This window comes from Sturnira hondurensis, unplaced genomic scaffold (assembly GCF_014824575.4).
Source record: "Sturnira hondurensis isolate 20B ecotype Veracruz unplaced genomic scaffold, ASM1482457v3 Scaffold0022977, whole genome shotgun sequence".
NCBI lineage: Eukaryota > Metazoa > Chordata > Mammalia > Chiroptera > Phyllostomidae > Sturnira > Sturnira hondurensis.
Genome location: NW_028095608.1, coordinates 2,484,168 through 3,060,883, shown reverse-complemented (window position 1 = coordinate 3,060,883; position 576,716 = coordinate 2,484,168). Strand labels below are relative to the sequence as shown.

General features: G+C 46.4%; 2 protein-coding genes across 2 annotated transcripts; one reads left to right on the top strand and one right to left on the bottom strand.

The window, feature by feature from the left end:
• Positions 1-112,656: 112,656 nt before the first annotated feature.
• Positions 112,657-119,385, top strand: ZP4 (zona pellucida glycoprotein 4). The gene is made up of 12 exons (XM_037037300.1): positions 112,657-112,831; positions 113,089-113,210; positions 113,289-113,391; positions 114,214-114,363; positions 115,006-115,193; positions 115,713-115,810; positions 116,602-116,732; positions 116,921-117,110; positions 117,182-117,329; positions 117,642-117,717; positions 118,972-119,076; positions 119,282-119,385. The coding sequence occupies exons 1-12, from the start codon at positions 112,657-112,659 to the stop codon at positions 119,383-119,385; spliced, it is 1,590 nt and encodes a 529-aa protein (XP_036893195.1).
• Positions 119,386-161,000: 41,615 nt separating this feature from the next.
• RYR2 (ryanodine receptor 2) lies at positions 161,001-550,249 on the bottom strand. The gene is made up of 103 exons (XM_037037343.1): positions 550,238-550,249; positions 549,822-549,941; positions 503,655-503,759; positions 479,660-479,674; positions 472,966-473,040; positions 469,845-469,923; positions 467,691-467,803; positions 462,317-462,416; positions 461,103-461,199; positions 444,349-444,423; positions 436,487-436,643; positions 419,921-420,085; positions 410,408-410,529; positions 407,447-407,630; positions 405,626-405,761; positions 394,564-394,659; positions 392,459-392,577; positions 391,986-392,119; positions 389,383-389,624; positions 385,229-385,421; positions 383,414-383,630; positions 381,656-381,760; positions 375,003-375,106; positions 372,859-372,942; positions 369,049-369,208; positions 365,802-365,949; positions 361,756-361,964; positions 359,576-359,750; positions 354,328-354,536; positions 353,511-353,863; positions 351,847-351,961; positions 350,540-350,700; positions 348,606-348,765; positions 348,143-348,229; positions 344,944-345,170; positions 341,397-342,177; positions 338,250-338,450; positions 331,360-331,465; positions 329,986-330,129; positions 328,031-328,304; positions 324,263-324,377; positions 322,893-323,025; positions 322,595-322,698; positions 313,392-313,527; positions 312,740-312,926; positions 311,439-311,541; positions 309,248-309,368; positions 306,389-306,558; positions 305,006-305,226; positions 303,706-303,796; positions 301,777-301,917; positions 300,159-300,322; positions 297,987-298,065; positions 296,421-296,510; positions 295,302-295,439; positions 293,992-294,069; positions 292,086-292,161; positions 291,544-291,667; positions 290,387-290,502; positions 287,327-287,391; positions 284,759-284,880; positions 280,504-280,553; positions 270,649-270,709; positions 268,619-268,857; positions 267,147-267,228; positions 265,375-265,505; positions 261,770-262,090; positions 258,775-259,015; positions 258,274-258,361; positions 255,357-255,449; positions 251,878-252,048; positions 250,806-250,865; positions 248,045-248,179; positions 244,213-244,325; positions 242,438-242,534; positions 240,620-240,723; positions 239,152-239,203; positions 233,123-233,176; positions 222,695-222,794; positions 221,432-221,511; positions 218,076-218,152; positions 217,217-217,290; positions 209,509-209,589; positions 208,330-208,418; positions 206,297-206,425; positions 202,419-202,523; positions 200,180-200,261; positions 197,015-198,312; positions 196,253-196,320; positions 194,323-194,470; positions 193,120-193,206; positions 192,328-192,570; positions 190,758-190,888; positions 189,245-189,287; positions 185,459-185,592; positions 180,911-180,971; positions 179,593-179,739; positions 178,370-178,504; positions 170,140-170,296; positions 168,861-168,925; positions 166,949-167,049; positions 166,078-166,129; positions 161,001-162,326 (listed from the first exon to the last, which is right to left on the bottom strand). Exons 1-103 carry the CDS (start codon positions 550,247-550,249, stop codon positions 162,231-162,233), a joined length of 14,808 nt encoding a protein of 4,935 aa, XP_036893238.1. The 3' UTR covers positions 161,001-162,230.
• Between the last annotated feature and the right edge of the window lie 26,467 nt (positions 550,250-576,716).

Here is a 576,716-nt window from a genome sequence, read left to right as displayed (position 1 = left end):
CTTGTTTACACCGGCGTCACCACACATACGTGCAGAATGTGTTACGCCGTGATGTCCCGTGACTATGACATCAGTGGGTAATAGGAATTACCCTTCATGTGTAGGTCGTCCAGTTCATGTGTGTGTCATCTAGCCCTGGCTGAAGGGCGGTTCTGTGGCACACGGCTGTGGCATGTAAAGCGTGTCTTAATGTACGTAGACTTATTTAGACTGTTGGAAGCACATGGGAAATACTGAACCGTTTCCCTTGGAGTTTATTCTGTGGAATTTGAAGCTCTACCTGCTGGGGTCATCTTGACCCCTGCTGGGGTCTCTAATAACTCCCCAGAGCAACGCGGACCTGCGGCGGGAGCATGATGTGCTGTTGAGGCAGGCATCTGCTGCTTCCTGCGCTGATGTGGAAGCGGCTTACATCGCTGACGGGTGAGTGAGGACACAAAGCTCCCACCTCAGACTCTAGGCTATTGTACCCTCTTGATTCTCAAGTTAAAGCCGAACAAAGGGATTGAACAAGCTCAAAGGACCTATAATCAAAACAGCCCCTTCTATGAGTTGAAAATGAACCATAATTGCTGTTTAGTTTATGCGTGTACTGAGCAGTGCGTGGAAAGTGTTTGCAGAAATGATAAATAATGCCAATTTTCTCTCTCATCCAATTTCTGTGGTTCCTATTGCATTATTTAAAAGAAATGGTCATGAACTTATGCAGCACTTAAATCTGCTGTGGCTGCAGCTTTCCTTGACCCCCCAACTGTGTTGCTGCAAAGCTTGTGATTGTAACTTAAAAACACAGGTGACAACGCGTCCCCTATGAGTGGGAGGAAAAGACATCATTCTTAATAATTGGCCACTTGGCGATCTATTTCCAGCAGATTCTACACAGTAAAAAAAAGAAAATTCACTCACTTTTATGTCCACTTTGATGTGATCATTCCCCCAAGCAGTTGCTAAGATTGCACAGATCAACATCTTCAGAAGTACGATTCTCTGCCTTCTTCTCCAGCCCCCACAGCCTCCCCACACCCCTACAGTGTGTCACCCTCTCCCAGCCCCATTTTGGGGTAAATAGCATCATTGGTCTACAATTCTTCCCTCCCCGCCCCAGGCCACTGCTGCGCTTTCCTGGAAAGTGATAAATCTCCCGCCCCCAAGCCCATCCCTGAGAAGAGCTTCCCCCACTGGCTGGTGGCACCTGGAGTTAAGTCCAGACAAAACAGAGGCACTCCATGGGCCCCTGGGCATGAAGTAAGTAACTGATGCAATGAACTGCCGAGTAATAAAGTGGTTTGTTACACAGAAAATCTAATCTCTAACAGCATGGGTTCCCAGGAAGGTATGAGCTGTAAGCTTAGCCAAAGGATTTGAGTAGACGATCACTCTGAGCTGTAATTCCAGTGTGTTTGTGTTTCTTCCCCTGGAAAGTTACTCTTTTGAGATGTTGGGTCGGTCACACTCCCCTAAACTCACTTGTCTAACAAGCAAAACCAAATGATGACCTTCTCCTTTCAGGTTCAGATGGGACCCTGTCTAACTCTCACTCAGCTCCTGCACCACACTCATCTCCTAGGAGGGGCAGATGTTTCCCCCCCTCCACCATCCCTTCCCTGGGGAGAGCGACAACCCCCGGCAGCAACCAGCCCCTTCTCTGGCCACACCCTCTGCCCACGCTGCTGGCACCAGGCGCACCACCTGCCAGGCTGGAAACCTTGGCCTCACCCTTCCTCACTCGGACCACGCGTTTGGTCAGCGACAGCATGTGGCTTAATCGACCTCGTGCAGCTGGTGAGCAGAAAGCAGTGAGATTTCTAACATGAACAGTGCTTCTCGTGTGGCTGCTCTATAGCTCATGTACAAAATGAACATCTAGTCCCTGGTGTTTGTGGTTGCAAGCATGTACAAAATCACAAAAGAAATGAGAAAGAATGGACATAAATGGAGGAGGAAAATTCCAATATTTTGGCAAGAGAACCACTGGTTTTATGTAAGTTTATTTATAGAGTGTTCTTTTTTTCTAAAGATCCAGTATGCTGATGGGTAATAAGACAACCGGCCAGGAACAGCTCATGTCCGTGGCCATTCTGACACTGGGACTCTGAAAGCCTGGGCCTGTCAGGTGGCTCCTCTCCCTCACTGCACCTGGGCCCCCGGTCTCCGCACCTGCGTGCCGCATTGCCTCCTGACTCCTTCTCTGGACCGTGCACTCAGGGGCGACATGGGGCCCCTTTCTCAATGCTGCATGTAGGTACAACTCCTGCTCATTGTAGTTGCTGTGACTTGTCTTTCTGTGTCCTTTCTGAATGTCATGTAAATTGTGATATTAATCATATGGTATCATAACTAAAATTTTTTCTTCTTCCTTCATCCTCTGATAAAGTTGTTCTTGCTTATACTAACTGGCCCTTGAAAGGGAGTGTTGAACGAGGGCAGGACCAAAAGGAAAGACTACAAATCAGACAAGTAGGAAACAGCGGAAGCGCGTGATGTTTTAATTCTCTGTGGCCCTTTGCTTCCGTGTTCTGTTCTTCCTTTACTCATGTCCAGATAACCTTGGAGCACTGAATGACACTTAAGTACCTGAGGGAGGAAAAAATGATGAAATGTTGGGAATCAAAGCTACAAGAGAAAAGCTCAGTTGATGCCAAGAGGAAAGAAGGATTATGCAGTCTTCAAATGAGCACAGAGTAAGGTGACGGGCTTGTTGCACAGACTCGATGATTCAGGTAAAGCAGAACACGCATCACTTCAGATGGAGCAGAGGAGAGAGGCAACTGACTAGCTGTCCTGAAGGAAATGCATATAGGAGGTCGTTCTGCGTGGCGTGGGCCCAGCTCTCAGTGGAAAGCAAGGTCCAATGCACAGGGCCCATGCCCACGGATACATTTTCCTATGGGGAATCAGGCCTGCATTGTACCTAGGCCACTTTGAGACTTGCTTTTGCTAAAACCCCCTCACCCTGAATTGAGGCAGAAAACATTTACTGCATATCTTTAAAGTAGCTTCCTAAAATCTATGCTAAACCTTCCAAGGATGAGTATAACCAGTCCAACCACTTTTCCCTTTTCATTTGCAAATATCCTTCTTCTGTGATGTGATTAGCAACATCCTCTCCTTTGCTTTCTGGAAAAGGTAACCACCTAAAGTGAACCTCTGCATAATAAATGAAGACCATCATGTTAGGTGCCCAGAAAAGCAATAAAAGCTTATCAAGGCGAAGGTTGGGGTGCTCTCCCCTTGAGAGAGTGGCCGTGCCATCCCTTTCCCTCCACAGGACTCGGTAGTCTGGGTGAATTTGTCTCATATCTCATGCGCAGTGTCTCAGACCCCACTAGCAGGGTCTGCAACCAGGGTCTGCGTCAAACGCGGCTGGCTGGTCGGGCAATCTCAAAGGAGAGGTGGGTCTGCAGGGGAGGGGCTAGCTCTGTCACAGTTCACAGCCAGGTCTCCCACCAAGTTTGAATGTGAAGAATACGGTAGACCCCAGGCAGGAGTCTTCCTCTCGCCTATAGTGACCCATACGGTGGCGTTGGCAGCTCGGGTGTGTCAGTGAGCATGGCGTCACTTGGACTGACAGTGTGGCCTGGGTGCACTGCCGAAGGAAAACTCATGTGTGTATCCTTGTTCGTATGTAATAAAAGCTGCTCTACTGCGTAAAGGCAAAAGAGTGTAGGTTTTTTAAATCTTATTTATTTTTAGAGCGGGAGAAAGGAAGTAGAAAGAGAGAAAGAGAAACCCCAATGTGTGGTTGCCTCTCCCACGCCCCCTATCAGGGACCCAGCCCACAACCCAGGCATGTGCCCTGACTGGGAATCCAACCGGTAATCCTTTGATTCATAGTCTGGCACCCAGTCCACTGAGTCACACCAGCCAGGGCAGAGTGTAGATCTTTAATAAGCTATGAGAGGGTTTTATATGGTCCCTTTGAGGATGAGAATGGCTGTAACTTTCCATTAGTAGTAATTTTTCAGAAACCATTGGGTAAATGGACACTTTCTGCTCAATTTGAAAAAGACAAAAAAATGCTGCCTGACACAAATCTTACGCTCATAAAGGGAACTTGGACAGCAAGAAAGGTCACAGCAGCAAGCAGTTTTCCTTCCGTCATCCCCCAGGCGACCTCCCCTAGTCTGAAGCAATCAGAGGCGGTTGTTACTAGAGATCTGGAAGAGGGGATCCTAACAGGGGAAAGGGGTCTATGGGGGGCAGGGTTAATTCAAGTTTCAAGGACCTCCAGGTGATCTGTAGATTGACCACAAGGGATCTCTGGATCCCACTGTGTGCATATGTGTGTGAATTTGCACACATAGTGTGCAAATGTCCGTGTTTCAGGGGACAGCAGTAGTCCATTGAAGTTTCCAGAGTCTGAAAGAAGTCTCTGCCCCTCAGAAGTTCAAGAACCCTGGCATAAGACTTCCAAATATGGGTTATACAATTAGGATTTAGGTTATTAGATATCCAATCAATAGGGAAAGAATGAAGAGAGAATAAAAATATCAAAATGTGTCAGAATATACACTGGAAACAGCCCAAGTGGCAGACAGCTGTCCCCCAGCACTAGGCCTGCCCAAGACCAAGCAACTCGGGAGCCCTGGCCAGGTGCGTGGTCTGCCGCAGACTCAGGCGGCAGCGGGGGGTCTGAGGAGGGCCCTCACGAGCAGGCGTCACAGGTACTGTTCCATGCAACTCCTGACGGCTACTCTGGATGGGGGCCATGAGCTGCCAGCTCCCCCAGCGGTGCAGAGGGGGTGAGAGCGCATCACAGGGGACCCGACGAAGGCCAGCTGTCAGTGCACTCGCCTGTGGGAGACAGGAAACCTGCACATCAACATCTTTCCTCTGCAGACAAGGTGACCACGCTGTTAGCTGTGGGCGTGATCCCCACCAATGGCTCACCCTCGAGGGCTACCTAACGCTGGAGCACTGTTGTCCTAATGGCGCTCATACATGTTTCTCATCAGTCTGAGACGGTCACCTGAAGAGATGACTCAGCAGTGTGCCCGAGGCTATTTAAGTGAGGATTCTGCAGGACAGGAGTTTGGCGGTCTGCCTGCTGTGGCCCTCTCAAGCCTGTCACTCCTCTCACAAATGCCAGCCGGGATGATGCAGGGTGGGAGCTCAATTCACGGAGGGGGACTGGGTAGAACACATGGCCTTTCCCTTGTCTCACTTCCTCACTTGCAAGGCCAGGGCCATCACAGTAACTACCNTGATCCCCACCAATGGCTCACCCTCGAGGGCTACCTAACGCTGGAGCACTGTTGTCCTAATGGCGCTCATACATGTTTCTCATCAGTCTGAGACGGTCACCTGAAGAGATGACTCAGCAGTGTGCCCGAGGCTATTTAAGTGAGGATTCTGCAGGACAGGAGTTTGGCGGTCTGCCTGCGGTGGCCCTCTCAAGCCTGTCACTCCTCTCACAAATGCCAGCCAGGATGATGCAGGGTGGGAGCTCGATTCACGGAGGGGGACTGGGTAGAACACACGGCCTTTCCCTTGTCTCACTTCCTCACTTGCAAGGCCAGGGCCATCACAGTAACTACCTCGTAAAACTGTGTGACACACGGTCATCTTCCATAAACACTTGCTTTGTGGACGGGGTGGCGCCGTACTTCTGCAACTGCCAGGGCCACTGCAGCTGCGCCTCCCCCTGACCGCTGTCTGCCTGCAGGCTGAACTGGACCAAGTCAGCTCCCGCAGGGGCGTCCCCAAGGGCACACCAGCAGACGGGTGCCTGCCAGGTCCACAAGCAGATGCTCTGATAGAGTGTCCGCCCCCAGGTCCGGAGAGACACACAGTGAAGGAAGCTGAAGTCAGACTTGGAGCTCGAAGCAGCTGTGACACGCAGGAATCGTTCCTGGCCCGCTGGGTTGTGCCTGAGGGTACAGGTGGCAGGACAGGATGTGGCACTGGGACGAATGACAAAGTGTGAGCAACACTGTGTTCAGAAGAGAATAGTCAATGTCGCTGCCTTTGGGACAACTCCTCTGTCTTTAGGAGGAGTTTTATGGCACTGATTCCATTTTCAAGGGAGGAAAGTGAGACACGGGAGGTGTGAAGTAGCACGCCCAGAGTTACAGAGCTGGTGCATGGTGTGCTGGAGCTAAGTCAGGGACTCAGCCTCTCTCTCTCTGCCTCTGAGAAACCTGACAGAGGTCACCTGCGCACACCTGCCCTCAGAGGATGTCTCTGGAGAATGGTCTGGGGTGTTCCTGGACTTATAAGAACAGCCAGTGACAGTCACAACGGGTACTAGACTTACAAGGTATCACTTGATAAGATAGAAATGTCTAATCACTCTGTTGTAAACCTGAAACTATTATAATCTTCTATGTCAACTATCAATGAAAAATAAAATTTAAAAGATGGTACAACTGAAAAAAAACAATATGGTAGAGAATTCCTAGCATTGTCTTTCCCATCTGCCCCTCGGTGTGGGGTGCTTTAGAGTTACCTGAGCACAGACTCCGGGAGGCACCCACATGCCTCGTCCTGACAGCACAGCGGCTCGGACCAGGCTGAGCCCTCGTCAGGCCTGAGCCCTGCTCCCCGGGGGCTCAGCGCAGCTTCCTGTGGCCCCAGGAGACGCTGGGTCGCTGTGCGAAACCCTTTAAGGCAAACCAGATGCTGAAAACTCCTCCCGGAGGAGAATGCGAACAGGGACTTCTTTTGTTCTGAGCTTGGGCCAGAGGTCTCCACCGCCACCCAGTGTCCACGTGGTACTGGAGAAGAGAAGGGAATGAGACTGGAGTTACTTGGCCATTTGGTCCCCTGCCCTGAAGTTTGGGGAAAAGCAAAATGGCTGCCCTGTAGCTTGCTTCCCTGACACCAGGGGCAGGCAGCTCAGGAGGAGGAGCCTTGACTTGACTGCCTGGGAGGGGGTCTGACTTAGAAATCACGAGTGACTAATTTTCCTCACTTCACAAATCTTCCCTCTACCACATCCCTCCTTCTCTCAATTGTCGGGTAAATGGGATTTTTTTCTCCCCAATACAGGCTGTCCCTGACTCATAAGCTGGCTGCGTTTCCCAAGTTCAACTGCTGGGAACTCAGAAAGCATTGTCTCAAACTAGCAATTAAGATAAGTGTCAATTAAGTCTCAGGGTAGCCAGCAAGACTTCACCCGGAGTGTGACTGTCCAGTCCCTTGTAGCGTTCTGTGCCACAACGCCGCCCCCCACTTGTAACCTCCCCTCGTTTGGGAGATGGATGCTGTTCCCGGGGACACGTTCCTCTTTCTGGCCCGAGGAAGGATCAGACACCCCTGAACACCATCACTCGTTATTGTCCACCTTGGGCAAAAATAAGTTCCTTTCTGTGTCTATGTCAGAAAAAGTTCCTCTCCACTTATGTATGGGTTCACCCAAGAGAGAAAGTCCTGCTTTAGGGCAAGTACCCCCCGGCACTGGTTTCCAGAATGTATCATCCATCTAACTTATTCCTGAAGACTCTGAATGGGTCTGTCTGGAGTGGAGTTTACTGCAAACAAACTCGTCGACGAAACCACTTACTTTAAATGGAGATGCAATCTACACAGAGGAACAGAATGCACGGATAGGAAGTGTGCATCTGACACACACGGTCTGCGATCCGATAGCGGTGTAGCCACCTGCAGACAAGGGACACAATGGTTCCTCCTCTTTGAAGCCCCCGACACCGTCTCCCTTCCCCACAGGAGCGCAGTGGAAGCACGCTCTGATATCCTTCAGTCACGTTAGTGTTCACGGTTTCAGAACTTCACTCGCATAAATGCAGTCATACATCACACTTGCTGTGTGTGTCGCAGTGTTTCTGAGACGTACACGGTAGCCTCCGCTCCGACTATTTCTTTTCTGGCTGAGCAGCGTTTATCACACCAAAGCACAGTAGTGAGTCCTCACTAATCATTGTCGGGGTCTGCGGCTTCAAGTGCAAGGACAGATAGGAACCAACCTCACCGCAGGCAGACAGATGCCAGCCAGGGGTCAGTTCCCATGGCACCTCACCAATGGCAGAACCGAACAGCGCTCTCTGAGGACCTGCTGTCCAGCCAGCGAAGTCGTTTTCACTCGTCTGGGTTTTAATCCCTCTGAGTAGAATTGCCAAGTCATAGGTAGGTGTGTTTCTTTACTTTGTATGGTCAGCAAGTTCCCCAGAGCCGCTGCATGTGATATGTGTAATGACTCCTTATTGTGCTTCAATTTGCATTTCTGATGACTGTGGCTTAGGCATGTTTTTCATGTGCTTATTGGCCATTCTGTTATTTTCTTTCAGAAAATGTCTGTTCAAGGCTTTGCCTGTCCTCTTACTGGCCAGATTGTCTGTGTGTGTAGAGTTCCACGTACATCCTACATTTGGTTCCTGTGGCCTATTCCCAGAATGTGAATGTTTCTTCTCAGCCTGGGACTTGCCTACTGACTTTCTGAATGGAAGCTTGTTGATAGAAACTTCATTTTGATGATGTCTTCTATATACTGTTTTATTATTTGTGCTTTTTGTCTCCTTTCCACTAATTCTTTACTCACAGCAAAGTCAAAGAGACATACTCTTATGTTTTCCTCAAGAATCTTTGGGCTATAATTTTTACATTTAAGTCTCTGATCTAACTTGAATGATGTTTTTGTGTATTGAATGAATTATTGTGGAATGCCCTGTCCCTCAGAGCTCCCACAGCCGTGGTGGGTGAGAATGAGTGTCCCAGACACCATCTGCGGTTCCAGCAGGAAGCAGGGTGGCGATTCCTTCTAGTGGAGAACGCCCCAAGCTTTTCTCAGAAACGGCTTTTATTGGGATCGGTATGCACAGGGGTAGACACCGTGAATGCAACGCTCATCCATCCATGTCTAAAGGCCACAGTTTCAGAAAACAGATATTAGCTATAGACAACAGTTGAAGAAACACAGAGATCTGCCTCAGGTCATGGTCTGCTAGACGTGCTGAAGCCAGAGGGTCATTAAGGTGTGGCTCATGACATTAGGAGTGCACTCCCTTATGCTTTGGGCTTAAACACCCGGTTTATAGCTACAGGGCTGACAAAGCAAAGCAAGCCTCAAAGGATACAGTGTATTCTCCAGGCCTGATTTCCCACAGGAACCCTCAGTGTTAGTGTTGGGTCGTGCCTGCCACTTCCATTCCAGTGGAGACTTACGGGCAAGGCCTTGCTCGCAAGGGGCTACTATCTCTGATACCACACAATGTGGTCCTCATGAATTAGACTTTAATATTCATACTTTCATACGTATGTCCTGTTGTTCTAGTACCATTCATTAAAATATATATACCTTTCTTTTTTGAGTTGACTTAATAGCTTTATTGACATTCAGTTGATAATATAGGTCCACATCTGGCCCCTCCATTCTGTTCTATTAAACTATTTAAATTTCACACCACGTTGATTACTACAGGTTTATGGTAAGTTGGGTAGTTGTAATCTTCCAATTTTTTCTTCTTTTTCAATATATTTGGGCTACTTTAGATCCTTGGCATTTCCATATAAATTTTGGAATTAGCTTGTCACTTTTCTAAAACATTTTTGCTGAGAATTTGATGTTGCATCAAATCTATGATTTGAGCATAGATACCACATATTCATAATATCACATGATACAACTCATGAATATAATGTATCTTTCTATATACTTAGATAACCTTAATTATTCTCAACAACACTTTATAGTTTTCACTGTAAGGATCTTGAATATGTTGTTAGCTTCAATACTAGGTATTGTTTTTATGTTACTGGAAGTGATATTTTTCTTTTGTTTTTGAATTATTTATTGCTAGTATTTGGAAATATTATTAATTTTGTATTTCAGTCTTGTGTCTCATGACCTTACTCAATACTATTACTTGCAGTAGGTGTTCTAGTAGTTGGCTGAATAATGACCCCAAAGATCTCAAATCATAATCCTCAGAATCTGTGGATGGCACTTTAGGTATTTAAGGGGGGAAAAGACATTACAAACGTGATTAAAGGGAGTACCCTGTATTATCCAGTCCGGCACTATATACAATCACAGGTACTCTCATGGAGGAAGGCAGGGGAGAATTACACACACCTGGAGGAGAGGGGATATGAAGATGCAGCAGAAATTAATATGAAGATCCTGGCAACAAAGATGAGAGTGATGCAGCCACAAGCCAAAGAGGCACGGGCTCGACCTCCCTCTATGGGTGTGGACTCGCTGACCCTGACGTCAGCCCAGGCCTCTGCCTGCAGACCAGGGACACAACAGAGTTCTGTTGTCTTGGGCCACCGAAGTATGGCAATTTGTGATAGCAGCCTCAGGACAAATAGAGATTTTTTGTTCGCTTTATTGCTAGGTATTGGGTCTTTTATGCCATTCCAGATGGCATTTTTTATTACATTTTGAAGGTGGTTATTGATAGTACTAAGAAACATAACTGATATTCTGAGCTTGTATTTCATGACTGTGCTAAATACTTCTTACATGAAGTAGTTCGTGTGTTTATACATTCTACAGGGTTGTATAAGTACACAACATCCAATCTGCAAATAAGAGGTTTGGGGTTTTTTTTTTCCTTTTGAAACTCTGTCATTTATTTATTTAGTTATTTAGGCTGCTGCACAGGGCTTCCAGCATAATATTTAATAGAAGTCATGAGGGCAGATGTCTTTGACTGGCTCCTAATATTAGGAGAGAGGAGTTTAATATTTCATCATTCAGTATAATGTTGGTTACTGCTTTTCGGCGGCAACCTTTATTACATTGCAGGAGCTCCTTTCAACCTCTAGTCAGCTGATAGGTTATTTTTCTTTTTCTTATGAATGGACTTGAATTTTGTGAAACTCTCCTTCCACTGTTGATAGAGTCATATACATTTTCTCCATTATTGTGTTTATATGGTGAATCTCACCGTTTGACCTTTGATTGGTAAACAGACACCTCGCACTGTGGGGATAAATTCCACTTGATCATCATGCACTATATATTGCTATTTTTAACTGACTAATTTATTAAGAATTTTGCATATATATTCAGCGAGATGCTGGTCTATCCATTTCTTTTCTTTAACGTCTCTGTCGTGTGCATGGAGATGTATTTCATTTCTTTCTGTTTTCTGGAAGAGTTTATAAAACATTGGTAACATTTGCTCTACCAGTAAAGCCATCCATGTCTGGAGTTTGTTTTAGGAAGGCTTTTTATTATGATTACAATAGATATATAGGGCTATTTATTAGATTTTCTATTTTGTTTCCTGCTCATTTTGCTATGTTGTGATTTTTCAAAGACGTGGTCAGTTTCATCTAATTTGTTGAATTGTTGCATAAAGTTGCTTATGACCTTCTCTTATTGTCCTTCCTGTGTCTACCAGGTGAGCCCCAAAGTCTCTTCAAAGGCTGTGCCTCAGGACTCCTGCCTGTCCCCAGCTCATGGTGTCTATCCATTCCACGAGGGACAGTGGGACACAGAGTGGGTGTGTGCAGGCTCACTTCCACTGGATTTCTTTAGTATTCTGACTTATCAGTCCAAGCATAGTTATTCCAAATGTGTTCAATCATCTACCAGTTTCTCCTGCACCTCCCAACCCTGTCTTTGGTTGACTTCTCCCTCATTCTGCCCAGGTGAGATAATAATGTGTCCTTGCTCCCCGGAAGGACTTGTCCTTCCTAGATTTGAATTTATTTAACTCTATTTCTGTCCTCAGCACTCTGATCGTTTTAATCTGTGATTTTTCAGTTTGCAGCTTATTATTGAGTAAAAGCTACAGTGTCTTTTAACTTCCTCCATCCCAACCAGAAAGGAAGCCCCCCCACCACACACCTGCCTCTACCTTGTCCCATTGATTCTGGTGTAAGTGCTCAGGATTAGCCCCTGGAAAGACTTTTCCTGACTGTTCCCAACAGGGACACAGAGAATCACTGGTCCCAGCTGTAAATTCTTGGCCCCGTGCACATTCATACATCTCATCAGGAAGTGCTTGTTGCTTAGAAAGTTTCAACAAATGCGTGTCGTACTTTCATTGCAAAGTAAAATGGGATACGAGGAAGTTAATTCCAAGTCTTCAAACACCAGACTTGGAAAGAACTGCTTGATGAAAATCTTAAGCCCTCATTTCTTCTTTCCCTTGAGAATGACACTTCAAAGTTAGCACTCTTCCGTCTGACTCCTCAGGCACAAATACCCTTCCGTGCACTCCTCACCAGGACCAGCATCATTCCAGGTGGTAACACCTAAGCTAAGGAAACAGTACTTTTAATGAGTTGTGAAATTAAACCAGAGATGTGCTTTGACAGTTGGAACAGCAGAATGTAATTCTAGATATATACTTTTTTGGAAGTTTTATTACTTTTCTATAACTAGCGTTTACTGTGTCAGACTTTTCTATTTTCTAAAGAGAAAAATAAATGCTTTTCTCTATATTTTTGTGTCTGTGTTGTCTGAATTCTGACAGTCTCTGAAGAGATTCACATATTTAATAACTTCTGAAAGATCTTTAATAGCGTATCCACATTGTATATTACAGCCACTATAGTTTAAATCAAGGGCTCATAATTCACGTCTCCTTTTGAGAGACCCAAATTTATATTTTACTCTCCCTCATGAGGTATCCCTGGCTTGTAAAGAGTCCCAGAGGTAGACGTAAGGTTGCCCCCCATCGAGTGTATGTCGAGGGGGCAGTGTACCCCAGATCTGGTGCCCAGCATGTCAGTTCAGCACACTAGAGTTTCTGAACACATCTGCAGGCTCTTGATAACTAATATCTAAGTACTCACATGAACCAAACACACCCCTAATGGCACCAAAGTAAAAAGCTAACTGATACTGAACTTAGCACCTTTGCACAACCAGAATGCTTCAGTTCCCACGTAAGACACCCTATCCTCATCAAACCAAGGCTCCTAAAACCTGGATGGGCCCTATAACCTGGCTCTGTGACCCTGATACTCTGACATCAGAGGTAAAATGGCACGGAGGGTGTCTCACCTGAGCTCTGGGGAAGCGCGGCCACGTTCGGATCCCAGGTAGGGGATCCGCAGGGGAAGCAGAGGTTGCCCCCTCTGCACACATGTGCTCCCGACTCTACACCACGAATAGGCTGATCGCATTCCTTGGGACTGTTTTTTTCTTTCTCTTAGATGTGTTAGAATCACTAACAAACTACTGTTAAGTTTACTTTCTTGAACCTAGGAAATATTTTGTGCACATCTTTTATGATTCTTTATGGTTAAAATAAAAAGTGCTCAATTAAAATAGGTGAACACAGTGGTTTGAACAGAGAAGTACTGCAGCACTCAGCCAGAGCCTGAGTCTGGCCGGATCCAGTCTCCCACTGTTCATTTTCATGGTCAGTGCCGTTGCTTTGGGGCTTCCTCTGAGGCAGACTCTCCTCTCCTGGTCCTGGAGCAGCTGACTGTTATCCTGGGGGTGAGCATTCCTCGTTCCTATGGGCCATGGGAAGGAAAGGCTCTTGTGATCAATTCCACAGAAAACAAGAGGTGCCTAGTGCGGTGTCTTCAGATCCCACTGGCTCTGAGTGAACCACGTGCCTGTCCCCAGACCAGCTGCTCTGCTTAGAAGATTGGGATATCCCGGTTTGCTGAAGCCCACCAAGTCCCAGCCTAGAGGCTGAAGTGGAGTCAGAGCCTCCAAACCACATGGTCAGTGGGAGTGAACGAGGCCCCCAGGAGAAATCAGGCAGAGGAAGGGGAAATGACCACTCATACCCACTCTGGGCTCCTTGAAAAATGAGTCCACTAGATCACTGAAACCCCACCATTTCTGGCATTTCCATCATAGCAAACCACAAGAATAATCAGAAATTTCCCAGGGGAGGGCAGAGAAGCAGAATAGCGGGCAGAAAGCAGCTCTGAAACAAAGACTGTGCTGGGAAGTGGGCAATGAGTCCCTCCTTTCACATCTCATGAACTTGTGTTGGATCATCAAGATTTCTTCTGTTGAATCAAAGCAGGATGAAAACACAAAATGGTTTTCTACATTAAACAGTGAGTCCTCACTCAACATCATTGGTAGGTTCTGAGACTTCAAGCAAAATGAGGTATAATGAAACCAATGTCACCCCAGGCCAGCTGATGTGAACAAGAGCTAAGGCCCTATATCATCTCATCACTGACATCATTCAAGGGCCTGCTGTGCTCCTAAGTCTTACACAGCAGTCACTATTCCAGAGTCATGACCAAGGTGACCAGACCCACTAAGGAGGTTCTAGCCTCAGGCCACACGGTGATGAGCCAGAGCTCACATATGACAGCCAGGACCCTGGGTCAATGCACATGACAAACACAGCTGTCCCCTCTGCCTACCCTCTCCATCTCAAGTGGAGTTTTTGTCCCAAAGTCCCATTTGTCCTTTCCCAACATACAGGGATGGAGCCGTTTCAGTTAATTCGACATGTTGCAAAACTTCGAGACTCACAGAGTAGAATACCACCTTTCCCAGAAGACCCCTGGCTCCTGCTGCTGATTGCTCACCCTCTCCCCAGGAAGTGCCGGGCCCCATTCACTACCAGGACTGAGGCAGTGTGGCCGCATTCACACTCAGGGCTGATGTGGCCTAGGGACCAAGTCACTCCTGGACACTCACCTGATGGTCAGAACCTTCAGTCACATTTACTCCTATGCAGCTGTCCCAGCTTGTCCAGCGAATAGTGTGTTTCTCCACTTGAAACTTGGACTAGGCCAGGATGCTCCCAGCCCATCGCAGGTGCAGCACTGCAGGTCGGGGTGGGGAACGGGTGGAGGGAAGCGAGGCACAAAGAGACACAATCCTAATCTCAGGTTACCAAGAGGCCAAACTCTCACACCTGCATCAAAACACAAATACAATGAAATCTCAGAAATATAAGACACAGCCTTTGGTCAAGATGGAGGTGCAGGTAAATACGGCTCACCTTCCACAACCACAGCATACGTTACAACTGAAGTACAAAACAACTACCACCCAGGATCACCCTTGGAAGTCCAACAACCAAGGAATCAAAGAAGTCACATTCATCCAGATGGGTAGGAGGGGCAGAGATGCAGAGATGTGCAGAGACACGTGGAAACAAGGAGACACCCCACCCTCACGTGTGGTGGCTAAAAAGCAGGAGGGATGCCTCCAGAGTGAGAGATCCCAGCCCCACACCAGACCACACAGCCCAGGTTCCAATGCCGGGAAGATAAGTCCCCATAACTTCTGGATGTGAAAGCCAATGGGGGTTGGAGTAGCAGAAGAAACTGTGGGATTCCCAGGCATCTTCTCTTAAAGGGCCCACAAGGGACTTAGGACTTACGCAGACTCACTCTCCCTGGCCTCACCCCAGGGCAGCAGCTGGAAGGGCACCAGCGGCACACGGGGAGAATCTAAAGTGTCTGACATCAGGGTGAGTGCCAGGGACCGCTTCTTCCCAGATAAAACTCCAGAGGCCAGGCAGTGGCAGTGGCCCCTTTCTGAGCCCTCCCCCCCACAGAGCCACAGAGCAGCAACCCCATATCAGAAACTCCATCCACCTGGTTCACAAGGGCTGCCCTGCCCTGGTGATTGCATAAGGCTCTACGCCATCCAACTTACCAGTGTACTTTTCTACAATAGGCCATGCTACTAAGACAGAGAGTCAAAGCAGCTCTACCTAACACATAGAAACAAACACAGGGAGGCTGCCAAATGGAAGGGACAAAGAAATATGGCCCATGTGAAAGAACAGAACAAAACTCCAGAAAAAAAGAATTAAACAAAATGGAGATAAGCAATCTATCAGATGCAGAGTTTGAAACACAGGTTAGTAGGATGCTCAAGGAATTCACTGTGTACGTCCATAGCATAAAAAAGGACCCAGGCAGGAATGAAGGTTACACTAAGTGAAACAAAGAAACATTTATAGGGAAACAACAGCAGAGTGGATGAAGCCAAGAATCACATCCATAATTTGGAACATAAGGAAGAAAAAAGCATTCAATCAGAACACCAAGAAGAAAAAAGAATCCAAAAAACAAAGATATGGTAAGGACCCTTCTGGGACAACTTCAAATGTACCAACATTTGAATCATAGGGGTGCCAGGCAGAGATAAGAAAGAGCAAGAAATAAAAAACTTTTTTAAAACAATAAAGAAAGAAGAGTTCCCTAATTTAGTAAAGGAAATAGACATAAAAGTCCAAAAAGCACAGAGAGCCTCAAACGAGATGGACACAAAGAGGACCACACTAAGACACATCGTAATTAAAATGCCAAAGGTTAAAGGTAAAGAGAGAATCTTAAAAGCAACAAGACAAAAGCAGAGAGTTACCTACAAAGGAGTTCCCATAAGACTGTCAGCTGATTTCTCAAAAGAAACATTGCAGGCTAGAAGGGACTGGCAAGAAGTGTTCAAAGTGGTGCAGAACAAGGACCTACGAGCTAGATGACTCTACCCAGCAAAGCTTTCATTTAGAATGGAAGGGCAGATAAAGTGCTCCCCAGATAAGGTCCAATTAAAGGAGTTCATCATCACTAAGCCATTACTGTATGAAATGTTAAAGGGGCTTATTTAAGAAAAAGAAGATCAAAACTATGGACATTAATTAAAATGGCAAAAAATTCACAACTATCAACAATCAAATCTAAAAAACAAACTAAGCACATGTGCTGAAAAGAAACAGAATCATTGATATCAAGATCATTTGGAGGGTTATCAGCTGGGAGGGGATGGGGAGAATGGGAGAAAAGGGACAGGAACTAGGGAGCACAAATTGGTAGGTACAAAATAGACAGGGGTGTTAAGAACAGTATAGGAAATAAAAGAACTTACATGTATGACCCTTGGACATGAACTAAGGGGTGGGGATGGCCAGAGGGAATGGGGGGGTACCAAGAGGAGGGAGACAAAATGAGAAAGATTGGGTCAACTTTAATAGAATAATCAATAAAATATATTTTTAAAAGAAAGCAAGATCTATTAAAATCATAACACATACCACCATGCACACACACACACTATGTGGATATATCAAAACCAAGATAAATGTCTTTGGTTTTACGTATCTAAATGTGATCTGAACAAAAAAAAATAGATGTGATAAAAATTCTCATTGTCTGCAAGTTTCATAACCATGTATCTGTGGAAGCTTCATACTTTGAGACTTCTATTTTCAGAATTCATTACATTTCACCTCCAAGAACTGTTTATGTCAGCCAGTTTAAAACCTTGACAGGCTGCAGGGAGGCACTGAAGAATAAAACAAAGAAACGTCAGGATTTTGACCATACGTCTTTGCCTGTACGGAGAGTCGGGGGATCACAGGGTATAATTCGACCGTGCCAGATACACTGAGAAGGACAACTTCCCTGACAATGGGTCAGTGTTAGGTACCTGGAAGTTGCCCTAATTTCTCCTACATGGTGAAAAATCATTCTAATTTTGAAATTGTGTCAATGTGTAGTTGAAGTTTCTGTGTTAAATTTGCTGTCTCTTTGTGTTTCTGCCCTAGAACATACACGGAGTGGGGTGCTCCGTGGTGACCACGGTGGGCAGGAAGGACCGAGGCCAGCACAGCGCCAGCGCCCCCCACCTGGTCTCTGCCCATCCACGGACCCCTCAGTCTTCTCAGTTTAATGGTGTCAGTAGCTCCAACATCAGCAACTGGGTAATTTAAAAAAAAATCCCAAACTACAGAAAGTAGAAAATAATAAAATAAGCTTTCCTATACCCATCACATAAATTCAACTATTTTTACCATTTTGCAATATTGACTCTCACTTGCTCTCTCCTGATAGAGTATATACTTTTGATAGTATTTGCATATTTTTATTATTATTCTATTACTGTTGTCCCAGTATTTCCCCCTTTGCCCTCCTCCGCGGATTTTTATCTATTAATCACATTTCATTTCACTAAATGACTAAAAATTAAAAAGAATCATATACTTAACCGTAACTCCTCTTTCTCACGATTCGCCCACCAGGACTGGGTGTGCCCCCCCGCTCCCGTGCGGCTACAGGTGCGTTTCTTCCTGCGAAGGGCCTCCGCAGGCCCACACCCCTGGGCTCCTCAGGTATGGGAACCCAGTGTGTCTGCCGCAGGGTCTTCCTGCGCTGGGGTTTCCTTCTCCTACCCTGCCTTCTGTTGGTGGCGCTGTGCTTCCGAGTGAACGCACGATCGCCTCCCTCCCCGAGCGTCCGCAGAATGCAGCCCTTCTTAGACCTCTGGTCACTCGGCTCTCACTGTCCTCCGCGCCCTCCCAGCGGCCGTGGGCCACCTCAGCCCCTTTCAGCCAAGCGGCCCTGCGCTATCCTCCAGGGGACCGTCCACGTCAGAAGCCCTGCCCCTTCGCCCTGTGGATAGACCCTCACGCAGGGTTCAGAATCCTCCTCTGTGAAGTCTCCTCACTGCCAGGCTGCCGATTCCTTCCTGTGTTCCGTAAACGTTCTGACTGACCACGTCCGGGCATTGCAGCCGGAGCTTTTCACGTCTGCCCCTCCATCCGACCCCATTCTTCCATGTTGCCCTACAGGTGCTGGTCATACCTATAAAACGGGGCACTTCGTGGTAACAAGGAAAGTCCAAAAACAAGTGAGATGCCAAACTTAACTAACACGTAATGTCTAATCATTAAATTTCAGCCCCAAGTGAAATGAGTAAAGTTTAAGGAGCAGAAAGCGGAAAGTCTCCACATAGGGCCAGCACTGCGCTGTTGGCCCTGCTTAGCAATCTCTTCTTCCCTGTTCTCTAGCTCACGGCTTTGGCTTCTCTCTCTGTGCTCCTGGGCCATGCATGTGAAGGTCAAGCTGCCCACAACACCCGGGAAGTAATCATGTTAGTATTGCCACACGACAGGGCTCAGAAAATTTCCTGTGAGTAAAAATGTCTACAAGGAGTCCTGGCTGGTGTGGCTCAGTGGATTGAACGCTGGCCTCAGAACGCTGGCCTCAGAACTAGAGGATCATGGTTCAGTTCCCAGTTAGGGCACATTTCTGGATTGCAGGCCAGGTCCCCAGTAGGGGGCATTGGAGAGGCAGCCACATTTTGATGTTTCTCTTCCTCTCTATCTCCCACCCTTCCCCTCTGTCTAAAAATAAATAAATACAATCTGTTACAAAAAAAGTCTAGGAGGAGTACTCTTTGGCCTAGATGCAGCCTTCTCTCCCTATTACTATTCCTCTAGAAACAGCTAATTATTAAACATTTCCCCCTTTCCCGATCACACACACTCATACACACCCTAATTCCACAGAAGACTCACGTAATCGCTGACCATGCTCTGGACTGTTCACTGCACCCACCTCAAGGCCTCAGTCTGCACTCTGGTAGCACAGGAATCACCATGGGCTGTCACACCCTGCCCCGGGCGCTCTGGCCATGGGAAAGTCGGTTCCCACAGCCTGGGTCCCGTGATGGCCCCATGCTTGCCTGGGGCACGTGTGCCTCTCTCTCTCTGGTAGATTGCCCGCAGTGGCTGTGTTGTTCCTTGGCCGTTCTGCACCATGTTGGGAAGCATCATGATGGGTGCGTCTCTTCTCCCAGGGCTTGAATTTGTTGAGAGTCCCAGGACACCTTTCGTCGGGGAGTGAGGGATAGAGCTGGACAGTGGCAGCCGTCACTAGCCAGCCCCCAAACCTCACAAGGAAAATGGCTGTACCCGCTCCCAGATTCAATGAAGGTCACCGCCCCTTGCCTCAAGTCCCAGAAGAGTCTGCAGTGGGCTCACTCAATCTGCCCCACAGTATAACCACAGTGCCCCCTAGTTGTATTGGAATTAAAAACAACAACCACTGAAGATCCCAGCAACCCATCCCACCTTAACCCACACCCTGGAAGTACAGGGCTTAACTGGCATTATCAGCACTAAGATCACGCCCCAAATGGCAAATCAGAACTTTGAAAGGAAAGTTTCACATTTGCATGCAGAAAGGAGAGAGAGAGCTGTCACAGAAGGAAGTCACGCTTGATTCCCACATCAGAAAGCAGTAAGTCCAGCTCCGGGCCCTTCCCTGAGCTATGCACAGCCCACCTGCAGTTATGTCTTCCTCACACGCAAAAGCTTATTGCCCATTTCCCTTTCATCACTGCAGCCATTTGCATTCAGGATGCTGAATTAAGAACTGGGAACACAGCATTTTGGTGTAACTCAATTAGGTTTCACTGGGAAGAAACTGTATCTTGCTAATTGGGTTGAGAGATATTTGGGTTTAATGATTGGTTTCTCTTTAATTTATATTTTATACTGAAAACTTTTAGAGCAAATAACTGGTAGTTTATTGACAGTGTTCAAAGTTTGAAAAATCACCTCTAGGCAAGGAGAGCGACACCTTCCTTATTGTAAGACACCCCCCTGGTCACCCTGACTGCCCAGTGTCACTGACTGCGACCACACCCCCTGTCTATCACCCGACAGCAGGGGCCTATGGGCTTTCCCTGAACAACTGGACCCCTTCACTTCTGACCTCCACACCGGCAACATTTGGTGTGCTGGGCCCACAGAAAATGGTTCTCACTGATTCTGTTGTTAAAGCAAAATGAAACAAGTCCTTATAGAGGCAGTCACTTAAGCAATAAAGTTTGGGCTCTTAAGAATTACAATGAGGAAAAGATAAAACCCACTACTTGCTAGCTCGCACAGAGCCAGAAAACAGGCAGAGCATTATTTAGCTCTAAAACAACAACTGTCCACGACCTCAGTCCGACCCTGAGAAAGACGTGAGACGCATCAGTGTGAGGCACTCTTCCAAGCGTCCAGGTCAGGGAAGGGAAAGGAAGACTGAGAAATTGTCCCAGACTGGAGGAAGCTAAAGAACCAGGGGCAGAAACAGGGCGGAAGTGGAAACAGGAAGGAGTGAAGTTGAGGCTCAGTTGGTGACCCTGCACCGTTGCCAGGTTCTCAGTGTTGGTAAGTGTCCATGGTTACATAAGATGCTCCCCGAGAGGAAGCTGGTGAAGGGCACTTGAGAACACTCTGTACTATCTCTGCAATTCTTTGGTAAATATAATATTATTTTAAAGTACAAGTTTAAGGGGGAAAATGTAACTGTTAGGCCCTGCCAACGTATTCTCCCAGCAGCTGCAATATTTTGCTAAGGCCACTGAGTTTATTGAAGTCGACACCAGAACAGCTGATCCATATTCATGAAGTACTTGTTCCCCCAAGTTAGTCTGCATGCCAACGCACACCCAAGGCAGCGATTTTAATCGCATTATATGTTTCTAATATCCTTTGTGGAGTCCTTACTTAAAACAGCCTGCCCTTTTCAGCCCGCCCCATCCGTTTATCTAATAACACACCATCTCCCAGCCGCGTGTCCATATCAATTTCCTGGCGAGGAGTGTCTCCTCCTTCGTAAAGTGTCCTCTAAAGGTCAATAGGTGCCCCTCTGAGAGTCACTTGGACCTAAATCTTACCCAGACTTCTTGCAAATATTGAGCATGAATGACACCCGGATGAAGCTGTGACAGACAGGTGTCCTTTGCTGCCTCTTCGGAGACCAGCTGCTCTCCCCCTGCTCTGGGTCACTGGGAAGAGGCATGATTGAGAAGTCTCTCCAAAGTCACCTCAAGTCTGTTTCCCTGCCCTCCCGTGGTGCACTGTGTACATGAGGCAAAACAAGCCCGGCCCCTTTCCTTAGCCACGTTTCAACGGCAACCAGGGGCGGCAAAGGAGAAGGCAGTGGAAGCGCAGGAGGAAGCCCATCAGGCGTCTGTCCTGGCTCAGCCAATTTGTTAGCTGCCAGTGAACTGGGCAGGAGGAGTTAGTGTGGGTTTGAGATGCTTACTGTAAGACTGCAGAATGTGGAGCTTGAACTGGGATTGCAAACAGGAGAAACTGAGCAGCAGCGCATCGTGGCCTCTGCGTTTTTTAAGGACATCTCTCTCAATGTCCTTTCGGATGCAAAATGGTCAACACCCAGGCTGCGGGGGTAGGCCCTGCACTCGGCTGACATTGGGTGTCCCTTGGGTTGGAATGCCTGTCATCTAGTCTCCCTCAGCCAAGTCCTGCCATTTCCTTCATTAGCTTGCAAAAATTACCCCAAAGTATTCTCATTATGCTTCAATGCATTCTATCTCTTTCTAAATACCTTGTTTAAAAAAAGGCAAATTTGCTCAACTGTTACTCAAAAGTCTCACTTGATTTTCTTCCAGTGTCTTCATTTCTTTCCCAAAGCCCCTCTTTGCCATCTACTTTTTATTCCCCCCATGACACTCTTCAGGGACTTTAGAGGTACCTTTTCTCAGCAGTGTGGTTAAGCCTCCGCCCTCATCTCTAACCTGGGAGTAATAAAGCTGCCTAATAAAGTTCGTCTGGTACGCAGCCAAACTAAATGCAAGTTAGTGGTTATTGTTGGCGGTGCAAATGGTTTCATTGAATTCCAAGCACTTAATTAAAAGAACTCAAACCTGATTTTCCTCTTCCGATTAAGTAGATGTCAGTCTCCACTTGAGAATATTCAGAGCCCATCATCTACTTTGCTTCCCACCAGAAATCCCATGGCGTGATGGTAAATTTATCTTTTAGAAGAATAAATGCAGGCTAAAAAACAACAAATCTACTCATTAAAGAACAGTAATTTGGCGCAGTTCCTATGATGCAGAAAGCAGAGGAGAGCTGACTGGTGAACACACAGAAGACCCCACAGTCCCAACTGACACAAGAGAAGACTTTGCAGCAAGCCTCGCCCCTGAGAAGCTTCAGCCCAGGTGAGTCATCACAGACGCCGTGGTGGGTCCAGAGACAAAGCCAGGACACCTCTTCATGAGCTGTGTCTGGAGAAGCAACCCAACCTCACTCTGCCTGTCCCAGGTCCTGGATGGCAGGGGCAGCAGTGTCCCCCATACGCGGCCCGACCACCTCCAGAACCACCCTCTAGGAAAACTCCAGTCCAGCTAGAGAGGCCGAGGCCTCAGTGTCGGGACTAGAGGGGGAAGCAAATGAGTCTCCCAAGTGACACGAGATGTAGTAAGAGTCCCTGGAGCGGTGGTCCCACTACGGGGGAGTCACCTGGTGCGTCCTGGGGCCAGAGACTGGATGGAGGCAGGAGACACCCGATAATGCTACCTTGGAGGTCACAGCCTCGGCCTGCTCCTCAACTGAGTACAAGAGGGAGACTCCTGTGATCAGAAACTACACCCAGAGACTAGGACACAGGTCTCTGCCCAGGAGACACAGAAGCCCTCCATCCGGTACACCCAAATATTTCAGAAAAACCAGCATCTGCAAGAGAGGCCCCAGGGCCAATGAAAAGGAGAACTCACACTTAAATAGCCAGAGTGGAGAGAGTGAACAGAAGAAAATATCAAAATGAATTTAATGCCTCCTCAAAGAGAGTCAAGACTATATCTCATTCAAAATCAGAGGAAGCAGCTATAAAAAATAAGTATTTTTGAAAATTAAAAATATGATGATTAAAATTTTTTAAATGCAACACACTGACTGAACAGCAGAACCAACCTAGAGAAAGTTTGAATGGTGAGCTGGAAGATTCTTCTAGAAGGATTGTGAAATCTGGCTAGTGTACACGGGTATTCACATACTCTGTCTTACATATCTGCAGAGGAGAATCAAGAGATGCCAAAATTTCAAACAAAAAAAAAAAGAAAGAAAAAGAAAAGAAAATCACAGAATTTAATTTATTTAATTTTTACAATGTAACAGGGAAAATCTGGAGATTACAAAACACACCACTTTTTTTGGCCCCCGCCCCAAATAATTTAGATTTGTTTTTAGAAAATGGTCTTTCAAGTAGCTTGAGAAAAGCAGACTGTCAAATGGAATCACACCCAGGTTGTAAGCTGTCTTTATGTTGACAATAACACAACACACTCAGCCTTGAAGTGGAATACAAATACAATTAACTAAAGAAAGGAGGCATATGTTAGGCGTGTGTGCCGAGTTGGAGCCTGAGGTCCAAGTTTCATTCTAAATTTGCATTCTATGACACAAGGTAAACAGACATTTTTGGAAATCAAAACTTAAGACTTTATTGTCAGTGGAATTACTCATTATAAGCCCCTATGTCACGGCTCCACACCTCCAACGACAGTGCCGCCTCCTCCCGGCACCTACGAACACCCCACCTGCTCCTCTTCCCACCCCACTCCTGCTCTTCGCCCAGTCTTGTCAAAAGCCAGCCTTCTGCTTCCGTGCTCTTGACTATTCCCTCCATCTTACACTTCCAAGATACCAGCCCGGGTTTTCCTCCACTTTGATGACCACCCTCCACCTTCTCTCAGGCTCTGCCTCTTCTTCTGTCTTTCTTTCCTTAATGGTTAGGAAGTGCCCAGAGTTCATTCCTTAGTTCCCATCTCTCCAACCCAGACACTAACCACATCGACCAACACTCCCAGACATGTGACTGCTACACCTGTGTGAACACAAACATCCAACCCCCAGCGACATCAGGTGGAGACATGTGACCCTATAGGAAACTGCAGTGTTCTGTTTTCTTTAATGATTTATCTGAAAAGATAGCTGTAGCCCAGATGTGACTTATAAAGGGCCAAAGTTCAATAAGGGTTCGATCATCTCATCATCATAGTCCTACTAATAGATAGCAAAGAATTCCTAAAATTCCTGTTGCTGATGCTGTTTTATGAAACCTTGGTGGCTTAGTCAGTTAGCACCTTGTTTTCCAACATCCTACCAAAGTGTGTGAGTCTATTTTGTATTCTACTTGATAATCCGCATTTTATGCTTATTTCAGAAAGCCATCAAAGGTAGATTTGGGATCTTATCATAGACTAACATTTCATCAGTATTAAAGCTCAAGTCACTTGCCTGACGAAAAATCAAGTGGCTGCAACTGTAAGTGCTTTGTTATGTGAAACCTGTCCATTCTGGGTTTCATAAATGAAAATAATAGTTAAGCCCTGGCTGGCGTAGCTCAGTGGATTGAGCGCGGGCCTAAGAACCAGAGGATCTCGGTTCGATTCCCAGTCAGGGCACATGCCTGGGTTGCAGGCCGGTTCCCTGCAGGCCAACTCCCAGCAGGGGACGCACAAAAGGCAGCCATACATTGATGTTTCTCTCCCTCTCCTTCCCCTCTAAAGATAAATAAATAAATAAAATCTTTAAAAAAAAAGAAAAGAATAGTTAAACGTAAGATTAAGCGTAACTCAAAAACACAGACTCCAAACCATGTGACCGTCGGCTGCTACAGCACTCAGCACAAGAGAATCTCCTTCTCAGGTCTGTGCCAGCCTTTGAGCAGTTACTAAATTGTTTCGGAGTCCTGTGTCACTCTTATTTACTCTTTTATAGTAATGGCTGTTCCTTATGCATCTTTCTCCCCTAGCACCTAGAACAGTCATGTAAGTACAATAAATGGCACCTCACATGTCATAGAAACATGTGGGGCAACTTTGCCCAAAAAGTCCCCTGGTCCACCACGGATGAAAGTGAAACTACCAAGACATGATCTGCTTGGGGAGGAGAGGTGGCCAATCCCTCAAAGGAGAAGGGCCAAGAGCCCCTTCCTCAAGGGGCTTTTATTGAGTTTGTCTGCACAAGAATACAGGTAAGGATCAAACAATAGATAGCATTCAAAGAACCATGAGGGCTTATTCTCAGTCAGGGTCAGATAGCTAAAGAACCATAAAACTTTGAGGAACAAACTTCTTGCTTGGACCCTTATCATTTAAATGAGAACATTCTAAACAAAGCAGGTTTCACAGGATTTTTACATATTCTTTCTTAGGCCTGATCACCCCAGATCACGCTGTAGCCGGCAAAGGGCTGCACTGCCCTCTCCATCACAGGTTTTCAGGCTTAAGTGGATTAGAGCCAGGAAGCACTTCTCCCAGGCAGAAACGGGGACTTGGGCTGTGTCAGAATGGCCAGGGGGCAAGGGTCCTTTACTCCCTCTTTGTTGCAGTCCCCCAAGTCCTTCCACGATGGCCTCCCAAGTGATCATGTCTGGCTTAGGTTGCTCCCCCCTCTGTGAGGGGTCATCCTCATCATAGACTAACCGACCAAGCACTGGGGGCAGGGGATGAAGCAGAGACAAGCTTTGTCTCCTAAGTGGCTCACTTTCCGGAGGTCGCTCACTCATCCTTGGCCATGGGAGGCAATTACAATTCCTGAAACCAGGCAGAGCGGTTCCCAACAGAAACATAAATGTTTGTGGGAGAAAACTGACAGGGAAAGGCTCTGAGCACTTTGGAAAGCAAAGCAGTGCAGTCTATGGATTCAGACCTATGTGGGACCCATTCTGCACTTCCCACTTCTGGGAATTGGGCCAAATTCTTGTTTTTCTCAACTAAAAAGCTCATGATGGCAACGTGCACATCCTGGAGTTATCGTGAAGATTAAATAACATGAAATTAGATAGCATAAATCCAAATGCAGTAGCATTTTCATAAACCCAACATTACATGATTTTTCCTCAGGATAAAATGATGGTTAAAACCGTAAGCAATGCTTTTCAATAACAAATGATGAGGGCGATAAGAATCTCCCAATCCTTGAAATGGGGTAGAATGGACACTCTGATAACCTTTCCTGCTACAACACACCAGGATGATGGATGTGTTGTGACAAATATCTTCTTAGAGCATAGTTGAGCTTCTAAGAATCTAAGTAGACAAAACTGGAGTCAAAAGTGGAGAGAGGGTTGAATGAGGGGCAAGTTAGCTCTGTAGCTTCGCTCTCCTGGGACGCAGGACAACGGCAGGGGTGTCAGGTTCAGGCGTTTACTGTCATACGGCCACTTAGAGAGAGGAGACGAAGTGTCAGGCGCTCAGAATGGCAGGGGCTGGGGCGCAGATCTGTATATAAGTCTCAAGCTCCCAGTTTCTAGATCTATGGGGAAAAGTGTGTTACTTGCCAGATGATAAGAAACTGCTTTCAGCATAAGCTCCGGATTGAAGAAATATCTCAAAAACCATCTCCACTGAGAATTTAACTTCCTAGACATAAAACAAGTCTCAACAAATTTTTTAGAATTGTTTTGTCTGATCAAATGCAGGTAATTTAGAAGTTCATAACATGGGGATAAGAACAACAGAAGTTTTTAAAAATCAAAAATTGCATGTGAACAACTTAGGGATCAAAGAAGAAATTAGAATGACAATCAAAATACACCTTTTTTTACTCATATGTACTTTGTAAATTAACCTGCTAATTGTGGTCTCTTTGATCTTATGTTAATATAGAATCTTTAAGATAAAGTTATGATACACATTATAACATACAGCTTTGTTTTGAGTTAAGACTTTACTTGTATGCATGCCATTTGTAGAAGTAGAAATAAAATAAGTCCTTCGTAAACACAGCTCACATCCTTGCAAAACCACACCAAAATTACAATTAAAATATAGAATAAATATCACTCAGATTCATCAGAAATCAAATTTAATGGAAGTCTGACAACTACAGAATTAAGGAAACCACATCCACCCAGACTGGTAGGAGGGGAGGAGACAGCCCGGGCTGGTCCCCATCCACGTGTGGGGGAGAAATGTTTGGGAGGGATATCTCAGGAGCAAGGAAGGAGTCCCAGCCCCACACCAGGCCCCCAGCCCAGGGTTCCAGTGGCAGGAAGATAAGTCCCCACAACTTCTGGCTGCAAAAACCAACGGGGATTGAGTCAGTGGAAAAAACTTCTGGAGTCTCAAGCGGTTCCTCTTAAACAATCCGCACATACACTCAGACTCACTTCCTCTGAGCTCCAGCACCCGGTAGCAGTTTGAAAGTCACCAGTGACATACATGGAGAAGCTGAAGTGCCTGGCATTAAAACAAGAGCTGGGGGACAGAGGGGTGAGCAGAGGCCATTGTCCCTTTTCTGGTCCCTCCCACCACAGAGGCACAGAGTCAGGAGGTTGGTGCCATAACTGAGACTCCAGCACCTTCACTAACACTGTTAGCCCCACCCTGGAGATCCCCTGACACTCTGTCTCACCCAACTTACAGGCCCACATGAGGTGCTTTTCCATATGAATGGACAGTCTTGGTTTCACAGCTCCCTAAATCTTTTCAAACAAGCAAAAGGCAGCATGAGAGACCACCCAGACTCTGAAACACTTGCTAAGTGGCCCCAGGCCCGGCACTAGCATCAGGCAGCCTAGACTCACAGTTCAGCTCCATCTGGGGACCTCCAAGTCCAGTAGAAGTGGCAGCCATCTCAGATTGCTTTATGGTTCATAGAGAGTGGCCCCAGGAAAAATACAGGTCGGGTCTCACCCAGGCCTGCGCCACCTGGCAAACTCCAGAGACTGTGGACGCAGGGGACACCTATACACTATGTCGGAGCACCACCACCCTGCCCCTGCACAGCTGATTCTCCATGAAGGGAAGAGGCTGGGAACCAGTGGTCCACCCAGTCCTTGCAGCTGACAGTCCTGGGTAAATCCCTCCATTGATCTGCCAACAGCAATCGAGGCTCAACTACAAGAGGAGGGTGTACTCATCCAACAAGGAGTGTGCACCTTGAGTACTCAGCTTGGGTGGCAGAGGAGGCTGTGGCACTAGACCCTACAGGACACTGACCACATTAGGCCACACCACCAGCAGGGGTAGTCCTAGACGCTCTACCTAATACGTAGGAACAGACGCAGGGAAGCTGCCAAAATGAGGAGACTAAGAAACATGGCTCAAATGAAAGAAAACATCAAAAACTCCAGAAAAACAACTAAACAAAATGGAGATAAGCAATCTATCAGATTCTGAGTTCAAATCACTGGTTATTAGGATCCTCAAGGAACTTAGTGAGGACCTCAGCAGCATAAAAAAAGATCCACACCAGAAATGAAGGATGCACTAATTTAAATAAAGAACAGCTTACAGGGAAACAATGGTAGAGTGTGTGGTGGATCCTGGCCAAGCAGAGTCCGCCTGTTCTGGCTTAGGGTAAGAATGAATGCACAGGCGACAACAATCCTGTGGAGAAAAGGGGAACAGGCACGACTACTCTCTCAAGGGGAGAGTGCCTATGGGTGCCTCAGCCTCTCCCTCAAGAGGGGAGCACCCCGACCCTTGCCTAGACAGGCTTTTATTATTTTCCTGGGGTCTTACATCAAAGAAAGATTTATTATCTATCACATAGAATATTATTGTCTATATTCTAGGTGCAATCAAGGAAATGAAAATAACATACAGAGGGGGATGGCAATGAGCCAATCAGCTCTGTCTTTGGGAGAGCTCACACAGGCTTTGGAAATTACCTTGAAGATAGACAATATACATCTGTTGCTTTAGACCAGGGTGAGGGAGTTTTAGCAAGAGCAAGCCATAACAATCTGTAAGCATTTCCTAGGCCCGATTCCCATGGGAAAACTTGGTTTGAAGGTCTGGCTCCTGCCCACCACTTCGCATCTGTAGGTTTTCTGTATAGAGCTGAGTCACATTTGCCAGACTTAAACAAACCGGTCCCCTACAAGAGTGGAGGAAGCCAAGAATCAAATCAATGATTTGGAACATAAGGAAGGAAAAACAACCAATCAAAAACCAAACAAACAAGAATAGCATAAGCAGCCTCTGAGACAACTGCAAAAGTACCAACGTTCACATCAGAGGGGTGCTGAAAGGAGGAGAGAAAAAGCAAGACATTAAAAACCTATTTGAAAAAAAATAATGAAAGAAAACATCCCTATTTTGGTGAAGGAAATAGACGCACAAGCCCAGAAAGTAGAGAGTCCCAAACAAGATGGATGCAGAGGGCCACTCTAAGATACATCATAATTAAAATGCTAAAGGTTAAAGATAAAGAGAGACTCTTAAAAGAAACAAGATAAAAGAAGTTAGTTACCTATAGGTGAATTTTCATAAGACTGCCGATTTCTCAGAAGACACTTTTCAGGCTAGAAGGGATTGAAAAGAAAGTCATGAGAAGCAGAGACCTGTAGCCAGGATTGCTCAGCCCAGCAAAGCTACCATTTAGAATCCAAGGGCAGATAAAGAGCTTCCCAGACAAGAAAAAATGAAAGGAATTCATTATCACCAAACCATTATTTTATGAAATGTTAAAGGGACTCATTTAAGGAAAAGAACATTGAAATTATGAACAATGATGTGGCAATAAATACAAATCTATCAACAATGGAATCTAAAAAAACAAACTAAGCAAACAATCACAGAGACAGTATCAGGGACATGGAGGGCGTTTGTATGGTTGCCAGATGGGGAGAGTTATGGGAGTAGAGGTGATGGGATTAAAAAGTACAGATAGGTGGTTACAGAACAGCCACGGGGATGTAAAGAACAGTATAGGGAGTGGAGTAGCCAAAGAACCTACACATGACCCATGGACATGGACAATGGTGTGGGGATGGCCTGAGGGAGTGGGGGGACTGGGCGGAGGAGGCAAAGGGGGAAAATTGAGACAACTGTAATAGCATAATCAATAAAATAAAAAAGAAATAAAACAAGTGAATCTAAAAGATTATCTTTAAAACTCAATACAAATTTCACCTTCCACATTTATAAAGTCCCAATTACAGAGTAGGTATTCCATAATTGTTAAGTATTTTCATAAAAGGTGATGCAATATAATGGTGAAGTAAACTTTACACCTGGCCATTTTTAATCCTTTTCTGAAGAATAATACCTTGAAACTAGCATTCTCCACAGCAACCTAAAAACCACCTTTAATTTTTCCTTTGAAAAGTAACAGAGTCTTTAAGACAAGGAAAAGGAAGGCAGGGTGTTCTGCTCCAGGCCGAGCCCATGGAAGCCTCACCGGTGATGCTGAGCCGTCATGGACCAGTTTGCGCTTCCTTCCGAGAATGAAGTAAGAAACTATGCGGAGCTGCTTGCCTGGAGCTCAGACGCAGCTCCTGCCACCAGGCAAAACAGCACAGCAGTTCCTCAAGAAATTAAAAATAGATCTGTTGTGCGACGAAGAAAGGCCACCCTGGGGATGTGCAGGGGCTCGGCAGACACTTGCACCGCTGCGTTCAGAGCGGCACTATCCAAATGGCCACGGGGTGGGATCAGCCCAAACATCCACCATGTGGTAAACAAGTAAACACAATGTGGTCCATCCATACAATGGAAAGATATTCCGTCTTAACAGGGAAGGAAGTTCTGACACCTGCTATGAAACGCAGGAGCCTTGAAGTCCTTCCGTTCAGTGAAATAGGCCAGCCCAGCGGACAAGGGCTGTGCCCTCCCACGTACCTGAGGCACCTACAGCAGTCACACCCACAGAGACAGCACGTGGGACGGCAGGGGCCAGGGGCCGGAAAGAGAGGAAAATGGGAAATTGCTGTTTCACCAGCAGAGTTTCCACTTTGCCAAACGAAGATGTGCTGGTTGCACAACAGTGTGAATGCACTTAATGCCACTGCGCTGTGCCCTTAAAGTGGTGGAGATGGTGCATTTTACATTATTTATATTTCACTAAAGTGTAAAACAGCTCTTCCCACTTTAAGCCATTCAAGCTGCCCAACCTCGGCTGCTGCCAAGTAATTTTGGCTCCAAGCTGAGGGAAGACGAGGCTACTTACCGTCCTGAGAGCCATTCCCTCCCCAGCACCCCGGGCTCCCTCCATCACTGAGAGCACACTCGCCTCCCACGGACACGTAAGGACCCATGGAATCTGGCAGGAATGCTGGTGAGAAACTCCACAAAACAGGCATGTGTATTCTTTCCCAAATCTACCTTAAAGACAGGCTGGTCTGCCCCAGGAGTAACAGTGAGCCTCTGGACGTCGAGTGTTTACTTCTGCTAAGTGAGGCCTCGTCACATCGCAGTGGCTTTTTGTGTCACCATGGAAGAAGCCTTCCTAATGGGCTGCACATCCCTGCACAGCAAAGTGTGGCTGTTCGATGTGGGTGAGCGTGGTTTCTTAGGAGAAGGGACACTGTGGTATAACTGCCTACAGGATGATGTCGGTGTCAACGTGAATGGAAGGAAATTTTGTTATTCACATATATTTTCTAATGCTGATTCTCATCCTTGAATTTCACAAGATGTGAAAAGGCACTTATGAACATGCGGGGCCTATCCGAGCCTCTCCAACCAGCACACCCCTGGTCGCATTTCCAGCTGGTCTCCGGTAAGCAGGGGTGGATGCTGCTGAGCTGGAGGGGGCAGAGAATGAGAAGGCACCCATCTGCGGGTAAGCCCAGAGCGCAGCAAAAACTGCACCCCTGGACTTATATAAGAAAAAGAAGATGAAAAATATTAACAGTGAAAGGACAGCAAACTCAGTTATTAACAACCACGCCTAAAACAAAAGCAAACCAAGAGGACAGCTAGATCAGGAGTGGAACCATAGAAATGAAGAACACATGGAGGGTTAGCAACAGGGGAGAGGGAGGAAGAGAAGGAGGGAGAAGGTACAGAAAATAGCATAGACAGTAGGTAGAAAATAGATAAGGGAGAGGGCAAGAATAGTAGGGGAAATATAGAATCTAAAGAACTTGAGACACGTGGTTATAAACTAAGGGGGGGAGAATGGTGGGGGAGGGAGTGTGCGGGTGGAGGGGAATGAAGGGGGGGAATAGAACAACTGTAATGGTATAATCAATAAAATATATTTTAAAAAAAGAAAGAACATAAAAAAAAACTGCATCCCTGTCTTAAAGCCACGAGCACACATTTGAAAGATTTTAATTACAGTTTACATTTAATTATTCTGTATCAGCTTCCATTGTACAGCAGAGTGGTCAGACAATCGTATATTTAACAAAGTGGTCCCCCTCGCTGATATGTCAAGTACCCCCGGTCCCATGCACAGTTATTGCAATATTATTGACTGTGTTCCTCGCGCACATTTGTCAAAAGCAATCCACCTTCAATCATTCCAGTTCCAGACAAAGGGACAGCTGCTGCCAGGAGTAAGAACTGTATGTTGCTGAGCACCTCCTTCCCGCACAGCACATAGCGCAGTGCCCACCAGCTGACTCAGGTGCTCAGATACTGATGGGACAATCAGTATGTTCCAGTCACTGTTCCAGGCACTGGAGATCTAAGTGTGAATTAAACAAAGTCTTGTTTTCTTAGAGATTGCATTCTAGTCTTGAATATGACATGTGCTTAATAGACTCAGTTTTATGAAAACAAGAAAATTTAATGGTTCTTTCTTTCTTTCAGAAATCCAGAATCACCTAAGTAGGGGAACTCCAATTTTGAGGTATCCCCTTCTCTACAAAGTATTCTTTTAAAAAATATTTTATTTAGTTTACAAAGAGGAGAAAGGAAGGAGAAAGAAAGGGACAGAAACATCCACTGGCTGCCTCTCCCACGCCCCCAACCAGGGACCTGGTTGACAACCCAGGCAGGTGCCCTGACTGGGGATGGAACCAGTGACCCCTTGCTTCGCAGTCCAGCCTTCAATCCACTGAGCCACACCAGCCAGGGCTCTATAAAGCATTCTTTACATACACCACAGAATGAAAAAACAGGAAGAATTTCTTTAAGTAGGACACTGTGAAAACAAATGCAATCTATGAGTCTCTGTTGACGCATATCTGACGACAGCATTAGGGGTGCTCTCAGCTGCTGTTTGAGCCGTCTGTTGGCTTCCACGAACCCCTCTCACCTGTGAACTATCTCAGCCCGCATTCCCCAGACGCAGCACGAAGTACCTACCTGTCTGCCCAAATGCCCCCAGCTTAGGGCCGCTTCCTGATGAGCCCTCACCAGCTGTCCCCCACTGGGCCCCAGGGACATGGTGTTAGTTACACTCTTTAACAATTTGCATTGTAAGTTTTCCTCAAGGGTTTCCTGTGAGGCAGATGCTCAGGAGAAAGAAAACCATTTTCTGTGGTTTTGAATTCCTAACATGAGGAACAGATTCTGAGTTTTCTAGCGGCCACTCCAGGACTGGTCCTGTATCATTTTACCATTACGATTCCAGGAACATGCTGAAGACGCCTCCCTTTGTAGAGGCCCCTCACTAAACGTGAGTTCCCTGAGTGAGCAAGGCTTTCCCTCTTCAAAGCACCCAACCTTTCCTTCCAGTAACTGGAAAAAGCATTTTTTGAGATTAAAAACAGGAAGAGATTTCCGAGACTCTGTGTGCTTTTGAATTCCATTTAACATAATCATCTCAGTGAGATTTTGTTGTTCAGCTCCCCTACCCTCACGACTAGGGGTCCGCGTGTCTTTAGATGATGCCCTCTCAGTGAGCACGCAGAAAGGTGGGCTCACAATCCCGAGCACTGTCTCCACCACCCTGGCAAGCAGCCCCATCAAGCCCGGGGCATCAGCCCTGTTGCCGAAGCCCCTGTGACTGTCCTCTGCGCCCGAGAGGACACTGTGACCGCAGACGCGGAGCAGTGTTGCACTGGCCAGGGCTCCTTGACATGCTAAAAGGCGGTATTTACACGTAGGGTTCCATTTCCTTTCAAATTGCAAGGACAAATTGATTAATTCTGGACATTAGATCCACAGAACACAGAGGAGACGATCTCCTGGGTTGGAAGGGCCCCACAGGGGTTCTGCCCGAGGAAGTAAGAAGCAGATGGAGCCCTTCCCACAGAGGGTGGGCTGCTGACTGATGACATTCGAATTTCATGAAATGTTTTTAAAAAGTCAGATTCTAGGGCCTTAGTTCAAAACTAAGAACACGAGCCCCAAGCTACTCCCCAAGGCTCAAAATTTCCATAAGCAGCTTCGGGGGATCGCATGCACGCTGAATTTGAGATCCGGATGCACCAGAGACGAGAGATAAGCAAGATGAGAATTAGACCCTGGAATGTAAACGTCCTTGTCCACGTTCCAGCTGATACAAAGTGCCTGCTGCTCAAATTCGCCCAGTCTTCTGGTCTGCTAGCTGTTGGCAGTAACTGTGAGCTAAGAACAGGCAAGTTGGGGGATGGGAGGAAGGTGTCCTCAGGGGAACGGCTCACTGCCCCACACAGGGAAGGACACTGGGTTCACGGCCCTCGTTCTCTGGAGGTTGCTTTTCAACAGAATTAAGACATATCAAATCACTGGAAAGGAAACGTTTACAATTTGACCTTCAAATGAATAACACTGGAATTTCTAATTAATACACACTGAACACCTGATTCTTTAAGGTGCTTCTACCTACATACCAACCCACCAGTGAACCAACCAGCACACCCCACGACCACAGCAGATGGTTAACCCAGACACGCACATGTACTGAGTTAGTGAGCGTAATAAAAGGGACAATGAGTGTACGTTCTGCTAGAAACCGGTTTAGGAGAGCAATTGTAGGCTGCCAGTAACAAGACAGTGTTGTAGGGGCATCAGAAACTCGACAGAGGATTTTCAGCACAAGTGGGATTTTGACAGGCGGAACAGCGTGGAGAGGTGGGCGGACGGGGGCAGGCGGCCGCCTGGGTGCCCTGCAGGTGCAGCTGCCGTCTGCCCCAGGCAGCGGGCGTCAGCTCAGCTTAAAAATGTAACTGGACCGGGTTTCTTACTTCACCTGAAAACAACAATTCTGCAAGATCTCTTCTCAGGAGAAAAATCATTCATTTTCTCCTCTTGCCTTCTTTCTACTTTTCTTGGTTATAGACTCTTTTCTAAAAATTCTAAGTAGTGTACAGATAGATATTGCCATCTGAAACATCGGGGGAAGGATGAATCCCCAGCAGACACAGACGCTGACTTCTCCCAGATGAGTCGATCGCAGAGTTCTCGCTCTGTCCACATGTCCAGACACCCCGCCCCAGGTCCAAAGGACACTTCCAACTCGCCCTTTAGTTCTCAGCTCACTCTGCCTCTTCTGAAACTGCTTTGTGACGCTCCATCAGTGTCAGTTGGAGAAGTGTCACTTCGCATCTGTGCTTCCGCAGCACATTCTTTCACCCCTTTTACAGAGATGAGCACACAGCTTCGTGATGGTTTTTCTGTCCACTTTCTCACTAAAGTCTAATGACTAAGGAATGAACTTTTATGGGGTTGAGGTCTTGACATTAAAAACAACGTGTGCCTAAAATGGCATGTGGTGAGTCCTTAATAAACGCTTGATGAATGAATGAATGAATGAATGAATGAATGAATAACATGGCATGACAGAAGAGAAGCTTTGCTGGGCCCAGCCGAGTGGGACAGCAGGGTGTTGGCCGCATCCTCTGTGACCTCCAATCCCACCCAACTCATGTCTCATCTCTAATTTCAGTCCTAATTCTCTCCCTCTGCCTAAGGCCTCTCAAGTTTCTCTGATGGTTAGGAACTAGAAATAACAAACATTCCCACTGGCACCCTCACTGGACCCATTGCCTGGGCCCCTTCCCACTCGTGATTCTTTCTACCTTCCCATGGAGACTGCACGCCAGTGACATCCTACTTGTCAAATCATCGTGTGAATTTTTTTCTTTACTCCTCTGTTCTAAAGGCAATGTTTTTCCTCTTAAAAATCCCTCCCTACCCACCTGTGACACCCCTCTTACCTTGGGCTTGACTGCGGACATGGTCCCCTCACTGACACCCACTCATCTCCATGACCCTCAGGACTCCAGGACACTTCAGAGCACTCTGCTCTTTGCTGCGCCTGAGTGACCATCTCTGCCCTGATGACGGGTGCTGGTGACACCCAAATAATCACCTGACCCCTCAGGTTTAGATGTGTTTGTGTCTGTGCCTGTCCGTCTGTGTCTCCCCTCCGATCTTATACAAGGGGCCACTGAGGCAGCCAGGAGACTAAGCTTCCTAAGCTATGAGTTGAAGGTGTCTACCAATCACCCAGGTTAGGAGAAAGTTGTGGCATAGCCTCAAGTACATGTTCACATGTAAAATACTGACATGTGCAACCCTAACATGTTATCACCTCATTTTAGTTGGACTCCATTTTGAGTTGAAAGTCTGAACTGGGACAAGAAGATAACTTTGCAAAGAGCTCTGTGGTGAGGTACTTTCGGAAACAGTGAAAAAGACTGTTGTCCTCGGCTTCTCCTGCTCCGCTGCAATCAGGGCCCTGTGTGCCCAGCAGCTCAGGGGGGACAGGGCAGACAGAGAAGGGTCCCTTAGGTTTTCAACAGTCGAAACCCTCATGAGGGACATGGACACAGAAGCTAGATTTAGGAGAGTATCTGAGAGTCGGAGCAGGGCTGCTAGTCCTTCAAGTAGATAGAGTCCCCAGTCAGGGCCAGGAAGGCAAGACGGCTTGGACTCTGGGCTCTGAGAAGGGGCCCTGCAGCTGCCTCTGGAGAGTGGGGTCTCCCAGAGACCCAGAAAGCTCTGAGCCATCCACGAGCTTACTCCAAGTGAAAGGCCGGGAGGAGCCACAGCGTGTGAGGAATGGAGCACAGCCCTCAGAGGTCCCTTGGCCCGTGTGCACATGGGGAGGTGGAGAGAGGTCACCTGGGTGCCTGAAGGGGCCCTGGAGGGACCCTGGAGCAGCAGAGGCTCAGGAAGGAGGGACAACGCAGCTGTGGCCCGGAGAGGGGAGGACTGAGATGTCAGAGGAGGATTGGACAGAAGTGCAGGACCAGGCACCGGGCGCACCCAGGACTGAGGGCTGACGGGCGGGGGGGGGGGGGGGGGGTGGCGCCAAAAAANGGGGGGGGGGGGGCTGCAGCCACAACATGAGAGCGCGATGAAAACTAAACCAATTTTTACCAACAAGGAAGTGCCGCCCTTACGCAGAGGAGGTTGTACACTGAGGTGAGCAACTAGGAGTCCGTCTCGTCCGAAAATGATGCTTGGCCAGGAATAGAGTGTTCTGGTTTTTCACACTGTCCTGGGCTTTGCGCGGTAGCATTGCACCGGGGCGGAGCACAGGTGGCAGTCTGTGTGTGTGTGTGTGTCAGGGTGCATGGGCAAGGGGGTATGTGATAACTGTGTGGGGGTCAGTGTGTGTGTGTGTGTGTGTGTGTGTCAGTGTGCATGGGCAAGGGGGTATGTGATAGCTGTGTGGGGGTCAGTGTGTGTGTGTGTGTGTGACTACAGTGAGTATGTTGCTTGCATGTGTGTCAGATGGTTGGTGTCTGTGACTGGGGGTAGTCTGTGAGCGTGCTGTGAGTGTGTGTGTGCAAGGTGTGTGTACGTGAGTGTGAGTGTGTTGGGCTATGTCATGAGCAAGTACTTTGGGGCACCTTACTCAAAGGAACAGGTTCCAAGCCTTCCCTAAAATGACCTGTCTATAACAACTTTTTTCTGTGGCACTCAGAACTGATTGGGTATTAGTATTAGTGTTAGACACAAATTTGCTTCAGGAACCATTACAATTCAGCAATTTTAAATGAAGCCCAATAGCATTTGAAACACGGGTGTAGGAGAAGCATTCTGCAATGTATTTAGAAAGGACCGATCACTTCATCTTCCCGGGGCAGCCTGCCCTGACTGTCCAGCCTCATTCAGGAAGACTGCAGATCATTCCCCAAGGACCCCAGACCGGCCTGGGCAGGCCCTGTTTCTTCCACCCAGCAGGAAGGCCTGGGCTCCCTGCAGGCCCCACCGGTCACTTTGTCACTTTCTGTGACATTGCAGAGGGCTGCCCCCTGCCTGGGAGATGACAGCTGTGACATTTTATTCTCCTTAACTAAGAACCTGCTCTTCCCTCCCTCCCTCCCTGATGTCAGGAGCACAGGCGGCAACAGAGCGACTTCCAACTGTGCGTGTTCTCTGTGAAAGTACCAGCAGCAAGGTGGGCAAGAACCTGCGTGGAAACAGACAGTCAGGCTTCCACTCACACATGGGAGCCAAGCTGAGGCCAACTGTGGGATCTCCAGTGCCTTATTGGCCCCCCGAGTCCCCCACCCAGCTCCAACATTCCATTCCAGCTAAGTGACAGCCTCTGGTTGGAGCACCTGGGGGGTGGGGGGGCGTGCCCGGGGGCAGGTGCGTCTAGCCTGAACTCTCTGTCCTGGGGACCCAGCCCACACTCTGCTGCTGCTCATCCCACCACCAGCCCCCACTTCAGAAAAGGCTTTCTCGTGCTCCCATCTTAGGAAAAAGCCAGATTTTTTAAATTCTACCTTTTTAAGGATATAGAAGACTTTACTAACACAATCAATCACATTAACCTGACATTTTATAAAACATTATAGCCAACAAGACTATAAATGCACCTCTTTCAAGGAGATATAAAAACATTCTCTAATAAAAAAAACTATATGTTGGACCATAAAACAGTAATTCTGAAAGAACCGAAATCGTATGGAGCACCATTAAGGACATAACAGAACTATTCAAAAGCCTTAACAAAGAGAGATTTGGAAACTCTCCCACTATTTGTACATTACACACACTCCCAGAGCCCCTGTATTCGAGAACACGCCCCTGGATTAAAGAAGAAACCACGAATGTATTACCAGTGTCGTGTGATACCAGGGGAGCCACCAAACATTGTCAGTGATGACACGGATTAACAGCACCACTCCGTGAGCTGACGCCCTCCTCAGTGTATTCTCGTCACAACTGCCTAACATCAGCCATTAGGAAATATCAGGTGAACCCAAACTGAGAGACATCCACAAAATAAGGAACTGGCTAAGGAAGTGCGTAAGAAAGACTCAGAACACAGCCTACTCTCGATACATGTTTCAAAAGCATTTTGGTTGGGTGTGAAACAGATTCTTTTTATAATCTAGATAATGTATGGAGTTCCCTGCCCCGACTGGGTGCCGTACACATCTGAGCTAGAAGGCCGTGCATGGTACTGGGCGATCTCGTGTTTACATTTGGTTTCGAAGTTCGGGAAAGAGAGGTGGATGGAAGCACCCTCCACACAGCCAGAGGGCCATCTCTCCTCTCCTGAGGAGCCTGGAGAAGTCTTAGCGTCTCCTCTTAATCCTCATCAGCCTGCATTCAACGTTCTCTATAAAGAACAGGGCATTGCCCTGGCTGGTGGCTCATTGGTTGGAGCGTCATCCCATACACCTCAAAGTCTGTAGGTTTGGTTCCTGCTCGGGGCACACACCTAGGCAGCAGGTTCGATCCCCGGTCAGAGAATAGCCAGGAAGTGGTCTACTGATTATCTCTCACATCCACCATGTTTCTCTCTCTGTGTGTGTCTCTCAAATAAACGCACATGTCCTCAGGTGAGGATTAAAAAAAATAGAAGACCAGAGTGTTTTTCAGGCAGGTGTCAGTGACACCAGGCTTGTCACACTCCACTCTGGGCTGCAGTCCTCCCACCAGGGTCCCTGGGAGGCAGTCCCTGTCCCTTCCTCATCAGGCCACACTCCTCTGCGGGTCCGAAGCCTGACAGCGAACAGCCTTCGCAAGGCTTCTCCTTCCGACCCGGAGTCGAGGCGAACAGCCATCTCACTTCCACTTTCAGGCAATGTCACCTGGAAAACGTGGTTGGACTTTGTATCATTTACCAGAACACAGCGCATTCAGATCAGATATTTCAACATTAATTTAATCACGGGACTATTTGCAGGGGAGGAAGCCAAGTTTAGGAAAGGCAGCCGAGCAGAGTATGGACAGCCCATGGAGCTTACAAAGGGGAGCCGGTCCCAGCCTGGGCCTGGAGGGAAAACGGGGAGGCATGGCTACCCACCCCAAAGGGGCCTGTTGGGGATGCGCCACCCAAGAGGGATGGCAGCCTTCAGCAGAGGCCCACACCTGGCCTGGCAGTGGGGACAAGGAGAAAAAATGGTTCACTCTCCTCCAAGCCAATTCTATTGGTGCCCCCATGACCTGAATGGAACCAGAAGCCAGAGGGCCCTCCATGCGGGTCAGCCTGCTGACCATGAGGCAGGGTGCAGAGCCATGGAGAGTGGAATGTAGATGCAGATGGAAAGTGACAGACGTGCAGGAAAGGCACAGGCACGCTGGCTTTGCCGAGAGCCTTCGGTTGTGAAATTTTCAGCATCCAAGTTACATCAGCTCTCCTGCCTTTAAATCAGGACGCAGTGTGAGTTTGTTACCTGTTGCTGCATGAAAAATTACACATTCCTCAGCTTCCAACCACACAGTCCCCAGGAATCAGCAACCTGGGAACTTGCAACCTTCGCTGCAAGGCCGCCATCAGGGCGGGGGTCTCACCCCGTGGTGGTGGGGGGGGCGGGGTGTTGGTGGATTTGCTTCTTTGAAGCTGAAAGACCAAGGGCAGTGGTTGACTCACTGCTGGCTGCACTGGGGGTGCTGCAGCTCCCAGAGATGCCCCAGCTCCTGACCACACCAGAACCCAACACAGCCAAGCACTTCATCAAAACCGGAAGGGTGACAGAGTCCCTACGTGAGTCTACCACCCAGGCGAGCTCCCATGCAGCACAACGTTAACCAAAGCGATACCCTCTGCCTTCCCCATAGTCTCTTGGTTGGAAGGCCACGAGCACCAGGAGGCAGAGTTCACTGGGAGTCACTTGAGTCTGTCCACTGCACAAATTCCTTTTGTGACCACATCGTCATGTATATACATGAATGACAGGGTTAGAATTATGTCATAATGAAATGCACCTGCTTTTACTCCTGTACTGGCTTTGGTTCCTTATTTACCTAGGCACTGTTCTGGAATGGGGGGAACCAGGTGTGGCCCGTGACCCAAACCCACTGGTCAGTAAATCGGTCACCTGCACTGCCGTTCTTTAAAATGTGATTCTGGCTCTTCATCTTCCTCTGACCAGAAGAGGGAGGGGATTGCGAAACAGAGATGTAGACACAAGGTGGTGGAAACAAAGGTGAAGGAGCAAGCTGAGCCCTTGGTAAGCCAAATGCACTTCAGGTGGAAGTCGTAAGGAAGTGCAAAGACTGGAGATGAGAATGGAACAGACACACTGAGGGGGACGGACTGCTGCGCGGAAGCAGCTGGCTTCCGGGGCTGCCTCCCGTCCTGAGTGGCCCAGTTCCAGGCCACATGCAGCTTCCCCAGAAGCACTACCCCTCTCCAGTTAATCTGAGTGAGTTTATTTCCTTTTACAAAAAAAATTTCCAGCGTCCCTTCCCTTCCTGGGCTTGATTTTCTTGGTTCTCTCATTTGTCACAACAGTACTCCCTCCCTGCTTGATTTAATTATATCTCTAGGTCTTCAACAACTGAATTGCTACATTTTGCTTTGTACAAAGTGAACTAAAAAGATTCAGTCCCCCAATTATGGCTGTGTCTCGGCCAAAGCAGAAAATCATGTAACATGAGCTCAAATGGATGACTAGCTAAGCGACAGAAACTAGGAAGCAATCACCTCACTTAGTGAAATGCTTTACCAAAACATTCACATCCCTGAGTACTGATTTACTCGTGACCTGTGATGCCTTTCAGTGCCCTCAAGTCAGGTTTAATATTTAGAAGTTCAATGCATCCACCACAGAAGAATTAAACGTAGGTAAATTCATTGATTTCTTTCCTATCTCTCCCATCTATTTGTTAAGCATTCACCGTGAAATCATATTCAGGAGATTGTGAATGTTCATTCTGTTTATTTACTATAAATACCTTTATGTGCTACAACCACCGTCACGCCCTTCATGTGAAAAGATACACGAGTGCAAACTCCATTTCACGCCGCCACAGCCACCCCTCAAAATCAGCCTGCAGGCTCTTGATAGGGAGTGTTTTTTTCTCCCTAATTTTCAAGGCACATGATTCTTTTTGCTATTTATTCTTAGGTTTCATTTACCCATACTACACAGCCCAGGCTGTTTGCCACTCATATTTCTCCTAGGCTCATTTCCTGCTTTTGATGGAAGCGATAAAGGGGCAGGTTCGCACGTCTAATGAATGCCAGTCGAAATCCACTCGAGAGAAATACAAGGGGCGGTTCTGTGTGGTGCCAGATCAGACTGACAAAAGCTCCAGGTAGACTCGTGCTGTCTTAAGGTGGAATGAAATGAATGCAAATGTAACAAAACATGAACAGAGTTGTTTCCAGGAATAAAATGATAGATACTGTTTCGCCTTCTCTCTGCGTCTCCCACATTTTTGTAGTGAGGATGACTTGTGTTTTATTTCAAAAAATAAACTTTATTGAACAAGTGTAACACACTTATGTGGAGCTGATGGAATTATCGCCTCTGCTCATTGGTGTGTGACAGTCACTCTTGGTAACCAGTTGCCATCGAGAGTGCAGGCAATGCACTCTGATGGCGTGGGTGTCCAGGGGACAGCGTCTTTACAGTGACGCAGCTTTGGCGGCATTCAGTTCATCTTTGTCATTGACTGGACTCTATCAGTGTTGTCACAGAAGTTCCAACGTGTGCTGATAACACAGTCATGCATTGTCAGGAGACTTAGTTGATCCAACAGGAGAAGGAATTTTTAACAAATCTTTTATTATGTAAACACAGCCCTCATCTTTGTGAGCTTAACGTAAGAGTTTAGTAATGAAAGCTTAACACCTCCCCTGAGTCCCACAGATGGGGAAGGTGGCACAGGTGGCCATCTAGAGCCACCTGGCGGTGCTCTCTGGCTGGACATGGCCCCACACCAGCCCTGTCCCCAGCCAGCGCAACCTGTTGGGCCAGGCACCCAAGCTCGGGACCAGGAGCAGAGCAGATGGCAGAGCAAACAGGCTGCCCCTCGCTCCATGTTCCGTCTGCCTGACACACACTGAACTTTCATTGACCCGAAAGAAAATCCTGAATCTAGCTTCTGCCAACTCTCTTCAGACATGGCCCTAATGGAACCTCTTCTGTGGTGAGAATCTACTCTATACCTTTTGTAATTAATTGCATACAAATTAGATAATAATTTACTACCACAGGGTTTGAGTCAGCCATTTACATTAAATCATTGCAACATTCATACCATCTCAAGTTAAAGAACATCTTATAAATAATGTCATAATAAGTATCGATACCTGAGTTCAGTGATTCCATCGTATTACAACGGCCACGGTGCATAGCATCCTGGGCTGATTCCGCCCTCATCAGGCTTTTTCCTGGCCGGGCTTTGCTGAATGCAGCATCAATAACCTCAATAAACCCAAGCGCTGAACAGGACTAAATGATATTGAGTGTTTTGGACTTGGATCACCGGGAAGTTATTGAAGCCAAACAGCCAGCCTTAAACCATGAAATTAAATGTACTCTTCCTTTCCCTTCATCATTCAACGCTTCACTCCTTGTGACTAGGCATGGTATGATCATATTAAAGCATTTTAATTGCTCACAGAGAAAGGGCCGTGCAGATTCTCAGTGTGTTTTCTCGTGAGCAAACTTGAGTAGCAGGAAGAGACACGGCACATCACAGCCACTACTGCATGTAAAGTTACCACCTTCCCTTTGCACAATATGTAAATGATAGAAGATTTTTATTGACGAATAAAAATTTAAAATAAAAGGGACGAATCAAATAAAAATGCCTGCTCTGCACTGGCAAATCTGCACTGTGGCAAATGCCTGCACTGTGGCAAATTAATATTTGCCACATAATAAAAGAGGAATAAATAAAATTTCAAGAAGAATATTTCTGGGAGCAAAGCGACATGGATATTTCAGGTATTATGTTCAAAGAAATTCAAATTTAAGACATAAAAATGAACATTATAAAAGTCTAAATAGTTTCTACCTCCAGCAGTTATTTAGTCTCTCTTTGTCCAATGTGTTTTATTCCTTCTCTTCCACATTAGCCCTTAAAACAATTCATGTATGGTATTTACTTGTTTAAGTGTTTTTGTCTGGCTTCTCATGAGAATGTAAACTTCATTAAGCCACAGACATGGTAAGTCTGTTTCACTGCCATTTTTTCAGAACCCAGAACAAATCGTAAGTGCTCAGTATATATTTGTCCTGTCTCCCTCTTGTCAATATACATATGACAACTTCCAAGACACCTGAATCTGCTTGGGTTGTAATAGTATGTGACTCTCTGTTTCTCCGTTGAGATTTGACTATTTCTTAAGACTTACTTCATTCACATAGCAAAATACACCTTGGAATTTCTCTCTGCCCCCTTTTTGCCTGGAAATAAGTCTCTTGTAATCTGTTTCCAGACAAGACGTGAGGTACATGACTGTTTAATTAGGTAGATACATGACTGTTTAATTAGGTAGATACAAGATAATTATCACATTTGAAGATTATGCCCACAAAAGACTGAATAATCATTTACTGTCAACTTGGAGAAGGACTTCTAGAATGATAAGTTCCAAACCTGCCTGCACAGCAGAATTAACTGAGGGAGTTTTATTTAAAAACAAAAACAGTGAGGACAAAAAATAAGTTTTATAAATAACATGTTATATGTTATGTGATCTGATAAAAAGAAATAAAGAAACTAAAAAAGGAAGAAAAGAAGCAGGAAGGATGAATGAGGACAGCTCATTGCTTTTTGTGTAGGCCAGGCCAAACGTGGGAATTTAAATATACTACTAAAGACTTACAAACAAGATAGCAGACAGTTGAATTAAAAACACAGGACCAAGGGCACTAAAAGGAGATAAACATAAAGGTAACTTTTCAAAAAATACAACCCCCCTAAATACCATAAGATTTTTTTAAAGAACTAAAAGATAAAAATACACTATGCAAAAAAAAAGGCACAGCAAATATACCTCGTAACTATAAGAAAATATATGAGAGTATCACTTATAAAGTATCTCTTTAATGACTTTTTTCCATGAAACGCCACCTAAGCAGTATCACGCCAATGGCATGACCTCACCCACACAAATTTGTCTGATGACATCACGCCAAGCATGGACTTTCTTGAATAAATGGCCGACTTCATGACCAATTAGGGCATCTCAGTGAGTCGAAGGGCAGACTTCCAATGCCTCGCCAAAGGGCATAGCGGCTGGCCTGCAGGGGCTTCCCATGGCTGAGACGATAATTAGAATATGAAAAAGAATAGCAGAGAGTGTAACACAGTTAATCCACTGGACATGCATGAGTACATAATAGCACTCACAAAAGCCAGAAAATTCTCATTGTTTTCACCATTCAGAGGCCATTAAACCAATCCCTCAATTTGAAAATTGGAAATTAAAGGGAAAGAAGCAAGCAGTTACTGAGAACTGAATTTCGGGATAACCAGATGCCCTTGTTGGCCAGGAAATGGTATTCAGAAAAAATCTCGTTAATAAATGTTTAAGAAATTATATCTTTTTCCTAAAAACCACACGATTGCAGTTCGATTCCCAGTCAGGGCACATGCCTGGGTTGCAGGCCAGTTTCCAGCTGGAGACTCACAAGAGGCAACCATACATTGATGTTTCTCTCCTTCTCTCCTTCCCTTCCCCTCTAAAGATAAATAAATGAAATCTTTAAAAAAAAGAAATTATATCTTTTTAAAATTCTAATGAAATTAATTTTAAGACAAAAATTGATGTTAAAACCATTAGGTAAATAGATGGAAATAAGCCCAGCACTTCATTCTAAAAGGAGGAAAAGAAGAAAAAAAAGAGAAACTAACTAAATTCAGCTACTATTTTGAAAGTTAGAGCCCTGGCTGGTGTGGCTCAGTGGATTGAGTGCCGGCCTGTGAACCAAAGTGTCGCTGGTTCAGTTCCCAGTCAGGGCATGTGCCTGAGTTGCAGGCCAGGTCCCCAGTAGGGGGCGCACAAGAAGCTACCACACATAGATGTTTCTCTCCCTCTCTTCCTTTCTCCCTTCCTCTCTCTCTAAAAATAAATAAATAAAATCTTAAAAAAAAGAAAGTTAATCCATCTTCAGTCACCAAGATTTTAAATTCTGTGTTATTGAACTTAACATTTACTCCTTATCTTTAACCATATCTAAATCTTTCCCATTTGATCTATAGATTTTCACCAGTCGATTTTACATGTCACTTTGACTAGGCCACATGGGCCGATATTTGGTCAAATGCAGATTTGTCACAGAAAGTCATTGTGAAGGTTTTCCCCACAGAAAGAAAACATTTAAGTCAGTAGACTTTGAGTGAAGCAGGTTACTTTCTGTAGTGTGGGTGGGTCTCATCCAATCAGCGGAAGAGAAAAGACAGGGGCCCTGCTGGGGAGGGGAATCCCAGATGCCTTGGCCTCACTCCAACCTTGGCTCTTCCCTGGCCTCCAGCTCCCCTGCCTGCCCTGCACCTGGCCGACTTGCCAGCCCAGTGGCCATGTGGGCCAGCCCCTTGGAGTTGATCTCGGTCTCTCTCACTCTCTCCCTCCCCCTCTCCCTCTATCTCTGACATTTTATTCAAATTTGGTGTAACTGACCGGTAAGCACGGCAATATTTTTGATACGTGGTCTAAACACAAAGCACATTCAATCCATCAGAACATCATTTATCTCTAATACTGAGCCCATTTCAGTCATAATTTTTGGTAAAATATAGCCCAAAATAGCAAGAAATACAAAGCTTTCAAGAAAATATTAGGAGTATATCAATGACAGTCCACAGTCCAGGTGAAATGTAACTGATACCCTGCATCGCCTGTCATGATTCAAAGTCACCGTAACTCCTTCAACCGTGACAACTGAATGCCTCACTTCACGACATCATAATAATTCTTCACAATCTGATTTGAATCCCTCCCCTGAATAGTGCTTCTCGTAAGCGCAAGAACTCCCATTTGGCCTTTATTCAGTGGCTGGTACTGTCTGCGTCTCCTCAGAGAACACCAGACAGTGTGGAGAGACCACTCGAAGACCCCGTCCTCTCCATTCTCCCTGCTGTCACCATGAGTGAGCCACCGAAGTTCCAGCTGCGGCTCCAGGGGCCTCCGCCCAGCAGCCCATTTTGCCCAGGTCCTGTGCCATGTCTGGGGGAGATATACGAAGACCCAAAGCGCAAACCCTCGGAAAAGCAGCGTGGAGTTTTCGTGGTTTCAGGGGACAAAGATGAGGTGAGTGGCTGGGGGTGGGGAAAGGGGTGAACCAGAAAACCCTCCTGGGCCCCAGAGGCAAACCTCAGAGAACCGGAGTCACTGAAGAGACAGACGCAGCCCAGGTGCCCATCAGCCGTGCGTGACCACTGGTGGGTGAGCCAAGCCAACCTGTGGCTCTGGGGTGAATGTAAACAGGACACTGGTTTAATTTCCCTCTGCAGACCAATAAGCAGCTTCTCCTGCCTCATTAGGCAACTACTGAGAGGAAGAAACAGCCACCCACCGGCACACCCAGGAGCAGACGGCCAGCAAGCTCGCCCTCCTCTCCAAATGTGCGCAGGGCATCTCGCACATGGTCCTGCCCTGCCCGCAAGCACGACACCTGGAACCCACGCAGAGGGACCGGCTTCAGGAAGAGACCTAAGAGAGCCCCTTCAATGTGGCATCCATGACATCGTCATCAGGGAATTGCTGACTGTGGGGGGGAGGGGCTTCTTCACAGTGGGAGTGGAAATAAACTCTTTCCCAAGCCAGGTGCCCCACCTTAAAGATTTAGATCTTCTTCTTTCTTTCAGGTGATGAAATTACATTTTGGAGAGATCAGGAAACATGCATGCGGTCATACAGTGACTGGTAGGTGTGACCATCAAACTTCAGTCTGTCTGGATGGAAATTCGTACTTTTTCTGTTACAAAACACTGCCTCACAAAACTGCCAATATCTAACTCATTATTGTTTCAAGTGTTGGAAAGTGTGAGAATTTTAGTCCTGCCGGCATTCAAAACCCAGGACACAGCCTAGGAAGCAGCAGGACTGATCTAGTGCAGGTGGGGACTGAGGCGCTGACTGAGAGGGTCTCATGCTGAGGATCCTGAGGATCCGGGAGGACACATGGGAGTGGGAGGTGGGGGGGGGGCAGGAGGGCGTGATGTCACAGCGATGTTAGAATAGACTGGGTTATGCTGAGTAACAAATACCCACCCTCCAAACACAGGGCCTTAAAGCCACACAGATTTCTTTCTTTTCCATGGTCACCCTGGGTCAGTCTGGGTCCCACTGGCTTCCCAGGAGGCAGGATGGTCCAGTAGCCATGACCTTGAAGTATTCAGATCACTGAGACCAGGGTTAAAGGCTTGGCTCCCACAGCCTCTTCAGGGTGACTGCCCATACCTTCCAAGCACATTGAATTGACTAGAACAAGTCCTGCAGACACCCCTAACTCCTAGTGTGGGAGGGAGTGGGTGTAGCCCTACTGTGTGCCTGCTGGAAGAAAGAGCCAGAGTCTCTAGAATGTCTGTGAACAGCCCTCATGAGAGTTCATTTGAGTGCTGCTGTTGTTGCCATCAAAGTGACCCAAACCACCGTCCGTAGGACAGAAACAGGAAGAAGGAAAGTTGTCATGTACCGAGCCCCTAAAATGCAGGATGCACACTCCCGAGCCCTTTTTAAATTCTCTATGATTGGCCCCACGATTTCGGAAAGAATCCAGGACTCCGACAGGTTAAGTAAAGGCTCGGACCTTGTGTTAAGAACTTGTATGAAGCTTCTACACTGTCTGGAGTCTTTGAAATGAGGACACAACAAAAGAGAACAAATGTAGAGCAGGGACACAGAAAGCAGTGGGGATAAAGCGGAAGAGAGATTTGTGACTTTCTCAAAGGGAGGTTTAAACAGATAAGAGGGGGTTGGTAGGGTGGGGAGTTCCTGCCCAGTTTGCTCCAGCCCTGAGCCTGGGCACAGGGGTGGGGATGGGGTGGAAGCAGCAGCCGACCGAGGCAGCCCTGCTAACTGATGATGAGTCTATAGAACAGCTTTGTTGTCACGCTGCCCAGAAATCACATCACCTGTGTGTGCCAGCCATCTGCCAAAGGTGACACTCATCGCAGGCAACTCCTGGGAGGGAGGGTTGTGTCCCTGTGCGGGGGTCAGTGCCCCTGTGCTCTCCGCCCGGTGGCTGGTCTGGTGGGGGTCCAGCTGGGCTGCGTGTCACCCGCACACTCTGAGGTGCAGCCTGCACGCCCACCCACACGCACTCCTGCATGAGCAGAATGAGCCTACGAGAGCACTGAAAGTGCGGGAAGTCGGGGCTGGAGTCCTCCTCATCCTCCTCATCCCCACTGTAATAAAACAGGAGCTAAACTCCACCCTGTTTGCAGGCTCTGCCAGTGACACCCTGAGTGCGGAGCCACTTTGGAGACAGACAATGGAGGTGTGCAGACAGAGCGAAACATCAGCTTCATTCACAGAAACCAAGTGGAAAACCTCAGCTGCTCTTCGGGAGCAACGGGATTACAGGAACTCTGCCGACCCATTCCAGCAGGCCACCCCAGGCCTCACCCCCAGGAGCCGGGCCATCTTACCAGAGAGCGAGGCCAGCCCCCAGAAGCCTGGACCAAGCAAGGAAATGAGCTGCTGAGACTGTCCCTCTACCAGACCTCAGAGGTGGGGACCCGGGGTTCAGAGGCCACAGAGAGGAGTGGGTCCCAGGACAACAGGCCAGCAGCACAGACACTCGCCAGGTCCCAGACACGGTGCTGACGCTGTCCCCAGGCAGGGCACCTCGGGTCTCTTGTGCAAGTCTGTTCAGTGTGCACTCCTGCCATGTTCCACTGCGGATGTGAAAGCCTGTCTGAAGTTCGCCGGCAGAACTCGAGTAACGATGTGACTGGTAACAGTTGGGAGGGTAGTCGGCTTTGCGACGTGATCAGCACACAGCGTTTCAGCGGGCACGTGGGCACAGAGACGTGCATGACGCTCTTCCAGGCCCTGGTGGGAAGGAGGACTCAACCAGGACACCGTCCCAAGGGTCATGTCTGTACGTAACACTGGGGCAGGGGCGGCACGAGGGAGACTGCTGCATTGTTACTTCGCAATTTGCTGAAATATTTGGACTTTTCACCACATTCGTAATTGTTTTTATAGTAAGAATATGGTCAAAGATATGTAGCTGGCAACTCCAATTTCACAGAACTCTGAAGTCCACGCTTTGATCGTGTCCCCTGCCGTCTCCACAGCAGAACTGACTTGCAAGTACTTTCTCTGCCACAACCACCAGCCCGTGTGGGACAGAGCCATGCACTCATCGGACATTCCAAGCACAGGGCAAAGAATCGGGGCGGGAGGTGGCCTGGCACCTCAAGGGTAAAATCGTGGGCTTGTTGGTGAGCCACCCTATGAGAGTCAACAACTCAAAGATAAGCACCTGAAGGACAATGGTGGCTGCATAATGCAGCAAGCCCCTGTCAGCACAGGTATCCCCATGAGGGCATGACATCGGAGCTCCTTGTGTGTGACGTGGGCAAGGACAGACAGTGTAGTCGGCAGTGTGGCTGGTGCTGGGGGACCTCCCCAGTCAGGGACAAGGTGACTGACCTGAAGTCACCGTGTAAACCTGCAATGCATCCTCTTCCCTCCTCAGCAAGCACCTGCCATCGTCCACTCCCAACCCCATCATGACAGCCAACACAGCCCCAGCAAAATGNCAGGTGTCCCCATGAGGGCATGACATCGGAGCTCCTTGTGTGTGACGTGGGCAAGGACAGACAGTGTAGTCGGCAGTGTGGCTGGTGCTGGGGGACCTCCCCAGTCAGGGACAAGGTGACCGACCTGAAGTCACTGTGTAAACCTGCAATGCATCCTCTTCCCTCCTCAGCGAGCACCTGCCATCGTCCACTCCCAACCCCATCATGACAGCCAACACAGCCCCAGCAAAATGAACTCAGCTACCCCTCTACTTGCTCAGTTAATTGCCCTCATTTTTTCTCTAAAAGGTAGGGAAATGGAGAAAGCAATGCTTTCAGTCCTATGTAACTTAGTCTCTAGTCCCTTTACCATAGTTCTCAGGAACCGAATTTATGATCCCCCGCCTTCCTCCATCAGCCCAGGTGGGGAGGGGGTCTTTTTGTGGTGAGGTGCTGTTGGCACAACTATGCACATGATTCTTCTAGGAGAGGCCACCAACACTGGGAAGGGAAAGGTTGGTCTCCCTCATGGACTTGTCCCAGAGACCTAAAGATCCCCACTGATCTCATGGGGACATCCTCCAGAGACACCTTGAGGTCAGGAGAGAACCCACTCAAAACCCTAGAGAAGCACCTTCGACCTCCAGAACTCTGTTTTCCTTCTGCTCAGGGAAATTTTCCTCTCTCATTGTGCTCTTTTCTCTTTGGATGAAAATCCCACTCTTCACATTTCTCCCAAAAGATTAGATGGAGAAGTGCTGACTCATTTGAATGGCAAACCAGCTCAGTCCCCTTCGCACTCTGCAACTGAAACAAGGCTACAGAAACTGGGAGGGAGGCTAGAGAAAACCTTACCACAGACTCAGTGTATCCCCCCCAAAATAAAACTGCTCAGGAGTCTTGTACCACTGGAACATTCAGGGCATGAGGCCCGATGACTAACGTAGAACAAATGATGCTATACCTTTCCTTCCCTTCCTGTGGCCACCTCTCTCACCTACTGCAAACACTCACAAGCCCCAGGGACCCTTTGTGACAGTGTCTCCCTGCACACCCTTCCTTCTTCTGGGAGAGTTCTTCCTGCTACCTCCTGTCCATGACAGCCCCCGGGCTCTCGCCAATTCTGACCCTTGGCTGCATTCACTGGGTCATGACCCACATTGGGCCCCTCTAGCACCTTCCTGTCTTGGCTGTTGTTGATTGGTCTAGGGTTGAACCCCTTGCCAAGCTGGACTAATGAAATTGCTCCCCTGGGACCTAGGAATGTAGGGTCCCTTTCTCTGGCGGTGAGAACCACAAGATGTGGGTATCAGAACTCATTATGGCCACACCTCCCACCACAGCCAGGAAATTTGCTCAGTGGATGAGAACTGAGCAAACTGAGAGGAACAGCAGCCCGTACTGGAGACAGGGATGTTCTGGAGGTGTCCAAGCTCCTGATTTGAGATGTGCTGAATAATGTATTGCAACCCCTCATACAAATCTGTGACATAAGCACAGGTGCTTACAGTAAATTCATACTTTTTTTCAAAGCTTGAGTCAAAATCTAGCATTTGTAAGCAAAATGGTTATAACTGTACAAAAACTGAAACATTACTATCCCAGTGGCCTCGCACTACACAATGATCTGTACATTTGTGATAAACTTTTAGTTGACAGCTTCCTTTTATAACTGTTTGACTCTCAACAGGATGGAGGATCATGGAGAAAGAAGTCTCTTCTAGAAAATTGACCCATATAACCTCTTTTCTACATAAGTCCTTCATGAGGTAAAAATGGTATCATCACACGTGTTATTGATGTGACCCTCAGAAACCTGGAAATGGAGATATTCTGAGCCAAATTCTCAAGTTATGCTTTTTTTTTTTACCCCAAAGCCCTTTCTTACCCACTAACTTGTGTATAACATGCACATTTCTGGTTTGAGGAACCCCAACACACACACATATTACAGTCACTGCAAAATTATTCCCAGAAAGTAGTCAATTTTGCAACTAGCTTAGCCCGTGTCAAACCTGGCTAGGGCTTGTTTCATCGCTGAAAATCTTGGGGGAGAGCTTCCTCAAGGATGAAGGTGGCACTGGTCCCCATGAACCGCAGGTCACTTATCAGCCCTGTGTGTCCATCAAGAAAGAGAGGGCCAGACAGCTGGCCCTCCTGGCATCAGCTGCGTGTGTGACAGCCTCAGAGGTACCATCACAGCTGCCCACACAGAGGCTCCTGTCAGGAAGCACGGCCATCACAAAAAATAGGCTTGGCAGCGTTTATAGCTGGGCATCCACACCCTGGGACAGACCACCTGCCCTTCCCCATTCTCCTCACTCTCCATGAGACCAGCTGCCCTAAAAAACAAATGGAAGCAGAAACGGGATCACTGGGGGGAGTAAGACTTAGTGACTTAGACACACATGAAAGGGAACTGGAATTAGCTCACCTGAAGGGAGAGAGAGAACCTAAGCAGTAGAAACGCCCACCACCGACATGGCTTACAGGACCCCCCAAGGTGGGGATCGGGCTCTGGTCGCTCCCACTGGCTCTGGGTTTGGAGTACTGACTGGTCTGAATTGAAGTGGCAGGCACATCCCCGAGGAGCCGGCTCAAAGGCATTTTATTTGAAACAAACCACTGCATTTTTCTAACCTGACAAAAGTTTTTTCAGGGGGAAAGAAAAGCCAAGTTAAATCAGGCACTGACATTAAAATGGATTTGCTCCAAAGCAGTATCTCAAACAATTCGACATGAGGAGGGAGACAAAGTACTTGGCCTTCTGGCTGGTGGCAGGTAGGACCTGCGTGAAACAGGAGGTTAATGACTTGCACTTTATCTCCTTTAGCCAGCAGGGCTGCTCACAATGTTATTGAACGCAAATGAAAATTGGTGCTGTTAGAAATTCCTCAGTAGTAGGGAGTGGAGAGGAGAAAGCATTCTGGTGTGTACTTACACACACACACACACACACATACTTCAATGACAGCTCACAACTCTGAACAAAGATCATGCTGCTCAGGGCACCCTTATCAATCTGTTCACACTGACCATGCATCACAAGTTCCTGTCTCCCGGGGCTGATGGGAGTTTTGTAAATTGAAAGTTTATTTGCTGTCCCCAGTGTAATGAACAAAGCATCTCTCCTAGCCAACTGGCTCAAATAAGGACTTAGGGAGAGAAAACAGTGATTCTAAAAAAAAAAAAATACACGGTCTTCCTACAGCGCTCATCCCAGGTCTGGGTGCCCTCAGTGTTTAAATGGACTGAGGGGCTTTCTCAGTCCTGACTTGGTTCTTCTCCACCTAAAGTACCTCAATCTTATTCTAAGTCCTCCCCCCGTCCCACCCTAGCAGCACACGAACTTCTCCCTTTCCAGTAGCTTCTTTCATTTTCCTTCTAGATACAATCTTGCCCAGTTGACACACACCGTGACCTGCCCTTGACCTGTTTCTCCCCATCCCTGCCTCTCAGACTGCTCACCAGGTCTATCGACACAGAGTTCAGACACTGTATGAGCCCCCTCCCATGCCCTGCTCACATCTACAGCGATGGTTCTCTCCTACCCACCCCACACACACACTTTTCATAAGGTTGTGAGGAAAAGACTCAGATACACAGACATCAAAGTTTAAAAACTCCCACTTATGAAATAAATAACTCACAGGGGTGTAATGCCCAGGACAGGGAATACAGTCAATAATACTGTAATAATCTTGTAGGGTGACAGAGAGTAACTAAACATACTGCAGTGATCGTTTTGTAATGTTTAAAAACACAGAATCGCTATGGTGTGTACTTAAACTATATAATATTGTATGTCAACTACAATTCAATTAGAATACAAAATACTGGAGCAAGAAACAATATCTCATTTGATGCTCCAGCATCTAGAGCCGCATCCTAATTAAAATAAGTGGTCCAATATATGGTGACTTCATCAACGCGTGTCCTGTTCTGGGAATGGTCACATGAAGAAGCTCCCCTGCACAGGTCTTGTTTGCATCTGCTGTCCCACAGGATGTAAGGGGGTGCCCTCTCCCGTGGAGATGAGCAGCGCCCCCTTCAGCTCATTCTGGGCAGTGAGTTTCGTGGCTGCCCTGACTGCTTGTGAGGACATAATATATAGTCCCAAACAGGACTGAAAATCTTCAAGGAGGGGTATATTTTAATTTCCATGGTAACTATTGGAAGTAGAATAAAAGCATGTATAGTTATAAGGCAAATCACAAGGACATGGAATAAATTTAAAATGATTGATTAATCCAAAGGAAGTCAAGAAATAAAAGAAAAAAGAGCAAAGAATAGATAGAACAGAAAAGAATTAGTAATACATTAGGTATAAACTCAAATACATTAGTATTACATTATATGTAAATGCTTTACATACCCCAATTAAAAGACTATTAGAAGTGTTTTAACACTATTTGCTACTTAAAAGAGAGACAGAGAAAGTTTGGAAGTAAAAAAACAAACCAAAGATGTATTGTGTAATCACTAACCCCTGAAACTGACATGGACCTGGTAGAATAAGAGAAGATGCACTGCCAGGCATGGAAGAGAGTGTTTCCTAAAGACAAAGGGTCAGCTCTAAACAAAGACGTACTAGCCTGATATTTACTCACCTAATCCCATGGCCTGGCACACAGACAAATTCAAACAACAAAACTATGCAAAGTAGAAAAATCCACATTTATAGAGATTTTACCATGAGTCTCTTGATAATGAATAGAAAAAAATAAATCAGAAAAGACACAGAAATAACCCATGAATCAAAGGAAATTTAGAAAATACTTTGAACTAAATGCTAATGTAAATGAGTCACACCAACTGTGGGCTGCAGCTAAATCCATGGCAGTGTTGTGACCTTGAGTAAATATATTAGAAAAGAAGAAAGACAAAAAACCCAATGCACTTACAATCCAACTCAAAAAGCTACAAAATGAATAGCAAATAAAAGCAAACAATGTAGAATTAAGAAAAAAAACTTTCAGTCAAGATGGCCCACCTCCTCACAACCACATCAAAATTGCGACGAAAGTATAGAACGATCGTCATTAAGAACTGTCCAAAACTGGGCTGAGTGGAAGTCCTATCACTGCAGAATTAAAGAAGAAACCCCACTGAGACTGATAGAAAGAGTGGATATGCTGGACAAACTGGTCCCACACCCACATGTTGTGGATAAAAATCAGGAAAGATATCTCAGGGCTGAGGGGTCCCAGCCTCATACTAGGCCCTCCAGCCCAGAGTTTCAGGGGCAGGAAGAAAAGTCTCCCAAACTTCAGACTATAAAATCCAGCAGGGTTAGGCTGTGGAAGACAGAAACCCTGGACTCCCTGGCAGTTCCTTTCAAAGAGCCCATGCACAGACTTACTCAGATTCACTCCCTCTGAGCTCCAGTGCCAGGGCAGCAGATTGAAAGTCCTCAGGGACATACAGGGAGGAACCAGATTGTCCAGCATCAGGGAGAGAGCTGGTGGTAGCTTTCTCCCAGATGGAAGTGCTGGAAGAGGCCATTGTTTCTTTTATGGGTCCTCCAGCCATAGAGACAGCAGGCAGGGCCCATATCTGAGATTCCATCAGCCTGGTTCACACTGTTTGCCCCACCCGGTGATTCCCTGGGGCACTACCCCACCCAAAGTTTAAGCCCACCCAAGCTGTTTTCAGTGGCTTGACCATGTGACTCATCTTGGCCCACACTTCAGATTTTCCTAAACTCTCTCAAACAAGCAGCATTTGTCTTCATACCTCTTGCTAAGTTGCCACAGGCCCAGAACTAGCAGCAGATGGCCTTGGTTCACAGCTTGGCCCCTCCTGGGTGTCTCCAAGCCCAGCGGAAGTAGCAGCCATGTACAGATTGCTTTGTAGCTAATGCTGTGTGACCCCAGGCAGAAAACAGGTGATGGTTGACCTTAAATGTGCCAATAGCAACTGAAGCTCAACTATAACAGGAGGCTGTGTTCAGCCCACACAGAGGGCACACCTTGAGCACTGAGCTGGGGCCATAGGGGAGGCTGTGCCACTGGACCCTACAAGACACCAGCCACATTAAGCCACTCTATCAAGCCTAGGGTCATAGCAGCTCTGCCTAATACGTATACACACAGGGAGGCTGCCAAAATGAGGAGACAAAGAAACATGTCCCAAATAAAGAACAGAATGAAAATCCAGAAAATTAAACAAAATAAAGTAAAGCAATCTATCAGACGCAGAGTTCAAAATGCTGGTTATCAGGATGCTCAAGGAACTTAGTGGGGCCCTCAGCAGCACAAAAAAGGTCCAGTCAGAAATGAAGGATATGTTAATGAAATAAAGAACAATTTACAGGGAATCAACAGCAGAGTAGATGAAGCCAAGAATCAAATCAGCAATTGGGAGCATAAGGAAGAAAAAAATAAGGAATCAGAACAGCAAGATAAAAAAGAATCCAAAAAATGAGGATAGTGTAAGGAGCCCTTGGGACAACTTCAAGCATACCAACATATGTGTCACAGGGATGCTGGAAGGAGAAGAGAAAGAGCAAGAAATTGGAAACCTATTTGAAAAAATAATCAAAGAAAACTTCTCTAAGTGAAGGAAATAGATATACAAGTCCAGGAAGCACAAAGAATCTCAAACAACATGGATCCAAAGAGGTCCACACCAGGATACATCATAATCATAATTAAAATGACAAACATTAAATACAAAGAGGGCATCTTAAAAGCAGTGAGAGGAAAGCAGTTAATTACCTACAAGGGACTCCCATAAGACCATCAGTTGATTTCTCAGAAGAAACTTTGCAGGCAAGAATGGACTGGCAAGAAATATTCACAGTGATGAAAAGCAAGAGCCTACAACCAAGATTACTCTACCCAGCAGAACTATCACTTAGAATGGAAGGACAGATAAATAGTTTCCCAGACAAGAAAAGGCTAAAGGAGTCCATCACCACCAGACCAGTATTATGTGAAATGTTAAAGGATTTTTTAAAAAAGAATAAGAAGATCAAAAATATGAACAATAAAATTGCAGAAAATACACATCAATAATTGAATCTATAAAACAAAACAGACAAACAAACAGAACAGAAACAGAATCATAGATGCTGAGAATGTTTTGATGGTTTCCAGGTGGGAGGTGGGCTTGAGAGATGGGTGAAAAAGTGAAGGGATTGAGAAGTACAAATTGGTAGTTACAGAATAGTCATGGGGATGTAAAGTGCAGCATAGGGAATAGAGTAGCCAAGAACGTATTTGCATGACCCATGGACATGGACAATGGTGTGGGGATTGCCTGAGGGAATAAGGGGCTGGGTTAGGGGGGAAAGGGGAAAATTGGGACAACTGTAATGACATAAACAACAAAATATATTGTTTAAAAAAAGAAAAGTAAAAAGAAAAATATACAATAGAGAGAAATGTAAAAGTCATTTTTAAAAAAACTTAAAGTAGTTTCTTTGAAAAGATTTACAAAAATTTATAAACCCAAGCAGGACTAATCAAGAAAAAAAGAGAGAAAACATGAACCATGAATATCAGGGATGAAAATGCTAACTCGCCAGAGACACTTAAGATGTAAGAAGAACATGGCCAACTCTCCTCACAGAAGAATGCCACACACCATACATGACCAGCCCCTGAAGGAGGAGCTTCATTCCCCTGCTCCTGCGTGCAAGCAGGGCTCAGTGGGTAATGGATTCTGTTCCAAAGCACAGGTTATGGAAAGGGAAAAAGATACTGTACAGTGGAGAAGCCCTGCAGGCACCAGTAATTAGTCCAAAATTAAGGAAAAAGATAACAGAAAAAGAAAACACGGGCCTGTTAACGAAGCTGAGATTCAGAAATCAAGGGTGTTTCTCTATGGGAAGCATGCTTTTGTTTTTCAGATGCATTTGCCTTCTACAAAAGAATTTTTTTCTTTGCTTTAATATTTCCACCTCTTTGTTCTTCTTTCTCTTCCATCCCCTCTAAAACCTAGAGAGCTGACTCATACACAAATGTACAACACCCTGATGGGAGATGGCAAGAGGTGCCCCATGTGGGTCCAGGCTGTATGCTCACTTCTTTGCATGTGATTTTTGCAGTCTCACCCATGCAGGGTTGGGCTCCATTCATCTTCCTGTTGAGTCTGGACTTGGCCTTTATATTGCCTTGGCCAATGGGACAAAAAGCAAATGCAAGCACACTGGGAACTTCGAGACTGCCAGGTGAAAAGTGCCCGCTAGCCTGCTCAAAAGTGGGCGGCCACGTGGAGCTATCTCAGCTGAGACTTCCTCTCCCAGACCAACCAGTCTCCCAAACACCAGGCACGTGGGTGATTCTACCGTAGGCCATCCAGCCCTTGTGGCCCCAACCAAGAGAAGCAGACCCATGGGGCAAATCCACAGAATCACAGGAAGTTTGAATGTTTGTAAGCCATGAACTTTTGGCATGGATTGTTATGCAACAAAATCTAACTGATATACTTATCTTTTCTACTAGTCACTCCAAAAAATCATAATTAATCATCAGAAACCCACCATCATCACACATCAAACTCCACAGCAAGAGGTTCTTCACTGCACATCTGCAAGTGGCGTGCACCCCAGACTTGGGTCCCACTGTGACCCTACGTGCTGACATCAGTCCTCCAGCACTTCTGTGCCTGGTTGGCACTGAGCCAGGCTTCCCTTAGTCTCCGCTGCTCCCAGACAGCTGCTTCTTAGCCCCTGGTTCGTGCCTTTGACTCAGTCCATCACTTAATCTAGTTCATTAAATTTTCTAAATATAGCCAGCCCTCCTCCAAGTTCACAGGTTCATATCTGTGGAGTCAACCAACCTCGGATTAAAAATATTTCAGGGAGATGTTACACTTTTGCTTACCTGTACTGTGTCATTAGGCTTCTGATTGCTGTGTCTGTACTGAACATGGGCAGACATTCTTCTTGCTGCTATTCCCTAAACAATACAGTATAACACGTATTCACAATGCTGCATTTACATTGTATTAGGCATTATAAGGAATCTAGAGGTGATCTCAAGTGCAGGAGAGGACGTGCACTGGTTGTGCACAGATACTATACTATTTCATATAAGGGACCTGATTTTACATAATGGTACCAGAGTAGGGCAGCCACGGAGGTCCTGGCACCAATCCCCCATGAATGCTAAGGCGTAGCTGTTACCTACCTGTGCTGAGACCATGCCAAGGGGGAGAGATGCCAAGAGAAATAAGTCACAGATGGTTTCTGAGAAGGTGCAGAAGAGGGGAGACCAGTAAACCGAGGGACAAAATTGAGGACATCATAGACCTCAGGTCCTCATGAACACCATCCACCTGGTTGTCTGAGGCTGTCTGGCACCCCAGACACCAGGCAGCTGTGGCTGTGACACTGCAGTTTTGCTTTCTCATCTGCTGTCTGCCTGCTGACACCTCCACCAGTCACTTGCTCTTTGAGTCATTAGAGCCACAAGCCTCCCTCCATCCCCGTGTGGACAGAGGCCCAGGGTCTGAGTCTGGTCTGGTCTGTAGGCTGAGGTCAATGAGTCCCGCTGCTCTGCTCCTCAGCCTCCCTCGGGAATTCACAGCAGACAACCCGTCCCCAACCCTGCCCCCCCCCTCTGCTGGGGCTGCCCCCACCCAGTGTGACCCATCACCATGCGTCTGCACAGAGACCCAGTTCCCTCTGTCCCTGACAGAGGTCCTGTCCTGTCAGGTGTCCTCTTGGCTCTACCTGCAAACACAGGTCGTGGCCTTTTTGTGACACCCGCTTGGTGCTCACGCTAATTTACTCCTCTTCTCACTGATCTGCAGCCCTTTCCCACTAATTCCCATGCTTCAAACACCCTTGCCTGTCTCATAACTATCTCACTACTGAAAATGTCCAAACTAGAAAATATAACCCCAGGAGGAGTCAGGATAGAATAACCGCACCTGTCTGTATTGATCAAAATCATGCTCTAGCCTGTGTTTGTCAGACAACAAATAATTTTAACCCTCAGGAGAACATTTTGAAGTCTTCTAAGTAGTGAGTGTGTGCGGGAGATTCTCAGCTGAAGACAAGTTCCTCTGGAAACATTTTAAAGGAACTCTGACGGTGAGGGAGACCAGGGACGTGGCCCCCAATTCCCGTGGCCTTGGCCCCTGGGCCAACCCCAGAGTGAGTAGTGTGGGCTCCCAGTCTCAGAACATCCTGCAGAGCCCTCCCCTCCCCTGGCAGCCCAGTTACAACAAAGGCAGGAGACACACCAGGACAACAAACAGTCCCCGACCTGAGCAAGGAAACGGAAACGGAAACGACAGCAACAGAGACCCAGCATCTGATGAAAGCCAGGGTTGAGGATTCATCAGCAAACAACCTCGAGGGACAGTGAATCCCTATGAGAATTCTGCAGCAGATCCTGTGCCCTGCAAACTCCATCATCAATCAGCCTGCCTCTGTACAGCCTGCTGAAACTACAGTGTGTGTAAACACAGCAAAACTGTTGCTGAAGGCAAAGCTAATGGCTGCCTGTTACAATGAGACTGTTTGCCCCAAACAAGCGGAGGACAGGGTGTCCACGATTTTGCATGAGTTACTAGTGAGGGAGCTGGTAAGATCACCATTGGGCCGTATTTAACAACCAAATGTTAAATGCTGTGCAGGCTCCCTGAAACCAATTTACAGTGGCAAAAAAAATAAAAAATAAAAAAAATAAAACATCAGGCACAAATGCCTGATTTGTGCATGTTATGAATAACTTCTGCTGACAGCTGAATACAAATTTTGCCAGGGCTCTGGTACTGACTACACAGGAAGCAGAGAGGGGAAAATGCAACACTGGTTGTGCCCCTGGCAGATATGGGAGCCAGGCTGGTGCAAAGAAGTTGAGTTTGGTGCGTGGCATTTCCCAGACGCGCTGCCTCTGGGAAAACTGCAGAGGGCTGGCCTGAACTCCAAGTTCAGGGTGGTGGCTGTCTGTGGCCCCCGTAGTCCCTAAGTCCCTCGGGCTCAGGTGCACATGCTTCCCTCTGCCTCCTGGGCTGCACACATCTGGTGCCCGTGGAACCTTCTCCGGCTCCACAAGAAACACTTCGGATGAGCTGATGGTGTGGGACTCACGGGGAGGGACAGAACCAGCCACTTCTGTGGCTCTGTGTTCGCCACTTCCTCGACTCTCATCACCCTTCCTTCCTTCCTGAAGCATCTGCAGAGCTTCCTCCCATCATCACGTGCTGATCAACGCCAGACACACCCGGGTGTCCCCTGTCTTTTACCCCAAGGATATCTCAGGGGGATTTTCCTGACACAACACGGTTGACCCACGAACAATGCCGGGGGTCGGGGCACTCACCCCCATGTGGTAGAAGATCTGAGTGTAATTGTTGACTCTCCCAAAACTTAACCAACAACAGCCTACTGCTGACAGGAAGCCTTAACAATAGCATCTAGTTGATTAACATGTATTTGACATGTTAAATGTGTTATATACTGTACTCTTGTGATAAGTAGACTGGAGGAAAAATATTAAGAAAATAGTAGAAAGGAGAAAACACATTGATAATACTGTATTGTATTATCAATGCTGCAAGTTTAGTCTATTGAGTACAATACATGATATTGAATTAAACGCACACTTTTATGAAGATAAATGTGCACTTAACACGTGGGCCTGCGTAGTCCACAGCACATGTTCAAGGGTGAACTGCAGTCCCCTCCCTAGAACGACTGACTACTGGCGAATTTTTTTATTTCATTGAATTATATATAGTTTTCTCTTTTGTGCTGAAATTCCGTTTTTATATTCTGGCTTTTTTTGTCTTCACGATCACTGCTGCTGCTGCTGTGATCGTAGCGATACTGTCACCTGTCCTCCTCAATTAACATCATCACCTGCCATGTAAAGATGGGGCAGATTCAATGCTGATGAGTTTGGATGCATCTGCAAACACCTGTGAAACCGTCAGCTGCCATCCAGGCATGGACACTTCCATCACCCCAAATGTCTCTTGTGTCCCTTCATGTTTGTTTGTCTGTTTTGTGGTAAGAACAGCTACCATGAGATCCATGTTCTTAGCAAATGATCCATGTTCTTAGTAAATGTTTAAGGGCACAACACAGTGGTGTTGACTATGGGCACCATATTGCACGGCAGAAATCTAGAACATGTTAATCCAGCACATGGAAACTCGATACCATTCAATTACAGTCCCCAACTCCCCAGCCCCTGGCAGCCACTGGCAAGTCTCTGCTTCTAACAGCCCAATTACTTCCTCTGTCTCGGAGAAGTGGAATCACATGGTGTCTGTCCTCGTTTCACTTACCATCATGTCCTCAGGTTCACGCTGCTGTCAGGAATGGCAGTGTACCGGGGAAATGCAAATCAGAACTGCAGAGAGGTAGAACTGGAGAGCCTCACTTCCACTCTGGGGCTCGGGGGAGATGGGGACAATGAACGGTCATGCATGCACATGCACACAAACACGAGGTGTTTATATATAATCACATCTATTTAATTTAGAGAATATTAATTGAAGTATTAGGGACTGTTTTTTATGAATCTGTTATGTATGTTGAAAATGTTACAGTGCATGGATTTTAAAGTCATCATTCGCACAACCAAGTCTCCCATGTGTCGTCCATTTACCTTCCTACACCGCACGTGCACCTTCAGTCTGGTGGCCACGTCCACCCTGGACCTCTTTCAATGTCTCATCCCGGAGCACCAGCGAGTGGTGGCCAAAATCCTGCACCTGTTCATCCCACTAAATTCAGTAAGATGATCCGAATAGGCACATGCAAGACACCATCCAGGTGCCATAGAGAAAATTTAAGAACGACCAGCACACTACCCCTGCCCACAGAAATCCTACAGCCTTGTGGGAAAATCAGACAAGTTTGAGAGTAAAGGTCAAAGAGAGGAGGAGAGATGGTTCTGTTCTCCGAGTCCTGGCCCCTTTTCCCAAGACTCTGGCTGTCCCCATGGGGATCGGTGTCCACCTAAGAGCACACAGCCACGCCACACAGAAAGGTGCCCCAGCACAGGGCAGCCAGGGACCTGCCTCTCCGAGAGCAAAGTACAGCATATGAAAGCTATAGCCACCCGGTCTTTTCTATCACAATGAACCACACGAGTTAGAGCTTAAGAATTTGCAAAACGTTGGCAGAAGATGACACAAAGTGACAAAACAAGAGCAGCAGCACAGAACCGGAAAGATGCACATCATTACTCTGTGGTTCTCCCATCTGGAGCGAGCACGGGGAATATTAAGAGAAGGGGGCTGTGCTGAAGCGGAACAGAGGCTTGGAAGTTCAGGGGGCGGGTTCTGGCGACAAGCAGAAGGGCAGGCTTACCTCACAGGCTCAGAGCAGTGGCATGCTCTGCTGCAATAGGTGTCCGTCTGAATATTACATAGATGTAGAAAAGTCCCTCCGCCTCATAGGAGCCCATCTGGTGCAATTACTGATTCCAGGCAGCCTCCCCATGGGGCCGAAATCACTTAACACAAAATTAGTTTCTCTAGCAAGACGCTTCTTATCTGACAACATAGGTACTAGATCCTTTTGGCTAACAGGGAAGATGGAGAGCGACCAGGATGGCTGTTGTTCCAACAGCAGCAGTGACTGTAGCTGCAGGAGAGGCCCCACGGGCATACAAGGCGAGGTCGGCTGTTCACGGTCAGTGCGAATGCCCTACCTGCGGATCGGCCTCACCAGGGAAAATCCTCTTAGACTTTTCAATTTCTTTCTCTTGCCAAATACATAAGTTCTCTCCTTCTCTCAATAAAGACAATGTGTTTTCCCAGATTGCAAAGCATTCTGTTATCTTACGGGGGAAACACCTTGAAAGGAGCATAGCGAGCACACCATGGACCGCGCCATGGACGACGAGAGAGTGCCGGTCCCTGGGCTTTGAGACGCACGCTCCCACAGCCACGGCAGGAAGAAACAGAACAGCGTGTGCTGGTAGAGAAAAGGGCTGAACTAGAAGTAGGAACTCGTGCACCTTTTTTCTGGAGCTCTAAAGTGGACACAGATTCTTGGACTCCCAACGTTCTCTCTTACAGCTTCCTTGGCATGTTCGTTGGCAATAAAACGTGCGCTGTGTGCAGGCCGTGTTACTGTTCCATGCAAGTAGGCCAGTGCAGTGGTGGCAGGAGCATCCTCTTCGAGGGGAGCATTTTCAGGGGAAACATTGATCCTTGGGCTTTTTTCAGAAAGTTATGATAAAATGAGTAAGGCTCTTTTCAATATTGATGATTTCTCTGAGAGCTGCTGAACTCCAAATTCCAGAGGGCTTTTTCTTTCTTTTTAATTTGTTTTGAGATACCAGATGTTTTTGCTTTACCACAATTAAAATTCATACCATCTTCATCAATTTCCTTTGACATTTTAAAGTTCATATTCTTGGGTACAATTCTTGACTGTTTTTACAGTCTTCTCATTTCAAATGCAAGTAATATAAATTGACTTTAACACTTGAAAATGGAAAAATGTTACCCGTGAGTCTCCTTTAAAGAATAAAACTATAGTCCTGGTTGATGTGGCTCAGCTAGTCAGGATGTTGTCTTGTAACTGCGATGCTGCGGGTTCAGGTCTCGGTCGGGCCCCGTGCCCAGGCTGCGGGTTCAGTTCTCGGTCGGGCCACGTGCCCAGGCTGCGGGTTCGGGTCTCGGTCGGGCCATGTGCCCAGGCTGCGGGTTCGGGTCTCGGTCGGGCCACGTGCCCAGGCTGCGGGTTCGGTGGCCAGTCCAGGCACAGACGGCGCCCCATCCAGGTGCTCATGGCAGGCAACCAACTGACACTTCTGTCTCCCGGTGATGTTTCTTTCTCTCGTTCTTTCTGAAAAAACAATGATGTAAGTGTCCTTGGGTGAGGAAACCTAGCAAAAAGGGAAGAGAACTCTATATATGGAACCACCATCTGTGAAAATAACACGCTCTGCTGTCCCTGGAACATATGTGATTTACCTGAACTTAGATGCCGGAAGACACTCACATAGACTAGAGGGAAACATGAAGGCCTACACGGATGTTCTCTCGGTTGGATCCAGATGCTTATCAGCGAGCCAGTTGCACAGAAGCCATGTCTTTCTAAACGGATAGAACGTTTGCGAACCAGAGCCACTAAGGATTATTATTTCCTTCCCTCATTGTTCTCACAGATGTTTGCATTTTTAAGATATTAAGCCACCCCTAAGACAAGATCATGCAAACTCGGCCCTTATGCAGGCCTATAAATGATTAAACTAAACAGTAACGACTTTTGTACCAATTGTCTGGCTATCTGGGGCTCTGTTCGTGGTACCTGCCACAACCCAGCTGCCCCCTCGCCCCAAGCCTTTCAGCCCACACCCTGGGGAGTGGCCAGTGCATTTCCTCCCCCCATGAGAGTGGAAAACTCCCTCGTCCCACCATCTTCAGCTGCAGCTATAGAAACGGAGTGTGGGCCTCACAGAAGAGAAAGGGCTTAGTGTGCAGCTCCAGCTCCGGAACCCGGGGACTGGCCCGCCCGAACCAGGGTCAGTGACGTGGACGTGTCTCCGAGCCACAGTTCCCCTAAGAGCAGAAACCACAACTCACTTTGGTTTTGTGCCTGCCACATGTAAGTACTCCAAGCCTGTTTACAGAACTGAGCAAACGAATGAGTGAATAGACAGATAAACAAATGAATTAATCAGTTGCTTTCCCTGAACATTGGTGAATTGCCCTGAGCCTTTAAAGGGAAAGAGATAACACAGACTAGAAAGCCTGGGAACCTGTTCTGGACTGGACACGAACTGTATGCTCATTCACATATATTGCTTCATAAGCATCAGAGATGTCCCATGGCACTGCCCAAGGTCACAGGACTAGTATATGGTGAGGTGGCATTTTTAGTTGTCTCATGTGAAAGCCCGAGACAATCGCCACCATCCCAAAGCCTCCTGCTCCGCACCCAGCTTACAGTCCAGGGTGATGAGGAGAAAGCAGCTGCCGGATATCACTTCCCTCCATCCAACCCAGGCTTGTCTCTCACCCTGAACTTGGCAGGCGGCATTTAGGAGGACACCGAATTAAAACATTTTTACACAACTTTGAGAAGTCGGCAATCATGGAGGAGGAACGACTGGGTTTGCTGTGTTTTAAGGGGTGTGGGAGAAAGGCTACAATACTCTCTAAGTATTCAGCTCTTCAGAACCATTTGGCACCATTGGGGTTCATGGTGAGGCAACACTGCCTCCATTCAGCAGGTAAGTCAGCAAAGCCAACAGCCAAGGTCTGTGCCAAATTCAGGAAATAACTTGCATTCACCTTGGACCTGGGTCTGGTCGCTGCGTATATTGCTTAGCATGAAAGTCCCACCCTCCTTAGCACCAGAGCCTCATGCCAGGTCGCTGTCTGTGACAAGTGTCCTCCTCATGCCAGTTAATGCTCTGCAAACAAAAGTGTCTTAAGCAAGGTCTTAAGGCATGTCCAATGCCCCTTGATGTGTCCATGCCTGGACTTCAGAGAATCCAAGAAGACCTGAAATTACAGGCACAAATTGTGCATGGGACGGAGTGGAGAGTTGGTTTTGTTGGGTTGTATCGTCTCATGGTTTTGGCAAGAAGCTCTCCAACAATTATTAGTTTCTAAAGTGGCCCAAAACTGAAAAGGTTACAGTTTCCTGGGAGAGAAAAAATATTCCTTGTGGTTTTAAATGTCTACTTTATCTTCTATTTCTCTTTCTCTGATGGTAACGTTTGTATTCCTCTTTATATATTATGGCTGGATAAAGCAGAGTTTTGTTATAAACTCCTGCCTGACAGTGAGAATGTAAGCCAGCAAATCGATATGTGTTCAAGTCGAGGCAGTGGGCACACTGTGGGGGGCGAGACAAAGCCTGCCCGGGGACGCTGGGGCGTCTCTCTGCTGAGCTCACACAGAGGACAAGGGATGCCAACCACTTCTCAGAGGTCAAGTCCACACAAGGCAGGCTGCCCTGAAGATGGAAGCAGTGTCCGTCTTGGTGCAAACACAAGGAGAGCAAAGGTACAGGACAACGGCACAGTGTCAGCACAGCCCTGCAGTCGTGAGGTGGCTGGGGACAACTACAGGTCATCATCCTTCCACATGCACTTCCCTCGAGCACGAGTCTTCAAACACCAACTACTTGCATTCAGCAATGTCCCTGGGAATCATTAGTACTTGGTATCACCCTGCTCAAACGGACTAGTGTGCTACGTGACTCCTATGTGCAAATTGGCAAAATAGACTCTAACTACACCCAGGGAACCAACAGGGCACATTGCATCAGGAGCACAGCCTACAAGATCCCCAGGACAGACACTAAGTCGCAGTCTGAGCACTTCAGCAGGAGCACTAACTTGTATTGTGTCCAACAGCTAAATGTTAATGATGCCCTAGGTAGACAATGACGTGAGAAGAATGGATTAGCCATTGTTTGCCCTGCCAGGCGCCTGAAGCTAATGTTATATATGCTGCATACACAAACTAGAGGGAAAATAGATCAGATTTGCTAAAATTCCATGAGGCCTAGTTTGTGGACCATAACAACCTTGACAAAGCCCTGGTATTCTCAGCTGAGTGGTCCCACTGCACAGCCTTCCCCGATGCTAATTCTAAAGTAAATGAGAATAAAAATTAGTGGCCTGTGCTAGTTTGTACACAGATGTCCCTACTCACTCATAAATCACAGATGAGCTATAAAATCCATTAGTTATACAAGATGCTAATGAGGCAAGAACAAGATTTAACCCCACATGTGACACTTAGTTTTACCTAGGTTTGTGGCTAAAAATAAAATGCCCAACCCTGGGCTGTGCTGGGTGACTTTTCTGCTATGAGCACCAGGAGCTTGGACAGGAAAGAACTAATATCTCACTCTAGTAAGCCAGGTCCCGGTGGGGCAACACCTGTATTTTACAGAATTCACGATCAGTCATATTTAGAACCAGGGCTAAAACTCAGTTCTGCTCACTAAAACTTCCTGCCTTCTCTGTTAAGGGCAGAACAGACACTCCGTCTAGACAATTTGGGTCCCTTTTGTCTACCCCATTGAATGTCACATGGCACTAAGTGCTTGGGACTAGTTTGTGGAGTTAGAGTAGTATGTAAACATCTTTGTTTTTAACAATAAATAGTTTTTCATAGCCTTAGAAATGTTGAGAAAAGAGTTGGAGGTATCACACTACCAGATATCAAACTAAACTACAAAGCTGCAATAGTCAAAACACTATAGTCTTGGCAGAAAAACAGACACATAGATTAATTAAAGACAATAGAAATAAACCCATGTCAATGTAATCAATTAATCTATGACAAAGGAGACAAGAACATACAATAGGGCAAAGACAGTTTATTCAAGAACTGGTCCTGGGAAAACAGGACAGATACATGCAAAAATGACACTAGACCACCTTCTTACACTAGACACAAGAATAAACTCGAAATGGGTTAAAGACTTAAATGTNGTCTTGGCAGAAAAACAGACACATAGATTAATTAAAGACAATAGAAATAAACCCATGTCAATGTAATCAATTAATCTATGACAAAGGAGACAAGAACATACAATAGGGCAAAGACAGTTTATTCAACAACTGGTCCTGGGAAAACTGGACAGATACATGCAAAAATGACACTAGACCACCTTCTTACACTAGACACAAGAATAAACTCGAAATGGGTTAAAGACTTAAATGTAAGACCCAAAACCATAAAACTCCTAGAAAAACACATAGTCAGTAAACTCTCTAGTATTGTTCTTAGTAACATTTTTTCTAATATATTTCTTTGAGCAAGGGAAACAAAAGAAAAAGAAGACAAATGCGGCTACATCAAAGTAAAAAATTTTATAAGCAAAAGAAGCCACCAACAAAATGGAAAGACAACCTACTGATGAGAGATATTCACTGATAATGCATTAAGGGGTTAATATCCAAAAAGAACTCGTGCAACTTAACACCAACCCCCACCCCCAAATCCAATTAAAAAATAGGCAAAGGACCTGAATAGACACTTCTTCAAATAGGACATACAGATGTCAAGTCGACATATGAAAGGATGCTAAACATCTGTAATCACCAGTGAAATGTGAATTAAAACCACAATGACCTATCACCTCACAGCAGTAAGAAGGATTATTATCAATGAATCAGCAAAGACTAACTGTTGAGGATGTGGAGAAACCTTTGTGCACTGTGGGCGGAAATGCAGATTAGTGCAACCTCTGTGAAAAACTGTATGGGGGTGCCTCAAAAAATTAAAAATGGAACTGCCTTAATAAGACCCAGCAGTACCACTTGTGGGTGTCTCCCTGGAGAAACCCAAACCACTACTTTAAAGAAATATGCACCCTTGTGTTCACAGCAGCATTATTTACAATAGCCAAGATACACAAGCAACCCAACTGCCTATCAATAGACTAGTGTGTAAAGAAGATGTTGCACGCACACACACACACACACACACACACACACACAATGGAATATTATTTGGCCATTAACAATGAAATCTTGCCATTTACAACAATAAGGCTGGACCTGGAGGGTGTTATGCTAAGTGGAATAAGTCAAACAGAGAAAGAAAATACCACATGATTTCACTTATGTGTGGAATCTAAAGAACAAAAGTGAACAAACAAAACAGAAAAGCTCTTAGACACAGAGACCAGCCTGATGCTTACCTGATGAGAGGGGGTTATGGGGAGGAGTAAAAAGCATAAAAGGATTGAGAAGTACAAACTGGCAGTGATAAAACAGTAATGGGTTGCAAAGCGCAGAGTGGGAGATGCAGTTAATCATGTTGTAACGACAATGGGTGGGGTCAGACGGGCACTATACTTCTCAGGGGGAGTGTTTTCTGAAGTATGGGGTTGTCTAACCACTATGCTGCATGCCTGAAATTAATATAAAATTATAGTGAATGATAACCAAAATTGAATGAAAACAATAGTTTTATCATTAAACAGTACGGCAAAAAAAATCTACATACCATCACACATACAAATGTATACACACATGTATACCTGTGTATATACACACATGTATATGAAAAACCAAATACTTCATGCATTTATAAACATATATAAACACATGAGGTCTGTCCAGAGGTATTCAGCCACAGAATACAAAAAATTGTGACATGTATTGAAGAAGATTCAAGGTACATGAAACACTGTACATAGGACAGTGATGTCTCACCCCCCCCCTTCAAAGTAGGCACCTCAGCACCTCACACAGTTCTCCCAATCACCATCAGCTGCCCCATCATATTTTTCTGAATCCCCTCAACGGTCTGAAATCTCTTCCCTTTCATTGGTGATTTCAGTTTGGGGAAAAGCCAGAAGTTACAGGACACCAAATCTAAGCTGCAGGAGGGCTGAGTCTCCTGGGTGACTTCATATTTTATCAAAAAACTCTTCATAAGACATGATGCATGAGCAGGTGTGTTGTCATGGCGAAGCCACCAATCGCTGTTCCTCACAGCTGCAACCTTCTGAATCATCTGAACAGTTTCCACAGAGGAATGTTCAAGGTTAACAAAATCGGATGCAGATTCGTTGCTCTACTTGTTCAGTCATTTTGAACGTAACGGACACACAGCCCAGGTACTCACTCAGTGCCTCCACTCACTAAGAAAGTGAAGTCCTCCTTGTTCACACATGCGCACATGTGGAAAACTGAAGTCTGTGGCACGTTCAAAGACGGGCGCTGTGGACCAAGCAAGCACTCCCCCGGTGACTCCCACTCTCCTGCCTTTGATGGCAGGACCCTACTGCCCACCTTTGCTGCCAGCCAGTGGTCGGTTTCAGCTTCTGACCAAGGTGTCTCAAGAACTACGTACCATAAGGATACGTCCTTGAACACCTTCCAGATGGAAGCCTGCGGGCCGCCCAAAGCAGCGTCTTCAGACTGCAGGCCACACCACGGCGCAGGTCGTGAAGTCAGTTTCCATTTCGAATGAACACAGTAGAGGGGAAGGAAATACAGAAGCACCAAGTAAATGCAGGTGTTGGATTATGAAACTCTGCCAGCAGTTATGTGTCTACGTGTTTGCTCAGGTTACAAAGGAAAGTAAATTCAAGTTTAAAAAATTGAGAACAACTGACAGAAAGAGGAGGGTTCAGAAAGGCAGGGTTCCAAAGTTCCCCTGAACCCCCTTGAAGAAGCGGGGAAAAGGAGGAGGAAGAGGAGGAAAAAGAGAAGGAGAAGAGGAGAAGGAGGAAGGAAAGGAAGAGGAAGCGGAAAAAGAAGGAGAACAGAGTTTAGCGCACACACCTCTAGAGTCTGGCGCCCTTCTGACAGCGCAGGGCTTGAAGGAAAGTAACACACTCCTCCCAGCCCACCTGGGGGTCTTGTTACTCCCTGGTTTTTGTTGCCCCCCCCATTAAGAACTATGGCTCTCAATGCCAGAGTTTGGTAAAAAGGAAAGGAACTATGTATTCAAAAGATACACAGGCTTGGACTAATGGCGGAATGTCACCGTTAAATCCCAAAGTCCCATTAAAGACCCACAAACACACACACACAGTCCTGCCTCCCCTTGCCTACCAGGCCAGTTGGGGAACCGTATCTCAGGAAAAGAAACAGAAGGCTGTAGCTCAGCTAGACTCCTGTTCTTAATCCAAAACCACATCCTCGTGGTGGGCAGGGGAATCCTCTGCATCCTTTCAAACTGTGTGGCCGAGAGAGATAGAGACAGAGAGAGAGAGAGAGAGAGAGAGAGGTGAACGGCTGCTACATCCTGCTTTCCTGCTTCTTTCCAAGCTGCGTGGTTAAGAGAGCCCCTCTGTCTGCTCCGACACAGCGTGGTAAACGCCCCAGTGTGGCCACCATACCTGGGTTTAGATCCCTGTGTGGATCTGCCTCCATAACCCCCTTTCCGACTCCTCCCACACTGGGGTACACCTGCCAGTAGTCTGGTTTCTTCTGCCTTCCTCAGCTGCCTTGTAAGTCTGGGCAGGCATGGCCCCCTGATGCTGAAGCCACCTTCAAGCCTCCAAGCCCCTCTCGCTGGCACAGGAGGCCCCTCTGGCTACATCATATCAGGGTTAGAGTCATGCCCCTCTCCCTGGCTCTGCATCCGCAGCTTTAACGTTATTAAAACACCGGCCAAGTCCTTCAGATCTGCAGAGGCCCTCTCAACGGCCCTGCTCCACTTCCCTCATCCCACAAGTGATAGCTATGGGGGTTTTCCCTATCAGGGGGCACCTCCAGCTAAGCACCTCATTACAATAGCTGCCTCCACACTGTTAGAGGAGCAAGCCTGGGACATTCTTCACTGCCTGCTGCTGGATTCTTACAGAAAAACGAAATGTGTGCAGCCTGACTTATTTTAATCATAAAACTAGGGATGTTTCTGGAATAATGAATCTTCTGATTAAAGACTGCAAAGTTGAAAGGCTCATCTTGGCTGCGGGAAAGAAAATGATTTGGAATTAAAGACGACAGGACTGAAGCTGCTGAAACGTGAAATGACAAACTGCTCTGGGACCCGTCTCTCGCCTTCCGAGGAAGCTCAGCCAGAGGCTCGCAGCCGGCACGCTTCGAGTGGGAACCGCCACTCAGCCCTTGCCCCGCGTCCAGAAGTTCAGGACACAGTAAAGTTTCGGTGTGCCTTTCTTTCGACAGTGAACCCCTTCACTGAACGAGGCGCAGTGATGTCCAGAGCCGACTGCACAAGCACTGACTCCACTAACCCACTAACGAGGGCGGGCCTGGGCTGGCCAGGTATGCTGCAGCAAGCCAAAGGGTGGGTTCACTTTGGGAAGGAACGTGAGAGTTCTGAGTATGCGTCCTTCAAAACAGTCCGTTTCTTATGAATATCATGAAAAATTATGTATCTGTCTAACTCAAGATCTACATCTTTTGCAAAGCCTCCCTGACTTTCCTTTCTTTCTGAGAGTAATAACATGTATTCTGAACCACAATGGGCCACGTAAATGTGCATTATGCTGGATTATTCGTTATGAAACACGTGGTGAATTTTTAAACCTGGCTCCTTAGGGGAAAGGACGGTGTTTTGTGCATCATAATCCCCAGATCACAGAGGGCAATATTGAGTGTGATCTGGTCTCTCCACAAAAGTCGATAAAACAGTAAAGCAGAAGGAAACCAGCATGTATCAAATGATACCTATGTGCAGAAACTCGATGTGCACTGTGTCACGGGAGGTCATAGATGCCCTGATGGCGTGGTCAATTATTCCGTTTACAAATGAAGAGACTGCACTCAGGAGTACCCAATGATCCATGAGGCATCCCCCTAGCTCTCCAGAATGTGGCGCTCTCCTCACTGAATTGCGAGGCAGAGGCATGCGGTATCCCAGGCAGATAATCACACTGCACTTTGCTCCTGAGCCAAGACAGAACCTCAGAATCCTCCTCAACACAGGTCTGGGCAGCTTCAACCAACCAATCAGCAGCTGGATCCCAGTTCATTCAGGTGGAGCTGAAAACAAATTGTAATCCACACAGGTCAGCACACAAACTTGCCAAGTCAGATATTATACTTCCTACCACTCCCTTTGAAGGGTCTTAGGATAATAATAATTTTTTAGAATAAAATTTTCAAATAAATTTAAAACAAAGAGTTGTATTATTTTTTACTCTACTAAATTAGAAAAGGCCAAATGTGCAACCGTCTGTGCTCCACTGTGTCTCGTCTGGCTTCACCAGGGAGATGCCCTGTCTGATATGGCGGTGCCAACCGAACGTGGGCCTTGAGCCTGCGGGACTTCGGCCAGTTCAAATGACATGTGTCGAGAGCACAAAGTGCTCTCCAGACTTTGAAGATGTGATACGAAGAGATACGGTGAAGTGTCTCATTAATAATGCTTTTGTTGATCTCCTGTTGACACGTGGTATTTGGACATAATTGAGTTGGATGACACGCAGTATATTGTTAACGTCTGTCTCATCTGTTTTCACTTCTTTGCAGTGTGGCTACTAGAAAACTTAAACACACATGTAGGTCACATTTGAGGCTTGATTATGTATTTCTACCAGATGGCGCTGCAGCTTTGGTTTCTCTGTTGGTCTTGTTCTATGGCTTCCCTTTCCATTTTCAAGGCTGGGTACTCCTCGTCCTCCTTAGCGCTGGCTCTGGCCGCAGCCCTGCCCCCAGCTCCACGGTGGGGCAGCTCTTCCATCCCCCCTCGGTCCAACAAAGTCCCCCTGTGGCAACTCTCTGCTGCTCCCTGTTGTTGCCAGGAAACCACAGAACTCTCTCAGCTGGATTTCAGTTCTAGCCAAACCCATCAAATTCCAGCAGGATTAGTTTCTTAAGACTTCTTTCAGAGAGGTGAGCAAGCGGTCAAATTTGGAGTGGGAGATGGGAAGATAAAGTGTTTCCCCTTTGACTTGGGGTATACCTTCTGTGGCAGGGCATTCAATTGGCGGCTGGTTGACAAAGCCTCAGAGCAGGTCACCCCTGCTGAGGACAGCTCATCAATTGTCACAGTGTGAGCAGGGGCAGCAAAGGTGGAGCAGCCCAGACCACATGAGAAACAGCCAGAGCAGGTCAGATGGCTATCAGGGGTCCACAGGTAAGATTCAGAGTGGGAACTGCACCCTTAGGAGGCAGACAGCGATCACAAGAAGATCAAAGCCAAGAAACTCGCCTACAGAAACTCAGCTACAGCCCACAGAAACAGAGCAAGCCAAGGACAGAGCAAGCCAGGCCCAGGCTCACTAATCTAAGCCCCAACCACCAGGGGACAGCAGGAAAATTGGCACAGGATCTGGGTTCATGTCTTACGCCCTCAGTTGTGTCTCTGAACTTCTGCACTGGAACCCTGTCCGTGCCGTGCCCCGGGGCTGCTCCATTTACACAAAACACACGGGGAGCGGGGAGTGGTGGTAGGAGGGGCAGCGACGTCTCCCTGTGTTCCGGGCTGGGGAATGAAATATGGACCAAAAAGCGCAGGAAAGCATCTGCTAATTTTGTAAACCATGAACCATACTTTACTTTCTTCAAAACAACATATAAAAATGCAACTTTATTTTCTGAAAACTTTTAAGAAGGAAAGGGAAAGCGACCCGCGTGGGACCCAGCCCCTGGGGGCCCCGCACAACCACACTTTCTTCTCTGAAGTCTAGTCACGTGACCAACTAAAATTGGGACATAAGCATTCTTAGCCGTGCAGAAGCTTTTTATTTTGATGAGACCCCATTTGTTTATTCTTTCCTTTGTGTCCCTTGCTTTAGGGGACATATCAGTGAAAATGTTGCTGCGTGAAGCATCCGAGATTTTCTTGCCTATGTTCTCCTCTAGGACTTTAATGGTGTCACAGCTTATATTTTAATCTTTTAACCACCTTGAATTTATTTTTGTGTATGGTGTAAGTTGGTGCTCTAGTTTCATTTTTTTGCACATAGCAGTCCAGTTCTTCCAACACCATTTGTTGAAGAGGCTATCTTTACTCCATTTTATGTTACTGCTCCATTTATCGAATATTAATTGACTGTAGAAACTTGGGTTTATATCTGGGCTCTCTGTTCTGTTCCATTGGTCTATGTGCCTGTTTTTATGCCAGTACCAGGCTGTTTTCATTACAGTGGCCTTGTAATACAGTTTGATATTAGGCATTGTCACCCCTCCTACTTTGCTCTTCTTCCTCAAAATTGCAGCAGCTACTTGGGGTCATTTATGGTTATATGCAGCAGAAAGAAGAAAGGAGCTCCTACCCTTTGCAACAGCATGGATAGAACTGGAAAGCACTATGTTAAGCAAAATAAGCCAGGCGGTGAAAGACAAATACCATATGATCTCACCTTTAACAGGAACCTAATCAACCAAACAAACAAACAAGCAAAATACAACCAAAAACACTGAAATAGAGAAAAGGCTGACAGAGACCAGAGGGGAGAGGGGAGGGAATTTCAAGGGAAAGGGGGAAGGGTTTGCAGGAACTAGTATAAAGGACACATGGACAACAACAAGAGGGGGTGGACATGGGAGAGAGGTGGGGATGGGCTGGGGCGTGGGCTGGGTTGGGAGTAAAAGGCAGAAAATCATACTTGAACAACAATTAAAATTAAAAAATAACGTACTAAAAAAATATTCTTAGGGACTTTTGCCCAGGGCACGGTAGGCTCCTGCTGATCTCTGGTCACACTAAACTTGTTCTCGCCTCTGCATTTGCTGTTCCCTGGAGCCCGAACGCTTCTCCCCGTCTCCCTCCCTCATTCATTCCCCTTCTGCTCACCAGCACCATCCCTATGGCCTTGTCCCCAGCAGACCTTCTGAGGTTATAGTAGACCGTGCAGTTTCAGGAGACAACCACGGGCGACACGGGCCACCGTTTGGCCCCTCTCATTTCCTGAGACGACTTCCTGAGTGGACCAAACCGAGCCCACTCCTGCAGAGGGTGACCTGTAGGGACTCAGATCCATGTCCGGCCCAGAGAGAGCTGCCCCGGCTTACAGCCTCCTGTCCTACAGGAGTCAACACCACTTGCAAAACATTCTTGGGAGTACCTTTCAGAGCCCCAAAACCAACGTGCCAGCTAAGATTCATGGACTCAGAGAAACCCGAAGCACAGCATCTCCACTGGGCACTCAGAGTCTATCTGCAGAACCTACCAGTGCAGATGCAGTTTACCAAGATGATATCATTTGTATCACAAGCAAATTGCTTAGTAACATAGCTGGCGTTTTTACCATGTCAGGTTACTGGAGAAAAAGACCTGGCAGTGAGACAGAAGTGCACATCCTCCTCAAGCAGATGGGTCGGATCCCCTCCAGCGCCTGCATCTTGTGTCCCGGGCTCCAGACTTCCGGCCCCACCCCCGCCTCACCTCTGTGCACAGCACACTCCTCCTTTACTGACTGAGGAGTTCATTGTGCAGTGCCCCCAATGTTATCTCCATCAGAGCAGGGAAGTCGTCTGGTATTTCCCTGCTGTTTCCAGCATCTGGAAGAACGTCTGCACTCGAGAAACATTGGTTAAATGAATACATAATGTCCATACCCACAATTCTGTGCAGAAGTATTATCGGTGGTCTAATTGACAGGGAGCAGGTGTGGAGCGGGCAGCACCCCCTTAGCAGTTAGCAGTCTGCCAGCTCCACTCGCAGGCCCTCGGAGACCTCTTCCCAGAGCACAGGGATCTGCAACAAAGAACCCGGCTTTTCAGAGGACCAGGCAGGAGGCAGGGCATCTGTTAAAGAGCAGAGGGGTTAGTGACCTAGTTTCTAGGATTTCAAACTGGAAACTAGCATCCACACAAGAAAACAAGGTAAAGTGGGACTCTAGCTCCTGGGACCCACACTAGCAGCCTCCGAGGGGCGTGTTCTGGGGCAGCCTCCTCGCAGGACGGTAGGACGGCTGCACCTCCACCAGAGGCCTGGGCACAATCGGCCCACCTCACCCCACCGGCATTTCCCCGGCAGGCCTGGGAGCTGCTCACAGGCCTTATTTAGAAAGGGGCTCCTGTTTGGGAAACCCCAGGCTAAACTCCTTTGTTCACTAAAAGACTTGGCTGAGAATTAGCTTCGTAGATCCAGGAGAGAGAACTCAAAACACAGCACTCTCCATCTAGACTTCTCCAGCGGTAGAACCCGCCCTCACTGAGCATCGCACTGTGCGCTGGAACGATTTCCAGAAACTTAGTTCATACTGTTTGGCAGAAAATCGCCTATTGCATATGCTACTCCCCAAATGAGGAAACAGGAACTAAGAGCGGAGAGCAAAATCAATATATTCAATGTGATTTTGAGGGTGTAACTGAACTATAAAAATATACTATTTTAACTTCGTTATTTTTTCAGACAGACAGTTTCTGTTTTTGAACATCTAACCAGCAGACAACCCATCCCAGCCCTGTTCGTGTCCACAGAAATGGGCCCCTGTAGGCCTTCTCACTCTAAGAAGCACAGACACTCACGACACAGAAGTTCCTCTCGCAGCTTTGAACACTAGCAGCCACCCTAACACCCACCTTTCCTAGTGACAATCTAAGAAATTAGCAATTCTACATTTATTCAGGTACCGAATGGAACCTTCTTTTCCTCAAATGCACGAAAAACAAAGAGAAGAAAAACAAATTTCACAAGCACTCTGCCCTTGTGACCCAGACTGGCACTGGCTGCCTGGAGGAACAGCTGAGTCATCAAAGGCCACTCAGGAGGGCAGGTCCTGGCCGCGGCCCCGCCCCCAGCCCCGCCCCCGCCACCCCGCTCCACCCTGGCCCCGCCCCGCACACCGAGGGGCCATGGGAAACGTGCAGGCTCTTCGGAGTGCTGAAAAATGTGCTCTCACAAAGGAGGGAGAAGCGTGCGAAGATGCCTAGCTGAACCCCAAGTAGTGGCGGCCTATCCCTGAGGCCATGGGTACCTCCGTCTAGCAGCCAGATGATGCCAAAGACCATTTTTCTAAATAGAGAGAAATGACTATTCATCACTTTCCACATAAGCTATGCTAATAGCAAGACAAGAGTCGCACATTTGACTAAACGTGTGAACACAAGGTTGTGCCCAACATTAATATGCATCTCTGCGAAATACTGACATGTTTACGCTTCCTGGAGTTCTGTACTCTCACGACAAGCAATTTATTATGCACAAAAGAATTTTAAATGTGCACCTCTGGCAGAATAATCATCCATTTTTCAGGATGACTGACCAGGGAAGCATCTTAATTCCAATTTTCCTTTCAATGTACTTCACTGCCCGGCCTCTGGCTACAGCCACTGGCACTGACAGCCTCTCCTCCCACCTCTGGGTCTGGGGTGAGGTGGTTGGAGGGCCTTAAGTACATGACTTCCCCCTGCAGCTTCTTGACAGCCAGATTACATTTTAGGCTCAACATGAATCATAAAACATTTTGAATCCTCTCTGTCTCAAAGGGTTTTTTTAAAGATTGTATTTATTTTTGGAGAGTGGAAGGGAGGGAGAAAGAGAGGGAGAGAAACATCAATGTGTGGTTGCCACTTGAGTGCCCCCTACTGGAAACCTGGCCCACAACCCAGCATGTGCTCTGACTGGGAATCGAACTGCCGACCCTTTGGTTCGCAGTCCAGGTCTCAAATACTGAGCCACACCAGCCAGAGCTGTCTCAAAGTTTGTTTGTTGTTGTTTTTTTTTTAATAAATCATGGATGGATTGATAGAAAGCAGAGAACATAGATGAAGTCAGTCTAAAAGCAGAAATGTCTTGCTTCCCTTGTAAGCAGACATGTCATTTTTAAGTTTCCAGAAGGGAGGCCCTCAGGACCCAGAAGCAGTGTTTTCAATGCGCATGTGTGGTAACAACAGGAGAAGCCAAGCACCTGGGGCCAACCAGATCCAGGAGTGTCCCAGGCGCCCAGTCTCCCAAGGGCGCCATCTCTGCACTCTTGCCTGGTTGCCCTGCCCCCCCCCCCGAGTGCGTGCTCTCCCATCTCCAATTCGGTGATTTGTCACCACAAACTATCAGACCCTTCCATCGAGACAACCCCCCACCTAGCAGTCTGTGTTCTGGAAGAAGGTGTGGAATGCTGAGAAACACTCCATATGTGTTGACGGCGCCCGAGACTCTGAGGCTGTAGCGGCGACCTGACACCTGCGGGGAGGGAAGGCATCCTGGGGTGGGTGTGACCTAGAAAAGGTGCCCCGCACCCAGCAGGCTCTGCACACCCGCGGGGCCTGTCACCCACACCAGGTGCTCAGGCGTCTCATTCCAGAACCACAGTATTGTGTGGGGTTTTTGTCAAGACCATTTGGAACTAAGTCAAACCAATCCAAGCTAGCTTAAATGATAATGGTTTTATCTTGAGAAAAGATGGGCATGTCACAGAACTGTCAGGTAGGACAGGTAGTAAGCTAAGCAGGGAGGAGGAGGGAGACGAGTCCCCGTTGGCTCAGCAGCCCAGAGCCCTGTCCGATGAGAGTGCCCCGGGCGTCCACACAGCATGAGCAGGGACTGCGCAGGAGGAGGGGAGTCCTCACGACTCTGCTGGGAAAGGAGCCTCTGTAGCAACTTCACTAAGACAAAGGGCCTTTACCAGCTGAGAAAGCAGGCCTGGGTGGCTGTGCCCTATTCCCAAGGTTTAGAAGGGGAGAAGGAGGGGCACCTAGAGGCTGACTAGCATACAGCCCCTGAACCCCAACGGTTGGTGCACTCGGGTTAGCCGGGTGCCCACCTGTAGCCTCGGCTCGAGTGTGTAGAACATATTCACTAACACACTGACAACTTTCTCCCCTCCACACATGGGGCACTCAGACCAGCCATGCAGCTTCACGCTCATCTGTGCTCATAGATACACCTGCCATCTCGTTCCCACCACGTGTGCTGTCTCCTGCTTGAATTTGTTTCTTATGAACAAGACAAGAACCAAGGTACAGAGTCCCCTGACTCAGGTCTCCCTGGTAACAGAGCCCCAGGGGAGAACTGATGCTGTCCTCAGAAGGTTCTAGGAACAGAACCTGAACCAGCCACACTCTAAGGTCTGTGTCCGTGTTTCTGGCTCATTGCTTTGTTGTCTGTCTTGGTAACAGATTTGCTGCTTCGCTCCAGTCCTCAGGGTGCAGTGGCCACCCCACATCTATAGAAGTGGACTCGATGGCTAGCAGCCCAGGTTCCGAATTCTGAGAAAGAACTGAAGTGACTTACTTTGAACCCAAACAGCATCCAGGCACTTGCGTCAGGAGATGCAGGGAAGCTGCCCGGAGCCAGTCCTGGGGGTCAGGGAAGAGGGGCTCTCTCCCCAGAAGGCAGCCACCCACCAGTTCCGGGCTCCACCAGCCGTCCTGAGATGCAGGGTGCACTACTGCCTCACAGGTACTCTTCCCTTAAACCCAGCTTTGGTTTTAGTTGTATTAACTCAAATGATGTTCAATCACCCTGATAAATACGTCTACTCCAAACCACCATCCCTTCACTTACACGGCTACAGCATATGTCACCGACACAAAGACGAGTTACTATTTGTCTCACTTTCTACAAGAGAAACTCAGTAGGAGGTTGATGTGAACAGGCCCTCCATCACGTGCGCACGCCCCCAAGCACGCCGTCCTCCCCAGGACCCCATGAACTGTACCATGAACTTAGGCAACTGCTCCATGAACTGTTACCTAAGGTTGCCTCCCTGCACTTTGGGCCCCTCACACCAGGGGGCGAGCAGCAGGCAGGGCAGGTATCTGCCGCAGCGCCACCAGACGGAGAACAGACAGGTGGACACAGCATACACTTGGGCTCCTCTAGGTTCTCTCTTGCCCCATTTGGGAGTAAATAGAAAAGATCAAGACCCCAAACCAAGTGCAGTAAAGAGGGCAGCGGCCTGCCCTGCGATCATCCTTCTCCTCGGTTGTCCCCAGAAATGGGGCCCAGGGCCTAGGGAGGGGGGGCTGCCCCCATGTTTACATGGAGAAGCAGTTCAGAGCAGCCTGAGGAGGGCCCTGCTGGACGCCGGCCGTCATTCCGTCCTTCCTGCCTGTTCAGGCCTGACTTGGGCGTTTCCCTCTGCTAGTTTCATTCCATGGCATCTCACATTCCTGAGCACCAACTTCACAATGTTGCAAATCCAGCCGCCTGTCAGAACCTCCTCTGCAAGAACCTGTTCCTTGCCTGGACACCTGCAGTGGCCCTCACTGCCCTTCCCCACTGCGCCCTGCCTGCGGGACCTGGCACACGCAGGGCCCAGGTCTCTCTCCTCATGAAGGAGGACCTCGCTCCCTGGCCGTGGGCAGCTCTGCCCATATGTCCCATGCCAAGATCCTGTCTCCTCCAGTTCTCCCAGTGATGGACGGAGGGTGTGCACACCCAGCCCTCGCCCCAGTGCCCCGAAGCTCTGAGGGGGGGACTGTTGTGGGCCGTGCCTCGAGGCGGAGGCCAAGGCCTTTGTGTGGCCTCTACGGCACCCCTGTGGCTCTTCCCACACCTGCTGTCCCCTCACGTCCACCCCTGACTAATACCATGCCCACCAGTCTCTCTCTGAGTCTGCTGCCCAGGCCCTGGCTACTATAAGTGCACCTGCCCTGCAGGTGACACGTGAGAGCCGAGCACCCCTTACTCCGGTGCACAGTGAGTGGCAGATGAATTTGGGACAACTTTCCCAAATGAAACCATCCGAGCTCCCTGTTCACCTCTCAGGTAGTGACAGGAGGGTCTGGGTTGCAGAGGAAGTAACTGGATGGAGAGGAGAACGGGAAGCATCCTAACGGGGGTGAACACAGACCTGGGCAAAGTTACCTTTCCCTGAGCAGAACCGCTCCCTGGTGGGTGTGGGTGGCGGGTTGTCCGCAGGGCTTTCCAGGCTGAGGGAGCACGCCGGCCTCTCCTGGGCGCCCTGCGGCCTCCAGCCAGACACACTCACGAAGAAGCGGCTGGGCCCTTAGCAGCCTGGCCAGGCCTGCAAGGAGCACCGACGATTCATTCATGCGCCTACCATCCTGGTGCTTCTGTTACCTGACATGTTCTTAGCTGAGGTCAGGTTTGTTTGCTTTTAAAACAGAAAAACTCCAACAAAGAGTGAGCTAAACAAGACAGAAATTTATTTCTCGCTCCCATGGAAAGTGAATGAGTGAGTGAGTGAGTGCAGGGATCCGGGGCCAGGCACCCACCTTCCTTCCCCGCCCAGCAGTCCCATGCACCTCCGCCCGCCATCCTCAGCAGGCTTTGTGGTCCAGGGAGGGAGATGGCACTCCGGCCATCGCGGGCCCTCTGAGCCAACAGGAGGAGGTAATAACACCCATGCACCTGCCCTGCCCCCCCAGAGGTCTGCTCCCACCTCACTGCACAGAACACAGGCAGGGCCACACCCTGCAAACGGAGCCTGGACCCGCCCACGGAAAACCAGGTGTGTGCTGCTCTGCGGGAAGGCGGCAGTGGGCCCTGGGGCAGACAATCACCAATCGCCACCACAGCAACATGCCCAGGACATTTCTCCTCTGGACCCGGCCACAGATGGCTGATGGCCGGCCTCTGCTGCCGCCTGTCACCGGTCCTGACATGAATCAATCCTACATGGCTCTTCCATGTGCAAAGGAAGATTAGACCAGGCCACTCAGCCCCCACCTCCTAGTCTCCTAAATTCCCTCCCCTCCTGAGAACTGATATCCAAAATCCCCCCGCCACTCTCAGCTCTCCGAAGACCCGGCTCACCAGCCACAGGTGCGCCTCCTGGTCCCCACCTTCTCGGCCCCCACCTTGCCCCAAGTCAGGGCTCCAGCTGAGTCCTTCAGGCACTGTCCTCTGAGTGCAGTCAGGGTTTCCACCCCTGAGATCCTCCTCTTCACCACCGCCAAGAACTCATTTGTTCTTATTCCCAGCCCTTCTCCCTCTCTCTGCCATTCTAATCAAACGCTTACATCCTTAAAAAGCCCAGTACAGCCCCATCACATCAGCGATGCACATCCTGGAATTCATTTCCCTGACTAGATGTGATTCATCTGACAGGCACGGCCTTCCTTGTCTCTCCTAGTTATTTAACGCTCATTATTAATCTGCTCAGGTCTCCCCTCTCCTCTAATGCGGTCACACTGGACGTGGTACTTGGCCTTTCTATTCCTTAGGGTTGCCGTGAAGTTTAAAGGGTGTGTTGAAGCCCCTCACCATACCTTCCACATCTCCGCACCCTCCGGAGCGTTCCAGGGCAGGGCCCGTCTTGCTGACCCTCACCATGGCTCCGAGCCACACAGAGCAAACAGCTAATGAGCGCTCTGGCCGGGTGACCTCTACTCAAGTCTTACTCTGCACGTCTTCAAACTTTACTTACAATGTAATTCTCTTCTCCCCCAAATGTTGTGAGGCATGAAAATCTGGTGGTATCCTTTTCTGGGTAACATGGGGTAGCCAGATTTTTAGTATTTTAACTTCTATTTTCATACCATTTCAGTATTTTTCCTGCCAAAGCAGAAAATAGAGTCTCACATGAAGCACATAATGTTTGTGGCTAGAAAAATTGTCAAAGTGCTTTCCTGGACCTTCTGTTGCACATGTATCTCCAGCGTGACACTTAATCCAAAGTGACTCCTGGGGCAAGGAGAGTAGACATGACATGTGATGCTAGCAACTCAGAAAGATACTTCCGTGGAAGAGAGGTTTTTAAACTGATGCTCTTGGCCATGCCCACTGGCAAATCAGAGCGCAGGAGCTGGGGCGCAGGGGACTCTGGGTGCACCTGCGGTGCGTGCTTCCCCCAAGGGGTGAGGCAGCTTCCTCAGTCCTCGCTCACGTGGCCACTGAGGTGGGTGTTGGGGAGCGTGGTCAGGGCTGGACCAGGCACTTCGGGTCTGCAGCCTTCACTCCTAAATTCGCTTCGTGCAGCTCCTGAGAAGTACTATCCAAAGCAGTCCTCTGGCACTTCCTACACCAGTACAGACTGTCTGGACCACAATTCCTTCAAAAGACTCGCCTTTCCTTAGTTTAAGTTACTTATCTAGAAATGGTGGAGCTGATCATAGCTTTTCCTCAGATAGTGGAGAAAAATTCACCAAGCATTTCACCAGTATGATCTTAGTTTAAAATCATAGACATGTGGGCATTTTTTAACTCTCATTGCATGACTCTGAAAATATTTTATTTTCTTCAATCAAGTAGGATGAATATGAAAATAATTTTCTACATATTGTATCCTTCATAACGTGCTTTCAATAAGAAAATGCCAAAGCATTTCAATCAACTGGCTTTAGAAATATTAATAGAATGAGTTGCAGCCCTGACCCCACCCTAATATGTGATCCTGGAGAAACAAGACTTTCTATCAGCTGGAGCAGGGACAGGCATGAAGTCCCTCTCATGTATTGAGAATAAACATCTACGTTACTGAAAAACCCTAACAGTTACTAGGGTTTGCAGAATAGGTGCCCACGGTGGGCAAAACTGCCGTCCCCATCTCCAGGGGAGGACACCAAGGAGCAGGAAGGTTAAGTGATGGCTTGGGATGAGATGCCACATAGGTGTCACAGCAGGACTGAGCCTGTTGGCCGGCTCCTTGCCAGGCTGCTGTCCCTTGAACGACATGGCCCTGAAGATGTCAGGCGAGGACATTTGCCATCTGGTGTCAGGCATCCACCGAGGACACACAACTGCACTCTCAGAAATACACCTGGGCTGGCACCCCGTCTCACCTGCAGGAAGAGACAGAAAAGGAAAACTGCAGGGAAAATGTCGTAGAGAGCTGCAAGACGATTATACTTTTAAACAAACACATGAAAACAGTGTCAGAGCCTGTGGTATGACACTTTATAAAATGAGACGCCTCTAGAAACCAATCCCTCCGGTCCTGCCAGGGTGACTTTAAGTCTAGGAGCCAGCACAGACGTGACGCGCCTTCGCCAGGCTGCGTCCGGACGTTCGGGCTGGTGAGAGCTCTCAGAGCGCCGTCGCGTGGGTTTTGCTGGGGATCCTGCAACGTGGCTGATGATTCAGCGGCACCACACTTGCATTTCCTCACTCACCCGATAAAGGACATACCTGCCATAAAGAAATGGTCTTCTGAGCCAGTATTACTTCTTTGCAAATCTAAAGAAAATAAAGTGCAAATAAAACATTTATAATAGTTTTTAGAATATGTCCATTGGATGTCTGTGAAGATAGCTAAGCCAATGTGAATGCATATGGAACTAAACATATGTAACAACAAAGTAAAAATTCAAGTAGTACCATATGAAGACAAACTTAACCTTAAAAGTGGCGTTACCACGGACTTTTCACGTTTAAAAATGTGTGTGATGGCTCTGCTTGTCTAAGAAAATGTTCCTGCTCTTTTTAAAGAACGAATGTTTAGCACTAAGCTGGCTGCTTTTATTAATATTGAAACCATCCAGCAAGTATGGATTTAGCCGGAGGCCAGGCTTCTACTGTGTCATCTCCCAGAGGCCCCGCTCTGGCGAGTACCGCGGTGGGTTCCACCAACGGGTCCAAGCCTCAGTGTAATGAGCCTCTAGAGATGGCTGGCGACAGCTGCTGCTCCGACAGCTCACATCGTCTAGATGACTTGGCAAATGTCACAGAAAATAACTGGGAAATAGGGGGGCAAACTGATGATCCCTGTCAGATTGGAGCAGAGATCTTTATCAATTTCGAAGGATGTGCTGAGGTTCCCGGAGCTCTAATCATTATAAATAATAGATCCAATTGATTCCTATCTTATTTGACAAAATTAAAGCTTCTTGAAAAGTTCAAAGCGTTTTCTGTTTGAGGAATCTTATTTCAGAGTTTCTAATTTATAAGGGAAAGTTGAAGAGGCCCTTCTTTGGAAATCATTACTGGGGTATTTAACACAGTCAGCGTTAGCATCAGAACTTTAGGGTCCGGGTCAGAAATTGGACTTGGTCCAAACTGTAACTTTTCCCATCAGTGGCTGTGAGGGTGAGGGCATCACTCATTTTCTCCGAGTTTAATCCTGTCATCTGTTCAATGGGCTCAATGCTGCACACTCCCCAAGGCTGCTCCGAGTTGAAGTGTGAGGCCTGGGAAGTGTCCACGCAGCCTGTGGCCAGTGGGGTAGATCTCAGCTATGCTGGATTTAATTAGATAATTGCAGTTAACACATAGGCGTCTCCTACCACCAGCTCCCAACAGTGCAAAGGTGGCTCAGTGAGTTCGGAGACTTCAGGTGGATCACTGCCGTTTCTAGACCCGCGTCCGGCATACTGTGAGTGCTCGACTAAGGGTTGTTTATTGGAGAACTGACTTCAAATGAAAAGCAGGTACCCTCAGGTCTATGCTCTTTTACATCCTGATACGTCTTCTCTTCTACTAAGTACAGAGAGGCCGTCACTACTGGTCCCACGAACATTTCAAAAGTAATAAAGAAACATTAGGAACCATTCTATACTCACAAGTTTGGTAGCTTAGATAAAATGGATCAATTTCTTGAAAGATACAATCTTCCAAAACTCACACAAGGGGAAAGAGATCATGTAAATTTGACTTGTAGTTGTTAACGAAATTGAATTGATAATTAAAAAGCTGCCGAAGAAAAAGCATCCGGCCCAGATGACTCTGGTTCCCTGGTGACTTCTACCCAATATTTTAGGAAACAGCAACAATTCTCTACAATCTTTCAGAAAACAAAAGCAGGAGGAGTGCTTCTTTATATTTATTCTATGAGACCAGCATCACCCTAATGCCAGGTAAGGACATTGCAAGAAAGGAAAAAAAAAACAAATTAGTATCTCTCATAGCATAAACACAAAACCCCTCAACAAAATATTAGCAAAATGAACCCAGTAATGTATAACATGACTTACACACTATGACCAGATGGTAGTTATTCTGGTACATAAGGCTGGTTCAACATGCAAATGTCACTCAATTTTATCACTGGGCTAAAGAACAAAATTTATGTTATCATGACAATAAAGAGAGAAAAAGCACTTGGCAAAAGCCAGGATTATCTATGCTAAAAACTCCCAGAGAACTGAGAGTAGAAGCGAACCTCGTCAACTCGATAAAGCACACATACAGAAACCTCCAGCTGACATCAAACTTCACGGGGAGAAACGAGATGTTTTCTCTTGAGATCGGGAACAGGGCATGGACTCCCCTTCTCATCACCTCTATTCAAATTGTACTGCAGGACCTCGCTAACGGAATAAGAAAATAAATAAAGCACGTGCAAACTAGGAAGAAATAACACCATACTTGTTTTCAGATGATAAAGCTGACTATGTAGAAAAATCCAAAATCGATGACGACAACAACAACAACAAAAATTCCCGAATCCAGTAAGTGATTATAACAAGGTTGCACAATACATTTAAATACAAAAAAAAACACCTTTTATGTACTAGCAATGAAAAATTGGTTTCGAAATTACAACTCAAAATGCCACTTACATCAGCACCAAAGAAATTAAATGTATAAGCATTAGTATAGCAAAATATATATAAGATCTATGTAAAAATCAGAAAACTTAAGTAGGGGAGGGGCCTTTGAAGAACTTTCCTGAATTTTTAGGGGGTATTGCTTTTGCTTGTTTTCCTCACAACTCACTTTTTAGAGCCACATTCATGCAAGAGTCTATACTTTTAAGGCATCACTATCTGTTAATAAAGACACAGTGATTATCTTTGAAGGACAGATCCATGAACACTGATAAGACAGCTTCACACTTCCTGTGGGAAATCCTAGATTATCCACGTATAAAAGATTCTTCTTAGGTAATATCATTGTTCCCTCTGGGGAGGGCCCTCACTCACCCGTCCATTCTTGCCACCACGATCTCCAAGCCGAGGGACCTGAGACAAATTGGTTGACCTCTCTGAGCTTAGCTGCCTTTATTCAGTGGGGATATTGGTCATACCTACTTCACTGATTTATACTGAGACTTAAATAAGATAATCAAGCTAAAGCTCTTAGCTTAGTACCGTGCACATCATAAACATTAGCTGTTCTTTATTTGTTTCCCTACCTAATCTTCAAAGGAAAAAAAAGGAGTAAGGAAAAGGGAAAAGAAAGACAGATCGTCCTCACTCATTTACCCCTGGTCTGCTGTCACATGGACGTCTCTGGTGGAGCTGTCCTTCCGCAGCCGGACAGACACCCATCTATGCCGCTGAAGGCCCACAGCCGAGACGGAGCAAGAAAAAGAAATATTAAAGATGAAAGTAAACAGATGCCGGACAAAGTGCATGGACCCTGTCAAAATTACGTTCACTTGGTTCTTGCCAGGGCAGTTAAACCGAAAGGAGAAGGACAAGAGGAAGAGGAAGAGCAACGAGAAGGAAGGGAACATCCACACTGGAAAGAAAGAAGTAAATGACAATCTTGTGTTGACAATCTTGAACACAGGTAATTCTAAAGAATTCACTTAAAAAAACTATTAGAACTAATGAACAAGTTCAGTAAGAATGCAGAACATAAGAAAAATTGATTTTATTTATATATATAGCATTAAAAGGCCAAAAAGTGAAATTAAGAAAAATTCCACTTACGGTAGTAGTCAAAAGTATAAAATACTTAGAAACAAATTTTAACAGAGATACAAGACTTTTGTACTAGAAGGTACAAAACATCAAAAACAGAATTTAAAGCACACATAAGACCTGGCCGGGTAGCTCCGTTGGTTAGAACACTGTCCCGATACACCAAGGTTTTGGGTTCAATTCCCGGTCAGGTACATAAGCATAAATAAGTGGAGCCCCGGCCAGGTGACTCAGTAGTTAGAGCATTGTCCTATTCACCAAAAGGTGATACAGGTTCAGTTCCCTGTCAGGGCATGTATGGGAGGCAACCAATCGATGTTTCTCTCTCTCTCTCTAAAATCAATAAACATGTCCTCAGGCAAAAATTTTAAAAAAAAAGTGTAACAACAAATCAACACGTGTGTCTTTTTCTTCTCAAATTAATAAATATTTTTTAACTTAAAGAAAGAATTTAAAGTTGGCCTAAATAAGAAAAATTCCATATTCATAGATTGGAAGATTTAATAATTTAAAATCCTCTCCAAACTGATCTATAGATTTAATTCAATCTCCGCCAGAATTTCAGCCTACTTTTTGCATAAATTGACAAACTGAGCCTAAAATCATGTTGATAGGCAAAGAACTTCGGTATTCAAAACAACCTTGAAAAAGAAGAGCGTGTGAAGCCTCACACCTCCTGATCTCGAACCTTCCTAGACGACCACGTGGCTCTGCCTTGGGGTAGATGAATAGATCTATGGAACAGAATGGAGAGACCAAAGATGCCGACCTGGGGTTCAACCCACTTTGGCGGGGAAGCCATGGCTTTTCAACACATGATGAAATTTGCATGCTAAAGAATGAAGTGGCACTCCTGCTGCGAACCATGCAAACATGGTACATTTACATGAAAAAACTGACCCAAAACATGTACATTTACCTGAAAAAGAACTCTAAAACCCTTGGAATAGAGCATAGGCATAAATCTTCTTGACTGTGGATGAAACACTGATTTCCTAGATACAACACCAAAAGCACAAGTGACAAAAAAAGATAAATTGGAAAGTGTCAAAAAAATAATTTTTGCTTCAAATGCTACCACCAGGAAAACAGTGAAAATGCAACTGACAGGATGAGATATTTGCAAATTTTACATCAGATAAGGGACTTGTATCCATGCTTTACCCAAAAAATCACAAAAACGTGTAACTCAGTCATAAAAAACCAAATGACCCAATTTAAAAATGGGCAAACGACTTGAATAGATACTTCCCTAAAGACACACAAGTGTCCAACAAGAAAAGATGTTCAGCGCCCTTGGCCATGAAGGAAATGCAAAGAGAAACTATGTTGAGATAACACTTCACGCCCACAAGGAGAGCCCAAATCAAAAAGACAGACACCACTGATGTTGGGGAGGCCATGGAGGAACTGGAACCCTCACAGGTGCTGTGGGGTTACAGAATTGGACGATTCCTCAGAGCACAGAATTATTCCCTGATCCCGCAATTAGCTCTGTAGTGGCTACTCTGAAGCAGATGATCCAAGACCCCCATGTTTGAGAATATGTCTCAAATCAAAGGAATGATCACGAATTCTGCCATTGAAATGTTACAGGACACTTTTATACAAGTGAGGAAATCACACCTGACAAATTCCAAGTTCTGCAGAGGCGAAGCCTCATGAAGTCCTTATCGATATTACCACTGGCGTCAGTTCCACGCGTTGCTGGGATTCTTTCGCCTGTTCAGCACACGGAAGTGTTTTAGGTCCTCTTATGGAATCAGTGTACCCTCACACTCAGGGAACAAGACTTGATGTTGCATGTGGCATTTTAAATAATCCTAGGTTCACAGTAGTATTGTCTTTGTCCAGCACACGGCTCTCCGACTTTGACGTTGAACCCTTGGACAGGAAAGCAACCTCAGTGAGTCCACTGAAGGAGGTCTGCACAGGATCCTTGAGACCCTGCCACGCCACCCTGCCACCAGTCTAGCGTCTGACATATTTGTTGGACTCCATCCTGGGTAGTTCCCTCCGCCTGTTACCTCCTTCTCTCCCCCTTCCCCTCCCCGCCCCCCCCACTCCTCTCCCCTTCAAGTCCTCTTCCTACTCTAATCCAAATCCCACCCTGATGCTACAGGGATGGCCCCATTTAATCCTCCCAAATTCCCCATGTAATGATGGTTTCATTAATCCCACTTTTACAGAGGAAAACAAAGGCAGAAATGCCAGGAAGATACAAGTGAGAACAGGTAGACCTGGGACTCAAACCCAGGCAGACAGACTGCGGAACCAGCCCTGTACCGGAGCCCATGGGCCAGAATCCTGCCTGTGTCAAGGTCACTGGTTCCTGGACGTGCTCTTCCATCTGACTGGGAATCTGGGAGCAGGGGTGGGGTTGGGGAGGATAGAGCCTCACTTTATTAGTCCTTGTACCTCGACAGCCCTTGGCACAGTGCCTGGGACACAGTGGTGCTCAACTCACAGGTGTAGGATTGAAAGATAATAGTGCCCCTGTGGGAAATTACGACCAGCTTTAGGATAATGCTTCATATTTGTCCAGAAATGTCTCGTGGCAAAAAGACGAGACTGCAACAATGCACTAGTCACCTGTGCCTTGTTATCTGGCCTGGTCTGCCATATGAGCACCCTCACTCGGTGCCTTGCACACCTGGGGAAAGAGGCTAATGCTTTGTCTGATCATCAGATGAGAAGATAATGTGATCGTTACAGTAACCAGTATCATTATCACCGTTAGAAATATCTGCATTCTAAGTGTTTTATACATCATTTCATACATGCAATAAAACTATTAAATATGCACTATTATCTGCATTTTAAATATGTGAGAAAGCAGACTCAGAGAGGCTAGGTGACCTGCCCCAAGTCACAGAGCCTGGAGGAGCACCCAGTCGATCCCAGCTGTCTCACCACAGCCCACAGTCCTGCCACTGGAACAAGGTTTGGCGCTCACCGCCTGTGTTGGGACAGAGGGTGAGCGGGGCCTACGCACACCCCCTTTCTCTCTCCGAGAGATGTCCTCAAGTCTGAGGAAGATTCTCCCAGAGCTCCTCGGCCCCAACAAAGTCCTGAATAAACAGCCATCATTTATCTGTAAACACAAAATGCTTTGTTTTCTTAGTGTTTTTTTCTCTTTTCTGTGGCTCTCTTGGACATGTCTAAAAAATCGCTAGCAGCACACTGATCAGAGTGATTCCACTTCCAAGAACTGCCTCGCAGTTGCTTTGTGTTGTTGCCCCACCGTGCCGGTCACCCGCTGCTCCCAGAGGGGCTTGGGTTTGGCAGTCTGCACGGAAGAAGGAGTTCATTGCATGGTGTGGTGTTGTGCGGCTCTCTTGTCTCGTCTCATGTTACCCAAACAGTAACATGTCTGTTTCCTGGGGATGAGAGATGTCCCTGGGTCATTTCAGAATCCTCTTCAGTAATTCCCCTTCTAACACTGAGGACTGTAAGGTGTCGACGTCAGGGAAAACACAAAAACCTAGTGCATTCTGTCAGGGAAAACAAAACACCCTAGTGCACTTCTTCTTTCTTTCTTCCTTCCCACTTTCCCTCCGCATCTGCCTGCTCAGAAAGGCACAGCTTCATCTCACGCCGACAACATCGCCTGCCAACCTCGCCCACAGCTGGAGGAAAGCAGGGAGGCAGTGGCCCTGTAATGCTGCTTTCCGCATCTCCCCACCCGAGTTGAAACGACAGATTCCACTGATATGAAAGGAAAGCATTTTTGCCAGGATCACCTTATGGATATTTTTATAACGTAGTTCCCAGAATGAACTCTTAGAGGGGGATAGCCACATGCATTACATTTGCAATGTAAATCCTCTGGCCTTTCCATTAATTTCTTTAATAAATAGTCTGGCTTAATTTTTGCTGCTTAATAAATGGGAATAGTTCTGTGCATTCTAAGGTTTGCCTAATCAATGATAACTAATGTTTATGTAAATTTGAAAGTCATATTTAAGCAATTAATATTGTAACAGGATGATACTTAAAGGAAGGAAAAGAGCCCATGAACATGGCTGCGCCCCTGTTGTCAGTTTCTCCGTTTCCTTCAGGATTCTGCAAAGGAGCATCGTTTATGTTTTGGCCCGGTTTCCATTTCCTTGGTAACAAGGATCCTGCACGCAGAGGACTGCCACCTCGTGAAGGCTCGGAGACAGCAGGCAGCTGGCGCCACCCTTGCTGATAAGGAAGCCCAGGAAACAAGAAGTAACCACCAGGAACTGTTTGCTGTTGCTGTCTGTCCTTCTGCATCTTCAGTGTCCGCTTCACTCTGTTCCAATATCTCAGAGTCATCTCTGACCAGAGGCAATGGAAATAAACTGGCGAGTGTGGGGCGTGGCAGAAGCCCAGTAGGAGCCTCTGGTCTGTTTATTGTCAGCCTGAAAACTCGGGCGGGTGGTCTCCTCCAAGGCTAAGCTAAAGCTGGTGGCACAGCCCCTGCCCTGTGCCCGAGTCTCCTCAAGTTGCAGCTCCTGCTCAGTGCCCTGTGCTTGCTACTCTCCGGGTGTGGGACCACCTTCCTCCCTCCCACCAACTGACTGCTGTTCACACCCATCGGGCCTGGTGTTGGCTGAGCTAACTGAGCAGAAGTGTCCAGGCCAAGGTTTTAACAGGTTAGCAGTTACAGTGGAAGGGGGTCTTTAACCTTGGAGCACAAAGCAGTCAATAATATGGGGTGGCAGAGGTGGCCTTCCCCCATGAACAATAACAACTAACATTTACCTGATTTTCAAAGCCATGTGAAATGAGGTCTGTCCAGAAAGTATCCAGCTGTGTGATATGAAAAAGAGACATGTATTGAAGAACATACAAGATACAAGAAACACTATACCTAGGACAATGACACTTCAGTCCCCTTCAAAGTAGGCACCTTCGGACCTCACACAGTTCCCCCAACCACAGCACAATGTTCCTTCTGCTCTGGTAGCAGAAGCCACTGAACAAATTTTTCTACAACACATTTCATGCCAAGACCCTGCATGAAAATCTTGGACACAGCAGTTTTTGGAATCCCCAGATCAGCTCCTGATTCTCACACTGTCTGTCTCTGATCTCTGTTCATTGCAGCCCATACATGTCCAACATTCTCAGGTGTCCTGCTTGTTGCAGGCCTTCAAGAACGTGGATCACTGTCCACAGATTCTCGACCATCTTTGAAGCATATGTGCCACACTTTTATTTGCACTCCCCTCATTGTCTCATCCCCCAAAGCCTTCTGAATCATCCAAATAGTTTCTGTGGAGGAATTTTCCAGCTTAATACAAAATTTGATGGAGATTCATTGCTCTACTTGCTCATTTTGAATGTGACAGCCACACAGTGCACATACTCACTCAGTGGTGTTTATTGCCCCCACTGACTAGTGCAGTGAAGTCCTCATTGTTCAGGCAGGTGCATTCCAGTCCACTCTGCTTGGCTGCCAGGTTTGATGCCATGCAACCCATTCTTGTTATATTAACAATAGCTGGACTTCTCCCAGACTATGTATGTACTCGTGTGGTGTGTACACATAAATATACATATGACCCCATCTCACTGCAGTACAAAATGATGGCGACAGGAAGAGAGTAGCTACAGTCCCATTTTAACTAAGGACAACACCAAGGTTTTCTTGAGGAAGGTCAACAGCGTTTTGCAGGACATGGGACTAATACATTGGCAAATCAGGCCAAGTCAATGGCATCGAGTCAGTGCCGTCCCCATTCCCCCAGCAATGGAGGCACCTGCGCACTCAGTACCTTTCAGACCTCATGTGTTGCGGTGGCTTGGTGTGTTCATTACCCAGAATCCTCAGAGTCTCGCAGCTGGGCACAGGCAGCTCCTGGCGCTGCTGGACCCTCGGGGGAGAGCTGAGAGCCCCCACCTGCAGCGCCCACGCTTCCCAGGGCCCAACACCAGAGGCGGAGCAACTTCCCTGACATTTAATTGACATCCCTCAGTTAAGTCCCCTCTTCTGAACACTTATCAACAAGCTTCTTAAGGAGGTGGATTCTTAAAGATTTAAAACGTTGCATTCTAAACTTGTGCTGAATTCGTTTCATTCTCCAACATTACAGTGAGAAGAGCACTACGGAAAATAAAAGTTACCATCTCTACCAGTCAGTGGAGGGGACAGCAGAGCCAGGAGCAGACCCGGAGTTCACACCCTCACGACCCCACAGGCAAGGGTCACAGAGACGAGGCTTCACAATCGAAGTCCCTAAACCTCCAAGGAAACAAATCTGATGGCAAAACAACTGATAGTAATGTGCAGCCTCCTACCTCTGTGAAGAGAATTACTGGATACAAAACACAAAATAACGCTGTGTGAAAAACAAAATAGAAATGGAAAAATGAGCAAGCAAAAGAGGCTATCAGAAATAAGTAAGTAGATATAAAAAAAACATAACTACTGGAAATACAAAAATACATAACCTTTGAAATTACCCTCAGTGGATGGGCTCAAATGTATGCTAGGCACAACTGAAGAAAGAATTGGGAGCTAGAGGATGAGAAGGTGGACCTGAAATAGCTACTGAAGTTGGAGACCGGAGAGAGAGATGGAAGATGAGCAGTAGATCAGAACAGAGCAGGAACCACTGGTGAAATGCGTGAGTGGGACCAAGGACTGGACAAGCAGTCGGTCTGAAGGAGCAGCAGGTGACTGAAGACGGACGGCGGTGGTTCCATGTGGAAGGTGCCTCGGCCAGAGCACCAGGAAGACTGCAGGAAGCAGTAAGAACCAGTAGAAACGCTACAGGTGAGGAAGAGGACTGAGCGAACTCTGGCAAAGGGATGGAGAAGGAAATGTCCACACCCCCTTGTGAGGGGGGAGAGCGTGGAGTTCCCTGAGTCTTGCATTGGGTGACTCGCTCACCGATCGTTGAACAGATGTCACTTTCTCCTTTGTCCTCCCAGACGCCCAGGGCTGGACGGGCTGTCCTTCTCCCAAGCCATCTGGTGGTCATTCCAGCTTCGCAAGGGTGAAATGCACGTTCATCTTTCGTCTGCCTCACACCCAGGACAGTGCCCAGAATTCAGCAGGCCCCCTGTAAACACTTCCTCGGTGAGTCCAAGCGACCTCACAGCCCCTGCATTCCGGGACAGGGCCCTTCGCACTCAGGTCAGAATTCCAGCGCCACTATTTTCAGCGTCTGTCCAATGCCATCATCTTGTCTGATGTGGTCCAAACCGCAAAGACTGTTGTTACTTGTCCCTCCTCGGTAAGAATAGGCTCCCGGGGCCTGATGGACACAAGTTCACGTCCACGTACAACTGGCAGCCCCTAAGGAAAGCCTGTAAAAGTAGACGTCAGAAGGTTGGAGAAACGGACTCTCAGACCTCAGCCAATGAGCTCAAAGACCGTATGGAACTGCTTTTTTGTTTTATTGGCCAAGGAATCCTGTGTTGATGTGAGTTTGGACAGGGTTGAAAGTGTTTTGGCCCCCTATTCAACTTAGGGCTTTACATTAAGACAAATGTGTAATAAGAGCTTTAAAGTTTTAAAATATATGTATATATATTCTGCATAAATTTCAAATTGTTAAGTGAGAGAAAATATTCTGATGTAATTCCCACTCCATTTAATTCAGGGTCCAAGAAAAATTAACCTTTCTGAGACACTTGATTCTTATTCACTGAGTAGCCCAACCTTCACTTTTCCCTCAAAGACTGGTCTTTGTAATTTCCTTTGCACTTTTAAATGAAAGATATAGTTTAAAGAAAAAAATCTCTAAATGGGTTCTATTTTGCTCACTCATTAACATTCATCACTTATATTCTTAACATCACATATGTCACAGTGAAGTTAATTCACACTCTGGTGGTTTCAGAAAGGAGTCGTGTTGTTGATAATAACTGCTCATCATCTTTAATTGTAGAAATGAGCCCAGACAGACATATTTGGACGATTATTACATTGCATAATGGAAATGACTTTTGAAGTCTAATTATTTAGCTTTGTGATAAAATTAATTACGCTTGAGGGGAACTTCAGCGTTTTTGTATTAGATATATTGCTTGCAGAAACCCGTTATTACAGGCTGAACGTATTGGGCGCAATAAAACACGGTGTCCACATCGTCAAGTTTTCAAAACAAGCACCCCAGTTGCCTGCTCCCTTGAGTTGCGCAGCAGAGGCTCCGCCCCCCCCCCCCCCGCCCGCCCACCCGCCCGCCCGCTGTCCTTCGCTCTGTGGATCGCCCCACCTCCTGCAGCACAAGGACAGGTACCATCAGGATCTCAACTCACTAGTGTCCGACCCACACACTTTCAAGAGGGGAATTGAGTCTGTCGGTCCCCTAACTCAGGAGAAAACCTCCCTTCTGTCCAAGGTCAGATCTGCAGGTACGCGCAGCCTGTGCGCTCGGCCTCCTGGGTTCTCGCTTCCCAACCAGCGACTTCTCCTTTTCCTCTATTTTTCCTTCTGTCTAGTTACTGATTGCACTCCATCAGATTTTAAACATCGCAAGTCTCCTTCATCCCAAAGCAAATTCCCTTCTGTCTTTATCACTTTCTCTTCCAGCTGCTGCCCTGTCTCCTTGAGACAAAAATGTCAGAATCGCTGTGGTGTTGTCTCAACACACTGCCCTCGCGTGCTCGCCTCCCCAGACACACTCCCATCCATCCAGCCCCTGCTCCGTGAGCACTGCTCCACAGAGTTGGCAGTGGCGACCATAAATCCACTGGGAAGTTGCCGGTCTCCGCCTCACTTCCTCTTGCAAGAGTCCTATCTCCCTTCCTTCTCAAAGCATCCTCCTCCACAGGCTCCGAGGTCGCCGTGTGCCCTGCTGTCCTCTGGCTCCTCTCCAGTCTTGCTGGTTGAGTCATGTTTCTCGGCACATCCTTTAAATAAGGGGGCTCCTCAGGAATTGGCCATAGGTGCCCCCCGTCTCACTCTATACTTGTTGTTGAGACAGTTTTGTGGCTTCAGACACCACCGAGGGGTCAGTGAGTTCCGGTTTAAAAATGTGACCCAGACCTTTTCTCTGAGTTCCAGTAGCAGCACATCCAGCTGCCGACTGGACAGCTTGTCCCAAACTGCACTCGGGCTGTCCCCCACACCCGGTCCTACTGGAGTCCTGCGCACCTCCAAGGATGGCACTCACACCATGGGTTCTGCGCCCCAGAAACCTAACAGCAAACCCTGATGCCACCACCCCTCCTTCTCCAGCCGACGCAGCTCATCACCAAGCCCCGATATTTGCCTTATTTCCGTGCCTTCACTTCCCTCTGTACCCACCTGCCTAGACCGAACTACCACCTTCTGTTACCTGGGCTACCGCAGCAGCTCTCTAACTGATCTTGTCCGGCACTGACCCTCAGCCCAGGTTTGTCATGGCCACAGTAAGCACCTCAGAAGGTAAGTCTCTTTACTTAATGCTCTGCCCTGAAGCCTTGTCATGGACTCCAGGCTGTCGTGATGAGGAACACACTGGGTGCGGTTCTGCAGGCTGCGGACGGGCTTCAGTGCCCCTCCTCTGCCTCCCCTCCGGCCACACCGCTCTTTTCTGCCACCCTCAGCCGGGCTCGGGGTGCTTTCTCCACTTTCTTCACTGCATTTCTCACAATGTGAGTGTATCTGTTTTCTGAGTACTTGATTATTTATTTTCTCCAAAAGACTTTTCATAATCAGGGCCAGAACCATGTAGATTTTGTTCAATATTCTGTCCCCAAGCCTTTTGCTCACACATAGTAGGCGTTCTTCACACATCACTGGATGAATGTCTGAACAGGAGAGAGCAGATTTGTGACTCAGCAGGTAAAACGTGGGGAGCAGGGGCTCAGCTGGGATGACGGGAGAGGCGGGTCAGAGCAGCACCTGGGAGAGCTGGCGTTCACGGTCCCAGGGAGAGAGTGCAGGGCTGCTGAGGGCGCAGGAAATTAAACCAATGTGGAATTTCTCAGGCAGCTGGAGAGAGGTGTTTTCTTTTTCCTTTTTTATTGAGTTCACTGGGGTGACATTGGTTAATAAAACTATGTAAATTTCAGTGTACAGTTCTATCCTACATGATCTGTACGTTGGATGTGGGTCCACCACTCCAAGTCTAGTCTCCTTCCATGAGACTATGGACACCGTTTACCCCCTACATCCTCTCCTGTGCAACCCCCCCCCCCATGCCCCTGGCTGCTGGCAATCTTCACCGAAAGGTATTTTCTTAGCATTGATTATTTCCTCCCAAGTTTTCTTGTTTCTTTCTCCTGATATACTGACAGAGCTGAATGTGAAATCTCTCGTGAACGAACCGTTAACCATCCCGTGTGGAGCAGAGGCTTGCTCCATAGTCTGAGGTTAAACAAATACTTGTCTCCACTGACCACCCGTTCTCACTGAGTTTACTCCATGGGTCCCCAAGGCACGGTTCCCTCAGGGGTTGGCACCGCAGGGGTGTCCTACACAAGTCTGCAGGGCACAAAACGTTATGGGCTGAGAGGCTGGGTGGAGGCCGGCAAAGGGCCCGGCTGGGCGGAGAGTCTGTGGCAAGCTTCCTCTGCCTTGTGAAAGGTACACGTCAGTCGCCTGCCTCCCCCACCTCAGAAGGACCGTTTAATGGCCCCAGAACAAGGGAGGGGGATGGTGGAAATCCTCAACTCATCAAAGCAGTGCCAGACCAAACACAGAGCACACATTTAAATGTGAATTTCAGATAAACAAACTTTAGTGTGTGTTTGGGCAATGTTTAGATATATTTACACTAAACATTTTTTGTTGTTTATAGGAAACTTTAAATTACTAGGTGGGCTGTATAGTATCAATCTGCTAAATCTGATAACCCTAACCAAAGTCCATTGATTGATTCATTCATTCATTGATTCATTCATAAATATTTTTTTTAGGACAACCTTTGGGCCAGTCTCTATTCTAGCCATTAGGGCTCAACAGGTAACAAAACAAAACCCTTGCCCAGGATTCAGTCCATATAAAGACCAAACCAAGGTGCCTGTGGACTTAGGCAGCGGCACTGCCTGTGAAGCAGTCCCAACGCACCCTCCACGCACAATGCCCTCTGTCAAATGTGTGGGCGAAAGGGCCCACACTGAGCCCCGACAAACTCAGGGGAGGCCTGTATGACAGCCTTACAAACTCAGAGACCAATGTAACCACATAAGATGGACTGAAATGAGAACTTTCTAACCAAAAGGGAGTCACAGCAGGTAGCTAAATCTTTACCTTAATTAAGCCTGTCTGTTGTCTTTTTGCACCTAAGGTAACATGCATAACTTCCCTTTTTCCAGACCCCTCAGGGCACAGTCACCTCACCACTGGGGAGGGGTGGGAGACAATTCCCCTATTGTTACACTGCTATGTTGTCATGTTAATTATTGACTGTTAACTACCTGTTAACCACTGTTGACATCTGCTTCACAAATGTGGAGCTCAGGTTACCTTTTATCCAGTCCTAGAGGTTTCCCGTCTTTGCTTCCTCCCGCCTCCCAAATCCATCACCAGTAGATTTCATGCAAACCACTTACACCTCTTCTTTCCTTTGTAGTGCATAAAATATGGCGCGAAGCCGCCCTTTTCCAGAGTATTTTCTCAGTCCACTGAGGTTTTGCTTCCCAGCAATTGCTGTTGGGTTGGCCTAAAAAAACTCATAAACATTCTTACAGGTTTGGATGTTTCTTCCTTTAAGGAATGGTGTACAGTTGGCCATCCTTGGAATACTTGCCATCTCCCTGTTAAAATATTATTTTCTTAAGAGAATAGATAGTCACACCAAAATAGTTACCGTGATTGTCATTGGGTTTAGAAGTTTGAATGATTTTTATTTTTTTCTGTTTGTGCATTTTTCACATTTTTTAAATGAGTTGATATTACTTATAAGACAGTATGATTGTTCCATAAATTCAAATTGCCACAATCACTTTTAAAATTAATTTTCAGTGAATGATTCAAGTGTTTAACTGTATCATTAGCGGGAAATCCGTTGTCTACTTCTGAGATGTCCCTCACTTCCAGAATTGTGGCACTTCAGAGTCCCCCCCAGTGTTGGGAACCACCCTGCCTGGTTTCAGGAGCTGTAACCCCCACCCCCCCCCCCATGGCTAAGGCTGAGTGAGCGACCTTTGGACCATAAGCCACTAAGGAGACAAAGCTTACCTCCCTGGCAGGAGCACCGCTTCTGCTACATTTACTTCATCCATAACTGGCCCCCAATACTTGATCGGTTAGCCAATGACAGGTGAGATTCCTCAAGGGAGGGACAACCTAAGACAGGCACGACCATATGGAGGCCCCAGGGAAGGACTTGGGGGGCTATGGAGAAAGAGGGTGATGGACCCTTGCCTCTCAGCTTTGACATAGCCTGAGTCCTCATTTTGTCTGCAAGAAGTCTCCTGGCCACCTTACTTCCTGTGGGGGCGACTTTCCTCACAAGTCCCCCCAGATGCCACAGATGAGAGTAATCATGACTGAGACATGATATGATCTGCTTGGGGAAGAGAAGTGGCCATTTTCCCAGAGGAAAAAGGCTGTGAGCAGTGGCCAGTTTCTTAGGGGAAAAAGGCCAGCAGTGGCCAGTTTCTCCGAGAAAAAAAAGGCCTCAAGCCCCTTCCTCCAGGGCCTTTTATTGGGTTGTAATACACAGGAATGCAGGACGGCAAGGATCAAACAGTAGATAGTCTGAGTCAGAGTCTCTCAGGAACAGAGTTTTAGGGTTTCCTGCTTGAACCCTTAACATATGAATGAAAGCACCCTTAGCAGAGCAGATTTCATAGATTTATCAGGAAGTCTTTGTGGTGCCAGATTTTCCCCCAGGACACGCTCTAGCAAGGCAAGGAGCTGCACCTCTCCCCATCAGGTATTCAGGCTTAAGGGGATTAGAGCCAGGAAGCACTTCTCCCAGAGGACATGGGGACTCAGGCTTTGTCAAAGGTGGCGGGTGGGGTGTGGGGTGGGGGGTGGTGAGAGTCCATTGCTCTTTGTTGCAGCCCCCCCCGCCAAGTCCTTCCATGATGGCCTCCCACATGATCAAGTCTGGCTTAGGTTGCCCCCCACTGTGAGGGGTCTTACCCATCATTGACTTCTGACCAAGCTTTGGGGGCAGGGAGAGGAAACTGAGGCAGCGTTTGCTACCAGAGATAAGTTTTGTCTCCTGTGGCTTGAATTCCAAAGGTTGTCCCTTGCCCTTAGCGCAAAGGGTTGAGATACAATTCCTAGAACCAGGCAGAGTGGTTTATAATGACTTCCCCTGCCTGACTTAAGCCTGAAACAATGAAAAAGGGCGGTGCAGCCCTGTGCTGGAAAGGGCAGGTTCCTTAGGGTGATCAGGCCTAAGAGAGAATATATAAATCCTGTGAAGCCTGCTTTGCTAAGAATGCTCTTAATTAAATGATAAGGGTCCAAGCAGGAAATGAGTTTGTTTTCCAAAGTTTTGCAGCCCCTTAGCTAACAGACCCTGTCTCGGAATAAGCCCTCAGAGTTCTTTGTATGTTATCTATTGTTTGATCCTTACTGCCTGACAATGGTTGATGAGTTTTACCTGCATTCCTGTGCAAAATAAACTCGATAAAAGCCTACTGAGGAACGGGCTCCTGGCCCTTCTCCTTTGAGAGATCAGCCACCTTCCTTCCCCAAGCAGATCATGTCTTGGGAGACTTATTCTCATCTGTGGCAGCTGGGGGGGCCCTTCAGGTGAAGCCTCCCCCCATCCCAGAAGGGGAAGGGCAGGGCGGAGCTCCCACCCCCCAAGCAGGGTAGGCCCCGTGAAGGTTTCTTCACTGCCTCCCAAAGGTTCGTCCCTAGGGTGAGTCCTACGCCTGAACCAAGGGCCGGATCTGAGCTCGTGAAGGGCTGACTGCCAGGCCTTCACCTCCCTCCAGGAGGCCCACCCATTCCTGTAATGTGAAAATAACCTGAAGAACCCGCAAGTCCGCAGAACTTGGGGCTTCCCATTGCCACTCCCAAACACCTCCTGGGGACCATCTCAAGGGCCGTTTGAAATGACCAGGTGTTCCCACCCCCAAGGGGGACCCATCAGGGACTCCTGGGGACCCACACATGGGCTGAGAGCCCAGCGGTTCCCTCCAGAGACCCCAAAGCACCTTCTGGCTCTTCTTTCAGTGGAGAAAAGGCATAAACTTAATTGTTGAGAGAGTATCCCACTTCATCTACAGAGGATACATAATAATAACAAAACAAATGCATCGAACCCACATCCACCACTCGCCAATGGACTTGAGTGGGTTTCTTAAGCCCTGAGTCAAGCAGAGCTTTCCTTTTATTGCCTTTATCTGTTAGGTAACTCATAGAGTGAAATCGGCCATTTGAGCTCACTTTAAAAATTACAAATAAAGCTGGATGAACCAAGGTAATGTGTTCTGACTCATACATTTCACTGAAAACTTCTCATTTGTTAAATAATATTTCATTTCATAAAATATTGGTATTAACATCATCTCTCATGCCTAATTCATAACTATTCAGACGTGATTTTTAAAAAACAGTGATTGCCTTATTCCAAATTTTCTTCGTGAAAAAAACTGGTAAAAAGTTGTTTCAATTCATGTATCACAGGCCACAGCTAACATTTGTATACAAGTGTATCCAAATTATGAAAAAAATAAACTCAACTCCCACAAGGCTTACACCACAGGATTTTAGCAAAGATGATCCACAAGGATGCTGTCATTCCCCAACGGAGAAATGTGAGACCCCGCGAGGCAAACACACACAACCCCATGACCAGCTCGCCCTCCATTCACCCCCACACAGGGTCAGCGTGCCGTGCCGGCCCTGCGTCTAGCACACGACCCACAGCCGGATGCGTTGCACGTGGAGAGTCCCCTGGAGCCAGGACCCAGGTCTCCTTGCTCCCTGGAAGCCAGGCTGGCAGGCTGGACTGGCCCTGCCCCTTAGCGACAGTGAAGTGGGTGCCGTTTCATGTCTGAGAGTGTCACCGGCATGCCAGTAGACTGAGAACCTCTGTTTGGAAATAGAGAAGAGGGAAACGATTTCCGGGGTCGTACAAGTAACTTTCAATCTGACAGAATCATCAAATCCCCACAAGACTTTCAATGCTTTCTCCTTCGTTTCCAGCCACTGCTAAACCCTCTGTGCCTCGGGGCATGAGACTACGGGGCACACATCAAAACCGAGTGAGTTTTCTTCCCGTGTTGTTGCAGAAATACGATGTTGCCGCATCACGTAAAAGCAGAGAACAAAGCTGGCGGCGGGGCAGGGGAATGCGCCTGATCACTTGGGAAAATCTTGGAATTTTCAAGCGACGTGAATTGCTGAGGGTTGCAGGGAACGATGTCAGCATGTAGATACAATGTGAGGCCTGCACTCCCTGGCGGTCTCAGTCTTTATCACATTTGTGTTTACCCCCAGCTCTCTCACTGCCGCAGCCCCCTCCGGGCCTTCCAGCACCGTCGCCGTCGCTGCCTCCTGAATTTTCTTCACGCTGTTATTTTCTCAATTGATTGCCGGTTTCCCACGCTGAGACCCCTTGCCTATCTAGGCAGCTGGAATCCAAAGTTGTTGGCTGCGTGGGGAAAACCCAAACTCACACACCACAGGGCAGGGCAGCAGCTTTGGGAGGCTCTGTGCCCCCAGGGGCAAGTCCCTCAGCTGGGCCTGGCCTCCAAGTCGCCGACCATGTTCGTCTCCCGGCAGAGACCCCTCCTCCACCGGGCGCGAGCCTCTCCTGCCCCCACCTACACACTGTAGGCTCTTATCCTCCGTGTTCATCCACCTCTTCAGCCATTTAAGTTTCATTGGTCATTACTGATCAGTGAGGACCAGCCTCCTTCCAGGCCGTTTTCATCCTCCACCCAGCCACCTGCCACTGGGATGCTGCCCCCACCTCCACACGGGGCTGGCAGAGGTGCCCCAGCCTCCCCTGGACTCCCACCCTTCCCAGGGGCAGCACTTTGGTTTCACTTGGTTACAGGATGTCTCGTATGAGTGCTTTGGAGTTTTTGCTTTTCTCTAGTAATTGCTTCACCGCGTCTCCCTTGGCTCCCAACTCGGTCTCAACCCCTTCTCCGAATAACCAGAGTCCTAGTTTCTTGTCTCAATTCTTAACCACTCTGAGTGAATTGATGGTTTTCCATTTTCTTACCTAAAAATGAGAGATACATAAAATTTCTTCCCAGTTCTAAGAGTCTATAAGTCTAAGTTTTTTACTGGTTAAAAATTCAGATGTGTTCTTTTGCGTTTCATTGTTGCTGACGCCAGATGAGAGAGGCAGTGGGAATGTGGTCAGAAGGTCCACGAGGTCCTCCCCGGCCCACTGTGCAGAAGGGGCCAGACCTGAGGGGTGAAGGAGATGTCATCGGAGCGGTCCCTCAGCTCCCGAGGCCTTTGCTGCTAAGCTGTGAGCCTCGGTGTTTTATTGCCTTCAGCGCTTGGGAGAGAATGATACAAATACAGTCAGTACTTACTGGGAGCAAACGGCTTCCTAAAAATCCATCTTCAGAGCTTGTCACTCTCAAGCAATGAGAAGCAATTCCTTTACCTCCAAAGGGCATCAGTCTCCTGTCTTTTCAAATAAAGGGAAAGCTGCAGCCTGTCACAGGCGAGCCGCCAGCCCGCTGCGACTGAGGAAGAAAAATGAAATGGGCAGCAGTTTCAGTGTGCAGTGTGGAGAGAGAGTAGAGCCGAAAGCCAGGCGTGCTCCTCGTTTTCTGCTTGAGGGAAAACAAAGGGTGTTTACGAGAGCTGTCCTCTGGTGTGACAGCCGGACGGATGATCGCCGCAGCCCCGCCCAAGGCTTTTACAGTGCTAATGTTTCACTCGTGACGGTTCCACACGCTCTGCCGCAAGTCCTTGCCAGCGTCCTGCTCTCACAGCGTCCGTGAGGGGGTGGTCACGGCCTCGACTCCGTCCCTCACCCAGATCAGGGCCATGCTTCACCCCATGCTGAGGCCAGTGGGCATTTTCTATCCATGAGCTATTACCTCACTGTGTCCTCACCACCATGCCCATCTGTTCCAGAGAATTCTGGGGTGTCTAACTGCCAGGATCACCAACGGAGGTGCTTAGGAATGCCGGATGGGGTGGGTGGGGTGGGTGGGGTGGGGAAGGCTGCCTGGTGTCCATCAGAGGGGTCAGCTGAAGCCGTGGGCAGCTCCAGGGGGCTCACAGGGTGGCCCCACGTGGCCTTTGAACCCCTGGCTCCCCCCTCACAGACTCTAGCCCAAACGCTGGTTGTGGGCCGGCCCCTTCTGAATTTGGAGAAACCCTACTCCAAAGCCAGTCAGCAGCAAATGATGGTGATGATGGTGTGAAACAAGGACTTCGGAGGGGGAAAAAAAAAAGCACCCTGCCTGGAGTTCTCTGCCCTGGTTCTGGCCTGCCCCCCTCTGCCACCCTGAGGAGGATGGGGAGGGAGAGCGTGGGGCGGGCCCAGCGGGGTTTCCCTGCAGCACAGCGCCCCGCAGGCGGGAGCCAGGTCACGGGCGCCTCTCCTGTGAAATGCGCACCATCATTTTTAACTAGTTTCCTACAATGCGACACTCTCGCTCACTCATCCACTCACATACCCATTGCCAGTTACTGGCTGAGGCTTGGGAGATATGTGTGGTTAATCACTGCTCCCAGACGCTCCTACCTGTGAACTACACAAGACCAAGCCTCTGCCATTCACCACCAGGTTTCGAGCTCAGCGTACGTGGTGGGGAGTGTCCGGTGGAAGGCGGTCTGGGACAGGGCGAGAGACGCAGACAGCGTGGGCAGGAGGGGATGCGTTCGGTCCCCAGGACCTAGGGAAACAGGGACCAGAGCCTCAGCCCACGGGCATTATTGCTGTTTACTCATGTGGTGGGAATGGCGTGATCCGCTCCCACAGCCTGGACAACCCCGCGTGACAGGGCAGTCTGTGTCCAGGCCAGGCAAAAATATCTTGACACAAAGATTTTACTCTTCCGTTGACATCTGCTTGGAGGGCAGTCCCGGCAGCAGCCGGCCTCCTCCGTGGTGTGTTTCTGTGCGTGAAGCAAGGCTGGGTCCTGTTACATCAGGTGGGGGCGGCATAAAGACCAGCTGCACAGAAGAGAGCCTCTGACACGGGCTCGGTCAGCACCTGGGCCGAGTCGACTCACTGGCCCTGCTGCAAGGAAGGCAGTCTCGCAGGTGAGAAAACTCCGTCCGCCTCAACTCCTAGGAGGGCCCCTGCTCACCAGTGCGGCGAGGGGGACGCTGGGGCCTGCAGTGGGATCCTAAAGGCTATTGAAGCTGAGTTCCCAGAACATTCTCCAAAGGGGTAGGCCCTGCACTTGCAGCCCTGTGGCTGCGAAGGACCCAGGCAGGGAGGGTGACAATGAGCCACACCAGGAGAAGACACGAACGTGCCCAGGGGACGCAGCCCCCACCTGGCCTGAGTGGCTAGTGGCTGAAGGATCCCTGGAGAGGTGGTGCATCAGACAGACTTTTTAAAAGAATAAAATGCAATGAATAAGTAAAAGTAAGCCAAGCAAAAGCAAACAAGCAGAACAGGAGAGGGTGTCCCAGCCACAGCCCTGACGGGAGTGGGTGATGGCAGCGAGGTCAGGGTCTGAGAAAGCTCAGAGGAGGTCCGGAGACCAGCCACGTGGAGGAAGGAAGCCTCACTGAAGCCTCACTGGACCCTCACTGGCAGGGCCCCTGGGCAGGATGAGGCACCGACGCTGGGCAGGCCCTGCAATGCCAGATCCACCCACAGCACAGGTGTCGATGGTTTAAGCAATGAGTTCACTAACCCCAAAATGCTGCCTGGGCACAGGAGCAGGCCATGCGGGCACCGAGGTGAAACCACAGGGCCTTCGGACCCTCCCATCAAGGAGCAAAATCAGAGAACAGAATCATGGCTCTCCCGGGAGGAACCAAAGAAAGAGTGTTGGCAAAGCAAACTGAGCCGATCCTGCAGCCTCGGGGGTTGGGAACCGATTCTGGGGGACAGCCTGGCAAGGTCGGCCCTGAGGCGGCAGTTCCAGGCCTGAGTGTGTCAGACTCACCTGGAAAATGGTTAAGTTGCTGACCCCACACCGAGTTTCTGACTCATGAGGTCAGGGGTGAGGCCCTCAAATTTACCCCTGGAATAAGTCCCAGGTGGCCCACACACTGCTGGCCTGGGGGAACTTTGCCCCTAGGGAAGTAAGGATATGGTCCAACAGAGACAGTGAGGCTGCCTGCACCCCAAGAGGAGGAAACCAGGACGCGTGGTTGAAGGAGAAGGCTATGTCCTGATGGCGTCGAGGGGGGTGGAACACAGACACAGGAATTCAGAGAGCACGCCTCACATGGCCTCCATGAACTATTACCCAGTCCCCTCCAGCGTCGTCACCCAGCTCAAGGCAGAGGCCAGAGGGCATGTGGCTCCCCTGTGGCCTGTACCTTTCTAAATTTTCCATCCTGCCCTGTCCCTGCTCCCCAAACCAAAACAGCCCTGAGGACCAACCAACCAGCCTTCCCCGTAAGCCACAGGTGGCAAATACAAGGCCCACAGGCCGAATCCAGCCCTCCACCTTGTTTTATCTGGCCCGGCGGCACCTTGTTTCTACCCAGCGGCAGCACGGAGCTCTCACTTAACTGTTAAGGAGTAGCTGCATTTACACAGTCCTAAAGTTACATTCAGCCCTTTGAAGGCAACCACAGGGCTGATGTGGCCCCTGGTGAAAATGGGTTGGACACTCCTGGCCTGAACAAAAAGAAATCTAAAACCCCCCTCAGTGGAGCCAAAGCAAGGCTAGGAATTGTCATGAGGAAATAAAATTATAAAAAAAGCAAAGAAACGGAAGCATCCGCAAGCACACAGTTCTCATTTCATCTCAAAATGAAACGGAGAGGCCCAAACAAAGGCGAGCACAACAGAGACGGTGCTGCGTGGTACACAGGTGCTCTCCACTGAGCTGCGTCCCTGCCCCCACACCTCGAAACGTGACCTCGTTTGGAAATAGCCGCAACCAGGTGAAAGTGAGGCCATTCAAGTGGGTCCTGATTCGAGAGGTCCACCGTTAGGTATATGCACATATTTAGGGAGGGGCACACATTCTAACAGACACAGCCTGTAGGGGCCAGAACGCTCGTATCAAGTTTATTGGAAATCCCCACCCAGAAGTCTGTCACTGCAGCCCCTGTGAGGGGGGTGGTCATGGCAGCAAAGGAAGGAGGGCTGGGCAGGAGGGCGGAAATCACGTGAGCAGCCGCTGCAGGGCAGCCAGGGGATGGGGACTGGGACTCGGGCCTTGTGGCCCAGGACGGAGGGGCCTGCTGGTGGGCTCGCTCCCTCACCAGTGACTCAGCTCACGCTCTGTCCTTTCTTGTTGCAAAGGGAAAGCTTAAGTTCTTAAAGGAAATTATGTGGCATCTTCCCTCAGAAGTGTCCTGGTTTTCACCCCACGCCCAGGCAGCTGGGTGCCCCTCACAACTCTCGTCACTGATTAGCGCTTCTCGAGGCCTCAGCATCCCTCCATAGTGGGGCAGCTCTGATTGCTGCCTCTTCACACTGGACGATGGATTCCTGGGCTCGGTTTACCTGACCCTACACTGTGAGGCCAGGAGGACACACCCCAGTCACAGCGTGGGGACCTGCCAACTCTGGGGAACAGGAGCACCCCAGCAACCCCTGCCCCGCCACAGGCAACCCAGCTCCAGAGCAGTGCGGTACGTGTCTGCAGCTGTCGGGCAGGGGTGGGGGGAGCTCCACATAGTCCCCCGTGTAAACGGAAACATTCAAATGCTGCTCGAGAAAGACCCCCAGCCCAGCATTGAGATTGTAGGGGTACGATCGCTTCAAGGCTGGCCCCGGGCTTCTGCAGGCGGATCGCCTGTTATGGGTACATTTTCTCTCCTGAAACTGAACAGTGTAGTTGAGTGGAGGCTGCCACAGGGGACTCAGCACAGGTGTGAGCGTGAAATCGCCTCATCCCAGCCCTGCTGACCTGATCCTGGGATTCATCCTGACCCACTGTGGCACCAGGGTGACAATGGGGCTCCTGCAGGGGACTCCCAGACATCGCAACACAGTTCCCGACTGGTTTGTTTCTTGGCTGTAAAGTAAACTGTGACCCTCACTGGGGCAGCCCCACAGGTGGAGGCTGTTCCGCAGATGCCCCCGCCCCCCGTCTGAGGCATCCACAATGCGCACCTGCGCCTGTCTGCCTCCCTCCTCACCATTATGGCCCAAGCCTGTACACTGGTCTTGGTGTCACTGACAATTTAACCAGTGTGGCTGGTCAGCAAGCTTTGCAAGGAGCACTGTGCATAGGGTATGATCTGCGTCTCACAACAACCAGGCCGTGGTCAGAATGCCTCCCAACTCAGGCTGGCACTGCTGTCTCCACCTCCCAGGCGCATTAAGTGGGGACTCCTTGACTGAGGTCACAGAGCTACTAAGTGACGACTCAGCCCTCGTGCCCAGATGCACCACTTGCCCAAATCCACATAACCTCTGCGCATTCTGCCCCCTCAGCTCCTCGCCGCTTCAGAGAGCAACCCCAGTGGGTCCAGCTGGGAGGCTGGCCTTTCAACACCTGGGACGTCTCCCACAAACCCACCCTCAAACTTTTCCATTATGATCACATGTGCAGTTCCTGACAGGAGTTTAACTTCATCATAAAAAAAAAAAAAGAAAAAGAAAGAAAGAAGACAAACCTGAGGTGCCTGTGAGGTTTTGGGAACCACATTTTCAAGGGGGTGATTAGCCCAGGGACACACCACCAGTAAAAGCATGCCCATGGATTCATTCTCTCCTGAGGCCGCTGAGTTCACACTGTCTTGGGCATCCAGAGTACACACAAGTAAAACTCTGCCCCTGTCCCCCACGGCTTCTCATGGGGATCCCGAGTAGGGATGTGGTCGCCACAGTCTGATGTAGCCAGTCCTCTGAGCAAGGGCATGTGATGGGCCGACAGCCAAGCCCAGGCCCTGTGGAGGAAGTCAGGAAGCCACATCCTGTGCACGAGGGCAGAGTTCACAGTCCCTCTGCACCGTGTTGCCACGAGGTCAATGGGTCATGTAATTTCCTGTGGAGGACACAGGCTCATGTGCTGTCTTTCCTAGTTGACAACTAGAGGTACCTGGTTATAGTTCTCAGTGCCTTGGCTAAGATTTGTGTCCACCTTGGGACGTTTTTTCATGTGATAGGCATTAGGGCCACTATACTCACAAGACCCTCGGGGGACACTGGTGGAGTCCATGCTGTTGCCTCACAGGAGGAGCCAGCCCCTCCGTGCCCGGGCCTCTCAGCATGGCCCTGCCACCAGGCCCGATGCCACAATGGAGCTGACCCGTGGCCTCAGCAAGGAAACCATAGCTCACAAGGAGAACAGAAACATAGGCAGGCAGCGAGGAGACCTCAGCGTGTTTGTGAAAATGCAGCTGCAACACCTGCAAGCGGCAAAGGAAAGCCTTGGGACTTGTTGGGACTCCTTTGGCGGATTGCTTCCCTAGCACCAGTGAATGGTCCCAAGTCAGCTTTTCTCAGGAACCGAGCTTACGTTTTTCTGGGATTGCAGGCCAGGCTCCAACTGTGCAGGAACTTGGGACCTGTGGGCAGGAGGCAGGTCCCAGCGGGCCCCGACCACCTTGGGGAGCGCTGGCCAAGCCTCGGGCCAGCCGCGTGATCTACACTACGTCACTGCATCCTCAAGCACACTCCTGGCCTGGTCACAGGCGAGGACACTGATGCCCCCACATGGTGACTTACCGGGTCCTACAGCTCACAAGTGGCAGAGCCCGGCCTTGCCCAAGCAGGGAAGGTTCCAGAGGAAGGTCTTCTGAGGCCCGAAGCTCATCAATGCTGCCCTGAGCAGCCCTGAGGAAGCCTCCCTGAGCTACAGGCTCCAGGTTTCCCGGCTCTGCAGACCGCCAGAGGGCACTGCCCAAAGCGAGGCAGCTGCAGGCTATGGCCTGAAGTGCAGAGAGCTGGAGAACTCGCCCTCCCGCCAGGAGTCCCCCCACCTGTGGTGGCAGCTGTGCTCCCTACGCAGCCCTCCTCTTGTATATAAGGGACCCTTCATCACACAGCAGCCAGCTCAGAACGGACGTGAAGGATTCACCGCCGGTGCGTTCCTGGTGGTACGATGTGGCTGTGGTCCCTGCTGCTCTGTCTTCCCCTGGCCCTGGCTGTGAGTGGCCTGCATGAGCCCAAGGCACCAGAAGATGCTGGCGAGCTCCACTGTGGGCCCCAGGGTCTTCGGCTCACGGTGCACCCTCTCAGTCCAGACAAAGGGACGCCTCCCACCCTGATGGCGTGGGGTAAGTCTGACGGTATACCTCCTGAGCTGGGCACTGACTCAGCCCCACCACCACCTAAAACCGTCCTGTCCTAACACTGTCTCTGTTGGCAAACTCTGCAGCTTCTTTGCAGACATGCCACTTGTCACCTCACTCCTGAACCGGGCTCCCTCTGGTTCCTCTCTCTCCTTGGCAGTTGCCCTTTGGGGTTGTCCTGCCCCTGCACGGTGGCCATGGTGACTGACCACTCCTGCTCTCTTCCCCTCCCTGCCCCCCAGATAAAGCGGGGCTGCTCCGTAGGGTGCACAATGACTCTGGCTGTGGTGCCTGGGTGACTGAGGGCCCCAGCAGCTCCGTGGTGCTGGAGGCATCCTACAGCGGCTGCTTCGTCACTGACTGGGTGAGTATGACCCAGGCATGGGGAACACCATGCCCCACCTGGTGTCCCTACAAGGCTGATTCGGGCCCCTTTCTCCAGGACTCCTACCACATCATGCTAGTTGGAGTTGAAGGCCCGGTAGTAGCTGGGCGCAGGTTGATGGTGAAGACCAGGCTGCTCAAGTGCCCTGTGGCTTTCCCAGGTGCGTGCGGGTCACCCCCACCTGCTCCACAATGGCACTGCCGCTCGTGATGGATGGTCCTCAGCCCTCCCTTCACACGCATCCTTAGGACAACGTCTACCTGGGCGGGCTCGGCGGGACCCCTCGGCAACCCTCCCAGGGCCCTGAGCACTGTTGCTGCCCCCAGCAGTGAGCCTGGCCACAGGTCCCTCACGGTGGACTCAAACAGGAACTGGCCCAGGACTGGGCCCTCTGGGGCTTGAGAGGGAGGGCACGGAAGTGGTCAGGAGGACTTGGCCTCCGAGGGCCAGCTGAGCACGGCCAGCCCCTCTGGAGGTCCCTTGATCGCCTGGCTGGGGTGTTAGCCGGAACCCCAACTCCCACAGGTCTTGCCCCGTGATGTGGAAGCCCCTCTTAGTCAGGACAGACGTCCACGTGTAACTTGCTCTGCTCACCCCTTTGCTACTCAAATGCACCCTGGGGGGGGTGACGCTGACAAGACATGGTGACCCGGCGGCATCCCAGCCCCGACAGCTGGCCCCAGGTCTCAGAGACCAGCAGGGGTCCCGTGGGCCCCAGCAGAGAGGTGCTCCCAGGCAGAGCCCCTGCTTCTCCTGACCTCCTTAGTGTTTGTTTGTTTTTTCAAAAAAAATACTAACTTCAGGGACTCCTGCCAGGCAACCTAATATTTGCTTAGCACCCGGGGACATAATCTGGTGTGTAATATGGACCTCTCTACCCCCCAGTCTGATGTCCGTGGGAACCCTCACGCTTGGTAACAAAATCTCTTGTGAAGCCCGACCTCTGTCACCTGACCTGAGTGGCTCTCCTCTCCCAACGCAGCCCTGAACGCTCCAGGTGCCGCCCTGTGCGACTCTGTGCCTGGGGGGGACAGACTGCCATGTGCCCCTCCCCCCACCGCCCCGGGAGACTGTCAGAGGCTGGGCTGCTGCTATAACTCCACGGGGAGTTCCTGTTACTATGCCAACACAGGTGCGTGCTTCTTGGAAACCAGCTGAGGAAAGTGCCCATTACCTGCCACCCAACCTGGGGGAGGTTCACCCCCATCCTCTAACCTCAGAAGGCGGGTACTAAAAACGACCAGTGGCTGAGCCCCCGGCCCACTGGCCCTAGAGAGAGAGCTTTCTGGAGCTTCTGTGGTCTGAACTCCTAGGCGACCTCAGGAAGTCACGTCCAGGCGTGGGGTGTGCCTCCCACCGCAGTGGTGTCTGCATGAGCCTTTTTTCAAAGACTGCGTGCTGTCTCTCCAAGTCACTATCAGGTTTCCTAATGCCAACGACCCTTGCGGAGTGAATTCTGGCCACACTCTGTTCTCAGCTCTGAAAATAGTCCATCAGTCCTGTAGAGCAGGCACCACTCTCCTATCTGCAGATGAAGCTGCAGCCAGGAGGTTAAACACTGTTCCTGAGGTCCCACAGCAAGTGATGGAGGCGAGAGTCACACCCAGGTGCTGACCCAGAGACCCAGTCAAGCTCTGGCAGCTGAGCTGGCGTGGAGGTCACAGCCAGGGATGTCCCCTTCTCTAGCGGTGGTCACAACAGCTAAGTCAGACTTCCGTCCAGCTGCCCCATGGCAGAGAAGGCCTGCCTCCAGCCCTGACCCTCTGTGTTCCAGTGACCTCACTCTGCACCCAGGATGGCCACTTCTCCATCGCTGTGGCCCGGAACGTGACCTCGCCGCCCCTGCTCTTGGACTCTGTGCACCTGGCTTTTGGGAATGAGAGTGAATGTAAACCAGTGACAGCAACACCAGCCTTTGCCCTGTTCCGGTTCCCATTTACTTCCTGTGGCACCATGAGGCGGGTGAGGACCGCTGGCCTTTCCCCTTATTCCTAGCCCTGTTAGGCAGGTGGGAAACGCCTGGTGGCTGGGGGAGGGCTGGACACAGAGACACAGGGATACGCCTGGTCCTGCTCCAGGTGTGGGTGGCCTCTAGGACGGGAGGGAGCTCACCACTGGGATCTGGGAAGCCACCCTGGACATGGGGCCCAGCCCATGTCAGCTGTGCTCCATGGGGGCCAGCACGGACCCCAGGGGTAGGAGATCCGGAAACAGACCCTCTTACCACACTGCCTGGGCACCCGGCAGGGTCCATGCCCCAGTGGGGCCCTATGGGAATATGCCACGCCCCTTCCTGTCCTTTGTCCTCAAGCGAGGCCAAGAGGCTGCTCCCAGGTTGGTGGAGGACGCCTGGCCTGCCTCCGCAACCAGCAATGGCAGGGCAGCGTTGCTGAGCACTAGACCCGAGCAGGCCCTGAGGGGAGTGGCTTCGGGCCAGCAGCAGTGACCAGTCTTCTTTTCCGCCCCCACCCACCCACCCAGATCACTGGGGGCCAGGTGGTATATGAGAATGAGTTGGTCGCGGCCAGGGACGTGAGAACGTGGAGCCACGGCTCTATCACCCGAGACAGCACCTTCAGGTAAGGTCTCAGCTCGCCTGCCCTTGCTCCACCAGACACAGCACAGCTCAGAGGCCACCCCCAGAACAGCGGACGCTTCCTCACAGGACAGCCCCCCTGGCAACAGGCTGTGCAGCCTCGTTGGCCGTGCCTACTGGGTCTGCTGGCCCAGCCTGGGTTAAGCCCCAAGCTCAGCCGCATTCTCCTTCGCTCAACACATCTGTGCCTCGTTCTGTCCTTCTCCCTTCTACTGCCCGTGGCCCCTGCTGTAGCAGAAAGGGTCCCTTTGGGTCAGACAGCCTACTTCAAGCTGCAGGAGGACAGTGAGGGCACTTTAACTGGACGTCATGTGTGACCTGCACAACCCTTCTCCAGCCTCATCTCACACAGTCTCAGTCCCACCCTGTCCCTCCACCCGGGATCGCCCTTTTGTGGCCTTCAAAGGGCCTCAGACTTCCTCTGCACACTCTTCCTTGTCAACTGTTCTCTCCCCCCTGTGTCTCAGTCCCGGCGCTTCGTCTTCCTTCTCCTCGAGTCCCCGTGAGATGGTCTCCAACAGCCTCCTCTACCCAATGCACCCGTTTCTCCACAGGCCCGTGTCCATTGTGGGTGTCTCATGCCTTCCACCCTTCCCCACTGACCCCCTTCACAATGGTTTCCCCAACGACAGTAGAGGTCCCCCACGGCCAGGGACCGTGACCGTGGCATTCACACACCTGCCCAACACCTGGCGCCGAGTGGCTCCCTGAGCATCCCAGGGACGGGGGCGTGGCCCGGCCCCTGGAGCTGGCCCGCCGCTCGGTTCTCTGCAGGCTCCGGGTCAGCTGCGCCTACGCCGTGAGCAGCCGCACCCTCCCACTTCACGTCCAGTTGCTCCTCTTCCCAGAGCCTCCGCCTCAGACGCAGCCGGGACCCCTCACCCTGGAACTTCAGATTGCCAAAGGTAAGACCCTCCTGGCCGGAGCACCCGGCCCACAGGGTGCTGAGTCCTGTCACTCTCCTGGGCACGAAGACCCTGCCTTGGTCACAAGCACTTGCTAGAGGAGTTAATGTGGGCGACGGCCTATCCCAAGCGACCCAGAGCGGCCTAGCTCTGTCCCTACTGCTACCCCCCACTTTGGCCCCTTGCAGATAAAAACTACAGCGCCTACTACACTGCTGGTGACTACCCCGTGGTGAAGTTACTGCGGGACCCCATTTACGTGGAGGTCTCCATCCGTCACAGAACCGACCCCGACCTCGGGCTGCTGCTGCGTCAGTGTTGGGCCACACCCAACCCGGACCCCCTGCATCAGCTCCAGTGGGCCCTGCTGGTGAGGGGGTGAGTGCGCTTCCACACACCTGTGGCACGGCCCCTCAGGGAAGCCCACCTGACTGTGGTGTCTCTGCCAGATGCCCCTACACCGGCGACAACTACCAGACCCAGCTGATCCCTGTCCAGGAAGCTGCAAGCCTGCCCTTCCCTTCCCACTACCAGCGCTTCAGCATCTCCACCTTCAGCTTTGTGGACTCGGTGGCCAGGCGGGCACTCAAGGGACCGGTATGATGCCTCCTTCTGTGCTCCCCAGCAGGGCTGGGACCCCTGCTCACTTGTTTCCACATCAGGCCACCCTCAGCTGAGGCTGGCCCTTAATGCTGGCCATTGGTACCACCTCAGAGCAACCTTGATACAGGTGACGTGAGTGACGTTCATGGACGTCACCCTGGCTCTCTGGTGCCACTGTGATACAGGCTTAGGTTACGGAGACTTTCTGACTTGGCTTTCAGTGTTCTCCCTGCCACGGGGGTACTGCAGTCCCAACCTCCCCTCGTGATGGGGCTACAGCGGGACCCCACTTCTCTTGGCTCCCAGGTGTACCTGCACTGCAGCGTGTCCATCTGCCGGCCCTCGGGGGTGCCGTCCTGTGAGGCCTGTCCTGCCGCCAGGAGTGAGTATCTGAGCTGTCGACACTCAGTCCCCAGGGCTAACCTTGCACCCTGTGTGCAGATGACTCAAACTAGGGGCCCTTCTACTGCTGAGGTTTCACGAAGTACTGGTAGGATGAGTGGAACAGAAAGCAGGCTGGCTTCAGAAGCCCAGGCCTTTGAAATACAAGCTGAAAATCCTTCTAACTCTCAGCCTGAGCTTTCCCCATATGAATTTTCATTAGGCCAGAAGTCAGACTGATTCATGGCCTACATCTGGCCCAATTAAAACAAATTCTGTCTGGGTAGCTCACAGATGTAGGTCTCTCCACCTGCTCGAAGGCGGACCTGGGTGCGTGGCCTGAAGATCTACAGGTGGATGTGATTGAAGACTTAAAACATGAGCTCTAGCTGGTCACGCCCAAGCGTGTGCACGCACGTGCGTGTGTGCTTCCACCTGGTCCACTAACATTTACCTGTCTAGCTCCTGAATTAATTAGATTCATGAGCCCTGAAGCTTTAAGTCCCTCCTAGCAAAAAAAAAAAAAAAAAAAAACACACACACACAAAAAAAAACCTTATAGTAATTATAGTTTTGGTGGGGAGGGGGAATACTACATTAAACCCTGACTGGTGTGGCTCAGTGGATTGAGTGCTGGGTTGGGAACCAAAGGTCACCAGTTGGATTCCCAGTCAGCACACATCTGGGTTGCAGGCCAGGTCCCCAGTAGGGGGCGTGTGAGAGGCAAGGACACACTGATGTTTCTCTCCCTCTCTCTCTCTCTCCCTTTCCCTCTAAAAATAAATAAAAAATAAAATCTTAAGAAAAATGCTACATCAAGTATCAGATATTTAACTCCACTGATGCGTACAGTCTACACTCTTTGGGGAATTAAACTTAGGTTAACTTCTCCAAGGGCCAGTAACTGGTGGAAGCCACTGGGCTCCAACAGAGCTCTGCTGCCGAGTCATTTCCAGTTTCCTGTCATCCCGGGAAAGGGGCCTGGTATCGGCCTGCTAGTGTCTAAGGTCCGCTTAAGACAGAGGGGCAGTTCGGAGGCAGCCCAGTGTGGTGACCTGATCCAGATTTCCAAACTGGTGGAACGGAGGTAACGGCCACACAAAACAAACGAGCAAGATTGACTCAAAGTCCTGGTCTGAGGTCCAACACATACATGGGGCTTTTCTCAAGGAGCTGCGCATATTGTGGAGCCTGGCCTTGTACTAGCCCCACGCTTCCTCATTCCCCACTACCCAAGCTCTCTCCTCTCCGACAGGAAGAAGGAGCTCCGACACCCGTTTTCACAACGGTACTGCCAGCATTTCTAGCAGGGGTCCCATGATTCTCCTCCAAGCCACTGAGGACACTTCAGAAAAGCTCCGTGAGTACTCGGGTAAGTAGAAGACCTGACTAGCTACCTGAACCACTGGTCAAAGTGGTTGACGAAGCTCCTTCCTCACCTGTTTCCCCTCCCTTACGTAATCAGTGCGCATCTCCAAAAAGGGGACGAGCTTGTTCTTCGGCTGGCTAAAGACTGCTGGTCTTGGTCAGGACGTAGCTCACTGCACTGACCTCTCATTCAGCAGGCCCTCCTGACGACTCCCGAGCCCTGTGGGTGGCCGGCCTCTCTGGAACCTTAATTGTCGGAGTCTTGTTTGTGTCCTGTCTGGCGATCAAGAAGCAGAGATGAGTCACTCAGACCAAATGCGCCAATAAAACTAGATTCCACTAGCAGTCTGTGCCCGGCTTCTCATTTGAAAGGCTGGTTGCTTCAGATCAGCTCTTTACCTGTCGTCGGCATCTCATCTCTTCAGCTTGGCGGGGTGGGTGTGTGTGTTTTGCCCAAGAATAGAATAAAAGCCACGATACCCTACTTTTGTATACAAGCCTATCTTCTGAACATAACACTTCAGCAGAAGTTCATAGTTGACAACTCAAACAGTATATACAAGAACTAGATATTTCAGACTGAGCAAGAAAGTTTTATAAGCTCAAGAGATGTGTTTAAGAAAAAAACGCTCCCACAAGATCGAACTAAGGCAGAACTAGTCTAGAGCAAGTCCTGGACCTTCGAGACCACTGGCTCTCAAACTTGACGGGCATCGGACTTGAAGGAGGGCGGAAGGAAACCGGTGTCTGGTGTCGGCCCCAGAGTTTCTGATGAAGTGGGTCTGTGCTGAGACTTAAGAACTTGTATTTCCAACCATTTCTCAGGTGATACTGATCTTCCTGTTCCAAAGCCACACTTTGAAAACCAGTGTCTCCACCACGAAGAGGAGCTGCTTGGTGTTGGATTGGTTAACTGGAGGTGGCTTGATAAGAGGCTTAGCTTTGACCCAGAGCCAAGTAACTCCCTGACATAGCCATTCTTCAGACTTAGCAGCATGCAGCAGGGACGCTTCTCACGGCACGTGCCCCACCACAGACTGCCTGGGAGCTACGGCGGTGGGTCAAGTTCTAGGGTAATCTCTACTTCTTCACCCGGAGCTCTGCGAGCAACCCTGGTAAAGGTTTCCCTGCTCACTGCAAGGAGGAACTTTTGCTCACTTGACCTTTCAGCAAAGTAAAGGTTGCTCATCTTGGCTTTTAAACACCTGCCCTGCGGTCGAGCTCTCCCCACTCCAAACTGCTCAGCAGGGACTGAGTGGTGGCTTACTTGACAGGGACACCACACGCTGCTTCGGGGACAAGAACTATCCCAGAGGCTTGAAACACTTGTATCTCATGAAAAGCTGGTAAGGTGGGCACTCATTCCCAACTTCCAGGGTCTGGGGCAGAGAGAGGTCAAATAACTTACCCTCTAAAACAAAGCAAGTGCATGCATCCTTCTAAATAAAGCTAATTTGGTAAACCACTGTCACTTGGTGTAAAAATAGTGGAGCTGGACCACGAACTCCAACTCTAGAACTTGGGCTTCTGATTCATGTTCTGGAGGTACTCAGCTCTCCAGTGGGCCCCATTTCCAGTGGTACAGGTCCAGCTCTCCGGAGGCGTGGGAGCTGTGGCTAAGCTAGACGTCTAGACGCAGAGGGCTGTCACTGCCGACTGCCCCCCACGGTGCTGAAGGCCAAACGTTCCGGAGGGGGAAAGCGGTGGCTTTCAGCTGCAGTGGAGGCAGCGGTTAACTGGGTCGTGTAGCAGCTTAAGTGTTCTGGGAATTCACCTTAGCAGCCCTGAACAGATAGAACGTTTTAATACTTTAGATGTATTAGATTAAATACAATTTCATACAACTAACGTTAGATTTTTTTTATAGCCAGTGTGTATCAATGGCAAATCTCCATTTTCAGGTTCAATAGTAACTAGCAAGAGCACATGTTTAGGTTTTATAAGATTTGCAGTTGAAAAATACTCACACCCAAATTATTCCAAAGTTATTTAGTAGCTGAGTTATATGTTTTAAAATGTAAATGTTTTGTGCTTGCCACGTTTTAAGTGTCTGTTGCTGCATCTGGCTAGAAGTCGCATGACTGAAGTCACTCAGTTCACACACATGCTGGCCGTGGAATGTGACAAGCTCGATACTATGTATGGGTAGCAAAACCCGGGAAAGCTGCCCCAGCCACTGAGGCAGACAGATGTCAGGCAGTGAACAACCGGGGCACCGCCAGGGCACGTCTCCTTCTTGGAAACACCAAGAGATCTATCAGGCCACGAGTTCCTGGCTTGCCCTCCAAACCAAGCAGGAGTGCGGGGCCCTCTCAATGAAACCGACCTGAAAAGCCAGGTCCCTTGGCTTCCCACAGATGACGGCAGCCTGCTGCAGCAGAATGCCTGGCATCTAGGTGACTTATTTGGTGGTACCTTGTCTATTTTGTCCCCATTGGAGGGCGGTAACACCTATACGAAATCTGGATCAAACAAAAAATCCCAGTGCTTCATTCAGCCTGGACCTAGAACCTGCTGGATTCTCTCTGGTGGGGCTCCTCAGACTGATTGTATTCATGCCCTGTGAACTTCCAACGGGACCCAGACTTCTTTCCCAAAGACATTTGACCATGGAACCTCTTTTCAGAGAGTCTTACGGTAGCGGCGTTCTGTGGAACATGCTTCGGTAGATGGAGTGTGTCTGGTTTCTAAGCCTGGACTCCTTGCTGGAACTTGGCCTTCTCAGGTAGCAGAAAGGACCTTTTCAGGGACAAGTGGGAACAATGGGCCTGTGAATGGAAGAGCCCGGCCAGAGCTACCTCGCTGGGGTTGAGTCCCTGCTCTAAAGTGAGGTGTCCGTTGGGGCCACTAACTTGAATGGCTTATTGGGGTCACATTCACTTAACTAGGCTGGAGACCTTGTTGTCTATCACCAGAGGCCCGTTAACTACACTCCTTCTTGGCAAGTGTCTAATTTTAGCCATTCTCTGATAGCTTCTTACACATGACCCGCACCGCCGCCCCAACTCTTCCTCCCTCCACCGTATCCTCCTAACCTAAACTGATTTCTGGTTCACAACTCTCTACCCTCCACCTAAAAGATTGTTTAAATCCACTGGGAATAACACAATTCATTCTTATAGGTATTGGAGTTTTTGTGGATAAAATTGCTGATTTTTAAAAAAATAGTCTCAAGAATTTTTAAAGATTTTATGTATCTTTAGAGAGTGGGCAGAGGGAGGGAGAAAGAGGGAGAGAAACATCAATGTGTGGTTGTCTCTTGCATGCCCCTTACTGGAGGCCTGGCCTGCAACCCAGGCATGTTCCCTGGCTGGGAATCGAACTAGTGACTCTTTGGTTTGCAGGGCTGTACTCAATCCACTGAACAATAAATTTTATTGCCCAGCCAGGGCAATAAAATTGCTGGTTTTATTTCTTTGTGTGCCTGCACTGATTTATCTTGTATTCATGTGATAACATGGCCTCCTACTCTGCTTGAAGTAGAAGAACCCTCTGGGCTTCCTGCTGGCATCTGAGGTTCTCCATCATCTTCCCCTTCTTGGGATGAACCCCAGGTCCCAGGTCCTGCCTCTTGAGTCGCTACCCAGCTTGAGCGGCATGTGCCATTCTCTGTCACTTGGAGAAATAATGCATGTGTCCAGCTTTGAGAACTTGTATGTCTGAGTATCCCCCGCCCTGTTTACCCAGGTCCCAAACTAGAGACGAGGAGAGCCTGCCCTCTGTGGAAGGTATTGCTCTATTGACTGTGGCATTCAATGTTGCAGTTTGTCATTTGACTTCTGGTCCTTTGTCAAGTGTCCTGTCCTTGTATATTTTGTAGGATTTGACTTAGAATATTCTGTCACCATTCTAAGTATTGTCAGGGTTTTCGTTGATATCTGATTGATGGGGGAAAAATCTAGGGAGTCAATGGCTATCCACTTGAGGGAAATTTCTTATTTCTGATTTGCTCTCTTCTATCTTGCTTTCTAGAATTCTTCTTTGGCTATTAAATGACCTAGTTAATGCTTTTATTTTCACCTTTGTATATCTTTGGGTTTCTACTTCTTAAAAGACTTGTTTTTTAAGTAAATATTTCAATCATAAATTTAAAATTTGTTTTTATATACTGTTATTTAGATGCACAGATGGGTGAGAATAACTAGAGTTTTCACTTCTTTATGGGGTTTATGTATGAAAAGCATGAGACAATACACACAAAGTGAAACATAATGAAAAGAACATGTGGCCCTGTCCCCAGCCTAAAAGCCTCGCCAAGACAAGCTCCTCTCGGGCTCTTTGCTGATCCCATCCTCTAACTATTTCCAGGTGAAATCATCTTAAATTGCCTCTTTACTTCCTTCAGTTCTCTTTGGTTTCAGCACATGAGTGACTGAGACTTATAGTAATGTTATATGACTCCTCATTCAAATAGAGATCTTGCTTGTCCTGCATTTCCTCTCAGGCCTTTTTTCTTTATTGTTAGTATTCTTCAAATATCACTCTTGTCCATGCACAAGAGAGGGTAAAAAAGCCACTCGAAAGGAAGTTCTGTGTGGATGTGGAACTCATCAGCTCTAACTTTCTACCACAAATGATCAACACTTTCATTTCTTCCCTATGTCAATGGAGCTATTTGTTCAAAGTAACACAGAAAGGGTATGTTCCTAACGCTAAATTCTGTCTTCTGAGGGGGCATAACACCCCTTACTTCCAAGCATCTCTGGCCCTAGGTCAGCCCGTCCACTGCCAGGATGAAAGGGTAAATCTCCTGGTCATCTGACAAAGCGATCAGGAGTTTCACAACTTCTGATGATGCTTTACTTTCCGACTGAGCATAGAAAGTGTACCAATGCTGTATACACTTGCTGAATGTTTACACATGTAGATATCTGTCCAACCACCTTGACTGAAGAGGGGACACATGCAGCAGCCCCAGAACCGCAGGCAGCAACTCTGAGAGGTAAGGCCCGTTCCAAGTTCTGACACCATAGATTAGATGTACTTGTTCTTGAATATCTTAAATAGAATAAATCATACTCTGCTGTGCTTTGTTGGGAACTGCCCTGCCTGGTTTCAGGAGTTGTAGCTGCCTCCCATGGCTAAGGCTGAGTGAGCCCCTCCCAAATGTGAGCCACAAGGAGACAAAGCTTGTCTCTGCTTCATCCCCTGCCCCCAGTGCTTGGGCGGGTAGTTAGAGCCGGTACAACCCCTCAGAGGGAGGGTGCCCTAAGCCAGACATGATCACTTGGGAGGCCATCATGGAAGGACTTGGGGAGCTGCAAAAAAGAGGAGGTGATGGACCCTCACCCCCCAGCTATTTGACATAGCCCAAGTCCCCATTTCTGTCTGGGAGAAGCACTTCCTGGCTCTAATCCACTTAAGCCTGAAAACCTGTGATGGGGGAGGCGGTGCAGCCCCTTGCCAGCTAGCATGGGATCCAGGGTGATCAGGCCTAAGAAAGAATATGTAAAAATCCTGTGAAACCTGCTTTGTTTAAGAATGGTCTCATTTAAATGACAAGGGTCCAAGCAAGAAGTTTGTTCCTCAAAGTTTTATGGCTCTTTAGCTATCTGACCCTGACTGAGAATAAGCCCTCATAGTTCTTTGAATGCTATCTATTGTTTGATCCTTAACTGTATTCTTGTGCAAACGAACCCAATTAAAGCCCTTTGAGGAAGGGGCTCTTAGCTCTTCCCCTTTGAGGGATTGACCACCTTTCCTCCCCAAGCAGCTCATGTCTTGGTAGTTTCACTTTCATCCATGGAAGACGGGGAGACTTTGAGGCAAAGTTGCCCCCACAGCACTTGGGGTCTTTGATCTAGTGTCTGAGACTTGTTTATATTGCATGTGTCAGTAGTTCTTTCTTTTATGTTCTAAGCTACATTAAAATACATTAAAATATTGATAATATTATCAGTTATCGTAGTGATAGGCATTTGAGTTGTTTCCAGTTTAGGGTTATCAGTAATAAATTTGCTGCAAATACTGGTAGCCTGCCTCCTTGCTAGTATACAACACCTTCATGTGATCTCCTACTCTGAATAAGTCTGGCCCTGGGACAATAGAATATAGCACAAGTGATGATGTGCCTGGGCCTACATTGTACAAGGCTGCACAGCAGCTGCCTGGGCCCTCTGGTCACTTGCTCTGGAGAAGCCAGCTGTGACGCCACAGTAAGAAGCTGAAGCAGCCCTGTGGACATGGCCTGAGGCCCCCAGCCAGCAGCTGTGAGTGAGCATGGAGCATCCTTGGGGGTAGGTTCTCTAGTCCCACTCCATACCTCCCTCCAACCACAGGGAAGACTCTGAACCAGCACCACCCAGCTGAGCCTCCTCTGAATTCCTGCTCTACCAAAACCATGAGGAAAATGGTGACTGTTGTCATAAGCCACTATGTTTGGGGTAAATTTTTAATTAAAAAATGTATTAATATCCTAAATCATGTAGAAAATAAACAGTGGAGTTACAAACCATTGTTACAATAATGCTAGCTTTTATAATGGCCCATGTAATTCACCTTTATTGAGCTCTTTATTTCTCCATACGGCTTTGAGTACTGTCTAAAATCCTTTTATTTCACCCTGCAGAATTGCTTGGAGCACATCTTGCAGATCTAGTGGTAACAAACTCTCTGTTCTTGTTTATCTAGGAATGTCTAAATTTTTCTCACTTTTGAAGGACAGCATTTTGTACTTTGAATGTATCAGGCCACTGCCTCCTGGCCTCTACAGTTTCTGATGAGAAATCTCCTGATCATCTTAAGAATCCTTTCTATGTGATGAGTTGCTTCTCTCTTGCTGCCTTCAAATTTCTCATTGTCTCTGACTTAAAAAAAAAATTTTTAAGATTTTATTATTTTCAGAGACAAGGAAAGGGCAGGAGAAAGAGAGGGAAAAAATCAATGTGTGGTTGCCTCATATGCACCCCCCACTGGGGACCTAGCCTACAACCCGGGCATGTGCCCTGACTGGGAATCCAACTGGCAACCCTTTGGTTCACAGGCCCATACTCAATCCACTGAGCTATGCTAGCCAGGGCTTTGTCTCTGACTTTTGACAGTTTGATTATAGTATGTTGTACTGTATGTTTCTACTATTCATTCTACTTGGAATTCATGGAGCTTCTTGGGTGTTTATACTGATGTCTTCCATCAAATTTGAGAAGTTGTCAGCTAAATATTCTCTGCCCCTTTGTTGAACTCTTCTTCTGGAATTCCTTCAATGAGTATGTTGGTTCATTTGATGATTTTCCATAAATCCCTCAGACTTTGTTTACTTTTCTTCATTCTTTTCTGTTCCTCAGATTCAATAATTATTGTCCCGTCTTTATTTTTGCTAGTTTTGTTCTACCAGATCTAATCTCCCCTAAAATTTATTTTGTAATAAAAAGTGTCAGCCCCTGCTATCCCCACCTTCTCTGGAATATTCAGACCAGGATACTAGCCATGACTATTGGCAAAATATTTAATCTCTACAGACTCAACTTCATCACTTATGAAATAACTAAATTAAATTCATCTTTATGGCTTTAAGTTTTGGGCTCTTATATTCTTCTAGATTTTCTGTCTCTTGATAGTTCTATTTTGTTTGTACAGGTAGTCTTGTGTCCCCTTGTTCACATCTTACAGGCAAGTGGCAAGTCCTGAATTCAGACCCAGGAGGTCTGGTTCAAGCTCAAGGACTTAACCATTGCTACTTGCTGCCCTGGCAATGGATTCTACCATAGTTCACTTCTGTGGTGCACATCACCCTCTGACTTCCTGGTTAGATAGTTACCTAAGAGAATATAAGGGCCACGGGGCAAGAGACTCCCTCAGATGACAGGAGTTAAAGTGAGATTAGGAAACTCACAGACTTCAGATTTCCTATTAAAATACCCATAAATCCTTTTCCCCCTTGGATAGAAGTACTTGGCAAAGGCATAACAATGCCACAAAGAAAAATCATTACCATAATGCATTAAAAACTCATTTGTGTCATAGCAGTATCGATATTTCATCCCTTTTTATGGCTGAATAGTATTCCATTTTTCCATTCTGTGTCTCCATTTATCAGATGATGAGCATCTGAGTCACACACTTCTTTTGGGTATTAAAAGTAAGGTTGCCATGTACATTGGAGTGTATGATCTTCTGTGGACGTGCATTTTTATTTCTCTGGGCACACACCTAGGAGTGGAATTGCTAGGCCATAAAGTAACTCTGTGTTTAACAGTTTGGGAACTTCATAACCATTTGCCAAAGCAACTGCCCCATTTCACAATCCCACCAGCAGTGTCTGAGGGTCCCAGTTTCTCCACACTTTCATGAAAACTTACATAGTATTCTCGTATGGTCCTTTGCATCTCTCTGGTGTCCATCATAACTTCTCCTCTTTCATTTCTGACTTTTTTCAAACATTTTCTTTTTTTCTTAGAGACTCTACTCTGAAGTTGGTCACGTTTATTATTCTTTTCAAAGAACCAGCTCTTTGTCACATTAACTTTTTCTATTGTCTTTTTAATCTCTATTTTGTTTAATTCTGCTGGAGTTTTTATCGCCTCCTTCTACTGACTTTGGACTTCACTTATTCTTCTTTTGCTAGTTATTGGAGGTGAAATGTTAGGTTGTTTCTGATGAGAAATCTGATCATAAGAATCCTTTGTATGTGATGAGTTGCTTGCTTGAGGTTTTTTCTTGTTCCCTGAAGCAAGCTTGTAACACTGTAAACTTTCCTCTTGTTACCACCTCTGCTGCATCCCACAGATTTTGGTAGGTCATATTGTCATTCTCGTTTGTCTCTATCTTTCACTCTTTCCTTTTATTTCTTCTTTCACCCATTCTTTAGTAGCATGTTGTTTAATCTCCACGTATTTGTGGGTTCTCTGCTGTCTTTTTGCAGTTGATTTCCAATTTTAAAGCACTGTAGTCAGAGAATATGCTTGGTATTATTACATTCTTAAATTTGTTGAGGCTAGCTTCATGTCCCAACACATGGACTATACTTGAGAATGTTCCACATGCACTAGAAAATGATGTATGGTCTGGTGTTCTGGGATGAAAGTTTCTGTAAACGACATTACTAAATGTCATTTAGTAATGTCCATTTGGTCTCATGTGTCATGGAAAGCCAATTATTTTCTTATTGACTTTGTGTTGGTGATCTAGCATTGCTGCCAATGGGTATTTATGTCTGCAACTGTAATTGTGTTTCTGTCAGCTTCTCCCTTTAGTTCTGTTAGGAGATACTTTATACATCTTAGTGCACCCTGACTGTATGTGTCCATATCGGTAAGTGTTAGGTTTTCTTGATATTGTCCACTTTATCATGATGAAATATCCATCTTTCTCTTCGTACCCCTTTTATCTTGCAACCCATTTGGTTAGATGCAAATGTGGCTCTGCCCCCCTTTCTCTGGATGTCACTTCCCACTGAGACTCTCAGAGTCACTTGGAGTCTGAGGTTGCACTTACTTTTCGTCTCATATTGCAAAGTACCATTTATAAATGATTTTTACAATTTAGAAAAGTACAAGACAGTAAAAGGATCCATAATTCTACCAATACAAACACTAAAGGGCATGGCCAAATTAGAAATAAACATTCTAACTGCATAGAAAACAACACAAAAGAAAACAGCTCCCATCCTCCATGCCCGACGCTGCTCCTGCAATCCCCGAGTTCAAGGGCGCACTGCCTGCCAGTCCAGACGGAGCCGGCGCACAGGCACCTCTGTTCCCACAGAGGTGAGGCCCTCCCCAGCTCTTCCATGTGCAGCGTTGCCACAGTGTCCCTCCACGTGCACACACCGTCTGTCTCTCAAACGGGAGCCTGCAGCCTCCAAAGGACAAGGACGTGCTGGCTCAGGGTCAGCTCAGGATGGTGAGAATGCCCATCCGGGCCCTGGCTGGTAGGGCTCAGTTGGTTGGGTGTCATTCCACAAGGGAAAACGTCACCGATTTGATGCTGGGTCAGGAAACGTGCCTGGGTGGCAGGTTCCGTCCTCGTTGGGACACGTGTGAGAGGCAACCAATCAATGTTTGTCTCTCAAAAGGATGCTTCTGTCCCTCTCTTTCTTCCCCCACTTCCATCGCACTATAAATAAAGTTTTAAGAATGTTCATCCTTAACATGAAATAAACATTAGAATCAAACTGGCAGTAAATGTCCCTCTTTGTGCCCTCCCACTGGTCTACAGAAGACACTGTTTTTCCAAGGTGACTTTTATTTGACCTTGGCGGGAAAGAGCACCTGTTGTCTCTCTGGCTGAACCCCTGAGGCAGATGCTGGGGTGGGTGGGCTGGGCTGGGCTGGGTCCCTGGTGCTTAATGAGCCTGTGTCATGTCCGCATTCGATCAGGCTCCACGCTCATGATGATGCTCCGACGCCGCGTCCTAGCTCCTTCAGTGGTTTACACACGGAAGTTCAATGTCACCCAGGGAGCTTCAGACAGGTCCACTTGTAATGAAGGCCAGGAGAAGCCCTCTGCCAAAGGCACATTGAAATTCGATGAGTCAACCCTTTTGAAATTGCCATGCAGACAAAATCAATTCGGTCTGTCAGAGTGGCCCGGTCACATGACACCAGAGCCCTGTAACACCACTGGGTGACTCAGGGTCATGGTTCAAGGCCAGTGGGCTCAGTGTCCTGTGCTTCCTGTGACTGAGTCCTCCCCTCCCTCCCCCCTTCTGTTTGTATCATAAGAACCCTCAATTGTGATCTCAGCCGTTGAAAAAGCTCTCTGGTGCCTCAGGAACTATCTTCCTTGGGCCACAAAAGAAAAAATAAATTGGAAATTAATAATTGCAATAGAATGGCACAATGAGAGTATTTGCTCAGTGGCGGTCTGATGAAAAAATATACTAGAATACATGAGTGCAAAAGTGGACAGAGCACCAAGGCAGTGTTATTGAAGTATTATGATTGCAACAAATATTTATTTCATGTTAATAACTCACTGGGTAAAATAAAAATAAAAAAACAATTAGATGCAGAATTTATTACAGTCTATCCTGGTGACCAAGGGAAAAGTTATTCTATGAAACAGGTGGTATTAAAAGGAAAAGATTACTTTATGCATTTTAACCCTGGAAATAGATGTTCAGAAGGCACTGAACAATGGTACCACTCTCAGGCACAGACGACATCCATTCACATGTAAGCCATTTGCATGGGCTGTTGGACTTAATGCTCACAGTAACCTGTAAAGTGGGGAGTATTATTATCTGCATCTTAAAGATTGCTGAGTTGTATGAAGCTGATGTCACGTATCAGAGCATGGTGTGTACAGTAGCTTTTTCATAAATATTTCATGAGAAGAAATGGCCGGTGTGGGAACAGCCACCCGCCGCCCTCCTCTGGTCCTGAGTCTGGGAAGGCAGGAGGAACAGGTCGCACCTGGAGCCCGGAGTCACGCGCTCCGGAGTCATGCCACGCGGAGTCAGAATGAAACCATGTCAACCCATGGATTTATTATGTAAAGAAGGCACAAACAATGATGGATTTCACTTTCCCCTCTGTATATCAGCATATTGTTTGAATTATTCACAACCGCATGCATTATTTATAATGTTTAATGAAAATAGAAATCATTTACAGCCTTCCATAATTATGCGAAAGCAGACATAGGCATTGAACATTTCAGAAAACACTTGAAGATAACAAGCATTAACCTCGAGAATATGCTCTTCCAAACTCCTTAAACATATATTGTTCTTTTTACCAAAATAGAATTATACTTTATGTTCTTGGGTTTCATTTTTTCTTTTTCTTTTTTGGCAATTGTGGTGAGTTAAAAATACGTTTGCAAGATCTCTGACATCCTTCCCTTGAAGAGGGGCCCATTCCTCTCCCTGAATGTGGGTGGAGCTTGGTGACTGGCCTCTGGCCACCTGAGTAAGTTGGAGGTGACAGGATGTCCCAGCCCCAGTCAGTCCCCGAAGAGCATGAGAGAGTGAATGTGCCACAGGGGACGCCAGCCCCGGCCTTGCAGTCTCCTAGGGGACATCCCAGATGTTTGCGGAGCAAAAAGGAGCCCTGTGTCTGAACCCCTCACTCAGAAACTGCGATGGATAATGAATGATTGCTGCTGTTTTAAGTCTTGGAGTGGGTTGTACAGCGATAGGTAGCAAATGCCCCAGTGGATCATGGACATCTTACTGTTAATCTGCGCGAATCTGTATGATCATTAAAGGTGTGGGAAACCGACCTCAGCCAGTTTGGCCGTGTATAAAATTTGGGGTAGATAATGGTAGCCATGGAGAAGTCTGAGGTAATTGAGAGTCGTTCGCACCCTCCAGGAATGAAAGCAGGACTCAGACCAAATTCATACACACACACGTGCTCACACACACACACAATCACACACACACATAAACTCACATTTATACATACACATACACACACCAACATGCTTACAGTTACACATGCACATAATTGCACGCAGACTCACACACATCCACACACATGCACTCACATATACACATGCATAATCACATACACACATAGACACACACAGGCTCACACTCAAACATGCACATAAACTCACAGTTACACATACTCTCCCACACACTCACATGCACTCATACCCCCCCACACTCACACACACGTAACAGGTAAAAACTTTATACTACTCTGACTTACCACGAAACAGGGTAAGATGTCCTAATGAGCCAATAAAAGGGACTCGCACCCTGGCACTTTCTTAGTAAGCGCACTGCAGACACCCACAGGTGTTCCTGCTTGTACAGGAAATGGCCGTGACCACGACTGCAGGAGATGCAGATGGCCCAGCTGCAGGAACGTGGCTGGCAGTGACCAGCACCAGGACGCTGGCATTGAAGATCCACATCGGGACCAGCAGGCACGCTGCCCGCACGCCCACATCCCCTGCCCCCATCTCCTCACTCTCCTTGTCCCTTCCCCTCCTCATAAAAGCCTCGCCTCCACTGACAGGTGGGGTCGGGCTCTGAGACGAGAGGCCCCCATGCTCCTGGCACCTGGAAATAAACCACTTTCCTCTACATCAGCACCTGCCTCTCAGGCATCGCTGTCAAGGCAGCGGGCAACCAGACCTGCTTTTGGTTACACACCCTCACACTCTCTCACACACACACACATGTGAACTCACACTCTCATGCTTGCACTCTCACACACACATAAACCCACCCACACACACTGACACTCGTACACACACATAGGGGAGCACAAAACCAGTCAGGCCATGAGTTCTGTGAGTGAGGTGAAAACCCACCATCTTGCATAAAAGCTTCAGTCAGACAACACAGAACATTCTAGAATCAGTCTGCTTGGACAACCAGGCAACCGGTCAGATCCAGGAAGATGCTGTTTAAAGACCTGCCTAAGTCAGAGTGGCCACTGGATTTGGATGACCAAGCCTCAGGGGTCATCTCTATGGGTGTGGACCACAACCTTTGCTTAATTCTCGTACTTTTCTCAGACTAAGTAAGGGGATATTTCAAATCCTTTATATTCAACCCATGATCTTAACCTCAGTGATTTCGCCAATGGGAAGCCACTTGGACATCGTTAGAGTAATCACAACGTCTGGGTTTAAGAAGAGGAGGGGGAGGGCTGACCAGAGGGAAGACGGGACGGGGGTCCCAGCAGCCCGGGCCCCCTGCAGACGGATCAGCCCCCTGCAGCCCCGACTCTGGGAAGGCCGTGTAGGTCCAGAGAAGGACAATCCAGTCCCAGCTGTTGAACCAAGGTAAAAATCAGACCCTAGCATGCATGACCAACTTAATCTTCTTTACCGGACAGAGACCAATTTACATAAATAGTCCCCACTTTAAAACAAAGAAACAACCGACCAACGTGCACTGCTAAGCAGCAGAGGGTTTGGAAAGCCAGTCGCGTCACCTCAGGCGGATCCGCTGCTGAGAGATGAGTCCGGCCTGGAGCCCCAGCCGAGTTCCGAGTTCCGCCTTCTCATGGAAAAACGTGCTTTGTTCATTGCCCTGTTTTCAATGGCTCCTTGTTTAAATTCATTTCCCCTGAGGACAGGAGAGAGCAAGAAGACCTCGGTCAATGCCAAATGAGTGTTAGCCAGGGTGGATGGACAGACAGACAAGGGCCGGACCACATTCTCTCACTGTCTGGGCCCTCTGGGCTTCGGCCTGACCAGGCCAGGTGATGAGGAGACAGTGAGGGACCGAGTGGTTGAGGCTGCTAAGCCTCCATCACAGCACGCTCCTGTCGTGATCCCCGGTCTTCCCCCCCAAGAACTCCGTCGCCCGGCCTGCCTCCTTCCCGGCACAGCGCTGCCTCACATGGGGGCTCCGTGAGGAACGAGGATGCTCGTCACACTGATCCGGGCCCCCTGAGTCCTAGGCAGCCTTTAATTGAAATTACACATGATGCGTCTCAGCTCTCGTACAAACTGCAAGCCTGTCCCCTCCCCTCAGCACCGGGAAGGGGTGCAGTCTCTCAGCTCCAGTCATCTTCGAAAGCCAGGAGTGGCCTCAACAAGCCTCCGGGACAAATCCAGGCAGGAATGCAGATACATGGACAGATAGACAGCTATAGAAGCTTTATGTTAGTCATGGGTGGGGGGACAATTCTGTCCAAAAGAAGAGCTCATTTGTTTACTGGGAATTCACACTGGGGCTGACTCGTGAAGGTGACCTGTTCCGGGGCAGTCCTGTTTAAAAGTAGGCTTCACTCTGGCTTATGGTTCGAGACTGGGGACCCCCAGGGTCGAAGGCTTTTCTCCAGAACCTTCTGGAAGAGCACAGGAATCAGAAGGGCTGTCTGCCCCTCCTCGCCTTGTCGGTCTGGCTTCAGTGTGGTCTGCGATCCTGCGTGAGCCCTCGGGGGCCTTCAGGGCTGTTTTCCCCCCGAGGATCGTGCTCCATAACCTTTGTAAAACCAGGGTGACGTGAACGCAAGCGCTGGGACGCCAGCAGTCGATCTGGTTGCCACAGGCTACTATCAACTAAGAGGACAGTGTCTAGAGTGTGGGGACAGGGACCAAGGACGGAGCGGCCTTGGCAATGTCGTCACCACTCAGAACTGCTGCGTTTCTGACTTAGGACTTCAGTCTGTTTCCAGAACTTTCCGGTTAATATTTCTGGACTGTGGTTGACCAGATAACTGACACCGGGGAGAGTGGGACCGTAGGTGAGGGGGGACTACTGGACTTGGACGGGAAGGTGACAAAGGAAACATGTGCCCCGCGTTATTCATTTGGGGGCCACCCCCGCAGGCCGGTTTGTAACTGCTGGTGCAGCCCCAGCAAGCGAGTGGTCCTGGAAAAGTTAAATTAGTCTCAGACGGAAACCCATTTGTCCTTACTGTTTTATTTTTGCTCTCATTAAATGTCCACAGTGATGGGGTTTGTTTTGTTGTTTGTTTTTTCAAAAAGTTCCAGAAAGGAAATTAACACATGAAATTTTCTCAGAAACCGGCTGTGTGACTTGCGACAGTGACATCCCATGACTGTTTCCTCCCGTTTAAAATGACGCGGTAGAAGCTGACACTCCCTAAACGTCCTTCCCACTCAGGGACGCCGTAGTGACTTCTAGGGGCACACACCACTTTCCTCTCTAAATGTTTCACAGTTCGTGTCAGAACCATCCAGCGTTGTTCAGAGCGACGAGAGAGCAGGGGACAAGTCCACTCACCGGCTACATCCAGGGCTTTACTATCAGGAACCCAGTGAGGAAACGAATGTCCTCAGGCCCCAGGAACCCGAGCTGAGAGGCAAAATGCAACCAGGCCTCCTCCGGGAAAGGGACCAGACGGGAATCTTCCAGGGGCAGGTGCTCCTTCCTTCCTTCCCTCCCTCCCTCCCCAGGCATGAGTATCCCCAGGACACGTCCACCCCACTCTCACTGTCTCCTCTGTCCAGCAGCGCACACTCCCCGCTAACCCGCCCCAGGACCCCCGCCCCACGGCCCCATCTGCGCGTGGCTCCTAGTGGCCACACAGGCCCTGAGTCTGCTTCGTGAACTTCACGGTCAGCTCCCGTAGCCAACCCCGGGAGAGAAATAAGACCTCTGTCAGGCTCACAAATCACTGGTCACTGGCCTCCCGTGGTTGGCTGTCCTCGGGGCAGGTAACTGCTCCTGGTCCAATCAGCCGTGGGTGAATGGTGAGGTTGTGTGATACAAACCGTGGCCACCTAACCACGGGGGGGTGTTACATTCGAAGAGCGAGTAACCAAATGTCCAGGCACTTAGAGCATTTAGATGTTATTTATTGGCCAAACTTTTAACCTGCGCAGGGGCGAACTTCCCCAACTGTGACCGGAGTCACCGTAGCTCCTCAGAGCTACAATATGGAAGTCGCGCCTGGCTTACAGACTAAAGGGTTTTTATAGAATACTGCAAGCAAGCAATATACAGAAGCAGATGTGGCTGTTAGCGATTGGTGCCATTGAACAATAGCCTCCTTACTCATTGGTGGGACCCTCTTGTTGGCAGGCAGAACATATTTTTCTTTTTTTTTTCCCTCCTACTGGCCTTCCACATTCTCCTTATCTAGCTTCATGCCTGACTGGCCTTGTACACTGACTACATTCTGGGGTGGGGGCCTAACTATATCCTGTTGGAATTTCTACTTGCAGCTGGCTCTTATCGTAGCTGGCTCCTACAGGGGGCAGACGCCCTTAGCAAGGGCCAGCCATTGAGCGTGTGAGCCTGTGTTGTCTGATACAGTAGCCACTAGCCACATGCAGAATGTAAACTCACATTCACTGAGATAAACCAAACCAACAACGCCAGCTCCTCGCTTACACTGGCTGCATTCCAGGGGCTCAGGAGCCACAGGTGACAACTGGCTGCCACATCGGGGGGCACAGACAGAGGACAGCCCCACCACTGTGGGCATTTCCATGGCCAGGTCTGGCCCCCAGATGCCAGGCCTCTCTGGTGATTACTAAACAGAACAGGTGACGGGAGCGATCCTCTCAGCCTTGAAGTTTGTCTGGAGCTTATAGGTAAGGTTCCCAGTGTCTCTGGAGAAATATAATGGGAAAAAGTTCCCCATTGTCAAAGTCACGTCAGAGGCTAGTTCCTGGTCAGAGGTTTTTATCAGTAAAGATTTAAAGACACACAGGGGGAATTAGAATGTGTTTTTAAATTAATTTGTCCCCGTTACAGAATCCACAAGCAGAGTTAAAGCTGGGAGACTTGGTACCTGTCCCCACAGGGGTGCCCTCAAATGCTGTATGAGCGTGACCCTCCAAACGATGTCTTGAAGCACCAGGCACGAGTTAGAAGCACGTGTCTAGTCCTGGAAAAACGGAAGACAAAACAGGTCAGAGCCCAGCATCCTCTCCTGCCTGTCAGCGTAAGATATGTTCAAACCCAGGGATAATTTTCATGAGTTTATTTAGGCAAACTGGTGGCAATTGCTGGGGAGCAAAACTTCAAGTTGAGAAGATACTCGAGAAAACGGCAGTTTCGCACCCTGCTTTGTGCATTATAATCAGGAGAGAAGACTCCAGTGGGTTACCTTAGTGATAGATCAGGAAGGCGGGAGAAAGTGAAGAGGAGACCTCGGGATTGGATAACAGTAAAATGATGGACACACACTCCTTCTAAACAGGTGGGCACAGCAGAGTTAGCAGTCAACAACACGCAGCGTACCAATGAAACAATGAAGGGGTTTGCCGTCCCCCTGTGCCCAGTGCTGGTGCTTTGAGGGCCTGGAAAAGGCAATGTGACCTTCCACAGGCGCGTCATCATAGGTGCAAGAAGACAGCAGACAGGCTTCCCTAGGGAACAGCTGACCTTTGTCGAGGAAGATTCCAGCCCAGACACGACTACCCGTGCGGCCTGCTTTCGGTCAGAAAGTTTTCATTTCAGACCCTCCTGTATGGCTGCTTTAGGTCTCCGAGTTTGTAAGGCCGCCACGCAGGCCTCCCTGGTGCTCCTCAGGGCTGGTGTGTGGACAGTGCTTCTTGGGCATGTCTTTATTCTTATTTTATGGCCCCCAAATAAGCAGAGGTACTATTTACTGACCCCTCTCCAGAGGCAGCAATGGCCAGGGGAGGACCCGGAATGACTCGAAGGTTCCAGGGGAGCGACAGTGGGCCTGTTACCTGCCCCTCAGTCTTGGGGCCCCCTCGGCGCCTGCCAAGGGGTGCTGCGGCCTCACGCCCTCCCCACGTGCTCCCGCAGACCTGCTGGCCCACGGATCTGCTGCTTCAGAGAGAATGAGGCAGCGCCTGCCCTTTGTGGATCAGAGCCGTGGCTGAAACAACTTGATTTCTGTTTTCTCAGCTGCTTTTTTCCTGTGTGTTTGGCTTCTTTTGGACGGTTTGTCACCCACTTTTTCTGCCCCAAGAAATGCTCTCGATCACTCCCCTCTACACAAGCCCCCATCCCTGCCCCCACTGTGCTGGGTACCTGAGGGACACAGATGGGGTGGGGGCCCCATTTGGCTCCACAGGGGCTGCCGTCACTTTTCTGCGGCTGGTACAGGGACACACTGTGTGCAGAAGGACAAGAGTCCCATTAGCCCAGGACTGCTAGAGGCCCTCACCACCGGCCATCACGAGAGCCTGATGAAGGGTTGCATAGCAACTGCAGACAGCAGACCAAGAGGGAGGTGGGCCCGCGGGGGTTGGGGGAATGAGGAGGATGAGGACGGGGGAGGGGACAGGAGGAAGGAAGAGAAGAGGAGAGGGAAGTGCGGAGAGGGGCTCATTAAAGTGCCACCGTCTGGACTTCCGGACTCAGGTGCGCAGAAGCCCCTCCCTGGGCAACAGTCAACACACTTCCTTGTGCTTGAAGGAATCTAATTTAGGTTTATCTCCCTCACAGCCAAAGGAATCTTCATTATCTCCACCTCCTGAACCCAATTAACGGCAGGAGAGAAAATTGGCTGATAATTTACTTCCCACTAATTTGTAAGTTGCTCATGGCTCAGCGTTCCATCTACCCTCTGCAAGGTCAACCCAGGCTTTGAAGGGACGCTGGGGACTGTTTGCCCTCTTCCGGAAACACTGTATCTTGTCTTTTTGTTTTTTTCTTTTCCTCACTCTCTCTTTTTTATGAAGTTTATTCTTACAGCAGCAATGTTACTGCAGGTAGTTAATTAGTTATTCATAAAGGGGAGGCACTGGGACCAGACACGGAGCTTCGTAAAATGGGGAGCAGAGCCCGCTCGCTTCTCCAGGGGGTGCAGCTTCACACTCCAGGGGGTTATCACTGCCCCCCCCCGCCCCCTCTCCCCGCACACCGCCCCCAGCACAAGACTGTTTGAGGGGCACAGCAGGAGGTGCTGGACCATAGAGGCCCGTCCATTTAACCAGGTGATGAACCCATCAAAAGCCTGCCAGAGCTTGGAAAGTTGCTTGGTTATTTTGAAAAATCTCCTGATTATAACTCTCTCTCTCTCTCTCTCTCTCCGCCCCCCCTTCAGTAACGCGTTCGCCCACCGGTTCACACACTCTCTTACCCGGGAGCAGGGCCACGCGGGTCTAGCAGCCGCTGGGGTCTGCAGTGGGTAGCATGCGCAAGCTCTCGTATGAAGCAGAAACTCTGGACACTGGCTTTTGCTTTGACCTGGCTGAGGACACGGCTGGGCCTTTTCCATGGTGGCGAGCCAAAGACAGGGCATTAGAAACCCAGGGGCAGCTTCTGTTCCCCCCAGAATAAACCTTGACACACTGTGAGCTCCATGTGTGGGTCCTCGGAACGCCTGCCTCGCAGTCCCATGGAAGAGTCCGCTTTCCACTGATAGCAGTTTTGTTTTTATAGAAAAATCGGGCAGAAAGTACAGAGTTACCCTGTTACAATTAGTGAGGGGGACCAAAGTTTTATCACCCTAAGACATGACTTTCAGAGTATTGATTTTAAGCTGATTTTTAAGACACAAAATAGAAATAACCTTTCACCCTCGCCTCACCCGCCAAAAGGAACTCAGATAGAAAAACCTGTTGGAAGGAAGGTGGCACCTGTTTGGCGCTGACACACACAGAGCGACACCTGCACTGCTGGGCGGGGCCGAGGGTGAGAACAGGAGGGGCCACAGAGGCGATTGTGAACCACCCAGGCCAGGGCAGGCAGCTCCAGGTCCAGTGGGCGGGGCCATGTTGCCTGGGTGACCAAGCCTGAGCCTTGTGGATGCTTTGCCCCCAGTCTGGGGATCTTGCTCCGGGATACAGATGCCCTCCCCGCCTGCTGAGAGGCCTGAGAGGCCAGGCAAGGTTCCCAGGGTCCCTTTCCTCGGGCTTTTGGTTCGGTCACTCTCTGCCTGTGGGCCCCCAGTGTGGGCAACTCATTTCACATGGGGACAAGGGCATGGGAAGCGAGGAGTTGGTGGAGTGACACGGGGGCCTCCCCGGGAGCCCTGATGGCAGCGGGGGAGGCTCTTGCACTGAGCACACGCAGGCTAGCAAGGTAACTGGGAACACGAGAAAGGCTTCTTTCTACCCCCTTCCAGGACCAGATTAGAGGTGAGACCAGGGGAAGGCAGACACGGGTGCAATAGAAGTCAGAATGATGGCAGCGGGAGGCACTCTGCCAACGAGGCCTGTCCGCCCGGCCTGTCAGCCAGTGCATTCACAGGACCCTGTGGCCCTAGAAGCTTCGTGGCCACTGGCAGCGGTGGCCCCACATGGGGGAACAGGAGGGAGCCGGAAGCTAGACAGCAGCCAGGAACAAGCAAGCCACCTGGGTGACTGCTCAGCAGCTGCCTGCAGCCCCAGAAGGACAGCAGTTTAAATGGCGGCAGACGCTCCACCTGCCGCCTTCTGTTTGGTTGAGGTGAGGACAGCTGGGCTCTGCCCAGGCTTCCCGACGACATGGGTGTTGTTGGGACAAGCGCCTGCCATTCTCCCAGATCACACAGTATCTGAATAAAAAAGCTCTTTCCTTGCTCACCAGCCTCTGGCTCTTGAGTTTGCCTTTTGGTGGCAGGAAGTTGAACCCCCATTTTTGTTAGGTAACAGCATCACACTATAAACGAAATGTTTCAGACCAGGAGGAATCTAGTAACACTGTTTGTTGGATGCCCCTCTTGTGTCCCCTGATTTCTGGGGGGCCATCAATAATCTGTCTGCCACATGCTTACTCTTCCTCACCTACCTGTGAATTGTCTGTTTTCCCTTTGAAGCCCCAGACCCCTGCTCCCAGCCTCTTGGGCCAGAGTGGCATGTAAGACTCCGCTGCCCAGTGCGTCCTGGGGTCCCATTTCACTGAAACTGGAAAAGCCAGCATTCATGCCACCTGTCACATACCAGACCTAATAAGCAGGGCTGGACCAAATATTTACGGGTGCTTTATTCAGATGGCCAGCTGTTGGGAAATGCCCTGCCTGGTTTCAGAAACTATAACCCCTCATGGCTAAGGCTGAGCAAAAAGACCTTGGGATCATAAGCCATTAAGGAGACAAAGCTTATCTTCCTTGTAGGGGCTCCACCTCTGCCCCCTTTTACTTCACCCTGCTTGGCCCCGGGCAGATGACTGGTTAGCCAATAATGGGTAAGATTCCTCAAGAGAGGGACGACCTAAGACAGGCATGGTCATGAAGGGGCCCTTAGGGAAGAACTTGCAGGGGCTATAGAGAAAGGGATGATGGACCCTCACCCTTCAGCTTTGACAGAGCCTGAGTCCTCATTCTGTCTGTGAGAAGTCTCCTAATCTCTTGGCTAAACAGAGCCAAGGAGACATGCATCCCTTGCCTGACTTAAGCCTGAAACAATGCTGGAGATAGGTGCAGCCCTGGGCTGGACAGGGCAGGTTCCCTGGGGTGATCAGGCCTAAGAAAGAATGCATAAAATCCTGTGAGATCTATTTTGCTAATACCCTCAATTTAATTTGTGATAAGCGTCCAAACATGAAATGAGTTTGTTCCCCAGAGTTTTATGGCCCTTTAGCTCTCTGACCCTGACTCAGAATAAGTCCTCCTAGTTCTTTGAATGTTATCTATTGTTTGATCATGACTGCCTGACAATGATTGGTGAGCTTTATGTATATGCCCTGCATTCTTGTGCAAATTGAACCCAATAAAAGCCTATTAATAAACAGGCTCCTGGTCCTTCTCCTTTAAGAGACTGGCCACCTTTCCTCCCCAAGCAGATCATGTCTTGGTAAACTTATCCTCATCCATGGTGGAGAGTGGGCTCTGCAGGCAGAGTCCGCCCACCCACCCCCTCACAGCCAGCAATCTGAAAAGACAGCGGGTTTATACCCTAATGGGCTGTCTTCCACTTCCTTCCAAGTCAGCCTTTTTATAACAGAGAACAAAATGCAGTGAGGGGTTCTGAAATCCAGGGGAAATTAGATTTTAAATAAACCCTGCAGCATTCTCACCGGGGTGGTTAGCTGTCCCTTCCAGAGGGGGCATAGGTCTCTCCCTGGAACACAATGGCTCAGATGCCTCCAGCTGAGCCCCAGGAGGTCGGCTGTCTTTCCCTGGAGTGGTGAGCTGTACTTGCAGTTCCCAAAACAATAGCTTTGTATATGTTTTACCTACTAAGCTTGTTAACTATTTACAAAATCTTCCAACTCTTGAGTCCCCCTACCATTGTGTATCCCCAACATGTATATCCATAATAAATTTTAGATAATTTCTCCTGTTAGCCTCTCTCATGTTAATGTGATCATTAGCCCAGACAGAAGAACTTAGAAAAGTAGGAGGAAAGTTATGTTTCACCCCTAAACCCCTATTATTAACATCTTGTGTTTCTGTGGTACATTTATTACAATTGATGAGTCAAAATATTAGTTCATTCTATGTGTTTTGACAAATGCATGATGTGTCTCCGTCATTACTGTGTCACACAGAATGGTGACATAGCTGGCCCGAAAATTCTGTGCTCTGTGTGTTTTTCCCTCCCACACCCAACTTCTGGTGACAATCTTATTTCCATCTCATAGTTTTGCCTTTTCCAGAACATCGTAGAGTAGGAGTCACATAGTATGCAATCTTTTCAGATTGGCTTTTTTTTCACATAGTAATTAGGGCTCCTCTGTCTTCTCCAGGCTCTGTAACAGAGGGAAGTGCTTGCTTTCTCCGGCAGCCTTCGGGCCGATAGCTCCAGCTAGAGATATTGCTAATTAACTAGAGGGGTTTTGCTGGAGGCTTGAGCTTTTGCAGAGCACCCCCTAGCCAGAGGGTGCTTCCCCTACTGCAAAAAGGTGGGAAACATGCACAAAATAATGACTGTTTATCAAAGGTCTACACTACAGGAATCTCTAGATTTGCAGGGCTCAGGGGTCAAGGGCCCTCCCCCCCCCAAAAGAAAGGGATTTAGAAGTTCTCATCTCTCCTTGGATCCCTTTTCAAGACCTGGGACCCAGCTGTCCGCAGTCCCCACCTGCCTCTTGTCTCACTTCTCCTCACTTCCTTTGACACAGAAGACCCCTGAATTTTGAGCTTAAGGTGGATTTGAGAATTAGTTCTCCTACCTTCTCCAGCTAGACCTGCTCAATCAATAAGCTTTTCTTGCTCTAAACTCTGATGACCTTGAAAAATGACCTTTCTTTTGACGCGTTGGGCCCAGGAACCATGTCCCCATAACAGCTTGATGGCTCATTTCTTTTTAGCGTTAGATAATATTCTATTGTCTGATGTACCAGTTTGTGTATTCATTCACCAGCTGAAGGGCGTCTCGGTGACTTCCCATTATGAGTAAAGCTTCTATAGCTTGTATGACCTCGTCTGCTGTGTCCTTCCTGCCCTGTTTGGAGAGCCGCTGCTCATTTCTCAAAAGCCATTCGGATGTCGCCTGCCTGAGGAAGCCTCCCCAGCTCCCCTAGACCACGTAAACTGCCCTGTGCTTCTCTCGCGGCTTTGCCCCATGTAGGGGCAGCACCTGTGTCTGTCGTATTCCTGGTGAGCTCTTCCAGGATGTCTCTCCCTTTCTACTGAGTTACCTAACCTCCCTTTGCCTCGGTTTCCTTGTCTATAAAATGAAATACTAGGGTTATTGTGAGAATTAAATAAGAATGTACATGTTTCTAAATATTTATATGTAGAACAATCCCTGACACACAGTATATGCATATACATTTTTGCTATTATTTTTATTAATACCAGCGTCTGTGACCAAAGCAACTAGCATGTAAATGCCACATAATAAGTTTAAATCCATAACTTCCTCATGGTGTTGGTAGTATGTGACTGAAAGTGATTTAGAATTTAAAATGATGGTAACTCTGTCAGAATCTTTGCATCTATATTGTAGGCTTTCTCACATGACTGCTCACCCAGTTCAGCGGACCGTGGATACTAGGCTGAGCTTCTGTGAGCAGACCTGACCCGGGAATGGGCGCTGACCCTGGAACAGGTGGGAGAACCTGGGCCTCTGCCCCTTTGTAGAATCTGAAACTTCATTCCTCACTCCTCTGACTCGATTCACCCCTTGGAAACTGACGCAAACTAACCACGCAAACTCACGGATTCCAGGGAGTAATCTAGAAGGTGAACATTTTCCATGAACTCTGATGGCCAAGGGGAGGAGGGTGGTTGAATCCCCCGACCTGTAGGAAGAGGGTCACACGGCCACACCCCAGTTCCCCAACTTGTGAAGCCCACGTTCTGCTTGTGCAGGAATTCGGGGAACATCGGGAGCTCTGTGCATCCCTCCTTTCAGCGGGTCTCACAGGACTTGAGAGTCTGAGACAGATTATTATTATCTGAGACAGAAAATCCAGCTGTCCCTCATTTTCACTTATGAAATGGGGACAGGACACACCTAATTCTAAGGGTGGTTGTGGGGTAAATGAGGAGGCACTTGGCACCAGCAGACAGCCTGCCCCAGCTCCTTGTCCAGCCGCTGGCCCTACAGGCCGGTCCTCAGGGTGCAGACCCGGCTCCACCGCAGAGCGCCCACTGCAGAGTCAGTGTTCGTGGCTTCCATCCACCCAGTCTGTCACTCACAGCCACTCCACCTGGTGCTTACATATAGCCAGGTTTCAAACACTGCACCAAAGATTAAAATAGTTTAAAAAGTTGTGGACCTTTGGGCCACAACAGCACAGAGACAACTACTTTATACATGAGCTTTGGTCCCTCAGTCAGGACGGTCCTTCCACCACCCTCCCCCCAGATCAGAAGACTACGGCTAATTATCTCATCTTGCTAAGTCATTAAATATGCATTTGCTGAAGGCAGTTCCCTTCCCTCTCACCTTTCCTGCAGATTTTATCTTAATTACTGATTTGCTCCCTTCATTAGAGCTCAGGTTACTCTGTGAGCCTTTTGTTTCGCTGGCCTGTGTGGCTGGCCACCCTGCCGTGGATTCTGTGCCTGGCGGCCGGCCACACCCCCTTCCTCTCCCTCCACAGCAGAGCTGGTGCAACGAGGCCCAGGCTGCCCAGTGGGTCCACACAGGCCACCTGGGAGCTGAACAGCCGGTGTCTCACCCCAGGTTCCCTGAGGGGAAGACCCAGATGAAGTCTCTCAGGACGTAGTATGAAGGATGGTGGACACGTCAGCACAAGGACAGGAGTAACGGCCCAAGGGGAGGAACAGGGGAGGAGCGAGAGGCAACACAGAACCTGTCGCCACGCCAGCCACTGCTCCAGTGGACAGGGCTCCACCCACTCAGGTGCTCCACTGCTGCAGGTGCTCCACCCATGGAAGGTACTCCCTCTGCATCAGGTTCTCAACCTGACAGGTGCTCTACTCACATCAGGTGTTCTTCCCACACAGGTGTTCCACCACACAGGTGACCATCCATAGCAGGAGCTCCACCAGCATCAGATGCTCAACCCACAGCAGGTGCTCCTTTTGCCTCCAGTGCCCTACCCACATGGCGCTTTACCCTTGGGGGCTCCCCCTAGGCAGCTGCTCCACCTGTGGCAACTTCTGAGGAACTTCCTCAGAATGTGAGGCTCTGACCTGGTCTCTCCAGGGGACGTCAGAGCAGATTTGGGCAGGAGTGGCCTGTCCAAATCGAGGTGACTGTCCGTCAAGGGCAACCTCACAGGACACACCTCCTCAGTTACAGTTCTGGGTAGCAGGAGTGTGAGCAGCCTCACAGGGGAGGGGAAACCTCAGCATCGCAGGCTGGAGCACGGAGGAGCCCGGGGCAGGAGGTACAAGGTCCACGGCGAAGGCGCTGCTGGGTCTGCAGCCGGAAGCTGGTGGTGGCCAGTGTGGCGCGCAGGGATCCGTGGGGTGCACCAGGTGTAACGTTGGCATAGATGCCCTCAGTCCGTTAATTTTCTACGTCTCATCTAGTTGCACAAATCTCACAACCCTTTCTTAATCCTGTATCTGATGCTACCCATTTCCAACTGAAGGGCAGACGGACAATTACGGTGACGCCCATCACCACTGATGACACTCAGGGTGCTGTCAATCACATCGGCAAACATTGTGAAGCTCCGCAGAGATGTGAACCTACATTTAAAACTCCAGCGAGCACACTGAAGAGGAGTGTGGAGTTGGGGAGGAACGCAGTCATTCCGCGAGGCAGCGATGAGACGCCCTCTGTCATAGGCCTCCTTAGGAGAGTTTGCTGAGAGCACGATACCCACCCCAACGCTGTCCCAGGAGGCAGGGCCAGCCTGGACAGAGTCCACAGTGGCTCTGAGCAGGGAGGCGGCAGGGAGAGGGGCAGGGTGCTGCCCTGCATGGGGCAGAGTGCTTTGGGAAACCGTTTCTTCTGACCGAAGAGAGCATTTGTATATATTTCCAGCATAACTAAAGTAGAGCCAACATGTAATGTGCAGAGTCCCAGAGGGCAGGGAGTTGACTTACACACTTAGCACATTGGGGCCAGTCGCATATTTGAAGAGCAGGAGGAAACGACAATCAGTAGGCGGACAAGGGTGTGAAGGCTGAGTGTCTTCAGAAATCAAGCACTGGACCCTGACAGCGAGGTTGCTAGTCGGGTCTCGGAGAAAACCCGACCTGCACCCACTAAGTCGGGAAGAAAGAGCACTCACTGTGCAGGTTCCTGAGGACGAGCGACCCTCTGGACCGTGGGAACAAGAGCCACTCACCGTGTCCACGACAGGCGCGGGGCTCTAGATTCCACCGTTCAGTAGCTTCTCCTTCCAGGATATTGTCAGAAAGAGGCGCAATGTGGTGGGATGCTCACCTGAAAAGGGTTGGCCGAAAGCCTGGGAAACAAAACTTCAATTTCTGGAGGAGAAAAGGCCTGTGGTACTTCCCTGTGCCATTTCTAACTCAAAACAGCGGAAATTCAGACAAAGATGACATCCCCAGTGACAAGGTAGAGGGGGCCTGAGGAAGAGAATGGCCAGAGGGCATGCCCACGGAGAGAATGTGAGGCCTGCAGGTGGATCGGAGGCAGGGCCTGGAGGTGGGTGGGCAGCCACCAGAGAGGAGCATTGCAGACAGCATGGGACGCAAAGCAAGATAAGGTGTCGAGCGAGCAGCAGGCAAGGCCACGGCACTGAGAAACCGAGGTGCCTGGCTGGGCAGCTCGGTTGGTTAGAGCACCATCTCCACCCAGCAAGGTCATGGGGTCAATCCATGGTCAAGGCGCTTACAGGGGGCAGACAACGAATGCAGGAATACCGCACTTTTTGCCCACGTTTTTTCAGGGAAAAATAAGGATATGCATCATTCATGGGCATAGTGATTACATGCCGTGGGTATAATGATCCTGTGTGTAATGCACACAGAAACATGGGTGTGCATTATACGTGGCAAAGTGTGTAACAGGAAAAATAAACATCTCTCCCCCCTTTGCTCCTTTCTCTTTTCTGTTGCTTTCCTTTCTCTCTCTATCTCTCTAAAATCAATCAATAAATAAAAAATTAGAGAAACAAGGGCAATTTAGAGGCTTCAGCGCCATATTGACAAGAATAAGCCAAAGGCGCTTGTGTAGTAACGAGGGATTTGACAGCAAGCTCTGCATACATCTGGCTGCAGCTCAGTCAAAATGACTAAAGGGAAGAGAAGACAGCCATGACTATACTCTCCTCCATTAGCGACTGAGAAGTTCACTTTTGCAGTTCTGGAATTGAACACACCACAAAAAGTTCAGACTGAGCCTGACAATAATAGAAAAAGTAAGGCTGGGGAGAGGGAGGGGGACAGAGAGGGGACGGATGCTCTGGGCGGTGTCCACACAGCAGCAAGCAGCCTGCCAGCTCAGTGTAAAGCAACACACTCCGTTCTCGAAACTCTCATCAAGAGGATGAAAGCAAATTTACAAGGTATGTAATCGCTTTGTCATTGACTTGGGAACTGGGGCTGGGAGGCGAATGCAAATCACAGCGAAGATACTTTCCAGCTGAGACAAACAAGAAGCTCCAGAAGTTATCAGCTTCCAACAAGCTAATGAAAACTATAAATGAATAGAAAAGACTGTGAACTTGCTCTTCAGTGCCAAAGGGAAGTGCCACCTTGAGACACGATTTATTACAGCCCCATTGGGAAGAATGCTGCCGAGTAATCAGAAATCCTAATCACAATTAGACTTCGCAGCATTTTAAACTGAAACAACTAAAACACCACCGGGTGTCCTGCCTGAAGCTTGGGTACAGACTGTTCTAAGTGGGTAAAGGCTAATGTTTGCTACACATTGTTCAGAAGCACGTTAATGCTGGGGGTGTACCATGCCATTGTCATGACAATGCAGTGGGTTTAGACCCTGGGACCCTCATTTTACAAAGACAAAGCGGATTGTAAAGGGTTAGGGAATGAGCCACACTCAGTCCTGTTCGCCTGGTGTGCACAGTGAAGAGCCCAGCGCTAACCAAGGCATCGAAAGCCGCCTGCTGGATGCACAATGCTGAGCAAGCAAAGAAAGCAATGACTCCCGGATCCGCAGCCAGGACCGCCTAACGCCCTAACTTTAAGGGCTCTGCTCCGTTGCTCGTTAGGAATAGGACTGTGCAATACAGTTTGAGATGAGAGTATCATAGCACGCACCTTCAGCAGCCACTGAGAAAAGTCAGCCGCACACACCAGTCTTTTCATTGGTGCTTTCACACGAATCCCATAGGATGTCTGCCGAGAATCCCAAACACTGGAGAGGGTGGGTGGACTTGCTTTGTAACCCTCCCCTCATTTTCCAAACCAAAAACCAGTCCCTATATTCAAGATAGGCTAAAAAATGATTAGAGGAAATGTACATTAACATATTAGCTGCAAAAAAAAATCCCCTCATCATTACGAATAAATTAAACTCCAAACCATTCAACAACCAGACGGTCATGGCAGTGTTTAAGGGGTGGGGGGGGAAGAAAAATAAGCCATATTTACAGGAGACAAAAACCAAACCTCCTCAGAAAACTTTCAAAATATAAACTGTGAAGAAAAATAAAATCGGCATTTTGCACCACAGGAGATGCCACCACAGCCACCAGCAGGGGGAACCCTCCCCACTTTTCCTGACGCAACTCCTTCCATTAGCGGTCACCTTGGTTACTCTTGGTGTGGTATGACCGCTCTTAACTCTGTCAGGAGCAGGACAAGCTGCTGCAAACTCAAGGCTGAGGCAGGGAACACAATCGGCAGGAGCCAGAGAGATTTTCCTCTACTCTGCACTTACCTCCTCCCTTCTCCCCACCCCCCTCCTGCTCCTCCTCTTCCTCTTCTTCCTCCAGCAGTGATCCCCAGGAGGCGCCTGGCCCCAAGCCCTGGGCTAACAGAAGCTTCACATCCCAGAGAGGTTCACTCCCACGGCTGGAACAATTTCAGTATGACTGACAGTCCCACCAGAAGTTGGCCCAGGGCGCACAGTTGTGCCTTACAATGACAGGCCCCCAAATCCACAGCCTAAATCAGGTTAAACCAGGACCTGTCCGAGACAACCCGTCAACCAAAAAGCACTTCACCGAGCACACGTGTCCTGCACCGCCATCACTTCTGAAAGGATTCCAGGCACTGCCTAGCGAAGGCAGCAGAACAAGGCGCCGGCGCTGCCCTTCAGGATCCCGCCATCCAGTAAAACCAGACACAGAGGTCTGGGTTTGTTAAGGTTCCAGTAAACTGATATTTTAAAATCCATACAAATTACAGTGAGGAGAAACCTCATTTCCGGTGGCATGCAGGGGAGCGCTCCTCACCAGCCTTCCCAGGCAAAAATAAATAAAAGTACTAAATAAAATATGGAAGTCAACTTTCCTTTAAGTCAATATTTTATCAAGGTTCTGAAAACGTGTCAACAATCAAATCATTGAATCAGCACGAAGCGAGCACGCTTGCACGGCAACGGCCCAGGTCAACAAACGCAGGCCACCTCCCACCCATGCCAAGAGCCAGAGGTGCCCCTCAGTCACGCCCGCCTCTTCCCTCAAGTGGACTGGAAACGACAGGCCATTCTCGCCTGACTGGACATGGGCCATGCTTATGGCTCTGGGGCCTGGCTTCTTCCTCTCGGTCACGGGATTCACCCGGGTCATCACCTCGCTTCCATTGTCACATACACTCTGCTGTGTGCCCACGGCCCATAATGTAGAATCGTTCACTGATTTGTCAAAGGACATTTTCCACAATGTTTAACTATTACGGATAATGTTTCTATGACAAATATTATATATACATATATAATATTGTAATATATATGGGGGACCCCCCAAAATGGAATTATGTTCTGGAGAGTGGGCCCCTTGTAGGACAGGCTTCCCCCACTAGGTGAGTGTTCTAGGATCCCATCTGTATCAGTGCACCAGCTGGCGTTGTTGTGAGAGGCTGCGTTTGTCTTCAGTAAATTTTTTTGAAGACCCTTTCAACGTGTTGGCTCGTTTCATGATGGGTGACTTATGAGTGTACCCGCCTACACAGCACTGAGTGCTCAGCAGTTTTTAACAAAAAACAGCATGACCCCTGTGTCCCACCCTCCATAGTCACCTGATCTCACCCCGAGCAACTTTTTTTTCCCTGCATGAAAAATACCCTCAGAGGGAAACATTTTGACCATGTGGAAGAGGTGAAACAAAAAACAGCAGAAGCACTCAAAGGCATCAAAATTGATGAGTTCAAAAACTATTTTGAGCCGTGGAAAACACATCTTGTTAGGTGTGTTGCATCTAATGGAGAGTGCTCACAAGGGGACCATGGGTTAAATGTGTAAGAATAAATACCCAACTTTTAATAAATTCTGTTTTGTGGGTCCGCCCTCCTGTGTGTGTATAAATTTAGGTGCACACATGTACAGTTTAGTATATTCCTAGTAGTGGGATTTCTGGTTCAAAAAGTTTTGCATATAATTGCCTTGAGTAGATATTACCACACAGAAAAATCAAGTTATAAAACACTATTGATGATTTGGCAAGAAATAGAGGAATAGGCGGGGAACAAAGAGGCCTTCCTCCCTCCCCCTCCCTCCCTCCCTCCCTCGCCTGTCACCTTCCTTCATAATTCAGCCTAACACCCAGCAGGCAGGCCCCTGCGTGGGGAGGGGCAGTGGAAGCAGCCCGGGGGGGGTGCAGACCTCCCAGAGGCACGAGGAGGCCGAGCCACGAGAGGGGGGAGTGAACAGGGCGGGGCAGCCCAGAGATGGCTGCTGAGGGGTGAGAAGGTGTCCAAACTGGAGAGAGCAACCAGGCTGGTGGCCGCAGCAACCAGTCACAGAGGGGCTGCATAGGCAGTGGGGACGTGGGTGCTGGAGCAGGGTGGCCGAGTGGAGGAAGCGGTGGCAACCGGAAACTGGTTGCACAGAGGAGGCACTGGCCCAGTGACTGAATGTATTAGAGGGATAGAGGTTAGAGGGATCCAGGACTCTACCTACCGGAGGAAGGGTCACGAACACCAAAGGGAGACAGGAGAATGAACTCTGGTGTTGGATTGGAGTTGAAGATACCAGTGCAAATTCATGGTTTTCTTTTTAAAAAAAAATATTTTATTTTATTTATTTTTAGAGAGAGTGGAAGGTAGTTAGAAAGGGAGAGAAGCATCAATGTGTGACTGCCTCTCACACGCCCCCTACTGGAGACCTGGCCCGCTACCCAGGTATGTGCCCTGACTGGGGATCGAACCCATGACGTTTTGGTTCTCAGGCCAGCACTCAATCCACTGAGCTACCCAAGCCAGGGCTGAATATGGGTTTCAATACATAGAGATAAATATAGTTAAGGGTGAGTGTGTGTGCATCTGTAAACATACATACATTCCCTGGCTTTTCCACTGTGAGCATGTGAATACTTTTACTTCTTCCTTTTCAGGCTGAATGCCTTTTGTTTCGTTTTCCCACTGCGTTTCTCTGAATGAGAGTCTAGTACAGAGTCTAACAGAAATGGAGAGAACAGACATTTTTGGTCTGTTCAAGACATTGGAAAAACCATTCAGTCTTTCACCGCTAATTATGGCTTTAGTGGTGTTTTTCTGTAGAGTTGTTGTCAGGCCGAGAAAATTTCTCTCTGTTTCTTGTTTGTTAGGTGTGTGTGTTTTTTACCACAAAAGGGCATTGGATTTCGTGAACTCCTTTCTCTGATCTGTTGAGATGATCATACATTTGTTGCGCTTTACTTTTTACACAAAGTGCCCCTTGCAGTCTGTTTTTTCTCTGTGATTTATTTCGGTGGCTTTTGTTGCTATTTCTTAAAGTTCACATCTTTCTCATGCAGCCTCTAGGTCTCTCAACCCCATCTCACACACTTGTCAACTCCGACACCATTGTTAGATGAGTGTGTCTCTATGGGCACGCACTTTCTATTGCTACCATAACGAATTATTGCAAGGTTGGCATCTTAAAGCAACAGTCATTTATTACCTCACAGCCCTGCAGTCAGGAGTCTGGGCCCTGTGGCTCAGCTGACTCGGCGCTTTGTGCCTTACAAGGTTGAGCTCAAGGTTGGCAGGGCTGCCGTCCTGTCTGGAGACACTGGGGACAAATACACTCTCAAGCTCATTCCGGCCACTGGCAGAAGTCAGTCCCGCACAGCTGCAGGACGGAGGTCCCCGTGTTGGCTGGCGATCAGCCAGGGTCATTCTCAGCATCCAGAGGCACCTGCATTCTCTGTGCTGTCGTCTTTTCCCCATCTTTAAAGCCAGTCACAGGGGGTGGGTTCCTGTCACAGTTCACGGCCTGAGGAAATTCTTTCAGGTGCTTCTTTTTCTGGACTCAGGTACCTTCCTCAGGGGCTCCTGTCCATCATTACTCAGCTCTGTACTGTAGGGGGGCCCCTCTGAACGTCTGCAGGGCCCTCCTACTCTCTCTCCCTCTATATCTCATCTCTATCTCTATCGCTATCCCTCTGCTTTCCTACCCACAGAATGCTCACCACCTTGACCTCCCTGGGCTCCTAGCAATGTTTGGTAACTTAGACAAGATGGTACTGATGTTGTTTCGAGCAAGAGCAATTACCCAGCACTAACTTGAATAACTGATTTGATATTACTTAAGAATTAAATATTAAAAATTTAAATTCATATAGAGAATTCATTGACACAAAAGATCACATTCTTCAACATCGGTTTGAGAAATACTGATCTACGGGAAGAAGTCCAAAATCATTACTTCAGGACCGAGATGGGGTGAACTGTGTCCCTCCTACAAAAGCTATGTTGGTGCCCTAGCCCCCAGCAGCTGAACGTGGGTCCTAGTTTGGAGACAAGGCCTTCACAGAGGTAATGGGGCTAAAATGAGGTCATTCGGGTCGGTCTTACTTAATCCAATGTAACTGGTGCCCTCCTGGATAGAAAAGAGATGGACGGACACGCACAGGGAAAACGCCACTGGAGCAGGCGTGTCACCGCGCAGGAACACAAGGTAGGGACGGCCATGGGCAGACCCTCCCTCACAGCTCCAAGGGGAGGGGTGATTCCAGACATCTCGCCTCTAGAAACGAAACAACTTCATTCCGTGGTGGCTTGTCACCAAAATAACATGAATAAATCACGCATTCAACATGTTCCTAATTAATAAACCATAAAGATGTCAATTTTCTACAAATTAATCGATAATTTCAAAAAAATTGTAACTAAAACCCCAGTGGGAATTTTGTGGAACTTGAGGCAATGATTTAAAGTGTTATCTGAAAAGATTTAAAGTATTAAAAAAGTTGAGAGGTTGGGGAGGAATAATAAAGAATGATGGCAGGCTTGCTCTATATCAAAATATTTCAAAGTTCAGTGATTAAAATATGGTCCCAGTGTTAGATTTGTTCAAATATTTCTTTTTTTAATTTTTAAAATATTTTAAAAAAATACTTTATCTATTTATTTTTAAAGAGAAAGGAAGGGAAGGAGAAAGAGAGGGAAAGGATCAGTGTGTGGTTGCCTCTCATGCGCCCCCTACTGGGGACCTGGCCCACAACCCAGGCATGTGCCCTGACTGGGAATCAAACCAGCAACCAGCACTCAATCCACTGAGCTATATACCAGCTTCGGTGACAGTCCACCCAGAAGTTCATGATGGCATCATGATGACAGCTCTGCTTCTTGGTGGCTCTCCCTTCTGTCCCACAACTCTGTCAGCACCCTTCTCCCCTGGACTTCTTCCATGGGGGCAAAATGGCTGTCCAAACTGCCAGTGCTTATTTCTTGTCATTCAGATCCAGAGAGACAGGGCATGTTTCACATCCCATCCCATATCCCTCCAAGAAAAGCCCCATGCCTGCTTCTGAGGGACCATCCTGTCCACTGCCTACTCCAGTCCCAATGGCAAGGTCAAGGATACGGCACTTTCATTGGTGACCATCTTTGAGCCACATCAAAGGGCTCTTCCTACACAAGTATAATTGGAACCATAACAAAAGGAACTTGAAATCGTAGGAAAGTGTTTGATAGAATTCACCAGTAAAAACACCTTTAAAGTAACAATTTGTTGGTTTCTATTTTATTGATTTTACCTCGTGTCTTTCTTATTTCCTTGTAACATGGGTTTAATTTCCATTTTTTAAAAAATATTCTAACTTGTAAATTTAAAAACCTACACAATTGATTTTAACCCTTTTCTTTTTACTAATGCAAACATTTTAAGCTATATGTTAGCTTGTATACACTGTTTTAGCTACATCCCATAAATTTTGATGTGTTGACTTTTAATTATCATTTTGAAATATTTTCTATGGTCTTATCTTTTTCCTTTAAAAAATTCTTATTTCAACTGGCAAATGGTGCTGAGGGGCGAGACTAACAATAGTAACAGACATAAGAAAGTGGCGCAGTTCTTACCGTCCCGGTCCCTGGTCTCCGGTCCCTGCCTGGCTCTTGGTCTTTAATTTTTAAGTTGGTGCTGGGAGGAAAGTAGGTCACCCACCCCATCTCCACGCCTTCCTCCCATGCGGACCTTTAACCACAGCCTTGCCACTTCCTCTTGTCATCACAGGCCCTTTATCCAGCCCCACAGCCAAAGGTGAAAGTGAGAGAAAATGGGTGATAGATTATTTGTGAACCTTGAACCTGGATACCTCCATTGCCCCGGCAAGTTGGCGCCCTTCCCCTTCTTCGCACTGTCTCAGAGAAGTCGCGCACAACTTACAATAACCCAGCATGAAGTGCCCAGGGAGTGCAAGCACAAATTCTAAATATTCTCTTTTCCAACCACACACAATAAAGTAGACATAAAATAAACTACCAGATTTACCAAGAAAATTATTTGCTTAATGAGGCAGTAATTCAAAAGTTAAGGCACTGAATTTTACAATCATAAGTACAATGAACTGAAAATGTTTTCCTTTGTCCTAAAATCACTAAGTTTTTAGAGTTATCTCCCATACAATCACGCTTTGTTCCTTTGGGAAAGTTCATACTATAAAATCCCTTACTCTGAATTGGTTTCGAATTCTTAACATTTGCATAAACCTTGCTCCTCAGAATTCTGCCCTTAGGTATCAGATGAAGTAATCCAGTTTGGACCAGATTAAATGCGTTATCGATACAGGTTAAATAAGTTTACCCGAGGTAGACTGTTAGTGTGCACCAGTGTCAGGGCAGAAATCCAGGCCGCCTGAGTCCTGGCTACCATGCACCACCATCGAAGGGCCTAGGCTCTCAGGGGCTCCAGGACCACCGACGTGCCCTTCAGCTGTGGTCTTCAAACCACTTCCCCAAAAACTCTGTGGGTACTGACTTAACACGCAGATTTCCTGGCATTATTGGACTCTCCACAGTGGAATGTGTGGGGTATGGCTGAGGAACCCGAGTTGCTTACTGGTTTCCAGATGATTTTATGCACCTGGGCTGGGAGTGTGATTTCTGGGGACCCCGGAGAGCTGCTGGACCGCCTCCGCTTGGATGCTTCCCAAAGGAAGCTCCTGGCCCGCCAATCGCCCGGCCAACTGTTGGGCAGAAGCTTTAAAAGGCTTTTGGAAACCTGAGCAAAATCCGTCTTTTTATTACTTCTAACAAGAGGTTCTAACTTCTTGGAACAAAGCAGACGTTTTTTTGACATCTTTGGAACTTGTCCAAATTTGATGAGCAGACAATGTATGCTTTCAAGTAATGCATTATACCAGTCTTCTTACTGGAGACAATGAAAGTACTAAGAACATCTTGTTCTCTTCTGTTGCCCTGTTGACAGTGCGCTGTGTCCCCAAGCTCTGGAGCCACTTCTTCATTATCATTCATTTTTGTTACTGAATATTTCAAAGTATAAATAGCAAGCAGGAAATCTGGCGATGACCCGGGCGCCAAACCCAAACCTCAGCGCTCCCTCAGATTTTCTCCATGCGGCCTGCGTCCCAGCATCCAGCACTGGACTCCGTCTTGTCCCCGCTCCGGACGCGCACCCCGCCCTCAGCCCTCCTGGTTCTGCTGCCTGGGGCTGACCAGTCCCTTGGGCTGCCACGTGGGCCCGCCCCTCCTTGGGCAGCCAGGCTGCCTGGCAGCTCCCTAAAGGTCCTGGCTCCTCTCCCTGCTTCCGATGGGATCCCCTGCCCACTGCAGGGTTTGGATCCGTTATGGGGCGGGGTGGGAGTGTCCTGCGGGGATCCAGATGGCTCCATCCAGCAGGCAGAGGGGGACTTGATCTGTCTCAGGGTGAACTGTGACATGGGAAACAGGAGATGGAAAGGAAGTGGCAGACCTTCCCCCATCCCATCTGCCCCCCTGGACGGGTCCCAGGCACCCTTCTCTTCACAGAACGTCTTGGGACGTTTGAGCGCAAAAGGGCACTTGGCACAGAGTGCGTGGCCAGGGCGAGCCTTCCCCCGCATCCCTGCTCCAGGGCTCCTGGGCTGGCTGCCTGGTCTAGCCTCACCTAGGGCTTCGATCCCCAGACCCGGGTAAGGCAGCGCCAGGGAGGCCTGGCCGGGTCCGCAGGAAATGCCTCCTCTGATGCCCAGTGTGGAATGCGAATTACTTGTTTTTGTGTGTGGAGCACTCGCCTGAGCTCATTCTAAACTTCGCCTTCACAACATCTTTATACGCAGTCATTTCAGGCTTTATAGTCTTCAGACAAAATGGCGAGAGTTCCCACCAGTGTCCTCACTGGTGAGTAAAACTACTTAGGTCATCGTTTTTCTTCTACCCATGTATAGATAAACTGACACTCATCTGCTAAGGGTTTTCAAAATATTTCATATTACCTTGCCAAGACTTCTGCTCTATTTAACTTTATTTTTTGTAGGAGGAAGGACTTTAGTTTGGTCATAATGATACAGAGTGCAGCCAAAGGGGGGTGCCCAGGAAAGATTTGGAATGGTGTCCAGAACTCAAAGTGTACAGGAATATTGGAGGAAATATTAAGATATCCTCACCCCACCCCCAAGGTGTGAGTTGGGGGAAGGGACACATAGACCAGGAACATGCAGGGCTGTTTTGTAAAGCCACAGCCCTGCAGCTAATCCATGGCCTGGTCATTTAACATATCTATAGCCTTTGGCGGGTCACTTGGATATGTTAAATGGCTATGGCCATGCTTGGAGCTAGGGGAATGAAGTCATTTCCCCCCAAGATGGGACTGGGGGGAAGATCCCCGGAGTTACAGCACCTGCATGGGGGCTTGGAGGAGATTGGCTCTAGGACATGGGACCATACCTGCCCAGACTAACAATGGCAGCCCAGTAAACTTATAATAATACAGAAATACTGGCAGGTGTAACTGATCGTGGGAGGAGTCGGAAATAGAGGTACAGAGGAAGATGGGCACCGGGGTATTTAAACCCAGACACGGCAGCCATTAGGGAGAGAGACATAAGGTTTCAGCAGAGTGAGGACCCTCTGTAGCCATTAGGAGAGAGAGAGCCACACGGGTCTCAGCAGGGTGCAGACCCCCTCTTGGCCAGGTGAAAGGGAAGACCACGCAGCTTTGCCAGAATGGAGATCCCTGCGGCCAGGTGAAGAAGAAAGATGCGCGTTTTTGGTGGAGTGCGGCTTTGGTAGAAGAGGCCCACGCAGCTTTGGCGTGCTCCCTTTGGCCGAGTGGCCTGGAAAGCGGGAGAGACTTTGACTGGAACTTGGTACAAAGAACTCTTGCCAGTGGAAGGTGCCGCATGACTTTGGATTAATTGGAGATCCTGCCTGGACAGGCAGGCGACACAGCTCACGTGCCAGCGACCTGAAAAACGGACGTGTGCTCTTTTCCTGATTTACAGTACCCGGAGTTGAGACAGTGGGAGAAGGGAGCGCTGTGTGTGTGTGTGTGTGTAGGTGTATACCCTTAAAGACTTTAATATTTTAAGAAAGGCATTAGGCCTGAATAGCATTAAATAAACATTTTGTTTCCTTTTCACAAATCTCTGGCATTGAGAGATGTCTTTCCAATTGGCGGCGGACAGAGAGCCCTATAGATATTAGTGTATCGTCCTTGGGAGGGGCCCCTGTTTTCTGTAGCAGTTTTTGGCATCCCTCGGTGGGCCAAGTATTGCGCCCCCCTCGGACCCTTTGTTCGGTAACAATAATATTAAAAGCTTAAATAGATATCTCTGTTTTTTCTGTCTGCCAATAAAGAGTATGATCATGTTAAGCCCATCTATTATTTTGATTTTTGGCATTACATCTGCCTCTGTCTGTGTCTGTATTTCTAAACGTAGATATACAACATCAGGCCTACCTAACTTTAATGCATTTTGAACACTAAGTTCAAAACTGCAGGTAATGCAAATTGCAGCATGCAGAAACTTCCAGGTTTGGTGCGTGTCAAGTTCACTGACGCTCCATGTCTGTGTGCAAGGCGACACGGCGTTGCTCCTGTCGGGGACTTCACACTTCCTGACGCTCAGGGCTGCTACCCAGGTCTGTGGGACAGAGATTTCTTCTCTGAAAATGAATGCATGAAGGCCACGTGGCGATGCTTAGTGCAAAGGGCACGCACATGGATGAAGGTCACGGCCTTCTGAGAAGAAGAGAAGCAGGTGGTGCGGTGTGTGGACAGGATCGGGATGCATCGCAGGTGTGCGGGAGCCGAGGGACAAGGAAGCAGATGCGACTCTCCTTTGCTGTGCTGACACACAGGATTCCTAGACCCCGAGAGCCTTTCCTTGACTGACGGCACCACTTCTCCAAAGTCTTTGAGAAGAAAACTATGAACCCAGGTCACCCAAATCATGATGACTAACTGCCACGGGTACCCCAGGCTTTCTTAGATGCAATGAAGTAACTTATAAAGAGCTATAAAAACCAGCAAAATGGCCTGTAGAACTCCAGAAAGAAATAAGGCAGGTACTAAAATGAACTGTCACAGTGAAACTCCCCCCCCCCCCCCAGTCTTGGACTAAAACCGGCACTTGGTTTCTTTACTCAGAAACAGCGTGTTTGGTGGTGCATTTCGCAGGCGATAATTAGTTCCAGGGTCAAGCCCGCCCCCCCGCACTCCCCACCCCAATCACAGCAGCAGAATGTTGTGGAGCAATGGTGATGTCCAACAACCCATCTGTAAGCACCTGCTTTCCCGTTTCATTTGTGTGAGGTCATAAAGAACCTCTCGGTTTTTAAGCCATTTGGACCATAATAGGAAAAAGATTTGAAAAGGGATCAGACTTCTCACAGAAAGCTCCAGCTCTCACACGAACTGGAGCTGGAACTTCAGCCCCACGTCCTGCTCGCCCAGACCATGAAGACCTCCACCCCCTCCGGCTCCGACAGCCCAGAGGGCTGGGCCGCTGCTCACACGAGGATGCTGGTGTCAGCGCTTACCGTTTCTGTACCGAGTGCCGTCACTGCAGACACTGGGAGTTCACGGGCACACAGCCCTGAAGATTTGTGTACCCACAATTCAGTTCTCAAACAAACTGCAGACTCGACCACGACAGTTTTAGACAGAACAGTAGGAGCTTGTCCCCTTGAAGAACGCGGGTGCTCAGTATTTATGGCTATTCAATATCCCAGGTGCCATCCATGCACCGTGTGAAGGTCAAGGTGCCCCTTTCCCAGCTTCTGTCATGTCCCAGAGTTCGGGGTACCAGGGAGCTCAGCCTCTTCCCAACATAGCAGATACGGATGAGAGAATTGGGAGTCAGTCCTTCTCATGCCAAGTACACACAAACTCCATGTTTGTGTAAATGTAACAAACACATTTTTTAAGATGTCATTTACTGCATGTCTGGGAGATGAGGCCTTTGCCGCAGTGACAGCCACCCAAAGACCTTTCTGGCAACGAGGGCCATATTGGTAAAGTCACCCCTAAAACTGGAGCTGGTGAAGTCGGAACCTCTCCCCAGGCAAGACAGTGAAAAGTGTGTAATTTTCGTAGCTATGCTTTTACAGTGAAGTAGGAAGTATTCTCATTACAATGTAACTTTTAAGCAAGTTTCTGTGGCACTCAGAACAACTTCCGCTGCACAAGAAAAATAAAGCCAGCCAGTGTGAAAGTGTGTGCCGTTCAGTGCCTTTGCAGACCACCAACTTCAATTCCAATTTCAGTTCATGGAGCAGGATCAGAGATGTTTGGGGTGGGGTGGAGGGATGAAGAACTGCAAGTGAGCGTCTGTGTTGAAATGGGAATACGGAGACATTATAGTGTCTTCTGTGAATGTTTAATGTATACTCCAAAACTTTGAAGAGGTCACACTATTTTTCAGGGTTACTACCTTTCATTTCTTGAGTCTGAGTCACAGTGTTTGAGGTTCTACGTGATTTTGTGGGAGAATGAACACTGCCCGTTAAGAGAAGCCCCGCCTCCCTTCACTTTAGGGCCTTGAAACAGAACCACCAGGTGCCCCCTCAGACTGTCACCAACGCTGGGCACAGTGACTCTAGAGTGACCGCCCTGCCCTGCCCTCCTCCCCTGACACTGATGCCATGTCCAGAGGTGGGGGAGCTCCCTCTCTGTCCCTGGGCACCCTGTCACCTCCCGGGGCTCAAAGCCGGAGCCGGCTGCAGAGCCCAGGGGACAGCTGGGCACCTCTTGCTCACCCCTCAGCTGAGAGGTTGCTCCTGCCAACTCTGACTTCGATGTTATAACGTGAAGACCCAAATCTGTCTGATTTTATGCCCTAAAAAATTATTGATTCCTCGCCACTCTCTGCTTCCTCGGCAGTGTGTCTGGGCAAAGGGCACGTGCTCTTTGATGTGTCATGGAGCCGAGCTGACTTATTTTATTCCAACCCCCCAGAACAGAAGATCACTTCCCTGGGCAGGCTTGGAAATTCCGGGGGCAGCCAGACTGACTCCTTCTGCCCAATAAAAATGACATCAAAAGATAAATGCAAAGTCCAGGCAGTAGCTCTGCTGTCGCGCCGATCAGCTGAAGAATGACAAATGGCACCCAGCACAGTTCTTGGCACCCGGCAAACGGGCCAGCAGCGTTTGAGTGTTTAATGCGCCACTCGCTAGTCATCTCGGAACACGGACCCCGGTTCTTACTGGAGAGGGAATCTGCCCCGCGCTTCCCGAACTAACAGCTGCATCAAAATTGAACAATTGGGGAGATAGTCATTCTTCTGTCATTTGCAGTTTTCAGGAACTCTAGACGACCCCAAACAGGGAAATGACAGGGTGGGGCAGGTGATGTACGATGCTGACAACTGAGGCCCTGAAACCATAAAGGCAGCACACCCGCCCGGGTGCAAGGAAACCTGACCAGGGTGAAGGCCGACAGTCCCAGACAGTCCCGATCCCCCTCACGTTCAGGGCTCAGCATTTTAGGGCCCATCCCAGTTATAAGTGAAACGGAGAAAGAAGAGGGTGAGCAAGTTAGTTAAATAGTTTAATCAGAGCAGTTTTACAATTCTAAAATTAACAAGCAGACTTGTAATAAAAGAGCTCCAATGTTTGCAAAATGACCTTGCTTCCATTCTGAATCTGCCTTTTTATTTGTAAAGATTAGCATTACATTTAAAAGGACTCAAAATGGAGTGACTGATCTTATCATCGTGTTTTTTGATGCAACTGACGAACTCCCTGAATGGATATTGCTTCAGCATTGATAGTAAAAAATGGCTGGACGAGAGGTCCTTACTCCACAGCTGGTCACAGGTGGCGGAATGAAGAGAGTGACTCGGGATGATGTCGGGCCCGCGGGGCCCGGGCGTCGGTGGACAGCCCTGGCTCCGGGCACACGCGGTGCCAGCACCCAGCACTCTGGACTATGGATGGTTAGTTCTCTCGTGGGGATCAGCTTGCTGTGAGGGTTTTCTCTGTTTGCTTAAACTTGCATAATAGACATGCAATGAGTTATTTCTTTTGAAAGAGTGTTTTTTGCAGTCCTTTGTTTCATACGAAGATTTCACGGAGTTGCAGGGTTGCATCGAGGTGTCACCGAAATGAGCACGGGAGCAGGTGGGGGTGGTGCGTGCAAGTTCAGCGGATGAGGAGAGCCCCTTGTCCTGAGACGGGCTGCCTGTCTCTTTAAAAAGTACACAAACTGCTTTTCTTACCCTCCCCCACCAAAGAAAAGGGTAAAGAGGAAAAAAATTCACAGAAATCAACCTAAGAAAAAAAAAGTGGACCTAGAGAAAACGGAGATGTTTCTCATGCACGTGTCGTCTGCACAGCTCAACCCACACACAGTAAGGCACTATTTCCCTTCCAAACGGCACGGCGCCCTGCAGCGGGCACCGCTCTCAGAGTCCCTTCCGGACGGAGCGATGAAGAGGCCGATGGGCGTGGCTGCTCCTCTGGGCCTTCCCGCCTTTGGAGACTCCAGGCATCTCAGAAGGACATCTATCCGTGTAATGACTGAGTGTCCAGAATGGCTTTCCTTCCAGAGTTCCTATGTGGTCTGCGCATGAGTTTAGATTATTCTTCAGTGTTTATTCTCAATGAAAACACACGGGGTGGGGGAAGGCCGGTCAGGTCTTCAGAAGCACAGCTTCGCTGCTCCCAGAAAGCATGGAGGGCCGGCACGCTGTCACGAGACCAGCAGGGTGTTTGTGAAAGACACGGGGTGTCCGAGAGTCGGAGAGGGAGCGCAAGACAGGAGGGGCGAGAGTGCGGCCTTCAGAGGCGATCTGGGTCCGAATTAATTCAGCTGGTCTTCGTACTGTTTCCGGAAACAGTCCCCTGCGGGGAAAAACTCCCAGCATCTTTCTTGATACATCTTCCAGACATAAGACTCCTGTGAAAGTAAAGATAATGTATCGGTATCATGTCTGTCCCCGACATCTTCCTACTCCAACAAATGTAAGACAGGAATGCACATGGGTTGGTACATGTAGCACACAGCCACGCACACGCACATGCACGCACACACGCACTCGGATGTCACTGGAGAGGCTCCAGCTCACTTAGGTCATTCCTAATTGTGCCAGGCCTCACATGCTTCTAGTAATAAACAAATAATTTTCACCCTGTCCATAATGTGATAATGAAAAAACCCATTTGTGGTACATGATTCCAAGGGTTCTTATAAAAATACACGAATCCTTCAAATTCAAATCATTAACAGTCAGAAGTGAATTTTGTAGAGAATTTCACATATGGCCCACATCAAAATTACAAGTGAACTACAGAATAACCGCTGTTCAGGACAGCCTGAAATCTGCTGAAGGGAAGCCCTACGACTAGGGGTCCAGAGACGAAGCCGCGGTGAGACGGGCAGGAGGGGCAGAGGGGCAGAGCAGGCTGGTCCCACACCCACGGAGGGTGGATGAAAATCAGGAGCAGTATCTTGGCCGCAGAGGCACCCCTGAGGAGCCTGGGGTCCCAGCCCCACACCAGGCCCCCCAGTCCGGGGTTCCAGTGTCAGGAAGAGGGGTTCCTATAATTTCTGGCTGTGAAACCCAGGGGCACGGATCCTGGCCCGATGCTCAGCTGGTTAGGGCATCCTGCCGAATCTCCGGACTTGTGGGTCTGTTCCTCAGTCGGGGCACATGCAAGCAGCAACGAATGAATGTGTTAGTGGAACACAAGCGAATGTTTCTCTCTTCCTCTCTCTCTCTCTAAAAATCAATTTTAAAAAAACCCAGTGGGGATTGAGGCTGAGGGAGACGGAGGCACCTGGAGTCCCAGGCAGCCCCTTTTCAAGGGTCGCTGCATGGACCTAGTGCAGTCTCTCTGGGCTCGAGTGCTGGGGGACACAGCTCCAAGGGCACCAGAGACACACAAGGAGGAACCGCACTGTCTGGCACCAGGTTGACGGCAGGGGGAGGGTTTTCTCCCAGACAGAAGGGCTGGCAGGGGCCGCTGTTCCTTTGGCGCTCCCTCCCCCACAGACACAGCAGGGGGTGCCATATCTGCCACTCCTCCTCCCTGGCTCACACTGTTGGCCCCGCCCCCGGTGATTCCCTGAGAACGCACCCCACCCACCTTTCCGTCCCACTCAAGCTGCTTCCAGTGGCTTTTCCATACAAATGGCCTGTTCCAGCTCACACTTCAGATGTTAACTAAAATCTCTCAAACAAGCAGCATCTGGTCTCAGCTTGCCCCGTACCTCTTGCTAAGTGGCCTCAGGCCTGGCATTAGCAGCATCTAGCCTTGGTTCATGGCTTGCTTTCTCCAGAACACCTCCAAGCCCAGGAAAAGTGGCAGCTCTCTGCAGATCACATTGTAGTTCATGCCCAGTGGCCCCAAGCAGGGAACAGGGGAGGCCCCAGAGCCAGCACACCAGCTGAACACCTTCAGACCACATCGAAGCACCACCCAACCGCCTCCACAAGCAACACACTCAAGGGGCAGACTCAGCAGGCCCCAGAGCCCCGCTGAAGGAAGTTCCACTCTGCGAGGTAAGCCCCTGCACAGATGATCCTCCATGGTGCTGAAAGGTCAGTGGTCACAACCAGTCCTTGCAGCTCATCGGCCTCGGGGCAAATCCCTCCGATCCACATGCCAACAGCAGTCAAGGCTAAACTACAAGAGGAGGGTGCGCACGGCCCGCATGGGGGTGCACCTCCAGGGCCCAGCTCGCGTGATCGGGGGGCTGTATTAGTGGACCCTGCAGATCACTCATTACATAAGGCCACTCTACCAAGCCAGGGGACACAGAAACTCCACCAATACACAGAAACAAGCACAGGAGGCTGCCCAAATGAGGAGAAAAAGAAACCTGTCCTGAATGGAAGAACACAACAGAACTACAGAAAAAAAGAAAATGGAGACACCTAAGAGATGCAGAGTTCAACCCACTGGTTATAAGGATGCTTCGTGAACTTAGGGGAAAAGTGGATGAATTTATATGAACTTCAACAAAGAGAAAGGAAACATAAAAACAGAGGTAGATAACATAAAAAAGAACCAGTGAGAAGTGAAGAATGCATGAATTGATATGAAGACTACATTACAGGGAATTAACAGTAGAGTGGATGAAGCGAAGGATCAAATCAGAAATTTGGAAGATAAGGAAGCAGAAAACACCCAATCTTAACAGCAAAAAGAAAAAAGAATCCAAAAGAATGAAAATAACATAAGGAGCCTTTGGGACCACTTCAAGCATACCAACGTTCACATCGTGGAGATGTCAGAAGCAGGAGAGTGAGCAAGAAACTGAAAACCTATTTGAAAAAATAATAACAGAAAACTTCCCTAACTCAGTGAAGGAAATAGGCAAGTCCAGGAAGTGTAAAGTGTCCAAGGAAAATGAGCCCAAACAGGCCCACACCAAGACAGTCTTAAAAATCAAAAGAAGCAAGAGAAAAGCAGTTAGTTACCTACAAGGAAGCTACCATAAAACTGTCAGCTAATTTCTTTTTTTTTAATTTAATTAATTTATTTTTTTAGAGAGAGGGGAAAGGGAAGAGAAGAAGAAAGGAAGGGAGGGAAACATCAATGTGTGGTTGCCTCTCTAGTGCCCCCTACTGGGGACCTGGCCCACAACCCAGACATGTGGCCTGACTGGGAATGGAACCTGCAACTCTGGTTCACAGGCCCGAGCTCCATCCACTGAGCTACAGCAGCCAGGGCTAATTTCTTAACAGAAATATGCAAGCCAGAAGGGACTGGTAAGAAATGTTTAAAATCGTGAAAAGCAGGGACCTACATCCAAGATTGCTCTGCCCAGCAAAGCCATCATTTAGAATGGAAAGGCAGGTAAAGTTCTCCCCAGACAAGAAGAAGCTAAAGGAGTTCATCACTGCCAAACCAGTATTACATGAAATGTTAAAGGGTCTTCTGTTAAAGAAGACGGGACACAAAAAAGATAAAAATAGGAACAATAAAATGGCAATAAATACATATCTATCAACAACTGAATCTAAAAACAAAATGAACAAATGAGCAAAACAGAAACAGACTCATAGGTAAAGAAAACGTTTGGACAGTTGCCAGACGGGAGGGAGGTCGGGGGGGATGGGTGGAAAAGGTGAGGGGTTAAGAAGTACACACTGGTTGTTACAGAGCAGTTACAGGGGTGGGAAGTACAGCACAGGGAGTTCAGTCAGTGACACTCTAACAGCCACGTGTGGGGTCAGGCGGGTGTGAGGTCACGCAGGGACGTCTAAGCCCTGGGGTGCACACCTGAAATTAGTATCATAATGTATGTCGGCGGCAATTGAAAAATTTTTTTAAATTAAATAAACTAAAAAAAGAATTTCAGATAGTTTAAAAACAACACATTTACTATGCAAATACTTAAACTGCCCATTAAACTGTGGGCTGAAGTTCATTTGAAATCATCTTCTATCTGATTAAGAAATCAAGAACATTGTAATGACCGAACCCCAAAGTCGGCATTTTCACTAACAATGGTTTACTTTTATGTGAGCTTTCCTTTGCCACAAGGGTGAGCCTTGCACATTCGTCCAGGAGAACGGCGACTTTGCGTTGAGATGCCGCAATGACAACCTGACAGGAGCCCCGTGTGATGTGCGCGTCTGGTCCACAGCGCAGGACTCCGTTTCCACCCTCCTTTCGGGACACGCCCGCCATGCACCCACCTGTCCTGTGTGCTCCGTCTCGTCCTTGTTTATGAGATACATCAGAAAGAACCTGCGAGACAGAGAGATGAATCAGAAGGGGCTGTGTGGGACTGCACTCCTGAGCCTGCTGTGGGTTAACTGTTCACGTTGGTGTGAGAACAAAGAAATGGGTCCAAAATAAAAATAAATGCCACAAGGACAGAGCTTGGCCTTCTTTAAAAACACATTTTCAAAGGAGCTACACTGTGTGCACACAGACGGCCACCCCTCAGGGGCGGTGGGCAGGCCAGTGGCGGCCCCGCCTGGCCTGCGTGGGCACTCACTCACGGGGCAGGGATCACAGCCCATCTGCAAGGCCGGGAGCTGAAGTGCCAGGTCGCAGGGCTGTGCTCTCCAGGGCCCACTGCTCTGGCTACTCTGCCTCTACTCCGCTTGATGTTAACACTGGGTCAGACACTGACTAAGAGTCATATTCTACCAGACCTCAGTTAGAGCAAGCCCTGAGTAACAGCCAGATTTCCATTTTCTAAAGCAATGTTCAACGTTTCTAATGGCACTTATGAGATCTCTGGGTGCTCAGAGGGAGGGAGGTCCAGTCTCCCAGAAGCAGTTGAGGGTTCCTATGGCAACCGGCAATGGCTGCTGCACTCTTGCAGGGCTGAGCTCCTTTCTTGTGCAGCCTGCCCGCCCTCCAGGCCCCGTGCTAGAAGGAACTGTTCGCCCTGCAGACCGGCTTCCTCTCCTCCGTGCGCCTGCTCCCGAGGGAGAAGGATCCTGCCCAGAGTCCCCCTCTTGGGGCAGGGCGGGGGGGGGGGGCAGGCATGAAGCCTGCATTCTGGGGTGGGGGAGGGGCTCGGGGAGAGGCTGAGAGGCATCCGGGCACACTCACAGGTAATTGGCCAAGTTGTGCTCCTGTAAGGTGTGCGTTTCAAAGCCGTGTGGCACCGTGTCAAAGTAATCATTGCCTATTCCACAGATGAAGCACTTGGTCTAGAAGACAAAAGAAATATTGAAATCTCAGAGTTCAGAAAGCAGGACGAAAGGACACAGCTCACCACTACGGCAGCAGCCGCTTCGTGTACTTAGTATATTTATTCAAAGACCAGCAGGGCAGTCTGCCGGCACCTGCACACGGACCTCTGTGCCACACTGTGCCTGGCTGCGGGCTGACCGTGCAGCTGCGCAGGAGCCAGCAGCGGCAGGGCGGGAAGAGCACAGACTGACGGCTGAGCGGCAGCGCACGTGTTTACTTATTTTCTCCAGCCAAGGCGAGAACACCGGGCTCGCAGGTCATGTCTGCTCGTGACACCGAGTCAGGAGATCTGAGTAAGACTGTATGTGCTCTCCCCTGAATCTGCAAACCTGGTACCCACTGGACCAAGTCTGATGATCAGGGGGAAGGGACAGGAGACCTCCCCAGAGGATGGCGTCACTCACCGACACCAAGAGGGCTGCCATGTGCTAGGCACTGTGCTGGGCACACAGTTCACCAGCGGACGTGCACAGTGACAACGTCCAGGGCCAGGAACGGGGTACCTGTTGCTTCTGCCCCAGCCCCGACCGTGCCCCTCTGCACTCGGCCTGCGGAGCAGTGCCGGCCGGGCCTTCCCCATGGAGCCCCAGGACAGCAGGCCTGGCGTCCAGTGTCAGGGCAGCACAGGTGCTGACTCAGGGCATCCCATGGCTCATCCTCAGGTGGCCACAGGGGCTCAGCCCCCCTGCCCAGCGGACGCCCTCGCACACCCTGGAGGCCTAGTCACCTGAGCCCGGACCCCAGGGCCCAGAGTCGATGACTAAGACAGTTTTCGAAGGTCTCAGTCCCTGGCAGCAGCTGTTGACGCTTGGCTGCCAGGTCTGCACTCCCCGGGACCCACAGAGGAGCTCTCCGGGGCCCTGCTCTCCTCTGTCACCTCAGTCACTCCGGTGTCCGTGATCTGCACCCCTGGGGGCTCACCTGGAACCTGGGGTTCACCCCTCCTTGAGCTGAAGTCTGTCCTCTGTCCCTGGCCAGTTACCAGGTCTCCTCACGCCAACTCCTTAAGGGCTTTTCTTAGCAAAAACCTCACTCTCTCCTGCCTAGAAAATGCTGATGGCCACTGCCCACCCCTGTCTTGCCACTCGCTAGCTGGCCCTCTGTGTTTCAGACCACGGTGACCTGTTACAGTGTCAGTCCGACTGCGGCACTGCCCTGCGTGAACTTCTGCCAAGAGTGGGCCTTCCCCCCCCCCCCGCCCCAGCCCACCACCAGGGTGTAAGAATTCATCCCAAACCACTTAAGCTTCCAAGAAAAATCCCATCCATCCACCTCCCTAACTCCTGAGTCTCCACACACGTAACTCTGAGGGTGACATTCTCACAGAACCCGCCATGGATGGGGCCCCGGTGATGCCCTTGGTGGGACGGCAGGCAGGGAGGCTGCCAGACCAGCCTGCTCCCTCCCTCCGAGCTGGAGCTCTGCGACCTCCAGGACTCAGCCTGGGGTCCCTTCAGGAGGGGCCCCCTGATCACCGGAGGGGAAGGCAGACCCTCGCTCTCACGGCTCCCTCCTGTGAGGGTCCCCGGGCCACTCTGCGGTCACCTGCTCCCTGTCTCCCAAGGACACCACTGTTCTGAACACACGGCTGTCGGCACGGACCCAGGGCCCCCAACTCTCAGCCCAGCACACGGCCCCACTGGGTGTGTGGCCAGGCACAGGCAACCTGAAGGTGCCACACTGCCGTCCCCACACACGCAGAGGTCACGACGGAGGCAGTGGGGCAGGGGTGCTCGCATCTCCAGGTGAGTCAGAAGCAGGGACTGACCTCCATGTCTTCCTTCACTTGTTCCTGCTGGTCTCTCAGTTCTCCAAACGCATCGATAATTAAACCTGGCGTTAAACGAAGACACGATTTAATCTCTATCAACCAGAGAATCACAATGACATTCACAGGCCCCACCAAGGAAGGGAAAAGGGGCAGCTGCACCAGGCAGCGCTCGGCTGTGGGGAGCGCATGTCTGGCGCTCTGGCCAGGGCAGGTGCGCCCCCTCCCGGGGCAGAGATGGCTGTGGTTACACGGCCGGCACTGCCTGGAAGGGGTTAAAAACGAGGTGACAGGAAGGAGAAGCCTTCAGTTAACTTGGCAAATGTTACAACTGAGTTCATGCTGCAAGACAGCAGCTGAGACTTGTGCTGGGAAGCACAGAGAACTCCACTAACATGATTTCCCTGTGGTAATTTGGAAAGCCAGCATGGCCATATTAACTGGGAGGAATTTGCCTCAAATCATTTTTCCCCAAGCTCCTTACAAACAAACTCTACAGACCCCAGCTGCCTCCTTCAGGGAGCGGGCTGCACGCTGCCTCCCCAGTGTTCGTGGCTCTGCCTGCACGGGAAGCAGATTACTGCTGACCCGTGACGCCCAGAAACGGCTTAAAGGATGGATTATGAGTCCTTTGAGCCATTTGTGGACTTCACTTAAAAAAAGCATCACTTCATGCCTGTAGAACTTGGAGATAATATCACATTTACAGACGCATCACACTCAAGCCAGCATGAAGGAGCGAGCAGAAGAAGGTGACGAGTGTTTTCTGAGTGGGAAAGCCACCACACCCCATGGGACCTTGGGTCCAGTGGCACTTGGTCACTCTCAAGGGCTCTGGGTCCTATCGATCAGCCCCTCTCAGCAGTGCCGAGGGCCAGGCACTGACACCCATCAGGGCTCATTTCCCTCAGATGTGAGGGAAATGTGAGTCCCAGAGCCACCCCCCAGGGCTCACCGAATGGGCACCATTTCTTTAAAAAGCTTCCCAATGGCTGCAGCTCAGACACTGTCATGACTTCTGCCTGGCAGAGCCCGCAGAGGTCTGCTGACTCCCCTCCGGAGTTACAGAGCCGTTGGCGTCACGGGGCCCGCCTCCCCCTGGACCCCCAGGGACTCCACACTTATGTTCCCTCCTCTGCAGATGTCAAGGGAGAGATTCTGAGGGAAAAGCTTCATTTGGCTCTCCCAGAAAGCACTTGACACTCTTACCCTCCCTTACGGTTGGGGACACTATGTGGCTCAGATTCTAGCTCTTCTTGTGTCTGTGAGGAGCTGTTACCTTGTATTATGGCCAGGAGGATGACAATGACGAAGAAAAAGAAGGTGATGTCGAAGATGATGCGGTAGATCTCGTACTCATCGCCCGCCGGGTCTTCGATCTCGTCACCGATGCCCCCTCCAGCCCGCACGCCGACGTACATGTGGAACATGTAGCACTGCGGGGGAGAGAGGTCACGTGCTGGGGGGCGGGCCTGACCCCCACACCCACAGTCTCCGGCTCTCAGCACCTGCCCCTCACTCTGGAAGCCGGGGAGGGGGTTGGGGTCTGTGTTCTGGCTCCCTGCTTCTTTCAGTGTGTGCGACAGCGATGCAGACCCTCCACTGTCCAGGGCCCCTGCTCACACCTGCCACACCCCACGGACCTGACACCTCACTAGCATCTGGCAGGAGGCAATCCTTCAAAATCACGTCAAGGAAGACAAAAGTACATGTAATTGCATTGCTCAGTTTTTCTAAGTATAACAGACATAGCAAAGGGCACGTAAGAACCCAGTATGTGACAAGAAAACTTTTAGAAAGAGCTCGAAGAACCAGACTCAGGAACATGAGCCCTCCCTCGTCTGTCTTACATGAATGTGATCCCGGAATATTCTCCTACTCCACCACCTGGAACAGAGAGGGCAGACAGGGGGCAGCAGCGGCTGGCTGGGTGAGCCCTCCCTGGCCCGCGGGGCGGCCCACAGCGAGCAGAGGTGCAGGTGCCCACGGCAGATAAAGGGGCCGCAAGGAGATCTGGGGAGGGCTCCTCAGCCCTTCCCAGGTACTGCTGCTATTTTGAGCTGGACAGTTCCGTGTTGTGGGCTTTGTCTCATGCACTGCAGGGTGTTCCAGAAGGATCTCTGGGTTCTCCCCACCAGAGACCAATAGGACTGCACCCAGCAGACAACTGAAATGGGACGGACGTTGACAAGGGTGCCCTGGGGGCAAAGTCATGCTGGGCTGAGAGCCCCTAGCTCAGCACATCCGATTGTCTCTGCTCAGGACAAGTCGGCCCCTCCGGCTCAGGCTCCCTGGCAGCCGAACGTCTCCCTCCACGCGGCTGTCCCGATCCCAGCGTCGAGGGTCTTGGACTCACACCTCCTCCGGGCCATGTCCCTGACTCTAGGCCCTCACTGGCACGTTCTCCTTCTCATGCAATATCTTTTCGGCCCTTGTCCAACTCCTACTCACCCTTTAGACCCTCCACCAAACACCCTTCCCTGGAGCCGAGACTGTTCTGGACGCTGACCACACAGCACAGCCACCCACCTGCTCTCCCAGGAGCGCCCCCCTTCATGGTGACCAGGGAGCACAGGCCCAAGGCCGATCTTGCTGAGCTGCCCACCCTGCTCTCTTCCCCATCTCTGGCCCTCCCTCCGGAGCCCCCCCGGCCAACCTCCTCCTAAGCTAATCCAGCCCAGGACTGGATTCTCGGGCCTCTCTTCTTCTAGGACCTTCCTTCCACTGGAGAGTTCCTGCTTCAGGCTCAACTCTCATTTCTGTGCCAAGTCCTTAACAAAATTTCTCCTCCACCTTGGGTCTCTTTCCTGCACCCCAGACCTGTGTGCCCTAGCTCTCTGTTCTGCATCTTCCCATCTGTCCTGGGCTACGAGGAACAGCTCTGTTGCCACAGGAATCTCTGTGGTCACCACTGGACCGTCAGAGCCTAAGAGTGCGCAGCACACGAGGAGCCCAGTGGGTCACTGCGGGAACAGTGAGGAGTGAACAGGCCTCCTGGCCTCATGGGCTTGGGTCACCTGAAAGGAGCAGAGTGTGGGCAAACAGCAGGCAGCAAGGCGACAGCAAGACGCTCAGGTTTAACAGCTACCTGCTGACAGATACGGAGAGTCCAAATGCCTGGAATTAATAGGCATGATCAATAAAGATTATGTCACTCGGAAAAGAGGCTTGTCTGCCGGGCATGCAGTGGACAACGAGGGTCGTGGGGCAGCTCAGCCCCTGTGCGCTGCCCCCTGCTCTGAGCTGGATGGGGTCCCGCCCACAGAGGATCTGACTCCAGGCCCAGGCCTCCCGGAGACCTGAACACTCAGATTCCCTGTAACACCAACCGAATCAGACTCTGGAAGTAACACGTGAAGACAGCCACCTTAAAAAGCACTGAGCACTAGTGTGTCAGCGCTGTGCCTGCACTACTACAGCGCTGTCGGTCATTAGCAGTGAGCCTGTGGGGGGTCTCAGTTTCAGGGCACACTCTTGGGTGCTGTTGGGATTGTTCTCACTGTACACATTTCTTATTAAGGAAAATGGCGGTGCTGTGTTTTTCTTCAAACCTGTCTTCAGAGGAATGCAACTGTGGCCAGAGGAAATGGGCAGCACTACCATTGCAGTTGCCAAGTCTTTACTTAAGTCACAGCAGAAGCTACCTGCCTGGCCACCTGCTCGGCTGTACTTGCAGTTCCCTCTTTGGGCGGAAGACAAAGTATGGACCCCTGTGGCTCTGGCCCAGCACTGCCCGAGGCCCCATTACGGGCACCAGGTTGCTGCAGCAACAGCCACAGTGGGCCTGGGGTGTCCTGCCTAGCGTGTATGCAACTAGGACCATCCGGCTGACTCCTCTTGCTAACTTCTAACTTCTTTGGGGTTATAATCTGGCTTCCCACATCCAGTGCTGCTATAGGGAAGAGAACGTGTGGGCGTGTTGCACAGACTCTTAATAAGCAGGGTGTTGGTATTCTGACTCCTGCAACCAACTCTTAGGAGCCTGGTTAATGTGAGTCTGTCCTCAAGAGAAATGAGTCACTTTTAGTTTCTGACGGAAAGTTGAAGAAAAGGCCACGGGGTGAAGCTAAACTGCTCAAGTGAACGTGTCATCTTTGCAGACCTCTGCATGCCACTCGCCTCACCTGGCCACACCCCGTGTCCCTGCGCACCTTCACTCTGTGGCAGCACTAAGGGTTTCGAGGGAGGAATCCCACTGTGTGTCAGACACAGGCTGACGGCTGAGCTGAGCTGAGAGCTGCAGGCTTGTGGACCTGACTATTGAGGTTGGCACAACACCAGTGTTCAGAGAACGAGCACACCGCTCACCAGTGGGGTCTTGGCGCTGACTCCCCAGCCCACCTCCACTGCAGGGTCTCCCAGAGCTCACAGGGAGAAGGCTGCGCAGCTCAGTGGGTGGACAGCCTGCCCACAGTGGGGCTGCTGGCCCGGCCATTGGCTACTATTCCACTTGAAAATGGAAATCTCCCATCCACCTTCCTTTTCCTAGAACCAACTTAAACCTGGTAACAAGGTCTGCAGAAGGGGCCCTGGCTGGTGTGGCTCAGTGGACTGAGCACAGGGCCTTCGAAACATAAGGGTCACTGGTTTAATTCCCAGTCAGGGCATGTGCCTGGGTTGCTGGTCAGGTCCCCAGTAGGGGGCGCATATGAGGCAACCACACACTGATGTTTCTCTCCCTTTCTTTATTTCTCCATTCCCCTGTCTATAAAAGTAAGTAAATAAAAGGAGCTGGAGAACGGGAAGAAGGCTTTGTTCAGAGTCTGGTAACAAGCAAAGGCGGGGACTAGCGCTACACAGGTCCGGAGGGCAGCCATTCACGCCTCCGATTAGGAGGCTGTGGCCTCCCCCGCCCCCTCCTTAGCTGCTCCCCAGCTGCCTTGAGGAAACAGGAAAATGGCCAGTTTCCGATAGGTCGGAGGATTTTTATAGGGTCTTATCTCTGAAAAAGGATGGAAGAGACGCAGAGACTGAGAGTGAGGGGAAGGGGCTGCACAGTCAGACGCTTGCTGGGAGGCAGCGTAACCGAAGAGACTGGGAATGATTATGGGACAGCACCTTCTGTCTCAGCCGCCTGGGAAGCTTCTTCCCAAGACGAAGGCCCTGGGATCTTCCCGGCAGCATCTGGTCCCGGCCCAGGTCGACTGGGGAGCTGCCCTGGTGACTCCTCCGGACAGAAGGAGGGGAGGTGAGAACCCCCTTTGGAGGTGGACGCCCCTTACGTACGCTCAGTCAGTCTCTAAGGCTCTCCAGCCACCATATGCTTTTGTTTGGGGCTTTAGAACTTCAGATTATTTTTCACTTTCTCCTCCTACCATCCCCCAGATGAGCTTTAAATTCTACCTGGATATTGTCGGTTTAATTAGATTCCCAGGCTCAAAACACTCCGACCCTAAACAACTAAGCAAGGAAGGAAAGGAAGAAAAGAAGTCTGTGAAACTGCGGCGACAGCGCCACCTGCTGTAAGGCATGGAAAGCTGCAGGGTGAATCCATTGCTGCAGAAATTTGCAAGGTCCCTTCAGGCCCCATGAAACAGCCTGAAACAAGGACAACTCAACACTCCGGGATGCAAGGTGATGCGAGTGAGGATAGCCCAGCTCAGTGAGTGGACTGGGCTTTGCCTGCGAGAGAGAATCCAAAGGGGACCGGCGTGAAGAGAGGGTACGCTTCTGAGAATTGAATTAAAGAAATGACACCAGCCACTTCTCACGCTTCTGGCCTCTAATTTTGTGAGTACAACGGTAAGTGACCAGTAATAGTTCCAATGTGGTTGACTTTCCAAAACCTACTGCGCAGGCATTAATAAGATGCAAAAATAGGGTGCACTACACCCAGACTACTCCGCCCAGCAAGGCTATCATTTAAAATGGGGGGAGACAAGGAACTTCCCAGACAAGGAGAGCAAAAGGAGTCTCTCACCACCAAACCAGATGTGCAAGGAGTGTCGAATGGGCTTCTTTAAGAAGAAAGAACAAAAAAAGGAGCATAAATATGTGTAATAAAATGGCAAAAACAGCCATCTATTAATAATCACTTTAAATGTGAACACATTAAAGGCTCCAATCAAACAAGATGCAGACACAAGCCTATGAGAAACTCACTTCAGAACAAAAGACAAAGAGACTGAAAGTAAGGAGATGGAGATAAACATTTCGTGCAAATGGAATGAAAAAAAGTGGTGAGTGAAATAAGTCACACAAAGACAAATATCATATAATTTCGCTTATATATGGAATCTACAGAGCAAAATAAAAGAACTAAAACAGAAACGGAGGCACAGATGCAGAGAACAGGGATGGCTGCCAGAGACAGGGGCAGGGAGGCTGGAGGCTGGAGTGAAAGGATGGAGGGATCCAGAAGCACAATTGACAGTTACGGAATAGTCATGGGGACAAAAGTTCAGCACAGGGAGTACAGTCCATAACTTTACAACTAGGTATGCGGCCAGGCGGGTGCTGGAAATATTGGGGAAAACACTCTGTAAAGTACATGATTATCTAACCACTATGCTGTACACCGGAACATAACACAAAGTGATACTGAATACAAACTATAATTGAAAAAAAAACTCTCAAAATGGGGGGTTGTGGGACCTGACACTGTCAAGGTGAACCCAGGCCCTGTGGCTACTGATGCTCTGCTTTGCAGTCAGCTGCGAGTGGCCAGGCCGGTGCGCTGACCTGCCCACCCAGTGCACAGCTGTGAGATGCTGCTGATGTCTCGCACCTGAGTTCTCTTGCTTCTGAGGAACATCTCAGCTGCCCACTGACAGTGCGGCCAGCCCCGCCCTGGCCGATGGCCGGAGGGCACGTTTCTCGTGCCCTGTAGAGACATCAGCGCCCACAAAGCTGGGCAGCGGCAGGTTGCCCCCAAGGACAGACACCCTGCACCAGAACAAACCCCAGGCCCTAGCTCAGTACTGGGCCCGCAGCTGAGGCATCAGTGGCCCCCCTTCTCCTCTCCTCACCGCCCAGGTAATCTGGTAAAGTCAGCCCGGGAGCAGCCATCTTTCTGGCCCACCTCTGCTTCAACAACACATGGTTCCTCAAACGGATGAAATCCGTGGAAACGAAGCACACCACGAGGACAACAGTGAGCTGCGACTCCTGACGAAGGACCAGCCCAGGGCCCAGCAAGTGGCCTCCCATGGTGGGCAGCAGACCACTCCCTACACCTGTCACAGGCCCAGACTTCCACCACCTGAAATCATCCTGACTTCCCTCCAGTCTCAAACAAGTCATTGAGCACCACACCCTCGGGGACAGTGTGGCTTCAGCACAGCCTTCTGATGGAGGCCCAGGGATTGTGACACTTAGAACCACCAGGTTTCTCTCCTGGAAGAGAGAAACCACCTGCAGAGTACGACCTGCCCCTTGTTCATGCCTCGTCACCCCCCCCCCCCGGCCTCCCCTACCCCACCTCCCACTGTGCCCCCACTGTCCTCCACTGGTAGCTGCTGGCTACCCGTCGCTAGGCCACCAGTCACGGGCAGACAGGGCAGTTAAGGCAGTTCACAGAAGAGAGATGAAGGGCCTGTGATGCCTCCTCCCCCTGGGCCTGCAGTGGGTGGGGGGGGGGAGCCAGAGGGGTGGCAGTCAGGGACTCTGGTAGAGGTCGCTGCTAGAGAGACAAGTCCTGGCTCTCCCCGACTGGTGCCCTCATCCCTGTAGGGACCCTTCTTAACAGTTTTTTATGTTTCCTTCCAGAAAACCTGTGAGTACTTTTAGCGTGTCCACCACACACGCTGCCGCACGTGTGCGTGCGTACTGGTCTTCCACAGTCCGCATGCTGTCATGGTGCCATTCTGGGTCTGGCTCCTTCCCCGCTCCACTCAAATATAATGTGATGGTTTGTTTCACTTCAAAATAGCTGCATGCTTTCCCATTCTAGGGATTTGCATGACTGATCCAATCAGGACTCTGTTGATAATCTGTGACGGCTGCTCACACCCTTGAACACAGAGAGGTGTGTGTGACATGCATGTAGGTCAAGTGTGAGCAGTGGAACCTGACAGGTGAACAGGTAAGCATGCTTAAAATCTGACAGACACTATAAGAGTCCTCTAAAATTGTTCATTTAAATTTCCAACAAGTAGTCATGAAACAGCTAGGTTTTCCCGCCAACTCAACAGCCCTAGGTATTATCCAACTTGAATCTTTACAAACCTGACAGGTCAAAGTTTGGATTTTTGTTTCTCTAATTGTAACAGAGGTTGAGCACCTCTGCATAGCCATGAGCTGGCTGATTACTCGCTGTGAGTTGCCTGCTCCTACATTTGTTCCTTTTTCAAAAGGCTTGTTTATTTCTTAGTGGTGCGACAAGGACTCTGTGAACTGAGGCCACCCGCCCTCTGCTAAAGTGTTACCTATATTCTTCCTTGGTTGCCATTTGTCTGAGATGTTACTCACAGCTGTTCCTTCTCAAAGAAATTTTTTATTCTTTCATGGGTCCTAAGGTTTTGTCATGCTCCAAAAAGGCCTTTCCCTGCTTAAAAATTGTTACTATTACTGTAATTATTTCAAAGGTCAAATTCTGTTCTCACTTTTATTGTTTCCTTTTTTCTGCATTAAAGTATTTGTTCCATTCAGAACTTACTTTGATGTAAAGAACTAGGTTGATTCACTTTTATCAATTTTCCGCAAATGGTGTATCTATGGTAGCAATATGATTATTTTTCATTTCATGATCATATTTTTAATTTCCTTGTGCATCTGAATCTATTTCTCGACTCTCTGTTCCGTTCCACTGATCTGGGATTCTCTGGTACAAAAGCTGCCTTAGTGACTGGTGTTTAGAATGTTAGTTCTCATTGCTCCTTTGGGATATTACTTTTTGGTAGAGTAATTTTGGCATGACTGTGTCAGTCTCAGTGCTAACAGCACTGACCCCAATTATGAGGGTGTCACGACCGGCGCTCAGGAAGGAGGTGCCACTGCAGGCACCCTGCCGCTGTGGGCTTGGCCGAGCTTCCCTCCTGCCCTCAGATCTCCTCTGCGGTCAGCTCCAATGGGCCAGCATGGGAGGGGCAGCCTAGACCGCAGTGATGGAGAAACGTGAAAGCTCTGACACCTGTTCATTTGCAGACTGAGACTGGGAAGGTAATCTCGGCCAGGGCACTGAATACAAAAGCAAAAACTAAGAATTCTATTAAAATACGTATTTTTGGACTTTATCAACTCCAGTTAAAGTTGCTCAGATGAACAAGTAACTAAATGTTTGAGCTTCAAAATGTTCTCTTCAGATGTAACTTCACCTGCTGTCCCGGAACACAGGCGCACACGGTTCATGGGGTGTCCCTGCTCAGGCCACAGGCCACGTGCAGGGATCCACCCACCGTCACTGGGCCGCGTGTAGGCAAACGTGCAGAAACGGCCCTTCTTGTTCCTCGAGGAGTGAAACTGGGTCCCTGCTTCCTATCCTGCCCTGCTACTGAGGAACCGCACAAACTGCTCACCTTCAGGGGCAGACGCACTTTCCACTCCTGCGAGGCCACACGGCACGGACTTACCGTGAGCATATCGTCACACTTCATGTCCGGGGTGTCGCCGTCTTCACTTTTATTGTAAAATTTCCGGAAGAAGTTGAATGCCACAACAGTGTAGAGGTACACGACAACAGCTAACAAGCCGACGGTTAACACAAGCTGCAAGGCAGGGTGACATTGGCCTCGCATCAGAAACACGACCTGCATGGCGTCCGTGTGGGAGGGGGTGGCCGGTGCAGCGCGAGCCTGGATGCCCCGCAGGAGGGGGAGGGACCCAGGCAAGGCGGGGCCTGCCCGGCGCCCTGGGGACTTGTTCTCCTCGAGTCCTCAGACCACTTCTCCTCGAGGACCTTCTCCTCGAGGTCCTCAGACCTCGAGTCCCCAACGCGCCTATCTAGTTGGCTGATAAATGCGTACTGTAGCTGGGTAGAACAAACTCTAACTCCCTAGCTAAGCTGATAGGTAATAATATTAATAAGCAGCTTAAAATGTTCACTTCCCATCCCTGTTCTTTTTGTCCAAGTTAAGAGTGGAGAAAAGATCACAGGAGCATCCAGTTCTAATCAACGTAACTGAATTAGGAACACAGCATCCACGTCCCCTCGCCAGCACCCCCACTGCACCAGGGCGCTGCAGTGCACCTGGGTGCCCCGCACTCCCACAGGGAGCAAACCAGCCCCTCCGGAGCGCTTGTCGTGTGCCAGGGCCTGTATTAAAACCTCCACATTGGTGTTTTTATTTAATTTTGAGAAAAGCCCTGTGAGGTAGAACTCTTACTGTGTTCATTTTACACAACGAGGGAGTTGAGATGGAAAAATACTAAATAAATCCTGGCTGGTGTGGCTCAGCAGACTGAGCGCTGGCCTGCGAACCAAAGGGTCACTGGATGGACCTGGGTTGCAGGCCACGTTCCCCATAAGGGCGCTCAAGAGACAACTGCACATTAATGATTCTTTCCCTCTCTTTCTCCCTTTCCCTCTCTCTAAAAATACATAAAATCTTTTAAAAGAAGTTAAATAATTTATAGGGAGTCACATTGCAAGTCAGTCACTGAGACTCAAAGGCAGGTCTAGGTGATGCTCACACTACCAGTCCTCCTGGTTTATAAGAGAAACAATGCAGAGCCTCTGTTCAAAAAAATCTTTAAAAATTAAACAGCATCATTATCATGAGGTCTGGTCTTACTTTTGTTGGCCTATTGTTGCCGTTCAGTTTTGCAAGAGAAAAAAGGTAAGATCACCTCTTACCTGCTTGCCATTGTGAGTTACCGATGACAAGATGGTTCTCAGCGTCTTGAACCCCATAGCAATGTCGAGAAGGTGAGCAGCAAAGAAGAAGTTGTTGTAGTGTCCAAGAACGGACATGGTCATGTACCAGGCGAGGTAGAGGAAGGACTGTGGAGACAAGACACACGTGCGTCAGGACACAGAACCTGGAAGCGCCACGCTGTGGGACTGCGCTCCACTGCGACTGCCCTTCACGCCATCTCCTCGGACTCCACAGGCACAGAATTCCAGTCATGGGGCCGGGTTCCCTTTCTACTCAGGGAGCTGCTTCGGCTGTTAGAGAAGGAATCGGCTGCAGGGCCCCTTACTAACAGGTGGCAGTTCTCTGGGTTTGAGCTCTCAGGACAGTTCTCTAAGATCCTGGGCTAGTGGCTGGGTGGGGTGGAGGGTGGAGGCGGGAAAAACTGGTGTCACCAGTTTCGGGAGAAATGGAACTTGTGTCCACTCTAAAAGTCAATGCTAAAATCAGAGAGAGACTCGAAGACTAAATGTGCTGTGCGCTGTGTGAGGGAGAAGGCAGCAGGCAGAGCAGTAGGAGGTGGGGGCAGGGAGGGCCTTTCTGTTCTGGGAGTGGGAGGCCTGTGAGAGGGAGGCCTGTGAGAGGGCTGAGAGGGGCAGGAGCGGGTGGGCTGACATCTGCAAGGAACATTCCTGGTTGACCTGTTCAGCCAAATCTCATGATTCTCTCCAGTGACTTTCCACAGCCAGCAAACAGGGACAAACAACTGACGGTTACAATTATTCAAACTGAAAATTCTAAGGATCAAAACTAATGATACAGGAGCAGGCCAGGACAGGGGCCGTGACAAGTGGCTTTCTCAGTGTATTGGGTATGAAGCGAAACTACGTCGAGCGCACAGGCTTTGAGGCTCTCAGATAAATGGAAGATCAACACAATAACTTGATTCTTTATTTTGGAAGAAACTAATATCTATTGCAATTAACGTTACGTTCTTTATGTGTTTAGAATGTTCTTTTTAACGTGCAAAGCGAGACATGTGCCATTGCCCACTAAAACCTAAATGAAAATAGGCATGAATTTTCATCTTGGTTCTATTTTTGTGTACAAAAATCCTTGTTTTAATCTTTCAGCTGTTGAGAGAAATGGAAGGAGAGAAGGGCTGATCAGCCATTTATTCCCCTAGGTCTCCCTACCCTGGGTTCCCCACTACATGGGCCAATTTTGAATAGCGTGAGTGAGTAGCTTAGCATCCTCCGGCCTGCAGGCACAGCAGCCTCAGAGGTGAGAGCACAGGGCCTGGCGGAGGGAGGGGCTTACGTTGTCTGTGAAGACCACTCCGAGCTTCCACATCTGATACTTCACGTCAATGGAGTTCAGCCTGCAATGGCAAAGGAGGAGAAGCTGTAGAAATGCCCATGGGGCCAACTCCAGACCTTCCGGGAGAAAACAGTGCCACCCCAGGGCCCGGGCTCTCTCCCAGGGCCCTGGAGGGGAGGGAGCTCCCCAGGCAGTGTGTCCCTGAGTTTGGAGGCTCTGGAGGGCTTTCCGAAAACAAAAAAACAAAACATCACCACCTTCCATTGTCTATTATTTAAGAGAAGTCCTTCCTTTTTCACCTGTTTCCCTGCATTAAATACAAGGTCAACTCACGCGTGGGTGACGGTCACACCAGGAAGCTGCCCAACATCAGCTAACGTGCGCCCCCAGTGTCCACACCGACTGGCACCATACGTTTATACCTACACCCCAATGGGATGGTTTTTACGCTGATTAATCAAAACCTGCACCGACACCCACAGTTACGTTACGGCTACACTCACTTTACCAGTGAAAGGGTTTTTTCATTTTGGTTTTGCTGCCTTTTGTTGTCAGAAGCCTTGGGTGGACACTACCCAGGAAGGAACTGACCTGTCCCCTGTCCCTACAGCACTTTGCAGACGCCCCCCCTTCACTGTGGCCCCAGCAGTTTCCTAGCTTCAGGGGAGTGTGTCTGTGTATTCCTGCCTTCGTTGTTGATCATCTGTGAGCTCCCCAATACCAAGCACATGATTTCCATACTAAAAATCTCAACAAACACATGAAAAGAATAAATCTTAACATAATTATTCATGGTCTTTGCAGAATAAAATACATGCATATTAAAACATACTTTTAAATTTTCATTTTTTTTTTAGAACTTGCCACACTGATTATGGGCAACATTCCTGGTAAAAGATATGATAGATGATACAAGAGACTATAGAATTATATTAGTATTTTTTTCTAAAGGGCTTCTCTGTTTTAGTCTTTAATTACTTCTTTAATCATTTAGTTTAATGAGGCTAATCTTAAATTGTAAGTGCTAGAATAAGCACTCGCTAATCACAGCTGACTCCTTGGGAGACATTTCCCCCAATGGTTAAGGTTTAATTTACTTTAGCCTAGGATTTTCTACTGTAAGAAAAGTTGTCTTTGAACTATAATTGATTGTATTATTAAATAGCATTTTTAAAGTTCCATGAATATGTACAATGGGTTTTACTATATGAATAGCTTTTCTTGGCCCTGGCTGGTGCGACTCAGTGGAGTGAGCACTGGCCTGCGAAGCAAAGGGTCGCTGGTTCGATTCCCAGTCAGGGCACACGCCTGGGTTGTGGGCCAGGAGAGGGTGCATGAGAGGCAACCACACATTGATGTTTCTCTCTCTTGCTTTCTCCTTCCCTTCCTTCTCTCTAAAAATAAATAAACACAATCTTAAAAAAGAATAGCATTTCTTAAGTTAAAAAGGAGGAGACGATAAGACAATAAATAACAGGGCAGTCAGCAAGCCAGCATGCCTGTTCTCCATGAAAACAACCTACAACAAAGAAAGGTTCACACCAGGAAGCCGCAGCTCCCTGTGGCAGATCTGTGCTCCAATCTAAAAATTATTCTTGTGATTAATAACTGTCTGTCCCTACCACACATTAGGGTGACAAGTTTGCTCTCCACATCACCGAGCAGCACATCCTCTCCGAGGTGCATGGTGACACTGTGAGGTGGGTGCGGTGGTGAGGCTGTTTGAGTGGGAATGGGGTGGCCAAGCTGGCCCATCAGAGTGGGGCTTTTCCTGGGCCCCAGGGCAAAGACAGCTATCAGCCAGAAGCTTGGAGCTCTGCTGGGTGGTTCCGGGATATGTGAAGCACACCAGCTCTCTGGCTGCTGCAGCCATTCTGTGCACACGAGACAAGCTGGCCACCTGTTCAGATGTGTACACACCAAGCTCCATCTACTCGGTTCATAACTGAATGATACAAGCAGATATATGGCTCTTCCTGTACCCAACTGCTCCATGGAGATAATATTCATAGGGAGCCGGATAATCTTCTAAAATTTGATCTTTCTAAACATTTTTATAAGAGAACAGTACCTGTAAATATTTTCCTGGCAATGTACATCATTTACTAGATCTTTGTGCTTCTAATTTCATTAGCCATAGGTAAAGGTGTCAATAAATGTTACGTTCATTTCTTGGTACCCTGCTAGAGGTCAAACTTGCAAACATTTACTGTGTAAAAGAGTGGAAAATCCCACCAATTTAGAACTTTTGTTCACAGTAAAAAAAACAATCTAAACTTCCTTTTGATTTTTTTCTAACTTATTTTCTAGAGTCACAAATGTGACTATGAGAAACATGTAATTTAGTAAAATTATTTAATTCTACGTGTTAGCAGGAAGATCTGCCCACTCACGCCGAGTCCTTGTTCCAACGCTGCTGGAAGGCCCCCCCTTCCAGCCCAGGGGCCTCGCTCCTGAGAAGTGCCGCCTTTTACCTATTGTGCCTTTTACCTGTTTGACCCTCTTTTAGGTGCCACATTTGTTTTCTTAAAGGGTCCAAGAAATATTTTGGATCTAAATTCAGTTGTCGGATATGTGCCTATCTCACTACTTTTTAACAGGGTACATGTTATTTTAATGACCCAAGTAGCTCTAACAATTTTCCAGAAAAATAAAAAATATATGACTGATGAGATACGTCGGTCAAAAATTTTTAATGCTTGCTAAAATATTTACCTAAGACAAAATAACTGCTCTATAGAACCTCAAATACCCATCCTTTCAAAATAATCATCACATCGCTATCTGATTGAGACCATAAACACTCAGATAAGAAAGTCTCATGTGGTTTAATTAGGGAAGGTAACTGTTACGATTCTTCCAAATCCTTAAGTGGCTACAATAAGAAGTTACACACACACACACACACACACACACACGATTTTGTTTGTTTGTTTGTTTATTTATTTATTTATTTTTAGAGAGAGGGAAAGTGAAGGAGAAAGAGAAATATCAATGTGCGGTTGCCTCTCAAATGCGCCCCACTGGGGACCTGGCCCACAACCCAGGCATGTGCCCTGACCGGGAATCGAACCGGCGACCCTCAGGTTCGCAGCCCACACTCAATCCACTGAGCCACGTCAGCCAGGGCAGAGCTATATTTTTAAAAGCATGGATGTTTTACATTTATTCCAGATGCTTCAATTTGCTGCACACACACACACCTACACATGCAGTGTCTGTCTGGGAAAAGTCCAGCCATTGTTAACATAAAGAGAACTGTTTATACCACATGGATGGAACCTGGCAGCCAAGGAGAGGGGACCGGAATGCACATGCGTGAACAATGATGACTTCACTGCACTAGTCAGTAGGGACAGTAGACACCATTGAGTGAGCATGTGCCCTGTGTGGCCATCACATTCAAAATGACTGAGAGAGTCCAGCAATGAATCTGCATCAAATTTTGCATTAAGCTTGAACATTCCCCCATGGAAACCATTCGGATGATTCAGAAAACTGCAGCTATGAGCAGCTGGTGATTGGCAGCTTCATTACAACAATGTGCCTGCTCATGCATTATGTTTTGTGCAGAGGTTTTTGAAGAAACATCGAATCATCCAGGTGATTCAGACCCCTACAGCCCAGATTTGGCACCCGGCAACTTGTGGCTTTTCCCAAAAGTAAAATCACCTTTGAAAGGGAAGAGACTTCAGACCATTGATGAGATTCAGGAAAATACGACGGGGCAGCTGATGGAGATTGGGAGAACTGTGTGAGGTCCCAACATGCCTACTCTGAAGGGGACTGAGGCAACATTGTCCTATGTATAATGTTTCTTGTATCTTGTATCTTCTTCAATAAATATCTCTACTTTTCACATTACAGGCCTGGACATCTTCTGGACAGACCTCATTTACATGTGTGCACTCACAATATACGTGTGTGTATGTGTGGATGTGTAAATCAATTTCTCGTGAATTCAATTCAGCTGGTTGACATCTTCATAGCACATTGTAATATATTATTATTTCATGCAAGAATTATATTAAAAGTACTTAATTTTCAAGTGAACTTCCCAAACAATGATACAGTAGAATATTTCTGATATACAAAGTCTTTTCTATTTAAATAAAATACAATAACATAATTAAACAGAATGAACTTTGCACCTTTCTATTGAAAGGGCTACATTGTTCCCTTTTTAAAAACTTATGAAAATTAACTTCTTTTCAAACAAAGAAGTATCAGAAAATAAAGTGGTATATTGTACTTTTGCATGTTTTACTTTGACTTAAGTGGCATTTAAAGACAGTAAAGGCAAATTCAATTAAGAACACTTTTTTGCCTTATGTAAATAACAAAATAGGAATCTTCAAAAATTAATAGAAAAGAAGCCAGTCATTCCACAGCTCAAGATAGCCAGGGGTATAGGGTGGACGCTATGCCCACCCTGCATGTCTCTCTTCCCTGTTCCACTGACCCTGAAGAAGGGACCCGGGGCCCCTGCAAGTCCAGACTGCTCGACTGTTTCTCCTTTCACCGGGGACAGGGCAGGGTGACACTCACACGGCTGAGAGGGAGCTGTCTTTCTTCGGCTTCTTCTTCTCCCGGGCATCGCTGAAGTCCAGAGCCGCTTTGTCCATGCCGAGCAGCTCACTAATTCTGTCCCTGCCATAAAACTCCCCATATTTATCCATAACCTAGGAGACAGGAAGAAAGAAAGCCTCAGCCATCAAGGAGCCACATCTATGTGCCTATCTGCACACAAACATCTAATTACTTTCATGGCTACTATATATTTGTCTTATTTGGAAGTCCACTCAAAAATCTAGTTTATGCGCCCTGGCTGGTGTGGCTCGGTGGATTGAGTGCGGGCCTGCAAACCAAAAGATCACGATTCAATTCCTGGCCAGGGCACATGCCTGGGTTGCAGGCCAGTTCCCAGTGGGGGACGCATGAGAGGCAACCATACATTCATATTTCTCTCCCTCTCTCCTTCTCTTCCCTTCTAAAGATAAATAAATCTTTTTTAAAAATCTAGTTTATGACTGTGGATCTGCAAAAAGAACATACCAGCTAAGAAGAGCTTCCAGTGGAAAACTGAACTCAGGTTTTAAAGCAGAGCCTAGCAGCCATTTCTGCACAGAGGCCTCTCACACAAACCGCGCTTCAGGGAGAAAGGGGGCTGCACCTGCCTCTGCACTGAACTGCCCACCTGCACCCTGTTCCTAGCACCTGAGTCTCCCTTAGGGAGGAGTTCCTGGAATCCTATTTCAACCAACAGAACTGACCTTCCCCATCCCATTGCAGCTGTGCAGCTATATCCCCATCAGCATCTTTATTGACCAATTGCAGAGGCTCCATTCTGACCATTCAAGGCCAGTGCATTTTGGACCAATCAAACTGTGATGATTAGGAGTCCTCATTTGCATGAGGATGGACCCATCAGGGACAGGGACAAGGACTTCTCTCTGTATGTTAGCACCCCTCTCTTAGAGAGCATGCTTTCCCTGTCCACGGAAGACACCAGCTGGAGCTGAAACAGCGAAGATGAAACCCTGAAGGTGTCTCTCCAGAGCAAAGTGGGGCAAAGCTGTTTAGTGGGGTGGAGCCTCGCCCAGGCTGCCTCACCCCAGGGCAACCTGCAGCCTCAGCTGCGCTGCTTCAGGACTGAGCCATGGCCCCACTGAGCTGCCCCATCTCCGTTAAGCCCTCACAATCCTGCTGGGTCCGGACTGAGCCTTCGGCCCTGACAAGATTCCCTCCTTCATGGTGCCCCAGACTGAAGATCCCTGTCAGTGTGGAACTGGTGCCAACAGCCATCCGTCGAGGTGAGATCACCCTGCTCCAGAGCGAAGCAAACTCACAGCCTGTAACTAAGATCTGTCTGAGGAACGAGACTTCTAGTTCAAGAGAGGAAGGCACGGGAGAGGAAGAGCATGGGCCAAAGTAAGTGGGTAAAGAAGTGGGGGGAACTGGACTAAAAGGAACATCTACCAAATTCGTACTTTGTGTCAGGAACTATGCTCAGAACTCAGAGGTGCTTTCCCTCATGGGACTGTCACAGTACGTAAGTTTTGTGTTGTTACTTTGTATTCTGCAGAAAAAGAAATGTATCTTGTAAAATACAAAACACCAAGGACACTGAGTTTGGGATGAGCTGGGGTCAGGAAGCACCGCTGTGCAGCCCCCTGGACAGACCCTGCATTGGCTCCTGGCTCTGGGCCTGCCCCATGCTACCCCCAACTGCAGCAGTTCCTCAGTGATGCTGGTATGGCCCCAGCACCACCCTCTAGCCCTCAATTTAATTCCCATCTAGTGCCGGTTCTGTGTGTGCAGTTAGAACCACTCTGAGCAGCCCCTCGGCCCTCTGTCCTGCTTGCCTGGCTTTACCTGTGCATCAGGTCAGTTCTTAGACGTCCCAAACAACCGCAAAAACGGGAGGGAACAGGAAAAGTAATGAACACAGAGCAGGAGGAGAGTGAACTGGTAGCAAAAGGGGGCAGGGAAGAAGGAACAGAAATACAGAGAAGCACAGCAAATGAGAATGAGGGAAGAGGGGAGGGGAGTTAAGATTAGAAAGGATGAAAGAAAAACACATAGATAAAAAGGAAGGCTTAGCAGAAATAAAAACTGGCCTTTTCTGAATGTGTGCAACCAGGTAAATGAAAAGAAAATGTAAAAGAACAATGGTAGTTGAAAAGCCTATGTTTTTAGGCTTAGATTATTTAGGAGCACAGATTATTTAGGATAACTAAAACAAGGTGTTTTGCATTATCCTTACGGCACAAAACATGGCTGGTCCAAGGGGGTTCTCAGTGGACTGTATTCGCACCCGTTCCCCGGAGACCAGGCTGGGGACCACAGCAGGAATGCCACAGACAGTCTGGGCTGCAGGTACAATCTATCCATTTATTCGACTCTGAATACATAGTTTCCTTCAAAGAAACTCTTGCTTTAATAATGTAGAAAGTTCTAGTCTGTTAACTAATGAAAATAAAATATTCAAATATTCTACCTAAAATTATTTAAGGTTATTCTTTCAAAGCTGTTGCCTAAGAAGTTGCCCAATGTTACTCAAAATGCTAAGTCACAGGAGATAAAAACTTACACCAAAATAAAAATCAACAGACTTACTGCTTCTTTCATCCAGAAAGTCTTGTTATTGAAATAAAAAGCCAACGTGGTTACTGATGTACTTGATTTAAACACCAGATGCAAGCACTGTAAGTGTCCAGAAGTTGGTTACAAAAAGTCTGGGGCTGCCTGTCGCCAACCATGGCGGTGGGAGCAGCACAGACCTTGTGGAGCCGAAGGGGAGCCCCTCTTCCCACGCAGTACCCGGCCACCTTGCCTGACTCGGAGCTCAGCTCCACCCCGCACGGGGGTGGTGCAGTCAGTTTGGCCACTAGAGATGCTCAAGGGGAGGAGAAGCTCCAAGGTAAGGGCTGCTGAGCTTCCCACTGCGCAGGCCCAGTGGCACAGCACCGCACCGGTCTTCGAAAAGGTTATCTACATTAAAGTCCGCGGGTAGGAAGGGCGGAGATGCTCCTGGACCCGAAGATCAGAGCTTTGGGGTTTTGTGCCCCAGTCCACAGCTGAGCTGTCTCAGCATTTTGGGTTTGGTTTTTTTTTTTTGTAATCCTCACCCCAGGATATGTGTATTGATATTAGAAATGAAGGGGTGGGTAGGGGGGGAGAGAAAGAAAGACAGAGAGACATTGACATGAGAGAGAAACATCAGTCAGTTGCCTCCCATACGTGCCCTGACCAGGGATCGAACGGGACACCTTGGTATGCGCCCCGATTGGCGATCGGCCCACAGCCAGGTATAAAGGACTATGCTCCGAACCCCTGAAGCCCCTGCCACAGCCAGCTCAGCGTTCTTCCCACCCGCCCTGGAGCAGTCTGAGTCAGGAGAATAAAACTTCACAAAGATAAGATCTTTAACGTTTGTATTAGGAAATACAATTTGGCTCTTTGCTGCCAGGCAACAACTTCCCCTCTTTAGTGTAAAGGGGATCCCGCCTCTGGTGACTTATCAGCTGTCTCCTTGCAAATGGCCTTGAGCCCTGCGGGTTCCCTGAGCAACCTCAAGGAAAACGCCCACCGGTTCCGGTCCCTGAGTGTACTGCACACGGCTGCACTGCCTGAGTCAGAGCACAGGCGGGAGTCGCGGGACCCTCCGTCGCACGGGGTGAACTTCACGTTCAAACTCTCGGCGCCATGAAATGGTGCTGACCCACACAGTGCGCACCCCGCGCCTCATTCCCTGTATGAGCCACACCAGTTCAAATCTGAGCTCCACTTTGGGGTTAAAATAACAAATTTATTCCTTCTAAGAAGCATTACCTTTCTTTTAACAAATTTGTCCCAGTAGTTGTTGGGAAATGACCTAAAAGATATAAAAGCATATAAGTAAAAGAGTGTCGTTTGAAGAAACAATAACAATGTACTGTTTGAAATATACAAAATACTTAACAATACAAAAACACTTTCTTCCATTCACAAAAATTAGAATAAATTTGTTTCCCATTCATCTTGCCCTATAATTTTTCAACATCACTCGTATATTGAATATCATGTTAAATATTATTAGATAAATACAGGGGTGGGCAAAAGTAGGCTTACAGTTATAATACAAATATATAATATGATAATTAATAATAATACTAGAAAAATCTCTATTTTGTGTTCTTACAACTGTAAACTTACTTTTGCTCACCCTGTATATACACGTAACTCACAAAAAGGCTCTAGGCTAATATTTTACTGGAGAAGAAGGTGAGTATATTCATTAATAAGCCAACTGGTTCTGCTTTTTATTTACTTGCAATGTGTCAATATCAATATACAGACTGCTTTGTCAGGTGCCTATAAAGTATTGAAAAACCTGTCACTGTTTTCCTGTGACGTGGAAAGACCCTCATTGGCACCGGTCATCCCCAGAAAACTGGGGCCGCTGAGCCACGGCCTGATGCTGCCCCGCCCAACACGGAGGCACCGAAAGGGACAGGCTTGGTTTGCTGTCGTGTTGACAGCTGGAGTTGCCAAACATGGCGCAGAGCGTGTAGAGTCAACATTCATGGGAGCATCCACACTTAAATCCTCCCCATTTGAAAACCCAGAACTTAATGGAAAGGATAACTTTTTAAAAATAAGCAGAACTAATCACAATAAAAAGAAGTTATTTCCCTCTGAGGGCCACAGGCTACTGCATCAACAACACTTTCAATGCTGGAAACTCGTACTCTGTGATGGGGTGACACCTGGCACGACAGCCAGGAGCCTGGACCGTGACCTTACACGGCTAAACAACCAGTGCACAGAAAGGCGTGTTTCCTGTCCTCCGTTGCACACACCACAGTGCTCCGCTGGTTTTAGGCCAGGCTGCTTGAGGGCACCGGAAAGTTCACAATGTAGATACATTACAGTGTGGAATTCAATTCCCTTGCCTTTAATGCCACACCTCCTACCCTAATGAGTAGATTTTTCTTCTTCTGTGCCTCTGGAGGAGACAACCCTGCCTGTAGGCTCTGTGCCTCAGCTGCGCCTATCCGCCCAGCCCCGCCCTGTGCTCCTGCTGCGTGCTGCTCTGAATGCTGAGTGATGGAGGCAGAGTTCCACCAGGGCTGTGGGAGCAGACTCAAAGTCCCTTCTGATTAAGGAATTCGGAACACAGATGGCAAACACTGATGGGCTCCATCAAGGAGCTGACAGCACTGAGCCTTTTGATTTTCTTGGCTGAATATATACCCATTAATCACTTGTGCTAAACTTCCAAAGAGCTGCAGGCCACCCCAGCCAAGTGTTTCATGTTCGGAAAGCTGTGAGCACTGAAATGTCTCGTATATTCTTTACTCACTGTGTGTTGATCACGAGTCTATCCCACTGGCCTTTAATATCATCTTCCGAAGGCTGTTCTGTAATATAAAGCCCATCAAACTCCAATTTTCGAGCTACTTCCTTTTCGCGCTTAAAAATAACCAGCGGGACCTACATTTGGAGAGTAAACGTTAAATCAGTTTAGATTTCCTGGCCTGTGGTCACTCTCACTGCAACACAGCCTTTGGGAAGAAACACTTCCCATTTACCTCCAGAGGGGCAGAAACTGAGTGAGAGTAAATCCGCTGTATTTTAGGCAGAAAGGAGCATCTAGAGGTTTTGGAAAAACAGCACGAGAAGAGATACTACACATATGCATGCAATTTCCCGCACACAGTTCATAGGTACTTGTGTTCGTGACGTCACTTCTAAATCACTTCTGCACATATTAAAGAGAAAATGGTCAGGCTGAACTGTGTCTCTTTGGTGTATTATAGATATACACCTCTGACTGCAGCAGAAATGAGTGCAATAACGTGTAAGAATGTTACTAAGGTTCCAGAATGTATGCTTTTAAAAAATGCTGTTTTATTTGAGGACTCTCTTTAACAACCCCTTGCTTGGCGTTCCCACATGCTAATTTGAAATAAATTTCAATTTCAACATCAGAAAAACTTTGTTTTTCAAGATGGCTCCAGAACATACCGACCCCCTTTTCACATGTGCAGACTTCACACAAGAGAGGTGCATACATTCTGGAAGCATCCCTGAATATCCCCCATAAAACAAGAGAAGGAAAGGGGTTGAGAGGAGTTTCTGAAGAAACGTCACAATCTGGTCTTAGACGCTGGGCCCTGGCTTTTCACAAGTTCTAGAAGCTGCTCCGCAGGGGCAGGGGCAGTGAGGAGAAGGCATTACAGTGAAGAAGAGTCTCACTAGGGAAAGATGAAGAGGTTCATAGAGGAAGCAGGCAACCGTGCACCTCAGACACCATTCCGAGTGCCATGCACCAAATGACACTGTTCCCTGGAGGGTCTAGGAGCAGCTGCATGATCCTCTGGGGAAGTGAGACAAACTGGAAAGCACCTCTGCCCAGGATGGCAGCAGGTGCATCCCTAATATCAGAGCAACCAACTGCCTGATGTATTTCTCCGATGTATTTCTCTGATCCCTAATACATGGAGCACTGCCAGCAGGCACAGTGACGGGCCACTTCTGTGGGGTCAAGTTGTGGGGGAACAATTACCAATGTCTGAAAGGAAGCTGCAGTCATACCGCCCAAGGCCACCGCACTTCCCAGGGCAGTCCACAGCCAGAGCCTGTGAGTGTGGAGGCCCCAACGTCTCAGCCCAGGACACCCAGCTGTCAGCGCCACGGCATCAGAGCCGGGCCAGGCCTGCCCTGCACATCTACCCTGCAGCCGGCATTCCCCCAGTGCCTCCTGCAATCTCCTCTTGTCCCACACAGGCTGATTTTTGGAACATTCCCAATGACCTCCATGTGTCTCAGAACCCACTCCCCCAGAAGCCCAGTCTGCAGCAGACCTGTGTGCATGGACAGACCTACGCACGGACAGACAGATGCACAGGGACCTCGTCCCGCTGCCTTACTTTCAAGCAGTAGTAGCCGATGATGCAGAAGAAGGAGATGACGGTGTGCAGCACGGCCAGGATGCGCAGGGCGGGCTCCATGTAGCCGCTGCTCTCCTCCAGCACGTAGTGCACGGCCGCCACGCCTGGTGGGCTGCTGTCCAGGCTGCTGTCGGGGCCGCTGTCCAGGATGCCCACTCTGGTGTTTCCACTTGTGCTGCGAGGGGGGAGCTCCTTTCCTTCAACCACAGAAGAAGTGGACACCTGATTCAAACCATTTAAAGTGCAGTCAGTTCGCTTCCTGTATGGCATCAGCGCGAACAAAAAAAGTGGAAACCCAGCCTTTTCCGGCAGAGCTGGGTGGGCCGCCCGGCACAATAGAGATGGCTCCTCCAGCCCCGTGGCAGATAATGGACACTCCGGGGCCCCCTTCTCGGTAACCAGGAGTCGTGGGGATCAGCGTGAGTGGGGAAATGAGGCGGCTCGGCCACCTTCTCAGTGACAAAGAGAAGTGAATGTAGCACTGAGCCGAGTGAGCCTGGGGACGCTGCAGGTGACCCTCTGCTGACCCTGTAGCACTGAGCGGGCCCAGGGTGCTGCAGGTGACCCTCCGCCAGCCTGAAAACTCACAGGGTCGGTCGGGAGGGACGCACCCACCCCGCCTCACAACCAGGGACATGCTTGAGCTTTCTGCTCCTCCTCCATCGAAGTGTGGTTTAGAACAGGGCTCGGTGTGCCTGCTAGCGGGTCTCTGAACCTGTGCACCAGTTCGGTAGCCTCAGACTGGACGTGAAAGGACCAAGTCACACGTACCTTATAGAAGAGCAGGATGAAATTGATTGCGAAGGCGACAAATAAGGCTAACATTCTCATGTTGTAAAAGTTGCGAGCAAAATAGTTCTGAGGGTGGAAAGAAATAGGTCACTGAATTGACTGACATGAAATTTGCAGACAACCAGAGGAAGCACTCACTCATTCACCCAAAACTACTTCCTGGACAGCTAGTGTGTTGAGCACCATTTACAGTGAATCAGAAAACCCAGGTCCCCACGGAGGAGACAAATGATAAAGAGGAACCCCCACCGGTAAAACATAACTTCAGGGAATGCTAGACGCTATGAGGAGAACAGGTCAGTGCCTAGGTCAGTGCCAATTCCATTGGTCAGTAGCTCTTGTAGGTTTATTCTACACACTCATCCTCCCAAATTTCCTGCTCCAAAAGCCATGTAGAATACAAGGCAGGGCAGAAGTGAGTACACAAAACACAGAGTTTGTTCTTGTATCATTACTTATCAATTATTTACTATCTTGCATACGAACTGCAAACCCACTTTTGCCCCACCCCGTATTTATACATATGCACATACCAATGGCCTTTCACACTAATTTTTATGAATTCCATCTTGAATGAGTGTGAATAGAGATAGAATAGAGAACTACAACTTTTCTCGTTGTTTTCCAAATATAAATGTATTTTATTAACTGGGGAGCATTTCTGAAAATTGTATAGGACACTACAGAAAAACCTATCATCTCCTCTCTTCTTTCATTTTTTTTTTACTTATTCCCATTTAAAGAATAAATTTGAGTAGACCTTCTCATTATCAGTGCAGAGTTGGCTCATTGCATTGATATTTTTATAACTGAACTTTTAATAAAAGGGCGCTATTCCAGAAACCAGAGCAGCCCACTCAGGAACATCAGTCTGCCCACCTGTGCCCTGCGGCCTCATTGTGCTGGACGGTGAGGCAGAGTCCAGGCCACCCTGCAGGGGGCCTGGCAGGGGGCCCAGAAGCGTCCTGGGCCCAGGCTGCGGGCAGTGACCACACCCTGTGGATCCAGGTGACCTGTGTGCAGAGGCCATGGGTGTGGCCACGGGGAGCAGGTCAGTCATACCTGCAGGGCAGACATGGTTCCCTGACTACCCCTCAGTGGGGGAAGGCCCGTGGGTCTCTGCCAAGCCTCAGTCCTCCACCAACAGCGAATCACACCAACACTCATTCCAAAATGGCTTACTAGCAGCTTCTGCTGATACGCTATGATTTTCTTCCAGAACGCAGACTCGGGGGCCTCTGGCTCTCCATATCTGTGTGTGTGGATCGACCGGAGCTTCTGCCTGCCTTTCTCGTCCTTGGCTTTCTCCTCTTTCTCTCCGTCTTCTCCACTGTGGACATACGAATGGACATAAGCCATCCGGGAACAGAAGGAAATACAGGTTTTGTGCCAAAACAGACAAAGAAACAAATATTTAAACCACAGTATCACTTTAAAAACATTCTTTTCCAGTGAAATATAACACTCAGAATTTCAGAATTAGGGGTTGGATTTCTATTATCGTGGCCTCCTGCAGACGAGTAATTCCATGAAGTTCAAATCTAAAGGGCATTTCATAGGCTGGAAGTGCCTTGTATCTTCACATAGCACATTTTCTTCTTTTTTTTTTAAAGATTTTATTTATTTATCTTTGGAGGGGAAGGGAAGGAGAGAGGGAGAGAAATATCAATGTATGGTTGCCTCTCGTGTGTCCTGTGCTGGGAACTGGCCTGCAACCCAGGCATGTGCCCTGACTGGATATTGAACCGTGATACTCTTGTTCGCAGGCTCAATCCACTGAGCTACACCAGCCAGGGCTTGCACATTTCCTTCTGATTGTGCTGCAGAACATTCTACTGAAAAGAGAATAACAAGCAAAACTTCCCACATACCTTATTTTTAAATTATGACTTTAATGGTTAGTCTTTAATGCTGACTAATCCTTAGGACTTAACAGCAAAGACATATGCATTTGGCTGTTTGCATGTATAAAGGTTGTCAGTATACTAATTTTTCAGATAATAATGAAATTAGAAGCACTAAAATTTGATACATAAACCCCTTTAGCTGCAAAATAGCAGTCCTCCCTGAAAGTTATTTATGTCCATGTGTGCTCACACATCCAAACCCACTTATACACCACCCACACACAGCCTGTCCTGTGGGGGCTTTATCTGACAGTGTCTTTAACATTCTGTGACAGGGTGCAGCACACCCTGTCACATGCCTGCACCCTGCAGTGGTCATTTACATGGCCATGGTCACAGCGGGCCCAGCAGTGCTAGCCCATGACAAGGAGCAGTACTGCTGCAGGACATGGACAGAGGGAGCCAAGTGGAGGAGGAAAAAAAAGCACCACACGCAAAAGTGCACAGTCGGGAGGGGCAAGGGCTGCTCACAAGGTCACTGAGGCCCACGTTTGGGGTGTGAGGAAAGAGTTTGCACTGCCCTCCTTCTCTCTCCAGATCCAAGCCAACTATGTCCGAGATTACAAATCGGGTTTCCCCAGTTTTTAAAGCTGTGCATATAAAATTAATTAAATGTGGGGGAAGGTGTCAGTTGCAGCTGGAGCAGCAGCCGCAGCCAGGAGGAATGGACCCCTCTCCCTCACTCCCCTCCAGCTCCCCGGTTCCTCTGGCTGCACTCCCCCCCGCTGTGCCCCCAGCTGCGGGTGGCAGGGATGGTGCTGAGGCCCACACCAGACCTGCTCAGTCGGCACCTCTGGTGGGCCAGGGGATGGGCAGGTTTCTTCAGTGTGGCCCTGGGACCAACTTGGAGGGAAACACTCCCCTAGGACCCTCAGCAACAGCCTTCATAAAGCGTGTCTCCTCTCATCTTTCCTAGCAGCAAGTCACATGCACAGTGAACGATAAACCTGAACAGAGGCCCCAACTGGCCTGCCATCTGTGAGCACCACAGGGCACCACAGGGGCCTGTCTGCTTCAGGACAGACACACAGTCAGATGGGACAGGAGGACGAGGCAGCCTGGCTCCGGGCTGGCAGCACCCGCACTGACTCTCCCAGCACTGGGGTCCTCACACTGAGCCTGCCCCCAGAGACGACAGGTCTCCAATCTGTCCCCACAAGAGAGAATACAAGGGACCAGAGGAAAGTACCGGAAACCACACGTACTCAGCCTTTTCAGGTTCCGATTTGTTTTCTTCCTTTTCTTCCTTGTCCTCCTCTTTCACCTCCTGTTCCTTGAAAGCCGATGGGGAAAAGAAAAGCAGGTTACACGCCACTTTGGGACGCGTTCAGGGAGCCCTCTGTCTAGGTAGCACTAGCACACCCCCTCCCGCCTCCCGCGGCAGGTGATGCGACTCTGTGGACACCTTCCACTCTCCTCTCACTGCGGAGACGTGGCCCTCACCTCACGCACCCTCCAAGGCCAGCCTGAGCCTCACTTCCTAGGTCTCCTCTAGCTGCGCCCGAGCCACACCAACCTTCCACGATCCACGCACGTGGCCTCTCTTGTCTACGGCCTATGACAGTTCACTTAGTAATTTTCTGATTTTGTCGTGTGTGTTTGCTCTGTCTCATAACGCTTTGGGGCTGCCGTTCAAAAGCACTGGACACAGCCTTGGCCTCTCCGAAGCCCCCTGGGTCCCTAGTGTCAGACTCGTGGCAAACACTCAGGAAATGCCTGCGGGTGGGACGCCCACCTCACTTCCCACTGTCATCTGGGGGAGTACCTGCCTTTGCATCTAGCACTCTATGATAATTCAACAATTTGTGGAGAATCTTCAGAGGCTAGCTCTGCTGACCAACCAGATGATTCTCTCTAGAGACTCAGATCTCGTGTTGAATGCACTCTGGCATGAGCCCCAGGTAGGCAAGAGCTGACCACCGGGGCCAACCGGGGTCCAGTGGCGCTGTGGCTCAGAGACACCTTACCTGAAACTTTTCCTGCACCTCGGGAAGGGGCACAGGGTTGCTCATGAGGTCGCTAAGGCCTGCATTCGGGTTGTGAGGGATGAGTTTGTACTGCCCTCCTTCTCTCTTCAGGTCCAAGCCAAATATGTCCGAGAGGAGGTCACTTTCCTCCGCCAGCTCCTTCAGGTCCGTGAGGTCCTCCGAGGGCAGGGCAGCCTCCAGGGGCCTCCTCTCGGCCTCTTCCCCATCGTCCCTCACCTCGTCCTGCGTGGGGTCCGGCATGTTCGCCAGGAGCTCTGCCACTCTCATCTTCTTGGCGCCTTCCACCAGGCTGCCCCCCAAGAGGAGGCTGCCCACCACACGGGAGAAGCCACGGAGGACGCTGGCCACAAAGTGCGCGAGGCTGCTCAGGACTCCCCAGTAGGAGGAGAAGAGCGCCGCAACCATGTCCCTCAGCGTCATCTTCTTCACCTTCTTCATCTGCTTCTTCAGGCTCTTCAGGCTGAGCATGCGCAGGAGGGCCAGGAGGTTGTACCTGAGGGCCAGCAGGGCCGCCTGCACAGTCAGGATGGAGAAGAAGCCCATCCCCGGGCCCTGCTCCTCCGGCCGCTCCTTCTCGCTCTCTTCCTTGCTGGCCGACCTCTCGTTCAGGTCCGACTCTGAGATCTGGGCTGCCAGCTGCATCTCGAATATGGTGTCCTCGCAGAAGTTCACAAAGAGCTCCATCTTCTCCTTCTCGCCGCCCTCGTTGACCACATCAAAGATGAACTGCCTCTTGGACTCCTTGACCTGGGGCTTCTCCCACTGCGTCCGGCTGGACTCGCTGATCTCGAAGTAGACCCTCTCGATGCGCTTGGCACTGCCCATGATCTCAATGCGGCCCAGGAAGGGCTGGAAGTAGTTGAGCACGCTGTCCGCCAGCTCCAGGAAGGTCTGCAGCCGCGTGTCGTTGGGCATGTGCTCCGAGAGGTTGGTCAGAAGGACGGCGACGTTGAAGCTGATGTCCTTCGCAGGTTCGTGGAACCGCTTGACAAATTCCTCGTAGTCCAGGGTCTCATTTTCATCTGTCTCTGCGCAGGACAGAAGGAACTCAGTCTCCGACGGTGTGTAGTGCTTATGGCTTTCCATGGCTTTGTGGAAGTCCCTCTTGGAAATGACCCCCTTGCCATCAGGGTCATATTCCTTAAATGTGTCAGAAGACGTCAAGTCCTTCAGTTTTAAGAACATGTTGAAGAACTTGAGAATCATCTCCACGTTGTTGGAAGACTCCACGAGCATGTCGACCATCTGCTTGCCGATGGTCCCGTTGACAACATTACCTGGTGGCAGAGAGCAGCCCTGGTTCAGAGCGAGCACACCTGGTGAAACCACAGAGAGCAGAGCAGCACCGGGCTATGGGACACCTGAGCTGGCGCCTGTCGGCCCTGCAGTGTGTGGCGTCTCCACGGACTTCATCAGGATGGCAATCACACACACATGCAGACCACATTCACAGAGTCATCAGACGGATACGCCCAGACTGGGAACGAGAGCTGGCTCTCCCCTCCAATTGGCCCAACGCGCTTCATGCTTTAGGGTAAAGAAAATGGGCAAACATGTACATCCTAAGGCCAGAAACTAAAATCCAGTCCCACGTTAATAATAAAAATGAGCATGTACACAGACCTGAGGGCAGAAAAACCACTTGTCACACATGGCATCTGACTGAACGTTCACATGTCTGTAGGGCAGGCGCGTTTATTCGTTCTGATTTTACTGCTGAGGCAACCGAGGCTGAGTGAGGTAAGTTAATGTTCCCAAACGGGCCCCCTGATTGCTGGTCACACGGCCTTTCTGCTGTCAGATGGGAAGCGTCTGCCTGCATTTCTTCACAGCACAGAACTGTCACAGTTGGGAAATGACAGGCTGCCGATACACTGGAGGGAGTCAGGTATCATTTTAAATGACAGGGCCATGGAATGCTTCTTTCCCTTGAACTGAGTGCACAACAGAACACAAAGGGCAACAGGGAAGTCTGCGCAGTGAGAGGTCCGAGTGCCCTGTGGAGCAGGTCCGCCGTGGTCAGAGCCACGCACAGGCAGCATCCAGCCTGGAGCCCACCAGCGGAGCCGCCTGCCCAGAGCTCTCGGCCCCTCTGCCCCGCAGGGCCCTCACGTGATAAAGTGAGGACAATCAGACTCTGACACCTAGTGTCAGGGAGAAATCGATACTTAAGCCAGGAGGTGGCATGTTCTAAGAGGTCCATTTTAAGTTGTCAGGGCTATGGCTATGACTGCCGTTCTAGGTATTGCTCTTACTTGGACTAGCATTTGACTGCAAGTCAGGGAGAAAGACCCTGTGCTGGGGGAGTAAAGTGGGCGCTGCCCACTAGGGTCTGGTGGGAGCACTGCTCTGTGCAGCCGGCCTAGCGCGGCTGCTGCCCTGTTGGAGGGTACACAGGGCAGGGCAGGCCCCAACAGAGAGACCAAAGTGAGGGCATGTCGGGCCACGTCAGCATGAACACCTTTCCAGTCACTGTGGCTGTATTCACAAGACCCCACTGAATCTCCACATCAGTCTCCCATTATTTCCACTTCACAGAGGACATTGAATTTGCATGTGGACTTGTCTGAGGCTTGAACGGCAACTGTGGGAAAGTGGGATGGGAACGCCGATGAGGGGGCCGGGGTCAAGCCCTCAACCACTGCGCTGCCCGCCTTACCCAGAAGAGAAAAGCAATAGTGAAGAAAAAAGGAGAAAAACCGAGAGAGGCCTGAGGAGGGGAGGGTGGGGCTGCCCCCTGCCGGGGGCACACTGAGGACCCTGGGGCTCTTGGCCATCAGCTCAGCTCGCAGCAACCGGAGGCTGGAGTCCGCCCACGTGTCTGTCCTCCCCTGGTGAGAAGCCACACCTTCCCACACCACATTATGGGGCGCGGTCTCTCTAGGGGGGCACGCCAAAAGGAGAAGTGGGGAAGCGCCACAGGTCTCACTCCAGACACGTAAACTGAGATATGCAGCGCTTCTCCTGTTTAAAGACTAACTTGAGAGAAGGCACTAAAGCCCCCTACAGACCCAGGCACCTGTCTCATCTCCGTGTGGAAGCCTCACTCCCTGCAACATGCAGAAACATGGATCCTTAAAGAATAAAGGCCCCATGGACGTGCACAATACAAAGGAATGACTGTGAGAGGGACAGTCACACTACCTTCAAGCATGGACAGCAGCATGACCACCATGTCCTTCTGGAGGTCCATGAGCTCTTTCAACAGCTCGATCTGACTGGAGTCCTGAAAACATTAACACAGTGCGTTGGAGAGAGAACGTGGAAGCCCTGCAGAGTGGCCTCCCCAGGAAGAGCCTGCTCCACTGCAGCGCCCCCTGCAGTGTCACGGACGGAAAGCCAGGTGCAAGCACGCACGCTGCTCATCAAAACCACGCCCCTCAGCACGGAGAGCACCCGCAGTTGGCTCTGACCCCGCCTGCTGATGTGGTCACGTGGACACAGGGCCCAAGAAGGCGGGGTCCAGTGGGGGTGGGGCCAGGGGTGGGGCCAGGGGTGGGGCCAGGGGCGGGGCCTCCACAAGGGCAGGCACAGGCGCCTTTGCACAGTCCACACCTCTGTTACCTGAAAACTCTCTACAGCACTCGTTTTTTCTTCTTTCTAACTTATTATACAAAGATGGTGTATATTTTGTAAACATTAACTTATCTTGGAAAAAACCAAGCATCTAAGTGATACAAGATAAACTTATTTAATGTAAGTCAAACCAAAAATGGACGAGTGTTATCTACACTCACAGCACACAACGTACCTTATTCCTAAGTTTTATTACACTCTCTGATACTTCTCGGTTAAAATTGCCCGGGTTTCTCTGTTTTTACTTTTCACCACCAATACACTATTTTACATGATATACTGCATCTACACACCACCGTGCTTAGATTCAGGGCCTGGAGATGCGAGCGAACTTATGTCCACAATAGAACCCCCTTAGGGTTTGCCACCCAGGAAGTAGAGTTCTCCGTTGCCAGAATAAGATGTTTTCTTTCCAAACAGTTGTGACCTGGACCGAGTCTCCAAACTGGGCGGCAGTGGTGACCTGGCACCAGCTGCTAAGAAAATGCGGAAGTGCGTCACAGTGGAACCTGTCCTATGAGCACACAACTAGGCGGTGACACCATTCTCCCTGACCCAGTGTGAGCCGGGCCTCTGCTCCATGTTGGGCTGAAGAGACAGGGACAAGGGCCACACAGTGCCAACCAGCCAGAGGCCGTGTCCCTGGGGTGACCGAGCCCTGCTCCAAGGGCCTGTCTGGGGAAGCTCGAGACTACCAAAAATCTACATTTGCCCAGCTAACTCCCTCGGTGTCTGTGGGCGGACAGCAGCCTACCTTCAGTGACTGCTGTCTGGGCAGCTCGGCTGGGGGACGGGCCCTGGCTCACTTTGCACTCCCCGATGCTACAGGGTCCCTGATCCCTACCCCCTCACTCTCCCTCTATAAGGCGCAGCCACCACTATACAAATCAAAGTGGAGCTGAGCTCCCTCTGGACTCTCTTCCCTGCTGCAGATGAAGATCTGTGCTGAGCCCTGGCACTTCCCTCCTGCTGCAGGCCGGGCACAGGTGTGAGGGTCTGCACTCAGCACAGGGAAGGGGGCTCAGGGAGGACGGAGTGGACCCACACTCACAGGACAGGTGAGGGCCCATCTTCTGACTTGGAATGTAGCATTTTTCCCTCCACCTGACACCCGGCAGGTACCCAGGCCCTGACAGATACATCAGCGCTCACTGCAAAACTCACCACTGCAAAGAAACTCTTTGCCCAAGACTTAGAGTAACAAGGTTTCTATTCATGTGTCTTAGCTTCAAATGAAATGGACACCACAGTGAGAAAACCATGTTGACATTTTCAACATGCACTCTCAAATTAACATTAAAACATGGTGGACAACCGTATCCTTGTAACTACTTTTTTCTCTTTGACTTTCATGAAGTTAAACTTCTGCCTAGTGGGTGAAAACCAACTATTGAGAACAGCTGCTTGTTTAGAAACTGGAAGAAAACCCAATCCCTTCAACAAGGGACTTGCTGCAGATCTGAAATCCTTCCCCACTGCCCGCAGGGGGTAGGGGCTCCCAGGAGTGGCCACAGAAAAGTGGGGCTATGAAGGGACACAACATGCTCAAGGCAGAGGAACGAACTCCTTTACGTCCCCATATATTCAAGTCTTTAAGATCTTTGGTTCTTAGATTGTGTAACAACTCCCATCTACTCTCAGCTTGCATAAAACTACTTTATTTGTGAAAACATTTTTTAATGTACAATGAAAGATGTGAAGGGAAGTAATCTAAGGAAGGCTGAATTCAAACAAAGGGACGCATGCCCGATCTGCCTGGGACCACTGGCTCATGCTGTCGTGTGGGGTGGTGGGGTGGCTGCCCTACCTGCGACAGCTTCATCTGCATGTGGGCGAACACGTGGAGGAAGCCCACGACGGCGTCCCAGAGCCGGCTGTGGGCCAGGCTCTGCTGGTTGCCGGTGCAGGGGCCCTGCAGGGAAACACAGCGACAGTAAGGGGCAAGTCGGCGTCTCTCACCACATGTCACCTGGGTTCCAGTGTGAGCGAAAGGTGAGCAGAGATGACAGAGAACAGAGGCACACTCTCCTTCAAAAAGCTTAACACAATCAATCCCAAACAGTTCCTCAAGGATTTTCATGTTCTGTTTCTGTATAAGTCATAAAACACTGACAAAAATAGTGAATGATTTCATTTCTGTCTGGCTCTGGGTCCCCTATTTTAGAGCATATCCAGCCACGTCAGTCGGCGTGTGTTTTCTCGTCTGCAAAGAACCTGAGATGCGTGTGGAAGGAGATCGGCACCTCTCGCTGCGGCGAGGCAGCCTGGGCAAAGCACGGCGAGAGGAGTCCTCATCGGTGTGCCCTTCACGGCGCTGCTGCCCTGCCAGCCACGCAGCGTTGGCACCTAAGAAGACTGATCATTAGTGTGGGCGAAAAAGGGTTATGTGATAAAGCTGACACCTTCAGTGTCAGGGAGATCCGATCATAAAGCCCCGACTGGGCAGGTCCCGGCAGGGGTCACGCCCTGGCCTGGGACTTCCTCAGTGTGAGGCTCGTGTCCCCACAGGCCGGCGTCCACTGCTCGCTCTCGGATCTAGGTGAACACACCTCTGCAACGCCAGGAGGGGTCCTCTTTCTCAGACCCCTCTGAGGCTTAGCGACCCTGTAATGCAACCCCTGCCTCTCTTTCTCCCACCTCCACGTACTCTTCCTCAAGTTCCCCCCTTAACTCCAAATGTATAAAAGAACTGCAGATCTTGCTCCTGAGCATGCATCGTCTGTTTGGTGCAAATAAACTCTTAGAAAATTTTTCTACAGGTTTGTATGTTTTTTTGGTCAACATCAATTATTAACTTCACCAGTTATTAGTCATTCACAAGCCCAGAGCCGGAGACAATCCACGTGTCCCTGCTCCACTCTCCAGGCCTCCACCGCAGCCCGAGGCCACGGGCTGTGGAGGCTGTGCTGCCGCAGGCCGAAGATCTGCACGCAGACAATGTCTAGTTTTACTCCCCAGGGAAAAGGATGTAACCTCAAAGTTTTGTGAACACATCCACATCAACTGGAAAAACAAGTAACAGGGATCTTGTTTTTTCTAAAGCAGCTCCTCATTTCCCATTTATTCATCCCTTTATACAAGCAACTCACAGGAAGTCTGCACCGGAGACCGCACTCAGACACCAGATTGCTCTCAGGAGGGTGACTGGAAAAGGGGACAGAACTGCAGACACTGACGTGGGAACCTATCCCGTCTCAGCTCCTGCTGAGGCCTGTGGCTCAGGACAATGTGCTGTGACCAGCAGCTGAGTGGGTCTTCCACCCCGAGGCTAAGAACAGGCTGAGGCTGAGAGGGGCGCAGGTAGGGAGAGTCCTCGGGCAGGCCTGACTCGCCACCCCTGCCCAGTTGGGGCGCGAGCTGCTGCTCCAGACACAGACCAGGGAGAGAGGAGGCTGCAGGAGAGCAAACTCAAGTTGGGTGTCCAAGGTCTGGTATGGGATTATGTGGAAGTCAGAGTGTGACAAAAAAAAAGATCATTCTTTTATGGGCTACTCAGGAGGGGGCCCCCCTGCCCAAACATTGCCCCTGGAGACTGTCCAAAAGAGTGACGTGATTCCAAGGTGGACAGACTGCCAGATGCAGTCTGTGGAATGGTTTGAAACTGGGCAGGAAAACAGGCATTTCCAGGCCCTGGACGCAACCGGGGGCAGGTGCCTGCAGGAAGACACCTCCTCCCACAGGCACCTCCCCAGGGGGCCTAGGGCTGACCCTGGGGAGGGTTGGGGGAGGGCAGAGCATGCCTCCGCCCCCCAGGCCTGTCTACTGGAGGGCGTGAGGTTGGCCGGAGGGTGAGGGCGGGCTCTACGGTGGACAAGAGCGAAGTGATGGTGACACTGCACTGCCACTGCAGTGAGACTCCGCTGGTGACAAAGCGGCCAGGGGAATTTGTCCAGCTGCGAGTGGCCAGTGCACAAGCTCCACTGGGAAACTGGTTAAGCCGCGGCCCACATGGCAGTCGGGAGGGCGAGTGCTGGGAAGGAGTCAGGCCGCGTGGGCCTCGAGGGCAGCACGTTCACCCGTCCGGTGGACCTGGCCTGGTGCCTTCACAGTGATGGCAGCCCTATCAGGCTGTGGGGAGGCTCTGGCGCCACAGCCATGGACCTCTGGGGTTTCCCTGGCAACCGAGTCCAGGCCAGTGCCAGGTCACTGAACGCAGCACAGCGACCTGGTGTGTTCTGGCTCCACAAATGCCCGTCCGTGGTGGGGGGAGCTGCAGGGGTGGTGTATGGGGGCTCTTTGTGACCTCTCTGTATGGCTAAAATTGCTCCAAAATAAATTTTTATTAAAGTATGTACTTCATAAGTGATTAATTTATATAACACACACAAACAAGGAAGAGTCAGTTAAAAATAAGCAAGCCACGCCCCTGTCATCCCTGGCATGTTCATACAGACAAGTTAAAATAAAGAACTTTGCACACAGTGAAAGATTAAGGATGCTTGTAGTTTTATATAAATTCAGGAGTCTGACTTACGTTAGGAATTAAGAGAGCCCAGGCTTAGCTGAACAGGCGTAGAAGTTTCGTTTATCACCTAGAAACCATTTTCCTAACAGTTTCTGTAAAATCCCCTGGCTAATGCCTTCGGCTGATCATAGTAAATCAGAAGAGTTGACACTGAACATGAATAACATCTTTCCAGACACACCCGAGAACACTGAGGCTATAACGCAAGCCGGGGAGATAAGGCAATGGGAACAGGAGCGAACTGAAACGGATTTAAAACCTGCCTCGATGTGATCGGAAGTAAAGTTTGAGAACTATCCTCTGCAGCTCTTCCACTGTGAGACGCTGGACCTGGGTCCCCTCTCCGCCCAGGAGAGGACAGAACAAGTGCGACGCCTCCAGGGCAGAAGCAGAGCCCCCTGGCCCCCACGGAGGCCCTCCTGCACGCGGTCCCCTGCAGCCCGGGACCTACGCTGACTCCGGGGACACAGCTGCTGTGTTTCCATAACTCTCCTCAACAGGATCGTGCTCGTCTAAGGCAGCAAACCACAAGCCCCCGCCCCATCTATGCATATGGCCTCCCCAGCCTGGCAGCTCGCCAATGCGGAGCACAGCCGTCCATGCAGACGGATGGAAGGCGGAAGGACAGAAGGCAGACTGGCCTTCTGGGACACAGCAGAGTTTTGCTGGTTGAAAAAAACCCCAAATTTTATAAAATCATTTCAAAATCTGCAGGTTAAGACAAAGTTAGCCTAAAGAGAAGATAAAACAAACCAGTGTTTAAAATGGAGTTTTAGCTGTCTCCTCATGACTGTATGATCACACACACACTGAAGTGCGGTTGGTAACTACTCATCTCTTTGTCATGAAGTGTCCCTGAAACCCCCTCCTCACTTTTCCTGGAATGTCGTGGAGAACGCCTGCCCACCCTCGATACTCCCTGAGAGCTTAACATGCACCGGGCCCTGGAGAGCCAGCGCCCACGCGGCAGTGCCCTCCGCCGAGGAGCGAGTGGGGCCCCAGCTGCCGAAGGGCAAAGTAGGGTCCTTCCGTGTAAACGCACATCTCGACCCGATCTGTCAATCAGCCTCATCTGGCTAAGCACCTGCAGGCGAGGGCCTTCAGTGATGGGACGAAGGCCAGGACACACGTGTGGGACCTTGCATTGTTCCGTGAAATTCCAGGCTAGCAGTGGACTCTTTCTTTCTTTGCTCAAAGAGCAGTGATGCATAAACGTTTACCTGAATGTACTCCGTGAGTGTGTTGAAGACTTGTTTTGCTACTTGAATGGCCTTGGAGAAGTTCCGCTGCCCTTGCTCGTCAATGACATCTTTCCCGGAGTAGTACCAATAGAAATCACTGATGGATTCCTGCGGAAGAGAGGCGGCGGGGTAAGGCTTGTTCTAAAGCTATTGCGGGCCTGTCCAGTTTGGGAGTCTCTCCTAGGAAATCGTTTCACATGAGATTTGGAAGTGAGTAGAAATACCTGCAAAGTAAATACCATTCCTAGCACTTTTCCTAAGAAGGAACATGGCAGGGTGCTCCCCTAGATAAAAGTAACTACTGGCGAGCAGCAGCAGAAGTCTTAGCTTTACGGCCTTCTGTCTCTGATGATGTGAACTTCACAAACACAAGGATGCATAAGATTAATGCACATTTACCCCTTGATCAGTTAGGTGTTTACTGTGTCAGCACAGAAACTAGGCCAATCGCGGCATGGTGTCTTGGGTTACAGACACCTGGCCTCCTGTTTCTCCAGCAAAGCTGCTAACATTTCCCTGGTGAGAACAATGATGTCCCCGCCTCTGTGACTGCCCCTGGGAACCCTGGCTGGACAGTTGGTAAATACTGACAACTCTGAGCAAACATCTAAATAAGATCAGTCTCTCCAGACAGGGAGTTCTCAACAATCGCTTGCATTCTGAAGGAATTTCAGTCAGCAAAACAAATAACACAGTGTAGCCTCGTGCGCAAACTACTTTGGGGCTTTGAGACAGAATGTAAAAAAAAGTCACACACATTTTCAGCAACTCTTCTTAATGTGCACATACGCTTCAAAAATAGGTGTTTTCCCCCGCTAAGTAAAAAAAGTGTCTGGTTTTACACACTCAGAAATTTAGGGAAAAAAACAAAGTCTGTGCAGTTTGCCCAAGCATGATCCCGGCTCCGCTGCAACGCACAGGCCTTCCTTGTTCAGGGACCTCCGCCTGCAGACGCGGCGGAACAGACATGTGAAAAATCACTATGACAGCAGAGGCTTCTAAACTGATTGAGTGTTAAGCTGAGTTTTGAATTAATTCAAATACTGGGACAGATGGAGAGACCTAGTGCGGAGTTACGGAATTTGAGTATACGAGCAGTTGGAAGCCTTTCTTTCCCACTCCTGGGAGTGTTCTGAATGGTCTTCCCCCATTCACCTATCACCTGCGGGAAAAGCACAGTGTGTAAGTGCTTTACAAAAGGAAAACAAAATTCAAAGTGCCCTCAAGCTAAAACATGTAGGGAAAAAATCTGAACTTAGAGAAAGAAAACAACGAGCGAAGTAGAGCCCAGATCAGGGACAGAGAGACAGAGGCGGTGCCTTCTCCCAAAGGCTGACCAAAGGCGAAACCCCTGGCCAGTCACGAACCGAAACGCATCATGACCCGCCAGCCTGACATATGAACCCGCCATGTCATTCAGCCAAGCAGCGCTTCCTCTTGCCGCTGGTGTGGGTGGCAGGGTACCTGAACCCTCAGCAGGTAGTCCACGGTGGAGATAATGATGTTGACAGTGGTGTTGTTGCCGGTCTGGGTCCTCAGATAGTTCTGAAAATCTACACAAGACCAAAGGACACCATTAAAGCTCATTCCAAAGTTTAAAACAGCTGATTTGAATAACTACAGGCAAATGATGTCTCCAGCAAACCTGTTGTGGCTAAGAACAGTTTTACTATGAAATATTCACACNTCTTCCCCCATTCACCTATCACCTGCGGGAAAAGCACAGTGTATAAGTGCTTTACAAAAGGAAAACAAAATTCAAAGTGCCCTCAAGCTAAAACATGTAGGGAAAAAAATCTGAACTTAGAGAAAGAAAACAACGAGCGAAGTAGAGCCCAGATCAGGGACAGAGAGACAGAGGCGGTGCCTTCTCCCAAAGGCTGACCAAAGGCGAAACCCCTGGCCAGTCACGAACCGAAACGCATCATGACCCGCCAGCCTGACATATGAACCCGCCATGTCATTCAGCCAAGCAGCGCTTCCTCTTGCCGCTGGTGTGGGTGGCAGGGTACCTGAACCCTCAGCAGGTAGTCCACGGTGGAGATAATGATGTTGACAGTGGTGTTGTTGCCAGTCTGGGTCCTCAGATAGTTCTGAAAATCTACACAAGACCAAAGGACACCATTAAAGCTCATTCCAAAGTTTAAAACGGCTAATTTGAATAACTACAGGCAAATGATGTCTCCAGCAAACCTGTTGTGGCTAAGAACAGTTTTACTATGAAATAGTTCACACTGCCCATAAAAAACTGAGTGAACCCCCCCATAAGCCTATCTGGGCGCTCCACAGAACAGAGACGCCCAATTCTGTCCGGGAGGCAGCCAGCGTGATTGCCAAGTCCTTGCTCTAGGGCCCCAGGCAAGGGGCTGGGGAAGGGTCCCACCTTTTAGAGACAGTGATTACATTACTTGGTAGCCCTTTCTCTTTTTTAAAATTATTCTTTTACTTTTTAAAATTGCCGTTCAATTATAGTTGTCCCCATTTCCTCCCCATTACTCTCTCCTGCCCTACGTGCCCCTCCACCTCCCACATTCAGTCCTTCCCCCTCCCCTCCCATTGCCTTTGTCCCTGGGTCCTTTATACACATTCCTTGACTTGGTCCTTCCCATTCTTTCTCCTATTATCCCCCTCTCCCCTCCCCTCTGTCACTGTCAGTTTGTTCTTTATTTCCATGTCTCTGGTCCTGTTTGGCTTGCTTGTTTCTTTTGTTGATTAGGTTCCCCTTATAGGTGAGATCATATGGTATGTCTTTTCTTCCTTAGGACTGTGCTCAGTGAGGGGGAGACGGAAGAAAAACCCCCACCTTGCTCCTGTCCACTGGACACAGCAGCGGGGCAGAGCTGGGTGTGTCAACAGTGGGTGGAAACATTACAGTCCGGGATGCCATGGGCACCTTCCCCAGGTACAGAGAAGGGGCACAAAGGAGCAAAGCTACATATTTCTCCATATCTCTCTCACCTGCTGCCTGTCTCCTCCAACCTAGGAGCAACTCATGAGAACTAGTGAAGTGGCTACAAAGATCTCTGAAGGAGCAACGCAGTGTGTGACGTGTCGCAGGGCCAGTGCCCGCCCACAACCCGATGGTCAGGGCCTGGCTGCGGGCTGCGGGCTGCGGAACTGGCAGCCTCTGTCATTACTGGCTTCCAATACGGATTCCTGGGAACCACCACCCTGCCTCAGGTCTCACACACCTGAGTTGTGTCCCTCGCACAGCAGTTGCAGGAAGCGGAAGAGGTCACAGGTGAACTCGTCATCCTGAAGAACCTTCTCTCCTGCAGAGAAGTCCAGATGTTATCAACTGCCTGAGCAAGTGTGCCCGCCCACCATCCCCACCTGCCCCACACTTGCATGTGGGTCTAGCACGGGTTCTAAAGGGAAGCAGTCACGGGTCCTTGCCCCTCCTCTATCTGAAGCCCATACGGCCATGCGCTTGGCAGATAGATGCACATTTTCTTTGTCAGAAAAGAACATTTGAATAGATTTCTCTCTGTCAAAAGTAGCAGCATGGGTTTGGCAACATTTTAGAAATGACCTGAAGATTTAAGCTTTTTTGTTTCTTTTTTTTATTGATGTGTACAGAAATGATTTCTGCACCTAGCATAAATGTGAAAGTTAAAACTGCGCACTCTGCGTCATTAAAAACTAAGTGTATCAGCTGGGCAAGGATGACGCCACAGAAAAGGCTCAGGTAGTCTACCTAATACTCCAACTTAATGTATCTTTGTCACAAGCTACTCTGAAAGCAAGAACATAAGAAACAAACACACAAAAACCATCACCACACGAATGCAAGTTGATTTTAAAACCAAAAAGTGTCAGTGAAAAGATGCTCAACATATGAGTGTATGCTCTGGAATCTAAATTAGTTTAGAAAGCAAAATGACAAAAAAAATGTTGTTTGGCAAGTGAATGAATGCACTTATGCACTGAAAAATAATAGCCAGCCCTGGGCCTGGGTGCTTTGGGTCAGAAAGAATGCGATGTGATGGTCACGTGTGCACTGGAACGGGAGTGGGGATGGGAGGAATGACGGTGCCGATGGACTTACCAGTCTGCAGTCTGTGACTTTCAAAGTGACAGGCTTCACACAATGGAAGGGTAAGGAGGCAAAACCATTTTGAAAACTAATATAAACATTTAAAAAAGTACATGATATATCACTGTACTGGTGCCCCCGTGAGCCTGTAAGACACGATCTTTGGTGACCAGATTAAAGCCACCCGGTGCACAAATCGGCCCCACGGAAAGTTCGTGAGCTAAATGCACGTTGTTCTCGTTACTTGGCTGATGAGCCCATTCCTCGGTGTTTAGTTCTTGACACTACAGGAAAGGGAAGACATTCTGGGCCGATAAACTGCACTGCTCATTGATAATACTATCATTTCATGAGCTATTTCAATCAGAAGAGTCTTTAAAATGATCCTTAAAATATTAGCTGTTGGCTACATAGAGTTATTGATGCTTGTGAGCACATCTAAAGTGCTTTCCCCCCAGAAAATCAAATCAGTAAATCACATACATACTCTCAGTGTTCACACATTCAATGTGGAATGAGTGACCCTCGACAGAAAGTGCCCAGAAGAGTCGACATGGAAATAAATACCACGTAGTCTACCAGTGGACCTGGAAATGCCCACACTGCACACTGGTTCACAGCGTAAGGTCTGGCCGCTGCCGGCAGGCACGGTGTCTTCTCAGCCGTGCACACACGCCAAACCGGTAACCTCACCCATGCGAGGGCATGCTGCACACAGCAGAGCGATGGAGGGCAGGAGGCTGAGACCTCCGCCCCCCAGCGAACCAGGTACAAAGGGGCACAATGCACACATTTGCATCTGGTTAAAATGCTGCCACGGCCCATGCTGCAGCGGGGAGGGCAGCCGGACGGGGCTGACGGCTTTATGTCTGCAGGAGGCACAGGAGAACAGTTCACATGGTGACAGGGGCAATAGAAAGGGCACCGGACAGTGGACACTGAGGTTAATGACAAGTAATGAGATGGAGTGACCTGGAGTTGGAAGTGCTCTTACCTTTGTACAATGGGATTTGCGATGGCTGCATGGTGCCTGACATAACCCCTGTGAAGGGTTTTCCTTTGCCTTTGTCTAGTTACAGGGGCTTAGAATTTCTAATTCCGTAACAAAGGGGGAGTTACTGCAACGTCACTGCTGATGACAAGTTGGCTCTCTGTGCCCCAGTTTTCTCTTCTATTAAGTGAGGACAATGTGTATGGTCACCTCACTGGCTCTTTGTCGCCCACATGACCATTTTCACATGTGTGGGAAGCTCAGTATTAGGAGCAGTGGCAGAAACACAACAGAAAGGAATGGCCTACCTAGGTGATGTGTAGTTACTTGAACCTACTTAGTGCGTGTGTTTGAATTTTCAGAAAGCCATCTTCATTTTACTGGACCATGATACTCAAAAATATAAATTTTCACTTTGAAATAATGTTAGGTAGACTTTATTTATTCAAGCAGCCACTAAATACTAATTCTTACTTTAGAGATCTAACAAAGTTAATATTCTTGAAGACCAGTGTCCTACTCACAATTGGTTTACCCCATTAAAGTATTTACTTAGAGTAGCCATGGTCACAGATCAAAGTTTGTGGCCTTACATCCAGAGACAAAGCTTGGTTTAATTGTTCTTAACTGTTAAAAATTAATTGTCAGTAGTCATTAATAAAATAAACGGAGTAAGGAAAAAGACTACCTAGTGTGCATACAAAGCAGAATCAGGGCAAACAGAGCTGAGAGGAGGGAGCTCCCACGGCCACAGCCCTGCCCACGGCCAGGTCCACGGTGACATCCACGGTGACGTCCACAGTGCTGCAGAGCTGGGAGGGTGGTCACATCAGGGCCCCTCACGGCTGTGGGGGTGATTCTCATCGCTCATCTGTAGAGGGCTGAACTATCTACTTTGTGTCACGCAACACTGCAGAATTAGGGCCAGCAGGATTTTTAAATAGAGACATGGGTTGTTGGTGGGAGGCTGCAAGGGGCCCCGATCCCCAGCAGCATCTGGGCAGTGACTGTGGTGTGCTAGGCATCGTGCTGAGTACGTTTCCTCATCGCTTCATCTCAGGTGCACAGCGATCCGTGGGATGTGCATCCCACTCACTAAACCACAGTTCAGTGAATGCCTGAGAAACTCAGGAGCTCGACTAATGACCTCCAGCTGTTAGCTAAAGGTCAAGGGTTTGAACCCAGCGAACTTGAACAAACACTCATCAAGTGTCCTTGAGCACCTTGTGAGGTCCTGGGGATTACAGACTAACGGACATGACCTCAAGAGTCCACAGTCTCATGAGGGAGACAAGCGATGACAGATCACGTCAGTATTACAAGGCCTTTCAGATCCCACTAGGCCACGGCCTCCAAACTTCGTGAAGAATCCTGAGTAACAAGCACGGTCTTTGGCCGGCAACCTTTGACCACACACCAGACACTACTTAGCGAGTGAGCTCCTGCTTGTTTTCATCCGTTTTAGAAGCCCAGGAATAGGTTTGCTAGAAGCGTGGCTTTGGAAAAGCTGCTTCACCATTTGAGCCTTTATTTCATCCCATAGGGCTTAGCAGTCCTGACCTCCTCACTCAGGGGGCTGCCGGGGGAGTCGAATTGGTTCCCAAAGCAAAACGGCTTTGAAATGTGCAAAGCACAACAGGAATAAATGTAAAGTTCAAAAAAACTGTATTTCTAAATACAGGACTTCCAGGCTGTGGGTATGATACACAATCTGTAAGTTCTATTGAGAGCAGATATACAAATGAAGGCAACAACCTGACACCAGAGCACGCAGTGAATCCCTTGTTCAAATCCCGAAACGGTGAAAACAAAAGTGGCTACCGCGGTGTGAAACAAACGAGGTGTGCCCCACGGCTGCGAGGAAGTGCACAGCAGCTGTGGAGCGAACACCCCTTTGCCTCCCAATGTGATCTGCGGATGTTTCCCCGTAACCTTCTCTTGCTGCCTCTCCGCACTCGTGACTCTAACTGCAGCCCCGGCTGTCCTCCCTCCATCCCACACACCGACGTCCTGACCGAGCTGCAGCCTTCAGACTCCACGCCTGCCTCATACCAGGCTGCCCCCCACAGCGGGGACCAATCAGGCCGCACTGCCCGGGGGGCCTCGACCAGCAACAGGAAAGTCCGCTCTGGAGAACTCCCTGCGGCCTGTCAGTCAGGATAACCTTGGCCGCCACGGCCCTGAGGAAGCCACCCTGGTCCCTCCTGCTGCAGGGGCCTCGCTGAGAAATGGGAAACAGTCTGCAGGGTGAGTGCATCCCACTAGACGCCTGCTTTGGACACTGGATGCTAGAATTTAATTCCAGGTCCATCCTCACATGATCACACGATCGCAGCTCCCCTCGGACCAGGAGGTCGGAGAGGAGAAAGGCGGCACACTCAGGCTCGCCACGATGTATCGCAGGGACGAGGCTAAATGGCTCTGAGGAAAAACAAGTTAAAAATCCAAAGAGGGGATGAAATTTAAACATCCATACAGGTTTTGTTTTGGGGGTTTTGCTTTGAATGCCATTATATGTTGAAAGAGAACACATATGATTAAAACACAAACAGAGAAGACAACGTGGATCACATCGCAAGTCTCCAAATCTATGGAGCACACTTGCTGAAAAAAATATGAGTGGGTTTGTTCGCTGTTTCTGGTGTTTTAAACACAAGTGGGATGTCCAGGCTTCTGTAGAAATGGGGAATTTAGTTAAGGAGGGGTGGGTACCCAGGGCCGACATGACAGTGACAGCCGTGGGAAGGGACAGACACCGACAGTCTGAAAGCTTCACGTACAGGCCTGCAAGAAGCAGAAGTTTCCTCATGGAGTCTCAGCACCGAGGAGGACACCACTTTCACCACAGAAAGTTCAACGGTGGTTCTAAGACGTCCACAGTCATCGCAACAACTGGCAACCAGCTGGGGTCTTTGAAGGGAGCAACCAACAGGTAGTGGGACAGAAAGTGCCACCCGGACAGTACGCTGGGCGGCGGATGGGCAAGGGCCGTGGCTCATGGGCCTGGGAGTTAAAGCGTGTGAAGCAGGATGCCTGCACTTTTGCCCTCGGTTGGCAGGTCACGGGACAAGCCACGGGACTTGCGTGCCTCAGTCTCCTTCCTCATCAGCAAAGTGGACATCGCCTGCTGGAGGGCTGTGGGGGGACCGGGGCGTTTATGTGTTTAAGTTTGGGCCCTTCTATCATTATCTGGGAGACACGGCCTCGGAAAGCCAGGTCAGACAAGAGGCTTCAGCTCCGGGAGTCCACGTTCTCAGTGCCTCAAACCCAGAAGCAATGCTGTCAGCGCCAGGCTTTGACTCCCCAGGGTTTTCTGCACGTAATTCCAAAGGAAAGATCGATTTCCCTTCTCCTAGGAGGCTACAGATGTTCCTTAACCTCTGTAGAGTCTTAAAAGAATGGCCACGTGACGCATTTTTAAAGTACGCCAAAAGCAGAGTCACTTCAGCTAGTCTCAGTGTGAAAAAAGGTGTCACCTCTTCCCTTCATTATTTCCACTGCACATTTGGTCTTTTAGAGGCTGTTTGAAAGCCCAGTGCCATCTTTGCCACTCTCTGACTTTGGAGAGTCAATATTCCTACTATCCTAGTGTTCTCTGAATTCAGTCTCAAGGCTAAAAATTAGTTTTTATGTGAAGAAGGTTTTTAACAAAGGACTAGAGAAAACCTGTCACTCTCAGTGTGTGGAAGGGAACCGGCAGGGTCCCTGGGCAGCAGCGGGGTCCGGCCCAGCCCACCCACGTGCCCACTGATTTCCGGTGCTCCCACAGGCCAGCCATAAAGCCAGTATGTCCCAGACAGGAACACCACAGGGGGGCGCTGCACACACCCAGGTGCATTCAGTTCCACATCAGTCACAAACACTGGGTCTACCAGCATTTTTTAAATTAAAGAAACAGAACATAACACATCCAAAAACAAAAAATGTAAATGCTTCTTGCCTCTCCATGTCTAATATTTTAATAACTGAGTATCCTCATAGAAAAAAGAAAAAGAAAGAGAACCTTGGTACATACGTTAAAAAAATAACAGGATGCATAATAGTAGATATTAAATAATGTACTTGTTGAAATGGTCTATGAAAGGAAAGATGCACAGACTGTTACTTGCAAGACTATACACAAATCTAGCAAGAAATCAAGGAGCAAAGAAATGAAAGCCAGCTCGTCTTTAATAGTTACCATGCTCATGAGTGATGGCTGAGGAAGGACAGTGCATTTACAGCAGTTGAAAGAAAAGGAAATGGGGGGAAAGAAAAGTTGAGATGTTGGTTTGGTTTTGCTGTTTGTAAGGCAATACAATAGAAAACGTTTTAATCGATCTGGGTGGTTATTTTGGGGTGTGTGTTGAAACAGGACAGACAATGCAAAGTGACCCCACAGGGAGAGATGTAGAAATTCTCACGTCAGAGTGGTCACTCCCACCCAGTTTCTGACTGAGGGTCACAAATGCTACTCCAATCCAGTCTGGCTGACAACAAACAGGACACCCAGGAAAGCAACCTGGGCCACCACCAGTCCCTCGTGGGAGCTGACAGGGACAGTGCTGAGGGTGACGCCTGAGACTGTGTTCCAGCCTACAGAACACAAAGTAGTAACTTTGAGAAAAACTGAAAGATTTCTAATTCCAAAATGAGGAATTCAGACTTTGCACAGAGAATTCATTTTTAGGCACTTTACACTGAAAAGTGCCCCAAATTTGGGTGAGACAAGCAGGCCCACAGGCCAGTGATTGTGACCACTGACACAAACACAAAGAGGTTTTTCCTTGGTATTGAGAAAACCGAAGCACGTTGCTGCTGGTGATTTTTCTTCAAGGAAGAGAACACAGTTAAGTTTCAGTATGACTGTCACTTGGTGTGAACCTGCACATTCAAGTGCCAGGCAGAAAATGAAGTCACACTGGAGCCACAGAGTACCAGCAGCAGCATGAAAATATGTCTAAATGATAATTTTCTAAATATAGCAAGAAATATGCACTCATACTTTTTTCTATTGTGAGAACAAAAACACACGGAAATGGAGAGATTGGTTAATTCTATATTCCTTCAGAAGGCAGGCAGACTACAAATGCAGATGAGAAGAAATTTATTTTTTGCAACAAGACTAATTTTACGGAAGACTCGGTGCTCCTAACCTAATACACTGACAAGGTAACTCCAAACCTGCCCAGAGACAGATAAACACATGGGGCCTCCCTGAAACTAATTTAAAGTAAAACACAAAAGAATAAAAATGAATCAAAACAAAAATATTGATTTTTCTTAATAAATATTAAAATGAATATGCAACAATAGGTCTTTTTGCCTTAACTGTACTGTGCGCTAACTTTTCTAGTTTATATACGTATCTAGTTTTAGAGAGAAAAACTCTTAAGAATATGTGAATCATTTTTGTGCACGGGTGAATTATCTGAACAAATATAACTCTTTAATGTCTTTCAGCAGAGAGTCTAGACCTGCAAAGATGGCTGGATCCGTGAGCTAGAGAACCACCGTGCTAGAAATGGGATGGGGGGCAGGGGGCTAGGGGGGCCGGAAAGCCCCTTTGCCGGTGCCCCATTCTCTCACCAGGATCATCTATGAGCTTCCTCATTTTGTGAATAATTCTCTAATAAGGGTCTTTTTCGACCATGCAACCAGGGGTCAGGCCACGACAGGAGACGAGGAACAGTAAGGAGAGGATGACCTCATGTAAGGCTGAGTTTGGGTTTGACCTATGAGTGCCCAATTAGGGGTTTTTAAATGAGTCACATGAGCATTCTGTCCATTTAAAGAAAACTTGCATCCTTCTGTTCTGACAAGGTGATGGCTAGCTGACCCACGTCAGGAAAGCAGGGGCACAGGTGGCCCTTTTGATTTAAGTAATCAATACCTGATCCTTCCTCGGTCACCATTCCAAGTCCTTCAGCTTTGTTCTGCCGCTCAAATGCATTCAGGTCAAGGACACTGCAACAACAGGAAGAGACACACTCAGCAGCGCCACACCAAATCTTCTTTCCTCACAAGAGCCAATGTCTGAAAACTGCATCTCTCAAAATGTGAGCCAAACGTGAACCAACATACATGGGAAACGCACCGCGGTCCAATGCCTACCATCCATGTCTCCTGGTGGTGGACTGGCCTCTCGCCAGGCCAAGGCTGAAATGACCCTCGGAAGGGTAAGCGCAAGGCACCGGTGGGTCTCAACTCGGGAGTGTGTCAGAGAGGCGGCAGACACACTTAAATGTAATTATAGCGACCATGTTTTTCCAGGTGGGACAGCTTATCACATTAAGTGGATGTCAGGTACCTTCATCAAATGCCTGAATAATTTTAAATGTTGTAAAAATAGAAAGTAATTATCATAAATTAACCAGTTAAGGACCACTTATTTAGGAAAAGTGAGAAATGGTTCACAGGCTCCCAAATAAAACTAAACAGAATTTTCTTTTTTCTCTTTTAAAAATCATACACCACTCATTCGAGTATGCAGAATGCACATTAATTCTTCAAGGTCCCTACTCAAGCACAGGGGAGATCATTCTAACAATTATTAACATTGATTAATTTAGGAATTCAAATGTTACTCACACCTAACAATAAGGCGGAAAGTGAACAGCAACTTTTGCCCCCCTTTAAAGTATTTTAATCATTCAAAGTCCTTCTGTGTATAATGACCGTCCAGAGTGTAAGACAAACCCTTTGAAAGACGCCCGCCCCCCGCGCCGGAATGGAAACAGCTGTACACTCACCTGCAGGACTGCATCAGGCCCGCGAGGCTCTGGAAGAAGCCCACGTCCTTCTTCTCCTTGAGGTAGTCGAGCATTTTCTACAGTAAACACAAACCACAAGGCTGCTGAGTCCAACTCTTGTTACTGGTGAGTAAAACAACAAAAGCATGCCTCCTACTGTGAGATAAAGACGAAATGACATTCAGTGCACACAGGTACTGCCAGTGCCATTTTCCCCATGAAACTGTGGCAGTGCGTCCCAGCCAGAGAGTGGTCCAAGTCTGCGTGCGGCCCGGGGACAGGGCCTGGAGCCGGGCGCTGCTCTACACGAGCCCCAGGAGCATCGGGCAGTAAGCCTTAACCCTTTCCTCATCTCTACTGCAGTATCTGGAGACTCAGACCCTCCGAGTTCATGGGAAGAAGGCCTGCTGGTTGCCAGTCACAGGCCCCATGCAAAAGTGAGGCCCCTGAGCCACTGCCACCGCAGAGCTGCGACCGCCGTGTGCTGGCAGCTTGGATGAAGCCCGGTTCCCACTAGCACGGCCTGCAGCCCAGGCCTGGTGGGGATCGTCTCACTCTTGAATCTTTTTCCTCTGTCCTCAGAATGACGCCTGGACGCTGGGGTTGAATACAGTGTGAAAGAGCTGGCGGAGCAAGCAGCTGTCAGTGTGAGGTCGCCAAGGTGCATCGAAATGGAGCTGCTTTCCAAAGGCGGCAATGCGCACTGGAGGCTTCACACAAGCGAACGCAGGGCGGCAAGAAGACAGGAGGCGCACCAAGGCTCCAGGAACATAAAGTGCTGATCTTCTCCAAATTTCAAAAAGGGAGTAATTCCCATGACTAGTGCTGTTCACACAGGGCTCAGGTAAATGGTCAAAATTTTGGTAGTGATCTTTTTTCAGAAATCAGAGTCAAAGGTAATATAAAATTAAATAGGTCAAAGCTGCATAGAAACACATATATGTGAATACATGTGTATTTCATAGCTATACACAGGTGTGTATACACATGCCTGTAGACACGTGTGCACATGCAACGGTACATGTGCAGCTATACACATATGTCCAAGCATATCTATGTGCCTATGTGTGTGTATAACTACGGGAACATGTGTGCATGCATGGTATGCACACATGTGTATGTGCAAATACATATGTGTGTGCATAGCCCTATGTGTGCACACATATATGTATGTGCCCTCACATATACCTATGTGTGCGCATGTGTGTATGAACATATATATAATATATGCATGCACCTACCCATGCATATTTACACATACCCACATAGCTGTACACACAGAGATGCACAAAACACAGAGCCACTTGGGGTTGGGGAGGGTGTTGATAAGTTATTGGTCTAATCAAACCTAAAGCACTTATTACTCATTGGTCTTTTAAAACAAAACAAATCCAGCTTTGAGGATCAAAGGGAGGTGACAGAATATATATCTAAAGGCTTAGAGAGAAAGGAAAAATCTGTGGAAACAGTAAGGACACACAAGGGTCAACAGAAGTAGCTGTACAATTGTGAGTACATGAAACAGAGTTTATTCTTGTGTTACTCAATTGTTGTAATTTTCCATATGATATTCTTTTGGCTGCAAGAATTTCTCAGTATGTATACTATACCATCAAGTTCTTTTCAAGTACAACACAAAGCAAGAGAAATTATTTGACAAATATTGTGGAGAGATTAGGCAGGTTTTCTTTATTTTTCCTTTTCTTAAAGGCACACAGTCATTCACTACAGAAATCAAAAAAAGGGTATGTAGACATTGGATGGGAAAAAAGATGTCTCCTTTCCCCTACATTCTAACTGAAACGTGGTGTCCCTTCCAACTAGCGGCCCACGCACGACGCCAGAGCGTCGGTGGTCACTGCCGTGCCACTGACAGAGATGCCGGGCACTCCCTGCACACGTCACAGCCGGTACAGCTACTCCAAAATATTCAGACTGATCATATCTTCTCAACGTCTGTTAGACCAAGGACTAGATCTTGTACTTCAAGAATTCACAAAGAAACACATCATTTTATAAAAACTTGTTTTTTGAGCACCGGGTGACCTCATTTCAATGCATCTGGCTTCTCTGGCACACCCATTCCACTTCGTGTGTTTGTACACACCACCCAGAATGGTTGGGGAACCACTGAGCCGCTGGAGGGGTTGACGCAGGCAGATCTGGGAACAGCATTCGATGGCACCTGGGCCTGCCCCCGGCCTTCAAGGGCAGTGATCATATTCACAGAACAAAGTGGGCAACTTGAGAAAAACGTGCAGATGAGTTTCTCTGCTGTACTGCATCGCTGCGTAACCTGGCCCAAACTTCTCCAAATTTTCTAGGCTCCACTTTCCTTAGGCTCCAGGGTCTTACGGCAGTGCATTCAGGGCCTTTCTCAGGGCGGTGGTTCTGAAGCCCACAGCAACCCAAAGTCAAACATTCAAAGGGTTTTATTAGCCTTTCTTTCCTCCTGCCTGGGTAGCCCCTCACTTGCCTCACAGAAAGTCACCTGAGAAAGAATGGTTATCAGTCCCATGCTCATTAGCCATTCTTTCTCCTACAGATGCCAAAATATATAAATGAGAGACTTTAACTTTAAAATAACACAATCTGCTACTTCAACTATGTTGTTTTGCTGTTTTTCATTAGCATAAGAATTTTTTATCCAAATTTAGGACCCCCCCCCCATAGCCCTGTGACGGTGGCCCAAGGTGTGCTGCACACAGCATGTGACAATCTGTTTCTGATGACTGTTTTGAGTCACTCGAGTTCCCTCATTTTAACGAACTCCCAGACTCTGGCCTTCAGAGGGCATCCTTTGTCCCCCTGGTTGAAGTTACTAAAACCTCAGCCCAAACCATGCCTAACTTTTAAACAGAACATGGCTCAAAACTTGGTTGCAAAGTGACTTTTTCCCATTTCTGTGGAGGAGACTAGAAATAATCACTACTAAAATAATTCCTGACAGTGCATTCTGCATGTGTGCTGGCTGAGGAACAAACTTCCTACCCACAGCACAACTAAACCCTGGTAGTCGCCTTCCAGGAGCTGTGACCTGACGCAGCACATCCCCCACCGGGCCTAGGTGAGAATTGACCTTTCACTATGAAAACCTCCAGCCGGCGCTGCAGGGTCCCTGGAGCAAGCATTGCAGGTGACGATGCCACATGTGTGACTTAAGATTCTAAAGAGTTGGTGTCCTAGGAAATATTTGGATGTGGAACAAAGTGACCATAGATGAAGACATATTTCATATAAAAACTAAAACACCCTGCAATTAACGGTGCTTTTAGGATGACCTAAGTAATCCAGCAAGCGACCTCCATGGCCCATTGCTGGAAAGGTGCATGATGGGAGCAGCTTGCAGACATTACCTGCTGTACTGTGGAGTTGCCGCCGTTCAGGATAGCAATGCCGAGTTTCAGAGTAGCGGCCACCATCGGTCCGGTCTCCCCTATAAAATACAAACAACAGCGTCCCTGACATTAGCCTGTTCTACCTCAAAATGTGCCCTTTCAGAATTACTCCCACCCCTACAAATCTCTACGATGGTGAAGGGGAAAGACTGACTTGCATACCCAAAAAGATATTTTAAAAGTAATAATGCATATTTTGCCATCAATGTTTTATCAAATTTTGGATAATACAGATAGAACTAAAACTATATGAGGACAGATTTTAAAAGCTATGAAAAAATTGATTTTGAACTACTGAGACCTATAATTATTAAAATTCAAAACTGCATATTAAAACAACATTGAAATTAATATAAGCCACTTAAAGTTTTCCATAAGGAAAACATCCCCCCTTGCATTCTTGACAATTTTGTGTTTGAGCAACTTTCATCACTTTCACTTAGTGCGTTAGAGCTTTGCTCTGTTAGGATGACTAGTACTGATCTGAAGTTATTCAAATAATAATGGCAAAACTTTAAATCCGATGATAATATACTATCATTTAGTATATTTTATTTCATGTTATTCACCTGTACTTTAATCTTAGATATAATCTCCATATTTAGAGTGTGACACCATTAATTTTCCATTCCATCACAAATATAGTAAAAATGTTTTCAAAAATGAATTATTAATGTAAGAAAAATCATCCTAAAATGGCTAGCTACTAAAAAATATAATATCAGCACTACTTTAATTGTTAAAAAGGTCTCACTTTAAAAGCCAACACTTTTCTATCAAAGATCTGCAAACTGTGGCCTGAAGGCCAAACCTTGCTTGTCACCGGTTTTTGTAAATAAAGTTTTTATTGAACACAGCCACACCATTCACTTCCACAGTGTCTGTAGCTGCTTTCCCACTGTTGTGACAAAGACCACATGGGCATGATGCTGAGAACACCCCTGGCCCTTCCCAGGAAACATCTGCCACCTGGCTAGTATGAGCAGCTCACTAGAGTTGGGTCACAACAGAATTTCCAAAACTTCTTGAGTAGAAATAAAACAAACCTTTAAAAAAGACTCTGAAACAAGAGCCAAGATTGCCCTGAGTAAAGGTGGTCTCATGTCCATTCTGTCACCGACCCGGACACGACCCACAAACTTGGGCACGGGGTGGGTCAGTGGACCTGACCAAGGGAGGGCTCCCTGGAGAAAGGGAGACGCCACGCTGCTGCGGGCTCACCTTTGCTGGCGCTGATCGTCTGCAGTACCATCTCGGCAGCGCCACGCTCGTGCAGCCGGGCCTGCTGGTACAGAAGCTTCTGCTTCTCCATCTCCTTCTCCTGAACACAAATCCCAACCGTTTATGTTGTGGCCATCAGTCAGCAGAGCAGCTTCTACAAACCACACTTTTAGTCATCTCTTCATGTACGGGCTCTATGGCAACATTACAGACCATTTCAACACCAACACTGCTGTTTACACAGATGTTCACACATTCGAGTCTTGGTTTTACGTCAACTGGTTTACCAGGAATGGATTGTCTCAATTTCAATGATTTGATTAGTCCAAAGCCTGTACCATAGTTTGGAAGTAGCTCTACTTTGTCATCAAAACTTGCACTTTCTGAATTACACATTTGTGCATGTTTGTCACATTAGAATATTCTCCCGTGTCATGGCCATAACTTGATACTGCTCAGCAAATGGCTTGAGTTGCAAGGTATCACTGAATGACAGAACAACGCTCACTGAGACGTGTTGGAGTTTAAGCAAAATTGAAAGCTGATATGGGTAAAAAGTAAGCTTCGAGTAAGCAGCAGACTTATGAGAGAGCTCTCCCCAGTGTCCCCCAAAGACTAAAGAAGCCCTGTGCCTTTATATTTTGTATTCTCTGGTGGCAACAAACAATGCTGCATGGTGCTGCTGGGCGATGGCTGGAGTTTGCTCTGTTCCACTCAAGCTACCACTGAAAACATAAAGAAGAAAATAAAGAGAAAATATAAAGGCACAGCAAGTGCAAGACTGGAAGGATCATTCACTTGAGCTGTCCAGTTCGCTGGAGAATTGGGACGGGACTAAGCAGTATAAGTTGCAGAATGAAAGTTGCATAGAGCCCTGTGACAGCGAGTCCATCAATGGCGTGGTAGAGAAGCTTAGTCGATGGACATGAAACGCTCAGTTAGTATCATGTCCGTAAACACAACGGCCAAAACACACGTGACCTCGGAGCAGGAGGAGCTGCAGCAGAGGGGACCGCTTTGCTGCCATAAACTTTCCATCAAAGTACGGCAGAGACACTGGAAGATGGAAGAGGTTTAAAAAATGAAGGCTTGCTGGTTACAGAATATGAAAAATAAATAAACTCAAAGGAGGGGGAAGAAATGGGCTCAAATGAATGAAAAAAAGAAACCTTTAAACCAAAAGCAACCGACACAGACATCAATGCTGTTACCAGAGAGTTCTCGCCGATGCTGGCAAAATTGTTTCTTAAATCTTTGATAATATCGTGCTGCGAAAACAAAATCGATCAGGGTTTTTTTCACACTATAGTTAGAGCGCCTGCGGTTAAATTTTTATTTTTTCTTAAATTATGTGATAGGCCTAAATGGAAGCAGAGAAACAAACAAAAAAAAAAGGCAGCTTTGCTTTGTGGTAGCCATGCTGACACCTAAAAGGTTTGCCTTCATGTTTAAACCTCTTCCTGTGAGGTCAAAAACAGAACAGAAACGAAACCACACAGACACACAAAACCGTATTGTCATCACAACACAGTCTCAGAAAAACAGAAAGAAGACCCTTCGGTCCGCCCTTCAGGTGTTGTTTAACACTGGGGAGCAACATTTGATTCTTCCTTTTAGACCCAACAATCTTTGAGTGTCCTTCCACCGCCAGAGCTATCACGGAGTTTCGCTTTCTTCGCCAACTCCTTTGTGAGTCAGGGTTCCAGTAAGACAGTGATAAGGAACAACTGGTCCAGGAAGGGCCCTACCGCTTCCGTCAATGACAGAGGCAAAGGAGTTGGAAAGACCAATTCTTTCTGGACCCAACAGAACATATCAACATGGTCATCAAGACATCCCAGGAAATGGCAGCACACCGTATATTCTTCAGGGGAAGAGAACGAAAGCCAACGACACCCTTTGCCATTTCTGCTTGCTGCATGGCCAGAGCAGGGTCTGCGCTGCACTCTGAGGCCCCAGTACCGTTCCAAGACTTAAGCTGCCAGGGATGGACGGGAGGCAGGAGAATCAAGAAGTAGCGAGGATGTCAAATCGTCTTCTTTGGACAACAAATTCCCTGGGCAAAGACCCCTCTCAGCTTTCTCCTCTAGCATCCGAATTCCTATAGTAATAACTATTTCAGAAGTGATGAGGACATTCAGTTGAAAAAATGTCGAATGAAAAAGATACAGGGACCTAGAGGCAGTAAGGGCCATGCTTCACAAACAGGGGTCAGCCCGCCTCTCTGGAGGCCTCTTCGGTGGACTGGGTGGTGTGTGCCCCCTCCACAAGCTCTTCCCTGCCCCCCTCCTTTCGGGTGCACTGCCCTGTGAGGACTGCCTCAGTGTGCCATTTAGTCTTGTCTCTGGGAATTCTATCACAACATAAAAATGAAACCTTGACAACAACGCCAGAAGTTTCAGACAATGATGACGGATTAGGTGCAGGAAAAAACAATTCCACTTCAAATTTACCACGGATTTGCTTTTTTAAGCAGATTGGAACAGATCTTTTGAAATTATCTAAGGGAATTCACACTTCCAAATGCCTTTTTAAAGGTAAGGTTCTCTGCCCCAGTTTGTTTACAATCTCCAACTGGTCTTAAATTAAAATTATTCCTTCAACCCTCGGCTTAGTCTTTAAGTTATTCCAAGGTCACAAAGAAAGGTTAAGGAGAGGGAAGAAAAATAGCAGCCCCACAGTCCGAATTTTCCTTCATGCAAACAGTTCTGACTGCCCAGAGCCGCAGAGAAATACCAGCTGTCTCCCAGTAAGATTGTTACGAGTCTTCTCAAGATCAAGAGTGGTCATAAATCAGACCACGATCAAATCACAGAGGTTAAATGAAGTATTCAACAGCATGATTTGTTTTGAGTATAACTGAAGTTTCTCATAAAATTGCAAATAGTCTCCCATGTGTTCTAATGGTGCCCCAGGCTTTTGGCATCTGATGGAGGGGAAAGTTCAAAAGCCTCAAAAAATAATCCATTTTGTTCTTTTACGACTTGCTTCTATGAGAAAAAAATATTGAAACAAAAGGAATAAATTACAGCAGTCCCTGGCTACTTGGTGGAGAAAATAATTTATCCCCAGGATGGAGATGAGCAGGCATTTTCACGAGGGCAGCCGGGTCAGCGGCAGAGTTCTCACCGCTCCTGAAGGCCCACCGCACGCACCTGCGCACTGAGGCCGGGGCAAGTCAGACCCAGGCTTCACGCTGCTGCTTTTTCTTTTGAGATTCCAGTCCTGCAATGACTGATGAGGTTTCCCTCTTAACTGAACGTGGAAGCTAGTTACAATGTGAGTTTCCCAGAGCTGAACTTTTAAAAAAATATTTCCCAATATTTAATGTTATAAGGCAACATTAAATCATCCGGCATTTTCACAACAATCTACAAGGTGAGTTGACCCTCAACATCCTAGGGAGAAAAGGTGGAGACACAGAGGATGCAACTGGGTGACTCTGATGACACACAGGCCAACTGAGACCAAAAGAACACACAAAAGTATAGGTAAGAGGTGCCCCCCCACTTCGTTCCGATTATGGCCTTGGGAACTGTAGGTTGGCCACACTCACAAGGAGTTGGCGCCCAGTGCTAAGGAGACACTTGCAAAAGTACCACTTGATACTTTATTATCGTTTATTATCGTTTGATAATAAGTGGTTCCCTGAGTTTATATATACACTTTACACTTAACTTTTTTAAATTAAGTGAATGTGTGTGAAATGCACTGGATGTGCGGCAGCCGGGGGATGGGCCACCACTGTTTCATGTGACATGTGTTCGCTGTGCCGCAGAAGCACACACACAGGTGTTCCATGTGCTGTGTTCGCTGTGCCGCAGAAGCACACACACACAGGTGTTCCGTGTGCTGTGTTCGCTGTGCCATGCCAGCACACACAGCACATTGGTATAGGTCCTGCACAGAGTAAATGTTCCCGAAGATGTGAGTGGGCAGCAGAACTGCACAATGTGGTATCATGCAGTGTGAACAATTAATCTGAAGTTTCACAAATGTAAAAATGTATCTAGTTTCCTTTCAGTACATGGTCGAAGAGGCCTAGATTTATGTACAAAGACCATGTACAAAGAACAATTTTCAAATTGGAGTTCTTAGCTCATTTCTTTTTTTTTTTGTCTGTACTTTTCATTATTACCTATTCTGTCTGTGGCTGAAATATCAGAGTATCATCTTCCAGAGTCTGTTTCTCAATAGAATGAGCATCATTGCTAATGCATTCTCTTTCATAAAAATAAAATGCATGGTTTTTCACAAAGCAAAAAAAAGCCTATCAAAGTTTTACTGATACAGGCTCAGAGTCGAGAGAAACGCTGAAGCTCAGAAAGAGGGTGCGGTGAATGCGGCGAGTGCTGTGACAGGCCGTGCAGTGAGCTTTCTGGGCTCACACTGTCCTGTGTCGTGTGTGCTTGCATTTTGACTGGATTCCACACATTAAAATCAATCGCTGCTGTGCTGAAGCTTAACACCAGCCGAAAACTGTTACACGGTTTTCTGTTTCAGGGTCCTGATGGCCAAATTCACGGGGCCCCATGGGAAGCACCGTTACCAGACGCCAATGTCAGAGGCTGTCTAGTCAGCGACGGTGAATGGACTAATCGTCAGAGGGAATGGGGTTTCTCCCGAGCACAGTACTGACTTGAAACTGCCTTGGTTTACCTTCTTGTTTGTTTTTAAGCTTCAAGAGCCTTGAACATGGGAAGAAAGGGCTCTACGGTCCCACTCATGTGCCCTAACAAAGAACAGCATTGGGAAGGAAGGAAGGGCCTGACAGCCCTCCCTGAGAGGATGGCCAGGTCATCACGGTGCCAGAATAGCACGTGGGGAAAGGGAGTCAGATAAAGGCCATCACAAATGGATCACAATGACACATTATTTAGGTTCTGAGAGCTCCTGACCCAAGTAGCTCCAGTGTCTAGGATTCTAGTTTTCAGGAAGGATTCTTTTTTTAAAGATTTTATTTATCTTTAGAGGGGAGGGAGAGAGGGAGAGAAATATCAATGTATGGTTGCCTCTCATGCATCCCCTGCTGGGAACTGGCCTGCAACCCAGACGTATCTCCCGGCTGGGAATCAAACCATGATCGATCCTCTGGTTTGCAGGCCCACACTCAATCCACTGAGCTACACCAGCCAGGGCCAGATTCTTAATCCTACCCCAGGTCAACCTGAGACACAGCTGAACTCCAAGCAAGGGACAGGGTCTCAGATTCCCTGCCAGGGCTCCCAGCTCGGCTGAGGGAGGGGCTTTTCCAGGGACTGTCCTAAGGACACCAGTCCTTCCACCCTCAGACACTTGGTGCTCATCCAATGCCAAGCCCTGCTCAGATAAACTTTACTGTGTACGTTCCCAAATCATTACTTTTCCTGAACTGCTAAGGACTTTTTCATTATATCACACATTGTCTCTTCACAAAGGTCTTAAAAAAAAAGCTTCAGGAATTTGTTTCTCCCAAACAAGGAGACTGTCTTTGTTTTGCAAATACACTCAGCTACTCAATGTCTGGGGTTTAAGGCGGCTCCTGGAGAACTTGGGGGCAGCAGTGCACACAGCCGCATGCACTGGCAGGTGACAGCCGGGGGCTCCTCTCATGGCCCTAACCCTCTCCTTCCTCCACAATTTCACCCCTTCGTCTGACTGTACGAGGTGTAATTGTGTGATAATTATAAATCCCAAGGCAGGAAAAGGCAGAGACTGGTATATAGGCACAGAAAATAGACTTCATTTTCCATGAAACATGTTTATTGTGACATTCCTATTCTACAAAAACATAGGGTTTATTTTTCTTCTCACTGCTCCACCAAAGACTAGAAGAAAACTCATGAAAATGTATTTGCTTCTAGCAATATTTATACATTCATAGCTATGAAATTGCTCTGAAAATGAAAAGAACTTACTCTTTAATAGCAAATCACATTTTAAAGGTGATTATGACCTTTGAGAATATCTAATTCAAAGCTTTTCGTTCAGAGTAGAAAAAAGGTGAAACAGAGTAATTCTACGTGACCTGCTGAATGAAGGTCACCAAGTCGGCCCCCAGATGAGAAGGTAGCCCCCCACCTACCTGGGTAGGGTGGTGCCGCCCACACGTAGACGTTTCTCTACGGCTTCTATTCTTGTCCAAAAGTGAAACAGTTATAATAATAGCAAGTATGTGTATAGAGCTAGTTGTACTAGGCCATGTTCTGAGTGCCTCATGGGTGTTGACTAATTAAACCCTCAGTCCAATCCTCTAAGTAGATCCTATAATGAGCTCCATTTCACAGATAGGAAAATCGAGGCCTAAGATCTCACAGGTGGCGGAGCTCAGCGTCAACAACAGGTGGTGCACCCGACTGCCCTCCCTGCGCCCCATTCACTGTGTGCACTGCGGTCAAGCCTAAACTTCCACTGGGCTTACTTTAAAAATGGAAGCACAGTGACTGAAATTGTCACGCACACCAAAAATGCACAACTGCACGTTTACACGCACGTTTAAATGTATTTAGGTCCACAGTACCCACATGCACAACCATCACCTTACAGAGGGCTGTGCTTTCTGGGAATGTGACTCGTGCCGGCACCGACCTCCAGGACTCCCACCCCCTCTGACCTGGCTTTGGCAATACTCCTTGCTCCTGAGCCAGCACGGCCCTGGAAATGACTCAGAGCGCCACCGTGGCTATGGAAGTGGGCTGCCACCACACCACCACTCACTAGGAAGCCCCCGTGCTGAGACATAGGGAGGGATAACAGGTCCCAGACACCCCACAGGCTGATCCAAACCCGGGCTTACCCAGGGGTTGCATGGAAAGGCTGGTTAAGGTCGGCAGGAAGTATAAAGAAATTAACTCCCTGTGACCCATGACAGGTAGGAGGTGGGATGGACTGGCAGATAAAGTGCTCACCCTTTACCCCAAAGAGGCACTGTCCAGGTGCACGTGGCCTCCCCAGGAGCCGACACACCTGAGCAACTGCAGACCGCTAAGCGGCCTTGGTTATCAGCTCAGGTGCGCTGGCTTGGGTCTGCGCTCCGTCCTCCTCATGGCTCTCTCCTCCTCTCACTCACGCTTCTGCAGGATGGCAGCACCCCAGCCCTGTGAAGTGGTAGCACTCGGTGCCCTGCTCTGTTTCTGAGGGAACTGGGGCCATGGCATGAGAGCCTGACTAGAGACTGACAGTTCCATCACACAGTGTAAATGCGCGTCTGTCGGATGGCGGCAGCGAGCGTGAGCATTCCAGAACACTGGCCACCAAAATGCCTTCCCCCGTCCCCACAGAGCTTCTGCATTAGGGACTGAAAAACTGTAGACTGTCTTGAGAAAAGAAATCATTCTTCAGTATTTCATATATATAGCTACACCTGCACTTCATTTATATTCGAGGGCTCCCTTTTTCTAGACTTGGGCAGCCTTCTACTCCAGATTGCTGTGTGCCTCTGAAAGCAACAAAGTAAACCCACTCGAAGGTGATAGCTGTTAAGAGGGTAAGTCTTATAGCCAGTTTGTTCCTGCGGAATTTACAAAAAAACTAAAGATCCTATTCAGAACCAGACAGATCGCTGGAGGGGCCAGGAAGAAGTGCTATCGTCACCAGGCTGGGCTGCAGACCGTCCGTCCATCCATCTGTTGGGCATCTGGACCCACCTCGATTTGTCCACACCTGTCGGGGTGCACGCTGGAACACGAGCTGGGCACCTCAGTAGGAAGGATGTCATTCTCGTTTACGCCTGAGGCCCCCTGGGAGGGCATGTAAGTTAGCCTCCAAGGTTCTTAACACTGAGTGTTAACTCTGCTCCAGACACATTTTGTATTTAAGACACATGACATCTCTCTAACCCACAGTACAGAGTAATAGGCCCACAGGGACTCATCAAAAATTGATCACAAATGAGAAACTGGGCATCCGCCAAAGGACGTGCCACTGGCCATGCATCTGAGCCATGTGTTCTGGAGGGCAAGTTCATGCTCCGCCACTCTGGCTCACACAAGCTCCACTGCCATTACCTTAGGCTCTTTGGTAAGTAACACAACTACCTTAACGTTGCACGAAATGCTTTCCCTGCAGTACGGCTTAATTTCGTCCCCTCACATCTTACAGAAGAGCAGAAGAAGTAACCATCTGAAGAATGTTTCTGTACATCTTGCAAAATCATGGTTTAAAGATGTGTTCTCCTCTGGTATCAAAGCCCTCAGATGATCTCGGAGAGCAGAACCCAACATGCTCAGAAGCATGAAGTTATTTGACTTGAATCATTGTTATTAACGTACTATTATTTGCTTTGGTTTATAAAACACTCCAAGCTAAATAAAGCATTCAATATCAGTAATTAACATTTCTGGTATTTGCCCAAGTGTTTCTTCCCTTTCAAACAATATTGACCTCTTTATAAGATTTAACTGTCTTTTCTAATTATTTTAATATTGAAGTAGACTCAGTTCTAAAAAGGTTACGTACAGTAACAAACTAGGTGTGTGGTGAACGGTCAAATAAGTACTTGTAGGGAAGGTCCTGTTGATGAAGTTGGGATGAGACTGTCAAGTTCAGCTGGACAAGCTGCACAGGGTCACACGAGTGGGCAGCAACACATACAACACGTGTTCGTGGAAGAAAAGAGCTGGCAAATCCTGGCATTCAGTTCCCACGCTGCCTTCCACGTTTCTTGAGCTTTATGCCTCATAGACTTTTCCTTATTATGCCACACCTTTTTAAATCTCAAATTACTTTTGTAATTCTAGTGCAAATGTTTTCTTTTAGCAAATTTTACAAGTGCTGAGCTATCCAGAATATTAAGAGGTAGAAACAATCAAGACCTTCCCGAGAATAAATGCTGAAATCAGCGTTGAAACTGTGAGATACTCATTGCAGGGATCACTAACGCAGCGGAAGGACAGACTTATTTCCAGTGTCACCAGGAATGCCACTTATCACGTTCGTTTTCAAGTGACGAGGCTGGTGTGAGGAAGCCTCAGGAGGCAGAGGCCAGAAGTCCCTGGCAGAGGGCTTGTGCCTGCAGGGCGGGACCCCTCCATGTGGCATGGTGTGCCGCTCAAACCTCAAACCACAAGCCGCTCCAAGTGCAAGAAGACAGCCGGTGCCAAGGATGGGGTACGGGAAAGACCAGTGGCACTGGGGCTACAACTTGTAGAAGGACTGCAAGACCTTATGATACCAAAGAACCTGAGACGTTGGGTCTAACAAAAAGGTCAATGTCACAGAAACCGAAACTGAGACCCAGACAAATACACACACATGTACAGTTTACCTTGCTGCGCTGGGATCCCGTGGCCTTAGGAGGGATGAGGACAGAAGCAAAATAGCAATAAACAGTTGCTCTGGACACCAAAAGTGCTTACACTTAAGAAACTGTCATCTGCGGCTCTCAGCTCATTCTAATTTACCTCAGTTTCTTACCAACGAAGATGGGTTTGAGAATAGAACACACACGCATTAGACATGATTCTAGTGCCATCAGGAAATTACCCTGAGGGCAGCTTTTGCAGCCAGCGATATCACTGGTTTTCTCAAGTTCATGAGTTCTCGCATTTCTCACACAGTGACTTCAGTGCGGCAGTGTCAAGCTGTCCCTGAGACAGGCACTGTGTGTTTGGTCCTCGCCTACCCCTTTCTGCAGGTCCAAGGCAGTTAGTGGCTGCCTGCTGGGTCCTGATGTGCCCCCAGACTTCTGGCTCGAAGTCCCGACAAGTTAATCAATAGTGAAATCAAAAAGAATCTACTCTATTCCCTTCCACTTCATCTCATTTTGAAAATTCTAAAATCAAAAAATATATAAGGAGAGTGGTAGTTAACAACACCTACTTTTTCTCATTAAAAAACAAAAGTATAGTCTAAGAATGGGGGAAAATAACGTTTCCTTTCTTTCTGGCTAGTTAACATTGAGCAGTTCAAATTATGCGGCTATTTAAGGCTGAAAGGTTTGGGAACATGACCATAAGCTAAAAGGTTGTCCTAGGAAGATTGCGCCCCCCACCCCCACCTCATGCAAGCAGACTGGCCGTGTGCACCGGCTGCAGGTGTGCAGGGAATGAGTGACCTATTGGGCAGGAGTCACCAGAGGCTGAATGTTTAAGATTCAATTCAGAAAAAGGTTATCAGGCCAAAGCTTCCATTAAAAACAAGACACTTGATGTGCCTTGCAAATTTGAATCACGGCTTCCCCCAAGATGGGGTGATCAGAAGCCTCTCATTTCTAGGCTCCTCGGGGGCACTCATTCCGAACACATGGGAGCCCTGGCATGTTTAACGAGTCTGGTCCCTGGTGCTGACTGCAACGCATGTCAGGGCGCAGACTGGCCCCCGCTGCTGACATGCAGGTCCCTGACAGTAAGCTGCAATTAAGCCATGAAGCAAGAAACATAAACATCAGTTATGAGCTATGGAACAATGCTTCCAAGGAGAAAAAGGCAAATCTAGAAAGATCCATCTTACTTCAAAACTCTTCACTTCCTCTTCACCATCATCATCTTCTTCATCATGACAACTCTGATGCATGGAAAAATTGAAAAGGTTAGCAGGATTAGAATATGGTGGAGTATGAAGCACAAAAGAATGCAGTGTAGAATGCCAAAGCACTTGCACCAATTTGTCATCAATATTGTTTAAATACATGTAATACAGTAGCTGCAATAACCTTAGGTGATATCATCAATGAGTTTGTGACCTAAAGGAAATTTTACTGGGCTGTCACAAAATCACAACGCTAACTAATCAACTTCATCCATCTCACAGACACATTTATGAGGCCAGCATCACACTGCACACACTGTGTGTCTGCCTTTCCTCACCGAGATGTGTGCTCCACACAGGCATCGTTTTCTCATGGTGATGCTACCACTGTGCACAAGCACTTGCAACAACATGGATTAAAGTGAAGAGAAAGTAGTGCCTACTAATTGAAGTATATCTTGGCATTGCTTTTTAAGTTCCTTCTTTACTGCATTTTGTCCAAAGGGAAAAAGTAAAGTGTAACTGCTAATAACATTCTTTCATACACAAACCATAAAACTGACTTGTGTTATTTTCCCTAGAGGGAGATGGAAGTTCTGCTAACCCGTGCACGTGTTTTTATTTAACTCTAACAGCTGCAGTGAATTTGGGGGCTGAGCGGCAGGGTCAGGAGCAGACTGCAGGACACAGAGCGCCCAGTTCAATTCATGCTGCCCCCGGGCCTTAGCTGTCCAACCCAGGGCATGTTCCTGGGGTCCTTGTATTTAGGGGGGAATGAGAAAAGAACACACAAGCCTTGAGCAGATCATAGGAATTATCATATGTATGTAAATTGTTGCCACTTCAAAGCAAGTGTATGAAAAATAATAAGCTTTTAATAAAGCTCAACCACAATTATTGCTGTGGTTTGGAATTAGAAGGATCGTGTGACCAAAGGAAGCCGGCCATTAACCAAGACCCATGGCCAGAGAACACTGCCAGTTCTTCTGAGTCGATTATTCCAAGCACTCTAAGGGTTTCTGACGGCAATTGCTCAGTGTACCAGTGAAGCATGTGGAGACACGGCAGTGCATCCGAGCTACAAATCAGGGGAAGACCCCAATTCCGTGATCCACAGTGCTTTGTTTGTGGAACAAGGCTGGAACGGAAGGGAAGGCATGGATGTGATCCCTCCACTCCTCAGCGGTAAAATCTGAAGGTCTGTCACGTCCATTCACTCAACCACTGTGCCCTGAGCATCGCCCCATCACGCAGAACAACGTAAAAGTGCACGCAGCCTGCCAAGGAGAGTAAAGGGGCGCAGGCCCGCGACAGCTTCGCTGTGTGAAAAGGTGCCAAACAGCAAGTTCCACCAGAAGGACGACAGTGCTACTCAATCCTTCAGAGGACAGGAAAGTCACCACTACACGTGCATGTCCCCTCGCTCCCAAGTCATTCGTCAGCCATGCATTTTGGAAACAAGGACCCACGAGAGCATCAGCGACACCTATCTGGAAGGCATGTCTGTGGTTCCCCACAAACCCTGTGTACCTGATGTGCAGAGCATCAGCCTTGGGCTCATTTGGTCCCTAACACGGCCTCCGTCTTGCCTCCCTCCACCTTTGCTAGGAAGCAGGAGTGAATACACAGAGGCTCATTTGGGTAGTGGGCGTGTTTACCATTTGAGCAAGTTAGGATATGACCACAGAACGTCTCCTAAGTGTACAAAGTTGTAAATTTCCTCAAACACATTATCTCCTATTTAAATTGTATTACCTTCAGGAACACTGGGGAGGAACAAGGATTGAGATGAACAATATATGCAGGAGGATTGTCATTTGATATTCTTTTCAGCTATAAAATCAGCTATAAAATCCATATATGTTTGCTCCCATATAAGGAAATTTAGAGCTCTAGCTGATAATCTTTTTACAAAGAGTTATTTTGAAATGAAATATCTTAAATTTAAAAATATCTTCCTGAGAAAATTAAGATCTGCTTCTGATAAGGTTAAAATTTGTGGTTTTTAAAAAGCTGGTCAAACTCATCAAACCCACAGAGTAACTTCTTCTGATTGGCAGGAGGGGTGCTAGGGCCGCGGGAAGACAACAGCCGATCTCCAGTGGCGTTCCAGTGAGCCAGGCAGAAGCAGAAGGGCTTGCGGGCAATGCAGAGGCCGCGCTCTCAACAGCGAAGTGCACCCATGTCACATGTATGATAATGCCAGGAGCTCAATGAGGTGGTTCTGACCGCCACATTTATTCATGTGTATGGATAAATACGTACAGCAACAAGAACTTTACCAAAGGAGAGCAAGGGCACCTGTAACCTAAGTTCAGGATGACAGTTCCCTTGCACAGGGACACATGTGCTAATGGGGGGACCATAAGCTCACATGCAAGTCGTTGGCTAGGTGTTTGCTTTTCTTGTGAATAGTGACACTGATGGACCAAGGATGAGAGTGTATCATGAATCCCTGACTCTGGGCTCCTCTATTTAAACCATAAGTGGAACCTAACTAAAACAAACCATGGCTTCGGAAGGTCCTACAGCTGTGAAGACAATGTGGAGACAGAGTCTCTCAAACTGCATTCGAGTTTCAAGATTCAGTGCACAAATCACCACGAGAATACGACACAGCTGTCGGTAAACTCTGAGAAACAACGCAGGCCGCTGGCACCTCAGACTCCTGGGTCTGATTTCCTCAATGAAGACAGGTGTCCAGACACCACATTCTAAGTCTGATGTCAGCCACCAGCCCTGGCACCTAGAGACACACGGGGAAGCATACTCTTCAAGTCTGCGGCTGACATACATGAACAGCAGTATCTGACAATGGATGATGGAACTGAACCTAAAACCATTTTGGCTTTGGGCAATGGTCTGACACTGTCAGAGAAATGGTGTCACACACCTTGTGAAGAAGTACATCAACCGTCAACATAAAGCTGTGCCCAGTGAAATGCAACAGGTGTTCATAAATGACATAGACTGACAGGCAAGCCCAAAAGGAAACAAACTCATGATCTGGCTGACAAAGAAAATGACTGAATCCTTATCATTGTACAGCGGAGTGCAAACGTATGGGATCCCAGGGCCACACAGCGAGGACATGGCCCCCCACACACAATAGGGGAGTCCCTGCCAGTGTTCTTCTGTGTGCGCCCATTTGTGAGTGACACATGCTGATGCATTCATTGGTCATGCGTGCACAGAGTAGACTGGACTGAGGACGAAAGGTTAGCATGCCTGGGACGAATTTAACATGAAAAGGAGAAAGATTATTCAACTATGAAGGGAAACATCATGAGAAAAGAGTGAGCCTCACCACATATCCAACTGCCTAGCAACAGAGATTACATTCAGTTTCAGGACACAGCTGAGCACATGCAGTGACCAGGCAGATGGCATGTCAGCCCACCCCCAGGCCAGGGCTTCTGCCCGTCTGCCCGCTCCCTTGCTGGCTCCCTCGGCAGGACACGTCCAGGACACCTCTGTATTCCCCACAAGGCTCCCTCTTCCCCACCTCCTTGGGTGTTCCAGTTACAGCCTGCGCTCCAGCCCTCCGCCACACCCCTGGGTCCTTGGGCCTGCTCCGCCCAAACCCTCTCCTGAGGGCAACCTCCTGCCTTCTCTGATTTGCATCTGGTCCCCAGAATCTCGGAGAAGATGGCATGGCTGCCTAAATCTGCTTGCTAGATCGCCAGGACCTGTTTCAATACAGGGTCCAGCAGAAGTAAGGCCTACTTGAGTGTGGGTGGTATGGTAATAATACAGGTGTAATAATTTATAGTTTTAATTTGAACAGTTCACCTAAAATGTCACATGGTGTGCTTGAGTGTGATATTGTTGTGTTATAGAATGACATGCTGATGATTATGTAATAAAGGTTTTGTAAGAAAACAGGGGCGTTGTTTGTGCCAGACCCCGTAGCTGCTGGTCAGTGCCCCCATTCCAGCTTCCTCCAAAGGAGGCAGCGTCATCGTCTTAATCTTTTAACTCAGGGTCATTTAAAACTATAGGTTTCAACCCATTAATTGGATGTGCGATCTAGTTAGTGAATCATGATTTCAAACATTTCTAGTAAAGACTGTGTTTATTTTTAGAGATGAGGGAAGGGAGGGAGAAGACAGGGAGAGAAACACGTGTCAGGGAGAGACATCCATCGGTGGTATATCACACACCCCCAACCAGGGGCCAGCCTGTGGCTCAGGCCATGGGCCCTGACCAGGAATCGAACTAGCAACCTTTCGGTCTGCAGAGCAATGCCCAACCAACGGAGCTACACCAGTCAGGGCTCAAACATTTTTACAATTTAAATAGAATAGAAAATATCAGACTGTAGTGCTCAGAGGAACAGTATAATTTCGTGAACATTTTCTTTCAAAGTATCTATTTTTATGTTTCTATAAAAATGCTGGAAAATGTACTTTTTACTGTGGGTTATGGTTTAAATAGCGATTTCTACTGGTGTGCTGCAAGAATGCTTAAAACATGCCACACCTGACTGTTTAGGCAGGGGCACTGACCTCTTTTCCCTTTGTCAAATTTAAAAAAATGACAACAGTCACCACAACAGCTGCCCTGTGTGAAGGATCAAAACTGCATCTAGCCTTTCTGTCGGACTGGCAGAAAACATATCGTCGGTGCGCTGCAGAGCGCTAGCACTCAGTGTGCGTGCACCGGAGACGGAAGGGCTGAGGGCCGCTGCTCTGACGTGAGGCTGGACGGCTGTGCCGGTCCCCTCCTGCTCCGCAACCCGCCTCGCCCGCACACCCACCCTGCCCAGTCTACTGGGGTCTTCCCACCAGGGCAGGAGCTGGTTCTGATCTCTCTCAAAAAAGTGAACAAGGAACAAACAAACAAAACAGTCCTTCACCTGCCATCCTGCCTTTCTCCTCCTCCTCCACTTTCTCGGGAAGGTCCTGTCGAGCTCCTCCCATGGGGCCCCTGCTTTCTTTCCCACGACAGCTGCACCTGTGAACCCCACTCTCCTCCCACCGCAGCTGCACCAGTGTCCACTCCACAGTCCTGCCCACTGAGCTGACACGCTCATGCAGCAAACAGGCACTCGGTCCGCACCCATGGAACCTCAGAATGCGGTCTGCACGCCTGCCTGCACACTGCATTCTCTCTCCTGCTGTTTTACGGGCTCCTTTCCTCTCGCCAACCCGAGTGTCCTCAGGGGCTGGGCCCTAGCTCTTCCCTCTGCTCCTGCCACCCTCTGCCAGTGAGACCACCACACCCACGGCTGCCACTAACCTTGCGACGTGGACGAGCCCAGGTGGGTAGTAGCAGCCTTCCCTGAGACACTCAATGCCTGACGAGAACATCACACCACATTTGTGACATCTCCACTCGGCAGTCGCACATAACTAATGTGTGTACCATAAAACCTGTCATCTGCCCTGTCGCTGTGGGCCTGCAACCTTCTGCCCCTCAGCACATGGCACTGCCAGCGCCCTGGCTGCTCAGACCAGAAGCCTCTCACCCCCCCTTCCAGACCCATCCCCAAATGGTGTATGCAACACGCACATTCAGTGACCACCAGCTGCTCCTGACTCTTCAGGCTCAAGTCCCCCGTCGAGGACTTTCTTAAACCACAGACTAAGCGGAACTCACCACTGGCCTGTGTGACCTGTCCTTCCACCATTAAACGCAGCAGTCTGTGATCACCCGTTTAAGTGTCGTCTTCCCCATTAGACAATAAACTCCAAGGTGGCAGTGACTTTCTCTGGCACCATGTGTCTCCAACACCTCGCTGCCCAGGGAGTGTTTGTTGAATGAATGGATATTTGAAAAGTTAGTGAGGTCCCCATAAATAACAGGTGAGAGGAGGAAACAATGATTACCTGTCCAGGAAGTGAGAACAGAGATTCACGGAACAGGTATAGAGCTGAGATGAACACACCTGAGGTGTCTAAGGTCTAGGGCATTTTATTTCAATCCAGAAATACATACATTCTTATCCTCTGTCAGATAAAGTAATTGTACTTCATTAAACTTTAAAATTAAGACGGGCATTTATTTACCTTTGCCATAATATCTGCATAAGCCATGTATAAAAAATCTTCCTCCAGTTTGCTACAAAAAGAAACAAGAAAAAAAAACATTGTTTTAAGTAGAAGGCTAGTCATTTTCCATCATATAAAACACCACATATCCTTCAAGTATACATTTTTAAATGCAATAAACACAAAACTCAGGCAGAATAAGGGTCTCAGACCCCAAACAGCGGCCGCCTTACCTTCTGGGAGGGACAGTAATGACTCACACACACACGCAACAACTTTCATGGTCAGGAAACTACGAAACTTGGAACAAGCAAGTTCAAAGGAGGCAGGGGCTCTTGACAGAAGTGACATTTGACATTTGATGAAAAGACTCCCCAAATTATTGTGCTATAAAATCATCATAACAATTCTTGGAAATTAAAAAAGTTTAAGTGTTTATTATCCTCTTTTTAAGAAATAGGGAAACCGTTGATTTGTGAAGAAGGTTTCCATCAAAAAAAAAAACTCACTGCAAAGTTACTTTTGCAGTCTTAAACGCCAGCCATCAGCAAGATCCACTTAGGGAAAGAGCTCATTACCTGGCAATGGCAGACACAGTGGCTACACTTAGGGGTAAGATGACTTGTTAGTTAGGCAGTAATGAGGGAGGGAGAAATTGTGCGAGAGGTAGAGGTCCATTCATTCAGAGGGAAAAATGCACGTGACCATGGCCTTGCTGAGGCCGTAAGTCTGCTCAGGACTCTGAGAAGCCTCTGTGTACATGGGTGGGGAGCCAGTCATCTCCCGGCTCCCGCAGAGAGCCAGGGAAGCCTGGGCAGAGTGGGCTGTCTTCCTGGGAGCGGAAGCAGATGCAGGTTTAGTCTAAGAGCCCATCTGGCAGGGACCTGAAGGGACCTGCAGGAGCAGTGTTGGGGCACATTTTGGTTGCCAGCCTCTGAGTGTGTTTCTCATGTAATCCATGGACGTAATCCACAAGCCTTTGTGGCTTTGGAGGAGTCACACGAATGAGACACAGAAGCCAGAAAAATGATAAAGGGCCATCGGCCCTGAAACAGGCCTCACAGAGACCTCCCATTGAGAAGATGGCCCCCCTGCCCTGGGGGGTTCCTAAGACCTCCTGCGCAGTGCCGATGGCCCTTTGCCATTACTGGTCTCTACACAAGTTTGGTACTAAAATTTGCTTTGAGCTCTTTGTTTTGTTTATAAAGGCTGTTTGTGATAAAGAGAAAAATCACTTTGTAAGACGATTCAGAAACAAGTGATCAGCAAATTACAAACTGTTAAGAAAAACCAGAGTGGGTATTAAAGCCTGAAACTGACTGAACACTGGCCCACAGGTGTAACGCGACCGGTCCTATTTCTGGACAAGGCTCTCTCCTAACCAGACCCGATGAAACAGAAACACGAAGACGGGACTGTACAGACTCCCAACATGGCGCCGCGTTCCTCTCCCCGCACGTGGCACGGGCCCTCCTCACCACCATACCATTTCTCCGTTAGGGCCGTGCGACTGAACAGGAGGATCAACTGATGCAGAGGGTCCACTCTCTTCGGGCCTTCGTCTTCCTCTGGAGGCTCTGCTCCAGGTTTCTGCAAGAGAGTCGAATTCACAAAATTCACATTTCAGTGAAATGTCCCATCAAATCCAGGAGAAATACGAAGGCTACAAACAACAAGTGAAAGGAAAGCCCTTCTCTTCTGCTGTGGCAGTGTGTGTGTGAGTGTAAGGACATGTGAGTGTGTATGTGTGCTAGGCTGTGAGTGTGCGAGGTCTGTGTGAGCATGTTTAAACATGTGTACATGTGTGTGCATGTATGTGACTGAGTCTTCATGTGTGTTTGTGAGTGTGCCAGTGTGTGCATGTGTGCGCACATGATTGTGAGTGCATGTGTGTGTGATTATGTGTGTATGTGTGTCAGTACATGTTAGTTATTTTGTTCCCATTTTCAGTTACTTTTAAGACTTAAAAAATAAGTTTGTACTACTGAATAGAATTTTCGTCATGAGGAAAATTATGAAGCATTTTTACTGATGGTAGAATTCATTAATCCTGACTTTTTGTTGAGTGACAATGAATTTAATACATTGATTGACTTATTCATATTATACTGACTGACTCTGTACATAAATTATGCCCTTTCCTGGCTTTAAGGTTCAGTGTTGCAGGAACTGGGTAAATTTCTACCATAAATTCAATATTCTACCATTGGTTTTATTAATTGTTTCTTATTGCATTTTCCCTCTATCATTTATTTCCCTTACACACTCTTCTACCTCCAGCGCGGTCAGCCTCTCCTCCCCAAGTCACCACCACACTACTGTCCGTGTCCACGAGCTCTTTTCCTTTTGCGTTTGACCCCTCCATGCCAACCCCTCCCCCCGAGAGCTGTCAGCCTGCTCTCCATCTATGAGTCTGTCTCTGTTTTGCTTGTTAGTTCAGTTTGTTCTCCAGAGTCCCTTAGGGGTGAAATCACATGGTACACGTCTTCCTCTGACTGGCTCATTTCACTCAGCATGATGTTCCCCAGGTCCCTCCGTGCTGCCACAAAGGGTGAAATGTTCTTTTTTACAGCCAGAGAGTTACTTCGTGGGGATGTCACGGAGCTACTGTACCCACTCATCTACAGACGGACGCTCCAGCTGCTCCCCAACCTCGGGATCGTAAATAAGGTAGCAGTGTACATCAAAGGGCACGGATGATTTAAATGAGCATTTGGGGATTCTTTAGATAAATTCTGAGAAATAGAAGAGCTGAGTCATGGCAGTTTTACTTTCAGCGTTTTGAGGGATCTCCAAACTGCTCTCCCCAGAGGCTGTGCCAGTCTGCATTCCCACCAACAGAGACAAGATTAAGGCAAAGGTCTCCAAGCGCCCGCTCACAGTTGTGCCTGATGAAACCCGCCTTGCTCTCGGTGACATCCATGTGATTCCTGTCCTGCTCGTGCCAGTCCACCATCCCCAGCTCTGCCTAGTTTTACACGGCAGCTACCTTTCATTTGCTTTCATTAACCTTCAACGTATTTTTTGGTGACTAATTTCATTTTGGCTCTGCCATTCTAGTTTTATCCTGGTTCTGAGGTGTTTAAAGGGGCCTTGAGGATGACTTTAAAAGAATAACAAAATCCAAGTTCAATCAATAATTCATCTTAAATTCTAAATTCTCCCCTAAACACTGACTGTATTAACAACTGAGAATAAAGCTTCCTAAAACACTATGTGCAACAGGTTTTCTCAGTGTCACATGGTAACTGCTCACATCATTAGGCCCAAAACGCTTTCATTTTTAAGCCCATTAAAGACATACTGCTAAATCTTCTATTAGCTTATCTTCAAAGTAATGTTCTTCCGTTTCGATCCAGGACTTTTCATATCCCTGAAGGAAGAGATTGACAGCCCGGTGCCTAAAAAATAAGCACAATTTCAAACACAGTGTTGCTTTTTAAATACATTAAAAAGATATTACATAGTGTTTTATCACTAAATTTCTGTGCAGTAAAAAATAGAAATGAACTCTCTGCAGTTAATGGGAGAGGCACTCTTTGGAGGGGACAGGGCAAAGTTTCTGAAAGGACACAATGACTTTGGATTTGAATCCTGGCTTCACCATTTCCAAGCTTCGTAACATCAGTCAAGTTATCTCACTTTGCCAACTTCCATTTTTCTAGTTCATAAACCAAGGATAACCTCATATCTACTTCAGCTTTGCGGGACTCAAAATGAGATAAAAATACAAAGCCCACTGGGTACATGTTCATGAAACGGTAGCTATTACAAAAATAAAGTGGCTCTGGGTAAACAATGTAAGAACTCTGGAGAGAGGAACTCCTCAGTGCGAGAGCTGCTGTCAGGCACCAGGCCCAAGGATCACAGATCGGGTGGGACAGGAGCCTGTCTGTGAGTGCACAGCCGCAGGTTCCGTTCTGGAGCAGCGATGAGAAACAGGCTGGAGAAACAGGCAGCGCAGACTGGAAGATCAGTAGACTCATCACGAAGTTATGAAGAGACACAGACAAGATTCCAATAAAAGAAAGAGGGTAAGAATGGATAAGATAAGGGAATCCCACAAGAATCTCAGAAGTCGAGAACAAGACAGTGCCTCGGCAGGATGGAAAGCGGGGCTTCACCACACGAACGACGGGCTGTGGAGCCCTGAGCCGTGCAGTCACAGTTATGAAGGACCCTGGAAAGGGGGCAGAGGAAACATACCTGGAAACCAGTGTAAACTCTTGTACTTGAGACAGGCCAGCAGAGGGTGGGCCCTACCTCATGGCGTATTGGAACCCCAGCACGGCCTTCAAATAACACCCCGTGGAGCCCTCGCAGAAACCCCGATTCAGTAGCTGAGACCAGGCTACTTCTCACAGGTAGGTCAGCATATTTGCTACAAGCACCGGGTTCGAGAAGCACCGGAATAAGGGACACCATTTGGGAAGTGGCATATTAGAGAGGGCGGGACACCAGACTCTGTGATAGCACGGCTGCTGCCAACCTCAGAGGGTGGCAAGTAGGTGTGTGAGGAGGTGGCCGCAAACGGAAGTGTGAGGTGACCAGTTCAGAGAAACCACGATGAGACCTGGAGAACACCAGAGAGGAATGTCCCATGTGACTAACTGGTGACACCACGGCTGAGGCAGAGGATTTAGAAGCAGCTCACGGCTTTATACTCAGTGTGAAAAGATGGGGAAGAGAAGAGGCCGGTGGTCTTGGTGACAGGAAGCTGTGATGTCATGTTGTTTGTTAAGTCCCTGCCTTATATCATTCATTCACTTACTGAATGTCAGCATTCTGGGTGCTGTGGGTATGAAACTGGACAGAAGTCTGAAGACTCACAAATCTGAGACAGACAGACAAGCAGCTTCTGTAACAGTCACTGAACAATCGCATTAGAGATTATTAGAGACCACAGTTCTCTGAGAATAACCAGCCAAGGAAAACAAAGTCTATCATCACACAGAGGAGCCAGTATGTCCCCTCTGTCGTTCTCTTGCACTGTGGTACTCATAGTAAGGTAGGGGCTAGACCCCACCGCTTTTTTGGAAACATAACTTCAACCTGTTACAAGCATTAAACAGCTCTGACCTGGGCAGGTTGTAGAGAGGGGCCATCCGGAAGCAGGCCACCACCGCTCTCTTCCTCTGCTTGGAGAGCAGCTTGTGCCAGACGGCCTTCTTAGACCTCTGAGGGTGCTCCACCTGCAGGGGGCGGCAGACAGGCATGCAAACCTCAAGCTCGCCGCCACAAAGTGTATCGAACAGCTATGCCTTTTAGCTAAAGACTTTTGCAATTTAAACTCCAAAAGCACCTTAAAATTATGGAAAAGCCCATGTCCTAAAAGTTACCTAATGCTAAATTTGAAAGAGTTTAAAATGTTACACATTTTTCTTAGCAAAAATATATTTTCCCAATAGTGTGTACTAGAAGCAATGTCATCTCTAAGACTGAAGAAATATATAACCATTCTATAAGAAAGTCAGTTTGCATCCTTTTAAGAATTTGGTTATGGTTCTAAAACATATTTTCTGTCTATACAAAAAAGTAACCCAATTTATGTACCCATTTTAACTAATTTTATCCTAAGAGTCACAGCAATTTTATACACAGAAGCACCTAAAGAAGAGTCTAATGAAAATTCTGTTGTTCCTCAATATAATGGGGTGCAGGGAGATGACCGGGCTTCATGAACACATTACTAGGAATAAGTAAAAGCATGTAATTTTGCAAAAATGTTAAAATATACAACTATTTTGTTAGATAGGGACACATGAGAATTTAAAAGCTGTAGTCAATGATGCAAGCAAGCTATTTATTTAGCTAATGGTGTTTGGAACTCCAAGAGAAAAAAGGGATTAATTATAAGTATTAGAGAGAAAAGTCCCCACATGTAATTCTAAATTAATTAGTAATCTCTAGGCAATTTCACACTCTACTTCCCAGACTGTAATATCTCCAACGCATACACGTAGATTTCTGGAAGAAATAAAAATATCATGTTAGCTGAAAAAATAAAACTAAATTTATTATCCTTTGCAGTCAAGGGTCAAAACTTGACTGTAATAATGCTTGAAGAAAACCGTAAGAGTATTTGGGCTCAAGTGGTTTAGAAATTTTAAGAAACAACTTAAGTAATTTGACAACACTTGTTTCTGTGACCCTCTTCCCTCCACAGGATCAGTTAACACTGTTTGACAACTGTCCACTTCAGTTTTCTTCGCAATGACTATGCCAAGTGAAACAGAACATTGTGGAGACAGAAAACAGAACCAAGGGTGGTGTTGTTCAAATAGACCCAACGCACAGCAATTTAAAACTCCATTTTGGGATCCAAGTCTGTAAATGGTAGCTTTTATTGGAATATGGCATTCTACTAGCATAGGTGACAAATAACATGATTCGAAAGCCTAGGCATAGGGGATAAAGTAGTTGCCCTGGCCAGGTAGCTCGGCTGATTAGAACATTGTCCTGACACACCAATATAGTGGGTTCTATCCCCAGTCAGGGCACATACAAGAATCAACCAATGAATCTATCAATGAGTACCACAACAAATTGATGTTTTTCTCTCTCTCTCTAATCAATCAATAAAAATGTTTTTAAAAGATACGAAAACATATTTAAAAAAACAAGATATAATCGTGAACATGGCAGAAAAGGTCTCTGCCATCATGAAATTTATCACTTGGTATAGCATTTTACTGCACAAGAAAAGACCTTACATAGTGAGTTTTCCTATATATCAAATAACTGGGTATCAGTAGAGTCTGCGATCCAAAGACGGACAGAACACCTGGCTGTGCCAATGAGCCTGGTTAGAGATTGAGCATTAGGAAGTTCTGAGGAGACAGTTTACCTTACGAGTAAAACTACCAGGTGTACAATACAAAATACACATTCGCAATGGCTGCTGATATAGGAGATAAATCAAATGAAGTATTCCCTGTGCATCCACTGTTCTTGCACTGAGTTTAGCAAGTGAAAGTATTATTTGCAAACTGAGTTACAAGTTAACATTAGAGATTAAAGGCATAAATTCTCCACACAGATATCTCCCACTCTCTTCTATCCTTTCATAATCGATGATTTCTTTTTACTTCTATCCTTAACGTGTGAATGACACTTGCTGCGGACTAAAACCTGACTGCCTTACCTTTAAGATTTACACAGGGGTCACCTACTCCACAACGAGATCAAGCCAAGGGCGTTGTTCCCTCTTCAGCACATTGTACCCACGCAAGCTATCTCACCACACACGTATCTGCTCAGGGGTCCTCATCCTGCCAGAGCTCCAGCAACTTGAGGACAGGGACTGAGTTCAGTCCCAGCGCCTGGTGAGTGTGATGCCACCATGAAGCTGTGCCCTTGAATGGGGGCTGTGCCCTTGAATGGGGGCTGCACCCTCCAAGGGGGCACATCCAGGGAATGAATGGCGGCTCAATGAAAAGAATGTTACTGCTGCACAGATGGCATTGTTCATTATGATTGCACATATTTACGAAAATATAATATCCAAATAAAATAAAACAATTAGATTTCAATATGCTTCATTTAATGTATCTAAAATTCATTCAAGCAACTCCAGATATGTTCGTGGAAACCAGGAAGAATTAAAAACATATGATAGAACGATGATACCAGAATGGGTCCTCTAGAAGCCATTAAATGAAATTTAACAATCTTCCTAAATATGCACACAACTCAGACTTTATGAATACTTCAAATTCCATTACCTCAGATCCTGTCGTCTGCTGATGGATGATAATTTGTATTTATTTGATGTTCCATGACAATATTATAGAGATAGGGAAATGTGAAATCTCCTATATTTTTGCATTATATTATATTACTCATATTACGGTGTAACTTACATGAAACAGTCGCCATATGGCATCAAGTCCCTGAGCTCCCTCTCACCACGTGCAGTGACACAGGGTATACCGTTGAGCCACTTAACTAGCCAGGGCAGGGACAGGAGGTCATCTGAGGGTGGGTATCAGGAATCAAAGGAAAACGTGCATCACCGCAAAGCTGCTGTGTTCTGCAAAGCACTTGGGCGACATCATTCCTGCGACAACAGGGCATTTTGCTACTTTATAAGCCATGTCAGGCAGGCACTGTCTCGGAGGCTCAATGACAGAGGGCACTGCTGGTTCACTGCGTTGTTTTGTGGAACAGGACTGGTGAGAATTAGAGATTCTCTCTCTATGGCAGATATTTCACTTCTGCCACAGGATCCCTTACACAAAAATATAACCCACTGACTGGTAACATTTCAAATATTATTGGGTTGGGAATTCTTGAGCAAAGATAATGAATGGGAAGCCCTAACACACAGTCAGCTTTATAGTTTAAAATAGGATGCAACTGAAAATTACATAAAAACACTATTCTTACATGGTTTTAAAGACAATGCATTGTTCTTTAAATGTAATTTACTGATCTTAGAAAAATTAGATCAAAAGTATCTCTAATGAAAGAAAAAACTTAACATGAGACAGAAAATTCAAGTGTCAAACCAGTGAAAGATAGTAGGTCAATGTATTTTTGAGTGGTGATAAAGATGATAAAGCACAAAGCATTTGAAATTATGTGGAACTCCTACAATTTCTGGTGGAATGACTTAAAATTAAGTATATAATCCTAATTATCTGCACAATTTTGGAAATATTTTGAATAAAATAATTAAACAAAGGCCTTGATCTACCCAAATACATTGTCCATATACTGCTACAAAAATTGTAAGCTTAGAAATTATATACATTAAATATTAAGTACTCCTGAGTCATATGTTCTTTACAATTAATATACTGAACATGTAATTTTTTGGCCCATGGTTAACAAGTTGACACACATCCTTTTTTTAAAAATGTCCGTGCATGAATTAGGTAAATACAACTGCACGAACACAGACTCTCACCTGTTCGAGGTGGAAGAGCACGTTGGCTATGTCCAGGACTCTCTCCACTGTCTTCTCAGGATCTGAATTGTCTTCAGTCCTATTAGGTAAGTCCTTGTAAAGGGCCATTTGCCACCTAATAGCAGGGTCCTCCAGCTGCAGAGCAAAGGAAAAGGTTCAGCAGCACAAGGCCGCAATGGAAACAAGAAGGTCTACAACTAGGTTTGAGCACCGCACCGCTCTGAGCGCCGTCCGGAGATGGAGACAGGGAAGAAGTTTGTATTCAGGAAATTCGTCTCCAGTGTAAAGACAAACATTAAACAAAGGCTTACAACTGGGATAAGGGTTACTGCAAAGAAATGCAGGGCATCACGAGGCTCAGCCCAGTCTGTTGGTGGCTGGAAGATTTCCCTAAGCAAGTGAAGTTTCAGCTACGATTTAAGGATGACTCGGAGATATTCAGGAAAAGAAAAACCACGAGCTCTTTCTTTTTCTCTTCCTTTCCCAATCAAACCCTGAGAGAGGTTCACATTTACTTTCATAAAAATGCTATAGGATCAAAATTATCTATAAATACAGGGACAAGGGAGCTTAGTCTCACTGAAACAAAAATATCAATTAATGTAATCAATGGAGAGCTATAACACAGTAAAGAAGTCTATACATTCTTCTTCCTAAGACTGTCAAGTTTTCTGAGTGAAAGGTATAACTGAATCCTGTATGTCTCTAACAAAGATTATCATAAATCATAGAACTGATGATAACAAGCGTCTCTACAGGGATGAAGTGCATTGCTCCAAAAAAGTAACATGGAACAACTCCACCCGTAGAACAGCAAAGCAACTCCTAACCCCTCCCTTTAACATCTCCATTAAAAATGGGGGTTGGGGGGCTGGAGCAGAAGTGGTGGACATCGAACCCTCCCCATTCTTCCTAGAAAAGCCTAGTTCGAAATGTCAAAAATAACCTCCATGCGGAGGCAAGTACAGAGATGGAGCTTCATGCCCCAAACGACTTGTAAAAGCCATGTGTCCTCTGTGAAAACCAAGGCTTTGCTTCCACATACTGTCATCATCTGAGAGCTATATTTGGTTCGCCTAGACTTTGGTATGCATCCTTACTTATATGTGGCAAAATAAGTATAATCTTTATTCTAGTATAAAATTACTTCCCCTGTCCCCAGAACGACCATTTGGGTATTTTGTCATTTTTTATTGTTCTTTTTTATCACTTTTTTACTGTTGTTCAGAGCTACTGTTTCTACAGTTTCAAGACAATGTATTCAGGAAGCAGCTAGTGGAAAAAAGCTTCATTTTTTGCAAGCCTGCATGTCCCCCAAATGTGTGCTGACCCCCAGTGTCAAAAAGCATAGAATGAAGTGTCAGGACTAATGTGGATGCCTTGCCTCATCACAGTCAGCTCTCATTCATCTGGAGAACTATTAACAAAAAACATGTTTCCTTTCCTGTTCTCCTTTCTTCCTGACTCCCCAATACACAGCACAGACTGTCTGAAGAGTTCCTACCAGTGACCTACAGAACATAATGGAAGGGCTCCCTTCTGTGCATCCAAACGCAACCTTTGTACGGGACCATGCCCTGAAAGCGGCATATACCCGGGGACACATCCCATCTCCACTCAGCAGTGCTCATCCTAGACCATGGTCCTTGCAGTGTGGCCTCGAGTCCCCAGGAATCCTGAGGACCTTTCGGGGGAACATGATCCCCTCTAACACCTGTGTGTGACAAACTCTTTCCTTGAGGTTCAACTGGAGGCTTCCTGAACATTTTTCAAATGTTTAAACTCTTTTGCCATCTGGAAAGAGAGCATGCTCTGGTGGGAATTAATCTGCTCCAGGAAGGTTCTCACTAAACGTGTGACTCAGCACACACCCAGGTGCACACAGAATTGGCTCCCAATAAGTATTTGTGGTTGTGAATATTGTAATGGTTTGCCTCACCTTTCTCGCGTTATATTCCAAAGTGTTAAGAGCAAAATAATATGACTTGAACCTTTGGAAAGAAATATTTTAATACCCAGAAAGACATACATTATACTGTAGTCACTGCTTTATGACATTTGGCACTTTCGTAATTAGGAGGAGTCCTCAGAAACGACACAAGCATACAAGCAAACAGGCGGACTGAAAAGGATACATCGCTAGACCCCCTACATAACAGGTCCTCTGAACACAGCAATAAGTTATCCACTAGCATCAAAAAATTTCCACGTAACAGTCCATGCTTACTCGAGTACAAAACCCATTCCAGCATTTTTGGTTTTTACCCACGTTAAAAAGCAGGTGCCACTGTGATTTCCATTCGTGTTTTCTTCTAAATGGATACCCCCTTTTCTCAGTAACTCAGTTGCCCCTGTAACAGCAGTTCTCAACACCTTCCGAGCACCACTGGCTCTGAAATACAGTGCACGTACCTAATTTCTGAGCCCTAGATGTGAAATCTCAAATTCTTGTGGACACCCATCTCTGTCTCCAAAAGGTCCTCAAACTCAGGCAGATGAAGGACATTTCCAACCTTTATGTCAACTAACAACATTGTTTTAGTTAACGACAGAGGTTTGGCAATCTCTGATGAGCTTCCTTAAAACACATTTGTTACCTAGAGGGTCTATAATACAAGAGGATTTTCAAGTAGGATAATACTGATTAAAATATTATTTTCACTATCTTAATTGCTAAAGTAACATTAGTTAGAATACTATTGTAAAGAGAGACTAACCATTGGACAGATGCTAAATGCGCTTTAGAATTAATGGGGCTTACCTTGCCTTGTAAATGAATATTACTGCGGATTATATCTCGGACTTCATCCTCAGTGTCTTTCTGTCAAGAAAGAAATGTTACCTGGGAGTCTGATGAAGCATCACCTGTTATAAAATCACGCACACCCCTTTTAAAACAGTGTATGTCTGAACAGTAGCTTCACAGGATCTGAATGCAATCCACGCCACTAATTTGTGGGTCTCTTTCAGATACTTCCCTGTTACTGCTGTGCCTTGAAACAGTCCACTTGAACTCCACAGCAAGTGCATTAAGACTCAATGGAACTGTGTCTCCGGTTTACAACAGGGGTGGGGCAGGGAGAAGCATGCTCCCTGAGCTTCAAACAGAAGCCTGTCCCTCCTTGAAATGTCCACAGAGTAATTTAGCACTTAAAACACAGCCCACCGGCAGTGCCAAGGTGCAGCCCTGCAAACCAGTTGTCAGGCTCCAGCCAGCAGACCACACCTGCACAGACACCTGCTGTCCGGCACTCACTAGCTCGGCTCAGGTACACAGAGGGCGCTGCAGGGTCCCCAGGGCAGGGGAGCATGGCCTCCAATCACCATGAGGATAGCATAGCTGTCCCATGTGTATTTTTGAAAAACTGTATCCTCATAAGCATAGCCATGAAGATAAGAAACAGACCACAGAGAAACCCTGGGAACTTAAATCTCCACACTTGCAAAGAAGAGCGGCCAGTTGGAAGGTCAATGCCGCATCTCAGCACAAGCGGCACAACTGTTCTGCTTCTAACCCTGAAAAATGGCCTTTCCCGAATGTGAATACACCGCTTATCAAAAATTGTATATAGGAGCTCACAGAAATCTGTTTTTTCACAACCAGTGACTTGTAACTTTCCATGTGGTTCCTGAAAGTGCCTGAAGGTGAGTAATATAATTTAGAAATAAAAAGAACCTCCCCCAAAAGTAGGCGATCATTTCCATTATGCCGGAGTCCTAGGGCCCATGCAGAGCACACGTAATAGAACACTGACTGTGTGGGGGGCGGAGCCTGGCTCACAGCCGGGAGACTGAGGTCGGGCGACTGCGCCTTGCACGAATGGGGGACGCACCATACTCAGCCGATTCTTGGCCAGGGCGATGAGCTCCTGGTCTCCGGGAGCACAGATGTTCAGCCCGATGGGCAGCAGCCGCTTCAGGGCGGCCACGATGAGCGAGGTCTGCACAGAGTAGCGGTCGCCCTTCCGCCTCATCTTCTTCCGCTCCTGGTCGGAAACAGCCGCCTGCAGAACAGGGACAGGGGTTGGGGTCTGGGTGCTCTTCCCCCACAGCCATGAACGTTTCAACCAGACTGCTTTCATCTCCACGTTCTCTGCTGCTCCCTGTGCTGGAAAAGCCTACTGAGAATTCCTTTTCTCTCTCCTTCTCAGCAGCTTTGCTAATTTTAAGTCCTACTCTCAGATTCCCAAGTCCCTACAATTCACTGGTGTGCATTTCTATTTTCTTAGAAGGAAAATGCACATTGTAATTCTAGAGAAGCTTATGGATAAATGAAAATTCCATGGTAATCTTAGATATTTGTATGTTTTATAATTTTCAATACTTAAGAAAAATTTAAAGATAAATGGTACATTTTGTTTTAACAAATGCCTGTTTTGCCTACACACCACATTATACATAAAACTATCATAAAATCCTTCTACACAATGTGTTGGCTACGTAGAGCCAACTACATAGCCAACTCTCACCACGTGAGAGACCCTCCTCAGGGCCTTAACCCCAACCTGGTGCAAACAGACACGATACACTAATCGGTGTCAGGTGAACTCTTGGGATTCTCTCTGGGTGACCTCGTTACAACTGCAAAGAGCCATGCCCCCAAGGGGGTCTCTCACACTTGTGTTGCAGATTATGGTCGAACCACAGGGTCACCTCAAATGTCAGGATCTGATTTTCACTGGGTAGTGGTGAGTATTCCTCTCACATAGGGGTGTGTTCCAATGTCAAAATTAAAATAATAGTCCCCTACCCACTTCTGTGTGCACATCAAATGTCTTTGTATAATAAGTCACACATTGAAGATTTCTTCATAGAAATGACATAATAGTTTTGGGCTACTGAGAAAAAAGCAGAAGAGGACATAATACACAAATAGGTTGCTTGCCCAAAAGGAAGGGAAAATACATCACAAGAGGATGTTGACAGTTTTTCCCATAAACAAGAAAACAAGGGAATCATCTTACAGTAATGCAGTTTATCTACTGTGCTGCACTACTTCTATATTACAATACATCATCCCGCATATCATGTATACTCCCTCAGTAAAACCATGCAAGAAATGAGCATCTTTGACTCTTTGTGTGAACTAGAAACATTATTTCTAGGGAAAAAAAGAGGTTATTGCTTATGTAATATAAAATTCAAGAACATATGCTGGAAAAACCAAAAAAATAAAAATAAAAATAAGGAAGCAAAGCATAGCCACCAATTTCTAAAATTTTCATCAATATTATTTGCTTTCTATTTTGTCTTGCAGTGTTAGCAGTCATAGAGTAAAAATGAGAAAATTTAGGGACAAAACATTAAAGTGGAGAGGCTCCTATCCATTACTTTGCTCCCCCCCCCCAAAAAAAACAACAAAGAAAATTTTACCACTGGTCTGTGCTCCAGCGTAGCTCCCAGAGTGGGCTGTCTGGGAGCTACGCTGTGAGCAGAGCTGGACACAAAGGGGGACAGAGACAGAGGGCTCAGGCAGAACCCACCAACGTCCACTCTCAAGACCTGCAATCCGTCTTGAGTGTGATGACACCGTGTCATCCTCCCAAAGGAAATGCTGGCCTCTCCTGCCCTCTCCGCAGGTCGTCGCCATCCCCTCCAGCCTGCACTGACACAGCGGGGGAGCCACTAACAGGTTCCAGCTCAAACACCATGAAATGTGTGCCATCCATGCAGCATCTCCTGGGGTACATCTCCCCGCTTGACACTCAGACTGTTGGCACTGAGGACAGAAAGTCACCCTTTCTCACAGGTGTTTCAGGGCACAGTCACATGAAGCAAGGACAAGTGCCCCACGTGTGCAAAGCTTCAGCATCTGGTTCATGTGTAATTTTGTCAAACACATGGCATTTCTAACTCCAAAGAAGACTACAGGTAGTGAGGGATGCCAGTGTACGGTCCTGGGGGGTCACCCACAAAGCCACCCCGACTGGTCCCTCGGGGTACGGAAAGGTGGCCCTCCCACACAGCTCTTTTCCCATCACATGCAGAGTTGGGGGCACTATTCCTGGGCCAGAGGCCACGTGGCTGCACATCGTAGGCCATGCATGGCGTACTTTCTGTGCCACCTATGCAATACATCCATTTCTCATTTAGTGATAATTCAGTGACAAACACATACATCCTAAAGTGTTTTGATAAGAAGTTCCTCTCTTTCCCAATGCATGTAACATTGGGAAAACACAAATCTAGGAGCCTGCTTCCCACCTTCTAGGTGAGAGCCCAGAACTGATCCATATGCCTCTTCAACACTGCAGCTGCTGCTTCGAGGGCTGTGTATGCGGCACACGTGATGCACACACATCTACTCTTGATGAATGCAGGGCCCACTGCCCCTCCCATCAGTGGTTTGCTTTACACAGTCTCTGTTCCCAGCAGGCAACCGTGCTCTAAAACTATTAAATGGAAAATTCCAGAAATAAACAACTCAAAAGATATTTTGAGAGAGAGGGAGACAATCCTCACATAACTTTTATTACAGTATGTTGTTATAACTATTCTGTTACTGTTGTGGTTAATCTTTTCTGCACCTAATTTATAAATGAAACCTTTTATCATATGTTTGTACAGGGTCGGACACTATCCACGGTTTCAGGCACCCACTGGGCTCTTGGAAGGTTCCCCTGCAGATAAGGGGAGATGACTGTATGTGACATTGACCAGTCACACGTATAGTATGCTGACTGGCTATGGTGCAAGTATGTGTATTAAGTAAGTCTTTCTATTCTGACACTTTGACACTGTGGGGCCTTGCTGACTCTTATCTGCCCTTCCCAGGGCAGTCAGCTCCCAGTGCTAGAAACTTACTGGCCTACAAACACATCTTTTATATATGAACCTACCAATCTGGTGTCCATTTTCCGCAATCACTTCCTCTGCCTGGACCCAATCTACCTGTCCTGATGATCCAGGGCCAGGTGCCACACAGCCAGCCAGCATTGGCGCCTATGACCCAGAGCCCTGAAATGATTCAAACCAACCAATCCTGTACCTGCTCACCCCGCCCCACCCGGGCCTTGCCCCAGACACCACAGGAAAGGCTCTGGCACATGTTTCTCCTCCCTCCCTGGCTCCTGACTGACCCGGGGGCTCCCATGCATGCCCCACCAGACTGTCTGCTTCTAGGGAGCTGTGAGTACAGACTTATTACTGTGTGTGAATACATCAAATCCCTGGCACCCTGAAAACTGTCTGCTCAGTAAACATGACCTAATCTATCAAATTCCATGTACCAACCTTTAAAAAAACCTTAAAAAATCGATGAATTAAAGTTGTATTCAGACATTTTTAGTGCTGTGACACAGTGCATGAATACCTTTGACATCTTTGACTTGGTGTCAGTGATCAGGAAAGACATGTTGTTGATTTCGTTCTGCACAACGAAGTTCTGCTCTTCTCTCTTGAAATTCTGAAAAGTTGCAAAGGAAATTGCAGTTCAAGTCTCACAGATAAGAAGCCTGTGTGATCAGAGGTGGCACAGGACCCACAGTGAATACTGATTTGAAACATAAGACTTATCAAAAAAGGGAACAAGTATCTGTTGAATATCCAATGAAGGCTGGATAACGGCAACAATCCTGAAAACTTAATGTAAATACTACGTTTCAAAGGAAGGAAAACCAAGGTTCAGAAAAGGTACATAACACACTCAGCCAGCACGGGTGGAATGAAAACGCAAGCCGGCCTGGGCTGGGGAAAACGCATGCTGCCCTGCTGGGGGTGGCAAGGCCTCCCGAAGGCAGGTGCAGCTGAGATGGACCCATCTATCCTGTCTGACAGTTTGCCCGCTTTCTCAAATTCCACACCATTCCTTCCTTCCCTGTCAACCTAGGGACACGGGGACACTGGCAACGTGAACTACTGGGTCTGGCACAAATAACGCCCCTTCTTTCCGTCACAAAATCTGTAACACTATCTCACTCAAGCACACTGTATGACATTTTAGGTGAAGTGTTCGGATTAAAACTGTAAGTTATAGCCCTGGCTGGTGTAGCTCAGTGGATTGAGCGCGGGCCTGCGAACCAGAGGATCATAGTTCAATTCCCAGTCAGGGCGCATGCCTGGGTTGCAGGCCAGTTCCCAGCAGGAGACTCATGAGAGGCAACCATACATTGATATTTCTCTCCCTCTCTCCTTCCCTTCCCCTCTAAAGATAAATAAATAAAATCTTAAGAAAAAAAATTTTTAAATGTATATAGAAATTTAAAGGACCTAGGATAATCAAAGTAATTTAAAAACAAAAGAACAATGTTGAAGGGCTAAAAAAAAAAACTGTAAGTTATAACACCCGTATTATTTCCCTCCCAGCCACACTCTAGCAGGCGTTACTTCTGCCAGACCCTGCATTTGAGCAGTGAAGTAGAGAAAACACAAAACGAGAGCAGAAATAATTGCAGAGTTGCAAGGAGAGGTCAACAAGCCAACCAGAGGCCTTTCTTTATTAGATGAGTAAAACCGAAATTAAAAGTTCCATGGCGAGCATTTAAATATGTTAGTGAGTGGTAAGTGATGAACTATTTTTTGTGAACAACAGTGAGAAGAGTAAGTCTTGATTTTCATTCAGTTATATATTCTGGTTTCACTATCAATAAAAACATGGCTGCTCATATGATCTCATATTTAAATATGTGGGTAAGTATATATATGTCACATATTAAGAGGTTTGTGCTTAAATATACCCATAAGATTTAAAAGCACATATTCAGAATGTTTTTCTTAGTCTTGAAAGTATCATTAGACATTCATCTAAAAACCTACTGATCATGGTAAGTGATCAAAACTGTTCCAACATTTTATCTTACGTACAAACTTACAGAAGTTTTGGGGGGTCTTTTGTGATTGATAAAGTTGAAGATTCTCAGTTCTTCCAAGAAAACTATGCAGCTTTCAGTTTTAAGTGATTTCTCCTGGGCCCTGGATTCCCAAACTTCCTTCAGAAGTTCCTGAGTGACCAAATGCCTCCCCTTAACAGTAGTGACTCGGGTAGGAAATCATTCCTCTTTAGAGGAACGTAATTTCTTGTGATGTCACAGAAAATAAATTTCCATGTGAATCTAAAATTCACATGTTAAAAAAGGCCACTATTTCATATATTATTTCTATGTGATGGTATTTTAAATGTACATTTCTACACACATTTTGGTATTAAGCTTAACAGACTCCCCAAGGTAGGCAACAAATAATACTTATATACCAAATATTAAGTATAAAATTTTTTTTCAGAAAATAGTGCATTTTCAAAGTAATCTGATTTATATACCAGTCTGACTAAATACACTAGGGAGACATCCCAGAGGGTAAAACTGGGGGTGTGGCATTTGTCTTCACTGTCTCAGAGACTTCCCTTTAAGAAGTAACATGACATTGTAATTGATACAAAATTGCTCAGATTTTAAAATAATATGAGACAAGAATAAATGCTCACTTACCCATATTCTGCTACTTATTGAAAACTGTAGAATACTACAAAGTTCTTCTCAGGACTAAAATCACTTTCAGATTTAAAAACAGATCATGCTACTCGCAACCTACAAAGTAGCGATGATTCACTAGAGATGCAATTGGTAAATTCTACCATCAAGGTTCCTGGCAGGAGTTTTATTTTATTCTAACACATGAGCAGAACAAACTTCCTAGGGAATCAAAAGGGTGTGATGACAAAGGAAGTTCAAGGCCACGACACACGTGTGTCCCATGCAAACGTGAGTTCATGCCAGCATTTCTTGAACTGAGGCCGGAGCGCTCCCGGGGATGCAGCACAGCACCAACCCCCGTGTCCACATCACCCTGAGACGTAGGGCAAATGTAACCGCGTGTGTGGCGTAATTAAAAATCCCTCTGATTTCGGCCCTGGCTGGTGTAGCTCAGTGGATTGAGCGCGGGCCTGCAAACCACACGATCGCGGTTCGATTCCCAGTCAGGGTACATGCCTGGGTTGCAGGCCAGTTCCCAGCGGGGGATGCACGAAGGCAACCATACATTGATATTTCTCTCCCTCTCTCCTTCCCCTTCCCTCTAAAGATAAATAAATAAAATCTTTAAAAAAAAATCCCTCTGATTTCATGAGGACAAACGACAAAACTCAAAAGAAGGTTTGGCTCAAACTCCCCAGGGAACCGCTTCTCTGTCCTCACTGTTAGGTGACACTCAGTAGAAAATTTGAGAGGCACTAAGGAGCTGGAAAATGGGCGAATCACCCGAGCAGCAGGCACCGCCCGCACTGTCCTACTCACGTGGGACTTCGACCAGTAGATGAACACTTCGGCCACCATGCGGAAAAGGTCCTCGGCCTCCGGGGTAGGCTCTTTGAGCCACTTCGCCCTGGACCACAAAATAAATAAGGTGGCTGCTCGGTTAAACCTACAGTTAAAAATTAGTAACAGTGACCCTCCCAAAGCTGAGTCTGGAGCCCAGGAACTCGGGGCCGCAGCTCCCCTCAGAGGATGAGGGGCCGAAGGCCCCGTCGTCACGTTTAGAGGAACTCAAACCCCGGACTGGCAGACTGCCGACGTTTACCTGACAAACACAGACTGCTCCAGAAGCACTTTCTGGTGGTAATTTTAAGGTGTTCCATGAAAAAAAAACTTATCTAGAAATATTTGGTTACACTGTTGATGGCATCAGGAACAGGCTCAACACTCAGCAGTCAGGGAAGGGAGACATGAATATTCAGGATGCACACACAGCAAGGTTGGGGCAGAATCCAGGAGATGAACCACTTTGGAACACTGTACCTGTTATTGTCCACAAATCGAATCAGGAGGGGGTAGAAGGCATACAGGTCCCTGGCCAGCGTGGTGAACTCGTCCAGGATGAGAAGTTCGGCCTCGGACATGTCCCCCCGGGCCTCGGCTTTCAGATGGTCTTCCTCAGAAACCACCATGGCTGCCTTTTTCTTCAGTTTCTCCATCAGTGGCAAGAAATGAGTTTTCAAGAGCTGCGGCTTCACTTTATTTATTATAGGCTGGGAAAACACTGTTTGAAGAGAGACACCAATGTGGCACTCTGTGTACATGCTGTCACAAGGCCACGGTAATTAGGACTGAAGCTCTACTGAAGCCCCACCCCCAACACACCTGCCTCAGTGGCTGGTCCAAAACCAATTACTGAATTGATGTGAAGCGCTTCCTTGTTTTTAAAAAGCAATTAACGGCTAATGTAGAATACAACAAAAAAAAGATATTCATTTTCTTTGCAAATCAATTTCTGACACAAAAAAGAAAATCTGCCAAATGGAAAGGCTCCTGGGCCCTTCCTTAGAAGCAACGCTTACCTCTCAGCAATCACCCCAGACCATGCGCCGTTCCCTCCCCAGACGCCCCGCCCCATCCCAGTGCAAGAGCTGGGTTACGTGCACCACCCCCTGCTCGTTTATGTAAGGACAGGTGCACCTGTCGGCAATCGCTCTAAACCTGATTACCATATTTTAGAAGGAATTTCTTCCCTGAAGGGAACACATTATATTGCAAAAATGTATAAAGGAGAAATGTTAAAATCAATCATAATCATCCTACCTAAGTTAGTAGAACATTCATGTATTTCTCTGGAGTTTTTATAAATAAATAAATTCACAGATATATACTAAATGCATTTTTAATTCATGTTTTAAGATCTTCTTCTTTCCACCCTCCAGCACACGTGGGCACTTTCCAGGCCATAAATCACCGCTGCAACCTCACTGTTGAAAGGCGGCCTGTGTTCTGCTGTACGCTGTGCCCGCAGTCACGCACCCTCCACTGCTGGGCATTTAGGTTGCTCCCATAAGAGCTTTATAAACTTGGGTCATTCACCCCTTGTCAGATGTATCATCAGTGAGTATCTTCTCCCATTCTGTGGGTTGTCTTTATATTTTGTTGATAGTTTCCTTTGCTGTGCAAAAACTGTTTAGTTTGATGTAGTCCCATTTGTTTACTTTTTCTTTTGCTTCCCTTGCCTGAGGAAATATTTCAGATAAAATATTGCTATGAGCAATGTCCTAGATTTTACTGGCTATGTTTTCTTCTAGGATTTTTATGGCTTTGGGTCTAATATTTATGTATTTAATCCATTTTAAATTTATTCTTGTGTGTGGTGTTAGAACGTGGTCGAGTTTCATTTTTCTACACATATCTGTCTAATTTTCCCAACACCATTTATTGAATAAGCTATCTTTAGCTGATTGTACGTGCTTGTTTCCTCTGTTGAACATCAAAGGTGTAGGTCTATTTCTGGGCGCTCTATTCTGTTCCACTGATTTGTGTGTGTGTGTTTATGCCAGTACCATGCTGTTTTGATTACTATGGCCTTATCCACCAAAAAACAAACAAAAATATCAAATTACGAAAATAAGCAAGGGAAATGAATAAACACACTTCTCCAAAGAGGACAAATGGCCAATAGACATATGAAAAGATGCTCAGCATCACTAATCATCAGAGAAATGCAAATTAAGACTACAATGAGATATCATCTCACACCAGTCAGAATGACTATCATCAATAAATCAAAAAACAACAAATGCTGGTGAGGATGTGGAGAAAGGGGAACGCTGTCCTAAGTGGGAATGCAGACTGGTGCAGCCACTGTGGAAAGCAGTATGGAGATGCCTCAAAAAAATTAAAAATGGAATTGCCTTATGAGCCACAAATCCCATTTCTGGGAAAATAAACAAAGAAACCCAAAACTTTAATACAAAAGAACATAAGCACCTATGTTCACTGCAGCATTATATACAATCACCAAAATATGAAAGCAACCCAAGTGTCAACCAGTGGATGAGTAGATAAAACAACTATGGGACATTTACACAAGAGAAGATTACTCAGCCATAAAAAGGAAGAAAGCTTTACCCTTTGTGAAAGCATAAATGGACCTAGAGAACATTATGCTAACTGAAATAAGCCAGTCAGAGAAAGACAAGTAACCATCTGATTTCACTAATTTGTGCAATCTAATGAACAAAGTGAACTAACAAGCAAAATAGAGACAGGCTCACAGATAGAGAGCAGGATGTCAAATATGGGGATTTAGGGAGTGGAGAGAGCGGGCAAAAAGGAAAAAACTCATCGACACAGACAACAATGTGGTGACTGCAGGGGAGAGTGGGTATTAGGGTGATAAATGGTAATGGAAAAACACAATAAAAAACTCTTAAGAAAAAGAAAAGAATCATGCACACAATGTCAGCACAAAAAAGTAAATAAAACAAATTGCTTCCAATGATTCCACAGAAATGGGCCAATGGGAGATGAACTGAAAGGTGCATGCATCTTGATCACCCTCCTTAGTCCTGGGAAGTGAAAAGTAGCCAGCACACGGAAAGTCACTCAGTGTCTGACACCCACGCTTTTATTTTATTTATTTATTTAATTTTAAAACATAGGTGCAGAACTTTTTAAAAGATTTTATTTTTATTTATATTTAGAGAGAGAGGAAGGGAAGGAGAGAAACATCAATGTGTGGTTGCCTCTTGTGTGCCTTGAAGTGGGGACTTGGCCTGCAACCCAGGCATGTGCCCTGACTGGGAATGGAACCAGCGACACCTTGGTTCGCAGCCCAAGCTCAATCCACTGAGCCACACCAGCCAGGGCTGACACCTGTAGGTGTCACTTCCTGGCACAGATATTTATTTTTGATATTTATCAATATCAATATATTGATAAAGACTAAGACAGGAAAAGTCTCGCCTTCTTTATCTCAAATCTCTTTGGAAATCTGACAACTTTCACTGGGATGCCCCCGACCCCTCACCTGCTAGCCTCTTCATCCAGGCCCCCTCATCAATCCCCAGGTTGTTGTAGATGATCTTCAGTATGTTCCCCAGCAGGGTGTTCATGTGCTCTGAGTCCAGGGCCGTGCAGCAGGCCTCTGCCCGGCCCGGGTGGTTCTCGGGCCCATGCTCCCACCATCGGGACATGTAACTGCACAGCAAAGGCAGAATGACTTCCATCACGTGTGGCATCTGCGTGTAGCGGATACCAGACTCGGCTAGTTCCACAATCTCCTCCATGAGCTTCTCCAAAGATGGTATGTTTGGACAGACATCTTCTACACTCGCTGGCAAATTGAGAGCTAGAGGAACACACATGGAAATAAATGGTGACCACTGAAAGAAGAGACACAACCAACCATTTCATTGGGGCTTCAAGATGCAATATGCCCACACAGCTTCCCTGGGCCCTTCCCCATTCCATAGCATCCATGTCCACCTTTCCTTCTTTTCCATACTCCTACCCTACCCCACCCCACCCCTTCGGATCAGCAAACGACCATTCCTCATAACTCAGAGCAGACAAGAATCTCGATGACTCTGCTCACACGCCCTCTGTCTGCTCCCACATTCGCGTCCACCCTTTTCAGAGGAAGTGGTTTTGGGGTCCCCACTCAGGGACCCAACTGCGCTCCAGAGCCCGAGCCTGCCCTACAGGATGGCCTTGCTAGATGGGCTTCACATGCAGCCCTTCCCTCCATCAGCTCCCTGCACTGGCCAACACGCTTGAGTCTCTCCTGGTCATCTGCTCTCCAGTGCCCGTCTATCACCAGCAGTGTAGGCCCCAGCTTCCCACCACTTGCAGTTTGTAGCTCTGACCAAACCCCCTCTCCCTAAGTCCCCCTCACCTCACTTCCCTGCATTCGTTCTATTGTGACCCTCTTCACTCACTGTCTTCTCTGCAGAACTTTTAGTGTGGTTTTCCTTAGGGACCTGTCTTGAGCTCTCTCCTTTTCGGGCTTGTGTGTGCACCTAGGCAAACCTGGCCATTCCTAGGGGCTCCTGCCGTTAGCTAACAACTCCAAAGCCACAGTTCTTACTTTTTGTGTATCTAACACAGAATATCTCAAAAGCAACTAAACCACCACGAGTCTAAATTTAAACTTGACTTTCTCTCCTCTGACCCACCCCTTGAGCATGCACTCCACTGGTTACATCATCCAATGAGTCGCCCCTGCTGGAGGCCTGGAGAAAGCCAGGCTATGAACTAACTCCACTGCCCCTTGCAGAGCGTGGCCCACCCCAGCACCTCTCCTGCCCAGGTCACTCTGTGCGCCCCACCCAGGTCTCTGCTCTGTCACGGCTGCTGAGTCTGGACCACATGCCTTGGCCTCTGCCCTGAGGATCTCTGAGGGGCACATGACTCTGGCCATGCCCCCTCTGAAAGGCAGAAAGCCCTACTCCTTACCTGACCTAGGAAGCCCACCTCACTTCTGCGGGCTCTCCACTCTTGTCTCACCTCGCATCCCTTTCCCTCCTGAAAGCTAAATCCACCTCGAAGAGCTGGAAGGGTCTCCCGACATGCCCAAGTCCCAGTGCCCCGGTTCCAGGCCTGCCCCACGCCAGCTCTGCAGTGTCTCTCTGGCTGTTCTGCGGACACTGCCCTTGTGTGTCCCCAGGTCCTTTACTCTGAATTCTGTCATGCATATCTATTGGTCTCCCTCCCTCCACTGCCATTGAAAGTCCCCAAGGAAAAGAACCAAGTCTCAGGTATCTTTGTGTCATGTCTCTCCATCTACCACAGTGTAAACCCAAATATCTGTGGAATGACTGAAAAAAGGAATAGAAGGGAATCATTAAATCCAATGCCTCTACTTGTCATGCAAATGCTGTTATCCCTTATCCATAATGAATATACAAATCTGCTTCATTCTTAACTTACAGCTAAACTTTTAATCATAAATAAGACAACTTAAAAAGATGGTCATACAGGTGATTAATAATTCAAACTCAACCATATGTTACTATTTACAAATACATGGTGGAAATTTTGTAGAAAAATATTGCTCAGTCACATTTAATATGATTTCGCTTAACTTCCGAAGTTATATAAAATTAGAATTATAGGCCCTGGCTGGTGTAGCTCAGTGGATTAAGCGCAGGCCTGTGAACCACATGATCGCGGTTCGATTCCCAGTCAGGGCACATGCCTGGGTTGCAGGCCAGTTCCCAAAAGGGGACTCATGACAGGCAACCATACATTGATATTCTCTCCTTCTCTCCTTTCCTTCTCCTCTAAAGATAAATAAATAAAATCTTTAAAAAAAATTAGAATTATAAATAGGCAAATTAAGTAATGAATATTTGTATTTTTAAGAGTCTTTATTTGCTTTGTCAGTGTGGCCAGCAGCGGCCAGAAAACACAAGTCACACAGAGAGACCATCTCAGGAGGGAGTTCTGCACCTGTGAGCAGCAGAAGGCTCTCCTCTCAGAGGGAGCCAACCACCCCAATGAGAAATGACATGCGAGGACACTTCTGTGATGGCCAGGCCTAGAAATGGGGGACATCTGCAATAGTGTCCACAATAAAAACTTTTTCACAAAAAGGCTGATTAAGAAATAATTTGCTTCGCTTTTTTAACTATTTGTTATCCAACTCAATTTAAATCCTAGTAGATAATTCTAATAGGTTCTCAAAGGCCAGTTCTTAAAATCACTGGTAATGGGTCTAGAATTTTTTCAACGGGGACAGTGAAAAAACTGGATGTATCTACCCAGAAAATTATCAGATTCTCCCAAATGTAAAGTGATGTGATGCATAAATACATACCGACAGGTACTATACACACAGACGTAAGAATTGTAAGGATATACATGCTAGGGACAGGTACAAATTAAAGTCAGTGATTAGCTGTTTTAGACTTATGTTTTTAAGTTTTGTAAATGATAAAAATTGGAGAAAACTAACTGGGGAAAACTCACATGGAATAAAAGTGTCCCAATAATGTAGACATATTTGGTGAACAAAGAAAAGTGAAGAGTACAAATGAATAAATGTAATAAATAAGAATGTTTGTTCTTTTTTTTTTCATTTTTTTCACTTTTTACTGAAGGGAAGTTTTTTTTTAATTTCTTATTTTTATTTAATTCTTGTTCAAGTACTGTTTTCTGTCTTATATTCCCAGCCCTGCCCTGCACAGTGCTCCCCACCTCCCTCCCATTTCCGCCCCCCACCTTAGCTATTGTCCATGTGTCCTTTATACTTGTTCAGGTGAGTCCTTCCCCTTTTCCCCTATGATTCTCTCCCCTCTCCCCTCTGGACCCTGTTTATTCTTTACCAGAGAAAATTGAACCAGAAATCCAACTGACCTATTATTCCTATCTGCTGATTATTCTGTCTTACTCTCACAAGTGTTGATTTGTCTGTGACTCAGTAAGTTAGAAGAAAGTGAACTAATCTTTTTTCAGAGACACTAAAGGAAGAGTATACACAGCATTCCAAAAATTCTACATACCAATGCTTAAGAACAAAGCGTACTGGGGACCACACACTGAAATGGCCCATTAAAAAGCACCACAGGAAGACGCACTGTGAGTCATGAAGTTTTAGCTTCGCGCCTCCAACACGGCACACCGCCTGCGTACCTGCTCGCTCTCGGGAAGACCTGGTGTTGTAGATGGAGTAGCTGTTGTGTTTGTCAAGATGAGTTTCGAGAAACGCCACAGGAAAGGCACCGGCGAAGGCTGCCAGACACTCCCCCAGCGAGGAGCGCTGCCTGGAGGGGGAAGATGACTGTGGTTTTCAGGTCTCCCAAAACGTCCAAATTATATTACAATTGGCAAGTTTGACTTTACAGGGACAATAATAATGCAACTAATAGTATCAACCATCAAATGCAATTTCTGTACCATAAACCATCTTATATTTTCAACATCAAAGTCCCTGCCATTCAAAAAAAATAAAAAGGCTAAATCATCTTTTAGCTAAAACAGTACAGACCAAAATAAAAAGAAAAGCCCTGTAAATACTCCACAAGCTTGGACATTTCTTTATTTCCCTTTTTCTTTTTTAACATAATGACTAAGGAAGAATTCTGCAATGTGATAAATAGATTAATACAAATTTTAAAAATACAAACACTAATAACTAATATAACTTAATGAAAATTTTACCATAGGTAAGGAGTATCAGGTTACCTATGAAATGTTACGGCATACAAGTGCCAAAGCTAATTATGACACTTGAAAATCGATGTATCATTTTCAAGGGCAGGAAGGCGTTTGAGGAATCGGCTCACTCTCCCTCAGTCACCAACCGAGCCCAGGGCTCTGCCGGCACGCTGTCTGTCTCCTAAACACCAGCATGTTATGGACTCCCTAGCTGATTTTAGATGAATATATATTTGTAAAGTCGATAGAATGGGTATAGTTAAGGTTACACAATTATCTTGGGCAGCTTTAAATTTCTCACTGAAAAAATTTAATACTTAAAATTAACAATGTCTGATTATCTAATGTTTTAATTCAAAATAACTAGATATTCAGTCAGCTAGGAGAAAATGTTCCTTCATATGATGGCACTGAGTAAAATAGAGTCCAAATCAAACATTTAATAACATTTCATTATTAGAAATGATTTAGGAATCAAGAAATTACACAGATCACAGGTTTTGATTCAGAGAGACCCAAGACCCAGTGTCTTATTCCTAACACTCAAAGCACTGTAGAAAAATTACTTACTCTTTCTAATTTTCTCTTTCCTTAACCAAATGGGGATGCTGAATGGCAGAATGTAGGAATTTAACAGGTTAAGATATTTCATGTGTGACTTCAAGATCAATAATTTAGTCCCTTACACCTGATTGGACTAGTCCATTCATTAACAATTCATGTCAATTATTTAATAATTAACTTTAACTTTTTGATTCAAGTAGTAATTCTCAGACCAGCTACGATCATTTGTGTTGGTACTCTAGAAACAGCAATTTTTCTTTTAGATAACTTGTGCTAAAATTGCTAAAGTTTTATTAGCACAATGTCACTTTTTCATTTTTTAAAAAAATATCTTTTATTCAACTTCAAACATTTTTTTATATTCTCCCCAGGTCATTTTATAATCGCAAGATATGTGTATCTGTGTGTGTGTACACACACACACTACCAGATTCCTTCATAAGTCTCAACACTCAATAGAAAGTTCAAACTTTCTATTATAGTCTTCACCATAATTGCTTCACATTTTTTCCCCATAGCTCAGTGGTCTTTTATTATATCAACTCAAAGTTATCTAAAGATTGCATAACTACTCCCAAAGAATTTAATACATTAATCGGTTTAGTTTATAACTAAGGAAAAAGTTATTAAGTGTTATAACACTTGAAACAGCTATTAAGACACAGTTAAATCTGCAATCTTACCTTTCCACATAAATACTCTTGCTTGTTCCCAAAGCATATAAGCTGGTTAGAATTCTGTAACAGGATACCTGCACATCTTCCACTAAAGGAAAAGAGAATCTTACATGAAAAAAACCACTTGTTATTTGCACCCTGTCCTAAAAAAGTTCAGGCTAAGAACAGAATTCCATCTTAAAGGCACACTAATATTTTCATGCTGGAAAGACACAATATAAGAACAAACAATACATAAAGTGAAGTGTAAAAAGCTTTCCCCAAACAAAATTATTTTCTTTGGGGAGCTTAAAGCATTCTTGCGCTGTGGTTTTCAGAACATTATCAGGAACAGTGGCATTACACTTTTTCTCTAGGTGTAAGAATGACAGATCTCTTCAGGAAGAAGTCACACCCGGAAGTGTCGGGCGGACAGGCAGACTGTGACTCCAGACCGGGAGACACCATCTCCTCTTGGTCTCAAAGGGGAACACGGGGTCTTTCATATCAAGTCTCATGAATAAGCCTGAGGATGCTGCAGCGCAGAGGGTGTCAGTTATTTCTGAAGTGATCTGACATTTACAGTATAAATAAGTCACTTTGGTCATTTTTGAAGCTAGAGAATGGTAGGTGACCTATGACCCAACAAGATGTGATTAAGGGCGAAGAAATCTGAGAATTTTGAACTTCAAACTTCTAATTCCAACCCTGGAACCAGTTCCTGGAGAAAACATGGCAACACGAATGGAGAGCTCATCCTGGCCCTGCAGACCCGCCGCCTGAACCACACTGGCTGCCCTGGGTGAGTGAGCGCCGCAGCCAGCTCTGTGGTGCCATGGAGCGCGTGTTCCCCAGGGCGCACTCACCTGACACCTAGGGTGTGAGTGTCAGGGCCGGGTCTGCAGGCACGGCTGCTGGACAAGGGCTCACACCAGCACAAAGGCAGGATGTCAGGGCAGGTCCTGTGCTATTTTTTTCACATACCTTTGGCCATTCTGTGGATGTTTTTAATAATTATAGCATCCCAGCCCCAGGCAGCTGGCTAGATCCCCAGTGCAAAGAGACTGACACCTATTAATTAGCACAAGCTGCCTGGGCTGCCCCAGTCGGCCAGTGACTGGGACACATGCTGTCTCGGCAGCCTTCACGCCTGTTGGTGGTGAAGCCCATGGGACCAATTTGCATCAACTGGGAACTAAGCTGGACACATCTCATGCCGTCTGTCCCCTGGTCAAAGCACGTTAGAGAGTGGCCTCAGAAAGAGACCACGCAGAAGTAGTCAGCTTTGGACTTTGTACTTGGCCAATGCAGAGGAGATAGTCCAGGGATTCAGTGACCCACCCCTGTAGGAATGGTTTCTGTAACTCACACGTCAACCTAGAACGTTCTAGAAACCAGCCCTCCAGTGTTGGAGCTGCATCTGAGTAACCCAAGAATGGCTTTCACAATGTCAGATTGCACCACCTGGTAACCAGGCTCTAAGAAACAGATTCACGTACATATCAGGTCTTCTCCAAACTGGTGCTGGCCGATGTGCTCAAACAGCGAGGACAGCACGGGCAGCAGGGCCACCGTGGTGTAGTTGATGATCTGGGTGACGCCCCTGGGCTGGTGGCGGGTGTGGGTGAACTGGCCCTGCTTCAGGTTCTCCAGCGTCTGCTCCAGGTCCTCAGCAGCGCTGTCCAGGAATGCCCTGAGCGCACTCTTCACGCTCTCCAGGCCCGTCTTCATGACCGTCCTGGGAGGAAGGGGGGCAGGGATGGCACGCGAGGCCAGTGAGCTCAGGCCATGGCCGCCCATCTTTCTGCACAGCATCTCCTCGCCCACCAGCTTTTAAATCCACTCTGTAACATTCAACACACTGAAGACTCAGCCATCATGCTCTGTAAGTTCAGAACTGTTCCTAAACTCCTTCAGTCGGCTTCATTAGAACCTCAGGGCAAAGGGCAAGGCTAGTGCCTTCTGTCTTCCACCAGCATAAATGTCGCCAATACTTATTTTATAGCCAACCAAACTCAGTTTAGTGACCCCAAAACTGAACGGATCGGGAATGTTTCCGAGGCAATGGCTGTAAAGAAACACTCAATGGCAACTAAACCACATCACCGCATGATGTCACTATTTGTGCTCTGAGGGTGGCGATGGACCTTTGAAGGCTGAACATGCAACACTCTACCACTGCAACTTCTAGCAAAAGCTGAAGATGGGTAATGCCATCTCCTTTCTTCATTTGTTACCCAAAACACCCCAAATAAAATTTTAAACACAAAAACGGAAAATCTAAGAATATCATGGAGCTTGATACTCTTATTCTGAAAACTTTTATCTAGTTTTATCCTCGATAATAAAACTTAGTTTCAAGATGTTCAGAAACTTTTGTTTAGATTTATTCTCAATAGTAACTAATTTACTGTTGCAGCTTGGAGGTTGGACCAGTCGTGCTGAGTGGGTTGACCGTGCCTTCAGTACACACACGTGGGACGTGTGGGNGGCAACTAAACCACATCACCGCATGATGTCACTATTTGTGCTCTGAGGGTGGCGATGGACCTTTGAAGGCTGAACATGCAACACTCTACCACTGCAACTTCTAGCAAAAGCTGAAGATGGGTAATGCCATCTCCTTTCTTCATTTGTTACCCAAAACACCCCAAATAAAATTTTAAACACAAAAACGGAAAATCTAAGAATATCATGGAGCTTGATACTCTTATTCTGAAAACTTTTATCTAGTTTTATCCTCGATAATAAAACTTAGTTTCAAGATGTTCAGAAACTTTTGTTTAGATTTACTCTCAATAGTAACTAATTTACTGTTGCAGCTTGGAGGCTGGACCAGTCATGCTGAGTGGGTTGACCGTGCCTTCAGTACACACACGTGGGATGTGTGGGATGTGTGGGCGTGTGGGGCGTGTGGGATGTGTGGGATGTGTGGGCGTGTGGGGCGTGTGGGACGTGTGGGTGTGTGGGTGTGTGGGGCGTGTGGGATGTGTGGGTGTGGGGGATGTGTGGGTGTGTGGGATGTGTGGGTGTGGGGGATGTGTGGGTGTGTGGGGCGTGTGGGCGTGTAGAGGGCAGGGCAGGGCAGGGCAGGAAGAGCGCAGCCTGGCAGCGGCTCTGCCGCCACCGTCCCTGGGCCCTCTCAAGTTTCACTCGACTCGTCTGCACACTGGGAACGAAACCCTCACGTCTCCTGTAAAACTAACTGTCACTGCAGACGTGGAGCCCCGCCCATGCAGCGACATTGTCATGACCACTAAGGTCGGAAGTGCCATTTTTACCTCACAGGACACATTCTCAGTTCAGTCTCCAGTTAGAGTTGCTACAGAAATTACTTGAAATTTAAGTAACAATTTATATACGATCATAAAAATAAAAATGTCACTGTATTAGTAATTTACAAAAGGTTTTCTTTTCACCTAAAGTGTTCATTATAATCCCAAAGAGTAAAATCAAGACAGTAGGTCCATTTTAATGTTCTCTGATATCATTATTACACTCACTGATTCAGATAAAAATACTCATGTACCTCGCATCCAGCGTCTGGCCCAGAATGTGCAGGCAGTTGACAATTGATGTTGCATCATTTCCTACAGAGGACAAAAAGAATGCTGCGTAAATTGCCCTGAGAATTTGTTGGTGTTCTTCTTTTCTATTACTTGTGTTTCAAAAATTAGTCTACAGAACAACTCAATAATAATAACTCAGTAAAAAATGTTTGCTAATCAAGTTTAAAATCATGCAGTTTTTCTGCTATGAGTGGAAATGCAAACATGTGGGCAAGCGGGGAAGCAGATTGGGTCAAGGAGCTGACATTCTCAGGAAGCGTCGAAAGCAATGCACCGGGCTGCAGAGTGTGACCAAATTCTTCCAGCACACCCTCCCCATACCAGTTCATCTTAGCTTTAAATCACATTGTATGCCAGCTTTTTAAGTCAGCTCATAGCCTTCATGAAATGAGGCAAGCTAAAACTTTAATAAATTTAATTCCATTCTAATTACTCCAAGTGTCTCTGCTTTCTAATTGCATTCAACTGCATTCAGATGAATTAATTTGCCTGAATGTTATTGGTCATCAGTGAAAAAGAAGCACCAAGCTATCACATAAAAAAGCATCAGACACCTGAAAGGTTTAATTCTACCTTCACGAGATATTTGAAATGAGGCTGACTCTTTTTGAAAGTTGAAATTCATTTTGGTTTGCAGAAATATGAATTATATGATTACTTTCTCTCTCTCTCTCTCTCTACACACACACACACACACACACACAGAAAAGCAAGCCCAAAGTCACAGAAAGACTGACTGCTCACAATGTAGTGAGACATCATGGCTTCTTCATTCTACATACCATATACAATGTGTACACATATGTGTGTGTGTGTGTGTGTACACTATGTAACATCATCAGTTCCTAGACATGAGGTTAACAACTCACATTTGAATATAAGTTTTTAATGCATTTGAATACATTATATTCTTTACACAAAAAATCCTAAAATTAATGAAATAAATATACATGGACATTAATGTGCTTTACAGTGCCAGCAAGCCAGTTTTGTGACTGGATCCAGGGAAGAAAAAAAGGCAGGCACTCATCGATGAGACCTTGAGCTCTTTATGAGAAGGCCCATTCATCTTTTGCTTTGTATCTCAGAATTTCTGGGGATAATAAAGGCAAAAGCAGGGGAAGGGCAGGATTTTTATGTCCCAGATACTGGCTGGTGGCAATCACAGGGCTTGTACTATAGTCCCTGAAAGTAGCACTCACTCAATTACTCATTCACTCAATAAACACACGTTAAATACCAGGCATTCTCAAACTTCAAGTAATAAGCAAAACAGTTATTAAACTACTTGCATTTTAACAAGAAATGCAGAAAGTAAACAATCAATAAAATTAATACTTGACATCGGGCCACAGTAAAAACATAGAGCAAGAAGTAGGGATTAGAGCAAGTGGACAGAGTTTCAGGGGAGAGGTCCCGCGGCCGTCCCCAAGACAGTCACAGCAGACGAGCAGAGCTGGGCACGAGGGACCTGACCTCGCACACAGCTGGGGGAGGCCTGGGTGGAGGCGGCACATGGGTAAAGGCTCGTCTGCAGAAGATGAGGCAGGGACGTCAGTGAAGGTGGCTGGTGCTGGACCCCCGGAGGGGCAATGCCTGCTGAGCAGGCGGGAGGCTCCTGAGCCTGGCTACCAGAGCAACAACTCCGGGTGTTTTTTTAAGTTGCAACTGAAAGACATTCTCAGGTTTTGAACAGACTGGAATCTGATTGATAGTGGATGAGGGCCCAACATGCCGAACTGGAGGAGCTGGAAGAGCAGACCTCAGTCAGGAAGCTGCTGTGGTGGAGCCAGGGGAGTCAGTGGGAGAGCTGATGGAGGTGGACTTGGGTCAGAGTTTCAGCAGTGAGGACAGTAAGACCAGAGTTAACTCTTTCCTTATGGATTTAGTGGGAGGCAAGGGAGTTAGAAGAGCAGAATAACTCCAAGATGGTTTTGGTGAGCAGTCGTATGAAGAGTGGGTAGATGGGTATGGGGCCCTGTGACTTACAGAGATGAGAGAGGAGTAGACCAGGAAGGGGAGTGGGGCCCTGGCCTCTGTGGCCCCCAGGTTATCTCCTTGGAGATGCCCAGCAGGAAACCAATGGAAAAATCTGCAGTGCAGAGAAGAGATCCTATGGGAGCTATGAATTTGGGCACCTTACACATAGAGGTAATTTTTAAAGTCCTGGGCCTATATGAAATCAGCCAGCGTGTACATGTATGTATGTGTGTGTATGTATGTGTATGTNAGCTGCTGTGGTGGAGCCAGGGGAGTCAGTGGGAGAGCTGATGGAGGTGGACTTGGGTCAGAGTTTCAGCAGTGAGGACAGTAAGACCAGAGTTAACTCTTTCCTTATGGATTTAGTGGGAGGCAAGGGAGTTAGAAGAGCAGAATAACTCCAAGATGGTTTTGGTGAGCAGTCGTATGAAGAGTGGGTAGATGGGTATGGGGCCCTGTGACTTACAGAGATGAGAGAGGAGCAGACCAGGAAGGGGAGTGGGGCCCTGGCCTCTGTGGCCCCCAGGTTATCTCCTTGGAGATGCCCAGCAGGCAACTGACGGAAAAATCTGCAGTGCAGAGAAGAGATCCTATGGGAGCTATGAATTTGGGCACCTTACACATAGAGGTAATTTTTAAAGTCCTGGGCCTATATGAAATTAGCCAGCGTGTACATGTATGTATGTGTGTGTATGTATATATTTCAGTTATATATATATAACTGAAAAAAGGCCGTAGGGCCTGGGATGCCTGGAGGCTAAAAGGTAAGGGCAGTAGAGCACGGGAGAGGAGGCGGGAAGGCCCGGGAGGAAGGGTTCACAGGCATCAGGGATGAGGCTCGGGCAACTGTCACTGAGCACCAGGCAGGGAGGCCAGGCCCCACTCTCTTCTGACTCACACGGTCCCTCCCCTCTCCCTTCACTCTTTGTATAAAGAGCACAGTGCGTGCAGAGCCAACCAGGCCCTCTCCCACCAGGTGGCTTGTGAGGCAGGATTTCTGTTTGCTTTGGCCCCTGCGGTGGCCCGGCACCTAGGCCAGTGTTTGGCACAGGGCAGGCACTCAGTTAAATCACTGGGGGCAGGCAAGTTCGGTGCGCCGAATGAAAAGGTGTCTGCTGAGCGTCAGACTTATGTGATAGTTAAAGCCCTGAACTGTAAGCTCCGTGCATCCACACATTTCGGCGTCCTCCACATTAGACATGGAAAGACTTTGAGTGCAACCACCTCAATGTGGGAAAACGTCAGACAAGGACCCCAAGGACACAGAAATGGTATTGGCTAAATACTCAACCCTTTATGGTGCAGGCCAAGTGAAAGTATCTATTTCAGAGAGACAGCTAGACAACGGTTATTCTTAAAAAAAACACGGTGCAGAGGAAGGTTTTTAATGCAATGAGAACCATCTAAATAATCCCCTTCGGAAGGCTACCCACACCACCGTTCAGAAATGTCATTTAGTAGCAGCAGGAAGGGTCATGAAGAAGGGTAGCAAATGCTAACATTTTGAAGTGATGATTGTATTTTTATGTATTAACTCTATGTAACGGCTTAACTGCTCTAAATAATGTAAAAAAAAACAAAGTTTGATGTTTTTAATCTCATGCTTTCTCAAGGTCCCAACCATTTCCCTTATCTTCAAACATAGCCCCTAAACACCTAGGGAGAGAGACAGTGATGGACCAAACCCCATTTGTCGTGAAGACTGTGCTGGGCTCTGTGCAAGAGACTGAGTGTGCGGGTGACACTCCCAGCTGGCCCCAGACCTAATCACAGCAGATGACAAGCGCGGCACCAATGCCCATAACACAACACCACTCTCTAAATAAAAGCAACGACGTTAAAGCTGTCCAAAGCTAAATATCTTTTTGCATTTTAATCCCCAGTTGGCTCATGGTTTTCAATGTTTTTTAACTAAGGTTTGCAATACTGAGGACTTTGCGATGTTATCCAGAACTCCACCTGCTCTGTCTGCCCCCGCTCCGTAGGCTGACCTACCGAGGCCCCCAGAGTGCGGCCCTCTCCTCAGGGGGGGGCGGCAGCCACGCTGACCCTTCTTCCTCTGCCCCACCCCTCCTGCATGGCCCCACCCAGTGTTTTGTGACATTCTCTTCTTTGAATAATGATTAACCTATGGATAATGGCAGAACCCTATTAATAGTGTAAACTAAAATCAGGCTAAAATATAATTTGTCTCAAAGTGATGAGTGAATCAAGAGAACCTGAAGAGTGCCAGGGACTTTGTCACCTCTGGGATCTGTGACATTGATAGAAATAAAATGACCAATTCCTTAATCACTGAGAAGTTTTGGTTAAACTAAGAACATACATCTGACAATTACACATTATTCATTGGCCCCACAGTAAGGAAGGTCTCTCACACCAGTATGTTCAAATGGAAGAAACATGTGTGGTGCTCCAACACTATCTTCTGACATTATTTTCATTACAGCATCCGAACCTGATGTTTCTGCCTCTCCCTAGGAAGTGGGTTACTTTCCCTAAAGCTTGTAAAACGAGTCCAGGGAACTCCGGTCTTTGCCCCATGTACTGCCATCAACTGCAGGACGCCTGCGTGAAGGACGCCTTCGCCGTGCCCCAGGGGCAGTCATGTGGTCCCGAGCAGCAGGTGGTCCCGAGCAGCAGGTGGTCCCGAGCAGCAGGTGTGCCCGAAGGAACGTGCCATCCTCCGCACAGGGGAACGCCACCCTCAGGTGTGCCCTGTCCCGAGTGTCACCGCACTTTAATGACTGTCCCCTCAGCCTGTGTGCCCTCCGATAGTGAGCAAGCACAACCTGAACTTTTCAGGGATGACACAAACGTACACAAGTTCTCCGATCTCTCCGGAAGCAAGAGCACAGTGCTCAAGGCAACACACGCTCGGATTTCGGGAGCAGACACAGAAGGAGCAGCGTCAACTGTCCGCTGATTGTTCAAGGAGAGACACCACCTGAGAGGATTCGCTATATTACTTTGCTATTAAAACTCCTGCAAACACGACACTAAGATTCATGCACCGATTAAATGGGACGCACTCACCAGGAGAAAGAAACAAACACTGAACAAGCGCTTCACTTCGACAGCCGACACTCACCTCCTTCAATGTCCCGCAGCTGACACTGAACTGAATTGATGAGGCGACGCGCTGCCGTCTAGAGTCACTCAGGGCCAAACCAAAAGAAATAACGGAGCACCATGCTCATTATGTTACAGAACGCTTGCTTTTTCCAGGCATTCCTAGAAGTCTTTGTTATTAAATTTGGAACTTCTCCAGTAACTCTGAGGAATCTCTGGACAATTTAACCTGTCTCTAATATGATTTAAAAAATTCACCAGAAGATGGAAAAGTAGAAAAGGTCCCCAAATGAAAACTATTTTGGGTGTCAGTCTTCTCACATCGCTCCTCGGACAGAAAGGACCACAGCTGGTGGAGTCCAATCGCCCTGCTGGAACGGTCACTGATCACGCACCATTCTGGGTCAGTGGAAGGACCCTGTGCATTTTCATGGGCTGCTTAAGGAACTTGGGTAACATGAGTCTAAATTGTAAGGGAACTACGTGGATACTACATAACGTAACAAAAAAAAATGTTAAGTTTGGGTTACTCGTGAATGTAAGAAAATTTCAAATTGAGAGCACATTTCTCCTTGCAGACTTCTGATCACTTACTACTAGATAAGTGTAGGCTTCTTGAAGGCAGGCCCTGGATGGGTCATTCTCTCAGTCATCAGAGACTTACAAAAGGCCTACTATGTGTCAGACCCCCTGCTGGCACTGAGGATACAGCAACAAGCCCTCAGAGAGCGGAGTGATTGGTGCCCAAAGGCGATGCTGCTCAGGCCACTGCATCGGAGAGGAGCCGGGCTGGTGCAGGAGCTCCAAGAGCCCAGCAGCAGGAATAACATCCAGGAGGTGGGAGGTGACCCAGAGCAGAGAATTTGGGCTGAACTCTGAAGGAGGCACAGTGGCCTGCAGGTGAGGATGAGGGACTGAAAAGGTGAATGCTAGGGGGACCGTGTGGCCATCAGCAATGCCAGCACTGGCAGGAACCCTGGGCAGGAAGGGAACTAACCCAGTCGAGGAGCAATGAGAGGCCCCTTCAGCTGAAGCACCGTGAGCAAGAGCTTGCTGGGAAATGCGGATGGAGGTCCACAGGGGTCCCCACGAAACACTCCCACAGCCAGATGGAGAATTCTGACCTTCATTCTAAAGAAATGGAAAGTCACCAGCAGGGGTGCAACGGGAGACTGTGCCCTGGGAAAGCCCGGACTGGGAAGAGCCCCATTCAGAAGGCTCTGCAAGGACACAGAGAGAATGGCTGGCCCTGGGCTGGCTGGGTAGGAGTGGAGGCAGCGCTGGCTGACAGGAAAACCTTTTCTGAGTCCCCCCAGCCTTTGAGAACCCTTGCACATGGCAGAGGGCACAGAGGCCTCACTGCACAAACGTGGAAAATGAGGGCCAGTGCGGCCTTAGACTTGGCCTCACAGGCAAACCCATGCTGCCACTGCCCCTGCTCTGTGGGGGCCACCAGACCCCCAGCTGCCACCTCTGACAGCGTCAGAAGGCCTGTGCTAGGCTGTCACACAGGGTCTGTGTGGTCTCTCACTGCCTTGAAGTCGGGAATCAGAACTTCACGTAGCAAAGGTGGGAGCGGGGGTTGGCCACACTAGTTCCTCAGCACGGATTCCGAAACAGGAAACCAGGGTCCTTCCTGCTAGGTCCTGCCTGCACCCTGAGTCCCCAAAAGACAAGATGGCGGGGACTTATGTCACTAGAGGGCATTTCAGAGTTCTGGAGGCAAGCCTATACGTAAGCAAAAGGCCATTTTTCCTACCAAGTATTTTAATGAAACCAGAGAACTACTGTTCTGCGAGGAATACATGGCTTGTCCCCCCCTTTTAAACCTTACCTTTTTCTAGTACCAAATGACTGCATGGAACACCTCAAGAGGACTATCCGAGGCATAAAACACCGAGACAATTAAATCTCTTTAACTCTCAAGTGTGCTTCAAAGGCTAGGAAATATTCAGATTGAAGATACACACAGATGGATTAAGCCCAAGTTTTGGGATTCCTCGTTTAAATCAGAAAAGTCTTTCACCTGCAGATGAAGTTCGGAGATCTCACTATGATCTGGCATCCAACTTGGACAAGTACGCAGACTCGCTCCCCACAGCCACCGCCACCAGGACGAGGGTCTGCCCCTTCCGTGTCAGAAAGCTCCGGTCATCTCAACTGCGCTTCCCTGACACGTTTCGGGTCAATGTGCCTCTCCCCACCTTTCACTCTGCCCACAGACGCCCAGCCTGGGGGCTTCTCTGCCCACCTCCACTCTCACCGTCGAGGAACAGCTGGTGTGTGAGGGCCGCACGGTGGCCACTCACACGGCACTCTGAGTGCGCTACCCAGCACGAGACGGAAACACGCTAGAGCTCTAAGCCTGACACACCTATTATTCTAACCTCGTCCAAAACTTAAAAAAATGGTTCGGAGACGTGAAGTCCCTTGTCTGCATCATCCAATTGGTTGAGTTACACAGGGAGGACTTGGCACCTAGGATCTCCGTTTCAAGGCCACACTGTTCTCTCCGGGACCCCAGGGGAGTGTCTGAAGCCAGATTTCAACTGTATCATCTCTGGTTGACATGTCGTGGACTCAAAGACTCTGATAACTGGACATGTCTGCATTTGAGTATATTTGATTAATAAAGGCCTCTTGAAGTTTGTGTTATTTCACAGGAAAATCCCAAAGCAAATTTGAATAATAGTAACAGAGGCTAGAATAATGTAAAGAATTCACAAAAATACGACGTTGAAGAAAAGGTGCAGGGTCGCTCTCCATTAAGTTCCTATTTAAGATTTTAAAACTAGCATTTACATGCTAAGGGATTTAAAAGGCAACACCTAAAAGGAGTACCAAAATTACAGACACGGATGAACGTTAGCAGTCCAATTCTCTCTTCTGATGGGTATGACGAGCTACATGTTCGAAAGGAAAAAAGAAGGTTAAAGAACAGTCAGAATTAATCCATGGTAACGGAAGTCCACGCAGAGTCCCTTTTTTAAGGGTTTGAGGAAAGGCACAGGGGAGGCTTCAGGGACCCCAGAAACGTTCTCTGTCTCGGCCTGAGCAAGTGGGCATGAGCGCGGGTGACATTTCACCATGCTACAGCATCAGGCTGTCCTTGAGATTTGCATGCTTCACTGCATGTACGGAATACTTCAAAAATTATTAAAAGGAAATCATGGGAGATACAACACAGGAAACCAAGAGTTCCCAGCATGGAAGAAGCCAGAGGCAGCACAGCAGAAGTACTGTGCTCATCAACAAGAGTGCCGGCGTGCAGCTGGGAGACAAGCCCCTGCAGAGTTGCTTGTGAGGCTGCACTCCCGGGGGCAAGCAGCGACGTGGAGCCCGCTGCCGTCCTGAGAGGGCTGGAGCCCTTCACGGGCATTCTGCCCGAACTTTTCCACTGAGGCTTTTATGCTGAAGAGAACTCAAGCAAAAGTCAGTGATCTGGGACTGGAAGTTACTCAGAAGATAATCTCCAGCCCTCACCGGCATGGCTCAGTGGGTTGGGCATCATCCCACAAACCGGAAGGTCACTGGTTCAATTCCAGTCAGGGCACACGCCTGGAGTGCGGGCCAGGTCCCAGTTAGGGGTGTGTGAGAGGCAGCCAATCGACATTTCTCTCCCTCTCTTTTCTTCCCTTCACCTCTAACAACAAATAAATGAAATCTTTAAAAAAAGAAGAAAATAACTTCCACATTGATTTTTGATAACCAACACATTAATTCAAAAACTCACTTTATATGAAATGTAACATTTAATTGCTAAATTTAAGAGCACCAAATATTGAATATAAAATTGGAGACCAAATACAACATCAAGTAATTATATTCACAAACTACCATTTCTCAAAAAATGTAGTTTACAACTTACAGGTGTTGTGTGCACATATATATTTGCATGGATATATATGTGCACATATGTGCATATACACATACAAATTCCTCAGTTTACTCACTATGCCTTTATAGAACTGACTTAACTCTTACTTCTTCCTATAAATGGAATTAAACTTACAACATCTTTTCCATCACACCCAATGTTTTAATGCTGGAATTACCGCAACACTGTCTCACAACCCACAGAGCACAGGGCTAGCACCTGCTGTGTCGGCTTCTGACAGCGGACACAGGACAGTCCCGCATGCTCTGCCTGTGGCCGCAGTGTCCCGCGGCCCCAGCGGGGCTCCTGCGGCTCTTGGAGGTGGTGCTCGGAGCCTGGACTTCAGCTATGTGAATCAGAGACCAAAAACACTGACCACGGGCTGAGCGGTTCTAGAAAACCCCTCCGTAACTGAAGTCTTCAGCCTCCCTGCATCTACCCTGAGGTCCCAGTGTCTGAAATGCAGTCGACAGGCAAACCTGTAGTCAGGGCATTAAACGGTGAGTGCAGTTACATCGCTTCCACGTGTCAGAGCGTATCGTTTAGCCTACCAGTGACAACCAAACGAATCCTAGGCCCCAGTTTCGCTGCACCTTCTGAAATATAAAGCATGGCAGAAGCTGCCATTTCCATTCATTTGCTCTTTAATACTGTAGCGTTTTGATTTTCAAATGTACTTCAGACGAGCACAAAAACTTCCTGTCTTCAGTTTCACGCTGCTTGCACACAAGCGGGCAAACTGCCGGCCTAGGGCGAGCACATGCAACGGCACACGGGTGCTCATGCAGTGGCACACGTGCACTCATGCAGCGGCACACGACACAGTGCAGACAGTAAAGGAAACCAGGTGAGGGCCATGCTGGGGTCCGTTCAAGGGTCTCCTTACCAAACAGTGAAATCCTATGCCTGACAAGAACTCCGAGTTTGCAGAACAGGCTGAAGACAAAAGAAAAACAAAAGAGGAAGGGGAAAGGGGAAGGGGAGGTAGAAAAGACAGGGAAATTAAAATAAAATAAAAAAAGAAAAAGAAAGAAAAATAAACAGCTGATCTATGAGCCAGAAGAAGCGACATGGTGTCACGCAGAAAGAATCAATTCTCTGAGCAGAATGTGAAGTAAAGGTACCAAGAGTCTTTGAGTGCATATCTTTAACAAACATGGTTAAAAAACACATACTATAAGTAAAGAAACAAAAAAAAACTAAAAGCAAAGCTAATTAATATAAAAGCAATCTCTATGAACCCAATAAGAATACATTCAGTAGTTGTAACTACCGAAAAACCACAAGGAAAATATTTGTCCAAATGTACAACTGAAATTCTAGTATTTGTTGTTTTTTATGGACGATATTTAATGGTAGCAGTATGGTGCTTTGGCATGAAATGTCACGTTAGGTTTCAGTGTTTCTTCTTCCCAACCTCCCGCCCCCGACCCCTCCGCCGCAGCGTCCAGGAACTCTGAACACCCTGGAATAGAGACGGGATTCAAGTGCCTGGCAACCGCTCAGAGGAGACTCCCAGAGTGCTCTCAGCACTGAGCATGAGTGGAGCACGTCAACTTCTCACCTCCTAGAGCGCCGTTCCTGGGCCCCGTGTCCTCCCTGGCCATCAGCAGAGGGAGGACATAAACACGGTGACCCCCGTTTGGCGAGAGAGCACTGCAGCACCCTGACTCTCAGGTCAAACCCCAGGACCTGGGCAAGCATCTCATCCTGGCCCCTGGGGCGGTTTGGAGGGTTCCTCGTAGGTCCCTCCTCTCAGGAGTACCCCTCACTCACTTCCATGCTGCACTCCCTCCTCCCCAACACGCCACACTCAGCTCAGGACACGTTCACTGGCAGAAGGCTTCTCTGACATGCTGAGCTCCTCCGTCCCTCCCAAACCAGGCTGAAAGAGACGCCTCCCAGCCTCTGCCTGCACCATTTCTGAGTCTCTGCTATAGCCTTTGACTTCCTGTATCACAACTGAGACTATCTTCACATCTACCAACACCTTACCTCTCTGCAGGAGAACTGTCAGAGAGCATCGGCTCTGCACAGTCAGAACTGACCGAAGCTCTCACCTTGAACGTGGACCTGAACGGCACACCCCCACCTGCCTGACTTCCCCAAGCACCGTGGCAGCTGCAGGCTGACCTCCCCCACCCGGGTCCTCTCTGGCCCCGCACATTACCAGTGATGTGCAGACGTACCCTCCTCCGTACCAGGTACAGACTGTGCCCAGGGAGGCAGCTGCCCACGACAGGATGGCCGAAAGGAGACAGAGGAAACCCTATTTGTGATGCTGACCTCCTCTACAGAAAGTTCTGGCCATCTTATCTCACTTCAGTAGTAATGTGGAAAAATGTACTGATGAAAACTACTTACACAGGGCACAGTGTAACTCTTCCCGGAAAACCTTCACACACAAATGTTTAAGTGAAGGTGAGGTCTTGAGAGATCTCTTCTGTGCTACAAGTTTTTAAAACAATGATCTACTGAAGTAGAAGATCATAATGACATTTGCTCCCAGAGCTGCAGTATCTGAACAAAAAAGACAATAAAACGAGAGCGACTTCCTCCAGGTGCCCTCATCACCCAGCTCCACGCATGCTGCCTCCACAAGGCTCTGCCTCGGGGTACGGGGAGCGGTGACCTCTCAGAAGTGCCCTCACTGGGCTCCCTGAGCTCCAGCCTAACCAAAGTGGTACCTTTACCTCTCACTAATGGGTGCTCCCTGGCATCCCGATGAAACCTGAAATGAAGCTGCCTTTATACCGAAGGCACTGGGTTTCACCCAATTAACCTCAACCTGGGATCTCTTGCCGTGACGTTAACAGAACTGCTCCACACCCTATTCTGTGGGGTCACCTTTAACATCTGACAGTCTGTCAGAAAAACAACTTCTCGGGATATCAGCTGCTCCTTACAGTAACAGATGTGCCATCGGCGAGAAATACCAGTGTAGGGAAAGCTTCATCCTCCTGTGCTGTCTGCCTTCCAGGTGCCAGACTATATGGTTCCAGTGTTTGGAGGTGAGGGCCACAGTTTCTCTAAACACACTTCCATGATGTCCACATCCCCTTACGACTAACACCCTGAGAATTCACAGGCAGGGATCCTCCCGCAGCCCCGATGCCTGCTCCGCACCCACAAACGTTCGCTTCCAAGCGCTCAGGGCCCCCACCAGCAAAACCTGCGCATCCCACCTGGAGACTCTCGCTGTCAGCATCACTGACATCTCAACATTGTGACACTCTGGATTCTGACCCTTCCCACCACTGACTGTCCTCTGCTCTCTTCAGACACCCACTGCTCAGTCCCCCACCCCGTAGTAAACCTCCACGTTTGGGAAGTCAGACCTTTGGGCTTCTCCCCTCACTTCTCTTTACTGTCATCTACTCTCAGAGCCTCGAGCACCTCATGGGTAAAGGCAATCCCCCCAAAAGTCATTTCTCGCCCTGATCTGTCCACCAGCGCAAACGGTAGTCCCAGCCTTCTGCTGACGGCCCCAGCCGATGACCTGTCAACAGCTGCTAAGCACCCAAACCATCCAGCCTCTTCTCCAAACTAGCTCTTCTGAAGTGCCTGGTGGTGCTGGTGCCACAGAGTGACCAACAGCCCGGCCCTGAGCCTGCAGCACCGGGCGCCTCCCTCTCAACTTGCCAGGCCCGGCTGGTCTCTCTCCCTGTCTCCCACCTCAATGGTGTCTTAGTACTAATGAGTGAAGTGAAAAAATAATTAAAAGATTAAAAAGAAGAGAGGAAGAAGAACCTTATTCTGGCAGTCACTGTCAATGGCAAACATCCCACAGTGAACCCACATAGCCTGTCTTTGCCCAGATAACCACAACTGTGAGGCTGCTGTGACTCGTTCCACAAGGGGCCCAGTCAGCGACAGAAGCTGAGCCAGACTGAGAACTGGAGGGAGGCGACAAAACACAGCACAGCAGGTGGGAGAAGTGGAAGGCAGACAGTGCTCTTTGTGCTTTTCCTATGCACTCTGATTGTATTTTCTCTTCATTTATGTCCCTGAGTGGCATACAAGAGACGGATGCCCCCTGGGAACAAACTTCCAGTTTCAAAGGCTGGCAGGCCCTGGGGAATGCAGACACCAGGCGACAGCCCAGGAGTTTGAGGTCAACGGGAACCTGGCACCCTGCTTGTGCTCCCCGCCCTGCCTCTGGGGGGCGCTGGGTCCCGGGCTGGAGGAGGGCCCTTTGAGGTGAGCAGGATACCCTTCGGATGGTTCCCTGCCATCTTTACCACAACCAGGTCTGCCAACTTCACAGGAAGGTCATTTTTTGATGAAGTCTGGGGACATTTTCATCTTATTACAGTCCTGTACCACAGTAAAGAGATGAGCTTAAAACTCCATTCCAGTTCTCATTCCCAACGTTCCATGATACAGAAATCCTGCTTTCCACCCCAGGTGTTCGAGCCCACCTCCTTCTCTCTGACAGGCTGCCACCACCCTGCCTATCAGCAGACCATTAACGTCCAGCCCGAGGGAAGCCTGTGCAGGGGTGACCCCTCTCACGGAACAGCCTGTCAGAGGCCCCCTGCACATACGGCAATGCCGAGGAGGGCTTGCCCGCCACAGACTCTCGTCTGCAGACATTCTGGCAGAATTCTGTGGAGTCGTGCTGGGGACAACCAGAAGAGCCCCAGACACACCTGCGAGGAGCACTGAGACACACGGGACGGAGGGAGCACCACTAGCACGCCCTCCTGAGCAGGGAACGGGGAGCCTTCGCTTCCTTTTCTTCCACGAGTGGGCGTTATTGTTTTAAAATACTTAAAATTATCATCTCTGTAAATGGGATTTCACCCTCCTAAAAAAATAAGGCTCTTGAAAATATGAGATTCGAAGGGAGTTTAGTGAATTAATGTGAGAAGCACCGTCCCTCAGACCTTCTGACACAGGGCACCTCTCCAGCCTCCGCCTGTGACTTCTGTGCTGGGCACTCTACTCCTTCCACTCAGCAGCAAACACAAGGAATCTCAATGTCTACATCACATGGATCAACCTGCGGAAACCATCCCCACGAGAGTCTGGTTCCCAAAGGGCAGGCAGGGCAGGTGCACGGCCCCCTTCGGGTCCCAGGTGCTCCCTCCCCAGTGCAAACACATGCAGACAAGGGTCTTTGCTCTACAGCCATTTACCTTGTCACCATTTCTTTCTCCTTGTTTGAGGCATGTCCCCCAGAGCAGAGTGGTCTGCTCGCTGCAGACAAGAAGTACAAACGGTGGTTTTTGAAATACTGATCAATTAAAGGCAGAACAACCTGCAAGGAAGGAAGAGAAGACAGGTCTACACAGTGGAACTTGGGGGGGAGGGCTGAGCACGGAGGCTTTGGAGCAGGCAGAGTCCTGTCCACATGCAGCAGGCCCCTGGCGCCCATGGACAGCCAGCTCCATGCCAAAGGCTGGCTTGCACACCTCACCCTGCCACTTCCTGTCCCTGTGGAGGGGCGGTAGGTGAGGGGACATAATTATGGGGAAAACACTCAATTGTTAGCTGTCTGAAACTATTTTTAGTATTTTATCAAAGTGAGCCATTCTCTACCATCTCGCACCAGGCTGTGCAGTGTGAGGAAGGCAGCTGGCCCCCACCACACAGCTCACCCTGTGCAGACTCGGTGCAGTGGGGGCCTCGCCCCTTCTCTGTGGGCAGAGCACTGAGATGCACAATGGCTGTGACTTACTCAAAAGTCCACGGCCACTTGCCCAGCTCCACTGTGCTCTCACTGGGCCACCCTCAAAGCCTACCAGGCATTTCCTGCCCCAGCTCTGCGGGCCTTCAGTGACCTCCTCCCCCTTCCCTGCCCACTTGCACCACGAGGCTCTGCGCACCATTCCCTCTGTCAGAATGTACTTCCTGCACGCCTGTCCCAGCTCTTCTCTCTCCTGCCAGCCTGGCTCCAGGGCTCTCCATCAGATAAGCCTTTGCCCACCCCTCTGTGTCAGACAACCTCCACATTCTCTGCTCTGGTAACACCATTTGCAATTTTACATGTTATCTGATTGACAAGCGGTTTTTATCCCCTAAGAGTCCATGTGGCACAAGAAAACAAGAGCCATCTCTGCACTGGTCTCCTGTTACAGCCTTCTCCTGGCCCTTGGGGTGGCCACCACGAATCACCAGGGCCACAGGCTTTCTTGGGCACATAGCAATCAGTAGATGAATACTCACTGAGTAAACGAAAAAAGTAAGAATAACTGGTGTTGCCAGTGGTTCGACTCAAGCCTATCCAAATGCATTCTTCCCACCACGCAGACAGCATATTTACACGTTGAAGGGATATGTAACCCTGGGTGATCTTCCTAGAAAGTTGAGACACTGCCTGAACTTCAGAACTGGCACTCAGTAAATGCATGAATGAATGAGTCACAGACTAGTAGAAATTAAGCCACATTAGGCATCCACAAACAAAGTCATTAGGGTGCTGCATACATCGGCAATGCAATGCCAGAGGTATTTTTAAATATGATTAGAGGCATGAGTTCAGCACTCCTGACAACTGAATCCCAGCAGAAGTGCTGACGAGCAAAGTACAGCTCAGAGTAAATGTGAGCTGCTTCCCACAGACTTCCGAGTGCTACACTGAGTGGAAGGAAAGACCAGAGAAGCCTCCCTTGCCACAAAGGGCACAGTTCTAGAAACATATAGCTCAGGCCAAACACAAGTGAATCAAAATAATAAGCCATTTTGCAAAGGATCTCTAATAACCACCAAACACAAGTACTTTGAAAGGTAACTGGCAGAATCATGAGGTCTTTAAGTTAACTGCGACACACTGCCCACAAGGAAGCACCTGAGGCCCTCTGAGTCAGCGACAGGGACACCCCAAGCCACCATCTGACACCTGGCAGCCCAGGCACTGTGTCCACTTCGAGAAGTCGACACACCGCATGGGAACACTCTACCCTCATTCCCCCCAACTGGCTGAGAGTCTCCCACGCCCCAGGCAGGTCCCAAGCTCTTGTTAGGCTGCATTCACCAGGAGGAATGGTGCCAACGGGACACACTCTGCACCTGAACCACCGGCCATCTCGGAGCCTCAGCTGGCCGGTCGTATGGCAAGGAGACGGAGGTCTCACAATAAAGATTCTTCTGCACAGGCCCCTGTCATGTGTCAGTTCATCCATTAGCTACTGCTTTTCCTCTCCACGAGAGAGATGCTCATCTAAAAATCTTAAACCATTAACAACACTCAAATATCAAGAGGTAGATATTTTTCTTCTGTTACATCACAGGTGGCAAACACAGGTCCTCGGGCCGAATCCAGCCTCCACCTTGTTTTTTCCAGCCCAGCACCTTGTTTCTACCCGGTGGCAGCACCGAGTTCTCACTTAACTGTAAAGGAGTAGTGACATTTACACAGGTCCCCAAATTACATTCTGACCCTTGAAGGCAATGGGGAGGTTGATGTGGCCCCTGGTGAAAATGAGTTTGGCACCCCCCTGTGTTATACGATAAAGTCAAGAAAAAGAGAAGTCTGAATCAGCCTTCATATAGAAGCAATCCATCTGCCAGCTGAGGCAGGGAGGGCAGAGTGAGTTGCTGGGAAAATCGCCCCCAGGGTTCATGCAGCAGTTGGTGCCACGCAACCTCAGCTCGCAGGAGAAGCCACAGCTACAGACAAATGCATTCCGACCTCAGGCAGAGAGCTAACAGTGCGTTTTGTAAGCAAACATTGAAGCAAAAACAAGAAGGACTGTATACTGTACTTTAGCAAAGAACTTGATTTCTTGTTCGTAAGGGAAATGCTGTCCTTTGCATCTGCTGCCGCCATCTGCAGACAGGAGAGAATTTTCAGGAACATGTTGCACTTCAAACATTGCCAGATGTTCACCCCAGACGCAAACTTTAGAACACACGGCTTGATGTGCCGTCCCACTGAACTGAGCATAAAGAGCCAACCAAAAACACAAAGGCTCACGTTGGCAGTGTAATAAATGGAAGAGATTTAAACAAATAGCCAAGTATGAATTAACGGGCTCCTGAGAAAAGCCCAGCTGCATGGCAATGAGCACGCACTCCCTCCCTGGTGCAACTCCAGAGCTCCCAGGCACAGAGGCGCAAACTGGAGCAGAACTCAGGAAAAATGCCTGTCTCGGCGGGACGGCCTGGCAGCTGGGCTGAGAGCAGTGGGTACAAGCTGAGCACCTTCCTTAAGCAAAGCAAAACACCCAAGTTTTCCCTGGGATTCGGAAAACAACTGCAACGTTCAGAGCAGATGGACCTTGGTGCAGCACCTGGCTTAGAAGATGGCCTTTCTTCCCTCCTCCGTACTCACACAGGGAGCTTCACACTCACATGAAGTGGAACGATAAATCCTGAGAACCGTGAGGGTATGCAGGGCATACGGGGGAGCTGAACAATTCAGAATCAAGGTTTCAGTGAAATGTGTGAGCTAGCCTCCAGATTTTTAGGAATCAAGCTAACTTGCTTGAAAAAGTTCTTTTGCAAATAGAAATCAAACAATTTGAGATATACATTATTAAATCTTAGATATATGTTCAGGATCATTTTTAGAGAATTTAGAATATATTTTGAAATATCATAATAATGTTCTTTCCAAGAATAAATTTTTTAAATGGCTTTTAAAACTTGCTAATTTCATTTTTGTTGGCACTTTTGCACTAAATCTCTCTGAAGCATGTCACTCAAAATGGCTAGATCCATATAAGGGGCTTTCTCATACAAAAATCTGTCGAGACAGAATTTTGCACATAGTTAAATATGCTAACATTTCAACAAATTAAATAGGAAACATCTCTCCTTTCATTGTACACTTGAGCAAAGATGTGTATGTACCAATGTGAAAAGATCTGGAAAAAACACGACCGGTGATAAAACCGGAAAATTAGAAGGCGGCACGTGCACACCCCACTGCCGCCAGCGGCCTGGTCTGAGAACAGACTCAGGGCAGACGCACGCGTGGCGAGGACAGCGGACGGGGAGAGGAGCTGTGGGAGCTCCATCTGCAGCAGCAAGGGCGGCAGTGCAGCCTCTGACAGTTCTCTCTTGGACCCAACCTTCCGGGCGCAGCCTCTGGAAAGGCCCATGGACCATCAGCAGCGTGTAAGGCCTGTTTTGTCATCTCTGTGAATCTAGCCTCATCTTCACCCCGTGGAGGGAAAGAAGCGTGCTGAGTGGAGAGACTGCGAACAACCGGCAATCTGCCAAAGGCTCACTCCCCTGGCCTCCACCCCATCACTTGACAAAGAGAAGGCAGCCAGGCTCTCAGGACGGCACTGACATCAGATGCTTTTAAATGTGGAAGAGAATTTTTAATATTTAACTTTGTGCCAAACAGCTTCAAAAATTCACCATGGCCTCATTTTTGTTCTTTGGTTAAATTTCACTAATTCAGACTAATTTGGCTACTAGTCAGAATGACTCATAAACCAAATTTTCAAAATACATCATTGCTTCAATTACAAAAAGATTATATGCTATAAATTGGGTTGCATAAACAGCTTCTTGATCAATGGTTAATAAAACAGAAAAATACAACTTTTAGACTATAGATAGGTTGAAAAGGAGGTTCTTGAATAGCATAATGATCCAAAAAGGCGAAGAGATAAGCATAAATCACCTTTATGCTTATAAATAGTCATAGAACTTTATACATAGTTATAAAAACAGTCATAGGGATGGAAAAGTCCAGCACAGAGAATACGGTCAGTAATACTGTGCATGGTGCCAGGTGGGCACTAGACTCGGTGGGGGGTCACTTCCTAAGTTCTGTAAACCTCTCACCTCTGTGCTGTACACCTGAAACTAATATAATACTGTATGCCAACTGCATTAAAGTTTTTTAATATTTTTTAAAACAATTTTTAAAAAAGAGAATAATGACCAACTAGAAAAATCTTTAATCACACTCAAGATATGGGAGGCCAGAAACAAGAAAACACCAGAGCTGACATTTGTATGAACTTGAACCTGATGCCAGGCCCCTTTGAATAAAGGGCCCAGCACCCTTGGTGAGGAGGGGCAGGCTGACAGTGTGTTTGTTGCTCAGGGATCCAGGACTGTGGGTGCTGAGCTAACATGTGGAAAACGGGACTAGTTAGCATTAAAAAACAAACAAGCCTTAGGAGTGAAAGAAGACAACTTTAAAATCACCGGCATAAAAGTGCCGGTTCTCCAGAGGCAGCCTGGTGGGGGGGTGAGGGACCAACCCTAGGGTTGGAGTCTGACTGTGCCGACGACACAGGAAACAGCAGAAATGAGCAGTAGTAGTGTCAAGAATACATCCCAAGTCTGAGATCTAAAGTGAGGGTTTCTTTTGAACTCAGGTGGCACGAGGCCAGACGGGCAGAAGTCCCGCACTTTATCCGAGAGGACAATAAACTGCCCTGCACTTCAGACACTCGGCCCTGGACAGGCATCCCTGCACGGGCTAAATGCGAGGCCTTTATGTTGCCTAGAAATCTCAGGAATCCATCGCATCTTCAGGCTATTCTAAGGGCAGAGCACTGGATTCCATAAGGAAAGACGTAACTGTACCTTAAATTCTGATGTCAATTCAGCGTATCTTTCAAAGTGAAAAATCAATGCCAATGAACTTTACAAGGACAGAGTTATGTTAGATTTTAAGTTCTCAAAACCCAGCCACCCCTACAACACATCTGCCTACTGAGCATTAGACTGTGGTCAGCACCAAGCTGGTGGGATGTGTGCCACCAGCGCACAGGACACAGGGGGCTGTGCTGCCCTACACCCCGACGCGCAGACGCCGGTGATGGCCAGGCTGCCGGTGGGACCGTCGCACCCACCGAACTCCAGGATGTACTGATGGGCCTCGTCCACGTAGTGGATGAGCTGCTGAAGGAAACTGTAGGCGAACCGCTTCTCGATGGACGGCGTGTCCAAGTCCAGGTCCTTGAAGCCCCTGGAAGAGTGAATGAGCTGTGGAAAGGACCGTCTACGAGGGCTGTTAGAAGGTGTGTATACATACATGTATTCAACACAGTTTCATACTTATTACATATATAAGAGCAGTACAGGAAACAGAGAAGCCAAAGAACTTATACGTGACTCATGGACATGAACTAAGTGGGGCAGATACTGGAGGGTGGGGGCTGTAGAGCAGAATGGGGCTAACAAGGAGAAAAAACTTGGAAAACTGTAATAGCATAATCAATGAGATATACTTACAAATAAAAAAGTAAAAATGGGGAAAAATAAAGTTAAAAATTATCTCATGTTCCATACCTAAAGGAAAAAGTGAAATTTAACTTAGAAGGAACGTGATGAATTCTTTGACATAAAATGATGGCTAATAACTCCATTACTACGCAGTAAAACGCTGCCTTTCGAAAACCAGAGTATCGTTGTTGCCTGGATTTTGCCTAGATGGCGGACGGGGATTTAAGGTAGGCAGCACTTCGACCTGCTCTTGGGACCCGTGGCAAACAGCTGAGGGCACTGGTGTTTCCAAGACACACTGAAGAGTAGCCCCACCAGGGTGTCCAACCTGTGGCCCACAGGCCACATGCGGCTCAGGGTGGCTGTGAATGTGGCCCAACACAAAACTGCAAATTCACTTAAAACACTATGAGATTTGTATGTGTGTATGATTACCTATCACAGTGTACTGAACGTGTGGCCCAGAGACACCAAAAGGTTGGACACCCCTTCAGACTGTGACGACTGCTGGCCTCACTGAACCTATGGGCTGTTTAACACTGAGCCTCACAGGAAGATGCAGCAGGTGTGCTCTCACCTGGACACGGCGTGTGTGTGTGCTCTCACCTGCACACGGCGTGTGTGTGTGATTACCTATCACAGTGTACTGAAGGTATGGCCCAGAGACGCCGAAAGGTTGGACATCCCTTCAGACCGTGACCACTGCCGGACTCACTGAACCTATGGGCTGTTTAACACTGAGTCTCACAGGAAGAATGAGGTCCTGCAGCAGGTGTGCTCTCACCTGGACACAGCATACCCGTTGATCTGCAGGAACTTGAGGATGTCCTGAGCTTTCTCCCTGTCTTTGGCTTTCTCCTTGGCTGTCAGTGTGTCATAAGGCACCAGCAGGGGGTGGTTTCCCCCTCCTAAGAGAATGTCCAGACGAGAACACACAAGAGCAACAGAAACAATGTGAAACACAATGCGGTGGCCTGTATAACAAGACCACACAACAGAACTTCCAGGTCCACACGTTACTCGGGCCCCTTTCCTCTCCGGCCGCTGATGACCCAAGAAGGACTGTGCAGGTGCCAGTGAGGAGGCAGTCACGCCCACGTACATGGGGTCCATGACAGCCAGAGCCCAGCACACCCACAAACACGCAGGCAGGGAGAGGCCGGGCGCTCCACACCAGCCACTGCTGAGCACGTGGGATGCGAACGGACGCCGAGCCCTGCACTGCTGGGCCCGGCAGAGCTGGAGGGCATGCTTCTGAGGACACACTTCCTTCCCACCCCACACAGAAGAGAAAAATGAGTCTTACGTATTTTTAGAGAACATTACCTTTGGACTCCAGCTCCATTTTCTTTTTCTTTGCCCATATATTGTGGTAGTTTTCAGCCATCATTTCTGCCATAGCCTTAAATGAACAAGTTGTTTAGCAATTAAGTTATACTTTAATAAGTACAAAAGTTAGCTTTGTTTCCCAACATGTAGTATAAAAACATGCTTTATATTAATTAATACACCGCAGTGTGTCAGCATGAAGCACAACCAGGATGTGACCGAACACCACCGTGCGCTTGAGCGTCTGGCTGCAGAGAACGCTGATGCCTGTGAACGACCAGCAGGCAGCACAGTGGTGTGATGGGGACGGTCCCTGTCGTTTGTGTTTAATGGCACATGCTTTATTAGCTGAATAATGAAACTTCAAATTAGCTATAGACTTCAACCCCAAAACACACATTTACAAAACTCATTTTAATTTCCAAAGCTTTCAAAGATCCTCTAAACCTTATAAAACACTGACAGCAGAGAAGACCAGTGAGACTTCCAACCATTTTCATGTTGGCACACACAAACTAATTACTAATATTCTGTGGCATACCAAAAATACATTATTTTGCCTATCTGGCTGAAAAATAGGAGTAATTTTAGTTCATTCACAACAGCCCACAACTGCTGTGTTGGCTGTGGTCATTTTCTCATTCAGCAATTGGAGGGAAAGCGGTCCTGACTTCAGAGTCAGGTACTGCAAGTTCGAAACATTCTCGTGGTACACCGGTTACAAACTGTGTGTCTGGAGCACCATCTGTCCCAAACTAGGGGAGACCCTGGACAGGCCACATGAACCTTTTTGTGGACCTTTGGGTTTTAAAAAAGGAACTTCTACAATGCTTTTCACTTTTGATTTTCAAGTTTACTGTGACATTTTAATACATTCAGTGGGAGCAATTTAACAATACGTAGATTTCTTTCTTGGTAAGAAAGATGACTTATATCTCTTGATAGTACTAACAACCCCAATATAATTATTTGATCATAGTATTGGCCTGTTAACTTATGTTGCATGGCAACAAATTCATCTTCACTCAAATCAGCCATTTCACAGCCATCGCTCAGTGACACAGGACAGATTAAAACCATGGGCGGAGCATGAGGCAAATAGATTGTTCATTTTTTGAGGTGTCTCCACACTGTTTTCCACAGGGGCTGCACCAGTCTGCATTCCCACCCACCGTGCACAAAGGTTCCCTTTTCTCCATATCCTCACTTGTTGTTTGTGGATTTACTGATGACAGCCATTCAGACAGGTATGAGGTGGTATCTCCCTGTAGTTTTCATTCACATTTCTCCGCTGATTAGTGACATTGAACATCTTTTCATATGTCTAGTCTATAATATTGTAATAACTGTGTATGGTGCCTGGTGGGTATTGGAAATATTGGGAGAGCATTTTGTAAAGTATGTAATTGTCCAACCACTATGCTGTTTACCTGAAACTAATGCAAAATAATACTGAATATAAATTATGCTTTTTAAATAAAATGTAAGATAATAATTAAAAATATGCTGAAGCAAGCACAATGCCATCATTTTCTGTGGACAAACAACTAAACATTCATATTCTTTAAGGAGCATGAAGGCTTTCCCTGAGCAGAGCATCATTAGGGACTGATTTACCTCCTTCCCACCCCAGACATTTAATGATATGAAAATACTGAAGAGCTTTAATTTAACAGATGTTATCCTCAAAGAAAATATGTTACCTGGAAGAAACATCCTAGAAAAAACCGTATCAGCTTTCACAGCATGAAAAAGTTGGGGTACATATCTACAAGTTCCACGGGCCCAATATATGATGGCCACATGCAAACAATTCACACTGCAAAACACATGCAGGAAGGTGCTATAGTATGCTTTTTAAAAACGAAATTCACGAATACTCTAAAGAGCCACCAGTACTTACATGCAGGTCTCTGGACAGTGTGACGTTGCTCATGTCGATGGCCCGGGGGCTATACCCATGGGCGGCATCTACGGAAACCTAGACAGTGGATGGGAAAAGTGGAATCTCATGAAATGCCCCGTGGAAAGAGACGTGAGATACTGCAGAAATGCAAGGCAAACAAACCTCCCACACACGTTTCCTCAGATAAAACTGGCAAGAATCTACACAAACTGCTTTCACAAACATATCCAGCAAATTACATTGTACTGGGGTGTCTGACAATTGTGTACAACTGCATAACAATTCCCAACATCTTAGGGGTTGCCCACCCCTAAAGCTAAGAATCAGGACTCATCAACTTGCACAATGATTCTAAGATTCTAAAACATTTCCTTAATAAAAAAATCATTGTATTCTTGAGTTTCTTACAAATTATAATTGGCTGCAATGAACTTACTCTTCCTCACATTAACAAAATAATCAAATAAGTCAATTTAATTGACTTAAATTGATTGATTAATCAAAGAAGTTAGTATTTATGTGTCTTTATGGCCTAAATAAATGTTTAAAAATAACCAAATATACTTTTGGTTATTTGACAAATATACTTTTAAAAGTGTAACATATAGTATTTTTTCTAGTGTCCACTCCCATACCTACTTTAGATATCTAACTTATCAACTATTTCTTAATAAACCAGAAGCCAACTGACCTAGCTTAAAGTTTCTCCTGTGTTCTAGACTTAAGTTTTCCGCTGTTCATTACCACCTCTGTCTGGTACCCATTCTATATCTGTGCTACTTTCTTATTATCGCTTTCGGAGGTCACGACAAATCGAGTGCATGTTGACATTTGGCACAGGTCTCTGTGGACTAAAACCAAGGTGTCAGCGGGCTGTGTCCCTTCCAGAGGAAAACCCATGGAACAGGGTTTCCCTCCCTGCCTTCCCCACCTTCGAAAGGTCACCCACACATCTTGATTCTGCCGCTTGACCACTCACTGCTGCCGAGAGCCAACCTTCAGTTCTTCTGGAAAGGAGGAGAAAGTGCTGAGACGTGGACACACTCTACAGCCTTCACCAGAGAATGGTCAAGACCTTGCTCTAGGGTCCCTGTTCACAACCCGGCCAGGAAAAGCCTGGCCTATGAATCACCCTGGACGTCCACCAAGACTTCACTTGAGTTTTTAAAAAAGAAACAAACATGGTTTTCCCCTTGTAATCATATTAATCTTTATCATTTTCAAACTGTTTAAAAAACCCAATAATTCAATAAAAGATTAAAACGATTTTACAGCAACGTAAGCACTGGCCTCCTCCCGGGCCTCACCTGGCTGGTCTGCGAGATGCGCCTTGTCCGGCTGTAGAGCGCCATGCTGTCCCCCTCCCGAGTGCGCTCGATTCTCCAGCCCCATGCCAGCATCGTTTTTAAGGATTCTTTGATTGGCCAGCGATAAATTTCTTTTTCCTGGAGACAAAAAGGAAGAGAAAATAAAGGGGTGGAGAGTACCGGGAATCCAGATGGAAAAAAAAAATACAGGGTCCAGCCAAAGGCCTGCTTGAGTGTGGCTGTCAGGGAAATAATATAGGTGTGATAATTTATAGTTTTAATTTGAACACTTCACCTAAAATGCCACATGGTGTGCTTGAGTGTGATATTGTCGTGTTACAGGATTACAGGCTGATGATCTTATAATAAGAGATTTTGTAAAATAAAGATTTTGTTATTTGTACAATACTCATATTTAATGCTTTGCTCTGAGATAGACTACCTTCATTTTTAAAAAGAAAATTAACTGACATGGTTCATTCAAAAATAAAAAAGGAAAGTAAAAACTCTGAAGAGTGTAAGCCGAGCCCTAGTTTGTCCGATGCTGCTAACAGAGACCCTGGCTCATCTTGGCCTGGAGGTTAGCGACCTGCCGGGGCCCAGCCCCTGGCAGACGGGCACCGGAAGGAGAAACCTGCTTGGGGAAAAGTGCAGATTCCCTGGCACGGCAGTGAAGGCTCTTGTACTGTAGGAATAAAGAGAAATAAAACTTCCCTGCACAAGCACCATGCTTGAAAATCATTTTACTTCATTTCACAAGAGACTGACTTCTCCCCAAAAGTAAAATATAGGAAAACTTACAATAATATTAAAATATTACTTCATTGTGCCTCATTAAGAAACTCTTAAAAATAGTATTTTCTAGAATCCTTAAAAGTACAGGAGAGAAATAAAAAATGAAAAAGAACAGAAAAATATAAAGTAGAGAACAAAATAACTAATTAAATGCTGACAGAAAATGGGAATAGACACAAAAAGACAAAAGATTAAAAAAAAACCCTTTGAATAAAGGTTAAAATAGTATACAAAAAAGTAAAAAAGAGATTTTAATAAGAAATTGCATAACAAAGGAAAACATTTTGAAAAATTTTATAACTATGTAACTTTAAAAATCCTCACCTTTTCAGATAATAGTTTATATGGTTTCATTAATGGTTGAACTTTAGATGAGTCTGAATATGTTTCCCCATAAATCCATCCATTGGCCAACTAAAAACAAAACAAAACAAACATCAAAATTGTTTTGTATGTGTTAATTTCAGAGAGCGTAGGTGTGTACATGTTTAAGTATGTGCTGATAAAACAAATCTGAAATGAACGAAGATAAAGATTAAGGTTTGAACTTCATCCAGCGTTAAGTCAATGTAAAAACTTCCTAGCCAACAGCAGTCTGAGCAATCAGTCACCTGAACAAGTCTTTTCATCCCGAGAGTAGAAGTGCCCAGACTTCCTTAAACACACAGGCCGGGACTGAGCCAGGTGGGGTAAGCCCCAAGTCACAGGCGCCCCCACCCCTCACCCTGCATCTACTCCCTGACCCGTCCTGGGCAGGACCCCACCTGGGGCATGTGTGTGTGGAAGAGGCAGTGGGAGCGGTGTTTCTTTTGGAAGCATCCTGAGTAATACTCCTCATTTTGCCCACTCCTCTAACACCCTTTGACATGTTTATCTCCCCTGATTTTGTCTCTGCAATTTCGTGTCTGCCTGTGGAACCTGGGGACTAGCGGGCACAGCCCAGCACTGCCTTCTGTCAACCTGTCTCCATTCCCCCTCCACCAGTCCACTGCCTAGAAGACTGTATAAAACAGACACCTAGCTCTTACTGCCTTACCTAGTAAATCAATGAAATTACTCAGGAAAGAGCTACAGGTTTATAAAACAGAAAGGAAGCTGTTAGAGGGAGGAGGACTAGGTGGCTGGGGCCAGGCAGGATCTGGGTACTACAGGCACCACTGTGTTGCTGGGTAAGGTCCTCCGGCAGCTTTGCTACTGGTTTTCACCCCCCCATCACTACACCCTCCTCTTGGACTGTGCATGCCCTCAGCCCAGCTTCTCTGACAAATACCTCCTCTCAAGTTTAACAGGCTCAACTTAAATGTGGCTTCTCCACAGTGTTTCCCTCAGAAAACCTCTTAATGTCCTGGATGGCGCCTGCTTGGTCACCTCACTCAGGCTGGCTCTGACAACACGAAGAGACACGTCACCTTGCCAAGTAATCCATTCTCAGTGAACTGATACTGACTTGGCCATAAGAAGTACAGCAGGAGAGTTAAAGGTGTAAACAATCGCTAAATGCCAATTAATAATTTTCAGTATTTTGTCAAATATAAAACTACACATAAGGCTAAAGTTTCTTTAAAAGATTTCTGGACCCAGAGTCACTACTTTTTCCTGAAGCCCCTGATGAGTATTACTGTTTATTCCCACAAACCATGTGTTATGTATATGACTTAATAGATTTTTTGAAATTTAAAACTGTTCTCTTTATGACTATTCCCGTTCATGCATGTATCATGTGTGTACCAGAGGCAGTGCCACGTAAACACCACATTAGCAGGTCACGATTACATGCTCTTTCCTCATCTAAACCAAGCTCTCACCCCAACAGAGAAAACTGCCCGGTCGGAGCCACCGGGCAGTGGGCACCGGCCGCACCCGCAGCTGCCTCGGCGGCCCTGGTGTTACCTTGTCCATGGACCATCTGTCATGGGCGTGCTCGGCGTACTTGTTAATGAAGTATTCCAGCTTCTCAGGAATTGTGATGCTGTGAGAGAAGTAGAGAGAAAAGGCTGGGTTCTCACAGGATTACAGGAACTCACATTAACAATTTACTCACAGCTTCCAACTGCTTAAATCCCATTCAATGCATAGCTGTTAAAAAACAGTTCAAACAAGGAACTACTTTTCCATACGGCAGGAATAATATACAAAGAGTCAAGCAGATAAGCTCTATTTGCTTATCATATGCTAGTTCATACCTTGTCTTAACATGAGTTATATAAAATAAAATTATGCATAGTATAAATAAAAATAATTAAAATGTATTCAAAGATGAGGAAAATCAAGATATGGTTAAATGCACCAAGTTTCAAGACACACTTCTCCCCCACATTCATTTTTTGAAGTTATTTTTCTTTTTTGACTGAAGTCTCTTCCACAACAATACATGGGTGAAAAATGGCTGAAATCTGACCTGTTACATTATTTAAGTGTACTAAAATTTTAACTTCATTTCATACCACTACTGATGTACTAATGATTTTAATTATTAATGGTCAGTGCATCCCATTCTAATTGTTACTAATACAGACTATAGGAAAAAGTAACTAACTCATGCTTCATGATTTTGTAACATTTATTCCTGATTCCTTTTATGTTTAAGTAAATATTTAATCTCCTAACAGGTGCTGAGTGTATGCAACTGATGACCAAGTCAGGTGTTAACTGTAAGGCTTCCAAATATCAAATATATCTATGAATGAAAAATTAATATACAGCATTCCATTCTTTAGCAAGTATGACTTACTAATGCACTTAACCTTGAGACTAGAATTCTGACTGAATCTAGTTGATAAGACAGTTTACTTTTCTTCTCCGGCACGTTATCAGTCAGTAACTGAACCATGGACATGCATGTAAGAAGCAATATAGAAAAATCACAGAAACGAAGAACTTCTTCAGACTACTCTTTAAACCTAATCTGTCAAGAAGTCCCCAAAGGGGAATTCTAGGTAAATTAATACACATGCCTAACACTTATTAACTAATCAGGTTTAATGAATCAAACTATGACATTGTTCTAAAACCCTGGAGTATACTGTATGTTAGCAAACCACAAACTTACCAATGTAGGAATATCAACATGCAGTTTTGGTTTACTTACTTCAGAAGAAATACAAAGGATTAGCCACATAAGCCCAGCACTGGGGTAGAGTCCTTCCTCACAGGACTGTCCTCAAATACCAAACATGCAAATTTAAGGCACTGCCAAGCTAATAAAGATACCATGAAGTTTGAAGTGATCTGGGTGTGGGGGCTAAACCAGCTGGTGGGCTGCCCTGACGCCTGACCTTCAAGCTCCTCAGTCAGCTGTGGTTACTCATCTTGCTGAGTGACCACAGCGTCACTGAGATGAATGGGGCCTGAAGAGGCAGCTTCCTTGACAACAGGAAACCACGGTCCTACTTAAAGACAGTGACAGCAACAACAAAAGTGCTGAACTCCGAACACCTGAGGTGCCCAAACATCCTACTTGTTGGACAATGTTCGCAACTGAGCACTCAGAAGACGCTGCACCATGTTAAATGACATTTTATCAGCAGTGAAGGTGTCACATTGCATTCTAACTGCACACTGACTTTCCCATGGACATTCTCATCTGATATTCTCACCGACCACAGGCTGGGCTTTGCAGGCTGAGCATCAGGAGCAACTCCAGGCCTTGCTGTGGAGACGGGACGCAAAGCGACAGCTCCCAGGGGCTGTGCTGTGCTCCTGCCCGGAGCACCCAGGTCAGAGACACAACACGTAAGTTGGCTGAAATTTTAATGGACACTTTGGGCACATTTTCAGCTTACGATTTAACCGATGTGATTCTCCTCACTCCAGACTGCCCATGTGGTGCCACACGGAGAACCCTGATCCTACTGAGAGTGCCCAAGAAGGTGCACCTCATCTACTTCTGACACTCGGGCAATCGCCATGGTCACCGCTGTTTCATCAGGGAAGGGGCTCCCAGTAAAAGCACACCAGTTCAGAGGGGGTGCGGACAGGAGGAAGCTCACTATGGTCCCTCAGTCAATTTCACACCTCACACATCCTCTAAAGTAAAAAGCTGCTGCAACGGAAAGGCCATACTTCGAGGTTTCAACAGGCTGTGGGTTGAAGTTGCCTTCGGCATCCATGGAGGACTGCTTCTCCATCACACTGACGTGACTGGACTCCATGTAGTCTGGAGGCAAAGCTCCAGCCACGGCACTCAGGCAGGGCAGGGCCAGTTTGAAAAGTTCTTGTTCGTATTTCTGGGAAGAAATGGAAAACCAACAAACAAAAGTATGTCACTGCTTAGCCAAAGCTGCCAACACAATCTCTGCAACTTGCGATGGATAAAATGTTGCAGAAAAAAATCTGAATCTGTTCTGCCATCCCCCCACCCAGGTAACCGAACTCACTAGCAGATTCGGCACCTTGAAAATGGAACGTTTGGCCTGAAATCCCACAAGCATGAGAAGCTGATGGCTACACACTGCAGGTGCAGCCTAAGGAGAAACAAATGTTTGCTTCTCTAAACATTTATTCTTCAATATTTGAGGTGACATAGCCTCAAATAGTTTAAGTGTGTAACAAAATAAGTGTGCGACATGTCTGTACAACACAAACATAATTTCCATCAACGAGGACTGTATTTCTCAGGAAGGGGTTATTTATTGCCACCTCACATCATAAGACCTCATAGAAAACACCTGTGGAAAGACAGCCCCAGGTAAGAGGCTTTGACTGCTCTGGGCTGCATTACGAAGTAGAAAAAAGCCCTGCACTAGGAAGACATGCACCAGCAAATACGCACACTCAGAACTTCTGGGAAGAGGTATTTGTATATTAAGCACATCATTAACTTTGTATTTAGAGAATTTTTTAAATCAAAAATAGTAATCCTCTTAAAGTATTTCACTTTAACCACTCAACTGTAAATTAATGTTGTAAATTCTTCTAAAAATACCTTCTACAAGGACTCTGTTTACAAAAGACAATTCAGCAAGAAAAAGTATCACAAAGTCACTGCTAAATGAAGTCCCAAAGGAACTGTCCCCCCCACCAGGAAGTGACTGGTGGGGGGGACAGTTATGATAATTGGTCACACTGGTCACCCAATGTCTGTTGGGGAAGTCCACAGGCCCGTGACGGGCAGGCTCAGCACAATCGCAGGCAGCGCAGCATCTCGCCGTGTCTGACCTGCCACCGTGCGGTTGCTAGAATCGCCCAGCTCTCCAGGGCAAATGCGGGCACTGTAAGGGCCGCCACACGGAGGCGGCTCTGGGTGCGGGCGGGCTTCCTTCTTCACAGCAGCGAGGCGGGCAAGTCGGTGAACCCCTGGAACAGTGCCCTCGGGGACTTTATGTACTATATGTTCATGTTTGATATGATTTCTTCAGGTTTTATAAAATGGGGGAGGTGACTAGGGGGAGTTTGAGAATAAATAAGCCTAAATAGATCAGAAATGTATCAACTTGTGTGCACAATTTCCTAAAATGCCTAGCGGTCTTAAATTCAGAAAGCGTTATAATCACAAGAAACATGTTACCACAGCAATGATGAAAAGCCAATGTGAACTGCATTCTCAACCTTTGCTATAAATTCAGAAAAAAGAAAAAATATAAAAAAATTAAATTATGGGGATCTTTGAAAGTCTTACCAAGTAGAACCTATGGTTTTAATTATTTTATCATACAAATAAACCCACAAAATATTAGATTACCTTTTGAGACAAGGCATCAAAAATTCCCCAGAACAATTTTCTTGATAAATGAAGTTCTTCTTCTGAGGCCGCTCCGAAGCTTCCCCACCCTCCAGGCAGACAGTAATATTTCCAGCACCGTTCATAATGGTTTGTCAGCAGCTATGTGGGAAAATAATTACAAAAGGAATGAGCTCAAGATGCCTTTGATACTCTTCCAGTTCTTCCCACGTGGCGTTCTACCACCACGTGACAGGATCTGCTGGACGAAACTGCTCGATCCACGTGGATTCTGTGGGAGGAAGTTCTCAGCGTGTAATTCACATCTGAGACCTAACACTGACCGCAGTCCAGAGGTGGAACACCCTGTTTTACAAATGACTCACCCTGCACATTCTTCACGAGTTTGTTTGCTTTTCACTGGCTCTCACTCACTCACAGTTGTACGAGTGGTTTTCCCCTGAACTCCATGTACATGACAGGGGGCTGATGCCAGGGTGACCCGGAGCACAAGCGTTAGGACATGGGACCTAACATGCCTTCTAGGGGAGCTACACCCCTGGACATTTGAGCATCCTCTCTGCCAACCCTAAGTGCCACAATTTATGACATAACATCTCTCAGTAAATTCCCAAAACTGCCCACTTCAATAGTTTCTTTATCTAAGTACATTACTTTGGGGGTTATGGATGCAATTTGTAACCTTACTGAGTGCCTATGCTTCCCTATAAATATTTTATTTGTTCAGAACTGTACTGGAAATTCAAATATAGGTACAGAATCTTTCAATTATTTGGTAGCTCTTTGGATAATTTATTCTTGACCGATAAACTAACATTCACAACTAGTTGCCAAATTAACAAAATGATGTTTATCAATCAACTACAAGTACTTGGATTCTCCTCTCACTAACTTAGGAGGGAATTGAATTGATAAGGAAGGATTACTATTATAAAAGCTAACTAGAAATTTATATCGCTTACAATAGAAATATTTCTTTTAGTTTGGTTTCTCTCTCAGTTACGAAACGCACAAATTTTTTCCAGGGATATTCCAGTTCATTTGTATCAATAAAATTTTGCAGGCAAGGGCTATCCTGGATGAAAAAAAAAAGATTAAAATGGGATTTCAGCAAGGATATAATTAACTTTACATAATTTATCCATCTATCTAAGATGGATAAATTATCTAAGCCATCTATCTGAGGCAGGCTTAGCGTAACAGCAGCTAAAAAAAACAGGCGCATTTGTGTCTCAAAACTTTCCCGGCATGTTGCTGGTGTCCATGAGGAAGAAGGTGCTCACTAGACAGCAGTGCCGTTCTGTGTGGCCACCTGCAAAATGCCCAGACGTGGCCATGATCTCCAAACACAGACCACGCTATTAGCCTGCACCTGGCACCTGAGTCCTGAGCCTGGACCAGCTGCCCGAGGACAGGAAGTAGCACTGGGTCCAGTAGGACAGCGTGGGGTGTGGCCACTCATGAGCAGAGTAGCAGAGCAGAGAGGATGTCCTGGACTTCTCCCCCCATGGCAACTGGAACTGCGTGTACAGAAAGTTAGCTCTGAGCCTTGTTGGGTGGCATTTGAAGACTGTTAGACTGTCAACTCAGAAAATGCCATCGTTAAAGCCTCAAGGTCCCTGTGGCTTGTCATCATGTTCCCCCACCGAGCACTTCTTGGCTCTCGTTTTTCTTGTGGCCCATTTGTTCCCACAGATTTCCATTGTGACCAACTTACAGAAAATCAATCTTAGGATGTATGGTCTGTTATTCTTGTTTATTTCAGGTTGATACACACATATCTACACTTACATGCCCATTTCAACCACTGGAGGAAATTTTTCATCATCTAACATCGAACACGATGTAGCTAAGACACATATAGGCTGTAACGGGAAACGAAGGCAGAGGACACAGTAATCAAGTAACTACGAACGGGTCCTGCCTTACCTTAAGAGGCATCTTTGCGTGTTCATTTAACAGCGGGACATCAAACACTAATCTTCTGAGTAAGTGCTGCATCATGGAAGGTCTCAGTTGGCTGGTGGGACAAAGCTGATGTGAATAATGGAATTAACGTGTCTAAACTAAGAAGACAATTCATTAGACTAAATTAAATATGCCAAGAACTGCACGTACCCCTCTCTTCAGAGAATGTTAATTTCAGGTGGCCCCTACCCCAAAATTAAACAACAGTCACACGATTCTATCAGTGGTTCCACCAGCCCCCCATCTCCACCCCCAGATCTGAAGGCCCATCCTTATTTGCTACAGGACATGCATCTCTTCCGCTCCCTCCCCTCTTAACACACAGGCTGGAGCCCATGGTCTCCAGCAACTTGGCAAAAGCGCCTTCCCTCACTCCCGGGGTGGAAGGGCCCCCAGGGCCCAGACAGGGAGCAGAGCATGAAGGGGAGGATGACCAACACACAGTGCACACTCCATGTCCAGCAACCCTGAAGGCTTCACCCCAGTCAATGTGTAGAAAAAATCTATGAGATTATGTATTTTGATCCCATTTTATCAGATTTTAGGGTCAGAGAAGTGAGAGAACGGAAGTCCTAATCTCTCAGCTCCTTCAGTCCCATTTGGCTTCCACACCCACACTCCGCTGTGGGGGGACACCTTCCCCTCACTGCGCAGCGCCAGGCAGCAAGCCTTCCCTCTCACAGCGCCTGCCCAATCAGAAAGGAGCCCCAGTTTTGCCAGGGGCCCCCGAAAGTGTCCCTTTCACGGTCAGAACTTCAGAGGGAGGAGATGTGTTTCTGGTTTCCACCTGAAGGCATTTGAAGACTTCTACCTACAGAACGTGGTGTTTTCCAAACTGGCGGAAATAGCCGGCCTTCATCACTGCCACACAGAAGTAACTAACACCTTCACACTATACTGTATCGTTACTCGTATTTAATAGGAACTCCTACTCTTCTGTCCTGGAAGAAGAGTTAACACCTTCGTACAGCTGAAAGGGGAGAATCTATTCAATATCTGACATGGAAGTGGCCAGGGTCCCCTCACAGCCTCTTGCCCACCAACTTCCAGAACAGCACAGTGGGTCCAGCACCACAGCCAAGGCCTGGAGGGGCTCTCCTGAACTTGACTCATGCCTCAGGACACAGGGCTTCCTAAAGGAAATTAATTCTTGCACAGAAATTGTTGCCAAAATTCGTAACAATTTTTCAAAGGCCACAGAGCAATTAAATTCTCTTTCTTAAACAGGAGGTGGCTTGGGGGAGAGTTGGCACCTACTCACCCGCAAATGGACAGCAAGCAAACTTCTATGGAGTCCCGCTGGGCCCTGGTCAGCGAGCAGCCCTTCGACAGCCTGTACACAGTGTGGAGCAGTGAGTCGATGAGGGATGCGTGGTGCTCGGTGCCAGCGAAGAGCGGGGCACACCTCCTCAGCAGAGGCAGCACGGCTGTGCAGAGGTACCGGTTGAGGGCCAAGGCCATGTCTGTAGCACTCAAGGCCGCCTAGAAAGCAACCAGAGAATATTGGCAGAAAGTCATCTGCCTTTGGGGAGCAACATGCTGGTGTGTGATTTCACTATCTGGAAAGTGACAAAATGTGAAACACGAAAGTGTGTGCTTCAGTTACACCTTTAAGTGTGGTTCACACAGTCTTTACCACGGAAAGCAGTCAACTTTCAACTGCTTATCAATAATAAAAATAAATAAAGTGATATATCCTCAAAAGCCCAAGAGCCAAGAGGTGCACATCCTACAATCAAATACAAAGAGTAAGAGAAACGAAAGACAAAGACACTGATGACGTCAGGGGAGGGTACTCCACCCAGGAGAGAGAGAGAAGAGTTTGCCCTCCTGACGGAGCTCGCGCCCCCACATTCGTTCTGAATCCACCCATTAGTGCTGTTGATACTCCTGCTCACACCCGCCAGCATCAACACTCAAGGGCTGATTGTCTCACCAGGCTATTATCTGTACTATTCTGGCCCAGAATTTCAGGGGAAGTCACCCAAAGAAAAAAATGTAACTTCATTTTTTATGAGTCTCATCTCGTGACTTTCATTAAAGAGCTGCTGACAACTCAAAATCTATTTCCCCTGAAATCAGGGAGACTCACTGAGCTGAGACTCACACAAGGCAGCACTGAGACCACTGGACAACACGCAGAACCTCAACCCCCTCCCCAGCCTTTGACACAGCGAGCATGTCCACTAACGATGGCCGAGTCTCGGTTTGGGTCACTGGACACTCGGGACAGATTTTAACCCATCTGTATGTTGACAAGTGAAAACACCAGGATAATACTGTAACCACACCTCTCAACAGTGTCCATGAAACCATCTTAGTGCTCCAACTGCATTACTGGGAAGAACAACTGCGTAAATCAACACAGAGGCTGTCAGAAGCCTCTGGGACCCCCCGAGTTGGGGCCATGTGAGTGTCCTCTGGTCTTCCGCTGTGCCTGACCAGAGCTGCTGTCTCCTTCTCAAGCTGCAGTCTCCTCCACTAGTCAATGAATTCCTGGAGTAAATAGTCTATTTTATTTCCTGTTTATCCACTGCTTGCCTAAAAATGTAATAGGTACTCAATAAGCGTTAGGTGACAATAAATACATGAATAAATACATCTATGAAAACAAGTTGAGGAAGCCAGAAGCTCACATCATTACCGTATCTAAAGAAGCAGCAGCCCGGAGATCTGGCAGAAAGCCGACCTCTAGAAGGTGGAGGAGAAAATCTTGAACCTCAATTCCATAGACCCTGTCAAGGAACAAAACCATGGCTGCCTTGTGATCTGGGCAAAACCCCGCAGACATGTCGGGCTCCACCACATTCCCATCTAAAAGAGAGAAGGTGACACGCTGCAGTCAGTGGCCCTGCCCTTCAGGAGACAGCTACAAATGGCTACTTTTCAGCCTCCCCACATTTTCAGTACAGCTATCCGGTTTCCAGTTATTCTAGGGAACAAGCAAATGCTGGGAACTGGCTGAGGACATATGACGGTGCAGCTTAAAGCCAAGGTCACTCCAACACTACGTGCACATTCATTTGTCAGCCATGTGCACTGTGTGATAAGAAAATAGCATTGTGCTAGACACTGAGAAGGAAAGGAAGGGCATTCATACCCTCACAGTGAAGCAAGGAGTCAAATCCATGAAAAGTTAAAATGTAAACTAAGGTGTTCACTCTTTTCAAGAACAGGAGCATCTTTTACACATTAATAAAACTCATTATGCACTATGTGATAAGCATGGCACATTTACATATTTATAGGATAACTACAAAGTGATGAAACAACTCTTTGAAACCAGTTTGACTTTCAAATGAACTATGTTTAATGATCATAATTAGAGGAATTCACAATGTTTAAAACATGTTTGAACGTGGCTGGTATGGATCAGTGGATTGAGTGCCAGCCTTTGAACCAGTTCGATTCCCAGTCAGGGCACATGCCTGGGTTGCAGGCCAGGTTCCCAGTAGGGGGCGTGCAAGAGGCAACCACACATCAATGTCTCCCTCTTTTTCCCTCCCATCCCCTCTAAAAATAAATAAATAAAATCTTTAAAAATAGAACATGTTTGAGAGTTGTACTATTTTCTCTGACAACAACCAGTGTTGATGCCTATATAAATACTAAACCCCTTAATATACGTCCACAGATTCATGGGTTGGGGACCATTAATGTGAGGAATTATGAGATGACTGCGTCAATTTACATATTGAGACAGTGGTGTCCCCCGTTTGGCAGGTGCTAACTATGCTGCTGCTGCTCGTAGCCCCGCGGAGGCCCCGCGAAGCTGACCGCGGAACCTTTAATAGGTTCGCCCTTGGACAAAGAAGGACTGGGGCAAGACGCTACATGACCATAATCATTCCAAAACAATAAGCTTTTTGGTTTTTATTCATAGTCAACGAATGAATTTTATATTTACACCATGAAAATAAACAAATAACAATGTTTTAAAGAAAATCAGATTAAAAAATAAAGACTAAGAATGTACACATACTAATTGGCAAATTTAAATCTAAACCAAGTAAAATTGGATTTAAAACCCAACCGAAACTGATTTAACCTCGTGTTTATTTAACCTCGTGTTTATTTAACCTCGTGTTTATTTAACCTCGTGTTTATCTAACCTAGTGTTAAATCAGTACACTAAAATTTTCTATTCACTGATTTGAGAGGGAGAGAGAGCGCGCAACAACGTTTTGTTGTTCCATGTACTCATCCATCCATTGGTTGATTCTTATGCGTGCCCTGACTCAGGATCAAACCCGCAACTTTGGTGCATCAGGATGACGATGCTCTAACCAACTGAACTACCCAGCCAGGGCCTATAATTTTCAATTAAAAGCCTATATGAAGTTTCAGTTCAAGTCTCCTAAAAATCTATAAAAAATTTAAATTTATCAGATTTTATTATTGGAAAAAATTTAAATTGATACGAAATTAGAATTGATACAAGATTAAAAATAAAAATCTATGCAAAATCTCGATTTTTCAGATTCTATTATTTTAACATATAGTGGAGCCTAAGGAAACGGTGAGCCGCTCGCTGACACCGAGCTGAGCCTGTGTTCTAGATGCTCGCTCTTTTCAGGACAACGGCAGCCACCTGGGCCCCAGAACCCACTGGTGCGCCACAGATGCTGCAGTCTGTTCACCGTCTGCCCAGACCCCCAAAGACAGCAAAGCCCATGGGCAGCCTCCTCTCACACATCTGGTCTGCGAACTGGAGTGAGGAGGGCCAGGGCACTGGCTTCACCCTTGGGGCCTGCAGGCTCCATCTGCCTGAAGTAGCCACCTCAGACTCTGTCCAGCACCCAAAGCTGCGGGAGCAAAGTCTCCTCGTCTCCTTCTGAGGTCCTGTGCTCGCCTCCAAGGTTTCTGAGCCCCTCCCTCTTCCACTGTTACTCTGGGCCACACTCCTATTCTAGAACAAGTGTGACAAACGTGTAACGTCCTCAGCTGATGCCGAGTGGGGGTGCTGATCTGTGGACAGGAGGCTGACTTCACTAAATGTGCATTCCAGTTACAGTTGGAAAACTGATCCCTAGCAGTTTCTACACCAAAAATGGCATGTTGGGTCAAATAGAAAAAGATTATTTTTAAAAATTTTCTCCTTAGTCTTGAAAAGAGCACTTCTTTCAACATTCTGCTAATTTCTAAATCTCTCAGCCCAAAGTTATGATCATCATTTTGGGGGGCAGGAACAATTGAGGAAATGACCATGAAAACCGTCAGAGTGAGTTAAGGAATTATGGTCGAGAACGACAGAGAACACAGGGCCCACAGAACACCAGCAGGGGAATCACACAAGGCAGCTGAGGGGCTTCCTTCCTGATGAGAAACGCAGCTGTTTAAAAGCAGTGGAAATAGAAGACATTTTGTAAAATAATGCACTTTACAGCTCTTTTTTGTTTTAAAGAAACGTAAGGAGTGTCCCTAGGCGGCAGGGAGGGAGATGCTGAGCACTGGTGAGACCTGCCGCGCGGTGCCCCACTGACCTACAGAGAGCGGGCCTCACCCTTGGCGATCGTGGGCATCGGGAAAGCGATGCTGATCACTCCCACCAAGTCTCCCAGCGGAATGAGGGATCTCAGAATGGATCTGATCCTGATGGCTTCTCCCTTGCCGGCATGAATCAACTGCAGGAAGAAAAACAAAGGAACATTAGAATCACTTGGTGAAAACAAAGGAACATTAGAATCACTTGGTGAAATCAATGTCAGAATTCTATAGCTAAGCTGAAGCATGGGTATCTGAGTCTAAAATCATTTTCTGTTAAGAATACATATAAAGTTAGACCTCGCTCAAAAAACTGTTTTAGGCTTATAGACAGATATTTACTTGCCTACACACTTTTCATGAACATCAACATACACTGAGTTATTACTGTGATCTAGACCAGCTGGTCTGTCCACCCAATAAAATAACAATTTCTGTCTTTTTCAAGGTACTGAAAAATACTGAGATTCTCCTACGTCTATTGATGTTTACCTCACCAAAATTACATGCAGATACCTGCCCACAAAATGAACAATGATACAAAGGAATATATGATCTTTAGGCCCTGGACATACACTAATATTCATGACTGATTTCGCTTTTCTTGCTTTGTAATGAAAATGTAATTGCACATCCATCTACATCCCACCCGATTTCTCCCAGGACGGGTTTACAGTATGGAGGTAGGTGGTGACTGTGAATCTAACAGGCCTGTGAGAACCTCACTGGCTAAGGAAGCCCCTGTGAAGACATGGCTCTGAGACAGTCCAGAAGCTCAGCCAGTCCCTGGGACCGAGCGTGGGCCTCAGAGCCAGGCGGGCATCTGCGCCCTTCGGCACAGGGCATGGCACAAGCACAAGTCCTGACACTCAGGGGCCCTCGGCTAATAGTCACTGAAGCAAGCGAGCTGCAGAAGTACCAAGGTTGGTTCCTGGTTAAGTCACTGAGATTTCGCCCCCATAACCGAAGACTTCTGATTGTTGGCATAGTTTCTTTCCTGGTTCCTTTGACCTTTCACTTCCAGGGGTGTCCAACCTTGTGGCACCTCTGGGCCACACTGGAAGAAGAGTGGGCCACACATTAAATACACAAACACTAACAAAAATCGCTGAGCAAATAAAAAGGTTTTAAGTGAATTTACTTGTAAATTAAGTAAATTTACTCAGGCCACAGGTTGGGTACTTCTGCCAGGAAAAGAACAAATACTGAGATCATAAAGGTTTTTCTCCACAGTCACTTCCAGCATGCTGATTTCTGATTAATGTGATTAAAACCTCATCAAGAGCAAGTGAAGTTTTTACAAAAATCAGACAATAGGTTTTCTAATATTCTGACATTTCTCCCTGTGATTCCTCTCTGTTCACAACAACAAATTATACTCAGAAAGCAAGAAAGTTTTAACCAATGGGTGTGAGAGAAAGACACTGCCCCCCAACTCAAAGAAAATACCAGAAAGCAAAGAAAAACCCCACAGATGTCCAGGGTGGGAGAAAGCGTGATCTGCAGGCACTAGCCACCTGCTTGCTGCTCAGACCAGCCTGGAAGTGAGTCCATCTTCCACCCCAGTGTGTTCACACCCTGCCTCGCTTCCCACTAGCAGGAAATGAGGCTAATGGTATGGGGCCTGGCAAGCATTTTTTAAATGAATGTAATAGAATGAAACAGAATAGACTGGAAGAGAAAGAAGAAAATGTCAGGACATACTACAAAGTTAAGTATTGTTCCATGAAACTTTAATTTCATCTTGGTCAACCAGGCCAGAAAGCACTAACTGACCTGGTCCGAACAGTTCTCGCCTCCCCCACCCCCCCGGCTCCGCCACACTTCCCCCAAACCGGGCCCACACGGAGCTGAACACTGTACGACAAGAAAATGACTCTACAGAGCGGCTGCTTTCCACACGTGCTGACACAGGACAGGACGCTGTGTAGAGAAAGCACGTTCTTTTCTTCTTCAAGCATGGTGGCTGGGGAGCTTCCCGGAGCTGTCAATAACCGACTGCTCTCCCGACAGCTCCTACTGAATCTCCGCTGCTGTTTTTTACAGCCAACAAGACGTTTCCAACTAAACAGACCCTCTTTCAGCAATGAGGCTGCAATGTGACTTTTAAAGAGCATGAAGAGCCTTGGTCTGGTGCTGCAGGGACCCCTCCCAGGCACGGTGCCATCCCACAGAGGAGCCAGGTGCTGCTCGGGGGCCCAAGCACTTACATGCATTTCAGGGGCGCAGCGTCCCAGCAGGTCGATCAGAGCAGCGTAGAAGGTCATGATGGCGTTCCCCATGTGCACGGTGTCATCCTCCTCGTCTGCATCACTTTCACGGATCATTCCAAAGAAGCAGAAAGCAAATCAAAACAGGTAACAGAGCGGCGTTTCTGGCTTACTACCTCTTCAGGGGAAGGGACCTATTCTGCCTCTGTTGCTACTTCACACGTGTGTGTGTAATTTACAGCCGGGCATTTTGCAGCAAAATAACAACAGGCTGAAGACCCAATTTGAGATTCTATCCCCAAGAACACACTCATGGGAACCTGAATATTAAGGTCCTTTCAAGGGGGGAAAAAGAAGAATTCCTAATTTGATGATTGGGTGCTCATTTGTAGTGACAGCTTATTAACAAAGAAAGTGACTGATAGAAGCATTTGGCAAGTTTGAAACATTTTTGTGAATAGATACATTTAGAGAAAGGGTGACAAAGATCTGTCATATAAGGTCACCCAGGACAGTGTTTCCCCAAGTGAGTATTTTATAAGCGTGACTTCATTCACTCACTCACCTCCTACCCACCAACCCACCCCCAGGAACCCGCCCAGCCCAGGGCCCTGGACTGGCTCAGCCTGAACGCCTGTCCCCGGGCTGCACAGCAACAGGGCTTGCAGGGGCACCTACATGCTTGGGACTTTGCCTCCAACAGGCCCCATTATTTCTCTACCAGTAACACCAGCAGTGGGGATGAGTGGCCCCCGGCAGGACAGTCACCACCCGTATTTAAAAGGTAGGAGTGACACACCTGAATTGATTTATATCCATGGATGAAACCTAGTCCAAACAACATGCACTGTGGACCGAGGCTTCAAACACCATTTCACTTTCAGCATCAGGCCACCCCCATCTCTGGACTAAGGCCCCCAATTCTCTTGCTAATGGTCTCTTCCTCTTTCACTGTTGTCATAAAAACTCATTCTAGCTGCCTCTCCACTAAACCCGACTCCCATCCCAAAGGCTCGTCTGCCATCACTTGTAATAACTAGACTTTGCAGAGCCCCTGGGAAAAGTCACGGAGTACAATCTCCCACAACCAGAATTCCTCTGCTAAAGCCGGTTGTCCGCAGGTCCCTCTGTCCCTTCAGCCTGTTCCAGCAGCAAGTCCCACCCAGTCTTCCACATCTGACCCATTTGGTTTTCAAGTGGAGATAGAGTTATATTGTAACTAACAGAACGCAAATTCTGTTTTGTACGATTCCAAGACAAGCAGCACAATTTACTCTCAAGAGTGTGTGTATTAGACCTACGGGGTTCTGCTGGACCCGCTGGTTGGTGAGGGACCGTCTCGAGAGGGGTCCTCAGCTATCTTGATGGCCTCTTCCACAGCCGCCAGAAGACCGTTCCCGCCCTCCCCCCGCAGGGCGGGGCCGAAGCACTCGGGCCTCCTGATGAGCAGCCTCACCACTACATTGGCATTCTCCTCCACGCTCTCCCCTAGAACGAAACACAGCGCAGGCCACGCAGGCATTACAACCATCATTTACATTTAAAGAAAGATGACTAAAACCAACCAACAGGGTGGTGAAGCCAAAACTAAACTCAGATTGCTAGTTTTAGATGGACGTGACAGTCATTTTCTATTCTTGCACTTCATATTTTCAAAGCAAAGAAAAGCATTATTCAAAGCCATAGTCCTAGGTCTCATTAAAATCCAATTACAAAAATCTGTCTAAATGTATGTTCCTAAACTTTTCAGTTTAAACATGATGTACAGCATCACTATCAAAACAAATATTATAAAGTGAATTGTTACTGTAAAAATCTGATTATAAAATACTCAGTTTCGTTTCTAATATTGACTTCCTTCATGAAAACGCTGAGGAGTATCAGGATCCTATGTAACTATTTTTGTGCAGTTCTAACGATGACCAGACAGGACCCCACTGCAGTCAGCCCTACCATTACAGAAGACGGCGAACCGCAGAAAGTCGAGGTACCGCTCCCCTTCGACTGGGTTCCAACCGATGTCCGGGTACCCCCTCGACACCAGCATCTGGCAGCTCTGCAGTCCACAGCCGGCCAGATATCGCACGACCTGTGGACAGGACAGGATTGGGGCAGGAGCGTGACCCCCAGGGGACAAGTCAGACACTTGTGCTAGACCTGGCGAACAGTGCTGTCCCGGGTGGTTCGTAACAAACGCAGCTTTGAAAGCTCTTTCTAATCTCATGACACACGGGAAAACCTCAGAATTAGGAAATATCAAAAATCATAGCAAAGTGTTATCATAAAAATATTTATGAGTAAAGTCTATGAAAGAAAAATATTACTAAATTTTGTATCATTTAATTTGTGACTTTTACCTACAAAAACAAATGATAATATTCGATAAATTTTCAAAATTTCAAATGACATGAGGCCCATCTCAGATGCTAGAAGATCCTTCTAACGTACAAAGATACTTTAAAGTGAATGACATCCAAAATGACCTGTTGTTTCATGGGGGGTGGGGAGCGTGTGAGAACAGCCACAAAGAAGCAGAGAACTCGCTACAGTCCCGCGTCCTTGGGTTCACATCCGACCTGTGTTGTTTGCTGCATTGTTTCGAGCAAGTTCCTGAACTTTTTAAGATTGTTTTAGTGTCTATAAAATTGGTGATAATCCTACCTACCTTTTAGTATTGTTGAATTTAACACATCAAAATTTCTGCTTAGCTTTGCCTTTTCAAAAAATTTTATTCTATTTTCTCCTTTACCATTTAGCCACCCTACACCTATAACTCCCTGGCCCCCACAGTCACCACACTGCTGTCCATGCCCATGTGTCGTTTTTCTGTTTGTGCTCAATTTTTATATGAATGTTGGCTCTCAACAATATTTCATAACTGACCTAGTTTTACAATAAACCCCCAAAGTGGGCATTGCCAATGGGAGTAGGTTATTAGAGGATCAACTTACCAAGTTAAATTACATGTGGCTCAAGCTAAATCAATTTTGAAAGGAAATAAGTAGCCACTAAAAATATGTTATATCAATTCCCTCAAGGTATGATTTCTGTACCATAAGCTCATCTATTTGAAGTGTAGTGTCAGTGAGCTCTGAGAGGCTCACACATCCACAAAGACGGATGTCCATCACTGGGCCCCCTGACACGGCGCAGCCTGGACAACCTGCCTCGGTCACAGCTGCTCAGTGGGGACACTACAACACGCAGGCACGCGGTCGCCCCGCAGTCTTGCTGCACCTGGCCGCTCTCACGCCGAACGAGGGCTCTGAGAGCCAGTTGCAACGTGGCCTGTGCCAGCCCTTGGCTCCAGCTCACTGCCTGGCAGCATGGCCCACACGTGCACACAGCCAGGTGTCACCACCCCTGTCAGCTGGCAGACACTGGATTCTCCTCCAGTTTGGGGCTCAGGGCAGCAAGGTTGTTCTCGACCTTCACAGACACACCTGTGTGTGGACACGCACCTCTCCCTCTGTGGAGCAAACATCTGGGAGCGAAAGGGCACCTCTGCCCACCTGCTCCCTGCAGCCGCAGACAACATCCTGGCTGCCCCATGACCTCCTCAGCATTTGCTCCGTCCCCCTTTTTAATATTAGCCATTTTAATTGGAGTGTAGATAAAAGGATTTTAAATCACACAACGGAAAAATCCTACTGAGGTTGATTAGAGTGCAGGTCAGGAGGTCTGGGGAGACTCACCTTCGCATGCCTTTGACAGTGGTGCACTGACGCCCCCCAGGGCCAGCGCTGTCCTCACACTAAGCACCCCCCAAGGCCAACACTGTCCTGGCAGATGGGACAGAGCAGGGACAACACAGAAGGAAAGCCCCACTCACAGCTCACTGAACATACAGGGGTAAATGCGTTTTTTAAACTACATAGATTTTAGGAAAATATATTTATTTTAAAATGTAAATGTAATTTTAAACTATATTGATATAAATGTAAATGAAATGAAGATGTATTTTAGGTATATAATGTACCAACATGTTTCCAACTGTATATCACAAAGCAGTAAAAAGAATAGGAAGAACTTAAGGAAACAGAGAAGAGGTTTCCGTTCACAATAAACCATGTGAACGTGGAAACGCTGGGAGGAAGGGGACTTTGGGCAATGAATGGAAGGCTGTCTGGCAGGTGGAGGGAGCAGCAAGCACCAAGGCCCGGAGTCAGGAGCACACCTGGCCCGGCCCAGGGACAGCAGGGGTCCGGTGGCCGGAGCAGACACAGACCAGCGGGGGGGTAGGGCAAAGTGGGCTGGTGTGCTCAGTCAGCTGGGCGGGGGCGGCTGGGTGCCTTTGGTTGTTGCAGCAGAGTGAGGCAGGAAGTCCGTGAACGGTTCTGGGCAGGGCAGTAACGGGATCCTTTAAAAGTCTGGCTGCCACTATGGGGGCGAAGGAGGGGCCCAGAGGATGACTTAGAATGCCACTAAAATGTGGGGAAATGCACCTACGTTCCGGCAAACACACGTGTGGCTTATTGTGCTTAGAGTGCATGGCCTTGGTATATCTCTGACACCTTGAACTGTAAAATATAAATTTCCATATAAATATATGTATGATGTTAAAATGACATCTTACTTTTGCTTTATATATGTATTCTTAATTTTATTTTTCAATGCTAGTTTGCATGCAACACTCTCGTATGAGTTTCAGGTGTGCAGCACAGCAGCAGACATTCACATAGGTCACCCAGTGTTCCCTCGGATGCCCCCAGGGCCCACCCAGCACCACAGAAAACTACTACAGCATCGTTAACTATGTTCCCTACACTTTACCTCGCAGCCCCTGGACCACTTTCTAACATCAATTAATACTTCTCAATCCACTACCAATTTTCACTCTGTCCCTCAACACCCCTCCCTTCTGTCATCCATCGCTTTGTTCTCTCTATATAAGTCTGTTTCTATTTTGTTTGTTTATTTTTTGTTATTTAGCTTCCACATACAAGTGAAATCACATGGCATTTGCCTTTCTCTAGCTTACTTCACTTAGCTAACACCCTCTAGGACCACCAACATTGTCAAAAATCCTAAGATTTCATTCTATTTATGGCCAAGTAATAGTCCATTGTGTATTACACTGCTTCTCATCCACTCATGTACTGATGGACATTTGGATTGTTTTCATTATTTTGGCTTTGTAAATAATGTTGCAATGAACATGGGGGTGGATATATTTTTTTAATTAGTGTTTTGGGTTTCTTCGAATATACACCCAGCTGTGCAAACATCGGGTCTTAAAGCAGTTCCATTTTTAATTTTTTAAGAACCCTCCATACTGTTCTCCACTTTGGCTGCACCAGTCTGCATTCCAGCCAACAGTACAACAAGGGTTCCCTTTTCTCCACGTCTGCACTAATGCTTATTGTCTGCTGTTTTATCGATGGTAGCCATTCTGACCAGTGTGGGATGATACCTCATTGTGGTTTTGATTTGCATTCCTCTGATGACTAGTGATGTTGAGCACCTTTTCATATGTCTATTGGCTATCTATATGTCCTCTTTGGAGAAGTGTCTATTCAGGTCCTTTGTCCATTTTTTACTGTATTGTTTGTATTTCTGGTGTTGCATTGCCTGAATTCTTCATAAATCTTGGGTATTAGCCCCTCACTGGATGTATCATTGGCAGGTATCTTCTCACAATAAGTAGGCTGCTGTTCTCATTTTTGTTGATGGTTTCCCTTACTGTGAAAAAGGTTTACTTTGATGTAGTCCCATTTGTTTATTTTTTCTTTTGTTTACTTTACCCAAGGAGATATACCAAAAAACACTGTTAACAAGAAATGTCCAAGTAAAATACTGCCTATGTTTTCTTTTAAAAGTTTTGATTTCAGGTCTTACATTTAAGTCTAAATCCATTTTAAGTTTATCCTTGTGTGTGGTCTAAGAAGGTGATCTAGTTTCATTTTTGCATATATCTGTCCAATTTTCCCAACACCATTACTGCATAGAACGTCTTTACCCCATTGTATGTGCTTGTTTCCTTTGTCTTATATTAAGAGATTATGAAGACACAGGTTTATTTCCAGGCTTTCTATTCTATTGCATGGATCTATGTGTCTGTTTTTATGCCAGATCCAAGCTGTCTTGCCTATAACGGCCTCATATAGCATAGTTCAATATCAGTTAGTATTGACACCTCCAACTTTGCTCTTTTTTCTCAAGATTGTTGTGGTTATTTGGAGCTTTTTGTTTCCATGCAAACTTTTGAGTTATTTGTTCTAGTTCTGTGAAAAATGCCATTGGTATTTTGATAGGAATTACACTGGATCTATAAATTGATTTCAACAGTGTGGACATTTTAAGATGTTAGTTCTTCCTATACATGAGCATGGTGGATGATTCAATATGACAGTATCTTCTTTGATTTTTCTTCAATATCTTAATAATTTTCCCCTCAGTTAAATTTATCCCTAGGTATTTTATTTTTAATGCAATTATAAATGGGACTGTTTTCTTAGTTTCCCTTTCTGACAAGTCATTACTGGTAAATGAAATGCAACTGATTTCTGAGTACTGATTTTGTATGCTGCTACATTATTGCACTCATTTATTGGACCTAGTAGTTTTTTAGTGGAGTCTTTACAGTTTTCTCTATGATATCATGTCATCTGCAAATAATGACAGTTTTACCTCTTCCTTTAAAAGTGATGCCTTTTATTCATCTTCTTGTCTGACTGCTGTGGCTACAACTTCCAGTGCTATGCTGAGTAAGAGTGGCAATACTGGATATTCCTGCATTGTTCCTGATCACAGGGGAATCACACTTAGTTTGGTCCTGTTGACAGTGATGTGAAGGTTTGTCATACATGGCCTTTACTGTGTTGTGGTATGTGCCCCCTATTTTCAGTTTGCTGAGAGGTTTTATCGTAAATGGGTGCTGGAGTTTGTCAAATGCTTTATCTGTACCTACTGATATAATCATATGATTTTAATCCTTTATTTTGTTTCTGTGGCATATCACATTAGTTGATTTACAGATATTGTACCAACCTTGCATTCAAGGACTTAGCCCACTTATCATGGTGTAAAATCTTTTAAATGTATTGCCAAATTCGGTTTGCCAATATTTTGCTGAGGATTTTTGACTCCATGTTCACCAGAAATACTGGTCTGTAATTTTCTCTCTTTGTAGTGTCTTTATCTGGTTTTGGAATCAGGATAATGTTGGCCTCATAAAATGAGCTTGGGAGTCCTTCCTCCTCTTGAATATTCTAGAATAGTCTGATAAGGCTAACTATTAGTTCTTTTTTTAATGACTGGTAAAATTCGCCTGTGAAGCCATCCAGTCTTGGACTTCCTTGGTTGAAAGTTTTTTGATAACTACTTTGATTTTCTTGGTTGCAACTGATCTGTACAGATTTTGTTTCCTCTTGATTCAGCCATGGGAGCTTGTATGTTTCCAGAAATTTATCCATTTCTTCCAGATTGTCCAATTTGTTGTATATAATTGTTTGCAGTATTTTCTTATAATCCTTTGTATTTCTGCGGTGTCAGTTGTTACTTATTCCATTTCCCTTCTGATTTTATTTATTTGGGTCCTCTCTCTCTTTTCCTTGGTAAGTATATTTAAAGGTTAAACCATCAGCTCAGTGGATTGAGCGCAGGCCTGCGAACCACACGATCGTGGTTCGATTCCCAGTCAGGGCACATGCCTGGGTTGCAGGCCAGTTCCCAGCAGAGGACACACCAGAAGCAACCATACATTGATATTTCTCTCCTCCTCTCCTTCCCTTCCCCTCTAAAGATAAATAAATAAAATCTTTTAATAAAAAAAAGGTTAAACCATCTTTTTTACCTTTTCAGAGTACCCAGTCTGGGTTTCACTGACCTCTGTATTTTTTTAGACTATTTTGTTTATTTCTGCTCTGATCTTTTTTATTTACTTCATTCTATTCACTTTTGGCTTTGCCCATTGTTCTTTTACTAGTTGCTTTAGATGTAAGGTAAGATTGTTTACTTGAACTTTTTCTCATTTCTTGAGATAGGTCTGTATTGCTATGAATTGCCTTCTTAAAACTGCTTTGCCTGTGTACCATAGATACATGTTTTTGGAGGAAGGATTTTTGTGTTTTTATTTTCATTTGTCTCAAGGTATCTTTTGGTTTCTTCCTTGATCTTGGTTTTGGCCTGTATAATAGTATTATTTAGCCTCCATGTGTTTGAGTATTTTTGTTTTCTTTCCATGATTGATTTCTAGTTTCACACCATTTTGATCAAAGAAGATGACTGAAATTATTTAAATTTACTGAGGCTTGTTTAAAGGCCTAACATGTGGTCTATCCTAGAAAATATTCCATGTGTCCTTAATAAAACTGTATATCCTGCAGTTTTTGCAGTATAAGGCTCTCAAAATATCAATAACTCTATCTAGTCTAATGTGTCACTTAAAGCAACTGTTTCCTTGTTAATTTTTTTCTGGATGGTCTATCCACTGATGTCAATAGGGTGTTAAAGTCCCCTACAGTGAGTGTATTACTGTTGATCTCTCCCTTTATGTCGATCAAGATTTGCTTTATATATTGCATTTAGGTGTTCCTACACTGGGTGCATAAATGTTTACAACGGTTATTTCCTCTTGTTGAATTGATCCCTTTATCATTATGTAGTGTCCTTCTTTGTCTCTTATTATAGCCTTTGTTTTAAAGTCTATATTGTCTGGTACAAGTATTGCAACTCCAGCTCTTTTTTTTTGTTTTGTTTCCATTTACATGAAATATCTCTTCCCACCCCTTAACTTCCAGCCTGTGTGAGTCTTTTGTTCAGAGGTGGGTCTCTTGTAAATGGCATACACACGGGTCTCGTTTTCTTATCTCTTCAGCTACCCTACGTATTTTAACCGGAACATTTATTCATCTACATTTAAAGTGATTATTGATAATTATGCATTTTTTGCTACTTTATTCTTTACAGTGTGTTCCTCTTTTTCTTCTTAAAGAAGTCCATTTCCTATAATACTTGCTTGTTGTTAAAAAACCTCTTTAGCTCTTTGTTGTCTTGGCAGTTCTTATTTCTTCTTTACTTCTCTATGATCGCCTTGCTGGGTAGAGAAGTCTTGGTTGTAGGTCTTTGCTTTTTATCACTTTGAATATTTTGGGTTGAGATATTATGTGACAGTCTTGTGGGACTTCTTCCCTTATAGGTAACTAACCATCTTTTTCTTGCTGCAGTTAAGAGTCTCTCTTTGTCTCCAACCTTCATCATTTTAATTATGATGTGGCTTGGTTTGGGCTCCTTTGGATTCCTCTTATTTGGGAATCTCTGCATTTCCTGGACTTGCCTGTCTTTTTCCTTCACCAGGTTAGGGAAACTTTCTCATACCTACTCAAAGAGTTCTCGATCCCTTGGTCTGTCTCTCTCCTCCTTTTGGTATTCCTATGATGAAGATGTTATTATATAGTTGATATTGTCCCAGAGGTCTGTAAGACTATCCTCATTTTTTTTAATTCTTTTTTTTTTTTTTTTTTTTTTTTGCTGCTCTGCTTGGGTGTAGCAAAAGACATTCTGCTACAAACTGCTGATTCAGTCCTCTGCTTTATCAAACCTGCTGTTCATTCATTCCTTCTAGTGTATTCTCCATTTGCTATAGTCTTCACTTCTGACTGGTCCTTTTTTATGGCTTCTAGATCCTTTTTTATACTTACTATCTCTTTAATTTCTCACTGAGATCATCCTTTCTTCCTCTAAGTTCCTTGAGCATCCTTATGGCCATTGTTTTAAATTCTGTATCTGGTAATTTGCTCATCACTCTTTCATTTAGCTCTTTTTCTGGGGATTTCTCCTGTTCTTTCTTTTGGGGCTTGTTTCTTTGTCTCCCCATTTTGGCTGCCTCTTTGAATTTATTTTTCTGTATTAGCTAGATCTGTTCTCTCTCTCAGTCTTGATGTGGTAGCCTCAAGCAGTAGGCCTCTTGGGGGGCTCAGTGGCACAGTCTTCCCGGTCACCAGAGCCAGGTGCTCCAGGAATGCCCTTCGTATGGGTTATGTAAGCCCTTCTCTTGCAGTTGAGTCTTAATTGTGGTTGTCCTGCCCATGTGTTGGTTTGCCCCTTGTGCTGGCTGACTATGAGGATTGATCCTGACCACAGTGAATGAGCTATTATGTGGGGTCTGACCCCACAAAGCAAAAGCTGCCCCAGCAGGGTCTGGTGCCTTCCAGGACCCTTATTTAGTTGTGCACTTATGGACCTAAATGGGCCGTGCTCTGGTGTAGTATTGAGCCCACCACCAGGTGTGTTGGTTCTAGGGCCTCTGGGGAGGGACCAGTGCACATCAGTGTCAGATGCTGCCTGTAACTGACCATGGGCTACATGTCTGGAGTAACCAAGTGACCCAAAGTCTGTTGCTGCCTCTGCTGGGCCTGGGTGTATACAGGAAAGACCAAGCTACACACCAAGGCCAGTTTCCACCAGCACCAAACCCAGGTACAGGTCAGCAGAAGGCCCAAGGCACACCAAGATCCACCTCCACTTGCTTCCAATTGTCAACTGTCTGTTAGGCTCAGTCACTGAAAAAGCCATTGGCAGGGGGAAAATTACATGAGGTAGTTTCCCAGTGAGTCACCAGGTAGGGACAAGTGGTATTCAGCAGGTTGACAAAGATTCTAACTTGGTGCCAGTGTCGGGTCGGAGGCCGCTCAGCAAGTCTCAGAGTATACCAAGGCCAGCTGCCACCTGCCTAGGACTCATGAATCCGTGGTGGGTCGGAGTCTCAGGGAGTCAGTACTAAGCCAGCAGAGTTAATCAGGCTAAAACAGAACAAGCTTTAGCCGACTAGAGGGTGCGCTCCGTACAGGAAAATGAGTACAGGTGATAAAATACCACCCCCACCCCGCAGCCCCATACCTCAGTCTCTGACATTTCAGAAAACTGAAACTGTGAGACTAAAGCAAGTGTGATGGCAAATATCATGAAAGGAAAAAACACACAGGAATACAGAGAAAGTTGATTCGCTTTTCAGAGAAAAATGCACATGGTTAAGGGAAATAACTCATCTCAAATTCCTTATTCTTTGTAACTTACAATTATAGTATCGTATACAACACTTATATATAATTACAGCAACATGATTATAACTACAGGATAGTTATACTTAAATAATCCTGAAAAACAGGAGGAGCGAGCTTGCCTCACAGCAGCGCAGCGGCAAGGGGGAGGCCTACCTTCTCCAGATCTGGCTCACGCAGCGCCAAGGCCAGCTCGTTGTTATCCATCACCGAGGCTGCGGCCACATCCAGTGGAGTCGACCCCCGCATTGCTGGTGAGGCTGTCAACCCAAACAAACAGGAGACAAAACCTGGATCGTACCGCACCTCTGAGTCCCGTGCAAAGCACATTTTCACTGCAAATTTAATTCCTAGTGCAGCACACACAGCACTACTCTGAGTCAATTCACACTGCACTGCAACGTGTACATTCCTTTTATCCTAAAAATCGGGTGAAAGTCAAACATTTACTCACCTAGACCAACGCTGCTGTTTTCCAATAAATAACTGAGGTGATCAAACATAGCTTTCTGATTCTGCCGACTTATACGACAGAAGTAACAGAGAAAACGGCAACAGTTGGCCACCATCTTGGGAAAAGTGATCTCCTACATAAAGAGCATTGGATTAGCTGTGAAAGCAAATTATCTGTATAGAATGGAGTTCAGAGGTTCAGGTTGCAGTCACACTGTCCACCCACGTGTGGCCATATTCGCAGAGCCGCAGACCCTGAAGGCCTTCACATGTCCAGACTTGGACTCGCCTAGCCTGTGAGCCACAGAAAACCAAGCATGGCATTACCATCCATGGCCGAATTTGGAACCAGTCTACAGCCCGGAGCTGAAGGAGGCGTGACTGGGGCTGGTTCAGGAATGGGGCAGACTCATGGTGATTCCTGAGCACTGTCAGCTGCGTTTCAATGTGACCTCCTGCAATCTCACCGATTCTGTTATGTGAAACCCGAGTAAGCTGGGTGACGATGCCCCCTTTAGGTGAGAAAGGGAGCTGTCAGTGAGACAGTCTGCAATACACACCCAGTGCAGGGTCTGGGACCCTGACTTGGCATCATCAGTGCTGCTGTAGTTGCTTTTGTTGTCCTGTTTCCAGGTGGCCCCGGTCTCCCCCGTGGCCCATCTAAGACATGTCTCCTGAGAGCCAAACCTTGCTCCAGGATCCTCAGACAACACTGGGAGTCCCTCTTCAACACAGTATTTTACAAACGCCTTTATAAGCCTGTCTAACTGGTAGGCTGAACATAAGAATCAGGGACTCATTTCTATATTCTGAAAAACATATTGTAAAATTCCTAAAAAATACTGAAATGCATTTTGCAAATAAGAGGTTATAAAATTATACTGACTTATATGAACTTATTTGTTATGTTACTCTATTTAGTTTTAAAGAACTTCTTTTTAAATGTTAATCTCTTAATAGTTCATAGAGCCTTTCAACAAATACATCAGAGAATCGTCAAGTCTCAGTCGGGATGGAGAATTTAGTGCCACTCCCTGTCATCAAGGGGATGGCTGGGTTTGAAGGACATGTCTGTGTTATGCATGCTTTATTATTCTCAATTTCAAAAAAGCAGCACAGTGTTCATTTTCTACTTTCTAAACACCCCAAACAACAATAGTTTAGGGTATAGCTAAATTGCACAGCAGAGGATAAAAACTGCTACAGATATTAAAGAAAAAACACTAGCGGCATGCTCAACTCTCACTCTGTACAGTGTCATTTGTTTTGCACAAGCTCTCTCTCCGAACAGTCCTCCTGAGGGGTTTAGAAACACATGTCACAGAGACAGCCATGATACACAGTGTGCCAGCAATCAAAGGCTCCCTTTACCTTGGACTCCCCACCGCCCAGGACGTTCACCATGACCTCCATCACCGTTTCGTGCATCCCCAGCGCCCTCATGAGGTTAGGGTGCTGGTAGAACACTTTATTATTCATGATGTCCCTGCAAAGGAACACAGGTATGGAAGGAAGCACAGAGGTCAGAGCAAAACTTCAGTAGCAATTCACCAGATCACCCGGTTAAAAATAAGTGCTGTCACAGACGAAAGAGTTAAGAGCAATCACAGTTAAGCCACAAAAGTAAGTACAACTGAGTTTTTCTCAAAAAGATTGGTAGCCTACTAAAAATAGTATATAAATTGTCTATGTTTTTCATTTACATGAAATGTACTAAATATGTAAACATTCACTAACATGAAATACGATTTTGGACACATCGTTCCTAATTTAATTTCTATTCAAACGATAGAAACAATTAAATCTTCTGATCAACCTTCTTTTGTATAGAAATAAATCAGTTTTCACATTTATAGGAAATTTCCTGTATAGATTATTGATATATAAGTATATTTGCTTTCCATACATGCTATTTTGGTACTGTGTTCAATATTTGCATGTTTAATAATAGCATTATTTCCCGTTACATGTATGTTATTCTGGTGAAATGCTTTTAAAAGATCCACACTCTCTGAAAGAAACTGAATGCACACGAAGTGCAGGTGCAAATAATCGGACTCACTAAACAGACATTCTGCTTAAAGAGCAGCAGCGGGCAGCACCTGAGGTGCTTCTCCTCGGTATCCCTGCCGCGCATAGTATGACCACACGCACGTGAAGGGGTCTGTGGGGACCTTAACGTTTAGTAGTCGCTGGAAATGAGGAGCTCACTTAATTGTTATTTTAACACAAATCGATCCAGTGCAAGAGCTTTTTCTTTCCTGTCAGAACTTCAGCACATAAAGGAGGTGCTGGCTGCAAGGAAACGCAAACTTTGCCTCTGACTCTGGTCCCCTCCGTGGGGGTCCCCCACAGTGTCAGTCCCTCGCTCTTTGTCACTCAGGCTGCAGGGAGGAAACGGGATGGCAGAATTCTCTGATTCTTTTCTTCTTTTGCTTTTTAATTTCAGTTTTTCGCCTAGAATTCGGCTTCTTTTTGTTTTAATAAAGAGAACGTTAAGACAGGCCAACCCAGAAGAATGAGGGCCCAGGCCCAGCACCGTCTGTTTCGGGCGACAACAGACGCAGCCCCCACCGGCCCCTTCCTTCACGCCGCACCCCGCACACCACAGGCCACCCTGCGCTCTCAAGCCCAGGTACAGCTGCGGCGTCTGTTCCCGTGTCAGTTCAAGTCCTCAGTGCGACCAAACTTTGAAAACTACTTATTCGAGACTCTCATTTGCCTGAGTTCTAGGTAAATTGAATGGATTTATAATCCAACCACCCGCACGCAGGCTGTCACTTGTTAAATGTGTCCTTTTAAGGGATATTTCTAATTTCACAAAAAGAAACATTTTATGTTTGAGAGAGTGCTTTCCATTTCCTTGAATTCCTCCTTTTTCATTGGCTAATTAAAGTTGCTTATTAACAGAGCCTCCTCGGGGTAGACTTAAGGCATTAAATAAAATGACTGAAGCTCAATCATAAATTAAGACTGTAAAATTCATCTATGTTGTTCAGGCTTTTCTGTGCTCCCTCTTTGTCCAGTTAGTATATTTATTTTTAGTGTGCAGCCATTATAACCATTTTGGAATACAATCTTCCATTTTATTTTTATGATTTCAAAAATGGGCAATATATAGCATTGCTTTAGGAGAATTTAAAATGTACATAAATGATATCATATTACCTGAATCTTTCCATATTTTCTCTTCCTTGCAAATATTTTTTAGTTTTTCCAAAGAAAAAACTATTCTCTATTTTATTAGTTTTTTCAAAGAACCAACTTGAGGTTTCTTTAATCCTTTTCATTATTTTTTGCATTCTCTTTTATCCATGTCAATAGTCATCTTCATTGTCTCTTTTTATCTGATATGTATAGAGCTAGATTAGCTTTTCTTGTCTAAATATTTGTCTCCAACATCACTTTTCAACATTTTACATCGTGAATTTCTGTTAAAAAATTATTTACTTACTTTTATAGAGAGGATAAGGGAGGGAAAAAGAAAGGGAGAGAAACATCAATTGGTTGTCTCTCACAGGTGCCCCAACTGGGACTGACCCCACAACCCAGGCATGTGCCCAGACCAGGGATCGAACTAGTGACCTTTCGCTTAGTGGGATGACATTGAAACAATTGAGGCACGCCAGTCAGGGCTACATTCCAGATTTCTACATACTTATGCTTAAGTAATTTTCTCATTTTTCTCTGGTATGTTAGTTCCCTCTTGTTTTCATATCTTCAAATTATCAATTGCTCAGATTTCTGTAAGTATGCACTGGTAACATTCTCTCTAAAACTCATGGTCTCCCATTCCTTCTCTCTGAATTCCATTTTTCTTTCTTGACTGTACAGCCTTTAAGAGGGTCTTTCAATGAGGGATGGCAAGTAAGAATTCTGCAATACCTTTGTGTCCCTCACTCCTGAACATGGGGTACACATCTGAATCTCCGAACCCTCACAAAGCGCAAACTCACTGTGTTGACTTAGTTGGGCTGGGTCCTGTTGTCTGGTTCTGCCCTGGAGAATTCTAAACAGTGCTTCTCTGTGAGCACCCTGGCCTTCCCCTCTGTTCTCTTCTACAACGGTCTATTTAGTGCTGGTTTTACACTGTGGATGTGGAACTATCGGTGCTTCAGGAATCTGTGAAGCCCCGTCTTCCATCATTTCTGAAAAACTCAAGCCAATGGCTCTTCCCACACTCCCCTCCTTGGGCTGGAGTGTCATGTCTTCTTTCCCAGTCTCCCATTCGGCACAGGCAGCCCCTCTCCGAGGCCCCTCACTCGGATCTCTTCCCTGCTCTGTTGTATTTTTGTCTCCCGGTACTGCATGACTAATTTCCTCAGAGCTGTGGTCTAATTTACTCACGTTCTCTTCTGAAATTTTTTTATGTCAGTTATATTTTTCATTTCTAGAAGTTCTATTTAGATCCTTTTCAAACATTCCTGGACTTTCTGCACATCTTAATTTTTGTGTACAGCGCCTTTACATTCTCCCTCTGGCAGGCTACCATGGGAAGTTCTTGGGGGAGGTGTTTTAACTCCACAGTTTATCATGTCCACACACCCTTATTTATGGTGGACTCTTTCCTTTGTGCTTTGCAGTTTTTGATTGTGGGTTAATCTTTGGTAGTATTTAGGCTTTTCTTGAACAATTTCAGATAAACTTGAGCTGAGAAAGCATACCACCAGGCTGATTTTTATGTTAATTTCTCCTCTTAGGGATCCTCAAACCCTGCATAAGGTAAAAACATTAACCCACAAATCTACATGGAGCGCAACCTTTGCTGCTGAGTTCTCAGTCCCTCATTCTTCTTAAAGGGCCCAACAGGCCCATTGAAACTTCCTTATTAATTTCTGCTGGTGGGATTTTAATGTGTTTTTATTAACCTGTATTTTTATATATGATTTTACATCACTGAGTAACTAAGAAACAAAGCTCAGGCTGCTGGCTGTGCATTGCAGCTATCTCAGCCTCCAGTTATAAAATCAGATTCCTTATCGAGCGACTTAGGTAGGACAATCTCTAGAAAACAATAATCTAACTTAGCGAGCATGCAGTCTACACACTGTACTTTTATCAATGCACCCACTGTTTGGTGCCGATATGAACTAGGAAGAAAAGACGGACTAGACAAAAGGTTGCAGCGACTGAATTTACCCAAGTCCTCGAATCATGAGCTTCTCCTCTTCTCTGCCCATCCTCACGCTCAGCAGCGAGCGGATCTGCCCGAGCGAGGCCAGCAGGTTGATGGTGTCCTCCACGGACACGGCGCTGATCGTGTAGGTCTTGGGCAGAGCCCGCGCCAGCCCGCCGATGCCATCATACTGCCGATGCAGCAAAACAAACATGGCCCGCACCAGCTCGGGGTCCTCGATGACGGACTCCTGAGCCCACCGGACCATGGTCTCCGAGATCAGCTGCTGCAGGGTGGCTGCGGTGTCACAACCGACGGTTTTCAAAAAGGAAAACAGCAAGAGAAGACAAATGAGCTGGGCATTTCAACTGCCTGTCTCCCAGTCCCAACTCGTATCTATATTTGTACGAGAATGAATAGAAATGTTATGAAGAAAATAAACTTTATTTAAACATTTATAAATAGTGGTATATATCAATAAAGTTATAGTGATGAGAGAATAAAATTACACAAACTAGTCTTACAGCCAAAGAGTTTTCGTTTTTTCAAAATTACGGCCACTTTTTCAAAACTACTGTTGGCAATCCATACAATGACCAATATGAATGATCCTATTTTACTTTTATTTCCTTTGTTCCATTCTCTTCCTCCCAGAAGATCTGACACCACATGTCCTTCTAAAGGTCAGTCATGAGCATTCAAGGAGCTGTTTACCCAACTGTCTCCTCACTGGAGTTGTTTGCCATGGTGACCTCATGTAATTATAGTTACATTTAAATCTGGGTTCTCAATAGTCACTTAAAACGTCATCAAAAGGATGTGATTGTGAAACTGGATTAAAGTGAAGTCATTTCATACACAGAAGATTACTTGCTTGGAATGTGTAACACAGTACACTTCAAAACAAAAGAACTTCCTTCCACACCTGGCACAATGAATGCTATCCCCAAAGTAAGTGGGTTGATACGGCCAATTCATGCGTGGTGGCGTGCTCAGTTCCTATCCTGAGCAATACACTGGCTCGTGTTCAAAACAGAAAGCAGTTTAACCTGCTGTAACCTAATCAAGAAAATAGATTTAAGGAAAAACAAAAGCTACCAAGTCAACCACTTAACAAACTGAAAATAAAATAGCAATATACTTCCATGTTCCTCAAAACCATGCCATCATTTTCACAGCTTAAAATCATAAACTTGATCATAAAAAAGTGATTACAAGAAATGCTAAACTCTGATTTTGAAAAAAACCTGACTCAATTTGGTGTTGACACTATAGAACAAATTTAACAGTAATTGTATAAATAAAAAGTTTTTCTGCTAAGTTAGTGGAAAAGGTCCCACAATTTTGTGAGTTTACTTTCTTTCAGCACAGCACCTGAAACGGGAGTCTCGGTGGTGGTTGGGGGGGGGAGGGGGTAAGCCGAAGGCGCTCTCACAGATGCCGTCCCACCTGCCCTCCCTGTGCAGGAAGACCTGCCAGAGACTCAAAATCCCTGTGCTGCCTTGGTCCCCGGTGTCAGCTGCAACTCTCCAGTTAAACAGACCGTACAGGAGCCAGAAATGTGTAACGCTCCTAAATATCTCAGAACCAAAGTGCACTATGAACAGTATCTGTTTACACTTTAATAAAAGGTTTGACTTCATGTGAGAACACTAGAAAATCAACTGCAGAGTATTTAGACACGAAGACTGCATTCCCCCTTTGGCTTTCTCCTAATAGCCTCCAATGAAATCCCTAAAGCCCTAGTGTGGGGGTGCCCTCCACCCTCCAAAGCTGCCTTCTCTCCAGTCCCTACGAACATCGAATACCGCGGACAGTGCCGCACACTCCTGGCACCACTGGCGTCTGCTCAGGAGCCCGCTTCTTGAAGCCTGCAATCTCAGTTTCTCACTGGCTCATCTAGAGCGATACTAATAGTTCAACAGTGAGGAGGCGCCAGCAGCTGAGTGCCCAGGCAGTGCCCCTTCTTACTGCTTACAGGACTTGCTGAGGTCGCTCGCCACTGGCTTTTCTGCTTGCCTCTTCTTCAGGTATGTCACCTTTTCCACCAGGGACAGCAGGCGGCCTCTGATTGTTAAGTTGCCATTGCTATCTGGAGAGCCATCTTCATCCAGCTCAATTCCTAGTAGGAGAGAAAAAAATACTGAAAAAGTACATGCAGAAGAAACGGTTCTCAGGCTGTGCCACCTTTTGCACTCACAGCACAAAGCAACGCCCTGTCTGAGACTTTGGAGGACAGTGAGCAAGCCGCTCACAGGCACCCTCAGTGAGAGTGAGCCACACACCAGCAGTGCCTGCTCCCTCCTCTGTCCCCATTCCTGTGGGCTGCTGGCCATAGGCAGCCAGCCCGAAATATACACCGAACAGAGGACAGAAACCCTGTCTCAGGAGACAAAGTCCATTCTGCTCCTTGCACCAACGTGAGCCGACGTCTCTAACTTCGGGCACCGTCTGCCTACTCCTACGGCTCTCCCTCCATAAATGTCAGTGGCACGTGTGGAGTTGGGGCACCGGGAGAACAGGCAGACTTAGGTGCCCTGGAGCAGGGGATGGCTGAAGCAACAGTTCTGCCATTTTGCAGTGTCCCCATCCACCCTGTCTACAGTATGGCGTCATGGCAGTCATCAGTGGCTCTTCATTCATAAGCTGAATTAATATGGGGACAGTGCTTTCGTTCTCTGAATGAAAAGAAAAACACTGCTGGTGCTGTATGTACCAGTTAAGAAGCAGTTGGTTCATTTTTCCCACTGGAACACAGATGTTTTACCCACACCTCTGCACACAGAGAGAAGGAACACTCGTCTAGGACACCTAGACAACCCCATTTTTAAAGTTCTACAAATAAAAGGGGGAAGAATTCCCTTAATAGATTTGGGCCACCAACATGTAATCTAATGCAGGATTTCCTTGGGCACTAAGTAAATTCATGAGACATGTGCTGTCTCGTGACAGCATGTCTCAGGACTCAGCCAGTCCTGAAAAAAGGCCCCATAGTCTGTTTCAATACAACTGCTTATGGACGAACTTCTTCAGAGTCAACCAACCTCACACTCAGCAGTCTGCCCAAAGCACCTGGTAACAACTCCTCACCATCAACACCCCCAAGCCCCAACCCTGAGGGAGAGAGGGGGGAGAGAGGGAGAATTTGTCATCCCTGCTCTGTCTGAGAGCCTGTCTGGTCTCTCCACCCCTCCTGACTTCCCGCATGGTGTCAGGGAGCCCTCTCACTGTGGGAGTATCTCAGGCGGCCCCTGACAGACACCGAGCCTGTCCGTGGACCTGTTCCGTCCAGGTTTACTTTTGTGCCAGTGTGTGTGCATTGAGCGTGAGCTGTGTACCACAGAGGCCTCACCGCAATGCGCCATGAGGTCTTCATGAAAGTCCAGGAGCTGGTCGCGGATTTCTGCAGGACATGGACATTCGTTTTTGTCATCCTTGAAGTTGAGAAGCATGTTGATCTGAAAGTTTAGAACCAGGGAGAAGAAGGACATGTATGAGAGAAAAGTGGACTCAGGAGCAACACAGCAAAAACTGTGAAAACCAAAGACATTCAAAACCTGTTTTGGTGTATTTGTAAATTGTTGCCCAACAGATGAAAAATTGTTAACAGATGTATCTCTGTTACATCAGATTAAAAAAATGCCACAAAATAAATCAAATCACTCAGAGCTTAATGTGCTGCAAAACAGTCATATAATTTGCTTCTTCTTGTCACTCCACAATGTCTTAAACCCTTGCATACTGAGAGTTCTTACACCAACTAATATCTGAATGTGATTTAAAGTATTTTATTCGGCTTCACCTAGATTTCCAATTCTTTACCTAACTTCTACACTTTATTGAATATTTACAAGAACTTTTTTTGAAAAAGATACAATAGTAAAGAAGGAAAAATCTAAACATAATAAAAATAATACAACAGATAACTATGCACTTGTTCATAATTCAATTAAACTGTAAGACACTTTCTTCCATTTTTTAAAAGTTTAGAGACAATATTAAATTTATGAATGAAAAAATAAAGGTCTGTGATAGTCTGTAGTTTTCCTTCAGAAAACAATTTTCAGTTTCCTTTTTAGAATTTTTAATGTGAGTTTTCAAAACCTTGTATTCTAAGATAACTGTAGATTCTGATGGTATTGTAAGAAACAATACAAAGAGAACCCATGTACCATCTGCCCAGTGCGCCTCACCGGCACCACCTTGCAAAATAGTATTATGGTGTCACAACCGGGGCATCGCGGTGATACAGACAAAACACAGAGCAAGTCCACCCCCTCCAGGGTCCCTCCTGCTGCCCTGTCACTGACACTCCCACATCCCTCCCGCCTGCTCCTCGCCGGTTCCTGTCAACCACAATCTTCCCTCCATTTCTATTCCGCTGCCGTGTCAAGAATGTTACATAAAGGAACCATACCACCTCCAGACATCTTTGGGGTCTACAGTGATGTCTCATTCCTGATATTGGTAGTTGGTGTTTTCCTTTTTTTTCCTTTGTCAGTCTCTTTAGAGGTTTGTTGATTTTTCATAACATTTTTAATAACCAGCTTTGGGATTCACTGATTTTTTTCAAGTGTCCAGTTTTGAGTTTCACTGATTTCTGCTCTTATCTCTCTCACTGCTTTCCTTATGGCTGCTTCAGGTTTATTTTGCTCTCCTTATAAATTCCTGTGATGGAGGCCTCAGTTTTATACATTTGAGTGTTTTTCTATTTTTAAATGTATTTCCCTCTCAGCACGGCTTTAGTCACTTCCACAAATTTTGTTATGTGGTATTTTATTTTTCTTTTAGTTCACTGTAGTTTTCAATTTCCCCCTTGAACCATGGAAATTGTAAAAATATGTTCTTTAGCTTACATGTTTTTGAAGATTGTTCCTGTTATCTTTGCTACTAATTTCTAATTTGATTTTGTAAACAGGTATAGCCAGGCTCCCCAAAGAGGGATTTGTAATGGTGTCCACAACTCCAGGTCTCCAGGAAATATAAAAATATAGGCTTTCCCCAAACCCACAAGTCTTCACTGGGAAATGGACTCATGAAGCAGAGCCATTGAAAGTTACTTTGCATCACAGCTTCACACCTGGGCCAGCTTCACACCTGATATGCAAAAATGGCTACTTTACATAGACAGCTATAGCAGCTGGCTAACTGCACAAAGAGGCTAAGTAACCATGGCCATGCTTAGAGCCAGGGAGATGGGAGTGACTTCAACCCATGCTGTGACTCAGAGGCAGCTCCTCCAGGTTACAGCGCATGCATGGGAGCTTGGAGATGGCTTGCTACACACCACGGGGCCACACCTGCCCAGACTTACTACGGCAGCCCAGAAAGGCTGAAAACAATACGGGAATGCTGGCAGGTGTAGCCAATTGTGGGAAGAGCCAGAAATTGGACTGCAGAGGCAGATTTGCACTGAGATTTAAACTGAGGGCAGCAGCCATACAGGTTGGAACCAAGTAGTTTTGGGGGTGGAGAGGGGGCTCTTTTAACCACTCAGTTTAGGAAGCCAGAAAGCAAGATGGGGCAGCCATGCAGAGCTCTCTCTTGGCAGTTCAGAAGAATGCAGGAGAGACACTGCAGGAAGGAAAGGGGTGAAAGGACTCTTGCTGGTGGGCCATGAGAAGCTGCCATGTGGGTTTGGATTAAGATCTGGAGATCCTGGCAACACAGCTAATGGTGCTGGGAATCACGGGAGGCCTGCCTGCTGTGCACAGATTACTGGGAAGAACTGGGAATTAGCCAAGCCACAGATTTCATTTCTTTTCCTGAGATACAGTACCCCAGACTGGGCAAAGGGAGAAAGAGAGTAAGGAAGGACTGTGTGTGTTCATGGGTGTTTTAAGGGACTTTGGGACTTTAATGAAGACATTAAGTCATTACTCTAAGTCTGCATAACTTTTGAATAAATAGTTCCTTTCCTTTTCACCAAACTCTGGCATTGAGAGGCACAGTCCCAATTCCCTGGCGCAAAGAATCCAGTGACACAAAGACCCCGCAGCTCCTGCATCCATTCTGTAACAATGTCACTGTAGAAGAAAAAACATTCTGAATGAAAAAGATCCAATTATTTTTAATTTGCTGAGGCTATTTTATAGCCTTAGATATACATGCTATAAAGGTCCATCTTTGTGGGTGTTTCAGGGATGATTGAAAAAAATGTGTACTCTGTTGTTAGATAGAGTATTTCACAATATCCAAAAATCCTGTTAGCTGATGATAGTGCTACATTCTCCAGCTTTTGCTTACTGCTGTCTGGTTTTATCAATTATTGTGAGAGAGCTGTTGAAGTCTCCATGTATTTGTCTCTCCCCTCAGTTCTGTGCTGACCTCACATACTGTGCAGCTCTGTTCATAGCGCATACACCGTCCAGTTTTATCAATTATCGTGAGAAGTGGTGCAGTCTCCAACTGTGTGTCTGTCTGTCTCTCCCCTCAGTTCTGTGCTGACCTCACATAGTGTGCGGCTCTGTCGTTTGGTGTGTGTACACTTCGTCAATACGTAATGTTGTGTCTAACTCATTTTGTTTGCTCTGCTATAGGTAATCTTACTTTCTTTTGACTAATTTTTCATGCTACTATCTTTCTTCATTCTTTTACTTTCAACCTATCTACATCATTGTATTTGAAGTGAGTTTCTTGTAGACAACATAAAGTTAGGTGAAGCTTATCAAATCCACTCTGCCAATCTCTTTTAATTGGTATACTAGATTATTTATATTCATGAATTTATTAGTATCTTATACCTGAGGTCTGCTACTTTACCTCTTTTATGTGTATTCTAATTTATTTTTTTCCAATTCCCTGTGGGTTCCGTGACAAATTTTAGGCTCCCATTTTGAATTATCCATGGTATTTTTTCACGTGTTCCTTTGTAAAACTGTTTTAGCAATGGCTCTGGATACCACAGTCTCTGCTGTCAACATTCCACCAGTTTGTGAAGTGTAGAAACGTATCTCCTTTATGTTCCCTATTTGCCTTCATTTGAAATATAACTGACTGAAATATTCCCTAAATAACTGGCCCCTGAATGACATGGAGGTCAGGGGTGCCAACCCCCTGTGCAGTTGAAAACCCATGTATAACTTAAGTCAGCCCTCCACACGCGTGGGCTCCCCACTGCAGACTGAAAGCACAGGAGACCACAGGGCAACACGGGTTTGAACTGCACAGGCCCACTTACACACAGATGTTTGTTTAGAGAACTCAGAGAAGGAAAGTGTATTATATTTACCTGTATCTTAACACTGTTGTTCTTTTCCTCCTTCCTGACTGTCCAAATTGTATGCTTTTGTCAGATTTGTTCTGTTTCAAAAATACCCTTTTAGACGTTCTTTCAGGGTGGGTCTGATGCAGTCAAATCCTCAGAGTGCTCATGCATCTGAGGAGGTCTGGATTTCCTCCTCCTTCCTAAAGGGAATTTCTCTGAACACAGAAGTCTGGGTTGACAGACTTCTTTTCCTTTTTCTTTCAGCTCTTGAAAAAATGTACCACTTCTTTCTGGCCTCCATGTTTTTTAAGCAGAAATACAATTGCTTTTCCCCTAAAGGTGTCACTTTGATAGGGCACTCAAGAGTTGGAAAATTTTAGCGAATAGTTGACAAGCCCAGTAGGTAATGCATAGGTTAAAGCTATTGTGTCAGGAACTGCAGGTACTGCTCACCTTTCCCTCCTGGGACACAGCTAGTGACAACTGAGCCATTGTGTTCCAGGGAGAGACAGATGACTGCCCACCTGGCCCAGGGACAGCTAACCATTCAGGGTGAGAATGCCGTAGTTTTTTATAATTTAATTTTCCTTGAATTTCAAAACCCCTCACCGCACTTTGTTCTCTGTTATAAAACAGCTGGCTTGTAAGAAAATGTAAGACATTAGGGTACAAATCCGTGTCTTCTCAGATCACCAGCCACCTAAACAAAGAGCCCATGAAGATTCAGGCCCCATCTCTGCTTACAGGGCCTGGTATGTGACAGGCAGCATGAACACCAGCTTTTCCAGTTTCGATTTCTTTCTCACTACTTACAAGATCATTTTATTTGTCTTTAGTTTTCAGAAATTTCACTCTGGTATGCCTCGGTTTAGATTTCTTTGGGTATCCTGTTTGGAGTTTACTCAGCTTCTTGGATCTCTTTCTTTATACATTTTGTCAAATTTGGAAAGTTTTCAACCATTAGTTTTTCAAACAGTTTTTCAGTTCAGCTTTTTCTCCCAACCCTTGGACTTCAGATCATTTTGTTGCATTTGCACTGGTCCTGAGGCTCTTTCGGATCTTCCCCAGGCCGCTTTCTTCTGTTCCAGTTGAGTCATTTCTTCGGTTCTCTCTTCGGCTGAATGAGGCCTTCCTCTGCCCCACTTTTGCTGTGAGGTCCATCTCTGGAGGGTCCATTTTTAAGCTCTGATTATCTTCGTTTCTAAGCTTTCCACTTGGTTCTTTATATCTTCTATTTGCTGAGACTTACTCTCCTCCATTTTGAAGCAATTTATGATGGCTGCTTTAAATGCTTGGTAAGATAATTTTAACAACTTGCCTGTCTCGGAGCTGGTATCTATTCTAGTTTTCATTCAAATCTTTTCTGGTTCTTGGTATGAGAGATTTTTTAATTGAAACCTGGACATTTTGGTATTGTTATGGGACTTCAGGTCTTATTTAAACTTCATGCTTGACCTGAGACTATCTAGCATGGGAACGGCTTTGGGTGCTTCACCACTGTTCCGTGGGAATGAAAGTCCATTTCCCCACCCGGCCTTCCTGGACCTGTGAGGAAGGGGGAGGCTGGGTGACCCAGTGCCCCACTCACCTGTACATGCACAGCCCTAGCTGGTGCCCCTCCCTCCCTGGCCTCTGCTCACACTGTGGGGGCCTTGGGGTGAAATCTCAGCTCCCAGCTGAAGCGCCTTGTCACAGCTGATGAGATGGGACGGCTGGCTCCTCGCTCACCCCTGCTGCTTGGGTGGGGGTCAGGCTCCAGTGTTTGCTGTGGGGTTTGGCTAGATCAGGTGGTTAATACCTAGAAGTTTTCTGTCCTACTTGAAAAAGTTTTCCTCGTCTGACCCAACATAGAAGGCTTTCATGGGGCTTTCTTTGTCTATGGCTGTGGGCATTCTGGCATTCAGGACATTCTGGGTGGCTGGCTTCTTCAACTCCAAATGTGGGACAGGAGCTCATCACCAGGTTGCTCCTCGGGTTCTGAGTTCTGCAGCCAATGCCCTCCCTTCTCTCTGTCACTCAGAGTCCCAGTGTGTTCTCTGCAATTCCCAGGGTGACAGCTGCACTGAGCAGGCAGAGCAGGGAAAGACACACCCACACACCTTCCCAGAGGCAGAAGCCCCTCAGCGACAGCTCAGTAAATGGAACGTACTCGGGGGCAGCTGGACATGTCCTTTGCTCAGTAAATGATGTTTACAGCATTAAACCATGTTCTTTGTCCATTCCCCCAAAGAAATTACATTCTGCTGAGAAACAGTAAATTCTGCAGCAATTCTCTAAACACCTTCACCTTGACTCTGGAGGGAAATGGCAGAAGTAAGATACCAAAGATGATATCTAACTTCTCACACTACGATCTCCCTCCTGAGGACAATTCCAGAAAACTCACATCCCCAGACGCGCTCACTCTCTGGTGCCGGCACACGCCTGTGTTTCTGCCGCACCCTGGGGAGACCTGGGCTTGGAGCTAAATGAGAGGAAAAACCATGGACAGGACCGATCATCCAGTAAGAGTGGAGGCAGTGACGTTTGGTTCTTCTAGGGACAGACTGAATAGGAGGTGTCTTCTTTGTGAATTACATAAATGTCTGACCACTATACTGCACACCTGACACTAACACAAAGTAACACTGAATGCCAATTGTCAATGAAAAGCAAGTAAATAAATAAGAATTTAGAATATGAAAGCACCCTAGCAGTCCAGGGCCCCTGTCAGCGGGCAGGCCTGGGTCCACCGTGACTATCCCGGCCTGTGGTTGCGGAGTGTCCCAGTTTGCAGGCTGTCAGAATACACAGCACACTGGCCTCCTCTATGAGGCCATCAGACACCTCACCACTTTCAGTAAGCCTCTTACTGGTTTAAACTGACCAAGTGGACTGATTGGTGAACCTGCAAATACTGACTACACCGCCTTGGCTGGTTTAAAGAGAACAGGGAGAAATACCCTTGTGACTTTCAATATAATTTTGCAGCACGTGACTCCTGAGTGAGCTGACACCCTGAGTAAAAAGGAGGGACTTTCCACTCACTCTCGCACCTGTTCTTGAGGCGGGGACCTGAACTCCTTTGTCTTCCTGGCCGTGAGTGCGGCTGACATGTTCAAGGCCTGCATGACCTCATTGTAGCGGAAGCGCTGGTTGTCTTGCAGCTTGGCAACGAAGTCGTCTGAAAAGGCCACTATGGCTTCTATCTGGTGTCGGACCTGGCAGTCACAGAGGTACTGAAGGAGCAGGCACATCTAAGAAGGCAATTGAAGAGACACCAAATTTGAATCTTGAAACAGTTCATGGACATCAAGTCAAAGTCAGGGCAGCGATGCCTGGCTCCCGACTCTGCTCCTCTGTGAACAGCACCCTGGGTTTGGGCAGCAGGTCCCAGGGACAAGATGGAATTTGCCGAAGCCAAAATGGCAGAGGCCTGTCCCTTTGGTGGACACTCCCTGTCCTGGCCCCCTGCAGCCACCGGTGCAACGGCCAATGAGGCATGTAAGAAGTGTACCAAGGGTCTCCTGTGAGAGAACTTCCATCGTAATAACAGACTGGACCAGTCTCCTGCCAAAGTGAGAGCTCCTGGGCCATGCCGTGCTCCCCGGAGGGAGAGGAGCTAACCCCTCAGGGTGGAGGCCCCAGACTAAGGGTCACAGGGGAACACTAAGTTCTGGGTTTCGAATGGCACCACTGAGTTCCAGCAGTTCTACCACAGACAGGACCGATCTACCTCCAGACTTTGCACGTAAGTTAACTAAGTGGTTTTATCACATAGTCACTGAATGGCTAACTGAATATTCTCTACAGGAAGCCAAAAGGTTTTTTCACTGTACAGTAAGTCTTTACAAACATGCCTGTCCAGGGACGTTATGCCCAAGTTAAGGAAAACATTTAAAGGCAGTGATACCAATCGTGATTCAATAAAAAACCCTGGGCATCCACAAGAGAGCCATTTCTGTCAATGGCGGCTCTAAAGTAGCCCCAGTGTCCACCCCCTATTATTTGCCCCACCCAACATGAGTGCACCCCTCGGTCTAGGCCCACGTGATGGCCTCCTGGCCCAGTCTTCCCTGACCAGCCTGTCTCTCCCTCATACCTGTTTTACTCACAGCAGCTACATTATGATTTCAGGATAAAATTTTCTTGCTAAAACTCTTCATTGGTTTTAATCACACTTAGGCTAAAATTCATAATCTGTCATATGGCTGGTGGCAGCCAACGGCTCTTATCTGTGTGGCCTCCCCTCGGCCTGCCTCACCCCCTGTCCTGGGCTCACTAGCTGAAGCCGCACGGCCGCTTCCTGCGTCAGAGCCTGCGGAGCCGTGGATCCTGCATGCTCCCAGAATCCTCCTGCTCCTTGTCCACCTGTCCACACACAGTCAGTGGTCTGACCTGAGGCAGAAGCTCAGAAGCCTTCCTCACAGCCTCCTAGTACTCCATTCTACTACGCTCGTCGTCCTCTCTGTTCCTTGCGGTCTAATGCCTTCAGGTCAGTGGTGAGACATTGGGGAAGAAGTGCATCAGCAAGTGCACATTTCCCCCAGGGACCGAGCTGCTGGGAGGCAGGGTGCCCTGTGCCACCCCCAGCACTAGCGCCTGGCTCAGAGAAAGACCTGCCGGCGGAATGGAAGGGAAAGTAGTGCACCAACGATGCACACACCCAGGTAGCCCCAACAGACTTGAAAGGCTGAAGAAAGATCCTCAGACATCATGAGCACAAAAACAGGCCATCCTGCGGTTCCTCCTCAGAAACACACACAGAAAGTGACATCTGGCTGTGGGACATGTGCCCTGAGGTTGGCACGAGTGTGGGCAGGGTAGGAGTAGTTACAAAACCCCTGGATTTCAAGCATTCCAACAAACACGGTGTGTTTGCAGAAACAAAAGGAAAGACACAGGGAATGGCAAAGGACCCAGAGGGAGACGAAGAGCTGGCAGACAGAAGCCCATGCCCTTGGCTTTCAGACAGACACATACACTGACATACACACAACTGTACACACACAAAAATATACATTCACTCATATACACATATATCTCCATAATCACACACGCCTATACACACACTACTCACAAATATGCATATATATACTCACATACTCTACACACAGAAATGTGCATACATACACACACAACTATACATACACACAAACTGACATGCACAAATATACATATGCACACATATGCACAACTACACACACATGCAAATACATATAAGGGGAACTTGGGCCAGCGAGGTCCCTGGGGCCACCACAGATGGAAATAAGGAGTCCTCCCAGCCACAATCTTGTTGCTCTGGTGGGAAACAGGTGGCTATTCCTTCTAGCGGAGAATGCCGCCTGCCTTTCTCCAACACAGCTTTTATTGGGGTTCGGACACGCGGGGGGATACGGGACATGCGGGGGGATACAGCACATGTGCATACCTTATCAATCAACATCCAGCAGGCTATAGTTATAAAAAAACTAACAGTACCTATAGATAACAATTACACAGAAATCTTTTCAGGCTGGGGTCTGCAAGACATGCAGGCGCCAGATGGCTGTAAAAGCCAATGTCATGAAGTAGGAGGTTTCACTCCTGATGCCTTGAATGCAAGCATCTGGGTTATACTCACAGGGCTGATAGCTGAGCAGAGTCAGCTTCAGAAGACAAAAATGTACATTTTGGGCCCGATTCCTGTGGGACCCTCAGTGTTAGAATTGAGTCATGCCTGCCACTTGCGTTATGACCTGGTTTTCCAGGGAGACTTCCCAGTCCCTTTCAGAGCTTGCTGTTGCAGGGCTACAATCTCTGAAACCACACTGAGCGGTCCCCAACATATACACACAACTCTACACACGGGTGCACATATAGACACATAAACACATCCATGCACACACATACACATGTATGCACACACACATTGACAGGCCCAACTTTCAGACATGTATAGCAGATAAACATGTACTTTGCCAAAAAAACCACCTTGATAAAAATACTAAATTTATCTTTTATTAACTACTGTCGATTGACTTAGTGTAAAGTCCATTAAACCCATTCCAAATATAGGAAAATTAGACTTATGGGTCCCAAAACACAACTGGACATCAGTTTTCCAGACAGCCACACTATACAGGAACACACATGCACACGCAAGTCTCAGTGCCTGGGTCTCCCGCAATCCTGAGCTCCCCTCCCCTCCTTCCCTGGCTCACCTGCAGCTTCACGGGCTCAGGAAGCTTCATCTGCAGCAGCCCCTCGGCTGCATCCCCACGTGCACCCTCGGGTCGGGAGTCATCCTTGCGGGGCTCCGAGGGCGGAGCCTGCTGCTGCTCCCCTGGGGCAGCCTCTGTGAACACCCGGGGCTCAATCAGCTGCAGGATGTGCTTCAGGTCCTCACCTTGGAAGACGCCCATGGTGAGCAGCGTGTAGAAGAGCTTGATGAGCGGCACGAAGAGGAACTCAGTGGTGCCCCCTACAGGGTCCCGCGCCCGCAGTCCACCCTCCCGCACGGCCTCAGTCAGCATCTGCATGGTCTTGTTCTTGAGCGTGTCCAGGGGGAACTCCGGGCTGTCCTGGTAGCAGTCGTGGTTGAGGCTCACAAAGCTAGGTGAGGAGAATCGCATGCGTGGGCGCAGGGAGGTGCTGAGGCCGATGCCGGGCAGCCCATGCTCCTTGTGCTCGTCCGGAAAGAGCGTGATGCTCTTGGTCTCGTCCGTCATGGGCACGATGAACTCATTGTTCATCATGAGCCGGGCAGTGGCGTAGGCGCTCAGGTGGATGTCAATGAGCAGGTCATAGTAGCCGGTGCGCAGCAGGCCGGGCATGTACTTGCTCTGGATGGCGTAGAGCAGCTGCGCCTCGTCCACGTGGCTGCAGAGCGCATGCGCCACGCGGTGGTTGCCCAGGGCGCACACGGCCGAGTAGAGCCGCAGGGTGTGCGAGTGGAAGCGCAGCAGCTCCTCCTGCTCGGTCAGCTCCAGGATGTCCACGGACCTGGGGGAGGGGCACCCTAGGTCACAGGAGAGACGGGAGCTCACGCCAGCACACGCCCTCTCCTGCCCCCTGCCCTTTCTTGGGGCGTGTGAACGGCAGCAGAGATTGTTTAAAGATCAGTTCTAGATGTTTTACAAGAGTCCTTCCGCACAGAATTTTATGCTGAAAATTTCCACCCACTCGTGCTTGCACCCTCTTCTTTGTCCATGCTCCCGAGGTTCGGAGCACCTCTCAGATACTCAGGTCTCAGTCTGACCCTGGAGACCCCTCCTTTCAGAACATGAGCACTCCTTGAAAAACCCAAGTCTCATTTCCAACTGGCTGACTGGTTCCCAGAAGCCAGAAAACTCTGCCTCACATTCAGGAGTCTGCACCCTTTTCTCTGACCTGAGCGCTACCCACTAACCAGTCACCGCAGGTAACTGGGCTGATTCCCGGACACGACCTCCCTTCCAGCTGACCTCCCTCACAGAACACAGGGCCCCCTCCCTCCACCAGGGCGTGTGGCTCACGGCTCAGGAAACACACACCACAGAGACACTTCCCACTCAGGAAGGTTTCTGCTGGGAAACCAAGTTTACATGGGCTCCTACTCTAGGTCATTTTGCTTCTGCCCAAACCATGCCCTTTCAACACATAAAACCTCAAAAATAGGCCAGAAGACACCTAACGTCTTTCCTTAGAGAATGGAGGCTACTTTAAGAGTACATAATTGCCTTAGACAAGCCACTGCTCCTTTGGAAAGGGGCCCTTGGCGAGGCTGTCATATAAGTTCATCAGAATAGGGCTGCTACACATTTGTGCATTAACATTAACATATTTCCAGAACCCCGCCCAGGACACAGGAAGGACCGAGGCGTCATGAACTGTTGTTCAGCTTCGTCACATCCCAGCTATTCCATCATCCTGCCCATGCCTAGCCACTGTATGAGGCCTTTCAGGTCACAGGCACTACATGACAAGCCCCCAAGGCTCGATGGTGCAGTCTGTCCAGATGCTACCTCCCACCTCTCAGAAGCAGAAGTTCCCTGCACTACAGTCTCAAAGCAATTACCCATCACACAACTTCAGGCCCCCACTGCCAGCACCCGATTCTTGGGAAGGTATAAGTGAGCGGCCCCTCCCTCAAAGTGTGGTGGACGGCGACCCCCAGGTCTTGGCTGGGCTTCAACCCCCTGGGAAGATGATCTCCTGCCTTGCGGCCAGAAGGAAGGTCAAATGCACAAATATGTGCACTGCAGCCACACAGACCACCTGCACTCCAGGTGCATACTAAAGAACACGGTGCACACGGTGGGGTACAACTGGAGACAACCGCACTTGAACAATAAAAAAAGAACACAGTGCACCCCTCACACCATGTCAGAAACACAGACAGACTCCACTCTCCACTGTTGCTGTCACCCCAACCCACCGCCGCCCATTACTCACTCAGTGATTCCCTTCCAACACCTCTCCCCCTTCCAGACCACTCTCGTACTGGAGGGGCCAGGTCTGCAGCTTTCCCCACTTTGTATCCAGGGCCAGGAACCCCGTGAGCACTGGTGCAGGTTTCGGCAATGAAGGAGAAGATTCTGAAGGGTCTGTAGTCTACATCTCATAATTCCACACTCACATCAGGGCGAGCCAAGGCACACACCTCAACTGATTTAGCTTGTCTTCCCTCGTAGTAATTTCTTTAATAGTTACCATAAAACATTTAAATGCAATGTTTTAAGGTTCACCTCTTTCACGGATTGCATCGGTACTTTGTTCCTGTTATTGCCAAATAACGCTGCACGGAGAGGCCTCCCCCTTTCTACCACCTCACTGCTTGACATGGGGAGAGCCCCACCTTTCGGCTGCTCTGAATAATGCTGCCATGGACATCGATGCACAGCCTCTTGAGGCCGTTATTTTCATTTCTCTTGGGTGTGTGCTTACTAGCTGTGGAATTGATGGGTCGTATGGCAAGTCTGGATTTCATTTTCTGGGGAACTCACAAGCTGTTTTCCAAGGCACATGCTAAATTTTAAAGCTATTCAAATTTCTTTGACATGCCAAGCATGTCTAATTATATCAAACTGAGCCGATCTCCTGCAACCGTTCTAGGGTTAAAGGCGTCAAACACAAGAACACCAAGTGTTCATTGCATTTTTCATGCAATGTTTTCACTCTGTGACCACACTTTCTGATGATATTTTGGGAGGCCAATTTTGGTCCAAAACTTAGAAACAGCTCCTTCTCGCTCGTGAGGCTGCCAAAACAAAGATCTCACAACTTTAGAGGCCACAAAATGGAAAAACTGACGTGCACGAAGCCACCTGTGAGTGCGGACCACACTCCGTGCCGCCAGTCACCACCTGGAGTGCAGGTCTGCTGTTTCCAAGGCTTTCAGCATCTTTTCAGCTTTCTTTCATGTCCGTCACTTACTCTGAGTTTTTCGTGCCTGTCAAACGGAGGGTTAAACTGATTTCTGTGACTCTGTCTCTCACACCTGGCAACTTTATGACACCGTGTCACTCACAAAGCTGGGAGCGAGACCTCAGGGGCGCCTGCCTGAGATTCCACTTGCTGTCTCCGTAAGAAAAGCAAGATAGTGGGAAGAAATAGCACCCCACCTCACCACTTCCCCAATGGCAGCATAATCATTTTGTCTCAGGATTTGAACTTGTAATACATGAAACACCATCTCCATTGGACATGAGACACGAGATACTTTTAAATCTCCATCTGTGCCCCAGTGCCACCCCGGAGCCTCTGGGACGGCGCAGGCGCAGGGCGTACCTGTTCTCCTCGGGGATGTGCAGGGACATGAACTGCAGGGGGTCCGCGCACTGCACCAGCCAGCCCTGGCGCTCGCCGACCCGGGACACGTCCACCTTCAGGAACTGGTTGGGCATCCTGCTCCACAACACATGTGACAGGAACTGCACATGCAGCCGCGGGGGGCACTGAGGCACAGGGTTTCGGTGCTCACTCTTGAAGAGGCCCGCGGAGAGAGGCATCACATTCTAGGACAGGAAGCAGAGAAGGCCCATTACAACACTCCCTGAGGTACCGGTGACAGGAGCCCTGCGGGACAGGTCACAGGGGTAAGGTCTGCTACACGTCGGCCACAGTACAAGAAGTACCAGAAGTGGGGCTGAAGTTCTAGCAAGGAGGCACTATTAGGGGCGGGCATGCCCAGCAGTTCAGGGCAGGCGGCTGCCACAGTCACACTGGCCCACGAAGAAGGCAGGTGCAGCCAAGTGTCCCCACGCCCTTCGGATTGGCTCTCCCAGCTGCTGGCAGTGCCAAACTCCCTGACACCGAGGTCATGTCCACCTGGCTTTCTCCCCAGCGGCCCTATCCCCACCACCGGGTCCTGAGCCCACACCCTGACTCTCCATTAGACTTGCTGGGTTTCAGTCACCGGCAGTGAGCCAGACACAGCACCCCCCCTCGGGAACCGACTCTCCCAGGGGAAGCAGAGTTGAGCAGGCATCAGCCACCATGACGCTGCCCCCCGCCTTCCTCCACAGCACAGATCCCATCAGTCTGGACTAAAGGACAGAGAGCTCTCGACTCTGCCGAGGCCTGCGCATCCATGTGTGACCGTGACACCACCCTGCCTGCCTGTCATGGGCCATGTGAAACCCATCTCATCTTTCTGCATGGCCTTCAGTCTCGCCCTCTCCTGTCAGATGGCCCCGTCCCTGGTTTAGGGACCAAGAACAATGCAGACAAAATGCCCTCACACAGCTCCTGATTTCTCATTGAAGACACAAGCACAACTGATTTTAAGTAAATTAGTGTAGTACATCAGAACAAAACCACAGGGTGGAAGAAGCAGAAGGCAGAGCAGTAATCAACAGGGTAGTCAGAATGGGTGTGGCTGAGCAGGCGACAGCAAAGGAAAGAACCAAAGGACAACCTGTGGATAAGCAGGGAAGAAATTTCCATGTGGCGAGGCAGGAGGTGGCCGGTTCAAAGGCCCCAGGGAGGCAGTGTGCCTAGAAAGCATGAGTAAGCACTGGAGGCAGAGGAGTGGTATGGAGGAGGGCGGGGCAGGGGGAGTCGGAGCCAGAGAGTCCACAGCTTGGGTCCTTTTGGGCCAGGGAACCATTAGGAGACCTCTGAGTTGTACCGCCAGAGAAAGAGAGATTCTAGGGTTTGGAGCACAGGAAGGACATGATCTGATTTGCACTTGAAAACAGCGATGGCTGCGCAGACTGTTTAACGATAAACAGATGGGCAAGGGTGAATTATGGAAAGAAACCCCATGAGGCAGCCACTCGAGAAACAGGCTGAGAGATGACAGTGACGGGGGGCAGGCTGGGGGACAGCGGGGGTCAGCAGGGGTCAGAAGGTGGAGGATATGCTACGAGGAACCGGGACACAGAATGTGAAGGGGAAAGTCAAGGATGACTCCCAGGTGTTGAGCCTAGGCAACCAGAGCTGCTATGAAATGTCGGGAGAGACCAGGTGGTCAGGTCAGGAGTGGCTAGTGATGGGCAGCAGTCCAGTCTTGGACACATTCAATCCACTCTACCCAACCCACGCGCAAGTGCAAATGATGGACAGGCTATGTACGCGTCAGTCAGGGTTCCGAGAAACCACCACTTCTGTTAAATGTAAAAAAATATCATCTAAGTCTGCTGCCTCCTTTCTTACACTTTCCACTGAAATTCACTGTAATATAGATTTTTGTCCATTGTTTTTCAGAAATTCTTCTGGAAAGTACCCTAATGCCCTCCTGATTAACAAATGCCATAATTCCTTTAGTGCGTATTGCATGGGCCTTCCTATGGTGGCCGAGGATCCACTTACGAAGGCAGAAACCAGGCTTGCATAGTTTAAAGACAAGTCCACAGTCACCGAGGCAGCATGGAAACTGTCCAGTCTAGTCACCTGATGTGCAGTTGGCCTCCCCATGTTCACAAGTGCCAGTTCACCTGACTCCACGTCCTGAACGTCAAACCCGCTCTTCTGCTTGTGGCTGCATTAGCATCCCTCCCCCGTGCACACTAAAATTATACACTAATCCTCAATTCTTCATTCTCCTTGAGTGCCTGACCTGCTGGCTCCAAGTCATCAACAAATCTCAATTCAATTCACTGTCAAATTCTATTAAATTCTCCTCTAAAACGCCCTCCATCCATCACCATGCCTGCACACCTTCTCCAGCATCCATGGCATCAAGTCGTTGACGCTGAGCTATTGCTGCCTGCCCTTGTCCTGTGAGCACCGAGGCTTCTCCTCCATTAGCACCAACAGGTTCTCTCCCAACGGCTGGACTACACCCCATCTGCTGCTCCACATTCCCAGCAGGGGGCAAACTATGGGACAGGAGTGGACTTCGCAGCACAGCAACCAAGGCCTTTCAACATGGACTTGGTCCACTTCTACGCACCCTCATCTCCAGCCAAGCCGCAAGGCATCCTCTGTCATAGTCACACTGAATTCTTCAGCTCAGCGCTTTCCAGCTTATGTGTCTCTGTTTTCTGTCGCCCGCCCCCAGTCAATGTCCCTGAGGTCTCCTATTCAACAGTTAAGAGCCAACCGAAAAGTCTCCCCTTCTTATAGCTTTTCCGGGTCCACCCCATGAACCTCGGTGCACTTTCATCGATGTTCCCAGAGAACCTGTGCATGCCGGCGCCCTGCATGACCACAAGGAAGTGTGCGTCAGCTCTGTAAGCCCATCCACTAGCTCGCATGTCAGTTTCGTGATGATCGAGCTCTATGTAATTTGTCATTTTTGTTCTGTATAAGCCAAGTTTTACTGGCAACTATATTTATGATGACTGAAAAGAACGGATTTCTAATTATGTTCTCCTAATGACCAGGAATAGATTATAGAATTTTTAAATATGGCCGTCTTTCTTTTCAAAAATGATTTACAGGGTTAATAGCAACACTAACAAAATACTGAATTCATTTAAGTAAATGTTATTCGCTAACAGAACCTAATCCACATCTAATACCAAGAGTGAGTCCTTCTTACCTTTATTCTTCCCAGCTCAAACTGGAAGACATTGGGACTTGTAGCTTGCGCAAAAACCGCAGGAAACAATTTGGTACTTGGCTCCACCTTAAAGAAACCAATGCACTGAGTAACACTAGGGAAGGAAGGAACAGAAAAAAAAACACTTTCTTCACAGCAACTAAGGAACACTTTATGAAATGGAACCAGAGACTTGTCCTTTCTCTCACAGGGACACTGTCTTCCAACAATTATTAGGAGCCTGCTGTTCCTTTGACTACGCGAACGTTTATGGGGGACTGTACTCTTTACTCTGCAGGGCATAAGGCACAGCTATTATTCAAACAGAAGTGAAAACAATTAATTGGCTTATTTCTGCTTTCATTTCTTCCTAATTTATTTTTTGATCTGACCAAAGGTGTTTTCCCCTAATGGGTAACAACGCCTCCCTCCAGAGAAGCGGGCGCCCAAGGCCGACCGGTACCTGGTAGTATGTGCTCAGCTCCTTGCCGTTGGCCGTGAAGGTGAGCAGCCCACTGGCGGCATCCACCACGCAGCCGATCTCCAGCCCGCTGTTGCTGCGTCCCTGCCCAGGGCTCGTGCTCTCGCCCGCACACACCATGTAGCAGTTGCTGCGTTTGATGCTGAATTTCAAAGAACATTTTTATCTTTGTACAACCACACGTGTAACAGAAAGCATGTGTATCTTGCAAACTAAACCTAAATTATGCTGCGCAAGCAACAAGCTCATGCTGTGATGGGAGAGGTGCACATGGGCCCGAGTCTGCGACTCTGAGCAAAACTTCACTGGCACCAGGGGGCGCTCTGAATCAGGTCTTACACGTCCCTAAGTCCACACCTAATGGAGACAGGTCAACAAGCTGGAACCAGGTAAGAACTGACCTGCACCTTCCCTCCAAAAACTCAAACCAAACTGGACCTTTTTCTGAAGTTCAAAAAAGTTTATTTAATAATCATCCAAATTTGTAATTTTTGTTCTCAACAGTTTTTTTAACCACTGTTCTGAGATGAGAAGCACTAATTTTTAAACACTCTCAGAGTCCTTAGACAAATTCTACATGAGCTATCAGTCCTTCGATGTATTTACAATTTGGTTAAAAAACTGTCCCTTTAGGGACAGTTCCCAGTGACCTCTTATGAGAGAGAGATTTAGCTGGAATACGCACAAAATCATTGGTACTACCCACAAACCCCACCTGAGTTTTGCCTTCGGCAAAACCTTCACCAGAGATGGTAACAAACTTAAGCTGTTTGTGCTTTCTCTGCCACTATACAAATGTTTTCATGAGATCAGCAAAAAATAAAATAAAAAAGGTCAAAGGCAGGCAAAGAACAAGAAGATGAGGTAGTGTCAGTTTCTGAATAATCCAAAGTAAACTGTGTTTCTTTGCACCACTTGCGTAAGAGGCACCCACCCTCCCCTAGACAGTTCCCACACCGGAGTCATCTACTGGGCAGCTCATCACTGGGTTGAGTTATTTCCTTATATTGTTGCCTTCTCTGAATATCAAGTATATCCCCCAGAATATCGCTGGAGACAGGGGTTTGGGTCCCCCACACTGACAAGAAGCACTCTGCACTAGAGGTTTTTGCCAGGCCCACTGTCTTAGGGTCAAAGTTCAAGTGTTTCAAGTGCTGAACCCTGAAGGCAGGAGAGCGAGCTTCCCGTCACCAAAAATGAAGAGCAGGGGTAAAAGAAAAGCAACGTGTGGAGGACTATTTCCACGAGACCTGTCTCAGCAGATCAGAGAGGATGCGCAGGCACAAAAGATAGATGCAAATGGTCGGATCTTCTCTTGTCTAGTTCTGCAAGGAAGATAGCCTTCTTCACTTTTTTGAAGGTTTGGTTTGAGTTTGTTTTACAAATGAGAAAGGATGGCACAGAAAGTGTAACTGACTTACCCAAAGCCACACAGCGAGTCAATGGCCAAGCTGAGGAAAGAACCCACTGCTCCTCAGTCCAAGTTCAAATGTGTCCGCTTGGGCTAAACAATGAGCCCCTCACATCTCCAACTGTCTCCCCACCACAGACCAGCACCCATCCTACGTATCAGACCAGATGCTAACTGCCTCACATTCACCCATCCATAACCCCAGCCCAAAGGCTGAGGGTTGTAACTTGAGTTGTTAGCCTCGCACAAGGTCACCTGAAGGAACACCTGGTTCTTACCCAGAGAGGAGTGCTGCTCTCACTTTAGGATGGGTTGTCCTTTTATTACATTCAGATTCCTGACTAGCTCATATGGGCAACAAAAAGAACACTGATATTAAAGTTTTTATTTATATTGCTCCTCTAAGTAGAAATATTACCCTGGGCACAAAATCCCAGGGAAAATATTCCTAGGTTTACCAACTTTTTCATCAGATGTCATTTGCAGGAAACGGAGAGAAACCAACCTTTCGTGTACTTTTCCTTTTTCATCTCCGAGAGTAACGGTTACTGTGCGAACTCTGTCCAAGTCGAAGCAGGTATCGTACTGATGGAAATCGGATGTGATCCAGCCCACCCAGACATTAGCGGGTTCTTGTCCAGGGAATATTCTCACTGAGTAATAGTACTGTCAACACAGCAAAACCAGGGGTTGGCAAAGGAAAAATGAAGCAAAACTTCAATTTGCAATGTTTTGACTATGTATTCTTTGGCAAAACTTCAAATTACCAAAGAATATATTGATTTCATTATTTTTTAAATATTTTATTTATTTATTTTTAGAGAGTGGGGTAGGGAGGGAGAAAGAAAGGACAGAAACATCAATGTGTGGTTGCCTCTCATGCATCCCCAACTAGGAACCTGGCCCACAACCCAGGCATGTGTCCTGACTGGGAATCAAACCAGCGATGCTTTGGTTCACAGGCCAGAACTCAACCCAGAGCCACAACAGCCAGGGAAGAATATATTTACTTTAAATTATCGAACCTAATTAAAATGTTATTGGCACCAAAGACTAACACTGCAAAACAGAAGAGTTTTAAAACAGAGATCCTGCATTAAACTAGAAATAGTAGGAAAAAGAGAAAAGACCATCTGAGAGGACATGCTAAATGGTTTGACATTTTTATAGTCCCAAGTGTGTATGCATGTATGTTGTGGGAACATACAGAACATGCATACCGTATGTATGTGTACACATATAGTATGTTTATGTAATAAAATCATCAACCATTAGGCAGGCACGCTTCACATTCTGCCAGCGAACACAGAATGCTAACCTGTACTATAGACTTACACCTGTCACCTACCTGTGACTATGCTTCACCTTTCCTAGCACAAACACGCAGTATTTTCACACCATGAAATCACTTTAACTATCTCTTTCTTTCCATTTTGTATTTTAGCACAAGTTGTTCTGAACATTTCAAATGGCAGGCAGCAAAACTTGGCCTCTACAAAAATACAAAGGACCTTCTTCTAGACATATCACAAAGATGAGAGACTTTATATGTACTTGGAAAAACCTAAATCACAAATTCGAATTTTGCCAAGAAACGAGATGGTAGAATCAGGATTTCAGGCACCATTAAGGACATTTTTCCTAAAATAAATCTCTTATCTCACATACATCTATTTTTCCACTTTTTAGTCCCCCCAAATAAGCAAATAGTTACTTTAAAAATAAGCTTGCTAAATACAATGACCCAAAGTGGACCATGTGGGACACAAAGCACAGTGAGAGACGCATGGGAGGACAGCTGCGACCTCATACCGTGGACGTCTGCATCAGATATTCGTGGTCGTCCCGGTCATCTGCGAGGACGTCTTCGGTGAGTCTCGCCGAGTGGCTTGTGCTGTAATCTGGCTTTGTCTTTCTGAGCAGGAATCTGGAAGTGTTATAGGACTGTGGGTCAGCAACAATGGAAGTTCTGCCCGCCTCAAACATGAACACATGACCAGTTTGGTGGAGTGACTCTCAACCAGGGTGACTTTCCTTCCCAGAGGACTCTGGCACTGTCTGGAGGTATATTTGGTTGTCACAGGTGGGGACAAGGGCCAAGTGTGTGCCACTGGCACCCAGTAGGTACAGGCCAGAGTCATCACTAAACATCTTTGAATGCTCAGGCAGACTCTCACAACAAAGAGCCATCCAACCAAGAGCATGCTGAGCTTGAAAAATGCAATTTAGTGTAAGAAAATAGGACAAAAGAAGCTGCTTTCTTGTCCATAAAAATACTATTTAGAGAGAATACTCTTTCAGTTCAAGAAGAATGTAAATAGAGACATCCTAAAAACTGACTCTCGGAAGAAAATACTTGCCAACCACATATCTGATAGGGGATTAATATCCAGTATATATAAAGAACTCAGAGCTCAACAACAAAAAGCAAAAATGTCAATCCAAAAATGTGCAAAGAATTTGAAAAAAAACATTTCTCCAAAAATGGCCTACAAACGGTCAAAAAAGAATATGAAAAGATGTTCACTATCACTAATTATCAGGGAAAGACAAATCACAACCATAACGAAACATCACTTCACACCCGTAGGATAGCTACTATGGAGGAAAAAAAGCAACAAGAGTTGACAAGGATGTGAAGAAATCTGAACCCATGCAGTGGTGGTAAGGTCGTGATAGTGCGACAGCTATGTTAAACCATGAAGGTTCCTCTCTGACTTGAAAGCAGAACTCCCACCCAGCAACCCCCCTTCCGGGCACATATCTGACACAACTGGGAGTCAGGTCATGTTGGTATCAGCGCTGTGTGTAACAGCCAGGAGGTGGAATCGAGCCAAACCTCCAGCAGGGAATGAATGGATGAGAGGATAAATGAAATGTGTGGCTGCATGCACGATGGAATATTACTCAGCCTTAAAAAAGAAAAGTTCTGACAGGTGGTACAATATGGATGACCTTGAGGACATCGCACCAAAGGAGACAAGCCAGTCGCCAAGACAAAAACTGTATGATCACACTTAAAAGAGGTACCAGCGCAGTCGGAGTCATAGACACCGACAGTGGATCGGTGTTACGAGAGCCTGCAGGGAGGGCAGAAGAGGAGTTGTTTATGGGTAGAAGGTTTGGGTTTTACAAGATGAAAACATCGTGAAGTGTGTTTCTCAACAAAGTGAATGTACTTAACACTACTGTTCACTTAACTATACTGTACACTTAAAAATTTTAAGTCCACTTGAAAGTGGTAAAATTTTGGTTTTTTTACCATAACATTCATAAAAATGCAGAAAAATGTAATTTGAGATAGATTATCTATGTGGTAAAAAATGAGATGACGAGCAGGTGGCTAGGCTGTCCCCAGCACAACCCTCTGTGCAAAAAGAAAGGCAAAGAGAGACAAAGGGGAGATCCCCGACCTCTGCGGCGTCCACCCCATGCAACAAACACAAGCTGAAAACCACTCTGCATAGATCAGCAACCTTTGTTTCAGACGAGAGGGCTTCTCCTGTGTGTAATCCTTGTGGTTATTAAACTCTGGCTTTGGAGCATCTTTGTCTTTGTCGGCCCGATCAGGCACCAGGTGGCCATGTGCCGTCTTCATCAGAACCTCGAAGTCGGAGTCCACATCATAATCCTCCAAATCGTTCTTGGGCCCAAAGAGGCCGGCCCCCGGCAGCGCCCCGGCTGCTGGCCTGGAGAAGACCTCCGCGCACTCGATGGGCATGCTCAGGCGGTAGAACATGATGTCAGTGCTGCTGTTCTGGGCACCGAACGACTTCTGCGTGACCTTTAAACACGGGGAGCTGTCCACGGTGCCATCGATCCTGGTCACCTAGCGAGCAAAGAAGCAATGGTTCAATTCTAATTGGTACTGCCGGCTCGGTGGTTCTGAAGACCCCGCACAGCACGCCCTTAGTGCCCCAAACATGGCCACACCTGGGGGGCTTCATCAGTGCGGTAACTGCGCACAGTGAGCACTGTGTCACAGGTACACTCACAGGCTGCTGCCCACTCAGAAGACGGCTTGGGAAATCCACGTTATAACTGTGTACACTCAGGCAGAGCCTGACCTTGCCTATACACACAGAGAATTAGTAAGCATGCATCAGTCTCGTCCACTACTCATACAAGTTTAAAATCGAGGCCAATGACCCTATTCTTAGATTCCACTACTATGTCACCCCTTGGAGTTACCACTTTAAGTGAGTGACAACAATTGTCCATACGAACTCCTACAGGTAAAGACACTCCACCCCTGGTTGTGGCAATGGTCTGATATTTAAAGAAAAAGCGAACCTCAATGTGTTCATGGTTTGACGGGACCTGGAGAAACTGAGGAAGTCGCTTGCTTAGCCACATGGTGATGTCCCTGTTCGTGTTAACAGCGAATGGTTCATAGCCCTCCTGTAAGCCACAGATGGTGAAATACTTCAAGGTGCTCACGTCCTTGCCAAAGTTCATCCTTCCCACCTGAGCCACCCCAAGGCTGCATACAGGTATGAATCCTGGAAGAAAGCAGAATCCGGATCCAACCCTGTTAGTACAGAATGACCACAAGTATTGCCACACAACTCTTGCCATGTGAGAGACATGTCTGCAGTGAAGATAAGAGTGAGATAGAGAGGACCAGCACTAAATGTCAGTAGTAAGGCCAGAAGAGCAGTATCTGATCTTAGCACCATAACTTACTGTGACCTCTCAATAAGCCCCTCTTCACCTTGTAAAAGAGATAAATGCTAAGCAGCCCCTCGGTCCTCCAGGACCCCAGGGGACACAGTCACAGAAGGAGCTCCTGTCCCAAAGGCCCTGGTTCCGGAGAGCATGGCTCCACTGAGAAGGGCAAGTGGGAAAAGAAAGAGCCAAAGTGTGCTGCTCTCCCATCGGGCTAGTAACCTGAACTGCACAAACCCTCAATACACCCTGAACTGCAGAATCCTTCACACATAACTCAAAGGAAAAGGGATTGAAAGGAACATTTGAAAGGTTTTCATCCGCTGATAGCTGCTTTTGCTTTAGAATTCTGCTCTTTATTAAAAGCTATTTATTTTTTATTGATTGATTTCAGAGAGGGGGGGAAGGGAAAGGGGGAGAGAGAGAGAGAAACATCCATTGGTTATTCCACTTATTTTCATGGTTGCTTCTTGTGCATGCTCTGACGGGGGATGAAACCCACAACCTTGGCATGAAGAGATGACGCTCTAACCAACTGAGCTATGCGGCCAGGCTAAGAATTCTGCCTTTTTTTGGCTGGGCCATACTAGATCTAAGCATGGAAAAATATAAATATAAACATAAACAACTATTTTTATATACCTGTTAAAATTCACTGAAACTAATCCATGTCTTTTCCTTCCATGTAACAATCCCTGAAGCTCACACAGGGCAATGCAGTCTCACCTCAACAATCAACACATAAAATCAAGGAGTAAGTTAAAGGAAATGAGACACTAAATCAAAAGCAATAGCAATTGAGCAAATAATATATTTCATAAGCTAATCTAATGTGGGCAGGGTTAGCAAATCTTCCCACTGTTGAATAAAAGGGGGGACTATCCCTTCTGTCCATTGTTTCGTTGGGTTCTTTTGAATCGATCATCTTTGGCAAAAGAATGAGATGGTATTCTTTAGTGGGGGATGTTTGCGCACTCTTAATTTCTTTCTGTAATACTTCATACAAAAGTTCAAGTACTCAGCACAATAAACAAGGTCAGTATTGGGATGCGGACTACGAATGTGAGAACCCAACCAGTAGATCTGAAGTAGCACTGGCTTCTACAAACAAGCTCACAATTCCCTACCACAGTGGTTCCTGCTCCTTCCCTTGCTGAAACTACTGGCAACAAAAGCAACACATAACCTTCGAAACAGCACATGACAGCAGAAATCACATCCAGTAACCCATGATGACTTCGCCCACTTCGTATTCATCCAGTCAAATGGAAGTACATGGTAGCATAGCACTGCCACCAACCAGGATGCAGGACATACCCAGTCTTGCCTGAGGAAGAGTGAATGATAAGCTTCTAGCTAAACTTTTAAAAGCCACAGCTGTGTTTGCGGCTGTGACAGCTCCCGAACAGGTAACCAAGGAAAGTTCTTTTAAACAATCGACCCCCAAGGAGTCAGAGAAAAGGGCTGTGTAAATACAATATGTGAGTGTGTGTACATTTTACATACAGGATCTTTTCCATCCATCTCACCACCTGGTTCTTTCAGTTGCTTTCATAGCCGTGCACGATGGAGCTGTTTCTTCAGCAATGAAAGGGAATCGGGAACAAGATACAGAATGCATGGCACAGGCACAGAGACAAGCTGGGAGTAAGAACCATTTGAAAACGGAGCAACTATGAAACTTCTTTGGTACCTGAGCAATCACTGAATATTCCTATGCTAAGAAATCTGTTGGCCTCAGTGAGGCCAACAAATTGGCCCAGGGACAAGTGGATTTTCAAACTTGTCCCTGGGAGCCCCACATGACCCAGGGCTGTCTCCAGTTGAGGGGCAAGTTAGGGAGCTCCACACAGGCCTCCCGAGGGAGTTACACCCAGGCAACGTCCACCAAGTTTCTTACCGTTTAGGAAACCATGAAAAGATACTAACAGAGAAAGGGAAAATGCCACCCATTACCTGAAGCCCCTGAAAGTCACAGGTACAGATCAACTCCTCCCACAGTAGAAGACTTATAATCAGGACTGACCCCTACAAAGTTCACAGCTATGGTCATGGCCCCATAAAACCTAGAACCTGGCCAAAAGGCCACTTTCCCAACACATCCCGAGAGAATCCAGCCATGTGGACCACAGGGCTCCCAGACAGGCGGCCAGCATGCCCCTGGAACTCTGCAGCAGACCTCTCCCTGCGAGTGCCCAGTCACTCTTCCAAGTCCAGTCATTATCTCACTGTGCCTTCAAGTCAAACAGCACAGCTGTGCGGGTGGCTGCCACCTGACTCACTGCAGAGCCCCGGGGTCCCTGCCACCACCGAGACAGGTCTTGGGGACACTCTGCAGCAGTACCTCCACTGTGCGCTCACAGAGTGTGGGTGGGCATCTGCCCTTCATCGCTCACACACCTTCATGGGAGTGTATGTGATGTAAATCAAGTAAACAACTCACAAGGGCATTTCAAGATTTTAACTCGCAAAGAAGGAAAGCACGGGATGCACACATTTTAAGCAACAACCAATTAGAACAAAGATGTGCTTCCTGCACGTCTTTGTTTCAGAACTTCTCCACTGACCTGCATTAAGATAAAATCTCTGGCCAAACCCATAATATTGGCCAGTAGGGAAAGAGGTAAACAGACAGTCTCTCTCCAGCCTCCTCCCACACAATACTGGTCCGAAATGCAATGCACCAGCAGGTGAGGGTTACCTGCCAGTTTCATCACTTAGAGATACAGGTGTACCAAACAGAAATTAAGTTATGAAAACACAAAGTTCCTATTAATTTTATCCAGCCAAAATAATGGTCATACCTGCTCAGAAGCATCCTGAATGAATGTAAAATTTAATGCAAATAATGAGCTGGCTAACTTTTGAAGATCAGTGACAAATTTACTGAATATTCAAAGTACTGAATGAGGTATACCTTAAAACTCAAAAGTGTATATATTCAAAGAATAAAATAAACCCGAAGTCATTCTTTAAAAAACGTTTTAGCTAATTTTGAAATAGTATTTATATAATATTTATTAAATAATCTTGTGTCTGTGCTCTAAACCAGCAATTTTCGACCTTTTTCATCTCAGGGCACACACAAACTAATTACTAAAATTCTGTGGCACACCAAAAAAAAATTTTCCCCATCTGATCCAAAAAATAGGTACAATTTTTACTAATTCACACTGGACAGCTATTTTTGTATTGGCTGCTGCCATTTTTCCACTTGACAATCGAAGGGAAAAGAGGTCAGCGCCCCTGACCACACAGTTGGGTGTTGCATGTTGTAAAACTCCCTGTCGCACACCAGTTGACAATCGCTGCTCTAAAGCAACAGGGTCCAACAGAACTTCGGAGAGGCTGTGAGTGCGCTGTACTTGTGCCGTCCAGTAGGGGCACCACCAGCTAGAGCTCCCCACTGAATCCTTAAAATGCAGCAAGTGCCATTCAGAAACCCCACTTTTAACTTCATTCAATTTAAATGAATGTAAATTAAAATAACCTCCTGCAGCCAGGGGCTGCGTTTCTGGAAGCATCTGCTTCACAAAGGGCCTTCTCCTTCACAGCCCTGCTCCAAGCCATGGCCCACCACAAAATGCTGTCTGCTCCCTGCCCTGTGCTCCCATCCTTCTGCACTTTATTTCAAAACTTCTCCACTGATCAGCAATCACACAAGTGTGGACACCCCTGGTCTACTGTGACCTGCATAGAGACAGGGCAATGTCTGCATATGTCTCTGGGCCATATGAGACATACAGCTACATACGTGTGTCCTCCTTGGAGAAGTGTCCGTTCAAATCTTTTGCCCATTTTTAACTGGGATTTTTGTCTTCCTGGAGTGGAGTTGTGTGAGTCCTTTATATACTTTGGAGATCAAGCCCTTGTCAGAGATGTCATTGGCAAATATGTTTCCCCATATACAACTATGTATTCTCTTTTCATTTTAATGCTGTTTTCTTTAGCCATGCAGAAGCTTTTTAATTTGATGAGATCCCATTTGTTTATTCTTTCCTTTAGGTCCCTTGCTTTGGGGGACATATCAGTGAAGACGTTGCTGCGTGGAATGTCTGAGATTTCCCTGCCGATGTTTCCCCCACTCTTTGGGACAGCATGGATGGAACTGGAGAGCATTATGCTGAGTGAAATAAGCCAGGCAGTGAGAGACAAATACCATATGATTTCACCTTTAACAGGAACCTAATCAACAAAAGAAAACAGCAAACAAAATATAACCAGAGACATTGAAATTAAGAACGATCTGACAGAAACCAGAGGGGAAGGGGGGAGGAAGGGGACAATGGGGGGAAAGGTTTGCAGCAACTACTATAAAGGACGCATGGACAAAACCAAGGGGGAGGGTGGAAGCAAGGGAGGGAGGTGGGTTTGGCTGGGGGGGCGGGGAGTGGTGGAGGAGAAATGCAGACAACTGTAATTGAACAACAATAACATATTTAAAAATAATAATCAATTTTTAAAAAGACAGTACAATTATTTCACCTTCATCATCCGGGCATCCAGCAGCAGAGCCTGAACAAGGAGGTTCTCCCTACCTTCTTACGAAACGAAGGAACAGAAAGAATTTACATGTAGTTCAGAGGGAAGTTCGAAATAAAAATTTAACACCTGTGGAAAATGGTGCTTTTGCCAGCCATTTATTTTCTTATTCCCATGAAGAAAAGCTGCCTCTGCCTCAATGAAACCCAGCTAAGCAGTGTGGACACTGCTTTCGCTAGAGCAACTGCAAGGGTGTCTGACCGAATAGGCCACGTGGGCACTGTGGGCCTCTCAGTGGCAGCCTCTCCACCCTCCCCTCGAATGCCTGTAGTGGTCATGTGGCATCAGAGCAGAGCACCTCACTGTGCCACCCGTGACCCACCACACTTACCGTCACCCACGTCAAAGTCCTTGAAGGCCAGTTCCGAGCCTGAATCGTCGAGCAGGATCTCCCCGTTCAGTGTGAACATCATGGTGTGCTCCGTCATGTCGACCATACAGCCCACGACGTCACCAGCTTGCCAAGAGCGCCCGTAGTGCTCATTGCCCTGGTGCCACCGCTGGGCCTGGGAAAGAAGAATGGATGAGCAGCCAGAACAGACCCCGCCCACCACCCTCGGGAAGCCCCGCAGCACAGCCTCCTGTTACCAGGGCGACAGGAGGGAGCCCGCAGGCTCACCTGCTGCCGCCCTAGAGACAGGAAGTCTGAGAATTCTAAGTCCCTAACCACAGTACCGTATGCACTGGCTCAGGGAAAAACCCCAATGCATTTTCCTCATTTTGAGAGTTTGTCATCTAAAAATTTATTCCACATACTCCCTATTAAACAAAAAACTCTATGACTTTAAAAATTTATCTCCCTACAATGAATGCTTCCCCGGACATGGTTGGTTTTTCTCTACTCCCCAAAATACAAAGAATTATGAGAGGAGAATCCAGCTGAGGATTTATCAATGACATTTGAATTTTCATCCATTTCAAAATAAAATCGTATTCCTTGGAATCAATGGGACTGATACTTAACAAAATAGAAATCTAGAAGCATCTTAATATACACGGTGGGGCAAAAGTGGGTTTGCAGTCGTGAGTATGCAGAACAGAGTCCATTCCTGTTATTATTATTAAGTAGTCTATTATTTTCCATAAGGACAACTGTAAACCTACTTTTTCCCCAGCCTGTATGATAAAACAAAAGGTTCAAACCTAAAAGCATTCTAATAGGTTTGCTGAAATAAGAACATAAAGATTGAATACATATACTAATATTGTTTAATAAACACAGGTGAAATCTCGTATTATAGATATACTTAAAACGTAGTTTGATAAGCGTAATGTATTCTACTGATCTATAGGCACATATTTCATTTTACTAATTTTCCAGTAAAGCCCTTTAACTTTCCCCTAAGCGTAAACTTCACTGAGCTAACACGTAATGCAACACAGTCACCAATGCAAAACGACGTGGTCCCTCCAGTGCATCACACATAGTAGCTTCGGGGAAACTTATTTAACTTTAACTAAATTAGGCATCGAAAGGTGTGCAATTTCCCCACCTGAAGTTAAAAACGGGACTCGGGAAACATGCCGTTTCAGAACCAAGTGGGCAGGAGCTTTAAAGGACTCAACGCTGATCTCTAGCCTGGAAGTGCTTTCCCGCGCAGGACGCAGGCCGGAACACCCCAAGTCCAACCTCTGTCAGAGGCGTCCGACCCTGTGGCATCCCTGGGCCACACATTAAACACACAAAACTAGCAAAAACTGGTGAACAACAAAAAAGGTTTTAAGTAAATTTACGATTTTGTGTTGGGCCACAATCATAGCTGGTCCTGGGCCGCATGTGGTCCGCAGGCCTCAGGCTGGACACTCCTGTGCTATACACTCCTGTGCTACATGACTGCTTATTTATTCTAAAGTCCTTTGTTCTACTAGACTTTTCCCCTCATATGAAAAGAAATACAATCCACTGAAGAAAAATCAGAGAATACAAATAAAAGAATAAAGTATCCATAATTTACCAACCAAAAAATGACTACTATTCTATTGTGGCTATGTTCATATATATACATTTTTTAATGTTTAAAAAACTTAGACAAAAATATTTAAACATGTATGTAATACATAAATGATAGAATAAGCAGCTGACCAGCTTCCCCATGGTTTAAGAAATGAAAATTACTAACAATGTTGAAAATCAAAACCTTTTGTGACTGCAAACCACATGCCTTAGGTATTCTTACAGTTATTAAATGTGTCTACCTAGCATGACTCACTGCTTTGAGGACACATTTGCTCCAGGAACTGCTGTGGCACAAAGAATGCATCTTTAATTAGCATATGTATTTGTAACACTTTTGATAGACATGGGTGATTCGTCTTTGTTAGTAACTTTACTGTATATGTGCCATGCAGAAAAATGTTTTGAAACTACAAGGGCAAAAACTTCCCTAGAAACTGTTTCCAAATTCGTGCTCTGGAAAGCACTGATGTCACTGTCCTAGCAGGGGAAGCCTGGGGAAGCCAGGGCTCGGAGGGAGGCCACCACCAGGGGCCCAGCAGACGCTGGCCGCTCACCTTGAAACCGTCAAAAGCAAAGGCGTGCTCGTCAGCGCCCAGCTCCTGATCTGGCTGGCAGCCGGGCCTGCTCCAACCGACCCGCATGTCTCCTGCCGTGACCGCCTCGAACTCGAAGTACCACCTCCCGGCCTTCACGGCGTAGGTTTTCTCCGCGCGGAAGATGCGGAACCGCTCCCCGGTGCTGCTGCACACTTCGGCCCGGGCTGCTGTGGGGGAAGGGGCTCTGCTCATCATCATGGGAGCTGGCATGTCTCCACAGACCTCCTCACGCCTCCCTCCACATCGGTGTGTGTCGTGGCTCATACTCTGCACTTCTCTCATTTGTTAGGTGAGCTCACAGACACGATTTCAGAAGCAACTGTTTAGCATTCTGTTTCTTGATTAAATATCAATAATCAATGAAAATATGGACCCACAGTGGTTATAAGAACAGATGCAGACAATCTGTGACAAATTTGTGTCCCCTATGGCACTGAGCCGGGGGGGGGGGGGGGGGGGGGGTTANAGCGTGAGCCGGGGGGGGGGGGGGGGTGGTTACAAATCAGGTGCCAGCTGAGGGGGTTACGCAACCTATCCGAAGCCCGGACGCAGGCGCCAAGGCACACAGCTGTTGGTGGCATCCCTGTCCCCCAAACGTACACTTCTCAGGCTTCACTGGATGTTAAACACTCTACGTTCATATGTGTTTGGTAGGCAGTTCTGGGTCATGTGTGCTACATACATGATTTTTGTTGTCATGATTAATATAATCAAAACTGACACTAAAAAGTGAAGTCAGCCTATATAGTCCTAATTCATTTTATCAAGGCTGTTGCTGATCGCAGGAGAAGAAATTCAGGAGCTGTTCCTTCATCGAACCACCTCGAGATTAAGGGTAAGGTATGAATGATATTGTGTTCCCAGGCCCCCCAGGTGCTGCACAGGGAGGGATCACAAATGACGGATTAGGGCCAAGGCATCTACCACACCAGGCCGCAAACCCTACATTTAAAAGACACTGGCCACTAGAGGGCAGACGAGATCTAATTATGCATCACATTAAATTATTTTAATTTATAGTAAGCTATGAAGGAAGGGAGGCTACTGTCTTTAAAATTTCATACACATCTAAAATATTTTAGATGTATCTAGATAAGTAAATTATTGATATTAAAAATTATCCTTTAACCTTATATTATTTCTAATTAAGCAATTCCAATTTTAATAAAACCTTATAATGAAGAAAATTAATTTTCAAATGTTTAAAGTAATATTCAGGACAAGAGTTCAAAAATAGTATATTTCAAATACTGAATTCATATTCAGTCTAAATTATGTAGCATTTTTCTACTAGAAAATAAATTATAACCTGGATTAATAACACAGGATTAGATTCAATTGCAGAAAAAGTTTTATGCTCTTAACTTCTTTAATGTCAGAAGTAGCACAGTCACTTATAATGTTTTTAATCTTATCCTAGTGATCACCCTTATTTTATTCGCTACAATCTCTCACATTTCTCCTTTAATTTCCATTTTCATCATCCTTGTGAAAATCACAATTTCCCCAAACCAAACTTTTCTTCACTTCCATTTGCATGAAATCTCTTTTTCTATCACTTTACTTTCAGTCCATATGTATATTTCAATCAGTCTTTTTCAGTCTCAAGTGATCAGACAGCATATATAAAGATCTTGTTTTCTTCTTCATCCGGCCACCCTGCATCTTTGTTTTGTCTCTAGATTTTATTAATTCACTTTTAGAGAGAGGGGAAGGGAGAAAGAAAGAGGGAGAGAAACATCAATGTGTGGTTGTCTCTCCTGTGCCCCTAACTGGGGACCTGGCCTGGGCACGTGTCCTGACTGGGAATGGAACTAGCGAGCCTTTGATTCGTAGGCCAGCCCTCAACCACCGAGCCACACCAGCCAGAACCACCCTGTGTCTTTTGATAGAATTATTTAATTCATTTACATTTAAAGTATTATTGACATATATATTATATATTGCTATTTTATTCATAATTTTTTTACTTCTTAAAGAAGTAAAATGTAATGTCTCCGGAACATTTCTTATAACACTGGTTTGGTGGTGATGAACCCTTTTAGGTTTTTTCTGGGAAGTTCTTTGTCTGTCCTTCAATTGTAAATGATAGCCTTGCTGGGTAGAGTAATATCAGTTTTAGGTCCTTGCTTTTTATCACTTAGAGTATTTCATGCCAATCCCATCTAGCCTGTTATTTTTCCACTAAGAAACCACCTGACTGCCCTGGCTGGTGTGGCTCAGTGGATTGAGTACAGGCCTGCGAACCAAAGAAACCACCTGACAATCTTATGGGAGCTCCCTTATAGGTAACTAGCAGTCTTTCTCTTGCTGCTTTTAAGATTCTATCTTTCATTAACATTTTCCATTTTAATTATGGGACTATCTGCACTTCCTGGGATTGTATGTCTAAGTTTCTTGGCCAAGTTAGGGGCCCTTTCTATTATTGATACAAATGTTGGTACACGTGAAGCAGTCCCCAGAGGCTGCTTAAACTATCCTTTTTTGTTTTTTTTTTTTTATTTTTCTTTTTGATGTTCTGACTGGGTGTTTTCTGCTATCTTAACTTTTAAATCACTAATTTGATGCTCTCCTTCATCTACTCTACTATTGATTTCTTCTAGTGCATTCTTCACTTGTTACTGTATTCTTCATTTCTGACTGGTCCTTCTTACATTTTCTACCTCCATTTTTGTTTCCTTTCTCTATGTTAAAATTCTCATAGAGTTCATCTACTCTTCTCCTAAGTTCATTGAGCATCTTTATAACCGGTGTTTTGAACTCTGCACCTAATAGGTTTCTTGTCACCATTTTGTTTGGGGGTTTTTGGGGGGGAGTTTTGTGTTCTTCTGTTTAAGAATATTTGTCTCCTCATTTTGGCAGCCTCCCTGTGTGTGTATCTGTGTATTAGGTAGAGCTGCTACGTCCTTTTGTTTGAGAGATTTTAGGAAAGTTTATAGCATGAGCCGAGACAGGCCACTTACATAGAAAAGTCCCTGGAAGAAGCTTGGGTGGGCCTACAAACTGGGTGGTTTGAGGTCTCGGAATCACCAGGGTGGGTGAAAAGTGTTAGCGAGGCTGATGGAGATTCCAATAGTGTGCTATAATGAAGCATACAGCCTTTGCCAATTTTAAAGTTTGAATAGTAACACTGTGAAGATAATAAACAAAATCCTCATTTAAACCGGAGTTGGGAAGGCCTGCAAAGGGCTCCCTCATGCCCTACTGCTCACCACCCCAAAGAGGAGGACGCGCTGCCCTCGCCTACAGGAGAGCACTTTTCTAGTCCAGCAGGAGCAGGGAGGGTCTTCTGACCACCCCCAGCCCAGGAAAAGCCACCGCCCTGAGAACCTCCCAGTTTCCTCCCACGGCCTGTTTACGGCCTCTGAGTGCCCCCCTTTCTCTACAAAAGAACGTTCCTCCCTCTTGTTCCAAAACAAACCCTGGGAAGTATCTGGTCTATTTGTTAAGGTCAACAATGCCAACTTACACTGCAGGAACAAAAGATTAACAAAGTTGATCATTTTAAACCATAGTCTTAAACGATATTATTAAAAGAAAATGTGTCCTTCATAAAACTTTTAAAAGTCCATTTATTTAACACTTCTCTTTGAGTGCCTATTCTAACGGACAGCAAACTATTGCACTGATTAATGCTGCCGACCTGAATGAGGATAAATAATGAAGGGTCAAACACTGGCTCCCACTACAGCTTACTCCTGTGAACAACTGAAACCAGCTCTTCTGAAGGACAACTGGTAGACTCGGGGTGGGGGGCAAGGTTGGAGCTAGTTCAAGGTGCACCTTGGACTCTTCCCCGGCAGGAGCACTGGGGGCCTGAGCCACTCTGCTGGGGGACAAGGCCAACCCTCCAGGAAAAAGGAGGGTGCAGTCCGTCCTGGATTGCACGCTGCCCACAGATTCCACCCTAAAGGACTGTGCCTGGTCCGCCCCCTCAGCCGCCTGTCTGGCTTTAGAAAACCACCCGTGGCTCTTCAGGCAGGGCACACAGCAGCCTGACGCACCGTGGTCCTGGTCGGGCGCCTCCAGGCCGTAGCCGCACCCCAGCAGCGTGCGCACAGCCTCCCGCAGGCTGTCCTTGTTGGACTTCTTGGTTCTGTCATCAAGCAGCGTGTAGGGGACAAGGCGGGGGTTTCTTCTGTTCTTTACGTCCTGCAGGAAGAAGAAGGGTGCCGTCATCGAGGTAACACCAACGACGTTCAGAAGTGAGATAGTAAATACAACAGAATCAATAAAAAGCAATTAAAATCAATAAAAAATGCATCCTCAGATGAGGATGAAAAAGATACTACAAAATATAAAGCCCCTGCGGGTAAAGGCTGCCCCTCCCCCTTCCCTTTGCCTTCTCAGGCTACAGAGGTCACCAAAACACAGTCAACACAGAAGATTTCATGGAGTGAGTGACTGACTGTGCCAGTTTAAAGCAAGACCACTCCACAAAGGCCAAAAGTGAAAAGCTGCCACAGCAATGACAAAAGCCAGCCTGAAGGGTCTCTTTAACCATCTGCCCAATGCCATGGACACAGGCAGTGAGCCAACAGAGAGAACACACACTTTCCCTGCTCCAGGGACGGACAAGCCTTGGTTTCCAGGAGAGCCAAATTAGTGCTGGTCACAGCGGCTTTAACTTGACAGTCTACGTAAGGCTACTGTCCCTTCTAAAGAGAAAACACATTACATTATAGAAGGTCATTCTATGCCTTCAACGACCTTTGAAAATACGCACTAAGTTTACCCCGTCAATAAGTGAAACCAGGTAATTCTAGAAGCACAGACTTGACTACAGAACTGCTACAAAAGAGGCTCCAAGTTCAGCTGTGGTCACCGTGGTGCTAACAAGGACGGCAAACAGACTGTCTCACTGCCAGACAAAGGACGCTTATTTCAGAGTGAGCACGAAGCCTGCACCGTGGGTGGTGGAGAGGCACAGGGCCTGCAGGTCTTCAGGGCCCTAGCCCCGCAGACGTACCTTCTTTCCACGCACACACTGAGACTCTGGGCAGCATCCACCGACCTTCCCAAACTCTCAGAGGCACACGTAGTTCCAATGCACCTGGGCTCACAGGGGCGGGGAGGCCAGGGGCATGGGCAAGCCTTCCCAACAAGACAAGCTCCGCAGTGCAGAGGGTTTGTCCCGGTTGGCAAGCGTGACTGCGCCCAGCCACTCCCAGGGTGCACTTCCACACACACTCGTGTCTGAGCTCAGCTGTGCTGGACAGACAGAGAAGAGGCAGCAAGTCGACTGCTCTCGAGGAGTTACTGCCCGCAAGAGACCATGTCGCGAGAGGGGGTGCAAAAGCAGGCAGCACTGGGAGACTGCCTCCGACATGTGCCTGCCCCCCCCCTAACCTGGAGGGTGGTGTCAGGGAGCTAGGGGAGGGGACGACGGGCGCAAGTGAGGACCTGGGCCCCTCAGACAGAGCCTGTGATTTTAGGAGGCAGAGAGACCATGAGTCCAGGAAGGCGCTCCGCCGGGAGGCAGCTGCAGAGCAACCCCCGCCCATGANCCCAACAAGACAAGCTCCGCAGTGCAGAGGGTTTGTCCCGGTTGGCAAGCGTGACTGCGCCCAGCCACTCCCAGGGTGCACTTCCACACACACTCGTGTCTGAGCTCAGCTGTGCTGGACAGACAGAGAAGAGGCAGCAAGTCGACTGCTCTCGAGGAGTTACTGCCCGCAAGAGACCATGTCGCGAGAGGGGGTGCAAAAGCAGGCAGCACTGGGAGACTGCCTCCGACATGTGCCTGCCCCCCCCCTAACCTGGAGGGTGGTGTCAGGGAGCTAGGGGAGGGGACGACGGGCGCAAGTGAGGACCCGGGCCCCTCAGACAGAGCCTGTGATTTTAGGAGGCAGAGAGACCATGAGTCCAGGAAGGCGCTCCGCCGGGAGGCAGCTGCAGGGCAACCCCCGCCCATGACGGAGCCGTGATGTCTTCCAGGCAGATGGAGTCCAAGGTACATGAAAGGTCAGGTTCTCCCTATCACTCTCTCTCACTCTCTCCCTCTCTCTCTCTCACACACACACATTCTCCTGCTTACACTGACTCAGTGCTGACATTCTCATCAGACACAACTAGTTTAATTCAACATGGAAATACCCTATCAATTTATGAGGTAAAGCAAGGCTATTCACCTCCTCTTTAGCTCTCCAAATGACAGAAGTCAGTGGCTTAGAGGGATCAGAAACACATCTTCAAAGTATCACTTGGACTTCACCCTGAACCACAGTCTAAGTGTCTACTAAGTAACAACCCACTTTACTCTGAAAAACCTCAGCCAAGGCCGCCTGTCGCAGTCTGGCCAGAGGTCCTGTCACAACAGGGGAGACAGGGGTGCTCCCCTCCTTGCCCTTCACCTGTGGGGCTCTGTAGCTCTGGGTGAACCGTGCTCCCACATCCTTGGACACCCTGCATGCCCACCCTTCGTGGGACTGTGGGAATACAGCGGGAAACACCCACGGACTCCGGGCACGGGCACTGGCAGCTGATACTGAGAGTGGGTGGTTGTACAGCATTTGTAGGTGCCGGGCGCTGTTGTGACTTAAATAACTGACTGACGAGGAGAGCAGAGGCACAGAGAGTTTAAGTAGCCTGCCCCACAAAGGACACACGGTCCCTCAGAGGCAAAGCAAAAATTTGCTCTTAACCTTCACTGTCCCCCTCCCTGTGCACCCCACGCGGGTTAGCGACTCTGCCAGTGCTCCCGCTCACAGGGACCCACGGCTGTGAAATCCAGAAACCGCTGCTTTGACCAAGTTTAACAAACACTCGTTTGTGGCAAAGCTTGATCTGAATGGATGTGAGGCTGCTTTCATTGCTCTTAGCACTGTCCTGCCTGAGGTGGTGGTGACCAGGTGCCAAAGACGCGAGATGCCTCACACCATCACTTGGAAGGCCAGGGACACCAGGTTCTGAAAGTCGCCTCACCCCGGGGCTGCGAATAAGGAATCATGGACCCCTTCTATTATTTCATCTCTTTCCTGTTTCTAAAGTTCCTCCTGAAAGTCAATCTCAGCCAGAGAAATGCCCCAAAGCCACGCTGCGCATCGTTGTTCTGATGACATTCGCTGCACACCACACCTAATGCGCAGAGCTGTGGTCATCAGACAAGCTGGGGTCCGGCACTGAACAGGTCCTTTAAGGTATTGGGATGAGTTTTTACACCATCAATATTTCATCTCTCCTGTCACAAACTGTGCTGCTGACCCCTCAGTGCACCTCAGCCCACACCTGCGGCACCAAGTCCCCACGCACCTGCTGGATGCCATAGGTCCAGCCCTGCCGGATCCGATCCCGGGCCCACACGTTGTGGGCATTTTCTGCCAACTTGTCCACCATCGCTTCCTGAGACGGGGTGAGTTTGATAAAGCTCAGGTCCATCGGGGCAGGCTTGTATCCACTCGTCAGCTGGTAACTACGGAGCAAAGCAAAACGGTCATGTAATTGGCTTTCCAGAAAAGTCAAAGCTTAAAAATCGCTGTAATAGCCTTCACCAGGTCCCATCTACTTCCAAGTATTCCATAAACCACATGGAAGCCCCTGGTAACAACCAATCAGCAAGCCTGGACCCCTCCGACTTAAAACAATAACTCATTAGGAGGAAAGACCACTAAACTATGGTGGTCTTTCTTTATGGTTTAGTTTTTTCACCAATAATGCAGAAACAAAACAATTCATGTATCTCTCAAAGCTGAGAAGGAATCATACTATTTGTGTTCCTAATAGTCAAGTCTTCTGTATAGTATAAATCAAATTATTGGTGATCAATCAGAACATTTGCTGGATTTCTCAACCAATCAAGTTTCAACTTTTAAATGTTGTATTAATGCAATGTTTTTAATAAAGCTGTGTATCCTTCCAGATACCATTCGCCATTCTACAGAAAAATTCCAATGCATTTAAAAATGACATCCCCACTGTCCCCCCAGGCACATAACTGAGAAAGCCCTCAACAGGAGAGACCAGGAAATCCACAGCCACCCACACACCAGGAACAAACACCAGGATGGCCTGGGTCTTCTAGGGACTCCTACCAGAGACAATTTTCTCACTCTGAGCTACAGAGAAAAGGTAATAAATGAGTGCATTTAATCTTTTGGAAGAAATGCAAAATTGAAAATGTCAAATTTTCTGCACACTGCACTGGGCAGTAGCCCTGCCCTACTCCGTACAGACCCACAGCTGTGTCCTGAGTCACCCCCCAGCTGGCACACGGCCCGTGAATGCCCCCTCTTCCTCTGTCACACTGTCTTCTGCACTGCCGCTAGGCCTGGTGGTCCGGACCTGTTCTGACCATCCTCCTACCCACCACTGTCCTTACACCAGCACACGGCATGTCCTCCTAGCCACCGCTGTCCTTACACCAGTGAGTGGCACGTCCTCCTATAGCCGCCGCTGTCCTTACACCAGGGAGTGAGTGGCACATCCTCCTAGCCACCGCTGTCCTTACACCAGTGAGTGAGTGGCACATCCTCCTAGCCACCGCTGTCCTTACACCAGTGAGTGAGTGGCACGTCCTCCTAGCCGCCGCTGTCCTTACACCAGTGAGTGGCAAGCAGCAGCTTGTCAGCAACAGTGTTCGGAGGACTTCACTCTCTTTGCCAAGTTAAGATAAAGACACATACCTGCTGATCTCAAAGATTATCCTTCAGCACAGACGATTCACCAGATAACTATGCTAAGTTCAACAAATAAATGGCCCGAGCTCCATCTGCTCCATTCTGTCCAATCTTAAACAAGAATCCTGTTGGATCGCTTTAGGGGCCCAACCCGCCTCGGGGTCTGAGCCTCCTGGTCTGGTCCTGGTTTTCTTTGACATAATTCAGTCATGACAGCAAAGTCGAATGACAGTCCCAGAGGATCCAGTGTTCCCTCCCCATCAGGTGAGTGTCCCACACATTGGTAGCACCCAGGCCAGCCTCTGAACAAGAAGGGGGTGGTCAGGAGGTGCCTCCCCCCAGAGTACATGGAGGTTTGGGAAGCTAATTGGCCATTCTGAGAAAGCACCTGGTCTGACCCACACCCTAAACCAACATAATCCCGGGGAAGGAAGGACAGCACTCTTTCCCACCTAGCAGATGTACTGGCCAGTGCATGCTCAGGACCTTGTGGCCCTGGAAGCTGCGTGGCCAGGGGCAATGCTGGCTCCACACACAGCTTCCAGGAATGCCTGAGGCCACACAGCAGTGGGCAACAAGCTAAACTGCCTCAATATTCACTTAAAAGCCACCTCAGGCTCCAAAGATGGTACTTTAAAGATGGAGCAGGAATGCTGGGCACTGCCTTTTGTTTTGCTCTTGCTGGGGATGGCTGGGTTTTCTCTGGGTTCTGTAGAAGATATGGGCTTTGAGACAGGGAGCTCCCCCTTCTCCCAGATTGTTCAGCATCAAATAAAACCCACTTTCCTTTCCCACCAGCCTCTGCCTCTAGAGTTTGCCTTTAGGTGGCAGTAGGCAGCCAAACCCCACTGTGGTTCCGTACCATAGCAAACACAATTCTATGTCCATTTTATGTTTTATGGAGGTAACTGGAGTCCTGAGGTCAGTGACAGGGGTTATCGGGCAGCTACTTTGTTTTTATCTCCATGAGGCCAGTGAATGCATTTCCAGGCCTGCTCTTTACCATGCACGGGCCTCAGAAAAGTGGTTCCAGTCCTGAAGTTAAAATCAAGAAAAACAGGGACAGGAAAGCACTTTCCCTTCTGATGTGTGTACCCCGCTAGAGCCAGAACTGCTGTCCGAAGTAGGTACTGTTGGGGCCTGCGGGGACACGAGGGAGCGGAGCTGTGCGGACTCTGCCCAGTCTGGAGGGGGCCCTGACTTCTCAACAGGCGAAACCCATGCTGCAGCATTCACAGCCTCTGTCCCCTCACCTCAAAATGGGGACACCACCGCTGTGAACAGAAGGGGGCCATGTGCAGACACTGACCAGCTCAGGGGAGGCCTGTGCGGCGGCCTTACAAACTCAGAGACATAGGTAAGCACACAGGGCTGTCTGAAATTAAAGTTTTCTAACGAAGAGCAGTTCGCGGTGGGTGGTCATGTCCTGGGCGGGTGTTTTCCCTGACAGAGCTCAGACTCACCTTAACGGAACCTGTCTCTGCCTTTGTGCATCTGGGGTAACAGCCTTTGCCATGGCAGGGTAACTGCCCCCTTTCCAGGGCCCTCCAGGCACAGCCACCGCACCAGGGCAGAGACCAGCAGTCCCCTCACAGCTGCTGCTGTCATGTTAATTGCGGGCTACTGACTGTCGTCTACCCGCCCAGTGTGAAGGGCAAAGTGCGAGACCAGCATCTTACTGTCCGTCCAGTGATGTCACGTAACCCCCTTTCACCTGCTCATGTATACAGTAAAGGGCAAAACCGCCCTTTTAGGGGCATTTCCCAATCTGTTTAGATTTTGCTTCCCAGCAACTGTCATCAGTTTGGTTCAAATAAATTCACAAAAAGTCTCTCCAGGTTTGAATATTTCTTACGTGGACAATACCGATAGAACAGCTGTTCCTAAAACCCAGGGCCTGGCAGCAGTGAGGCCTGCTTGAGTGCGGTTGGCAGGGGAATAATACGGGTGTGATCATTAATAGCTTTAATTTGAACGTTTCACCTACAATGCCACATGGTGTGCCTGAGTGTGACATTGTTACGTTACAGAATTACAGGCTTACAAGTTTGGAATAAAAGACTTTGTAATAAAAAGGGGGCATTATATTCTGCCAGACCCTGTATATTTTCTTTGTAAAACCAAATAAAATTATATTTTCTGGTAGAAAGAGGAAAAACATACCCAATCAATCAGAAATAAGGGAATGTGTGTGTTGACCACACGCAGACACAGGGAGAATAGCACACTTTTTATAACACACTCGGCCTATTTTTCTGGGCTTCATTTCCTATCTGTCCATGAAACCACGGACTTGACATTGCTCCTAGTGTAGCACAGCAAGTCTAAACTCAGCATCCAAGCGGTCAGCTGAGTGCGAGCCATGCACGGAGGTCTCCGTCCCACGTTACTCGGGTGAGCTCAGTCAGTGCATGGACTACTGAATATCATCAGGCATTCAACTTACTTTTTGGGTAGCTTCATCTTTTTCACCTTTTCTTCAGCATGTTCATCTGATATACCCACATGACATCCTAATGCCAACAAAGTCCTGGAAAACAAACCAGAGATAAGCACAGTTCCATCTTCACATCCCACCCAACCCAACACAGTGGCAGGTGGAGGTAAGAAACATCAGTCCACCCAAAAGCAGAGCACAAGGGCTGTGTGTGTGTGTGTGTTTAAAGAACACTTACTTACTCATACATTATTTACTTTTGAGTAATGAGTAAGACATGGGAAATTTAAGTGGCCCCAGGAGGAAGTCACTGAAAGTCGCCCTCCAGTCCCTTCGCTCTAGCCTTCTCCCTCTGAAGCCACTGGCAGCTCCGAGTTCGTCTGTGTCCTGCTAGAGTGCGTGCATATACTGAGGGAGGTGTGTGTGTGTGTGTGTGTGCAGGCTGTTTATTTTTCTTTTTGCACAATGGGTACACACAAGAGACAGCTCTCTGCAATCTTCTACCTTGACTTTACAAGATAACTTTGAAATACTGTCCTTTCAAATAAAGCTGGTTTATTTGTCAACAGCTTGACAAGTTCCGTCAGCCAGATGTGCCAAAATGTTTTACCCAGTTCTCTGCGGTCAGTCTTTTGCTGTTACAACCAATGCTGCCAGGAGCAGCCTCAGATACTAAACGCACGCCCCGGACCCTTCATCAGCCGGTATCATTCCCACACACAGAGCTACTGGAGCACAGGGCACACACACTTTAAAGTTTAACCAGTAGTGGCAAAGCCGACAGAATGGAAATGACTTGTGTCCCCACCAGCAGTGTGGGACACTGCCTTTTTCCTATGCCCTCCCCAAACAGTCACCAAACTGCTTGACCTTTGTCAATTAATAGCTTAAAAAGGTACCTCACCATAGTTTTAATTTGCATTTTTCTTAATATCTGTGCATTTGAGCACCTTTCTCATATGCTTAAGAGACATTTGTACTTTCTTTTTCCTAAGAACATATTTTTGTTCACTTTTCTACTAGATTTAGTTTTCATAATTGCTCTTCAAATGTCTGAGACATAAGGTGCAAATAGTTTTCTCCACTCTGTTGCTTGTCCTTTTACAGTTCGGGGTGGGAACAATGGCAGCCTAGGCTAGGGTGGTACAACGTGGTAACTCCTTGCTCTTAGCAAACAGAAACACAAACCGGGTAAAAGCCTTGTTTCCTCCATAATGTGAGTATGTATTGGTGCAAGTCACCAATTTGAACACATGCAGTTCCACAGGCCACCAAGGACAAACAGGAACATGTGAAATGTTGCCATGTTTCCAAAAGTATTTTCTGAATCTTTCTACATTCACATTTAAAATGGCTCTCCTCCCTTCAATTCATGCCAGCTCACGCTTTCCCCTGCTGGGTGATGCCGAACTTTAGATGGCCCTTGGAAGGTGGAAAACGGAACTTTCAGCTTAAAGATGGTGGCCAACACTCCCCCGACTGCGGCTCTGCAGACCCACGGCCCTGGGAGCTCCCCGGACGGGAGATTCCTGTTTGTTCCATGCTGCGTCTGGGGAAGGAACTCGTTCCCTCCCACTCGAGAGCCGCAGCACCCAGCAGCAGAAATAAAACCTCGTTTAACTACTTTAGCTCAGTATCTCTTACATATATAACAAAGGAGCATTTCCTTTTAATTTCCAGTCCATTGTGGTCTGATTCTCTGACAAAATACAATAAAATTGTTGGGGAAAATTAATCTTTCAAAATGAATAGGCCTTCATTTTGAAATACAAGCCTACATTTCTTAAGTTATTAGGTTCAAAAGACATAAAGTTGCTCCCTTCAACTGGCGTAACAGCTTCTAGACACTGGCTTTAACATCTTAGTTATGTCACCTCCAATCAGTAATAGTGTGTGACTGATCAGGTCTCTGAGCGGCACTCCATCCAGTCACCGAACCCCCAGGTCCTGCAGTGCGGTGAACGTCTAGAGACTGCTCCTCAGAGGTGAGATTGCGGAGGGTCCGGACACAGGACAGCAGGGCCACGGCTGACCTCCCCACAGCCTGACCCAGGCCGCCTGTGCGTCACTGGAGAGGCTCCAAGCAGGAGGGAAACTACTCGACAGCCTGAGTCCTCCCGGGAGCAGGCCGGAGGGGCAATTCAGAAACTCACTTCAGGGTCTCGAGTGACATCTGTAGGTTGTAATTGCGTTCCTGCTCCGGCAGCTGGGAGAACTCCACCAGGCACGGGTGCTGCCTCTTGTTGTCATCTCTGACCTGCAACAGGACGGAGGGCAGCATGGAAGAGTCCAGTCTCCGGGTCACACAGGGCAGTGTCCACCCCAACACATGTGCGAAGTAGAGGGGAAGCCGCACAGGACACCCACATCGTCAGCCAGCACCACTGCCCATGTGACCTCCACCTCCAAGCATGGGTCATACTTGCCTCAGGGCTAAACCCAGGCATCACCTGGGCCCTTCAGTTTGGCACAGCTCCTGGCCCTGCATACACGCCTGCACTGCCCTGATGCCCAGCCACTGGCTCCCTGAGCACCTTCCAAACTTTCCTAAAATTGCACTCTCTCATTGAGGTTCATCCTGCCCACCCCACCCCCCCCAATGCGACTACCTGCCCACCCACCCTACTCTTGTTCTCCTGGTCCATAACCCTCACTACCTGCTAACGGACCAGGACTTGATCCTCAAGTATCTGATTTCCCTGCACCAGACCGTGAAGCCAGAGGGCCAGGGGTCTGGTCTGTTCTTCCAAGCAGCCACAGCACCAACGGCACACCAGACACAGGGCGCACACTCAGCACGTCCTGCACACTGACATGACGTTTACGCTAGAAGGGCGTATGACAGCTTTGCTGGAATGTGCAATGATATTTAAGTGTTTAGAACCACACTGGCTCAGGACCTCACTTATCAGCCTGGCCATCCACTGTGAATGCTTTGAGGTGCCGCCAGCCCTTACCTTCACCCGCAGACACCCTTTCCCACGGTAACAAGTCACCCCACCATCTCAGCCACACTGATTAGCATAGTGCAGGGTTTTCCCAACAATCCCTGAACTGTTAGACATCGGACTAAATTCAAGACATTAGGANGACAACTTTGCTGGAATGTGCAATGATATTTAAGTGTTTAGAACCACACTGGCTCAGGACCTCACTTATCAGCCTGGCCATCCACTGTGAATGCTTTGAGGTGCCGCCAGCCCTTACCTTCACCTGCAGACACCCTTTCCCACGGTAACAAGTCACCCCATCATCTCAGCCACACTGATTAGCATAGTGCAGGGTTTTCCCAACAATCCCTGAACTGTTAGACATCGGACTAAATTCAAGACATTAGGAGTGAATCATGAGAAAGCCCCGCATCACTGCACTAGTAACCAAGCTTCCACCTTCTCAGAGACTGAAGTGGTGTGGACCTCAAGGCTGTGTGGCACTCGGGGGACCAGCACAGGCTGGAGCAAGTTACCCCCTGGGATGATCACTGGTTCCATAAATGCCACAGAAAAGTACACAAAAACTACCAAAACTTCTGAAGTCTTCAAGAAGCCCCAAGTTAAAAATGACACATTTATTCTTTTTTTCTGGTGCCTGTTACAAATAAACAGGATTTAGAGAAAGGAAATGTTATATGCTTATTTAAATGTGTACCTCTGGAGATGGTGTCACGGGGTGTAGGTTTAACAGGGTGTAGACTTAATGGAGCATAGGCCGAGAGGCCCTGGGGCCCCCAGAGGCCTAGCTGGGGGCTGCAAAAGTAGCAGCACAGGGTTGAGCTATTCTGCGTATCAGTAACAGCAGGCTACTGATATTGTGTGGAGCCGGGGACATATGACTTTGACCCAGGACGTAACTGGACGGCTGGCAGCTCCCCCTGGTGACAGCGCCTGCGTGAGGGCTTGGAGATGATTCACTCTATCCACACCTGCCCGGACTAACAATAGCAGCCAAGAAAGGCAGAAGAAACCAGACTACTGGCAAGTGTGGCCAGTTGTGGGAAGGGTCAGAAATGGGGTTACAGAGGAAGAACTGCACCAGGATTTAAACCCAGGTGGGGCTAACCACGCATTTTTGGGAGTGGAGCGGGGGCTCTCCTGACCACGCAGCTTAGGAAGCAGGAACGCAGGATGTAGCAGCCGTGTGGAACACGCGCACACGCTCGCTCGCTCGCTCGCTCGCTCTCTCTCTCTCTCTCTCTCGGCCACACAGTTTGAAAGGATGCAGAGGATTCCCCCGCCCACCATGAGGATGTGGTTTTGGATTAAGAACAGGAGCCTAGCCGAGCTATGGCTTCTATTTCTTTCCCTGAGATACGGTCCCCTGACTGGCCTGGTTAGGCAAGGGGAAGCAGGACTGCGTGTGTGTTTATGGTGTTTTAAAGGGACTTTGGGATTTAATGGTGACATTCCGCCACTAATCTAAACCTGTATAACCTTTGAGTAAATAGTTCCTTTCCTCTTTATCAAACTCTGGCACTGAGAGCCACAGTTCCTAACTTGGCAGCAGCAGGCAAAGACAAACCATAGTGTAAAAGACCCTGGGGGTGGCTTCTGTAACAGTGGAAGCTAGGGCCACAAAGTTTAACTCTGAATTCTAATTAAAAATGGAACCTAGGGCCACAAAGTATAACTCTGAATTCTGAACCCAGATGTGAAAATGAGCGTGCCCTAGTCCTGAGATACCCACCCACTGCAGCCGCCCCACTGCCCATTCCCTGCATCCTCTCTGGAGTCCCCACCAGACGCAGCGCTCAGGGCAACTGGGAGATGAAAGAAGGATGTGGACTCTCCTCACGTGTGCATCTGAGAAGCTCCGGGCCCTGGAGTTTTCTGACATGACCCCTGAGCTGGGCAGAGCAGGGGCCCCAGGCTCAGATCGACCACAGCTGCTGCAGTCAGCCTCAGGCCAGGGAAGAGACAGTCAGGGACAGCAGTATCGGGGACAGTGGTATCGGGGACAGCTCTGAAGAACTGCATGCCTTCCAGGATCAGAGACTAAGAGGCAGCTCTGAACACAGCCGCAGGAAGAGGTGTGTGAGGAACTGAATTCACTGAAGAGCAGGCACTGGCCCTGGCCAGGCAGCTGGTTGGTCAGCACACCGTGCAGACACCACGAGGCTGCGGGTTGGACCCCCGTCAGGGCACGCACAAGAGTCACCAGATGAATGCACAAATAAGGAGAACAACAAGTCGGCATTTCTCTCCCTCTCTCTCAAACCAATAAAAAGTCATTACAGGAGATCATTATAAAAGAACAGACACTAATGAGAACTTACGCTGTCCTCGTTTTTTAAGGAACAAACTCGAGTCAGGGTTCAGTGCAGAGTGGTGTCGTCAAGGCGGTCTGGGGGCTCCCACAGACAGCAGACGTCCCTGTAACTGCAGGGCTTTCTGAGGAGTTTGGTTGCTTTGCAAGGAATCTTCTTGAGTCTTCCTCACCTGCAATCATCTCGCCCTCATCGTGACCTGAGGCAAACTCTGCCCAAAATTCAAATCCCTTATCTTGAAACTCACAGTAAAATTTGTCTGTGATCCACTGGCCATTAATGATGTACACAGTTATAACATCTCTCTTTAGTCACTTTAATTGATGTTCAAATCTTTTAACTAGCATTTATACATTTCCCCAACTTGTTTTTAAATATATTTTATTGATTATGCTGTTATAGTTGTCCCAGTTTTTCTCACCTTCATTTCTCTCCACTCTGTACCACCACCCCCCACCATCATCCCCCCACCTTAGTTCATGTCCATAGGTCGTACATATAAATTCTTTGGCTTCTCCATTTCCTATACTATTCTTACCCTCCCCTTGCCTATTTTGTACCCATCATGTATGCTTCTTACTCCCTGTACCTTTTCCCCCATTCTCCGCCCTCCCCTTCCCCATCCATAACCCTCCATGTGATCTCCATTTCTGTGGTTCTGTTCCTGTTCTAGTTATTTGCTTTTGTTTTTGTCTTTTAGATTCGGTTGTTGACAGTCTTGAGTTTGTGGTCATTTCACTGTCCATATTTTTATCTTCTTTTTCTTAGATAAGTCCCTTTAACATTTCATATAATAAGGGCTTGGTGATGATGGACTCCTTTAACTTGACCTTATCTGAGAAGCACTTTATCTGCCCTTCCATTCTAAATGAAAGCTTTGCTGGATAGAGCAATTGTGGATGTAGGTCTTCGCCTCTCATGACATGGAATACTTCTTTTCAGCCCCTTCTTGCCTGTAAGGTTTCTTTTGAGGAATCAGCTGAGTATTACGGGAACTCCTTTGTAGGTGTCCCCTTTTCTCTTGCTGCTTTTAAGATGATCTCATCTTTAATCTTAGGTAATGTAATTATAATGTGCCTTGGTGTGTGCTTCCTTGGGTCCAACTTCTTTGGGACTGTCTGAGCTTTCTGGGCTTCCAGGAAGTCTATTTCTGTTGTCAAATTAGGGAAGTTCTCCTTCACTATGTTTTCAAGTAAGTTTTCAATTTCTTGCTCTTCCTCTTCTCCTTCTGGCACCCCATAATTCGGATGGAAAGTTCAAAGTTGTCCTGGAGGTTCCTATGCCTCCCCTGATTTTTTTGAATTCTTGTTTCTTCATTCTATTCTGGTTGAATGTTGATTTCTTCCTTCTACTCCAAACCACTGATTTGAGTCCCCGTTTTCTTCCCTTCACTGTTGGTTCCCTTTATTTCATTTTTCATAGCCTTTGCTTTCTCCTCTGCTTTGCAACCACACTCAGCTATTTCTATGAGCATCCTGATTACTAGTGTTTTGAACTGTGCATCTGATAGGTTGGCTATCTCTTCGTCACTTAGTTGTATTTTTTCTGGAGCTTTGATCTGTTCTTTCATTTGGATCATATTTTTTTTGTCTTGGGGCACCTGTTAAATAGTAAGGGGCAGAGCCTTAGGTGTTCACCAGGGTGGGGAAACCCACATTAAGGATGCTGTATGTAGGGGAGGGATCCGAGAGGAAACAATGCCACTTGCTCAGCTCTCGGCTGGCTTTCAGTCACTTCCCCCACTACCCACAAGCAAGTTGGGTCCTTCTGGTGCTGAATCCTGGGTGGGTGGTTTTGTGTACATTCTATAATCCTGTGCGTCTCTCCAAGAACTCTCCTGTGAGGCTGGGGGTTTCTCCTGCTGCTTCAACCCCCACAGGTTTTTTCACTCAGAGGTTCTGAGGCTTTATTTCCCCGTACTGGAACCCTGGGTTGCGGGGTCTGTCTTGCTCCCCAGTGTTTCCTCCCGGTTTATCTGCACACAAATGTGGGGCCACCCCATTCCACCAGTGGCTGCCTCTCATAGCGGAAAACTAGGTTCTTAATACATTTTTGCTGAATTGACAATTATCTAACCCACAGGTGGCCAACACAAGGCACATGGGCCAAATCAGGCCCTCTACTTTGTTTCATCCCGCCTGGCACCTTGTTTCTCCTGGTGGCAGCGCTGAGCTCCTTGCCCCTAATTACGGAGCAGTTACATTTATACAGCCCTCAAATTACATTCGGCCCTTTGAAGGCAACTGCAAGACTGATGTGGCCCCCAGTGAAAATGAGTTGACGGCCTGGGTCTGACCGTCACTAACTTAATAAAAGGACCCCGTTTTGGATCATGCCTCAGTAGGACTCACAGAGCAAAGCAGTTTGCACTAGAAGCTGGCAACCAGGGTCACAGTCCTGGCCCAGCCTCCGACAGCTCTGGGACTGCTATCTAGCAGGTCACAACTGCGAGAATTAGAAGCTGTGCCATTGGCAGTGAAACCGATTAACAACACTGGGCCCTGGGCAACTCTGTGAAAATTCAACCTCACACCCATGAGAGTACGTGCCCCAAGGCGGAGCTCTGAGTGCCTGTGTCAACATACCACAGAGAACAGGGTCTCGTGCAGGGTTACTGCGGCGGTAACCACCAATGTGCTTCACTCGATGCTTAGGAACTCCAACACAAGGAACGCACTCATTTCTATATTCAAACATAAGAACATGTTACAGCCTTCTGGACGCTTAAGCTAATGGTGTGATAAAAGAAAGTACTGCCACAGTCCCGCAGAACGCAGGGGCCCTGGGACTAAACCGGACGTTGCCTAGTTTTATTTAAGCTAAACTGTATCGACAAACTCTAAACTGAGTTTTGTTCATTTTTTTAATCCTCACATTGCTTATTTATTTTAGAGAGAGGGGAAAGGGAGGAGACAGAGAGAAAGAAATATCAGTTGGTTGCCTCTCACCTGCACCCTGAACCCACAACCCAGGCATGTGTTGTGACTGGGAATCGAACCCCAGACCCTTTGATTTATGGGACAATGCTCCAACCAAGCCACAGCAGCCAGGGCTAAACTGAGCTCTTCAAAGTTAATCACTTGGAAATACAAGGTGTCATTCTTTCTCAGCCTGGCCCCACTGTAAAGCCACCTGTGACCTCTGTCTGCGGACACATGCTCTCCATGGTACAGGGACTAAGAGGAGGGTCACGTGAACTGACTTCTTTCCACGTTCAGTTTTCACTTCCAGCTTCACAGAGTTCTTTCTAAGTACCTTAGAAAGCAATGTGCACTGTCTGCCTATGTTAACCTTGGTTGAAAACCGGAACTTTCAGCTTAAAGATGGAAAACTGTTTAACAGTTGAGGCAGCTGAGCCTCCTTCCACGAACCTGCCAATCACAGTATTCCCTCCCCAAAGAAAAACTGATCCAAACTGATGTGTATGAAAACATCAGTCCAGAGCACTCAGTTAACCACACAGCAGGAGTGAGAAAAAGTCACTGGTATGTTTTCACAAGTTTGTGTTAACAGAATCTGAGAATAAATTTCAAAACTATGTACCGGGCCATACTGCCAGCCAAGTTCAATTTTGTTCATAACCCAGAGCTCATGGATATTCTCTGCCAGTTTTTCTCGGATCCTCTCCAGGTGGGGAGGCAACACAATCTAAAATGGAAAGAGAAAAAGAAACACATAAGACATCAATACAATAAATCCTCGCTAGTCATCTTCACGGTAATCGGACTAAATAGACCTTTCTCGTACACCACTGACACATGATAACAGAACTAGGTTCTAAACCTCCTAGTATAACCTGGTTATAAAAATACAACTAGTTAGCTAAACATTCTTTAGGTAAATTTTGGAACCTTTTCAAGGCGGGGACAGATAGCGACTTAGGTGCCAATTTATGGACCCAAGTTATGAAGAAGGAAAACAGCTTGGTGGGGACAGCCACCATGGAGGAAGAGGGCGCCGCCTACCAGAGCATGCGTTATCTAAAGGGGAATCATGCGAAGTTCTCGCCCCAACCCGGCCATGGCCACACACCGCACTAGAGGCCACTCAGCAGACACCCAATTCACTGGCTCTGTGAGCCCAAAAGCATCTGATCAGGTGTCCTCTTAACTCTGTTATTTTTAGTGGTTTCCAAACATAATCCTCAAGGGGGCAAATTGTTGCATGTTCCCAATATGAAGAGGAAGTTTAATGACTTCTCCATCAGGAGCGTAAAATGACTTTCGAGGTGAGGTGGTGTGTCCCCCATGACTAGCTCCCTGACAAACAGAGCAGCAACTGCCCAGGATGCACATGGGGTGTGCGGATCCTGCGGGGAGCAGGCCCTCCCCCCACCTCTCCCCAGTGGGGTTACCCAGGCATCAGGAAAGCCGCAGTGTGCGACCCTGACCCCCCGTGGTCCGTCCCAGCCCATGTCCTGGCTCCCACCCGGGCCCTGCTGAACTCTGGCAGCACTGTGCGTAGCCTGCCACCTGCAGCAACATCACGCAAGCTGAAGTTTAGCTACTAAAAAGGCTTCCGAGTTGTTCTAATACATAATGTAAAAAGCCACTTGGAGAGACTAACACAGTATGATCCAAGGAGCTAAACGGGTGATTTCAAAAAGCTGAAGCCTTTGATGCCTGCTATGAATTCTATTTCAGACTTCAGAAGCGAGGCCTTTACTCTTCAAAAACGAATGAACTCTGAATATCTAACCAACCCCTTGAAGTTATTCATCAAAATGAAGCAATGTTTAATTCATCGTCAGTGTCGGGACTCGTCCCACATCAGTAAAACAGAACAGCAACAATAGCCACCAACACTGCTTGGGTGAGAATCTGCAAAGTACCGTGCTAATAGGTTGTGTGCTAACTTGCTTAAGATACTGTTAGCATCCCAATCAACAAGATAAGTAACTTCCTGTGTGTCCCAGGTAGGCCCCTGACCCCAGGCACTTTGACTCTAAGCCCTAGATCTCAATCCCTACCCAAGGTCAAGGTCAGTTAAGTCATTTAAAAAACGCAAGCATACATAGCTGGGAGAAACGAAAGCTCCATATCCACCCCACATAGAAAGTCTCCCTAGAGTCTGTATGTGTCCGTTACCTGAGGCTGTGGCTCCTTACTGTTATAAAAGCAATGCAGTACCTTAGGACCACCCACAAAAAATAAGAACAAAAAATAGGTAAATTGACACGATAGGCCATTATTCTATGAAACTTGTTTCCCTCGTACGTATCAATTGTATCACAGAAAAATGCACCACTACGGGCTGCAGTCGAGCGTGGAAAGCGCCCGCACACAGGAATGGCAACAGCACCTGGCTGGTGTCCACAGGGACCGGCGTGAAGGCAGCCTGAGTGAGCGGCACTGTGGGGCCCAGCAGGTCCCGGGTGTAAGTTCTTTCTTGCTTGTATTCTCGGCTGTGTTCCACCTTCAACTTCTCCTTCGGCAGAACAGCTTCATAGCAAGGAGCATAGCCAGGGGGAGGGAGAAATTTAAACTCTCCGTGCCTCCCCCCAAGCAGGAAGCGCACCCTGAAAGGACACAGTGGGTGTCAGTCGTTCTCAGTTTTCACAGAGGATTCGTCATCCACAAGGCATAAGGAACAAAGTGTGAGCGCAACACTAACTTGATCAGGAACCACGTGTTTTTCCTCCGAGAACTATCATCACATCGGCCCCTTCCAGTTCAAGAGCCTCTAATGATAAAAGGCAAAATGGGCCCAGGAGAGAACGCCTGGCTCAGTTACGGCAGCAGGTCAAGCAAACACCCGTCAGCACTGGTGCTACCCGAAGCACAGGCCTCACACACAGTCCCCGGGGAACGGAACTCCTGTCCACGGGCCTTGGCCGTTTAACATCTCCAGGTGCCCAAACGTCAACAGAGAAAGAGCAGACTTGCTCTGAGTCTCCGTACATGTCAGGACTGGGCGAGGTCACCTCCCAGGTCCCGCTGCCCAGTGACACGTTAAAGGGACTCAAACAACATCTCCATTTGCTGAAGAAAAAAGGTAACCTTACTTCTTAAAACAACAAAAAACTTACTAAAATCTTTTATATATCATACTCATTTAATGGAAATAATTTAACCAGCATCCCCCTGGAAACCTTTTTGAAACAGCTAAATGCTAATGATTTCTTGGGCTCTTAGCTCACAAAAATAAAGTCAAATTTTCATCTTCCTTGTCCTCCTTTTTCTAATTTGTGCTTCAGTTCCAAGTCAAAAAATACAGTACAATAAAAAAAATGAAAAGCAAAAAACAAAAAGTGAGAAGAAGCACAAACTGTAAACCATACCAGAAGCTCAGAGAGAGAAACACATTCACACAGACACACAGGAAGGGGGCCCTGGTGCTGGGGAGCTGACATCCTGTCACCGCCCTGTCCCTTCAGGATGGCACTTCTGTAGCCAACTAGGAACCATCCCTCCAAGAGGGATTCCAGCAGAAGAGCAGCCGGCAGGTGGGAGGGCAGCTGCAGTGAGTGCACAGTCCTCGTTAAGTAGGTCCACACACACGTGTATCGATACAACAGGTAACTGGGGCCTTTGTCACAACAGACCAATGTCTAGTCAAGTTCTCTTTGCAGAACTCAAAGAATTATCATTTTAGCCTCTCCTTCCTTCTAATAGCAGCAAAAATGCACAGGGTTAGACGAAACCATGGAGGCAGCAGACTGCAGGTGGATGGATGGCTTACAGGTGTACCAGGTGGAGGTTAGCACAGGGCAGCTGCCTTCATCAAAAACGGCAGCACATCTACTTTCCGTGGAAATCAGGGGCTTTCAGATGTGGAAACGTGATGGAAAGAAAACTAATACAACTACATAAAAATAGATAAGTGGTATTTTTCACAGTATTGTTCATTACCCCTTATTAAATTAAAGAGTGAGCTTAAAGGAACCTGGAATATTTCAGGGCACTGGCTGGAGGGGTGAGTGGAGGGATGGACATGTGGACACAGCCCCAGCCTTCCGAGATCCCCCTCAGGGGTGAACCTTGCCCCTTCCCAGAAGGGACAGGCTGATGCCCTGGGGACTGAGGGTGGGAGTGACAGGGAAGCAGGGGAGGGCAATTCAGTGACCGTGAAGTATAAGTGGGACGGAAAACAGGGCATAAACACAGACATACTAACTTTATTCCTGCAGAGAAACTAACAACAGGAAAGAAGAGGCCGTCGATGTTGAAATTCTCAAACATTCCTTGAACAGGTTGCCCATTGATTCGGAATGAGATGCTCGGCGCACTCAGATCTAAACAGCAACTGATGACATCATCCGTCCGCAGCAGGTGCTGGTTCGGCGAGCTCACGGTGCTAGCGATACAACCTTCGGGAAACACGGAGGAGAGAAGTGTGTGTGTGTCTCAGAGAACCCTGCTCAGGGCTCCGAACGGGCAGTGACCAGTCAGTGCCCAGCACTGCAACAGAAGCTGGGATGCGCAGGACGTTGTATGTTAAATCCTTTGTCCAAAAGACGTTGCTTATTTTTTCAGAAGCCATACTTTGTTACAAATGGCCCTTCTGATGTGCAGAAATTTCTGCACACAGACAGATGGCATTTTATGCAGAAATCATCTTAGTGCTCATAATGCAATGATGTTAGAGGGAAACCCCAGGAAGGATCTGAGTTCAAACAACTACCCTACCAGCTACCACCTCTGGGACGGTCAACAAATGACTTAATCTTGACAAACTTCATTTCTTCTAAACCAAAGGCCAGGCAGTTCACATCAGTCCTTTTTTAGCTATTAGATTTCCTTTGATTCATAAAATAAAAACACACAAAAATAGTGAAAGCAGAAAAAGTGACCGTTCTTTCACACGCTGTTTGCTGGATGCAAATATATGCCCCTGGTTTGTGGTTTCAGCATTACTTCACGGAAGACCTTGGTTGGCTTCTTAACTGCAGCAGCACACAGTGTGGTGAGAGGCATGAGTGGTATCTGGTCAGTGCCAGCTGGTGCCCCGGCACCCCAGGGCCCAGACCACTCTGACTCTGTCAGAATCCTCTGCCAGTGAGCCCCCGGGGTGCACTGGGAGACTAAGAGGACAGGTTCGCCCCCACACACCCATAAATACACAGAATCTCTGAGCAAAGACAAAAATATATTTCATGATACAGGCTTTGCGTTCTTAATGACATCCTTTTAACTTTCTAACATGCCAAGGTTGTAATCCCAGCAGGTTTAAAATGCCAACAATATCGGAGGCCTAGTTCTAAAATGTGTACATTTTTATTTTACCAATATTCACATCTATGAACAATACATTCACTGTTGAGTAACTCCTCTCCAGAGTTCCCTGAACACCATACAGCCAACTTCTAAAAAATCATGTGGAAGCAATGCAGTTCTCAGAAAAAGGTCCTCGTCCTTGTGTTTCAACCTCTGTGGCTAGTAAAAGCGTTACTGCAAAGCTGTGCGCTATAGTGCAACACACTGCCCAGCCTGAGGGGTGTTACCACGCTAGTGCCAGCGCTCTCCAACACCCACCACCGTAAACGGTTCTGCTGTGCTGGAACGAGCATGTGAGAGAAACGAGATACCAGGGAATGACCCGAGGCCACAGCTGCACAGGAGCTCAGCCAACTGAGCCTGCTTGCAAGATGCTCGGGCTGCGCTCACCTGAACCCACCTCAGGGCCACAGCACCACGTGCCTGTTCTCTGCGGGAGCCCAAACGGAAGACAGCAGAGTCTGACTTATGTCCCAGACCACAGGTCAGCCCTGTCCCTCCTGCACTGCAGGCCATCGCCTTGCAGAGCTGTCTTGAGGACAGAATTCATAGTTCGCAGAACTCAGGCAGTGTGGGCCTTCCACGCCAGTCCTGCTGTAAAGGACTGAACTGTTCAATGACAGTCCTCCACACTTCTACATCTGAATTCTCCAAAGGCACCAAGATTTTTCTCACTTTTGGGATCTTACCCAGACACGGGACTTGGATGCTCTAAGTCCAACTCTGCATTCAGAGAGGGGCACACGGCAACCCTGCGCAGGCTGGAAGTGGGAAAGAACGGGCGAAGACACAGCACCAAACTCCTGCTGAGGAGCCACACGCAGGTGCCACACCCACTCCCCAGGTGCAAAGCCTGACGTGATAAAGAACGTGCCCCAGACCGGCGATTACAGACGTCTGATACCCTAAACTCCATTTCAGCCATTAGCAACAAAGGAGCAGGAGAAAGACCCCAGGAAGGTTATCCCTATTCCTGCATCCTGTGATCTTGGTAAGTCAGTCAAAAGCCCATTAACTTAATTAAATGTGTCCTTGCAGACTAGGAATCTAGAGCGAAGCATTTCTAAGTCCTGGTGGCTCAGAGCACACACCTCTCAGCATAGGCACGATAGGGGCACATTTCTTTGTCATTTAAGAAAAGAAATATTCTGTTGACATAAAGTTTTGAGTTGATTCTCTCCTGAATTCCACAATCTTTTCATGACATGTTCACAGATTCACTGATTTCTTTTTTGTTTTTACTGTTCTGTTAAACAGATACTTTGCCATGAAAGGCATAGTGTGCGCAGGTCAATTCTAAGCACTGGGTCCTTCCTGTGTGTCGAAAGAAAACGCTTCAGACCAATGCAAACATTGAAATGAGTAAGTGGTATTCCAGGGCTAAGATAACTAGGAACAATCCAGCACTGTTTCATCAGAGTGGTTTCCGGACCTCGCGCGCCTGTGTAACCAGAGGCCACTGAACATGTTCTTTCTAATCCACCTGAGTCCCGCCTGGTTCATGTACGGCGAACCAGAGGACAAAGGGAGAGAGAGTTAAAGTCTGTTATGAATAGACATTAACTCCGTCTTACGTTTGTTAAGTCCTCTGGAGTTACTGTTCGTTGTCTCCGTTTGGTCAGCAGGAAATTTTTATGAAGGGGACAGACACAGTTAGGGCACCTGTGTACGGGGCAGGCCGTGGTCAGATGGGCCCCCGGTCCCAGCCCCAGCCTCCCCGGTACAGAGCTGCTGGCACCAAACACAGAAAAGCCTCATGAAAGCTTCAGTTAGATGCTGCCATGTGCGACGCTTTCATTTATAAACTCATTGCCGTGAACTTAGGTTTAATTCCATTTAATTTTTAGATTTCTTTTCCTAAGCTATTGGACCTATCCAACACTTGCATCCCACAAGAGACAAAGTTTAACTTTTCATAATGCAAGGTAACTTTCTGTATTATCTATATGCTAAATAGGTTACAAAACAACATTATTATGTGTGTATACATATCTCATTTTTTATATATATATACTCAATCATAAATGCTGAGAGCTGGCAGCCGGTGAAATGGACTACGCATTTATTTTTAAACAGTTCCACATTTCTGAAACAAAGTGTCACATGAGTATAAACTGATTCCTCACAATACAGGTTAAAAACCACAGATTCCTGAGGTTGAATTATCTACCAGGAGGTGGAACTTAGTCTATCTATTCCAATTATTTCCCAGGGATTGTATTTGGTTCTTTTTTATATGAGAAGCTAAAGCCTCACAAACACCAATTAAAGTAAATAGGAAACAAGTAAGCTCTTTGCAGCTGCTTCATAAATCAAAATGCCACTTTTTAAATACAAGAGTACACCCTTATCTAAAATTTTGCTTTCCACATTTTCAGTCCAAAACAGTCCACTGGGGTCTGAAAACAGCAAATGGGAAATTCCAGAAATAGACAAGCCTAAGCTTCAAACCGTGTGCTGCTCTGAGCGCTGTGCTGAAATCTCAAGCCGCCCACCCTTTCCCCACCCAGGACAAGAGTCATCCCTTTGTCCATCACCGTTAGGCGCCCGCACCCCCGCAGGCAGACACCCAGCCGTGTTCATGACATCTGTGGTGACATCACAGTGCTTGTGAACTTGGTCATGGCCCCAAAGCCCAAGAGCAGTGATGCCAGCAATGCAGACGTGCCAAAGGGAAGCCACCAAGTGCTTCCTTTAAGGGAAAAGGTTTGTTCATATGCGAAAAATGACGGTGTGTGTATACAGGGGTTCAGTACAACCCACACTTTCTGGGACCCACTTGGGGTCCTGGAAACTGCCCCAGCAGATAAGGGGAAAATCACTGCATATTGGTTATAAGCAATATAGTCCTTTGAAAAGGTACTATAACTGGAAGTTCTCTTTTTCCCCTAGTGAAATTTTGCTTTCCACTTAATACTCTCATTCATCATTTCAATGTTCGAATTCTGAGTAATAAGTGTATCCAGTATAAGCCACATCAGTAGCTTTCAGAAATGGACCACAAGGGCAACACCCTCCCTCCAAAAGCCACGAAACAGAGTGGACAGTACTCACCTGCCCAGAGATGCAGGCCATCAAACCCGTAGGAAAAGAGGTCGTCTCCAACGCCGTTCCCGCCCCACTCCTCGCCCCCACCGGGGTAGGGGGAGTACCCCTCTGTGGAGGCCCAGCCCACGCGCAGGTGAGTGGCTTCGGCTGTCACAAAGGGCTCCGTGTGGTCCACCATCAGCTCGTAGTACCACTTCTTGTACTGAGCGGACCCTTCACTGATGCCCAGGAAAATATTGGGCCTCATGCTTCGAAGAGACAGAAATGCACATGAGGAAATCTGAACAAACTTCTCACTGGTTAAATTTGCACTCACCATTCTGAACATTAGTGCTGCTCTTCCGAGATATAGAACGCCTATTTCCTAAGCACTACAGAATGACTAAGACAGTCGGGGTGGGCGAGTGACAGCCAGCAGCAGGGAACAGGCAGAGAGCAGCCTCTGCCTCCTGGGCCCCGGCAACGGCTATATCACTCAAGGGGATGGTACTGATTTTTCTCGTTAGTCCTGAGTGTAATTGACTCCATTACACATGGCTAAGTGAGACACTCGGAGCAGTCAGCCTCTGGAATTAAGGGAGTTGGTATCAATCCAGGACATGGAGACACTTTTGTGAGCTGAGCTTTGTGTCACATGGGGCGAGAGGGTGAGACAGATCATGTTGTTACTGAAGGAGCAAGGTGACCGGTCAGCTTGTTGTTCTCTTGTGAACAAAAGTCGTTTCTAGCTCATTGTGTTTAACTTGGTTTCATGAGAGAACGTGCACCCTGTGCTAACACCAATGACCAATCACAAAAGGTCTCAGGAAACTCCCCTCACTAACAGCTGCTCTATTCTAGAGAGCAGCAAACCCCCCCCCCCCCCCCCCCGCCCGACCTTTCTTCACGGGAGGCCGGTTTTGTGGAGGATGGGGTGGGAGAAGGAGATGGGAGGCAGAGCTCAGGTGAGCCTGGCTCACGGCCCCTTCCCAACCAGCCAGTCCAGGGCCCTGGGGTTGGGAAGCCCTGCTACAGGGAACCACGAAGGACGTCTCAGATCAAACTGGTTTCAAAAGCACAATATAAAAGTAAACACCAAATCCCCACATTCTTATTTAAAACAGTGAAGTAATGAGTACTTCCTGGACAGCTGCTAGGTGCAGGGCCTCACAGTTGTTACTATATCACAGACACTATTTTCTTCAGAGTAAGCTGTATTTTTATCATCATTACTGTCACAGGGTGTAGACTTAATGGGGTGCAGACTTAATGGGCCAGGCTTAGTCTGGGAGGCCCCAGGGTCCCCCACAAGCCTAGCTGGGGGCTGGGAAAAGCAGCAGCACAGGATTGAGTTATTCTGAATATCAGTAACAGCAGCCTAGCTTCACAGCTTGTGTGGAGCCAGGGACATATGCATGACTTTGACCCGATGTAGCTGGAAGACAGCTCCCCACCACCCTACCCCTGGTTTCAGCGCCTGCATGAGGGCTTGGAGATGATTCACTCTATCCACACCTGCCCGGACTAACAATAGCAGCCAAGAAAGGCAGAAGAAACCAGACTACTGGCAAGTGTGGCCAGTTGTGGGAAGAGTCAGAAATGGGGTTACAGAGGAAGAACTGCACCAGGATTTAAACCCAGGTGGGGCTAACCACGCATTTTTGGGAGAGGAGCGGGGGCTCTCCTGACCACACAGCTCAGAAAGAAGCAGGAACGCAGGATGTAGCAGCCGTGTGGAGCACTCGCTCGCGCTCTCTCTCTCTCTCTCTCTCTCTCAGCCACACAGTTTGAAAGGATGCAGAGGATTCCCCCGCCCACCATGAGGATGTGGTTTTGGATTAAGAACAGGAGTCTAGCCGAGCTATGGCTTCTGTTTCTTTTCCTGAGATACGGTCCCCTGACTGGCCTGGTTAGGCAAGGAAAGGCAGGACTGTGTCTGTGTTTGTGGGTCTTTTAAGGCAGGAGGGTGCTTGTTTCTGTAACATTACTACCACTATGTTGTACACAACAGGCAGCATGGCATGAGCTCCGTCTCTGAGGTTAGACCTGAACTCCGAGTCCAGGTCCCAGTGCCAATCTGTGAAACACGGCGAGCAGCTCCCAGAACAAACACAGGGCAGAGTACGCACAGAGCCCTCGGCACAGGGGCTGATGCCCCAGCCTCTCTGTTTGACACCTTGAAAGTGGATCTTCCTGAAAATGTAGTTTCACTGGCTGGCTATTTGTGGAACTTACTATATTTTGGACATTCTAATTGAGTATTTTGATTATATACAGTGAGCATTTCCAAGTTTGTAGTGAAGGGCAATGTTTTTAGTTATAGGTTAAGATATAAAACAGATGTTGGGCAGAATCCTGCCCAACTAGACCCTACGTGCTCCTGAAAGCCAGTTATGATCCAGCTACACAACAATGCGAGACAGGAACCCTGGTGCATCTGTCTATGATAAATGCATATTTGCTTGGTTCCTCTATTTTTAATAGAAAAACAAATCTTATACTATTAACTAGGGAATAGACTTTAAAAACCCTAATGAAACAAACAGAGCACCTGGTGTCTCAGCTCCAGAATGAGCACATGAGATCCTCGGCCAGGCCACCCCTCTGGGACACCGCCCCTCGGAACCGACCTGCTGACGTGGTTCACCAGGCGCGTCTGCAGCAGCAGATCCCGTCCCGGAAGGAGGTTGTCGCAGATGAGGTGCTGGTTGGCGCGAACGGCCACTCCGTGGCAGACGCAGAGGGAGCACAGGACATCCAGAACCTGAGGAGAGAGACCACCGCCAGCTGACTCCGACTCCCTTTCCAGATTCAGGTGCTGGCAGTGCTGGACACAAACGCAAACCCATCTCCTCCGGTTCCCTCTGACACAGTCGTTTCACCATGACAGCGCTGCGGCCACTTACGACAGTCCCTCATCCACTGAGGACAGCTCGTTCTCCCACAGACACTGACAGCAAACACTGAACGCTACGGCCCGATTACAGCAAGGAGGAAAAGCACTCCTGAATCATCTGACACGCCTTGTTAAGGTCATCTCCATTTATAAACACCTGGACAATGACGTCACAACCCATTCCTGGCAGCAGCGGGGTCCACGTACCTTGTGATTTCTTCCGTGCTTGTCTAAGAGTGAAATGATGGATTTAATGTGCCCTTCTTTGATGATGTTCAGAGCTTCTGGACTTTCTACCAACACGCAGTGCAAGACTTCCAGAATGCCTAAAGAGAAGAGAGAGAAAATAAAAGGTTAGCTTGTCCACAATGATCAGCGCCTTCCCTTTTCTGGCTTCATCTCTCAGTCCGTAGAACAGCGCTAGGCCAAAGCAGGCTCACGACTGTGAGTGTCTGAAACAGAGCTTTTCCTCGTGTGATCACTTATCATTCGCCATACAAACAACTGTAAACCTACTTTCGCCCCACCCTGTACGACTCAGGTGCTCCGTGTGTAGGTCACTTGGCACTCTGATGGGGGCAGGCGGTGTTGGGGGGACTAATAAGCGAAGACGATGAGATGGCAGTGCCTGGTGGGGAAAAGGCGAAGACACAGTGCTTGCTTGGCTCAGCAGGCAGTACTGCCGGGAGGGGCCTCGGAGAGTCAGCTCACCGCCCTTTTTCAGGGTTGGGGCTGGGGGAGGGCGCACCTGGTGTTCTCTGTATCTGGGTGCTGGGATGGTTCTTTCCATTGGTTTTTTTTTTAGATTCCATCAACAAGTAAGATCACATCTTTCTCTGGGATATGGTGTGCAGCAAGATGACTACAGTTAATCATGCTCCACCATGTATCTGAAAGTTGCTGAGAGAGATCTGAAAAGCGTCAGCATGAAGCAAACAAGCTGCAGCTGTGTGTGGTGCAGGACAACCAGACTCGCGGTGGAGCCCCCTCACGACAGACACCGAATTGAGCGGCGCACCTGACATCAGACGTAACGGTCCATGTCAATCACATCTCAATATAAAAACACTGAGAATGGGAACATCAAGATAAAAAGGAAATTCAAGTAATTAAACATTATTTTGCTGGAATCTGTGCAAGTAAATTTTTAAACCTGAAAAAAGAGCCATTTTTAGAAACAATCATAACAAAGCAGGATGCAACATCTACTTCTATTTATTCTGCACTAAGTTCCAACACTCCATCAATCCGTGCAACCTAGTCACTGCTCAGGATTGCTGATGGCAAGAGGGGAGAACACTCCCCACCTGCCTCTGCCTAGTTCATGGCTCACTCTTGGTGTGTGGGCCACTCTACAGAAGCCTAATCTTACAGAACAGAGATAAGCAAACTCCCCTTCACGCAAACGCAGCACACAAGTGACAGCACTAAGGGCGGATGTCAGCACTGCTCTGACGGAACGGTCACCGAACAGGCACGCTGCACCTCAGGGAGCAGGAGTGCTGAGTGCCAATGAGGCACTCCTCATTCATTTCTCCCCTTTGATATGATAAACAGCAACTACTTACCAGAAAGTATACAGAGAATACAAAGACGAGTGAAGTCATGCCCCTATCTTCAAGTTCATTACTGGTATAGCAGATTGACAGAAACAAACAAACAAACAACACGAGGGGCATCAGTATTAGAGCGGCACAGCTAACAAGATGCTACGCAAACAGCAGAGGAGCGACAGGCTCGGCGGGCCGGCACTGGGCGTTCAGGCGGCCTGGGACTCCCCCTAAGTCTCGGCAGCACCACGTACAGAGAGTATGCGTGTCAGAGGCAGGCGATCGGGTTTCCTGCCTGTGACAATTTCACTATGACAGTTTATTATTTACTGAATCCCTATAAAACACAGTACTGTGCTATATGACTTAGAAAACTAATTTCTTTTAAGTCTAAATAATCGTTTGAACACAATTTAAAAATGGGAATTCCAAACTAATACTTTTGTCTGTACTTAGGAGTGACTGATTTGGGGAACAGCAGGGATGTGGCTTTGTGGGGCTTTCAGAGCTTCACTAATTTTATTATTTTTTAAAGATTTTTATTATTATTTATTTTTAGAGAGAGAGATGATGTCAGATTGCCTTTCAGGAATAACTGATAAAAATACAGATACTATTGTCAGTAAGTAAAATATCTAACCTGCTAAAAGAAAAACATTTATATTTCACTGAACCTCAGAGTTTGTTTCAATGCTTTGAAAAACATAAAACAGAAGAAAACAGGAATTATGTAACATACAAGGAGCTAACTGGAAAACCTACCTGAAGAAGCTTCCAGTCTTTCCAGTCGGCTGATCAGCCAGTCCAAGGAACCAGAAAACTGGGCACAGTTTTTACGATTTCCTCTAATGAGAGCCGCTGTGAAAGAAAAGGCAGGTTTCACATTTATGCAATTTTTCCAGTTCCAAACGCAAAAAGCTAATAGTAGCCCTAAAATGCTGGATCAAGAACAAAACACCAGTACTGTACATCTAAAGCGTAAACAAATATGCACCCGAATTGGAGGCATTACAAAGAAAGCTGAGGGTATGGACAGGAAAGGAAACACCAAGCCGGAGCGCTCAGCAGAAGGGACTGTCTGGAGGAGGCAACAGCTCGAATGGCAGTGACAATGCAGGGAAGGGGAGGCCCAGTTCCGGGAGCTCCCTCCCTGGGGTCTGGTACCCACTGCTTTTAACCAGCCCTGGGGGCTGACTAACAGCTCCACTTTCTCACCCACATAAGAGGAGTTAGGAGCACCTCCTTTTCCCTGGAAACATAGTGCAGAACGTGGGAGACAGTGGCAGCAGTGACAGGCACACAAGAGGGAGCTAAACAGGCACCGGGACTGGGGGCGGGAAGGGGGGCAAGGCCTGGGGCATCAGGGCTGAAAACTTTGGTTCTCGCACCTCTCCTTCCCCCTAGAGGTTCACCTGCACAGAAGCACTCTTGAAAGCTGCAGCAAAGTCATCTACTCCAACTCTACTCAACCTCAAGTTGTCTATACATCTTTGACAAAGAACCCATCTTTTACAAAAATGCTATGTGACCTTGAAGATCTCTTTCAACTCAATTTGTAGACTCAATGGAAAACTTTCAATGTTTTAAGTCATGCAATTCTTTTAAGATAAATCTGGAAAATGCTTTGTGTAAATTATGCTCTTACACTCAGAAGATCACTCAAGAACACACAAGATATGGTTTCCAACGGGTGGGCGATACTTTTACACAACACGCTGTTGCATGAGAGAAACGTACAAGAACAGTCCCTACTTGAGCCTGGCCATGCTCAGCAGCAGTCAGGAGCTGAACTCGGACAACCAGCCCGTTTGCCTCCTTGATGGAGCCAAACCAAGGGGTTTGGTCCCAGGGTGCCCCTGGACCCCAGGACTCCTGTCCTCACCTTTCCTATTTCCCCCAACAGCTGTTACCTGACCTAAGAGTGAGAAGCAATCCTGAAAGAAAAGAAAGACAGACTCGTGAGCAGAGCCCATGGGTGCAGGTGAGAGGCAACACCCCCAACGCGAGTGGGGCCCAGCTGCGTGCACAGCGAGGGTGCCAGGGACCCTGTGTGCAGGGCAAGGTGTTGTGGAGCAGGAGGAGCCTGCGGTGCTCCGTGGGACCTCGGATCTGTGAGAACCTCTGCTGCTGACTCAGGACAGCAGCTTCTGGGGAGCATGTGTGAGGAGGCTTTTCAGTCTTTACAGAGTCTCTGGGTTAAAATTTAACTTTTCATTTTGCCTCTGGTTTTTAAATTAAAGATATTAGATATCTTCTAGATGCCAAATATTACCAATAAGGTGAGTCTTAAAGAAAAAACAATGTAAGAATAAGCCTTTTTAATAAATCATGGGGCTTTTAAGAAAACAGTACCATGAGCCACAGAGAAAATGTCATTAAATACTGCAAACACAAATGGCATAGACCAGGTTCTCTGATAACCATGTAATGAAACTAGATATTAGCAAAAAATAAGAATAAAAAAATTTTTAAGCAGAAAAAAAATGAAATCAATACCACAAGCATAGGCTGTCTGATAAATATCAAAAACAGAGTTGCTACCTAAAATATCAAAGACAGACAGTTACACTCTACTCAGGAAAAAATTAACTTGAGTACTCTAACTGCTAAGCTACAGGGTAAAAATGTTAAATAAACATTCCTTTTAAAATACAGAAAAATACCACCAAACAAATATAAATAAAATAGGAAGAATAGCAAGAAGAGTAGAAAATAATGCATAGAAAAGTGATCTATGTAAATAAGAGTAGGAATCGGTTTTTTAAACATAAGCTAAATACCAATCAAGAAGAAAAGAGAAAAAGGACAAAGCTTATAAAAAAGAAATTATAAACACAGCCACTTTATATATCTCTGGACTGAAAGCTTTGAACATTTAGGGAAAAATGGCCTTCAAATACACATTTTCCCCAGTAGAACTGACCAAAATGAAAAAATCTAGAAAGAACAATATACTATGACTAATAGTGAGGCGTTTGTCAAAGACAGAAACTCTTCCCACATGTTTAAGAACTACGTAATTTCTGCCTAAAGCACACAGAGTAAAGCAGCCAGGCGAGGCCGCGCGCTCTGCACCCGGCGGCACAGCCGTGACGGCAATGCCTGATGCCGGTGCACACAGGGGGCTGGAGGAACTCTCACTATGAACCCAAAATTCGTACCAGATCGGTATTCACAGACAGCCATGCTCAGAAGCAGATTAGCAACATTAAGTCGAGCAGGGGTTCGTTCCTCCAATGAGACAGAAACGTATTAGGAAATAGGTTCACATCTCAATATACGATGTTTGTCTGGAAAAAGTCCAGCCACCATTAATATAACGAAAATGGCTTGCTCAACATCAATGTAACCTGGCAGCCAAGGAGAGTGGACTGGAGTGTACATGCGTGAACAATGATGACTGCACTGTACTAGTCAGTGGGGGTAGTAGACAGTGTTGAGTAAGCGTGTATACTGCATGGCCATCACATCCAAAATGCCTGAGCGAGTAGAGCAACAAATCTGTATCAAATTTTGCATTAAGCTTGAACATTCCTCCATGAAAACTATTCAGATGATTCAGAGGCCACAGCTGTGGGCAACTGGTGATTGGCAGCTTCACCACAACAATGCATCCATCCACTCATGCATCACTTCTCACGCAGTTTTTTGGCAAAACATCAAATCACCCAGGTGATTCAGCCACCTACCACCCCGATTTGGCTCCTTACGACTTCTGGGTTTTCCCCAAACTGAAATCACGTTTGGAAGGGAAGGGACTTCAGACCTTTGATGAGATTCAAGAAAATACGATGGGGCAGCTGATGGTGATTGGGAGAACTGTGTGAGGTCCCAAGGTACCTACTCTGAAGCGGACTGAGGCAACATTGTGCTATGTACAATGTTTCGTGTATCTTCTATTTTCTTCAATAAATGTCTCTGTTTTTCATGTTACATAGCTGGATACCTTCTGAACAGACCTTGTATGTTCATAACAAAATTTTTTTTAAATATAGTTTATTGATTATACCATTACAGTTGTTCTATTCCCCCCTTCATTCCCCTCCACCCGCACACTCCCTCCCCCACCCTTCTCCCCCCTTAGTTTATAACCACGTGTCTCAACTTCTTTAGATTCTATATTTCCCCCACTATTCTCGCCCTCCCCCCTATCTATTTTCTACCTACCCTCTATGCTATTTTCTGTGCCTTCTCCCCCCTTCTCCTCCTCCCACTCCCCTGTTTCTAACCCTCCATGTGTTCTTCATTTCTATGGTTCCACTCCTGATCTAGCTGTCCTCTTGGTTTGCTTTTGTTTTAGGTGTGGTTGTTAATAACTGTGTGTTTGCTGTCCTTTCACTGTTGATATTTTTCATCATCTCTTTCTTATATAAGTCCCTTTAGCATTTCATATAATAAGGGCTTGGTGATGATGAACTCCTTGAACTTGACCTTATCTGAGAAGCACTTTATCTGTCCTTCCATTCTAAATGAAAGTTTTGCTGGATAAAGCAATCTTGGCTGTAGGTCTTTGGATTTCATGACTTGGAATACTTCTTTCCAGCCCCTTCTTGCCTGTAAGGTCTCTTTTGAGAAATCCGCTGACAGTCTGATGGGTACTCCTTTGTAGGTGACTGTCCCCTTATCCCTTGCTGCTTCTAGGATTCTCTCCTTCATTTTAGTCTTGGCTAATGTAATTATGATGTGCCTTGGTGTGTTCCTTCTTGGGTCCAACTTCTTTGGCACTCTCTGAGCTTCCTGGATTTCCTGGAAGTCTATTTCCTTTGCCAGACTGGGGAAGTTCTCCTTTATTATTTGTTCAAATACATTTTCCACTCGTGGCTGTTTCTTTCCCCCTTCTGGTACCCCTATAATCCGGATGTTGGAACGTTTAAAGATGTCCTGGAGGTTCCTAAGCCTCTCCTCATTTTTTTGAATTCTTGTTTCTTTACTATTTTCTGGTTGGATGTTTCGTTCTTCCTTCTGGTCCACTCCCTTGATTTGAGTCCCATTTTCCTTTCCATCGCTATTGGTTTCCTGGACATCTCCCTTCATTTCAATTAGTTTAGCCTTCATATGTTCCTCTAATTTGTGACTAAGTTCCTCTAATTTGTGACTGTACTCTACCAATTCTGTGAGCATCCTGATAAATAGTGTTTTAAATTGGGCTTCTGAGAGTCTGGCAATCTGTTGGTCACTTAGAGTTATTGGCTCTGGGACTTTGAGTTCTTGCACCATCTTTTGGGCTGTTCGTGCCTGTTAAGTAGCAGGAACGGAGCCCTAGGTTTTCACCAGAGCAGGGCAACTCAGTCGCTGGGTTGTGACGTTGTATGTGGGGGTGGGGTCAAAGAGGGACAATGGCTTCCCTCCGGCACCCGCCTCCGCGACCCCCACCAGCACCGCAGCCACCACCGTCACCAGGGCCACGCGCTCCGCTCCACTGCATGCGAGTGTGCCACCGCTGTCAGCCCTCCACCACTGGGTTCGCCCCCTGGGGCCTGCGTGGTCCGTCTCACTGAGCGCGAATGTGCGACCTTGGTCAGTCTGCCCCGTACCCCTACTAGGACCGGGCTGCCTGCGCTCCTAGGTCTGTCCTTCCCGACCCTGCTCCGCTGCTGGCTCTGCCTCTCTTACCGTCCCCGTTGAACGGTTCGTAGCTGTCGGACTTCTGTATAATTCGGTTTTCTGGTCTCTGGGTGTGTCTTAGTTCTCCAAAACTTTTGTTGTATCCAAACTTGGTTGTGGGAGAAGGCACAGTGTTTCCACCTATGCCTCCATCTTGGCGGAAGTCCATAACAAAAAATTTTTTATTCAGTGGAAAATTCTTCCTGAATTATGTGTGTGCACATGTGCATGGGTGTTGTACAGATGACTGGGCTGTGTGCATTCTTCTACTTTAGGAAGTTAGGTAAGAATACACAAGCTAAGTGAGTTTCTAAAGCAATGGGGAAGCGTAAGAGAAAATAAGGAAATTCATCACACCCCTGTTTCTGACAGCAAACCCTGGGACAGCCCGAGTGTGGACCAAGTAAGTGCCGACAGGCTCCCCGCTGGGCAGTCACACCCACCAGACTGAGAGGCTCTCAGTCCCTGCCAAGAACAGCTGCCCACAGTGAACACAATGCTCTGAATGAAAGCAAACAGTGTGATTCCACTTTTGTGAAGTGTTTATGCTCAGTAGAAGTATATGCATAGCATGGAGAAATTGTTGTTTTAGAAAATGTGAGCTGCCTTTGGAGAAATAAACCGTTAACTGCCTGGGATAAAAATAAGCCTCTGAGGGGCAGGGATAAGGACCGGCTGCTCTCCTTTCATCCAAAGGGGAAATTTCTGTCCTGACCAGCATGGCTCAGTGGGTTGGGTGCTGTCCTGCAGACCAAAAGGTCGCTGGTTCGCTTCCCAGTCAAGACACAGGCCTGGGTTGCAAGCCAGGTCCTCAGCTGGGAACATGCAAGAGGCAAGCAATTGATGTTTCTCTGGAATATCAATGTTTCTCTCCCTTTCTTTCTCCCTCCCTTCCCCTCTCTCAATAAATAAATAAATAAATAAATAAAATCTTACAAAAGAAAAAAGGGGGGGGGGTAAATTTCTTATTCCAAAGAGCGCTAGGAGGGAAAGAGAGCCATACCCAATATGGACTTCAGTTTGCAGGGACCTGTGAGGAGGAGGTGCTCGGTAACCTCAGAGGAGCAGCAGAGGACAGTGGAGAGCCATGCAGGTGAGAGCAAGGAGCCCCCAGAATGCGCAGGCCCCAGAGGGAGGCTCAACGGCACCTGCTGTCAGACATCTCAGAGTGCTGCTGTCGTCCCCCAGGAGTACGAGACACTTCCATGGTGCCTCGAGGCAATGGGACAAACTCCAGACAAAGGTCCTCTCCTTCCCCAATATAGGACAAGCATGCTAAACCCTAAAATACTCTTCAAGTGCTGGCTGACTGGCCTTAGAGACACTAAAAGCTGCCATCTCATGCCTCACAGTGTTTCCTCACTGCGGAAAGGCAAATGCAGAGGAGTCGCCATCACAAGCACAGGGACAGGACGTGTCCCTCCAGGGAAGGCCAGCTTTCAGCCACTGACAGGCCCTTGGGGATGATGGCCCAGGGCAGCTGACCTTTCCTCCTCCCAACCCCCTGATGAGGAGAAGGCAGGAAGAGACCATGATGTGTGCCTGTCACAGGGAGGAGACGGTGAAGCTGGGCAGCTTTGACTCTGCAGCCGGAGCTCTGAGTGGGGCCAGGCTGCCCCCACAACCTCCTCCTGCAGAAGCCCCCTACTTGACAGAAAATAAGTAGCACAGACGGTAGGTAGAAAATAGACAGGGGGGAGGGCAAGAATAGTAGCGTAAATATAGAATCTAAAGAACCTGAGACACATGGACATAAACTAAAGGGGGGGGGATGGTGGGGGAGGGGGTGTGCAGGGTGGAGGGGAATGAAGGGGGGGAATAGAACAACTGTAATGGCATAATCAATAAAATATATTTAAAAAAAAAAGAAGTCCCCTACCTAGAAGAGATGGGAAGGTGGGGTGGGGGCCCTGGTAGTATAGAAGCAGTTAAAGAAAGTAGCTATCTCACAAATTGGTTATAAAACAAATTTCCATTAAAAACATTAATGCCTTTGTCAATTCATAGGTAAAATTATTACCAGGGTAGAGAAAAAAATACCATGTCTTGTTTATAAAAATGCCCTTAGAGGATTCCCTGGAGAACAAGACAGAAAATACCTATACACACAAAGACAGAACACCAGCTGACAGGAGTGTGTCTGCGGCCAGTGCCCGTCCCTCTCATCTCTGCCCCCGTCCCCAGGGGCCTCCATGTCCAGGAAGACCTGCCTCCCCGTGGCCCTGGGAGCGAGCTGGCCACGAAGAACCCTCAGCTGCTCTCCCCTTGCTCAGTCTTCAGGACTTGGGAACTGCAGACTTCTGGCACACTAAAAAACAGCAGGCCACCCAGTTTGTTTCACACTCTGTCTGCATCCGCATAAAACGGTGTTACACAGTTTGCTGAAGAGCCATTTCGTAGGCATCTTTGAAGAGCAGCCGGGCTGCAGGGCCCTGCTGATGGCCAGCGTGGCTGCGGGAGCCAAGCCGCAGTGGGGTGACTCAGCCACTCTCCAACCCCCAACGCGGGGCCGGAGCTCCTCCATCCTCCGGGGTGGCCATGCACCTCAAATCCAAACACAAACCTGTCACTCTCTCTAAAGTATATATTAAACATACTCATGTCAAATTTTAAAAATTGTTAGATTATCGTTCCCACCTCCTCCCTTTTCGCCATTCCAAACAAACCCACAGAAGGAAGAAAGGAAGGTGCCTTGTTTCATACTTAACCCCAGAGACAGTCCACTGTCTCCCTGTGTGGAAGAATTGGCAGGAGGCTTTCCAAATTTGGAGTTAGTGATATTTGAACCAAACCTGATGGCTGAGTGAAGGACAGTGCGATATAAACACTTTATTTAACTCTAATTATTGATGCAGATCTGAGACTTCCAGACTTGGCTGCCGATCTGATGATGCTGCTGACTTCAATACAGTCAGGTGGTTCTTACGTCAGCTAAAGATCTTACTCATTTATCTTTTTCTAATCATGAAATCAGTATTCACTAAATGAAAAAGAAAATCAAGAGTAGTCAAAAGCACATTTAAACAAAATCCCCCACAGTCCTGCTGACCAGAAACCACCATCATTAAACTGCCTTGCCCGTCACGTGCACTGGATATAAACAGTTTTTCCCTGCACTGAAGTTCGTGTGTTAGCTTTCCTTCCATTACCAACTCTCATTATACATTTACGTTAACTGCTTTTTTCAATTATAAAAGTAGCACATGGAAACAGATTAAGATAACACACAGAGTAGAAGACCTGTCTCCTAAGAAACAGCCACCTTGAAGTTTTCTGGTATCCCAGAAATTCCCAGTGAATATCAAGAGTGTGCCTTTCTCTGCATATTTTCATTGTACGCAACTGGACCCTCACTCAGCATTCAGGGAGCAGCTTGCTTCTTTTCTCACTTAGTACCACATCCTAGATTGTCACACTAAAAATTCAGCAAACTAGCCGTTTCAGTCTTCCAAATGATACGTTTATCTCAATTTGCAGTGATAACACAGCACTACACCCCCTAGGTGGGCTATCACTTCCATAACCAACCCCCTGCTGACAGAAAAGTGTTTTTCAATCTCACGTTGTCTGTGAACGGCTCTGCAGTAGACACCCCGCTCACCTGTACCCACACACCTCCGGAATGCACGTCGCTCACTGTCGGAATGTTATCAAAGTTCCATCTGTGCCCATACAGTAAGTACAATGGGGCCCTGATTTATTAGTTTAACTGGCAGTTCTTTAGACTTGCCATGATGAGAATCTTTTATTTTATTTATTTTCTGGGAACTACTTCTCTCCATGTTTTGTCTGTTTTTCTATTAGATGGTATTTTCTTTCCTTATGGGTTTGTGGAAACCCTATGTATTACAAAAACTAGGCTTTTGACTTTCATGCAGATTGCCCATTTCACCCGATTTTCATCTGTTTTTCACTTTGTGAGGATGGCATCACAAATGTTCACCTTCTGCAGTCAGACTTCTCAGTCTCCCACTAATCACGGCTGAGCAGGAACTTGCACTGAGACGGGCAGGTGGTCAAGTGTGCACACAACACTGCGGCGGCGCTGTCGCCGTGCCGTCTCTGTCACCGTGCCATCTCTGTCACTGTGCCATCTCTGTCGCCGTCCGTCACAGCCACGTGTCCCTTCTGAACAGCCCAGGGAAGCTCCCACCGCCACGTCAGTCAGGCTTAGATGAGCTGACAAAGCTTCTCCTCAAACCTGAATGCACTGGACACCAAGCCGCATCCTCTCAACAGGACAGTGTGTGACAACACAGGACGCCCCGTGGGAAACCGGGCAAGGAGCGAAGAGGCAAGACACGTGGGGAAACAGACAAGAGGAAGAAGGAAGTTTCCCGAAGAGATATCATAACACACGTGTGGGGGATTAACTGAAACCCTCTTAGGATGAGCTCAACATGTGAAAACATACATGTTAAGAGTAAGAGAGAGAGAGAGTGTTTGTGAAGTATGTCTTGCTCCATAAAACAGTTTAAAAGCCACAAAGCAGGCCTGTGCCTGAATCACTGTGTTCTCAGTGGCATGTATGGTTATTTTATTGTTACCTCTTTAAATACATTAGTATTACAAGGTTCTAATTATGTCAATTCTGTAATTTTTTTAATCCTCCCCTGAGGAATTTTTTATTGATTTCAGACAGAGAGAAATGAGGGGGCAGAGAAGAAGAGAGGGGAAGAAATGAGGGGACAGAGAGAAGTGAGGGGAAGAGAAATACAGAGAGAATATGGAACACCAATCGGCGCCTCCTGCACACACCCTGACCCATACGAACCCACACGACCATCTGCTGTGGGACCCCATGCCGACCAGCAGAGGCTCCCGGCAGGGCCGTTGTGTCCACTTCAAGTAACAGTTGCCTCAAATCCTTTCTTAACCAAACAGGACATAAATAATTAAGGAAAGATTTATTTATATATATTTAAGAAATGAATACCCATATATTTTAATACAAATACATGTACTCTATATTGAAATGACTCCACGTGCTCCAGGAGTGTGAACAGTCCTGGGTCAGAGGGAAGGACGGGAGGCAGAGTGAGTGAGTGAGGGCACAGGTGCAAAGCCAGGCACAGACCAGTGGGAGGGGCCACTGGCGTCCAAAGGCCAGGACAAGAAGGCATGTGCCGGGTAGCAGAGTCGACTAAAATTCCTGGGGAAGTCAGGGCGGCCCCTGGAAGTCTGCAGTGAAGCTTGGTGGAGGGGAGCAGAGCTCAGACCAACCAGGAGCCCAGGACCCTCCCATGATCAGCGAGAGCTCAAGTGTTTGCACGCCAGGTGAATCCTGTGCACCTGCGCCGCACCTGATGGGAAAGACCCAGGTGTATGGACTGTGATTCTGTGTTCAGAGAACTGGTTGGAGGAGGGGTAGACACTTCGGCCTGGGGAACTATGAAGCAAACTGCATTTCCTCCAAAAGTCACTTAGAAGTCACATTCCAGCCATGTTTCCGTCAATAATCAAACCAGAAAACAGATTATGAAAAGAGCTGATATGAAATAGATTAAATATTATATATGCACATCTACCACCACAATGTTCTCTCTGCAAATACCCCTTTCCACCCTCACACACACACAGACAAGGCTTCTCTTTACCTGAAGCATCTAGTTTGTCTTAGGAATGAACAGCGGCTTGAAAAATTGGCACCAAAACTGCCGATGTTCTGGCTACAACCATTGCTGTGAGAAATAAATCGTTCATCTTTGTCCTAACTGCGGGCTAACCCACTGGCTTGCAAGGGGTAAGATCTCACAGCCTTCCTGGTTCTTGACACCAGACAACAGAGGCTGCACCAAGCATCCAGAACAAACAGGACGCAGGCCCGTGGCTGCACAGAGCCACCAGGAGCATAGCGCCCACCATGGCCAGTGCTGCCTGGCGTCTGCCAAGCACGCCCGGGACTGCAAATGCACTTCCGGGATCAACGAGAAAGACAGCCTGGGAGGTCCCTGACCAGGTGGCGGGGGGGCATCCAAAGGGGCTTTAGGGGACTCACTTCAGATTCCAAAGGGAACGTTTAATGCTCACCCCCAAGCCCCCCTACAAACTCCACCCTGACGACTCCCCCTTTAACCACAGACATGTTCCCACCTGGATGGACTGAAACACCAAACACCAGTTGGCTCAGCACAGCTAAGGGACCATCTGGAGGCCTCAATGGGAAGCAAGTCATAAAACGGGGGGAAGTGACCCTCTGAACACCCATTATCCTCCTTACCCAGCAACTCATACAGAGAATTCAGGATCGACTTCCAGGATGCGCCAGCTTCTCTCCCAGCGACGTCAGCGAAGTGGGCGGCGCTGCTGTAGACGTGCAGCCTGTCCACGCACTGCAGCACGAGGCTGATCATCCCCTGTGGGTCAGCACAGACACCGTCAGAAACCAAGGGCGGGCACACACACAGAAAGCCTGGCTGGAAGTGCGTCTGTCACTCACTGAGAAAGCTGAGGTCACTCACCAGAAAAACAAGAGGTGACACACCTGCCTATGAAACAAAATGTTCCCACAGCCACTGAAGTAGGTGGTTTCTAAGTTCTGGCCACTGCCCTCAATAGAAGCAGAACAATTTAAAAATACCTGTTTCATACTTATATTTGCAAGATTTAATAAGAGATTAGTGACTCAGTCATAACAACATTCTACAGTAAGTAAAGGGGTGCTGAGTATGACACCCACATTCAGCACTTTGGCATAGGACTCATTGGGGCTAAAGGCAACTGAGAAAAAGGGAGACACAAGAGCAACCCCCGGCCCCTCCGCCTCCTCTGAGGCAAGACAGGCATGGCAGCTTCATCTGAGAGATAAGGCCACGCATTGGCCTCCGCAACACACACAGAGATTGAACTGCTTTTGCTCAGCACCTTCACGCTCCACACCTTCCCACCGCGTGCTGCCCCTGGAAGCCCCAAGCCCCTTTCCCTTGTCTGCATGCCGCTCCTCCACCCGCTCGCTGCTCTGCATGAACCCAAGTGCTAACCACTCCCTCGCAGCCGTCGTCACTGGGCGCCCGTACGTGTGCGCGCGGGGCCCCTGCGGTTGAACTGCTGGCTGTCCTTCTCCAGGACATCTGTCTTTGGTGCGTCCGTCTGCAGGGCCTCAGCCAACGCACCGGTGACTAGCTGAGGAGAATACTTCCCTCCCCCTCCTACATAACCAGATCCTCACTCTCAGGAGGAGCATCGCATCACCATCATCATCATCAATTTAATATCAAATTGAAGACCTAATTAATTAAAGAAAAGCTCATGAAAATGTATCTTTAAATCAAATAAAAGTTCACTACAGAACTTTGTAAGATACAGTCTAAATCTGAATTTATGCTTTTATTATTATTGCTACATCAAGATTGCCAAGATGAGACAAAGGACATGAAAGGGAGAGCTATAAAGAATTGACTAACCAAATTAACTTATTTCACGTGAGAAATTTAGAGAGGCACCATCAACCTAAGAATGTTTCTAGTCCCCATCCGGATTGTCTTACATGAGAAATTTTTTTTGAAAGAAGGTGCCTGAGCACTTTTAGGCAGCAGCAGTTTCATGACATTAAGCCATACACAGAAACTTAAGCAAAGGAAAAAGTGGGGTCACTGCCTCCAGGCACCGGGCTGGGGCCCTGCCTCTGGCTGCCCTTTACTGGCAGCTTCTGTCCCCAGCACAAGCTCCCTGTGGCTCCCGAGGCAGCTTCAAGGAGCCTGAAGGGGCTCCTGCACAGTTAGAGAGCCCTCGTGCTTTGCAGACCTGTGTTCACTTACACACATGAAGAGCCTGCTTCCATACAACTAATGGGAAGAGAAACAGTGTGGCACATGCTCCGTGTGGCAGGAGGACTGAGGAGACAGTGAAGGGCTGTGTGTTCTGCCAGGGGCCTGACCAGTTCCCTAAATACTGGGGGACAGGGCAGGAACTGCAGGCTCTCCAAGGCCTGGTTCCCTGGAGCCCTGCAGCCCCAGGTCGCAAAGCGCTCGGCCAGAGAATGTCCTGCCAGGGCTGCTTTTCCCGGAAGACAGCAGAGCAGCCGTGGGCCTGAGAAGCTCACCTCCTCCTGGAAGAGATTCTGCCGGTTCTTCAGGGCTCTCAGCCTGTTCTGCTTGTCCTCATGGTCCAGGTGCTCGTCCGGCGGGTGCAGGTAGCTGATCAGGTCCCGCAGACTCAGGCTGACAGACTCGATGGGCAAGTCCCCGGGCACCGCCCTCACCTTCCTGCTGAGAGCATCCAGGCCCCTGGAATAATCAACAGCGACCATTTCTCGAAGCAGTGACCTACAGGCTTATGCATTCTTTCGGTGTACAGGTGACCTAAAGCTTTACTCCCTTCCAATATCACGGTAAAAGGAACACACAAGAGCAGCTCTAGGTTTCCTCAAACAATAATTAATATATTAAAATGAGAAAAGGTGTGTTCTTTCATGAATGCATACTGCTATAATAAAAATGCCGGTACCAAGAGAAATGCATCNGCTGACAGACTCGATGGGCAAGTCCCCGGGCACCGCCCTCACCTTCCTGCTGAGAGCATCCAGGCCCCTGGAATAATCAACAGCGACCATTTCTCGAAGCAGTGACCTACAGGCTTATGCATTCTTTCGGTGTACAGGTGACCTAAAGCTTTACTCCCTTCCGATACCACGGTAAAAGGAACACACAAGAGCAGCTCTAGGTTTCCTCAAACAATAATTAATATATTAAAATGAGAAAAGGTGTGTTCTTTGATAAATGCATACTGCTATAATAAAAATGCCGGTACCAAGAGAAATGCATCTGGAGAAAATCCTGAAGGGCCCAGAGGACCACAAAGCCAATGGTCTAAATACTTAGAAACAGCCAATTTTGACTGTAAGCACTACACACTTCCAGGTGCATGATACAACTTTGCCAACTGGCAATTCTGACTGACATTTTCCTTTTCCGTGTGTTATGTTTTGGGAGAAGGAACTTCTAACTGCAATGCTATCCATCGATATTCATTGCCTTTATGTTTATTTCTGCCTACTTAAAAATATATTTTAATGATATTAACTCCCAAAATTCACTTATTAATCAGGAAACAATATAGCAAGTGATTGTCTCTTGCCTGCAAGTTTTGTAACAGAGATAAATAACATGAACTTATTTTTGAAAACACAGGCAAAACAGGCATGTATTTTATGTTAATAAGTTTTAAAGATATTAACTAGACTTCAACCACAAAAAAAAAGAAATGATATCATGTTGCATGTTCTAGCCCTTGAGGAAAAACAGTGCCATGTAAATGTGTTGAGCTGTTGAGCTTTCTGAGATCCTAAATTTTCAAACTCGAAGCTTTGAATATTTCTGCAAAGAACGTTCATCATTTATAAATCAATACTATTCCAAAATAAAAAGTCTACTGAAAAATACTCAATAGACACCAAAAAGAATGAGAGAATGCTTATATTATACTTCATATATAGTTAACACTCATATTAGTCATGACAAAACTTAATGCATGTACTTAAGGCAAAACTTAAACCAAAACGGAAAAATATACTTCCTTTCCTGCTCACTGCATCAGCAAAAGTGCATAGCAATATTTTATTCTAAGGAAATGTCTCTGGCTAGTTATCTGACTAGATTGGAAATCACATTTTAGAAAACAATAAAAGCCTAATAACTGAGAATTAGCTTATTTTTGAACTCTACAATGCTAAAAATTATTAGTTAAAATGCATCATTATTTACATAACGTTACTAGCAATTTTGGAATATTTCACTTCAGTTTCATATACAGTAGAAATAGTAACACTGCCTGATTATTCTGCAATTCCTAACCATTTACAAAAATGACATTCACCTATCACCTAGTGTTATCAAGTCTATGAGCTTTCTATGTCCCAACGCAACAGAAATGACTTTGCAGAAAAAAATATTTCTTTTAAAATGAAAATTCATTCCCAATGAAAATAATTCTGTTCTAACATGTTTTATCCTATTGACTCAGAACTATATTTGAATCATATATGCTTATTTATAGCATAGTCAGACTCAACTCTCATCACACTGAACTGAATGCACTCACAAGGGATTTCAGTACAATGTCTACACCTGCAGACCTAGAGAGAAACAAGAGGCAACGCCGGTCTCTGGGTTACCAGGGACAGCCCACCTGCTACTAGAAACATATCCATCTGGTGACTTTCTAGGAGAAGCCTCTTACCAGACAAATGCTAATACTCCAAAACTGTTAATTATGCTCAGTTTTAGAACCGCTACACAAAATGTGATTTGTTGGGGAAACTGCTATTAAAATAAGCACTTTAAAATACTTTTTCAAACCTATAAATTAGAAAAATATTTGCAATTTATGTAAGATGATAGGGAATTAAAGTCTCTTAACAGGAGCTCACAGTAACCTAGTAAAAGTATTAACAAATAATAGGGTAAATCATACAAAAAATTTAGTCAGCAAATATGAAGTATACCCATTTTCACAATTCTCAAATAAATGCAACCTTAAACAACAGCTATAAATATAAATATATTTCTGTGTACACACACACACACACACATTTTTCCCATCGAACCAATGAAGTTTGAAGAGGTACATGACACTCAGGACAAGCACAGTTTGTGCCTGTCTAACGTTACCAGAAACAGTTTGTACACAAGCTTTGGTTAGCTTCTAGATACACAATTTTTCCATAATTAGGTGGGTAAACTTCGTCATTTCGAGACTCGCTTTATTTTTTAATACAGCTCAAAACTCACGAAGTGTGACGCTTAGGGTGAAAGGGAGTGAAATAGGTCCAGAGCAAGGGTATGTCCCAGAATAATCCTGACCTCTAGCTAACAGCAAGCTACACACACAATTTCTAAAAGCACATGTCTTATTTAAAAGGAAGACATAAAATCACCTAGCTGGTGCTTTTCCAAACTGAGTGAGGTTTACCACCTTAGTGTACTCCAGAGTTGTTTATTTGTATGTCCAACAGGGACACTGAGGAAGAATGTCAAACAGCCCCTGGGACCAAAGGAAAACACACCTGATGAACCGGTTGAACAGGAAGACGGTGCTGCGGATGACGCGCGCCGTCCGCGACTCCTCGTGCTGCGACCGGGACAGGCTGATGCCGTCATCCATGTGGCCTTCATGGTGCATGATCGCCTGCGAGGGAGAGGAAGTGGAGGCGGCGCCGTCACGCCAGCGTCGCCTCTCCAAGCGGAGTGAGGCAGATGAGCGCGTCAGGGTGCTCATCAAACAGAACCGAGACAGGCAGGGGCGTGGGGGACTGGGGACCGCCGTGTGGAAGGTGGAGTAACATGCGCAGGCCCCCAGAACACCCTGTGTTCACTCCATGACCGCTTGGGAGAACGAGTCAGTTGTCACGTGGAGCTGACTGAAACACACAGTGTTTTAAAGACCATGTTCAGTCACCAACACGCACCCGATAAACTCTGACTAAAGCAAGGGGACCACACTGACACCACTTACACAACCGTTCGAACACAGACTGGTTAGTAAGTCTGAGCAACGTTTCTAAGGCTTCTAAGTCCTTTTAAAATGCATTCTTACTTATTAGTTCTCTATTAGGTGTTTTGTTTTTAAACTTAGGGAAATATGACCTGAGGAGAGAGAACGTGCAAAAATCTCCAGTGAAGAGACGAATGTCCCAAAGTGAACACACTGTGGAAAGGACACTCAGAGCAAGGAGGAGAACATCACAGCACCCTCAACTCTCTGTGGGGCTCCCCTCCTGCCCTCTCCTCGCAACAGGCCCACCCCCCAACTCTCAACCACAGAGGTCAGCGTGGTCCATGCACGAGGCACCTCCTGTGTCCATCTTCCTTCACTCAGCACTAACAGAGAGACAGCTCAGTCATCTATCAAACCAGGTGTACTGAATTAAAATTAGTAAGGACTAAAATGACAAACTGTCTAGAAAGCAATGCAAACTGGAACCTCATACCTGATCAATGAAAGAGAAATCTAACTGTATTCAAAGGCAACTATAGAGCCTTAAATGCCTTATTGTAAAAGTGGGAAAATGATTAAAATGAAGAAACATATTCCTGATTTTAACACTCTAAAAAAAAGTTGAAAAGGGGAATTGATGAAGATAAATATAGGATTTAATAAACTAGAAATCAAATAAAATATTAGAATTTTGTAAAGCCCAAAATTTGATTTCTGAAGAAAATAAGTAAAATAGGTAAACCTCTCACAAACCGGGCTAAAAATAAAATAGAAAGAAAGCAAAATCACAGAGAATAAAATATAAGATACAAAAGACATTAACTTTATAAAAGTATAAGGGAATCCTGTGTGGACTCCCATGGGGACAAAACACAGTAATATAAAAACGAATGTGAAACACAAATGCAACTGAGTGGCCCATGGAAATGGGGTGGCTTTCCTAGAGAACCCAGACTCACTGAACGGAAGCCCCGCACCTAAGTGGAGAATCTGACGAGCGCACCTTACTTAAAAGACATGGCAAAGGAAACTAAAGATCTACCATCTCAAGGACGCTAGCGTGAGACAGTTTCACGAGTGAGTTCCGATAAACTCTGAATGGTACATTTGTCTCCACTGGAAGTCAGCCTATTGCCTATTTTCATTAAGGCTGTAAGCTAAAAATGGTTTTTACACTTAAATGGTTGAAAAACCAAGAAAGTGTCATGACACATAAAAACTGTATAAAATTCAAATTTCAGTATCAATACACAAAGATTAATTTTACCTGTGAGATATGTAGTAATTCTAAATAAAACATGAATAGAATCTAGTAGGATTTCAAAAGAATAATAACCCTATAACCAGATAGGGTTTACTCTATGACTTAAGGATTCTTCAATATCATGATGTCCATTAACTTATTATCAACAAATTAAAGGACACTAAGACATTTCAATTGATAAAATACAGCACTAATTCCTAATTTTTTAAAAATCTAAGTAAGACAGGCATAGCAAGAAACTACTATAATATACAAACTTCTTCAATTGTCCACAAAACACAACATGGTTTGACTTCCATGAGACAGTAAAAATCCACGGGGACACACGCTGAGGTGAACAACCAATGAGAAGACAGCACGCTGAGACAAAAGTGAGCTCGGGAGATAATGGAGCACTAGGAGAAAACCCAAATGCCAAAGGGGTGACACAACCTGAAAGTACAGAACAGCACCAGCGAAAACAAAGTTGAGTCACGTGGCAGACACGCTGGAGAAGCAAACTGCAGGACAAGGAAAGAAAGATGGGAATTCTGAAGGCAAGAGGACCCCGGTGGTGGGAGGAAGGGGTGCCGCGTGTTCCTGGGGAAGCCCTGACAGATGGGACGAACACAGACTGAAGCTGGAACGATTCTCCTCTCCGTTTTAAAAAGACCTAAGTGCACGGATCAAAAACTCTAGATGACACACGCACTTAAAAAGCACTGCATCATAAACGTTACATACTGTTAACCCCCAGTGTGTTCTGTGCACCACTCTGCAAACAGTGAATCTATATTTCTTCAGCAAAACACAAATATTCACATTAAGGGGGATGTATAAGAGCTCTGAATAGTGATTCAGATATTTTTTTAACTAACCAAGTTTTTATTCATATGAAACAACAACAGAAAAACAGTTTCAAAATGTACAGGTTGGCAAAGATAGCACCAAAATGGGATTCTTTTTATGTATAATCCTAAACTGAGGACATCTGAGAGAGAGAGAGACCAAAAGAGAGAGAAACAGAGACACTGATGTGACAGAAAAACAAATGAGTTGCCTTCTCGAATGTGCCCCAACCTAGGATCAAACCCACAATCTCAGTATGTGCCCTGACAGGGACTTGAACCCATGACCTTTCAGCCTACAGGATGATGCTCCAACCAACCGAGCCACACTGGCCAGGGCAATGTGCTTTTCTTCAAAATTCAGTGATTTGAAGACCCTAGCAAACTGGGAGATCTGACTAATCAGGAATCTAGATTGGGAAGTCCTGGGACATATGGACCTCCCTGAAGTGCCCCGACAAAGACTGGGTAGATGGATGGCTCTAGGAGTAGTACTGAGTTACAGGAGAGGTTTTACCCATGGTAGATTCTCTCATCTATGGCCTAGAAAGTCTGTTCCCCATGTTCCTTCACCAACTTAAATGAGACTGCTCAGATTCTCAGCACCCGTGTGAAACTTTTCTCAAAGGCAAGCTCTCTGTCGGCCCATGATGGAGAAGGTAGGTCCCGTGGTGGCTTTGACCAACAGCTAAGGAAGAAGACCATGGAGGACCAGTAAGAATCCTGGCATTGCTGCCGTGGACTGAAGAGTGAGATGAGGAAAGGAGTCTGGGCTGCGGGGGCCAGGAGACCAGAGACCATGACGCTCAGGATGTGATGCTCAGCCACACAGAGTATGAGTGTGGTGGTCACTAGGTCTCTGTGGCTGGGATGAGGGAGACCAAAGTCAGGAGACTGGAGAAGAGGCTGTGTGTGCCCTGCCCACAGACATGCTGGAGGCTGGTCCAGCCGGGCATGGGTGGGCACAGGTGGGCACAGGTGGGCACAGGGAACAGAGACGAGGTTCACTCGGAAGGCAGCATCATCTGGGCTGGCTGCTTTGTGCAATTCAACAGAATGAAAGAAGGCAATTGTGGGAACCTTGTATTTAGTTCCCACATAACATATTTAAAAGACGCATGCAGAGTTTGGTTTAAAATATTCACAGTAAAAAACCATTTTCTTTGCAACTACTTAAATTTATAATTAAAAGTATATCATAGGGTACACAGTTTTAAAAATTCACCCAAAGGGTACATGAGCAAAAAAAAATATAAAAGATGATTATTTAAGCCTTTATTTTTTCATTTACCATTTAAGTATATCAAATGGACAATAACACCCAAAGTGATTTTTCTGATTGAAATTTATTTCTATATTTTAAAAAATGTGTCCACATGTTACCATTTATACCTGTATTTCTCCCATAACCATATATCATATTTGGAATCTTTAATAAAAACTGTAAGGAAATGGTGGTATTAGGACAAGAGTGCTTAATACACTGATATCTGAGGAAAAACTTTTCCTTTGTTTTCCTTTTTCAGTTCTTTACAATTTGTGAAACCCAAACGCTTACCTTTCTGGTAAATATTCACATTTAACAACATGGAATGCAGTACAGAAAGGCCAATAAAATCACTGTCAATACAATCAGATGAAAAGCCCGACAACCAAACTCATCCCCAGCCTCAGCAGCAACGACAGTGTTCGTCCTTGCAAGGGGCAGAGACCGCAGGGAGACGAGGAGGCAGAAAATGTTTTTAAAATATGTAGCTTTGAATTTTCCAGAACCCATATTAGTAGGAGTTTTTTAAAAAGGTAGAATTATTTTAAATAATATACTTGATTTCACCTAATAATCTAAAATATTATTATTTCAACATGTAATAAACATACAGACTTGTTAATGGGACATTTTAAATTCACTTTTATCATTCTTTGTCTTCAAAATCCAGAGTGTATTTTATATTTATAGACTACCTTTTGGATACCAATTTATTATTGAAAGTATGTGACTTATTTCAGAACCCATGACATTTATTGGTTGGAAAAGCACCCTCACGTGACTAAGTTGTTACAAACATGCATAAAAGTTTTCAAATACCTTACTCAGGCATAAGTTTTCAAATTTAAATTAATTAAAATTAAACAAAACTCAAAATTCAGCACCTGTAATGTTAGCCACATTCAAGCACCAAAGAGCCACACGGGGACAAGGGTGACTGATGTAGGCAGAGCGCCCTGGGCCTGATTCCAAGTTTATGGGACTCGCAAGGACCCTGGGTGACGGGGACAAAATGGGCAAACACAACTGGAACGTGGACCAGTCATGTCACAGGCTTGGGTCCACAAAAGTTTCAGTGGCATGGAACAAAGGTGACAAGCTATTCCAGATTAAAAGAAACTGAGGAGGCATAAAAATAAATATATATACAAACCTTGACTGGATCTTGATTTAAAATAAGCTGAAAAAGAGACTTCCGCCAAGATGGAGGCGTAGGTGGAAACACTGTGCCTTCTCCCACAACCAAGTTTGAATACAACAAAGGTTTGGAGAACAAAGCCGCAGCCAAAGAACAGAAAAATTGAACTATACGGAAGTCCAGCAACAACGAACAGTTCTACCCCACGGGTAAGAGGGGCGGAGCCAGCAGCAGAGCAGGGTCGGGCAGGAAGGATCCCCCGACCCCAGGTGCCCAGGCATCCGGGGTAGCGCCGGCAGACCCAGTGAGGGCTTGGGATGGCGGGAGTGAGAAGTGAGAGGGACCGCGCAGACTCCAGCAACGGACCCAGCAGCGGCTGACCGCGTTCGCACATTCGAGAGCTATGGGACGAATAGCTCGGCCTGCGGTGGCAGCGGGAGGAAGCAAAGAGTGCTCGCCATTGGCTTCCTTTGGCCCCGCCCCCACATACAGGGTCACAACCCAGCGACTGGGTGGCCCGGCCCTGGTGAACACCTAGGGCTCTGCTCCTCATACATAACAGGCACGAACAATCCAAAATATGGCTCAAGAAGAACGCAAAGCCCCAGAGCCAATAACTCTAAGTGACCAGGAAATAGCGAAACTCTCAGATGCACAATTCAAGACACTGGTGATCAGGATGCTCACAGAATTGGTTGATTATAGTCACAAATTAGAGGAACATATGAAGGCTAAACTAATTGAAATGAAGGGAAATGCACAGGAAACCAATAGTGATGGAAAGGAAACTGGGACTCAAATCAAGGGGGTGGACCAGAAGGAAGAAAGAAATGACCAAACAGGAAAAAGTAAAGTTACAAGAATTCAAAAAAATGAGGAGAGGATTAGGAACCTCCAGGACATGTTTAAACGTTCCAACATCCAAATTATAAGGGTACCAGCAGGGGAAAGAAACAGCCACGAGTGGAAAATTTATTTGAACAAATAATAAAGGAGAACTTCCCCAGTCTGGCAAAGGAAATAGACTTCCAGGAAATCCAGGAAGCTCAGAGAGTCCCAAAGAAGTTGGACCCAAGAAGGAACACACCAAGGCACATCATAATTACATTAGCCAAAACTAAAATGAAGGAGAGAATCCTAGAAGCAGCAAGAGAAAAGGGGACAGTCACTACAAAGGAGTTCCCATCAGACTGTCAGTGGATTTCTCAAAAGAGACCTTACAGGCAAGAAGGAGCTGGAAGGAAGTATTCCAAGTCATGAAATCCAAAGACCTACATCCAAGACTGCTCTACCCAGCAAAGCTTTCATTTAGAATGGAAAGACAGATAAAGTGCTTCTCGGATAAGATCAAATTCAAGGAGTCCATCATCACCAAGCCCTTATTATATGAAATGTTAAAGGGACTTATCTAAGAAAAAGAAGATGAAAAATAGGAACAGTGAAAGGACAGCAAACTCACAGTTACTAACAACCACACCTAAAACAAAAGCAAACCAATATGACAGCTAGATCAAGAGCAGAACCATAGAAATGAAGAACACATGGAGGGTTAGCAACAGGGGAGTGGGAGGAGGAGAAGAGGGGAGAAGAGACAGAAAATAAGTAGCATAGACGGTAGGTAAAAAATAGATGGGGGGAGGGCAAGAATAGTAGAGGAAATATAGAATCTAAAGAACTTGAGACACGTGGACATAAACTAAAGGGGGGAAGGGTGGGGGAGGGGGTGTGTAGGGTGGAGGGGAATGAAGGGAGGAATAGAACAACTGTAATGGTATAATCAATAAAATATATTTTTTAAAAATAAATAAAATAAAATAAGCTGAAAAACATTCTCAGAACTACAGAAATATGAACATGAACAGGATATCAGATGATGTCATGGAATTATCATGATTAAGTACATGAGTAGTATTGTGGATGTGTGTATACCTGTGTAATACATACATACACACATGCACATCATACAGAGAAAGAAAGAGAAGACAAGAGGGATGCAGGGAAAGTGACTATTGCAAACTGCTAATAACTATTGAGTCTAATTCAAGGATGCATGCATGTCTACTGATTACTTTTCCAATTCTTTGTATGCTTAAAAATTTTCAAAACAAAGTATTTAGAAAAAAAACATAAGTATCTGCTAAGTCAGACAGAAGATCATGGCCAAATACCATTATCAAAATGGAAATGTGCTTGGAAGCCCAACCAGACTCTCTCACCACAATGTGGACACTAGCTTTCCACCTTCCATGTGCTATTGCAGTGTGTGTGGTCCCAAACTCTGCACCACTAACACAGGTGGAGATCAAGCGGATGGGTGCAGGTGGGACCTCATCAACTCAACTGGATGGAACTGCACTCCTGAAAATGCACGTTTTTACTGAGAAATGATGGCTGCACACCACTTCGATCCAGGGGCTGTGCTAGATGTGGAGAACACAGAAATCAAACCTGTGGCTCATGGGCCCAGAGTCTGGCAAGGGAGACAGTGATAAGCCAGTCACCATTACATACCTTGTCATGCCTTTTCCTTTTTGCTCCCCAACCCTTGACAGTGAACTACCTGAACCTCCTTAACTCTCAGCTCTCTGGCTTCTGAAGACCTTAAAAAGCAGCTTCAACTCTTCAGATCCCAGCATGCAGCAACAGGACAAAAGTCAGAGGCATTTTACCAAATGAAAGAAGCCACGTACAAAAGGGAGCGTACGCGTAGTTTCCTGTGCACAAAGTTCTCTAACAGGCAAAACTAACCTACCAGGGGAAAGGTCACCAAAGTGGATGCCCTGGTGGAGGTGGGGTGGGGATATCCCAGGAAGGCATGTTGGGCAATTTTCTGAGCAATAAGGAAATGGTCCATGTTGTGGTGTGTGGGGGTCACACAAAAGTATCCAATCGTCAGAACTGCACAGTCAATTCTTTCACATTTCAGTGCATATAAATTTTACCTATAAAATTTGGCCACAGGTAATGGTGATCACCCAGTGGGGTTGGGGTGCGGGACAGCTGCCCTGGGATCTTGCCTGACGCTCTGAGCACTGCAGTAGAGGGATGCACTTCCGCCCAGCCCCACCAGAGCAGGCTCGGCCCCCAGCTGCACTAAAACCGCTCCGGTCACTCCAAACAGACTGCAGCTAACACCGAACGACCTGCACTGGAGTGTGTCTGCTGTGATGAGTCTACTGAAGGCGAGTTTCTGCCCCATTGCAGAATTCCTTTTCCAGGTCTCATGTGTGGAAATAACACTTGTCTTGTGATTTGGTTCTGTGCACTGTTTATGTTGGCATAAAAATATGAAATGTGAACAATTTAGTACTATGCAGTTTCCCCAAGGGAACTCGCAAACTAGGAGACATGAAGCCTAACAAATAAAATAGCACAGGGACGTATATAAAATTTAATAAGTTTTTCACAAATATGAGATCACAAAGGAAAGTAGGCGTAGGGGATAAGCTGAGAGTCAGGAAGAACTAAGATCAATTTTTAACTTAATCTCTGGAGAAGAGATAGGAATTGAGTGGAGAAAACAAAGTTTAAATGATACTTGAAACAGTGTATGCACAGGCACAGAAGTGCAAAACTCATATTCTGTTTGTTTGCTTTTTTTTTGGAGAAACTGCCAGGAATGCGCTGAGTCATGCTGGAGAAAGGAAGACCCTAAGGGTCCGCTGCGGAGCGAAGGAGGACGGGGCAGAGAGCAGGCAAGAGGCAAACAGGGGGGTTTGCATCTCCACCCAAAAGCGTGGTCTTCCAGAAAGTCTAAAACATTTATTCCTAAAGACGATTCCTAAAGACTTATTTTGCTAAGCAAAATAAGACAGAAAAGTCAAGAACCACATGTGATTTCACTCATTTGTGAAATATAAAACTGAAAGCAACAAATGAACAAACAAGACAAAAAAAACCCTCACAGACAACAGCATGGTGGTTACCAGACAGAAGGGAGTGGGGGGATTGGATTGTAAAGGGTAAAGGGGTCAAATACATGGTGATAGAGATTTGACTGTGGGTAGTGAACACACAATGCAATACACAGTGCAAGTATCATAGAATTGTATACCTGAAACCTGTATGAACTTACTAACCAATGTCACCCCAATACATTTAGTAAAAAAGGAAAAAAAGAGTATGGGAATTGTGGTGTAAGTTGTCTATTTATAAACATCGAAAATGATTAATCATTGATTTAAATCTATAGTATAACAGTTTTAAAAAGTCAGGGTAAAAGAAAATTCGCTTAATAAAACTAGGAATTTGTGTCTCCAAGAAATACAATGTGGTCTTGCAGGCGAAGGAGAGCCAGCACAGGACTGGGAGGGGAGAGTGCCTGAGCAGGTCTCGCCACAGCACAGAGGGCAGAGGGGAAGAGGGAGAGTAGGCAAGAATCCAGGAAGAAGTATACTTCTTCACGTCACATCTCAATCAGCGAGGTGACGTCCAGCCATGCCCACCTTACACAACCAGAGCTGCTGGTGGAGGAGCCCCACGGCTAGCGTGCCAGTAACGGGTGCCAGCAGGCTCCCCTCCTGCCTCGGGTGTGCACTGCAGACCTGAGCGGTGCCCACTGCACAGGGTGCTCCCCACCACCTCACCTTGCGCAGCGTGGCACCCATTCGCACAGACTTCACATCTACGGCCTGGTAGGTCAGCCACAGGCCTGTGTTCACGTGCTGGATGTAGCAGACCGAGTCTCCGTACTTTATCTCAGAGGTCCCCATGCCATCGACTTCTTTTCTCACCCCTGTGTCCAACTTTTCCTGAGGAGAGAGGAAAAGAAGCTAAGCAAAACTTTTAAAATACTACTTTATATTCAAAGAACTTGGTCTTGTGGTAAATATGTCCCTTGAAAAATTCAGCCCTCTGAAGTCCCCTGAAATAATAATGGTTGAATATTTTATGCTAATAGTTCAACCTCTACTGAAGTGTCAAGTAGAAAATTGTAAGCCCTGGCTGGTGTAGCTCAGTGGATTGAGCACGGGCCTGTGAACCAAACAACCGTGGTTCGATTCCCAGTCAGGGTACATGCCTGGGTTGCAGGCCAGTTCCCAGCAATGGACACACAAGAGGCAACCATACATTGATGTTTCTCTCCCTCCCTCCTTCCCTTCCCCTCTAAAGATAAATAAATAAAAATCTTTTTAAAAAAGGAAATTATAAGATTAAGTAACATTTTCTTGAATTATTCACATGGATAGAAATTTATTTTGGCATAACATCAAATTTTACATTGCTCAATGGCAAACTCCAAACCAGAGATCTTAAAATGAGTAGTGCCAGCTTCATACTCTTTCCAGATTATTTTTTGTTTACTGGTTCTTAAGAGCATAGGTTCATGAGACAGCAAATCCAGGCCTGAGTCCAGTCTTTTGCTACCGCCATGATCTTAGGACAAGTTAATTACAGCTCCTATTTCTCATCTGTAAATAAAGCCAACAAAAGTTATCTCCCCCACAGTACCAGAAAAAATGAGATCACGTGTGTAAAATTTTCAGCACAGTGTCTGGGATAAAGTGAACACTTAATTTTTAATGAGTTTGACCATGAAAATGATGGTGACAATGGGTGACAAGGGTGTCCAGTGTTAACGATGACTTCTTTAGAACTATTCAGAACTGCTGTGGCTCAGCTTCCAATTCAGCAATTTCCAGCTCGGACTTTCTCTAAAGCATCACAGGGGCTAGACTCCCTCTGCCTTAGGTCCCAGTCAATGCTCTGGTACCAGCTAATTGTGTCTTTCAAATCCCTACATTCACAAAAAAATTGTATCCTCAGCTAAGGACTTTTTCACTGCTTTCTCTAGAGAGAGGAGGGGGGAGGAAAGAAGGGGGTAGAGAGAGAAAGAGATGACAGGCACAGCAGTTGGTTGCCTTCTTGTGCGTGTTGACCGAGAGCCCGGCTATGGCACTTTGGGCCGCAGGACAATGCCCCAGTTAACTGAGCCACAGTGGCCAGGGCTCAAATCCTTGCGTTTCAATGCTTCCTCATTCAACGGATCCCTTTTAATTCCCCCCCATCCATACTTCATCCTGACCTCCAGCAATTCACTGTCATAAAGTATTGCATAGTCCTTAAAATAACAGGGAAAAAAATCTAGTATTTTTTTGGTTGCAATACCTCTTTTAGTGGTTTCTTATTCTCCTTGGTCAAATTTTCCTTGTTAAATTTACTTTAAGTTTCTTTTATAACTTTGGTTATTTGACTGTTGTCTGAAATTAATAACAGTTATATAATATTGGAACTATTACTAATCCTGAGTTAGCTATACTACATAATGTTGAAACTATTACTAATTCTGTATTAGCTATACTATATCTAAACTAGGGGCCTTTAATTTCGACATCGCCTTTTAAATTTTATTTTTCTTTTGAGTAAAATTCATGTCTTATATAAAAAGAAAAATTTAACCAAAAAATTCTGTCATTTGAATACTCTATTAGCAATAACTCAAAATGATTATAACCTTCCATGACAACTGAAAATTAAGATGAGTTGGAATTGTTAAGGTCAAGGCCATATAAGAAAATGAATACAGTTATAAATTAAGTTAGTTTAGCCATTATGCAAATAATTTGAAACACTATTCCAAGTGTCTGTAATACATCAGATAACAAAGCATTCCAATTTCATTTTATCAAACAAGATACACTATTCATCTACTTACACCAACCCTAGCAATAAGAAAATTAAATCCTGGGGGGAAATACAACAATGTCATCATCTCCTCCGACTCAAACTTTCCTTCCCCTTTATCCAAGGAAGTAGTGTGCGGTCTATTTGCAGACAGTGGGTTGTGTGTTGAGGGGCCGCAGTCACTGCCTGCGATGAAGTGGCTCCATCGCTGTGAACTGCAAGTTTTAACCACAGAATCTCATGAAGACTGCCTCTCGAGTCAGGTAAGAACTGCTCAAGCGACATGAGAAAAACGAAAGAACATGGGCCACAGGCCTTCCTTCTTTTATTTCTCAGCTTTTTGTATGTGTATGTGTGTGGCTCAGGCTTAGAAGAAATTCAGGGAAACATAATCCAGACCTTTGAACAAGCATGAGAACAAGCACAGCGTGAACCAGGAGTGGGGCAGCTGGTGCAACGTCTAACAGAATCGCAGCCCGTGTCACTAAAAGTTGAGTGTCCCGGACGGATGAGCAGTAATGGTCCAAATTCTGTATTAGCAATACCGTATCTAAACTACAGGCTTTCCGTTTCGGAATGACCTTTTAAATTTTATTTTTCTTTTGAGAATTACAGCTTTGGGCAGTGATGGAATGGTTTAGTTGGACTAATCCTCATAGATGATTACACATTTTCAAAGAAAACGCTTTTGAAAACCTATCCAGATGCCCTTGAGTGGGACAAACTGGAGCGCAGTCTCCTCTCTCAAGGGGAACAGCATGTGGGAGGCTCATGCAATGCTGCCTTGGCCTTGGGCTGCCCTGCCCGCTGCCTGCAGCCCAGGCAGAGTGACGCTGTGCCTCACTGGCTGAGGAGTCAGGGGACACGCTTGGGGCCCCAGCAGCCTGCAAATCAGAAAAGTAGAATCAGAGGAGTAGCCACAGAACCTGCTTGTAAAATCCACTGCAATCCTCGCTGACCACTGAACCACAGGCACTCCAGGAAGGGCCAGTGCAGAGACGGAGGGTGACACCACTAAGCAGAAACAGAAGCCACGGCTCATTGCAAACAGGAGGAAGCTGGCGCTCCAGCCAAGCTGGGTTAACCAGCTGCCCAAACCAAAACCGCCATTCAGAAGACAGCCGTAACAAAAGGCAGTCTCCACCATACAGCCTCCAACACCCTGTGTGCTCTCAAAAATGACAGGTGAAGAAACAAGGAAACCAATCTGAACTAAATTTTAAACAAAGTGACCTGTACTAGGAAAAAAAGCAATAGAAACTGACACAAAGAAGGCCCTCACAATTGGTAGTAGGCAAACACTGTGAAACAACTATTATAAATAAATATACCATATGTACAAGGGCATAAAGAAAAATATATGCATAGTGAATAAACATGAGGAATCTCTGTTGAGAAATAAATTATAAAAAATGAAATGTAATGAGAAAATGAAAACATCAATTAAAATATAAAATTACTTAAATCAGCTTAATATCAGATGGCAATTATAGACTGAGTCAGTAAAGTTGAAAGCAAGTCAACAGAAGCTTTCCAATCTCAAGGTCAGATGGCCACTAGAGGCGCCCTGACGTGGCAGTTTTCCCAGCAAGCAGAGACTTCCCTGGAAAGGCTACATAAAGTGTAGTCCCCATGCCTCCTGCCTCTAGCTGAGGACTGCTGAGACCCTCGCTGTCGCCTCAGGATGACTAACACCCACGAAGGTTTAACATCGCTGCTCTGCAATATGATCTCACCACTAACAGGAACCTAATCAACAAAACGAAAGCCCTGGCTGGTGTAGCTCAGTGGATTGAGCGCGGGCCTGCGAACCAGAGTATTGCAGTTCGATTCCCAGTCAGGGCACGTGCCTGGGTTGCAGGCCAGTTTCCAGCAAGGGACTCACAAGAGGCAACCATACATTGATATTTCTCTCCTTCTCTCCTTCCCTTCTCCTCTAAAGATAAATAAATAAATAAATCTTTTTTAAAAAGAAAGAAAAAGAAACAAGCAAGCAAAGTAAAGCCAAGATACTGAAATTGAGAAGAGGCTGACAGTGACCAGAGGGAGAGGGGAGGGGATAATGGGGGAAAAGGGGAAGGGTTTGCAGGAACAAGCATAAAGGACACATGGACAGTAACATGGGGGGGCAGGGGGGCAGGGGGGGGCGGGGGGGCAGGGGAGGGATTGGGGAAAAGGCAGAAAACTGTACTTGAACAGTAAACAATATTTTAAAAAATCAAATTAAATTTAAACTTAAATTTAAAAACACTGCTGCTCTAACTGCCTGTCTGGCGGCAACCACCACAAGAACCACGGAAACCCTCCAGGGGAAAGCAGGTCTCCCCAACACAGTCTCCAGTTGTTAAGAAGACTCCCATTCTCACTGGGAGAACTGTGGCTAGACACACATGTTCTCCTTTGCTTCATGTACACCCGGAATGGGCTGTACTTCAACCACTGGAGAGAGGCTGGCACCTGACTAACACTGTTCTTCAAACGTCTGGTTTCCTCCCTGACCAGGAATCTCAAGTCTGGTGACCTCCAGCCCAACAGTCCACACTCCCAGCACCTGAACAGTGCCCCAAAATGCTAAATTCTCTGTAACTCTGCCAAATGAGTAAGTGCATGTTTGGAAAGCAATCACATACCCCTTCTAATTTTCAATAAAAAATGTGTTTACAAAGTACCCTACCATTCAAATAATTCTACTCATGAATGATGGGGAATGAGAGCCTCACATGAGTATCAGAGTGGCTCCGGAAGTAAAAAAGGTCAGTCTGAAACACAGGATGGATATTTTGTTATCAGACACACCAAACCAGCGCATTACAAAGCCAAAGCCATTCCTGAACATCTGTCCTTGTTAAGTGACACGGAAAGGCACTGGAGACACCAAACTAGATTCCCTAATAAATTTAAACTAGTCCTGTAGGATTACATTCTTACTCTATGGACCAGAGAGTTCAAAGAGATTCTAATAGCATTAATTGAAATCATCCTTAAGTCTCAAATTATTCTACCAAGTAGCTGAGAGGATGAAGGGAAAAAGGCCTTCCTCCTTAGATGCTGGAGTCTTTGTTTTTGTAATAGCGAGTCCTCCATCAGACAAATAATGGTTCAAGCAAGGAAAGGTAAAGGTCAATAAAACAGCTGTATTTGCTCCTTTTGGGTGCCACATTGGAGCACAGAATAGTTGGTCACTGTGAAATAGGAATCTAAAAATGCCACAGGGTCAGAGAAATTACTTCCCACCCAGGGAAGAGTTGCAAAAAGAGTTGCAAAACAGCTCTCTTTATCCCTGGTGTTCAGAAATCTTCTGAAGAGGCTGATGGGTAGGCTTGTGCAGGGAAGGAATTTGGACATTTCCTGCGCTGAGGGGAGGGGGCCGGTGCCTCTTCTGCAATGAAACTCTTCAAAGAGCTTCCAAGGAACCTATGCAACCCTCTCCCTGAGTGTGGGCTGGGCCAGTGAGTACAGAAAACATCAGTACTGTAATTAGGTTACATCACAGGCAAAGGAGAGTCATGCAGATATAATTAAGGCCCCTAATCAACTGGCCTTGAGCAAATCAAATGGGAGATTATCCTGGGGCAGGGATGCTTGCTGAGGCCTTTGTAGAGAGCGGAGGTTTTCCCTGAGCTCAGAGACCACACACAGCCAGTGCTCATGGCATTCCATCCTGGCCCTGGCCAGCCTTTCCATACCCCTGGCCCTGTGGCTGACTCCACAGCCTCACAATCTCATAAAGCAAGCCCATGAGAGGGAGGGAGGGAGGGAGGGAGGGGAAGGGGAAAGGGGGGGAGAGATTTGTTATTCTACTTATTTATGCACTCATTGGTTGATTCTTATATGTGCCCCAACTAGGGACTGAACTACTAACCTTGATATATCGGGATGATGTTCTAACCAACTGCAACACCTGGCCAGAGCCCCCTTAGTGTTTCTTCATACATGGTGTGGGCTCTGCTTGCCTGGCTGACCTCATACGCACCTCACCTTCCCCAATGGAGATTTCAGCTAGCTCTCTGGTTTACTATCATTAAAAAGAATCAGGATAAAAACTATCACTGAATTTGCATATCTCCTGTAAAACCACAGTCGGCACTACTTTCTTTTTAAAAATATATTTTGATTATGCTATTACAATTGTCCCATCCCCCCCCCCTTTGTTCTCCTCTGTCCTGCACACCCTCCCCAACCCCTTACTTCATGTCCATGAGTCATACATAAGAGTTTTTTGGCTTCTACATTTCCTACACTATTCTTAACCTCCCCCTGTCTATTTTCTACCTACCATTTATGCCACTTATTCCCTGTACCTTTTTCCCCATTCCACCACTCCCCTTCCCCGCTGATAACCCTCCATATGATCTCCATTTCTGTGATTCTGTTCCTGTTCTAGTTGTTTGCTTAGTTTATTTCTATTTGGGTTCTTTTTTTAGGTTTGGTTGTTGACAATTGTGAGTTTGTGGTCATTTTACTGTCCATATTTTTTATCTTTTTCATAGATAAGCCCTTTTAACATTTCCTATAATAAGGGCTTGGTGATGATAAACTCCTTTAACTTGACCTTATCTGAGAAGCACTTTATCTGTTCTTCCATTCTAAATGAAAGCTTTGCTGGATAGAGTCATCTTAGATGTAGGTCCCTGCCTTTCATGAACTTTGAACACTTCTTTCCAGCTCCTTCTTGACTGTAAGGTTTCTTTTGAGAAATCAGCTGATAGCCTTATGAGAATTTTTTTGTAGGAAACTCTCTCCTTTCCTCTTGCTGCTTTTAAGATTCTCTCCTTTAATCTTGAGTAGTGTAAATATGATATATCTTAGGGTACGCTTCCTTTTGGGGACTCTCTGGGCTTCCTGGACTTCCTGGAAGTCTATTTCCTTTGCCAGATTGGGGAAGTTCTCCATTGTTTTTTTCAAATACGTTTTCAATTTCTTGCTCTTCCTCTTCTCTTCTGGCACCCCTATGATTCAGATGTTGAAATGTGTGTAAAATTGTCATGGAGGTTCCTAAGCCTCTCATTTTTTTGAATTCTTGTTTCTTCATTCTGTTTCAGTTGAATATTTATTTCTTCCTTCTGCTCCAAACCACTGATTTGAGTACCTGTTTCCTTCCATTCACTGTTGGTTCCCTGTACATTTTCCTTTATTTTTGCTTTGCATAGCCTTCACTTTTTCCTCTCTTTTGTGACCATACTCAACCATTTCTGTGAGCATCCTAATTACCAGTGTTTTGAACTCTGCATCTGATAAGTTGGCTTTTTGTCACTTAGCTATATTTTTTCTGAAGCTTTGATCTGTTCTTTCATTTGGGCCATTTTTTTTGCCTCAGCACACCCGTTACACAGTAGTAGGTGGAGCCTTAGGTATCTGCCAGGGTGAGACAACCCAGGTCACTATATATGTGGGAGCGGTCCAAGAGGGAACAGTGTCACTTGCTTGGCTCTTGGCCGAATTTCAGTCATGTCCCCTGCTACCCACAAGCAAATTGGACCCTTCTGGTGCTGATTCCAGGGGCGAGGGGATCTCTCCAAGGAACTCTCCTGTGAGGCTAGAAGCTTCCCCTGCCACCTCAACCCCCACAGATTTTTACAGCCAGAGGTTTTGAGGCTTTATTTTCCCTCCCTGGAACCCTGGGTCGCATGGTCTCACTTCCCAGTTGTTCCTCCCAGCTTGCCCACATGCAAATATGGTACTGCCCACTCAGCCAGCCACCATCCTGCCAAAAGTCCTCACCATCCCAGTTGCCTGTCTCTGCCCCTCCTATTGGTCTAGATTAATGTCTCTTCTTTAACTTGTTGGTTGTTGGACTGCAATACAATACAATACAATACAATACAGTTTGGTTTTCTGTCAGTTCTGGTCTTTTTTTATCTTTAAATTTGTTGTTGTCCTTCTGGTTGTACAAGGAGGCACAGTGTGTCTACCTACACCTTCATCTTGGCTGGAAGTCAGCATTATTTTCCATTATACTAACAGCACCCCTTGAGAAAGAGTTACTGCAAAAAAATCTCTTTTCAATTTAATCCTGATTAAACAAAAATTCACTTCTAATGATAGCTTTGTATAATTATTTTGGCAGGAAAATATATGCTCTTTACTTTGCGTTTATTTCTTAGATGTTTAATCCATCACTGAACGGATATAGTAGGTGCTCACCAGATCACAGCAACACAGGACAACTTTCCCGTCTGCTGTTATTATTGTAAAACCTTTAATGTTCTTGTTAAACAGGGATTTGGTTTTACTACTTAGGTTCAAAGTCTGGATCAGCCACATAACTTATCTATCTAAGCTTCAGTTTCCTCATCTGCACAATTAACACTAAAAATGGTACTTAAGCATCATAGGATTGAACTAGAATTAAATGAGATAATGAAGATAAGGTACTTGCACATTATCTGGACCATAAATTAACCATTACTCTTATTTGTATTGTTTTGTAAAGCATCGAAACATTTTTTTGAACCAAGAATAAAATCCCAAACAAAAACAACATACTAAAAACTATGTCCTAAAAACGGTTTTGCCCTTTCTACTTTTGCGCTTGCTCAGTGCACCCCGTGGTCTCCCTGGCAGCCTATCTGAGTCTGTTCCACCTTTTCAGCAGCAGCAGTTTCTATTCGTGGTGCCTGGGAGAGGAAAAACAGGAGGACATCACCCAGACAGGAACATTTTTGTGACATTTTAAGCCAAAAAGTTACATCTTGGGGGGAGTATATATGTGACTGGCGAGATCTACCTTCTGTTTAAAACTGACATTTCAACACACTTGAAAGTGAGGGTTGAGGATTCTAGGAGCAGAGAAAGTGAAGAATAGGCCCTTTTCATGAAGAAAACCTACATGAATCAAACTGAATTCTGCATCACGTAAAATGTCTTCTTTCGGAGCAGACTAACATAATCATTTTGTAATAAAGATGTATATCAAATCATCACACTGTACACCTTACAATTCAACAATGCTGCATCAATTATATCTCAATAAAGCTGGAATAAATAAGAGGACCAACACAGGTTATATTATAATCTATTTTCCACTCTGTTCTGCTTATTCTGAATACATGTAGATGCCAACGACTGTTGACTTCTGTCAGACCCTGAATTTCAGACGAGCGACTGAGTGCTCCCAACACTGTCCAAGACATCCCGATGATGACCAAGAGAGATGCTCCCCACGTTAATGAGGGGTGTAACCTTTTTAAAGCTGTTCTCACTTATCACTTTAAGTAAAAAAAATCGCAGTGATTTGTACAATTTCAAAAATATAATAGCAAAGAGGCCTCACACAGTTGTAGGCAAAGGAAAACCAATGTAGACACAAGGGTTTGTGACAGATGATTTTCATTCAGAATTTCCAAAGCCATATCCCTGAATCAAGGCAAAAATTGGTATTTTCAACTGACATAGGAAAGTTTAGTTTTTCATCAATAATGAAAACTTGATTTGCATCACAGTAATTAGGTCAGTCAATAGTCATTTATTAATTGCATGCTGAATGTCTACCTACAATCAAAGAAATATGTTACATTAAAAAAGCCTTTGCCTTCAAAAAAATTAAAGTACTCATTATTTTCATTGGAAATAATATGACAAAAATATGATATGGCAAGCATTTTCAACCTGTCAGTGGGGAAAAAAATCAAGTGCACCTTTAAGTGAACCCAACATTTATTTCAAAGACCAGAGCCTGTGACCAAACAATCACTAACTGTTTAGCTACACCATTTTCTCTAAAATGTAGACAATGTAAAAGAACATTTTAGTTTTTAAATATATACTTTATTCTTTTTTAAAAAGATTTTATTTATTTGTCTTTAGAGGGGAAGGGAAGAAGAGAGAGAAAGAAATATCAATGTATGGTTGTCTCTCATGAGTCCCCTGCTGGGAACTGGCCTGCAACCCAGGCATGTGCCCTGACTGGGAATCGAACCGCAATACTCTGGTTCGCAGGCCCGTGCTCAATCCACTAGGCTACACCAGCCAGGGCTACAATTTATTCTTTAATTGGGAACTCTACTTATATTCTGTTTCAGTTGGTTAAGCCAATGCTTCTTTTTTATGTGATTGCAGAAAATAATTTTTATCATGAATACATTTTACATTCATGAGGCTACCTTTATTCCAATTGAAATGAGTTTATATGGTAAACATTACAATCACCACTATTAATAGCTCTTCAATTTTTCACAACATGTTCATATATATGCATAAATTTCTGTCCCGTTTACTTTTCCCTAGGACACCAGTTTGTATTTTGGAACTTCTTCCCATTCCCAACTGGAATATATTGATGCTTCCTTCCAGAATAAATTCTATTGGCAAGTTCAAGAGCCCACAACCTCGGACACATTGCTATTGGTCCTACTTCGGGCTACATTAGTTGGGATTGGGAGATCATGGGAAATACATGTGAGAATATACATATAAGATACATGTATATTTAACAAACACGAAATACTTCAAATCATCTGCAACTCAGTCAAAAGCCCAAGGTGAAGGCTGCACACAGGGAGACATCTCGAGTCACCGCTGTGGTAGCACAGTCCACATCCATTTGCTTATAAAAGACACATGCATGCAGACAAATGAAGCAATTTCTGGAAACTACCTATTGTGATAATATTGGGTTGGCAAAATATGTTTTTTTCTGTAAAAGACACATTTTTTCATTTTCACCAGTAACTTTATTGATGTAGATATTTTGACTATGTCAGCTATGTCCTGGGTTGAATAAGATTGATTATTCTCAATTAGTGTCTCAATTTAATTGCTGTCAAGTCCAACTGGTCTGCCCAATCATGGAGCTTCGTCCAGCAAGAAATCTCCAGCATGAAGCTTCACAAACCACTTCTGACACGTTCCACCATTCACAGCACTTTCACACACTATACAAACCTTTTTCTTTTATTTCAGTTGCATGTTTACCTTTCTTGAAATAATACAGCACAATAGGCCAAAATATCACATATTTTCTTCCACCTTCAATATTAAAATGGCTACACAAAAATTCACCAATTTTAGTAAGTTTTTTAGATGCATGCTGATATGACAGCTATCACAATACAATCTAACCAAACTATTTTGAATGAAGTTAAAGACAACTAAGCACTATTACAGCCATCTTAAAGAAAAAACCAAATGAACTTTTTGACTAACCCAATACATTTCATTCACCAGCATACTACAAACATTATAATATCTGTAAAATTAGATCACTTTCCTTACTGGGAAATTGACTTACCACCCATAGTATGTAAGATACAACTGCTTTTTATCTATCAAAATTAGCAAAGATTTTTAAGAATGATCTATTGATGAGGGTGCACAGAAACATCAACTTCCCTGTGCTGCTGCACAGAACGAACACAGGCACCCAGCTCTGAAGGGCGCTCTGTCTGCACGCATCTGCTCCCTGGACCATGCCCGGCACAAAGCAGGTGGCCACACCAGACTGTGGCCTGCAGACACTGCAGTCTGAGAGCCTGCAGAATCAACACCTTCAGAAACCTCCTATCAGCCCTGGCTGGGGTAGCTCAGTGGATTGAGCGCGGGCCTGCGAACCAGACGATCGCGGTTCGATTCCCAGTCAGGGCACATGCCTGGGTTGCAGGCCGGTTCCTTGCAGGCTAACTACCAGCAGGGGACGCACAAAAGGCAACCATACATTGATGTTTCTCTCCCTCTCTCCTTCCCCTCTAAAGATAAATAAATAAATAAAATTTAAAAAAAAAAAGAAACCTCATATCCCCTAAACAACCTGTCCAACTTTCAAAAAGGAAGCATCAACAATATACAGAAAAACGTAGAGACAAAAATGTCCAATTTATAGGTACAAAATTCAAAACTCACTAAATAAACAGGAGTAGCTAAATAACTCATGGTAAATCGATATAACAGAATGTTGAATTACTGTCAAAATTTTATTACTCAAGATGTACAGTTGTATATTAAGTAAAAATTATACACAAGATAGTATGTAATTTGCCCTATTTTATTTCGTATCAGATATGCATATATTTGCTAAAAAGTAAAATACACACACACATTTAGAAACACAATTGTTTCTAAATGATGAGTTGTACATCATTTTAATTTCTTCTTGTCACATTTTTGTGTTCCTTTTTTAAAATGTTCCATAATGCCTATGTATTAAATATATAATAATCAAAGAATTTTAGAAAGAAATTACAAAAAGATTTACTGTCTCTGGAAAGATTTACCTCCTGGAAAAAACTTTAATTACATAACCAGCCATTATTTTAGAGTTAGAATTCTACTGTGATTTTAAAATTACAACGTTTTCCTGGCCTTTAGCTTCACCTTCTCTTGTCTCAATCACATCATCCCGCTCAGTTACCAGCGTGAGTCAAACAAACTCACGGTGTTCGGCAGCGAGTCAGCACAACCTGCACAGGGCAGTGGGTCCCTGCACACGATGCCAGGCAGCAGTTGGGCTATAGAGACACTGAAGGGGTGCAGGAGCCTGCTCTCCGCACGATGGCATGAGGCGGTGATGGCATGACACAGTGCCGGAATCCAGAAACAGCCAAAATTCTCCAAGTGTGTATTAGGAGAGACACTGGAGAAAAAGGTTTCAAAGGCTATTGTGTTGGGCAAGAATTTTCATTAACAGCTTTTAAAAATATGCGGTTTTTAGTCAGCATGTCCAGTTCTGGAAATCTATCCTTAAGAAATAAATTAAAAATGTGCACAAAACATACATCCAAGAATGTTAGTGCAGTGGTTGTTTTTTAATCGATTTTTTGTTACAAAGAAATATGGCTACTTTAACACACAGAATAATCTGGAGATTGACTTTTTAAAGTTGAGCAAAATTCTGTTCTGCACCCATGTTCCTAAGCACCTCCAGTCTGACCTTTCTGAAGCACCCAAATGTAAATTGTAGAGCAGTCCTTCCCTATCAATCATCTAGTCAGATACAAACACACACAGAGGTTTATGTACACTAAAACAATAACATTTTGTAACTACAACGTGCTTTTCTTTCACTCAACAGTATTCTGAGGGATGTATTTCCAGATCGACATATTCCAACAGCTAGTGTCCCTTAGCTATCAACTATACTTGTGAGACACTCAGCTCTCTGCCATGGCAAAGAAAGACAGAGTTAGCTTGCTCGGGCTTTATTTTATTTCTGTCAAATAGGAAAAAATAGATTGCTAGACTAGTAGCTATATGCATGGCAGAAAGTTTTAACATCTGCTCACGTATTTTTCTCTTCTGCAAGTCCTTCTCATTGGAATACCCCAGGCCCTTTTGGCTGGAGGCACCCATCTGCCTCCTGGAGAATTAGGATTGTTATAGAAAAAAGGAAAACAGAAAGAGGATGGCAGTATTCGGCTTCCTACAGCAAAATCAGGATTTCTGGAGACCAGGGAATATGACTGTTATAGAAACAATGAAAAGGAAAGATGAACTCAGTATTCCCATGTCCCCGGCAAGAGTAGGACTTGGGGGGCATGGTCAGGTGACAGTGACAGGCCTGTGGAGCCCGTTCAGGGCAGGGCAGCCCTTCGATTGTGTGAGGCTGGGCGCAGTGCAGGGTGAACCACCTGGGCTCCCTGAGCCACAGTGCACCCAGGATTCTGGCTGGGCCCTGTTGTTTAAACCCAGTCCGGCCAGGTGGCTGGGGCTCATACGATCTCATGTCCACTGGCTACCCTGTGATCCCAGCCCAGTGACTGAATGAGTGACATGCTTGCCCTGCCCTGGGCACCCCCTCTGGTGAAACAGGGCCCAGAGCCCCAGCGGACAGTCACGGAGAGGTCTTGGCTCTGCTAGCCAACCTGCTCGGCGCCACAGACTGGCAGCAGTTACTGGCTCTGAAAAGCCAAGTGGTGGGGAAGGTCCCTGCCTCCCAATGGCCTCAACAAGCTCTAGGAAGCAGAACTGTGAGCACATCCCCAGCTACCAGCCAGGTCCTTGCCCTTCTAGCATTTCTGAGTGAGTGAATGTCACTTAGGCACAGGGCCTCAGGACGGCTCAGTTCTCCAGGCCCTCAACGGTGTGGAATATGCACGTGTACGACAATGCCCTACTGCACATTATTGTACACATCTTCTTACGTATCGTCTGCCTAGCTGTCCCGAACAGAGAAACCTGACTGGTGTCTCTGACCCCGAGGCTCTTCTGTGTGTTTCTTCTCGCGCCCCCTGCAGGCTCTGCTGTCTGCACACCAGTGCCTGGTTACCGTATTTGCCGCTCAGTTCTGGCACCCACTCCACCTCCAGCAGCGTGCCCTTCAACACTGGAGAGTGTCCTCTGTCTCACTCAGTGCTGTCTTCAGCTGAAGCCCTCCACCCCAGGAGTAAGACCAGACCCCTTTCTTTTTTTTCTTTTTACCCTCACCTGAGGATATTTCCATTGATTTTAAAGAGAGGGGAGCAGGGGAGAGAGAGAGGAATTACTAGTGTGAGAGAGAAATGACAACAGGTTGCCTCCCATGCATGCCCCAAGAGAAAACAACCCACAACCTAGGCATGTGCCCTGACTGGGAACCGAACCCACGACCTTTTGGTATGGGGACAATGCTCCAACCAACTAATCCATCAGGCCAGGGCCAGATTCCCTCCTTTTTGTCTGTACTGCCCTGCTACTGATCAGCCATCGTTTCACTTACGACCTCTCCAAATGAAGCTGTTTACGTGCGTCTCAGCACCAGCATGAATTGTACTTTGCGAGCCAATGTGAAATTGTAGTTTTAAACTGTGGTTGTAGCCCATTTACAAGCATTGATGGGGCAAATACACTGGGCCTCCACTCTGTGTGTTTTAGCCATTACCCCATGTGGTCCATGTCTCTGCTGACCATGAACCTCCGGCCGTGGGTGTCCAGGACTCTTCACGAACCCTTGCCGCCTTCTCCTGAGGCTAGACAGCGCCAGTGACACAGCAGTGTCTCCCTCTGTCTCCCACCACCTTGTTTTTGCAAAGTTTACCATCCTTCAGGGTGTGCCTTTTTACTGGTAAGTATCTCACAATTCTATCATTCAATTTTTCAGTTTTAAGAAAATATTCTTTGACTTTGGCAGCTTTATAGGAACAATCAGAACACTTACTGTACCTGCCGCTTCTTTCTCCTCCAATTACTGTTAGACAGATTTTGCCTCTTATAATGCTGTGTCTTGACAGTTTTTCTGGAGCCTTCATCCGATATTCCTGCTCAGGGCTTGTGTGTCTGGGGCATGGCTGTGCAGAACTGCATCTGCTAGGGTGCCGATCACGCACCCTAACGCTCTGCAGTAAAGCTGCATTACCAGTTGAATAGCCACCTGTTTTCTACGTGGAAAGGGCTGCCTCCATCAGGTAGCTGATTCCTCTGTAGTGGGCTGAAAATGGTTCCTACGGGGCTATGGTGCTACGGGTGGAAAAAACTCACAGAGCCCCACCCTCTGCCTAGTCGGGCTTAAGGAAAAAGCCCGGTGACAACAAGCTTGTTCACAAACTGCCTTCCCACCAGAGAGGTGACTCAGCCCACAGCACCGCCCATCCAACGCCCAGGCAGGCACCACTGCCGAGCTGCCCTGTGGTCCACACAGCAATACGTGTGCCTGGGTCCTGAGATTCCCTACTGGGGAAGAGCAGCTCTCTCTCACTGTCACCACAGAAAACAGGGGCCTACGCTGGCTGTCCCTCCAAGAGACCGCCACCATCCGTGTGCCCCTGGAACAGGAGTCCTGAGAGACAGAGTCGGGGGCACCCGTGGGCCCTGTCTTTTCAGAGCTGCTCTAGTCTCAGCCAAGCTTACCTTCAGCTACAACTGGGGAGTAAAGAGTAGTATTTCCAAGACCAAAATTAGCCAGTAAACACCGTTCCTGTCACTATGCCCCATCTCACAAGCTTCTTTAAATTAAGGACAGAAATATACAACCATGAGAAAAAATGAATGCAGTCCACACTGGCCTTTGTCAGTTGAACCTGTGACTTTGAGCTGTTGCTGACACAGCCCACTGTCAAGACACAGCGCACTGTCTTGCTGGGGACACTTAGGAACCCACTGCACCGGGCGGGTGCACTGGAACCAGCCAGGTGCCAAGCGAAAGGCTAGCCCTCCAACAGCACTCACATGCACTCACTGCTCCCTGCTACTCACCGTCTGGTTCACAGAGAGTCCCCCTGAGGACCCAGTGGCACTTTTGGAGGTTCTGTCCCGACCAGTGGTCATGTAAGAAGAGGGGTCAGGAGTGGACATGCGTTGCACCTTTGAGAAGAGGCTCTGCCGAGCTCTACTGCCACACTCCCAGCAGCACAAGCCCTGCGCTAGCCGCATGCATGGGCAGAGCAAAGTCAACAGAAAGGAGCTGGGGGGACGTGGTATAAGTTGGGGACCAGGTGAGGCATCTGGGCCGGGGTCGGAGGTTGAGGAGGTGGGATTTACTGGAGAGGAATGGATGGAAGAGAAGCTGGTAATTCAGAAACGCATGTCAGCCATGCTCTCGTCAATTTTTTTACACTTCTAACATCAGAGGAAACGGGCTGGCGTTACTTACAGGAAATCCAACATTAAGGTTTACGTCTTACCTTGGAAGACCGGAAGGTAAACGCTGTTGACTTCACATCAGCTTTCTCTTTGTCCACCAGGAGGAGGGTTTTGTCTTCCAGGAGGCTCAGGTACTTCCCCGTTGTGACGTGGCGCAGTCGGAAAGGCTGGCCCCATCTTATGTGGCTTCCACTCCACCTAACGGAGACAGGCCAGCTTGACCCAACGGCAGCCACACTGCAGGGCAGACAGCAGCGGACTGCGCCTGCCAGCGTGAGCACAGGGCTCTGCCTGAGCTGCCCTGGGCGTGTCCCCAACACCTCAGGAGGCGGTGGTACTAATGTCCCTTCACAAGACGAGATGGGCATCAGGACCATGAGGTAACATTCAGCGTATGTGACTAACAGTAAACAGAAGTGAAACTTAACTCTAGGTCTCCTGACTTAGTGCGATACCACCTACACTCTACTCGCTAGTCACAGGTATAGAAATTACAAGTTTGAATGTAACTTCAGAATTTACTAGTTAAAAACTTCTGTTGGGTTTGCACAGACTTCAAAGACAGTGGGACAGTCAATACCTAATCATGATCAATTGGAATTCATATATATAAACTGAAGTATAATTTACTTGAGAAATGAAACAGATTCCGATGTCTTAAATTTAACATTAAAAATCAAGTATCTCATTAAAAACCAATGAACAAAAAAAGACAAACTAAAAAAATGAAAACTATAAAGAAGGTCAAAAGGAAAAATATATAATAAACAGAAAATATAAACTAAGGTTACAGAAAAAATATAAAAAGAAAAGTTATGATCATTAAGATCTGCTCTTAAAAATAGTGATTTTGAGGTAGGGTAGAAAAGGCAAATCAAGGTAGAAGCCAGCCCCGCTTCACCCAGGGTGGCGAGGACTGACGGCCGTGCGAGTCGGAGCCTCGGACTGGACTCGCCACGCCTCTGAGCGGAAACTGCTTCTGACACACAGGACTTCCAGGGAGCTCGGCACCTCTCAGAGCAAGGACAGCCTCTTACCACTGATAAAAAACATGCTAGCAATCAAACAATTTTTTAAAAACTAGGAATAAATGAGTGGAAAGAATTCCCATGCATATAAAATCTCGGGAGACAGAGGGGGCAGCGCTGGTGTTTAGACAACTCGAGGTGAAGCATACGGGGCGCACTGTCAGGTGCTTTAGAAAGAGGAGAGGGAAACTCTAAAAGGAATGTGCGCAACGGTCACTAATAACCAATCCAAAAAGTAAAAGTAAAGATGTGGGGGACTTCGATCATCATTTCAAGGATGATTTTGTCAATGAATAAATTTGTTTTAATATAGAGTCATTAAAAACCACTGTAGTCTACAAATTGAACGTATTTTTTTGCAATTTTGTTCTTTTTTAGTGAACTGTAAGTCATTTCACGCTATTTTCCTAAACTCATTTTTAACTATCACTGAAAATTTACAGTGCCACGACATTGCAGTAAGTTCATCTGTACATGAATTTGTTTATAGAGACAAATACTTTGGACAAGTCCTCCAACTAAATTAATAGCCATGTGCCAATACAGGATTGCAATAAACCCTGATAATAACCCCATGTTATCTTAAAATAAAATTAAAGTTTTCTTTTACCATAAGAGCATGTTAAGGCATTTCTAGTCAGATAATAAATAAGATTTACTTATTCCCTTCTTCTAAAATTAAAGTGTATTCTTTGCAAATGCTATGAAAAACATAATTACTTTTAATATTCATTTTCATGATTTGGAGCATTTGAATATATTTTCCCAAAGAATGACTCAATCATCACAGCAAACAACCTCATTTTCAAATAGTCCAAAATTCTGACCAAACACATGCTTTTCACCACAATTTTAGAGGGCGTTTTGCATACCATGGTCAAAGCTCTGTAACAGGGCTCCTTGCAGGTCACTAAGGGGATTCTGTTAGAATAGAATGAATTTGACCACTTACTAGCAAAACACTGTGATGTTTAAGCACATTTGCTTCAGCTTATGGGCACTCGCATTACCTGGTCTCATATACCCATGGCCCAAACAAAAAGAGGAGAAGCCCAGAAGAATCAAGGGGCAAGAAAATAATATTTACTAAAAACTGAAAATTGTAGTATAACATAGATAAAAAAAGCAATTTCCTATGGTAACAGAAAACCAGTCCCTCTGTATTACTTATAATTACTTCAAATTACCTCAAAGGAATGAGGAGTACTTAGTCATTCTTCACAATACATCAACCTCTAATTTTACTTATTTATAATGTAAGAAAGAAGAATTTGAAGTATACATAATGCATATTTTTCATTGCAATGATCATTCCCATTACAGGAACTAATATAATATCCTACTTACAAAGTTCTTACTAGTTTGCATTAGGGTAAAATACTAGGGTTAAATACCATTTAACTCCTCATATTAAAAACTATAAAAATGTTCATAATACTGAAAAACTTTTGACAATGTTAAATTTATTTGCATGTTTGTAATTATAACAAATATATAGTTTGGGGTTTCATTAAAGAAAAAATATGTAGACCATCCCAAACACTAGTTACTATAACATAACTAATGACCTTTGGAAATCAAGTTCTATAATAAACATATGCCCTGGCTGGTGTGGCTCAGTGGATTGAGCGCAGGCCTGCAAACCAAAGGATGGTGGTTCGATTCCCAGTCAGGGCACATGCCTGGGTTGCAGGCCAGTTCTCAGGAGGGGACCGACGAGAAGCAACCATACATTGATATTTCTCTCTCTCCCCCTTCCCTTCCCTCTAAGATAAATAAAATATTTTAAAAGCCCAAAAAACTATACTTTAAATAAATAAATAAATAAACATAAGCAGGATCTTTGATTATCATTATTAAGTATAAAAAATGAGTGATTATGTGGCCATTGCATATAATTAGAAGTGTAAATTAAATGCAATCTAATTTGTACTTTTACAATAAACACCAAGCAGTTCAAAGATTCAGCAGAATCCGAAAAAAAACTTTAAAATAATGACACATTACCTATGTACCTCCTATTTTCCCACTGTAGACAGGAAGGTGAAATGGTACCAATCAGCCTCACAGAACAGAACAAAAAGTCTGTCTTTCACCTTTTAAATAGCTGACAAACCACCTGCTCTGCCTTCTGCTGCCACATCCCCTGCCTTCCCCTGTCACCCGGGCTCTGGGGGGCAGTCAGTAGAGACACGAACACTGTGACATGTCACTGTAGACATGCTGTGACAGGCAGGCCCCATCACCCCGGCTGCCCAGGAGGCCGGGCCCTTTCGATGCAGCAACCATCCACTGAAAGGTAAAACCAACACATCACTCTCTGTTTCTAACACCAAGCATCGGGCTATGGAGGAGAAACAGAGAGGTGTGTAGAACAATCGGATTTATGTAATTACACTTCATCATCAATATTGCTCACAACAAAAGCGAAGACTTTCTCGGTGTTCAGAAGCCCTCATTCTTCCTTTTTTTTTTAAATCTAAAAATTGACACAGATTTCCAGTCAAGATGGTGGCACAGGTAAACACAGTTGACCTCCTCACATAACCACATCAAAATTACAACTAAATTATAGAATAACCATCACTCAGAACGTCAGAAATCCAGTTGAATGGAAGTCTGACAACTATGGAATTAAAGAAACCACACCCATCCATACTAGTAGGAGACACAGAGATGCAGAACAGGCTGACCCAGCATCCCATGTGGTGGATAAAAATTCAGAAAAGATATCTCGGGACCGAGGAGTCCCACCCCAACGTGGGGCCCCCAGCCCAGGTTTCTGCGCCAGGAAGATAAGTCCCCATAACTTCTGGCTGCAAAACCAGCAGGGACTGAGTCAGTGGTAGAAAATTCTGGAGTCCCAAGCAGTTCCTCTTAAAGAGGCACATACGGACATACTTAGATTCACTCCCTCAGAGCTCCAACACTGGGGTAGCAGCTTAAAAGGCACCAGTGGCATACAGGGAGGAACTGAAGTATCTGGCATCATGGCAAGAGCTGGGGGACCGCTTCCTCCCAGACAGAAAGGCAGGGAGAGACCACTTTCCCTTTTCTGAACCCTGTCCCGACAGTCATGGAACCACAGAGCCAGCAGGTAGGTGCCATATCTGAGACTCCATCACCTGGCAAAAACTGTTTGCTCTGCTCCGAAGATCCCAAGACTCCATCCTACCCAACTTATGGACCCACACAAGCTGTTAACAGAGACTTTTCCATATGAATGGCTGGTCTTGGCTCATGCTTCACAACTTCCTAAATGCTCTCAAACAAGCAACAGCTGGTCTCAGTGAGCCCGGCCCCTGTACTTCTTGTTAAGTAGCCCCTGTGTGGCACAAGCAGCAGCGATCCTAGGTTCACAGCTTGGCTTCACCTGGGAATTTCCAAGCCAAACACAAGCAGCAGCCATCTGATTGATTTATAGCCCAGGTAAGGTGACCCAGGCAAAACACAGCTTGGGGCTGACCATGGCCTGCACCACACAGGAAATCTCAGAGCCAATTGTCCACTAGGTACACAGGGGACCTACACACCTAGTGGACAGTTATAGACTGCATCAGAGAACTACCACCCTGCCCCTGCACAGCTGGTCCTCCACGGAGGGCGGAGGTTGGTGGTCAGTGGTCACAGCCAGTCTTTGCACCGACTGGCCTGGGGAAGTTCCTCCTACTGACCTGCCAACAGCAATGAAGGCTCAACTACAAGAGAAGGGTGCACTCAACCCACACCTCATATACCCAGCTTGAGTGATAACAGAGGCTGTGCCACTGGGCCCTGTAGAATACCTACTGTAGTAGGTCACACTACCAAGGCTGGGAGTCATACCAGCTTTACCTAATACATAGAGAAAAAAAAAACACAAAAAAGCTGCCAAGGTGAGGAGACAAAGAAACAGGGCCCAAATGAAAGAACAGATCAAAACTCCAGAAAAAGAACTAAACAAAAGGGAGATAAGCAATCTATCAGATGCAGAGTTCAAAACACTGGTTATAAGGAGGCTCAAGGAACTTAGTGAGGACTGAGGACCTCAACAGGATAAAATAGATCCAGTCAGAAGCAAAGGATTCACTAATTGAAAAAAAGAACAATTTGCAGGGAAACAACAGTAGAGTGGATGAAGCCAAGAATCAAATCAATGGTTTGAAACACAAGCAAAAAACAACAGAACAACAAGAAGACAGAATCCAAAAAAGTGAGGATAGTATAAGCAGCCTCTGGGACAACTTCAAGTATTCTAACATTTGCATCATAGGGGTGCCAGAAGAAGAGAAAGAACAAGAAATTGGAAGTCTACCTGAAAAAATAATGAAAGAACTCTTCCCTAACTTGATGAATGAAATAGACACAGAAGTCCATGAGGTACCAAGAGTCCCAAACAAGCTGGACGCAATGAGGCCACTCCACGACACATAATTAAAATGCCAAAGGTGAAAGACAAAGAGAATCTTAAAAGCAGCGAGAGAAAAGAAGTTTGTTGCCTACAGGGGAGTTCCCATAAGACCGTCAGCTGATTTCTCAAAAGAAACTTTGCAGGCTAGAAGGGACTGGCAAGAAATATTCAAAGTCATGAAACATAGGGATGCAGACTCATGATTGTTCTACCCAGCAAAGCTATCATTTAGAATCAAAGGGCAGGTAAAGAGCTTCCCAGACAAGAAAAAACGAAAGGAGTTCATCATCACCAAGCCATTATTATAATGAAATGTCAAAGGGACTTATCTAAGAAAAGGAAAAAGATCAGAACTATCTTCAAAAGAATAAAATGGTAATAAATACATGTATCAAGAGTTGAATCTAAAGAACAAACTAAACAAACAAGAAGAACAGAGACAGAATCTCGGACATGGAGAGTGTTTTGATGGATGCCAGACAGGAAGGGGAAGGGGAAAGTGAAGGGGGAGAACGGGTGAAGATGTGAGGAGATTAAGAAGTACAAATGGGTAGTTACAGAATAGCCATAAGGAGGTAAAGTACAGGTATAGGAAACAGAGCACCCAAAGAACTTATTCACATGACCCATGGACATGAACAATGGTGTGGGGATTGCCTGAGGGAGTGGAGGGGGACAAAGGGAGAAAATTGGGACAACTGTAATAGCATAATCATTAAAATATAATTTAAAATGAATATAAATTAAAAATCAAGATTTAGGACCTCATTTGCTCAAGAAAAATTCATTCCTTCAAGCACATGATCATGAATGGTGGGTGTATCTATAAATTTTAAAAATCTGGATTCTGTTCATAAGGAAACAGATATCTAAACTTCACTTTTACTGACTCTGTCATTTCTCTAATTAGCTGTCATTTGTATAATACACAAGTTAAAGGATATACATCTGTATATTCACAAACCCCTTCCCTAAACACACTGAATAATTTATGAAGCACATAAAAACTAGTTTTCTTTCTTTTGCTTTATAAGTCTGTCTCTTCTTTTCCCTCTTTAAAAGATGTACCTCCAATAAATTTTAACTTTAAGTTCAATGTTTATCAGATGTTATAATATTTAAGTGTATCTGATCAATTATTTATATAGATGAAATGTTGCATCAATTAATAATTAACAGGGTTAAGACAGAAGTTATAGACACACATCATAGGAAATATAAAAAAGAAATTCAGTTTATATACATATTTTTGTATGAGTAAGCAGAAAAAGCTTTATAAACATAAGCATGACTGGGATAAAATTATGTCATGGGAGAGTCACATGAATACAATTTTAATGAGAAAGAAGAATAATACATAATTTTAAAATTAAAGAAGACCATGTCAAAGTATTTGTAAATACATAAAATGGGACTAAGTCACAGCAATACTTAGAGTCAAGGTATACTTTTAAAAGAATGATGTGACCATTTTAATTTAAAATGTCACTGCTTATAATATATTGTAAGTTATATTCTGTGTGTCTATTTAAAGTGATAAAAATAGTCCTATGTCCTACCTTAACATATTCGAGGAGATACAAAGTTTTTCAAAATTATTGTCTAGGATAATAAGCGAAAACAACTGAAGAGCAGCAAAATACTTGAATCATCATCAGATAAGCATCGACCTCACAATATCAACAGCAAAAATAGCTATTCTATACTTAGACTGTTCCTTACCCCCACCCATGGAATCTATAATACTAAATCAGTAATTTCTTTAAAGTACACTGTAGTAGAGAACAAATACATTGAAAACACACTGCTTTAGGCAAAGAACCAAACCTCATAATCATTTTCAATCTATTTTAGTTCTATTAAACATAGTTCAAAATGACACTTTTATTATCAATATTGCATTTATTTAAAGGAACTAAAAGTCGATCTCTAAACAGCTTTTGGAAATCACCACATAAAAACACACACATATAAATTCTTATTTCTTTAACAAATACAAAGCAACTTCGTATCACCATCCACACTGCCCACTCATCTGTTAAGCTATTTGTAAGTAAACAGCAACTGCCAGCAATGATCTATCGCTCTTGCTCGTGTCCAGGTTTCCTCTGTTTCGCATGTGCTTTCAGAAGGTTCAATCCGGAGCCTGCCAGACTTGAAATGCACAACAGGCTTGTGCCTCCAAAGCCATGTCACAGTCCCAGCAGCATTTCGTGTTGGGAGATGCACAGACCGGGTGTGAGGATGTTACGAAAAACAACAAGGCTAAAGACAAAAAGCAGGTTACCTACCACCTGGTGAATGGAGGTTGATAAAGGAAAATAAGAGAGGCGGAGGGAGGGGAGGCAAACGCTCCACTCCCAGGGCTTCATGTGCTGGTCTGTGGAAGCCCCTGGCTTCCACACACAGTACATTTCACACACAGTACATCAGGAGCACTAGAAACATCTTACACACTTAGGCTGCATTCAGACACTCTACTCACGCAACTCGAAGAGTCTCTAGTCTCCACAGGGACCGTGCGTGCACAGATACAGCTCCACCTTCATAATGAACGGTCCTGTCAAAAAAAAGCCTGATTTTAACATATGCCATTCCTGGACTCTCCTTTCCAAGCTAATTAAGAGAGAAAAACAAATGGAAAGCTTTGGATAAACACTCACGAGTCATACTTTTTGAAGGAGACAATAGAGCTGGAAATAAAAATAAGCAAACACACTGAGAGGGGTCAGTATAACTCTGCCCTAAATAAACAGTGGACGTTAACATATCCCCTGTCATTCCCCCCACCTCATTCGTCCCCGTGCTGTCTCCCCCACCCCCTTCCCCACCACCAGTGGAGAATACACTCACTCACTTAAATCGGGCCCATAAAATTACTCAGCTATGTCTTTAGGTGTAGGTTAGTATATTATTTTTTTAAAACATTCATATAATTATTTACAGGTCTAAATTTTGTTCTAGATACTTAAAACATTTTAAAACAATATGAGAAACCATTTTTAATATTTTAATATAACAATCTGAAAATATGATAAAAGACAGAGAAGTATAAATAAAACCAAAATATAAACAAGAACTCACACACACACAAGAAGGAAAATTTATCTGAATGTTCATCACACAGATCCCAAATTCCAAAGCCCTCATAATAACCATTTGCCAGTGGCACAAAGTAACTATTCGCATTACCCAAACAGGCCTTGGTGCCACCCACGCGGCCGTCTGAGGAAACTGAGTCTCCCTGTCCCCTGCTCCACCAGACCTCTCTCCTCCTCCCCAACCCTGGGCCCTCAGCGCCACAGCGTGTTGGCTGCATCTCCCTCTCCGGCACCCCTCTGCTCAGCGCCCTGATCCTGCTTCCAGACTCACTCTTGCATGAAGCAGATGCCACCGAGACCATCAGTGACCCTCGTCCCCAACCCCAGTGGGCCTTTTTCAGCACTGGAAACCCCTCCTGTCACGGCAGTTGGCTGGCACCAGTCCCACCTGCCCTTCTTCTCACCTACTTGCATGTTCCTTCTCGTCCTGTTCTTACTGCAGACTGCCCTCACACGCAGAAGTATGGAGAGAACACTGTGATAACCCCACACGGCCGCACGCCCCTCCAACACCAACCGACACAGAGCCTGTCCTGTGTCTCCCAGAGCCTCTGGTCATCCCTCCACATACGACCTGAAACCACGGATGTAATTTGTTTTCATGAAATACCCATTCAGTGATCCATCTTTCCTGATTATCTCAAAAACATCGTCTGCTATTGAAATCGAGATCCAAACAAGATGCACAAATTGGTTAGATGTCATAAATTTCTTCTACTCTCGCACAGTATTCCCTTCCTCTCCTTTGTTTTCCCTTCTTGAGGTATGCTGATAAAACTGGTGTCACCCATCCTGGAGTACTTTCTATACTCTGATTTTCCTGATAACCTGTTCTCAGTGCATTTAACTCGAACTTCTAAATTGGTAGTTAGATCTAGCAGTGTAGAAGCTTGTTCAAGCTGAAGTCTGATTTTGGGGCAAGTTCAGAAGTTGGTATCTTGTCTTCCTGTTGCTTCACCTTAGGAGGTAAAATGGCCACTTGTCTATCTTTTTGTATGAAAGCTGATCGGTAGGTTCAGGCCCATCCTGATTGTCCATCGCAACCTGAGGGTTTTAGCTGTGTCAACAGCCTGTGTCCATGACTTTCAACCATGGCTGTGAATGTAGTCATGTGGACAGCTTTTAGAAATCCCATGTCGTGGCCTCGTCATGACCAAGTCTGGAGGCAGAGTCAGTGATGGCTCCCCGGGCTGGTCAGAGTGCGGAGCCCGGTTGGAAAGCCGTGGTCTGTCTGTGTCTCAGAGGCACCCTGGTGTCCTTCCAGGCTGTGCACCAGAAGGCAGTCACCACATCCCTCGCCTCCACCACTAAATGCCAGCAGAAGCCACCCCTGTCCCACACCCCAGCTGTGAAACCAAAAAAGTTTCCAGACATTCCCAAATGTCTCCCATGAAGCCACCCTCCGTGTCGAGTGCTGCTGGAGAGGGATCTCAGTCTTCAGTGGGGGCCGGACTCACCCTGCGCTTCCCGGTTTAGCAGAACGGGGTGAGGCCCGCGCACTGGTATTTCTAGCGCGTCCCCCAGCAGGGCTGACATGGCCGCTCCACGGGGCCAGAACCACTGTTTCATCAGGGCCGGGATGCTTAGCATCGGCTGTATGTGAGAATCAGCTGGTGACCCTTCCCCCCGCCAACACACAGACGATTCACTGACCAGGAAACCAGGATCTCTGGGCCCATACTTGAAAAATAATGAACGACAAAGAACAGAAGCAATGTTTGCCCAGGTGTGTGTACATATAAAGGTTGACACACACAAATAGAGATGTTTAAGTCTATCAGAACTTTAATAAAGATCTTGTACTTGGCCACAAAGAAAATTTTTCAGGTTCCTTTATTTTTTTTTAATCCTTGCCTAGCGTGTTTTTTCACTGCTTTCCATGACAGAGGAAGGCAGAGAGAGGAACACCGATGCAAGGGAGAAGCACCAACTGGGAAGACAGAGAAACATCAATTGATTGCCTCCTATAAACACCCAGACTGGGGATCGAACCCACAACCTAGGTCTGTGTCCTAACTGGGAATCGAACCCTAACCCTCAACTCTTCGGTCACGGAACAATGCTCCAACAACTGAGCAACACCAGCCAGGGCTATCACATTCTTTTAGAAGTAAAGATATTTACTCATCACATTTCCTGATCATAATCAAGAAAATTTAGAAATAGATACTAAAAAGACAAAACAAATAACAACTTGGAAAACTAAGGGAGCTCTCCTAAATGATTCGCAGGTCAGAGAGAAAACAGAAATTGGACCCTGTGTAGAATACAGTAAAAAGGACACTTCATAACCACCCGTGACTCACGGGGCATGTGAAGTTTCAGCCTGCAATCCCTTAGTCATTAAAGAAGACACAATGAAAACAAAGGAACTAAACAGCTGTCTGAAGAGAAAAAAAGAGAACAAAATGAACCAAGAGAAATGAAAAGAGGAAGAGAGCCTCTGGTGTGTTAAATAAGATAAGGAAGATACAGGAAAGCAAATGACACGCGCTTTTCTGCACAAGAAGTCACTTCAGACCCAGGACCTGTGTACGGGGGGTGTGTGTGTGTGTGTGTGTGCACATGCGGAAGCAGCATCTGCCTGAGGGCGAAGAAGGTTGTTGAATCGTGAACACCAAGCTCTGACTCTTAATTACATGGGGAAAAGTATGAAGGAATTGAGCTTGAAAAACAACATAAAATGGATTCTAAGATACAAATAGCATAAATACATGTTTACGTAAAATTGTACATATTATACATAATAAAATATAAGGAGAATTATTCCAATGTTTTACTCACTTTCATAACTTTTCCTTTATTGATTGAATTTGACAATGTTTTTATCTCTTATATAAGTAGAAATTTATGATATTTTTAATTTAGGGGAAAATATCTAAAAATAAAGATATAAAAGCAAAAGTTGAATTCCCCTTCCTACCTAAAGTATTTTTAGTTTTATCAGGTTGACTTTCTTGACTACTTGTTCCCCAAAAGGGACTTCTGCCTTTAATCATTTCTCTTTACAGTTTTAAACCACTTCCCGGGCAGGGGAGGAGCATCTGATGACCAGGCACAACTCTGTCGGGACTGGGGAACCTGCCGTCACACAGGATCCCCATGGAAACATGTGGTGGGAGCAGGAGGATGTAAACGGTGGGCTCCTCATGGCTTCATGGGCCACGTCAGACTGGAAACGGGCATCATAAGATCACCACCCAGAGTACTGGACTCAGGCCTTCGAAAACGGCACGAAGGGCATTCAGACACACATGGAAATCGGCCCAGCTGGAGAGAGGCCCCTTTCCTAGGAAGGGACTGTCCGTTGTCCCTGCCACCTGTCTCCAGTATGAAGCACGAGTCCAGGAACACAACTGTTTGAAGACCAACTAGTTTACCAAGTGGTCTTAGAGACCAAATTTAAACTCACACAACTAAGCGATCATTTTCAGCAAATGCCCTTAGCAACAGGACGACTCCGAAGGAAGCCAGAGTCGCTAAGCGATCAAACAGACACCAGCAGCTTCGAGTTCGTCATCCCAGGAGACTTCAACACAAACGTCAGGAAAGATACCGAAATTCAAGGGGAGGCCCACGGACATGAAAAGGTACCGGCACCTGTGCAGGTAACTAGCCACTCATATCATTTATAACAAAAATGTATAAAGTATCTCCCAGCTACAAATCAGAAACAGTCAAAGTCACTGTCATTTCACCAGGAGTCTTACAAAGCCTCGCACCTCAGACCCAGCAGTGTGCAGTGTGTGCCTTGTTCGGGGTGTCTCAACGACCCCAGGCCCCCAGCCCTAATTTACGCCCACATGACTCGTCACCCTCGTACAATGCAGCCCATTACGGGTATTTCAGGCTCAGAACAGCCTGAAGAGGCCCCTTCAGGTTTTTCTTTTAACAAGTACAATTCTCCCTATTATGTCATCATCTCCACTCTTCAGGGGTATTATGATATCCTCCACTGAAAGGAAAGCAGTGAGCCCTTTTTGCATTTTTGATTACAAAATACAATTTAAGTCTTATTCCAATTGTCAAATCACTTACTTCTCAGCATAAAGAAGCCCCTCGAAGACTGGGACAGCTCATCTTCAGAAACCCGCAGCCCAGGAAAATCCAGCACCAGAGGACTAAGAAAAGCCCAAGCACTTACGAGCTCTTCACAGCCAGACTGTTCCCCAGATATTGCCATAGGATTTTTTAAAAGATTTATTTGTTAATTTTTAGAGAGAGGGGAAGGGAGAGAAACATCAATGTGTGGTTGCCTCTCATCCACCCCTACTGGAGACCTGGCTCACAATCCAGGCATGTGCCCTGACTGGGAATTGAACTACCGACCCTCTGGTTTGCAGGCCAGTGCTCAATTCACCAAGTCACACCAGCCAGGACTGTTGGCACAGGTATAAAGAAAGTTTACAGAATACACAATTCCGATCTGTGGACCTCAGCACAGAATCATGAAACAATTTATAATAAATGATCCAATGCTGGAGAGGGCACCCTCCACCCACAAGGTCCCCACCTCCTTGCACATGAAGCCAATGGGCACCTTCACTGGGGGCATCACAGGTGTGAGCTCACAGTTTGCAGGGATGGAAAAGGTACTAAGTCGCTCTCACATTTGATGGTTATTAATTTCCTGAAGATGCCACTTCCTCAGATGGACTTGTGCAAAGTTACCTAACTTCTGGGTACCTCGTTTCCTCACAGGTAAACGAAGCTGATTCCCACTGGGTTCCAGTGAGGGAGGATGGAGGACAGAGCCCACGCGACCACCTGGAAGAGCCTTCGGGAAAAATGTTGGCTCGGTGGGTGGATGATGATGGTGGGGGTGTTATGTTCCACCTTTCCAGATGGGACATTAAGGACAGATGTTGTTCGCTGAACTTGTTTGTCATCAAACATATAGGAAGTGCTAACTTATAAAATTGCTTGGGACAACCACGTAGAAAATGAAGGCACAACTGAGCCCACCTCCTCGCTAGCCTCTTCTTAAGGTGATGGCCTGCTTCCTGCATGTTATCAGCCATGGTTTACACATTCCTTTTGCTACCAGTGGTTCTATGCAACCAATAAAGTATTTTATTTATCTCTGTAGTCTTAGACTTCACATACAAATCATGCAATCATGGAGGCTGACAAGCCCCACGGTCTGCCAGGGGCAAGCTGCAGACCAAGGAGAACTGGTGGGTGAGGTCCAATCCAGAGAGTGACACCGGGTTCCAGACTTGAAAGAGCCGACGTTTCAGTGCCAGTCCAAAGGCGGACAACAACCGAGGTCTCAGCACCTAGGCAGCACAAAGGCAGCACAAAGGCAGCACAAAGGCAGCACAAAGGCAGCACAAAGGCAGGGGGAGTCCCTTCTGACTCATGGAAGAGTCAGCAGCTCGGTCCACTCCAGCTTTCAACTGATGAGATGAGGCCCACCCACACCAGAAAGGGCAATGGGCTCTATCAGTCTATCAATTTCAATGTCAAATTTATCCAAAAACACCCTAAAAAAAATACCCAAATTAATGTTTGATGAAGTATCTGGGCACCTCCCAGCCCAATGAGGTTGATACACAAAATTAAACATTACAATAAGTAATCATTAGGAAGTTGACTTTATCTAGCTTGAATCATATTTCTAAACATGAAACTACATTCACATTGTGATTCATTATATTCCCTTCCAAGATAATTTTAGATGCATTCAGCATACTTCTGAGCACTTAGCTCATATCAAAAACATTTCAGTTTGATCGATGAAGTATAAGAAACACAAATGTTTTATATCTAAATTCTGAAAAGAATCATGAGGTCATTTTCAATCTACCTGTGCTGCCTCAACATAAGGAAGTGTAAAGGAGTGAATATATAAGGGTGGAATCCCCAAATTCAGAATTATCTTCAGGAGGGCAGGCCCCTTGTAGGACAGGGTTCCCCCCACTAGATGAGTGTTCTGTATCGGTGCACCAGCAGGCATTGTTGTGAGAGGCTGTGTTCAGCTTCAGTAAATTTCTTTTGAAGACTCAACGCGTTTGCCCATTTCCCAATGCATGATTTACAAGTGCATCTGCCCACACCGAGCCGAGTGTTGAGCAGTTTCTGACCAACAACAGCACAATCTCCGTGTCCCACTCTCCCTGTTCACCCGTCTCACCCACAGCAACTTTTCTGATTTTCCCCAGATGGAAACAGTCCTCAGAGGGAAATGCTGTGCCATTGTGGAAGAGGTGATACAAAAAATACAGAAGCACTAAAAGGCATCAAAATCAATGAGTTCAAAATTGTTTTGAGTGGTGGAAAAAAGTCTCAATAGGTGTACTGCATCAAACGGAGAGCACTCTGAAGGTGACTGACGTTCAAAACATGAAATAATACACAATATTTTATAAATAAATTCTGGGTTTTTGGGGTCCCCCCCATATTACTTTAAAACTGAACAGATGTCAGGTCGATTATCACCACAGTACCACTGATTCCGGTTTTTCCCAGTGATTTCAAAGCAGGAAGGGACATTGCAACCGGAGTTCTATTTTTTCATGTATCCTGGCTTCATTTTTGTCCAGAAAGAGGCTAGAATGTTACAAATGCTAAACACCAAATAGAACACAACAGTAAGAAAAGGTAACTCAGTCAGTCCCCTCCAATTCTGGTAGTGAATCAGTTACACAGGTTAAAAACAAAGGAGTGGCTTGCAGGCCTCTGAAGACTGACCTGCAATGAAAACACTTACGGCGTGCTCACGCAGAACTCAGTAAGGAGGAAAATAGCTTTATCAACGTATGTTAGTTACTGTGATGCAAGACAGTAACAGAGTATCAGAATTAGTCATTTTTCCTAACTTAATGTTTGATGAATGCATCATGGATGACAGAATTCAATTCTCCTTTAAGAATGTTTTTATACTTACAGTCAGTGTTTTTGAAATCTCAATAAAATAGGTTATAAAAGTCAAAATTGGTATCCACAGAATCTTCACCATTTTTATCTCAAAAGAAATGTTTATCATCAATATATGTAGCAAAAATGATTATTTTGTACACATGAGATTATTAATTACAATACCACTGAACATGCATAAAATCCATCACAGCAGCAGGCTAAAGAATAAAAATCATCATATCCTATCAGTAAATGCAAAAGCATTGGACCACATCCAACATCCATTCTTGACAAACCCAGAAAACTGGGAGCAGAGGGGAACTTCCTCAGCTTGACGGAGATGACCTACAAAACCCTGCAGTTCACACAACACTTCCCAGTGAGAGACCAGTGCTTCTTCTCCAAGATGGGCTGGTCCTTGTCAGCTTCACCTACCCCAAGGGTCCTGAACCCCCTCCTAACGTGCCTGTTCTCTGCTGAGTCCTGTGCTACCATTTTGGTCGTGTCCACTGCAACTCCAGTCCCTCTGTCCCCTCCTTAGTCCCTCAGCCACTGCAATCCCCAAGACAGAAGAGGCTGGGACTCCTGCTGGGGCTCAGGGGCCTTCCCTGGGCGGTGACTTGAAGCCAGGTGCTCCCAGTAGAGAGGCCTCTTGCCACAGGTGGGGGACTCACCCTCAAGGCGTTCTGTACTCCTGCTGGTGGGGAAGCTGACGCAGTAGGTGGTTTTCTTCCCATCCCCAAAATACAAGCAGCCCATCTTTCAGCACAGTGATACAAGTGGGGGACCCCACAGCCCTCTGCATCAGCCAGAGTGGTCCACAATGCAGGGCCCATGTTCTTCCAAAACCCACAGGTTCCTGCCTCACTTGGTCCTGCTCAAAGAGTAGAATGGCAAGCTTGTTTTCTATAGCCTAACTTTTCAAAGGGTGGTGATTGGCCTCTCCCTGGGGAACATCCACTCATCCTGAATGCAGTGTTGTTGAGACCTGACAGACTGCTAGTTCCATAATGAAGGGGATGCCCTAGTAGATTCCAGACCCATCACACGCCCAAATCCCCGCAGCACACAAGCCCCGCAGTGGGCCTTAAGAGGTCTCAGTTTGAGTGACTCGAAAGCAGATCCAGGACTACACAGTCATTTCAGAGTGAAATGCTAAAAGTTCCAGTTACACATTTCATGCTCGAGTTTCTGCTCCTACCACCGCCTTCCCTGTTCATGCCAGCAACAGTGTCCACAGCCCAGCTGAGCCACAGGCAGGTGCCAAAGCCACCGTCAGAGCCTGACAGGGACTGCTGGGACCGGGAAGGCCTGCCCAGTGGGCCAGAGCAGCATTGTGCACTCTCCTGGGAGTGCACTTTGCAACAACATTGCTCTTGGGTTGCTGCACAGCCAAACAGGTGCGTCTTGAGGTGATACATCTGTACAAAACATAAACTAGTCGTTCTGGATTAAAACCATTAATATCCCTCTATCTGCTCAGTATGAAGAGACTCGTGTACATAGGACTAGACGGAAAAATGGCAAAACACAGCTTGTTTCTTTCACTTTTCACTCCCTACAGAATACAATGCACCCAGAAAGGCATTTAGAAATTAAAAATGAGAAAGGTCTTTTTATCCCCAAAGATGTTGTTTATATCTAGATGAAGTTAAATAACCTAAATGTGGACAAGTAAAAATGGTCTTAAATTTTCATTGAGAAAACAGAGGAGATTCCTTTTATTCTTAATGTTGATCATTAATCCACTATCTCTTTTTCAATTCACTCATTTTAAGTGCATCAAATACCTTGGTTATTTTTTTATTTCTACTGAGACTCCCAGGAATATTTCCAATCCTTTCCTTCAGACTTGTGACGCCTTCTCACCCGGCCACCCCTGAGTGTGGCCCCTGCTGAGTCCCACCACCTGACGAGACGGGGCTGAGGAAGGGCCAGGGCATCTGCTCTCAGGTGGCATCAAGTTTGGGGAGAAGGGTGAATCTCCCTAAAGGCAGAAGAGGCAAAGAAGAGAAAATCGCTCTCCTTTACATCCTATTTCCACCAAAACCACTCTGCAGCCCTGCCTAGTGTGGCTGAGTGGACTGAGTGCAGTTTTGCAAACCAAAGGGTCACCAGTTCGATTCCCAGTCAGGGCACATGCCTGGGTTGTGGGCCAGGTCCCCAGTGGGGGCGCATGAAAGACAACTACACATTGATGTTTCTTTCCCTCTCTTTCTTCTTCCCTTCCCCTCTCTCTAAAAATAAATATATATACAAGATCTTTAAAAAACCACTTAGCAAATCCATCCCATTCCCAGGCCCAGGCCAACAAGGTGTAGAGACAGCCTGGCAGGGACCTGGGTGGTTGAGCAGGAAGAGAGGCCTTAGGCACTGAGGTCATCCCTAACGGCCCTGGAGCTTCCTCCCAGGCAGGGACTGAGCACACGCGAATCCTTCAGGGATGGTGTTCCCAGACACAAGCCATGCATCTAAGCCGGACTGAGACACTTAATTCATTAATCAAACCCAGCTCATGCCTCATCAATTTTTTACAAGTAAACTCATTAAATCATCATAATATTAAAAGGGGCACAGAGGCAAAAAATGTTTTCCTGCATACATTCGGCAGAAGCCTGCTGAGTCACATTCTCGAAAGTCTCAAATGCACCGTTTATTCCCAGATATTGCCGGAAACAGTGACTTAACCGCCCTGCATGTGACAGTGACAAGACAGAGCAAGTTGGCGCCTAGTAACACCTGGCGAGCTGCAGAAGAGAAACAGCGCTCCCTCCCGACTGCCCCCGCCCCTCCCCCCTCTCCCTCCCTCTCTCTCAAACACACCTGTGAACAGAAACCCTCTCCGCTTCCTCCTCTCATCCTTCTCTGGAACGCCTATCATCACCTACCACATTTACCAATACCACCAGTGTGCCTTTATATAAGCCCGCCTGTGCTTCTGCTGGCCGGTCTCCTCTAGAAGGTAAACTCTTTGAGGAATGAAACTGTCCCTCTTTTCATCTGCTACTATAATCTGGGCACCCAGGACATGCTAGTCATGTCGCAACTTTTTATTGAATGAATAAAACTACTTAGGAGCTATCTGGCAAAATCTCCTTTAACTTAACAAATAATGGTTCTCAAAAAATGTTTTCCTAATACTGGTTTCCAAATCACAGGCCCTAAATAACAACTCTGAATAATATTCCACTAATTTATTCATTTTAAAGTGTATTAAAAGTATGGCAGCCTTAATTCAGCTGGTGCATGTTTAATCCATGAGTGTGTATGAACACTTCTTCAGTCACATAACAATGGACGAAGTAATAAGACACAATCCAGAGACAGAATGTACAACAGGAGAGACTCCCCATATAAAGTACTTCATCCTTAAAACAAAAACTGGTCATCAAATTCCAAGCCTCCAGAATGAAAGCTTATTCATCTTCTTTCATTTTCAATTACAGTTGACAGACTGCCACGTCCTCTTCCAACCATGTTGTCTGACGAGGTCCAGACGTGGAAGGAAGGAATTCAAGGAATCATCTTCCTGGAAGAGAACGTGGCATACAAAGGGGGCAGTAATTTTGGGGGGATTGCTCTTAGTAACTTCCTTGCTGATGTTATTCATGGTCTTACTTTGTACCCTGATTCCCACAAGAACAGGCCATGAGGAGAAAGAGGCTCGAAGTGAGTCAATGATTAACTTTGAAGAAATTCTGAAGAGACAACTAGTTCTCCCCACACTACTGAATCATGCCCAAAATTGTTTAAACAAGGTGTTTATAAACCTGAGTAAGAAATTATCCCTGACTGTTCCCATAAAAGAACTCATGAATCAGTTACAACAGGCTGAATTATTGGCAGACTCTCCCACACCTGTTCCTTACCCACATATACAAAGGGTCTTCCAAGAAAACAAGAAAAAACTATATAGACCCCTACCCACAGCCCAGGGATACTCCTGGGTAGCATATGGGATTAATGGCAAATTATAGTATCCCCCAAGAGGAGTGAATAGTCTCCAGAGGGTTCCAGATCCCCCGTTGCCTTATACAGAAGCATATAATGAGGATGGCATCAGAATGGCCAATAACGATGGAGTCCATGTGCCTTATAATAGTCTAAAGTTCATGGAAAGGTTAGCTTGAAGCAGACCTCCCTGGTATTTATTAACTAAGGAACAAAAAGGGTCACTACTCTGCCAGCTTGTCAAAGGATTTTGCCCACATTTCCCCCATCATGCAGCAGCTACAAACAAGAATTCTTTGAACTATCCAAACAGAAATAGAACAAGACATGAGAAAGTCAAGAGTGGCCTGTACCCTACAAAATCTAATAAAACTGTCTATCACCTTTTAGGTCAAAAGGTTTACTGTGGCTAGATTTCCTGTCTATCTCTCCTCACGTGTTTGTTTTGGTGATCAGAAGGTGGTGGGATTGTTAGACACCCGTATTTCAGGTTCATTGGTTCGCATAATTCCAATGAAGTTGTACAAAATAATTTCTTGACCAGAGAACAAAGTCCCCCTAATGAAATAGCCCCTGAATGTCTAGAAGTTGTTGGAGTAACAGGCCCTCCTTTACCTTGAATAGGAATATATATCAATTAGAATTAGACAAGCAAAGAAATAAGAGAAGCTGGTTAGCTATTACAAACTAAGCACGTAGAAACAATTACCAGGGAGTCAGAGTCCATAGTGCATAGAGAAACATTTTAGACAGAAAAGATAGATAGCTAAGTTAAACATCACAAAGGCCTTATAATAAATTTCCTATAACCTCTACTTAATCTAGCGTATCCTTTTGCCCCATGACAAACTCTGAGAACTTTAATAAACAATAAGACATTCAAACTCTGTACATACAGCTATTTCTAATTGTCTGATTCTGGGTAGAAAATGTGCTGCTTCACCTAACTGCAAATGTTAATCACTACCAAAAATGAAAATATAAAAACCTTCTTGTACTTGCAATAAACAGAACAGAGCTTCACCGGCCTCTGAGTCGTGTTGTCATCTGTCTCCCATCGCCAACACCTTACCCACCTTTCAGGAACCTCTGGACCCAGCTGCAGCTGGACCGTGGCAACGGACAATGTTCTATCAGCCTCAGCTGTCCCGCATGGTGGTTAGCAGCAACATCATTCAGGACGTGGCCTCCCCCATTCCTCGAGCACCCACCTGGCACTGCACACGGTTGCTACACTAGTACTGACTGGATTCCCTACGCCGCACTTTGCGTCCCCTGTTCTGCAACTACCGATTTGTGCTTCAAACCTCCTCCCCCTTTTCCACCCAGTCTGCCAGGCTCCGCCCCTCTGGCAGCTGTCAGTTTGAGAGTGTATTTTTAAAGCAATAATTAGAACACTGGGTTGCATCTGACAAGCACCAAAACCTCTCTCCCCAATTTGCCCTCTCTCACTGCCCAACAAGAGAGAGAACTGAGAAACCGCAATTCCACAGTTACTGCTCGAAGCATCTCTGCCTTCTGCACAACTGCTCACGCTTCTTCTGCAGATTGTGTCTTTACTACTTTTGCTATTGTTTGGACAGGTTGTCTATCAGTGACTTACAGCCATACATCTTCCTCGAAAAATCTCAAGATACTTAAAACAATAGCAGTGCTGTATTCCAGGAGTGTATCAGAATTTAGCCCCAAAAGGAATATGAGCAGGAAGCGTAGGGAACACTAAGCTATTCAGTAGGTGTCACTCTCCCATCTAATTCCATTTAATCTTGACATACATGCTCTTCGTTGGAACAATGTTTTTAGTACTTGCACGGGAGCAAAGGCAACACATGCACACGGAAACCCAGTGTGAGGGAGAAGCTGGAGACAGCCCACTGCACCTGCGGGTATAGAGCCCACCATCCAAACACAGTTTCCGTCCCACAGTTATGCACATTCCATAACTGTCAATGGAACAAACACAGCAGCCAGGACAATGTGTCCCCAAATTACTCAAGTGTCACTCTGGCCACCTCCTCACGAGCCCACCCCCTCTCCCAACAAACCTGAGTCAACGTCAGCATTTCACTTCAGGAACAGGACATGATCCTCGGGGATAGCCAGGTCATATTACAGCAAAGAGCGATGAGGAAAGAGAATTTCATGTATTTCTGTGGAACTGGCCCAGCTTACAAACCACTGTCCAAAAGTCAAACTCTTTTACCCTTCTTAGAATAAATCAAATGCCCCTTAGGTTGCCCTCATGTGTCTCCCCCCAGACAGGTCCCCGTCACTTAAGACAGGCTACCCGCAGGTGGCGCAGTTCCGCCTGGGTCCCGGAGCCACTGCTGCCCCAGGGTGAGCACAGAAGGAGCCAGAAACATCGCTAAACAATGACAGAGACAAGCTTTGAAATGATAAAGTGTTCTGTACATGTAACATGAAGGAGTTATTTTTATCTTTACGCACAAATAATGGCTCTACCTCACCAAGCCATCAAGATGAGCACAACCCTTCCTTCTGGAGAACAGGTGTGGCCCTGCTGCCCACGTCTGCCACTCCCACCCTCTAGGTGTGATCTGACAGCCGCGCTGGTTTGATTTCCCCCGTACAAACATGCTGAAGGAAGGGCGCCAGGAGGGCTTCCTACTGTCATCCCCCCCCCAGGGAGAGCTGCGACCCATCGACCTCAATGTGACCCAGAAATTATCAACATCACATCGAAAACATTACCAGAGAGACAGACTTCCACGTGTGTGGGATGGGAGAGTGGGTGCAGAACAGTATCAAAGCGTTTGCAACCCCTGGTTTTCTCTGCAGTGACAGCCAGCCGTCTGCAGGGCTAAGGGGAGTGTACTCAGGGGGTGAGCACGCAGGGACACGCCGGTCACACACAGATGCTCAGAGGTCGGACAGGCAAGCACCTGCGGCCGCTGCCAGTGAGCTCAGGCGAGCAGTCTGGGATCTGACACGACATATTCTCATTCGAAAATGAAAACATCCAACTATTAAAACAAAACCATGCTCACCCATCCCCGGGAGCCTGGCTCACCACAGAAGCGCCTGGGGCTTGTTCAGACAGAGTCAGTGTCTCTCCCCCTGACATCTCCGCTCTCCAGGGGCCACCACCCACATGCCCAGATGCCTCCAACTTTTCCGCATCTGACTAAAGGCCACTCTTATGTCTAAACAGTAACAACAACAAAAACGTGTTGATTTCTTCATAAGCACCAAGCACGTCACAGACACGTTCTCACTGAATGTTCACAACCACCGTGGGCAGCAGCCGCTGCTGGGCACTTGGCGGCACTTTACAGAGCGGAAAAGGGCCCTTACAGAACCCGAGTCGCCAGCACATGGCGCACAACTGGCCTTTGCCTTCACCTGGAGCCTCCACTGCCTGCAGAAAGAGAAGAGGGTCAAGACCACGCCACCCACGGGGGTCACTTAGCGCGTCACAGGCTGTGGGGCAGCCTCACCCTGCCCCCGTCGGCATGCGCCACCACAGCACCCCCCCAGTGGTGCCCCTCCTCTGCTCCTGGCACAGACCACCCGGTCATTTTGCATCCTGCGGGCTCCTCGCCTGCCCACGACCCACTGCCAGCATCCTCCTCTCGGCTTGGACCGCCAGAGGCCCTGCAGCCTTTCTGAAGCAATGCCAGGCTGACATGCTCGCCCCAATTTCTGCTCCTCCGCCCCATCCCCTCCATGCTGCCTGGGCACCCGAGATCAAGATCCAACCCTGGCTCTGAGTCCAAGACTCAAACACTCAGATTTCCTGCATGATGCCCCAAGGGCCTCTTCGAAGGCCCTCACCACATCCGAAGGCCCTTTGTCCCAGCCTGCCCACCTCCTCCAGCCTCGTCTCCTCTATGCATCAAAGCCCCCAGTGGCCCTGGATCCCATGCTGCACCCACAGCCCACACCTCACGCATCCCCACAACGGGCCATCTGTCTGGCCTCACCATCCCTGCTCCAGGCCCACTGCAGCCAGGAAGCCACTCCCCAGGTTGACTTCCTCACTGTCCCCCACATGGATAAGGACAATGGCCTGGTCAGTCTCCCAGATTCAGAGCCTGCCCACCTCTGACTGGAGCCCTCCTGCCCCTCAGGGCTGTGCTTTTAAACAGGGCCTTGCCCACCTCACCCCAGACCCCACGCCTTCCCAACCAACTGGGGGCAGAGTAGCCAGGAGGGGCCAGGTCTGCTCTCTCCACTGACTCCCACCTTCCCTGTCCCCCCATGGTTCCCCTAGAACCACGGCTGTTCTCGGAGCACTCCACTGCCCCTTGGGAGTCTTTCTCTCCTTCTTCTGTTTGGAATTAATTCCTCAAACCATCTGCCTTCTGAACTCCCTCTAGTCTTTTACACAAACACTGTTAACACCTCCAGCACCTGCTTCCGAACCTGCTAAAAGCAGTATTCCCAGTTCAGGGACTTTTCCGGGCATCGTGTAAGCCAGGTCTGCAAGGTGACATGGGTAAGACAAGCCCCCAGATCTCAGGGACCTTTCCCAGGTGAGCAGCTAGCTAACGACTAATAACTTCCCAAATGGTCCCTATGTATATCTTTAAATTACAAAAAGAAATATTTATTAAATAAGTTACCTAAATGTGTATGTTAATATTGAGAAACATCCCCCAAAACTTAAAGACGCATAATAAATCATCCAGACAACGCCTTCTCCCACAGCAACTTCTTACTTACATATTAAACTTATCATGTTCTTCCATGAATTCATGCAGCAAAGCAGAGCATTCACACCATCCCAGACACTGTTCTGTTTTTGCAGTAATTATGCACTTTTCCCAACAATCCAGATACGTCAACAATCCAGACTACATCAACCTTGGCCTAAAGCCAAATACTAACATAAGAGAGGTACTATAATCATGTAAAATATTAGGGAAAGCAGTCAATTCTGTTTTCTATGACTGCAAATGGTATCTGTGAGAGGTACCAGAAAAACATCCTACACTTTTGTGTAAGTTGAGAACGCTCATCTTGAATCTGAACTCAAGACTAAATGTTCCAGAATGAAAATTAATCAAAACCAAGGAACATGAACTGAAGCTTTCAGTAGTTTGTTTACTGTGTTCATTCCTCCAGCTCAGTTTAATTCAACGCTTCTTAGCAAGCTTTAATTTTTTCCAGCAATTCTACTGATAGGTAGTAAAAACATAACATGGGGAAGAAGTTCTAAGCAGGCCCACAAATGAGTACTCAGGGGACAGATGACATTAGTGGCCCCCTTTCTACTATGCTGGTGGCCTGAACAGACATACCCTTGGTTTAAAAACTGCATTGAGGTGAGGAAACACGAGGCTCGACCACGCTCATCACCCACCTCCGTTGCTCCTCCCCGTGCTCTCCAGAGGGGACAGTGAGGCACTCGTCCATGTGTCCATGCAGCAGCCTGAGGACGTCCCCACCGATCAGATACCCTGTGAGGGCAGAAACGCAGTCACACATGAACCATCACGCTGCCGGGAGGATCACCGGGCCCCGCCCTTTGTTTTCAAGGGCAGAGAGACAGGCGTCTAATAAGGCTTGGGCCCAATCTCAGGGGTGGACGGGGCTGCCTGCCTGCTGCCTGCAGGCCCCAAGCCCCTGAGCCCCAGTTAGTGACCTTCCCACGGAAAACACCTCCTCAGCCCTATAAACCCCCACGAAGCACACACGCGTGGCTAGGCTCAGAGTTGACCGTGCACAGGTGGCAGCAGTCAGAACCAACCCTGATGCGCAAGCACCGCTGTGACCCAGCTCCAAGTCACCTGCGCTGGAAGATGGGAAATCTCTTTTTATCTTAAATATACATTTATTTTCTAAATTAAATAACTTAACTTATCGTTTATTCTATTACAGCTGTCCCAATTTCTTTTTCTCCCCTTTTGGTCCCCTCCACCCAGCCCGCCCCCTCTTGCCCAGTCACTCCCCCGCTGCTGTCCAGGTCCAGGAGTCATTCGTACAGGTTCTCTGCCTAATCCCTTCCCCTTCCGTCCACCACTCACCTCTCCCCCACCCCTCCGACAACTATCAGCCTGTTCCGTGTTTCTGCGTCTCTTGTTCTGTTTTTCTCATTAGTTTATTTTGTTCATTAGATTCCAGTTATAGGTGAGGTTATATGGTATTTGTCTTTCTCCAACTGGCTTATCTCACTTAGCATAATAGTCTCCAGTCCCATCCTGCAGTCAGAAAGGTAGGACTTCCTTCTTTCTTTCAGCTGCGTAGCTCTCCACTGTGTGGGATATCCCAACAGGAGCCTAACTGAGCAATACCCTGGAGCCACAACACTGGAGAAAGTAACCCCTAGAAAGCTAGCACATAAAACACATACCAGTTTTAAAGTTAACAATAGCACAAAAATAAGGAAAGGTAAGTCCTAACACAAACTTCACTTTTAAATACCAGTCTGCACTAGGATCCTAAATGTCAGCACCTGTGTCACAGAATGTTTTGACAGGAAAGCTCTTGCTAACAGTCAACTCATTATCTCACTTCTGGAGATGACCTTCAGCCCTGCATCAAGGACAAACTGTCTCACTGAAGGGGAGGATTTACCTTGGGCTGCTTCACTTCCAGAGCTGATCGGGGCCACGCTCCAGAGTGTCTGCTGGAAAGCTGCATCCACGTGGAAGCTGCTGCCACCGTAGGACAGGTGCTGTGGGGAGGAAAGAAGACGTCACGGCCGTGCCTGGCACTCTTACCCACAGGTGCTTGTGCCCACTCGTCACGCCAGCAGACGTGCACCCAGACCATCGCCCAGCAGATTTTACCCATCATGCCAGCCTGGAGCTGTGCGCCCAGACCATCGCCCAGAAACGAAGAGACAAGCAGAACAAAGCTGGAGTTTCTGTTTGACTCTGGGTATTCTCTGCCTTCAGTCTAAGAGTTATTAACGTAAGCCACTAATCAGAAAACACACAAATGAATATACTAAAATAAACTTATTCATCAAGATAGACTATTTTGTTTTAAGTCTTACCAATGGACAAAATTGTACAGCTAGTGGGTACTTACCACTGAAATTATAACAAGTTTTACATGTATCACACTGACTTTTTTTCTGACAGTGAAGTAAGTAAAGTCACAGGACCAACGTACCAGTGTCACCAGGCCCTTTAGGAACTTTATCTGCAATTTGACACAATGGCCATTAGGTGGTGATGTTTCCCAATAGGTACCTAAGACCTGACCATTTCTTCCATAACTCATATATTGCAAATTTCAGATTTTCCCTCTTAAAAATAAAAATGTATTCAACTTTTAATGTATAGCACATTTAATATCTTTGATACCCATAATATATGAGTTCTCAAATGACAAAGAATAACAAAATTCTATAACTGCTCTAGAATTTTACAGCCAGAGGCTAATCATGCCTGGCTGCCTTCAGACACACATGGAACACGCACCTGTGTTCTTGGGGTCATTTCAGTGGCAATCCCCAATATTCTCACCATGATTCTGTGATATTTTCCAATGCCAAGGATAGCTTACGCTTTCAAAGACTGGAACTGCCCCTGAACGTTCCCAGAAACTGGACGCCCCAGGGGGGTGAGGAGCACTGCAGCCTGGCATCGCCCCACGGTGAACCCCACAAGCCTCACGACACCCCAGGGGCCTCTTCCACCTAAAGGTGCTACTCTCAAGTCACTAACAAAGCAGGTATTTCATTATCTTTCTCTTGAAAACAAAACCAATCATTTTCTGACATCCATGTTGTTATCTCACTGATAATTTTTCCAATCAGTACGACTACAGTGTAGCAGCTGACTGGCTGGCCTCTCAGCCAGCTCTCTGCCTTGTCACCACCTCGCCACACCCTTACGTACAAATGCCAGCTGAGACTGCTTGGTTGTTAAAATTCTCTATTTACAAATCAATCCCATGCTGCTGCTTCCACAAACCATGAAAATATTTTTTCTTCATAGCTATCATCACACAGTGTGGTTTAGTGTATCTTTCTCTCCCCGTCGCATGAGCTGTCTGACACAGGCTCACAGCGTAGCAACGTTATTGTGCAGAAACCAAAACCTTCAAAGGTGAAGCAGCATAAACCTAAAGAAACATCTTACATTGTTCCACAAAGGCACCTATTTTAATGATCTGAGCCAAAGTAACAGCACACACAGAGAAGACTTTCTGGAAAATCACGTGGCTCTCACCAGACCATGAACAGGCAGGCCAAAACACCAACACTGAAATTTTTAGTTCTGACGTATTATGACAAATAAATAATCTTCACTTGTTCATTCACCGTGGTTCACTGAATGCGCCACCATATGAATAGAGCGCCTTCTGCACCCCACAGGTGCTTAGAATCCCGAAGGGAACGTGATAGGCACAAAAGACTACAACTCAGGACCATGGAATGGTACGTGAGTGGTAATCACAGTGCGACAGGAGTGGAGAAGAAAGAGAGAACCCTTCAGCCAGCCCGTCTGTGACAGCGGTCCTGGCACTGCAGCTGGAGGGCAGGTGGCACTTCCACAGGCGAAATGGGGTTTCATGGGGATGAGGGCTTGGAGAGGCGGGAGGGTCGACCTGGGCCTCCGCTTTATGCACTTAGATCTGTCGTCTCCGTGTACATCTGCACATATGTCGGATTTTGGTGTGTGTATATTAATAATGTCAACTTGCTAAGGGTAAATATTTAAAACATGTCAAAATTGTTTTAGAACCACTTTGGAGATTTTCATTTTTAATTCACCAGAAACCTCGTCACTGGAAGCAGCCTGGGCCTTGCTGGCCTCCTGAGAGGCTGCGACAAGGGGACCGGTGTGGCAAAGAGAAGGGGCCCCCACAGGGCAGAGATCCAGGGACAACAGGGCAGTGGGCCTGGCCATGGGCGCACGGCACATGCCGGCAGACAGTGAGGGAGGGCCTGCCGGTGAGGCCTCGACAGATCAAGGGCCCTGTACTTCAGGCAGCGAAAAAACAATACATATGTAGAACCATAAAAGCCTAAAGATTCCAGTCTGTGGGAGAAAGTCCAAGAGTGTCCTTAAGAACACATTACACCATACAATTCTAAACAATGTCCACTCTTCTCAAGAGAACATTCTCTCGGCACGATGATTTTAAATGCTTCTATTTAGTTTTCATGCTCTAGCAGCAAAGGGAACTCTGAATCAGACCAAGGTCAAGTTAGGTCTGTCAAGTCAGGTCAGAATGTAGATAAGGGGAACAAAAGGAAAAATGAATAAATGGGACTGTATCTAACTGAAAAGCTTTTGAACAGCAAAGGACACCATCAACAAAATGAAAAGGCAACCTAGAATGGGAGAATATATTTGTAAATCATACATTTAATAAGGGGTTTACATCTAAGATATTAAAGTACTCCATACAACTCAATAGCAAAAAAAATGATGATGATGATGATGATGATGATAATCCAATTAAAAATCGGGGGGGACCTGGCTGGTGTAGCTCAGTGGATTGAGCGCGGGCCTGTGAACCAGATGATCGTGGTTCGATTCCCAGTCAGGGCACATGCCTGGGTTGCAGGCCGGTTCCTTGCAGGCTAACTACCAGCAGGGGATGCACAAAAGGCAACCATACATTGATGTTTCTCTCCCTCTCTCCTTCCCCTCTAAAGATAAATAAACAAAAAAATCTTAAAAAAAAATCGGGGGGAAAGCCCTAAATACACATTTTTCCAAAGAAGATATACAAGCGGCCAACAAGTTACATGAAAAGATGCTCAGCATCACTCATCACCAGGCAAATGCAAATCAAAACCACAATGGGATATCACCTCACCTCTGTCAGAATGGCTGTTATCAATAAATCACCGAACAACAAATGCTGGTGAGGATGTGGAGAAAAGGGAACCCTGAGGCACTGTTGGTGGGAATGTAAATGGGTACAGCATTGCAGAAAACAGTATGGAGTTAATGCAAAGATTTTAAATTAGAACTCCTGCAGGGTCCAGCAATTCCACGTGTGGGTGTTTATCCAAAGAAAACAAAACACTGATTCAGGGAAACATGTGCCCCCGTGTGCACTGACGCATTGTTTACAGAAAGCCTTTGAAGCAACAGCAAGTGGTTCCAAAGGAATTATTTTTCCTCTAGGATACTGCTGAAAAGAGAACAAAGATCTCATTTCATATTAGAACATGAAACAGCAAGATGGGAAAAGGCACCATCTGGATGAGGGGCTTACAGCCATTTCCAGGGGTGAGACCCCTCACTCCCAGGTAACGGGGGCACAGTCTGAGCGCAGAAGCAGCGCAGGGGGAACAAGCAGAGGCGGTGCTGGGCCTAGGGCCAGCAGGGCACCCACTCCTCTGAGCCAGGCTCCGCCCCGGGACATAACCAAGACCAGCCCCTTAAATCTGCCCCAATCTGGCAGCACCAGACAGCAGCGAGTTCTGCTCAGTTCGTTACATCTTTAACCATCGCTGTCAGTGCAGGAAAACTGGACCAGGATTCAACAGACACGAATAAAAAAATGCTTATTTTCAGTCCTCAGTTTTAACAAATTTACAAATTTTTAACCACTCAGCACTTCTCAACACGGGCACCTCACTCTCACAGACATTTGGGATCAGCTGCAGAACCCTCTGTTCCTCCCTTCCTGCCTTCTTCCTCTTTCCTTTTGCCCGAACATCTGCAGTTTCCTCAAACACCCTGAACGGGCATGGATCTCCCATGTAAATCACGAGTGCAGCTCACTGAGCATTACAAATACTTGTGTCATTCACAGAGTGGAGTGTTACTTAGTTGGGAGCATCTCATCCTTTTACCTCCCTGTGAGCTAGGTCCTTTATTAGTCCGTGCAGATGAGGAAACTGAGGCCCCGCGAGGCTCCGTGACACCAGGGCTCACATCGAGGGGGTGGGGGGATGCGGGAGACCTTGCTGGAAGCAGCGGGGACACGGGCTCCATGAGCCCACCGGTGCAACAGCAGCAGCTCTATTTCCAACTTTGTCTCAACCACCGTCCGCTGTGGCCTCATGGACACTTTACCGCACATTTTATATCTGTCCAATTAGCTTTCAACCTCAAAATAAAAACTATGCTTTGCCAGTCCCTGCTGTTCCACCCACCAGACAGCCTGGTCTGAAGGCACAGGTGCCTTGAACGGGGTCCCCAACCACCACTGAAGGCGATCTGCACCCCACGCCTCAGGCCACTGGACGCACCAGAACCACCACTGAGTGGCGTTCACCCACAAACTCCTAAACAACATGGAAATGAGGCTGATGGAAAGTTGTTTCTAAATAATAATAATATTTTACATTAGCATCTTTCATCCTTCCGTGGATTCCAATCTGCAAATTGCTGCATATGATTCTTCTTTACCAAACATACAATTCACTAAATAAGTTTAATTAAATATATATTGGCCTCACCCCAAAATTAAAAATACCTTTGATGATTAAACATTAACTTGTCTTCATTCTCCCATTTCCAGCCCCTACCTTTTGAAACAATGCTATGTCAACGAGAGACTTCAACTTTTTAAGATTTTATCTATTTCTCCTTTCTTAACATGGCAAGGACTCCTCATGTGAGAATTTGCTTTCATCAGTGTCCAAATCAGGAGCCGCAGCCGCACTCACGCAGCCTGAGCCCTGGCTGCAGGAGAGCCCACGCACCGGCTGCAGGAGAGCCCGCAGGGCCCTCAGTCCCTGATGAGCTACATGGAGAGCTTCAACGAAGTGACTGGGAACAGGCACCAGCCCCGCTGGGAGCACGCCGTCCGGGTCACACAGGACACCAGCCTACATGGGCAGGTGAGCAGCACTTCCACACACCACCTCCCCTCCCTATTCGGGGAGTCACTTCCCTCTCATCAAGTGGAGACACGCGCTTGTTTCTAAGCAACGTTCTGGATAATCTGCCATCCAAACTGGAAGAGAGTGTTTCCTGGGCCTGTCCTTTGTCATCTCACCAAGTCCGTACCCCCTCCCCACACTTACCAAGTACCTTTCAGAGGACACGCTCACTAGGATGAGGTCATCACCAACGCGCACCTTCTCTCCTTCGGACCGCTGCTTGGAGGCGGGGTGGATGGTCCACCAGCAAGCCTCACCTGCAGGAGGGCGAGCAACACAGAGGAGGCGCTGAGTTTAAAGCCCATGCGCTTGGCTGATGACTCCAAAACAAAGAGGGAAATAAAACATGCCTTCAGAGTCGGCCTCCTTAAAAGAAAATTGTCCTGTTCACACCACCTTCAGGAATTTGAAATCTAATGCAACCTAATCTCTGACCATGAAAATCAAAAAAAGGAGGGTGAATCAGATTAGGATAAGATGTACCAAAATGCTTATCACAGAACTGGCTGTGACATTTGGGGAAGACTGGTGTCTCACCCTCTGCCCCCAAGAATTGCTCTAAAATGATATTTGCTTATACTAATGTAAGGCCAAGTCCACCAGTCACGCAAACCTGACTTCATTCATCACGAAACCACATGTCAGTGCACGGTGCCTGTTGCTCTGTGATAACAGCTAGTTTCTGCCGTTTGATTTCCAGAAAGACTCGGGTTTCGTGATGTGACACAGTAACGATTTAAAGGACTCTACTTTCTGGGGGAGGTTGCCTTAAATGGGCACAACTGCTATCATCTACACTTTACCATCCTGTGCCTTATCTTATTTTCTTATTTTAAAGTGTGTTTGTTTCTATTAATTTTTGAATCAGAAAATACCTCCTCTCAAGCATGCTTGGAAGCCGTACGCAAGCCGGAGTCGTGGCTGCTTTTCTTACACAAACCACAGTTTTACTTGAGTGTCACTGTGCAGAATTCCTTACTCACATTTTACTCAATTCACATTTTTCAAGTTGTAGGGGTTTTTCACTCGTTCACCCAAACGTTTATAAAGCGCTCACTATTTGTCCATCCTTGCGTTAGGAGCTGGGGCACATCACCAAACAAGGAAGAACTACCGCCTGCCTGCGAGTCCAGCTCTGGTCAAGGCCGGCACACACCAAAGGTGGAATAATAAAGACTCCCAACTCAGAGCAGGGGGAGCCCGGGGAAGGTGGCGGGAGGGACCAGCGCTGGGCTGCCTGCCGTGCTGGTGTTTGGTCGTCATCTCAGTGTGTGAAACACTTTTGAAAGAGAGAAGAGAGGACTTGCTTTGTCGCATAACTGTGTGCTGGAGTAGACTAATTACAATGAGAAGACTTCGAGAAACCAGCAAAAACAAAAAGAAATGACTGAGCGCACAAAAAACGGAATAGAAGTAACAATACATTTATCTATTTGGTGCCTGGGAAACTTGGAATTTCGTGTAAAAGGCAATCTGTTGGTCTATTTAAAAATTAAATTGGCAAATATAGCTTTATTTTTACCCACTTGTAGTCCGTGAAAAATCTGGACAACCAGAAAGTATTTCAAAAAGAAGAGGGTGTGTGAGGGATGGCTGGATCCCACCCATGAAATGAATGGTTTAATGAGAGTTGAGCTATTCCCTTCCATTCTTTGTTCTCCTTGGTCTTTTATTTATTTTTAATTAAAAAGTCATTCATACCCATTGTAAAAGATAAAATAGCCAAATTGCACAAAGGTGTAGAAAGTTTAAAACCAGAACACTGAGAACCAAAACAAAAATAAAGCTTGTGTTCTCCTACCTTGATTCTCTAAAAAAAAAAAAAAAAACAGTTACTATACACATTTTTTAAAAAAACCTGTAAATCCGTGTCATGTCTGTTTGGACAGATATGTTGCTTGATGTTCTGTGTTTGAATGTTGACACTGAGTATGTTACTTAAAAACCTTTAAAGATGGAGGGTGACAGATAAAGACACGCAGCAATACTTCATCACAAGCTAACCGGGGCCATTAATATGGTCAACAGCCAGTAAGGCCTGAAGTAAATGCCGCTCTTTCCATCGAAGCCTCCGGAAGCAGGAGGTCTGAGGCTCAGTTGGAACATCCGGCCAATTCTGCGGGAGCGCCTAACCATGAATACAGCACACACCTCCTCCCCATGCTAAACCTCCTCCCCATGCTAAACCTCCTCCCCATGCTAAACCTCCCACAGGCAGTTGTGCAGTTTTTCCAGCTCCATCCACGAGAACTGTTGCCTGGTTTCCTGGCTCCCGACCCAGCTCAATTGCCGGCTCACCTGTCGTGTCCTCTTGCAAGCCGACGTCGAAGGCCAGTTTGTCAGTGGAAGACCGGGAGGTGGACAGGCAGCACAGGTACTGAAGGACACAGAATCAGGGCTGTCATTACACACCTGTGGTCCCGCCCAGGGTAACTCTGACAGGATCTGGAGTCAGATCCCTGCTGGGTCACCCCACTTCAAATCTGCGCAAGCCTGGGTCTCCGTGGGGAGGTGCAGGGCATGTGTCCCCTCCACTGCAGAATGATGGAGGAGACACATGCGTGGGTGAAAGGCCAGGAGCGGGCTGTCTGCAAATCTCCTCCCCATGGGACATCCGTGACCACAAGCAGAAGCAGAACCTGACCTGACACAGTACTTCTCCTTGAGGGAAACTTGAAAACTACTCACTTCCATCTTTAAAGTTCAACTCTGAGACTCGCCCAGCACTGAGGTGGGTGTGCAGCACACTGCCTCCCTGCATGAGCTTTTATCACGTGAGTGGTCTTCCATTTACTTTTAATTCCAAAGGTCACTTGTGTAACACCATCATCTCCCTACTTCTCCTCCTACTCCCTTAAGTGCTCCTAACTCTACATTCTCCAACACCAAGCTTAGGCTAATTTTTCAGGCCACCACCCCTCCCCCACCCTAACATCAGAGACCTTGCTAAGTGTCAGGGTAATGAGGGGCAGAAGGTAATGGGTGTGAGCTCAAGACACACCACTGTCTGCACCAACCACATGCACCAGCAAGGAGGGGGCCTCTCAAACTGCCCAAACAACACTAGGGGCCAAGCCGTCCAGACTCTCAAAATCTCCCCGTGCAAGAGTGTCCACCTCAGGGGGCTCTGCAAAGGAAAGGCCAAGGACAGCCGAGCTGGCACGTGAGGTGGGGGGTCGGTATCCCGGGGACGCAAAGGGAAGCTGGCCCGATTCTGTCCTGACTGTGAAGCACTGGCTCCCAGAGTCACAGCAAAGATGCTCCCAGGCCCCCCACGCAGTCAACCAGCAGAGGAGTATAAGTCTGACTATGGACTTCAATCTAAATGTACTAAATGTCTAAATTTATGCGAGACAAAGAAACAATTTTACAATACCGGCTCCCCAGGCAGAAACATAAAGTGATCCCTATTAAAGGCTTCTGTAACATTTCTCAGTAACATTGCAGCTGTCATTGTTAATACACACACCCAGTCTACTGCCCACAGTCCCCGTGAAGCAGATACTATAATTATTCCGTGTTAATCAAGTTCCAGGAGGGCGAAGGCTGGTCTATTTACTGCTACACCCAGCACCTAGAACAGTGCCCAGCACACAGCAGGTGCTAAACGATACTGACTCGATGAATGGACAAAACTTTCAGATGCAGTTAGAGGCTTGGAGAGGGACAGTGGGGCACCCACGGCTGGACAGCCTACGGGGAGCAAACGTGACCCAGGTCCTCCAGCCAGACCCAGGTTCTTCACATTTGCTGTGCACAGAGAGCACCTGCTGAAACAGAACCTCACACTCACTATTTCATGCAATGTGTGTTTTGATTTCTAGTGAAGATGGGATTCTTTCCACGAGGTTCTAATGTGTGATTGCTATAGGTAAACAAGTTGTTTTTAAAACAAAAAGAGAGAGAGTGTGTGCGCATATATCATCAACTTGTTGTTCCACTCATTGACATATTCACCGGTTGCCTGTTGTACGTGCCCTGTGCACTGATCAGGGATCAAACCTGCAACCTTGGTGCATCTAGACAATGTTTCAGCCAACTGAGATGCGCAGCCAGGACCACAAACAGGTTGTTTCTATCTGCTCACCTTGAATCCAGCCACTTTATTCAGCCAAGTGTTACCTTTATTGTGTTCCATGCCTTGCTATGACGGCCCAGGCTTCCACAAAACATGAAATAGCCCAGTCTTGTCTTTCTTCGTCTGCTTTTGTGTGGCCAAGAATGGCTTCAGTGTTTCACAGTGAGTATGACGTTGGTTACTTTATCATTGAGGAAATAATCATCAACGCTATTTTACTAGAAATGGATGTTGAATCTTATTAAAACTCTTTCAGCACCTGATAAGATGATCATAGTTTTTCTTACTTGAACTATTTATGTGAGGCCACATACTAAAGAAAATTACTAAGTCCTTATTAAATTCATATCTGCACTTTCCGTGTCCTTCTGAGTTTCATTGTCCAGACATTTCCCTTCAATATTCATGATGGAGATGGGCAGTCTGGTGTGTATGTGTGTGTGTAGTTTTTGTTGTTGTTCTTGTCATTTTGATTATTGGTAGGGAGGGTATGCTTAGTCTCCTGCTCTGGAATTCCTGAGCTACCTTAAGAATAACCTTCTTTGTAAAAGAAATAATCAATTATATTACACTTCCAGATATTGGACTATCATGTAGCCACAAAAATTAGGTTGACAGAGAATTTAAATAACATGGATAACACTTGGGCTGTGATTATATGTAAAAAAAATCAGGATATAAATTTGGTTACATAGTAAGATCTCAACTATGTAAAAATATTTAAGGAAAGACTGAATTTTTTAAAGTGTCTTTGACCATTTTCTCTCATTTAGTGTGATCATAAAAAATGATTTCTTGTCATTTCCAATCTTACAGAATATGTATTGTTTATATAATTAAAAAGAGGCTTAAAAATAGAATGAAACTGTTTTGTGTGTTACATGTTTTGTACATGTAAGCATATAAGTTACAAACACATACAACATGCAGGTGCAGTGGAGTCAGAGCCTGGGAGGCGCCCAATGGGCCGTGAGGACGACTGGGCAAAAGACAGGCTGATGAGGGGGAGAGTGGAGAACAGCCAGTCGGGAAGGACAGGAAGTTAGTGGAAAATTCACAGGGGAACTCAGGAGTCAATTTTTAATATTACCTTTCAGTAAAAACACTTTAACTCCTTAGTAAATTGTTTAAAACAACATCGGAGATGAGAACAGCTTTTCCACAACTTCTTTCACCTTTCACTAGTTTGATAAACTAGTCTAACCAGTGTGAGACACCAAGAACAGAAGCCATACACTGACGGAGTCCAAGGACTGAAGGCCACGTAAGCCAACCCCTGCCCGTGAAGGAGAAAACCCAACAGGGCGCAGCTGCACCAGGCCCGCTGCGCACTGCACTCACCATGCCGCTGTAGGAGTGGCGCAGCAGGATGGCGTGGCCGTAGAGGAGCGTCCGGTGACCGCCGCCTTGAGCAGTCTGGGAGGGAGGAGAAAGGGTCAACAGGAGAAGAAAACCAAAGCAGTAAACTTAGCCAAGTCCATAGCAAGCTCTCACGCTCTCAGGGAGCAGCTGGAGGCATGGGGGACAGGAAAGTGCTGTGCAGAGACGACCGAGGCTGTTGCATCTACCTGCACCGCGGGCAGGCAGGTGACCGAGCAGCTCTGGGAGAATGGGGGGGGGGGGGTGCCGGTAAATACGTAGCGTGATTTGTGGTTACTGAGTCCTAGTTCTTCACTGGCGGCATCTCCCACTGCACTGTGGTCTGCACTGGGCAGGGACAATGGCACTTTAGTCACGGTCGCCATGCAAGGAACAGTCCGTTGCAGCCCTTTCCAGCTGCCTCCCACACCCCTGCTCTGACGAACACACAGTCTCCCAGCCCTGCGCACGCCTTGCTGCCCTCCTGCCAGGGTCTTAGAGTGTGACATCCCTCCCTGTGGTCTTTTCTGCCCTATAAACGGCACCTTAAAACTCAGGCTCAAGGCTGCCTCCTGTAGGCAGCCCCATCTGACTTCCCTCAGCTCTCCTGCCACTGCAGGTACACAGGGCACCTGGCCTCATCACTGTCCACCGTAAGCGCCTTTCTCACTGGGACCAGACTGTGAGCTCCTCAAGAGCAGGGAGCACTCAGTAAGCCTTTGGTGAATGGGAAACCAACGTGTGGAGCCCGGCCCGGTGGGTGGGGGTGGGGGGCGGGGGCTGTGAGTCAAGGCACCATGGTTTGTACGTCCAGGTGCTGAGAAAGAGGAAGGGACCTGGACCGCAGTGGTGGGTGATGGCAGGAGGCCCAGAAAGGCACAGAGGGGCTTGCAGTGTCTCCTGAAGGAGAAGGGTCTTTGAGGGTCTCAAGGATGGGACTGACCACAACTGACTGATGGCACCTTAAGAAATGCAGAGTCAGCCCTTTGTAACATCAATATCATTATGTCTTTTCTGACTAAAAATACACCCCTCCCAATTTTTCCAAATGATTTCTTAAAATTTTATTTCCATGTTATGCTTGAAAGACCCCGGGACCATTCTTAAAATAGACAGTAAAAGTTACTAAAATTATAAGAAAAACTGCTTTTAAAACAAAAGGAAAACAGCTTTTCACATGCTGAGAGAAAAAGGGGGAGTCCACTTTCCAAAGTCATCCCCTCCTCAGAACGCAGCCTCTTTGGGGGGTGCCATCACTTCCTGCGGCACGTCTAATTCACTGCATCCAGGAACAGCGACCTCTGCCCTCTCTGATTCACACACTCTGATGGGAGCTTAACTTTTCCCAAGAGACACAAGCTCTGAAGCCATGAAGCCCAGAGACTCCCCTCCCATGGACAGTCACAGCAGACAAACGAGACAGGGCGTCCACAGCACTGACTCAGCTGGAAGGGCTGGTGCCCCTCCCACTCCAGGGCTTTGCCCGCGCACCTCACAGGGTCACATGAAACTGCCCGTGCACTTCATGTGTTCACGTGAACATGTGTATAAATGTCGTAACTGGCAGAAGTGAGAGGAGACATTGTAGTGTCTAAATTTCCTTCCAACTATAGATTTTATACAATTAGACAATTATAGATTTAAACTGGAGATTTCCTTACCACTTACAGGCTAATTATGCCAGATTTAGTTTTAATAGAGCTGGTAAAAGCATGCACGTGACCCACACTAAACTGGCTGTGTCACTGTCATCGCAGAGCGATGTGCTCTGTCACGTGGGCTGCAGTACTCTTCTTCTAACCCGTCATTTTAAATATTGATCTAATTGACTCTGTTTGCAGAAAAATAAAGTGTGGGATTTCTACTCTTGGGCCAGCTGGATAACTTCATTCACTCAGCAAACATTCATCAAATGAACTGTGTGTGGGGATGAACCCAGAGGGGTTCCTTTCCTGTCCTTTTTGATTTGATACATTGTGTCGATTTTCTTGTTACATGTGGCCGGTCCCTGCAATAACTTAAGTGAATAAATACAGGGCAGGGCAAAAGTATGGAAACCCAGCACTTATTCTTGTATATACTTATTAATTATAGTATTAGTTGCCATAAGAAAACTGTAACCCTACTTTTGCCTCACCCTATGTTTATGGCTCTCCTCTGATGTGCAGAACTCCTGATCCTTTCTGAAGATGGTCACCACTTCTGGGTGACTCCTCCAGGATTGGATGACGTCCTGTTTCAGTGGGCCAGGGCATGCTCCCGCACGCTCGCAGTGAGGAGACAGCCACCGCATGACGTCCTGTTTCAGTGGGCCAGGGCATGCTCCCGCACGCTCGCAGTGAGGAGACAGCCACCGCTGCTGGGTGGCAGCTGCATCAAAAGCAGAGGGTTCCGTCCCCTGGAGCAGGGCCCATCCTCCCTTGGCCACCCACAACAAGCCCTGTAAGCACACAGCAACGAGGCCACACTGACCTGTGGGAAGCCCGCCGGGACGGACTAGATTAGAGTCCATCAAGCTAATGGGGCAGTGAGCCTGAGACTGGCCTGCCTTCCAGATCACACTTCAGAAAAAAACTCTTGGTGATTTTGGAAGTTAACATGTTAATTGTTCCTTGGGATCTAAAACATGAGCAAAGTAAACAGTGCTTTCACTTGCACCAATAAAAAGGAGAATTGGGAAATTATGCTTTATGTAACAAAAATAAGCCTTTGGTTTCTAATAATGCCATCAAGACTTCAGTCCCGCTAATTCCCCAGTAAATATCACACACGAAAAAATACTCTCCTATTTATTCAAAAAAGATGTATGGGTGTCTACTGAGACGGCCTGAGAGTACGGGGCCTGCACTGAGAGTGGTAGAAATAATAAGCTCACTGTCTGTCTCTCGCCTTATTCATGCATTCAACACTGATATACTATGTTGCACAATCTCCATATAATCTCCTTCGAGCTATCTGCACACTATCAGCAAAGAAGATGAAAGTTTAAGAACTATTCTCTGTCCATTCCCCAACACCTTCAACCCTATAATGGATTACCAAGCCCCCCCAGTAAAAGCACTACCTGGAACTTACACGTCCTTACATTTCAACTCGGGACTCGGCTCTGTCTACCCCTGCTGATGGAACATCAGTCCAGCCACCCCAGCTACCCTGCTGTGACCAGCTGAGCCTGTGGTGTCCCCAGGGAGCTGTCACCAGTCCTGTGCAGCCAGGCCGTGGAACTGAGGCCCCAGTCGGCTCCACAGGGCTGCTGGGTCCCACACACAGTGGGCGTCTACACTCAGGGGCCCTGCTCTCTTGGGGGAAACGTTACATCCACCCTTTTCACACTCCTCCCGCTGAGTGCTTCTGGTACTGCAGAGTCAAGCATCATTTAATAAAGGGTAAAACTGGACTTTTTAAAATAGCAGTTAAAAACTGTTTTCAGATCTGTAGGTGGGTTTGGTCCCAAAGTGTGAGATGACTGAAAGGATTAATGTCACATAACAATCTAAAAAAAACAAACCCATGAACTATAATTGGAATTATAAGTCCAGAATACATTCAAAACACCTAAGCAACATGCCATCTGTATTCTGAACAACCTCGCCTTGAGTTTTCCGCAATGAATTCCGATTTGGTGCCCTTAGGCACTCCACAGCCACTAGCGTCCCAGGGTGCAGCGGAAACGGGCCAGCGTGCAGGCCCACGCCGTGAAGAGCAGTTTTGACGGAAGTGCTTCTACACTTGCGTTGATCTGGAGTCACACGCGGCCACAGGGCGCCGTTCACTCACCCGTCGTCCTTCTCTGGGGGTCGGGGGGTGAACTAGACCACTGTGGCTGCATTTGGGATTTTACTGTCATAAGCTTAAAATGTACCAGCCAAAGAATAGTAACACATAAAGCCAGAATCATACTGACTAAAATCAACTGAGGAAGTCTCTATAGACATGAAAATTATAGGTCTGTATTTTTGTTGTTTGGGGATTTTTTGGCTGTGTTTTTTAAATACATGCCTGTACTATCCATTTGCATATTAACATCTCAAGTATTACATTAAAATTAATTTGCTAACTATATAACATGTAAATATTCTGAGGTTTTCTGTTTTCCTGATCACTTTTTTCTGCATAAAAATGCTATGTTGTTAATGTAAGGCATTTCTCATAATTCCAGGTCCTTAGTATTACAGAGATTCCTAAAAATAAACCACACTCTATATGCAAACTTCTCTGTATCCCTTGCCTGCTAGCTCGTAACACGCCACCTTGGATGCAGGAGGATGAACTCTCAAAAGACATTTATGGATCTGGGAAAAACTGAACCATACCTCCAAGCTCAAAACAGCAGACAGCACAGAGGAAAGTGTCTTAGAGCACTTCTCTCACAGCGCCCAATACGGAGGTTTACCTTCAGACATTCATGCTGAGAGTAACCTTGGGTAAAGAGTTGTTTCAGGGAGAAAAACGGAAGAGCCTCCTCCTGTGTAAGTCTGCTACCCCTGGGAGAGGCCTTCCCGCGCAGACATGAACAGGGGACCGTCGGGCGCAAAACCAAACTGCTCGGCTTGGCATTCGGGTCCCCCGGGTCCCTTAAAGCAGGGACACGCCCACTGCCCTGCCACCTTTACCAGCAAATCACCACAGGTTCCCAGGATGAGTCTAATAATTAATAAGAAATCCACCTTCAGGGCAAAATAAACGTGTGTGAGGCCCAGCTGCACACTGCCACAGGCCCCTTGGCCTGGACGGCTTCCTCGCCACGCGCATCTTCCTTGCCACACACGTCTTAACCAAGTCTCCTACGGTGCATGCGGGCCTGCACAGGACTGACAGCAGCGGAAATGGGCCCCCGCCACAAGGAAGCGTCTGTCTGGTCCTAGCAGACTAAACAACACCTCTCCAGATATGAAGCCCAAAGCGAATCATGACTGAAAGGGAAAAGCTAAAGAAAATGTAGAATCTTTTTCCTTTTAAGTGGTTTACAGCTTCATAATTGACTGCATATACCCTCTGCTTAGTCAGTCACACTGGAAACTTTCCAGACGGTCCAGCGCAGGTATGCACACTGACATTAGCTCTGGCCTTGCGGTGAAACGACTCGGAGCCTAATTACATTGTCTTAGGTATACCAGCTGGCTGGAGCAGATTCTGCATCATCTATCTGCGTTGATTTTTATGTGAATCTGCTGTCTTGAAAGAGCCTCAAATCTGTGTTTCTGGCAACCGCTGTGCTCACCCTCCTCCCCAAGGTGAGGGATGGGGACAGGGCGAGACCACTGAACAAGGACAGTGAACGCAGACTTAGCAAAAAGACTGAATTTTTTCAAACCCAATTTCATCATTTACATATCGATATGTGTAAGGAGAGGACATATCCCTATGTCACTCCTGTCCGTAACAGTCTCCCAACCAACACCCTTACATCGTGACGTGTCCAAATGAACGCTGCAGTCCTTTAGAGCCTTCCAATACGACCACAGTGTTTTCTGCTGAAACAATGTAGCTGGAGTCACTGAAATCTGGAAAACGTGCTGTGACCCCATGGAGAGATGCTGCACATCTCAGCCCTGCCCCGCCACGCTGCCCCGTCCAAGCTGTCAGCCTCTTGCTGTCGTCGGCCTGGACACCCAGGTGTCTGCAGCCTCAGGATGCCCAGTCCAGCAGCCGGGCAAGTGTGCGCGACAGACTTAGCCCAGCGGCTCAAACTGACATAAACTAGCTGCTTCCTTTTCTCCTGAGCAGACTCTTAAATTTACACCTGAATTTGGATTTAATTTTTTTCAGTGTTGGTATCTTTTGAAATTTTAAAAGTTACATTAAAACTTCATTAACTGAATTATTTCTCTATACACTGTTGCTTAACTTTCAGGATCAAAAATTAAATGTTGTGAATGTTCTATGAGACAAGTAGCAGGTACAGAAAACTGAAACAAAACCTTTGTACTTTTTGTCCCAAATAATGACATCCTGCTCCCCCCTTCTACGGTATTCCTTCAATGACACGACTGTGTGTTTTACTCTTTTTTTCACCTGTCTCCTTCTCAAACCTTTCTATTTTCTATGTGGCTGAAAAATGAAAAGGAGTTAAAGTATCTTCACTTCTTCTCAAGTACGTCATTCACTAGTAGCTTCCTGGTGCCTCTTCTAATCTCCCAGTATACAAACTTTCTATTATATTCATGCAGGAGTGCTCAAACACAAAACAGCTAACGTGAAAAGTGAAAATGCTAAATGAAGACAGATGGAAAAAAGTGTTTTAACGGGAAAATTCTTAACACTGGCTGTAGACACACAAGGGCGTGGTGATGACCAGAGGGAGGGGGTAGGGACACAGAAGAGGGCAAAGGGGATAAACGGTGATGGAAGGAGACTTAACTTGGGGTCGTGAACATGCAGGATAAGGATCACGTGTCACAGAGTGGTACCTGAAGCATGTGTAACTTTATTAATCAATATCACCCCAATAAATTAAATAAAAATAAACTTAATATGTTACAGTATGACACAAAGATGTCAAATGCTGTTTAAGTGGACAAATCTAAATGTATGAATGGTTCATTTAAATTTAAAAGTTCCAAAGTTTGTTTTAATTTCTAAAACTTTAAAATGTGAAGTGCTATGAATTCAAAAATTAAATCAAACTTAAAATGTACAAAGGATAACACATACAGCAGATGATCCAATGTCTTACCTTCATCATGAATTTCTGTAGGGACATAGAAAAAGAGAAAGAATATTAAATATATACTATTTCAAAGACTTATTTTAAAATATCCTTATTTGTAAAGGTTTCTAAACGGAGTTGTAAACAATGAACACACAAAAACACATTCGCTGTGTTGTCAAAACAAAACTTAGTGTCAACTACAGGAGGATAAAAGTTGGAGCAAACAACACTCTGATGTTTTTTCATTAGTTCTTCCTTTTTCTGTGAAAACATGCTGCTCTACCTCAATGTGTGATTCAATGTACAACACAGCTAAACAACAAAACAAAACAAAAGATACCATCTTAAGATTATACTGTGAAAATGCTTTTAAAACTTTTTCATTTCGTCTTTGGCATAAAAGCGGAGTGAGATAAATGACAACACAACGCATTCGAGCAGAAACAGTGGATTGGAAACACGGCAGATCATAGCCAACGTGCTGCAATGAAAATGACCTTGAGTGGTTCCCTAGACACTACAGGAAGTGAGATGTGATTTCAAAAAAAAATCACAAAACTTCTGTCTTGAAATAACACAGCTTTTTCTCATGATACATAATAGCTATTATTCTTCTACATAACCTAACATGTGCGTATATCCCTTTGTTTTTCTTTATGCCCACAAAGTTTCTTTGACCTATTCCTAGGTGACATACACAAATGAAAAAGAGCTAAGAAGAAAACAAGCTAAAAAGAGCTAAGAAGAAGACTTTACTTTTCCAAACTTAGGGCTACATGTAGTTGTCACAAGCACCTGAGTCCTAGAGAGAAAAGACACACAGGCCCACCCTAGTTTTATAGAAAACAGCACGTTTTCTGACCTAGACACTTACAGATGCCACTACTGGTCCCCTGGAACATAAACACAGGGTGGTATGTATATGACTCAATGGCAATTCTACTGGGACTGACTTTTTTCATTTTTAATATAAGTTTAAGAAAAAACTGTAAAGAACCATTCCATGTTGAGCTTAGAAAACGCAGGCTGCTCAGTGACACGCCTGCCGCTGACGTCAGTGGTAAGCAACATCAGGAGGTTACTGTCTGTGTGAAACTGCACAATTGCACGCCCGCATGTGACCGATAGTGAGGCAGATATCTCCAAACAGAGAATTAAGAAAAATCATTTTAACCCTTAAAGCAAAGAAAAACATAACCCCAACACATTGCTACCGAACACAGTTTATAACAGATGCTTCTTCACGAGATCGCACTGACCCAGGTTTGGAGACTTTCTTTCAGAAGTGTTCTCAGTCTAACTCTGTCGGCCACCAGGGCTGAGCCGTGTTAGGACTGCACTAAGTAGGAAATGGACGTGGACTCGCCGAGAACTTGGAATGTCTCAGGCGTGTAGGACTGCGGGCAGAGCACGTCATAGGTAACAGTAAAGCAGGGACTTCTAGGAATTAGCAAACACTTGGATAGCCTCTTTTGCAAGGAGGAGAAACAGCACATGCAAAAGACACATTACTTTCAAAAGATAATCAAAAACATGAAAGGATTATTTGTGGCATTACTTTTATATAAGCTGCCTATTGGTCAAGTTCACCTAAGTGGTAGCTATTAACCAGGTTCTAACATTGTGAGATTTTCAAAAGAAATCACTGAAGGGCAAGAAAGCAAGATGCATTGAAACAAAGAGTATAAATGTATTATTTTAATCTCAATGTAAACTGTACATAGTTACAGAAACGGGCAACAAAAAAAGTACAAAAATTCTTTAAAAGTTGATGCCATAATTTAAAAAAATGAAACCCATGCATAAAGTTAAATATTGAAGAAAATAGCATCAATTTAGGTATAAAGAATATCATTTTTAGTCTCACAGTTAGTATAATAAAGGAATTAATTATTTTATTGCCCTCATGAAAATTTCATCAGATAAGAGCCTGCATTTCAGCAGACCAGACCCAGAACAGACGGCCCTGAAGACCCTAAAGGCCATAATTACAAGCAGAGCCCAGGCGGCGGCACAGGCTTCCAGCTTTCTACCACAGAAGGAGATCTAGGAGAATGATCCATTCACACAGAAATACAAAAGGAGAACTTTAGTTATTTTAGGCTAAAACTGCAAATGGCTTTTTTTTACTCAATGTCCCAATTTAGTTTACTTAGGAAGTAACAAGTCAGATGAAGCCTTAAACGCGAGCAAGAGCTGGGGGCATAACCCCAGTGTGCAACGTCAGCATGAAAACTAGAAAGAAGCACGTTTCGTGTTGAACGCACACACAGGTGACCCTGGGAGTCTGGGGGTGACAAAAAGGGGCCTGTGCCACGTGACCTGGCAGATCTGAAGGGCCTCAAGCATTGTCTTAGCATACGCAAATAATTATGAGTAGGAAAATCAAACAGCAATACTTTATCCTGAAACTCGTCATCAAACATTAGACACTAACTACATTCCACCTGCTGCTGCCACAAAGAAACAGTAACCCAGGTGATGTAAAAAGCTCCTCCACTTAATTACGTCTCTCAGTCCAACCCTGAAGACCCTTAACTGCTACTTCAATGGCATGAAATCACAAGCATTAAAACATTAATACTCGGTATATGGATTTGTCTTAGAAGAAATTTTTGTGGGTTAGTGTTAGGATAAAGATAAAGGTAAGAGTTACCGTGAAGTTAGGGCCATAATTGGTGTGAAAGTTCGTGGATTTAGATTAGAATGAAGGTGTGATTTGAAATTAGAACAAAAGTTAGGGCAAGCTTGTGAGTTCCGATGAAAGTGAGGCTGAGGTCTGGGGTGACTCTAACAGTTCGCAGGACAACTAGGCGAGGGTGAGTTGCGGTGCAGTGAGGTTCAGAAACACGGTGAGCAAAAAGGGAGGGTGTGGCGCCGGGGACAGTTTGGTGAGGACAGGGTGTAGTTTAGAGAAGGTTTTAATGAACCTCTAACAAAATGCCATCTCAGACATTATTTTTAAGAGAGAAATAAACAACAAGGACACAAGACATACACTTGGGGACAACAAGAAGGAAGGCGTGACCAAACATGACAACAGACCAGGGCGGGTTTCTGGCTCAGGGCCCTAACTTAAACGCCCACCTCGCACACGAAGCGCCCACCACTAGCCTCCTTCATCACCTGTCTTCCCCATCTATCAAGCTGCCAGAGTTGTCCTTAGTCTTCCAGCCGACAGCCTCCCCTTACAAGTGGGGATGACCTGCTAGACTTCACTATGTTGAGAAAAGGAGTCATCTCACCACCAAAGACCTGGATTTGTTGGTGGCTGTTTTAAATTAACGATGACTAATGATGCTCCCAACCAATTTTAGAGGACAAAAGAAATCGAAGATTAACTTCTTCAAGTTCCAAGCATCCACCAATACACACTACCCAACAGTATATCTGGATATACATTTGTGGAAAACCTCGACTACTTCTCTTATGATAAAAATATCCCTGTGCGTGCTTCATTTTCTAGGTCCCCACTGAAAATACCCAGGACTGCACTGTTGACACGCACAGTGGTGGTGGCAGCCCTGAAGCATCTAGAAGCTGGGCCAGCAGCCCTGAATGAGCAACTGTCCCCTAAATGACCAATTCTACAAGTCATGACGGCCCAGGGCAATACTCCTCACCCCCAGCACTGCATGCGGGAATCTTTTTTTTTTTTCTAATTTAATTGATTTTTTTGAGAGAGAGAAACATTCCCCCCACCCCCCCACACTTATGTATGCATTCATTGGTTGCTTCTTGTATGTGCCCTAACCGGGATCAAACCCACAGCCCCTGGCATGTCAGGACAATGCTCCAACCAACTCAGCTGCCTGGCGTCAGCTAAGAAGAATTCCCAATATTTGGGGGCAGACTGCTAGTGACCGTTGTCGTTTCCCAGCTGCCCACAACTGTGTACAGTGTTTAAGTAGACTGCCTTTCTTCTGAGTGTGCTACATAATTACCTAGTTCTTTTTCAAAGGGTAAAGGAAGTAACACATCTGATAAGCCAGTACAAATCCTCGGATTTTGACCCTGTGACACAGCTTTCTCAATCACTGAGCTGCACGAAGGTACGAGCAAGGGCGCCACCTAGGGCTTTCTTCTGTTCTGTTTCTCTTAAGAGAGAATTCCTGGAAATTAGAAACAGCAAACTGATCCCCACAGGATATGTGGACAATGATGACCTGAGGACACTCATACCACTGCCTACAAGTAAAAGGGCCTCTGTATCAGGATATGGAAGACTCTGCTATTTTTAAACCATTTCAAATATGAATGAATCCTAATGACATGAAAGCATTCACAGACCTCACATAATAGTGGCATATGAAAATGCATTATTCTCTAAAACGACTAGTAAGTTGGGAATATTTGAAAGGATTTTGTGTTTTAACAATTACCACAGCGTCAGTATACTTTTAAAGAGAGTAAGTAATCGTGCAAGAGGCGTCACTCAGTCCATCCACAATGCTTCACAGACCACTGTATCGCCTCTCCCCGTAGTCCCCAGCTCTCCCGGGACCTGCGACCCCAGGTCTCATGTTAGAGGCGGACACCACAGGTCAGGTGTGCGACAGGGCTGCGGGTGGCGGGACATGGACACGACAATCACTCACATCCGAAAATGGGACTGGCGAGTGTTATTCTTTCCCCAAGTGTGAGAAGCAGCATTCAATCACTCCACACACTGAGCTGCAAGATGTTCAGAAAGACTCTGGTGGGATGGAGGGTAGGGCGGCAGGGCAGGAAAAGAGAGACAGGTTTACAAAGATGGACGGATGGAATCTTGATGAAGTTACCCAGAACTACGCTGTCAGAAAACTTATAAAGAAGCCATCTGAAGTTCCACATGTGGTTACGCTGCATAAGGCTCCTAAGTCTTCACCTGGGTGGTAGATGCACCCCAGACAAGCAAATGTAACGGTGTTAAAATGGGACACCTGCCTCAGAACAAGGCAGTGGCACATACTGTCACATCCCAATGGCACGTGAGACCCGCCGAACAGGGAGGCATGGCCTGGCTGACAACCCCCCACCCTGCGGGCCCCCCTCCATGGTCGGAAGAGGTCAGAGAGCAGAGACGGTTGCCTAGAGTCAGGTGTGGCCAGGCTGGAGTCCTGCTTCCTCCCCCAGCCTGCCCACACCTCCAGCCCCTCCAGCCAACAGCAGGTGTGGCTGGGAGAGCCTGGTGTCCCTGGGAGCTGGGACAGCACAGACTGGCGTCCATGATGGCTGCAGACAAAGCGGCAGGACACTGGCTGCCGTGTCACACAGTGGAGGGACCTGGCAGTGACTGCACAGAGCCCACCTGGCACGTCCTCAGTGCCGCCTGAGACCAGGCACCAGTATGCGGTCACCATGGACCTGCAAGGAGGTGCGGCTGGCTGCAGCAAGGTGACCGCAGGCCAGAGGTTTCCAGTGCCAGGAGCCCCCCACAGTACCTCGCAAGTGTCCAACAAGAAAGTCAGCTTTAAACACCCGACAAGCCGGGTGAGTGACACTCTCATCACTTTCTCTGTTCCCAGGCTCAGGGGTAGGCAAGGAGCAGGGTGGAGGGAGGGTGAGGGCAGGGAAAGCCACCCTGCACCCCTCCCCTGCAGGCTTCCTGCCTGGAGATGCCTGGGCTATAGAACAAGGTGACTTAAGTTCAGATTCTCCTATTGCACCGGGGTGGACATTTTCATTACTGAAATGACACTGTGAGACTTGAAATGACTGGGGGCATCTCACTGTCTATGTGAAAGGCCACAGGACCCATCCTAAGTAACCCAGGGGGCAGAGGAGAACCTACCCCTCAGAGCAGGAAAGTAGGCAGTGGGCAGGCTGAGCTCTGTTGCCTTCAAGTGCAGAGAAAGGTAACAAATTCCGCCTGCGGCTTCCCCTCTCCCTCTCTCTGGCTCCTTAATAGAGGAGGAAACAACCCAACCTAGTCATAACCGAACTTGACCACATCACGTGATTTTCACATCGCTGGTCCCCAAACTTAGTTTCCAGCCTTTTTTCCTCATGATACAACAATCTCCTTCACTTTTCAAGATTGTACAAATACATACAGCAGCCTTTTTCTATAGTACATGGAAACATATAAGCACTAAGCAGTAGGTTTTAATTTTCCCCAATTCAGATGAAACAAACCAAAACCTTACACGGTTCTTTAAAATTTTTTTCTACGTATTTTATTGTTGTTCAAGTATAGTTGTCTCCATTTCCCCCCAACACTCCCCCACCCCACACATCCCCACCTCCATCCTTGATCCTACCCCACTTGGGTTCGATCCACATGTCCTTTATAGATGTTCCTGAAAACCCTTCCCCCACTTCCCCCATTATCCTCTGTCCACTTCCCTCCGGTCACTCTCAGTTTGTTCTTAATTTCCATGTCTCTGGCTCTATTTTGCTCGCTTGTTTGTTTTGTTGATTAGGTTCCACTTACAGGTGAGGTCATATGGTATGCCTCTTTCACTGCCTGGCTTATTTCACTGAATGAAACAAGTTTCTAAATAGAGACCTGTCCATATTCCTTCATTACAACACAGACATTATTTTGAAAACCGATACAGCAAGCCACACCAGAAGCCACACAAAAAGGTTAGCAGTAACGCACATGTGCACACGGTTAGACCACAATTTCTTTGGAAATCCATGGAAACACATACCCATTTTTCCATATCAACTTTCTGTAGAAAGAAAAAGCCATAATAAATAACAAGCAACTGCAACATTTCGATTACTTTCACATAAATAAGCTGAAATTGTGGTCCCTGCACCAAAGTTTGCTTCTAGTTCTAAAAGATGAGCAACACTGTTCAAACTGTTAATTAATGATGTTTAATCTCCTGAAAAAAATCTCAATTAATTCATAATCAGAACTTCAAAAGGCATTAGGCTGGAGATGCCTAGTACAATCCAGTACAGTCAAACAAAATGTAAATATTTATGTGATTCTCCAACCTAACAGGCTTCCTGATTTAAACCATTTCCTCTAAGAACCTATTTAATAAAAAGGTCAATTTAGAAACACAACAGCTAACTACAAATCCTCTGTGAAATAAACGTGAAATGTCCCTCACACCAATCTTTACAGTGTAGCATTACGTAACATTTCACATTACCGCGAAAGGTGTGCCTTGCTGGAAGTCTTGGGCCACAGATAAGGTTCCCCACCCTCAGTCAGCAAGCAAACAACTAGGCATCAAATGCAGCACACAGAGTGATTGCTTTTAAAATGTTGTGAAATGATACAAAAATATCCACTTAAATATACAGTGGACTTGTATATTCGGTTCAATCGGATATTTAAGAGCACTTTGGTTTCTTTAGTAATTTATTTGGTCCAGAAAGATCTCTTCTGAGTCTACCACCAATCTCTGAATCTAAAAACACACAACTGCAATTCAAGAACAATTTACTGAATGGAAAAGCCCGGTTTTCACTACACATTTTCAAGACACTCATCCACTATGTAAAGTTTGAGCCCTCATTTTAAATACTGACTCACTGGAGTGATGGATCCACGCCTTCAGATATTGCGGCAAAGGGAAGAGGCTTAGTCCTGTCTAGTGCAGTGCAGTTATCATTTGCTTTTCTACCTTCAAAAGGACAAATTCTTTTTTTTTTAAGATTTTATTTATTTTTAGAGAGAGGAAAAAGGAGCGAGAAAGAGAGGGAGAGAAACATCAATGTGTCGTTGCCTCTCACGCACCCCCTACTAGGGATCTGGCTCACAACCCAGGCATGTGCCCTCATGGAAATTGAACTGGCAACCCTTGGTTTGCAGGCCTGCGCTCAATCCACTGAGCTACACCAGTCAGTGCCAAAAAGGAAAAATTCTTACATTTATGATTTACTCTCTCCCTGCAACCAAAGAAAAAAAAACTCAAGGGAATATGAGATAATTTCCTTCTTATATATATCAGAAAAACAGGATATGCTATACTTTCAGAGATTTCAATGATTAACAAAAGCATTACATTATCCCATCATTATTTTTACTACTAAATATTAAACATTCACTCACACTCATACACACACTTGCATCAGTGCAAAGATAAAGTGTTACGGGATTTTTCTAAAAAAAAGGAAACTTGTCATCAAGACTCATGTTACTAATATTAGTAACAGAAGCTCTTTAATAATCTGTATCACAAAAAAGAAAACAGTTTCTTAACTAGCAAGAAAGTAGTGATAACATAACAGAATCAATATCCAAATCTCCCCCCCCCGCCCACCCCCCACAAAGACTTAGGAACAGTACATGCTGGGTGGATTCTGGGCTAAACATACAAGACAAGAAAAATGGTCTACAGAATGAGAAGACCAACTAACGTGCAATGAAGTTGTAACTACACACAAGTGATAGAGTGATTTTGTGACACATCTCTGATGAAAATGTTAACAAGAATCATTTAATTAAACACCTGAAGACAGCAAATCAGAATGATTTATGTGGAGCTAATTGAGGAAGAGAAATACCATATAAAATTCACCACAACTTGACCAACTTTGGAGTTTAAGCAGTTACCAAATCCATAAAGTATATAATACAAGTAAATATTTATTCCAATAATTTATTATCCAACTGTGAGATTTTTAAAAAATGTATTTATCCCACTAATCAGAAAAAAATATTTTAACATCTAGAAAATTTAAATATTTTATGTTGAATTAAAAAAGGGCAACCTCCTTTTTCTAGTAAAAATAAAATTTTCATTAAGAAAAACAAAATATTCTTTTAACTACTTATTGGATTTAGCATAGGAAACACAGGACTACGAGACAAAAGTCAGTCAGTCTAAGTTACATTATCTCATGAAAGGTGGAACATTCATATGACCCCTCTATTTGTGCATTCATCTTTTAATTAAGAAATTTAGGGCACAGAAACATGAAGTATTCCACAATCTAAAAGAAAAAAAAGTTTGGCTGCTTCTTCCAAATTGCTTATTAAACCCACAGGTCGAGTATTAAGTAGTTAACTCCTTGCCAGGCTTTGGGCTGAACACTTCACATGTAATCCTGCTGTCTGAATTTTACAGTGAGGAAACAAGTGCCATACAAAGACATTACACATCTTTCACACACACACACACACAAAAAGGCTACAGGGCTACTGAATTACGGAGCTTCACCTCGACGATATTTGACCTCTGACTTCAGAGCCCCCTTCTCTCCTAAGCCGCCTCTATGTATACAAGAACCAAGATACACCAACCTTTTCCCTTTGCTTTCAGTTTTCAGTCTACATTTAATTGGGAATTGCTCCGCGGCCTATTTGATGGTAAGTGCCTCCTAACGCAATGTGTTATCGTTGAGATAAGAGAATGTAAAATGCACCTAGAGACTCATAACACCAAAGATGTTATTTTGTTTCACTGTTCAAACAGCACGTTTAGTATTTTGCATAGATACATTTCCACATAATTACATCACAGCAATAAAACACCCATCATGAATGTAAAGTTTTTAATATGAAGGCATACACAACTAATTAAAATATTTAATGCATGCCTACAGTCAAAAACCCTGCTGTTAATTTTCTTTAAATAATACATTAAAGAAAAAAACACTCCATCCTATAAATAATTCTCCACTGCTCCTCTTTATTTTTTTTAATTTTATTTATTTATATATCTTTAGAAGGGAAGGAGAGAAGGAGAGAGACATCAATGTATGGTTGCCTTTCGTGCATCCCCTGCTGGGAGTTGGCCTGCAGGGAACTGGCCTGCAACCCAGGCATGTGCCCTGACTGGGAATCGAACCACAATCCTCTGGTTCGCAGGCCTGTGCTCAATCCACTGAGCTACACCAACCAGGGCTCCACTGCTCCTCTTTAGAGCTTGCTAAAATTTACCAAGTACACAAACTCATGTAATCAACACCAAGATCTAAAGGCCACCTTCATGCCCTCCCCTAAGGTAACCATGATTCATCACCATTAATTTGTTTTTTTCTTTTTGGATTTTAGAAATACAAACTATATTCTCTTCTTATCTGACATCACATTGACAAGACCCATGTGGTCTCACACACAGTCGTAACTAATTCATCTTCCCTCCCCCTCCCACTGTACAGGAACACTGCGGTTCCTTTACCCACTCAATGGGGGAACCTTTCGGGTGTTCCCTGCTAGGGGCTGACACAAGTAACTCTCTAGTGCACATTCCTGTACACATCTTTTGGAGAATATATAAATGTATTTCTACTGAATATATACCAGGGTAGAACTACTTGGAGATGGGTTTATAAATATTTAGCTGTAGCAGATACTGCCAAAGAAATTCTCAAAGTGGTGGTACAAATTTATACTGTCATCAGCATCCTACCTACTACTGGGAGTCACTAGTCCTTTTAATCCGGGCTCCTCTGATGAGTGTGCAGTCCCCTAACACAGTTCTAATGCACAATTCTCTGACAACTGCTAGGATAAAGCACCATTTCACACACTTTTAGCTATTTCAGCATCTGCTGTTTTAAAGTATTTTGTTCAAGTCTTTTATCCATGTTTTCCTATTAGGTTGCCCATCTTTTTGCTTACTAATCTGTCAGAATTGCTCATATTTTCCCAGTATTCTACTCCTAGTTTGTGTCTTTTCAGTCTCCTACTGCTAACTCCAATGACATGTTCTTAATCATAGTACAGTCTATCCACCTTTTCCTACATGCCTGGTGTTTTTTGTCATGAAGAGATCCTCCCACACTACTTTCTGGAAAATGTATTATCTTACTGTTCACCTGAGAGCTAGAACCTACTTGGCACTAACTCTTTCTTTCCTCCCACCTAGTCACTCAGTGACCCAGCAGCTTTTACAAGCCCGTCCTCTCCCCTCTGGGCTGCATGCACACCAGCCACATCACAAACCACGTCACTAATGTCTGGATCTGTTCACGAACGCTGGTCTATTCTGGCCTATGTTTCTACATCTCTACTAACACTGCACTCTCGTAATTGTTATAACATCAAAATAAGCCTTGACATCTGGTGGTCGAAGGCCACAGCTGTGCTCTTTCTTCAACACTGTATTTGCTAACCCTGGCCCTCTCCCTTTCCTGTAATGTTCAGAATCAACTTACAAACCCCCATCCACACAGAGAGGAACCCTGCTGAGAGCGTGACAGACTCTGCCCTGGTCTGCAGATCAGCGTGCAGAACGACCATGGCTCTAGTGCTCGGCCGTCCAGGCCGGGGACGGTGTGGATTCCTCCTTTCTCTTCCTTGGTCTTCTCTCATGTTCATTATACTAATGTTCCCTCATGCTGGCTTGGGTTCACTTAGAAAATTTTACTTTGTAACTGCTTTTCGCTAATTCATACACATGTAACTGAAAATTTGTCTTGACCAGTGACTGTGCTGAATTCACTCACTAATCCTACTGGTGGCGACTTTTGCCACATGTATGGAACACAGCTGAAGTAATTCGGGATTTTGAAAATTTACTGTTGTCTCTATCAGACTGAAAAAGCTTCTTTGCATTACAAATGTATTAGCTTTATAATGTTTCATTCTTAAATTTTTAAGTATCTGTTAAAATATATAATTTCCTCCTTTTCTCTCTTCATATAGTGAAAGACATTAATTGACTTTGTAACTACATTAAGGGGATTTGCACCCCAACTTGGCTATAATGTTCTATGAGTTTAAATGTCCACGGATTGGATCTGCTAGTAATCTGCGGAGGATTTCACATCTGTCACCCTGGTGAATATTAGTCTGTGACTTTTTCTCACAGTCCTTGTCATGGTCTAAGGTCAGGGTTACGTTGGTCTCATAAAATTAGGTGAGAGTGTTCTGAAAGGCTGGTATTATTATTTCCTCAAATATTTGGTTGAATTAACCAGTGAGGATTTTTTTTGTGTGAAAATGCTTTTACTTACCAATTCAATGCCTATAACAGATAAGACAGTTTAAATTTTCCACTTATTATATAAGGAAATATAAATTATATTTTTCTAAAAACAATAATAAACTTCACATAATAATAAATCTAAAACTGTATTGTCTGGGAAATTTTAAATTAATTGGAATAAAGTTACTCAATATAGTCTCTATTTTCTAATTGTCTGAAAGTTTCACAATGATTTCCTCTTTTTCATTGCTAATATTGTTAATTTTATAGTCTCTCCTTTTCTTTGTTTCCAGTCTTTTACAGGGTCATCAATTTTATTGGTCTTTTCAAAGAAACAACTAGTAATGTCATTTAACAAGGACTAAAATAAATCCACATAATGCACTTTTATTAAAACAGTGGCATTGAGATGTGTCAGTTACATTTTAACAAGCAAGCCCTGAGTTCCTGACATGGGGGAACCTGACGTGTGCTGAGGACCCATGACGGAGGCGTGGCACCGCGCTCCGCACACCTGCTCTCTTTTCTGAGACTCCTCGTCTTGTCAGTGAGCCAGGGCCTTCCTCCTTCCTCTCCATTTCTATTCTCTCCTCATTTTAGATAAATTTAAAAACACAGAGTTAAGAATTCACTGGACCTCAAACTGATAAACCTATCTAAATGCTTCCAGATGGCAGTGATTTAAAGGAAACTACGACACATTAAATTAGGAGAAGAGATGTATTATTAATGCTGGGGAAATTATAAGAAGAACAGCAACTCTCCACGTAATAGAAAATGTGATTCATATTTTAAACTACATGAGATCACAAAGGGTTTCTGTGGGGAAAAAAGCACCATCAATTTAATTAAGTCAATGAAGTCACAAAAGTTAAGTCCAGCAATTCACTAAATTATATTCTAGCCCAATTTCCTGTCTTGATTCTGATTTTTGTATTAATCGGACAAAACCCTTACATTTTTTGGATTCATTAATTTATTTTTTTATTTTTTAATTAATACCTAATTAATACCTCTCGGGGTAGGTGGATCAACGTTAACCTAAAAATAAAAAGCCAAAGAAAACTTGCAATCTCCCACACTGATGCATTTGACCTAACTAATGGAAAATATTTAGAATTTTCATTCAGAACTTTAAGGTTTTTCTTTTAAAATTTAAACTAAACAGTAGGAGAATAAGATCTGCTTCCTAAATTATTCCCAATTTAAAACAGGAACAGTTTGTGTCACACTTTTTAAATTGCTCTGAATTTGTCCCAATCCTCAGGAACATATATGTACACTTTTGAACTTAAAATTACCAATGCCTCCTTTTTCTAAGCACACAGCATGTTTAAATGTCTCCTGCATAAACTTCAATGTTGATGAATTGAGATGGATGAGTAGTTAGCAAATAACATCGTAGTTCTCGTCCACATAAGTGCCATTGAAATTCACATTAGCATTAAGATACAACAAGTAAATTTATTTGGGGAAAATAGTTAAAAAGAGAATGGACAATTTGTGAGGGGAAACAACAATGAGGTGGAACTGGCCCTATTAAATGTTTAAACATTTCTAAAGCACAGTGACTAACCAGTGCCGTGTGGGCACATTCGCAGATGGCGCTGTGGCACTCTTCGGTTGGAGCGCCACCTGCTGGTGTCCACACTGAGTGTGCCACTGGAGAAGTGGGACAGTGAGTAAGGCAGCAACCACCACTGTGCTGTTGGAAAAAACAATTCAGATCTAATCTTAAAAAAATGCTAGACGGGACTACTAGGAACAAGAATAAACTTCATATAATAATAAAGTCAAATAAATTCCAGATCTATTCCCTATTTTAAAAAGTGATTGGCCCTGGCTGGTGTAGTTCAGTGGATCGAGAGCGGGCCTGCGAACCACATGATTGCGGTTCGATTCCCAGTCAGGGCATATGCCTGGGTTGCAGGCCAGTTCCCAGCAGGAGACACACGAAAGGCAACCATACATTGGTACTTCTTTCCCTCTCTTCTTCCCTTCCCCTCTAAAGATAAATTTTTTTAAAAGTGATGGGTGAAAAGGGGAAGACTGTAATTTTATTTTTATTTTTTATCATCACCTGGGGACATGCCTACCGATTTTAGAGAGAGGAAGGGAAGGAGACAGAAAGGGAGAGAAACATGAGAAACATCGATCAGGTGCCTCACACACATGCCCTGACCAGGGACCATCTTCATTTGGGCCCCGCCTGGGAACCCACAATCCAGGCATGTGCCTTGACCAGGAATCCAATGGGATGACGTTACAACCCACTGAGCCACACCAGCCAGGGCAAGATAGTAATTTTCACAGAATGATCTGATGCAATCCCAATCAAAATCCAACAAGTTATCTTGTGGATATTGACAAATTGTTTCTAACTTTACACTGGAAGGCAGGTGACTGAGAAAAGCCAACCCGGAGAGGAGGCGGCTGACAATCCCACCATCATGACTCTCTGCAAATCTCCCTGACCAGCACATTCAGCACTGGAGAAAAATAGACAACTACATCAGGGGAGCAGGACAGAGCCCAGAAAAGGATACAAATACAGCTGACTGATCTCTGACAAAGGAGCAAAAGCAATTCGATGGAAAACAGTCTCTGTCGCCAAATGGTGCTGGAACTGATCCTCCTCATGCAAAGAAAATGAATCTACACACGGATCTCAACCCTTAGCAAAAAGTAATTCAAAATGGACCACAGACTTAAAGGAGCGCACAAAAATATAAAACTCCTAAAAGATAACACAGGGTAAAATCTAGGTGACCTTGAGTTGGTGATGACTTTTTAGATAGAACACCAAATGGATGATCCATGAAAGAAAAATTAATAAGTTAGGATTCATTATAATCAAATCTTCTGCTTGAGAAAGGGGCTGTTAGTTGAATGGTAAGATGAGCCACAACTGAGAAAAGCTTTATAAAACACACATCTGATAAAGGACTGGTGTCCAGGATACGCAAAGAACTCTTAAAACTCAACAATGGAAGATAACCTAATTTAAAACTCAGCAAAATACCAGAATAGACATCTCACCAAAGAAAACAGGAGTCAGAGTAGAAAGTAGTCCTTCTCAAACAGCGTCAGAGTAGAAAGTAGTCCTTCTAGAGACAGAAAGACAATGATGGGAAAAGATGGATGTTCCAACCTCAGACAAAGGCCCACGTTCACGTAAGTGGTCGGCGAAAACTACTGCTCAGTGACTGATTTTGGCCACAAGCCCTGTTGGAGATTATCACCACATCCACCTCTTAAATCACGCACCGATTTCACAGTGAAGGGCAGGTATGTGATTACATGCAGAGGCTTTGGCCATCATGCTAACGACCCTGTCAAGTTAGTAGACATGTTAACTGATTAGCATCATGGCTCAGTTCCCAAAGCAGTGTTCCTATTCTGCCACCAGGGGCGCTCCTGAACAGCCCGGGGAGCAGACCCCAGCCTCTAGGCATAAATGCTAAGTTACAACAGCTATTTGAGAAGTGAGGTTTCAGTATGATAGCTAGTGACATCACCATGTCCACAACACAGACTAGTCCATTGTACCTCTTACAGAAACAGAACTTTTCCATCTCTGGACCCACTAGGACGCCACCCATTTGGGACGGGATGTATACCTTTGTGTGGGGGGTGGGGGAAGAAGCAGTTGGATGAATAATTAGAGCTCCCTCCTCTGCACTCTCATTGAACTATCGAAGCATGTTTCACCCCCATTACAATTATTCATTTGCCTTTACACTTCACTAAAACATTGCTAAGCGAGGGTGCATTCTCACCCATCTCTGCGTCTCCAGCCCAGAATTCACGACAGAACGCAGCCCCCTGTTTTGGAACATCACATGACTCAGGTGAGTGAAGAAGGGACAGAGGTTTCCCATTTCCCTGCTGTGGAGACAACTGGACACAGACTCTTTCCCTAGATAAGGATGTAACTTGCTGGACCTCGACTGGCACGGGAACCTGGAGGCTCCCAAAGCTGAGTAAGTAACTCCATTCAGGCATAAGGATGTTAACTCCATGAATGCTTTGTACCATAGCACTTGGTGCTAGAAATTGCCCAACATTCATGTACACATGTAACCATCTTTCTTCTTAAAAAAAAAAACCCAAGAGCGCCTGCTTTTGCAGAGCATCCGGTCCCCTCCCTCCCCAAGCTCTGGGTCGGTGTGGCACCTGTCTCCCATGCCAGTAAATGACTCAGGCGTGAGCATGCTGCAGTGGGCATGAGGGGGCACCAACCAGCAGAATCCTGGGGAAAGCTCCTTTCTCCCAAAAACAAAAGTAAGAAAGTCAGTTTCTTCTCGTGCCTATGGATGGTTTTAATTTGGATCTCATCCCTGAAACTGCAGCGGCCACACTGCAGTCATGAGTGAGAACCAAGCCGGCAGCACAGAGAACACAGAAGAGAGGTGAAGAGAGGCAGAACCAGGCTCTTCGGTCACAATGGGATTCGCATCCTCTGGGCTTTTAGTGTCCTGATTTTTTTAAATCGAATATATGGTTAAGTTGGGGAAGATAGCACAACAGTCTATAATATGATGTCATTGTGTAACACTGAGGCAGGACAGTAAGAGGCTAGGAAAATTCCTGGCCAAGTGGAATGGGGAAACTGAAATAAGAAATTAAACAAGGCCAAGCAGTTTGAGCAACTCACAGCCAGCTGGTGTGCTGCAAAGACCTTAGCTCCTCTAACCAAGGACACTTGAGAGCCAGTGGCCTATGCCTCTCCTCCCTGACCAGAGAGTACACAGCCTCCCTGGCCATGAACCACAGGTGTCCTAGAAAGAGACGGATGCTAACACCAATGGCAAAGGAGAGACAGCATCTGCACACAAGGAGCGAGCCTGGGAGAGGCTACGTGACTCCCTGTCCACTCCCTCTCCCAAGGGAAACAGCACCTCTGCACGTGGGTGCCCCTGGGAACTCTCCCTCCCGAATCCCCACATTTCCCCGATACAAACTTGCTTCTGAAAGCTCAAGGGAAGGCGGATGTTAGGGTTTTAACCCACCAACTTCTCGGACTGCAGGCCTCTGACATTAACGAAAGCTCCACCATAATCCAGTCCCTGTCTCTGCTTTCAGCTGAGTGGTGACAGGCAGACAAGCCCAGAACTTGGTTGTCCTCCAGTTTCAAAACTCTTCTTCTGAAAGATGTTCTAGATGAATCTAAGCCAATTTTTTAGCTGTGGTTATCACTGGGAAAAGGAAGGTTATGAGGGATGTATTTTCCATTTATGCTTTCCTACATTATTGTTATGAGAACAAAGACTGAAAGTGTTCTTGAATTTAAACTGAAATTTAAGTATAATTTTATATTGGACTCATAGTAGGCATAATTACTTTTTAAAAATATTCTTTTATTTATTTTTAGAGAGAGGAGAAGGGAAGGAGGAAGAGGGGGAGAGAAACATCAATCTGTGGTTGCCTCTTGTGCACCCCATACTGGGGGCCTGGCCTGCAACCCAGGCATGTGCCCTGACTGGAAATTGAACTGATGACCCTCTGGTTTGCAGGCCAGCACTCAATCCACTGAGCCACACCAGCCAGGACACTAATTACTTTTAACAATACCATTAATCAAACAAAGACCCAATGAGTGATTGATTGATTGAGAGTCCCTACCTATCCCAGGCAGGCATTTGCTGAAATGCAAGTGAACATTGTGTGGTATTACCTTACTTTACTAAACAGTAGTTCTTTGGTCTTTGGTCTGGTCTCTGGAGAGGCAGATATCCACTGTCCTGACGGCATTTATAAGCATAATCACTGTTTTACACAACCACTGTGTAACTGTATTTTAATGGAGACTTGAGGTGTGCAGAGCAAGAACGTGCTGAAAGTGGATGAGGCATTCACCCAGCCAGCCCAGAGACTTGCTTTAACTCCAGTTCTGCACCCAATCTATTTATACTTCCTCTTTCCTCCACACTGCCCCAACTCACTTTATTTTTGTGTGTATAACTTTATTTTTTTTATTTAACTCTTGTTCAAGTACAGTTTTCTTTCTTGTATTCCCAGCCCTGCCCTCCCCAGTGTTCCCCACCTCCCTCCCATCTCTGCCCCCCACCTTAGTTATTGTCCATGTGTCCTTTATACTTGTTCATGTGAGTCCTTCCCCTTTTCCCCTGTGATTCTCTCCCCTCTCTCCTCTGGACCCTGTCAGCACGTTCTGTATTTCAGTGTCTTTGGTTACATTTTGCTTGCTTGTTTGTTTTGTTGTTTCAACTCACTTTAATGAAGGGAAACAATCAATACAAACTCAGCCAGGGGGACAGGACATTAGCTCTCTAAATTCCAGATCCTTGGCCTGCCTGCCCAGGGGCTTTTACAAGCAAGTCTTTCAGATGCAGCGCCCTGGACAGAAGGCGAAACACCAGAAAAATATGGGTACAACAGAAACATTCAGATCCACTTTTGGAACTACCAATAAATACTAAAAACTCCAGAAAATAAAGTCTTTCAAGTGCAAAGTGTGTATGACTCCATGAATTGTACACAGAAGCAGACTGAAATCAAGATCGATTGGTTTACAGGAAAACCAGGCTCCTGCCAAACCAAGTACACTTTTCAATCCTTATGCAACTAGATTTCTCTGATTTTTATCTAATCTCATCAGTAACATCTACTGAAACTCTGTACTTCCACAAGGAATGAGCCAATTAGTGGCACCCGGAACCTCACCTGTCCTGCCCCCTAATTTGTGGATATGCTGCACATAGCGTGTTGCTGGTTCTCAAGACTGAGGACGGGCAGAGAGCCAAGAATGTGACCTAGACACGGCCAGGAACCCAGGCTCCCCAAGAGCCTAGAAGAAACGCAGTCCTGCTGCCACCTTAATTCTGGCCCAGTGAGACTGATTTTAGATTTCTGACTTTGAGGACTGTAAGAGAGTAAATTTTTAGCCCTGCCTGGCCAGTGTGGCTCAGTTGGTTGGAGCATCATCCTGTAGATCAAAAGGTTATGGGTTCAATTTCCAGCCAGGGCACATGCCTGGGTTGCAGGTTCGATGCCCCATTGGGGCACATACAAGAAGGCAACTGATCAATGTTTCTTCCCCATCAATGTTTCTCTCTCTTGCTCTAAAATCAATTTAAAAAATGTCCTTGGGTGAGCAAAAAATAAATAAAATGAATCGAATGTAGGCAGCTTCTCTGATGATGCCCTCTGTTCTCCTCCAAGCTCTCAGACATCTCCCCTGGGGCCCCCCTTCCTCCCACTGAGTCAGCAATGACACCCCAGGCTGCCCGACTGGCTCTTCTCCTCTTGTCACAGGTCACTCATAGCGAAGAGCTCAAAGCACAGACCTTAGGGCCCCGAGAACAGGAGCCAGTTCTACATGACCCAGTCAGGGACTCCAGCTCTCTGGTCTAGAAATTCCATTTTGTTTCTTTGAATAATTTTTCCATATTGAGTACGTGAATATGTTTCTTTACCATAAACATACTTTGCTTTATTCATTTATCATTGCTGTAACTGCCCTAAGTCCCAGACTGCTAGGATCACCTTCCTGGCTGTCTCTTCTCTGCACGTGGGGTCACGCTCGCATGGTTCTTGGACTGTGGCCTGTCCTGTTGCACTTTCTCTATGTGGGATCGTGTTGTATGCCTCCTAAGAATGTTGGTGGATTTGCTTTAACAGGCAAGTAACTTGCTGGGACGCCAGCTGGAAACTGCACAAATCTCGGTTCAGAGTTGTCCTCAGTAACAATGACTGAAGTGCCGTGCACGCACGCGCACGCACGCACGCGCACACACACACACACGGTTTAAGCATCAGCCGGAGACTTGGGCAGGGTTTAGGCACAAACTCTGGGCTCCCCTCTCCAGGCTTCTCCTTTCCAAGATTACTCCTTCACTTTCCAAAGACCTTAGATTCTACCTTCAGAGAAATTGTGCGTGTTCTCCCAGCATTTTAGCTACCACACAGCACTCACTTCATCCACTTTAGGCTCAAAGTCTTAAAATAGAAACTCATCTATACCAATCCCATTTTCCCAGAGTCTCTCCTACAGAAACTGCCTGGTTTTGTTGAACTCTCTAGAGCCTCCAGGTAAGTAGGGGTTTTATTGTGTTTGTTGGTTTTTAATTTAATACTTGCCCCAAGGTTTATTGGGGTTTTCTCCAGAAAAGGCAGGCTGGGAGGAGGTGTGGAGGCAAACCCAAAGGCAAACCCAACAAGCCACCACCCTGAGAGTGGCACAGCTGACGTGCCTCCTGTGCACATTCAAGCCATCGTGACTCTTGAACTCTCACAGTAAAACTGCGGTGGAGACACTGTCACCTCCCCCAACTACAAATGAGGGTATGGAGTCACATGCTGGTTGAACAGCTTGTCTAAGATCACCAGGAACTAAGTTTGCTTAAGGCATTGGCTCTAGAATCCATGTGCTTCCCCACAAGGAAAAATAGCAGAGCTTGAACTTCATCTTCCGCTCCTGCGTCTGTGCAAAATTATTTTCACTGCAATTACTTGCTTGAAATTGGTGCTTCAATGTTTGATAAATGTATTTTTTAAAAACTCATTTATGGTGCCTCAGTGTTTTAAAAAATGTATTTATAAATAATTCATCTACCAGTGAATTGAGTTGGTTGCTTCTTATGCATTTTTGAGTACTCTCAGAGCACAGGGGCTTGTTCGAAGGACAGCGCGGCTGTGTGGGCAATGCCCCACATGCTACAATTTTATTTTCATAAATACTGGACTTGTATGTGTTTGATGTGTTTCTCTATTAGTAACTAAAACACTGCAGTATGCTGTACCTTTAATTACAAGATAGAATATATGTGTAATTTATACAGATGAAACATTCCTAAAATTCCATACAAAATAACAAACCATTTTCATAAATTAAAACATAAAATTCATTTAAAAATCTCTCTGGACATGTTATTCAGTGTCTTCCTAGTGAGTACTGTTTTCTATTAAAATTCTAAAGAATAACCTAATGAGGTCATAGTGTTCCTTGGAGGAAAATTTTTAAATGATTTTTATATTAATGGTTCAAATAATTCTACTTGCCTTACAAATTATTACAGAACTACTATATGAATTATTAAGATTATTGCAGAAAACTCAAAGTAATAACCAGCCCCACACAGCCACCCCTCCCTCATGCAAACATTTATTCCGTGGGACCCAAGAATATGAGCAAAACGACACAACCACAAAAATGCATGGTCCTAGATAAAAATGTTTCCTTATCATTGTCACGTAAGTTTGTATTGCTGTGTGCACATGACAGCACTTTGGACAGGAAATGGTATCAGTATTAATTAATTTACTTAATGACATTAGGAATTTAGAAAGACCTATTTTTAAAAAATAAAAAGGTTTCATTAAAAAAGCTAATTATGAAAGAGTCAGGGAACCAGGTGACACATGTTTTCTATCGATTTTAATTTTTCTATTACACTTGACAGTATTGCAGTAGTTCCAGTGCCCCAGCATAGTGGTCAGACATCTGCAGACGTCTAGCACCGCCTGAGACCACACACAGTGGTCGGAACACTACTGACCCTATTCTCTAGGTTGCACTTCACAACCCGTGACTGGTTTCAGCTGCCAATTTGCACTTCTTGACCCTTCACCGGTTTCACCCGGTCCCTGGACCCCACCCTCCCATCTGGGAAACTGATGGAAGAATGTTTTTGATACACCGTTAACTTACAAGGAAAGAAGTGATTTCATGGAAATTGGCATCCCTCTGCTGACATATTTCATTCCAGTAAAGGTGGATCTTTAAGCAAATCTACAGCATAAAATTTACTAAACTGGAGACAGCAACTTAATTACAAAGTGATTGGCCATGGGATCCCCACAGTGAATTCGAAGGAGAGGCACCAGGAACAGGGATGTGGACACCCACGGAGTCAAAGACATGCCCAGTACTACTGATCACGTGGAACCACACGCTCTCTCTAGCCTGTTGCACTCCCTGCTCCAGATGGCTGCACAGGGAAGAACATCTGGCACCCTGGTAAACGGCTGGGGTCCAGTCTAAGCCTGGCCGGCCCCACATGCCTCGGACCACCCAACCCCCTCCGGGACCTGGTGTCTAGCATTGCTGCTGCCCGAGATCCTCTCACTAACTGATGCTTGCGCCACTCTGTGTTACATATTTTGGGTATCATTTCTGGGGGTAATCAAAACTTCTCTGCAATCTAAGAGAGAGCCTTTCTCTCCCCAAAACCTAGCATCCCTTTGAGCAATCTGACACTGGTTTCTCCCTAAATGTTAGCAGTCTAAAAGTGAAAATTAGCTCAATGAAATACATCCTTTTTCTGCAGCAGATTTCTCTCAGTTTTTATTTTCCAATAGGGGTCATGTGGTAGCTATTTTGCGCTTCATAAAATAGTATTCAACCCTTCACATACCTTACCACCTTCCCTCTAATGGATGGACTGCAACGCAAAATAAAACTGTGCTAAATAAAAATATTGGGGGTCCAGAAAATCTTACTAGTATTTTCACAGCATAAATTATAAACCAGTATTTCCAACACTTCTTATACAGACAGAAAATTTAGAGCTTGCCTAGCCCAACTCCATAACTTTAGGGAGATAAACATCTTTCCAAAGTTCAAATTTAGAAAAAGCTGCTTAGCAACATCAAAATTAAATTTGCAGCAACTTAGTAGTAGGTTGGTGTCTACAAAGATAAGTGAAATGACAATGTACACTTCCCTAGCTGCTCATGCAAAAGAAATTAGTTTCCTTTGTAAAGAAAGATTTGAATTTCAAAGCTGATATGCATGAGTAATGTTTAAAAAGCAGGATGGGTTTTTCCAGGTAGAATCAAACAGTCAGAATTAAGAAACATTTCACCCCTCTTTAATTTAAGCCTACTCCAAAAGCTTTCCATTAAAGATTAATTTTTTAACTTTATATAGTTCAATACAGTAAGATCAAACTTTGTTCTAACCAAAAATAAACTTGGAAAATTAAAATATACATAACACATTAGGATCTTTTGTAAAATAAGCTTTTATCTAATATCAAATGAAAATCACTAAGGTTTCTCTTCCATACTTAGTAGCATGCTATAAAATTGTAAAATTAATTTAGAATTGATGCACAAATCAATTAAAGCCCTGAGCTGTATGACACTAAAACGCTTTAAAAGTACAGGAGTAATGAAAATACATTATATCATAATTGACTGCTCATTTTCTGATAAAAAGTGTATTATCATTTTTAAATCTCTTCCCTTATCAAGATCTGAACCATGATTCACTACAACAGCAACACACAGACCAATAAGGGTAAAAAAAACCCAAAACTTCAGTTTCATGCCTTGAAATAGTACAGCTTATTAAACCATGCCCTGCAGCAATTAGAGCCCCCACACACAAAAAGAAAAAAAAAGTCTGACCATTCATCCCCCTGCGTAATTCTAAGCTTTGAAAAATTGGCTAAGAATGAGTAGGTACCCAGAAAGTAGTCACAGCGTGGAAAATAACTTCAGTTACCAAACTCTCTTTCAAAGAAGCTTATCTGCACTGAGACACTGGATAAGAATTCCAATTTGCACAAGAAAATAATTGGCTGTTTGGAAAATTACAGTAGACTAAAGCTGTATCACCACAATTTCATTACTTAAAATACATGAGTGCCAGGCCCTGGCTGGGCACCTCAGTTGGCTGGAGCGCTGTCCCGAAGCACCAGGGCGGCGGCGAGTCTACTCCCTGGGCAGCGCATGCACAAGGAGCAACCAATGAATGCATAGGTAAGCGGATGTCCTATCCACTTACGCATAAATTGATGTTTCTCTCTCTCTTCCTCTATAAAAATATCAATCAATATTTAACAAAATAAAAATTTAAAAAACATACATGTACCCTGAAATTTTACTTGGCATAAAGAAGCTTAGAACATGGTACATGGTTAGAAACTTTTGAAAATGAAATAAACATTAATGATGTAGAGCCATGCATGAAGCAGTTAATTAAAATAGTAACAATCACAGGTCTCAAGATATAAGCAACAGACAAAGAATGATACTGTTTTAAAGCAAAGAAAATAAGAATGAGGATAAATGACATGGATCACCTTGAGGTTAGATTTTTACTTAAAGTTCTTTAAGACAAAAAAGGTCTTCTATATCAAGCAGGAAGTCAAACTCAAGGAAATCACAGGTAAAAGGTGAGTCTTACTTCAGCCAAAAGAAAATAAGTTCATGAATTAAGTACTTGCCCCTTCTGATTTCTCCACCGTGTTCGCCAGCATCTCCTGCAGGGCCCGGACGGAGAGGGACTGCTCCAGCACAAAGGTGCAGATGGAGAGGTCGGGGGGCACATTCTGTGTGGAAAGAGGGAAAGCTGCCATCATCATCACCATCCCAACCACGATCACCATCGCTGGCAACACCAACATCCCCAACATCATCACCAGTACCACCATCACTATTACCACCACCACCACCATCTACATCACCATCATTTTCATTATCAAGCATCTAGACCCAATCTCCCTTATGATATTTCAGCTTCTTTCATACATAAAGTAAGAGTACTGGTCAATTTTTAATATGAGATCAACAAATCATCCCATACACACTGTCTATACTGCTCACACTTGATCCATTTTTATTTATGGGTAACAATAGCTGTCATTTTTGGGCTAATCTGATAGGCACTGCACTCGGAGCTTTATCAATAATCCCTACGGTCATCTATGGTAAGGATTAATATCATCGTTGTATGGACAAGAAAACAGAGAAGTTGGGTTACTTTGCCAAAGTCACAATTACTGAACTTTTCAGACCAGGATTAAGAAGCCACATTTCTCTACATCTCAAGCATTCATTTCTCACTTTTGAAGCAGTCAGCTGATAAGAAATGAGTAAGAATAGAAAAATGATTGCCTCAAATTGATGTTGAAGTTAAGCAAATATAAAATTGAACTGATATGAAATGCTCATTTACACTGGCTTTTCCTGTGGCACAAAGATAGCAATTACTTTGTTTCACTCAAGTGAGATACATTTCACCTCTCACTCGGCATGTGGCCATTTGATTTCGGGGTGTGTGCGCGCACGTATGTTGCTTTATTTTCCCCTTCCTTCTTCTTCCCTTACCCCCTTTCTGTCCCTTGAAGCTCCACTCCAATCAATAACCCCACAAAAGCTGAAAATCCCAAGAGGTAAGTACCAAGGAGTCAAGACCAGATGAGAATTAATTGGCAAGTTAGAGAGAACTCTGTCCACGGGGATCAAATGCATTAGCATTTGTATCTGCTTTGGCTCTGGATAAGCAGGGCCTGGTGAGCAGCCAGCTGGGTGGGGAAAATGCTCAAAGGAGGATTTTCATAGTAGGTGACATTATAAATATGCTAAATGCAAAATCCAAGGAGTGTGACTTCATAAAAAGAGCATTAGGAGGATAAATTTGAGAACCTGATGCGATGCATCAAAATGACAATGTATACGGTTTATGTATGTATTCAGTCGAAACACCACCATCAGTTAATGATCCTTATCAGCAGAGAATGATGCTTTAGAGTTTTAAGGAAAGATTAAGTACCCAGGTTCCAGTATTAAAATAAAAATTACGGATGGAAACAGCTTATACACAGGCCACTAAGCTTCCTCATCCCCTACACACCTTCCTGGGGCCCATGTTTTTTTCTGTTTTGTTTTGTTTTGTTTTGTTGTGTGTTGTTTTATTTGAACCAGCTTCCTTCTCTGGGCCCCTCTGTCCCCCCAGCACGGCCTCTGTGCTCCCTGACCGACCAACCTCCCTTTCCCGGGATGGTCTCAGCCAGTAATCAAAGGAACCCTGCAAATGCGACACACTTGCTGCCTTTACACTCTGTAGTCAGGCCAGTCAGCTAGACAGACAAGGGCTTTCTTTCTAAAACCCTCAGATAAACAATTGGGAGGCAGGAAAGAGACTCTTCCACTATGAAATTTAAGAATCAATTCCTTTGAATTTAATTTTCTCAGTTCTACCTATACCAATTACAATTTCTCAGAACAAGACAAATGCTACTGGGAAAAATTGTTACGGACATATTTATCTTATTCATGACTAAGTTCTGTGATAGTCAACCAATTCTCTAAAAACAAGTGCCTTGATTTGTGGCATTGCCCATTTCTGTGTATAAATATACCACTGACTGCTATTTTCAGTATCTAAATTCTAGCGACTGGGTCTCAGCAGCCCAGAAGAGCCCGTCCAGCTCCCCTCTGGGCCGATTTCAGACCAGAGCTGCTCATTCGCTCCTTGAGGGTCAATACAGCATGGCAGTGAAGAGCTTGGAATCCATAAACAGATCCCCTAACAAAGAAGCCTGGCCCTACTAATTACTAGGTGTTAACATTTCTCATCTTCAGTTTCCTTCCCTGAAAAAACAAGACAATGACTATACCATTTCATATGGTTGTTTTAAAATTAAAGGAGATAACACAACAGCTAATCAGTGTCCAGTACGTATCAAGAATGCAACGTAAGTGAGCCATACCCATCAGCTGGTTTTGTGGGTCTCCATCTGTTGCACTTATAAAGTACTACTCACTTCTCAGAATTGATTCTTAAGTGGATTCTCTGTCGGGGAAACTGTTTGAGACCACAAATCGCTAGTTATGCACTTATTCATAACATTCAAAATGTTCATTTTTTTTTTCAAGAAAAGGCACATCCTGGAAACATTTAAAAGTCTACACGCTGGGTGCATTTATAATTTCATGCCAAACTTTGATCAAAATATTAAAAGTCTTGATTTCTGTAGTTTCTTACATTTACTTTAAAGATCCCTAAAAACCACATTCATCTGAAATGAATCCTGCCAAGCTCGTTTCATTTTGCCAGGGAGCAACATGCCTGTTACAGGTGTTTCCCCAGCTACTGGGCTGTTCGTTAGCAGGAGTAAAGGAACGGGAAATGCACAAGGCAACTGTCTCTAAGGGAAACAGCTTGTTCCTTGACCCATGTTCCCCTACCCTTCTCTGTCATTCTGCCCCTCTGCTCCCGCAGCCCCTCCGAACACACATCCACACGAGAGGAAAGCCAAAGCAGTGGCACAAAACCGTGCTCCTTCAGGAACACTTGAAACAATGGAAATTAAAGTGCCATAGTGTTTTCTGTCTGCATTGCTCTGAAAAGTAATTGTCTGGTTATTTTAAGCAACAGAACCATTACTGTAGCTTGTTACCTTTTAAAGCCAATTGCTAAAAGCATTCCTTAATTTAGATGCATATTTCTTCAAATAACTGAGAAATTTTTATAGTACACCATGCCATAGCATTTACAGGAAGCCTGTCTTTGTTACCACCTCCACAAAATAAAGTTGAATCAGTGGAAAATAAAGGGTTGCATTCCTTCATCAAAGATCAGCTACGATCAGTTCCTTTGATCTTCATCAAAGATCAATTTTTCCTCAAAATGGAAACCAAAATGAGCCCTAACACTAAGCACAACCGATAAATTCCATAAACCTGTGTACAGAGAACTCAACTTCAAAAGCATTTGCAAGTTATCGCCTCCTCCTTAATCTCAGTACTTGTCTTACCCGTGTCCTGTTTCTGAGAACTCGGCTTCAGAGCTCCAGTTTGAGAGAATGCCGCTTCTCTTACAAAGAGCATACTCCCACTCACAGGACCCCTCCTGCAGCCTGCCTTCCAGGAGGGCGCTACTCAATAGGCCGCACGAGACCAGGAGCCACAGCGCAGCATGGCTCGTGAGAGGCACACCCACTTCTCACAGAATTAAACCACTCAGTGTGCCTGAGCTTCTACCTAGGCCACGCAGAACAGCACCCAGCACAGGCAGGCAGGGGTTCATTCTAGTTTTTATAGACAATATCAATTTTATCAGGATATACCATGTGACCTTTGGCAAAGGTCGCAAACCTTAAGCTTTGTATGCCTTTTCCTCACTCAAAAGACAAACTGGTCCCCAGCCTCCTCTGCCTCATAACCATGATCAGATCACAAGAGGGAAAGTTTTTAAGAACGAGCACACCGCAGCACCTGGCTGTGCAGGCTCTGAGGGTCCTGTGGAATTAGGTTTGCAGCTGAGGTTTCCACCCAACAATTTGGCTTCATATATGCCTTCATGTCTGCCTAAGTCACTTAAAACCCTGCCGAAAACTGCCACTCCTTTAACGGACTGCACCCGGTCGTGTGGGACGACACGAGCCACAGCACAACGCCACTCCTGTGATCAGTGCACGAAAACGCACACCGGCCAACTCTTCCTTTCAGCACCTGGCTTCCTGGCCGATAGCTTTCCTGCTCTGCCTGGAGGACCCATCTGTGGGGCTCCAGCTACAGAAACTGGTTCGTGTCTGTCACACATAAGTAAAAATCACATGCAAAAACAGTTTCCTTGTTGAAAATGCAAGCAATACTGAAAACTTGAAAATTCTCTTTCCAAATTTAATTACAGCTGAATCTTAACATGGCAGGAAAGGGAGGTGGCGGTCAAACCTATATGCAGATTTTAAGTAGGTTAAAAGTGTAACTACTAATAAAAATGTAACTACTCTCCAAAAATGTAACTACTAATAAACTACTGCTCACCAGAAGCCTTACGATAACATAAAAGCATTGTGATTGATATATTTTCTTTGTTATCTGCATTATATACTGCATTCTTACAATAAAGCCAGAAAAAAAGGTTCTTAAAAATCATTAGGAACAGAAAATATATTCACAATAAATACATTTATTGATACCATAAGTTTACACTGTCAGTTTACGAAATTAGGGAAACTGTGTGAGCAGCCCGGCAGGCCAATCCCCTGCTGGGCAAGACCAGCTGTGCGCTCTGTGCACGCTCCCTCCCAGGGAGGGGTGAGATGCACCTTGGCAGGTGCCTCCTTCTCTGCACTGACAGATGTGCGTGCTCACACACAGGAATACAGATGGGCTTTTCTCACTACTGGGCTGGCTTTGTACAAGGTATAATTTTTTTTAAATCTACAAACATATAGTAAGGGTCACTGCCTGTTAGTAGATCTGTATCTTGTCCATCCTTCAGGACTGCTAGGGACTCTGAATTCACCACACCCCTCCTGAAAATACTTCCAGTTCTCTGCGAGCAACACTGCATTCTGTCAGACCCCACCCCACTACCACCACCCTAACACAGTGACCTACCGGAGTAACTGTGCAAAGTTTGAGGGGTTGATCGCAAACCATGACACCATCTATTTTGGGAAAATGAAGCAAATGTATATACAGGGACACGGGCAGTTTCAGCCCTGATGACAGATCTCTGTGTTTTTCTTTCAGTAATGCTAGTTTCTAACAGGAAGACACACTAATTTCCCTTTTTGAGCTGCCTTTTTTTGACTTCTGGCCAAGGTAGAAGCATAGGTAGATACACTTTGCCTCCTCACACAACCAAGAGAAGGACAACAACAAATTTAAAAACAACCAGAACTGACAGAAAATCAAACAGTATGGAAGTCCAACAATGGAGTGAAGAAGAAACATTCATTCAGACTGGTAGGAGGGGAGGAGATGGGCAGCTGGGCTGGAGAGGACTCACAGCAAGCAGCAGCCAGAAGACTGGATGGGGGAGGCAGCAGCTGGTGCTCCCACATTTGTGTGCGGATAAACCGGGAGGAGCAACTGGGAAGCAAGACAGACCACAAAATCCAGGACTCCAGTTCAGGGAACTGAAGCGCAAAGCCTCTGGATATAAAAACCTATGGGGGTTGAGGTGGCAGGAGAAACTCCCAGAATCACAGGAGAGTTCACTGGAGAGACCCACAGGGTCCTGGAATGTACACAAAACCACCCACCCAGGAATCAGCACCAGAAGGGCCCAATTTGCTTGAGGGTAGTGGGGGGAATGACTGAAAGCCAGCCAAGAGCCAAGCAAATGGCATTGTTCCCTCTCTGACCCCTCCCCCACACACACAGTGCCATGACAGCAGCAACATGGGTAGCCCTCCCTGGCGAATATCTAGGGCTGCACCCCTTACAATGTAACAGGAGCACTGAGACAAAGAAATACAGCCCAAACGAAAGAACAGATCAAAACTATTTTTAATAGAAGTGATGAAAAGATAGCCACCCTATCAGATGCAAAGTTGGAAACACTGGTAATCAGGATGCTCACAGAAATAGCTGAGTATGGTTGTAAAATAGAGGAAAAAGTGAAGGCTATGAAAAGTGAAATAAAGGAAAATGTACAGGGAACCAACAGTGATGGGAAGGAAACTGGGACACAATCAATGGTTTGGAGCAGAAGGAAGAAATACTCCTTCTTCCTTCAACCAGGAATATTGAAGGAAGAAACATTCTGGAAGAAACACTCAACAAGAACAGAATGAAGAAACAAGAATTTAAAAAAATCAGAAAAGGCTTAGGAACCTCCAGGACAACTTCAAACATTCCAACATCTGAATCATAGGGGTGCCAGAAGAAGAAGAGAAAGAGCAAGACACTGGAAACTAATTTGAAAAAAAATAATGAAGGAGAACTTCCCCAATCTGGCAAAAGAAATAAACTTCCAGGAAGACCAAGAAGCTCAGAGAGTCCCAAAAAAGTTGGATCCAAGGAAGCACACACCACGGCACATCATAATTACATTACCCAAGATTAAAGATGAGATCATCTTAAAAGCAGCAAGAGAAAAGGAGATACCTACAAAGGAGTTCCTGTAAGACTCTCAGCTGATTCCTCAAAAGAAACCTCACAGGCAAGAAGGGGCTGGAAAGAAGTATTCAAAGTCATGAAAGGCAAGGACCTACATCCAAGATGACTCTATCCAGCAAAGCTATCATTTAGAATGGAAGGGCAGATAAAGTGCTTCCCATACAAGGTAAAGTTAAAGGATTTCATCATCACCAAAGCTTTATTATCTAAAATGTTAAACGGACTTAAGAAAAACAAGATAAAAAATATGAACAGTAAAATAACAATAAACTCACAGCTATCTAATTGAACCTAAAAGACAAAAATGAAAACAAACTAAGCAAACAACTAGAAGAACAGAATCACAAAACTGGAGATCACATGAAGGGTTATCAGCGGGGAGGGGGGAGAATGAGGAAAAAGGTATAGTGAATAAGAAGCATAAATTGTAGGTACAAAATAGACAGGGGGAGGTTAAGAATAGTAGGGAAAATGGAGAAACCAAGGAACTTATATGTATGACCCATGGACATGAATTAAGGGGGGGTGGGGGTTGCTGGCAGGGGAGTGCAAGGTGGGGGGGAATAAAGGGGAGAAAAAATGGGACAACTATAATGGCATAATCAATAAAATATACTAGAATCTGCCTTTTTTCCAATTACTGTTGGCATACATTACATTAGTTTCAGGTAAACAACATAGTGATTAGACATTTATACAATTTACGAAATGATCACCTTGAGAAGTCTAGTGCCCACCTGGCACCATGCAGTTATTATAGCCTTATTGACTATATCCCTATGCTGTAGATATATCTCTGTGATTATTTTATAATCACATCCTTCCAACCCCTCTCCCTTTCATCCGGCAACCACCAATTTACTCTAAGTTTGTTTCTGTTTTGTTTGTTTATTTTGTTTTTCAGGTTCTATATATAAATGAAATCATATTGTATTTGCCTTTCTCTGTTCCACTTCTGAGTATTTAGCTGAAGAATTCCAAAACACCAATACAGACCCCTATGTTCACAGCAGCATTATGTGCAATAGCCAAGACCTGGGAGCAGCCAACGTGCCCATCAGTAGACGAGTGGATGAAAAAACTGTGGTACATATACACCATGGAATTCTACTTCGCCACAAAAAAGAGTAATATCTTATTGTTTGTGACAATATGGATGGACCTAGAGGGTATTATGCTAAGTGAAATAAGTCTATAGTGCTCCAAATAACCTTGAGGTAATACAGAGACACCTCAAAATCATATTTTGCAAATTAAGGAGGTCTTGAATCTGGGTAGTTCAGCAGCATACTGAAGTGGGCAGGTCACCGTGCCAGAGGACATGGGACCTAGGTTCAGGTTCATATAATAAGGGCATACCAAGCCGAGGGGTCTCAGAGGAACCAGTCCAAGCTTTCCCACCTGTTAAATGGCAAAATACTTGTGATTTGACAGTATGGCCTTGGCCTTCACCGTATGCGGGCAGACAAAATAATATTCATTATTATGCAATCCTCTCACCCTGCAAGCTGCGTGTCCCCCTGCATGTCTCTGTGTGGCACACTGCATGTCACCTGTCCCTTTGTGTGGCCCATGTTGTGGTACCCAGCTGAGTGTCCCTACCTGCTTAAGTACCAGAGACAAACAAAGCCAGAAAAAAAGCAAAAAAATTATATAACATAGCATGATTCTGCACAAATGAGCCCACTTCATGTTATGGGAACCATTTATTGGACCCGGTCTCAAGGCTGTGAGAACACTGGTGATCAAAGTTATGGGAAAACTGCCTCCCTTACATACCCAGACACCTGGGTGAGGAAGCCAGACCGCCTCCACTTACCCTACACTTATTGTACTTCAAGGAATCATTCTGAGGTTCAAAGAAAAATCAATGCACTGTAAGCTGTGTTATCTGTGAACAATAACATGTAATTTTTTCTGCCTAATTTAGGAGAAGCCTAATCAAACTGGAAGCTCAGAGTCACAGGGACATAAACTAGGAGAAAAGCTGATTGTCTATCACGTACTTTAGAAGGGAGCAGATGGTCTGAGGTTGGGGCAGATTTGTTCCTGCTCAGCCACCACCTGCTCGGTGACCTCCAGCCCCATACTGTAACCACAGAAGGTCAACTTCTAAGCCACCGGGATACCAAACTGCATCTTCTCCAAAAGATTAAGTTGTCATCATTTTAAGTTGCCAACTACAAACATGAACCAGGCAAAATTTCACCTACCAGATGGGAAATGTTTAAAATGTTTACATATTCTCCCATCCCAATAAAATTATGGTGTATCCACTGACTATATGAAATACTACAGAAAGGAAATGTCAGGCAGGATATAAGAACCATCTTAATTCACTTTTTCCCTCTATATTTCTCTGCATCTCCAATGACAACAGTTCCCCGTGTTCCCAGTGTGGAAGTATGGTCATCCCCACACCTTCCCACTTTTCCACGGGGGTTCATTGTCCTGGAAAGTGTTCCTTCCCACAGACCTTTTCTCTTCATCCCACTCCCCACTGAAGGTTAACATGATACTGCCTTAGAGAGTGAATTAATTCTTCCAGATCGGCTTTATGGAAGACAAGCTAAACAGAATCGTAACAGATGAAACTGACATGTCTGCATTTCCCCAGGTGCAAAACCTTTGACTCTTGTGGGAAAGACTCCAGTCATTCCGCTTGGCATTCTTGACACGCAGGTCCAGGTGCAAGAAGCTATCTCAGCAGGTTTAAGTGACTGGTAATTAGCAATACATCCCCACTACCAATGGTCACAGCACTACCAATTTAGCACTTAATTATGAAACCCCCTAATGAATAGGGTTTCATTTAATTCCCTCACTGTTTACTCTGCTATCATCTGGGATACACTGTCCTTAGAACATAACACTAAGTAGGTGTAAAAGCTATCTAACATTTTTACAATTGTTTCACCATGCAGATGACTCGAACGTGTCAATGCGAGTCTGGAAGTAAAGTGGTCTGTCATCACCTGGTGTTGCCTCCTTCGTTCTCTAGTTGCAGCAGGATTACTGTCCTGGGTCAAACTGATTCACACCCATTTTGAGTGGGAGTCATCCGTGGTGAGAATACAATTACACAGTAGTTTGAAAGCAAAATACTCAAAGAGAAACCAGAGGAGAGACTTCTTCTATGAACTAAGTGTCAAGATAATATTTAAGTATCTGTTGGGAACCGCCATGCCTGGTTTCAGGAGCTGTAAACGCCCCCCCCCCCGCCCGCCCCCAATGTCTAAGGCTGAGTAAGCGACCTTTGGACCATAAGCCACTAAGGAGAGAAAGCTTATCTCCGTGGCAAGAGGGCCACTTCTGCTCCTTCATCTATAACTGGCCCCCAATGCTTGATCAGTTAGCCAATGACGGGTAAGATTCCCCAAGGGGGGAACAACCTAAGACAGGCAATGATCACATAGAGGCCCCAGGAAAGGACTTGGGGTGGGGCTATGGAGAAAGCGGGTGATGGACTCTTGCCCCTCAGCTTTGACAAAGCCTGAGTCCTCATTCTGTCTGAGAGAAGTCTCCTACTTTCTTGGCTATCTTGCCTCCTCTGCCTGATTTAAGCCTGAAACAATGACAAAGGGCAGTGCAGCCCTGTGCTGGAAAATGCGGGCTCCCCCCGGGTGATCAAGCCTGAGAAAGGATATGTAAAACCCTGTGAAGCGTGCTTTGTTAAGAATGCTCTTAATTAAATAATAAAGGCCCTAGCAGGAAATGAGTTTGTTTCCCAAAGTTCTATAGCCTTTTAGCTGATAGACCCTGACTCAGAATAAACCCTATTAGTTCTTTGTATACTATCTATTGTTTCATCCTTACTGTCTGACAATGATTAATGAACTATATCTGTATTCCTATTCTAACTGAACCCAATAAAAGCCTGTCTGGGCAAGGGTCAGCGTGCTCTCCCCTTGAGAGAGTGGCCAGGACACTCTGAGGCGCTCCCCCCTTGAGGGAGTAGCCATGTGGTCCCTTTTCCTCCACAGGACTCGGTAATCCCTGTGAACTTGTCTCGAATCCCATCCATAATGCCGCGAACACGACAGGCCAGTGGACGTGTCAGATACCCTATTTTTTCCTTTTTAAAACAATTCCAGTGTTGACACTACTATAGACATCCCTGTTTTCCCCCTATGCCCACCTTTATCCAGCCCCTGCCCCACTTCCCTCTGGCCCTCACCACACTGTTGTCCTTGGTCATGCATATATTTCTGTGGCTAGTCCCTTCCCCTTCTTTCATCCTGTCCCCCCTCCCCTGCCCCCTCCCCCCTGACAGCTGTCAATCTGTTCCATGTGTCCATGCCTCTTCATCATTCATCAGTTTATTTTGTTCACTAAATTCCACCCCTAAGTGTGATCATATGGTGTTTGTCTTCCTCTGACTGGCTAATATGCAGTTATCTTAAAAGTCACATATGCTACCAATGGTTTATGGGATGAACCTCCTGCTTCTTCTAAACATTGCTAAGTCATACCCATCGATCAGTCAGAATCTCAACCAAGCCTTACCCAACCAACTCTGCAGAATCTAAGAAGAGGCTACTTAATTTATATTTAAAATATATAATTTCTAGCATATAAATATATTGCAATGATGTTCTGGGAAGATGAGCTTCAAGTTCACATACCTACTGTTTAAAACCTAGGGAGTCTCACCACTAAATTCAGAGTCTAGAGGTCTCTGTGGAGCCAACCGTGTGGGTAAAGTGGAAGAAGAAACCAGAAGATCAAACAGAGGAGTAGAAACCCTGAGACCATGGCTGCAGTGCAGGAAAGCACAAAATACTGCGAAGCAAGGCTTCACTCTACTTGAAAGATTTTTTAGGAGTTAGCAAAACCCACACATGCTCATCACATACACAGTAACTACACTGCCCTGTAGCAAGTGTACAATGATACTAAGACAAAAATAATGGCCATCAGAATGAGGAGCACGTCAGCCTCCCTCCCTATGATAGCCCAGCGACCCACAGGCAGCAGCAAGCTCAGCAGAGCCTGCTGTGAACACTCCTGGGGGGCAATCCGAGTGGTCTCCAGAGCCTTTTGTGAAAAGAAGGTTTTAGGTAGAATCTATTCGTAGGTTGCCTGGAAGCACGTGGTACAAAAATAATTTTTACCATAACTAGGTCAACCAAATCACCTGCCACATGACCTTTGCCACCATAGCCGTAGTTGCTTATCCTGTATTCTCCTTAAAGAAGGGGGACAACTCACACAAAGCTGGGGATAAGGGTGATGAGGAGATTCTGACTTCCCTAGAGTCCCACATGAAGTCCAAAGGAGAAGAAAAAAGTAAAAAGAAGAATCAAGGCTTCCAAATCAAGTTACACAGGCATCCAGGTGATGTCTTCAAACTCAACTATGCAGAAGAGCGAGGATTTATTCAGGCAAAACCATACATACACCAACAATCTTATTATTTAAAGAAGTCTCATCCTGTGAAAATACACTAGATAATTCCATTCAAATTAATTTTTTAATTTATTTTTTGGGAAAGGGGAGGAGGAGAGAAAGAGACGGAGAGAAACGGTGATATGTGAGACAAACATCAATTGGTTGCCTCTTGCACATGCCCCATCTGGGGACAACACCCACAACCCAGGCATGTGCCCCTACCTGAATCGAACTGATGACCTTTAAATCTGTGGAGCAATGCCCGACCCAGTAAGCCACATTGGTTAGGGTGTTATCTAAATTAATTTTAACTGGCCAAAACTAAGATAATTCCTTAGTACCTCTATGAAAAAAATCACTGGAATAAATTCAGCAGCATCACTTGGAACTTCCAATCTGGAACTCCATGTAAAGATAGAGACATTCAATACTCCGGAATTCTTTTTTTTTTAAGATTTTTATTTATTTATCTTTAGAAGGGAGGGGAAGGGAAGGAGAGAAGGAGAGAAATATCAATGTATGGTTACCTCTCATGAGTCCCATGCTGGGAACTGGCCTGCAATCCAGGTATGTGCCCTGACTGGGAATCGAACCACGATCGTGTGGTTCACAGGCCCGCACTCAATCCACTGAGCTACACCAGCCAGGGCAATACCCCGGAATTCTTACTAAAAATTCTGCTGAAAGAGAATTTCTACACAATTTCAAAAATTGTAAAAACACAAACCATAAGACGCAGTTATATAAATAATGGTATATAAATTTTTTCAAATATTTATTTATGTATGTATTTATGTATTTATTTCTGGAGGTCAGGGAGGGAAGGAGAAAGACAAGGAGAGAAAGAGAAACATCGACCAGTCATCCTTCATATGGGCCCTGATCAAGGACCGAACCCACAACCTAGACATGTGCCCTGACCAGGAATCAAAACCATGGCCTTCTGGTTTGCAGGACAACACCCAGCCACCTGCGACACACCAGCCAGGGCTGCACCACTTTGTAAGTTCCCTCTGTGTGCCCTCTGGTCCCAGTCTTCATCGGCCCCCACAAGACATCGTCCCCACTTTGGAAATGGGGAAATGGCAAGTTAGAATATTAAATAACTGGATCTAAGCCAGAAAGTATTCACAGGCATGTCTGCTTAGCCTAAAAACCACACCACACTGCCTCCCCCAAACTAAGGTTGGCTGCTTCTCAGCTGCTTTTCATTCTTTTTGAGTCCTACTCCACTGCAGCTAATATTAATTATTAATAAAGTAAACCTACATGAAACAGTGTGCATGCTCTAAAATTGCTCACACACAGAATCATAGCAATGAGCCCCTCAGATTCCATGACTTTGGCTCAAGGGACATTTTAGAAGCTTGTATAACCTGGTGTGCGTCCCTCTGGGTGTGCACTACCTGCAGCAGGAGTGAACCCGGACGCTGAAATGATCGTGCCTCCTGGAGGGCGCCTGTGGCAACGCAGGATGAGGGGATCTTTCCCTTGCTGCCTACAGACGAGAGTCACCACTTCGCTGCCAAGACAGAATACCTAACTGCTAGTTCAAGAATCTTGATGAGAAACACACAGTGAGATTAGAATACTAAGTCAGGGTGGGTACTTGAAATTTTAACACCCAGAGAGGTTATACAGAAATAAAACTGGACGTACATTAGAGAGACTTAACACTGATACAACAAGATGTAATCATCGGGACATGCTCCAGAATCCTAACAACCCACACAAATGCAACACTCACAGCTGAGCTAATAGAGCACACACTCATATCTTTAAGAGAATGTGCACTGAGTTGGTGATCTATCAAAATATAGACTCCCCCTGTGTTGAAACAAAATGTGCGCTCAGTCTGCGTACTAACAAAAATCACTCAGCCACTGTTGTAAGAAAGTAAGCATTCTGTGTTCCAACACAACGCACAGTCTCTAGTCTAACAGAAAAATCTCACAGCCACTGTTCTCATAAAACGAGCACCAAATCTGTGTTCTGGCAGAACATGTGGTATATGTGCCAACACAACACTCAGTCTTGTGTTACAAAAGAACATGCACTCTGTATTCTAACAGAATATACACTCAGGCTTTATTCTAACAGAACTAGCACTCATCTGTGTTCTAACAGAATATGCAGTCAGTCTATGTTCTAACAGAACACGTGTTCAGTCCATGTTCTCACAGAGCGTGAACACCCACTCATTCTGTGATCTAGCAGGAGGACCCAGCCTGTGTTCTCACAGAACACACAGCCATTCCGTGTTCTCAAAGACCACAAACTCAGTCTCTCTTCTACAGAACAAGCACTCACTCAGTGTTCAAGGAGGACAGCCTCTCAGCCTGAACTCTAACACAGAATAAACAAAATCTGTGGTCTAACAGCATAAGCTCACTCGGTGGCCTCACCAAGCAAAGACTGCGACTGTGTCCAACAGTCACTCACTCATTCTGGATTCTAAAATAAGTTCTCAATCTGTGTTCTACAGAAAACACTCGGTGTTTTTTCTAACAAAATAAGCACTCAGTCTTTCTTTTAAAGGAACACACACCATCTGTGTTCCAACAAAACAAGCCCTAAGTCTGTGTTTCAAGAGAGCGCAAACTCCTATGTTCTACTCTATAAGCACTCACCCTGTGTTCTAACAGAAACAGCAGTGTTAGAATAGAACACTCAGCTTGAGTCTGACAAAATACACACTCAGCTTTTATTGAACTGAACTAGCACTTATCTGTGTTCTCACAGAACACTCAGTCAGTCTGTGTTCTAGGAGAACACATATGTATTCAGCCTGTGTTCTCACAGAGCGTGAGTTCAGCGTGTGTTCCAACAGAACACTCAGTCTGTATTCTAGCAGAACACATATTCAGCCTGTGTTCTCACAGAGCGTGAGCTCAGTGTGTGTTCCCACAGAACACTCAGTCAGTCTGTGTTCTAGCAGAACACGTACTCAGCCTGTGTTCTCACAGAGCATGAGCTCAGTGTGTGTTCCAACAGAACACTCAGTCTGTGTTCTAGCAGAACACGTATTCAGTCTGTGTTCTCGCAGAGTGTGAGCTCAGTGTGTGTTCTCACAGAACACGCAGTCATTTTGGGTTCTAACAGACCATAAACTCAGTTTCTCTTCTTACAGAACAAGGACTCAGAGTTCTCAGAGAACAAACAGACTGTATTCTACCAGAGCATGACCCACCTGTAGTCTGCTCTAACAGACTACACACTCAGTCTGCTCTGTGACAGAACGAGCACTTAGTTTTTGTTCTAGCAGAACAAGCGCTCAGCCTGTGCTCCATCAGAACACGTACTGAGTCTGTCTCCTAAAAGAACACTCTCTCAGTCTGCATTCTCACAGAGCATGAACCGGCCGTGCTCTCACAGACTACACACTCCATCTGTGTTATCACAGAACAAGCACTCAGTCTGTCTTCTAACGAAACATATGCTCAATCTGAGTTGTAACAGAAAAGTGCTTAGTTTTTGTTCTAGGGGAACAAGCACCCAGCCTGTGTTCCATCAGAACACGGTACTGAGTCTGTCTTCTAACAGAACATACACTCTGTGTGTGTTCTTACAGAATTTGCACTCACCATGGGTTCTAATACAATGCGCCCTCAGCCTTCGTTCTAATGGCTCCTGCACTCGGTCTGTGGCCTAGTGACAGAACCCTCAGTCAGTTTTGTCCTCACACAATACACCCTCAGACTGTTGTAGCAGAATATGGGCACGGTCTCCTTTCTAATGGAATATGCACTTGTCCTTTTGTGTAAACAGAACTCATTGTGACCCTTAGTTCTAACATATACTTTGACTCACCAGGGACTGTAGGGAACAGAGAGTAATCAAAGGATATTTTAGAAAGAAGACTATCGGCTGGTTACATGGCCACAGTGTGACACTTTTTATGTTCAAGGACCAATTCAGAAAGGAGGAAAAGGTTGATGATCTATATGTTTAAAGGATATTAGAGGACTTTCCCTCAAGTCCAAGCCAGGAGATTGGGGAATCCTCTGTAAAAAGCAAACTGGACGAAATGGATAAAAAGGTGACCTTTCAGAGCTATAGGACTTAATCGAAGGCATCTAACAAATGAGAAATATTAGTGCCTGGAAACGGCAGTCTGGGAAGAGCAGCAAGGCTCTGTGGCATCCTTCCCGAGGCTGCTGCCACCTGCAGCGCAGCTGGGCGGAGGGGACACAAGCTGTGCTGCCTCAGGGAAGGAGCAGGTGCCAGGTCCATACACTGTCTGTGGAAGTGACACTTTCCAGGGACACCCGACAGCTCTTCTAGCCCAACTCAGGGTACTGCTGAGTGAAGCTGAAACGCACCAAGCACTCCTGACCACTCCTGGCTAGCCCTGAAGCAGCATGTGCCGAGAGACACACAAAGCTCCCAGCAAAAAAAAAAAAAAAAAACCAGGGCAGATTTCAAATGTCTGAACTTCAGCTGCCTCCTCCACCCATCCACACACAGGACCTTCCACACAGAACAGGGCCCTCCTGCTCCCAGCCTCTGAATGCAGCCTCTGGGCAGTCCCTGCTTTAAAGCAAGCAGTGCAGAGATGGGTAACCTCTAGGGCACCAGGCGAATCAAAAAATCTAAGTGCAGCAGCGGCAGTGACAGCGGTGCCCACACATCACAGGGGAAGCCTTTCACAGATGTCACCCCAGCAAGCCACCAGCAAACACAAACGGCAACCACCACCTTCAAAGGGAAACCATCAGAAATCACAGTTCCTATAACACCGTATCTAAAAATCTAGTTTTAGCAAAAACTGAAGCACAAGCAAAAATACAAACAAACCACAGGAAAGTGCAAGCTGCTAAGGGAAAGTATAGTGGGGCAAACAGTCCCTGGGTGTCTCAGGCACGGGCACCACTAGACAAAGGCTTCAAATAGCCTTTGAACATGTTTTTATAATATTCAGCATAAAGAACTAAAGAAAACCATATGGTAAGAAATAAAGGAAAATATGCTAATGGATCAACAAATGGAAATTCTCAGGAAGGATACATGAATTCAATAAAGAGAACCCAATGGGAATTCTGTGTTTTAGTACAATAATTTAAATAATAAATATATTAGAGGGGCACAAGAGAAGACTGGAGACGAAAATGGAAAAAGATCAGTGAACTGAAATACCAATCAACAGAAACTGTTCCACTGGAAGCACGAAGAGAAAAGTCGTGGAAGCAAATCAGCAGAGACTCAGAAACCTGTGGGACAGCATCGACTGCACATGTAACGTGAACCCCAGAAAAACAGGAGAGAAGAACAGGGACAGAGAATACTGCTAAAGAAATATGGCTGATAGCCCCCAAATTTTAACAGTTAACGTTAGTTTACGCACCCAAGAAGGACAATGAGTCCCAAGTCAGATAAATAAACGAGGTGTCAATGTGACACACTCACTGATTTACACACAAAAAAGAAAGAACAGATAACAGAGAACAGCAACAAAAGCACACAATACAAGTAAAATGGCAAGCATTAAGTCCCCTGTGTTAAAAAGACAATGTCATGCAGACAAGGGAAAAAGAGCCTTAAAAAGGAGGGAAGTGCTAACATTTCTGACATGTGCAAACTTGCCCTTTCACTAAGTGAACTTGGCTGCACTGAGAGAGACAAATACGGCCTGATCTCACTCGCACCTGGCGTCTACAGCAGTTGAACTCAGAGGCAGAGCACAGTGGTTGTTGCTAGGGGCCGAGGGAGGGAAACAAGGAAAAGCTGGTCATAAAATTTCAGGTATGCAAAACGCATAACTCTGCAGATCTAATGTACAGCACAGTAATTCTAGTTAACGATGCTGCACTCTATACTTGAAATTTGCTGAGAGAATTGACCTTAAGTGTTCTCACCACAAAAAAGGTAACAAACCAACTATGTGGAGTGACAGATACATTAGCCTGATTGTGTCACTTCACAACAAATATATACACCAAAATGTCACATTTTGTATCTTAATTGCATAACAATTTTTTAGTTGTCAATTACAGCCTAAATAAAGCGGAAAGGAAAACCACTGCCTAAAAAATGAGGGCCAAGCCCCAATCAGTGTGGCTCAGTTGGTTGGGCATCATCCCACAAACCGAAAGGTTGCAGATTCGATTCCCCGTCAGGGCCCATGCCTGGGTTGTGCGTTCAATCCCCTGTGGGGAGACGTGCAGGAGGCAACCAATGCATGTTTCTCTCAAACATCAATGTTTCTCTTCCCCTCTTTATCCCTCCCTTCCCCTCTCCTGGAATCAATAAAAAATAAAAGAATTAAACTAAGGCTCAGTTCCCTACCTGGTACCCATCGTCTGGACCCATGCTCATTTTCCAGCCTGCACTCAGTGCTTTTTACAGGTAGGCTAACTTAGATAACTGCTTTTCCCAGAAATATTTCCTTTTCCCACCTCGTATCTGTCCAATGTCTACTCATCTTCCAACTGCAAGCCCAAAGACTACCCTGTCCACAAAAAATCTCCCACCAGAAACTGCTGTACAGTGTGCATCTGTGTACACACTACTTTGTAAGCTATTCACATTGCTATCCTCCATCACGACTTGCTATGTATCTCATTGAATGCTCCTGATAGTGTCTCCTGTGCTCCACATTCAGTCCATTAGAGAAAAACAATTTTTGTGGCACATCACACGTGTCCTCTCATTGCAAACAGACCACTGAAAAAATACTGGTAAATATACCATGGAAATATATTTAAATTATTTTCAATATTAAGTAATGACTTTTAAATAATTTAGATATGACTTCTGAAGGTAAACATGTTACAATAATGCAAACTATAATATTTTGATGATGATTTAAAATTCTAATATATGCAATCTAAAAAAATCTTCATACGGTTGAACATTAAAAAAATTACCTGCACATAATTCAATTGCATTATTTCAAGATCCTCAAGTGCAGAAAATTAAACACATTCATACATACCCACTCCATTCACCTGTAGGTCCACTGTACCCTGACAGGAGTAAGCTATTTGATGATAAAAGTACACATTTCTAAATCTTCTATTTGGCAAATACCACAGTATAAGTCAATGTTTGATGACAGTTTAATCATAGTACAGAGATACTTAATAATGAAATCACCCATTAAAAGAAACCCCCCCATCTATTTCACAGAAGTGAATCCCAGTCTCCGTCAGTTTCATGCACACAAAGCACAGCTGTGATCACACCCACAGGTGCTAAGAGAATGAAGGCTCCAGGGAACTTCCTGCTGCCCCCCCCCCAACTGCCTCCTGTTAGACTAGCCTCCCCTGCCACACAGAACACCTGTGTTAAAGACAGGTGGGCAGCAAGCAGTACACTGTGCCAGGGACCTCAGCAAAGCCTCCCACGGAGGCTCTCTGTCCCACGGAGCCTGGCCTTTGAGCTCCAAACTGCTCCCACTTTTTCAATCCCTGCCATACCTGTAACACTACCCCTCTTAAACAGCTCACACTGAACTGACATGTGTTCATTAAAGCTAACAATTTATTTGGCATGGTATACGCAATATGGTTTTCTAGTATTATTTTAGCCAGTTTGATGATGAGAGTAAATTTTCTTCTCAAAGAAGTATGACATTTGGTGTTCCACTCTGAAAGAAGACAGAGTAAGACGCTTCTAAATATTTTTCAGGGACAGTGCCAATCATGATATTCAGACTCCACGTTCTTAAACTGTATTTAGTTTTGGGAGTAACAGCTCTCAGGATCTGTATAAACACAGGAACGGGACGGACTCCAGGATTAAAGCACTGAGTGTTTCAGGAGCTCTGAAGCTGACAAAATGCTAACAAATATGGAAAACAAGAGTGAAACTCAAAAAAGCTCAATAAATAAGATAAATGACTAAGTTCAAAAAGCAAATAAACCAATATACCAAAGGTCTGTCCAGAAAGTATACAGCCATATAATATGAAAAATAGAGACATTTATTGAATAAGATACAAGAAACACTGTACATGGAACACTAATGCCTCAGTTCCCTTCAAAGTAGGAACCTTGACATCTCACACAGTTCTCCCAATCGTCATCAGATGCCCCATTATATTTTCCTGAATCTCATCAATGGTCTGAAATCTCTTCCCTTTCAAAGGTGATTTTAGTTTTGGGAAAAGCCAGAAGTCACAGGGCACCACATCTAGGCTGTAGGGCGGCTGAGTCACCTGGGTGATGTGATGTTTCTCCAGAAACCTCTGCACGACCCATAATGCAGGAGCGGGCGCCTTGTTGTGATGGAGCTGCCCATCACCCACTGCCCGCAGCTGCAGCTGTTATCATCAGGCTGCCTCTCTCAGTCAACAGATAGCACGGAGGTAGTCCTCAAGGACTCAAGGACTGTTTGGCCTGGAGGGGCGCGCTCCTGATGGACAGCACCTCCCCAACCAAAGAACACAGTCAACACAGTCTTGATCTTGCTGTGGCTTTGCCGTGCCTTTTTCAGGCATGGTGAACCAGGCGACTTCCACTGGGATGACTGGGCCTTTGTTTCCGGATCACAGCTGTAGACCTACCATTCATCTCTGGTTATAACCGTCTTGAGGGAATCTGGTTCGTTGGTAGCAGTTTGAATCAAGTCATTAGCAACTGCAGCACAGTGTTCCTTCTGCTCTGGTAGCAGAAGCCCTGGAATGAATTTTGCCACGACACATTTCATGCCAGGACCCTGCATCAAAATCTCAGACACAGTAGTTTTTGGAATTCCCAGATCAACTTTTGTGAAATTCATGCACTGTCAGTCACCGATCTCTGTTGATTACAGCCCATACATGTCCAACATTCTCAGGTGTCCTGCTTGTTGCAGGCCTTCAAGAACGTGGATCACTGTCCACAGATTCTCGACCATCTTTGAAGCGTTTGTGCCACACTTTTATTTATGCTGCACTCATTGTATCATCCCCAAAAGCCTGCTGAATCATCCAAATAGTCTCTGTGGAGGAGTTTTTCGGCTTAATACAAAATTTCATGCAGACTCACTGCTCTACTCACTCATTTTGAATGTGACGGCCACACAGTGCACATGCTCACTCAATGGCATTTACTGGCCCCACTGACTAGTACAGTGAAGTTCTCCTTGTTCACGCATGCGCATTCCAGTTGACTCTCCTTGGCTGCCAGGTTACATTGATGCAGCACAAACTGTTTTCATTATAATAACAATGGCTGGACTTTTTCTGGACAGACCTCAACAAAGGCCAAACATAAACATATTCATAACAGTAATTTCAGAATTATTATGGAAGTTCTACTTCTGTTCCATGTGACTTTCTCACCATCAGACTGTGAAAATCCAAACCAGCATTCCGTGCTGCCTTTCAGATTAAGAACACCTCTAAAGTCATTACTGAGTCAACTGCTTACTCCAAGCTAAGGTCAGTTTATCACGTTGTAGTTACAGAGAACTGTGTTAGAATTCTGCCCCTGCTACTCAACTGCTGTGTGGTCTTGGGTAAATCACCTAAAGGCTCTGATCTCCAGCTTCCTCCTAATAATGGAGAAAATAAGTGAAAGAATGTGCACGTGATACCCAGTAGTCTCCAAGACACTTGTGCCTGTAAAAAGCAGTAATGTGGTCATTCTAAAGCTTTTAGGACAGAAAATAAAATACTGGCTAGGTTCCTCTAAATTAGACAGAAACTATAGTATCTTATGTAGGGAACATATATAAAATACAGAAATTAAATAGACTATGACTCATCAAGTTATTGCTGTTGTCTTAGATGCAAAAGTCACTAAAATGCTGGAGCATAAACATGCATTTTGTAAGGATTAAAATTATCTTTCAACTGATTAAACAGTGTATTTCTATCATAATGAGTCATCATTTTAAGGCAGAATGGATAGAGAAGAAATGATGCTGTAGAACCTGGCCTAAATTTTAGTCTTGATTTTACCATTTAAGGGCTGTTAAGTTACATAACTTCAATGCCCCAATTACCTCGAAAAGAGACACACAGAGAGATGAAATCATTTCTAACGTAGCTTCAGGTTCATTTTCTAAACAGCACCCATCGTAACCACCCTGCTTGGTCTGGCCACATGCTGCTAATGCAGCTTTTAATGCAACAAAAACAGTTTAAGTCATGGAAACAAAGACACGCTAAAAATAGTCAAAGAATTGAGGAAAGGCTATTTATCTCACTAAAGAGAAGACCAAATAATTATTTTAAGTGTTAATCATATAAATTGTAAATAAGAACAATGCTAAATAATTATTCTCCCTTTTCATTAACTTAAAAAGAAACCTATTCAAATTTGTTCAAATGTGTGTATGCACATAAAGAAACTTGGCATTATAAAAAAATAAACAATGGAATATTTCACAGACTCTTCATACACAATTATTTTAAAGTAATGTTAGATCGCTATCATTGTTAAGTCAATGATTATTCTAAGGATTAAAAAACAAAATCACGTAATGTGTGTGTAACAGGCACCTGAATTACAGTACCATTAGTCCACACACAGTGCAATTAGAATTTTGTGATAGGCTATAAGAATTCCTTGAGCCAATTTTTAGACTGGTAAACAAATGACCAGATCATTACTGAAGTAGCATTGATCCCTTCAGCTGCTGTGTGATTATTCAATAGTCCAGTCTTATCAATTTCTCTTCTCAGTTTAATCGTGAGTTACTAGTTTCCTCACCCACACACTTGCTCTTCTACACACGAGTCCAGCATCAGTAAAACAATAGGTACAAGAAAAAATGTCATTTACTGCTACCATTTTCTCTAGACCATGACCCAGGTTTGCGGACTGGACCCCAGCCAACATGTTCTAGACCCTCATAGTTTTACTGGGAAAGTATCATGCACTCAAAGGAATATATGTAAAGAAAAGCATACCTGACAGTAACCAGAGGGGAGGTAGGAGGGGATAATGGGGGGACAGGAGGGAGGGTTTTCAGAAACAACTATAAAGGACACATGGACAAAACCAAGGGGGAGGGTGGAATCAGGGGAGGGAGGTACAGAGGGCTGGGGTTGGGGGTAGTTGGGGGGGGAATGTGGACAACTGTATTTGAACAACAATAAAAAAATAAAAATTAAATTTTAAGAAGCATATTTTAAATAAAATGAACACCCGTGAATCTACCAAGCAGGTAAAAAAATTACAACATTATGAGTAATTCTGAAGGTCCCTGTGTTCCTCCACCCAGCAATATTCCTTGTTTTTCTTTATACATTTATCACAAATTTATGTATATCTATACATTATTATTTAAATTTCTGGGCTTTGCCCTTTATATAATTATAAACATAAAGTCATTAATTTCTTTTTGGTGGTGCAATATTATACTTTTGAGATTCATCTGTGTTGATCCGAATGCCTGTATTTCATTCATTATTATCACTATAAAGCAGCGATCTTCAACCAGCATGCTGCAAGAATGTTTAAAACATGCAACACCTGACTATTTGGTCAGGGGCACTGACCTCCTTTCCCTTAGATAGTCAAATTTAAAAAATGACAACACAACAATATCTAACACAACAATAAGCTAACACAACAATAGTTGTCTGGTGTGAATGCCCTGTCTTGAACCATAAATATGTAAGTCATATAATTAATAGAGTTGTATCTCAATGGTCATGTCACTTAGTAAGGTTGCGCCTGACTGGTTAATTTTGGTACCAGAAATTCTTATATATAAGTATAGGCATCTGATTTTTTTTAAAGAATCACTTTGAAACAAAAAGGGTAGGTAATTATTATTATTTTCTTTTGTAAATTAATCAAAATTATACCTATTTTTCGTCAGGTCAGCAAAAAACATTTATTGGTGTGCCACAGAATTCTGGCAATTAGTTTGTGTGTGCCATGAGATGAAAATGGTTGAAAATCACTGCTACAGAGTAATACACTGGATAACTGCCGTTCAATGCATTTAGTCGGTGTGCTACTGTTTTGATTTTTTTCTTATTAATATGATAACAAATATTCTCATACATGATTCCTTGCAGCACAGACTCACTAGGACAGTGTATGCAGAGCCTCAAGTTTACTAAGTAATTACCACTTCCCAGTGCACATTCCTACCGCTCCCCATTCTCACCAACATTGCCAAACTATGCAGTACTTCCTTGTGCTTTTAACTTCTATAGTTTACCAAGTAATAATGAGGCTGACTGTTTTTTTTGTTACAATGGGTCTATTTGTATTTCCTTTTCTGGGAAATGTCTATTTGTGTGCACCTCTCATTTTTTCTGTTTGGTTGTAATTCTCATATTGATAAACAGGTATACTCTATAGGTCTTAAATTTTATAATATGGCATCCAAGAAGCCAAGTAATAAAACTGGGTTTTCCTTTGACAGTCTACACGTTTTTGCTTTCTTGGTAAAACACATTTTCATAAAGTGTGTGGCTCTGTAGTAGTTCTATCTATAAGAAAATATACATATAAATAAATACCAAGAGAAGAGGTCCGTCACTTTTATCGTGAACATCTGACCCAATTTCCCACACCTAGAAATGAGAGACGGCACAGGGAAGTAGCCAAGTGAGCATGGGTGCACACACACATCTCCTCACAGGCAGCCACTGAGCCAAGAGCCCAAGTGACCAAGCACAGGCCTGTCTGGGCCCTGAGCCCACAGAGGAGTCAGAGTGGGGGGTTCTCCCTCCTTAACAGCAGCTCACAACCATGTAGCTCTCCCTGTGTTTTCAGAGGATTTCACATGCTTTATATGATGCTCAAAACAATTCTAACAGGCAGGGAAAAGGGCTTATTGTTGCCACTTCAGAACTAAGGAAGGAGATGAAGGGACTTGCCCAAAACAGGACAAGTATGGCGGCAAGTCCAGGGTCCTGCCCTTCATACGGGATGCTTCTCAACATCATCACACTGCCTTCCAAGTAAGGAATAAAGGCTGCCGAGGTTTTCTAAAGACTGACTCATCTGTGTTGTCAGCCTGTACCTACTGCTTATGAAAGGATTATGCTGTACTCAGAAAGAATTCCAGCATGAAGCGAGGTCTCCGACAGGGCCAAGACAGGAGCAGAATCAGGGCTCATCCCCTACTAAGTCAAGACTTTCTATACACACATCTCTCTCATGGTCTGCAGGAGATTTACATCAAACAAAGCTGTGGTGGTAAGAATTGGTGAGTTATCTGGTAACTGGCAATACAAGGCTGGACAAAAGATACGTGGATTTGGCCCTGAGTCCATATTTTCCAGCAATATGGTAAATGTGTACAGTAGAGCACATTCCGAATGCACAATACTCAGGCCCTCACCTCCTGAAAACTGGAGGAAAGCTATCCATCCGATTGGATGGCAAAGATTATTGCGATGTGATTGGCAGGAAAAAGTAAGGAAGAGGTACAAATGCATATTTAATATCATAAATGCTTAAAATTTTCAGCTTTTCTTTTAAAATGAAATTTAACTGAAAACCACAGAACCATTTTCATAAGATTTACATATCATTTTTAATGATTAATGAATTAAACTCTAGAGTTTTAATATAGTGATATTCATATTAGTTAGGGGTACAAAGGAGATTCACGCTGTACCTTTGATTTTTGTACCAGTAAATGTATCACCTATTCAAAAACTACAAGTCCAAACCGCTATGCCTCAGATCATAATTAATTCTATAAAGATTAAGAACATAAGATTTTATGGCAGTACCAGAAGAAAACATCAGCATATATTCTTATAATTATGGGGCATGAAAGATCTTTCTGAAGACCTCTCTAAAGGCAGAAACACGAAGGACAAAATTGACAGATTTTGTCAAATACATTTTAAAAACTTTAATATAACAAAAAACACTATAACTAAAGTAATATGTTAACAAGAAAACTGGAAATTTTTATATATGTATGATAATGTGTATATATAACGGTCACCCTTATCAGTAATCAAGGAAATAAAGTTTTTGCACAAACTAACACCTCTGGCCTTTCAAATTAGCAGGCTTCTTATTTAAAGTTGAAATGCAGAGGGTGACAGGAAATGGGAAACGAATGCTCATAAACACAGCTCATAGACTGTCAGCCAGCTTGGGGGCAATATAGCAGTAAACACCAAAAGCCCTAAAAAGTATATGCTTTTATCTAACAATTCATTCTAAGGAAATAACTGAACAGTGCCCAAAGATATCTGTATGTGGGTGTTCACTGTAGTGTTGTTTATAGTAGCAAAAAACAAACAAACAAACAAAAAACCTGAAAACGAACACAAATGATAGAGCTGGGATTTTAACTAAAGGCCTTCTGCCTTCAGTGCCTGGGCTCAGCTAAATTTAAACTCCACTTTGTTAGCCTAACAGCCTTCCTGTTATTACTGCCGCAGCCAACACAGGATGCAGGTGCATTCTGAAGCAGACACCTGGCTGACCAATCGTGGTAAGGGGAGCAACCTGCAGAACCCAGGGACACTTGTAAGCAATACAATGAATCCCCTGTTGTGAAGACAGTGAGACTTACGTTCTTGGCCCCCTGCAATCGTCACTGAATGAAGGCACCTGGGGCAGAATTCCTGGAAGTCTCAGGCAAAAGCTGTCACCCGGGCCCCTGCTCCTCACCACAACAGCGGAGTCGCACAGACACATTCATTCTCTATCATGTAAAAATATTAGGCAAGCGAAGTCAAATATATCAAAGCTTCTGATTTTTTTAACTCGGTTTTTATTAGCCTGACAGCTGATAAGCTTATGAATCAGAAAATAAAAGAAAAGCTTTTGAGCAGAAGCTCGAGGCTTAGTATTTTTAAAGATCCTCAGATACTCATCGATGAGGTTAAGGCCCCAATAAGTCTATCGGGAGTTGAAAATATCATTAAGTAGAAAATGTGTTTAATACACCTAAGCTACTGAACAACATCGTGGCGTGGCTAAGCCCACCTTAAACTTGCTCAGAACGCAATATCCAAAAATCACTGGCACACAAATGGCAGAGTTCCCGCAGTGACCCTCGTGATGGCGTGGCTGATGGAAGTGGCGACTCACACCACTGACCAGCATTACAAGTATCAAACTGCCAGTCACTGATGTAGGAAAGGCCAAAATTCAAACTGTGAAGTACTGAATGAGTATCACTCTTCTGCCACTGAAAAGTCGAAAAATCCAAAACATTTTTAAACAAAGAGCCATCTGTATTATTAATTATCTTATCACTAAAACTTCCACATAGTAAATAAAAACATATTGCAATAATGTATCTACCACATTCATACTTCAAGTACAGTACACCTTCATATTTCAAGTACAGCCGCGCAACGGCTGTGCCAGCAGCCCTGCCAGCAAGGGAACTGAACCCGGATCCGAGACGGCTGGGCCCCGGCAGGTGAGGCTGCCGGTCTCACACGTGCCTTTTACCTCCTGGCAATGGAGTTCCTGCAATGTGCTCATCACAGTGTCTTTGTCTACAATACTTTAACAAATAGTATGCCAAAAACAATACGCATAATTCTCATGAAAACACAGAAGCTACATGTTCTAATAAATATTTGCATCGTGGAGTTCTAAAGAGAAGAGAGGAGTATATTCAACTGACAAAGACCTCGGGTGAGTATAAGGTAAAGAACAGTGAAGGCACCTTTTTCAGTCTGAGTAGAATTTTAAGTATGTGATTATATATTTTTAAACCTGTTAATTATTTGATCCAGCTTATCAGTGTTTAAAAAGCATACAGCAATTAGCTGGTCACTACAAAGTTAACACACAGTGCAATCAAAGCCATGTGTCACAAACACTCACGCTTCCTGTGACATTGGCGAGCATCCCCACTCCTTCCGCTCAGAGAACGGAGGTCCTTGTCAGCTCAGTCTCACAACACTGCATTGGGAGATCTGCTTCTCCGTCAGGTTCAACTCAATTACTGTAAGACACTTACAGTGTCTTACTCACTCCTTGGACCAACCAGCTGGAGACTGAACAGGTCCCCGCCGCCCTGATGCTCTCAGCGGTGAGGAGCCCAGCTGGGGCTCACAGGACCCCTGCTGGCCTGCATGAATTCTCCACCATCTTCACAACAGTTGGATGACAGACCGCAGGAGCACCAGCAGGAAAACAGGAGAGAAGCGCTCCATCTGACTCACTCAGCTCTGAGGATCTCACTTGGTTTTGTGAATTGCCAGCAACTCATGACAGTCAGCAAACATACATGATCCCTGGCAAGTGCAGGGGACAGGGCTTTACTCAACACTTTAGCCACAAGGGTACCATGAGGGCCTCTCCCATCTTTCAGACGAGGAGTTCAGGCAAACACCGAAAGTAACACGCAGCACCACCATGTCAACCGGACTGCAAACAGCCATGTGGACAGACCACTGATTTTCAACCTTTCTCATCTCATGGCACATGTAAACTAATACTCAGATATTTCATGGTGGCACACCATAAAATATATTTTTGCCAATCTGATAAAAAATAGATATAATTTTGATTTATTCACAGCAAATGGCTATTACTGTGTTGGCTGTTGTCATTTTTTTATTTGACAGTCTGAAGGAAAAGACATCCGTGCCCCTGACTAAACAGTCAGGTATTGCATGCTGTAAAAATTCTTGCAGCATACTGGTTGAAAGTGGCTGGAATAAACTAAGGAAATGCAAAAAAAAGATGACTCTAACAGTAATCAAAGAGGAAAGTCCAGGCCCAGGTGACTCAGTTGATCATCCCACAGACTAAAAGGCTGTGGGTGTGAAGTCCAGGAGACTGCCTGTATCCTGATGACACATTTTATGCAAATTGAGATTCCTGAACAGGTTCTGAACTTGGGTTACTAGTGGCCTGAACAGTCACTGCAAACCACAGCTGACCGTGCTCCTAACCACCGTCTTGTCCTTGAGCACCAACATCCCGAGGCCCTCCCACCCCTGTTCTGGAGGTCAGCTGTCCGGCCCCAACACTGCGCCCTGAGTGCAGGAATAATTTCCAGGAAAGCAAGTTCCACAGCAGGCTTTTAAGGCACAACCTTGAAAAATGTAAATCCAACAAGATAAAAAATTACTATTCACAACATCAAAACTCCCCAGATTAATTCCTGGAGTGTTTACTGTTTGTTTTAAAAAGGTTCTGGCTACAAACCCAGCATTGTTTTCCACAGCTACATTCTAATGGGAAACTTAGAAATGGAAAATAGTGTGAAAGTACTGCAATAAACACCTCTGTTTCAACACCCACCTAAAACCTAAATTATTGCAGACCCTGTGGAAGCCAACCCAGTACCCTGTCCTGATTGCATCCTGCTCGTTCTCCTGAAGAACTGCTAACCATTCTGCTCAATTTAGTGTTTATTATTCAAGTGCATTCTCTTCAGAAGTTTACTACATATTTCTATACTCTAATATTAATTTCACAATTATTCACATTGTAACATGATATAAATGGCATTATACTATATGTCATCTCTATTTTGATTTTTTACTTTTTGCTCAATATTATGCTCTTAGAATGTATTCTTTTTCATACGTAGTTATAGCTTCATTCTGTGCAGTATAACATTGTTTCAATGTTCTACAATTTAATTATCCATTTTCCCACTGAAAATATTTAGGATCTTTAGTTTGCATACTTTTAAAATAGACTTTACTTTTTAGAAGTTTTACGTTCACAGCAAAATGGAGCCAAAAGTACAGAGAGTGTCCAAATACCACCCCACACCACCCCCACACACACACACACACTCTCTCTCTCTCTTTCTCTCTCTCTCTCTCTGCGCCCTCACACCAGATGGGACATTTGTGTCAGTCAGGGAGCCGCACTGACACATCTCCTCACCCACGCCCATCATTTACATTAGATTCACTCCTAGTGCTGTACATTCTATGGGCGCTGACAAACATGTAAGTATGGGTATCCTCCAATGCAACATCAGAGTCTTTTCACGGCCTTAAAAACCCTGTGCGATCTACCTGTTCATCCCTTCCTCCTCTCAGCCCCTGGCAACCACTTATCTTCTTACTGTCTGCACAGTTTTGCCTTTTCCAGAGTGTCCTATAGATGAAATCATACAGTGTATAGCCTTTTCAGATTGGTTTTTTTCTCTTAGTAGTTCATTTAAGACCCCTCCATGCCTTTTTGTGGCTTAATTGCTCACTTATTTTTGGCACTGCATAATATTCCATGGTCTGCATGAACCCCAGTTTGTTTATCCATCCCCTACTGAAGGGCATCTTGATTGCTTCCAGGGTCTGGCGATTACCAGTAAAGCTGCTCCAAACACGTGCATGCACTCTGCGGGCATCTAAATTTTCAGCTCACTGGTTAAATACCTTGGAGCACAACTCCTGGATCATACAGTGAGAGTATGTTTGGTTTTATAAGAAACCACTGAATTGTCTTCCAAAACAACTGCATCACTCTGCATCCTTACCTACAGTGAATCAGAATTCCTGTCGCTTCACATCCTCACCGGCATTTGGTGTCATCAGGGTTTTGGGTTTTGCAGTTCCCACAGGTATGTGGCAGTGATTTGTTTGTTTTTGCTGTTACAAAACTTTCGAGATGTGTGTGTACCTACCATATTTTGCCATGTATAATGCACGCATTTTTGCCCAAATTTTTGAGGGAAAAATAAGGATGCATATTATATGTGGGTAGTGCTGCTTTTGTATCTATTTATGCTTATGCTTTAAAAAAGTGTAAGTCTAGAAAGCAATAACAATATCCATATGCAAAATAATACCCTAGAATGTAATAGGTTTTGTTTCTAAATATAAGTAAATAATTGAATTAAAAAATTAAAATGAAAGATTTTTTTCTCTGACAGCTTGGGCCAAAAATGTGGGTGCACATGACACAGAGCAAAATACGGCACCTGTTTTTATGACCCCAAAAGGCCTTCAGAGCTGAGTGGACCAAAGGCGGGCTCTGGGGTGGGTATGGAGGCTGGACTGTGAGCTGTGCACTTGCGTCCTGTGCAAAATGGGAAGGGCATGAGTGGGCCGTCCCTGAACTTGAAGGTGGCCCAGGTGGGCTAAAGGTGGGAACAAGGACAGTGCTTGGGGAAGGCCAGGCTCATTGAGAGTCAGAAAGGCCCGGCAAGTGCCACGTTGGTGGAGCCCAGGGGTAGGCAGCAGTTGGTCCAGGCTAGGCATAGTTCTTGGAGTGAATTTGCTGGGTCCCAGATATTACATGTTAAACACTATTAGCGATAATCATATTGCTCTCCAAAACGGCACATCAGTTTACAGCCCTAATAGAAATGTATGAAAGTCTCCGCTGGTCCATATCTTTGCCACTATTCGACTGCTGAATTCATCGACTTTTGCCAAGCCATGCATGAGAATTAGATTACGACTTAAAAATGCATGTCCCTTACTACTAACGATGTTGAGCATCTTTCTGAATATTTGGAAGCCATTGAGTTTCCTATGAACTACACTTCTTCCAATCTTCTGACTATTTTTATACTCAGATATTCTTTCTTCCTTATTTGTTGGTAGTTCTTCATATATTCTGGATAAAAACATTTTGTCAATTTTTTAGGCTATTTTATGTTAAAAATGTCTTCTCTCAATCTGAGGCTTGTCATTTTTTTATTTTTATGGTATGTATCTGTAGACATCCAGAAGTCTTTTATTTAATGTTGTAAAACATTTATTTACTCTGCTTACTCATTTGGATTTTGAATTTTTTTAAAGTCAGCTTTATTTATACATAATTTAGTGCTATAAAACTCACCACTTACACATATACAACTTAATGAGTCTTAACGCAATCATAAAATAGAACATTCCCTTCTACTTTACAGAATGAAAACATTCACTTGTCTCTGCCATAAACCCCACCACTGCCCCAGCCAGGGGCAGCCACTGACCGGCCCTGTTGCTGCAGCTTTGTCTGCCTACAAGTTCTCACACACAGAGTCACTCAGCCAGGAGTCTCTGAGTGTCTTGCTCCTGTCACTTCACTTAGTGCTCTTCGGCCACATCTATGCTGTTGCACAGATTAACAGCTCATTCTCTTCATTGATAAACAGTGTCCCTTTGACAACTGATGGAAATTTGAGTTCTTGTCAGTTTTAGGCTATTATGAGTAAAACTGCTCCAAACACGTGACCAAAACTTTGTGCAGACACCTGTGTACATGACTTGGGGATACACACCTGGGAGTGGGACAGGGTATTGTATCCATGGTTTATGTTGAACTTTGTTGCAGGCAACTCCTTCCCACAGGGACCCAGCGTCTTGCATTGCATCAGCATGACAGGGGCACCACTGCTCTTGGCATTGGCAATACTTGGTGTCTGGAGCCTTCAATCTCCGGCATTGCAATGGGCGAGCAGTGTATTTATGTCACTGCAGTTTTAACACGTGTTGCCCTCATAACTAACGATCTTTCCAGGTGCTATTTACCTCCTTTACTAAACGTTTTTCATTCTCAGCACGCTGAAGTCATCTCTGTGAGCTCTTCGAAGGCCGTGCACACATCCCCCCATTCTCCCCACTCCCCAGCCCTCCAGCCCCTCCTGCATGGGTGCTGCTGCCTACCCCTGGGCTCCACCAATGTGGCACTTGCCGGGCCTTTCTGACTCCCAATGAGCCTGGCCTTCCCCAAGCACTGTCCTTGTTCCCACCTTTAGCCCATCTGGGCCACCTTCAAGTTCAGGGACGGCCCACTCATGCCCTTCCCATTTTGCACAGGACGCAAGTGCACAGCTCACAGTCCAGCCTCCATACCCACCCCAGAGCCCGCCTTTGGTCCACTCAGCTCTGAAGGCCTCCTGTGGCCCCTCAGAGCGGCCGTGCCCTCGCCCTTCTTGGAGATGGACCCTCCCATGAGCACTGAATGATCCACTGCTGGACGCGATTACATCACATCTCATACCAGTCTCTGGCTTTTCCAAGATCCCTTTTTCTCTCCATGTGCGCTTGATTCTTGTTTTCAAGAAAGAAGACTTTTAGTAGTAAAATGCATGTTAAGCACTGTGTAAGTAATGCTGACTGATCAATAATTTAATTTAAACAAAATAAATAGAAATATAAAGTTCTTTATTACCTAACTGTAAGGAGAGCGTTATAGTGGCAAAAAATCTGAGCATTTTATTCTGTGTCAACTTTGTCAACAGTTATTTATAGCTTTAAATTATTTTTCAGTAAAGCATGTGAATTTTAAATTATATATGCGCATACTAACCAAAATTTTTTCCTTTACATAAAGTAGTAAATTGATTATAACTGAAAATGCAGTGTACCAAGACTGTTATCCATCTACATAGAATTATTATAGACACAAATACGAATATTTATTCCAGTGATTTAAAGACACTAAATTAATTCCTTAAAGCAGTAACATTGTGCAGTGTTTAGAAAGTAAAATAGGATTTTAAAAAGCCAAATGAATTGGTTAACTGTTAAACCAGATACACCAATATTAAGTAATGTCCAAAGAAGGAAAATCAGTTAAAATCAACCAACATTTATTGATCACCTACTTCCTTCAAAAACACACTGAGTACCAGATACAGGATGAACCAGATGCTATCTCTGCCGGCAGGTGGTCCCATGACTATTATTTCACAACGATGCCAGAAAGTAAACATAACAGGACAAGCAGTTCTGCACCAAGAAGCACTGTGTAAAAATTCATTTTGACTGACAGAAAAAAGGAGGGATGGGAGGAGGGAGGGGGAAGCAACAGCTAGGGAGACACTGCTGCTTTTGCAGGAAGAGGGGGGATGCACGGAAACGCAGGGGGCTTCACTGAGGAGGCTCAGGGCCGGCTGCCTGGGGCGACAACAGGCCTTCTTCAGGGAAGGCTGTATGTACAAGGGTGTTCTGGGGGAGAGAGAACAGAGCACACACAAAGGTGTGTGTCTTCTAGTCAAGTCAATTGGCGAGACTGTTGGTACCTTCAGGGAATCTTCCTCATGTCCAAATGTGCAAATTAGCGAGTGATGACAAGGAGCTGCTGCTTGCCCAACCTCTAGTCAGGCACCTCGGAACCCTCTTCTTGACCAGGCCTCCACCTCAGTTTGTAAAAATGACAAACCGGACACCAATGACCATGTCCATCCTTTCTCTGTCACTAAGAGACACGAACACTCACAGAGTTTCTAACAGCTCAAGGCCACACCCCTGGGGTGGCCCCAGCCCCCCCCCCCCCAGAGTGCCTGTCTGAGAAAGCTCAAGGCTGCCAGGGAATTTTGTGTTTGTTTAGCCAGCTCCTATGACAGTCCCCTGCCCACCCTTTCTTAGACCAGGTCCTAAAGTGGCCTTACAATCGTGAATCCTTCTCTGTCCCTTTGAGATGTACCTGTACCCCCTGCAACTCAGGAGTGTCTTTCTCAAGGATCTGAAACCCGTCCTTAGAAATGTCATCATCGGGAAGGGTGGGGCTGCTATCCTCCCGTTTCCTGGGAGGATAAATCCTACGTTCTGTGGCCGCCACTGGCCCAGTCCCACACACGGGACCGACCCCGGCTCACGTTGCACTCCCTGACACTACGGGGCCCCTGCTCCCCATCCCCTCACTCTCCCTTTAGAAGACCCGGTCACCTCTGTACAGATCAAAGTGGAGTTCACTTCACCCTGGATTCTTCCCTGTTGCAGATGAAAATCTGTCCTGACCACTTAAACCAGCGTCCGGCTTCTTTACCTTTGCTAGCAAGACACAGACCAATGCCACCCACTGCTCTCCAGCTTTCTGGAGACAGTCACTCTCTGTCCCTTTCCAACACACCTGTGCTGGCTCCCTGGCATGGAAGGGCCCACCGGAGGGCCCGCCCTGCCCCCAGCAGGATGCCCACGCATCCCTGGTGATGGACAAATGCTTCTCCGGTTCCTTTGTCCTTGCCCTCCTTACAAAACACTCCCTCCCACATCACACTTGTTCATCTATATGATTTTACTCACTTATTCTGTCAAACACACCCACTGACTTATTAAAGACCATCTTCCGAGGAGCCCCACTCAAATGCCATGCCTCCACCTCCACCGAACTTCACTGACAGCTCCAGCCACCCTGCCCCCAGGCAGGCCTACCGGGTTGGCGCGGCTTCTCCTTTAAGAATGTAACATTTGCCATGTGCTCTACAAGGACAGACACACCCTACCGTCTGGCCTACTGCCTGGTTCTCTTCAGCCCATGGGCTGGAAGTGGCTGTTAGGTTTTTAATGGGTGAAAAAAAATCAGAAGAAGAGTAAATTAAATTTTATGACACATAAAGTCACAAATTCAAATTTCAGCATCCATAAATAGTTCCGGGGAACATGGCCATGCTCACTGGTCTGCGTACTGTCTGACTGCTTTCATATCGTTGTCAATGTCTGATGTGAGTAGTTATAACAGAAACGTACAGCCCAGGAAGCCTGAAGTAATTACTGTTCAGCTTTCTACAGGAGGAGCATGCCCACCCCTGTGTAGACCACCCTGTGCTGCAGCCATGTGCACTCGGCAATGGTTAATCCCGTCCTCAGACTGGGAGGGAGGAGAGGGAGCAGGCCCCACCACACCACTCAGTGCCCAGGCACCCACTCAGTTCAGTCAGCGCATTGGAAGGGCATCTCCTCCCCACACCTGGACCTGCTATCGTCACAATAAATATTCCGGAGTCAAATCTCAGTCCCCACCTCACCTCTGCCCGTGCCCTCAGGACTTATCCGTGAGGACTCTATCTTCCAGAACGCAATGGGCCCTCACTGGCCCAGCCTCCAATTCCCAGGCCACTGACGGAGTTCTGAGCCATGCCAGGAAGCACCAGGACACTGCAGCTCACTTTGCCGCCAGAGGAAGGCAGGTGACATGAATGCAGGCCTCTGTCGGTCCTTCCTTTGTGTTTGAGGAAAACATGGTAAATTCCAGGTGGGTCTTTCTCCCACTGGCTCTATCTACCTGACAATCAGATTTCAGATCACGTTGTTTTTCAGTCTTCGATTTCAGTGTTCTGAGTTTTCATCTCGTGTCAAGGAAGCACAACGGGAAATCCAAAGCTCATCTTTCACAACAATGAAAATTCTTTTAACTCTAAGATATTCTGAGAATGAGTCTTTAGCACACACAACAACGCATGGAAGCTGTATTATTCTGGAATTCCACAAAACACTCCCTACCTTGGGGATTCCAACTGTGTCACCCTTGTCCTACGATGTCACCAACCCTGTCCTGACCAGGTAGCAGCAACAGTGAAGGTTCAACACTGAGAAGAACTATTTCCACACAACATATAAGTTATAATTTAACAACACAGCTCCCTTCTGGCAAACAGAATAATCTGTCAAAGACCATGAGACACTTCCTTACAACACTTGGGTTCTACCAGGATGTTAAGTATGCAATCATTTATTGACACACTGCACACTCGTTCGTTGTTAGGGCATTTCCTTTCTGCCACACCCGGCACCCTCTTTGTCTTCCTCTTTAAGGACTGGCAAAGAAATAATATTAACAAAAGCACACTGGTTTTGGGATCAATAACCAAATATGGCTATTGATCATTTCTAGGTTTTTTCCCCAATCACATTAGTCTTTCCTTTTCCTCCCTGCTGCCCCCCAAAAAATTATTTAAAAGTCATAACAAAGTAAACAGAACAACAGAATTGGTAATATTTTTGCTTTATTACTTCAATTAATTTTTAGGGGAAATACACTTAGAAACAAGTATCTGTTATTTAAAATGTTTCATAAACTCTATTTTAAAAGTGATTCATATCACTCAGCATTTATCTTATACTGACATTTTTATTATTCAAAAATTCTCAGTTGAATAAGAAGGGCAGTTCATCTGGAATATCACAACTATTATGCATCATTAATATCCTAATGCATTATTTATGGTGGTGAGTAATACCCTGCAATGAGAAGTCACCAAGGATGAAATATTGCTCTATCATGATCCATTACGAGAGGAAATACTTTTAATTACAGTTATACCACCGAAGCTGAAGAAGCAGGAAGAGCCCGGAGAGAGCTCTATCCCGGGCTCACCTTCCTGTCCAGAAGCATGATGACACCAAGTCTTGGTTTACACGTACAGTGGACGTGAGCCATCTCGGAAACACAGATCCATGGAAGCATCAGGCTGAAATGAACCCTCTTACCTGCTCTGCACAGTGTCTGCACAGAGAAACACCAGGAAACGATTCTTGCGGCATTCAGGTTATTAAACAAAAGTCCTTCTACTTCCAAGGGATTGTCTGCTTCAAGGGACCACATTATGACAGTCAACAAATGATTTGCCTAAGACTATTACTGGTCCCCTTCCAAGTTCATATACACTTGAGTTTGTGTGTGTGCACTGAGTGTCATTCCATGTGTGTATGTGTTTCAATACACCTTCCCATAGGTCCACATACATGAAGGCTGCTCTTACTCTGACCATATAACCAGCTTAGTGGATTTCTCTCAAAAATCCATTTTTGCAGTAGTTTCCATGGACTCTTTTGGGATTCTTAATCGAATCCTCTGCAACTGGGGACAGTTTCCCTCTTCATATCCAAACTAAGTCTCCATGTCTAATTACATCTCCTACCCCCAACACCAACCCACACAACAGCGACACCGAACATCCTTCATTAAATTATGCCTAATGCTAACCAGCTGCGTTCCCTGTAAAGTGGGGCTGAATTTTAAATTACAGTGTGTGTGTGTATGTGTGTGTAAAATAATGTTAAGAAACTATCCCTCAATTCCTATTTTATTATTGATTTGAAACAAAGGGGCTTTGAATTTTGTCAGGTGACTTGTCCTTATTATCAGGGGTATCCAAATCATTTTTCCCCTTAGCCCTACTAACACGAAACATTGTATCAATAGAGCTTTTGGTATTGAGCCACCTGGATTTTTGAAATAAACCACATGTGGTCATCATGTAAATTTTATGTTTTAATGCAACACTGGATTTTTAAAAGTATTTTATCTCAGATTTCTGTACCAATATTAAGTGAAATTGATCTATAATTTTCCAAAGTAATTTTTAATATTTTGTAATCCACATTATACTCCCTCAATGAAATGAAATTTTGGAGTTTTCTTCTTTTGCTACTCTATGGTATAATTAAAGCAACCTTGTTAAATAACTAGAAGTTATCTGACCTTGCATTTCTTCTCAAGAAATTTTTACTACTTTTTTTATTTTATGATAATTATTCTATTTAGACTTTCTGCAGTAAACTTATTTTTCTCTGAAAATGATACATTTCATTAAGCTTTTCAAATCTACTTGCATATAATTGAGCAAATGTGCCCTCAAAAATTAATATCCTCTATTTTAATCATTATCCATCTCCTGCCTTTATATAAATTCAAATATGTGAGTATTTGTGCTTTCTCCCTTTTTCTTGATTAATTATGGCTTGACTATTGGTTTTTTCCAAAGAAACAAAATTTTAACTAACTCATTAATTTCCTTTTTATCTTTATTAATTCCATCCTGTTGTTTTCTTTTGATTACTTTGTTTTTCTTTTTCTAGTTTTTTATCTGGTTGTTAATTTATTTTTATTTTTATTTTTATTTTCATCTGAGAGCATGCTTATTGATTTTAGAGAGAGGGGAAGGGAGGGAAAGGAGGAGAGAAAAACTGATATGAGAGAGAAAGATCCATCATTTGCCTCCCACCTGTGCCCCAACTGGGAACTGAACTCACAACCCAGACATGTGCCCTGATGGGGAATCAAACCCACAACCTTTTGGTTCATAGGAGGACACTCCAACTGACTGAGCCACACCAGCCAGGGCTAATTAATTTCTTTTGAAATTTTTATTAATATATCCATTTAATGATAACAATTTGACTCTGAAAACTTCCATAAGTTATATCTCACATATTCTAAAACAGCGTGTATTCATTTTAACTATGTTGAATAAATTCTTCAATTTTATTTGATATTTCTCGTTTAACCCAAATTTTATTTGATAGTGTGCTTTTTGACTTTAGCTACAGGAACTTCTGTGTCTGTTTGGCCTTTTTTTGAAAAACTGATTTCTAGTTTTATTCCATTGTAGTCAGGTCTATAGTATCCCTACTCTTGGGAATTTCCTCAGGTTATCTCTGTGGCCTAAAATATGGTCAACATTATTTAATGTTGTATATGAAGCTTGAAAATGTATAAGTTTCTTTCAGATTTAACAAAGACCAACCTCATCAACCTTTTATGCTAAATACTTCCCTTATTTTTTCCAGTTGAAGTGTGCTCTTTCTCCTATTATGTAGGCAACACACACACCAAAGAGAGAGCCCAGTACGGGGCAGAACTGCGTGTGTGGGGACGAGACACAGCGGACGAGCAGGGGGAGTGGGGAGGAGCGCTGTGGTGCCCTCAGGTGAGGTGAGAGGTCACCGTTGCTTCTGCAGCTTCCTTGGCAGCTGGGTCAGTTGGCCCTGGCGTTTGTACCTCTAACGGCTCGACCTCTCCCCAGCTGCAATCTGACCCCTCCCCAGCCCTTGCCCGTCACCCCTGCTCAGTCCAAACTTGATTCCCAGCAACTGCTCCACAGGGCCGGCTTTGTCTACAGGATGCCTTACTTGGCTACTTTCAACAACTCACCAGCCAGGACTGCTCCAGGGACAGCCACCCCCACCTTGCTTCCCGAGCTCCCCGTTTTTGGCTTCCCTTTTACGTGGGCCCCATGCTCTTCAGTGAGCACTTACTGCCGGGGTTTGTCCCTCAACTTCCGGCCCGACACTTGCTGATACCACACATGGACCGACTCATCCCCTAGTTTGTTTCACGGTCATACTGTCTGTGAGTTTGGGCTTGTCATCTTCATAGCTCTATGTTTATGTGGAGATCAAAGAGATTAAAAACTGTCCTAACCCTGGTAACTTCTCATTTCTCCTTAAACTTTGAATAATAATAAGATGAGTCTGGAGGTTCCAGTCAAGGAGGGGGAGGTCAACTCTGTGCTCACCTCCTCCCACTGTCACACCCAGATCACAGCTGAACTATGGAACAACCCACTCTGAGAACCACCTGAAACCCAGGTAAAGAGAAGTCCTACTGCCAGGGATGCACAGAGGAAGCCACGTTCTGGCTGCTAGGAGGGGCAGACATGGGAATCGGGCTGGTCCCACCCCGCCTGAGGCAGTTAAAAATTGGGAGGGATATCTCTCGACTGCAAACATGCACCCTGAGGAGTGAGGAGTCCCAGCCCAATGCTAGGCTCCCCAGCCCAGATCACTGGTGCTGGAAAGAAGAGCCCGCACAACATCTGGCTGTGAAAACCAGCTGCGATTCTATCCCACCAGGTGAGATGAAGGGTTGCTGGCATCCCAGGCACTTCTCCTAAAGGGCCAGAACACAAATGCACTCCTTGATGGACAGTCACCTTGGTCTCTAGAAGAAGAACAGGGACTACAGGGTGTCAGAGACCTACAGGCAGTTGTGTGACTTCAGAACAAAGGCAAAAGGGCCAGCAGCCACTGTCCCTATGTTGAGCCATCCCCCACATAGCCAACTCTGACTCTGCAGAGGGATGCACAATCCACCCCAGTGATTCCCTGACACCTTGCCCCACCCGGCTCACCAACAGCTCCAGGCTCTCTCAGTGGCTGAGCCTGATAGGCAGCTGCCTGACTGTGGTAGGTATCAAGGTGGCCTTTTGCAGAGTGATCACAGGCCTAGTACTGGGGACAGCCAGCCTCAGTTCACAGCATGGACTCTCTCACACCCTGCCAGGTCTAACACAGACAGCTATAAACCACAGACCACTCTGCAGGTACAACCAGGCAGCCCCAGGCTGGTCACAGGCAATGGCTGATTTTGGCCTGCAAGGAAGTCCCTCCAAAGAGTTTCCAGGACCAACACACCCAGTGGCTGGCTCCAGACTGCAGCAGAGTGCCACTCAATTAGGTCCCCAAGTGGCACATCCCAAGTGTGGTCCTGGCAAACACCAGAGACCACAGGGTCAAAATTTGTTTCATGTGGTCAGCCCCTGGAGAGCAGCTTATATGCTATTATCATGGCCGATCCTCACAGTCAGTCACTATCCTACCCATGGATATGCCAATAGCAATAAAGGCTCAGCTACAACAGGAAGGTTCACACAACCAACTAAAGGGGCACTCCTGGAGCACCTGGCTCAGGTGACCGGGGGGACTGTGACACTAAACCCCACAGGACACCTACTATATAAGGCTACTCTACCAAGACTGGGAGACATAGTAGGGCCACCTAATGCTTAGAAACATACAGGAAGCAGCCAAAGTGAGGAGACAAAGAAACATTCCCCAAATGGAAGAACAGGAGAAATCTCCAGAAAAAGAGCTAAATGAAATATGGAGGCAAGCAATCTATCACATGCAGAGTTCAACACAATGGCTATAAGGATGCTCAAGGAACCTAGGAGAAGAATGGATGAACTCAGTGAGAACTTAAAATGGAAAGATGGTAAGCATTAGAAAAGGACACAGAAATCATTAAAAAATTCTAAATGAAGGCTACAATAACTGAAATGAAGAATATACTAGAAGGAATCAACAGCAGGTTAAAAGAAGCAGAGAACCAAATCAGTGATTTGGAAGACAAGGTAGCAAAAAACACCCAATAAGAAGAGCAAAAACATAAAGAATTTTTTTAAATGAAGATAGTTTAAGGAACTTTTAGGACAACATGAAATGTACCAATATTCACAACATTGGGGTTTCAAAATGAGAAGAAGGAAAGCAAAATATTGAGAAACTATTTGAAAAAATAATGACAGAAAAATTCCCTAATTTGGCAAAGGAAACACAAAAACAAATCAAGAAAGTGCAGAGCCCCAGACAAGATAAACCCAAACAGGCCCACACCAAGAACAGTGTAATTAAAATGGCAAATGTTGAAGACAAAGAGAGAATCTTAAAAGCAGCAAAAAAAAGCAGTTAGTTACCTACAAGATAACTAACAAGCTCCTATAAGACTGTCAGCTGATTTCTGAACACAAACTTTGACAGCCAGAAGTGACTGGCACAAAACATTTGAAGTGACAAAAAGCAATGACCTACAAGATCACTCTAAGCAAGGGTTTCATTAAAAATTAAAGGAGAGATAAGTGTTTCCCAGACAAGAAAATAACTAAAGGAATCCATCACCATCAAACTAATATTATAAGAAATGCTACAGGGACTACTTTCAGAAAAAGAAAAAAAACATAAATATGAATAATAAAGTGGTAGTATGTACCTATCAATAATCACTTTAAATGTAAATGGATCAAATATTCCAATCAAGAGATACAGAGTGGCTGAATGGATAAGTAAACAAGACCAATAATATGTTAGCTAAAAGAAATGCACTTTAAATCAAAAGAATGAAAGTAAAGAAATGGAAAAGCTATTTCATACAAATAGAAATGGGGGAAAAAGCAGACAAAGCAGACTATAAAACAAAGGCTATGAAAAGAGACAAAGAAGGACACTACATAACATGAGAATATGACCCTTGCAAACATTTATGCATCAAACACAGGAGCACCTACATACGTCAAGAAAATAGTGATGGACATCAAAAAAGAGACTGATGGTAATACGGCCACAGTAGGGGACTTTAAGATACAGTTGACATAAGTGGATAGGTCTTCCAGACAAAAAGTCAACAAGAAATGGCAGCCTTAAATGACACACTGCATCAGAGAGACCTGATTGATATTTTCAGAGCACCCCCAAACAGAATATACATTTCTTTCAAGTGCACAGAGAATCAATATTATTTATAACAGCCAAGGTAAGGGAGCAACCTAAGTGCTCATTAATTAATGACTGAATAAAGATGTGGTAAACATATACAAGGGAATATTACTCGGTCATGAAAAAGGATGGGTATTACCATTTGTGACAGCATGGAAAGATCTAGAGAGTAATATACTAAGTGAAATAAGTCAGTCAGAGAAAAACAAATACCACAGATTTTATTTATATATGGAATCCAAAGAACCAAATAAACAAACAAAATGGAAACAGATTCATAGATGCAGGGAAAAAAATTGATAGTTGCCAGATAAGGGAGAGGTTTAAGAGCTGGGTGAAAATGGTGAAGGGATTAAGTACACACTGGTGGCCACAAAATAGTCCCAGATATAGAGTACAGCACAGGAAGTATCATTGGTAATACTGTAAACATTATGCGTGGTACTGGGTGGGCACTAAACTCATCAAGGGGGCCACTTCATAAATTATGTAAGTGCTAACCATTATTGCTATACACCTGTTATCTACTACAAAATACTGATACCGAATATAACTGAGAATTTTTTTTAATAGTAAAAGAAATACCCAAGGTGGGTCTGTCTGATCATGACTGGTTGCTAAGAGCAAAAGCTCCTCAATTCTAAAATACAGAAACAAAGAAGGAAGGCCACTCCTATAAAGATCACACAACAGATTTGTACAGGGATGAATTATGAGTAACTAATGAACACATCATCAGATTTAATGTTTACATTTTCTGCCATAAAGTCTGTGCTGGAATTAGAAGCCATCATCATTCAGACTGAAATCGGCCTGAAAAAATACCCCAGGAGCACGAACCAGTCTTCTGACCAGTCCGGCTTTTGATTAAAAGATTCTATAGCTTAAGACACTTCTGGGACCGTTTCCAGGAACAGACACATAATTAGCAGTCACTGACTACTCGCGGCCAACAGCAACTCTTGTCTCCCAACCTTTGTAACAGACGCAGCAGATGCTAACTTGAGGGCGAAAAGGGACATCTCTGCTTTTCTACCAATAAAAGTCAAATCCAGGCTTACATATTTTAAACATTAACTGAAACCTAGAATCACTCTTTGTTATTATAGAAAATAGACTATCTTATAAAAAATTGAACTGGCCTAAGATGGTGGTTCCCTTTCAACCTTAACAACCTACTAAACTTTAAGTTATTAGTTCAAGGCACTACACTTGGTACTGAAAAGCAAGAAAACAAATGAGCTATGCTCCAGTCCTTGGAATTGAGAAGCCGGTGCATGCATCTGGGAGTGCACATACAGATTTTTCTGGAAGAGAAGGTGGTGCAGGTATTTCCAGAATTAAGCTCAACTGGCAATACAAGAGAAGTGTAAACAGAGCCTTAGAAACACTGAGAGGACTCAGGGCACTTGGAAAGCAGCAACCCAGAAGAGGGACTGTGTGAGACAGGCTTCAAGCAGCATAAGCACCTGAGCAGGCAGGGTCCAGGGTGAATATGTGTCAGGGACAGAGGCAAACAGAGATATAAGAAAAACTGAGAGTGGGGGACCTTCAAGAAATCTGACTGGAGGACAGAAAAGGGTGTTTATGTTGTAAGAACTTCAAATAAACAGTGCAGATAGGTTTATTGAACTTCAGTTGTTCCATAGTTTCAATAGTTCATCCTACATGCAAATTTTCAGATAAACCAGAAAAGATTAAGACATGATGACAACGACGAAAATGGTTAAAGTGGTCAGTTCACAGGCATCAGCCATAACTACTAGAGAGTTAACTACCACGAGAGAGTCAGCCACCCCGGCAAGGCACTGCGCAGCTGGAATGGATGCCTGCCCTGTCCCAGCATCTTGACCGCCACAGGATGTCAGGAGCATTCACTCTCTGTGTTGGAACCGGCAATTAAGGTGCGGGGCCAAGAGAGCAGCAGCTGATGCGTGTTCAATGTCCTGAGGAAACTCAAAACCAGCTGAGGTCCCAGCCAGCATAAAATATCCCAGACCATGGGGCAGGAGCCAAAGAGTAAAGCACGCAACATTTTCTTTTCAAGAAGAATGTTGTTTTACATGTAGGCTCCTGCTGAAAAAGTTTATTGATGGACCATGAATTAAGAATATTTTCAGCCCTGGTTGGTGTAGCTCAGTGGATTGAGCGCGGGCCTGCGAACCAGAGTATTGCGGTTTGATTCCCAGTCAGGGCACATGCCTGGGTTGCAGGCCAGTTCCCAGCAGGGGACTCATGAGAGGCAACCATACATTGATATTTCTCTCCCTCCCTCCTTCCCTTCCCCTCTAAAGATAAATAAATATTTTTTTAAAAAAGAAGGAGGTCAATATAAAAAAAAGAATATTTTCACAACTGACACTTATCACAGTAGCTTTTGTAAGAAGAATGCTCAACACTTACCAAATTAAACATGAATCTAAGCAGGGCCACAAAATGCACCGCGTTTTCCCATCCACTATTACACTGTTGATAATGTTCCTTGGCATGAAATTATGACGAGCAATACACTTAGTATACCCACTGCTCAGCACTACTTCTCAGACTGGGCAAGAGGGTGTGGCATGAAGAAAAGTGTCAGGGACTAGGCCACGTGGGAGGAGCCACTGCTCACCAGGCTGCTCCCAGTCACAGGTAACGTTCCCCGTGGCTCACCTGCCCTCTCCCAGTGTCCCGTCTGGGCAGAGGACATGACAGCCATTGTTATGCACACTCTCACAGTGACATGTTAATGAGATCATGCCCGTCAGGACTCTAAATGAGAAAGTGCTGCACAAAAGATTAAACTCACTGTTCTCCAGTTGATTTCCTACCCCAACACCTCTGTCTCCTCTAGTTCCCTCCAAGGGGATGGCTGTGAATGTGGCCCAACACAAAATCGTAAATTTACTTAAAACATTATGAGAGTTTTTTGTGATTACGTGTCTCAATGTATTTAATGTGTAGCCCAAGACAACTCTTCTTCCATTGAAGCCCAAAGATGCTGAAAGGTCCGACACCCCTATAACACAATCTGATCTATCAGCACATCTGTAAGGCCCCAAAGCACATGCCCCAGGCCCCATTTTCCCACCAGCCGTGCTTCTGGTCTGAAGACTACCGGTCCTGCAGGCACCACCCCCTGGCCTTGCTGCCCCTGCTGCTCTCTCAGACCCTCCCGTCCACACACACAGCCACTGCAACCCGCTTCCCATGGCCTGCCTCCCTTCTAGGGAGAACCTCACCTCCCACCCTGCCAGGCAGGCCCTCCACGGCAGGCCCCTTTGAGACTTCACCTGCCATGAGCAGCCCATGCAGCTGCCGGGGCTCCCGGCTGCTCCTTGAACACCAGCAAGCACAGCCCTAACTGGGGCCCCTCAATCACCTGGTTCCTCTTTCCAGAACAGCCGAGAACTTAGTGCTGCTCCCTCCCTAGTTTCATTCTCTTTTGCTCCACCACCACTGCCACGGGCGGGCCTTCCTGCCCCAGCCTCCATGACAGGGTACATCCTGCCTCACCACTCACACCCTGTCACTCTGCTTTTCTTGTGGTCCCAAGTTCCAAAATCACATCACTTATTTACCTGTGTATTTGTCTGCTACAACATAACATCACGGGGCAAGGACCTTTCCATTCCCGTGAATAACTACATCTGAGTTATCAGCAAAGAGCAGGGGCTCAATTAAAATTTGCCTAAGGAAAAGCATACCCAGTTTCCGCATCCACTCCAGGTTACATATCCCAGAAAACAGCAGCATGCCCATCAATAACTCCAACGCCACGAGCAAACCCGACTGTGTGAATGGGCTCAAGGGCTCAACATACCTTGGAATTCGAGGTGGACTCCAGGAAACAGAGCCTGTTGCCAAATCCTTCGGCTGCCAAACAGAGCTTCTGCTGCTCCTTGTGGGCGGCCGCCGTGCACTGCAGCACCACCTCGTCATCCTGCAGGGACAAGAGGGGACACCGTGAGATGACGGACAGGACAAGTCTGAACCAGATCTACAAGAACACACTGGTGCATTTCAAACACCAGAGAAAAATGCCAAAACAATTATCAAAAAAAACCCCACAGAATTGATTCATAGAGTGCATTTCCTTATGAGAAAGAAAAGTAACGCGGGAGCGGGGCAGTGAGCGGTTGCTGCCATCCAAGGCAATCAATGGAGTTCTCGCTATAACGCTGATCCCCAGAGGCAGCCTGCATATGAAATACGGACTCTCACGGTAGCACTCCTCACACTCTCGGCCATCAAGAGCACCAAGGAATTATCTGACGTACTCCTAGGACATTAAGAACCATCCAGAGTGGAACAGACTCTGATAGCCATACGCACACATCATTGCAGAAGTAATGCAAGAACACAGGCAGTAACAGGACTCCTGGGTTTGGAGGGCAAGAAAAGTCATCTTTGCTACCCCACATTGGCACTGATCATAACCATAATGATCCTGGTTGCTCATACAGAGAGCCCTGGCCAGGTGGCACAGTGGGCTGGAGCATCATCCTTACACCAAAAGGTTGAAGGTTCAGTCCCAGGTCAGGGCACATACAGGAGGCAACCAATCAATGTTTCTCTTTCACATCAATGTTTCTCTTTCACATCAATGTTTCTCTGCCTCTGTCCCTTCCTCTCTCTTGAAAATCAATATCCTCAGGTGAGGATTTAAAAAATGGACGGAGAGATGATTTGCTATTTCAATCCTCTGAAACCCAGTTTCCGACCAGTTAATCCGGCAGGACTACAGGAAAGCCTAAGCAGGGAAGACGGTAGGTGGTGACAGTCCTGGCAGCCTGAGCAGAGATGCTGGGGTCAGCAGCATCTGGACCCCCATCGCCAGGCCCACTGCGCAGGTCGGGTGACCTCGCCAACTCGGACTCTCCAAAACCTAAGATGACACGATGCACTCTACATGGCGACTGATGTGCCCAAGGCACCAAATGGACACCAAGTGGGAGACACCACCATCACTTTTTAACAAGCGTCTCACTTTAACAGATTCTAAGTGGCAAATTCCTAAAAAGTCAAACCATTTATATTTTGACAGTTCAACCTCCAAGAAACAGGACACTTAACATAGTAGAGAAAGAACCATTATATTTACTGACCCTTTCACCGGAATCAGGGGAAAGGGACACAGATGTGCATCCGAAAAGCCCCTCACCATAGCAGCAGAATGGAGGTGATGAGCTGCGATAAATACTTGCAAGCAGCAAGCACACCTCTTTGGCTAACCTGAAGAATATATCCGTTGGAAAAGTGCAGCTCTATTTGTATTTGAAACCCATATCATGCATTTGCTGTATTTCCCCCAGGGCCGCAGCAGCGCCTGACAGCGCACTTACAGCAGCAGTCACAGGTGAGGCCAAATCCCTCGGCAATGACCTCCCCGCTCTCCCACCAGGTGCCCGGTCATTTCCAGTGCACATTCCATTGTTACCTTAAAAAAGGCTTTCAGTTTAAAAATTGCATTGTTGTCACATGATGAATACAACTGAATATTACTTCATGCTCAGTGAGGGTGTAATAAAAACTAATGCGGTCTTTGTCGCAGTGTGATAACAGAGCTGCTTGTGCCAGCGGGCTCCAGGCCTCACCAGGGCCTCCTCTGGTCTCAGCTACTGGGACCAAGTGTGCAAACTGCAGTCCTGGTGCCTTCCGATGCTGGAGGCTAAATACAGTGAGTAACCAACACATTAATGTACTCATTGAAGACACTCTGGGAATGAGAATAAGAGACTATCTCGCAAGGATACAAAGATAGGGAGACGAACAATGGTACTCAGGAAGCTTGGAGGAGAGCGAGGGCTCGCCATATTTACCAAAAACAGCGGCACAGGCCAGTCCTAGATCCATCATGCAATCCTCACTCAGCCTGTAATACAAAGACTGCCCACACACACAGATTTTCGGGAAAGCGAGGCCCACAGGAACTGGCCACTCGCAGAAGGCTGACCACACTTCCTCCCAGGCACTGATCATCAACCTGTTTATCTCCTGGGGTGGCCAAAAGGTTCATGTGACTTTTTTGCATAAGATGCCTCTAGTAGTGCTCAGTTGTCTTTAACTTCATTCAAAACAATTTGGTTAGATGGTATTGTCATATCAGCATGCATTTAAAAAACAAGTTATCAGCCCTGGCTGGTATAGCTCAGTGGATTGAGCGCGGGCCTGCGAACCAGAGTATTGCGGTTTGATTCCCAGTCAGGGCACATGCCTGGGTTGCAGGCCAGTTCCCAGCAGGGGACTCATGAGAGGAAACCATACATTGATATTTCTCTCCCTCCCTCCTTCCCTTCCCCTCTAAAGATAAATAGATAAAATCTTTTAAAAAGTTATCAAAATCAGCAAATTTGGGGGTAGCCATTTTAATACTGAAAATGGAAGAAAATGTGATATTTTGGCATATTATACTGTATTATTTCAAGAAAGGTAAAAATGCAACTGAACTGCAAAAAATGATTTGTGCAGTGTATGGAGAATGCGCTGTGACTGGTCAAACATGTCAAAAGTGCTTTGCGAAGTTTCGTGCTGGAAATTTCTCACTAGACAGCGCTCTGGGGTCAGGCAGACCAGTTGAAGTTGATAGTGACCAAATCGAGAAATTAACTGAGAACAATCAACGTGTTGCCATGCAGGACACAGCTGACATATTCAGTGAAAATATCCAATCAATGAAGTTATTGGTTAAAATGAAAAATGTGTCTTATACTTTAGGGGAAAAGCAATACTGACCAATTGACCAACCCAGCGGATCTAACGTCCTCAGCCCTGCGCTGCTTTGAGAGGCTCGCCTGGTTTTTGCTGCGTTTGCTGCCTGGAGAAGCCCTTCTCCATCACTGACGTGCACCCACCACCTGGGGTCTGGCCAAAAGGCAGATTCTGACCTGTGGGTCCTGGGTGGCCCTAAGTCTGCACTTCTAACTGGTGCTCAGGATGAGGGAGCCAGAAGGGGGTCCGAGAGCATGTGGAGCCCAGGTGAGATGACAGCCGTCTTTTGTGAGACACTGGAGCCATCAAAAGAGTACTGAAATAAGCCCATGGACGCTGGGCAGACTGGAACTGAGAGCACGTGGAGATGGTTCAGATACTGGTGCACACGAACCATGCAAGGGAAAGAACAATGTAATAACACGCTGAACTCCCCTATGAAGTGAATAAGCCAGCTCCCTCGTGCAATGCTTCCCTCAGCCTGTGCCCGCACATTGTCCCCACACTGTCACAGCTGCCTGGCCAGACAGCTTTGGGTTCTGGGGGGAGAGGCCGTGGCTGTCGCTTGGACAGTGATTTCACAATGGAACCCAGCCTGGCACACTCACCAGCACTTCCAGTTTGTCTGGGAGCTGTTTTTAATGACCTTTCAATACAAAAAGGGGTTCCTTTTACACAGAAAGGAAAATACGCTGACCACCGATGGACCGAACCCCAACTCACGAAAGGCTGCCTGCTCCCTTTAATTCACTCCTCATTCATCTCCCAGCGCATTCCTCCTCCAAGCTGCTGTGTCCTGAGAACCTTCTGACTATGTATCTGAGAGCTTCTGAGAAGCATCTTCACCTCTTACTACATCCCATGTGCAGTAAATCTGGTTGTTGTCAGCAGACACTTGTGTGCATAAGGACACAAACTTGATACACAGAGACACACATACACACAGGCACACATGCAGGCTCTGTTCTCTGTTCCCAGAACAAAGACTCGACACCACTGGTACTGACTGGCTCCAAAGGTGAGTGCCGCTCAATGAGTAAACAAGGCAAGTTTGTCCACCTGGGTCATAAGGTCTCTGATGAATTAGGCTTTGCTACCCGGTCCTTGCATTTCAGTGGCATGTGCCATGGCTGTGCCTAAAGGCCTGAATATACCCAATAACCATCCTGATTGTCTTAACCCACAAAAACTAAAGGTGCCCTTTTGTACATTTTGCTTTTGAGTTTCTAGTTCCCCATATTCTAGTACCAAGGGCAATAAATTTTTATTCAACTCACAAGAAATCATATTCCACGACCAAAAAGCTAAAAATGAATTCTGTTTATATTCTATTGTTTTTTTTAAATTTCCAAGGCTGTTAATTAATTAACTATGAATGCCTAGCACAGAGGTGTCCAAGCCACAGCCTACAGGCTGCATGTGGCCCAGGATGGCTACAAATGCAGCCCAACACAAAATTGTAAATGTATTTCAAAACCTTTTTCTCGATCATCAGTTCTCGTTACTGTTTGTGTATTTAACGTGTGGCCCAGAGACGCCATAAGGATGGCATCTTCTGTTCCTAGAAACACTTGACTTGGCACCATTCCTTATTTTAAAAAACAAAGAAACAAATAAACTTGAAGAAACAAAATCACTACTCTGTCTTCATGAAAACTCTGAACCAATAGATACATTATCAAAAAGAAGTATGTTAGAAGAAACTTCATGAGCAATCAGATCAATGGCAGCACTTAAGAGGGAGCAACATGCAAGGTCACCCAGTCCTCTGGCCTCTGCCCCGTCGATGCCTTTCCCAGCCACCCTCACCACCACCCCCACCTCTCACCAGACATCTTCGGAACCACTGAGCAGTTTCTGCGCTGCACGCCCTTCCTGGTGGCCCTGAACCTGAGGCCGCACTCTCAACCTGAGTGTACTGCTTCCCCACTTACAGTTTTTTTTAATGGCTTCTAACTGCTCTAAGGAAAAACCAAAACCCTTTAGCCTGCAAGGCCCTGCAGTGCATGGCCGGGTGTCAGCCAGCCTCCCCTGCTCCTCCAGGCCTGCTGCACCTGCCACTGGACCTGTCCCCTCTGGCTAGGATACGGTCACCATTCACAGGCCCACTTGAGCATCCTCTCCAAAGGTGAGCCTTCCTGAGTCACCAGGCCACCTCAGTGCATTTGCTCCATGCCCCACACTCCACAGCGCACTCAGTAAATGATTACTCATAACCCACTTCATAATCGCTCATAAGCCTGGACTGCCGTGCGGACAAATGGAGCTGCTTTTAGAAGCATCTAGGTAAGATCTCATTTCATTTGTGACCAAAGCTGCTACCGTGGGATCCCACCGAGGGGTTTCCTGGTTACACTCAGACAGGACACAGGGGAATGTGGGGAGAAAGTCATTGACCCTGTCCAGTGCACTGATGAGAGATTCTAACATATCACAAGTACCTGCTGCACCAACATATAGGCCAGCTAAAGCACTGGGAGAAAAGCAGTCCAGTCCTGCATTCTCCTCCCATCTCCACATAAACATAACAAAACTCTGATTATGTGAGTTTCCACATACAATCTAAGCAAATCAAACAAATAATACTCTTGAAAAGTCAAGAAATGCTTCAGGAACTCTAGTCATTAACAAGTCCCTCATGTCACACCAGGTACCTCACTCAGACTTGGCATTACACTTGCCTTTCAAGGCCTTTGTCCAGGTCTGGACTTGCCATAATGGGCTGGGTCCCTCAGTCATGTCCTGGTCCATTTCCACCATTGGCTCCAACCGTAAGACCACCATATGCACTCCACCCTATGGCTGTCTGCTGAGCCAACCAGGTTAAACTCTGTGGAAACCAGACGTCCAATGAATGTACATGCTTTCATTAGAACCTGAGGCGATCACATCACCAGCCAGTCTGGACCTAGAAAATGCTCCATAAATATAAGTTTGGTTGCATCCCTTCTGTTAGATGCTCCTATATTCTTCCTGCAACCTTACAACCCTTTAGAGCCGATACCTATTACTTAGGGTGTGGGGGGAGGGGAGCCAGCACCAACACACTGCGTTCCAGGCAGTCGGCAGGCAGCAGATAAGACATGACTTCTGTGACATCGTGCCAGGCCTGCTGCAATAGGATGACGTGGACCATAAATATCAAATGACAACCTCAATGGCTTCTTTCAAACATTATTCACCACGGAAGAAATATTTACTGAGGACATCATACATGCTAGGAAATCTTCTCAGAGCCAGAGATAAATCCCTGAATAAATAAAAGGACCTAAACTCATTACTAGGCTTATGCTCTGGCTGGAGAAGAGAGACAATGAACAAAAACATGATAAATTGGTAAATTATGTCAGAAGTGAAAAGTTGTATGAAGAAAAATGGAACCGCGTGAAGAAGGTCAGGAGCACCACTGGGGTGGGGAGGATGAAGTTCTGACAGGCCCACAGAGGGCTGATGTCAGAGCAGACACCTGAGGCAGGGAGGGGTCAGCCATGTGACTGTCTGAGGTGGGCGGGAGGGGCCACCACTGCAGCTGGAGCAGAGGAGGCCTGAGGAGCGTGGTGGCCAGTGGGCTATAGACCATGGGGGTGCTGCATCAGGAGGGGCCTTGAGCCCAGGGCAAGAACTTGGGTTTCACTGAGGGATCGGGGAGCCTCCAGGTCCTGTACAAACGCAGCCCACAGGGAGGTGAGGAAGAAACAGGGAAGACTCATGGGGGTGACCGCAGCCCCTCGGGGTACATGACGCTGACTCAGACCAGGATGGGGGTTGTGGGGAGAAGCGATCGAGTTCTGGATGTTCTGCAAGTATTGCATCCTCTTCTGTTCCAGGACTGTGATAAAGGGTCAGAAGTTTATCTCATGTATTCCATCATATGACCAAATAAAACGTTATCTATATGATTTTGTTTTCTTATAGTAAGTATGCAGTTATCAGAGCAAACAAGTTGAGACAGTTTCAAAAAAAGCAAGCCCTTATTTTTACTCTTGCATGAAGTCTGTATTTATTCGTTTAAAAACTGCAGGCAGCTCTCTCAACTGGCACATTAGGGCAAGACCATAGAAATGGCTGTGCAAAGCAATCTTTGAGAAAATTGTTGATTGTTCTGTTACCTTCAAAACTTTTTGTGCAAACATTTAAAATTTTTGCTTAGTATCAGTTATAAAAATACAGAAGAGCCCTGGCTGGTGTAGCTCAGTGGATTGAGCGCGGGCCTGCGAACCAGAGGATCGAGGTTCGATTCCCAGTCAGGGCACATGCCTGGGTTGCATGCCGGTTCCTTGCAGGCTAACTACCAGCAGGGGACTCACAACAGGCAACCATACATTGATGTTTCTCTCCCTCTCTCCTTCTCCTCTAAAGATAAATAAATAAATAAAATCTTTAAAAAAAAATACAGAAGACATGAAAAAACATTTCTCCAAAGAAGACATACAGATGGCCAATAAACATATGAAAAGGTGCTCAATGTCACTAATCCTCAGGGAAATGCAAATCAAAACCACAGTGAGATACCACCTCACTCCTGTGGCAACGGTTATAATAAGTCAACAACCAACCAGAGCTGGAGAAAATGTACAGAAAGGGGAACACACATGCACTGTTGGTGGGAATGCAGCCTGGTGCAGCCACTATGGAAAACAGTACAGGGGTTCCTCAAAAAACTAAAAATAGGTATACCATATGATCTAGCAATTTCATTTCTGGGTATTTATCAAAAAAAACAAAAAACTAATTAAAAAGATAAATGCACCCCTATGGTCATAGCAGCATTATTTATAACCAAAACATGGAAGCAACCTAGGTGTCCACTGATAAACAGATAAAGAAAATGTGATATGTGTGTATATGTGTTTGTATAATGGAATATTACACAGCAATGAAAAAAGAATGAAATCCTGCCATTTGTGATAGCATAGATGGACCTAGAGGGTTTTATGCTAAGTGAAATAGCAGGCAGAGAAAGATATATACCATATGATCTCAATTACATGTGAAATCTAAAAACGAAAAATCAAAATGAACAAACAAAACAAAAACAGACTACAGAAACAGAGACCAAAGGGATAGTTACCAGAAGGAAAGGGGTGGGGGGAGGGTGAAAGGGAAGGAGGAACATAAGCAATAATATTGTGACAAGTTGGCATGGAGACACATGATTTCTAGAGTAAGTGCAGTGATCAGACTATAAGGAATAAAAGTGTCAAATCGATATACTGTACACCTGAAACTAATATGACTAACATAATATTACTATACAAACTATACTTAGATAAAAAAATTCGAGTGCAGCGAAACAAAAAAAATAGTAAAACAAAGATTTGTTTCATTCACTATACTGCAAAACATTAGAAACATTGAGAATTTTAGAAAAGAATTTGACTATGAAGTTGAAAATATACATGCCTACAACTTGACAACTACATTCCTAAGTAAATCTAACAGAGAAAACCTTGTTTATTCACGTGAAAAAGATTATCACAGCACCAAAGTCATGAGTTAGAACGTGGTGCCAACTGCGGCATTCAGCAGAAGAGGCCTGAGGATGAAAAAATTATTGAATTATGTACTCTTAATTTTCACATATTTAAACAGGATTTACAGACTACCTAGAAATGTTTTCCAATCTTTACAACAGTATACTTGAATCCACCACTTAATATTCATAGCAAAAAAAGAAAGTTAATCTACAATTATGAATATGTTTACATTTAAATTTAATTTACATATTTCAGTTGCCCCCTTCAGTTAAGAAATTTGAGATGATTCCAATAAAGAGTATATAAAAAAGTATTTTGACATCTGGGATTCAATGGAAAGCCAACTGCCACTGAATAGATATTTCAGACATAAACTTTTGAGTATTTCATAAGCTCTGTATAGGAAGGGATTTGTGAAGACATTAAACAGGGTGACTTGTAAAAGCCAAAACTACTTCCTGGGAAGTACTGTGAATTCTCCCCAGACGCCGCCAAAGGGCCGCTGAAGGAGAGAGAGGTGGGCAGTGCAGGCTCCCAGGTTCCTTCTGAGGTTCCTCCCACCTCTCAGGGTTCCAAAAATCTGGAATCTTATTACCTGCAAAATCACATCTGCAGGAGAAAAGGCACAGAAGCTGGAAGGAGACTTGATTCTTGCTGAAAAATAAAGGGTTTTACTCTGAGGCTGAGGTTACTTCAGGAATTTCTAGAAACAAAATGTTGGAAGCCATAACGATCAGGAAAAGGAAAGCCCAAAGCCTTCCCTGTGAGTTCCCAGTGGTCATACCTAGCACTTCATGTCTGCATGCCCAGCCCTGACTATAGGACTGTTTCTTGTGTGTCCTCAACAAACGCTTACCAACTGAATTCAAGACCTGTCCCTCTGAGCAAATACAAAGATGTATAAAGTCATCTAAATACAGAATTAACTCCAAATGGTTTGCATGCAACATAAAAGTAGACAAAGACAGAAAGCTGAAGTGCAGCCCATCACACTCAATCAAGAAAAAAGAGGCAGCATTTAGTTTTTCATTTTAAATTGTTTCCTGTGTGGTACACCTAGGAGGGTGGCCTGCTAAGTACAAAGATGCAGAGGACAGCAGGATGAGCCTTCCCAGAGGGTGGGAGCAGACCTTCAAAACGAAGGCAGTGGGAGTCCAGTGTGCCCAGGGTGAAGCGACTTCCTCTGGGCAGCTGGAAGATTCTGGGGGCCTGGAGGATGGAGCAGAAAGCTAGTATCCCTACAAATATCAGGCCACTTATCTAGAGTTTCCTCTAAAAAACCTTTTTAAAACTTCCTAGTTCTGTGGTATTCTCCAGTAATTATCTTAGTGGGAGAACACCCCACAGAACTGTCCGCCTGTCCAGAAGGGTGCATGTGCAGGTTTCTGTCCGGGGGTTAGAGCAAAGGCCCCCTGGGCCCCCATGCACCACGCACCCTCTGACAGAGCATCACATTCACCTCTGAGGGGCAGACAGCATGCTTCTCGACATGTGGCCCTGCAGTGAGCACTGCTAATGGATGAGAGTCACTCTGAAGCTGCAGCCTGGACCTGAGCACTTCCTAACTAGCTACCCTGAACCACTAGCGATACCACCCCTAAGGACCACTCTAAGGAACATATAGATGTTTTTTAAATACAGCACAATACCCAGCAAATACAAGCTAGAAATATCAAGGCCAATGGCCACTCCACTTGACTGACATGTACACATGCTACGTTCCACCACGTGACACGCACAAAAACAAGGTGGACATTGATCAGACATTCACCTGGTGGAAACACAGTGCAGGAAGTCACCTAAAAAGGGCCATCAATAGCTAACAAACAATTACTGGTGAGATGCAGAGAAAAATAAAAGGCCATCTAAATACCTAAAATGATCATTTATGGTACAACAAATTTCTCTCCCCAAAAGCACAAAAACTTCTGTTCAACTGATGGAGTGTAAGCTCGTACAAGGAGGAATTCGGAGAAGGATAAAGCAATCCATGAACCTCTAAGAACAGCCTAAATGCCAATTTAGTGAAGTGCTCCCACTGTAAAATTAAACCTGTGAGCATGAAAATGAATTGGAGCCCTGGCACCACGCACTGACTTGCAGCGTTGCTGGGAAAAGAGAAATCACCCTGGGCACATGCCCCCTATCTGCAAGGTGGGGCTTCTTCAGCCTCCACTCTCATTCCCTGTAGGCCTCCCAGCTTTCTCCTTCAATATCCTTATCCCACGGTGCAAAGCTGATAAAAATACCAGTTCTGCACCGCTTTTCTCAAACACCCCGTGGATGACGCAGTAAACGGAAGTGTCTTTGGTTGTGGAAGTATCATTTCCTGCTATGCTGGCATTCAAAGTTTTCTCTCCCCATCCATGTTGTCTCATGCGCTGAATGTTTGTGTCCCCGGAATTTACCTGTGAATGCCGGCAGTGATGGTGTTAGGAGGGTGGAGCCCCCGCGAATGGGGTTAGCATTCTTAACAGAAGAGGTCACACAGAGTCGGAGCTGGCCCCTTCCGCCACGAGAGGAAAGGAGGAGCGGTCTGCACCCCAGGACAGGGCCCTCACCCCAGGCTGGCACCTGATCCCCGACTTCTGGCTTCCACAATGAGGAGAAATAAATGCCTGTAGTCTGTCAGTCAACCAGTCTGTGGTTCTGTGTCACAGCCGCCCAAAGAGCCCAAGAAAGCATGCAGGACACAGCAGGTGCTCCCTATCCCTAAAATCAATTACTTAGAAACAAGCTACAAGACCTGGTGGGAGGGCCTGGGGCACAGAAAGGCTGGACAGCACAGTCTTGCTCCCTCGGGCCATGGCCGTGCTGCTGCTGACACAAGAGCTCGTACTGGCCAGTTGGGTCCACGTGGCACAGCTTTGGACCCTCCCAATGCCACACACAGCCCCCTCCCTGAGGGACACAAGAAAGCATTTTCTGTAACCACAGCCTCGTGCTGTGTTGTGGAGAGATTACCAGTCTCAGCCTCGGAGGAAACCAAATGCAGGAAAGGTGTGACACTTACTTTAAGAAGCCTTCCCACCCAGTGCTGATGCTGGGCTCCACACCACGGACCCATCTACAGCTAAGGACCAGACAGGAAATCTACTGACACTGTTTTAAAGAGCATGCATTTGCTTTAGCCGCCTCTGTTCAGCAACACATTTAACTGGCTTAAAAAAATAAACACAGAAAAACAGATACCAAAAACTGACAAAAACATATAATTCTTTGATTTTCTTTCTATATAAGGCTGCTTAAAGACAAAGCAATTCAATCAGCAACATAACAAATCTCATAATCCTCACTCATCACACTAAAATCATCCTTTTCTTAAGACTACCACAGATTGAACTTGTTACAAGGAAGAGCGAGTACACTCCAATCACACGCAGCTGTAATTTTAGGAGCATCGTTTCAAAAAAATACCAGTACACAAGTGACTTCTACAAAGCCAACTGTGAGGGGCAAGAGCAAACCAACATTTGATAAAAATAAATAAATAACTTATATTTTTAAACTGGATACATCTCTATTTTCAATGGCAATTCCTTAAAGTACTTCCATTTGGAAAAAATTAATATAGTTTTGAGACTTGTTTTTTTATTTCAAGTGATTATTGGGTGTTGCTTTTGTCTTTTTCCTAAAACAGTTCACTGTTAAATGATTTGATTGATGAAAAGTCTAAAATTACCACAACTGTGCTATGAAGGGAAGAGGTTTAAGTCAACCTCCTCTTTTAAATAAATCAAACACCAGGGATAACATCAGAAACACTTATTTTAAAAGGCATTCAAACTATCACTAAGGTTCCATTTCGCCCTCTCCACTCATACTAGTGGAAACTAAGGCTTGGTTTTTTTCATAACTCAGAGTTTTTTTCCGGAATAAATCAAATACAGTTGCCTTTCACAATCAACTTTAGCTATTTTTCTCAGGGTGATGTGGAACTTCCACACTGCATTGTAGGAGCCAGGTACGATAAGAGCCAGCTGCAAGTAGAAATTCCAACAGGATGTAGTTAGGCCCCCACCCCAGAATGTAGTCAGTGTACAAGGCCAGTCAGGCATGAAGCTAGATAAGGAGAATGTGGAAGGCCAGTAGGAGGGAAAAAAAAGAAAAATATGTTCTGCCTTCCAACAAGAGGGTCCCACCAATGAGTAAGGAGGCTATTGTTCAATGGCACCAATCGCTAACAGCCACATCTGCTTCTGTATATTGCTTGCTTGCAGTATTCTATAAAAACCCTTTAGTCTGTAAGCCAGGCGCGACTTCCATATTGTAGCTCTGAGGAGCTACGGTGACTCCGGTCACAGTTGGGGAAGTTCGCCCCTGCGCAGGTTAAAAGTTTGGCCAATAAATAACATCTAAATGCTCTAAGTGCCTGGACATTTGGTTACTCGCTCTTCGAATGTAACATGCATCACTTTAAAATGAAGAGCACACCCCGACAGTAAGGGAAGCAGCTGCCGGGCGAGGAGGCAGAGGGCAGCACAACACGGAGTAGGGCAGAGAGACCGAGACACCCGAGTGGGAGCCAGCGGGCAAGGGCGGGTGTCTGCGGGGTAGAGGGAGGGCTCCTCGGGGTTGATTTAAGCTGATTTCACCCTTCAGCTTAAATTGGGCACAGGGAAATCTTCAGCGCAAAGCCCTTGGGTGTTCATTGCATCTCACTGTGTTCTGAGCAGCACACGAATCCGAAGACTCTGCCTGCCCGCCACAGGCAGCCACTGAGACCCAGGTGACCAGAGTGCCAGGACAGAGCTGACTCCACCCCAAGGAAGCCCTGGGGCCTGCATCCACGGGGCACCTCACACACAGACCTCTATGCAGGGCCCTGCCTGTGGGTGCTATGGACAGACAAACCCACTGTCACAAACACCCAGAGCCTCCAAAATAACAAAAGCACCCACCTCCCACAAGCCTAAACGGCCATAAAGAGCCACGCTTCCCATGCAGAGCATCCTATTATTGCTTACTTATTAACAGACAGGCACCTAAGGAGTTTCTCTTTATTCCCATAACAGACTAGGCTGGGTATGAAGAGCCATGTCCCTCTGCCGAGGGTTGTGCAGACCCCACCGCACATCCGCCACACCAGAGTCACAGCTGAGTCTCCCAGGAAGGTCTCCACTGTAGCCCAGACTCCACCCTGCAGACAGTGCACTCGTCACAGAAGTGAACAAAGCAATGATTATGGTGGTTGGCATGGTTCCCGGACACTGACAAAGGGGACCCATGTTAGCTACCACTGTGCTTTTTCCTGTTTCCTTCATGTCACCAAAGGCTTCCAGGTCAAGCCCTGTACCAAACAGCATTCAGACACCATGCCAGATGGGAGCTCCATCCCAGACGGGAGCTCCAGACGTTAAACCCGGCCTCCTGCACTGTCCTGTCACTTCAAAGAGCACACATTTCACACTGACCACTTCCTGTCTCCACTGCGAAGGAGCGGTATGTGTTTAGACACTGTCCAATGGCTATCACAATGGGATGCAAGTTGGAGTGTAAAGATGTAGTAAGTCACCTCTCAAACATGCAGACCCAGATGCTGCTGTGTGAGCAAAGATGCTGAGACCCAAGGTGTTTTTCTGAATGAACACAATTACATCACATTCCCCACAGCAGCACCTTCAAAGCACCCCAGTCGGCCCGCTGTCAGGAATGAAAGATGTGTGAGCAGTGCCACTGAAAACACAGGGAAAAGGCGTGAAGGACATAGAAAGGAAACAAAAACACCTGGGCCCAGAGGATCACACTTTTATTTTATTTTATTTTTTGAATCCTTACCCAAGGATATGTTTACTGACGTCAGACAGAGAGAAAGGAAGCGAGAGAGAGAAACATCGATCTGCTGCCTCGTACACACCCAGACCAAGGACCACCTCCAACCCAGGTATGTGTCCTGACTGGGATGGAACCTGCCACCTTTTAGTGTACGGAAGGACAGTCCAAACAACTGAGCCACTCACTCAGCCAAACCATGGAGGGTCACCCTTTTCAATCCCAGAAATCAGTGACAGGTAAAACATGCAGCAATTTATCACAAACTCAGAAGACATCAGCCGTGTTTACACGGATGGGCCACGTCCCCACGGAACCACAGAACTGTTCCTGAAACCCAAATAACCCCATTTCCTCATTCCAAGGGGCTAAGGTGTCCTTAGATTCTAGATCCACTCACACCTCTGATGTCAGAAGGGAGCCCCTACCTCACTCCTGGTTTCCATTGGGAAGGGCCCCCACCCCAGCCACTTCCTGCCCCTCCCCCCTCCCCCCAGGAGGTGGCCTGGCCTAGCCAACTGGGAAACCTGGGCCCAGGCAGGCCCACTTGGCTCAGCTCTGCCCTTTCCTCCTCTCAGGAACCTGCTGCCCACAGGGAGAACGGCCGCAGTATCATATATCACAAGCAGGATGTTTTCCTTTCTCGTCCTCTTCACTCTTTTGTTTCCCAAGTTCTTAGGAGCCTAGACAAGCGGTCGGATGCTGCTGACCTGGTCAGCTCAGAGGCTGAAACACCAGCAGCACCACAGAAAATGCAAAATCCAAGCTCCTGGTTAAGTAACAGAGGACAAACAAACGTCCTGGAATAATCAGAGCCTTTGGAAACGCAGCACTTCGAGGTGGAAACCTACAACCAGGATACGATGTAGATTTCTTAACTTCCCTGGGCCTCAGTTTCCTCACCCATAAAATAAGGGTAATAATGATAACTCATGATTAGTAATACATGTAAAGACCTTAGATTAATGCCTGGATATACTAAGCTAAACAAAGGCTAGCTATTACTAACATCACCATTCCTCTCCCTCTTAGTATTATTGTTTTGCACACACAAGACAAGACTTTGCAAACATACTCATCGGTGACAGGTTAGATCCCCTCACATCAGCTCAGCTCTGCAGCAGAACCTCAAGAATAATAAACTAACTATAATGAAAAATTCTTAGCAAGGTGAACCAAGCTGGTCAACAGTGGACAGTATCACCTGAAAGGCCAGCTCTGCCTCACCACAGGAAGAGGAAATCCCATGAATGCACACCAGTTGGCACACAGGGGCGTGTGCGCACACAAGACCTCGGTGTCCCTACCTTTCACCCCCACATCAGTGACTGCTCATCACTGCCCCAAACCTGATGTGGGCGAATCTCCTAATAAACCAACCACGGCGTAAAGCCACATTCTTTCCAGATGACAGAGCAAAAGCCATGTGTCCTTGGCTCAGGGCTTTCCATGGCCCCAGAGGAGTTACCTCCCCCCACCCCCTGTCACGTACCTTAGAAGAACAAAGGAGGAAAAAGCAGGTTTTGGTGTCGGACTCACAAGGTGACATTGTAACTGACCAAACACGCTACCAGCTGAAGTATCAACCCCAGGAAGACAGTCGGCTCATCAGAGACCCTCCCTCTCAGCAGCAGCCGAAACTGGCTTTCTGCCTCCCCCAGCGTTTCCTAGGACACGTGCCTCTCTGCTCATCACAGAGCTGAGCACAGGGAGGGCGGGGACTGGCCTGGACGAACCGCCAGCTCTGGTTTGGGGGGCACACGTTCTCCTTAGGGGTCCACATGCTCTGAGAGTAAGACCAGGCCCACCGCCCAGATGGCAGCTCAGTTTGGGGAAAGCACAGTGTGCCCGGGATAGCTCAGGGCCGGCCTACCCTTGTGTTTACCCTCAAAACCATGATATGAAGAAAAAACACAAGTCTAGGTCAGAAAGTGCCATTACTACTGGACCACTGGGAGAGTCCCCCCAAACCTGAAAGCAGAGGTCATGTCTACAGCACCACGGGTACCGTCAGAACCTTCGCCAGAGACTGAAGACCCTGAGGAAGAGGAGAGACGTTCCTGTCTGGGTACCAGAACCTGAGGGAAGAGACGGCAGCCGGGTCCACTCCAGCAGAGGCCCCTTCAGGACATGTCTCAAGAGCCTTCATAAGTCAGAGCCTCCTTAGGCCCATTTCTTATGCACCAACTGGTCCGAGCCTCCACGGTGATGGGTTCTGAGAGATGCCACAATGACACAAATGACGCAAGTTCCCCGGAGAAAGCAGGGACCAGCCCCCTGTAGCATCCCCTCTCCGCAGTACCTGCCCTCAGCTACTCCCAAGCCTCTCTCTCATCTGCTCTGGGGGAAGCTCCTCCTCACATTTCAAATATCTGTCTTACTTTAAAAAAAAAGCAGGGTCCATTCCACATTATGAAATGCAAAATACCAACACCACATTCCCCAGGGCCCACGCTGAAAGGGCTAGGACGGACCTCTGAGGTGGACCTCCACCAGGGAAAAACCACTTCGCTGAGTCACCTGATAGATGGAGCATCTGCCTCTTCCTGAATCACACAGATGCTTTACATGGGCTTGAACCCAGAAACAGGTAGGCAACCGGCTGCTAATTCTACTTCTGAATACAGTGCCAATAAAAAGAACATTCTTCATGGAAAGTTGGTAGTGTATGTTACTAAATCAAATATAGGTATCATTACAAATTAGTTGAGAAGTCCTGAAAATCCCTCTTCTCACACTCTATAAACTGAACATCCTAACTAGGCAGAAGGAGGCTACCCTGGCTGGCATGGTTCAGTGGACTGAGTACTGGTCTGTGAACTGACCTCCACTCCCAGTCAGGGCACATGCCTGGATTGTGGGCCGGGTCCCTGGTTGAGGGGTGCGTGAGAGGCAACTAAATGATGTTTCTCTCCCTCTTTTTCTCCCCTCTCCCTAAAAATAAGTAAACAAAATCTTTAAAAATAAACAAAATGAGCAGAATGAGGTTTACCTGCTACAGTATGTCCTCAAATCAATGTTTTTAAGTCTCTCACTAATCAAACTAATAAACAACATATCAACATTTTCCAGAAAAGCAGTGGATTTAAAAGATCATTAACGTGAGGTACTTCACCAACTTGCCAGGCAAGCAGACACGTCTCCACTGTTTGCTATGAAAGGGGCAGGCAGCTCTGACTGGCTGGACCCTGCAGAGCACGGAGACAGGGCTGCCCTCCATGGGTGTGTCCCAGATACTCCCTGATAACGTTCACCCGCCAGCTCCTCAGCTGGGAAGTGTCTACGCTGACAAGCTACTGTGAGGACCAAAGATAAAGGCACCAAGTGTCTCCCACAGTGTGGGACACACTACAATGGCAGCACGAGAGCACAGCTGTCACTACCTGTGCACAGCTGGGCAGTGGCCCTGCCTCTCTCTGGTCCTGAGCACAGTGCCTGCTGTGGGGCACGCCCTCAGGAGATAGCTGTGGAGTGAATGAGAAAAGGAGACCCGAGACTGCTTGAGTGTGTGCAGCTTTAGGTAACAGAGCCTGCACATGTCGCCCTGTCTTTCAGACTCATGGCCACCCCTTGCTCAGGTGCTGATCTTCGGTGGCATCTTGTGTGACAACCATGGAGGGAGGTGTTACACTCTCCCATTTATACATGAGGACACCAAGGCTGAGAGAGGACATTATAACCCTTCCTTCATGCTTCCTGTCTCACAGGGTCCATTTTGTGCAGGGTCCATTCCAGCCTCACGAAGACACATGCCTCAAGGGAGACACCCACTCTGAGATTTGACTTTGTTAGTGATTATTCCAAGAGCAGGCATTTGCCCAAACTCTGGTCAGCGAGGCATGAGACAGGCGTCTTGAGGAAACGGGTCAAGGAACAATGTTCCTCTCTACTAGGAAAGAGCCACAAGAGGAAGAGGTCTTTTTTCTTCATTGGGACACTGTTATGGGTGGTGTGATGCCCAGGAGCTAAGCTCTGAGTTCGAGGATGGAACAGCACCGCGTGTACACAGCGAGGAGATGGACCACAGGAAGACGCCATCTCTGCAGCTCCAGCTCTGATATAAGCTGGTAAGCTCCCTTTGGCAGAAGGCTTTTGGAAAGTAGAGTCTCTTACTTGCAGCCCAAAAGCACTCTGTGTGGTCTCCTGCCTGAGGTTAGAGTGCCACCTTCAGACTCAGGTCTGTGCTCGCCCAGCCTTCGCTCCTGGCTGCCGACTCCACTGGGCCTGGAGAGGACAGTGGGAACCCAGCCACAGCCAGACTGGGCGAGGAGAAAGAGCAGCCCAGGACAGCCTCACTGAGTGTCACTCAGTGTCATCCTCATGACTCTAGGACTCACATGCCAAACTCCCAGGTGAGCTGCCTCCTACAAAGGGCTAGATTTTACAAAAGTTGAAAACAGTTTTTTAAAGTAGTCAGTGATATCAAAGCTTTGAGTGGCAGCAAATGGCAAAAGAAAATGAACCTAAGCAGCTGAAACCTGCAACGCCTCGGGTCTGTTAGTGGCTCTCCTCCCCTGCCTACGTTCCCTCAGCATAAAGCACCTATTCTGAGAAGTGAGTGTGCAATGGCAGACGTTCAGTGATCGATAAGCAATTACAGTCAGTGACATTCCTGACCCTCGCACGGGCACTGGGAAGAGTCCATGAGCGCTGGAACGTTTGAGTGGTTTCCTGGTAACCCCGTAATCATAATTCTGAGTCTGTAAGGGCCCCCTTCATGTTTAGCCACCATCAAAATGAAAAATAACCCTTAATAATCTATCATCTCACTTATCCTCCCAGAAATGACAGGGAATTATTATACCCTATTGACATTCCCTAAATGGAAGTGGCAAAGATGAAAAATGTGCAACAAAGGCATCCCGTCGACCTGTACAGAGTGTAGAAATGTTAATAGGACAGCTACCCTGCACATCAAGATGCAGACTGCAGGGGCCACCATGTGATTCATCACTAAGTGATTTTAAATTTCACCATTAATCCCCTTGTCCCCATTAACTATTATTTCACATGTGGAAGGCCGCAGCAACGTGCCCTGGGAAACAGACTCAGCAGAGCCTCTCCAGGCAGAAACCAAGCCCTCAGCACAAACCAATGCTCCCCTCGGTGGGCACACAGAGGCCCCTTGGTGGAAGGGAGGCAGCAGGCACTGCTCCCTGAAATCACAGGACACAACCCCCCCCAATGCCATGCTGCACAGTAACTTGGAGGGTGCACACACAGCCTCCTGCCACCGCCCAACAGGCGCTGCGTGAGCCCCTACCAGGCACAGGCAACCTGCAGCACTCCGCCATCTCGTGACCCACATGCTGCTACTGCCCCACTGACAGGGGAGAAACGGAGGCACAGGGAGGCAACCACTGGGCGCCACACAGCTGGGACACGGTGTGTAGCCTGGATACAAAGCCAGGCGGCCAGACACCCGGGCCTCCGCCCTTAACCACCACCCAATGCCCTTGGTTACCACTAGCTGACAGCCAAAATTCCATGTTCCAAGTGGTCCCATGGTTACTTTCTACCCACTTTCCTGGGGCAAAAATAAGTCTTTTAGACTCTTAAAAGACTGAGGGTGGGAAGTTGGGGTGGGGGGAGGGGGCAGGTGGTGGTTGGAAAACGGAGACAACTGTAATTGACCAACAATAAAAATTTTTTTTTTTTAAAGAGGACAAGTAGATCAACAAGTCACTCAAAGCACGAATCACCAAGTGGAAAAAGGCTGTGACAGTAGTATCACCAGGAACTAGCACTACACAGAGCCAAAGGCTCTGAGAAGCAGCCAAGTACATGCCCACGATGGAGCGGTAACTGACAGATGAGCCACCTTGCTCCCCTCGGGAGGCCACTTCTCTGCCCAGGGTGCTCAGGGATGCCACCCCTAGAGAGGGCACCTCCTTGGGCAGAGATCCCAGTGGTCTTGCTCCCTCAACACTGCACCCACTGTGTGCGACCTGCTTCCCACTGGAGACCACACCCTGTAATGTCCAGAGCTGTAGTTTCAGGCTCCTGGGGGAACAGGAGAGAGGCAGGGGCAGCTTCACTCTTAGCAGTGATTGACACAGAAGAAGCACTGAAGGAGTCTTCCCAATTCTAATACTGGTTCTAAGTGCCAGAATAACTTCATTTTTAAGTTAAATTAATTTTAATAACTGAAGATTTAATTTCATTTATTTTCCAAATTTTATACAATAAGCATGTTCAACTTTTATAGTAAAAGGAAATATACTGGAAAAATAACAAAATGTGTTTATATACATGAAATTAACAGCTTGAGTAATATAGATTAACAAAGTTTGGAGAAATCTTAAATTCCCCATCCACAGATCAGATTCAGTTAGCATTTACAGACCTGCCCCTGGTGGGGGCAGGCACTGCGTGAGGCGCCTGTGCCAACGGCATCCTATCAGGTGCCTGTGCAGACGGCCCCCCCGTAATTGCAAAGAAACAAGTCAGAGGTGCTCAGAGAGCACCGACTGCAGCCCAGAGCCACACCCACATGTACTCAGCTGTCTCTCTGTTCCATCAGGGAAAGCTCCAACGGGGGCGTAGGCTAAGTGGAGGCAGTCTGTCTGGCTTCCTCGCCCAGGTGACTGGGTAGCTAAGGGAAGCAGGTTCCCATAGCCTTGGAGGGGCCAGATAAGCAGTGTTCTCCTAGCCTTGAGACTGGGTCCAATAAACTGTTTCCATAACATGAAGTGGGATCGCATGTTATGTTATGTTATATTATGTTAAGTTATGTTATGTTATGGCAGTTTTCCAGCTTTGTTCCCCTCTAGTACTTAAACAGTAGGGACTCCCTGCTGGGGGCAATAATGAGAGACATACGCAAGGGGACAAGTGCCAGCATGGGTGCCACGCTTGGAAGGAAAGAGCATGACATGAGACATGCAGACAGACTTGCAGCTTGTAGAATGCATGGCTCACCCACCCGTGAATAAAGGCATGCCAGACATCCCAATGACTCCCTGAATATTTTTCTTTTTGCATGAATACCATTAACCTGCCTGACCTTGAAGGGTGGCAATACATGGGGACAATGTGATGTGTGGGTACTAGCAGCTAAAACCGCTTCAAACTCCTGCCTCTGCTTGTCAGACTCTGGAAGAATGAGGATGCTTTGCCACCCTCCTCTCAACTAGTTTAGTTCTGTGGCCTGGCTCACCTTCACTGATTCAGTACAGAAGTCACCTGGGAGTGCCTCAGGCAGGGTCAGGCCTACTTCAGGACTGACTTCTGCACTCTCCGACCTCAGCAGCTGCCTGCCTGATGCCACGGGCCCTGCTGGTGGTCTTCTATATGGGCCAGGCCCCACTACTCTCCTGGACTTACCATCAGCACCCAGTGCTTCCAACTCACCTTTCCTGCTCAGTAACTTGGGGCTAGGCCATTAGCACCCGGAGGGCTATGTCCTGTTCTTGGAGAGCACCTAGTGGGTTCTATAAGGGGCTCAGGAATAACTAAGTCATGAATGATCTCAACTCTGTGCTTGAATGAACTGTGATGGCCACAAGACCTCTTTGCTTCTGTCTATTTCTAATCCAGGGCTGTCCTACCCAGCCCTGTCCATATTGAGGATAAGAAAAAGGGGTCAGTGATGATAAAATCATATCTGTAGGCTGCTAGCGACTAAATCAAGGTCAAGAAAAGAAGAAATCAAGTGCATTATGCAAAGGAATTGAGAACATGGAAGAACACATTTCCAAGCACAGTCTCTTTTCAAGTGCTCCCACCAATGGCAAATGCTCAGAAAATGCCAACGATTCTGTTCCCTCAAAGTTGTGAAGAAGAAAAGTTAAACATGGAGTGGCGGGTAGGAAACAGTTTGATTCAAGACAAAGACAATCTTCTCTACACTAGAACTTTTACTAAACTACTAGAAATGCAGTGAGGAAAAGTGATGGATGCAACAAATACATTCTCGTTGATTGGGTCAAAATTTTGATGTCTATCATTTTTTAGTGTTTTATAATATATTTATATCTCTTTACAAGGACTTGTTAGCTTTGATGTTAGTGGAAACATGCATTTCATTTGCACAAAGTTCTCAAAGATTATGAAAAAAAAAGAAACGTGAGTTACGTNAGGAAAAGTGATGGATGCAACAAATACATTCTCGTTGATTGGGTCAAAATTTTGATGTCTATCATTTTTTAGTGTTTTATAATATATAAAATTAAAATATATTAATATTTTATAATATTAATATAATAATAATATTAATATTTATAATTATTTATAATTATTTATATTTATATTTATTAATATTTATAATTATTATTAATATAATAATAATAATATTTATAATTAAGATATATTATCTTTATATTTTATAAAGATATAAAATATATTTTATATCTTTATAAAATATAAAGATATAAAATTTATATCTCTTTACAAGGACTTGTTAGTTTTGATGTTAGTGGAAACATGCATTTCATTTGCACAAAGTTCTCAAAGATTATGAAAAAAAAAGAAATGTGAGTTACGTAAAAATGAGATCCAGACACATCTGTAATTCACAACAGCTTCTTCCCGAAAAGGGTAAGGGTGCTGATCTGCAGAGGACAGCGTATCTCTGGATGAACTGTGTTAATCAGCTAACACCATCACTGTGACAAATCAGAAGTCCCTCAAAAGCATTCAAAATATTTTTAAAAAGCAGAGAAAGGTTAATTTTCAGAAAAAATCCAAACAAGTATCATCTCACGCACTTCAGTTTTAGCAGAATACTGAACAGTATGTTTGCTTTTTCTGTGCCATTGACTGGCATTCTAAATAACACCAAATAATTTTAACTACATGTAATATCCAGAATTCTATTATAGAAAGCACATTTAAGTGGAGTAAAATAAAAAGTTAAAAAATGGGGCTTAGCGTGTTACATTTTCATTTACAAGTCTCCATCTCCCTCCCTTACATTTGAAGATGCCTAAATCTCCCACAGTCTTTGGGTCCAAGATGAAGGCACTGTCTAAAGGCTGATTAATCGGCCTGGTATTTGAATGTGCAATTTGTTGTAAGAGTGAGCTCAAAGAACATAAAATTACTAGCCAACATACTAAATGCCATCTGAAGTGGTTTTGTTCAGCACAGAGCACAAGCCACAGCGTCACAGAGCACAGGTTCATGTCTTGGCTCTGCCCCACAGAGCCACCAGGCCTGGGACAAGTCACTGCTCCTCCAAGCCTCGTACCCTCACACTAAACAGTTTCCAGAAACTCCTGTTCTGCCTCTTCCCCCACACGTGGTGTTGGGAAGACATGACAGGCAGCTAATGTCATGACATGACATGTGGTTAATCAGAATCTGCACACACAACACCCCACTACTCTCATTGGAGGGAGAGGACCCAAACATGAAGCAAATAGTACTCGGCAAGTAACAATACCAAGGGCAACAACAGAAAATGACTGCAACCTACATCTTCCTCTGTCAAAATTGCTCACTAGTCATTTGATATTTTAAACTGAGACTTTTTCACATAAAATGGTATTTGTCAGGAGGAATAATAAATGCTCATTGTTTCTGTCATTAAATCAAATCAAAAGTTGTAAAAAACTGTCTCTTCATCATCTAGAGCTGGAGACTGTCAGCCTTCAGGCTGCACCGGCCCCTTCTCTGGCCCAAGCAGCACACCAATGTGGTAGCGCAGGCTACCCTGCAGCAAAAGAGCTGTTTCACAGCCAACGGCTCCCCTTTCACTTTAAGACTGGTGAACAGGTTTGTCCCATAAATCTAAGGCAATCCAGATCCAATGCAATCCCTACCAAAACCTCAATGGTATCCTTTGCAGAAAGAGAAAAAAAAACCTAAAATTCATATGGAATCTCAAGGGACCCTCAACAGCCAAAACAATCTTGAAATGTGAGACCAAAGTTGGAAGCCTCACACTTCAGGATTTCCAAATATAAAACCATCATGACAGTAATCAAGATGGTGTGGTACTGGCACGCAGACAGGTAGAGACCAATCGAACAGAAAGTCCAGAAAAAGCCTCTGTGAACATGGCCACATGACTGTCAACAAGAGTGCTCTAAGTTCAGTGTGCTCAAGGCACGGTCCTGCGAAACTGAACATCCATATGCAAAAAAGCAAAGCTGAACCCTTGCCCTATACCACATACTAAATTAACCAGAAATGGGTAGAAGACCTAAACTGAAAAAAATCCTGAAAGAAAACAGAGAAGGAAGGTTTCGGGTCACTGGGTTTGGCAATGACTCTTGCATTCGACACCAGAAGTGCAGATGACAAAGACCAAATAGGTACACTGGACCACAGCAAACGTAAAAACTGGTGCACATAAAGAAAAAGGAACTGACGGAGCGAAAAGGCAACCTTTTCAAATGAATGATGTGCCTGTTAAGGGCTTAACAGCAGACTATGTCAGAAACTTCTGAAAACCACCAACATAAAAAACCTGACCAAATGAAAAACGGGCGAAGGACTCAGAGAGACAACACTCAGAGGGAGGGTAGTCACTGCCAACAGGCACAGGAGGAGACACCCAGCAGCACGAACCACAGGAGAAGTGCAGCTCAGCACCGCAGTACAATGCCGGGCTCAGGATGGCCTCTGGTGGAAGAACACGGAGCCGTGAGTGTTGCCAAGGATGCAGAGGAACTGGAGCCCGGGCGTTCTGTAGGTGGGAACGTCCGTTTGTGCAGCCACTATGGAAAAACGGCGCCGAGGCTCCTCAGCAAAACACAAACAGGACTCCCATGTGACCAGCAACCCTACTTCTAGGACTTGATCCAAAAGAATTCAAAACAGGCTTTTGAAGAGGTATCTGCGGCACCATTCACCACACACGAGGAGGAAGCCACCAGGTGTTCGTCAGCTGACGAATGAAAAAAGAAAACCTGGCATGCACATAAAATAAAAAATGATGCAGCCTTTAAAAAGAAGAAAATCCTGTCACAGGAGGGCATTATGGTAAGTGAAGTAAGCCAGTCACAAAAGGACAAATACTGGATGATTCTGCTTCCTTGAGGTACTGATGTCCTCGAAATCGCAGAAACAGAGAATAGACGGTGGCTGCCGAGAGCAGGGAGGCAGCAGGAAGGAGGGGGGAGAGTTAGTGTTTAAAGGGTAGAGAATTGCAGTCTGCAAGATGAGAAAGCCCTGGCGATCTGTTGTATCACAATGTGAATATCCTGAACACTACTGACCTGTACACTTAAAAATGATAAAGATGAAAATGCTCATGCTATTTTTACCATAATAAAAAAGAAAGTAAGACAAAGATTAAAAACCCTGTTTAAAAAATCTAAGGCAGTCAATACTGAGACTACAAGATAAGGCTCCAACTCGTCTCCCCAGATAAAGTCATGGAAGCTGCCATTGTAAATGGTATAATGGCACACGCTAACATTCAGTGAACATATGTGCCAGGCACTGTGCTGAGACGTTTACATGCCTGTTTTCATGTAATAACCCAATCCTTAGGTCAGAATCAGTATCTCCCTTTTACACGAAACACGGAGGTTTGAGGAGGTCCCACTCTGAGAGGCGTGAGGTGCTCTGGGTCGGGAGGAGAAACCCCGTCCCTCCGAACTGAACTGCAGCAAACAGCCCAACAGCAGCGTGGAGTGAGGACTGGCCAGTGTGCCCTTTGATGGGAAAAGGAGTCAGTTTCCCACTTTGATTAGGGATAGCCTGTCATACCCGAAACCAGACGAGGAGCCCCTCACCCCTCTCCTTCCTTTTGACCCTCATTTTCAATAAATGCTTGAAAACCACCCCTGGGATGGCGTGTTTGCAGGTGATGCTCTTATCCAGCTTGATGCAGTGGAATTTCAGCGGGAGGGTCTCCACGCAGCCCGGCTCCACCCGCGGCGGCCAGCCTGGTGCCCACACAGCTGCCCAGNCCCAACAGCAGCGTGGAGTGAGGACTGGCCAGTGTGCCCTTTGATGGGAAAAGGAGTCAGTTTCCCACTTTGATTAGGGATAGCCTGTCATACCCGAAACCAGACGAGGAGCCCCTCACCCCTCTCCTTCCTTTTGACCCTCATTTTCAATAAATGCTTGAAAACCACCCCTGGGATGGTGTGTTTGCAGGTGATGCTCTTATCCAGCTTGGTGCAGTGGAATTTCAGCGGGAGGGTCTCCACGCAGCCCGGCTCCACCCGCGGCAGCCAGCCTGGTGCCCACACAGCTGCCCAGGGCCTGGGGCAGTGACAGGTGGCCTCAGGGATGCAGGCAAAGGGGAGTGTAAGTGAGGGTGGTGGCCTGGTTGGGGAACCTGGGTTCTTAACCAGACTCCATGCCCTTCTGCCAGGGAGCAACCCCACCAGGAGGAGCACATGCTGCACCCTCTGCTGCAACCCTAACCCGCATGGGAGGGAGGGGGGAAGGCCCTGGGCTTGCCTGGGCGAGGCCGCAGTGAGCGCTGGCCTTCGGAGAGGCGGATGCTGACCGCCTTCCAGGGTCCTGCTCCCTCGCCGGTCCTGGACACGCTGCAGCGGAGGGAGCTGCTGTGGGGTATGCTCCACAGCCTTTGAGCTCTACGGACACTCCACACAAATATGCCCAGATGCTGAACGCGTACTGCAGGCTTCAGCGACACTCACTCTTTGAAAGGCTTTCTCTCTGTTTCCAACAGTAAATAGAAAGGATGGGATCTCTGGGGACACGAGGGTAAGAAAAGGCTGTACGTTAGGCACAGAGATGTGGCCTATTATGCAAATGGGTCTTAGCTGTTCCTATTGTCACATTTAAAGGAACAATCAGAATGGTCATCCAGAATATATCTTTCAATCTTG

Coding starts and splice junctions, on each gene's coding strand:
- RYR2 (XM_037037343.1), bottom strand. Junction 392,578..394,563: donor AAGACTGGAAGCTTCTTCAG/GTAGGTTTTCCA, acceptor TCTTCTCTTTAG/GCATTCTGGAAGTCTTGCAC. Junction 185,593..189,244: donor ACAAATTTGTTAAAAGAAAG/GTAATGCTTCTT, acceptor CCTGTCTCCTAG/GTTATGGATAAATATGGGGA.
- ZP4 (XM_037037300.1), top strand. CDS start 112,657: ATGTGGCTGTGGTCCCTGCTGCTCTGTCTTCCCCTGGCCCTGGCTGTG. Junction 113,211..113,288: donor GCTGCTTCGTCACTGACTGG/GTGAGTATGACC, acceptor CCCTTTCTCCAG/GACTCCTACCACATCATGCT. Junction 113,392..114,213: donor GTGCCCTGTGGCTTTCCCAG/GTGCGTGCGGGT, acceptor CTCCCAACGCAG/CCCTGAACGCTCCAGGTGCC.